This window comes from Lissotriton helveticus, chromosome 1_2 (genome assembly GCF_964261635.1).
Source record: "Lissotriton helveticus chromosome 1_2, aLisHel1.1, whole genome shotgun sequence".
Classification (NCBI taxonomy): domain Eukaryota; kingdom Metazoa; phylum Chordata; class Amphibia; order Caudata; family Salamandridae; genus Lissotriton; species Lissotriton helveticus.
The window spans coordinates 94,405,626-94,940,117 of NC_136058.1; the positions used below are offsets into that span (position 1 = coordinate 94,405,626).

Consider the following 534,492-nt stretch of genomic DNA (forward strand, 5'->3'; position numbering starts at 1 on the left):
CAAATACGATGCCACAGTGTGAGGGCAGCCACATTGATCAGATCGCTCATATATGGTGCATCTAGCTCCTTGTGGGCTATATAAATGGCTGTTGAGTTTGGGACCGATAAATACCTTCTAAGGAATTTATTCTCAAGGGTTTGTAATGGGGAGATATCTGCCATGCCCCATATTGATACACTTGCTTCCATATAACTTTAAGATCTCACTTATCAGCTTATTGCCTATTTCCTAAGAGAATCTAAAGATAGCCTCACTTGAGCTCACAAACTTTAATTTACAAGAATTTACATGAACAGACCATGGTCCTTTGCTATTATAAAGTAACCCCAAGCAGGGAAAAAGTAGATGTCCTTTCAAATGGGTGTTCCCTCAACATTATGGGTTCTACTCTTAGTTTTCATTTTCCCACGTCATGACAAGTGTTTTGCTCAAATTTATTTTTAAATCTTTTTTAGTCTGGAAGTCTGTAAAATTATCTATCAAGAGTTAGAGGCCATTTGCAGTCATAGGTATTAGGACAGCAGCATCTGTGTATAATAAAACTGAGGTGACATGTTTACAAACAACAGGGGCATCAGCTTTCAAACTCTGTAATAAAAAAATCAATACTGTTAATATAAAGAGAAAATAAAAGGGGGCAAGGACATAGCCTTGTCTAATTCCTCTAGATACTTTAAAGTGCGTTGTGCATTCCCCCTTCTGGCCATAGCATATTTTTGAGGTTAAATGGGCTTATATCTGAGATAGGAAAAGTATATTATCGCGCGGGGCACCCAACTCTGCTAATGTTTGCCATAACTTAGAGTTGTTATCAGGACGAACCCACTAAAGAGGTCAACAAAACAGAGATGGAGTAAACCTTCTTTGGCAAGGGTGTCTTTCCCTATAAACAGCTTGAGGTTGAAGCACTGCTCAACCGTTCCAATACCCTTTCTAACACCGTACTGGGCGTCGGTTAAGATGTTTTTGTCTTTTGCCCAACATTCCAGCCTAGCTAGTAAAACTGTGCCCATTAGTTTAGAGGTGGAATCAAGAAGAGCTATTGGTCGGTAGCATTTTGCACTACCTCTATCACATTTATTAAAAATAGGGACAACCACACTTTCAGCCCAAGTTACTGGTAACACCCCATTAATAATAGCATTAAACAAGTTAACTAAAATGGGGGACCAGAGATCTACATTATGCTTAAAAACATCAATGGGGACCCCATCCGGTCCTGCAGCCTTTTCACTTGCGCTATTTTTTAAAGCTGTTTTTAACTCTTCTATGGTAATTGTTTCTATATTTAGAGTATATGTTATGGTGATGGAGCGATTTTCGTCTACTTCTGCAGACTGTCGCGTGGGATTAAAGTTATTGCCAAAATGGATTAGCCAATCTTCTGGCCTAACTAATGTGGAACAGGTTATCCCAAGCATTCTCCCTAATTTCAGTTTTTCTCAGCTTTAAAGCTTGCTTATAGCTCTTTCGAAGACTACAGATTTTTTCTCTATTCCTAGGTTTGCTTTTCAGTTCTTCCTTCAAGTCCCTATTTAATCTAGAGCAGTGATGGTTAAACCAATGTGGACAATCATCACTGTTTTTTATGTTTTTAACCTTCAGATCCTTAAAAATATCATCAGAGATATTTTGGAAGGCTGAAACAATGTCAATGTTACTGGATGATTTGTCCATGCATGTTTTTATGTGATGGTTATTTTTTTGGATTACATTTTCCACAAAAACTGTGGGGTCGACACCTGTCCACTTTATCGATATCCCATTTTCACCATGCGTTTAATGTTAGTTGCAGCGGCACTTGTCTTCACTCTATGATATAATTTGGAGTTTAATATTAGCAAAAAGGGGTGGTGATCACTAAGAAAACTAGGTTCTATAAAACATTTATCAACCAGGGACCTACAGTTCCTAGATATTAAAAGGTGGTCAATACATGAAGGGATCTTGCCCCCTCATATGTATGTTTAACATGAGCTCCCTCATAGGAACCTGTCTCCATGATTTCTAAGTTAAGTTTATGCCTAACATGATTGATTGTTTCACCATAGAGATTGTGAGGGAAATAGAGAATATTATCTCCAAGTGTGTCTTCATAGCCACATTGGTCTCCTATAATATATTCACATAATTCACTATTAAAATCCCCTGCCCAGATTAATATATTTTCACCCCCCCATTTCATCCAGTTTTATAATTATCTCTTGTCTTGTGTTATCAAAAATATTGTTGTAGAAATCAATAAGTATAATATTCTACTTTCCTTTGACAGTAAAAACTAAGAACTGGAAGTGCTGTGAAGTTGTAAAGGTTTTCTTTAGGGTCAGGGGTACAGACACAAAGATTAATACTGCCAGGCCTCCAGCGGCTCTCCCAGCCTTAGACGGTATTGCTGTAGAAAAAATAGTTTTAAAGTCATTGATAAAAAAGACTTCTGTCGACCATGTTTCCTGTAAGATAATCAAAGTGCAGTGCTGAATACATTTAAGCCATACTGGATTATGCAATTAATTTTTGAACCCTGCACATTCCATGACATAATTTGTAGTGACCCAACCGATGGGCAGCTTGTTGAAAGTACCCCAAACTGACTGCTTTGAAAGATGGGATCACCACAAACATTTGGTTGAGGCGATTCCATGGTATCTGCTTCTATACCTTTTGAGGGGATACAATAATTACCTTCATGTATCTGCTCCATAGTCACACATACTGCAGCTATGCTGCTAGTGCTATATGCTCTCAGGTATTGTTTCAACTCTAATGTGTTAGGCGGAGGCTTAGGCACAAGTTCCTCTATCAAGAGGGAGCTACCTTTGAAGAGGGTTACATCACCACAAGATCTAGATAGACCCTCGTCCTGATTCGGGTTGCTACTTCGCAGTGTCAGTCAATCGATATCCTCTAGGGTGTTAAAGATATCGGAATGATTGTTGACTGGGATAGCATACCTAGTTTGCCTTAACCAGGTTGTTCCGTCTTCCTCTAGCATATACTGCGGGGATCGATATGGTTGGTAGAAAAATCCCAGCGGTAAGACATTTATCCCCGTTGTACTGACGTGCCAATCGCTCCCCTTACCTAGTATGGTTCGGGCCAGAGCTGGAGTCCTAAAAGTTAGGACTACACAATCTCCATCTAGGGTCTTTTTAGAATTACCAACCCAGCCAATTCACAAAGCCATCTTAAACTCTGCGAATAGCGAGTTTGTGATACCTCTTCTGGTACTTAGTAGGTGTAATGACTTATTCCTAAGTGCTGACCAATACTCCAACTCTCCTGATGGCAGGGGGGAACACTGGCCAGTATGACTGTGTATGGGGTTACTTCGGGAGGGAGGTGCAAATTACTGCGGTCAGCCAGGTTACCCCTAGTTCGGTTCCGATGTCTTGAGTCACTTAGAGTCTGGGCACCCTGTTAATAAAAATCCCTAGCGGGAAGAATTTCTCTTTGTGTGTTTAGCGACCACTCGCAGCTTCCATTCATACCCTGTACAGGCTGTGGTTGGTTATTGATGCAAGGTTGTTCTCTCGGGTGGAGTGGCACAAGCCCGGCCGGAGCGTTGGTTATATGGGAGGAATCTTGATGGTACTGCCGGGCACGGCCCCATCCCCCAATTTGCAAATCTCCTTGTGGTTTAGACCCACGGATCTACTTGTTAAAGCACCCATTATAATACATTGACAGGTCACTTGGGGGGTTTGGGGGAAACTACCCACCCGGTTTTCAAATTTTGCTACAGTCGCCTCCAGGGCAGATCATTTGAGCATACGTGGATTCAAGAGGGCTGATACTACTGTTTCTAACTTCTTCCAGAACTCCATATTTTCATCCTCCTGACTTAAGATAGGGGCTATTTGAACAGTGTCCTTAGGTGCCATGGGATATTCTGTACAAACCTCCTTCTCTACAGCCTTATATTTATATCCCATAGCCTTGGAAGGTGGGGAATATTTCTTAGTAACAGACTGAGCCTTTCTTTTCTTAGAAGGAGGTGCTGAGTTTGTCCCTTGACTGATTTTAACTTTCTGGCCCCTAGTGACTACATTTGGTCTCGTAATACTATGAGATACTTCAATGCAATCAACGATCTCTGAATCTTATGCCGATATGTGATGGTCTGCCGATATCGGGGGGGTTACGGATGGGATTGATGTTTTCAGAGGGAGCATTTACACTCACATGGCAGGGGGGACAGCTTGGATCTAATGAAAGTATACTCTCGGTTAGGGCAATTTCATGAATTAAGGCTGACTCTGCCCTTAATAGGAATGCCTCCACCTGGGGGTTGGATCCCTGGGGTTACAACCCCCAGCTGTAGGCAGCCAGAGGTTGACCCTGAGAGCACAGTGCAACTCAGTCATGGAAAGAAAGGCATGTATGGTGGATAGTGATTGGAGGAAGCTGAGCCCAACCTTAGTGGAGCCTCACTTCATTACACCATCCCAGCACCAGCCTTTTACTTTGCAAAAACACCCCACAGGTAGTAATTCCCTATGGTGGAGACCCTCTGACACCCTTAGGGTGAGGGATTGCTTAGTGGTCCATAAGACAGGGGGTAATCATGCTAGTGCAGGTACTTCCTTATATGGCCACTTAGTCAATATAGGCTTGCCTGGACAAGGTTAGCCTTATCTCCTTTCATTTTGGGGGGGAGGGTTGTGTAGGAAGGTAGATATCTGACTGGAGGGACAGGGCAGGTTTGGAACCACTGGGTCCCAGGTTTGCCTTGGTCCAACGGAGTCCATCTGGGGGAGGTCCCTACACAAGGGTAAGGGGGATCCCTCAGAGGGTTGAGGAATTTGCACCTGGCTAGGGCTACTAGACTGGGTGCCCCTAATCTGCTGATGAGGGGTTTCCTCTGGACAGGGGGCCCTTTGGGGTCCACTGACTCTGCAACCCTGGATTGACTGAGGCAGGGTAGAGAGGGGCAGGTTACCTGCTCCAGACTGGGTACCACCTTGGAAGAGTCCACTGTCATCAGGTGCTCTGTCAGGCCAGGCCTGACTACCTCTGGGGCATTTCCTTCACAAGGGGTAGGGTCAGTGTCTTCTGGGTGTCTCTGAATAGCAACCTATACTGCTCAGTGGTTAAGCCAAACCCATCTATCAGAGCACTCTTCAGGACTTTGTAATTGTCAGCATTCTCTTCTCTGACAGTGAGGAGCTTATCTCTACCTTTGTCTGCAAAGGGGAGCCACGAGATGGCTGCCCACTGCTCCTGGGGTACCTTCTGTACTTTGCAGGCCCTCTCCAGTGCAGTAATACATTTATGGATGTCATCCCCAATCTGATAGGGAGGGACAATCTTGCTTAGATTTCTATGGTCATAAGACCTATCCCTACCACTAGGGATTTTGCTGCCACCAGCGGACTCTAGTCCACACACTTTTCTCTCTCTTTCAAGAGCTAGGATCTCTTTTTCAAGGGCAACTTCTTGCCTCTTGATCCTAAGCTTGACTTCTCTCATCCTAGCTTCATGCTCTCTTATGTCAGGGGATGTTCTCCTCCTGTGAAATGAGGCAGAGGACCCTATGGATGAATCAGAATGTCCAGATTCTCCTGAGAGTGATCTGGGTCTTCAGGGTAAACCTGCAGGCCTACGTGGAGGGATAGAGGGAGGCCTTCCTAGGCCCTCTCCACCTTCAGGTATTCCTGTCTCTTCCAAGATAGGTTCATCAACCACCTCCTGGTCTGCACACTCATCATCTTCAGAATCCTGGTGGGGAACCCCACTAGGATCTTCTTCTGATAATGGGTGTCCCCCATCCTTATAAGCCTGATTACCTGGATCAGATGCTCTTGCTAAGTCATCTGCCACTAAGATATCTATCAGGTGTTGGGTGGTGGGACTCTGTCCTAAGCATGGGCGCAAAATCCGTTTCGCTCGCGGATTTTGTGGATTTTCGGCAAATTCGCAACCCGCGAATTTGCCAAAAATCCGCAAATCCGCGAGCGGAACGGATCCGGGGGGCAAAAGTTCAAGCTTCAAGCTTGTAACTATTTTAGAATGGCGCCGGCAAGCTGCCAGCGCCATTCTAAAATAGTTACTAAGTTAGCTTCAACAGGAAGCACTAATAGAAGCAGGTGCTCGAGTTTAACTGAATTTGAGCGCCTGCTTTATTTTATCTATTAGCGCTTCCTGATGAAGCTAACTTAGTAACTATTTTAGAATGGCGCTGGCAGCTTGCTGGTGCCATTCTAAAATAAAACAGGAGCGGGCAGAGGGCAGAAGGGCACAACAACGAGTGTGGCAGAGGGCAGAATGGCACAAAAACGAGTGGGGCAGAGGGCAGAAGGGCACAAAAACGAGTGGGGCAGAGGGCAGAATGGCACAAAAACGAGTGGGGCAGAGGGCAGAAGGGCACAACAATGAGCGGTCTCGCACAAAAAAAACCCGCGAACACGCAAAGCTCCCCGCGAACACGCAAAGCGCCCCACGAACACGCAAAGCGCCCCGCGAACACGCAAAAATTAAAAAATCCACAAATTCGCATGAATTCGCAAATTTTGCGGATTGCGAATTTGCAAAATGCGCCCATGCTTACTCTGTCCTGGCTTTAATTTTCTTGTGACACACAATCCTCTTAAGTCTTAGAAAGTGAATGTGTCATATTTAGATGTCTGCTCTTTGATGACATCTGAGAGGCACTAGCTCCTGCCTTTAAAGCCATGACTAGTGAGGTGTGGTGTGTGCACCTACCTACACTACTTGTTTCCTACTAGAACCTCTCTAGAAGTTGTAGTCAGGGTATGCTAAGCCCTTACCACCTACAACTGCTAAGTTCAGTAGAACTTATGTATCATAAGTCTTGATTCATATGTACCTACAGGTACCTTAATGTGATTTTTCAAATGATATTCTCAAGATTATTTGGTAAAACAAGTGCAAGCTCTTATCCCATCCGTTGCACACCAATGTGAGAAGTTAGCCTGGTATATGATGTCCACTATTCTAGTGGGCACCTTGCACCAGTCTAATCGACCCGTATTGATGGTAGGTTATAAAGTAAACCTTATAGAAAGCTATCCTGGGTTCATGCGGACGTGGCAAGATGGCGATCTGACACGGATCGCAGGGCTCACGCATCAGGGCTAATGACCAGAGAGAGCTCTGATCACGCTACCATGATGACTGGTGAAATCGAAGGATCGGAGGATCTGTGATGTTCAAATGACCAGTTTTAGTCAATACCAGAAGCGCGCTTTTGAAGAAGACGATTGGAGACTTGTGATCAAGTTTTGAACAAGGGATGAAAACTATCACTGGACAAGCCTAGCGCAGCCGAATGGATCGGGATCCCTCCACGCGCCACGCAATCTGTGCATGCTATTCTTATATCGGCTGGGTGATTATAAAACTTATTCTACGAAACGCATTGACATTTGTTAGCAAACCGGATTGCAGCTCTTGCCGTACTCACCGTACAGGGGCCACAGAGATCGGAAAAGGAGGAATGCAGATTTCAGCAGAGATGGCTCCTAAGATCGCTGCTCCACCTCCCCTTAGGGCTGCCGCTCGTGCGAGAGCCGCGAGGCAGGTTCAGCGTGAGGCAGTAGAGCGCCGGGGGGGAGAGAGACTGACGGCTACACAAGAGAAGGCGGAGAAGGCGGATAAATCTGCACGTCCCAAGAAGACCGAAGCGGCTCCCGCAACACTCGACTCTCCCAAGCCAGGGGCCATGACCCGGAAGAATGACACGCGGAAAGATGCCTCAGGACCGACTGGTTGAACTCATGCGGAGAGGCTCCAATAAGCTTCCGGGGCAGGAGATGAAGCGGCAGGCCCCACACGCTGACAGCCCAAACAGCTCAAAAAGCCTCACACCCAGCCTCTCCACCACCGCAGACATGCAAGCGACGATAACGGGAAACAAAACCGTCGAAGGAGATGGTAAGCGCCCTGGGGACACCTCTAATGCTGCAGGCTCCTCAATCACACCACATGGACCAGCACCCCCCGAGGTGAGCACAAACACAAATCTCAGTATAAATAGCAATATTGCTGCAATTTATGACATTGGGATGCCACTGGCAATAGGGGGAGATCCTGGCATAAATGTGACTACTAATGCAGGCGCAGGGGAAAGGTGTGGTTCAACCAAAGATCAAACATTCCAACAGGATGATCTTAATACAAGTGAGCGAGACATTTGCAAGCAGCCTGGCTCTATAATCACTAACCTTAGCCAGGACTTAAATAACGACACAAATTTGATCAATCCCAAGGGTGGTATATTAGCTAATACTCCGGTTAATCCCGACAAAGCCAGCAATATACATAATGACCCTGAAAAAGAAGCCAGTGACTTCTTTTCCGATGAGGCAGAATTGGAAGCTGAGTGGGGTGACACGTCGGCCTTATACCTAACTGATGAGTCTGATAGTTTGACTGACGGGGAAGTGGAACCCCTTACTGTTAAACCTAAACAGAAAATGGCTAGCAAGAGGGGCAAGAAGTCTCATGGGGCAGGTCTGGATTGGGACCATACTCACACCGAACAGCTAACCCCAGCAATTCCAGCAATTACAATAGCTCCCGCAACTCCAGCGCCTGTATCTATCGATGCAGTCCTACAGGCGATAGCTGCACACCGCGAGATGGGCGTAGGGCGCAAGCGGCTCTCCGCAAAGTACAAGGAGTTGTGCGGAAGCTGGTTAAAACGTGCAGCTCTTTCGGGGATCGACTGACCGAGGTTGAGGCCAGAACTCTTGCTAACGACGCCGAAGTTGTTGCTATCCAAGAGCGGGTTGAGTCAAATGAAGCACAGTTAGGGGATATCAGATGTAAATTGGAGGATTTAGAAAACCGCCAGCGCAGAAACAACTTACGCATTTTGGGGGTTCCTGAAAAGGCCGAGGGGGAGGACACCCGTACCTTCATGATAAACCTCTTCCGTGATTCCCTGCCAGAGCTCTCCACCTGGGACTGGGACATTGAAGTCCAACGAGCCCATCGTATGCCACTCACCTTAAAACACCCCGCCAAACCTGGAGCATACCAGAGTGCTATCCTTGTTTACTTTGGTAATTTTTTGCTTAGACAGGCGGTTTTCGACAAGGCCAGGCCCGAAGCAAAGCGCGCCTCCAAAGATATCACATACTTTTCACGTCCTGATTTCTGCCATACCACCGTAGAAAGAAGATGGAGGCTTCGCCAACTTATAAAACCTTTTCAGGACGAAAAAGCAACGGTGTATCTCAATAATCCTGCACGGCTCAAGGTTATTTATGGGGGGCAGACAACGTTTTTTGTCTCAGAGATTGCAGCAAAGGATTACCTTGATGGCCCAAAATAATCATACAACCCGAGAAGTGGTGAAATGGCTAAATGATCACTCTAAACTTCACTTTAAGGGACATACCCGGAGGGATCCATGAATGAATTGAAAAGAGGTGGACATGAAGGGAGCGGGAAAAAAAAATGTTTACACTAAGGGGGGTGGGGGGAAAAAAAGAAAAGAAAAAGAAGAAGATTTTTTTTAATTTTTCTACAAGTAAAAGACATATGAAGTGATTTAACTTCAGTTTAGCCACCTTGTAATTGCTGAACTCTATGGACACGGTCCGTTAGCATTGATGCTCTGTGGGGTTGGCGGGTCACTTAATGTATTGCATTACACGAGGTGTTGGTTACTTACACAGAAATAGTCAGGCAGGCACTTTGAATGGTAGCTTTCGGGATTACTTACAATTGCGTATGGTATTAACTCTATGAATGAGCTCTCTTCTATTTTTTTTCCCTTATCCTTTCTTTTCTTTTTTTTGCATATTGGTTAGGACCTGATAGCGTGTTGTACCCTCATCACATTTAGACTCCAACTGAGTCTTTTTGCCTTAATTTGGGAGATGGGGGGGTGGGAATGGGTGGGCAGAGTAAGGGGAGGGTGGGTGGGAAGGGGAGCAAAACACTAAAAACACAAACAACTCCATACAATAAAAATCGAACTGTGAGAACATCTAACTTAAAGAACCACAATAATACGCTTTGTAATACGCTTTGCAAGGCAAGTTCAAGCTCAAGTATTAGTACGAACTTAGTACGAACTTTATGGGCACAGGAATTCTATGGAATGGAAACAATATATACACTGACAGACTGAAGGGATCAAACTATTTAGCTTCATGGGGCGGATAACTATCTGTAGTTGGAATGTAGCAGGGCTACATGACAGAGAAAAGCGGGGACGATTGATCGAGATAATTAAGCGGAATTCTTCAGACATTATATGTCTTCAAGAAACCCACCTACCTTGGGAAAAGAGAAACGTACTCAAAATTCAGGGGTACAATGTTCTGGCAACAACAACACAAACAACAAATACTCAGGGGGTAGCCATACTAGGTAAGAACCATTTAGGGAAACCTATACGTCAAGCCGTAGATCAACATAGTAGATGGGTAGTTGTAGAGCTCACTCTCGGGGTAATCCTCTGTTCAATATATGGCTCAAACCTAGATGATCCCTCGGTTTTTGAGACCCTAGAACTAGAGCTGGTTGGTTGGTCAGGACCACTTGTATTTGCTGGGGATTTTAATGTTGCACTTGGCTCTACCTGTAATGATCCTACCAAACATAATTACACCGGTCGAAAGCCTAGAGTATTCAAGGCAATCAGCTCACTCACAACCAGTCACAACCTTGTTGATATTTGGTCTCTTAAACATCAGGGGGATCCAGGCTATACATTTTTTTCACATCCCCACAACAAATATACCAGAATCGATTATATATTTACTACTAGAGACATTTCGGGTTTAGAAACTATTATTAAACATCCTAAGCTAATCTCTGATCACAACGCCCTGGCTCTCACTCTCAATTTAACCTGCACCACCAGAAAGCCGTTTACCTGGACATTTGATAGGAAACTGTTGGTCAATAGTGACTATATTAACTTTATCAGGAAATGGGCTCAGGAGTATTTTGATATAAACCGCTACAGCGCACCCAGGAATGTTGTATGGGACTGCTTTAAAGCCGCTCTTAGGGGGAAACTCTTAGGTATGTAGCCAAAATTAAGAAACAACAGACTTCTGAGTATACCAAGAAAGTAGGGGAGTTTGCCAGATTAGAATCGGAACACACAACACTAATTGCACAAGGGACAGATGGGTCAAACCTACTTCGCCAGATTCTAATTCTTAAAACTGACTTAAATAAGGGACTAACTCAGAAGTCCGCTGAAACCTTTAGAGCACATCAAAGTAACCTATACGAAAATGGTGAAAGGGTCGGTAAGCAATTAGCTCTACGAACGAGACAGAAGGCCTCCGACAATGCAATCTCCTCTATAAAGGTAAATGATCAAGAATATACACAAACAGAGGATATAGTGGAGGTGTTTCAACGCTATTATCAAAACTTATATCAGAATGATATCACCCCCAACGGGGAAGATATAAAGAGATTTCTTAATGACTTTCTAACCTGCACAGATAACAGCCTAGATAATACTGCTAAAGACGAGCTTGAAAAAGAGATTTCACCAGCAGAGTTTGAACTTGCACTTGTAGAACTAGCCTCGGGTAAAGCAGCAGGTCCCGACAAGATCTCGCTGGAGCTATACAAAATCCTAGGGAATTTTATACTACCACTGTTACTAGATCTATTTCTGGGAATACAATGGAATGGCATTACACCCGCCTCTTGGAAAGACACTAGTATTATTATCTTTCCCAAAAAGGGTAAACCCACTGATTCCCCATCATCTTACCGTCCAATTTCACTGATAAATTCCGATTCTAAACTTTATGCAAAAATCTTGGCCAACCGGCTTAGGGGGGTCGTTGCACATCTGGTCAGCCCGTGGCAACACGGCTTTATTCCAGGGAAGGGTACCACGGATCATATCCTCAGAGCAATTTCACTATTTGATATTATGTCAGTAACGGGTGGCCAGATGTCAATGATTCTTCTTGACGCCGAGAAGGCATTCGACAGAGTATCATGGGAATTTATGTGGACTACTCTAGAACACTATAACTTTGGGCATCGTTTCATCAATCAGTACATTGACCCAAAGGCTAAACTTCAAATTATGGGGTGCGAATCGGGCACTATTAATATATCAAGAGGAACTAGGCAGAGCTGCCCGTGCTCCCCTATCCTGTTTGCCCTTTACATCAATCCTTTGATACTAAAATTCCTAGATAGCACCAGAATTAAACCAGTGGTGACAGGATTATTCAAAACTAAAGTCTTAGCTTATGCCGATGACGTCACAATCTTAACACCAGACCCCGACATAGCTATTACCGAGATCGAGTTGATCAAGCACCTGTTTGGGTCCCATTCAGGATACTCCCTCAACAAAAGTAAAACTGTTGTATTATGTACAGAAAACATACACTGTATTGATACCAGAAGATCTAAAAAAGCCATCTATTTAGGGGTGTGCATAACCGCTGAGATTCAAAACATTACTAAGATCAGTTATGAACCTCTTATTAACTCAATCAAACAAGACCTAACAAGGGTAAATAGTCTTCATCTATCTATTATAGGGAGGGGGAATTATGTTAAAATGACGGTCTTTCCTAAGGTTTTGTATTTATTTAGCGCAATCCCTTTAGTAGTCGAAGACAATTTTATTAAAATCCTTGACTCCCAGATTTCCAAATTTATTTGGCAATATGGCAAGATTAGCAGATCGCTCAACTTTTTATCCCTACCACAGGGCAGAGGGGGGCTTGCAATTCCGCAGCTACTCTTGTATTTTTGGGCAGCCTTTCTGCAACAACTCGCACCAATGATTAACCCAGTATGCAATATAGATGAGTCGGGCATACCGTCTGTATATGAACTAGCCCTTGGTCATAAAGCTAGAGGATTACTCTTAAGACAACTTGAACCCAGTTATTTTAAAAAATTTAAATTTAAAATTATTATTGGTGCATGGAAAGTCTGGTAAACAATTGCTAAACATATGCAAATCCCTAAATTATGTCGCTATACTCCACTCTGGCATTCATCACTGCTTCCACAAAATGTAAACGATATGATCTCCGCTAGCTGGGAAAGGCGGGGAATTATCTCCCTTCTTGATTTCTTAGGTACAGATATGAAGGCAAGTTTTACCGCCCTTCAAAGTCAGTATAATATACCTGTGACGGACTATCTAAACTTCTACCAAGTAAGAACTATTGTTAACTCCAAGTTGTCCTGTATAAATTGGGATAGAGTACCTCTTGTAGAAAGTATCATCAGGCCATCTATTAAAATTGGTACAATTTACACTGTCCTTCATGAAAAATCACCTGATGACATAGAACCCACCGAAATTTTGTGGACAAACAAACTTGATAATCCAGACGTCGACTTTGGTAAGATCTTAGTATTGACGTCAGAATTGCTACTCTCCACTAATCTAAAAGCACAACTCTATAAAACAATATACGATCTTTACTATACTCCAGCAAAATTGCATTCATGGGGGGAAAGGGTTAACAATCACTGCCCTAGGTGTAATTGTGGCCCTGCCACGCTACTGCATATGTTTTATGAATGCGACAAGCTGACATTATTTAAGAAAATGATAATGGAATTCTGGGTGGAGGGTTTTGGGCGTGAACTGCCTGAATCCCCCACTATTTACATGCTTGGGTATGATAGCACGCTAAATCTAAACCCTAATGAGGAAGCTAGTCTTTTTATTGGAACCGCGGTATACAGAATTATACTTGTCGCACGATGGAAAGATGGTGACCCTCCAAGCTTTCAAATGTGGTTAGCCCGCTTTTTGGGCATATATAATCATGAGACAGCAATATATGCCACTAGGGGCTTGAAGTCCAAAAAACAAGGCGAAAAAATCTGGTCCACTATCACAGCTTGGAGCGTCGCAGCAATCTCAAATTGAATATTTAAATTCTATTTGGTGTGCTTCTTGTCTGTTAGTATATGATCCCTTTACTTTCCATATGTCTTGTTTCTTATACCCTTAAAACATCTATCACTGTAGATTTGTCTGCATTTTTTTGTTTTTTATTCCTTTTTTTTTTCTCCCTCATACTTTTACTCTTAGTCTATAGGCAATATTTTACTACTTGGCTCCTGTAGTTATGTTTCTTGTTCTCCTTTCTTTGTAAATGTTTGTTTTCTGTTTCATTGGAGTTGTTTAATAAAAGAAAAAAGAAAAAAAAATAGAAAGCTATCCTAGGGGTAGCTGTGGAGAGCAGCCTTCAGGCTAAGACTTGGAGACGAGTTAAGCAAGTTGTTTTACCATTTATAATCTCTTGAGTACCAAATGAAAGCACACTACACAAGGTATATATCAAATATATATGTATTTATTCTAAACACAACCCCTCTGGACTCTTATGAGGTCAGAGGTAAAGGTACAATACAAGGAACTTAATTAGCATACGATAAGTTGCACTGTATACGTTTTGCCCTAGGGGCCTCACAAACCATATACTAAAATAGTGGTATAAGAACAACGTGAGGAATAGAAAGCAGGCCTAGGGCCTGTAAAATCGCTGGGGCTACTCAGAACAACCAAAGGTTAGGATGTAGGAGGCCCACAGGAGACGCGTGCAGTGTCTACACACAGCCGCGGGTTACTATTGACTTTCTATGGGAAACAAACAAGTTACAATTTTAAAGGTTAAGGGTACAAGGAGGTGAACTGCGATGGAACCCTTTTAGACTCAGACACTTGGAGAGTCAATACCCACGGGAGCAACGGAGTACACGTGTTACCTCACCCAGGGAAGCCGGGTGCATAGGTGTCTTTTCGTGTCGGGTTTCGTCGTCGATTCCAATGGAGAGCTGCGAAGAAGTGCTGCAGGCAACCAGAGGGAAAGTGTCCGGGTGGATCGGAGATGTGAAGAACCTGAAAGCAGAGGAGCCAGAGCCTGGGCCACTAGCCAGTGACCAGGGCGGCGATAGAAAGATGCCACCAGATGTCGGGTGATTTCAGGTGAAAAGGTGAAGTTTGTCTCTTCAGCCACGGGGACCAGGAAGCGTCGACGACAACCAGGAGCTGGGTTCGAGCTGTACCATGAAGGATCTAGTTGACTGCGGTGTAGGTATCCGGATTGGACCCAACAAGCCTTGGCAAATGCAATCCACGCACGATGTTGAGATTGGCTTCGGTGCAGACCAGCAAGGTCTGGGGCACTTCTCCTTTGCAGGGGAAAGCCTGAAGCAACCAGGAAAGCAAAGTAGTTTCAAGAGTGGTCTTCCTGGGGGCTCACTAACCAACAGACTAGGAACCGCAAAGACGCGTCGAGCTGAAATGAACAAGCGGGCCCACGTGACACTCGTGGAGTGTGGGCCTCTGAGCTTCAGTGCGAAAGGTGCTCGGGCTGGGGCTTTAAGCACCCCAATGCACAACTTCGTGATACCTCGGAAAGTTGATGCAGGTAGCAAAATGCAGGATGTCTAGGAGTTCTGGTCCCACGTCTCTCGTGTCCGCCACGGGTTTCAGCTTTGCTGGAAGCGAAGGTCGGGGTCAGAGGTGTCTGGAAGTCTATATCCTGTGTCACAGATTCTTCAGGGTCTTGCGGGAGCCTCGAAAATACAGACTGGCAAAGATGCTTTTGGTGCCTGTTTGAACAGGGTGGTCACTCCTTGACCACAAGGGAGATTTCTTCCATCTTCCAGTCGAAACGGAATGTCGAAGGTCCAGGATATATGTTGCAGAGTTTCCTCCTGGGTAATCTAAAGTCCTAGGGACTGGGGTTCTATACTTATAGTAAGTTTAGGAGTTGGACTAACTCTAAGGTCCCTCCTAGGGGTGGACCTGGGGTGGGGGTGGTTACACCCCTTCCCCTTTGTCCAGTTTCGCACCAGAGCTGGGGATGAGTGCCCCAGCAACCGGTTTGAACTGGGAAATGCATGGAACACCTTGTGTGCCCCAGGCAGTGTCTGGAAAGCATTCACTGAATGCAGCCCTCCCTGCCCCAATACACTAAGAACCTGTCTGGGGAGGTGCCAGCACCTCCCTGGACAGGAAACCTATTGTCCAGGCCTCCCCTGTCGGTGTTTCGTCCAGCAGCAGGAGGGCAGACTCGTGTCTGTGGCAGCAGCAATCCATTTTGTGATCCTGAGGCTCTGTTTAACTTTAACCGGGTAAACCAGTAACTACATGTCCTCTCCCTTTGGAAGGGTGGAATGCTACCCCTGCCGGGGGGTGGGGGTGGGGTAGTATTCCAAAGTGTTTGACATCTTACACGACATGTTTTTATAAAGCCAAACCAAAGTTAGCATTAACCGCAAGGATTATAATGCACTTAAGAGTATATGGTATGGCTATATCATAGAACAGCTATAAGGAGATGGTTTCGAAAGCTGCAGAGGGGCTCAGCTCATGCTAGGGCACCCTCCCACATAAAGCCAAACAAGGGAGATTTCTTCCATCTTCCAGTCGAAACGGAATGTCGAAGGTCCAGGATATATGTTGCAGAGTTTCCTCCTGGGTAATCTAAAGTCCTAGGGACTGGGGTTCTATACTTATAGTAAGTTTAGGAGTTGGACTAACTCTAAGGTCCCTCCTAGGGGTGGACCTGGGGTGGGGGTGGTTACACCCCTTCCCCTTTGTCCAGTTTCGCACCAGAGCTGGGGATGAGTGCCCCAGCAACCGGTTTGAACTGGGAAATGCATGGAACACCTTGTGTGCCCCAGGCAGTGTCTGGAAAGCATTCACTGAATGCAGCCCTCCCTGCCCCAATACACTAAGAACCTGTCTGGGGAGGTGCCAGCACCTCCCTGGACAGGAAACCTATTGTCCAGGCCTCCCCTGTCGGTGTTTCGTCCAGCAGCAGGAGGGCAGACTCGTGTCTGTGGCAGCAGCAATCCATTTTGTGATCCTGAGGCTCTGTTTAACTTTAACCGGGTAAACCAGTAACTACATGTCCTCTCCCTTTGGAAGGGTGGAATGCTACCCCTGCCGGGGGGTGGGGGTGGGGTAGTATTCCAAAGTGTTTGACATCTTACACGACATGTTTTTATAAAGCCAAACCAAAGTTAGCATTAACCGCAAGGATTATAATGCACTTAAGAGTATATGGTATGGCTATATCATAGAACAGCTATAAGGAGATGGTTTCGAAAGCTGCAGAGGGGCTCAGCTCATGCTAGGGCACCCTCCCACATAAAGCCAAACACTCTACCTCCAGATTCTCGAGGTCTGCCTTAGGAGTGGCTTATAGGTGTATATGTGTCTATATATGGATATAGATATAGGTATACTATATCTAAGTAAGGGGTGATTACACCACCTTGCCCATGCTGTAAGAACAGACCTGTGGTGTCAGTTTGGAAGGCAAACCAGGGGTGGCACAATACATATTGCAGCCCCTGTTAGGCCTAGGGTGCACCTATGCCCTGTGTACATATGGTACACTATACAGGGGCTCACAAGGGTGACCCAGTAACCAATCTGGGATGTACCTAAAGTACATGGAGTCCATTTTATAGAGAAAGCAGATAGACTGGGGACCTGAATAGCAGGGTCCCAGTCCAACTAAGTCGAAAACCAGCAAAACACCAGGCAGAAAGTGGGGGTAACCATATAGTCAGATATCCACCTTCCTACATGCGTCTAGTGTCCCCTCCACGCCCTGCCCTGTGAGCTTACTCATACTTTCCTCCCCACAAGTTGGGACAGTATAATCAGTACAGTATAATCTGATACAGTCTTCAGAATAATGAGGAAACAAGTTACAAATAAAAAGCGATATCAGTTGTTGTTTCGGACCCAGTACCTTAAGGCTCAATTTGCGTCCAACTCAACAATGCCCATTGGCCACAACCAATCCTGTCCTGTAGATGTTAATAACCTGGCCCAGCCCGGCCTTTGACGGGCACGGATGGGCCCGCCCTTGGCCCAGGCTTTGCCCGGTTGTGGCGTCTCGGGAGCCCTGTGTCCCTTATGAGTGCCTCCTGGCGCAGTTTGTGGCATGTGCGGCATGCGCGTCGCTAAGGCTGCTGGGGATTGTAGGCTGTAGGCTGGACCGGCCTCCTCTCTCGCGACCGGCAAACCAGCAATGACCCCCAAGTGACTCTGGCGGCAGTGGCGGCAAAAGCAGGGCAAATCCGCTAAGTTAGGCTGAGCTTATCCACATCTGTCCCTTGCTTTGCTAACATCATTTTGAATTTGACATCCTCATCGGGTGTCTGAAATGCTATACCATATGGCGCACAATAGATGGTGCAATTCATCTTGCACAATAAATCTCTTCCCAACTTTTTATGCCTCAATTCAATGTCATCACTACAATACTTCGCATACCTAAAAATTTCATCAATCGTTTTGCTTTGCCAACAGATCAAATGCTGCTGAATCATATTACTAATCTCCGGTTTCAATCCAAACACAAAACGATACACAATATGTCCCATATCTTTGTCTCCAATATTCTCGAACCCACTGTACTGTTTGAATACCTGCAACAACCTTTCATAGTAGGCATGTACTGATTATTTTGGTTCTTGGGTAGTTCCTTCAATCTTTACCCAATCCGTTTCCTTTCGAGAAGTTTTTCATTTAAAAAAGGTGATTACATGATTATACTTTTTCATCACCTCCTCAGATGGTGCACCTGTTTTAGGATCTCTAAGGTATTCTTTTTTTGGCCAATTAACAATAATCCACCATCTAGATCCTTTAACAAAACGTTTGAAACTTTCACAAACCTTTCTACCTGTTTGTACCATTCAACTGGTTTCTCCCTTATCCTGGGGAAATCATTCGTAAAGGATAATATATCCTGTCTTGTCCAATGTACGTTAACATATCCACAACCTGGAACTTCTCCTCATCAGACACGCCCTTTCAACTTGTTCTTTCTCTTTCATTGAATACATAGACACTCCTTTACTAGCTGCTTCTTCTTTCTTTCTCGTCCATCTACCTTTCCATCGTTCTACATCTCCCCATTTCTTTAAAATATTCATCAGCTCTTTTATCTGCAACCTTTTTCCAGACGCATTCAAACTCTCTAAATCCTTATCAGTAAATGCCAACCTGTATGATTTTTTAAAACACCTTCGACTTTTCTATGTCTATTCCATATACACTAGCAGCTTCTAATATTTTCTCATGAAGATTTCTCGCTCTCCGAGTAATACTTTTACACAAAAACAACAGTTCTTCATCTCGGTAAGACTAATCTGTCTGTACTTATTCTACCAATAATCATCTATTCCAAATCTACTTTCAACTGGCTTACATTTATACTTTGTGGCTGAGGTTTTGGCTTTACCTTTTCCTTTTTCCAAGTATTTAATTCCTCTGGTGAAGGACCTGCTTAACTCCCTGCCATTGGAGTGACACTCAGCCCTATTCTACTTGGGTTTATTTGTATACTTCTTTTAGGGGTTTCTGTTATCTCACAAACTGGAAGATCTAACAATGTAGTATTCGTGACAGCCTGTCCACTCTCATTAGCTACCGTCACCATTTCATTCCTGACACTGCTTCTCTGAACTGCCAACGCATTGTCTTTTGATAAATTCTACTTTTCGCCGTACAATGGGACTACGGGACCAATTGTTACTGGTACCGTCAATGCTTCCGCATTCAGACTCAACTGATTCATTTTCTGGACTTGCTCTATTCTTGCCCTATTTAACAAATTAATTTAATTTTCTCGTACTACTCTAGCTATTTCTGTGACTTTGGAGTTAATTTGGTTCCCATTTGTGGGGCACATGGAGTCACCTCCCCTGAATTTTCTTCATATGGCAGAGGTCTATTGGTCATTATGTCCTCTAACAACTCATCATCCTCAGAATCATTCAGATCATCCCTTAAATTTGAGGTCTCTGTATTTTTCTTTTTCTCTTTACATTTGCCTCCTGACTGTTCATCAGCAACTAACACTGGGTACAAGCCTTCCGTTATCACAGCTCTCCTCCATCTTTTCACTTATCTTCTCCACTCTCAAAAGGATAGCCAAACATCATATTTCTGTATCTCTGATTACCTCTAAATGTCTCTCTTTCGAATGCTTCAGCTTCCCATTCCTCTAAATCATACTGTGTAACTCTAGGATTCGGTTCTAGTGAATTAGTTCGATTTCTCAAATTCCACAATATCCCTACATTAAATGAACCATGGGTGGGAAAGCCTTAACATCATCTTCCTTTGTATATTCCACCCAATTCTCTAACCACATACACGTATGGTACCCTCGCTCCAACATCATATACGAAACAGGCATTCTTAGAGGTGGAATAGGAATTCCCTCTCTAGTCACTATTGGTTTGACCTTTTTAAAGAAATTCTTTATTTTCTTCAGCAACTTCATTTTCGGACTCTTTACGCTAATGTATCCCAGCAAAAACAAACAAGACCATTTTTCCATAATTCAACTTACTCTACTTGTCAGTCCTCGTCCTATACCAGTGCGAGTCACACCAATCATCCAATCAGAGCTCCACTACATAAGCAAGGTCTCAACCAATACTAGTGCGGCTTGCACTAACCAACCAGTCAAAGCTCAGTACACACCTGCTGCCTGACCAATTCCAGCGCTGCTTTTTCTGATGTCAGTATTACTTCCTCTACTGACCCTTCCTTCACAAAAGAATACAGCAATATTTTTCAAACTTTTCTTATCAACATTTCTGTTAGTAACAAGACAAAACAATGCTACCGTGTCTGCTCCACTAAATAAAGAGATAGTCTTCACCCTTTCAAAGAGAATTCCTTTACTTCAAGTAAAACCACAACCAGAGCTATTTTACCTATTACTCCTCTAGGGATAAGGCCAAAGTTTCATAAAAGGACTTGTTGGTTTAAAAGAGGTCTTGTTACTACCCTGGGGATAAGGCTAGAGTTTCTGAAGTGGACCCTTTGCTATTTCAGTCACTCTACTCACATACAAAATTGTCCCTAAATATAACACCTACAGCCCTCCATAGCTTCGATATTATTACAACAGACAGAGTACTTCTGCAGTGTGATTTCTTTATCCACACTCTTCTTCTACCTACTTTAGGCTAAATTCCATTCCCGGGATTCCTCAGGTAACTCCGTACCAGAACTTCTAGACAACATAAAACAGGACCCTAACTTTTCAGGTTAAGACATATAATCAATAATCATTACCAAACTAATCAATAATTAAACCGTCCTCTTCTAACAGAAAACTGATCCAGCGCTTGCCACAATTAATCAGGGATCAATACCCAATAACATCCCTGTACAATGGCCCATACACATTCACCCAAATCCCTGAGGTGCTGGGGGTCAAGTTTTAATGATGTTAAAATTGTGTTAACAGACCGATATTTCATTTCCCAACCTTTATCTTTTGTATCAATGGAATGAATGTCTTTTTCCAATTTAGTTGATTGTGAACCCGCACAATTTTATTCAGAAAAACAAATAATAAGTCTTTTTTTAAATACAATTCCTTGTGTTGCTTTTTCTTATTCTTTTTACTTTTCGTGAGCTAGTGTGGTAGCTTATTTGTCTTTTCTCCTAAATAACAAGGTGATACTAAATATATTCAGCAGCTGATATCTTCAGCTTAAGTTTCCAAGTAACACAGATCTTATTCGCTGTTAACTACTTGTTATAAGCAAAACCCTTGCTGGTATCTCTATCTTAACATATTGTTTGCCCGAGCCCGCAAGGGTATATTGGGTTACCCACCTCTTTTACCATCTTAAGGTCTGGCAATGAGTGAAAACCCCTGTGGCTCCCCACAACCGGGTCCTTTTTAGGTTTCGCCTGGCGAACAGCTGCGCAGCAGCGTTTCGCGCAGGTGAAATCTTTTGAGAATAGTATGTGGTGGCTGTCCCGCCTCTGTCTTCCATTGGCTAGCTCCATAAATGGAGGCTAGCCAACGTTTGCTTTGCAGGGGTGGGCTGCGCGATTTCACTTTCCAAGAGCTACCAGGTAAGCGGCATATTTTTATCCCTTTCACGCCCCCCCTCCGCTGTCTGTGAGCCCGTTCCCACCCCCCTCCCGCTGTCCTTGTGCCCGTCCCCGCCCCCCCTCCCGCTGTCTGCGTGCCCGTTAACCCGCCCCTCTCCCGCTGTCCGTGTGCTCGTCCCCTCTCCCGCTGTCCGTGTGCCCGTCCCCCCTCCCGCTGTCCGTGAGTAGTATTCCTTCAGCAGTTCACACCGCGCACGTGTGAGCTCTTCTGTCACGCTGATGGATTGTGTACATACTGCACACTGGTCTTTCTGAGCAGTAGAAGGAGGTGTGCAAACAGAGCCTGCGTTTAGCGCACACCAGTGTATGTTAGGCACATGCGTGTGTCCCTGTAGCAGCGGGCGCTCGCCCTACAGAGAGTGTCCATGTCTCCAGGGGCCCAGAGGGTTAGAGAGGCTTCACTCTTCCAGAGAGTCAGCTCGGTGGGAGGTTCCCAGAGCTGCTGCTGTGATGTACTGTGCTCACTTCATAGCTCTCCAGGGTTGAACCCGCTCGCCTGCCTTGCTGGGGTCACCTCGGAGCGCGCCGGGAGTCGTCACTGAGGCATGCGGCTTCTGCTTTACTACCTGTCCTCAGATTTATGGCGGCTTAGGCTGCTGCGAGCCAGCCCCCGTGTCCTCATGCAAAGGCGACCTCTGGCTCAGAGGGAGGGCCGTTCTCTTCATGAATGCGTTGTTGTTCCTCTCGGTCTCACTCGGGCACTGTGACCACTCTGTTATTCTTAGCCAGCAGGTCGTGATTCCCACACAGCGCTTCACCACCGACTGAGAAAGAAGGTCGACCACATGTGCAGAGAACGCCAGGCGCGGCTCAGAAGCCGAGGGGGGCAGGCACCAGACGCCAATGTGCTGAGCCCGTTCCCGCCCCCCCTCCCGCTGTCTGTGTGCCCGTTAACCCGCCCCCCTCCCGCTGTCTGTGTGCCCGTTAACCCGCCCCCCCTCCCGCTGTCTGTGTGCCTGTTAACCCGCCCCCCTCCCCCTGTCTGTGTGCCCGTTAACCCGCCCCCCTCCAGCTGTCCGTGTGCCCGTCCCCCCTCCTGCTGTCCGTGTGCCCGTCCCCCCTCCCGCTGTCCATGTGCCCGTCCCCCTTCCCGCTGTCCGTGTGCCCGTCCCCCCTCCCGCCAGCACCCTCAGTCTTCATCTCGCAGCAGACTGCTGACACCTCAGCCTCAGAGCGGGAGCGGTCTCCACACTTTCAGGTCAGATGAATGTCCTCATTGTTTTAACAGGGTGGAATATGTGTATTGGTTAGAGGACCAACGTGCGTATTGAAGCACTACAAATTACACCCGTTTTCCATAGTGGGCTCCGTTGTTAGGGCAGCCTGCACCTCTGAGAGGTCGGTAGGGTTGGGGTAGAAGAAGCAATGGGGGGCCAGGTCGAGCATGCCTGTACCTCGCCCAGACCCAAAGGGCTTTTTTCCGATGTCTTGACGGGTCGTTCCCCTTTCATATAAGACTCTTCAAGTCTGAGAGACACTGGCTATGGGGTGACCGAATCTCTCACACTTGGGTGAATTAGAGAAGGTTTTCGAGAGGAGTGTGGCCAAGGGTGCTGGAGTTATGCCATGCGTTTAAGTTCCTGGTGAACTCTTCGCCATCCTGCAAAAGATTGAGTACATATTAAAGTTTGCCAACAAAACACGGAAATCCCTTAGGAAGAGAGCCAAGAGTGAGTTGTGTGGGGACCGAGGTAAATTGGCCGACATGTTTTTTAAATGTTGCATGGAAGTCGGATCTGTTCTGAAAGTGGACCAGTTAGATACCACACAGTTGAGGAAAGGGTTCGTGTGACTATGTGCTCCTCATCAGGCATGCAACTGGACCCAAGCTTTGGGGGAGGAGAGGGAGTGAGGGGCGGGGGTGTGAGGGTTGTCTCCAAAGCCATGTCTAATAACATTGGGAAACAGGGCTTACAACCAGAAATATGCTGCTTTGAGGAAGGCGCAATATAGTCGAAATGTTTTTATTCCTCCAAACTTTTCAAACTTTGCATGTCTGCTGCACTGCACAGCACACATTTCAATGTGGGAAACGTTTTAAATCAGTCTAAGCATTGTTACAGACAATATTTTCTTTGTTGATTTTTCAAGCTTGGGGCCAGAAGGAATTAATAAAAACAATGATTTTAGCTGACATTATTGTAGCTCCTCCCTTCTGTCGGCAAAGCACCTTCTACATACCTCAGGGCTGGAATATTGAAGATGCTTTTATGTAGGAGATAAGAGAACCCCTTAACGCACATTTTAAGGATATTGCAAGAGTTTTGTTACGATATATTGGAATGAGGCCAAAAGGCAACTTCTTATTCAGAACGTCGAAAGACTTACAATACCCTGGCTGTGCTTGCTTCCCTGACCCCTGGCTGTGCTTGCTTCCCTGCCCCCTGGCTGTGCTTGCTTCCCTGCCCCCTGGCTGTGCCTGCTTCCCTGCCCCCTGGCTGTGCTTGCTTCCCTGCCCCCTGGCTGTGCTTACTTCCCTGCCCCCTGGCTGTGCTTACTTCCCCGCCCCCTGGCTGTGCTTGCTTCCCTGCCCCCTGGCTGTGCTTGCTTCCCCGCCCCCGGCTGTGCTTGCTTCCCTGCCCCCTGGCTGTGCTTGCTTCCCCACCCCCTCGCTGTGCTTGCTTCCCCGCCCCCTCGCTGTGCTTGCTTCCCCGCCCCCTCGCTGTGCTTGCTTCCCTGCCCCCTCGCTGTGCTTCCCTGCCCCCTCGCTGTGCTTCCTCTCTTGAGTGTGTGTGTGACTCTGGGTGGGTGTGTGTGGCTCTGGGTGTGTGTGGCTCTGGGTGTGTGTGTGTGTGGGGGGGTCTGGGTGTGTGTGTGTGTGGGGCTCTGGGTGGGTGTGTGTGTGTGGGGCTCTGAGTGGGTGTGTGTGCTAATGGCAATGTAAATGACAAAACCAACACATAAATACAAATTTTGTCATTTACAATGCCAATAGCTCTAACTTTTTCAAAGGCGAAACCATTGCATTGTAAATGCTTGTTAATGATTGCTAAGGCCCTTCCTGGGGCCCTGATATTAATGCTTTCCCCCCTCAGGGTGTCTCTGGGGTGCCCCCATGCCATACCTGAAAATGGGAGGTACGGCCGCCATTTTGGAGTCAAGCGGGGCGTCTCAGGGTCTCCCTCCCTCTCGGTCTACCTTCAGATCTTGGGCCCCTCATTGCACCAGTACCGTAGCTATCAGGCCCGCCAGCTTCCAGAGTCTTCCTCCAGTTTGGGGGCCGCCCCCAGACTGTGTCTCCACAATGCAGCGTGCTCAGGCCACTCAAAACCGCTCCTCGTGTGCTCCGGCTCCACTCCTCTCCCTGCATCCCACCACCAGGACATCCGATTGATTGGCAGTTGATTGGTGGATTTTAGAAGGTGGGGTGTCACACCATCAGGTTCCCATTCATGACTACTATAGACTATTGTTTCACTTCCCTTCCTATTACCTCATATTTGCATCGTTCACACAATTTATTACATGATACATTTTAACGTTTTCACACATAATTTTTAGCAATGTCCGCGGAAGGAGTCTTTAGTCCCATGGCCAGTCACATCCTTCGCAGGCGCAAAATGCATTCAGTGCTTAGTATCCTTGAACTCGTGTCCCTTCTTTGCAGCACTCAGTGCTTCTGTCTGTTCTGACAAGTCAATTTCACTCATAACTCTGGCCCCTCCTCTATGACAACAACTTTAGGGAACATAAGGATCCATTAATTAAACAGAAATTCACTTTTCACTGTTCACCACCCACCTTTGCACTATCCCCTGTTATGCGTTTTCCTAGCAGAAGCCGAAGGCAAAAGCAGCATTATTTATTATTTTTAAAGCAACATGCAAGCAATGTAAAATGCGGTCTATTCATGCATTATTTCTCGTTTTCTTTCAAAGCACAATGTAAATACTGGTTTAGTTCTTTCATGCATTTATCTCCGTTAGTGCATGCATGCGCAAAGCAGTTCCCCTTGTGCTCATGTGAGGTGTACGTTAGTTTCTTTTTACTAGAAACTGTTAGTACGTATTATGGCGGTGTTCATCCAAGCATATTTCTTTTTGCGAAATCATGCTCCATCAACGTGAGGAGGCGGATTATTGAAAACCCGCTGGTGCAGGGTCACCCTTCGTCCACGGGTTCTAAACGAGTAAGGAGGAATCGACACTGGAGTGAAATACAACCCAAAAATCATTTATTAGCATTCATGAATGGGGCCTCATCCGGTAAGCACCATAGAGATACTCAAGGAGGAAGTACACTGAATGATGGTTACACGAATTTTTACAGCAAAAGATTACAAACAAGTGACGCCCAGAGGTAAACAGAGCTTTGGGAAAAACACACAAATGAGGTAACGGTAAGAATCGACAGCCTTGGTGCCTTGTGCAATCGTCGCAAGCTAAGGCTGCACAAGAAGATATGCTATCTGGGTAAACTTTACTTGAGGCTTTACCATTGTCTGAAAAACCCAGAGCAGACGCCAGCTGTTCTTTTGAGCTGACTTTGCATGTATACATAGCCTACAATACCCCAATCTAGATTCTTTACCAATGTTTATATAGGTGCGGTGTCAAGGATAGAGCTGGGCTGAAAGTAGGGCTGGGGTGAAAATGGATGATGCATAGCTCAATCAAAAAACTAGAGAATCTGATTTTAAATTTCAACAAACGGAGAGCCCATCACTCACATATATGCCAAGGGGACCTGGTATACCTCAAGGTCCGCTATTCTGGCAGTAAATTCCGCCTGCCCTTTTAATACCGCCCTTGGGTGGTGATGAACAGAAAAGGAACAATGATGAAGGTGATGAAGAGGTCATGGGCAAGTTGCCTTTTTTAAAGAAAATTCAGGAGGAGGCGGGAGGCACAGCGAACAAGGTTTGGAACCTGGCCTCAGTGATGATGACATGGCACAGGACTCATCTTCTCCTCAGCGTGGTGACTCTCCAAGCTCCTCCTAGTATGAGGACAGAATGCCTGAAACGTCCAATCCAGTCACACAAGGACCACCTGAAGTTGAAGACTCTGACTCCCAAGTGTCAACCTGCTTAGGCCGCAGTGACTACTCCTGGTACTGTATGAGAGACAACCCTGCTCCATTATCTCACCTAGCGGATTTCCTGGTGTAATAGAGATGCTACTGAAGAGTTGGAGGAGGCAGAGCGGTAACATGTGTAATGTGTTCATATGCAAATGTTTCATGTAATGTTAATCAAATGTGTTCTAAGTTATTCCTTAATTTAGTTATGAATTTTGTTAAAGTCGAGGAGGAATGTAGTGTACCACTTTAAATACCATAAGCCACAATAAATTACAACACACTGATCCTCAAGTAATACGTCTCATCGAACAAAACAAGAGGAAGCACAGCAAAGAATGGAGTGTTGGCTTCGAGGAAATCAGGGCATTCTACAACATCAGGGATGAGCTGGCAGTCACTGATGAAGGACTGATCCTTAGATGGTCTTGGATAGTGATCCCTAAGACACTCCGCAAACTAGCCGTTGACCTTGCCCACGAAAGACAATGAGGGATAGTTGCCACCAAGAGGGCACTCCGAGACAGAGGGCACTCCGAGACAGACTGTGGTTCCCTGGACTAGACGTCACTTATGCATCTGCCTAGTGCCTTTGCCAGTGGTGAAGTCAGAGATACCAGAAGGTGTGTGTTAGAGGGTAGCAATCAACTTCTTTTGCCAACTAGAATCAGGTAAAACATCTTCATAATGATCAATGGCAACCTGGGGATCTCCCATGATTTTAAAGTCTGACAATGGGCCACCTTTCACCAGTAGAGACTTACAAAAAGTCCTGAAATGCTTAATATTAAACACCAAGGCAAAACCATGCTTTGGCCTCAGGACAATGAAATTACAGCATGGTTCAGGGGGCCACTCAAACGAACTGTGCGAAGAGGGACTTGTGCTGGAAAGATGCTCTTTGTCATGTTCTGAGGGCCTACTGAACCACACTGCTCTCAGCAGTGGGAGAAAATCCAGCCACACTCCTGTTTGGGCGATCCATGCACACCAAGTTACCCCAGTGGACATCAGTGCAACCCGTGAGCTTTGATGCAGCCATCATCATGGCTGATACAAGAAAAGATCTTCAATAAAGAGCTCTCTCATAGGGCCCGTGGGGCATTACAGCACCGGCCCCACGAGGAGCAAAACGCCTGATGATGAAGCATGACACCCACGAGGGTGCGTGAAGGCAACACTTCCAAATAAGGAAGATCCCCCTAGAACCATATATTCCAACCGCACCTTTTATATAACATTTTCTGTACCCTCTCTACATAGGAACAAATACCCACACTGATTATATGACACAAATAGGCAGCCATATCCCTTCTGCCCACAGCCATATCTCTTCTGACCGCTTCAGGAAACCTGCCTTAAATAAATAATGGTTGCCAGACAAAAGAACTAAATCCTAAATGCACTTCTCTTTCCAAAATTGTTATTTGCAGACAATGCAACTATAAGGAAGTCTTTTAACAACCTTCTTTGCTGCTGCCCGGCACTTTTAAAAGCACAAGGCACTTCTCTGTTTTACGTGTATGGAGTTTGCATCTGCAATTTGGCAAAGGACTTGGCCCTCTCTTTTACAGAGCCCAAACGTCTGGCCAGAATTTGGCAAATAAATCAGCCTCATACAACACATCTAAAAAAGGCAAAAAAGGTCTGACAAGCTGCTAGCGGAGAATAGATAACCTTGGAACTGGTATGACTATTCTGTGATTTGGTGGGATAGAGGCTGTACAAGTATAGTGGACGTACTGTATCTTCTTTGGGGCGGATGGACAGTAAGTAGACTCTCCCAAAGCAGAGACAATTCAAAATTCGCTGAACAATGACAATACTTGCCGTTATGCATGGGACAGGTCGTGATTAAATGTGGTATAAGTTTATATTATTTACCTTTGACCTCCGCAGTAATATTAATCCTGCTAGATACTTTACTTGCACTTTAGTCCAGGTACTAGCACTTTATTCGTTTTAAGCATTGTGCTACTATTATGGACCATATCTTAATAATACCCAAGCACTTTACAGTACTACAAGGTTGAAATCAATATTGCTACTATATGTTAGCTATTGTGAGTCTAGTCGTCTTTTAACCACTTGGATGCTAAGCACATTCCTCTGCTTCAATGTAATTTCCATTGAAGTCAATGGAAACTCCATGACGAGTTACCCTTGTCATTAGCACTGAAGGGGTTAATATACAGCTTTTCGAGATCGAAACTGCCCTACACACTACAGACCCATCTCCTTGTTGGATTCTTTGGTAAAAGTGGGGGGCCGTATTGTGCTAGACAGATTACAGGAGTGGGCAGACTGTAATAATATTTTGACCGACTTCCAATACGCTTCCGCCAGGGCGTTGGGACCATAGAGCAGGCTATTAACCTGCACTTGCTAATGAGCAAATATACACAAATTAAAGGGGGCAGTTATCTTTTGGCGTTTGTGGACTTATCCTCCGCATTCAATTGTGTTGTCCATGACAAACTTTGGTCTATTATGACCTCCATGGGTGTTGACTGTGCCATCGTCAATTTTCTTAGATATTTGTATTCAACGAGTTCTGCCAGGATTCGATATGGTATGAACGGTGAATGCAATAGCCCAGTTGACATCAAGAAGGGGGTCCGTCAGGGGTGTATGCTTGCGCCTTTTTTACTTCATTTGCATATTAATGACCTGGGTGGTACCCTTGCGGACTCCTGTATGGACCTGCCTCAAATTGGCAATAGGCCAGTACCAGTATTATTGTATGCTAATGATGAGGTGCTCATGGCCCGCACCCCTAATGCTCTGCAACATCTTTAAGATACATTTGTTAACTTCATGGAGAATCTGGGTCTTTTAATCAATATAGGCAAAACGTATGTAATGAAACCTGGCCGAAAGTCAGCTAAGGGATGTAACATTTTAATAGGAAACAAGACTTTACTTCAAACACATACTTTTTCGTATTTAGGAATAATGTTTTGTTTGATAGTAATGTCAACTGGAAAAGCGCAGTAAAATCAAGAAGAATGCAGTTTCTCAGATCAATTGCGGGTCTGAGTAACTTTTCCAGGTAACTGGGACGTAAACTTCTGAGAGACATGTTGAGCATTTATAACGCCAAATACCGGTCAATAGCGATGTACGGTTCTGAATTGTGGGGACATGTAGACGTTGATTCTTTACAGCTGGTAGAAAATGGGTTTCTTAAAAACCTGTTAGGGCTTCCTAACAGCTGTTCTAATGTTGTCTGTCATGCAGAAGAGGGTATAACCTATTTGGAGGACCTGCTAAGGGTGCAGCCAGTCCTCCTCTGGCGCAAGTTATGGACATCAGATTATACGAGTTTCAACAGAGCCATTTTATAGGATTGCTGCGGTGCTGATCATGCAATGAAAATAACATGGTTGAAATACGTAAAAAATGTCATGCATGATATCTGCTACTCTGAATACTATGCAAAGCCTGAATCTTTATTGCATATTCATGAATCATTAAAAAGAGTATGTTTGGACAACTTGGAGGAAAAAAGATTAACATTGGAACTTCTGAAGCCCACCGTACAACATAATCAAATGGTACTGACCTGCTGTACGATGCAACCATATTTAATCCGTGTTTTAAATGCCCAACAAAGATTTGTCTTGACACGTTTCAGAGTGGATATTTTCCACCGCTTGACTAGTTTCCCTAACACAAATAATTGGTCTTGTCGACTAACATGTTGTCCTTGTGACCAGATTTCCAAACAATCAACTATTCATGTATTGTTTTTTTTGTAAATTTTATACTGACTTAAGGACTATTTTTATCAAGCCTCTGATTAAATCTTTAAATTGTAGACAATGTAGACCGGCCTACTTATTTTTACAATTGCTCCCGGATTTGTTTACATGTGTAGTAGTGGCAAGGTTTCTGAGGTCCGTTATCAAAAGAAGGGAGTTTTTAACTGATGCACCCTAAACCTGTAAATGTTTATTATTGAATGTTTTTTTTTTTTTTTTTGTTTGTTTTTTCCAAAAACCTTTATTGCATCTTCAAAGTTACACAGCGAAACGCCTACAACCTCACGGGCTGGCCGCTATATCAACGTAGTAAGCACTTTGTAGTAATTCAACGTCTATGCAGAAATCACCGGCACAGTAGATAGGCTTGAAGCTGCTGCGGTAAAAAGGTACAGTACATGCATCATATTCCAATACAGTGTTGGTTTTTGGTTTTCCCTTTTTTCAAAAAAGAAAAAACAACAACAACTCAAACTAAACTTCAGGAATCACAATGCGGTCACGCGTTAATTGGTATCGGTTGAGTACAGCACTGTTGCTAAATGTTCCCCGCCGGTGTCCCCCCACTTTCCCACTAACCTGCCCAAGGTGAGCGGGTCGCATGTGCGAGTATGTTCTGTCTAATTGAGGTCCCCCGTATTCTCCCTCCCACGCCGCCATGGTAAGCCATCACTAATTAGCCAGTCACGTGGCCCGCGTCCATACTCACATCACTGTCTGTTAGTAACACTAGCCCTCCTCCACTTCCTCATCCGACACATCCTGGTCTTCTTCCGACAAGGGGTCACAGATCTCCCCTCTGTAGACATTCCACTTGGTCCAAATTTTGTTCCACTTCCCCGGGCAGGCCCGGTTGGAATAGACCGCCCTTTCTGTTACCATAACCCTATCCATATTTAAGCACCATTGAGTCTTGGTCGGCACCTCCGCCACTCCCCAACGTTGCGCAATATCCCGTTTGGCTATCATTAAGCCTACCGTAACCCTGAGTTGACCGTGTCTAGAGAGATCAGTAGGTTCCCATATATTTAGTAAGCACAGCTTTGGCTCTGGCAGCAATGATACCTCCAGTGTCTGTGAGATTGTTCGTAATATTTGTGTCCAAAATTCCCGAATCTGGGGGCACTCCCATATGGTGTGAAAAAATGTGCCCTCCTCCCCACAACCACGAAGACAATAAGGGTGTTGTGACCTGTGGATGCGGTGTAGCATAGTTCTGGTGTAGTACACCCTATGTAATATTTTCAGCTGCACAAGCCGCAGCCTTGCGGAGATGCCCACCTCTTTGGGCGACGCAGTCGCCTCGTTCCATTCATGTTAGTCCATTTCACCGGTGTCCCCCTCCCATTTCTCCTTTAACGATGTCAATGGGTCTGGCAAGTTATTGAGTATCTTACGGTACGTGAGGGACGTCGCGCGTTCAATCATAAATTCAGTGAGGAGACGGTCTTCTAGCGGGGACGATTCCGGTAGGTCTGTGTTCGGGGGTAGAGCAGCGAGTAATGCATGTTGTATCTGAATGTATCTGTAGAGCTCCCTTTCACTGAGGTTGTATAACTCTCTCAACCTATTGAAAGTCATCACTCCTCCCCTCTCCCAAAGGTCGCCCACCGTTGATATCCCTATTGTATCCCAACGGGAAAATCCTTGGCTGTTCCTCATGTTACCTAAGGCGCGAGAATCCCACAATGGGGTTAGCTTAGTTATTCTCCCCTTCCAACCCAGAGCCGCTGTCGCTGTATGCCATAGCGTCACCGTTAGTCTGGTGGGGCCCACCAGTTTGCGCATTTTGCGTTGGTCGTACAACGGAGCTAATAAACTATCAGTGCCCAGCTGTGCCCTATCCGCCTGAAAGGCCGGCTCAGTCTGTGGAGTGTGGAGCCACTGGTTGATAGGTTTAAGATGCGCGGCCCAATAATACAGTTTTAGATTAGGCAGCGCAATACCGCCGTCGTACCATCCTCTATGCAGTTTGGGTTGGGCGATGCGCGCTGGGAGGTTCCCCCATAGGAGGGTGGAGATCAATGCGGCAACTTTTTGAAAGAATCTTGGGGCCACCGGGTAAGGTGTGTTTTCAAGAACATACAGCAATCGGGGCAGGGCCATCATTTTATATAATGCGGCCCTTCCCAAAAGCGTTAGCGGCAGTCCCGACCAGAATTTAACGTCTCGTTTGAGTCTTTCCAAGTGGGGCCCCAGGTTTTTGTCCATAAATTCTGTGGGGTCACTAGTAATCTGAATGCCTAAATATTTAAACGACGAACCAGCTATCGTCAGAGGGCAGTCTGCATCGAGAGCCGGGACCTGCCCCTTCAGAACGTACAGTACCGATTTGCTCCAATTTATCGTATATCCGGATATCCTACCATGATTATTGCAGAGATGCAATAGGGCCGGTACCCCACTTTCTGGATCTGTGAGATATACCAGCATATCGTCTGCATAAAGCGACAACCGGTCCTCCCAGCCATCCCTCCAACGTATGCCCTTCAACAAAGGTGAGGATCTAATAAGAGTGGCTAGGGGTTCCAATGAGATCGCAAACAACAACAGCGAGAGGGGACATCCCTGTCTTGTGCCCCTCCCTAATGAGAACGTTCGCGATATATGCCCATTCGCCACCACCTGCGCGACCGGGTCAGTGTACAACAATCTAACCCATGCGATGAATCGGGGGCCAAATCCCAGACGCGATAGTGCTTCAAACAAGTAGTTCCACTCCACAAGGTCAAATGCCATCGTGGCATCAAGGGCCAAAATCACCGCCTGGGTTGCGATCGAGTCCGCTCTAGCCAACACACCGTGCAGTCTACGCAGGTTCAACGCCGTGTTTCTGTGGGGCATAAATCCGGATTGGTCCGGGTGTATAATGGATGGAAGATGGGGTAAGAGCCTGGTTGCAAGGAGTTTGGCAAGGATCTTAACTTCTGCGTTAAGCAGTGAGATGGGACGGCAGGAAGGGCATTCCTCAGGCGGTTTCCCTGGCTTGGGGATGGCCACTATAGTTGCCGTTCTTTGGTCTATCGGAAGTGAACCTTTCCCCAGACTTTCCTTAAACATCTCCAGTAGATGTGTACTGAGGGTCTCAGACGTTGCTTGGTACCATTCTATAGGTATACCGTTGGGTCCTAGTGCCTTGCCTGGGTTTAAGGCTTCAATAGCCGATTGGATTTCGTCAGCGGTGATGTCCGCCTCCAACTCATCGGACACGTCGATAGCTAACGTTTGAACCTGTATTGGTGCCAAGGCATCTCTGGCCAACTCGGGGGTTACCACGTGTTCAGGGGTGTAAACCCCTTCAAAGTGGGTCGCGAGCTGTTCCACTATGTGCTTCGGGTTCGTATGTACCCGTCCCCTGACTGTCTCTTAAGCGTTGGATACCCCTGGAACCTCCTTCCCGTTTGTCAAGCCAAGCCAGCATTCTCCCTGCCTTGTCGCCCACCTCATAAATCCGATTCTGAGTGTCGGTCATTTGCCCTCTCACTTGGAAGCGCAAGTGATCATTGTACAGCCTTTGCTGAATGTCAAGTGCGTGTAAGGTAGCCGGAGTTGGGAGTAGTTCATGCGTCGTCGTCAAATTTCTCAATGTTACTTCCATTTCAACTAGTTCCTGAGTTTGTTCCTTTTTGTATCTCGTGACTGAGTTTATGGCTTGCCCCCTCAAGACCGCTTTATATGCCTCCCAAAGCACCTCGGAGGAGCGGACCGAGTTAATATTTTCAGTGAAGTATTGTGTCGTTGCCCTTTTAAGAGCCTTGCGAACTTGGGGAATCTTTAGATAATTAGCATGTATGGGGTATATGCGTTTGCGGGATCCCTCTTGAGTGGAGAGTGTAAGGGGGAGTGGGGAGTGGTCTGAGATCCCCCGGGGGTGAATCTCCACTGTGTCTATAAGGTGGAGCCCATCACCCAGGGTCAGGAAGTGGTAAATTCTCGTCATACTGCCATGCACTGCGGAATGGAATGTGTATTGCTTCACATTGGGATGGAGGTATCTCCAAATATCAGTGAGACCCATGGCTGTCAGGAAGCGTTGGAGGCGGGGAATCCCCCCCGTAGGGGCCAGTATTGGAAACCTGTCAAGTTGTGTGTCTAAGATGGCGTTAAAGTCCCCCCCAAGGATAACCTCCCCCTCGGGAAGAGACAGTAGGAAGTCTCCCAGCTTCGGGAGTTGCACCGAGTGCAATGCCGGTGGGATATACACGGACACTATGTTAAGAAGTCTACCTTCCCCTTGACCCTGTAAAGCAGCAAAGCAGCCTTTGATCATCCGTCTTGGTTTGTAGAGGGATAAACAGTGAGGCCCGCTGGAGCAGTATACCAGTCCCCCTGGAGCCCGATGTGAAGCCCGAGTGGACTATCATCTTATAGCCTCTTCTATCCATGGCCTTGGTTGCCCCCCCTGTCAGGTGAGTTTCCTGCAAAAGTGCTATGGTGGGTTTCTGTCTTCTAAGGGCAGTCAGTACTAGACCACGTTTCACCTTATCCCCTAGCCCCCTCACGTTCCAGGTCAGTACCCGCAGGGACGCGCCCTGCGTCTCTGAGTCTATTCCCAGTGCCCCGGGGATCAGGTTCTCAGCCATTCGGGATTATGGGGTCCACAATGTGACAGTGAGAGGGTATACCAATGGTGTGTGTAGCCAACTCGTTCAGTGAAGAGCTGAGGGGTCTCCCCAAGGAGTTAAATTGTTGCCGTCCCCACCAATCTTGTAGCGACTCCTGTGATAACATAACTTTCGTCTTTGACCGCATATGTGTGTTCCCAACTGTGCTAGAACAATCCCACCCCTTCCCCCCCCTCCCTGCACCCCTGCCTAACGGACTCTCAACTGCCCGCCCCCCCAACTGAGCAGAGTGCTTAACCCATCCCACAACCAGAGTACTTGCGTGTAGGGGGGAGAGCGCCTCCCCGAGCAGGCGGCCTCCCTGCGTGCTTCCGAGGCTCCGCCATGCCAGTGTCCGTATGCAGCTATCAAACAGTGTTTCAATGTCCAATGGACGCAGTCATTTCAGTTCCTAGAGGTCGGGTCATTCTTCTCCGCCGGCCCCTGCAGATCCACGGAGAGGGGAGCCCTCTGCCCCCCCTCGACCTGACGTTTGTGATCCCGCCCTGCTATCATCTCTGTGACCGTGGTTGGGTCTATGTGTTCTTCGTTGGTGGCCCGCAGTGCGCCATCCCTCAAGCCAGTCTCGGGCCGCATCCGGGGAGTCAAAAAAACATACTTTTTTGTCTGCAACCACTCGCAGCCGGGCCGGAAAGAGCATCGAGTAGGGTAGTTCCTTTTCTCTCAGTGTTTTTTTCACCTCCAGAAACTTTCTCCTTTTCCTTGACACCTCCGCCGTGTAGTCCGGAAAAAAGGCAAGCCTTGAGTTCTGAATCTGAATGGCTGGAGCCACCCGTGCCGCTTGGAAGATGGCGTCACGGTCTCTAAAGTTGAATAACCTTGCTAGTATGGGTCTTGGCGGTCCTCCTGTCTTGGGTTTACCCCCCGGCACCCTATGTGCCCGTTCTACCGAGAAGAAATTCGAGAGTCACTTCGGTTGGAGCCTGGTTTTGATCAGTTCCTCCACGTAAAGGTCCATAGCTCCCGTGTCCTCCGATTCCGGCACGCCTAAGATTCGGACGTTGTTGTGTCGTGAGCGCCCTTCTTGGTCGTCCAGTTTTTCCCTGAGTAGCTTGTTATCTGTTTGCGGTTTTTCCATTGCCGTTTGCAGTTCGGACACATCCTCAACTAAGGATTTGGTGACCACTTCCACTTGCTTGACCCTCTCGTTGATTTTCTGGAGGTCCGCCCGTATCAAAGTTACTTCCGTGGCCGTGGCGCCGACCGTTGCCTGCACCTGGGCCAGCGCTGCCAGGACATCTTCCAATGTGGCCTTCCTTAATCCCTCAGCTTCTATCGTCTTCCCGGTGGGCTTGTGTTGTTCCTGGGGAGGGGTCTGCTTTCCATACGCAAATTTGTCCAATTTGGCCTGCGTTGTACCGTTTTTGGGGCCTCTGTTCGCCATGGTTCTCCGCTTACCAGCGTTCCTTTCTCCCGCAGTTGCTCTATGTCAAGGCCAGCAGAGGGCTGATCACGCATCCACTCGCAGCCTTCCACGTGGTGTGCGCGACTAGTGTCCCACAGCAGCTGGAGTCAGCGTCCCCCTGTGTTGTTTACTGTTTAAGCCCCAGCCAGGGGCTCGTGCTATTGGGTACACCAGCAAGAGGCAATCGGAACAGGGTCCCGCCTCCCGCTCTAGTGCAACGTGTTTCACACTTTCTGGTCGGGGTGCTGAATATTATCCCCGTTCAGCGGAAGTATTCAGTGTTGATGCCATCCAGGGCTTGCGCTTCTTTTTGCGCCGTTTCAAGTGTCCACAGCCCACAGACCCGGTGACACTCCTCCCCTCCACCACGCTTTACTCTCTCCTTGTATGCCGTCGTTCACGGCCCTTCTGAGGAGGGGCGGGGGGGGGGTATAATCCTCAACTCACCACCGGTGCGTAAGTCGGCTTATGTCAGCCTTCGAACCCGCTGCATCTGCCGCCGGCCGCCGTGTATTTCCCGGTGCGCCTCACCGACTGCAGCGTGGGAGGCGAAACCGCTCCGCAGGGCCAGTCACTGTATGGGCAGGGTCCCGGCGTTCAAGACGGGTCCGGCACACAAGATGGCGGGGCCGACCGCCTGGATCAGAGCCGCCCTGTCCGTCCCCTACTAGGCCGATCTCTTTGCCGCCCCGATCTCCGCCGCGCACCGCAGGTCGTCTCCCTGTCTTCCGGGCCTTAGGGGGGTTTTCCGACAGCGGGCAGCTGGTTCATCCGAGGGTCCGGCACTTCCTGTCCGCTAGACCTGCCAGGGCTTCACTTCCGGCCGGGTCCGATCCGCTGGTCACTCCGCTGCTTTCAGGAGTACAGTAGGCCCCTCCTCTCCCCCGTCTCGCGGGCCGGCTGCGAGCTGTGTTTTGGCCGCCTCCGTCTCCAGAAATGCTCCACTGGGCGCTGCTAGAACTCCGGGCACGGTCCGCCCCGTCTGACACCAAAAATGTTCGGATAAATATTGCGGATTACTGTGGGAAGCCGCCTTTGCACGGGAGCCTCCCTAAGCTGCGGCCGCCATCGATGGCTGCTAGCCACGCCCCCCTATTGAATCGGTTTTTAATGACTTGAATAACTTTCTCTTTTAAATTTGTACTGAACTGCAAACGTTTATCATTCTTTGTATGAATCGAATAAAGTTTAATTGACATGATCAAAAAAATTTAAAACATTTGAACTAATCATACAATAAACATGAATCATTATCACCCATCATCAGTATAATTGATGGCAAACCAACATTTACAGAATAGGTTTCGCTCCCTTATAGACTGACAAGGAATAACAGCCTAAGGAGGAAAGCTAGCTGGTCAGAAATTGGACCGAAAGTGATCCTAAATGGTTAGATACAACTTTATTCGCAAGGCCTACTGACACATTGGTAAGAGGAAGGTTAGGGGAATTGGACGCTATAGGGTGGAACAGATGGTATCCATGCCTGACAGGCAATCTGTTACCTTGCCACTGAATGCGCAGGACACATAACGCATATCTTGCCGGATGGGGACACGTGCAGTCAAAATAAAATTACTTTCCCTCAAGCTACTCCAACATGGGGCTTCAGCGGGGGTAACGGGAACTGTTGATTGTTCTTGGCAGCTGCAGGTGACATTTCAGGTTGCTGGGGACAATTAGGGCATTCATTCTTCCAGTGGCCTTCCTGGCCACATTAATAGAATGCTGTTCACCTTTATTACTGGGGTCCACCACTTCCCATTTCATCCTACCCTTCTAAGGTCAAGCATTCAAGACCTCTTGTCTATTCTTTAGTATAAATACTTTAGTATATACTTTAGTGTATTCTTATATGTGTATGTACTTTGTGGGCTCTGGAGATCAGCCCTAGGACTTGTCTGCTTCCGCTTATTCTCTTTTTTTTTCTGTTCAACTGTCTCTATTTAACTGTCCTGATAGAAAACAACCAGCAGAGGTCAGTAAGATACCAGAATCACTTTAGCATTCTTAGGATTCCAGTCCATAGAAATTGGCTTCCACAAGCACCCGTAGACAATATTTTTTTCAAATATTATATTTTCAGTGATAGGACCACAGAAGGCCCTGCTTTTATATTTAAAACAGAGCTTTGGACTATACCATTTCCCGCTGAAAGGCAATATTTCTCCCCATGTGTTCCCATACCTGGTGTGTCACGCAGTTTGGTGCTTACTTTCCCTCCATGTTAAAGAACAGTATGTTTCAGCACCCAGGCTAATGTGCTGCATAGCTAAATACATATAAGGCCTCAAAGGCAAGACCGATTGCATTGCAAATGCTTGTTCTTGTTGGGATGTCCCTTCCTGCCCACTAATACTCTATTGGTAATATTGAATCTTTAAAGCCATTCATTTAATTCCACATTTTGTTCTGATAATTTAAGCAATGGTTGTCAGCTGACACCAGTTCACCCCGATCCTTGCTTTGCAATGGTATGGTAAATTAGGTTTCAAAAGCACTCTTTTAACCATAGGTCTTGTGGTGATCAGTTGAAGAAATAATGGTGAAAAAACATCTTATCAAGCAAAAAGCACAGTCTTAAACCATTTCATGAAAATAATGTGCAAGGAGATACATTTGATTGGAATTGAGAACCAAGAAGGCACAACCCCCAAGTGATGAATTAGAAAAAGCAAATCCTGTCATAAGACAGTGATGTAATGATCAGAGATTGCAAGGGGAGGGAGAATATCTGCACATTTTTTAAGAGACAAATATAGGAGTTAATCCCATGAGAAAATGTTACACCATCCATATGGTCTTTTTATAAACTAAGATGTATTGTTTTAATATAATATAACATTAACAATCACAATGCAAACACTGTATCAAAATCATCCAAAAAAGCATTGCGCTTGGTCGCAGCACATTATCCATCCAATAGATTCAATAGTAGCCCGACCATCTACCACAAGTCTTGTGGTATGTTATGTTATGTTATGTTAAAGTCTATTTATAAAGCGCGAGGCTACTCCCTGGAGTGTCCCGGCACTAAAACATCCAAATGTCACATAACATATAACACAACCAATCCACTGCTAATGACTCACAGCTGAAAGACCCATGTCTTAAGACTTTTCCTTAAGGAAAATAGATCCAGACTCTGTCTTATGTATTTATGTGGGCTGCCTCTAGCCTTATAGATGCTCTTCTTCATTTTCGCAGAGAAATTCATTGCTTTTCGCCAGTGGGAGGGGGATCAGGAGATTTCCAATGTTGGGAAATGACCCATTTAGCAAACGTCAAACCAATACCAACCAAGGTACGGTCTCCTGTACAACCCTCCATCTCTTCCAGGATACATAGGAAGGCATTGCATGGACAGAGGACCATGCCTCTTCCAATTATTAAAGAGATTGGTAAGAACTCTGGACTAGCACTTTGCAATGACAGGGCAACTTCAAACATGGAAAAAAATCACAACTGGCAGCATTACATCAATAGCATGAGGGCGAGGGGAATTCTTCCCAGCCCGCCATAACGTCTTTGGGGTGAAATCAGTCGTATGTAAATAATCTAACTATATAGGGTGCAGCCGCAAGGTAATAAGCTCATGTGAAGCCACACTGACCTCCCTCCAGACGATATATAATTCCTTTCCTCAGGCCCCTGTCAGTCTTAGTCCTGTATCCAGGCCTCCCACCATTCACACTCTGATGGCGTTTCCTCTGGTTAATCAGGATGAGCTCCATCTGCTTTGCAGCAAAATCAAATCTGGCTCCCCTGTAGATCCTCTCAAGCCGGACCAGTTTTTAAAATCTCTGTCTGTGGTCGCAGCGCCTCTGTGCCAGTTGATTAATACTCCTTTCTCCACAGCAATGGTTCTAAGGCAATGGAAACAGGCTATGGTTGTTCCCCTTCTCAAAAAGCCATCACTGGACCCAGCAAAATTAGAAAACGTCCGCCCAATCTCTCTGTTACCTTGGGCAGGCAAAATCGCTGAGGCACACATTAACACCATCCTTTCAGCTTTTCTGAATTCCAACGGCATCCTGGATCCCACGCAGAATTGTTTCCGCCTAGGGCACAGTACGGAGACAGCGCTCCTTGCTGTAACCGAACATCTACTGACCATTCTAGATGCAGGTCACACCAGGGCACGGATCTTGTTAGATCTCAGTGCCGCGTTCAACACTGTATACCACCAGATTCTTTTAAATCATCTGGAGGTGGCAGGAATCGGTGGATCTTTCCTCTCTGAAAGGACTTTTCAGGTGTCTGCTCCATCCTTCCTTTCACGTGTCCAGTCTGTTGGACAAGGTGTGCCACAGGGCTCTGCCCGGAGTCCCGTAGTTTTTAATCTGTACGTACAACTTCTGGCAGTGATAGCCAGGAACAGGGGTCTCTGCATTGTTTCTTAAGCCGATGACACACAGTTGGTGGTGGTTCTCTCCGACGATTCCAGGCAGGATGCCCTTAAATTTAGGAGCGGTCTGGCGGAGGTCGCAGAGTGGATGACCGTCAACTGCCTCCAGTTCAATGCTAATAAATTGGAGGTGCTGTTGGTGGGTAAAAACATCAAGTTTTGGAGTAAGAACGGGTGGCCTATCACCCTAGGGAGCGCACCCACCCCTAGGTCGGTGGTGAAAAACCTAGGGGTATGGATGGATTCAACTGTCAGTTTTTAGGACCACACTAAGAAAATTGCAGGCACGTGTTTCGGCCTTCTATGGGGACTGAAACCTCTTCTGGGCTATTTTGACCCGTCCACCAGGCAACTGATTGTCCAGGCAGCCATACTGTTACAGCTTGACTATGCTAATTCACTTTTTTTGGGTGTGAATAAAGCTGAGGTCATGCGCCTACAAAGGGTCCAAAATGCAGCTGCCAGAGTCCTTAGGTCTCCCGAGAAGACGCCCCATTTTAGGGGTAATCCGACGATTGCACTGGTTGCCTGTTGCCAATGCATAGAATTTAAAGCTCTCTCCGTGGCCTTCAAAATCTTAAAGTTCTCTTCCCCTTGTATTCTGTCAAATGTGTTGGTACCTCACACACCCTTCTGCATTCTATGGGGTCATGCTTGGCTCTGGTCGTCTACGTCTACGTGCCAGGTGACGATCTTTCCGCTAGCTAGCGGCCAAGCTTTGGAATTCTCTCCTCCTTCACATTCGCAGTCTGGATAACTACTTGACGTTTAGGAAGGCAATAAAAACTCATCTCTTCCCTTCGGTTTAGGCTCTAGTTTCTAGGCTGTCTGCCTGTAGTAAGCGCCGGGAAGCCTCTTTGCTGAGGCAGCTATTGCGCTATACAAGTCGGACTAACATAACATAACAAAACTTTCATCCTTGGGATCCACCAAGACTTATCACCATTCTGTAAGTGCCGTAAACAAAACAAAAACATTTATTATTTAAATATCTGTATTTACATGATACTCATCCCCTTCTCCAGTTGGCTGAGGGTGACCTTGGCTTCAAACAGCTGTATTCAAAGGGATTGATCAAAGATGTCAGGTGGTAGGTCAGTGCATTGCGAAGCTATAAGTATTTATAGAACTGGGTTATGTGTAGGTCACATTCATGTTGGAGGATCCGGAATAACTTTATTTGTCTGTCTTGCCAAACATCTCCCAGCTTGGTAATCCCAATAATTTCCCATTGTTCAAGCCCCTCTAATAAAGCACTATGAAGAAGCTATTATTCAAATCAAAGTCATGCCATATGTTTTTTATTTTTATTTTAACCTCATCAACAGAGAGTGGAGAGCAAACAAAGAATGGCTACCTTAGTTAACTCTATCTAATTTGTATAGAATGTAGCTGTCCTAGCAATGAGGCTTTCCAGCACTTGTCCAGTGGAAGAACAAACTGCAATTATTGACCTATTGAAGCAAGGGAAAGGAAAGGAATGCTGTTTTTTTCTGAAATGCAGATGGTTCGCGATGTTCCAGATGGAGAGAGGAAGTGCGTTCCAGAGAGATGGGGCCTTGGCATGGAAAGAGCGTCCTCTCGCTCCTACTTTCTTAACTCTGGGAACAGTGGCCTGATTGAAGTCAGCCAAAAGGAAACAACGTGAGTGCCTGTACGGTGATATGAGGTTGAACAAGCTGGGGGTCCCCATGTCTTATGGCGATGCACAAGGTCTTAGGTGAATACGCTTGTCCACAAGGGGACAGTACAATTTGCAAAGACCAGAAACAGAGCATAATTCAGGAAGGGAGAATAGCAGCCTGACTGTGGCATTTTGGATCAGCAGGAGTCTTCCAGTAACTGGCTTGTTGGCTCCCGGGTACAGAATGTTACAGTAGTCTAACTGGGATACAATTACCACATGAATGATGGTTTGTCAAGTACTAGAGTTAAAAAGACAGAGAATGGGTTCGAGACCTCTCAAGAACCCGAAGCAAGTACCTGCTACCGATTTGGCCTGTGATTCAAAGGTCAAAGGGCTTTCTATCCAGATGCCTACATTTTTGATTGAAGTTATGAGGGGTGGGGTACCAAGGGAAGAAGGCCACCAATGGTCACCCCAAGAGTGGGAATCTTTTCCTAGTAGAAGTATTTCAGTTTTGCTCGCATTCAGATGTAGGCAATTGACATTCATCCACTCTGCAATATCTAGCATTCCCTATTGAAAAATGGCTGGATCCTGTGTAGGATTTCCAGAAAAAGAGAGCCCGAGTTGGGTATCATCAGCATACGACTCCAGCCAAGCCCCAAAGATTTGATGGCCTGAGCCAAAGGTTGAATATAAATATTGAACAGGGAAGGCCTCAATGAAGAGCCCTGGGAAACGCCGTGGCATAGAGTGTGATGTTGGGAGCTATAGGGGGAGAAATTACCTGGAATCATCGCAAGGATAAAAAAGAGGCAAACCAGGACAGTGCTGACCCACCTATGATGATACCCTGTAAGCGCTGGAACAAGATTTTATGGGACACCTTTTCAAATGCCTTGCTCACGTTGAGCAGAATCAAGGCTGATGATCGGCCTTGGTCGAGAGCACTACGGTGTTGCTCAGTAACCGCAAGAAATGTGGATTTTGTAATGTATGCCAACATGAAGCCATTTTGAGAGGTGTCCAAGATCTGATTGTATTCCAGAAACTTGGTCTCTCTGCTACGTTAGCAAGAAAATGTTAAGACAGAAATAGGGTGGAAACTTTCATGTTTGGAAGCATCCAAAGACGGGTTAAGTCAGGAGGGGGATGTCTTTGGCATGTTTGCGAGGACCGGGTACTGAAGCAGATGACAGAGAGAGATTGACCAATTATTTCAATTATCAGGGCATCAATCACCCATCAAGACAGGTCTCCCTGTACCCCTCCCCGGTTATTTTTCCTCCCTCTTGCTCAACCATTGATTTATTTTAATTAAATTCAGCTGTTCTGATTTTACTCATTATCTGTTATGAACATGCACTGATGGAAAGTGCTCTGATATCCTGGGGTCTTGCCAGCACTATATAAAACTCCTAAATAAATAACGGTATGAGAAAAGAAAGTCCTGAAGTTTGAGGAACAGATCAGGTTTAAGCAGGCCTGCAGGTGAGTTGGATTTAACTTGGCTACAGATAGTAAGCAACTCGGGCAGACTCAAAGCGGATAGTGAATTGAGCAAGGAAGAAGGAGTGGTGGTAGTCCCATGTGGTCTCGCAGTGGGAACATCAAAGTGAAAGTCAGAGTAGATGTCCTCTATTTTGCCAGTAAAATACTCTGATAATTTCTCGCAGTGTACATTGGAGGCTTCAAAGGAGTCTGCTGAAAGCACTGGTTTGATAAGGCTCTTTACTAAGTAAAATTTTTCTTTAGCAGAGATGTTGCTACCTAATTGTATGACAAAATGCTCTGCCCTAGATTTCAAAATTCCATCTTGGTAGGACTAGGTAGTTGTATCATATTTTAGTGACGGATCGTATGCTTCACTCCAGAAACATTCTAGGGCCTTACAGCGCTTTTTAGCAGAGATCAGGGTTTCATTGAACCAAAGACCTGTGTGACAGAAATGAGGACTTCTGAGGCTGAGATGAGCCAGAATTGTAATTAGCTGCCTCTGCTTTAGGGGCCAGCTGGGGCACCTAGTCTGATTGAAGTCCCCAAATATTTGGAGGTCAATCTCACAGGCGTTTTAGGGTTGGGTCAGACATAGCTGTTTGCATTTGGCGAGGCAGGTGGATGGACAGGGGGAGGGGATCATGACGTGGTCAGTCCAAGACATGAGAAAAGGAGTTGCGACCCTAACGGAGCAAATATTTGAGAAGACTGGGTCTAAGAAGTGACCAGCTAAGCTTGTTGCACCACTAACTAACTGTTAACTGTAGAGCAGCAAGATTGCCTATAAAACTAGCAATATCACAGTTGTGGTATTCAAGTGAAGGTTGAGCTCTCCAAAGATGTTAAAGTTGGCTGATTTAATGATCAGTGAGACGCTGAGGTTGATCAAGGCCTCCTTAAAGGCTTTAGAAGGGCCACAGTAAATTAGTAGGTCTGATAAAGGGAAATTGCTGTTCAGAGCAATTTTAAAGAGGGCGCTTTCTCAGTCTGGAATAGCGCAGAGGACCTGTTTCTTTAAATAACACATGGTATTGGTGATGTCCATGAGAACCTGCATCAACCTCCCTTTGATAGATGGCAGGACGGTCTTCAACACCAGATGAATCGCTGCATCTCCAACAGATTGATATGGAGCTGGGTTTTCGCAGGTGACCAGGGTCCTATGATCGCCCCCCCTCAGTCAGGTGGCCACCACAGCCCAGCAATGATACATCAGTCACCCCCACTATCTCTGGGTGAGGAAGGGAGAGAGGTCTGCCTCTGGTCGACTGCAGATCATGCACAGTCTCCTCCAAAATCTTAATGGTATTGGACAGGTTTCCTTAGTGCTGGGCTCACTAAATATTGAGATTCCATTGCTGAACCTGCAATGCCACGTGGCATAGTCGACAAGGATGATACAGGAAGCTAAAAGGCCAAGAAGCCTCAGGTGTTCTCACCAAGATCCAGGGCCATGGTTGAAACATTGGCATCATAGCCTGAAGGTACTGGACTCGTTGCACAGGGATGGTCTTGAGCTGCACCATATCCAAATAAATGAAGCCACTGTGAAGGATTCAGGTGGAACTTTGGCTCATCGATAATAAACCATAACAATGTCAGGATGCATGCAAAGGTTGGGGTTGTGGCAAGCCTGCCTTCAACAGCCAATCATCAAGGGAGGGGAAAACTAGTATCTTTTACCTTCAAAGATGGGCAGTGACCACAGTCTTTACTTTTGTGAACATTTAAGGCCATTGTTGCAGAGGAAAGCTAAAAAAAAAATTCTTACCACATAAAATAACCTAATATCATATGGGCCCATTTTATATTACTCCTTTTTTTATGACTTTCATCTGTTACCCACCAATATCATGCATCTTAGGTACTCCAATGGATCTTTTTTGTTGAGCTCACAGAGACTAGAATGTTCGGATGATGCAGGCAATTATCCTATGAGAACCTGGACTAGATAATTGCTAACTTGACCATGTCCTTCACAATTCAATGATTAAAACTTTCTTTAGCCACTCATGTAGATTCCTTGGGATAACAAATATGACTAAAAGAATGCGACAGAATCGATAAAGATAATTCAAGAGAAACATTTATCTGTTGGGACTGATTGCATAGAGAAATCAGAAACACATTTGAGATTGGATATAATGATAGGTTTGTTAATGCAAGTATCCACACAGCTTGGCACAGATTAAACATTTAACAACAACGAATCAGCCTACAAAGAGCATGGGAAAGATACAGATTCTGTTCATTAATCATACAAACCAAGTAAAGCAGTTCGCTTCAGGTCTGTCCTCAGATAACTCAGTCCAAGTTCAAATTGTAGCACCGCATGCCACAGTAGGAGTCAGATAACCCCTCCCACAGAAAGGTTATTTCCCACACACCCTTGATAGCACACAGAGTACAGGACTAGAGGTCACAGGTTGAATTTAAGTCCAGTTCATCTGAGTCTCTCATCCAAAGGAAAGAGAAAAAAGAAATAGTGAAATGATAATAGGGAATCAGGAGTCAGTTACAGTTTACAGTTTTACAGCTTTATTCGACATTTGTCATAAAAGCATTCACCTAACCCTAATACAATAAATACTACACATAAAAATACTTGCTAAAGTAAAATAGATATTAAACATGAATTGTCGAATAAATACATAATAAAATACACTGGATTATCACACTTCTTCAGAAGTGAATTGTTCTAAAAATTAAAATACAAAAATTCATATGGCAAAGTGCAGAATTAATAATATACATAATTTCATTGAGATGTAATTGCCATTAGTGATCGGGTACGAATAGTCCATGCCCAGGCCAGAAATTTTGCTACCCCAACCACGAGCATAGTGGAACAGTCTGTTTCAAGTATCCTAAGAGCTACAGATTGGCTACGGGTTCCCATAATTAAGCACACTGGTTTTAACCATTTACGTCTGGGGATCGAGTACAGAGGGCAACAGAACAAAAGATGGGAAATATGCTCAATTTGTTCATTACAATGGTGACAGTGTTCGTCCCAAGCTGAGGACCAATGCTTCTTGAAAGCATTCACCGGGAGTGTACCTATACGAAATTGGAAATAAAGTTTTCTATCATAAGGTTTTTCAATGATATCCCAAAAAGATTCATATGAAGGGTACATTTTTATATCCAAGAAGCGAGATGTTAGACTTGAACTTGTACCATCACTGAACATTGTAAAATACACCATCTCCCAATATAATTCTTTCAGCTTTGCTTTCGTGGGGAAGCAGGTCACATCTTTGGAGTCCCATAGGTAACCCAATTTCAGTTTTATAAGGAGTCCCCGGAGCTCCTTTAGCCAAGGGATACTATGGAAACGGTCAAACTTAATGACGTCCATCAAGGCCGCCGCATAGTGGCTCAATTCTGGGGTCACCATGATCCGTCTCCAGTACAAAAGAGGCCGTAGCCTCGTTGTGTCCTCTATACCTTTTCTTCCGAGATCCAATTTTAATGGAATTATAGGTGTGCTTTGGGGAACCATCACAAGACCTCGTAGGAATCTATTTTCTGCTCGGCCCAGTTCTCCCAAATTAGAAAACCCCCATAATTCAGAGCCATATAAACAAGCCCCCAGGACTTTCATAGAGTAAATTTCCAACGCACAGTTTACCGGCTTTGTTAGCGAGGTTCGATGTTTTAGGGTAATTGCACCTGCTAACTGCTTAAACTTTAGTAGGGTTGTGTTTATATGTGATTTCCAGCTCATGTTTTCCTGTAGGATGATGCCTAGGTAAGAGAAAGAGTCCACCCTTTCTAAGGGTGTACCTTTATATTTTATTACACCTTTAAAGGTGGACTGCTGGTTAAGGCACATGAATTTTGTTTTGGTGGTATTCAGTTCAAGGCCCCTACCGTCACAAAACTCACCAAAGGCATCAACCACTTTTTGGAGACCACTAGGGGTGCGGGAAAGTAAGAGCGTGTCGTCCGCGAACATAAGGACGGGGACACGAGAGCCTGCAATTACTGGGGCGTCACTAGCAATCTTCTCTAGGTGTTCAACAATACCATTTATATAGATTGAGAAGAGAGTCGGCGCTAGGACACACCCTTGTCTCACCCCACGTTCTACCGGAAAGGGATCAGTTACTTCTCCTTGCTTGCCCCATCTTATTCTTGCAAAGTTGTTTTCGTGGAGACGGAAAGGAGTGTAAGCAATTCCTGGCTTAAGCCTACGTCCGACAGGGTCTGCCAGAGTTTTTCTCTGGGGACCAAGTCGAAAGCGGCTTTTAGGTCCACAAAGACTGCATACAATGTCCCCTTCTTTAACGTAACGTTTCTCCAATAGATGGTTAGAAAGTGGAGAACTTGGTCAACGCTACTGGTTAAAGGGCGAAACCCAGCTTGGTAAGATGACAAAATATTCTTTTCCTCAATCCATTGCTGCAGTTTATTCTGGACTAAACGGCCCATTAGTTTTTGTGCTGTATCAATCAGACTAATGGGTCGGTAGTTTTTAGCCAGAGTTCTATCACCTTTCTTGAATATGGGAATAATTTCGGCTCCCTTCCATGAAGCAGGTACTTTCCCTCCCATTGCCACCGCATTAGCCAGCATAGTAAAATAACTGCACCAGGAGTTCCGATCCGATAAAAAGATATCAGCCGGAATTCCATCCATACCTGGAGCTTTGCCCCCTGCTACACAATCCAATACAATACTCACATCCTTTTCAACAAATATTGGAGATTTGTAATAGACAGGTGGAGGTGGACAATCGTGGATGAATGTTGGATTACGGGCATACTGTGGTTGAAAAAATTCTACCCAATCGCTTTTCGGGACATAGTTCATCGGCTGGAGGGCTGCGCCACCCTTTTCCCATTTTACTGTAGCCCAGAAGCGCTTGGAATCCTTGGAGGCACATGCCTCCTTAAGTTCGCGCCAGCAGTCCTCATCCCAACGCTTCTTTGCCAGTTTTTGGGTCTGTCTATACTGGTTTCTCGCCAGCCTAACTGTTGATGCATTTCCTATTCTCAATTCCAGGCTAAGTTTTTGCCGTGCTATCCTGCAACTTTTGTCATACCACCCTTTACTCTCTTGGACCTTTTTCTTTTTGTTTGGGGCTACCGTTTTAACAAAGAAACTTTGAATTTTGGAAAATAGTTTCTCATGGGCCTCCATCATGTAACCAATGAAGTCAGTCATCCCATAATGGGACTTGATCTTGGAAACTTCGTCCACCACTAATTCCTCGAGGATCTCTAATTTAGTAGCGTCTTCTAGGAGCATACTCCACTTCAAGTGGCGAAGGTTATTTGAACTCACAAGATCTTGCGTTACCATTTCATTTCCTCTTGGATTTCGGAACACTTCTTGGTAGGGATGGAGTGTCAGGCACAAAGGATTGTGGTCACTTTCGATTTTATTTTTCACTTCCATATCTACCAATTTGTTCCAAGCCCTTACATCCAATAGTATGTAATCTATTCTGCTGGCTGCTCGGCCATTGTCAAATGTATTTTTCCCCATTACATCAGAGGGTGTCCGTCCATTGACTGCTCTAAGACCTTTTGAGAGACAAAAGCTCTTTAGTTGAATTGCTACTGTGCTCCATTGTCTAATGACTGGAACGTCTAGTTGAGGAATTCTCCACTTGGCATCCTCATCTTCGGCCAGGATCCTATCCTCTTCACCCAGAGGTTCGAAGGTGGTGTTAAAGTCCCCGCCTATTATTACATGGGGTTGCACTGGTAGCATTTCAATGTGATGCTCAAGAGTCATTATAGTCTCTGATAATTTACCCCCACCAACTCCCCTGGAGTAAAGATTAAACAGGGCAAGTTGTTGGCCATTTTGCCAAGTAATATCAAGAGCTAGTATATCATTAGAGGGTATAGACCTTTGCTTAACTATGCAGTTCAATGTTTGGCGTACCCAAATTAACAGGCCCCCAGAGGGTCGACCTACTCGATTTCTTATAGCTGGGATACAAAAGTTCAAGTACCCTTGTCGGAAAATTGGGGTAAGCGACCAAGTTTCCTGCAGCATGATAATATCATACTGGTCGATAAAATCGACCCAATCTGGGATGTTTAGCTTGCTTGTAATGCCAGCTATATTCCAAGAGACAAGAGATAAGGGCAGGATGTCCAATTGATGATAAGGCTGGTCACTAACAGGAATGTTTACTGCTTCTTCACATTCTGTACTTGGTGTTAGACCTCCACTCAGTGTTGGTAGTTTCTCAGTCACCTCTAATACTCTATTTTGTCCCTCTAAAACTACGCTTTGATCCTTTGGGGCAGAAGTATAGGATTCCCTAGAGACCAGGGTCAGTATTTTTGGTAAGCGCTCATGTGGGGTAGGTGCCCTATCGCGCCCCTGGTGCAGCTGAATTTTAGAAGGGGCAATCAAGAGTCAAACTGGCAGCATGCCAGGCAGGAAGATACAAATGACAGCCATACCTCTTTTCCTCCTTGATGGGGCAATTATACTCCCAATGTTCTAGGTGTACACCCATTAACTTATCATTCCATCAGTCCATGAGGTTTTCATTGGTCACTCACGGTGGGCTGTTATGGGGTGATCAGTAAATCATACAATTCCGGATGAGTTAAGTAATCCTCTTTTGTAAATCTCATTAATTTTCATTTACTCCATTTAGTCAGCATTTCGTCACTTCCATGGAAGTAGGAGGTACTTGTATTTGCCCATAGTCAGTTTGTTCCCAGACGCCTTTCCCTTGGTGTGCAACATTATTTGCTACAGTTCTATCGAATATGCTTCTTGTGAGAAGTGAATTAATTGTTAGCCAGAACAGAAGTGAAACTTTGCAGAAAGTTCTCATAGGGCTTAGGTGACTGGCTTACCTGATTTTATATTAGCGTAGAGAGAAAGAACACTCAGAGGCCTATATGAAAAATAGCTGAATCACTGTTGCGTTAATATTCATAAAAATTAATACATTTGCAATTTCATTGAATCCTCTTCATTAATTCAGTTATGACTATTTTCACGAATTACAGGTCAAAATTAGGCAGGGCTAAAAAAAAAGAATTGTGCCTCGTAGTTATTTGGCACATTATCAGCTTAATTTTAACGTGACACTTTTCAGTGCATGTATATTTTTCATATGCATTTCAAAAGCTCATAATCATTCTATGTCACTTTTCTTACCAAAGAACATTTTCTACAGTTTCTTTATTACATCTATGCATATATTGCGTTCCTTTCAATACACATTTTATTTCTCACAAAACTTCTCTATATTAACATTATTATTCATTTTCTTCACAACACAAATGCATCTACCTAGAATTCAAATGTTTCTCTGTTTACATTTTTCGTTCGTCATTTCATAAACTCATGCTTTTACGATGCAGTATGCAAACTCGTTCTCGACAAGTAGGTTATATCTTATCCACTAAAAAGTGTCGTAAATGATTTTTCCAGGTAGGAATTGGTAAAGATAGATGCCAGAGAAATCCATGCTTCATCACACTGATGATGACGGAGGACAGCATGGCAAGCTGAAAATACTCCTAGCCTACCTTGAACTGCAGGTAACATTTGTGGGACTGCAGTACAGATACATGAAAATACATGTCATGCTGATGCGAGGCAATCATCCACCAGTGCAGATCCAGGGCAGACAGAACCTGGGGCAGCGTGATAATTTTTTTAGGTCTCGGACCGAAGGCTGCGCTTGCGCAGTCTCCGGTCGGAGATTTAATGATTTGGAGTATGGGGGCTTGAACCCACCTCTCTCCTCCATTGGCTGGCTTCCTAAACGGAGGCCAGCCATTGAAGGAGAAGGGAGTCACTCCAATGAAGCCCCGTCTCTTTCGGATTCGGGGGCGTGTTTTTGGCGTTCTTTCGCCCTGTGATGTCACCCGTCACTCAGAACGCCAAGAAAACGCCCCCGAATCCGAAAAAGTTCGGAGCTTTGCGTCCGCCATTTTTTTTCCCTGTTTGTGTTTTTTTAATCCATTTTTTATTGCAGCGCCCATTGATTCATGCCCGCACTCTCTGCCCCAGCACCGCCAGTGCCTCTCCCCACTATCCAGAAGCGAGAAGCATGGAGTCGGAGCAGAACCTCGGGCGGCCCCGGTGAGGAAGTGCTGCCCTGTGCTGCTGATGGGTCTGTGAGCAGCGGTGGAAGCAGTGCGCGAGAGCGTGGACTGGGAGCCGGAGGCACTGCCAGACCTCCACTCTGGCAGCAGCAGCAGGCATTGTGCTGGAGCACCGCAACAGCTGCCGCCGCCATGGACTTTCACCCCGAGCCCCCACGGAGAGAGGTGAGAGATGAGCATGAAGCGAAGCTGCGGGGAGAGGGGCATCCACACTGGCCTCGACGTGCACCCCCGGCTGGCCTCTCCCTGCCACGGCACCGCCCGCACCAGCACCTCACGCCCCGCAGTGCCAGCACCCCGCCGCCCGACCGCAGGGCCTCGGCCAGCCGCCCCGGGACCAGCAGCGCGCACAGCGGGTCTGAGGAGAAGGGCTCCACCTGTCTCAACAACACCGGCACCGCCGCCATCTTAGAGCGGGCAGAGTGCGGGATCAGTCAGAGGCAGTGACACTTTATTCTCACATTGTAGTTTTTTTTTTTAAAAATCAATCAGTATCGGTTAAGCGTGCTCATCACCTCGGGTAGTATTCTGGCAATGGGGTGGAAGTAAAATTCTACTATTTAGGGAAATACTCGTCGGTATACATATAGGTTTGCTGTGAATTTAATTTCTGCATCGGTCCATGTAGAGCAGATCGAAGCGGGTAAACCCATCTCGCATCAATAACAGCATAACACTAAACCACACGTTTGAGGTTAATAAGGGAAGTGCTCGCCATCGCTGGAATAGGTGCCGCTCATGGGTGCATCCTGTCCCTCCTACGCCTCAGGCTGTACTGAGTGCATCAATCCCTTTCCTGAAATGTATACCACCGGGTCACTCGGACCTCTCTGGAAAATTACCCTCTGGAAATTATTTTCAGTAGAGGAATCCCTCCCACCTTTCCGCTCCTTGTGTCCAGAAAAAGTCCTTTGCGCATAGCTGTTACTGGGTGCATCAATCCCTTTCCTGAAATGTCTACCACCGGGTCACTCGGACCTCTCTGGAAAATTACCATCTGGAAATTATTTTCAGTACAGGAATCCCTCCCACCTTTCCGCTCCTTGTGTCCAGAAAAAGTCCTTTGCGCATAGCTGTTACTGGGTGCATCAATCCCTTTCCTGAAATGTCTACCACCAGGTCACTCGGACCTCTCTGGAAAATTACCATCTGGAAATTATTTTCAGTAGAGGAATCCCTCCCACCTTTCCGCTCCTTGTGTGCAGAAAAAGTCCTTTGCGCGTAGCTGTATGTCGAAATCCATGTTTAGTTGCCAGGTTTCCTATTATTAATCGTGTCGCTCTGGCAGCTAGTATCTCTACATACCAATACTTATAGGACTTAACAAAAACACGTGTATATGGTAGAAGGCTTAGGAACCCACTTGAAACATTACGTTTGGTCGTGTGCCGTCAAAAATACATTATTACTAACTAAAGGAATATTATTTTTCATTCAGCCGGATGTAATTATTGCCTTGAGGCTGCTCGCAGAAAGGTGGTTTACTAGCTCCCCTTTCGGCAGGATTTTTAGTGCTTACCAACAACTTCGAAGTTTTCTGTATGTCTTGTTTTCTGTATATATTTTCTTTTACTGTAAAGGCTATTAGCTATACATTTGTTGTACGCTCCTGTAGGATCGTGGCGAATTGTCTAATGGAGATCATGTGCTACTCAATCACGCGGCCGGCCCTGGACGGGTTGTAGGCTTAACGCTGTGTACTTAAGAGTCCTGTGGTGTGTGTTCTTGTCAGAAAATAAAAAAGATTTGAAAAATAAAAGTCACAATGGACAAGACTTGTCTACAGTCACTGGCAAAAGAATATTTCCACATTTATTAATATCTTAAATAAGGAGCTTGAGGACCTTATTATCAAGTTTCAGAGTAGTTGTCCTACCAAAAAATCCATCAGATCTTCTCATGACTGCTACTTATTATGAAAATTATTTAAAATTGAACAAAGAAAATTCTGCTTAAAAAATGAAGGATTTAAAAACTAAAGTGTTATTGCAACAGGCTTTTCATGATAGGGGAACACAGAGAGGAATGGGAAATATGAGAGGAAGAGGACATGGAAGAGGGGCTGGTCGAGCCGCATCGGCTTGGGCGGAGCAATGTAGGGCAGGATTAGGCAAAATCAGTGTGCCTATTGATCGCAAGAGGGTCATTGGAAGGATGAATGTCCTAATTTACAGAGCCAAACAACAGATGCGCTTGCAAGGGGTAATTCATTGTCAAGGGGTACAAGCAAAAGTGGTACAAATAGACAAGATTTTGTCCAACGCTTTGATGACGACATATTCCATAACTATTTTGATAACATACAGACAGAAGCTGTTACAATGATGACTATACTGACATTGACTACAATACATTTGAATATTCTCAATAGGACAGTCAAGGAAAGGGCGGATGAAGGTTCATGATACCAGTCAATCAAGCTGGCCCCTATGTTACTACACAGCTGGGGGGGGGGGACATGAGTTCCTGGTAGATACTAGTGCTACTCGCACATCTATGGTTCATAATCGCTTTCCTAGGGCCCACCTCACCAGTAAATGTAATTAATCTGTGGGATTTTCAGGCATGCCCATTCAGAGCCCTATTTCAAAACCATTGGACGCTAAAATAGGACCTCTAACAACTACTGTTCTGTTGGTGCTTACAGAAAGCTGTACTGAAAATCTGTTAGGGTTAGATTTGTTGAAAGAATCATCAGGAACTGTTCTCCTGATGGTGTCCTTATCACAATGGGTGCTGGCGATTTTAGTAGATGTTTTGTTGCAATGAAACTTATGGAGGTGCCTCCTGAGTTACAGGAAGTGAATGCACAAGTTAGGGCTTCTGGAGACAATAATGTAGGGAGTATGGAGATAAATGTCCCCTTACCAGGAAATCCCAAGTATAAAATATCCAAGGTAGGGGAAAAAGGATTACAAGAGATCATCTCTGATGTAATATATATAGGCATTATTGAAGAAATAGATGGTAGCCCATATAATAGTCCTATACTTGCTGTTTTGAAGAAGGGTACTGATGGCATGTCAGATAAGTGTCGGCTAGTAATTGATCTTCACGCTATTAATAAAATTGCGGTTCCCCAGTAACCTGTTGTACCTCATATGAATTCAATATTTACTATGATACCACCTACAGCTAATAATTTCACTATTTTAATTTTTAAAAAAAATTGTTTTTCAGTGTTCTTATCGCCAAAGAAAGCCAGTAGCTGTGTATTTTTGTAATGGTTTTAACTAATCAAAAACAATTTAAAAAAATTACTCAGTAGCTTTTCTCTTTTACATTCTGCAGCCGTTTTATTTCTTTCACTCGAGCCGCTCAAGGCTATACAGAAAGCCAATCTCTTAAGAAACAATTGGATCTCTTTATCCCCCCAAGGACTCAGTATTATTACAATACATTGATGACCTCTCATTGCTTCTTACACAGAGGAGGGTTGCAAATAGACTACAGTGAAATTACTGCATCACTTAGCCTCCTTGGGACAAAGTCTCTCTTTCCAAATTACAGTATTGTCAACAGGAGGTTACCTATTTAGGTCAACTCCTGTCGAAGGGAGTAGGAAGCTGTACCTGTCATGTAGTCCCTAAAAATACATATGATCTGAGCGTTTAGACAACATAACCTAAGGGATTGGTTTCCAGACTGACTCCAGACACCCCCAAAGGATATGTTGGCCTTTAGACCAGCTAGCTCACAGTGCCACCATAAGCCCCCTAACCTTACCAAGGAGTGAATAGTTTCTGGCAACTATTGAACATGACAACCCTTTATCCTTCAGGGATCGTGGAAACAATACCGTACTTTTCACTCAGTCACTAGTGCTCAGAGAGGTATACAGAATAAACGATGGGGATGTTTTCAATAAGCATTAATTGAACTAGCATGATTCTATTATAACAAGTGTTTGTAGCGACAATCATTAGACAGAAACAGATATATAAGATTACAAGCACTGTTAGAAATAAAATAACAAGCATGAACATTGCCGGCGCCATCTTGCCTAACAAGAGCCTCTGCGTGCGCGTAAGCGGCAACCATTTTAGACATCACGGCCATTTCATACGCTACTGCTCACCTATGTTTCACTCTGACCTCGCTATCATCCCCCAGTGCTCTGACTAAGCCTGAACCAATGTACTGGGGTCATAAAACATTGTAATCATGACAAAGCCCCGGAGCCACTTCCCGCTCTAAACCCGTTTGTCCTTTCATCCTCCATGCACAGGCAAGCCCCTTTGATAACCTCCTTCCCTGCACCTGGCCACTCAGTCCGGTCCCAGGCACTAACCGACCCCTGTGGACATTGTTTATTGCCTACACACGGCAGGGCTTGTTTCACCAACAAAGGGGCCTGACTTAATCAATAACCCAAAAACTTTAGATTTGACCGATCCCACATGTTTTTAGATCCTGTCGGAATGTCCAGCTGCGAGATAGCGATCATCTGTTACATCTGGGTGGGGGACGATTGCTGCTGGGTCTGTGCGGGAACTAGCTTGAGGCGGGGATTCCAAGGATGTTTGACTATGCAATAAACTGATGCCAGGAATGTTTGACCATGTAATAAACTGACGAAAAAAGCATATAAAAGGCCAGGCCACAGAGATGCAGTTAGAGCACCTCCTGACGATAGCCCCGGTGTCTGATGTGATGTGTTCTCCTCCTGGAGTAATAAACCTGTTCTTCGCTTTCCAGTGCCAGCGCCTGCCTCGTTATTTTGATATCTAATATTAAGGCGAATTAGAGGTGGTTTGCACCAAGCGGCATCGAAAGTCTTGGGAGTCACGCTGCTTTTCATCAATTGGTGCACCAACGTCAGGCCCATCAGAGACACGTGGGTCCAGTGAGAGAGGTCCAAAAGGTTGTGTAGCTACCTAGGCCTAGATTGGGGTACATAAGACACCCACATAGGATACGATTGGTTCAGAACATTCCAAGACCATAGACTCAGTCTGATGTCCATGCATTTATTAGAATTACTTATTTTTGTCGCCAATGGATGCCCAATTTTTCACTAATTGCAAAACCTCTGCTTGCTTTAACATTGAAGGATGTATGCATGCTTGGACACATGAGAGTGAAGCTGCCTTTTTGCAATTGTAAAATGCTTTATGCACTGCTCCTGCTTTGGGTAACCCTGATTATAACATAGATTTCTGCTTATTTGTGCATGTAAAAGATGGCTGCAGTTTGGCTGTTTTAACCCACTCCCATGGGGGAAGGAATAGGCCATGTGTGTATTTCTCCTCCACATTGGACCCAGTAGCGAGAGCTTTGCCAAATTGTTTGCACTCTCTGGTTGCTCCGTCCACTGCAGTAACATAATCTGAAATGTATGTTTTGGGTCACAATTTGACAGTTATGGGACCACATGCAGTAGACAAATTATTAAACAAAACTCAGACCCAGGACCTGACCAGTGCGGGATAAACCAGGTATGAGTTGATACTTTTTGCTCCAAACATCACTGAAATGCTGTAACGTTTTGAATCTAGCCACCGTACTACTCCTCCCCAAGTCCCAACAAGATGGGAAGCATGATTGCATATTAATTACTGAGGAGGAGACTAAGGGATGGGTGGACCTGATGGATACCCCTATATCTGACCCCAAGGGGAACTGTTTGTGGCTGGTTCATGTTTCGAACTACCCGATGGCACTAGTACAGCGTCCTATGCAGTTACTACTTTGAAAACTGTGGTTGAGTCATATCAACTACAACAAGCCTTAGCCCAATTTGCAGAGCCGACAGCTCATACTTCGCCTGTGATTTAAGTAAAGATTTGGCTGTAAATATTCATACAGATAGCCAATATGCCTTTGGGGTCGCCCACTCATTCAAGCAACTCTGGAAATAAAGGGGCTTTTTGACTTTGCTTGGTGCTAAGAAACAGCATTTGGAACTAATAATAACGTTATTGGATGCCTTGATGTTGCAAAGCGAATTGCTATTGTTAAATGTAGTGCCCACAGAAAAATTGCAGATGAGATAGGACAGGGAAATCCTTTTGCCAATGAAACAGCTAAATGAACAGCCCAATCGGAGTATAGTCTATTGTATGTTGTAGGGACAGCTAGATGGATACCAGAAGTACCTATGTTTAATGAGACTCTGGATTGCATTAGGGAATTACAGGAAGAAGCTATGGTGGAAGAGAAGGAACAGTGGAAAAGATATGGGTGTCAGGATGCGACAGGATGTTGGATAGATCTGTCAGAAAAGCAAAGATGGATGCTTCCAAATTGTTATGTTAAGGCTATTCTTACCATGGCCCACAGCCCAGCCCACATCAGTGCTAAAGGAATAGTGGCCACATTAGATCCTGTGTGGGCCAATTATTTGATTACCATGGTGGCAGAGTCCTATGTCAAAAAATGCATGATATAAGCTCATTATAACAGAGAAAAAGGTACCCCCCATTCTGACAGGTCATTTTGCACCCCCAGCTTTACCCTTTGAAGTCCTGCAGATGGCCGTCATTAAAATGGAACAAGTAGGCAAGCTCAAGTATGTTCTTGTAGTGGTTTGTGCTTTTAGTAGATGGGTGGCGGCTTACCCTCTATGGGACAACACAGTACGAAGTACTGCAAAGGTACTCCTCAAGGAGTACTTCCCAAGATTTGGCTTGCCCAGAGTTCTTTGGAGTGACATGGGCCATACTTCATTGGCCAAATGATGGACCTGGTCTGCAAAGGCTTGCAGATAAGGCAAAAGTTCCATGCTGCCCAACATCCTTAAGAAGCGGGCCTTGTGGAGAGGTACAACAGGATACTTAAAGAGAAACTGGGAAAGATATGTGCTGAAACAAAATTGAAATGGCTGAAGCTTTACCAATAGCTTTGTTTTCAATGTGCAAAACTGAACATTCAGAAATGGGTTTATCTCCATTTCAGGTAGTCATGGGGAGGCATGCAAATGTGTGGGGTGTACCTAGACCAAAGAAATTTTCTGAAATTGAATATCCTATGCTTGTCGATTATTGTGACCAATTGACTAAAGAACTGATTTTGATTCATTCACAGGTGAAGGCCAGTCTCCCTCCTCATCTTGAAGGTTCAGGTCATAAACTGAGGCCTGGAGACTGGGTCTTCACCCGAGATTTTCTGAAGAAATCCAGCCTTGAGCCACACTGGAAGGGTCCTTTGCAAGTTCTCCTTGCCACTCAAGCTGCTGTTAAGTGCACACGGCACAGACACTGGATCCACACCAGCCATGTGAAGAAAGCCCCACTCCCTTTGCCATACGATTAATGGGTAAGAAGAGGTGTGCCTGATTTTGAATGAGAGCACATCCCTCAGCAGTGCATTTGGTGATGGTGATCTTTTTATACATGGTGAGGTGGTGCCATTGGAACAAGAACTTGCTGCCATTATACCTGACCCAGTTGAAAAGACTCTGAGCATCCTGACGTTGTTTAGCCCAGATACAATAGACTTTCATTCAAGAAACTACCTCTGGAGAGGTAGCAACCCATACCGGTGGGCAAAACCGCCAACTTCTGGACCTGTACATAAAGCTTGCCAGTGAGGCTTTGAAGCAAAAGACACCTGGTACTTAATACTGTAGGATTAGTGTAGTGAGGGAATTTTGATTACATCTCACTGTTTCTGGCTGATTGTTACGCTGCTCTTTGTTTCTTCTAAAACAGGACTTGCTGTTAATGCCCTTTAGGAAGGTGTCTTCTGAGCTATTAGGAGAAATAGAAGTACTTGCCCCTAATGCCCCTGCTCAAAGCCAGGAGTTCTGGACAAAAAAAGGAAAATAATGGTACTTGAATGTTCTCATTGCTGGTATTGGCACTGTTGGGCTTATTTTGGTGGCTTGAAACATACTGCCCTGTTCATAGCCTAATGCCTCCTAATCCTACCGCATCTGAACATTATCACTTCACCTTATCCCCTCTTAAGGATTTGTACCGCCAAACGTATAAGCATAATACATTTGTTCAAACGTTATAAAATTCCCACAACGGTACAAATAAAACCAATTGCTGGGTTTGTGGAATATTATCATCCATAACACATCTGGGAATGCCACTTATTCCTTTTCCATATTCATCGGGGGGTCAGAGAAGGCATGGGCAAATATTTTGGGAAACATGGCGATACATGGATTAGTGAGAAAACCTAATATGCACTTGCAGACCATATCTACCACACATTTGGATATGACACCTTTTATACGATTGATAGGAAGCTGAGGTTTAATGGTACTAAGATAGAAAATGAGGAATATGAAAGACTGAATACAACTAAATGGGTTTAGGTATTCCAACAACGAAAATAGAAAAGGAAGAATTATGCCCTATCCAAGTGTATCAAATACCGGCACCATTCTGTATAAGGGGCATATGAACAATAGACCTAGGAAATAGCACCTCCAGTAAAACAATTACGTTGAACATAACTACGTGTTATTTCTGTCCACCTATTGCCACCACCCCATCTCTGGTAACATCCAAAAAATACCTATTGTGTTTGGAAAAAATGCATATGTATGGCTCCCTGGTGGATGGTCTGGAACATGTTGTATTGTCTTCCTCACACCCCCTATGTATATTGCTCCAGGAAATTACCATCAAACACATCATAGGACCAGAAGGCAGGTGATAGATATTGTAGATCAGACAGATACTTTGTACAACAGTTTGTGGATGCTATAAAATGTCTAATCCTGCTTTGGCGTAAGGCAATGAATAGTAGAGAAACAAGGAACCTTACCAGAATATTGGAAGCCACCATAATTAACACCCAAAGTGCATTAGCTAATATTACTCTAGAGATGCATGCTCACCCCTTATGACTGCAAAATCGCATTTTGTTAGACAATTTGCTGGCAGAAAAAGGGGGAGTAATCTGTTTGATTGGCAGTTCTTGTTGTGTATACATACCAGACAATGCCCCTAATGTTAATTTAGCCATACAAAAGCTTCATTGCTTAGCTGCTGAAATAGACCAGGACAATGGAGATTGGACTTGGCCCAGTTTGTTTTGGGGCCTAGTAACCACTTGTGGTTGGAAACTGTTCACAACACTGTTAATAGTGTGAGCGGCTATCATGGGGTTGTTCTTATACATAAAGTGCATTATAGTGTGTTGTACAATGTGTCTGTCATTTTAAAAACATACAACTACTTTTATTCACAAGATGAATATCATGCTTAAGCAACAAAAGGAAAGGAAAAAGGAATATTGGTAATGCATGAGCCAACTTAAATGAACTTTTCTTTCAGGGGTCATCAAAGAAAATATACATTAGGAAATGAACTACAGAGTGAACAGAAACACATTCATTTTGTATATCTAGCCGATCAGTTGTTTAAATCAAAGCAACTTCAAATTTTCCTCTTCATAAGAAAAGCTTTTTGACATTAAGTTTGCTTTACTCAGCAAATAACTTTCTTTGTTTTTGCAACTCACTGACATGCTGGAAAAATGACAATTGTGCCTCAATGTAGTTACCTGTTTAAGACATGTGACTGTTAAACACATAACTAAAAGGTCTCACACTGGTACTAAAGTCTTATCTTGTAAGATGCAACCCTTGAACCAGCCTTGGGCTGGCACAGTGACTTTTCACTATTAAGCAAATGTGTATTTAGTCACTTTACCCTGCTCTGAGTTTTCTATAAAAACACAATGTCTGCTGGATTTTGTCCAGTCTACACATGCCATCTGAGTGCAGTGTTGTACATTGTACCCACTTGAGTGCCATAAATGGCGTAAAAAATAAGCCTGCCTCTGACTCTTCGCAGTCCAATTGAAGGTGGACAGAGTGGTATTAGCCAGAGCGAAGAAGAGCGCTTTCCACATTCCAATGTCTATTTTGAAGAGTAAAGCTTGCACCTCCTACATTAGAAAGAATACGTGCTCAGAGCCATTCTGGTGTGGGAGGGAGGTGCGGCGGGGCAAAAAGAAATGGTAAGGCTTAGCTATGCTAAACGATCAGAAGGATCATTCTGTCAGATGTGATGCATGACTGCCCCGGAAGAAAGTACTGGATTCTGGCTCAAACTGGCTGGTTGTGCGCTACTAATAGCAAGCTAAAGTGGCTTAGAAGAGAGGGGGACTGATTCCCAGGATTACATGTACATTGCCTGACAGAACCACGTTCCCGGTCATGAAAGGACTGGGGTGACTGAAGTAGGGGCTGGGGAACCTGGTGCCGCTTGTATGCCAACTGCCTAGAGTAGCCTTGGAATTTTCTAAGCTGGTGAGGAAACTGTTTGACAGGAGCTGAAATGTCCAGGGAACAAACTTTGCCTCTGCTCTCCTTGAAATATTCCAAGGCAGAATCAGCTTTCTCCCAGAAAGGCGTGCACCATGAAGAGACATATTCATAAAGGAGGACTGTACATCTCCTGAGTAACCTGTGGAACACAGCCATGCATGTCCACCGAGCACTGGGGTCAGTCACTCATACCAGACAATTCATAATATCAAAACCAGCACTAATCACATATTTGGCTGCCTCCTGGCCATCTTCAAAGATCTGAGCAAAAGAGATCCTTAGTTCTTTTAGGACCACTGTAGGAAAGTGTCACGATTCGCTCCCTATGTTCTCGTGTCCACCACCAGGGGGCTGAACTGTGGGACTCTCCAGTGTTCTAATATGCTTCCTGGCACTCCCCTGCATGCATATCTTGACTTCCAGCCATTTGGACACTATTTGGGAATTGACATCCATTCCCAATCCATGCCGGGTTTTGTGAAAGCCAGCCTGCTTAGACTTAAAGCCAGCCTACTCATTCCTGAAACTCCATTACCCAGAATTCCCTGCTCACTGCTTTGTCTCCACCCCTGCAGGCCAAGGATGGGTGGAGGAATTCAGCTCACCTGTGGCTGGCTGCTGCTAGCCTGCTCACACCAGCTGCATGTGATTACTGTGAGCTCTTTTAAGCCCCTGCTCCCTTCAGGCAAAGGTTGGTCATTGTAGCTGTTAACCGGTGAGACCAATCCTTGGTTCCAGAGTTCCCTGAGCTTTTGCTATTCTTGTTTCCAGTGTTTTCTGAGCTATAGCTATTCCCGGTACCTGAATTAGCACTGCCTGCAGTGCTACCTTGTTTCCTGAGTTCCTGAGCTATAGCTATCCCCTGTACCTGAATTAGCACTGCCTGCAGTGCTACCTTGTTTCCTGAGTTCCTGAGCTATAGCTATTCCCTGTACCTGAATTAGTACTGCCTGCACTGCTACCTTGTTTCCTGAGTTCCTGAGCTATAGTTATTCTTTGTTCCTGGGCTTAGCTATTTCTTATTCCTGATTTGCACTGCTTGCAGTGCTCTCTTGACTCCTTGTTTCCTGAGCTGTAGCTATGCCCTGTTCCTGAACCAGCACTGTCTGCAGTGCTGCCTTGACTCCTGAGCTCTAGTTATTTCCCTGTTCCTGAACTAGCACTGCCTGCAGTGCTACCTTGACTCGTGAAGCTTTGGTAGTTCCCTGTTCCTGAACCAGCACTGTCTGCAGTGCTGCCTTGACTCCGGAGCCTTAGCTTACTTCTTGTTCCTGCCCCAGCTCTGCCTTCTATGCTACTTTGTTTTCTTGATTCCTTAGCCTGCACTATTCTAGTATACCCTTGTAGCCTCCCCTTCTGTATATCCGTTTCCAGTCCCTGCCTTGCTTCCCATTTCCTTGGTTCCAGTTCCAGTTTGCTGCCTTTCTATTCTGCTGTCTTACTTCTGTTACCTTGTATGTTTGTTACCTGCTTTCTGCCAAGTGTGCCCTGTCATTTCCTTCCTTTCCTGTTAAGCACTCCTCCTTGCTAGCTCCTTGTCTATTGTGCTTGTGTTTAGTTCTACCCCTTTGCTGTTACTGCCTTGCGTGTTCCTGTTTGATCGCCAGGATCCGTGGGCTCAGCTGACTACCTAGGTGGTGTTTCTTGTTCACTTTGAGTTTTGTCTTTGAGTTACATTTATAACATCACTATAGGTATAAGCTCCACAGACCCTGCCTTTGCATGCATATCCTACATGTGGGTATTTGCGGTCAGTATCTGTGGTCAGTATCTGTAAAAGCAATTGCGGGTAAGAAACTTACTGAGCTTCAGTCTCACCATGTGGAGCTCCTGAGTGCTTTACCCCACACCCCCTTTACTGTTAATTTTGTATTATATATATGTCTTGCACGTCCGTCCTGGGTGTAGTTAGTCTGAATGCTAAATTGCCTTGTGAGTGCCCTTCCTTTCTGAGTCTTACCCATCTTGCTCACTTGTACATGCTTCCTCTTTGGATCCCCTTTTCTCCTCTGACTCCCTGTATGATCCTGGGCAGCACAGTACTCCTCCTTTCTGTGTACGTCTTCTACCCAGTTCCAAGTCCTTGTCCAAGTACCTGACTGTGTTCCCCACATAGTCCCGGACAGTCCCTGACAAAGTGCCTCTTTTGGACATGGTCACCCCCACATTTTGTCCACTGATACTGATGTTGATTGGTAGTGCACTGGGTCCCTATTAACAAGGTCTCTGGGCCAGTGCTCTTCCCCTAAAAACAAGACAAATCCTAAGACAAATGTTCAATACTACCCCAATTGGCAAGGACTTTAGCACCCCTGTCTCTAGTAAATGGTACTCAGGGCATGGGTACTGAAGAGGGTCCCAAAGGGCTGCAGCATGTATTATACCACCCTAAGGGACCCACACACAAACTGCATGCAGACTGCCATTGCAGGATGCATGAAATGATGCAAACCATTCTGAAAACACAACATGTCACATTTACTGTGTGCCATGCACCTATACACTACATGTACCATATGTAAGTCACTCCTACAGCAGGCCTTAGAGGCCTAAGGGTTGCGAGCATTATATTAGCATGAGGGTACATCAGCTTGAGCAGATGTCTTCCTGTAATGCCTAGTTCCACTGCTAGGCATTGCAAGTTTCAGGAAGCCATCTTAAAGGTCTGTACTGGGGACTGGTCATTATGAGCTACCCAGCAACATAATGGCTTCCCTGAAAATACAGATTTTTGGTATCAAACATCTTGTCTTAATAAATCCATACTGATGCCAGTACTGGATTTATTATGACATGCACTCAGAGGGCACTTTAGAGGCGCTCCCTGAAACCCCACTAGTCACATAGTGGGCTGGCTGAATGGTATCTTCCAGCCTGCCACCACAGACTAGTTTCTGACCCCTTGCAGGTTAGAGCCCACGCTCTGTGAGGCCAGGAACAATGCCTCTCAAGCAGAAGGTGATCACAACTCCACCAATGGGATGGCTAGCAGATTAGCATCTCAAGGCTAGAGGCTTCAAAGACACTACCTCCTTTGGAATGCAAGCACAGCTTCTCCCCAGACATTGGGAATGCCACTCCCTGCCCTGGGGCCCATTTTGCAGCAGAGCAAGTGGGAAATTAGATAGTCAGATGCCGTGCCACACTTACAGACTACAGAAAACACAGTGGATAGACCCACTAGCAATTGCGACTCAGAAGTATTTTATTTTGATGAATGCCAAAAATCCATTAGGTTTATTAAAAGACCCCTCACCCACCAACCTAGTTGGTGGCATGCTTCATCATTGGGGTCCCAACTTGGTAGCCGAATGCCACCCAGTTGTGCTACGACGCCTGATTACGGTGGAGCTGGATTTGTGTGGTTGTGAAGGAAATGGTGCAAGTTAAAATTATCTCTGGGAATCCTTACTGAATAAAACTTTATTCCAAGCGGCCCAGGATAAGGTTAAAAAAGGAAAAAGACACCTGTAGGGATAAATTGATCCAGGTTGTAACAGTAGTTGGTCTACAGGTTTCAGCCTCGTAAAAAAATGGGAGGCTTTCGTCAGGACCAGGTGAATAGAGTGAGGGTGTGGCAAAAATAGGCCATGTGTATCGTGCTATCAACACACACGCTAAGGTGTGTTGTGTGATGGGTGGTGTCTGTGTACTTATGGACCCACTGGAAAAAACACTAGCTATGTGTTACTTGTAGCCTTTGGCAGCACCAGGGAGGGGCACCCATCTGTAGTCACACATTTGTCAAGACGGAGCGTCCTAGGCTGCACCTATTGCTGTCTCCTCGCGGTCCTGACAGACTAGGCTCACCCCTATGTTGGACAACCTGAATTGGATAGTTGACGAAGGGTTTCAGTATCTTGGTTTCGTTGAAACTAGGAACTCTGAGTCAATATTATGCCCACTCCTCAAAGGAAGTGGTCATATAGGGGGTGTAGACTCCCCAGGGGTAGATAGCCAATTGGCTACTGCACAACACTCCCCTAAAATCAGAATTTGGGGATCCCCTGACACCAGAGCTTCAGATTCGACTATCTGGGAACAGAAGATGGACAAATAAGAGCCGTCACCGTGAGAACAGAGGATGAACACAGAACTAGACACCAAACCCTGCCTGGCTGCTGGCATCTCGACAGCTGCAAAGACCTGACTCATCCAAAAGCTGTGCATCCTCCCAAGCCCTTGGAGGACTGCTCAGTACTTCAACAACCACTTAGCATCTCACTTGGTGTTGAGGAGGCTCCGACTGCATCGGTCCAGTACATTGTTTTGCTGGCCATCGGGCCCACCGAGGGAGCATCGCACCAGGAAGAGGTTTTCATGGTTCCAAGTAGTCAGCCCCAGCTTTCCCTGAGTTTTGAGACACTAAAGCCTTCAGGAGCCCCTTTGCACAACTGTCCCAGGTAACTGGCACTTCCAGTAACAAACGCTAGTTGAGTATCTAGTCCAGACACCACCATAGGTAAAACGACCTGCCTGATGAGCGACTTCAGGACCGATGAGGCTCCCACTGAGAGTGGCCCTGCTGTCTGTTTTCGTCACCTCTACACATCGAGCTGAGAACTGCGAGAGCTTCCAATGCAAGTGGCCAGCTTGCCATACACCTCTGAACCCGAGCCCCACAGTCCGGGTTCATGACAACCGATTGTGCCCCTTTGCTTCAAAGACTTTCATGAGCTGAGTCCCCCTTTGGGTTCTGTCGGACTTGGTCTTAAGTCCCCCCTTGCAACCTTTGTTTATAGGTGCTCATTGACCTTAACAGTGTAGCACTTGAGACTACCACCTCGTCCAGTACCTCTTCATCTGGACAAGCCAGGGCAAACTAAAACTGCTGGTGGTTCATTGGACCTTGGCCCCCCTAGCACCTTAAGTTCCAGGGGCACCCCCGAATTTCAACTACCAGTGTATGTTTGAAGTATATGTTTTTCCTCCCATAGGATAGCATTACCATGTTTGAGGCTCATGCCTCAATAACTGTTATTTGTGTATTTTACTGTTGTAAAATTCATAACTCCGAAAGTACTTACCTGATTTCAATGATCTTGGGGTCTACAAATATAGCAAAATCTATGTTATTTTGATAAATTGGTCTCAGATTTCTTCTTTAGTGTGTGTACCATTTACTGTGTTTTCAACAAATGCTTAACACTCCCCACTGATAACCTTAAGCTGCTCAACCACACTACTACAAATAGAGCACTTGGGATTATTATAGTGAGTCCCTGTAAACCAATAAGGGTCGTCTGGACTGTCTGAATGGTGTGCCCCTACATTGGCACACTACATAAAAAGCCAGCTTCCTATAAACAATCAGCAAGAACTTACTGGCCATGCACCAGAGGAAGTGTCTCTATCGGCCCAATAAGCAAGCAACACTGACTGACCTCAATGTAGGATGACTAAATAGAAAAAAAAAATCCTGAACAACTCAGTCTTCTTGAGCTCGCAGTCCAGATGGTCGAAGGGTAGGAATTGAAGTTCACATTGCTGGTGGAAACCTGGACCACCAGACTCTCAGAAGTAGGATGTTTTGTAAGAAACTCAGGGTAACCAGATGCCAATCTGTGGCATCTAGCCACTTACAAATCAGTGGGCAAGAACAGGGCTTACATGACGGCCCTGATAAGGGGTCAGCAAGAGCTTCATTGAAGGACTCAGATAAGGTTGGCCCAGGTTGCAACATTTCTGTAAGGATATTTGTCTTGACATTAACAAAAGACAGTTGTAGGTTCAAGACCTCCGCTACTCATGAAATTCGGAAAGAAAGTAAAGGTGCACAGTCAGAACCTTTGGGGGGCCCGATGGTGACTTTAACCCTGTAAGAGAGAAGTACCAAGCCCCCTGGCCTCCTGCAAGTCCATGTAAAAACTGTCATCATAATGTGGGGCAGATCATCCCCACCACCATCATCATCATCCCTGAGTGGTGGCAAGATCTATTCAGAGTCTGAGCCACAAAGACAATCAAACCTATGAGGATGCGGTAATGGAAGTATACAATCAGACTCTGGTTGTATGGTGAACAGGTGTGTAGTAGTGGAGTCAGAACATGACTTTGGTCAATGTTGAATCAAAGCAAATTTGAGATCGGACATCAGAGTCTACACCTCATTCTCCTTCGGCAACAGCAGGGTCGATGATGGAGAGGCCAATGCAGGTCATGAAGCCTGGGTGGAAATCTGCACCGGGGTTGATGTGGAACCCGTGAAGGGTTCAAACTGCGCCATGTATAGATCCCACACTAGTAATCAGACTGAGGGCCACTGTCGATCTCTGGGGTCCAAAGGCACAACATAGGGAGCACGGGGAGAAATAATATATGCAGCATGGCCTCCTTATGGGCTTGATCTGCGGCATCACCAATTGCCAGGGGAATTTGGGGCACAAGGAGACCAACTGTCGGATTGGTTCTACGCCTGCTTTGAGAGGGTGACCAACCGACAATGTTGTACACAAAGTGGGAGACCCAATATACCCTTGAGGGCTTGGGCTATATAAATGATAAGGTAAAGGTTGCCTTCAAGGGATTTTGTTTGGGTAAAACTAATTCTCAAATTTTAATAGGAAATAAATCATAGGCCTGGATTATTCTGGCCCCAGCTAGACAATAGCATAACACTTCACAAATTTGCAATAAATATTGATTGATTTAAACAAAAAAGCACAGAAACCGGTGTATATAAAATATATATACACTTTATATATTTGAGAGGGTACTAGAGATGTATATATACAATGTAACAAGAAGGGAAACCATATATACTCAAAAACACCTTCACTGTAACATTTTGTAACACTTTTCCTCTTTTAAATTGAATACAAAAATCAATAGAGGAAAAAGCGTGGGTCGACGTTTCGGTCTCTATATTTTCAGTTCAGAGACCATCTTCAGGACAATACAAATATACGGAAGTTGACCCCTATAACAGTACAGACAAAACATAATTACTGTTCAATTCTGATTCATGTTATTTGATTAAAAAAAACAGATAGACTGTGCAAACTAAAATTAATATACCAAATTTAATATACCAAATAGTCCAACATTTCTTACTCTTATATACTCAAATGATTTAATCTTCATTGACTTTGTGGACATCAATAATTTCACAAAAGATATTCATCAATACCTTTGTAAGGAAAAGAAAACTACCTGAAATAAGGTGCTAGCAACCGTATTCAAATGTATCATACAGGTTTGCTTCAACGAATACAATCGGATTTGTCAATGAAGATTAAATCATTGGAGTATATAAGAGTAAGAAATGTTGGACTATTTGGTATATTACATTTGGTATATTACCTTGGCATCTTTCGTGTTTTAACAAGAGGCCTGGAATGGCACAGTTTGGACATGAGAAACCTGGAAAAAAGCTGAATGAATCCCGCATGTAGAGTGTTGTACACAGATATGAGAAAACATAAGTGAAATATTTTTGGGATTAACTTGATAAAATGGATGAACTGATGGATTAATAATGTAATGAATTGGCCAAGATGGCATCGCTAGCTGTGCAATTGGTTTGGGGCGTAAACTCGCCTCACCCTTTGACATTGTCACTATTAGTGCCACCAGGGCAGGGCACTTTACCAATGCTGCACGCATTTTCGCTAAAGGTTTGGATTAGTTTGTAGAAATTGAATAAGAAGGTGTGCACCCTGATCTACTTCACTGTTTGCCACAATATTTGCCCTACCAAGGGGTAGCACCCGTCAAGATAAGAACACTAAAAGAGGAAGCACTGAGGTTAAAGGTCTACATGATCGGAGCAAAGATTCTGGTTCGGAAAACGAGCGGCGTTTTAAGTGCAACTAACAACAGGATTGATAAAAACGATTTCGAGAATGACATTATATTGAGTATCCAAATGTGGATATTTATAATGCATTTTGGGGTATAGAGGCATTTCATATAGTGAGGAGTGTTCAGCAACTACGAGGCGGGTCGATTTAGATTGGAATACCAATCAGAGTGCAGGAGGTCACCTGAGAATGATTTAAATGCGGTGAAAAAAAGCGGTTAGATTCCACGGGTGTAACGGGTGAATGCAGCAAGTTTACCACGTCTGTAGCAGGTATGGCAGTTAGCAATGGATTCCAACAGGGTTGGGTTACCAAATGGAGCATGTAATTGAGGGTATTTTAGCGGGGTTATTTAGATGTAGCCAGTGGAGAACGGTATTCGAGCGAAAGGGCGAGATGCACATTGTATAAAATAACCTGAGGTCCACTAAAAGCTTTGGGATAATGTAAGGAGAGAGGAGGTTAAGAGGGGTTACATCGATAGAAGGTTACGGAAACTGAAGGGAGGAGGTATGTGAAGGTACAAGGAGGGTTTATTGTAGGTAAATCGTAACAGCAGGGCAATCTACTTGTTGTCTAGCAATAGCATCAGGATGGAAAAACACGAGGAGTTACATTAAGTAATATACATGGAATCTGTTCTGCAGCAAGCATTGCGTGTTTACATGTAGGCAGCAGTGTAATACTGATAGACTTGGGTCGTTGTTGATATATCCTTTAAGGTACAATACAGAAAATGAATTTGATATGTATAGGTTTTGAAATGCATCATTGCTTTAAATGTATTAGTGTATTTTTTTAGAATGAATTATGCACCGTAGTAATAGTTTCATTGTTACCTTACAGTGACCCCTGACGAAGGGCGTATCCCGCCCAAAATGCATTGGGCTATCAATAAACACTGCTTGGAAACGAACCTTGGCATCTTTCGTGTTTTAACAAGAGGCCTGGAATGGCACAGTTTGGACATGAGAAACCTGGAAAAAAGCTGAATGAATCCCGCATGTAGAGCGTTGTACATAGATATGAGAAAACATAAGTGAAATATTTTTGGATTAACTTGATAAAATGGATGAACTGATGGATGAATAATGAAATGAATTGGCCAAGACGGCATCGCTAGCTGTGCAATTGGTTTGGGGCGTAAACTCGCCTCACCCTTTGACATTGAGTCTAGGAGGTCCCAGAGTTCGATGGCGTGCTTGCGAGCGGAGCGGGTGTTGAGGAGGATGCAGCGGAGGTGGTTGGGTTCTCTGGTTGATGGTTTGGCGGGCCGGATCCTGGTGAAGCTGCAGTTCCGGCAGGTGAAGGGTCCTTGGGTGCGCTTCGGGGTGGCCCGGTAGCAGGAGTGATCTCGTCCGGGGTTGAGTGCGTGGAGGGTGCTGGAGTCGTAGTGCGGTCTGGTGTTGTGGCGGCTTCGGGGTCCAGGGGTTCTGGCACTGGGCGCGGTCCAGGCGCGGACGGGCGCAGACGGGCTTGCCTTTGGCGCGCCTTCGCTGCGCCAGCCGCGCGCGGCCGCCATAAGAAGGGGAGGTGGGAGGGAGGAGCAGCTGGGAGGGAGCCAATGGGGGCGGGGGTGGGGCCGCAGGGACGCAGCGGTGGGAACGGGCAGAAGGAGAAAAACAAGCCTAAGGCAAGGCAACAGGCGAACGGAAAAGCAGAAAAACAGAGGCAATACGGTCACAAATGCAAGCGGTCACTGGGGCACAATACAGGTGGTCACAGAAGGATACTGGGGGTACAAAACAAGTGGCAACAACAAACCACAACAAACCTAAGGCCCACTGGCCACCAGGGATGAGGCGCAGGTGGAAGCCTGCGGGTGGAGGCGGGCTTTGAACACCCACAGGACGAGTCAGCGGCGGGGGCACAGGAGCACAGGCGCAGTCAGGTGGAGCTGCCTGAAGACAGGGTCAATGGTCGCTCTCACTGACGCGCCGCGGCTGCCATAAGAAGGGGAGGTGGGAGGGAGGAGCAGCTGGGAGGAGGTAGGGAGCCAATGGGGGTGGGGCAGCAGGGACGCAGCGTCGGGTACGGGCAGGAAGAAAAACAAGCCTAAGGCAAGGCAACAGGCAAATGGAAAAGCAGAAAAACAGAGGCAATACGGTCACAAATGCAAGCAGTCACTAGGGCACAATACAGGTGGTCACAGAAGGATACTGGGGGCACAAAACAAGTGGAAACAACAAACAACAACAAACCTAATGCCCACTGGCCACCAGGGATGAGGCGCAGGTGGAAGCCTGCGGGTGGAGTTGGGGCTCGAACACCCACAGGACGAGTCAGCAGCGGGGGCACAGGAACGCAGGCGCAGTCAGGTGGAGCTGCGCGGCGTGGGGAGAGACCTGCCTGAAGACAGGGTCAAGGGTCGCTCTCACTGCCGCGCCACGGCAACCATAAGAAGGGGAGATGGGAGGGAGGAGCAGTTGGGAGGGGGGAGGGAGCCAATGGGGTGGGGGGCGGGGCCGCAGGGGCGCAGCGGCAGGAACGGGCGGGAGGAGATAAACAAGCCTAAATCAAGGCAACAGGCGAACGGAAAAGCAGTAAAACAGAGGCAATACGGTCACAAATGCAAGCGGTCACTGGGGCACAATACAGGTGGTCACAGAAGGATACTGGGGGCACAAAACAAGTGGCAACAACAAACAACAACAAACCTAAGGCCCCCTGGCCACCAGGGATGAGGCGCAGGTGGAAGCCTGCGGGTGGAGGTGGGCCTCGAACACCCACAGGACGAGTCAGCAGCAGGGGCACAGGAACACAGGCGCAGTCAGGTGGAGCTGCGCGGCGTGGGGAGCGACCTGCCTGAAGACAGGCATATCCCAAGCATCTAAGACACCTTCTGCGTATCCATGATCGACATACATTTCCTGCAAATGCAATCGCGACACAGCTTGAAGCCTGTAATTTTAGGAGGGGAAGCTATTCCCTTTCACACTGAATTTAAAATTTTTAGGGGCTCTAGGTCTGCGTTTGAAGGTGCAGAAAGAAACTATCAATGTTTGCAGGCTGGGGTGGTACTCATATGCATCTCTGCGCCATCACTTATGGGGTGGAGCTGAGTCAATGCGGTGACACCTAGCGGCGAGCAGGAGCACTGCTAAGAAAGTTTCTGGATCCAGTCTGGGGCTTGGAGAATATTATAAAGGTGAGAAATCTGCGGTTACAAGTATCTCACAGAAATGACAATATAAAAACATGCTGGGGGACATATCTTCTCAATGGTAAGGGTCAGCAGAATGGGACCCCTATCCTGGAATCATGTAGGCTCACCAGAGACAATCTGAACACACTTAAAAAAACAAGGGTAGTTTTATTTTTCAAAAAAAGCCCATGGGGGCCCAAGGTTAGATAGAGTTCTTCTTTGCTGCACTCTTGCATGCCCTGGTTACCCATAAGTACCTCCAGGGGTTGGTTCTTTTAACTCTGGCTCAACCTCGCACAGTGAATACGCACTCTGGTTTACAATGCATTGAGGGGTTGTGCCTGTGTTGCCTTTGGGTGACCCCTGAACAGTTTTAACCCTGGATGCTTAACTGTCCCTCTAGGAGGATGTACCTCTGTTCCTTCCTGGCGAGTTTCATATCACACTCTGGTGAACGCCACCTATCCAAAATGCTATGCACTCCATGACACTCAAATTTAGAGTACACACCACTACAAAAATTGTAAGAATGTGTGTGTGTTCCTATACTCTCTGCAGCAGCTTGTGCTTAGCAATGCTTGCTGCAGTGAATATGAAGAACGGATTTAAACATTATGTACTTAACCCAACATCTATCAAAGTGGCTATGCAACATTCACTCAAATACTGCATATAAGAGTGCTGGGGATTAATTAGGCTTAGGAAGCGCTATGTAAATCTTACAATGCAATACAATATTTAAGCAATGGAAACACAAATGCCAGAACGACACCGGTGGGTGTCCTCAACCAAGGTCCCTGGGCAATACACTGTAAATCAGTTAAGGAACTTTGCAATGCGTTCACCGTACACCCCTGATTTCACTGATACCTTTGAGGGGCTGTGGGGGGTCGGGGGGGGGGGGGGGGAGGTGGTTGGAGGGTTTGCAAATAGAAGAGATCTGGGATGACTCAAATGGTCTTAGCACCAAACCTGGATGGTTAACTATGGTTGTCACATGATTCATATGTTGGTGGCCGTACACCAGAAGTTACAGCTGCTACTGAATTTATTAACAATGTGGTAGGGTAATATTAGAACCTCAGATCCCATCCTAAAGAACTTAGGGGCATATTACCTATAAGTGCGTTAATAAACGCACATCGCACATCTTCATATCGCCGGATTTTTTCGCCGTGATAGCGCGCAATTATCAATGCGCATTACGTAGGCGAAATGAAATCCGGCGATATGGCACATTAGCGCATGAAAACAAACGTTGTTTTCATGCGCTAATGTGTGCATTGATAATATGGGGGGGTGGATTCAGCTTTATGGTCCACACCCCCATGTTATCAATACCTAACACCTGGTCAGAGCAGGCGTTGGGAGACCTGCGATAAACGAGTTTATCGCAGGTCTGCCTCTCCCAACGCCTGCCTTGGTAATAGGGTGTTCCCACCTCCAACCACATTTTACATGTGGTTGGACGTGGGAACGCCCACTTTGCATGTCATTAGCGATGTTTGTCGCCGACATGCAAAGTGGGCTTGAGCCAGGCGTTAATATGCCCTTGTTGATAGGGCTCTAGAAGTATCGCCGCTTTCTCGGCACAATTCGCCGGAAAAGCGGCGATACTTCCCCTTGCTAATATGCCCCTTAGCTCCCTGGTGTATGAGATATTGGAATCTAGTTTCTTAAAACCCCCACAAAAATGCATGAGCATTCTTATGGACACTTGAGGAGGCCTACATATAGGTTACGCCCTCAAAGTGGAAACAGGGTGCCCCATATCGAATAGTTTCTTACCTGTCGGTGTAGTTTTATAGCGTGAAGGATTTTCTGGATTCACATGACGTGCATTATTCCGCCATCTAGTGCTATTTAGCGCGTGCGCTATCCCACTTGTCTCGTACTCTCTTTCAAACTCATTTCCTGCAGCCCTCGGGCTGTCACTTGTATCTTAGCTCCCCCCCACAGAAGAATTCCCCCCCCACCCCACCCCCCACCACCACCTGTCTCCTGCAGTGGTAGTTGTCAGTCTGTGCCACTGCTCCACCACAAAGCTACACACCATTACCTCCTCGTCAGCCCTCCCCGTCCCAGTCCTTACCAATGAGCATAGCTCCTCCCACCAGAAACTCCCAAGCAACTAAAAACCCATCCCTTCCCTCCAGGCCACACCCATACCCTAAGGCATATAACCATGTGACCCGCCCATCCACATCCTGTTTGTTTTTTCTGCGGAATTCATTTCCTGGCAACTTCGTTGTGGGGAGGTGCTGGACCGGTGCCTCCTTTCGGGTGAGTGTGAAACGGCCTGCTGGGCGGCCGTTTGTTCCCCTGTTGTACCTGTTTTCTTTCCATGTACTTTCGAGTCCCTGCTTTAGCGGGACCGTGGGGTTGGGGGGCCTTGACTGCCTGGTGTGGGGTGGTGTCTCCCTGCTGCGGCCTCCCCTCTTCCGGGTATGTTCCCTGCCCAAGCGGGTTCACCCGGGGTGGGACGGGGGGGTGTGTTGGGCGCAGCTGGCCTCTCTGCTCGCCTGTGGCGTGGCGGTTTGGCTCCTCCTTGGTAGTGTGTTTGGAGGCTGGGTGCTCCTCATGGGCCCGTGTTTCCCACTGCTTGCTGCCATTGATTTGTCCGGGTGTTCGGGGGCAAGGATGTGGTGTCCCATGTACTGCTTCCGGCTTTGGTCTCGGTTGCCCGGTTTTGGGTGTTGGCGTTGCTTCAACCTCGTATGGTTCTGAGCGTATCGCATTTCCTCCCCCGCCTACAAAATATAACTTGTGTCCTTCTGTGATGCAACTGGTGCTCGTAAAGAGCGCGCCGTTACGTTTTCCAATGTTCCCGTGTCTGTTTGGATATTTGGGCTGCCTGTTCTTTCTCCTGTGCATCCCTTTGTCCTTCCGTCTGGGGGAGCCCTGGTGTTCTGATTGTGTTGGGCTGCGCCTCGGCTACATCTGTTTAACGTAGTGACTTGATCCTCTATGTACTGTGGAGCGTGATGGGTGTTTGAGCCTGCCCTTAACGGAGAAAATTTGCTTTATTATCTTTACAAAACGCATGCCTGGGGCCGGTTCTTTGGGGGGTCGGGCCTCTGTGTGCTGTAGGTCCTTGGTTTCTCCCCTGGCCGCTTTCTTCTGCCGTGGGTCGCTCTCTGCCCCTTTTGAGGGGCATTGCTTTTGTTTCTGGCGGAGACCCGTGGTGGTGGCACGAATTGTCTTCCTGCTGGGGCCTCCCCTCTTCCAGGTTGATTCCCTGCCCTGGCAGGTTCGCCCGGGGTGGGAGGGGGGGTGTGTTGTGCATGGCTGGCTTCTCTGCACGTCTGTCCTCCTTTCAGGTAGGTGTGTGACGGTCTGCTTGGCGGCTGTGTTTTGTTCCCCTTGGATACCTGGTGTTTCATGTGCGTTTGAGTCTCTGCTTTAGTGGGACCATGGTGTTTGGGGGTCCGGGACTCCCTCTTTGTGTCATGTTTGGGCTGGCCTACTGTCCTGTTGGGGTGTGGCGTTCCCTGATTGGCCCTTGTGGATCTTGCTTTGCTTGGTCTGGGCACTACTTTCTCTGTTCTGTTCCCCTACTGGAGATGTGTGGTTTGGGCTCCGCTATAACTGGGGGGTGGTGGTTGCTGGGTCTTCCGCTGCTCCTTCGCTGTTGTCATGTGCTGGATGCTTTGCTGTCGTTGCTCCGGACGTGGTTTCGGGTGAGTCCTGTGGGCAGGCTTCACGGTGTTCTGCTACGTGTTTGGGGCGGTTTGGGGTTCCCTTGGCCCTTGGGAGGTGGGAAGTCTGTAGACTTTTTCCCCTTTTTCCTGCTGATGGGGCTTGTAGGCCTCCATCTTTCTGTACTCTGTGAGCGGTGTGCTTGATGGGGGGTGGAAGGGTGTTGTCACACTTGTTTTTCCCCTGGCTCTGGCGGCGGGGTGTCCTTTACAGTGGTTCGCTGTGGTATTCTGGCTGTGGTGATGGTCGATCCCTGCTGGCTGGTGTGCCTTCTCGGTGCCTGTTGGTATCTGTGGGTGCCGCTCCTTCTTATTCTGTGGTCTTGCTTGTTGCGAGGCCTTGGATCCGTCTTTTTCTGCCTCTGGTCTTTGCCTTGCCCCTGCTTTTGGGTTCGGTTGCTTCTGTGTGGCTGTCTGGGCTTTCTGTACGGCCTACGGCCTTGCCTCCCTGGTTTCACCTGCTCTGGTCTGCTCTCGGGAGTTAGGCGTGGTCGGGCCTGGTTGGTGCCTGGTTGGGAGGCCACCTTGGACTACCGGGTGCTGTGGGCTATGATCCCTCTGATTCTTTTTCCGTGTTGGGACTGCTGTTGCGTTTCCTGGCGGATTTGTCCTTCGGTTCCCTTGGTACGGCAGCGGCTTGGTCCTCTGTGGCTGTTCGATGGCTATTGTGCTTTTGGCCTGGGGAGGCGGTGCTGCTTGTGGGGCTGCTGTGATGGGTCTTTCCTTCGGGGGCTCTATCCAGTTTGGGGTTCCGTTGGTGCCCTTGTTCGGTTTGGCGGCTGAGGTCGTTCTTGTTGGCTCCGGTCCGTTCTCTCATTGTGGGTTGTTTACGGGTTGTGAGCGGGCTTTTGGTCTGCCTTTCGTTACCTTTGATTGCCCGGCCCTTTTGTGGTGTGGTACGCGGCCGGTGGGTCCCTTCCTTCCACATGTCCTGGGGTTTTCTGAGTGCTTCCTCTTCTTCTGGTCCCTCCTTGTTGGGCTGGGCTACTGGATGTGTTCTGCGCTGCCCCTGTTCCGGGTTCTCTGGCGATGTGTCGGGCTTTCTTTCTCAGTTTTCGGGGCTTTGTTTCTGTTGGAGCCTGTGGGGTACCCTCTTCATTCCTTCATGATGGTGTCTCTTCGGTTGTTTCTTCCCTTCCTGTTGGTGGGGTTTTCCTGGCTTCTCTGGTTCTTTGGGACGCCTGCTTTCATATGCCAGTTCACGCGGCTTCGTGGTGTTTCCTACGTTCAGTGGGGGTGTTGTTCATTTCCGTTTTTTGGGGCTGCCTTTTGGATGGTCTGCGTCTCCTGGTGTGTTTGCTGACCTTTGGCTCCCTGGGTGGTTTTGTTGAGCTACTCTGTTTGACCTGCTCTGGGGTTCCGGGTGTTCCCATCCTTGGATGGTTGGTTGGTTCTTCCTCTTCTTTCCTTCCGGCTCCGGCCCTTTCACTGGGTGTTTGCTGGCTCCTGAGTCGGTTTGGGTGGATTCTGATCTTGGTGTCTTCCATTCTTTGCGCCACTCGGGTGCTGCTGTTCGTTGGGTGGTTTCGGCGCCTCGGTTGGTGGGGTCTTCCTGCCGGTGCCCTGCGGGCTGGTTCTGTTGCGAGGACTGCGGTGGTTGTTGGGGGCTCAGTCTTCCGCTTCTCCCCGGCGGCTCCATGTTCAGCGGCTCTTTGCTGCTGTGGGGTTTGTTCCTTGGGCCCGTTGGTACCTGTTCCCCCCTGGTGTGTCTTGCTCTGGGGCTTTGGGTTCCGGCTTCTTTGGGCTGTCTGCTGTTGTTTCCGGGGGGTGTGGCCATTGGCCGCGGGTCGTCCTGTTGGCTGGGGGTTTGCTCCTCTTGCGTGGCTGCCCTTTTATGTCCCGTGAGCGGTTGCCTCTGTGACTGTCTTGGGCTTGTTGGGCGTTGGTTGTCCTTGGACCTGTTACTCTATGGTATGTCTTGTGCCTCTGCTGTCGCGGGCTCGCACAGGTGATGGGTTCATGTCCTGCCTCTGCTTTCGTGGTGTCCCTTGGTGGTTTTGGTTCTTGTGGTGCTTTCATTTTGACCGGAGAGCTTTAGCTCGATGGTTTGTCTTGTGCCTCTGGTGGCGCAGGCTCGCACTGGTATGGGTTTGGGTCCTTCTTCTGCTTTCTTTATCTCCTGTGGTCGGTTCGGTTGGCCTGGCCTCTTTCTGCCTTGGCTCCTCTTGAGGTTCCTATTGGTCTGGTCGGACTGTGTGGTGGTACCATGGAGCTTTGGCTAGTAGGTGTTTCTTGTACCTTTGGTGGTGCCCGCCCTCGGAGGCCTGGGTTCGAATCCTGCCGATGCTGTGAATGTGTCCCCTGGTGGTACTTTTTGAACTTCCCTTTGGGCTTTCTGTCTGCCGGGGGTTTTGTTCTAGTGGCGTCTCACCTGCGTGGGGTGTTTCCCTCCCTGTCCGTGTTGAGCCTCTTGCTGACCTGGTTCGGGGTTCCGTTGTTGGTCCTGTTTTGCATCTCCGAGGATCGCCTTGAGTTGAGGTTGTTCTCTGGTTTGGTCCGGCACTGTCTGGGGGGTGTTTGCCCTGTCCTTCTGTTGGGCGGGGGCCTGTTGTGTGTGTGCCTTTCCTCAATTCGGAAGCCCTTCGCCTCTCCTGTCCTGTGCTGGTCGTGGGGTTTTCCTTCCTGGATTACTGTCCGACACGGGGTGTGTCTGCATTGGATCCGGTGCGTGTCTTGGGTTTCTGGGCGGTTGGCTTCGACTTGGGTCGGGCTATGTCCTCCCTGCGAGCTCTGTGGGCAGATGTGTTGGCCTTTCAGGGTTCGGGCGTTGGGCCGGTGGGCCCCTTGGTGTCCGGGTGGTTTTAGATGGTTCCTCCTGGCGCCGTTCTTTCGTTCCTTTGCTCCTTGTTGGAGTTTCTGGGTCTGCCTGTTTTCTGTCCTGTTCCTCTTTCTGGGGTTTGGGTGCATCTACTCTGTTTGACGGTTGTGTGGGCTCTGGAGGTGTTCCTCCTTCCTGCGGTGCCTTTTTTATGGGGTGGTTTTCCCTTTTTGTTGCCTTCGGGCTGGCTGGTCCTGTTTTGGGGCCTTTTGTGACTGCTCTCCATCGGTGGCTGTGCGGCCTGCTGTTGGGCTTGTGGTTGTTGGCGCCTGGGTCGGTTCGAGGTTCCAAGCCTCGGGGGTGGCTGCTTCTTGGGCTTGCTTCCGGGGGCCTCCCTGGCTGTGTTCTGCGTGTATGCTGCTGGGTGTTCTCCTCGAGCTTTTATGTCCTCTAGTCGTTGGTTGATGTGTGGGACTGGGTCTCCTGGGTTTGGGGACGCTGGGTTGCGTTCTGCTCGGGTTGTGTGCCTTCCTGCCTGTGCGGCTTGAGTCTGTTTTACTACTGTGTGAAGCCGATTCTTGCTTTGGTATCTGCTCATTGGTAAGGACTGGGACGGGGAGGGCTGACGAGGAGGTAATGACCGGTTACTCACCGGTAATATTCATTACTCCGAGTCGTAGCCCTCCTCGTCCCAGTCCTGGTTCCCATCCCTCCCTCCCTGTTCGGCTTCTTGTGCTTGGTAGTACAGGATGTGGATGGGCGGGTCACATGGTTATATGCCTTAGGGTGTGGGTGTGGCCTGGAGGGAAGGGATGGGTTTTTAGTTGCTTGGGAGTTTCTGGTGGGAGGAGCTATGCTCATTGGTAAAGACTGGGACGGGGAGTGCTACGACTCGGAGTAATAAATATTACCGGTGAGTAACCGGTCATCAACAAGTGAAAGAAAGTATTCATGGGGCACAACGTGCCTAGCCCCGCCCCTTTCATTCTTATTTGGATCTCTGTTTTCAGTTTGCTATCCGTCCTGAAGTGCTGCGAGCACCTGGACGCTTAGCTCATACAGGGGCTCGACACATAAATGGTTCTCAGCGCAAACGGTCGTTTAGTCACACGTCCCCTCTAGAATGTTGCTGAGAAAATGCTATAGCGAGCATTTCTCTTTAATCTTGGCTTAAAGTGTTTCAATCGGCCCACACAAGGGAAACTAAGCCACACTGTTTAATATTAAGTAACAGTAGAGGAGGGCCTTGTATAAATCTTCCTCTTACATTTTCTGCAACAGGGACTGACACCGAGGTCAATAAGCCATATCATTTAAATTAGCTTTAAGGAGTTGCCTTATAATTATTATCCAGAGTCTGGCTTCAAGTATTTTAACGTATTGGAGCGAGGTCTTGTGCAATTTTAGTTTTCTTATGGAGATGACTTAAATGAAAATCCAACGCCATTCAGCCCCTGCTGTTAGAACGCTGTATTTTATAGTTTATTCATTCTGTTTTAATAATGGCGTACAGTTTTGTACAGCGCACTTTATCTCCGAAAAAAGTCTCTAAGTTGCCATGGTTTTCTATATTTTGTTTCGGAAAAAACGAAATGTTTTAATTAACTGAAACAAACTGTTCGAATTTAAGCTACGCCACTGGAGACCAGTGTTCGTGGTTTATCGAGCTCTGTTGTAAACAGGTCTGTAAATCTTGCTCTTATCTTGCCCCATTCGCTGTGCATGTAAAGAACAGGTCTGTTTTCTTTTGATCGGCAACATTTGTTCACCCGATCCTGTAACTGTGCAGGTTCAACCATTGCTTAATTATGTTCGTTACAGTTTACATTTAGTCAATGCTATCAGCATATTTTTATGGAGCCTAGGGTGAGCCTCGAACCGTTGGCCTGAAGACCGAGGTCAGCAGCTGTGTTTATTATACCACATCCCCTCCCGCCCCTGAGCCAGAGACATGCATGCCGTGACGTTGAGCTGTTTATTGCTTAGCTGGTCGTCCTCTGCGGCCCCACCTCAGAGCCATGGCATTCCATGCCAGCCAGCCCCGGCTTTGGTGAGCAGTGGTGGCACGAGGGGCCACTTGCCATTGCACAAGGTCACATTCATTTCTTTTTAGTCACAGAGAGATTAAGTGATTTCCCAGCCTCACAGTATGCAAGTTCACGCCGCTACTCGAGCCTGCTTCCTCATTCTGTGGCATATCAATCCAGCCACCTCATTTCGTCCCCCTCCTCCACATTGTCGTACCGAAGACTAGCTTTTTTTCCCCCCTATCTTTATCAAATCTAATTTTAAACGTGATTGTCAATTTTATTTTGATTGTACTTTGTCATTGTGCACTTTATTATCAGTCATTAGGCAGTAGCAACAGCACCCCCTTCCTCCCCTCCCTTCAGCGCTTTGAAACTCTCGCGGGTATGTAGTGCGCTTTACACATTTTTTGATTGATTGATACACAGCCTCTAGCTGTCGCTATGTAATGCCCTGAAAGCCCTTGCACTGGTGCAGCAGACAAACTTCACACAGTTGACCAGCTGTGAAACATACAATTCGAGATTTTACATAGAATTAGCCCTTTGGATGCTACTGCTCAGGCTGTCTCAATATGCCTCATAATCCAACCAGGAGCGGTCACCCCACCTCAAAATTTTGTGCATAATCACAATAAATTACGAGGATTCTTCCTTTTGCAATAATTTTGACTTTCGTATTCTTCTTTGCTGTAAGAGGAGGGAGGAGCTGTCTTAAATGTAACTTTGAAATATGTTTCTATCTAAACCTGAGGTATCTGTGCGGGCTCGAATAACCAATTTTCCAGTTACAGCTGAAAGCACTAACCAGTTACTCCACAGAGAGTGTATTTAACCCCATTCTCCGATCACATTATGGAAGGAAGGACTGTGAGTCGGTGGCATAGTATCATATAGTGTGTATGCGAACTGAAGTAGCGTAGACAGTACTGGCTTGATTATATTATCTACACCCTAAATGCTATACGGTGCAATGTACATGATCTAGTCTTCTAGATCAGTACAGGGGGTTCTTCAGTAGAGAGGCTGCAAAGGTGTTTTTCAGTAAATGCTGGAGAGCATTTTTGGGCTAAAGTGAGTTATTGTTAAACTACTTTACTTGGCAGTAAAGCAGCAGGTTTGGCACAATTTGGTAGCGTTTCCATTGCAGGTTTTAATTCAAGACGACTTCAATGCATTTTATGAAGGTGCTCAACCTCTCGCAGGTGTGAGTTCTGAGGCCCAAGCCTGTCTTTTTTGTCTCAGAGAAAGCATGCAGTCGGTGCACAATCACTAGAAATGGCCACAGTGGATGAGCCTGGGGTGACGGATGCGGTTAGTAGTCTCTTGAATAGTCCTTGCGTGAAGAAGTCTAACTATTAAGGAAAGATTGGAATGAGATTCTTTGCTAATCATAAAACGAGCATGTTGTGAGGTCAATAGGGAGGTCTGATTTCCTTAAGCACCTTTCCAGAGCTCTTCAACATTTCAGGAGAAGTTTATCTGTGTATGATTTATTGTTCACCAATCTAAATTAGTGTACAGTGAGTTTGGCTTTCTGATAGGGGTAGGAGTGATGCACTGCCAGTACAATACCCGAAGGTGTACAGACCTGCACAGGAGTGCCAGAGCACAGATGGCCGCACTAATCTTGGACAGGTTTCTGGCCCACATAACTGACTAGTTTCTCAGCTAGTGGATTCAATTCTAGGAGTGTGTCAAATTTGTGTTATTTCATTTTACAGAAATAATGCAAAATGTAGGAAGAATTATGCAAAACTATGGGCAATAAAAAGCTGACATTTGTAGCAATATTTAAATAAAAAATGCATCCTCACGGCCTTTTGGACACAAGGGAGCATTTCCCGCAAAAAAGTCTCATAACCTATCTTCCATTTTTTTTTAATTAAAACTTTTTATTGAGTTTGGCAATCAAGAACATTACAATCAATTACCCCCCCCCCCCCACCAATCAGGTACATGTGACAAATCGTTTCAGGTCAACAAAGAAAGATCACAATCATTAGCCTGTACACAGCCATTCAGCCAACAACCCATTATAGGGCAGGCAGCGGATCTACATATATCAACCCAACCGTACTTCTCCTCCTTGACTTTGGCACCATCCCTCCTCCTAATGTGGTGCTCGATTTCCAACATTCGAACCGCTGCGCAGCCCCCCTGGTGTGTAAATCTTGGAGTCTCCCCCCCCTGTCTCTAGCCCTCCTCCGGGGCGTCTGCCTCGTTTCTGCCGCTGAGATAAGTGTAGTACAGTCCCCAAAAGTTCTTAGGGCGACTGGTGGGGGGCAGTAACTCACTGTAATTCTCAGACTGCGTGCAGCAGTAAAGCATGTCGTGCGCCCAGCGTTTAGGTGTAGGCGCAGGACCCCATATCCAGCAATATGCGACCACTCGCCTCGCCATAAGCATCCCCATGTCTACTAGTCGACGGACTGCACAAGGCAGCTGTGAGAAGTTGGCCTGGTATATGATGCTCACTAGTTCTAGTGATCACCTTGTACCATGCCAAGCAACCCTTATGGTGCAGGTTGTAAAGTCAACCTTATAGACAAGCTATCCTAGGGGTAGCATGGACTAAGCAGTCTTAGGCTAAACTCTGTAAAGGCATGTGAAGCAAGCTGTTTTACCATACACAATCCCTTGAATACCAAATGAAAGGACACCACACAGATATATATTGAAAATATATATAGATTTATTTCTACAAATAACCCTGATACTCTTTATGAGCACAGAAGCAAATGCGTTAAAACAAAACACAGTTTAAATACACAAAAGTTGCACAATTATGGATGAGCCCTAGGGGCCACCTAAACCATATACTAAAATAGTGGTATAAGAACCACTATGGGGAAAGTGAAGAGGCCTAGGGCCTGGGGAATCGCTGGAGCTGTTCGGGACTAGCAGTGAAGAAGTCGGGAAAGGCCCGCAGGACTCGGGTGCAGTGCGGAAAGTGCACGCTTTACCAATGCAATGTCAATGGTGCGTAAAAGTTACAAAGTTAGTTATTAAGGAACCTTCCGAGTGACCTAGCAGGATGAAACTTTAGACACAGACACTAGAGGTGTGTACCAGTGTGGGAACACCGGCGTTGCTGAGTTACCTCACCCACAGGAAGCGAGTGCACAGGGTCGAAGTAGTGTCGGGTTTCGTCACGCAGGTCGATGGTGCTTGGAGCTGAAGATGCTGCAGGCGGCTCGATGTGAAGAGTTCCGGTGGATCCAAGGGTGGATCTGAAGAGGTGAAGACCTGAAAGCAGAGGGGACAATGTTCAAAGTCACTAGCCAGTGACTACCGTGGAACCAGATTGGAACCAGGCGATGTCGGGTGGAAACAGGCATCGAGGTGTAGCTTCTCTCTGCAGCCACGTGGACACAAGGGGTCGAGGACGTCCAGGAGTCGATCACGAGCTGTCCCACGCAGGCTTCTCGCTGTTGGCGGTGTCGGCAACTTGATTGGAGTAAACAGGCCTTGGCTAATGCAAGCCACGCAGGAATCGAAAAAGGCGTGTTACTCGGACCAGCAAGGTCAGAGCAGGTGCTCCCTTTTACAGGAGTGAGGGCAAGTCTGGAGCAACCAGACCCGCAGTGTAAGTTGAAGGTTTCGTCGCCAAGATGGCCACTAGCCACGTGGCAAGTGGACGGGATGGCGCGTCAAGTGGCACAGTGCAAAAGGGCCCCACGCAGATCGTGGAGATGCTGGGGGCTGATCTTCGGTGCAAGGGCTGCTCGAGGATGGGGCTTCTCAAACCCCAAAGCACAGCGTCGAGGGTGCCTCTGATGCTGCACAGTCAGCGTTTCGGGGGTCTTCCAAGAGGTCCGGTCACACGTCTCTCAGTGCCTCCACGGGTCCCTTCTTTGCAGGGACTGTGGATCGGGCTGTGAGAAGTCTGGGAGTCTGGGTCTTGTCAGGCTCTGGGCTCGGGCTCCGGCGGGAGGCGGCGGCAAAGCAGACGTCGAGTTGCTGGTTGGTGCCTGTGTTCACAGGGTGGTCACTCCTTGGCCACAAGGGAGATTCTCTTCAGTCTTCTGTGCAGCAGAATGTCGAAGTCCAGTCTTCTTCTGTATTTCAAGTTGATTCAGGATGATCTGAAGTCTCAGGACACAGCTCCCACTCTTATTCGAATCTGGGGGGCCGGATCACCTACTAGGTCCCTCCTCTGGGTGGAACCAGGATGGGGAGTGGTTACACCCCCTTTCCTTTGTCCAGTTTCACGCCAGGACTGGGGCAGGAAAGCCCCAGCACCGGTTTGAACTGGCCTATGCACAGGGACACCTTGTGTGCCCCAGGCATGTCTGATTCTATTCAGCCCTGTCCTACCCAATACACAAAATCCTGTCTGGGGTGGTGCTAGCACCTCCCAAGGCAGGAAACCCTTTGTCCAAGCTGCCCTCGCTGGAAGGACTCCCAGCAGCAGGAGGTCAGACTTGTGTCTGTGGTGGCAGCATCCATTTTGTGATGCTAAGGCTCTGTTTAACTTTAACCGGGGTTCAGGCTAGGTACATGTCGTGTCCCTCTAGAAGGGTGGAATGCTACCCCCGTCGCCAGAACTGGCGAGGGGGTAGTATTCCAATTCGTATGACACCTTACTCGACATGTTTTGATAAAGCCAAACCAAAGATAGCATTTAACCGCGAGGTTCATAATGCACTTAAGAGTATATGGTATGGCAGTATCATGAAACAGCTAAAGTACATGGTTCCGAAAGCTGCAGTCAGGCTCAGCTCATGCCAGAGCACCATCTCACATATTTCCAAGCACTCTGCCTCCAGGATTGATGAGGCCTTCCATAGGAGTGACTGATAGGAACATATGTGTCCATTTTAGGTTAGGTATAGGCATACTACACCTAAGTAAGGGGTGGTTACACCGACTTACCCCAGCTGAGTGATCAGCCAGTTGTGTCAAAATATGGAGGCCAGGCCAGGGGTGGCATAATACATGCTGCAGCCCCTGGTAGGCCTTGGAAGCACCTATGCCCTGGGTACACTGTTACAGGGGCCAATAAGGTGAGCCAATTCCAATTGTGTATGTACCTAAGGTACATGGAGTCCATTTTAAGGAGAGAGCAATTAGCCTGGGGCCCTGAATAGCAGGATCCCAGGCCAACTATGTCAAAAACCAGCTAAACACCAGGCAAAAAGTTTGGGGGTAACCATAGTCAGATATCCACCTTCCTACAGCAGCCTCCTGGTGTGTCCTAGTAGGGCTAGTGCAGGGTCCTGTGTCCGCTCAGTCTCTACAAGGTTACTGATGTCAGCAAAGATCTTCTCCCAAAAAGCCTGCACACCTGGGCATTGCCATGCTAGATGTAGGAAGCCTGCGTATGGAGCGTGACATCTCTCGCAGTCTGCAGAGTTACGAAGGCCATACCTGTGGAGCCTTTCTGGGGTATAGTACACTCTATTAAGGAACTTGAAGTGCACTAATCTGTGCCTACCATTCAGAGATATCCTTCTAGTATTAAGGCAGCAGTACCGCCACATGTCATCATCAATTACCATCTGCAAATCTCTCTGCCAGGCCAAGCGAGCCTTCGTGTACTGGGGTTCCCTATGTGCCAGTGATAGCTTATATAGGGTAGACAATAACTTCCGAGGGGTGTCAGTCTTTATTACATGTGTGAGTTCCGGAACTTCCGGCGGTTCCGCCAAATCGTCTCCTAATTGCTCCACGAGGGCACTGCGCACTCTGTGGAATTGAAATCTAGGCAGCAGAGGGGCGTCCCCAACGCTTTTAAGTATCTGTTCCCAGGTTTTCGCCGTACCATCCTGGAATAGGTCACCTGCCAATTTGATGTTGAGCTTGTGTAGTGCATGTACCACTCCCCTATCTTTGATAGGGGATACCCACTGGGTCCAGTCTACCAGCATTATTGGCGAGTAGAGTAATGCTCATCCCTGCAGTTGTAAGACTGTTCCACGCATGGTTAGTCGCTGCGATGGAATCCAGGATTCCAGTCCTGCGATCCACCGGTGTGAAAATAGTTGCCGGGAGCAAAAGCGGACTAGCAAATAATTTTTCCAAGAGGACATGAGGGATGCGGGTATCACCGTGCAGCCAGGTGTGTAAATGAGACGCTTGGGCAACTCTATAATAAAGCTCTAAGTCTGGGGCTCCTAGTCCGCCCATACTATAAGGGAGCGTGAGGAGCGACCACTTAGCTCGGGGCTGCTTACCGGCCCATGCCAATTTGATCATGAGTTGTGTCAGTCTCTGGAAAAGAAAAAATTGGCAGCACTATCGGGATGGTTACGAATAGGAACAATAGTCTAGGCAGCACAACCATTTTCATAATAGACATTCTTTCGAGGAGCGTGAGTGGAAGCCTGCACCAGGACACCACGTCGTCCTCTAATTTGCTATAAGCAACACCACAATTTTCCCTGAACAAGATCTCCGAGTCGGTATGAAGTCGTACACCTAAATATCGAACTAAGTCCGTGGCCCACTGCAGTGGGTATTCCATGTCCATGTTCTGAGTTACCGAGGAGAGTGGGAAAGCCAAGGACTTCATCCAATTTACCTTTAGGCCCGAGAGAGCACCAAAATGCACTATCTCTCAACACCGAGGATAAATTGGTTTCCGGGTCCTGGACATATAGCAACGTATCGTCCGCATACATCGATACCAGTATTCTGTATGTGGGGAACCCAATGCCCTCGTTGCCATGGTACTCTCGTAGCGCGCACGCCAATGGCTCAGCCACTAGGGCATATAACAGCGGTGAAAGCGGGCAGCCCTGTCGTGTCCCTCTAATCGGGAAGGAGTCGGTGACCAGGTCACCAAGGCGGACTCTGGCTCGTGGGTTATCGTACAGAGCCCCCACCATTTGCAGGAACGGCATCCCCAGGCCCATCCTCAGCAGCACCAGATGCATAAAGGACCACTCCACAGAGTCAAAGGCCTTCTCCATGTCCAAGAACACTGCAAATGCCTTCCGATCTTGCTTGACATGTTGCATGGTGCCCAGGACTGTGCGGATGTTATATGTTAGATTCCTGCTGGGGATGAAACCCGCTTGTTCCGGTGCGACCAGCCGAGGCGCTAAAAGCGCTAGGCGGTTACCAAAACCTTAGCGAATATTTTAGTGTCAACATTGAGCAGTGAGAGTGGTCTGTACGAACTGCATTTGTCCTGCACCTTGCCTGGCTTCAGTATCATTACGAGGAGAGCCTCTCTCATTGTTTGCGGCATGCTGCCTTCAATGCAGATGTCACCCAGCAGCACAGAGAGGTGCGGGAGAAGTTTGTCCTGAAATGCCTTATAAAAACCTACCGTGAGATCATCGGAGCACTATCTTCCATTTTCTGGTTGTCCAGCGCGGCACAGTCATACGAATGGCAATAGCGCTATGCAAATATCATCACTCCACTGCATACTTAAAAGCAAAAGTAAAATATATTGTCATTTTCAACGCTAAGAGCTCAAACTTTCACAAATGCGAGACTGATTGCATTGCAAATGCTTGTTTGCTGTTGTTGGTGGGCGTCGACATACCACCATGTAGTGCCCTCCTGTGATGTCCGGAAGCTCTTACCTATGGTTACCATCTTCTGATTCTTTTTTTTTCTTTTTTCTCCTATTCTCATCCTTCCTGGCGGAAGAGAGTGGGTTTGCTAGTCAATCCAGAAAATTATTCAAGCTGCAAAACTACACCAACAGGTAAGAAACTATTTTTGTGCAGCGTGAATCTTTTCTGGGTTCACATGCTGTGCATAGACTTTGTAGCGGTTTGCTAGTCTTCTGGTGGCTGGGTGGAAGTTGAGCTTTGGTTTCTGAATAGATGTTGTAAGAACTTTTGTCCTACTTATGCTTCTTTATTCATTTGAATGTCCACACAGTAATGCTTTATGAATGTGTGCACTGAAGACCATGTTGCAGCCATGCAGATGTCTTGAATTGGAGCATTAGCTAGAAAGGCAATAGTTGCTCCTTTCTTTCTTGGTGAGTGTGCCCACGGGGCACCTTGAAAGGCCTGTCGTGCTGGCTTGTGGCATAACTGCATGGCTTGCGCTATCCATCTTGCAATGGTGTTTTTGGTTACAGGTTTTCCCAGAAAACTGTGTGCAAAGGATACAAAGAACTGTTTTGTTTTCGTGTATTCCTTGGTTCTTTCAATGTAGTACATGACCGCCCTTCTTGCGTCAAGTGTGTGCAAAGCTCTTTCTGCTTTTGTCCTTGGGTTTTAAAAGAAACTTGGTATTTGTATACTCTGATTTATGTGGAATCTTGATATCACCTTTGGTATGAATTGAGGATCTGTTCTCATGACAATCCTGTTACTATGTATTTGAAAGTAAGTTTCCTGTAGTGTTGGTGCCTGTAGTTCACTAACACTACGTAAGGATGTTACTGCCATTAAAAAGGCCGTCCTTAGAGTGAACATTTGTGGCGTTGCTTTGTGCAGAGGTTCGAATGGTGCGTTCATCATTTGTGCTACAACTATGTTCAGGTTTCCATGTGGGTGCTGGCACCATTTTTGGAGGTGAATTCTTTTTGCTCCTTCTAGGAACCTTTTGACCACATGTGAAGTTAAGAATAATTTTCCTGTTTCTCCTCTGGTATATGCTACAATTGCTGCTGAGTGCACTTTCAATGATGTATAGCATAATTTACTTTCCAGTAAGCAAATCAAGTACTTTAGCACTGTTCTTTCCTTTGTAATCTTCTTTGAAACACGTTTCTTTAACCCCTTCGCTGCTAGGCCTTTTCAGCCCCTGTGCTAAGCACTTTTTTGGCTCTTTGGGGTAGTTCGTGCTTAGGCCCCTATAACTTTTTGACCACATAAGGTACCCATGCCCAATTTGCGTCCTTTTCTTCCAACATAATGAGGATTCTAAAGGTACCCAGGGTTTGTGGATTTCCCTGGAGGGGACTCACAAAATTAGCCAAAATACAGTGAAATGTTAGTTTTTTTGGAAAAATGGGAAAAAAGGGCTACAGATGAAAGCGTCTGTTTTTTTTCCCTGCAAATGGTATCAAAAAGGGGTTGTGGTGCTGAAATCACCATCTTCCCGGCTTTCAGAGACAAGCAGACATTTGTCAGAAAACCAACATTTTTTACACAGTTTTGGCATTTTCTGGGACATAGCCTATTTTTGCTAATTTTTGTGCTTTCAACCTTCTTCCAGTTAATGGTAGAAATGGGTATGAAAGCAATGGATCCTGGAAAACGATACATTGTTGAAAAGTAGACAAACTTCTAAATTCAGAAAGAGGTCATTTGTGTAGATCCTTTAAGGTTTTTTTTATAGAAACTAACAGTTGAATATAGGAAAAATTTAAAATTATTTGGAAAAAAAAGCCATTTGTGCCAATGTTTTCACCTGTAACTTCTTCAAATTATGAGAGCTGTTTGAAAGCAATATACCGTTACATCCGCTGGACCTTTCTGGTTGTGGGGATATATAGGACTTGTAGGTTCACCAAGACCCTGACGAACCCTGAGCCAATAACTGAGCAACGTCTTGCAATGTTTTTTTATTATGTTCTGGGTATAGAGCAATTTGTTGGGGAAAATATATACATGGGTAAATCGGTATGAAAGACACCTATGTATTTCTGAAGTAGGAACAAAATATAGAGTTAAGAAACAGTAGATATTTGCACATTTCCGAATTTGTGAGTACCAATACTAGCATGAGAATTATAGGTCATTTTTCAAAATGACTTCTTTTTTACACATTGTCTTTCATTTGGAAGGCAGAAATGCATCACAAGTCAAAAGGTAATTACAGTTGCTCTACAATTCTGTGTTACCCTAAGTCTCTCGATAAAAATGGTACCTTACTTGTGTGGGTAGGCCTAGTGCCCACAACAGGAAATGGCTCAAAACGCAACGGGACACACTTTTATTTCTATAGTGAAAACTGACCCTTTTTTTGCAAGGTGCCTAGCTGTAGATTTTGAACCCTAGCTCTGCCGGCACCTAGCGAAACCCAGCAAACCTATACATTTGTGAAAACTAGATATCCTGGGGAATCCAGGATGGGATGACTTGACTATCTCTCACCAGGTTCTGTTACTCAGAATCCCTTGCAAACCTAAAAGTGAGCCCAAAAAACACATTTTCCTCACATTTCTGTGGTGGAAAGTTCTGTAATCTGCGTGGATCCACAAATTTCCACCCACCCCGCGTTCCCCAAAGTCTTCCAAGAAAAATGGTACCCCACTTGTGTAGGTAGGCCTACTGCCCGCTACAAGAAACAGCCCAAAGCGCAACATTGACACACTACATTTTTCAGAGTGAAAACTGACCCTTTTTTTTCCAAAGTGCCTAGCTGTAGATTTTTAACCCCAGCTCTGCCGGCACCTAGGGAAACCTAGTAAACCTATACATTTCTGAAAACTAGACACCCAGCGGATTTCAGGATTGGGTGACTTGACTGGCTCTCACCAGGTTCTGTTACCCAGAATCCCGTGCAAACCGAAAAATTTGTTTAAAAAAAAAAACACATTTTCCTCATATTTCTGCGGTGGAAAGTTCTGGAATCTGCGTGGATCCACAAAATGTAACCCACCCCGTGTGCCCCAAAGTCTACCAAGAAAAATGGTACCTCACTTGCGTGGGTAGGCCTAGTGCCCGCAACAGGAAACAGCCCAAAACACAACGTGGGCACAAAACATTTTCACTGTGGAAAAATGACCCTTTTTTGCAGAGTGCCTAGCTGTGGATTTTGAACCCTAGCTCTGCCGGCACCTAGGGAAACCTAGCAAACCTATACATTATTTGAAACTAGACCCCCAGGGGAAATCCTTGATGGGGTGACTTGACAGGCTCTTATCAGGTTCTGTTACCCAGAATCCCTTACAAACCGAAAAATTTGTTTAAAAAAAACACATTTTCCACAGATTTCTGTGGTGGAAAGTCCTGGAATCTGCGTGGATAAACAAAATTCCACCCACCCTGCATTTCCTGAAGTGTTCCGAGAAAAATGGTACCTCATTTGGGTGGGTAGGCCTAGTGCCCGCGACAGGAAATGGCCCAAAACGCAACGTGGACAGAGCACATTTTCATAGTGAAAACTGACCGTTTTTTGCAAAGCGCCTAGCTGTAGATTTTGAACCCTAGCTCTGCCGGCACCTAGGAAAACCTAGCAAACCTATACATTTTTGAAAACTAGACATCCAGGGGAATCCAGAATGGGGTGATTTGACTAGCTCTCATCAGGTTCTGTTACCCAGAATCCCCTGCAAACCTAACAAATTTGTAAAACAAATAAAAAATGTTCCTCACAGTTCTGTGAATTAACGTTCTGGAATCTGTGTGGATCCACAAATTTCCCCCCACCCACCAATCCCCCAGGTCTCCTGATAAAAATGATATCTCACTTGTGTGGGTAGGTCAAGTACCCGTGACAGGCAAGGGCCCAAAACCTATTGAAGCAACATCAAAAATTACCTATCACAAAACAACCTGGTTTTGCAAGGGGGGTCTGAAAACTAGATACCCGGAGGAGGCCGAGAAAGCCCCCATAGCACGTAGAAACTGAAATGACATCAGTGGGACGTGCGTGCCGATCGTCATTTCAAGGAAACCCGGAGGGGGGCCTCGGGAGCTTGGGAAGCTCTTCCCCAGCTAACGAGGCTTTAGGGGAGAAAAGGGAATCCCTGTGGTGTCCGCACCAAAGGGATTTCCGGTGCTGTGTGCCATGACGAGCTGGACTCGTCATGAGCACACGCCCACTGTGTGCCATGACTAGTCCAGCTCGTCCTGAGCACCGAAGGGGTTAAGGCACCATTGTGTATATCTCTTCCACTTCGCTGTATAACATTTCCTTGTTGTTGGTTTCCTAGCTTCTCTTAGAACAGCCATTGTGCTTTCTGGTAGATTGAGATGTGCAAATTCTAAGTCCTTATGAGCCATACCACTAGGCGTAAGCTCTCTGGTTGTGGGTGAGGTACATTTCTGTTTTGCATTGTTAGCAAATCTTTCTTTCTTGGCAGTTTGTACATTGTCCCTTGCAACATCTCCATTATTTCTGAGAACCAAGTTTGTCTGCCCCACTGTGGTGCGAAGGGAATCATTGTCATCTGGCTGATCTTGCATTTGTTGATCACCTTGTTCAGTAATGGTATTGGGGGGAAAAGCGTAAGCAAATATATCGGACCAATCTATCCATAGCACATTCCCTAGGGACTGACTGAAAGGTCGCCTGGATGCGAAATTAAGGCATTTTGCATTGTGGGATGTTGCAAATAGGTCTATCCTGAAAATCTTTTGGAGTTCTGCTTGATTTAGTTCCCACTCGTGGGATGAAGTGGTTTGCCTGCTCAGTCTGTCTGCTTCTATATTGTCCTTCCCTGGTAGGTGTAGTGCTATCATGTCTATTCCCCTTGGAATTGCCATCTCCAAATCTCTTGAGCTAGCTTTGAGAGTGCTACAGACGGAGTTCCTCCTTGTTTGTTTATGTAAAACATAGCAGTAGTGTTGTCTGTATCAACACCCTTTTCCTGTATAGCTCTTTCTGAAAGGCTTTAAGGCTAAGAATACTGTTAACTCCAAGATATTGATGTGTTTTACTGCATCCTGCTGTGTCCACAATCCCCTGACTTTGAGTTTGTTCATGTGTGCTCCCCATCCCATTAGGGACTCATCTGTTGTTATGGTCACTGTCGCTGTTTGTTTTGTTCCACCATGCCATCTCTTGATTAACTGGCTGCGTGACAACCACTAGATCCTCCCAACTCCCTGTTGCCTGTGACCATTGCTGCTGAAGCCACTCCTGGAACAGTTGCATGTGTAGGCAAATGTTGGCAACTAAATGAATGCATGAAGCCATTATTCCTAGCAGTTCCCCACTGTCCTCACTGTCAGAGCTTGCCCTTTGTGGTATAGATGTATCTCCTTCAGTAGTGCTAATATTCTCTTCTCGCTTGGGAACACTTTTCCTAATATTGTGCTGATTTGTGCTCCTAAGAACACCTTTTGTTGTTCTGGTTCTGTTGCGATTTGTCCCAGTGTATTGAGAAACCTAACTGAACTAGTGTTTCTATTACTTGCTGTATATGCTGTTTGCATAGATTGTAGGAGCTTGCTCTTACTAACCAGTCGTCTAGGTACGGGTAAACATGAATTCCTTGTCTCCTTAGGTGAGCGGCTACTGCAGCTAGGCATTTTGTGAAGACTCTTGGTGCAGATTTTAGTCCGAAAGCTAGTACCTTGAACTGGTATTGTGTCTTGTTGACCACAAATCTTAATGGGCTCTTGTATCTTTTGTTCATGGGAATGTGCAAGTACCTGTCCTTTAAGTCCATGGTTGCCATGTAGTCTGTTGTTTGCAGCTGAGGTATTACCTCTGGCAGTGTTGTAATCTTTGAGTCTTTAGGAGTTTCTTGAGGAACCTTAGGTCTAGTATTGGTCGCAAAGTTCCGTCCACCTTTGGGATAAGGAAGTACGTGGAGTAAATGCCATTGTTCCTTTCTTTGTGTGGTACCTGCTCTATTGCATGTTTGTTCAGAAGTTCTTGTACCTCTTGTAGTAATTGAGACAATTCCTTTTTGGAATGCATCTATTTGCTTGGTCTTTTGTTGGGAGGTTTCTTTGCCAGCTCTATGCAGTAACCGTACTGTATTATTTTAAGTATCCATTTTTCTGTAGTTATCTTTTTCGACTCTTTGAGGAAGTATGTTAACCTGCCCCTTACTTGTGTAATATATTACAGTAAGAGGGTATACCAATGACAGTCACTGGGTGCAATATGGTACAGAAAGAGAAGGGTTCCAGTAAACAATGTATTTAGATGTAGGACAAATTAAATTGAAAATTAAATACACATAGAAGAAAGTATGATGAACACACTGTTATTTAATCACACTGTGTTATGCACGATATTTGCAATTCTCATCAAATGACAATAGTGCCCCTAAAGGTGAGGAGGGATTGCGTGCAAGTGAAGGTAAGGTTTGTGCAAAGTTCTCGCAATTGTGACAAAGAAGCAAGATCAATAAAATCACAACACTAATTTCATCCTGGCATCAAGGGAGCCAAAAGTTAGGAGAACACCCAATGTTCAATAATCATTCCAACAAAACCATGCCTAATGTACTGCAAATAATGTCCACAGTTTCAGTAACGCTGGCTGGTTGTAGCACAGGAAAAAGTCGATGTTTCGACCCCAATTGATAGTAGTTATCGATGTAACCTTAAAGCGGGGTCTTCTTCAGGACCGGGTAAAGTGTAGGGGGTAGTGAAGGGGTCAGGTAACCTAGAACAATTTAAGAATGATAATGATCAATGTCGGGTTGGTAATACAAATAATCAGATTTGCAGGGAAGAAAAGCCAAGTGAAATTACCTTGGCAAGCGTAGTACTGTGTAGGGCCAAGTGGCTCCAACAAAGGTGGGGGAGCGGAATACTCTGTAAAACAATGTAAAAAGAAGGGAGGCTTGATAAACTCCTAATAAAGTCTAATCACAATTTTCATTACTCAGAATGGGAGTGGTCATGCCACAAATGGCCTCACTGGAAACTTACGAATAAAAAAGCAAAGTCAAGATCAGCATGGTCGAACTCATCTGACCGCTAGATCCGTGCAGTCCGTCAAAAGTCACTCTGCAGGGAAATTAAAAAACATACACAGGAGGTAGCAGCATTAGTATCCGGTTACGGACTGCCGCTGTATGTATCCATACTGAAACAAAAGCATCTGTACTCACATTAAAAGCTGTTCTTTGCAATCTTGGGCATCGTGATACAGCCGTGTCCGCAGGCCATGATGCCTGGAAACGCAATTAATTACCATAAGCTATAGTACGACTCAAATGTGTGGGTAAAAATAATCCTGCACTCGACTGATCTCATCCATCCCAGTGTAGTCAAATACCTGAGGGCAAAGACACCTCCGACGTATAGAAGGGTTCCGTTAATCTGCCGCGCGAGTCAGCAACAACGCAGTGGGGCGGGAATGTGCAGTTAATAAAGACACCCTGTCCAGGCGTGCACATATTACTACCGCGTGATGCGTGAGTATGTCCATAATAGAAAGACTATACTGGGCAACGGACAGAATTATGTGTTTATGTCATGCAATCATCATTAGAATATTCTCCGGCTATTATGCAAAATCCAGGTATAGGATTAACGTGCACAAGAATGTACTATGTCATACAATATGGCACAAAGTGGTTACATATGGTAAAACATTTGAGGTAATGATTTAATACACTGTAAGAAATGGCTTATTGACAAGAGAATGCGGATGTTATCTAAGGCTGTACGCCTCACCCTCATGTTCGAGAGGAGCGCGCCACCACCCTTTTCAGCAAGCGATTTACCTCAAATGTTTTACCATGACTGCACGGATCTAGCGGTCAGATGAGTTCGACCATGCTGATCTTGACTTTGCATTTTTTTTCGTAAGTTTCCAGTGAGGCCATTTGTGGCATGACCACTCCCATTCTGAGTAATGAAAATTGTGATTAGACTTTATTAGGAGTTTTATCAAGCCTCCCTTCTTTTTACATTGTTTTACAGAGTATTCCGCTCCCCGCCTTTGTTGGAGCCACTTTGCCCTACACAGTACTACTCTTGTCAAGGTAATTTCACTTGGCTTTTCTTCCCTGCAAATCTGATTATTTGTATTACCAACCCGACATTGATCATTATCATTCTTAAATTGTTCTAGGTTACCTGGCCCCTTTACTACCCCCCTACACTTCACCCTGTCCTGAAGAAGACCCCGCTTTAAGGTTACATCGATACCTACTATCAATTGGGGTTGAAACGTCAACTTTTTCCCGTGCAACAACCAGCCAGCGTTACTGAAACTGTGGACATTATTTGGAGGACATTAGGCATGGTTTTGTTGGAATGATTATTGAACATTGGGTGTTCTCCTAACTTTTGGCTCCCTTAACGCCAGGATGAAATTAGTGTTGTGATTTTATTGATCTTGCTTCTTTGTCACAATTGCGAGAACTTTGCACAAACCTTACCTTCACTTGCACGCTATCCCTCCTCACCTTTAGGGGCACTATTGTCATTTGATGAGAATTGCAAATATCATGCATAACACAGTGTGATTACATAACAGTGTGTTCATCATACTTTCTTCTATGTGTATTTAATTTTCAATTTAATTTGTCCTACATCTTACTGGTGTAATATGTCGCAGGAACTGTTTGCTTTTCTGTTTTTTAGTTTGCATTGTTTTCCGTTTGTGCAGCACACTGCGTGATGTCTTTGGAGTGTGCACAAGCTTTTGAGTGCAGTCACTTGGTGGTTGTTTGTGGTACCCCTCGTTGTGGTTGGCCTCTTCCTAGAGGGCGCCCTTGAAAGGACTGCCTACCCTGTTGGTATGGCCAATTCTGCTGCTGTCCCTGTTGTTGTACATGGCTTACTCATTGGTAAGCCTGTTGAAAGGCTTGGTGCGAGTTTTAGTTTGGTGGTTACCTCTGTCTAGTGGTCTCCGTGAGGGTGTGCCTCTACGCATGCCTCTGAACTGCAGTGCACCCATAGACCTTGCTGTTTCATTATCTTTCCTTAATTCGTTTAGTTTTTCATCCACCCTACTTCCAAACAGCTGTTTTCCATTGAAAGGTGAGTTGAGAATGTTGTTTTGCACCTCGACTTGAAACCAGAGATTAACAGCCATGCATGCCTCCTTTCGGTAATACAGATTGTCTGCTAGCTGTTTCAGCAGCGTCTAGGGCTGACTTTCAACATGTGTTTGCCTTGTTTTTCCCCTCTTCCACTAAGTGGCTTTCCCTATTTTGGAATTGCTCTGGCAGGTGTTTTATCAACTCTCCAACCTCCTCTCAATGTTGATATGCATGCCTGTTGATCAAGGCATTAGAAAAAGCTATGCACCACTAAATTGCCGCACTTCTCTCCACCTTTCTACCCATGAGATCCATCCTTTTGCTCTCTTTGTCAGGTGGAGGAATGGTTTGTATTTTTTCTCTCCTCTTGGCGTGACCGCCTTGCATGTGGCTGGTTTTTTAAAAGCTTTGTTACCCTGATCCAAATCACTTGGCAACATGGGAAGGAATTGGCTCTTTGTTTGGGTAGGCTGTACGGTTTCTAACAGAAAACATGATTGCGGTTTTTCTTCCTCTTATTGCACTCCATAAGTGTCTGCTGCTTTCTTCATGACTTGGTTATACATTCCAATGTCATTTGGTGGTGAAGGCCTCAATGCATATGTCTCCACTGCTGCTTCTGGTGATTCTGTGTCAAGATCTTGCCATTGCAGGTCTTGAGCCTTCGAGGTCGCCGAACCAGCGTAGGTTTGCTCCTCTCCCTCTCCTTCGAAGAATTCCTCTTCTTCATCTTGTGGTTTGGGAGTTGTTGGCGGCTGTAATTTCTCGACCTGTTTGACGTCGATCGAATATTTTGGCGGAATTTTGAATAATTTCATCATCTTGTCGAAATCTTTCTGGCGTTGCGATACTTGCCATTTCTGCTTCGAGTCATTCTTTTTCTCCATCTCGAACGTGTGAGTTTTGGTATCGAGACTTTTGCATTTCTTTTGGAGCTTGACGACGCCGATGAGGCTGTCGAAGCCTGTTTCGACCTCTCTTTCTTGGACGGAGAGTCCTTTTTGTGACTGTTTTTGGATGTCTTTGAACTTTCGAGAGTCTGGTCTAAGGAACCAACGGATTGTTTTCCCTTAGATGCGCTTGCGGACGTTGAGTGTTTCGATGCCGAGGCTCCTTTTGAGGACTTAGAGGCAGTTTTTCTGGACTCGTTTATCTTTTTCAAGCTAGACCGTTCCCTTACCTCCTTTGGAGTTGTCTTCTTGACCTCTACAACTGACGTCTGTCTCCCCTTTTAATTCTGAACCTTCAGCGACGTTGTCCTTGTCTTCGCTAAAGAGGGCCTTGAAGCGATGGTGGCGGGCCTTGACCCTGCATATTATAGTTAGTTCTTCTCTGCCTCTCTCTTAGACTCAAAATCTTTGGGGTGAAAGCGGAGCTTGCGTTTTAGTTGTCGCTTCGGTAATCCAGTGGCAGGAAATGGTTGCAGACTGGATGCTGATGTTTTTGTGCGTATTTGTGATGACAATTGTCACAGAATTTGAATGGGGTTTTGTCCATTACCGCGCAGAGGGAGCCCCCTGCATGTGCAATCTTCATGTGTCGTCAAAGTTTTAGTTGTTTCCCACTCGTCGTGCTCCAGCTCCTAGGATCGAAGTCCGGTACGTCAAAGAACCTTTTCTCCTGTTCTTTGAATAATTTTCGTAATCTTTTCATCGATTCTCCTCTCCTATCTTTTGGAGCTCCTTCCGTCTCGATCCAGACCCAGAGGTGGAAAAAAAAGAATCTGAAGATGGTGCCCAAAGGTGGGAGCTTCCGGAGGAAGCACGTAGACGTCACAGGAGGACACCAAATGGTGGTATGTCAACGCCCACCAACAGAGAAAACAAGCATTTGCAATGCAATAGGTCTCGCATTAGGAAAGTTTGAACTATTGGTATTGTAAATGACATTTTATATATGTGTTGGTTTTGAAAATAGTGAAATTAATAGCTTTGTCATTTACAATGTCAATAGTTTTAACTTTCGCAAATGTGACACCTATAGCATTTGTAATGCAATATGTGTTGTATTTTACATGACTTAGATGTATTGATATTACAAATAAAAATGGCTTTTAAAAAAAATAATTAATACTTAAATAAAAGTTATTGTAATTTATAATGGCAATAGCTTTTGTAAATAACTTTTGTGAAGATTATGTTTATTGTATTTTATTGTGACGAAAATCCAAGAACAGAAGTGAAATATTAACTTGTTTTTGTGACATTTGTAAACAAGCATTTACAATGCAATGGTTTCGCCTTTGTTAAAGTTAGAGCTATTGGCATTGCTCTTGACATTATTTTTATTTATGTTTTTTTAACATAAATAAATGGCATGGTCATTTACAATGCCACTAGCTTTATCTCTCGCAAATGACACACACAGAGCCCCCCCACACACACACCCACACAGAGCCCCCCACACACACAGCCACAACAAAGCTCTCCACACACACAGCCACACAGAGCCCTCCACACACACAGCCACACAGAGCCCTCCACACACACAGCCACACAGAGCCCTCCACACACACCCACATGGCACAAGCAGGCAACAGGGGCACACGGAGGCACAAGCAGGCAACGGGGGCACACGGAGGCACAAGCAGGCGACAGGGGCACGAAAACTGAGGCACAAGCAGGCGACAGGGGCACGAAAACTGAGGCACAAGCAGGCGACAGGGGCACGAAAACTGAGGCACAAGCAGGCAACAGGGGCACACGGAGGCACAAGCAGGCAACAGGGGCACACGGAGGCACAAGCAGGCAACAGGGTCACGAAAACAAGCACAAGCAGGCAAAAGGGTCACAAGCAGGAATTGTAATTTAGACGGGGCTGAAGTGGAGAACGGTCAGTAGGGAAGTAGTGCGGCTGGTGCAGTGGTACCAAGCCGAAAGGTGAGAGGGGCTGTCTGCACCCCAGTTTGGACAGTTTCCACTACCTAACAGGGATTGGTGGGAGGGGGGCGTACTTCTTGCTTGCTTTAGGGCTGTTACTTCGGGGACGCAGTGCACGCTCCTGCCTGCTGCCGCCGGGACACTACGACAGGCTGGGAGAGGGCAGGCTGGGAGAGGGCAGGCTGGAAGTGGACAGGCTAGGAAAGGGCATTGAGGGGACAGGCTGGGAGAGGGCAGGCTGGAAGTGGACAGGGAGGGGACAGGCTGGGAGAGGGCAGGCTGGGAGAGGGCAGGCCGCGAGTGGGCAGGCCGCGAGAGGGCAGGCCGCGAGAGGGCAGGCCGCGAGAGGGCAGGCCGAGAGAGGGCAGGCCGGGAAGCAGAGAGGGTCTTACCTGAGAAGTCTGCCAGCGCGGAGCTCTCCGGGGCGCAGAGCAGCAGCAGGGCCCAGCAGGGCGGGCGAGCCCCAAGCCTCTGGTGGTGGTGCTAGTGCTGCTGCTGGACACAACTTTTACGTAGCTGCTGCTTTGTGTTAAGAGTAATTGTAATAATCTTGTAACTTAATTACGTAATTTGTAAACCCATAAATAGTTTACCCTTGACAAACGAGCAGAGTGGGCGATGCAAGTAAAATGTTAAAAGAGTCGGTGGCCGAGCAAACACTGAGAAGGGAGATGGCGGAAGGGAAAAGAAGTTTGTTAGTCACTTCCCGCAATATTAGCTGACCATGGACGGCACAAGAGGCCTCTGGGGACAGGGGGCTGCTGGGGGTCCTCGTTTTGCTGGCGCAGGACGGTGGGGTCAGGCATGGGCTGGTGGGGGGTGCCTGCTGGGCGACCTAAGGGCGGGTGGGTGGGGAGGGAGGAATGCGATGAAATGCAAGGCCTTGTGGCCTGAGTTGCGGTGCTGTCTGAGGGCAAGAGGTCTCGTGCCACACTCGGGCAAGGGGGCATCGCGTAGTTGACAATGGAGTGGATCCACTCCCGGACTTGACCCGATGCGGGAGGGGGGCTCGTAATTAAGGTGTCTTGTGTGACAGTGGCGCGCGGCAGGATGGTGCGGGGGCGCCGCGGAGCTCAGCACAACATCAATAGGAGCAGAGGGGAGGGGGCGATGACAAGGAGATCAGGCGCGAAGCAGGGGATAGGCGGGCACATGGCCTGGAAGGACAGGGGAGGGGTGGTCTTTTATGGGGCGGGCAGGTTGGGTTGCGATGGGGATGGACATGCGAGAGATTCATGCGGATGCATTGGGTGCTGTTTATACAAGTTGGTAACAGCATTAGAAGAAGAGAGTGATGTCAACGCGTAACTATGACTCATTCACAATGAGTACGTCCTGAGCAGGCACTGTTACTGTACTTTCAGTGTACCCCCGCTCACCCTCCCGGCACACTGTGCCCCTGATGTATTCAGAAAGAAGCTGGAACTTAAGATTCAACAGCCCCCCTCCCACCCGGGCATGTACCCCTCCGTATGACTTGTTCTGTGGGTAGTGCAGCCCTCTTTCTCTCTCCTCACCAGTACTTGACGATGGCGGTGACCTGGAGCGGGTTGGGCTGCTCAGGGTACAGGCGGCGGCACTCCCCGTAGATGGCCTGCAGGCCGGGGGGTACCAGCGGGTTGAAAGGTAACGAAGGGGTCCCAGCAGCGGGGCTGGACCGCAACTCGGTCCTTGTCTATTCTGCGTTACAACTACGTCGCCGCTTATGAACTTCCAGGCGCCTCCTAAACACTTAGAAAAACTTCACTCGCTTCCCAGCCGGGCTGGAGGATCACTGTAGCCGCTTGTTGCTCCTGTGCCGAGCGACCAGTTCTAGCTCTCCGATTGGATAAGAAGTTGCCAATCAAAGGCGTCGTTAGGCGGAGCTTCACCACGGCTTCCCAAATCCGTGCCCGGAGGCAGGGGCAGACGTACTTTGCATTTTACTGTGCGACACCGACGTCTAACTACGTCATAGAAATAAAAACAGGACATAAGTAAACACAAAAAAGGGACCTGAAAGAAACCACTAAAATCATCCACAAGCGTTAATAGATAATCTTTTAACTACATGCATGATTGGTTAGCAGTCATTTTCCAGGATGTTAAAATGTGAATATGAATTTCGCTTTCTAGCTAATATTGTTCTAACGAGTACACGTGAATACATCAGTCATGTACATATTTCGAGTAATATTTTGTAATAAAAAACGCAGCATAGTACACGGTTCTTCTGAAAAACACGTTTATTTAAATTCTGACAACAGACTAACTCGGGGTGATGGTTTTAAGCAGAATAACTACCATTCCGGGGTGGCCTCTGTGTTTTACAGGACGAGCGGGCAGTGGCGTGCCTGATCAGATAAATGTTAAGTGCTAAAGTTCTGCAGATGGCAACGTGAGTCACCGCGTAGCATTCACATTGGCGGGAGGGGGGCGGGAGAGGACACGAACGGCGGGAGAGGGGCGGGAGAGGACACGGACGGCGGGAGGGGGGCGGGAGAGGACACGAACGGCGGGAGAGGACACGAACGGCGGGAGAGGACACGGACGGCGGGAGAGGACACGGACGGCGGGAGGGGGGTGGGAGAGGACACGAACGGCGGGAGGGGACACGGACGGCGGGAGGGGACACGGACGGCGGGAGGGAGGCGGGAAACGTGCACAGGACAGCGAGGGGGGGCGGGGGCGGGGAGGCACACGGAGGGGGGCGGGAATGGACAGCGCATCTGAAATCACTTTCAGTGAAAGGGGAGGGAACGGGAAAAAACGAAACTCCGCCCAGGGAAAAAATCTCGGGAACGCCCCCGAATCTGGTCCGGCCTTGACGGACAGATCCGGCACCCAATGGCTAGCCTCCATTTATGGAGCTAGCCATTGAGAGCCGGGGGACGTTCCCGAAGTCCTTATTGTAAACAAAGGATTTCACCTGCGCCGAAAAGCTGCGCAGAGCGCAGCCTTCGGCAGGCGAAACCCAAAAAGCTTGAAACATTGAGAGAACATATTTGAACCAGTTGAATGGTTGCACAGATTGATGCTGTGGTGGCGCTGAGTGATGTGGTGGCGAGGAGTGATGCTGTGGCGTTCAGTGATGCTGTGGTAGCACATAGTGATGTTGTGGTGCCCCTGAGTGATGCTGTGGTGGTGCTGAGTGATGGGATAGAGTGAGGGCGATAGAGTGAGGGCGATCGATAGATAGAGTGATGGCAATAGATAGAGTGCGATAGATAGACAGCTAGAGTGAGGGCGATAGATAAAGTGTATTTATGTTGCATTGAGTAGAGTGCAATTATGTGGCGTGTAATTATGTGGCACTGAGTGGTATTTTTAGTGTAAGTTGCATTAAGTACAGTGCAATTATGTGGCGTGTAATTATGTGGCACGGAGTGGTATTTGGAGTGTATGTTCCATTGAGTGAAGTGTAATTATGTGGCGTGTAATTATGTGGCACTGAGTGGTATTTGGAGTGTATGTTGCATTGATTGGCATGTAATTATGTGGCACTGAGTGGTATTTGGAGTGTATGTTGCATTGAGTGCAGTGTAATTATGTGGCGTGTAAATATGTGGCACTGAGTGGTATTTGGAGTTCCATTGCAGAGGGTGCAGGGTGCGAGGTTGCAGAGTGTGAGGGTGCAGGGTGTGAGGGTGCGCAGGGTGTGAGGGTGCGCAGGGTGTGAAAAGTCCACTCGTCACTCTTTTCTATTAGCAGCCATAATGTGCACACTATTTTTCGGGTTTCTTGGGTAACACTGGTATCTCTAATTTAACTTCCGAAACCTGGGTACATGTATCTGTGTCTTATTGTTGGAAAAGTAACTTTTTAAAAGCCAATGTAAATAATTTTCCTCGACCTTGGCTTTGGTAACCTGCTTCTCCTTTACGTGCATAAAAGTAGCATTTTGCTTAACGGTTTTTACAGGTTATTAACTTTACTTGCGAACATGAGCTTGCCTTACTACGTTTACACTGCGAGTGACAACTGTAATGAAGGTTCTAAATGAGGAAAAAGTTGCGGAAAAGGCAGGTCCATGTTTTTCAAAACCAGCAGGACGAGGGGCCCCTTTTATGGATCATATGCCGTAGTAAATGAAACTTTCAAGTACTTCAGTTATTAAGCCTTCAGAGGGCATAAAAGGCAGAAAGGTCCTCTGTACCATGTTACAGTCTACTATCTGACTGTGTGGCTGATCATTAAAGACAGATTACTAGGGAGCCCCCACCCCCCCTCTATTTTGGGGCAGAGGGGATTCTGGGAGTCTCAAATCGACATCTGTATGTTCCATTCTAGCGAGTAATGCCATCTTGCGACATGGAAGCAGTAAAGATTTCAAAGGCTCTTAGTGAACATAGTAAAAGGAGTCATGCGAGTGGCGTTGCGAAACGTGAGGACTGAGGTCTGCTACGTTCATTAGTGGGCCACTCAAACCCTGACAGACTAGTGCAAAATGGCTCATAACTCATAACTAGGAGACGGTAGGCCTTCTGCACAACAGGGGATCTGGGGCCCTGTGCTTTGCCCACGGGTAATGCTACCTACACCATTTGCAGTCAATGTGAATTACAAACATTTAAAATACATTTTCTTTTTTTAAAGTTAGACAACACTTTTCAGACTTGTTCCTCTATTCATTGACGTTCATAGCAATCTTAATGACCGAGAGAGTAAAAAGAAAACGCAGGGAGAATCCACTGTAATTTACTGAGAGGGCCAAAAAACTGGAACGCACACGTCCACAAGCCACTCAGCTCCATGGGCATTTTATCAAAAAGTTTCACATCAGAAGGTAGGCACATATGCCAATTTTCACTGGGAAACTCCACGTTTCCACAAAACATGCCCTGCCTAACTGCATAAGGATGCTCTAATTTACCGGCAGTCTCTTTTCAAACATTGCTAACATCAGGAATGTCACCTCTCAAAGACACTCAACAATCAGATGCGTTAATTTTTAATGAAATTGGACTAAAGTACTACCTCGCGTCTCTATTAAGTTTAAGACGACAGAAAGCAGACGTGATGGAATGCCATCTGCTGAAAGGGTCTTGCTTCTTCCTTATTAAGGTAAAGACAGGCCTGTTCAGTTTCTCAAAACACTAATGGCAGCGGTAAAGCTAATTAGGAAACGCGAGAAGTAACTATGGCGCGCGCACAGGCTCTCATAGAAACGCTCCAGGAACCAGGCACGACGCTTCACTGAGAAGCAGGACACGCGCAGTAAACAGATTATATAGGGAGGGGGTGGAGAGAAACGGTTAAAAATGAGGGAAAAGTGTTCAAAAATGACAGTCCATGCTGTACTTACCAGTGTCTGAGGTGTCCCATTCTCTTCTACAGTGCATCTCTTCTATGCACTCTGCACACTGTTTTTTTGCTTGATTTAAATTACTGGAAGTTTGCAAGCATTCATACAATGGCTGTATTGTTCAGTCAGAAGAAACGTGCTATGAATTTGAGCTGCAATTGTTAAGAACATTAACAAACAAGCCTATGTCGAGCTGGGGCTGGGGTGCCTCGAGCTGCTGCAGCGGGCCCGGACGTCTTTCGTCCATCTCGTGTCCTGGCGAGGGGACGCATTGCTGATGAGCTTACCAAAGCCATTGCAGACAATGGCTGTGACCGTGCACTTTAGGAGACACGCGCTGTGAAAGTGAAAGTGTGGGAGCGCGCAAGAAGAGACGGGCATGTTCACAGCGCGTGTCTCGTAAAGCGCGCGCGTTCACAGCGCATGTCTCGTAAAGCGCACCATCACAGCCATTGTCTGCAATGGCTTTGGTAAGCTCGTGCACATCTCATGTCCCACTTCGCATGTTACACAGCGACAATAGTCTCGCTAGCGTGCAGCGGATGGCGCTGCATCGCCAGGCGAGACCTAAAAGGTAAAGAAATACTACAATTCTGGACCCACCCACTAGATGGCGGAATAATACACAGTATGTGAATCCAGAAAAGATTCATGCTGAAAAAATTCACCTTCTGTTCAGGGTACACTGTGAGACTTGTTGCATTTATTCAACGGGGTTAAGCATCAAATTTAAGCACCTTATTCTGTCTGAACTGCATGTATGAGAGTCCTATACAAACCGCACTCTGCAGGATTTACTTTGTATATGCCTTTCTATTGTGTTATACAAAAATTCCCACCATCATTCCACACTTCTTTACCAGCACAGAATTTGAATATGAACTTAAGTAGATTTATCTTTCTTCCTTTGCAAACAAAACATGGTGGATGCCTGCTCAACATAATTTTTAACCCTACAGGTGGTTTTCAGAATAGCCAGAATTTCCCGGTGCAGGATAATTGAAAATCGGGCAGAGTGTAAAGCAACCTAATTGGGATAAGCCAGTAGTGCAGATTACCCAAGATGTATACCCAAAATTATTTAAAATTTTCATATAAAACCAAAGTACTTAGTTACAGTGGCAGCCGCCATAAACAAAGGGTGGTGAGGCAGGTGGAGGGAATGCAGGAGGGGTCATGGGGGAATATAAATATATATATATTTTTAAAAACATACCGTAAGCTGCCAGCTGCCTCCAGCGTCGTGTCTCCTCTTCCTGCCTGGTCCCAGCAGCATGTGGGACTGACTCCCACCAATCCCCGTGCTGCAGAGCAGTGCAGGATTGGTCTGCGTGGGCTAGAAAGATGCTCCGCTCAGGGGAGTCTGTGGGGTTTCTCCAGACCGGCTGCTCAATGCAGCTAGGCTGGAGAAAACCTAAGTGTGCATGTGCGTTTTGGTCGACCTGAGACGGCAGGCCAAACACACGAGCACTCAGGAAGTGGAGTGCATGGAGCACTCCTACTCTCCCCTCCCATGCCTCGGCCCCGCCCCTCCCTACAGCGCTGGTTTAGAACCCGCAAATGCAAAATTAAATGCTGCAAGAACATGGTTTTATTTCTCATTCGCTGGCTCTGAGTCAGGCAGTGGGGCGAAGCTCCTCTGCCATTGCGGAGGAGCCGCCACTGTTCAGTGACCTTATTTTTCCAAAGGCCAGTATTTGTAACAGAAAATGCTTTGCATGTTTTAGATGTTAGAAGAGCACTAATGTGTTATATCAAGAAGACAAACACAGGAAGTTTATCGTATGCACAAAATGTGTTTGGAAAACTGATTGCAAGTGAAAACTGGCTTGGCGGAGTGCTTAAACTATTCAGTTAAGTTATTTTTCAAGAATTAAAATGCTACATGAAAGCCCGGTTTACACCGGAAAAAAACTACTTCCTTTGATTTTGGAGTGGGTGGGTGGAGAATTTGTTCTTACTATAAACATTAAAGCATGAACGTGGTTTTCAGTTCATATGTTCATCAAGTAATATTGTGTGCAAATAAGTTACAGTAGGGCAGACAGTATTAAAGCGTTTTGTTTTTGGAATTTCACACCGACCTTACTAGGTTACATTTTTTACAGGTAATGCACAGCATACCTGAACAGGTTCATTGTACAAAATGAAGCATTCATAACATCATCCTGCCTCCAAGGTGAATAATGCATAATTTTTCTTTTAACATCTGTATTATTCAGCTACATGCATTTGAAATATAATTTCCCCACAGATCATAAGAGAAAACAGATTCTAAACATGACAATTTTGTTGCGGAGAACTGTGGGCTTACAGTCTGCTTCTCACGAGTCTACCTTTAGTCAGTCTTTCTACATCCAACCTCAATGGTGGCAGAATAATGCAAAGCATGTGAATGTATGACAGCCTCAAACTACAGTTCTGTCACACTGTAATTAGGGATGGAGACCATCCTTATTGTGTGTTGTGCATGATCTGCTTCTTTTTGACATCTAGGACGACATGGGAGGCAATTCCCCCACAATCTGACTCTTTGCTTCAACACAACACTATAGGCAATGTTTGTTTCAATTGACATTGGGGCACTATTACTTACACAGATTATTTACAGTGAAACAGTGACTCTGGTTGTGCCTTGCATTATTTGCAAGGTATCCACAAATGTAAATATGGGATGTGAGGGGAAAACATAACAAGCATTGGAAATGCAATAGGTCTCGCAATTGCTGGAGTTGGGGCTATTGGCATAATGCCAATGTTTTTTACCTGTGCAATAGATATGCTCGCCCCACCTTAATAAAATAAAGAACTTTGTTTTGGTGTATTGTTATGTAGTACACCTGCATTGGTGGAGAAGCTCTGGGAGTGAAAATGGCAATTCCGACTCCATATTAAAAAATACGCACATATGATTTGCTGCTGAAGAGAAATGATGCTCCTTGGTGCTGTACCAGACCCGGACATGTTGGAACATTTTGGAACTACCTGAACAACCAATGGTGTTTGCCCACTATGTTGTACACGTGGGCTGTAATGCCGATCACCTGTACCCAGTTTGACCTTCCTTGCGCCAAGCCCCAGTCTGCAGCTTGCTTCCTCTGATGCTGTGGGTGGAGAGCAGACCTCAACAGAGCAGCCAGACACAGCCTCCAGGAAACCTTTCAGCAAACTGCAAACACAAGCGCTGTTGTGCAAGCTCCCTTCACACAGACCGGATCCAGCTCAGGCCGCAATGGTGCAAGCCTGCCCCACACAAAATAGTTCTAGCGGTCACAACTACACGCATCTCTCAGGAAAAAAAAACGGTAGAACTCAAGCAACAACATTACAAGCGTCCCGACTACCGCACAAATTCGGTCATTCATGGCGTAAGCAGCAATGCAAGCTTCTCTCACACACGCAGGTGACGAACAGCATACGTTGCAGCACTGCAGAGTAACAGGTACAGCACAGATTAGTGAGATTACTGCCCATGCCTTCAGGATTAAAAATAAAAAGGAAAGAACATGGAAAATGGCTGTCATGTTGGAGTGGAGTGGAGCTGTATCTATGTATTTATGTGGTCAGTTGATAACCCCAGATAATGTATTGGCACATAGAAACGTGCTGTGTCTATCTATGCAGTAAGCTACTGATGCCGTATCTCTGTATTTATGTGATGTGAATGAAGCCCAGCTGTTTTATTGGCACATATAGACATGTGCTTTATTTCTGTATTTAAGTGGTAATTTAGTAATGCCAAGACACTTTATTGACACATATAAAGTTGTGCTGTTTCTCTATATTCATGTGATGTGACTGACGCCCAGACTCTTTATTGACGCATATAGACATGCGCTGAGTCTCTGTATTTATGAGGTAAGTTACTAACGCCCAGCCACATTATTGGCACATATAGACGTGCTCTGTCTCATTATTCATGTCATAATCTACTGATACCCAGCTGCTTTATTGGTACATATAGACATGTGCTTTATCTCTGTATTTAAGTGGTAATTTATTAATGCCAAGACACTTTATTGGCACATATAAAGTTGTGCTGTTTCTCTGTATTCATGTGATGTGACTGACACCCAGAAGCTTTATTAACGCAAATAGACATGCGCTGTGTCTCTGTATTTATGAGGTAAGTTACCAATGCCCAGCCACTTTATTGGCACATATACACATGCACTGTGTCTGTGTATTTATGTGACAACTTAGTCACATCACATAAATACAAATATAGTGCATCACTAACGCCCAGACACTTTATTGGCACATATAGACGTGCTCTGTCTCTTTATTCATGTGATAATCTACTGATGCACAGACGCTTTATTGGCACTTATAGATGTACGCTCTATCTCTCAATTTATGGGGTAAGCTACAAACGTCCAGCCACTTTATTGGCACATATAGATGTGTGCTTTGTAATTATGTGGCAAGCTATGGAAGCCCAGGCGCTTTATTGGCATATATGTATATACGCGGCGTCTCTGTATTTATGTGGTAAGCTACCAACACCTAGGTGCATTATTGGCATATATAGACATGCACCACGTCTCTGTATTTATGTGGTAAGCTACTGACTCCTAGGCGCTTTATTGGCACATATACACATGCGCTCCGTCTCTGCTTTTAAGCGAAAAGTTCTCGCCGCTCCACTGGGCTCCGGCTCCCGTGCTGTTCCTCATCAGCGAGTTTCCTCTTACAAAGACTCCTTTCACAGGGCTTTTCCTCCTACTGGAGAACGGCTGCTCTTAGTCTAGGATCCCAGCCGCGGTCCTGGAAGTGTATTTTTGGAACAGATGGCCAGGAGAGAGCTGGGGAATGTACCAGCTGAAAGCTGGGGAATGTGCCAGGTCCCGCAGTGACTAAGTGCTTCGGGTTCCAGCTCGTGTGCCTTTCCCCTGCCCTCAGTGGGGCCAGCAGGACTTCTCAATGAGTGCTCTGAACATCTGGAGTCTGGGCCTGCCGGGGAGGGGGCGGGAGGCGCGAGGCCGGCCCAGCGCTCTGTACTGCCTGGGACATGACAGGCTCTGATCAACCAGTGCAAGCTGAACATGAGGACCGCAAAAGTGAAAGCGGCCCGCACGCAAATTGTTCGGCTAATTAATTAAATAAATAAACACGCCGAGACAGGAGGGCACACACACGGCCCCGTGTCCCCAGGGAGTCCCCCTCGCATGGCGCTGCCTCATTGCTGCTGCAGCGGGGAGGAGGGACAGTAACGTTGGCGTGAAGGCAGCGAGATTGTAATAGATGCCCAATCAGAAAGCCGACCGGCGAGTGTAAACAGCGTCACTGACAAGAAATTTAGTCACGTGCAGAGACGCCGTAGACTCGGTGTCCCAAGGGCGTGCACAAAAAAACCACAGGGCGGTAACCAAAAAGCCTACAGAGCAATCGAAATGCAGTGTTTTAATTAAATATGGACATTGACCAATTGAAAGCATGGGCGGGATCAGAAGTCCTTCTCCAAAAATACTTTTACCCCAATAAACCGCGCTACGCGAGCAGCACATGCGCGCTGCAACGCTAGGCGAGACCTAAAATTAACAATTTTAACTTATCACTGCCCTGATATACTAGGTGCATTTACTCTTTATATTATGACTTTCTTTTGAGTCGAACTATTGAAAGCACCATCAACACCACAAAAAGATAAAGCAATTAAATAAAATGTGGCTATCAGAGTCATGAAGGGATATTATGAATGTCTACACATCGCAATCAAAAGTAAAATGATCACTCAACAAACATAGTAGGACCCCTCCCCCAACATAGAACATCACTGCATATGTAAGGTTTATACAGTATCTCTTTTAATATGCACTTTAGGCTTCCCCTCTCTCTCTTCTTTCTAAAGCATTTCAGACAACAAGTTCAAATTGCTTACAAAATATATTTACATTTCTGGTCTATACAAGTGGGAAATACATCTGAATTGATCATTGAGCTTTTTTATGCATTTATTCTTCAGAGGTATCTGTAATTACTTAAAACAGGGAAATGAAAACTGGGTGAAACCCTCACTGCACAGCCACAAGTAAACTGTGAAATCACACTTATTCATATACAGGTAATTAAATCAGGGGATTGACATTTTATACACAGTATAAAGGAGTGTCCTGCTGTCACAAGCATAATTAAGGTACAGTGTTGTGATAAAATAGGTTTGCACACACAGTATTAAACATATAATAAAAATAAAAATCACTGAATCTTATTTTTAGAATTGCTTTGAATGGCTGATGATCTTCAAACATCTAAAAAGTATTGCAACTATGAATTGAAAGACAAATATGGCATGTAACTTTTATAACTCCCTCTACTACTGAATTTAGTCAAGCTTATTAGTTCCGGGTAAAATGCATCTTGAAGCACGAGGTGCCAAGAACTAATTTGATTGAAATACATGATTTTCTTAATCAATCCTTAACACTCAAACAGGTTTATTGTTTTAGATCATCTTCCTTCGAGGTCGTCAAAACTGAAGTACTTAAAAAAACAAAACCTGCAAAGAAAGCATTAGCTAATAAATGCTGGTAAAACACTGTACACCACATTTGAATCTAAAAACAGTTGATGGGGAATAAAAGTTTATTGTAAACACGTTAGAGATTTCTTCATTTCCCTCTTGTGAAGTGGTAGGCAGTGGATATGTTGCTCAAAGGAGAAACAGAATGTTCTTGAGGACCACTTCAAAAACACAGAATGTATACAGCTGGCAGATAGTGGAAAGTTTCTTTCAATAGTTCATTGACAATTGTAGAATCAATAAATAGTAGAAAAATAATCCTTTGCTTAAAAATTTTGAGATGCATTTTTCCATATTATAAGCCGCACAGAACAAATGCAACATAATGTCTTTCGATTAAAAAAACATTCCCATGAAATTAAAACTTCTTTCTTCCCAATCTGCGTGTCACAGATTTGCATTTTTTCCAGTTGAAGAAAAGTCCATTACTTCCATGGCTCAGCTACTTAAGAGTTAGCAAATGTTTAGTTATAAAAAATAGCTCCTTCATTTGAAGGTGTGCATGCCCTCTGCTCCACCTTACTGGTCCAGTTCCAAGCCTTCCATCAAGGAACGCAAATTCCAAAAATAAATCCTCCTGTCTTTTCTATAGGACTGGTCCAATTCAATCTGGCGCATTGAGGAACATTTTCCGGCTATAAATCCTCCTTGAAAGTTAATAGTCCATGGAAATGAGCAAAACCACTTTCCAATGCGCAAATACAAATTGTCAAATGCTGCTTAAAGGATTCTTTACACATCCCAGTGTCAAACAACAACAGTCATTAGCATCCTGCATCTACAGTGTGTACTGTGACTGCAGCCTGCAGGTGGTGACTGTGATGAAGGGTGGGGTGATGCAATCTGTAGTGGTGAAATTTGTGACTGAGTAGAGCAGCAGTTTGAGGAGGCGTGTCGAGCTCCAGATCTTCGTCGTGGTTGCCCACATCAACTCCAGCAGACATGGGGTCATTACTGCCCGGAGGGTTTTCACTATCTTCTTGAGGACTCATGGTGCTGTAGCCTAAAAAGAAATACACACAATCAATTTATAATCATGTTTACAGAATAAATGTATTAGTAGCTGTAAAAAAACACATACAAGTCAAATGAAACCAATACATTTTATAAACAAATGAAGTTATTCCAATGATCAGGACCCTCTTGGTAGGAACAGGTTTACAAATATTTGTGAACTTTGTAGCACTAGTTAACATACCTGTGAGTAGAGTAATTATTGACATAAATTATTGTAAAATGTTCAGCTTGGGGGTAAAAGTGAGTCTACATGCGGATTAGAATCCGGCTCCCCTTAGTCACTACACCATTCTACAGATTATGTGGAATCAAATACAATATCGATTTTGAAAAATATTTGTTTCAAAAGGATTTGTTATTTTTATTTTAAATGCTAAGGTTTTTAAGATGACCAATGCCAATGAAGTGAAACACTCAAAATAAAGGTTGTTCATGGACATAAGCAACCTATTTTTTGGGTGTTTCAAATAGACAATAGCTGATCCAAACAGCAATACTAAGAACAATATCACCTTGAAAATAGATTAGTGTTGCACAAAGCACTAGTGTATTCAATAAAAGTCTTCATAAACAATTATGTAAAAACATTAGTTCAATTTGTGGACAGTGTCTTATAGTGAATCATCAAAGAACTGCTAAATACCTTTATCAAGTACTTAGTTCCACGTAGTATCTGTTTTGTAGCACAATATTCCCAAAAATGTGCACAACTGCTATAGTAGAAGAGGCTGAAAGTCTTACCGTGATCGCTCTCAGTTCCAGACCTGCCCCAGTAGCGGCGACGTCGCTCTGGACTGTGTGCATGTCTCTCTATTACAGCCGCTATAAATCGAGTGTTACTGACTGTTGGAAAAATGAGAAAGTATGTAGAAAGTATGTATAAGTTATTAGATGGCTTATCACATATCAGTATCAGTGAAACATTCACAGAGAACAATTTATTCTGATCAGAGCAAGATACCGTATTTTACGGCGTATAAGACGACTGGGCGTATAAGATCAACCCCTACTTTTCCTGTAAAATATAGGGTTTGAGCTATACTGGCCACATTATAAGACGACCCCCGGCGTATAAGACGACTCCCAACTTTTGAGAAGATTTTAATGGGTTAAAAAGTTGTCTTATACGCCGAAAAATACGATATTTACTTTTGGAATTAAAAGGGAGACTATTCTGTTACTCAAAGTAATTAAACAAATTTGGAGAGGGTGTGTAATACTAGCATTAAAAGCAGTTCTAATTAACCTAATCAAGAGCAATGCACCTTACATTGCATTAGTAGCAGTTAGATGACCATTACATTTGTACATTTTTATAGCGCAGCTTATCACCCGTGAGGGTATCCAGGCGCTGTTCATGGGCACGGGGAGATTACGTGATTAGCCCAGAATTACATGATGTTGAGCCGATGCAGAGTCTAGAACACGGATCCCCAGCTCCAAAGTCAGCAGATCGGACAGCTGTGCAACAACATTTCAAAATATTTACATCTGCATATCTCGATCGTGAAATGCGAGGGACACGCTGCATCTCTGTAATGATTTAACCATTTAATACAATAGTAAGGCACATTCGCTGTGATTAATAGCTTTATCGTTAATGAGCTCTTATCGGATGATGTTTGAATCAGTGGAGGGCTAAACCTCAACATAATCCATTGACTTTCTGTTTATCGCAAGGCAGTTCCGGAGTTCATCGCACAGAGGCATTATTAACTGGGACCGACTCTAAAACCAAACTGGTTAACACAATGCCTGCTTGTAGTTGGAGCCACAGCCAGGGTTTTAAGTGCCTGAAAGTTTGGCGGGGTTCTTATTAATAAAAAAAAAAAAAAAATTGGAGGTCATGACCATGCTGTTTTTTACAATACAGAATAAATCCCCTTCAATTTTCTTCTTATCCTGGAACAAACTCTGGGTTCCTCTCCTGCTAAGTGGTCACAGAGAGATAGGATAAGCAATTAATAGTGTGGTCTAAGAGAGGCCAAAAACAACATGACCGTATCCACTTGGCTATCTAACATTGTGTATTTGGTTGCAGGCCTGGAGGATTCTGTTTGCGAGTGCTCTCTTTTGGGTGGCCATATCCATCTCTTTCACGAAGTGCACCGGCAGATTAACGACCTCTTTAAGAAGCGTTGAACTTGGTCTTTAGAATAGAAACGGAGTAGTGACACCTGACGGGCCACCCTTGAGATAATGCCACGCTGCATCCTTAGATTCCATGCTCCAAACATGATCAAGGATGCTCTTCGCTTGCCCAACGGCAATCTGCATAAAATGGCTCCTGCCCCTAGTGGTTTATCATCCAAAATGGGATGGCCAGCAAACTGTTCTGTTTTAATAATCCAGGTTTGACAGTTCTGTGAAACCACTAGGACTATTTTAATAGTCCTCAAGTTGGTTATGGTTTCAAATTAGTTGACCCAGCTGCACAATTGAACAACAGCACAAGAACTGGAAATCATTACTCATGGTGTTAGAGAAAGCCCAGTTCTAGGACAATGTCATATATGCTGCCCATTGTATTACTGAAACATTAAAAAAGGTGGCAGGCACATCAGAAAAGTGTATGCTTAATTTTAAGACCTGTGTTAACCAGAGGATGACAAAATAGGGAACAAAAGTTCTAAGTGCCAATATCACATCAGTATTGGTGATCATTGCGGCAAAAATATTAAAAGATTTAGAAATAGATAAGCCAATGCTTGAACCCTGTAGGAAACAGAGCCCTTGGAAGCAGTGTCTTTGTAGAGAAAATGTTAATATTTGTATTCCTTTATATTGTTACATGGAGCTTTTTTTCAAAGTACAATGAGACAAGCAACTTTGAGAGAAATTTCAGATACAGAGCCTCAATTTCCCACTGCCTATATACGCTATGCACTTTGCTTACCATTCCTTAAATTCCTGCTAGATTCCCTGCTTCCACACCATAGTATTGGACACAAATCCTCTTTAAATTTAAACAGGTTAGGGGGATCAAGAAATGCCAGATTTTATTATCTTGAAAAGCCAGAAAGCCATGCGCATATAACCTAATATCGAGTACAAAACAGGCTGTTGGAGTGCCCACGATAACTGGTCCCTAAAACTAGACAACTGTAAAAAATGTAGACCATAAATATAAAAAATAAAAAAATGTATTAGGAGCAGGCATATACTTTACAGAACTATTAAGGCCTACATATGCCTCTGCGTTTTCCTCCTACAACAGAAAAAAATAAAATCTGAGGTGGTATATGGAATAAAAGAGTTAATCAGTAACTGGGTCAAGAACTAAAAAATGGCTGCTCATCAACATGGTGGAGACTACAAAATACCCCACATTGAAAATGGAATACATGGGGCAGAGCTTGGTGACTGGGTAAGATGGTGAATAATGTAGAGTTCCTGGTAGAGTGCAGTGACAGGGCTATCTCTGGCGCCTTGCTACCCGGTGTGCCGCCTGGGAATGTAGGGCTCGCCTCCCAGGGCTACCTCTGGTCACAGGGAGCCCTGACATGCTCTGTGGAGCCACCAGGATATGGGACCGCTTCCTCAGACACTTGGATCGGGTCCTGGCAGACAACCACCAGCGGCCCAGAACCATACAAATGTGACTCGCACAACATCTCTCCGGTCTTCTCACTGGCATAACGCCATGCAGACGACAGGGACTTGTGCTTACTGTGAAAACATCCAGTAGCCCACAGACACACGGGTGCCTTGGGCGGACTAGACGAAGGAAGGGGGCGAGCCCTCATGGTGCAGTCAAAATGTGGATCTCATCCCCACAGTTGTGCACAGAAAACTTGGCACATTCTAGGACACCCGTTTTCCAGGATTTTTGGCCTCTGACTAACTCAAAAAGTACTTACCCGATTCCAATGGACTTGGTATCTAAAGTTATATAAAAGTATGTGTTATTTGTATCAATTTGTGTTGGATTACTTTGAGTGTGGTCGCACTTTCTGCCTTTGTCTGTGTGATAAATGCTTAGCACTACCTTTTGATATGCCTAACTGCTCGCTCACACTACCACAAAAGAGAGCATTTGGGGTGTCATTTGTGCCTCTGTAATTCCTCTGGGGTCTGCATGGACTCTTTGCACGGTGTACCTCTTTTTGGGTCCACTATATAAAGAGCCAGCTTCCTACAGTGGGATTTTCTATTCCAAATCCTTCGCCAATACGGGGTGGGTCTGCTTGTTTAACCCAATTTGGAGGTTGTACTCTCACCGTAGCGCTGTAATCAGATGCAAAGGACATGACACTGCCTTTTTGAAATCCATAGAGGCACCAGACATGGGTGTCCCTTGTCCCCTCTCCTTGATTTGGCCCTGGAGGTGTTCATGATCATATTCCCTTCTCTTCTGGTTGGCACATAACGCGACCTCTACTGGTGCCCGTGTCCTTTATATCACCCCCCTCCACTTCACCTCTAATCCCAGTTATTTAAGGACGAGGCAACACTTTTACTATACCCTTAACTAGACCCACACAGACAGTATGGACGGCTATCGATCCCAGTTGGCTTCCTATCACACCCTGGATTTCCCCCTTTCCACCTCCCCACCCTTGAAGTTGTGTCATGACCACCTGTCGTTTTCTACTTAGGGTTATGCAGTGTTCTCATCCACTTGTGGTTATGCTACATTCTCCATTTGCACTCTGCATGTTCTTCTATATAGAGTTAAAAAGTGGGGGGAAAAAAGGAATACATAATACAAATGGATTATGCAAAAAAGAAAATGACAAAAAGATGATGCAAAAACGAACACTGTGCATGAAGGCTCAGCATCCTCACCTATAGAAGCAATATTTGTCGTTTTGACAACTCGGCATGAGGACTGTTTATTGAACATTTATTCTAATCAGCAGGGCTTGTGTATAGAAGGACTTCGCTGCTCTAAAATATTACTTACTAATCCCTCGATCTTCGTGGCTATCGTCATCTCTTTCATCCCGATCGTTTTCCAGATTCGACATTCGGACCGACATTTCTATACAAAATGAAAGGAATAAAGGAAAATATCAAAAAACATATACTAGATAGGTTCCCTGTGCAACCCTTTGGTAACAGGTGGACATTTTTCGAGCTCCGTAGAAAACGGATTAAGGCCTCTATTCGTATTCTATTTAACTAGCTGTTTTTGAGGTCCTGACTTCAAACAGGGACAGAGTCAGAAGAAAACGAAGGGTCAGAACTATAACGAAAGGCAAGTAAAACTTTAAATCACGAAGGCATTCCTTTTGACATTATCAAATAAGAACCTAGACCGATACTAGGAACTGTGTGCACAGTTCTTGTGTGCTCCAAGGTGCACCCACACTGGAGCAGACCGGACCCATGTTTGTACTCTGGAAAGAGCACTCTCTTTTAGCGAATGGGTAATCTTCCACACGGTTTTGGGCTGCATTGAGCTCACACAGTGTGCACCGGAGAGTGCACCACATTTCCCCTTTACAAAAAAGGTGCTCTACCCACGGTTGTATGGCACAACCACTTGTGCCTAAACCATGCATGCCACAACCATGAAATCTTTACAACAACTGCGTCCTTACCATGCAAGCCTTTACAACAAATTTTGTTGTAACGCATGTTTGGCAAAGGTATATGTGCGGTAAAAATCCCCCACCTCAGCCCCGCCAGCCCGACCTGAGCCCTAAATTTCAGCTCTCCTGCTTTATAATCTACCCGCCCCAGCCTATTACCTACCTGGGCCCCCTGCCCTGAGCCCTAAAACCCAGCCCCCAGCCCAAATGAACTACCTAACTGCAGCACCCCCACCCCAGAGCCTTAAGACTGGCCCAGGCCTTTAAACTGCCCCTTCCACCCTTCCCTGAGCCCTAAAACTCGGACCCTAGCCCCAAAAAACAACCCGACCGCGGCACTCCCACCCCAGAGCCTTAAAACTGGCCCCAGCCCTCAAAACTGCCCCTTCCACCCTGCCCTGAGCACCAAAGCTCAGCCCCCTGCACTGAAAACTACCCTAACCCCAGCTCCCTGCCATGAGCCCTAAAAACACCTCCCCCCATAAAACCTACCTCCACCCCCCACCCCACCCCACCTCACTAAAACACGTACTGATCCTTCCTGCATTGATCCTTCCAGTTCCTCTACCCACCCATCTGCTAAGATAGCTAGAACGCCCACTGCCTTAACAATGCATATGCGTGGTTAAGGCATATGCGCGATTAAGGAAAGCGTTGTTCAGCTTGCAAAGAAACGGCACGCGTGCTTAGGCCTGAGTTGTAAAGGCCATTTCCCTCTTTCCATTACACTCACAAGAGCTAAAATATGAGCCTGAGCTCTCGAGAGCATAGCAGGGAAAGACAAGCCGCAGCTGTTTAATCTTTTACTGCCAGGAAACCAGCCTGAATTTGGAATTGGGTCAAAGCCCCTCTGTAGTGGCTGGACTCTGCACTGCTGATGCCTTTTAGGTTCCCTGGGACACACTGCAAAAGGGTGTCTTCTTAGGTGGCACACAGTTAGTACACCTCCCAAGTGCCTGCTTGCCCCTTATCCAGCATTTGTTAATATGGAGCATCCACAAGGCCAAAGGAGTTTCATTTTCATGGGGTCACGCTACCGGCAAATGGGGAGCAGCTTCTTAAAAATGCACTTGGAACGAAATGTGCACTATGTACCACAGAAGAAGTACAAGTATTTGCATGCTGTAATATGTAAATACTCCAGTGATGCATATAGCAGACACAAACACACTTTACACCCCCTGGGGACTTCAGTTATACAGCCTATGCCTTTTATTTAGTGTTTATTATTGTAGGATTTTCCATTTTGCAGGGCCATAAAGAGAAATTATTAATTGCACAATATAACAATTGACATTATTAACAACAAAATCAAGTTAAAACTTAACGACTAATCACTTTAAATGTTTCCTCAAACTACTTTGAGTGTCTCCTATAGTTTCTCTCTCCTTCCCCATTCCCCGGTTCAACAAAAAATAAATTAATTTTCTGTTTATACTTAGTCTAGGTACACACATCTTTTAAAATGAAAAGAAATACTAACGTTGCCCCTTTCTCTTTTTCCCCTTTTAAGTGATTAAAAATCCAAACGTTTCTTATAGAGAAAGAGACAAAGAAACAGTGTCCCAGTGAGCAATATTTTCACATTAAATAGCAGCAAAATAACAGCTATGAGGATGAAAATGTATAATCTTGGGAGGTTATCACAACTGCAGCAGAGACATTTACAAACCCAAACTCGTAGGAGAGCATTTATACAACTTTAACTTTCAATATTTTATACACTATGGCAACTTTTTAAATACCTTTATAAAGAGTTGCTCCAGGAGTCTCAATACACAACAATAAATAATGTGGGAAGTGATAGAACATATTTGTGAAATGGAAACAAAATGTGCCTGGTTCATTAAAAATACTTTTCAAGGGAGGGTGGGGGTGGAATAAAATTACATGTAGAAACCAGCCATTTCAACACAGCAGGCAAAAGTCATGTTGTGAGCATTTCCTTCACAATTATATACTCAACAGGGGGTTTGGATACATTTTTAAAAAGTGGACTTTTAATAGATTGCATCAATTTGGAAGAAGGATTAGCTTTAAGGGCGAAAGGCCACTGTCTGCAGACCACATTAATATTAAAACTGTGGAACCATAGGAAGAAGAATGAAATCATCAATTAAACATCAATGAAAACGGACATTAGTAAGAGTTTGTGTATATTTAATGTGGCAATTACTGACATGTTCCTGATGAAGGATGCTGGTGAAGATAAAACACTGCAGACCGGACCAGTTATGCTTGATGCAAAAGGCCCATCATGTGGAACTGCACTTTAAACAGAACACAGAACAATAGGATCCAGAGGGGAGGTACTATAACAAGAGCTGGCGCAAGACCTAAAACCTTACTTAACCAGCGTTCCTTAGGAGCTGAGATAATCTCGATCCTTAAGGTGCAAAGAGCATACTTGGATCGCGGTGACATCACATTCACGTAGTGAATGCAGAATGACTGGGATGGGAACTTTTACATTATTTGTTTTTTTAGTTTTACCAAGTGACCTACTATGTAGTTTTTATCTGCCTTGAGGTTATCATGTATGACAGACCTTCATCAACACCTGTGGCTTAAATTTCTTTAAACCCTGTGGAGGCAACAACCTTTACGATGGAATTCTGACAGTTACTGCCGTGAACCCGGGGTTTCTTATTTTTTCAATAAGAACTTTAGCACTCATCTAAACTTTAGTTTCTTTGATTTTTCCAAATATTCACACTTTCTGAGAATTATCAACGCTGATACTAATAAGAAAAGTAAATTTGTTAAGTGTTACCTTGGGCAGCGAGCGGGGACATATGTTGGTGACTCCTCCTGTGTATTTGATGACGATAGGCATAAACAGCCAAAACCAGCACCATGATGCATCCCATTATACCACCAGCTACTGGTCCCACTGGTGCACTTTTGACCATATTCAAAGTTATTACCTCATCACCTGGTATTAAGAAAAAAAGATTTTTTTTTAAAACAAATTCCTATTTTCAAAAGAATATTAAATAAAAGGTAATGAAAGAAAGTTAATACATCAGTAACGTAATACCATTATTATACATGTTGTATACAAGTAGGTCCTCTGCAAGTCATACAATTACAAACAAAATTGCATGTGCCACCACAACAAGACCTCGAATTCTGGATTCTGTTAATAACACACCATCAAAATAACATTTGTCCACACAAACCGAGCACCAAATCACAAAAGGTTCTCCCTTACCAAGAAATATTGCGGCCATTCCATACACTAATTGTAAGTCTATGAAAGATACTAAAATACAAACAAACATTGAAATTCTAGGGTACGCACTGCAATGTCCAGGAGATGCATTTAACAATGGAGGGAGGTACATGAGAAAAAGGCAAACACACACCTTTTAACTGGGCTGTAACAAAGGCACCTTTGTGTGGCAATCACTGCACAACTCTTGCGCCTGTCTTTTCCATGCTTACTTCCCACTTTATGAGTGCTTTTTCCTTGCTTTTCTCAAGTTTTCACTGCTTTTTACTCACGTTTCCCCATTTGTTGTGTCTTCCCCTTGCTTGCCTTTCATTTTCATTGCTTTCTTCTGGTTTTTTACCTAATTGCCACTCCTGCCTGCTGCCTTTTTCCTGCCATCACCTAGCCCCGCCCACTGCCTCAAGAGCTCCTCCGAAGACCTTCTTAATGGAGGCCACAGTGTGGCCCCATTGAGTAGGCCCCAGGCCCATCTCTCCTCGTACTGCTGCATCGCTCTTGCTCCTGTCTTCTCCTTGCTTTTTCCCGTCTTTCGAGTCCCTACTCCTTGCTTTCCCCTCGATTTCACTGCTTTCTCCTTGCTTTTTCCCCCATTTTTAGAGTGCCTTTCTCCTTGCCTTCCCTTCGTTTTTATTGCTTTCACCTTGCTGTTTTCTGCTTTCTGAATGCCTTCATCTTGCTTTGCTCTTGTTTAAAAAACGAAACCCAGCAATCAGCAACTCTAGTGCCTTGAGATCTTAACGGGTGATTTGCCATGCTTTATAAATCCTTGATTGAGGTACACAAGCAACATTTCTGACAGAAACAGAAGAGCAGATATATATATATATATATATATATATATATATATATATATATATATATATATATATATATATATAAAAATGGGACCCTATCATAGGTGATAAGATTCCAGCTACACCATCCATCGCCTATAGAAAAGCATATTCGATGCAAGATGCATTGGTCAAATCTAGCCCAGAGGTTACAAACATTAAGAACTGGCTAGATAAGAGCAAGGGCTTCAGGAAGTGTTCTTCCTGCAAAGCATGCCAACATGGGCTTAACAAGACAGAATATGCAGTCCCATTTACCCCTGGTGCACGCAAAATAAAGAAACAACTGACTTGCAAAAGTGAATTTGTGGTTTATGTGCTGGAGTGTCCGTGTGCCCTGCGGTATGTGGGTAGCACCAAGCTGCAGGTGCACAAGAGGATACTCCAGCACATAAGGGCCATCAATACCAGTGACCCGGCATATCCGGTGGCCCGCCACTTCAAGGAGCACCATAACAATGATAGTACCCTTCTGAGATATTATGCCATTGATAGTATAGGCCCATTGAGAAGAGGAGGGGATAGGGAAGGTGCCCTCAGGAGGTTGGAGACCAGGTACATACTGGAAATGGATAGCAGATCACCGGGGGGGTTGAACTCCACGGAGGACTTTTACACCTGTCTCTGATCCATAATTCTGTTTCAATTTCCTGTTTTTTGGTTCTCCTACCCTCCCATTGTGCCAGTAATGATAATTTTGTAGGACGCTACTATCCATATCTGCCTATGAACATACTTAGCCTGGTTGTCCTTTTGTATGACTAGACAGGGACATACGGTTTGTTCTGTATACTTCATGTCCTGTGCATGTCTAGGGTTGCAAGTGACCCAGTTGTGAAATGTAGCCTAGGCTTAGGTTACATTACTGTCCAACAAACGCTAAACTGTACTCTAAATGAGAAAAAGTATAAAAGGCAAAAAATACAAAAAAACGAAAAAACAAAACAGAAAAAATAAAAATTGATTGATATTACTCACTCATAATGCCATTTTTTGAATGTTAAATGATGGGTGCATATCTCAATACAGGTGAATGAGAAGAGAGGCTGCGATATTGTTATCTCCTCTCTTCACTATTTCACCTTAGGACACAGACAAACTGCGGGCTTGTGCAATAGAAATATTTAAGTCAGGAGGCTGTGATTCCAGGGATGGGCAAATGCATTCATGCATCTATGTTTTTTGACCACCTGATATTCCATCCAGTGTAAATAGTGTATGATCATTGTAAATATATCAATTATCAATGTATTGATACATATATATATATTTTACATTTTTTAACATTGTGGTGTCTATGATGATGGACTTGTTATTTATTTTTTGACATTAAATTGAATACATTACTCTATCTGCACTTTAATGATGGTTGCACATTGCTGAGTTTGCACTTTTCAAACTTCACAAGGGATTATCCCGTGATGTAAGCCTGCTGAGTATCAGAATATTGCCTTGATCTAATGTTGAAGGGCCCGTATATGGAATGTCCCTGAACTCTCAAGCTACGCTGATGCACTATGTGAACTCCTCTCAACCCCGGGTTGGTACAAGATCGGATGGCTCCTGGAAGTGAAGTGCCTCCTTTGCGTATTGGGCCTGGGAGACGCTTGGGCCAATAGATCTTCACCACCTAAACAGTTACTAAAGAAAATATTCTGGTCGTGGGTGGATAACGAGAGAGGGAGCCACTCCAATCTATGTAGATCGGCTGCTGAGTTTTTGGTCATTAAAAATCTCCCTTTTAGAGAACCTTACTTGGATGTGATCTCTAACCCAACAGATAGGGCACTGTATTTTAAATTTAGGGTTGGAGTTTTGCCCCTTGGTACATGGACAGCAAAGTGGAAACCCCCTTGGCAAACTACAGCAACCTGCCCTTTCTGTGCTAGTAGGCATGAATCCATTGCCCACTTAATGTTTGAATGTTCGGCGTATGCAGCTCCTCGCCGCAGATGGCTGAAACCGCTCTGTTTGAGGCTGGGCACTCGGTCACACGTGGAGGCCCTACAGATGCTAAGATCAGATACGCACCCCTTCATTGCTTGTGGACTGGGAACATTTTTGGGATGGGTTTGGAGGATTAGATCTGCAAGAAAAATTATCCTCCAGTAAAGTCATCTACCCCGATCCCTTTGGTTTTAGCCATTTATTGCTGTGTTCTTTTTCCCCCTATGGATGATATATTGTCAATGTGTATAAATGTTTTTTAGTCGGCTGATTTGTAGAATTGCTGTATATATTATACTGTCTTCTATTGCTCTGCTTGTTTGTACTGTTGGCGGAATCGTACAAATTGTTTAAATTTTATAATTATTTTTATACTGTAATGCTTTTAAGAAATGACAAAATATTTCGAAATAAAGCTATACAATACAAATACTAATGTTGAAGGTATTTTGTATTTGCACTTTAAATATATCCTGCACTTTATAAACTCATTTGTCAAAAAGCCGGTAAGGGATTATCCCAGAATGTGAGCTTTTTTGGATTACCGACAATGTTGTCTATGTCCATTACTGAGGTAACCTCACATGTGACTGTATTCCACCAATAACGTTACATTTTCGATGGCATTTGCACTTTAAATGTTGCCTCCTCCCTTGCATGCGTCATGTGACCAAGGGCTCCGTGAAGCCCGAAACGTTATGCTGAGGTGTGCCGTTTTCTTTACTAAATAAAAACACTGCTCACCTGCACTCTGGGCCTCCTCTCTCCTTCTGCGCCGACGGTATCCAGGCGAAAGAAAGCTGAGATTGTATGTGTATATATATATATATATATATATATATATATATATATATATATATATATATATATATATATATATATATATATATACACATATATATATATATACACACATATATATATATATATATACACACAGTGTATATATATATATATATATACTGCCTATTTCAAACATTACTAACCAATACCATCCATTTAAAAACCCAAAGAAAATACTACAGTATTACCTATTGAACCCATGTCGTCAACATAAGGACTTTTGGCTCCAACAATGCCACCAAAACATTCCTTCTGGAGAGCGCAATATGACTTGTCCAAATGAGTCTTTCCATCGCTGTCCACCATACACCACTCACAGTCCAACACTCCAAAGCAGTCTCTGCAGAAAGAAAAACAAACATTTAAATTGTGATTAAATGTTGTCTAGGCCAACTTCAGATAGTTTGTACTCCCAACACGTCTTCCAGAATTAATCATAAAAGTGAAAAACGCAACAGGTTATGTTAAATGGCAAGTGCTGGAGATCAAAAAACAAACATAGGAGGCACCTTTGGAAAAATACACCAAAAGGCAATTGCTTTTGATTCTGATTTATGAAGATTTATTTCTCATATACAGATAGATTCACATTATCTTCTTTAACCAAAATTTCAGTTGAAGCTAAACGTATTAAGAGTAAATTACACACAAAAATATTTATGTATAGTTATTCCATGAAATTATTTAAACCAATTAGACCTTGCCATTCATCGTAAAATATTCTTTAGTAGTACATGTTTCGCGACTTCTGTTGCTTTCTCAAGGCTCATTAATAAAATAATAAATATTTACCTGCTTGTCTAGTCTGTGTGATAAACCACTTTATCCCTATCTTCACATGATATAGTGCCACAGGTGCGCACTTCCTTGGATCTGTTCTCTTCACAGAACATGGTTAAACTCTATTATTCTTAGGATTTCATTGCTATTGTGAATTATTCTAATGGTTCGTCCAACGGTTTCCCTTTCAACGTATCAAAACAAGATTTTACATTCGCCTGGTAGGAAACGCTAGGAGACGCCAGATGACGTTTGAAGTGACCTTATAAGGAGTGATTTGTTAAAGCTACTGATATTTTAAGTGCAGAGTGTGGAATAATGCTGGTTTTGGTAAGTTGATGGTGAAGGCAAACCTTTACATGATTAGTCAGTAAATGCTGGAGGTGAAAGGCCCTTAGAGTGCCAGCTGTGCCGATTCTCATCGGACTGGGGGTGAATGTTTGCAATGTTCAACATTCCGTCCCTCACCCCCTTAGGTTTTGGTCTGTTCGCCCTCAGTTGGCAGGGTATGCCCAGACGTAGGTCCCTTGCCCACTTTGCCACTGGATTCAAGATAGCCTGGCTGATGAGGGTTAAGAACCTGAAACCGTCCCAGGATGCTTGTTTCCGGTCCAGGGAAGACATGGCTTGGCAGTTCGGGCTGGACAGTTCCTATGAGGCACAGGGTCAGACTGATTTGCATATGGCCATGTCTGAACTCGGGCGGCGGAGTGAGCTAAAGAATGAAGATGAATTAAACCCAGATCAGTTGACTGGGGGTGAGTGTTTGCAATGTTCAACACTCCGTCCATCATCCCCTTTGGTTTTACACTATGGATTTTGACTCAGCTGAAAACTCTGAGTGGGACTTGGAGCAGGACCTCTGTTTCAAGAGCGTCCTCTTCTTATGTTTGGTGATAGCTAGCTTTTTTCCCCACTATCTGATGGCCTTCTGGTTCACCCGTGCACTCTCTTCACATGACAGAGTCATGACAGCAGCCCAGGCACCAAAGACATGTTGTGTCCGAAACAGACATCCACTTGCGCGGTTGTGACGTGAATGCAGTTTTCAGGGAAAAAAACTTTCCCTGGCACACTGAGATGTTTAAAAGTTGTTATCAACCAACAAGTTTGGAGAGGAGCCCTGGATTTACAGCTTTGTGCATGGAAAGAAAGGAACTGAAGTCCGTGAGCAGGGGTGGTGCTATATGCGACTCCGCATGGTCACTACCTGGACAGAGCCAAGTGACGTCACCTAGCGGCATGCAGGAGCTATTGCTTGTAAATCTCTGGATTCAAAGAACACTTGGGAATATTCTAAACGTGAGGCACATGCACTATAAGAATCCATCAGAACAGAAGGAATATAAGTGTAGATGCTCTTTTACCATCCATTGTCTTGTGTACTGGAAGCTTTGGGGCACTACTATGTACTAATCATCTGTATCAGATCAGAAACTATACTCTTAAAAACATGTAAGGGTTCCACGCCTTTAATATCAGCAAACAAGTTCAGTAGTGTGATATTTCATGCTCAGAAATCTTTCCATGCGAGTATTGCTTTAATTTTTACTCTAAATTCCCTGAAACTGGGCACTTGAGAGATCAAGGTCAGTCGGGAGGCAACGTGGACTAATCCATCTACTGATTATCGAAAGAACAGAGATTTGCGAAGCAGCTAGCAACCCCAGCGCCTTGAGACCCTCACGGTTGATTTCTGTGCTTTATAAATCCTGATTGATTGACATGGGCCTTTAAGTAATGTGATCCCACTTTTGAATCCTTGCCAGTCTACTTAGTCTTAAGATGTGTTAATTTGGTATAATACTTCTGGGTAGATTAATTCATTTTAAGAAAGAGAGGTTAGGTGTGAGCGCTCTCATAATAACCTTGAATATTCCAAATGTGATCGATAAACACCTTGCCATGCTGAATTATTCCTCTATTAAAGACCACGAATCAGTGTTTCCAACATCCATTTTCTTTAAGTTTCTAGACTTTTTGTCCTACCCAGAAGCATTTTAAAGCAAAGCATAAAAAACAAATCACAAAACATAAACGAATGTCACTCTAATTTTCTGGGTAAGTAACGAATAGTTTTCTTACCGGTCGGTGTAGTTTTGCAGCTTGAAGATCTTTCTGGATTCACTATGCTGTGCATTATTCCGCGGTCTTGTGGTTGGGTCCGGATTCGTAGTCTTTTCTTTGTTTTTTTTTTTTTTTTTTGTAGCCCAGGTGGGCGTCGGCGTCACACCCCCTTGGGTGTATTTCCGGTGACGTCGGCATGCTTCCTGCGGAAGCTCCCACTCTTGGGCGCCATCTTCAGGTTCTTTTTTTCCGTGTTTCTTTCGTTTCCGAAGTAATGGCAATGTTCTATTCAGGTGATATTTTACCGCTTTGTACCTTCAAAGTATTTTCCACTTGTTCTATTTCCACCTCTTCTCTCTCCAGCCTCATCTTTCTGGCGGAGGTGGGTGGGTTCGCTAGTGAATCCAGAAAGATCTTCAAGCTGCAAAACTACACCGACAGGTAAGAAAACTATTCGTTTTGCAGCGTGAATCTTTCTGGATTCACTATGCTGTGCATAGATTTTGTAGCGGTTTCTCATGTCTGTGGCGGTTGGGTGGAAGATGAGCGTTGGGTATTGAATATGTGCTGTAGCACCTTCTGTCCAACTTGAGCTTCCTTGTTCATCTGTATGTCCACACAGTAGTGCTTCGTGAACGTGTGCACCGAAGCCCATGTTGCCGCCAGGCATATGTCTTGTATGGGTGTGTTAGCCAGGAAGGCTATTGTAGCGCCCTTTTTCCTAGTGGAGTGGGCACGTGTCCCCTCTGCTAGCTCTTGTCCTGCACGCTTGTGGCAGAGTTGGATTGTCTGTGCGATCCATCGTGCAATGGTCTTTTTGGTTACTGCTTTTCCCATGTAACTGTTGGCGAATGACACAAAGAACTGGTTTATTTTCCTGTATCCCTTCGTCCTTTCGATGTAGTGCATGACTGCCCTTCTGGCGTCCAGGGTGTGCAGAGCTCGCTCTGCGGCAGTTGTTGGTTTTTGGAAAAAACTCGGTATCTGTATAGACTGGTTCATGTGAAATTTAGATACCACCTTCGGCATGAAGTTTGGGTCAGTCCTCATCACAACCCTATCATTGTGTATTTGTATGTAGGGTTCTTGTAGCGTCAGAGCCTGAAGCTCGCTTACTCTGCGTAAGGACGTTATTGCAACCAGGAAAGCAGTTTTCATAGTTAGCATCTTTAAGGACGCCTTGTGGAGCGGTTCAAAGGGCTCTTTCATGAGTTCCGTTAGGACTATGTTCAAGTTCCATGCAGGTGGCGGCACCCGCTTGGGTGGTGCGATCCTTTTCGCACCTTCTAGGAATCTCTTCACCACCTGTGATGTGAAGAAACTCCTGCAAGTTTCTCCCCTTGTGTAGGCGACTATCGCTGCCAAGTGAACTCTCAAGGAGGATGAGCTAAGGTTCTTCTCTAGCAAGTGCGTCAGGTACTTTAGCACTGTGGAGTCCTTCTTCATTTTATTGTGAAGTCTTTCTTGTCTGCACCATATTGTGAACCTTTTCCATTTCGCAACATAGCACTTCCGAGTGCTAGGCCTTCTTGCCTCCCGCAGGACCTTCAGGGTACTTTCTGGCAATCTTAAATGTGTGAACTCTATGTCCTCAGGAGCCACGCTACTAGGCTCATGCTCTCTGGCTCTGGGTGTAGCACCTCTCCGTTCTGCATGGAGAGTAAGTCTTTCCTCCTGCTGAATCTGTGGGGTGCACACTGTCATCTCCATGATCTGCGAGTACCATGTCTGCCTCGCAGACTGTGGTGCGACCAGTATCAGTGTCATGTTGCTCGCTCTGCACTTGCTCAGTACTCTGTGCATCAGTGGTACTGGGGGAAAGGCGTAGGCAAATGTCCTTGACCAATCTATCCATAGGGCATTCCCTAGTGACCCTTCCTCGGGCTGCCTGGATGCGAAGTTTTGGCATTTTGCATTCTGGCGTGTGGCAAACAGGTCCACCGATGGAGTTCCCCATCTGTCGAATAGGCGCCTTGTCTCCTGAGCATTGAGCTCCCACTCGTGGGATGCCGATGTCTGCCTGCTGAGCCAAACTGCTTGTATGTTGTCCTTCCCTGGCAGGTGTATGGCCAGCAGGTCTATCTTGAGAGGGATGGCCCATCTCCATATCTCCTGCGCTAGCGTTGAAAGCGGGGCTGACTGTGTGCCCCCCTGCTTGTTGATGTAGAACATCGCAGTGGTATTGTCTGTTTGTATCAACACCTTGTGTTTGTACAGTCTTGTTTGGAAGGCTTTCAGTGCAGGAAGATTGTCTTCAATTCTAAGTAATTGATGTGTTTTGTCGCATCTGTCAGTGTCCACAGTCCCCTCACCTTGAGCTCCTCCATGTGAGCGCCCCATCCGTTCAGGGATGCGTCTGTGGTGATGGTCACTGTTGGCGTTGGGGGCGTTAGAGGCTTTCCCCTTGCTATGTTCTCCATGGTCCACCATGTCATCTCCTTCTGCACTGCGTGCGTTACAACCACTAGATCCTCCCAACTGCCTGTAGCTTGTGACCATTGCTCCTGTAGCCATTCTTGAATGGGTCTCATGTGGAGTCGTACATTCGGTACCAGGTGGATGCATGATGCCATCATCCCCATGATCTTGCTCGCAGTCCTCACTGTCCGAGCTTGTCCCTTCCGGTAGAGGCGAGTTTCCTTCACCAGCGCCCTTGCCCTCTTCTCGCTGGGGAACACCTTGCCCTGTAAGGTGTTGATCTGTGCTCCCAGGAAGATCTTCACTTGTTCTGGCTCCATTGATGATTTCTTCCAATGGATGGAGAACCCCAGGTTTATGAGCGTGCTTGTCACTGTATGTGCGTGCAGCTTGCATTTCTGGTATGAGTTTGCTTTCACCAGCCAGTCGTCCAGGTAAGGGTATACGTGTATTCCTTGCCTTCTTAGGTGCGCTGCGACTGCTGCGAGGCACTTTGTGAAAACTCTTGGTGCTGATTTTAAACCGAAGGCCAGTGTCGTGAACTGGTAGTGGCTTTCTCCGACGGTGAACCTGAGCATGTGTTTGTGCTTTCTGTTCATTGGAATGTGCAGGTATGCGTCTTTGAGGTCTATTGTGACCATGAAGTCCCCGATCTGCAATTGTGGGAGCACCTCTTGCAGGGAGGTCATTTTGAATTTTTGCGTTCTTATGAATTTGTTCATGAACCGTAAGTCGAGAATGGGTCTCATTGTTTCGTCTACTTTTGGTACCAGGAAGTACGTTGAGTATACTCCTGTGTTTCTTTCCTTGAAGGGTACCCGTTCTATGGCCTGCTTCCGCAGGAGTTCCTTTGCCTCCTCCTGCAGACACTGCAGCTGCTTGCCTGCTAGTGGCTTTCTTTTTGGTTTTCTGCTTGTTGGCCTCCCCTCCAACTCTATGCAGTATCCGAACTGGATAATGTTGAGGATCCATTTGTCTGATGTGATTTCTCTCCACTCTCGGAGGTGGAATCTTAATCTTCCTCCCACTGGTGTCATGTGGACGTAAGTGTCTAGTTTGTCTTGACCCATCTGTACGTGCTGCCCCCTGGGATCTTTTTTGTGGGCGGGCACACGGAGTTTTTTGAAGTCACTTAGAGGTGGGCTGCTGCCCCCTCTTCTATTTTGTCCCCGTCCATTTCTCCCTCTAAAGGACTGGCCTCTTTGTTGGTACTGCCAGGACTGCTTCTGATGACCATGCTGAGTCTGCGAGTCTGCCCGGTGCGTTTGCTGGAAAGCCTGGTGTGATGTACCTGGCTGGTTTCCGCCTCTCCTGCCGGGCCTCCGTGACGGGATGCCCCTCTTGTTCCCTCTGAACTGCAATGCTCCCATGGACCTTGCTGTTTCGTTATCTTTCTTCAGTTGGCTGAGCGTTTCATCAACTGTTGTTCCGAAAAGCGTGCTGCCGTTGAACGGTGTGTTCAGGATGCTGTGTTGCACCTCCGGTTTGAAACCGGATATCCTGAGCCAGGCGTGCCTCCTTTCCGTGACGCCCATCATCATGAGCCTGCTGGCGGTGTCTGCCCCATCCAGGGCCGTCTTAAGGCAAGAATTTGCCGCGTTCTTTCCCTCTTCAACCAGCTTTTCGGCTTTCTGCCTGGCATCCTGGGGCAAGTCCTTCACCAACTGCCCTAGTCCCTCCATGATTTGGTACATGTGCCTGTTTATCAGGGCGTTGGAATTAGCCATGCGCCAGTGGGTCGCGGCATTCCGTTCGATCCTTCTGCCCACCAGATCCATCCTTTTGCTCTCCTTATCCGGTGGTGGGCCCGAGGTAGTGGGTACGTTAGCCCTCCTCCTTGCTGTGGCCGTGATAATGGAGTCTGCGGAGACCGTGCCCTGAATGTAGGCCGGGTCCTTTGTGGCATGCTTGTACTTCTTCTCAGTTCTGGGAGTTACTGCCTTGCATGTTGCGGGCTCCCTGAAAGCTTCCTTCCCCTGAGCCAAGACGCTCTCGAGCATTGGAAGGAACTGGCTCCTCGTTTGTGTTGGGAGCAATGTTTCTAGAAGGAAGTCTTTCTGCTTCTCTTCGTCGAGCTTGAGCTTGAAAGCTGCTGCGGCAGCTTGTATCACCGAGTTGTAGGCCCCGATGTCGTCCGGCGGCGAGGGCCTCGAGGGGTAAGTGTCGACCACCTCCTCCGGGCTGTCGGTGTCGACATCTATGTAATCTACCTCCTGTAGGTCAGAGGGTGTCGAGTCTGCGTCCGTCCTGCTTTCCTCTTCCTCCCCATAGTTGTAACTATCGTAGGGATTCTCGTACTCCTCCTGGTCGTCGATCACCTCGACGTCCTGGTCTTGTTCCTCGACGACTTCGGCGATCTCTTCCTCCTCCTCGACTGCCTCCATCACCGGTGGCTTGGTCTTGTGAGGGATCGTGAAGGCCTTCATCTTTGCATCGAAATCTTTCTTCCGCTGCATGATGTTCTCCATTTCGGCCTCGAGGCGCCTTCTCTTCTTCTCCATCTCTGCCGCGTGTTCCGCGTCGGATGGGTCGGTCGTTCTTTTTGGCGGATGGTTCGTCGCCGTACCTTTCGGCGTCGAAGTTTTCGACGTCGACGTCGGACCGGGTCTTGGGTCTCTGGTCGTCGTCGTCAGTTTTGGGTCTTTCTCCCTCGGCGTCGATCGATCCTTTTCAGGGACGATTTTCGACGTTTTCTGCTGATCAGCAGCCCTCGGCGCCGGGGACTCCTTCTCGGAGGATCCGCTGGGCCTGGGAGTAGTCGCGGACGCCGCCTTTTTTGGCGTCGGCGTTTTCGGGGTCTTGCCCTCGATTTTTCTAGACTCAGAGTCTCTCGGGTTCTTGGGGGCCGCAGAGTCTCCTACCTTGTCAGAAGTCTTCGTGTAATCGGTCTCTACGACCGTGTAGCTGTCGTCTTCGGCGGCAGCGTTGTCTTCTTCCTCGGAGGACATCCCCAGCTCGTAGAGGGACGGAGTCGGGGCCTTCCCCTGCAGGGTGGCGTGTGCTACCCTCTGCCTCTCTCTCTCACACGAAGGGTCTTCGGGGCGAAGGCGGAACAGGCGTTGCAGTCTCCGCTTTCGTGGTCCACCGGTAGGCAAAGGTTGCATACCGGGTGCTGGTCCTTCTGCGCGTACTTGTGGTGGCAGTTACGGCAGAACTTGAACGGCGTGTTGTCCATCATCGAGCGTCCAGGGCCTCTCTGGTCGCGTGTTCGTCGACGGTCGTCGATGATTTCGATGAAAAAACGCCTTCTCCTTGCCGGCTTTTCGTCGATGAAGTCCCCTGCAGTCTTCAGATGACTTCTCGTCTTTTCTGTATTTTCTTTCTTCTTTCTCCAAAAATGTCTGGAGCCCAAACGGGAACGATCCAGACCCGACCGCGGAAAAAAAGAATCTGAAGATGGCGCCCAAGAGTGGGAGCTTCCGCAGGAAGCATGCCGACGTCACCGGAAATACACCCAAGGGGGTGTGACGCCGACGCCCACCAGGGCTACAAAAAAAAAAAAAAACAAAGAAAAGACTACGAATCCGGACCCAACCACAAGACCGCGGAATAATGCACAGCATAGTGAATCCAGAAAGATTCACGCTGCAAAACTTCATAGGAGTGATCTTGGGTCACATAAGGAGGTGCAAGTCTGTCGGCAGGCAGGTAAAGTAAGTAGTCGCGGGGAAAGTAACCAAAGGCTACAGTCCTATGTATTGGTAGTAGGAAACAGTCTATGCGGGGACCTGATGGCTCCAGTAGTCTGGTGTTACAGTATGCAGGAGAGCACCTCGGCCCACAGCAAGTAACAAAATAGCTGTCTGATGCTGTGAAGCCGCTCGAATTTCTCTTAACATGCGGAGGGATACATTTTTAATTCTGAACCCACTGGTTGATTTAAAAAAACATTTGGTCCCAACCACAGTATTATCAACATTCCTCTTGAAGATACTTTACCAGCTGTTAAAAAGTTGAAAAGGTGCTCTCTCTACATTTCTTGACAATCCTGGCAAACGGAAAACATTCTTTCAAACTACATCGCCCTCTTGTAGATTAAAGTTTCTGGTGGTCTCAGGCATACTGCAAAATCTGATTATATTTATATGGCCTCAAACACATAGATTAATTTGTTTTCTCCCTTTTTATATTTTCCCCATTAAAGACAATTAATGGCCTTTCTAAAGTCCTAGACAGAGGTCATAAATATGACTAAACTGCACCAAGAATAGATGAGGAGAATAAACGAGGATTTCTTGAAGAACAGACACGCACACCTCCACTTTCCTGGGACCTGCGCAAAGGTCATCATCACAGTCACTTGAGCATTACTTTGCTAGAACATTACACTTTATGTGCATAAAAAAATAAAATATAAAAAATGGAGATGTAGAGAAGATGATACTAACCCACTCTCAGTTCTCTGGTTGCATCGGGTGTTGATACACTGGGGAAGGGAATCCTGGAGGTTAGGATCAAGTGCAGTGAAAACCATTGGTTCCTGGTGAACTTCACAACTGGGATTTCTATTAAAAAACATACATACAATGCATCAGCACCTAACAGGATTTAACCTATTATATAACAATATTTTAAAAGTACTCTTGACATTGGACACCTGTATAGATGACTTTGTTACATAAAATCTTAGTTAGCTTCACATTTTTCGTTTAGGTTTTGGAACATAATGCAAAAAAAGGTTATTTAAGAACTAGAATACTTAAAAAAAATAAGACGCTTCATATATACATTTTAACACGCACATATGCCACCTGCTCGGAGCAGGTGGCAAATATGTGAGTTAAATCACACAGAAAAGGGAATACAACCTGGTAAATTCGGGTCTGCACTTGTAATTGCATGGTAGTGGTGGGTTGTTAAAACACAGTAGTGGTAATTACTAGTGTGGAAGCTGAAACCTGCCAATACTGTGCAAGTTATACTCGAGGCCATGATGAGCTACTTAAAGTGATTGGAAATAGATCAACAGGGTTGAAAGACCCAGCTATGACATCCGATCACATCTTCGAATAAAGAGCAAGGATTATTTTCCATGTTAATTTAAACAGATTGCCCACATTCCTGATCCCATGGCAACTGCTGTCTTAAGCAAAGTGTATTTTGGGTGCTTTAGACCCCTGTAAAGTTCATATGGCTTTTTCCTTCCACAAACACTGTTTTGAGGTTGAATGGATGCTCTCTTGTGGTTCGAACTGTATATACACAGACTACTCGACTGATGGCAAGTATGGACATATATGGCCACACCTATCCTCACACTTCTCACATACCCCTAAGAATATGACGGCCACACACATGTTTATGGCAGTGTCAACTAATATCCATACACCGAACACTGTAAACATAGGGCAGACTGCACTCACACACTTCTGTCCATCAATTAATACGGAACAATTAAGCAACCTATCGCTCCCTTCTTTTCTCTTCAGATGTATGCAGAGACATAGCAACAAATGTATTAACAGCATAACTCAGGTCCTGATCTATGAAATAAATAATTTCCCTAAATAGGCCCACAACAAAAATGGACCAATCCATATTTGGCACCCCACCCAGTAGCGTGTTAGCACTCAATTGTTTTTTGCTGTCGCGTTCGGCGTATGAAGCACATAAATACAACTACAACATAATGCAACATAATTCAACCCTACAGCACTGTGAAGCAAACTAATGGCAAAAGAGAGCTAGCCAAAACTCCATTGACATTATCGATATTTGACTTTTCTGAGACCCTTATTGAAAGCGGTGTATAAAATTCCGATCAATGCACACGTTTGCACACAGATTAGAATTCTGAGTTGGGCATCAATAACCACATTTATACATTTTCTGCTGACAGACACAAAGCTTGAGTAAATGTATCAGGATAAAATGCTAAGAAAAAATACAAAACATGCAGTAATTGGCGTATTAAACATTGATTTCACATTAGGCTTAATTCTGCAGTGGGGGACTTGGGAGAAATTGTTACCCATTAATATAGTACACTAATATAGTAATTACCATGTGCACTAATTATCACCTGAAGTAACTTGAAATCATGGCCTCAGTCTCCAAATCTATCTTTGTGCTTCTATAATGATGATACACATACAGGTACAAAGATTAGAATACATTAGTCTGAGTACGGGGTCACTAAAACCCCCAAGTTTGCCCATTTGTCTACCTGTTGTAATCTCTGAACCTCTAATATATCTCTACCTCTGTGTTTGCCCTGGCTATACTACTTGATCCAGTGTTGCAAAGACTAACTGGTAACCAGGTTGTCTGCCTGGTGTCTCTCTTGTGCCCTAATAAAGACTACTCCTTTCTGTATTCAGGCCAGGCTAATAGCTAACATTACTTTTCTGCAGCACTTCCTGACCTATGGTTCGGAGGACCCCTGGTGGTCTGCCATATCTTCTTGGACGGGGGGACATTTCAGAACACCATTAATACCGATTGGTTTCAGGGCAGCTACCATTTTTGCCAGTTCTTTAGGCGTGGTGAATTGCTGAATATAGGTTGCTGACCACAACCATTTTATTTATATTTAGAATTGCATAGATTCCTGGCAGAGTAATTAACAGGCAGCAGAATTGCCATGTAACTGGGACTCACTCGGTCTTAGGAAGAATGAAATATGCACTAGGAATCAAACTAGACACTTGCAAATCACATATTCCGAAATTAGAAAGGTTAACCCACTATGCTCAATATTCTGAGACTTCTGCTTTTGTGCGACCTCAAATAAACATGTTGCAACAGCTCAATGAGCAAACAGAAAATTTACTTTTGGTCAATGCACATACAGGAGGGTCTTTCTAAAGACGGAATAAACAATATTTCATGAGCTCTGTCATTTCACATTTGGAATTTAGGGAGACTAAGCAATAAGGGGAATTGTCTTAACTTGGGTTAAAACTGTTTCTAAAGCGCTTTGTATTGAAAATCTGTACAAGCTACAATTTAGCAGTCAAACCACTCATTGCCTTTTGAGGAAAAAAAAAAGATGTCAGTAGCCTGTAAACATTGTCAAATCCACTAAAATATGTTTGCTGTAATGCTGTCAATTTTGAAGACTTTGTTTAAAATGCACAATTTAACACTCTATTTTCTTGTCTTGGCTCTAAGGATAGCCCTGCCCCATTGTTTGAACTGTTAGTCCCGCCTCCACTGGCTGAACCGTTATCTCCCCAGGTTAAGGTCTAGTTGTGCCCCTGACAACAAAACATCATGCAGGGAGCTGTGCTATCAAGCATACCTAAAAACTGGTTACTACCATTCCCCTTCTTCAGCATACAGTAGGAGCAACCAGGCAGCCACTCATACCACTACACTGTGCATGAGCCAAGATGAAAATATTGCACATAGAAGCAGCATCTTTACATATTAACACATCAACTCATGTCTCGAATTTCAATACTTTCATGCCAACTCTTCAAGACTGGTCAAATTTTTTGTTGACGTGCAAGCCAACCAGATATCTTTTTCTGATTCCAGATGTTTTCAATGTGCTCTATATTTCTGCAAGGGAGGTCTGATAAACGGACATAACTCATTCTATTAGGCCTTACTCAAATAATGATATCTCTCCAGTATGTGTTCTCCTATGATACATAAGCGGGGAGTATAGATGGAAGTTAACTGTATCTATTTCTTTCTATTTCTCATCAATGCACACACACACTTATCAGAATTGAAATCACTGCATTGAATACAGGGTTTAATTGGAGGATAAGACTCCAGTCCAGATATCAAAATGCATGTTTGATGTACAAAAGTGATGTTTCAAATATTTTCTAAAAAAACAGCTGTTATCATTTCAAAAAAGGCACTTTCTTGAATTAAGTTAAAGCCACCTTTCTCTAAGTAAAGGAAAAAGGCACTTAAAAGTAAGCACTCGCTGCTCGTGAAACCTGCAACTGGTTGCTTTTTCAGAATTCAGGAGCAGAACCTAACATGTAAAAACACACTTTCATTCCATGAAGCAGTACTGGCAAAATTTAGGATGTCTGAACAAAGATTGCCTCTTCATTTTGGATGACAATTGACACATTTCCAATTTTAGGCAAATCTAAATATTCAAATATCAACTTGCTTTTATGGTATTTGCATGTCGCCAATTAATGACCCTAAATGTGAAGAACCTAATTCTTCTGTTTGTGCTGTATTGGGGCATTTATATTTCTTATAATTTTGTTTCTTATTTTCGTAGAGCTTCATACCCCTGTGTCGAGCCCTGAAAAGCATTTTCTGATACTACTTAAAATGATGGTCTATTTTTCTTTTAAATCCGTGTCGTATGAGTACAGGTTGGTGTTGGACTGTATGTCAACAAAACCTGGGAGTAGCTGAAACAAGAAACAAGCATTTACAATGCAACGGTTTCGCCTATGCTAAAGTTTGAGCTATTGGCATTGTAAGGGGTAAGCTCTGCAACTCCGGAATATGTCTGTAAGGAAGGAGGTGAACGCTTCTATAAGGCTCTTACAGATTAAGGACAGGTATTTTGAGAGTGGAGGCCGGAGACTGAGGGCGTGCTGGATCGGCCGCGGCCCGCCATGCGGAGATAGATCGCTGCACCCGCGGCGGAGGTGACACAGGCGACGGCGCATTATAGCCGCGGGGGGAGACCACTGGTGCCCGAGGAGGCCCCGCACAACTGCAGCTTTCTGCCGGCGCGGCCGGGCGCCGGAGGTCGCACGATAGAGTTGCGCAAGTCACCCACTGCTCCCGGAGGCGGCAACTTCCAAAGCTGGCCCCCCACGTCAAGGAGGACATTGTGACCGGTCATCAGGGGTGAAGCGGCCTGACGCAACGCGGCAACCGGGACGTCGAGTGGAGGCTGCTCCCGGGCTCTGAAGGGCCGATGCAGGACTGAGGTAGGCGCGACTGACCGGGGAAAAGTTAAGCAGCCACCACCGTGCATCGACAAACCGTAGTCGGCCGGTGCACCCGAGGTCGGGGACATAAGAAGGACCACCAGTGTGCGTAGTGCTCCGGTGCGGCTGGGGCTCATTGAGTCAGAAGACAGGCAGCAGAATAAACAAACAAGCCAGGTCCCGGGCCGGCAGCCAATCACAGCGCGGCCCGGGAAATGACGTCACGGGGGTGTCCCGGGCCGGCAGCCAATCACAGCGCGGCCTGGGGAATGACGTCACGGGGGTGTCCCGGGCCGGCAGCCAATCACAGCGCGGCCTGGGGAATGACGTCACGGGGGTGGCCTGGACCGGCAGCCAATCACAGCGCGGCCCGGGACACACGGCAACAAGGGGCGGGACTTAAAAAAAGAGTCAGAAACGCCCACGATTCGCGTTCTGACCGGGAAAGAGTGATGGACAACCATGTCTTCCAATGGCTAGCCTCCATTTATGGAGCTAGCCAATGGAAGAAGGGGCGGTTTCAAGTCCCCACTACTGAGATAACATTAGATTTTGCCCTGGGCGGAGCACTGCTTTGCAGTGCTACGGCCAGGGCGAAACCTAAAAAGGAACTTTGGCAACTTTCTGCTTAATGTTTTCTTGCAGGAAAATGTCTAGGCACTCTATCTACCCTCAGACATTTGAACAAGATCCATCTATGCCATGCTTGATGTGGCTTCGAAGGCCACTGTGTGAAGGGCCTGCTGAAGTCGCTTGCATTTACTTCTGCTATTTTACAAAAGCCACTTCATGTTATTGGGGTGCTTCACGTAGAGTACAAAGCTTCTGTTTGAAGTCTGCAGGCAGCAAAATCACAGTTTGCCAGTCAAGTCAAAGTTTAAGATTTTTAACATCTCTTTGCTTCTCCTCACACTGCCTCCCTGTGGTGACTAGGGTGTACAGAATGCAGGGTCCCTTTACGCCATTCCAGTTCTCACAATTACAAGGTAAGAAACAAGCTACATCTGCTAGATAAATATAACTAAGTGTGAGAAACATAAACAATGTGAAACCAAAACTAATTGGGGTTTGGAAAATCAACCTCTTGTTCTGTGCTCACCTGCTCTCCGCATTAGTAAGATTGCCAGTACATTCGTTGACTTCAAGGGGGCACTCACAGGGACATTCACACTCATTCTGTTCCATCCTTGAAAGCAGCAAAAAAAGAAAACATCTTTAGAGGTGGTCAACAAAATGCAATTATTAGAACATATTATTAGAACATATGACGAGAAGAACTTAAATGGATAAGAAAATTAATTACAGTCACAGGATGTCTCAATGCTTGGCACGAGTAAACAAAGGAACATTCTAGAATGCTTATTTTCGGTGATTATTATTGACACAGCACTCGGTAAAGAGACCTATTCTTTTCTCTTCATTGGATGGCCAATTAAATGTGTACAAGTGAAAAAATAATATTGGTTCGGTGCTACGTTGGTGTATGCTCAGCATTCATAGGAGTATGAGCACAATAATCACCTTCTGGAGGCTTTATTCAACTATCACTTTTGTGAGCACAAAACAATTGTTACATGTCAAAACATGTTCTGATCTAATAATCATGCGGAAACTGAAGGATCATCTCAGCTCAAAATATGCTGCACTACACTGCACCTTTTCTATAACACAAAGTCTTTTCATATAAAAAGGTTTTGGGCTGTGTTGCTGTTGCACACAAAATAAAGGTCTGCTCTACAGCAATGGCGTCCAAAATGGCTCCAGGAGCCCTAATGGCATGGCTCCCTCCTTCCTGACGATAAGCTGGACTTCACTGCTCTATATGGCGCACGCTTTTCATTAAACACCGCACCCGCCCTCTTATTTCTACTATAAAAATTGACTTGGCAGTACATCATTTCCAAGGCAACAAGACTGGCTTGCAGTCTCCAAGCCTTTCAATGTTAAGTGCCTTCCTCCTACCTGTGACAGTTGAGGCACAGCCGGTCTACCATGCTGCAGGCGCAGAAAGCCAGCGAGTCGCAGGTTTCATTCACTATTCCGACAAAGGAGTTGGTTCCGGGGATGCGCGTCAGTCTGTATTTAGAACAGTGGCTGCCATGCACCAGGTTCGTCAGATCTCCCTGGAGGAAACAAGACATGTCATGAAGATGTGACGCGAGAACACATTTCCCAGGGAGTTCAATTATTTTCGTACTCAACAATTCGATGTTGAATGAAGCAACAATGGAGTCACAGTAACCTGGGCATTACTCTGTGGCGTACTGCACAAACACAACCAACAGGACATCACAAACAGTATGATATCATTATCACAAATCTGTTAGTTAATAAGAGGGAATAACAATTTAGGTATGACAAAAAGACTATACTCCAAATAACCAGAACACATCTGTGAGGTTCCCATTTTATTTTTGTATAAGATTTGATAAAATATTTATTATGAGGTGCAAATACAGTGCTTTAGGGCACAGATCACACCAAATAAGAAATTAAAAGTGTTCAAAACATTAAATACAAACAGCAATTGCAAGACCATCGGGTCTAGCCCTGTGGGTTTCCAAAACAAATTTTGAGTGATCAGATTGTTTGCATGGTCAGCTTGTTGAAATACATTTATATTTAGGTTTGTCAGCAAGAATGCAATTGTGTTTAATAAATTCGTCCAAATCAATCGCAGGGTCCAAGTGGGAGGTAGGGCAGAAAGAAAGTCCTTTTGCCAACAAAGTAGTTTTCTCTTCAGTTAGTGTTCTGTTTTACAAATTAATCGCTAACTACAGATTCAGGTTTAGTAGTTCACTCTTCACTGTACAGGAAGAGAATATTCTGTCAAAACCGTGACAAAGGAGCATGATTTCACAAAATCTTTAATTAAAAGACAAAAACACTGAATGAGAGGACTCTACCAAAACATCCGAGGTAATGAGCTCCACATACACAGAGGGCACCTATAATTTGAGAAGTGTCCTTGATTTTTAAATTTAACATACGTTTCCCTTGCTTCCAGCTCTGATGCCTGTTAAAATCTGGTACTTGAAGGGTTTAAACATATTAATCATGATTGTTCTGTGGAGTAGTAACTCCAGTAGACAGTACATAGTATGATTCCCAAAGACTCCAGAATGGGAACTTACCATTCTTTCATATGCAACACATACTTCAAAATCCTGCATTCATCCCGAACATTAAATAAATGTGTGTGCCAGTAGCAGCTGCACTTGTCTAGGACAAAGTTAGATACACAACGGACTTACCAAGAGGCTGGTGTTAAATTTGTAAAACCTTTGCACGGTTCGGTCGGTGAAACTGTTGCAAAGATTTTTCTTCACAAAATTTGGGTGATTGAGGATGTCATTTGCCACCAAAGGTTCCTAGGAGACAATGGAGCATGGTTATGCACAAATCAATTCCCATGCCGTCTTAAATGCCACGCTTGACAGCTAAAGTACCTTGTGTGTAATATGTTGCTGTTCCACAGGAGCGTGACCTTTTGGGTCGATCAGAGTTGGATGGGCCACAAGGTAACCTCTGTCCTCCATAATGAAACACCTAGAAAGGAGCATGAGAGGGTGTTTAAGTAGCATAATCATCTTTTCATACACAAGATCTGACTGTTATATATTAAAGTCTTGACAACATACTGAGCAGCATAGCATGTTTTGACATGAAAAGTCTAAGGGAAATATATTGGTGGGAAGTTGACAGGGTGGAAGTCAAAATCAGTTAGTTGAGATAAAATAGGAATCCGCTAACAGCTAAATGAAAGCATAAATGCCACAACGAGCCAATTCTCTGATACTTGTCCTCAATGATCACGCCTGACGTCACACAAGGGATTGACCTAGCACCAAATAGTGGTCGAAGATGCCCATGAAAAAATAAACAATTCCGAACCCAACCACTACATGGCAGAATAATGCACAGCATGTGAATCCAGAAAAAGATTCATGCTGCAAAACATATGTTCTAATTCTATTGCTTTTTTTAAACAATGTTTACTGAAAACTGTCTTTTCTGTGTATGAAATCACATGATCCAAATGAAGTCGCCAGGAATAAAGCAACAGCTTTTAATTGGGTAAAGCAGGGAACAGCCACCAGATAACCATGTAAATTCTTTACCTCCCCACCATTGATGTCGGGGAGATAAAAGAATCTAGGCACAATAGTCCCCCCCACAGGTGAACAAACATACACAGAAAACTACCTTGATGAAGACATATCTTTAAGAGCAAGACTCACACACACCCAGAATAACAAATACTTTAAATACTATCCTAAGGCGTGGCTCATGTCCTTTGCAAAGTCGGTAGCAAGGGCTGGATGAACATCATTTCCCATTATAAAATAGCCCTACAGGTTCACAAATGCCTCACCATTAACTGCTACTGAGAATGGCTGCTACACCCGGAAAAATGCAACATGTGATGGAAGTGCTGCTTGAATAAATCTCAGCTTCCAGAAATCGCTCGGAATGCATTCCAGTCCATAATTTTTTCATCACCATGCCACTCTAGGCAGTGATGAGCCATATGCAAATCAATCTTGGCCCTGCTGCAATAGGAACAATCCAGTACGAGCCACCAATCAGACCCCCTACAAATTGGGAACAAAAGCAATCCCAGACTGGTTTTGGCCTATTTAGGCCTTGTCAGTCAGGTAGAGCGCAAGTCAAGTGAGGACGGGACCCACATCTGGACATTACAGTAGCAATTTGGGAATCTACTGCGGCAAACAACAAAATTATGTGTTGGGAGGAATGCTTGTATTAATCTCAGACAATGGCAATCGCATGGGATCCATTTCAGTCCACCCCCCACCCCCCACCCCTCCACTATGCCACTCTAGACAGTGACAAGACATATTACTAATCAGCCTTGATCTTGCTCGAATATAAACAGTCTAGTCCGAACTGTTAGGAAGGGTTAACCTTTTCCATGCTCATGACGAGCTTAGCTCGTCATGAGGCACGGTGCTCCGGTGCTCATGACGAGCTCAGCTCGTCATGAGCCGTGGAACGCTCAGGTGCGGGGAGAATTCCCCCTGCTGTGCTGAGTGTTCCACGGGAGCCGGTGCAAGCACAGGAGCGCCGTGCCTCATGACGAGCTGAGCTCGTCATGAGCATGCGGACGCTGTGCGCGCCCCCCTACCCCCAGCACAGTGGGGGAATTACCCCCGCAGCGAAGGGGTTAAGACCGATGGAATATGGCAGGTCTCAGCCTACAGTGGCAAGTAAGGGAAAAAAGGTAGACTGCCATGTGATTTTGAGCGTTCGACTATTGCCAAGACTAATGCAAGCATTCTATCCACCACTTTCTTTTTTTGTGGAACTCAAAAATCAACCACCTACCCCACTTGATCAACTGTTAACACCCATTCAATGTTACCCATTGGATGCACATAAAACCAGTACTGTTTCATAGCAATGATCACAGGCCCATTCAAAGGAACAAATACTCAAAATGGTGTCCAAGAACATGGTGTGGTTGTTAGCAAGCTTTTTATACAGATTTCATTAATCTAGTAAGAATGGAGTCTGTCCATGGGTGGACACCCTGTGCTGGTTAAAGTAAACATGCATCTGTCCCCCAGTGAGTTGGCAAGTGGCCTATTAAACAAATAGTTAAAAAAGTAAAGCACAACCAACGTTTTTTGTTACTGACCCTTCAACTCAATTTATAGGCAAACCCCTACCACCAATACACAACCTTGATATACGGCCTGGTTTGCAGCATTTCCAGTAAGAAAATAAAATTGAAGATTACACTCAGACCCAATTCCAGATCTGAATCACCCGAAGCCAAATACGTAAAGGAGCCATTAACTAGGGTAGGGTAGAGAAATGGAACTCGTCCAGCAGTGTAACCTAGATCTCTTGAAAAATGTGACTGGTGTACTCGAAGGTTGTCCCCCACCCAAATAATGGGCTCTCGATCATCACAATGATGGTGGTAGAAAATAAAATGTGACTATATAGCTCACATGCACAATTCACCGTTCCCTGTGCAAAAAAGCACTGGGCTACTACACGAAGAAGAGTGCTTCAGTAGCAAAGTACACACCTTTCTTCCAATTGAAATGAGAGAAGTAATTGCAAGAAGGGCAAGAATGGGTACCTAGTGTCAGATTTCAGCTGCTGAAGTTGGGGAAAAAATAGTAGAAGTTACATAGATAAAAATAAAATCACTGGATCATTCTGGGATTTTGAATTTTTTTTTACTGTGGGGCTTTAAATGCCCACAAAAATGTGTGTTGGGTGTAACATTCCCTTTGACATCTGCTGTGGTCACAAGGGTATAGTTTGTGGTGTAGTGAGCGTCACAGACAGCTGCAGAGGAATCAAAGACTCTTTGGGCGATGAACCCCTCTGATCACCACTCTTACGACTCACAACAGTAGTGATGTAAATCACCTGCGCTCATGTCAATTTGTTTCTTTTTTGTCACTGGGGCACTACTGTTTTTCTACTGGAAACTGGCATCATGAAATAGGTCAACACCTCAAGCGATGCTTCAGCGTCTTCCTTTTTAACCGGAAATCCATATTGCTTACTACAGCGACCAGCAGTATACCGAGAAATTAAACAGAACTCCAGATCTGACTTCTCAAAACAACAGATACTATTCATTTTGCCGTCTTCCCCTTCATCACTTAAGTTTGCCAGGCTAAATGGTTCAAGAAAATATTTTGGAGGCAGTTCTGAGGAAGCAACAGCTTTCCAAATATTTGTAAAGAGGGAAATATTTATTTTTATTTCAGGAGGCACGAAGTGGTAGTAAACCTCCAAGGAAAGTAAGTACACTAAATATACACTTCATGATAGGAGTGAAAAAACAAACACTGTGTAGGGCTCACCTAATCTTTGTACCGCCATCTTGATTGCAGACTGGTAACAACTCCATCAGAACCTTGTAGAAGTATCGCAACGTAAAGTCAATGCCCATCACTGCCACTGTGTGCCCGGAAGAAACAGGAGTACTGGAAAAGAAACATTGTGGAGATAGGTAAACACCATTCGTATTTTAATTGTTACCTTAATTTAGGATGCCATTAAATATGAATATGATGGAATGGCAACAACATGCAAAAAGGGAACACTCATTGATATTCCCAAATTTGTTTTCCAACCAAGAGACAGTGGACCCTGGAACAATGGAAACGTTTTCAAAATTTAAAGAACAGTTCTTTTCCGAAGCTGCATGAAATTGGGTTCTAAACAATACAGGTATTGATTAAGTACAGAAAGTATTGATTTTCTTGATGAGACTACACTGTTAAAAAAAATAATAATAATAAGCTTGGACATACAGCACTTAATGGATGACTTGAGTGTGTAAGTGCTTATTGATTTGACATACTACCAATGTAATTATAGCCAAGTGGAATTTGATCATATGATTGGAGGGACATTGCGTACAAAGCAGTGCAGGTGGCAATTAACGTTATGATGGCTTTTAACAGTGAAATACAACCTCATGTCAATAACTAGTGTTGGTTTCGACAAGACAACACGTTGACCAGGTAACCATCAAATTACAGAGGAGTTCTAATGTGAGATCATCAGAAAGGCTCCCAGGATTTCTACTGTGCTATCAGAAGAGGTATTTAATCATGAAACACATGGAAACGTACCATAATGATTTTAATTTAATATTTCCAAGTGCAAATATTCAGAGAATAACTGAAATATTTTGTTTAATACAGTGCAGCAGAAGGTTTTCCTAATCATTTTCCTGGGCCAACAGAATCAATCCAGGTCTCCCTGGGGGAAGAATGCATATTAAATGCTCACTTTACTCCGAAAACGTCGGTGTAGTTATTTTAACAAGAGTTGGTATCATATTTGGTGGGAAATTGCATAATTAAACCAAGGGGTTCACATGGGCATCACTGACTGGATCCAAGTCGGTATCAATTATTTTGTGACGTTAAAGAAATAATTTGCATGAATCAGGCCCATGCAAAATCATACATTATTTTTGGATTATTTAAAATAGACAAGACAGATTACAATAAATCCAGGCTTCATGCAACGGTTACCAGGTCTCCAACTCGCATTGAAACTCAAGGGACCAAATCATTCCATCATTGAAAAGATTCTGATAAAACAGTAAGGCAATTATTATTGTGAGATGGTGGATACAGCTGGGAGTATTACACAGCGACTCAAACCAAGTCCTCCGATCGACATTTACAGCTTCCCTAGCCCAAACCCAAATACCAAGTACCCCTTGACTGCTTGAAATGGTCACTTTTGCAAGCGTCTAAATTACTACAAATGTTTTTGTGAACTGCTTTGAAGCAGTCACAAACGCCCATCCACTGACCTATTACTTCACAGGGTGCTCCCATAGGATGTAATCTATTTGTGGATAATAATGTGTCAAATTATGTTCCCTGACTTACTATCTAGAGGACCCAGATCCTTCTTTTAATAATGTTTTATTGCGCAGCATTGCCACTCAATGCCTCTTCTACTCTACAAAAAGCCAAAAGAAAGGTGCTGCAGAGTCAGGCTTCTGCATAATGTCCCATGACCATTAGCAAATCCAACAGCCTGTTCACACAGAGGGTCTCCCAAAGGCTGATTTTAAGACAGTTATGCTCACAGAAATGTGTAGAAATGATGGGGTTGCATTTCTGGAAGACTGCACGAATCCTAACGCACTTGCTGTAACATTGTTATGTAAAGGAAAATGCCATCATGCAAAAAAATACTTCCTACATCACACAATTCAAACCAACAGTTCACAAACTAACCGCTATCATGGGACCTCAATGACAACCACCAACCAACTCAGCCTGTCTTGTAATCTAAAAGTTAAGTGTAACATCGACGCCCTTACAGATCTAGCATATGAAAATCATTTGGCTTTAGAGTTGTCGGGCACCTTAATTATCTCCTTTCAGAAATGATAATCCAACTCATGGCGGGTTACAAACAAGGATGCAGACAGAAGAGCGTGTGGTTCTGTTAAATGAATGTGTAAGGCTCCTCGGTAGAGAGACGGCCCACTCCTGTTCCTATGAAAACAAAGCTTTAAGGAGACAATGGAGGTCTCGGGTGGCTTATGTGTGTTGGATTCACTGACTGGAAGGGTTTTAGGTCCACAAGAAAAGACCTAAAATGTGGTTCAGCTAGAAGATAGTGCAGTTGTATCCAGATTCAATGCTTCAGGGCAATTTTAAATACTTGCACTGTGAATATGGAGATTTGGTCATCCAGTCTCTTCATCATCAAACACTAGGTAGCCATAAATATAAAGGAGACCTAACTGTATTCTGAAAAACACTTGTTCCACACCATTAATTGCTTAGATCATAAATGATTTGCATGCTTAAGTATTACAGCTTTTTCCCTACCATTCGATTGAAATCATGGATCTGTAATTCATTATCTCTATCTGGTATGTAAGTTTAGGTTTTCACAGTGCAGCTGTCAATCAGACCTATTGCTGCCAATATACGTTCAGTGGGCTTTGGGTCCACCCCTCTCAACCATTGGCTTACTTTGACCAGCCTACTTGTTTTAACTGGCTGTGAATAGTTACAGGGATTGAAACATGCATGTCCGACAAAAAGTGCAAACCATACAAAGCTTTAGGTGCAGCGTTCGCTTCACTTTTGTCTTAATTTTTTAACGCTCTCTCGTAGTTCTTCTATTTTGTTTGGGGAACTGCTGTTATTTAACTTTTGTAGCATCATCCTTTCTCAGAGCTCCAAGCCCCCTTGCCAGGAAGACAGCATCCCCCTCTTGCAGTATATTTAAAACAATTGTTGCAGTGTCTTTTGCTCGGATCACCATCCTGCTAGTTCATGCTTTTACGATCAGAAATATCACATCCAGACCCAAGGAAGGGAGAAGAAACCAAATGTTTCAAAACATTTCTTATTATTTGGGTAGAAACGTGTTTTGTGACTGATTAAATAAAGAGAAGCTATTCAGAGACCGAGGCACTATATAGCCAAACATTCCAATAATCAACAACCGATTTTACCCATGTTTTCTACAACCCTATATGAACTTTAAAAACTCATTCTGTTGACCGTGAGGTCTCAGGTGGGTTTTTGGGGGGGAGTTTTATAAAGCACGAACAAGACCCGGAGGTACAAGAGCGCTCTACATGAGCAGCAGTTACTCGAACCTGGTTCCTCAGCGCCGAGGTCAACTGCCCTAGCCGTTAATCCACATTTTCTCCTCATGGTTGAACCAGGATGTGCAGCTGCTGAGAACGGCTTTACTACCAAGCTAAAACATTTGTAGTAACACAGAGGAGTATCCTGTTGTAGCAGAAAACATGCAAAAAGCACTTCATCTATTTCGTTATAGATTATCAGAATTAAACGGGTTTCAAAACTGTATGACACAATGGAGTGATATTAAGTCACTAAAACAATTATTTGCCTATTTCAATGATTTAACTGCTGCTTACACAGATGATGCTCAATATTTCCTGTTGTTCATGATGGTGGGAAGAAGCTTTAACCTGTTAATGCAAGATAATTTGAACTTCAGATAGGTAGAAATTTCAGCGAGGTCAGGCTTCTTTGCACGTTTGTCTATGTGGGCAACACTTTGTAAAACGGTCTTTTAGAAACTTCTTTTAGACAGTTTTTTTAATATGTGTAGCCGAATTAAAAAACAATATTTTATATCAATTTATATCACAATCCTAAATTATTTACGTTATCTAAACTGAATTATTTAAATAGAATTAAAATATTATTTTGCCTTCAGTTAAAGGTAACCTTTTTAAATTAAGAGTTACTTTCTACCTGTTTCTTCCAGCAATCATCAGTTGTTTCATGTATACTTTTTGCTGGCATGTAGCAGCTCTTTTTGGCACAATAAACGCATGCTAGAGTGCATTCCTGTTTTGTATTTTTAGGAGTGAATGATAACTTAATCAAAAATAGTTTTCTCTGGGGGATCACTAATGAATTATATGAGCTAAACTGAAATGCCCAACCAAACACAATAATTGAACAAGTGAGCTGCAGGGAAGAACTATAGTAAGTCAACACACAGCACAACTCCTGTAAAGTAAATACCCTTTGTAGTTACCAACAATAAACACAGAGAACCATAATGAATTGCTACCACTAGGCCCGGGGCTTTAAACTGTTTTAGCTCTAGCTGTTGCATCATAACACAATTTTACCTGGATGAATGGATGGTGTGACTGAGTGTTACCACATAACCAGCTCCTCCTACATCCAAATAGGGTCCTGTGAAGGTGATTAATCCAGGATTTGCCAGTGCGTGGAGGTACCTAATGACGAGAAATGTCCAATTAGCCATTTACTTCTTTCGTATCAATTCTTTTTCCGATGAGCAGCACACATGCACATACAAATATTTCTCTTTATCACATCCACTATGATATTTCTTCAATGGGGAAGCACATTTTGTAAAACAACTTTGTCGATTAACATAACAAAATATATAAAGGCCTCAATCTTTTTCTTAATTCTGTTTGAGCATAATGTGTGTTTGGAAATTCCTTGTTTGCTGATTTAGCCAAAGACTGCTCACGTATGTTTGTTTTTCCTGCCCAAAAGGAAAGTTCAGTATGTATGCCTATGGATAGGGAACATGCAAAAATTCACATTTTTCTTTTTGAGTATTTCTTTTTGAGAATATGTGTTTCCCTTTCTACACCTACCCTCTGTGTACACAGTGTAGCACATTTCTATCACTATAACATATTCAAGGAGTAAGTTAAGCTTCGGGTAGAAACAATAACCCATGACATACACATAAAGTAATGCCAAGTAATATCCTGACATGAAGTAAGGAAATACATCACTTGTGCTTTAAAGTGCCTGAAGGAACACAGTGACATGGAATCACACTGTTGACAAAACACATTCAGTCCACTGCTTGCTTAAGCAAGTCATAATCAGTCATTTATTATGCATGGGAAGTGCATGCAGCAGTGGGCCAATCACAGAAAAACCCAACACTCGCAAGGAGTGCAGATAAGAGAGTGGTACAAAATTTAATAGAGTTCATTGGCGTGTAAGGACTTAAAAGGTCTTAACTCTTTAAACCTTACACTTGGACAATTTGCGGCATGTTCAATATTTGGACCAGCAAAGCTGGCTGCATGTCATGCCAGCTTTTGCTCTAGGCCAGGAAAACTATTGTAAAATAGTACCCTCTTAAATGACCACTGATACAAAGCCACCTTTGCTAGGATGACATAAGCAAGCCTTTATTAATTTAAGATCACATTTGAAATTAAGTAATTTCTGTATTTTGCCACACCAATAAACCGTGTTTAAAAACATGTACAATTCCATTAACAGGTATTGAACTCATCACAGACAAAGGTGTATTGGCAAAAAGTAAGGTGAAATCAACAGAGGACGTTTGTTAAGGGCCAGCACGGCAAACATTGCAAACAGAACGAGGTAAATAAGTAGTTTGACAAGATGAGGAGTCCCCTTTACCTGAACCTCAAATGCAATTCTGTGGCACCACAATTTTTTCATTAACGTTTTAAAGACTTCATGACATCCGGATAATTTCACATACTCACCATGGCCTCCTGGTGGGATCAAATGCTTTGTCCATTAGCGAGCCAGGATAAATCCGGAGCACCCCATTGGGCGTTGCTATGTAACGCCGAACAATGTAGCTGTTCAGGCTACTCATATCCATCTGAGTCATCCATTCATCTGTGACGTGACTGGTAGCCATTACTTCATTCCTGACAGAGAACTGCAAAGCAAAATAGAAACTCAGCAGGGCTCCATTAAGAACAGACATTAAGCTGTTGGCAGGGATCCCCAAAGAGCTCACAGAGATAATCCAAACCCAATTACAGAGTATATTATCTCATGCTAAACAATTCTGCCAGTCTTTAAGAGAAGAAAAAAAAGCGCAAATGCCAATATTTTTATTTGAACCTGCAACTCGGGCGTTTGAAGAGATTTACCACTGCTTGCAATTCTGCAGACATTAGTTAGCAACCACTACTCTCCAACTGATAGACAAGTGAGTGACACTACTGTAAGCGGTTATTGAATTATATTGAACGCAACACACAAGCTTGAATTGGTCTGATGTCACATACCTTGAGACCCGGGTTTGCAATAAGCCGCGTGTTATCGCTCAGATAGGCTGTGTAATGCTCCACCATCCGTTTGGTCTCCGGCTGGCTCAGGTGCTCATAAGGAGAAGAGAAGCTACCTGCAGACAGCATGACTGTGGGGCTTTCTGAAAAGATCAACACAGCCGAACTTGAGTGTGAGTCAACAAACAACCTACACACTATGCAGCAAGCATCCGGAACTGTATTAGCCAACTCCTTCCGGCCTGCACCATATGCATCACAATAGTTACTGTATCCAACTTGAAGGTGGGAGCATCAACAAAGTTACATGACTGATAGAACTTTGTATCCTGGTACTTATGTGATGTAGGCCAACACTTTGGACAGTTGCCTTTATGGGGTCCCCACACAAACCTATGTTTCGATACCGCAAACGCAAAAACAAGCTTCTGACATGTTTTACCTAGCGTAGCCAGCTGTTTGAAATGCAGGCAGGCACTGGGCTGGCCCAGGAGATCCAGCCGGTGATAGAGAAGCTTGCTGCTGGGCCCGGTGTTCAGGTTCTTGAGCTGCTTCACTGGGACTTCTGGTTGCACCACCACTATACACAGGATGAAAGAGGTGTCTTGGACCTGAAGAAACCAATTCAAAATTAGAGTTGCCACTTTCCGAGAGGTTATCGAGTCAGAAAAATGGAACAAAACAGTTTATGACAATAAGGTTAAATTAACTGCAGAAAATGCTGTTTTATTTCATCTTTAAAACCCATGCGGCATTTAACAATAATAACATGGCAGCAAAACACAGAAAGTCACTTATGTACAGGATGGACTCGAGGTTTTCACCATTGCTAAAGAAAAACTGCCATATTTGGTTTACACCAGTACATCTCTGGTTACCAGTTAAGGTTCTGTTCCTTTCCATGGCTCAGAAAATTACATTGCACTAGTAAGGACATTAACACCCCAGGCATCAGTTATAATGAGCACTGATAAACAGTGAGGAATACATGGTTTCACAAGGACCAGTTTCAGACCCCACAAAAAATAGCCACATTTCATGGGTGTAGCCAGATGAGGCCTCAGCAGTATGTACACTCTTGAAGTCCTGGTAGAGAGCCAACGTAGGAAAAACATCTCTACTCTAATGCATTAATTACAGTGATTTTGTCCAGTCAGGTCTGACATGCAATCACATCTGACCAGCTTTCACAATACTGAACTCGTACATCATTCTACTGCAGACTGTTTTCTCAGCTTTCCATGATGTGTTAGGTCATTCTATTCGTGTTTACTGCCTTTTGGCAGTGAGCACTTACTTTTTGTTTCTTGGAAATATTAATATGTAAGAGTAACACATGCCAAATTCATATAACTGCAACAGTACATTTTTCTAGCTAAAGATTTGGAAAATGTAACATATTCTTTCAGTTTGACTGCTGTTTCCTTCCTTAGTGGAGTCCAAAAGTTTGCTAATCTCCCAGTAGTCCGGAGCCCATCCAAGAATTTGTGAACACGCCTCTAACTTCAAGTTATGGACCAAGAGTTTGAACTAAAGGCCTGAGAATTGTTTGTGCTTTGTAGAAAGCGTCAGAAGGCTGAGAAATCTATCTCCACGAATAGGAAACCATGTACTTTTAAAAGCTAAACTACTAAAGAAATAAGTTGCCATCTTTAAATTATTCCATGATCTCGTACAGTTCATCTCAAATAACTGACAATATAGCAGAAGGGAGCATGTAGTACACATGTAGAATATAACAGTAAAATAATGTCAATGTAAGCGGTCATTTCTTTGAGAAAATGTCTCCTATTATATGTGTAAAGTTTTACTCTGATACAATTTAATTAATTCATCGCAAAAATGGAAGCACAGATATCACATCAATATGCTACAGATTGTCAAGTAGGAAAAGAATATTAAGAGTTGATTGGGTCAGAAAAAGTGCCACATAAAAATCCAAATAAGAGCTTCGTTTGGATTACCTGGCGGCCAATGGCTGTTCTGTTGGCTGGCAAGCTGCTTTGTCGACGATATAGGGTTCCTCAAACCTCCCCCCCCCCTCCATCCAGCGGAGCCCTCGTTCACCTTACCCGTGCCAAGAGCCGCCTCCCCAGGAAAATATATCCACCATTCCGGGTTCGCCCTCACCTAACACGCGCTCTTCATCTAATGCGATGCGTACCCCTATATGCCTCGGCAATTTCACTGCTGGGCTTTCTGAGCCGGGGGAGGGGGCACCTCCCTGGCGGCCAGCTGCATGTGTGGGAAGAGACTGGACCTTTCCAATCTTGGTGACCACTTTGGGGATGGCCACTTATTGACGTGTGAAGCGGTTACCGAATATGCGCTCCCCGAGGGCCAGTTTCTCTTCTACACCTCAAGAGGAGAGATAACTGCTGCTTGGTCAACACATGGAGATGAACTTGCCACGCATCAACTTATTTAAACCCTGCACATGATAAGCTTAGGTCGTAGACTCATTATATGGCTAACCAGAGTTTGCCTGGCTCACACACAGCGGTTGCTTCAAGCACAATGGGAGAAGTGGGTAGTGGAATTCAGTAGATCACTTAACGACAAAGAATGAGAGAATGCCCTGGCTTACCCACGACTGGTATCCCATAACTCATGGCTTAATTTAATTTTATGTTTTGCACAGGGCCTGCTCATTCCTCCAGCGAATAGCTTGCATCTTCCAAGGGAGCGTGGGATGTGAGTGCTAGGCGTAGTGCCTCAGGGGCGGACTCTAAACATTATGGGTTTGCCCTCAGCTGAGATCATAGTGGAGTACTGTACTGTCCCAGCTGGAGCCCTTCATGTGAATCCCTAATATGTCCTTCTGGGAGGTGGGGCCACTGGGAATTTATACCAGGCCACATAAGCATAGCGCGGGCGTTCACTTCCTAGATCTGGCAGTTCTTTTGCAAACTGAAGTCGCCTATCCCCCTGAGCCTTGATTATTTGTTGGTTGATGTACACCCATTGGGCCACTGCAGAGGTGACGGCACTCGATCGTGAGGATGCCGGGCGGTGGGGGATGGTGGGGGTGCTGGTGCAGGCTATGTGGCTTGGCCCTGGTGTTGGAGGAGCTGCTTTCCAAGCTAATTGACCCACCATTAAGCTCACTCTCAGATGCTGCAACCATAACACCATTATTCATGCTACACACCAAGTTCAGCCACCCCTTCTGAAGCCCACTCCTACCTTCACTGGATGACATGTAATCCCGCATTTATCGACATAAAAAAAACCTAAGATCCACTCCTTCCCCTCGCTTCTGTGCACTTATCCTCTCTGCCTACAGCACCTCCTCACTATCCCATGATCTCCTGGAGTCATCTGCCTGCCTATTTATGTCATAGCTTATATAAATTGATAACCTATGCATGTCCAACTCCATCAATTGACATTTTGTTTTGTGCAAAACGTCATTAAAGAAACATTTTTTGTTTTTTTTAAAGTGCTTTGGTTGGAATTGTATTACTACAGCTAACCTCCGATCGTGAGGTTCCACAAATAAGGAATGGTCCAGCAATCTAGGGGAGAGGTTAAACAGACTATATGGTAAAGATAGGAGGAAAACTATCCCACAGGAAGAGGGTGTTCAAGTCATCCAAATGGACTTGTCACAGTGTGCTGCAGGTTCATGCTCACACCCCATACATTTCACAGAAAGGCAACTGACGTGCTCGAGAGTGCTTAGAGGAGAGGAATGACCCTTGAGAGGCAGGGGGCGTCACGCCGCCGCTGCCGAGGGTCATTCCTCTAACGCGGAAGGCGCGAGGCGGCGGAAAACACCGGGACAGTGTCGGGAGGCAGCGCGAGGAAAAAACGGGCAGCTAGGGCGGATTCGAAGGTAATCCATGTTAGGGTTGAGGCATGATTGAGGGCCGACTCCGTCACGGGTAGTAGACGGGGGCCGAGTTTCAGCGGTCGGCAAGGCGGGTGTGAGCGTGTGTACTGGGGGGTACAGGGAGGACACACAGCGCGGGGGAGACGACCGAAAATTGGAGGTCTCGAGGGTACACAATCAAAGAGGGGTAACAACAAGAGATGGGAACACACGAGTCCCTATGGGGTCAGCGCGAGCATGTAGGCAAAAGCGCAAGCAGTATACAGTATACAGTAAGCATACATATGTATGGGCAATAACAGAGATAAAGGTTAATAAACAGCATCAACAATTATCAATAAAGTACACAGTGCTATCATTAAGAAAGCAAGGAGTGGTAAAGGCAACTTATCTGTCTGAGAGCCGCATTTAAAAGAGGCTGATCTCCCTTGGCACCTGGCCTTTATGGACACAGTGACATCACAGTGTCCATAAAGGCCAGGTGCCAAGGGAGATCAGCCTCTTTTAAATGCGGCTCTCAGACAGATAAGTTGCCTTTACCACTCCTTGCTTTCTTAATGATAGCACTGTGTACTTTATTGATAATTGTTGATGCTGTTTATTAACCTTTATCTCTGTTATTGCCCATACATATGTATGCTTACTGTATACTGTATACTGCTTGCGCTTTTGCCTACATGCTCGCGCTGACCCCATAGGGACTCGTGTGTTCCCATCTCTTGTTGTTACCCCTCTTTGATTGTGTACCCTCGAGACCTCCAATTTTCGGTCGTCTCCCCCGCGCTGTGTGTCCTCCCTGTACCCCCCAGTACACACGCTCACACCCGCCTTGCCGACCGCTGAAACTCGGCCCCCGTCTACTACCCGTGACGGAGTCGGCCCTCAATCATGCCTCAACCCTAACATGGATTACCTTCGAATCCGCCCTAGCTGCCTGTTTTTTCCTCGCGCTGCCTCCCGACACTGTCCCGGTGTTTTCCGCCGCCTCGCGCCTTCCGCGTTAGAGGAATGACCCTCGGCAGCGGCGGCGTGACGCCCCCTGCCTCTCAAGGGTCATTCCTCTCTTCTAAGCACTCTCGAGCACGTCAGTTGCTCCCGCGTCTGACAAACTGCTGCTGCTGCTCCGGCAATACCCCACAACGGCCCCCAAATACACTCGCGCAGGCACATAAACGTGCCATTATCTCATAAAAAAAAATAAAATAAATAAAAACGTGGCATTTACCAGCATATAAAAAAAAAAAAAAAAAGGAGCAAGATAACAGGCAGGTTAAGCCCTCTGTTGCCCCCTACCATTCAAAATGTCTGATATGGAGAGCGAGGATGCCACTGCCTCCTCTCCCTCTCACAATAGCGACTCCTTCAAAAACTTTCTGAAGAAGGAAATGAGAGCATGCATGCTCGATACCTTCAGTGAGGTATTGTCACGTAAAAGGACCCTCAGCGACCTTGGACAACACCCCAATGACCCTCCAAGCCTCAAAGCACCTAGGAAAACAAAGCACACTATAGATAGCCGTGCGGGGAACTTTGGAGGTCCAAGCACCTCTCTGGATTTGGGAAGCCTTAGCGCTCCAAGAGGCATTGGTGCCCCTCGCGGCACACCTAGGTTGGGTACCCTTGGCGGTACAACTCTGGAAGGTGCCCTAAGCGGCACAACTGGTCACGGTGCTAGTGCTCCTTCCGATACCTATTCTGACCTGGAGGAGGCCTTTGAGGAACCCTACGACGAGTTCGTTTTCGACCCTAATGACCACCTCTCTGACTCGGACCCCAACTCCTTCCCAGATCTAGACCTAGGTCCTTCCTCCTCCAAGGATGCCATCCTCGACCCCCTAGGGGGAGAAATGTTTTCTCCAGTCAACATCTCACGCCCCAATAGCTCTAAGTGGTCCCCCCAGGAACATGTTGGCAAATTTATAACTAAATGGCTGAGAAACTTCTTGGAGTTTGATACTAGGAACATTATGCGTGCTGAATGCCCGAGACCATGGATTGGGGATAAGGTCTGCCAGACCCCCAACCTTGACCCCGACCTCATCAAATTTCTCTTTAAACTGGGTAAGGACCCTAGAAAAGGGCTCGAAAGAGCATTCAAATCCTGCCAGGACCGTCTACTAGACATCCTAGGCCCCCTCACCAAAATCCTTGATCTCGCTGAGGAGTCCTACATCTCAGATGCTCCCCTCGATACTGCACTCATCAGGGGATGGAGCCAGAGGGCCATCGTTCTCCTAGGGAACGCCAATTCAAGCCTCAACATGGAAAGGAGAAAAACTGTCTTAAACAGAATTAACCCCAAACTCGGGGACATGGCTGATAAAGAACCCTCTTCCGAACCCCATGGCCTACTCTTTGGGCAAGATATGATCAAGTCAATTGGTAGATACGTCGCGACCTTTACGGCGCTCGACAGGGCCCAGAGCAACCTGAAGAAAGTATTCCCATCTAATGTTTTTGACCAGGCCGGAAGAAGGGGCCGTTCTTCCGGCCGTGCCAACTTCCGGCCCTATAACCCCGGCAGAGGAAGAGGTGGTGCAGGAAGAGGATACTACCCCTCGAACAAGCAGTTCTACCCCCAACGAGGAGCTCGTGGTTCCCGAGGCAGAGGCTTCCCCTCCCGTGGAGCACCTAATACCAACACCTCAAGTAAGTGCCCTCCCTTCCCCCTCCCCTCCAAAGGTCGGGGGAAGGCTCAAATTGTTTTACCATGTCTGGGAAAGCTATACCCAGGACCCGTGGGTCCTACAAACTGTCCGCGGGTTCATGATAGATTTCGTGGACATCCCTTACCAATCCACGACTCCGAGACCCTTGGACCTCCCCCCGGATCACCTAGCTATCGCCAGGGAGGAGGTCTCCTCTATGCTCAGAAAGGGAGCCATTATCGAGGTTCCTTGGTCACAAAAGAACTTTGTGAGTACCCTCTTCTTGGTAGAGAAAAAAGACAAAGGCTGGAGGCCTGTCATAAATCTACGAGAAGTGAACAAATACCTCGTCTATCGCCACTTCAAGATGGAGGGCATCCATCTCCTCAGGGACCTTCTTCTCCAAGGAGATTGGCTAGTCAAGCTAGATCTGAAGGACGCCTACTTTACCATCCCTATGGCCAAGGAACACCAATCCTTCCTTCAATTTATTTGGGACGGACACCTCTACCAATTTCGAGCCCTCCCCTTCGGCCTCTCTTCCGCCCCTTGGTGCTTCACCAAGGTCATGAGAGCCATCGTCTCGATCCTCAGAGCAAGAGGGGTTCGCCTAATTATCTACCTGGACGACATCCTTATCATGTCTCAAACCCAGGAACAAATCCTAGAAGACCTCAGGGTCTCCATGGAGTTGATAGAGGACCTCGGCTTCATTATAAACAGAGAGAAGTCGATCCTGACTCCCTCAAAATGCCTGGAGTTCCTAGGCTTCACCGTGAACACCTCAAGCTGTCTCCTCTCACTCCCGAAGAAGAAGATCGCGAAAATCAGAAAGGAAATCAGGTTTGTCCTAAAACACCAATCCCTCTCCCTACGAGAGTTAGCCAGACTCTTGGGTCTTCTTTCCTCTTCGATCCAAGCCATCTTCCCGGGCCCTCTAAACTACCGTGCCCTCCAGAGGGTGAAAGCCCATGCCCATGACTCTCCGAGGAGAGTGAGAGCAGACGACGAAAGTCCAGACAGTTGGTGAGATTGCCTGACACTTTCCAGGCAAGAAGGTTCAAATGGACTTGTCACAGTGTGCTGCAGGTTCATGCTCACACCCCATACATTTCACAGAAAGGCCCAATACAATTGCGATTCTCCTATTACCATGACCAGAGAATCTGGATTTCATTAAAGACACGGAGGCTAACATTATGCATTAATCCTTTTAATGCAGCTCTCACACAGCCGCTTACGTCACAAAGAAAGAAAGAACTAGGTGACATCACAGTGTCCATAAAGGCCAGGTGCCAAGGGAGATCAGCCTCTTATAAATGCCTCGAGAGACAGGAGAAGTTGAAACGGAGGAACGAAGCTTGAACTTGAAAGAGGAACTGGAGACCATCTTGAATTCCAAGTAGATTCATCAGTTAGAATTGTCTGAAATGGAAAGACGAGGTAAATCAAGGAGAAGGAAGGAAAGTGACTTCATGAGAAGCATGAGCAAAACATCACAATAAGAAAGCATTGCGAGACTTAAATGACTGTAAACCAGATTAAATAACATTCCCAATTGCCCTCAGGGAGGGACGGGAGGGATAATGTTAGCCTCCGTGTCTTTAATGAAATCCAGATTCTCTGGTCATGGTAATAGGAGAATCGCAATTTCATTACAAGACAGGAGGCTACATTATGCATGTTGGTAGCCTTGAATAACTGCATCAGAAACGTGTTCAATTGGTTTGCAGTAGTGATGTGCGAAGGTATAGGCGTTAGACCAATCAGCGGATTTAAGGATAGCATCCAACTTACCACCAGACCAGAAAGATTTGCTGGCCATAGCGCTCCTAAGAGAGTGAGCCTGGAACTTAGACAGGTCAATACCAGCAAGGTTCATAGCAATTTTAACCCACCTAGCGATAGAGCAGGATGAGATGGGTTTAAAGGGGCTAACGTAAGAGACTAAAAGTTGATTTGCACCAGGAGGACGAAGGTCGGACATTCTGGAATCGTATTCCTTCATGCAATCAACGACACATAGTTTTGGGTGAGAATCAAAACGAGGGTAGAAGATAAAGTCAGACATGGTTTTAGTCCTTCTAGATATTTCGAATTTAACACCAAACATGTCGTAACATCTATTAGAGATGTCGAGAGCCTTTACATCGGAAACTCTGCGACAAGAGACTAGGCATAAGAGGGAGGCAAGCTTAATAGAGAGACATTTCCTGTTAAGGAGAGAATTATTAGGCCATGAACAAAAAAGATCAAGCAGTAATTTAACATCCCAAACTGATTGATATCTAGGGCGAGGGGGTCTCTTGAGACGAATGCTTTTAAGGACTCTGCAGATAATAACGTTTTTACCTACCGTTTTACCATTGACAAGGGCATGGGCGGCTGAAATTGCGGATCTAAAGCAATTAATTGATCTATAGGAGAGGCCATTATCATAGATTTCAACGAGGAAATTAACAACAGAGACTATAGGAGCCTCCACGGGATCCAGGTTCCTTTCCAGGCACCAACTAGACCATTTCTTCCAGATGTTATTGTATCTGTAATGGGTTCCTGGTGCCCATGACTCTCCGAGGAGAGTGAGAGCAGACGACGAAAGTCCAGACAGTTGGTGAGATTGCCTGACACTTTCCAGGCAAGAAGGTTCAAACTCCCCGAAGCGACCAGGTGATGATCTTCTCCGTCTGCGTTTAGGAGGAGGCCCCGAGTCGCGGGAATCAAGAGGGGAACGTCGCAAGAAAGTTCCAGAGCAGTGGGGAACCAGGCTTGAGACGGCCAAAAGGGGGTTATCAGGACAAGGGAGCATTGTTCTTGTCTCACCTTCTGAAGAACCCTCTGAATCATTGCAAAGGGGGGAAAGGCATAAGGGCAAAGGGGAGCCCAAGGCTGGAGGAAGGCGTTCACAGCTAGAGCACCCGGGTCTGGCATCCAGCTGAAGTACTGGGGAAGTTGGAAGGTCAACCTGCTCGCGAAGAGGTCCACGTCGAAGGGACCCCAGAGAGTGTTCAGGGAATTGAAGATTGCCACATCGAGTTTCCAGTCGCTGAAATCTAGGAGGAACCTCGAGTTCCAGTCCGCTGAGATATTGGATTTCCCCGGGAGGTATTCTGCTCTCAGAGAAATCTTGTGTTCTAGGCAGAACATCCATAGTTTCTTGGCCAGATCCGATAGGTCTGCGGACCTCGTGCCACCGAGACGGTTGATGTAAGAGACCGCAGACACGTTGTCCATTTTCAGAAGGACAGACCTGCCCTGGAGTGAGTGTCTGAAACTCATCAAGGCATAAAGTCCAGCGGTCAGTTCTAAAAAATTTATGTGGTGGGAGGACTCGGAAGGGGTCCAAACTCCGCCGGTGTCCTGGTCGAGGAGGCGAGCGCCCCAGCCATGGAGACTGGCATCTGATTCCAAGACGAAGTCTGGGGTGGAGCCAAAGATAGCCCTTCCATTCCACGCGTCCAAATTGTCCAGCCACCAGGCGAGTTCCAGTCTCGCTGGCTGATCCAGGGAGACCTTGTCCCCATACCAGAGACCGGACCGGAGGGCTTGGGCTTTCACCCTCTGGAGGGCACGGTAGTTTAGAGGGCCCGGGAAGATGGCTTGGATCGAAGAGGAAAGAAGACCCAAGAGTCTGGCTAACTCTCGTAGGGAGAGGGATTGGTGTTTTAGGACAAACCTGATTTCCTTTCTGATTTTCGCGATCTTCTTCTTCGGGAGTGAGAGAAGACAGCTTGAGGTGTTCACGGTGAAGCCTAGGAACTCAAGGCATTTTGAGGGAGTCAGGATCGACTTCTCTCTGTTTATAATGAAGCCGAGGTCCTCTATCAACTCCATGGAGACCCTGAGGTCTTCTAGGATTTGTTCCTGGGTTTGAGACATGATAAGGATGTCGTCCAGGTAGATAATTAGGCGAACCCCTCTTGCTCTGAGGATCGAGACGATGGCTCTCATGACCTTGGTGAAGCACCAAGGGGCGGAAGAGAGGCCGAAGGGGAGGGCTCGAAATTGGTAGAGGTGTCCGTCCCAAATAAATTGAAGGAAGGATTGGTGTTCCTTGGCCATAGGGATGGTAAAGTAGGCGTCCTTCAGATCTAGCTTGACTAGCCAATCTCCTTGGAGAAGAAGGTCCCTGAGGAGATGGATGCCCTCCATCTTGAAGTGGCGATAGACGAGGTATTTGTTCACTTCTCGTAGATTTATGACAGGCCTCCAGCCTTTGTCTTTTTTCTCTACCAAGAAGAGGGTACTCACAAAGTTCTTTTGTGACCAAGGAACCTCGATAATGGCTCCCTTTCTGAGCATAGAGGAGACCTCCTCCCTGGCGATAGCTAGGTGATCCGGGGGGAGGTCCAAGGGTCTCGGAGTCGTGGATTGGTAAGGGATGTCCACGAAATCTATCATGAACCCGCGGACAGTTTGTAGGACCCACGGGTCCTGGGTATAGCTTTCCCAGACATGGTAAAACAATTTGAGCCTTCCCCCGACCTTTGGAGGGGAGGGGGAAGGGAGGGCACTTACTTGAGGTGTTGGTATTAGGTGCTCCACGGGAGGGGAAGCCTCTGCCTCGGGAACCACGAGCTCCTCGTTGGGGGTAGAACTGCTTGTTCGAGGGGTAGTATCCTCTTCCTGCACCACCTCTTCCTCTGCCGGGGTTATAGGGCCGGAAGTTGGCACGGCCGGAAGAACGGCCCCTTCTTCCGGCCTGGTCAAAAACATTAGATGGGAATACTTTCTTCAGGTTGCTCTGGGCCCTGTCGAGCGCCGTAAAGGTCGCGACGTATCTACCAATTGACTTGATCATATCTTGCCCAAAGAGTAGGCCATGGGGTTCGGAAGAGGGTTCTTTATCAGCCATGTCCCCGAGTTTGGGGTTAATTCTGTTTAAGACAGTTTTTCTCCTTTCCATGTTGAGGCTTGAATTGGCGTTCCCTAGGAGAACGATGGCCCTCTGGCTCCATCCCCTGATGAGTGCAGTATCGAGGGGAGCATCTGAGATGTAGGACTCCTCAGCGAGATCAAGGATTTTGGTGAGGGGGCCTAGGATGTCTAGTAGACGGTCCTGGCAGGATTTGAATGCTCTTTCGAGCCCTTTTCTAGGGTCCTTACCCAGTTTAAAGAGAAATTTGATGAGGTCGGGGTCAAGGTTGGGGGTCTGGCAGACCTTATCCCCAATCCATGGTCTCGGGCATTCAGCACGCATAATGTTCCTAGTATCAAACTCCAAGGAGTTTCTCAGCCATTTAGTTATAAATTTGCCAACATGTTCCTGGGGGGACCACTTAGAGCTATTGGGGCGTGAGATGTTGACTGGAGAAAACATTTCTCCCCCTAGGGGGTCGAGGATGGCATCCTTGGAGGAGGAAGGACCTAGGTCTAGATCTGGGAAGGAGTTGGGGTCCGAGTCAGAGAGGTGGTCATTAGGGTCGAAAACGAACTCGTCGTAGGGTTCCTCAAAGGCCTCCTCCAGGTCAGAATAGGTATCGGAAGGAGCACTAGCGCCGTGACCAGTTGTGCCGCTTAGGGCACCTTCCAGAGTTGTACCGCCAAGGGTACCCAACCTAGGTGTGCCGCGAGGGGCACCAATGCCTCTTGGAGCGCTAAGGCTTCCCAAATCCAGAGAGGTGCTTGGACCTCCAAAGTTCCCCGCACGGCTATCTATAGTGTGCTTTGTTTTCCTAGGTGCTTTGAGGCTTGGAGGGTCATTGGGGTGTTGTCCAAGGTCGCTGAGGGTCCTTTTACGTGACAATACCTCACTGAAGGTATCGAGCATGCATGCTCTCATTTCCTTCTTCAGAAAGTTTTTGAAGGAGTCGCTATTGTGAGAGGGAGAGGAGGCAGTGGCATCCTCGCTCTCCATATCAGACATTTTGAATGGTAGGGGGCAACAGAGGGCTTAACCTGCCTGTTATCTTGCTCCTTTTTTTTTTTTTTTTTTTATATGCTGGTAAATGCCACGTTTTTTTTTTTTTTTTTAATGAGATAATGGCACGTTTATGTGCCTGCGCGAGTGTATTTGGGGGCCGTTGTGGGGTATTGCCGGAGCAGCAGCAGCAGTTTGTCAGACGCGGGAGCAACTGACGTGCTCGAGAGTGCTTAGAGGAGAGGAATGACCCTTGAGAGGCAGGGGGCGTCACGCCGCCGCTGCCGAGGGTCATTCCTCTAACGCGGAAGGCGCGAGGCGGCGGAAAACACCGGGACAGTGTCGGGAGGCAGCGCGAGGAAAAAACGGGCAGCTAGGGCGGATTCGAAGGTAATCCATGTTAGGGTTGAGGCATGATTGAGGGCCGACTCCGTCACGGGTAGTAGACGGGGGCCGAGTTTCAGCGGTCGGCAAGGCGGGTGTGAGCGTGTGTACTGGGGGGTACAGGGAGGACACACAGCGCGGGGAGACGACCGAAAATTGGAGGTCTCGAGGGTACACAATCAAAGAGGGGTAACAACAAGAGATGGGAACACACGAGTCCCTATGGGGTCAGCGCGAGCATGTAGGCAAAAGCGCAAGCAGTATACAGTATACAGTAAGCATACATATGTATGGGCAATAACAGAGATAAAGGTTAATAAACAGCATCAACAATTATCAATAAAGTACACAGTGCTAGCATTAAGAAAGCAAGGAGTGGTAAAGGCAACTTATCTATCTGAGAGCCGCATTTAAAAGAGGCTGATTTCCCTTGGCACCTGGCCTTTATGGACACTGTGATGTCACCTAGTTCTTTCTTTCTTTGTGACGTAAGCGGCTGTGTGAGAGCTGCATTAAAAGGATTAATGCATAATGTAGCCTCCTGTCTTGTAATGAAATTACGCTAAACTTGAATGCACTAATACTTGTTATCATCGGCTTAAATTAAGGTGTTATGGTCCTCTTCATAAATGTTGGCATCATTGTTGAATTGACACGCAAAAAGACCCTAAGGCATTCAACTTCTCAACCTAAAAAGACTATGGCAGTGAAAGATCTGCTTCCTAGCCTGATCAGATGCTGAAGATTCAGATTGACATTCAGGAGATTTAACACCAATAACATCAGAGGCACCTCTTTAAGAAAACAGACTCACCAGGACTGGCAAAGAGTTATATATTTTGTTTGTGTTTTTCATATTGAGAAGTTAAAGTTGCAGTCTATGAACTATAAACCAAATAAATGTTAATCGAGTTGAGACTGCCAAGGGGTATTAGTAAACGAAAATCCAATTTCCTCAGTAGACACGATGAAGAATAATCCACTAGTTACAACTTGATTTCTTAACCACTTAACTAGTGAATCTACAACTAAAGTGTGAGCCTTGAAAACTTTGCAGTGCATGCATATATTGTAATACATTGCTCTCAGAGTACACAGCCAAAATGCCCGTCAGTAACCACAGTTTTCAAGTTGCAAATAGTTCAGTGTTTGAACATAGCATGCACAATTCACAAAAGAAAAAATCCCAAAAAATGATAACATGAGAGAAGTATAGAGAACAGCATCAAAGAAAATAAAGATGTTCTTAAAAGTGTGAATATTTGAAAGTGAAAAAGAAATGGTTTCTCACCGGTAGGAGTAGCTTTGCAGTGTGAAGTATTTTCTGGATTCACATACCGTGCATTATTCCGCCATTTAGTGATTGTGTCTGAACTGGTTTCTATTTCCTCATTTTTTAGGGCTCGGGCCTACGTCACCACGAAGTGGGGCGGGGCTTCCGAGCTCTTATGTATTAGAAAAAAAAAAGAATTCTGAAAGGGGTCCGGGCTGCCACATTCCAGAAAGCGCGCGGTTTTTGCGTGTGGTATTTTGCCATGTGCATGGTAATTGGTCCAGGCAAGGCTGTGTTTAAGTAAGGCAGCATGCCATAGGACTTAGGAATTTGTCAATGTCCACTTCCTGCATAAAGTGTTCGGACACGCGCAGAAGAATACATAAATCCTCAATTACCAGCTGTCCGAGGTGCCGGTAATTGAAGGCAGATGGTGCTGGGAGCGTGTGCACTGCTGTGTTTTTTTTCCCTTCAGCTCTGTGTGCGCGCATGAACAGCCGGCCAGCAATGTAGAGAATCACATGCATCAGATCTGGTTTTTTTAAACAATTGCGTTCGCGAAAGTGATCTCTTTCTGTGCTGCTTGTTTAAACAATTGCGATCGCAAAAGTGATGCTTTCTGTGCTGCTTGTTTAAACAATTGCGATCGCGAAAGTGATGCTTTCTGTGCTGCTTGTTTTTCGTATGTAATCTTGTTCTTCTACGAACTCGATGGTAGCGGAGTATCCCATCCTCACCCTCTAGGTCACTTCATTAATTTTCCACGAGTCCGCCGTGTCTGGTGGCGAGTGCAGATTGGTAGTGCAGAGTGCAGATTGGTAGTGCAGAGTGCAGAGTGGTAGTGCAGAGCGGTAGTGCAGAGCGGTAGTGCAGAGTGGTAGTGCAGAGCGGTAGTGCAGAGTGGTAGTGCAGAGTGCAGAGTGGTAGTGCAGTTTGGTAGTGCAGAGTGCAGAGTGGTAGTGCAGAGTGCAGAGTGGTAGTGCAGAGTGGTAGTGCAGAGTGCAGAGTGGTAGTGCAGAGTGCAGAGAGGTAGTGCAGAGTGCAGAGTGGTAGTGCAGAGTGCAGAGTGGTAGTGCAGAGTGCAGAGTGGTAGTGCAGATTGAGAGTGCAGAGTGCAGATTGGTAGTGCAGAGTGGTAGTGCAGAGTGGTAGTGCAGAGTGCAGAGTGGTAGTGCAGAGTGGTAGTGCAGAGTGCAGAGTGGTAGTGCAGAGTGGTAGTGCAGAGTGAGAGTGCGAGTGGTAGTGCAGAGTGGTAGTGCAGAGTGCAGATTGGTAGTGCAGAGTGCAGATTGGTAGTGCAGAGTGCAGATTGGTAGTGCAGAGTGCAGATTGGTAGTGCAGAGTGCAGAGTGGTAGTGCAGAGTGGTAGTTCAGAGTGGTAGTGCAGAGTGGTAGTGCAGAGTGGTAGTGCAGAGTGCAGAGTGGTAGTGCAGAGTGGTAGTGCAGAGTGGTAGTGCAGAGTGGTAGTGCAGAGTGGCAGTGCAGAGTGGCAGTGCAGAGTGGCAGTGCAGAGTGGCAGTGCAGAGTGGCAGTGCAGAGTGGCAGTGCAGAGTGGCAGTGCAGAGTGGCAGTGCAGAGTGGCAGTGCAGAGTGGCAGTGCAGAGTGGTAGTGCAGAGTGGTAGTGCAGAGTGCAGAGTGGTAGTGCAGAGTGGTAGTGCAGAGTGGTAGTGCAGAGTGCAGAGTGGTAGTGCAGAGTGGTAGTGCAGAGTGGTAGTGCAGAGTGGTAGTTCAGAGTGGTAGTGCAGAGTGGTAGTGCAGAGTGGTAGTGCAGAGTGCAGAGTGGTAGTGCAGAGTGCAGAGTGGTAGTGCAGAGTGGTAGTGCAGAGTGCAGAGTGGTAGTGCAGAGTGGTAGTGCAGAGTGGTAGTGCAGAGTGGTAGTGCAGAGTGCAGAGTGGTAGTGCAGAGTGCAGAGTGGTAGTGCAGAGTGGTAGCGCAGAGTGGTAGTGCAGAGTGGTAGTGCAGAGTGGTAGTGCAGAGTGGTAGTGCAGAGTGCAGAGTGGTAGTGCAGAGTGCAGAGTGGTAGTGCAGAGTGGTAGTGCAGAGTGGTAGTGCAGAGTGGTAGTGCAGAGTGGCAGTGCAGAGTGGCAGTGCAGAGTGGCAGTGCAGAGTGGCAGTGCAGAGTGGCAGTGCAGAGTGGCAGTGCAGAGTGGCAGTGCAGAGTGGCAGTGCAGAGTGGCAGTGCAGAGTGGCAGTGCAGAGTGGCAGTGCAGAGTGGCAGTGCAGAGTGGCAGTGCAGAGTGGCAGTGCAGAGTGGTAGTGCAGAGTGGTAGTGCAGAGTGGTAGTGCAGAGTGCAGAGTGGTAGTGCAGAGTGGTAGTGCAGAGTGGTAGTGCAGAGTGGTAGTGCAGAGTGGTAGTGCAGAGTGCAGAGTGGTAGTGCAGAGTGGTAGTGCAGAGTGGTAGTGCAGAGTGGTAGTGCAGCGTGCAGAGTGGTAGTGCAGAGTGGTAGTGCAGAGTGGTAGTGCAGAGTGGTAGTGCAGAGTGCAGAGTGGTAGTGCAGAGTGGTAGTGCAGAGTGCAGAGTGGTAGTGCAGAGTGGTAGTGCAGAGTGCAGAGTGGTAGTGCAGAGTGGTAGTGCAGAGTGCAGAGTGGTAGTGCAGAGTGCAGAGTGGTAGTGCAGAGTGCAGAGTGGTAGTGCAGAGTGGTAGTGCAGAGTGGTAGTGCAGAGTGGTAGTGCAGAGTGGTAGTGCAGAGTGGTAGTGCAGAGTGGTAGTGCAGAGTGGTAGTGCAGAGTGGTAGTGCAGAGTGGTAGTGCAGAGTGGTAGTGCAGAGTGGTAGTGCAGAGTGGTAGTGCAGAGTGGTAGTGCAGAGTGCAGAGTGGTAGTGCAGAGTGGTAGTGCAGAGTGCAGAGTGGTAGTGCAGAGTGGTAGTGCAGAGTGCTAGTGCAGAGTGGTAGTGCAGAGTGGTAGTGCAGAGTGCAGAGTGGTAGTGCAGAGTGCAGAGTGGTAGTGCAGAGTGCAGAGTGGTAGTGCAGAGTGGTAGTGCAGAGTGCATAGTGGTAGTGCAGAGTGCAGAGTGGTAGTGCAGAGTGGTAGTGCAGAGTGGTAGTGCAGAGTGGTAGTGCAGAGTGGTAGTGCAGAGTGGTAGTGCAGAGTGGTAGTGCAGAGTGGTAGTGCAGAGTGGTAGTGCAGAGTGGTAGTGCAGAGTGGTAGTGCAGAGTACAGAGTGGTAGTGCAGAGTGCAGAGTGGTAGTGCAGAGTGCAGAGTGGTAGTGCAGAGTGGTAGTGCAGAGTGCAGAGTGGTAGTGCAGAGTGCAGAGTGGTAGTGCAGAGTGGTAGTGCAGAGTGCAGAGTGGTAGTGCAGAGTGAGAGTGCAGAGTGGTAGTGCAGAGTGAGAGTGCAGAGTGGTAGTGCAGAGTGGCAGTGCAGAGTGGCAGTGCAGAGTGGCAGTGCAGAGTGGCAGTGCAGAGTGGCAGTGCAGAGTGGCAGTGCAGAGTGGCAGTGCAGAGTGGCAGTGCAGAGTGGCAGTGCAGAGTGGCAGTGCAGAGTGGCAGTGCAGAGTGGCAGTGCAGAGTGGCAGTGCAGTGGCAGTGCAGAGTGGCAGTGCAGAGTGGCAGTGCAGAGTGGTAGTGCAGAGTGGCAGTGCAGAGTGGTAGTGCAGAGTGGTAGTGCAGAGTGCAGAGTGGTAGTGCAGAGTGCAGAGTGGTAGTGCAGAGTGGCAGTGCAGAGTGGTAGTGCAGAGTGGCAGTGCAGAGTGGTAGTGCAGAGTGGTAGTGCAGAGTGCAGAGTGGTAGTGCAGAGTGCAGAGTGGTAGTGCAGAGTGCAGAGTGGTAGTGCAGAGTGCAGAGTGGTAGTGCAGAGTGCAGAGTGGTAGTGCAGAGTGCAGAGTGGTAGTGCAGAGTGCAGAGTGGTAGTGCAGAGTGCAGAGTGGTAGTGCAGAGTGCAGAGTGGTAGTGCAGAGTGGTAGTGCAGAGTGCAGAGTGGTAGTGCAGAGTGGTAGTGCAGAGTGCAGAGTGGTAGTGCAGAGTGGTAGTGCAGAGTGCAGAGTGCAGAGTGGTAGTGCAGAGTGGTAGTGCAGAGTGGCAGTGCAGAGTGCAGAGTGGTAGTGCAGAGTGGTAGTGCAGAGTGCAGAGTGGTAGTGCAGAGTGGTAGTGCAGAGTGCAGAGTGAGAGTGCAGAGTGGTAGTGCAGAGTGGTAGTGCAGAGTGGTAGTGCAGAGTGGTAGTGCAGAGTGGCAGTGCAGAGTGGCAGTGCAGAGTGGCAGTGCAGAGTGGCAGTGCAGAGTGGCAGTGCAGAGTGGCAGTGCAGAGTGGCAGTGCAGAGTGGCAGTGCAGAGTGGCAGTGCAGAGTGGCAGTGCAGAGTGGCAGTGCAGAGTGGCAGTGCAGAGTGGCAGTGCAGAGTGGCAGTGCAGAGTGGCAGTGCAGAGTGGCAGTGCAGAGTGGCAGTGCAGAGTGGCAGTGCAGAGTGGCAGTGCAGAGTGGCAGTGCAGAGTGGCAGTGCAGAGTGGTAGTGCAGAGTGGTAGTGCAGAGTGGTAGTGCAGAGTGCAGAGTGGTAGTGCAGAGTGGTAGTGCAGAGTGGTAGTGCAGAGTGGTAGTGCAGAGTGCAGAGTGGTAGTGCAGAGTGGTAGTGCAGAGTGGTAGTGCAGAGTGCAGAGTGGTAGTGCAGAGTGGTAGTGCAGAGTGGTAGTGCAGAGTGCAGAGTGGTAGTGCAGAGTGGTAGTGCAGAGTGCAGAGTGGTAGTGCAGAGTGGTAGTGCAGAGTGGTAGTGCAGAGTGCAGAGTGGTAGTGCAGAGTGGTAGTGCAGAGTGCAGAGTGGTAGTGCAGAGTGGTAGTGCAGAGTGCAGAGTGGTAGTGCAGAGTGGTAGTGCAGAGTGCAGAGTGGTAGTGCAGAGTGCAGAGTGGTAGTGCAGAGTGCAGAGTGGTAGTGCAGAGTGGTAGTGCAGAGTGGTAGTGCAGAGTGGTAGTGCAGAGTGGTAGTGCAGAGTGCAGAGTGGTAGTGCAGAGTGGTAGTGCAGAGTGGTAGTGCAGAGTGCAGAGTGGTAGTGCAGAGTGGTAGTGCAGAGTGCTAGTGCAGAGTGCTAGTGCAGAGTGCTAGTGCAGAGTGGTAGTGCAGAGTGCAGAGTGGTAGTGCAGAGTGCAGAGTGGTAGTGCAGAGTGCAGAGTGGTAGTGCAGAGTGGTAGTGCAGAGTGCAGAGTGGTAGTGCAGAGTGCAGAGTGGTAGTGCAGAGTGGTAGTGCAGAGTGCAGAGTGGTAGTGCAGAGTGCAAGTGCAGAGTGGTAGTGCAGAGTGGTAGTGCAGAGTGGTAGTGCAGAGTGGTAGTGCAGAGTGGTAGTGCAGAGTGGTAGTGCAGAGTGGTAGTGCAGAGTGGTAGTGCAGAGTGGTAGTGCAGAGTGGTAGTGCAGAGTGCAGAGTGGTAGTGCAGAGTACAGAGTGGTAGTGCAGAGTGCAGAGTGGTAGTGCAGAGTGCAGAGTGGTAGTGCAGAGTGCAGAGTGGTAGTGCAGAGTGGTAGTGCAGAGTGCAGAGTGGTAGTGCAGAGTGGTAGTGCAGAGTGCAGAGTGGTAGTGCAGAGTGGTAGTGCAGAGTGCAGAGTGGTAGTGCAGAGTGAGAGTGCAGAGTGAGAGTGCAGAGTGAGAGTGCAGAGTGGTAGTGCAGAGTGGTAGTGCAGAGTGGTAGTGCAGAGTGGTAGTGCAGAGTGGTAGTGCAGAGTGGTAGTGCAGAGTGGTAGTGCAGAGTGGTAGTGCAGAGTGGTAGTGCAGAGTGGTAGTGCAGAGTGGCAGTGCAGAGTGGCAGTGCAGAGTGGCAGTGCAGAGTGGCAGTGCAGAGTGGCAGTGCAGAGTGGCAGTGCAGAGTGGCAGTGCAGAGTGGCAGTGCAGAGTGGCAGTGCAGAGTGGCAGTGCAGAGTGGCAGTGCAGAGTGGCAGTGCAGAGTGGCAGTGCAGAGTGGCAGTGCAGAGTGGCAGTGCAGAGTGGTAGTGCAGAGTGGTAGTGCAGAGTGGTAGTGCAGAGTGCAGAGTGCAGAGTGGTAGTGCAGAGTGCAGAGTGGTAGTGCAGAGTGCAGAGTGGTAGTGCAGAGTGCAGAGTGGTAGTGCAGAGTGCAGAGTGGTAGTGCAGAGTGCAGAGTGGTAGTGCAGAGTGCAGAGTGGTAGTGCAGAGTGCAGAGTGGTAGTGCAGAGTGGTAGTGCAGAGTGCAGAGTGGTAGTGCAGAGTGGTAGTGCAGAGTGCAGAGTGCAGAGTGGTAGTGCAGAGTGGTAGTGCAGAGTGCAGAGTGGTAGTGCAGAGTGGTAGTGCAGAGTGGTAGTGCAGAGTGCAGAGTGGTAGTGCAGAGTGCAGAGTGGTAGTGCAGAGTGCAGAGTGGTAGTGCAGAGTGGTAGTGCAGAGTGCAGAGTGGTAGTGCAGAGTGGTAGTGCAGAGTGGTAGTGCAGAGTGGTAGTGCAGAGTGGTAGTGCAGAGTGGTAGTGCAGAGTGGTAGTGCAGAGTGGTAGTGCAGAGTGGTAGTGCAGAGTGGCAGTGCAGAGTGGCAGTGCAGAGTGGCAGTGCAGAGTGGCAGTGCAGAGTGGCAGTGCAGAGTGGCAGTGCAGAGTGGCAGTGCAGAGTGGCAGTGCAGAGTGGCAGTGCAGAGTGGCAGTGCAGAGTGGTAGTGCAGAGTGGTAGTGCAGAGTGGTAGTGCAGAGTGGTAGTGCAGAGTGGTAGTGCAGAGTGGTAGTGCAGAGTGCAGAGTGGTAGTGCAGAGTGCAGAGTGGTAGTGCAGAGTGGTAGTGCAGAGTGGTAGTGCAGAGTGGTAGTGCAGAGTGGTAGTGCAGAGTGGTAGTGCAGAGTGGTAGTGCAGAGTGGTAGTGCAGAGTGGTAGTGCAGAGTGGTAGTGCAGAGTGGTAGTGCAGAGTGGTAGTGCAGGGTGGTAGTGCAGGGTGCAGAGTGGTAGTGCAGAGTGGTAGTGCAGGGTGGTAGTGCAGGGTGCAGAGTGGTAGTGCAGAGTGGTAGTGCAGAGTGCAGAGTGGTAGTGCAGAGTGCAGAGTGGTAGTGCAGAGTGCAGAGTGGTAGTGCAGAGTGGTAGTGCAGAGTGCAGAGTGGTAGTGCAGAGTGCAGAGTGGTAGTGCAGAGTGCAGAGTGGTAGTGCAGAGTGGTAGTGCAGAGTGCAGAGTGGTAGTGCAGAGTGCAGAGTGGTAGTGCAGAGTGGTAGTGCAGAGTGCAGAGTGGTAGTGCAGAGTGGTAGTGCAGAGTGGTGGTGCAGAGTGGTGGTGCAGAGTGGTGGTGCAGAGTGGTGGTGCAGAGTGGTGGTGCAGAGTGGTGGTGCAGAGTGGTGGTGCAGAGTGGTGGTGCAGAGTGGTGGTGCAGAGTGGTGGTGCAGAGTGGTGGTGCAGAGTGGTGGTGCAGAGTGGTGGTGCAGAGTGGTGGTGCAGAGTGGTGGTGCAGAGTGGTGGTGCAGAGTGGTGGTGCAGAGTGGTGGTGCAGAGTGGTGGTGCAGAGTGGTAGTGCAGAGTGGTAGTGCAGAGTGGTAGTGCAGAGTGGTAGTGCAGAGTGGTAGTGCAGAGTGCAGAGTGGTAGTGCAGAGTGCAGAGTGGTAGTGCAGAGTGGTAGTGCAGAGTGCAGAGTGGTAGTGCAGAGTGGTAGTGCAGAGTGGTAGTGCAGAGTGGTAGTGCAGAGTGGTAGTGCAGAGCGCAGAGTGGTAGTGCAGAGCACAGAGGGGTAGTGCAGAGCACAGAGTGGTAGTGCAGAGCACAGAGTGGTAGTGCAGAGTGGTAGTGCAGAGTGCAGAGTGGTAGTGCAGAGTGCAGAGTGGTAGTGCAGAGTGCAGAGTGGTAGTGCAGAGTGCAGAGTGGTAGTGCAGAGTGCAGAGTGGTAGTGCAGAGTGCAGAGTGGTAGTGCAGAGTGCAGAGTGGTAGTGCAGAGTGCTAGTGCAGAGTGCAGAGTGGTAGTGCAGAGTGGTAGTGCAGAGTGGTAGTGCAGAGTGGTAGTGCAGAGTGCAGAGTGGTAGTGCAGAGTGCAGAGTGGTAGTGCAGAGTGCAGAGTGGTAGTGCAGAGTGCAGAGTGGTAGTGCAGAGTGCAGAGTGGTAGTGCAGAGTGCAGAGTGGTAGTGCAGAGTGGTAGTGCAGAGTGGTAGTGCAGAGTGGTAGTGCAGAGTGGTAGTGCAGAGTGGTAGTGCAGAGTGCAGATTGAGAGTGCAGAGTGGTAGTGCAGAGTGGTAGTGCAGAGTGGTAGTGCAGAGTGGTAGTGCAGAGTGCAGAGTGGTAGCGCAGAGTGCAGATTGAGAGTGCGAGTGGTAGTGCAGAGTGCAGATTGGTAGTGCAGAGTGCAGATTGGTAGTGCAGAGTGCAGATTGGTAGTGCAGAGTGCAGATTGGTAGTGCAGAGTGCAGATTGGTAGTGCAGAGTGGTAGTGCAGAGTGCAGAGTGGTAGTGCAGAGTGGTAGTGCAGAGTGCAGAGTGGTAGTGCAGAGTGGTAGTGCAGAGTGGTAGTGCAGAGTGGTAGTGCAGAGTGGTAGTGCAGAGTGGTAGTGCAGAGTGCAGAGTGGTAGTGCAGAGTGCAGAGTGGTAGTGCAGAGTGCAGAGTGGTAGTGCAGAGTGCAGAGTGGTAGTGCAGAGTGCAGATTGGTAGTGCAGAGTGCAGAGTGGTAGTGCAGAGTGCAGAGTGGTAGTGCAGAGTGCCTAAAACACATTGCCATTTACAATGCCATTATCTCTAACTTAAAACAAACCCGAGCCCTAATGCATTCCTAATGCTTGTTCTTATATGGGTATTGCCTATTTGGTGTATGCTCAGTGGCATAGCTAGACCTTTTGCCGCCTGTGGTGGTTCCTGCGTTGACGGACGCAGGTAACAGACGAGCAGAGGACAGATCGTTGCGTTTGCTGTCCCGCCACGGCCGCAGATAAGAGCGGGGGGCCACCACCTCGAAAACTTGCCGGGCCCTTGTTCTCCACTGACTATGCTCCTCCTTGTATGATGTGAGACATGCTACTTGGCAGGTCCTCAACGTAGTCTTCATTTTCAAATAATTTTTCTCCATTTTATTGCTGACTTGTCTTGTTAGTTTCTATTGTCTCTGCTTAGTTTGCTCTTAGAATACACCTTTATTGGTAAAGTGTGTGGGTTACAAGCTGCATAACTGCTCCTACTGGTGAGTAACTAAATGGTCACTTACCAATAGGAGCAGTTTAGCAGCAATAATCTTTTTCTGAATTCACATGCTGTGCCTCTTTTCCGGCATCTAGTGATTGGGTCTGGAAACGTATTTGCCCTTCTCTCTTTTTTGTTGTTGTAGGAGCAGTTTAGCAGCATTAATCCTTTTCTGAATTCACATCCTGTGCCTTTTTTCCGGCATCTAGTGATTGGGTCTGGAAACGTATTTGCCCTTCTCTCTTTTTTGTTGTTGTTGTTGTGGGTGTTGTCAACCACCATTTAGTGATCATTCCATCCTATGTGTGTCATCAGATGGCACCCCAGACATTCCTGTGCATGGTTGCCATCTTGTGATTCATTTAGTTTTGCAGCATTAATCTTTGCAGGGTGAATTGATTATATTGGGGTAGGGTGGTTCCTTTTAGAGTAAGTCTCTACAAACAAACGTTTTAGTACTCTTTGTCGCATGTTTGCCTTCGTGTTGACTTTAATGTCCACACAGTAATAGTTTGTGAAAGTGTGTATTGAAGACAATGTGGCTGCTACAAAGATATTGTCTTGTGCCGCGCCTCCTAGGGAAGTGAGTGTTGCTTCCTTCTTCCTTGTTGAGTTTGCTTTTGACCTTTCCTTGAGTGTTCCCCTGCTGTCTTGTGGCACTATTGTATCATCTGTACTATCCATCTTGCAATAGTTCCCTTAGTGACAGGAGAGCCTTTGCTACTGTGTGCGAAGGATACGAAGAGTGGTTCCCCCTTCCTGAAGGACTTTGACCATTCAAGGTAATACGTTACTGCTCCTCGCACATCCAGTGTGTGAAGGGACTTCTCCGTCTCTTCTCCTGGAAAAGGCCAGAAAGAGGATGGCCTGATTAACATGACATTTAGTTTCCACCTATGGTATGAACCTTGGATTTGTGCTCATAACCACTTTGTCGTTGTGTATCAGAATATACAGTTTATCTGGTAAGCGACTGGCTCTCGCTAACTCTTATCACAGAAGTGATCATGATTAGACACACCATTTTTAGGGATAGGAACTTGCAACTTTTGTATTGTTCAAAAGGTGATGTCATTAGTTGAGCAAGCACCACATTGAGATTTCAAGTGGGCAAATGTTTTCTTTTCTCCTTCTAGAAAACATTTTATCACTAGGGTGGTGAAGAGACTTCTCTCTATTATCCCCTTTCCTCCCAAGTGTATGCCACAATAGCTGCTATGCATACCTTTAATGAGGTGTATGACCAGTACTTGTCCAGCAGGTGGGTATGGCATCTGATCACAGGTGGCGTCCTGTGATCAATCGCTGTGAGTCACGTTCTTGTCGCTCCAGTGTAAGAATCTCTTCCATTTGTTGATGCAACATCTGGTCGTCGGCTGTCTTGCTTCTTAATGTATTTCCATTGATCTTGGTAGGTTAAGGTGACCAATCTCTGTCTGTTCAGGTGCCATTCTGTAAGACTGAAGGTGTTGAGTTCCAGATGGCATACTTTACCTTACTGAATTGTCAACTGATCCTGATGCACTGGACGTTTTATGACTTAGCCCAATGCTATCTTCATTCTATTTGGTCCATTGTGGGACTATAATGATTAGAGTGATGTGTACTTGCTGTTATCTGTGTATAACGTGGAATTATTTGAATTGGGACAAAATCTTAGGTCTCTAGGCTATTCCTTATAGACCTTGGATTCCTCCATAAACCCCTGATGTTTAGATTGTGCATGTGAGCTCCCCAGTCTGTGTGGGATGCATCCGTTTTGATGGTTATACATGGAGTCGGTGGTTTGAAGGGTTTCCCTATAGTGAAGGTCTTTAGGTTCCACCATTGCATTACCTACTGAACCGTGTCTGTAATAAACTTTAGACCATCCCAAATCCTGGTTGACTGTGAACATAGTTATTGCAGCCACTACTGTAGAGGTCTCATGTGTAACTTTGCACGTAGTACTAGGGCCAGGTTCTCCAGTGTCGGTCCTGAAGGACCGGATCCATGACAGATTTTTAACTTAACTACAGTTATCTAAATGTGGATATTCTAAAAATCTGGCATGGATCCAACCCACCAGGACAGACTCTGGTAGGATAATCCACATAACAGGCAAGCCCATCATTTTCCCAACTGTCCTCACTGTCAGATATTGATCCTTCTGGTAGAGGCGACTCTGATCTATCATCGCCTTGACTCTAGTCCACTGGGAGGGCACTTGTGGTCAGTGAATTCAGAGTTGCTGCCCCCATGAAAGTTTTCTTTCTGGCGTTTGTCACAATTTTTCATAGTTGAAGGAGAACCCCAAGTTGTGCAATGTCCTTATGACCTCAAGGCATTTGGTTTTTGTATTGGTTGTAATTACTTACATTTCCCAGCCAGTAATTGAGGTTTGGGTACCCAAGTATTACCCTACATTGGGGCGTGCTGCTACCACAAGCTAGGCATTTTGTAAATACAGATGGTGCTGATATTTTCTTAAATGGTAAAACCTTGAAATGGTAGTGTATCTTGCCCACTACAAATCTCAAGAACCTTACGTGTGAGCTTGCTATTTGTATGTTACGGTAAGTGTCCTTGAAAGCTGTGGTTGCAATGTTGTCCTCCTTCCTTATAAGGGGAATGACCTCTTGAAGACATGTAATCTTGAATCTTTTTTGTGATTTGATTGATTTGCTGATTGTCTTGTCTGGTTTTGGCACCAGGAAGTAAGTGGACTACACCCCCTTTAGTCTCTTTCTTGTTGGTGCTAACTCTATAGCCTGTTTGCTTAACTACTCCTTTACTTCCTGTCATTCCCCCCTTTTTATTCTCCTCTTCAGTGGTATTGTGAGAGGTTACTTTAGTAACTCTATGGAACGCAGTGTCCTATGATATTTAGTATCCATTTGTCTGAGGCAATTGTTTTGCAATTCTTAGACACCCTACAATCCTTCCTTCTACTGGTGACTCGTGTAGGAGGGCACTCCGTCACATATTTGTGTTAGGTCCCCCTCTGGGAGGGCCTACTCTTCTCCTCTGCCTCACCCACAATACAACTGCCTTGAGTTTGATTGTTAATACCACTGATAGTGCTATGGAGGTGCCTTGTTTACTGACGGTTGTGTATGTGGTTGCATGGATCCTCTTGTGGGAGGTCTTTCACTGCATCATGCTCCCTCTGAATTGTCCCATGAACTGTAAGGCCCCAATGGCTTTTGCCATCGTATTATCCTTTTTTATGCATTGTAGGGCTTTATCGACATTCTCTCTGAAAAGGCTGTCTCCTGTGAAGGGCATGTTTATTAAAGTTGCGTTCAGTTCATGTTTAAACCCTGAGATATTAATCTAGGCATCTCTATGTTGAGTGGTAGCTGTACATAGTGGTCTACTGGTTGTGTATGGAACATTTAGTGCCAACTTAAACATGTTATTGAAATTGTCTTGCCCTCTTGTAGCACCTGAATTGCCCTTTTCTCTAACTTTACTGGCAGGTGTTGCATTAGTTCTTCCATTTTCTCCTACATTTGATGGGCATATCTGTTTAATAAGGCATTTCAGTTGGCTATACGCCACTGTGCAGCAGACGGCCTTTCAAACTTTCTAGGCACCATGCCCTTGCCTTGCTTTCCCTGTCTGGTGGTGGACTATCGATGTGAGGTTGTTAGGCTGCTTATGGGCAGTGCCATTATTTGAAAGTCTGCTTGCACGTTTTCCCTGATGTAAGCACGGTCCCTTGTAGAAAAGTAGTACTTGTTTCCTCCCTCGGAGTAAAGGCCTTAGATTCTGCTGGTTCCTTAAAGGCTACACTGGTAGCAGAGTCTAGAAGAGGGAACATGCTTCGGGCTGCTCTTCACATGTGTTTGCTGTCCTCTCTATGCTTGAGTTGTTTGCAGTGATGTCATCTGGTGGCTAGGGTCCACCCCTTCATCTGGCAAGTTGGTGTAAATGCTAGTCCTCGATAGATTCTCCTGTTTGCGACGATCTGTGGTCCTGGAACTGTTGGTCCTCTTCCATTTCATACAGGTCTTTTTCTACCTCCTCCTGTGACGCTGGAGTCAGTGGAAATTCCAGTTCTTCTACTTCCTCCTCCATTTGTTTGTCTGCATTGTATCCTGTAGCCCCTTAGAGAATTGTCTCTCTCTTCTTACGAATGAGGGCGCCTAGTTCTGTCTTGAGGCGCCTCTTTTTCCTCTCCACTTCTATTGATCTTTATTCAATGTTCAGTTTTGTTTCCTCAGTTTTCTTATAAGACGTCCACGCAATGTTGAACCATTTGTCAGAGTTGAGCTGTTTTTCAGTGTCATTGTGGAGCCAGTTTGGTTGATGGTATCTAGCCGGTCCTCTCGGTCAAGGTTTGGACAGTTTCAGCATAGAGCTAGTCTTCTGCAATTTGGTCTTACGGCTTTGATCCCCTTTCTTGGTCGAGGCTGGTGGTGAGGGTTTGCCTCTAGCAGTGTCCTTTGTCTTCGACCTGTGGGGCTTTCTAGGTCTTGCCTTCTGGAATCTGTCTTGTCTTGCCTTCTTTGCATGTTTCAAGTCCGAACTCTTCGTCTCGGCCGTTGGGCGCCCTTCTGGTATTACTTTGCTTGACATTTTCTTATTCCTCTTTTATGGCTGGATCTTGATTACCTCCTCAAGCTCTTGCTCTTCTCCCTGGGGCTCTTTAGTCTCTTTGACTAGATCTTCGTGCTCGACAGACCCAGGTCCCTTAAGAATCCCTCTTTCCCTGTGAGGTTGTCAAATCTAGTGCACCCACCGCTGCTTTTGTCATGCCATGATAGTTTATAGCAATAACTCTGTGCGTCCGGCATACATTTTCCTGCTGTGGTCTTCCAGGAGGCACACCTCACATACCTTGTGGTTGTTCTTTTGTTCATACTTATGTCACTTTTGGCAAAATCTAAATAAGGTGCTTTTCCTACCCCTTGCTCTTTCACTGATCCCCGTGGTCTCAATCTGTGTCGGGTTCTTCGCATCTTCGGTATTTCTCATTATATTATGGTGTTCTTTTCCACCGCCAATGAAGTTGTTGCAGTTCCTATTGCTTGCCAGAATATCTACATGCAGTTTCTTTTCACTCTAATCCCTAGTGCTCTTCCTTGCTTTCAGACCCAACGGCACAAAAAAAAGAATCAGAAGATGACGACTACATCAAGGAGCTTCAAGGGTGCACGTGGTAGATGATGCCCGTTCGAGGAAAGATGAAAAAAAGGAAAGACTATAAAAAGACAATTCCGGACTCAGAGACTAAATGGCAGAATAAAACAAAGCACGTGAATCCAGAAAAGGTTTACACTCCTAAACAATAGTCATGATAACGTCAGGAGACCTAGTGTCCAGAAATGCTTCCTAGAATGGTGGAAAGAAGTAAATCACTATTCATGGCAGGAAAATGTCATCACGTTAATTGAGCTTGTGCAATGAGGACAATTTGCAATCCAAAATGATAGCGTAATAAAAATTAATGTGTTCAGAGATCTTCACCCGATGGAAACATTACATTCAGAGCATCTGATCTTCTACAGAATCTCAAGCCAAAGTAAAGTGAACCAGGAAGGTAAGAGGAAAAGGGTGAATGTGAATACGAAAAGGAAAAGCTGAAGTGGGAGAAAAGGAAACATAGTGGAATCGAAGCTATGAGGATTGAAGGTGTAAAGGCAAGAGGAAAAGCAGGAGTGAAAAGGGGGAAGAACAAAGAAAGCTAGAACTAAGAATAACTGAGCAGTTTAAAGCAAAGGAGGCGCAACTAGCAAAAGGTCAGTGATGACAAGGGAAAGACTAAGGACATTTATATGAGTGCAGAAAAGATTTACAAGAAGTAAATATCAGTAAACCATTTTGAGCTAAGATAAACCCAGAACAGGGAGACTGAGAACTGTAAGTTGGGCACAGTGGACTGGATGTTATAAAGTACATCTGATTGGTGTGAGGAGGGTCAGGTTACAGCAAACGTTTCCATACGGAGCAGAAGGTCATATAAAATGTGGACATGAAAAAGAGAAAAGGAATAGCAAGTCACAGCTGTTTGAGGAATCACTTTCTAAGAATAAGAAAGAGACAACACAGAGCAAAACACTATCTAGTCAAAACCGACAAAGCCGAAACATAGTATGCTTTGGCGTGTTATTTCACCCAGGTTGTAGTTTGTATGTCAATGTAAATTTGGTACAAAATATAAAATTAGCAGATCAGTACGCAGAAGGGGTTTAGGTGTAGCTTAAGCTTGTGTGGCTTAATGGGTAAAATGCCATGTGCATTGAAATCTGAACAGAACAGATATTTAAACAAGCATTGAAAATGCAATAGGTCTCGCCTTTTATTAAGTTAAAGCCATTTGCTTTGCTAATGGTATTGTATACCAAAGCAAATGGCTTTAACTTAATGGCAAGACCTATTGCATGTGTAATACTTGTTTTATTCTTTTTTGACTTCACATTCCAAAATGCTTAGGCACAGAGACTGTCCAGGCCTGGGCTGCAGGTATCTCTTGGCTATAAAATGGCCACATCATTGAATATTAACCAAGTTTAATATGTTTCGTGCAAACAATTGGCAGTCTCGTTTTGCTCGTATTTTCCTTTTTGTAGCAATCGCTTGCAATATATAAACAAATAATTTACTAGTGTAAAGCTTGAGAGAACACTGCACATGGATTTTGCCAATGCTTGTTTTGAAAGGGTGTAACGGATCCAAACAAAAACCCTTTGAATCAAAGGTAAACCCCCAATTCATCACTCACCGCAAAATAGAACAGATTGAAACTCACGTAACAAGCACCCCAATGTGTCTGTCTCCCACAGAACTGAGGCAGTATGGCGCTACTTACACACAAAAGTACCATATGAAGACCAGCTTTTTTTCCAAATAATGGCATGGGGTAGATGGATGAGAGGGAGGAAAGGGTGTTGTAAACGACGTAACAGGATGCCAAATGTAGCTCGATGCAGAATACACAATGCAGATGGACATAAAATTGCAGGCAGAGGGTAAAGAAAAAAAAAAGGTGTATGGAGTTCTTCAGTTGGATAAGATGCATGGTCGTAAACAGGTGTAGATGGTGACGGGCAGCACAAGAGTAAGCAGAATCAGTGTAGCGAACGCCAAAGGAAGACTTGGGGGGTGGCGGAACAAGGCAGTAGATTGCAGTTCAGTAATGCAGAGAAAAGGGAGCTTGCAGCAAGATGGGACGCAGAGACAGTTACACGCAATATAGGTGGGGAGAGAAACATTGAAGCTCCTGTTTAGATGCCTCAAGTGTTCTGTGTGGAGGTTTTCTTAAAGTCATCTGAAAAAGGGCTTGGCATACTGGCACCGTTTCTCTTAGTATGTTAAGCTTATGACTGATTCGAGAGTAGGTGAAATAAATTGTCACGAGCGTGAAGCAACTTACTTCTTTGCATTATTACTGGCCTTCCGGTTTCAGTTCCTATGCTTCCTCTTCAATCCCGACTGCTAAACCACCAAATTAAGCGCACCTCGAACAAAATACTCTCTCAGCAACATTCCAAAGGCTGACAACACACAACATTATTCACTTCTACATAACAAGAAAGACAAGACGGAGGGAAGAGAGGGGAGGGGGGAGGAGAAATGCGACACGGCGGGAAGGGGCAGGCAGGATGACTCAGGGGAGGGGGCGGAGCGGGGCAGAGCGGCATGTGGGTGTGAAGAAGCCGGGCCTTTGAAGTGAAGCTAAGCTTCACTTCAAAGGTGTCGGAGGAATGCGGGCGGCTGTGCACGCGCTTTTAAGCTCAATGCACATGCGCATTGAGCTTAAAAGTCACGGGCACTGCAAGGAATCGCCACGATTCCTTGCAAGTTAGATAAAGAGTCGATGAGCCCCTATAGTCTCGCTTGCTCGATGCGCATGCGCATCGACAGGCGAGACCTAAAAACCTGCTAAATGTAGACATCAGTCAGCAAACTTGAAAGAGTTCACAAGATCACAGCATTAAGAATTCATTTTTTGCTTCTGCCAAATCAAGCACTTCATAAGCTACGACGATGCATGTGCACAGGCTGACTGATCAAATCTCTTAAATCAACTTTCTAAGGACTCTAAACATAATACTCTGGGTTATGTTTACGCCAATGCAGTGAAATGAGCCACCAGCACTTCCTACTTTTGTTTACATAGTATTTTGCCAATTATTCTTGGCAAAGTAAGAATCTGAGGGACCCTTTGTGGTAACCAACTCTATTTCATTCACTGCAGTAGGCCAAGATAACGTATCCTGCATTTATTTAAAAAATATCAATCTATTAAGTATGTGTGGGGGAGCAAAAACAAAAAAATGAAGACGGAGGAGAGAGATGAAATATTCTCTCCTAAAACAATAATGATCCAAAAATTATTAGATAGGAATTTAAAACATTAGCCCTGACCAGAACAAAGAACAGAAACTATAACAAAATTAGTTTTCTGCTCAAATTAAGAGGTACATAGCAAAAGGTTTAAGAAAATAAATAATCGTCACACAGGGAGATCTGGTCACTGTATCATTACTGTTAGCACTGATTGCACTGGCAAAGTATTACTTCCACTTCTCAGATGAATACTGCAATCTAAAAATGAATCCCGCATACTGAAGAGTTCCCTAAATACTTCATGCTGGAGTCTTAGTGACAATGAATGTCAAATCAATGGAGCCAAAGCTAACATGAGAAGAGATTTGAAAGATGCAACGTTGTGACCAGAATCACATCAAACTGACTCTGCCTTAACCTAAAGCTAATGATCAGGTCTGTTGAACAGTTCGTAAATAGTCATAGGTAATTCACTCTCAGATGAGAGTAAAATACACTTGTTTCTATAGCTGGTCTATCCACAAGACACCAGATCAATCATTTTAAAGGCATTTGACATTGAGGTGGACAGTTAATGGGTCTAAATCAGTCTGGAACACCGCGGGCTGTTTGTTATGTAGGCATCTATTTCTATTTTCTTGGATTTTTAAGTTTGCACACGTCTAAACTGTTGTGATTTCATTTCCATTTAACTTTATTATTGTTTCAATTAACATTTTAAATGGTATTCTTACATATCTTCTCTTCCCAGTTAAACTTGCATAGCTTCATAAACTGCCTATACATGTCTAGGACATCCAATTGAACTTTATTTAACTTGATCCCCCACATTGCCCTACAAACAAGGACAATTTATTCAAGGGTTTCGGCAATGTGTGGACCTGAACTGAAAAAGCTACATATTAGACATTTGATGTGGTATAACTATGTCAGAACAGAATCTATGTTGGTGTGGTGCACGTATACGTTTATATATTGATAATGAAACCGGTTTCAGGCTCTCAGGTTGGCCAGAGGGTCTTGGATTTTAAAGTGCTCCCTGTTATTCCCTAGGTTTGATCCTGTTAACAAGTAAGTGATTACATTTGCACAGTTGTAGGAGTCACTTTGTCAGCCTGTTCTTGCCTGTAGACTGGACTAGATCATGAAGAACGCATTACCAAGTGGACATAAACTCTACTACCAGAAAGAGGACTGTTCTGCCAAAAATTGCCTGTAATTTGAAAATGATCTAAAGACATTATTAGCCATTACGATACAAATTAAATGTTTTAACCTTGGAAAAAACTCACAGGCCAACTGGAGCCAAAAGTGAAATATGCAATCTGAGTAATGCAACCAATAGGAATAATTGACACTGCAATCTGTTTAAAGTGAAACGTATAGTTTACCTGTCGGTGTAGTTTTGCAGCTTGAAGACTTTCTGGATTCACTATACTGTACATTATTCCACCATCTAGTGGTTGGGTCTGGAATTGTTGGATTTCTTCTCTCTCTATTTTTTCGTGGCCCAGGTGGGCGTTGACATACCATTTGGTGCCTCTACGCGACGTCGATGCGCTTCCTCTGGAAGCTCCCACCTTTGGTCGTCAACTTCTGATTTTTTTTTCTTACTTCTTGTTCTTTACTAGTCTTCCTCCTGTCTCATCTTTCTGGTGGAGGAGGGTGGGATCGCTAGTGAATCCAGAAAGTATTCAAGCTGCAAAACTACAACGATAGGTAAGAAATTATACGTTCTGCAGCGTGAATCTTTCTCGACTCACTATGCTGTGCATAGAGTTAGTAGTGGTTTGCTAGGTTTGTGGTGGCTGGGTATAAGGTGAGCGTTGGTTACTGAATATGTGTTGTAAGACCTTCTGTCCCACTTGTGCTTCCTTGTTCCTCTCAATACCAACGCAGTAGTGCTTAGTGAACGTGTGCACTGAGGACCATGTTGCAGCTTGGCAAATGTCTTGAATAGGCGTATTTGCTGAGTGAGCATGTGTTGCTCCTTGTAACTCTTGCCCCGTCTGTTTGTGGCAGAAATGGGTGGTTTGTGCAATCTATTGTGCAATGGTATTTTTCATAACTGGTTGTCCCAAAAAACTGCTGGCAAAAGATACAAAGAATTGCTTTGTTTTCCTGCATTCTTTTGTTCTTTCTATATAGTGCATTACTGCCGTCCTGGCAGCCAGTGTGTGTAACGCCCTTTCTGTGCTTCTGGTTGGTTTTTGGAAAAAACATGGTATTTGTATTGTCTGGTTTATGTGGAACCTTAACACCACCTTTGGTATGAAATGTGGGTCAGTTCTCATTATGATCCTTTCGTTGTGTATTTGTAGGTAGGGCTCTTGCAGTGTTAGCGCTTGCAATTCGCTTGCTTTTCGTAGTGATGTGATAGCTACTAGGAAGGCTGTCTTTAGCTGTGCATATGCAGTGTTGCTTTATGAATATGCTCAAATGGTGTCTTCATCAATTGAGTTAGCACTACATTAAGGTTCCATGCTGGAGGTGGCATTCTGTTTGGGGGTGAGATGCTTTTTGCCCCTTCTAGAAACCTCTTTACTACTTGGGAAGTAAAGAAACGTTTCCCTGTTTCTCCTATTGTGTAAGCCACGATTGCCGCTAAGTGCACTCTTATTGATGTGTAGCTTAGTTTATTATTTCGTAGATGTGTCAAGTACCTCAGTACTGTTGATTTCTTGGTAATTCTTCTCTGTAGTTTCTCCTTAATGTACCATTCGGAGTATCTATTCCACTTTGCTACGTATCACTTCCTTGTGGTAGGCCTCCTTGCCTCTCTTGGCACAGCCATTGTGCTTGCTGGTAGTTTGAGGTGTGCAAACTCTAAGTCTTCAGGAGCCATGCTGCTAGGCTGAGGCTCTCTGGCTCTGGGTGTAGCACCCTTCCGTTTTGCATCGATAACCGGTCCTTTCTTGTGGGGAACCTGTGTGCAGGTGCTTGTGCCATCTCCAATATCTATGAGAACCAGGTTTGTCTGGCCCACTGAGGTGCTATCAGTATTAGCGTCATGTTGCTGATTCTGTATTTGTTTAGTACCCTGTGTAGCAGTGGTATCGGTGGAAAAGCGTAGGCAAATGTCCCTGACCGGCTTATCCATTGCGCATTCCCTAGGGACCGTTTGCACAGTTGTCTGAATGCGAAGTTTTGGCATTTTGCATTTTGGTGTGTTGCAAGCAGGTCTATTTGTGGAGTTCCCCATTTGTTGAATATCTTCTGGATTTCTTGTTGACTGATTTCCCATTCGTGGGATGCTGACGTCTGTCTGGTGAGCCTGTGTGCTTCCACATTGTCCTTTCCTGGTAGATGTATCGTTAGCAAGTCGATTTGCCTCGGAATTGCCCATCTCCATATTTCCTGTGCTAGCACTGATAGTGTCACTGATTGTGTTCCTCCTTGTTTGTTGATGTAGAACATGGTGGTTGTATTGTCTGTTTGGACTAGTACTTTGTGTCAGTACAGTTGTTTCTGAAAAGCTTTTAAGGCTAGGAACACTGTCTTCAGCTCTAGGTAGTTGATGTGTTTTATTGCATCCTGTTGTGACCACAATCGCCTTACCTTGAGGGTGTTTGTGTGTGCTCCCCACCCCAGTGGGAGGCATCTGCTGTGATGGTCACTGTAGGAGTTGGTTGTGTGAATGGTTTCCCTTGTGTTATGTTCTTCTTGTTCCACCAAGCTATTTCTTGATGTACTGCTTGCGTAACAACCACTAGATCATCCCAACTCCCTGTTGCCTGTGACCATTGTTGGATCCATTCTTGGAATGGTCTCATGTGGAGGAGGATATTTGAGACCAAATGTATGCATGACTCCATCATTCCCATCAGTTTGCCCACTCTCCTCACTGTCAGAGCTTGGCCCTTGTGGTAAAGACGTGTCTCCTTCAATATTGCCAATGTTATTTTTGTGCTCGGAAACACCTTGCCCTGTACGGCGTTGATCTCTGCACCTTAGAATATCATCACCTGTTCTGGTTCTACTGATGTTTTTCCCCAATGGATTGAAAACCCTAGTTGGACTAGTGTTTGTATGACCTCTTGCATGTGCCAGTTGCATGAGCTTGCTTTTACCAGCCAGTCACCGAGGTATGGGTATACATGTATTCCTTGCCTCCTTAAGTGTGCTGCTACTGCTGCAAGGCACTTTGTGAAAAACCTTGGTGCGGATTTGAGTCCGAATGCCAGCACTGCGAACTGGTAGTGAGTCTTGTTGATGATAAATCTTAGTAGATGTTTGTGTTTTTTGTTGATGGGGATGTGTAAGTAAGCGTCTTAAGTCGATAGTTGCCATGTAATCCCCTTGCTGTATCTGGGGTATTACTTCTTGAAGAGATGTCATTTTGAATCTTTTAGTATTCATTTTTTGTTTGAATATTTTTTATTGTTATTTCAACATATGGTAACAATACAGAGCCGTAGTTGGTAGAGGGCAAAGCAGAAGTCATTATTGCGATTTAGCAGCAAGGAACAAATACAGTGACTGCAAAATACATTACAATCTTCTCAATTCTCATCCGTCGCAGCTGAAAAAAAAAGGGGGAGGAGAACATCGCTGGAAACTTACAACAGTTCCTTTCTGTGTGCCCCACTGGGGTGTGGTGTCTGTAGCCATATAATCCCTTAACCATCAGCCAGGATAAAGATGGCTTTGAGAGATCAATTCAGTGGGACATGGCTTGTGATTGTGATTCATCTCATGTAACAAGTGTATGTCCAGTGGGATGGTATAAGGGCAAGGTGCCGTTGGAGGCCGCAATAGGCGCGGTACAGACCATTCTGTGTACAGACATCCCGTTTTAATTATGCCGGGGGAGAGGGAAAGTGAGAAGCATATCATACGTGTTTCTACATTACAAGGATGCAGGCAATGGTCGCGGGGCGTAGCGCGCAATGTAGCTGTCCGTCACTCAGTGAGTCATCTTTGTCATTCCAACCTCGTGTGCTCCGTAGGGGGAACATGGAAACAGGGAAGGGGGGTTGGGGTGGGGTGTGGTCATCAAGCTCGGTGGCGTGTGGAGTGTGTTGCGATGGGAATGCCGTGACATGAGCGGGTCTCAGGGAGTTCATCAGGTGTACATGTCGTTGCTCGTCTAGTGCGAGGAGGGTGCGGGGAGGTGCGCTGGAGGCGTGAGATGGGAGGAAGGCGTGGAGGGCGTCATCTCGCCCGTTAGGCTGTGGTGTCTACTGAGGGTGCGACAGTCTCCCCTCCCGGTGGTGCATGGGTGTCTCGGCCAGGGGCGTCAAGGCCGCTGTCCACAACGGCTGTCTCCTCTGTTGCGACCCCATCCCTTCTGGGGGAATTGTCAGGTGTGTGGTCTCCTATTGAGTGGCTTTCTCTATGGAAGGAGTTGAGCATGCCGTCCCATAAATTGGCTATTGGGAACTGTCGCAAACCCGCTGTCTCCTCATTGTGGAGGACGATGCTTTCTGCCTTTGCCCAGTTGTCTAGGGAGGCGCGCCAGTGTTGCACTAGGGGTGGAGTCGTGCGCTTCCAATGCTTGGTGAGCAGTCTTTTGGCTGTAAGGAGGCCAAGGTCCCAAAAACTTGAATCTTTTAGTATTCATGAACGTGTTTAAGAACCTTAGATCCAGAATTGGTCGTAATATTTCAAACACCTTTGGTATGAGGAAGTAGGTGGAGTAGACCCCCTTGTTCCGTTCCTTGTATGGTACTATCTATATGGCTTTTTTGTTTAGAAGTTCCTGTGCTTCTTGTAGCAAATGAGAACGCTCCTTTGCTGAGTGTACTCTGCTGTTCTGTCTCTTGGTTTGAGGCTGTTTTTCTAGCTTTATACAGTAACCGTATTGTATGAGGTTTAGTATCCATTTGTCTGATGTAATCTTCCTCCACTCCTGGAAGAGGTGTTTTATCCTGCCTCCTACTGGTGTTATATGTTGGAGAAACTGTTGTTCATTTGGAATCAGTTTTTGTTCTTGTCTTCTCCTTTGCTGCACCCCTAGAGATTGTTGACTGGGTGTGCGTTGGTCTTCTAGCGAAGTCACTTGAATGTGGGTTGTTGACCCACTCTCTGTCCATTTCCTCTTCCTCGTGTGCGCCCTCGAAAGGATTGTCCACGGGGCTGGTACTGCCAGTTTCTCTGCTTCTGTCCCTGCAGTTGGCCCTGCTTATCTCCTTGATAACCCTGTTGGAAGGTTTGGTGTGGTGTCACAGGTTGGTGGTTCCCCCTACCTGCTGGTCTTCTTGAAGGTGATCCTCTTCTCATTCCTCCGAACTGTAGTGCCCCCATGGACCTAGCTATCTCATTGTCCTTCTTGAGCTGGTTGAGTTTTTCGTCAATTGGAGCCCCGAAAAGCTGTTCCCGTTGAAGGGTGTGTTAAGGATGTTGTTTTGCACTTTCATCTTGAAGCCCGAAATATTTTGCCAGGCATGCCTTATCTCGGTTACCTAAAGCATCATCTGCCTGCTGGATGTCCCTGCTGCATCCAGGGCAGACTTCAGACATGTATTAGCCATGTTGGGACATGGTGGGACAAGAATAATCTCGATACAGAGAGAGTCCAACAGTGCTTGTCCTCAGTATTTGCCTGGCTGGCTAAGGCGGCTCTCAAATGCAATGAGGACAAGTCGGATACTCTCCTGTATGGCCAATTTCCAGCGGGATTCAAAGAATCCATTTGGCCCATAGGATTGCTGTGCCCCACTGGGAATTGCGGGGCTGCAAAGAACCTAGGTATCTGGTTCGGCGCTGACCTATGCTTCCGAGATCAGATTATGCGATTGGCGGGGACCTGCTATGGGACCCTTACCACCCTCCGGAAGTTCTTTCCCCTTCTCCCCCAGGAAGCTAAAGAAACAGTGGCCAGAGCACTTATCCTTTCGCGTCTGGACTACGCCAACGCGCTTTATGTTGGCGCTCCCGACTTCCTGCTTCACAAACTGCAAGTAGTCCAGAACGCGACAGTGAGGCTCCTATTTAACATTCCCAGATGTCTTAGCGTACGAAGGCAAATCTCTGAGCTTCACTGGCTTCCAGTGGCTCTCAGAGTGCGCTATAAGATCTTGACACTGGCTTTTAAAGCCTTACATGGCTTTTAAAGCCATACACGGCCCATGCCCGCCCTACCTAAGTCATAGGTTTGCGTTCTACCATCCCCCGCGACAACTGAGATCTGCCTCCCTCAGACATTTGGTTACCCCCAGATTCAAGAGAGCTCGTCTCGGGGGAAAATCCCTGGTGGTTAGTGCCGCCTAGTTATGGAACAACCTCCCCGACCATCTTAGACACACGACATGCCTCGCATATTTTAAAAAACATCTAAAAACTTTTCTATTCAGGCAAGTTATGTAGACCACATGCTTTCTGTTTTTCCGATACTTTAATCTCCTCTCGCGCCAGGACAGTCTTGACTATTAGTGCGCGTTACAAGAAATATATAACATATATAACATATAACATGTTCTTTCCTTTCTCTACCAGGTGGCTCGCCCTTCTTTGGTATTGCTCTGGCAGATGTTTTAGGAGTTCGCCCACTTCCTCCAAGCGCTGGTATGCATGCCTGTTGATGAGTGCATTAGATTTGCCGATGTGCCCTCCTTTCCAGTTTTCTCCCCATTAGGTCCATTCTCCTGTTCTCCTTGTCTGGAGGTAGTCCTGTATTTGTGGGTACATTGGCCCTTTTCCTAGCCGTGGATGTTATGATTGAATCCGCTGGTACTGATCCCCTAATATACATCGGGTCCTTAGATGAGTGCTTGTATGTCTTTTCAGTCCTTGGAGTTACGGCTTTACACATAGCAGGTTCCTTGAAGGCCTCCTTCCCCTGGTCCAGCACACTTGGGAGCATGGGTAGGAACTGGCTTCTTGTCTGGGACAGTACCAATGTCTCCAACAGGAAGAAAGATTGAGGTTTCTCCTCCTCTAGCTGCACTCCATACGTGTCTGCAGCCTTTTTTATGACTTGGTTGTAGATTCCTATGCCGTCCGGCGGTGAAGGCCTGTAAGGATAGAATTCTACTCCCTCTTCCGGGGATTCGGCGTCGAGATCCTGCCACTGCAAGTCTTGCATCTCGAAGGATGTCGAGCCTTGGTAAATTTCTCACTTTCGGCAGCGCCGTAATACAGGTCTTCCTCCTCCTGTTCCTCGACTGGTTCTGGTGTCGTCGGTGTTTGAAGGTCCTCGACGCACCTTTGGACTTCTGCTGTGGGATTCAGTGGAATAGTGAAATGCCTCATCTTCTCATCGAAGTCCCTCTTGCGTTGCAAGATGCTCGCCATTTTGGCCTCGAGCCTTTTATTCTTCATCTCGGACATATGGTCGGAGTCGAGAGTCTCGGCCTTTCTCTTCGAGGTTGTGTAAGTTGTAGCCGGTTTAAACTCTTCATTTTTCGACGTCAAAGAGTCCCTTTTGGGACCGCTCTTCGACGCCTTTGCCTTATCGTGGGTTTTCACCGTCTGTCAGTCCTTGTCAAAGGAACCGACAGGCTGTTTGTCCTTGGATGCAGTTGCGGTCGTCGAGTGTTTTGACGGCAATGCTCCTTTGGAGGACTTGGACTCACTCTTTCGAATATCAGAGGAGTGCCTGTGGTTCAATGACTTATCTCCTGCTGCGTTTTTTTTCGACCTAGACGACTGTGGTGTCCTCCGGCGATGTTGTCCTCTGCCCCACCCGGGTGACCCAAATCTCGGAGCGATGGAGGTGTCCCCTGCCCCTGCATGCTGTAGTTTGCCCTTCTTTGCCTCTCTCTTACTCTGAGGGTCTTCGGTGTGAATGCCGTGCAGGTGTTACAGTCCTCGCTTCGAAGGTCGAGCGGCAGGCAGAGATTGCAAACTGGGTGTTGGTCCTTCTGCGCGTACATGGTGTAGCAGTTGGCGCAGAATTTAAAGGGTGTTTTGTCCATCACCACGCCCAGGGAGCCCCCCCGTGTGCGCATTCTCCGTAGAATGTTGAAGTTCTCAACGTTTTCCTCCTCTTTCGTCATCCTAGTTACCCGACTCGTAGTCCGGTATGTTGTAAGGTGATTTTCGTCGTTTTCCTGTTGTTTTCCGTGGATTTTTCTCTCCAAAGTTCTGCAGCTCCTTCATCGGAAAAAAAGAATCTGAAGATGACGACCAAAGGAGGGAGCTTCCTGAGGAAGAGCGTCGACGTCACGAAGAAGCACCAAATGCCCGAAGTAAAAAAAAAAAAGAGAAGACAGACAACAATTTCGGACCCAACCACTAGATGGCGGAAATATTGCACAGCACATTAAATCCAGAAAGATTCACGCTGCAAAACTGAGGAACTGATGGCTAAACAAAATAAATAAAAAACATCTTGATCACTATTGATGCCCTTAGCAGTGCAACATTTTTAAAGACAACTGGATTACATGAAGCCAAAGTAGGCATTACTGATCTTTCAGTAATGAATATTATAATAATTATGTGGAACTTAATCTGTAAATACTCATACTACATAACCTTTTAAACATCAATAAAGGATTTTTTTTTACATTTTAAGTAAACTTGCATTTACTCTGTCATCAAAGGAACTAGAGTTATATAAGAAAGCAGAATAATTCTTGTTTGTAATTTACCAGTTTCCAAGCATAGCTAACGTTGTAGGCTTCCTTGCCGGTTTCCCTCAATTTGTTCACGTGCCAGGAGAGTGAAGAATTCACAGGCACCGCAATGACTTGGCTGCCGAGTGGAAGGCTATAATGGCAAGAAATCGAAAAAAGAAATTTTGAATAATAAATACATAGAAATACGTATCATAAAAGACAAATGACAATGCTTCATACGACAACTGGCAGCAACTGAATATGTTGCAGACAAAAAGTTGTTCTGCAATAGTCTGAAGAACATTTTACATTTCAGTAACCCTGTAAAGATATACTGAACATCTCTACTTGGGATGTTGTGGGTCTAGGTGGGGTATGGGTGGCCTCTAAATAAGCCAGAAAATATGTCTGAAGCCAGGTGGTATACAGTGCTGGAATGGGCACAGACCAGCACCAGTAGAACAAAGGTTAGTAAGGGATTTTGAGATAAAGGCAGAGCAAAAAAGCAACAAAAAGAGAAGCTGCCATGTTTGTGGTGGAGAACGGAATGCAAAAGAATTCCATCTACTTAACAGGAAGTACCACTCATGCACAGTCAGAAACCAACACACGATATCCTGAATGAAACTTGAAAAAAAAACCTTAAGGAATCACAGAACACAAATTGTTAGACAACACAACACAAAATTATGGTGTGAAACAATCCCAAACAAAATCAAGACATGAAATGATTCCTCAGGCTGCTATGATGGTTTCTATAGTGTTTTGTAGACCTGTCAGCAGCATGCCAGGTATTTTCCCCAGGGACAGAGTTTTAAACAGGATGTATTGAAACACTTTGGTACAAGGAGACTGAAGATGGCAGTCACAGGACAAGAAGAGTATTAATCTCCTGGAATAAAACGAGGTAATCTCCTGTGCTTACAGTTACCCCATAAAACAAATCATGCAGTTTTATTTCATGAGTGCCCCTTTGCGACTTATTTTTGTAATGTTTTGCACAGCACTGGAAAGCGAGTCACTTTGTTATGCTTTGAATAGAAACATACTAAAAAAAAATAATAAAAAAATTGTTTTCTAAATGCGGATGTTGGTGAGCATTACCAGCTTTTGGGCGCTAAGATGGAATGCACGTTCCCTATCTTCGCGCGGGGAGGTCAGAGTTTCAGGTGCAGAAGACAAAAGACACAAACCTCGGTGTTTGGACAGAAAGAAAATGGCAGAGAAGAGGATTTTTAGGGGAGTTTATTTTTTGTTTGTTCTGTTTATCATAAAATCTAATAAAATATTTTGACCTAAAAAAGAGCAAGACTGCACCACAGCAACAGTCTATGAGACCTGCGGTTGAGCATCTTTGGGAGACATGGAGCTAATCTGATTACAGAAATAATAGGCCTGCAATGGGAATATCGCAGGACTGCTTTATCCGTAAATGGACGGGTTGAAAAAAGCAGCATGGACCAGAAGTGGAAACCTGCTGACCCCGCGAGTCAGTTTTAGGCATGCCAAAACCCCTAAAACAAATACAGTTGACTGGTAGAAGATAACAACACCATAGTACAGTTTATTTTCTATTTGAACACTGGAATGTTGGGAGCTCAATTGAAGACAATGGAGTGCTCCGGGCTTCTAATGGTTAAAGCCCGTAGCACCGACATTCCAATGTTGTCATTCACAGCTGCTGCTGTGAACAAAAGCCTCATGGAGCCCCAGGGGATTTAAATCTCATTGGGCTCACTGAGGCCTTTGTTTTATTTGTTAGAACATTCTGCCCGCTAGTGGCGGAATATTCTAATAGATTTATAGCCCGCGTAGCTGGGCTAAACCGGCCATTAAAGGCCTGTTCCCTTGTTGCTGGAGAAGGACTTTAATGGGTGGTACTACCTGCTACAGCGGGCTATAAGGCTATAGTAAGCATCAGATGCGCTGATACACAAAGCTAATGGCATCCAAAACTTAACTTATGAATGACTAGCTCACCATATACTTCATTAAGGTATCTATTGTCAATCAAAACAGATTTGCATTAAGAAAATGAGTCATTACTCGTTATTTGCTTACCCAAGGATGTTTTGTCGAACAAGTTCAAATTTTGGAATGTTCTCATAATGTATGATATCCGTATGCAGCGGTGGCTCTGACAACAGGTAGGGTCGAGCAAGGGATGGATGCATTAGCGTGTACCCTGAAAATAATTAAAGAAATACAGCAGTACATTTTAGGATCACTTTTACCGTAGCGCCTCTTAAGAATAAAATGATTTGGAATATATTTATTACTTCTATATTGTTGTATGCAGAAAAAACATCTACCATCTGGGATTCAGTGCAATCTATAATGTACTTGAAAACAAAAGTCAATCATGCATTGGCAGCACATTTGCTATTAATTTATACAACAGTGGTCAAGGTATTAAATACTTGTCATCGTTACACAGGGTAGTTGAAAAACTAATGCTGCCATGATATGTACATAAGTAAGCTTTATTATTCACAACTGCGAGCAATATCGGCTGTTAAATACACTTTTACTGTAATGGGATCAAACTGCAGATAACAGGGGGCGGGGTTAATTAACAGCCGTTACTGCACTTAGGCTATTAGCACCCTTTCCACCCAAACCAAGGAGCCTGAAAAAACGTTACATTAACAAGCATTGGAAATGCAATAGGTCTCGCATTAGAAAAGTTGGAGTTATTGGTCTTGTAAATGACATTTTATTTATTTGTTGGTTTTTAAAATTGCTAAATTGATGGCTTTGTCATTTACAATGCCAATAGTTATAACTTTCGCGAATGTGACACCTATAGCATTTGGAATGCAACATGTTTTGTATTTACGTGACTTAGATGGCAGCTCTGGTCGTTAGGCCACATCTCTAGAGAGCAGGAGAGTGCAGCAGGGGAGAGAAGCACAGCAATGCAATAGGTCTCGCATTAGGAAAGTTTGAGCTATTGGTATTGTAAAGGACACATTTTTTATGTATGTGCTTGTTTTGAAAATAGCGAAATTAATAGCTTTGTTATTTACAATGCCAATAGTTTTATCTTTCGCACCTATTGTAACACAATGTGTGTTGTGAGGGTGAGTGAGGGTGAGGGGTTGAGGGTGAGGGGTTGAGGGTGAGTGAGGGTGAGGGGTTGAGGGTGAGTGAGGGTGAGTGAGGGTGAGTGAGGGTGAGTGAGGGGTTGAGGGTGAGTGAGGGTGAGGGGTTGAGGGTGAGTGAGGGGGTGAGTGAGGGTGAGGGGTTGAGGGTGAGTGAGGGTGAGGGGTTGAGGGTGAGTGAGGGTGAGGGGTTGAGGGTGAGTGAGGGTGAGTGAGGGTGAGTGTGAGGGTGAGTGAGGGTGAGTGAGGGTGAGTGAGGGTGAGTGAGGGTGAGTGAGGGTGAGTGAGGGTGAGTGAGGGTGAGTGAGGGTGAGTGAGGGTGAGTGAGGGTGAGTGAGGGTGAGTGAGGGTGAGTGAGGGTGAGTGAGGGTGAGTGAGGGTGAGGGGTTGAGGGTGAGTGAGGGTGGGTGAGGGGTTGAGGGTGGGTGAGGGGTTGAGGGTGGGTGAGGGGTTGAGGGTGAGTGAGGGTGAGTGAGGGTGAGGGTGAGTGAGGGTGAGTGAGGGTGAGTGAGAGTGAGGGTGAGTGAGGGTGAGGGTGAGTGAGGGTGAGGGTGAGGGTGGGTGAGGGTGAGTGAGGGTGAGTGAGGGTGAGTGAGGGTGAGAGTGAGTGAGGGGTTGAGGGTGAGGGGTTGAGGGTGAGTGAGGGTGAGGGTGAGGGGTTGAGGGTGAGTGAGGGTGAGGGTGAGTGAGGGTGAGTGCTGGTGAGGGGTTGAGGGTGAGTGAGGGTGAGGGGTTGAGGGTGAGTGAGGGTGAGAGGGTGAGGGGTTGAGGGTGAGTGAGGGTGAGTGAGGGTGAGTGAGGGTGAGGATGAGGGGTTGAGGGTGGGTGAGGGGTTGAGGGTGAGTGAGGGTGAGTGAGGGTGAGGGGGTGAGTGAGGGTGAGGGTGAGTGAGGGTGAGGGGTTGAGGGTGAGTGAGGGTGAGGGGTTGAGGGTGAGGGTGAGTGAGGGTGAGGGTGATGGGGTTGAGGGTGAGTCAGGGTGAGTGAGGGTGAGGGGTTGAGGGTGAGTGAGGGTGAGGGTGAGGGGTTGAGGGTGGGTGAGGGGTTGAGGGTGAGTGCGGGTGAGGGGTTGAGGGTGAGTGAGGGTGAGGGTGAGGGGTTGAGGGTGAGTGAGGGTGAGTGAGGGTGAGGGGTTGAGGGTGAGTGAGGGTGAGGGTGAGTGAGGGTGAGGGTGAGTGAGGGTGAGTGAGGGTGAGTGAGGGTGAGTGAGGGTGAGTGAGGGTGAGTGAGGGTGAGTGAGGGTGAGTGAGGGTGAGGGGTTGAGGGTGAGGTGAGTGAGGGTGAGGGGTTGAGGGTGAGTGAGGGTGAGTGAGGGTGAGTGAGGGTGAGTGAGGGGTTGAGGGTGAGGGGTTGAGGGTGAGTGAGGGTGAGGGGTTGAGGGTGGGTGAGGGGTTGAGGGTGAGGGGTTGAGGGTGAGTGAGGGTGAGGGTGGGTGAGGGTGGGTGAGGGTGAGTGAGGGTGAGGGGTTGAGGGTGAGTGAGGGTGAGTGAGGGTGAGGGGTTGAGGGTGAGTGAGGGGTTGAGGGTGAGTGAGGGTGAGGGTGAGTGAGGGTGAGTGAGGGTGAGTGAGGGTGAGTGAGGGTGAGTGAGGGTGAGTGAGTGAGGGTGAGGGTGAGTGAGGGTGAGGGTGAGTGAGGGTGAGGGTGAGTGAGGGTGAGGGTGAGTGAATGAGGGTGAGTGAGGGTGAGTGAGGGTGAGGGTGAGTGAGGGTGAGTGAGGGTGAGGGGTTGAGGGTGAGTGAGGGTGAGGGGTTGAGGGTGGGTGAGGGTGAGTGAGGGTGAGGGTGAATGAGGGTGAGGGTGAATGAGGGTGAGGGTGAATGAGGGTGGGTGAGGGGTTGAGGGTGAGTGAGGGTGAGTGAGGGTGAGTGAGGGTGAGGGTGAGTGAGGGTGAGTGAGGGGTTGAGGGTGAGTGAGGGTGAGTGAGGGTGAGGGGTTGAGGGTGAGGGTGAGTGAAGGTGAGGGTGAGCGAGGGTGAGGGTGAGTGAGGGTGAGTGGTATATGGGCATATAACGAGAAAGCGAAAGTGAAAGAACAGGTGATGTGGAGGACTCAGAGGTAATCAGAACGGAGCCGAACGCAGAGGAGATGGCTTCGAGCTCCAGTACAGGTAGAGAGAGGAATGACAAGGACACGAGGGCAGCTTGGGAAGGACTTCTGCTGATTACCTTCAAGTACCGTCTTCCACTGCCAAGTAAACTGCTCTCAGGACAGAAAGGGCAGAGGGGGAGCATGAAACAGAAGACAGGTATAGTGACTAAGCAAAGGGCAGGGCGACAAACAAGAATAATGATCATACGGATAGGGGTTCAAAGGCGGCAAGGATGAGGCTCATGAAATTACGCGTTGGCAATTTGGATAAATACATTAAATGATTACGTTAAACAGAGTAGGCTATAGCCAGAGAGAGGAGGCATGCAGGGAAAGAAGTTAAGGCAAGAGGGAATCCAGGCCAGACTCGCCTGCTCTGGATTCATAATAGAGTGTGAAGAGGGTTATTAGATGACGTGCAATATTAGGATGTAAAACTGTTAACAAAAAAAACCTTTAGAAATAAACATTTTTACGCAATAAAGTGCTATAGTAGTTTGATGCACTAAAATCACACTAACGCTGCTATGATTGGTTCCTGGCAGTGCTCTTTGCAACCAGACTGGAGATGCATATGAAGCGGTACTGATTCTCACAAGAATGAAAACTGGTCTAATGAACAGACTATATGTTTACAGACTCATCTATGAAACAGCAACTTTGTTACCCACAAAAACATAACTAAAACAGACAATAGGTCCAGGTCATTGTTGAGATTGCACACAACAACTTAAGACACCGAAGGGGAGACACACGGCGGGCAGGGGAGGGGGCGGAGCGGGGAGAGCGGCATGAGGGTGTGAAGCAGCCGGGGCCTTTGAAGTGAAGCTAAGCTTCACTTCAAAGGTGTGGGAGGAGTGTGGCTTTGGGAACAGATGGCGATTTGGTGATGTGCACGCGCATTTTAGGTCAATGCGCTTGCGCATTGACTTAAAAGCACACGGGCACAGCACCAAATCGCCGCAGTTAGTTAAACTTTGTTTAAAGCCCTATAGTCTCGCTTCTCTCAATGCGCATGCGCATTGATAGGTCACGAGACCTAAAAATAGGGTGAAACAAATGTTTTAATTTTGCTGCAAAGCTCCCTCAGACTTCTCAAGCAGCCGGGTTCACACACACAACTAACTGTGCTCCTTCCCTTGCATCACCAAAACCAAGGGGAGGAGCCCAGACAGCTGTGTGTGAACCCAGCTGCATTGAGAAGAGGTGATAAAGACCAGCAGAAGAAATCAGAACGGACAAGGCCGCTTACAAACACTCTGTGCCCTGAATGTAGTCACCAGCGGGATAGGATCCCTGGCAGTTGTAGTGATGGAAACATCTGGCCTCGAAATACAAAGGGATCACTGAATGACGCTTGCATTTGCAATGAACCAGACAAATGCAGGCATGTGAAATCTACAATTGACAACTGTTTCACTGTCAAATGGATGCTAAAATATGAGATGCAGACGAAGGTGTGCCCTCTTTGGGCTTTTAATGACTTTAAACTTACTTTTGCCCTCTGTTGGAAGAAACCTGCTCGGATTAGAAATTGGGGCTTTTGGTTTGAATAAGGGCCTAAAATTTCTTGTAAGCAGCATCCAGATAAGCACTTGAGTGGAATTTACTTACACAGAAATGGGGACACAGATTGCTGTTCATAAGCACCTACCCAATAAAATCAGGTTGCATCATACATCGCAGGAATACCAGAGGTTGCCAATTATTTTACTCCTGAGATTAGGGACCAAGAATGTTCCATGTTTTACAAAATGCATATGAAGCACTGGTCTGGAGAGAACCTAGATGGCACTGTAGACACAATTACATGCTTTAGGCATTTATAGAGAACAAAAGTTGGTTAATTGTTAAAATTATGAAGTCGGGACCTTCTCCATAGGGAAGTCAAACTATGTCTGGAACCTGTGTCTCACTCTCTACCCTTGAGGGCAACGATGAAGCTTTAGGCCCGAGTTAGCAACAGTTGACCAAGTTTTCATGCTCCAGGTCCTATACATGAACATCCCATTAAAAAGGTTACTGCCTTATTCGCCGACTTCTTGGATTTCTCACTGGCCTTTGTCAGGGCCAATCTGCCATTACTTTGGGATAAAACAATGAAGTCATTCATAGATCGACACTTGAACACTGTCCTTAAAAAGCTCTACTTAGAGACAGGAACAGTCACACGGTGCAAGTGATGAAACTGTTCCAACAAGAAGTGTGGTCAAGCAGCAAGGCCTTCTAGGCCATAAACTATACCTGGCTATGTATATTCTTCTGGTACAACCAGGGAAGTACCAAAATTTGAACTAACATCATTCTGCACACTCATGACAGTGATCCTGGCCAGAAAAGGGAACAGCTATTGCCAAGCTGTAAGCACTGTTACGGTCTTCCAAGAATAACTTGGGATAAGAAAAAGCAAGAACAAAAAGTTTCAGGTCATCTCGGAGGTGTCATCGTCAGGATACGCAGGAAAATAAATCATCTAGAGCTGGAATTTCTGGGAAAATACTGAAATGTACATATTTGACGATCTCGTCAATCAATCAATCAATCAATCAGGTCATTTGTAGAGCGCACTACTCACCCGTAGGGTCTCAAGGCGCTGGGGGGGGGGGGGGTGCCGCTACTGCTCGAACAGCCAGGTCTTGAGCTTCTTCCTGAAGGCGAGGTGGTCTTGGGTCAGGCGCAGGTCGGTCGGGAGGGAGTTCCAGGTCTTGGCGGCCAGGTGGGAGAAGGATCTTCCTCCTGTTGTCGCTCTTCGGATGCGGGGGACGGCGGCGAGGGCGTGGTTGGCTGATCTGAGGAGGCGCTTGGGAGTGTAGAAGTTGATCCGGTTGTTGAGGTAGCTCGGGCCTTGGTCGTGTAGGGCTTTGTGCGCGTGGGTGAGGAGACGGAAGGTGATTCTCTTGTTGACCGGGAGCCAGTGTAGATCTCTCAGGTGTCCGGAGATGTGGCTGCGTCGGGGGATGTCGAGGATGAGTCTCGCCGAGGCGTTCTGGATCCGCTGGAGTCTCTTCTGGAGTTTGGCAGTGGTTCCGGCGTAGAGGGCGTTGCCGTAGTCCAGTCGGCTGGTGACGAGGGCCTGGGTGACCGTCTTCCTCGTCTCGGTGGGGATCCACCGGAAGATCTTACGTAGCATGCGCAGGATGTTGAAGCATGACGAGGAGACGGCGTTGACTTGTCTGGTCATGGAGAGGGAGGAGTCCAGGATGAAGCCCAGGTTGCGTGCATGGTCTGTCGGTTTGGGTGCGCTGCCCAGGGCAGGGGGCCACCAGGAGTCGTCCCAGGCGGAGGGCGTGGAGCCCAGGATGAGGACCTCCGTCTTGTCCGAGTTCAGTTTCAGGCGGCTGGTCGTCATCCATTCGGCTACGTCTCTCATCCCTTCGTGCAGGTTGGCTCTGGCGGTGGCGGGGTCGTTGGTCAGGGAGAGGATCAGCTGGGTGTCGTCAGCGTAGGAGATTATGTTGAGGTTGTGTTGGCGTGCGATGGCCGCAAGGGGGCTCATGTAGACGTTGAAGAGGGTGGGGCTGAGCGAGGACCCTTGAGGGACGCCGCAGATGACTTTGGTGGCCTCTGACTTGTACGGTGGTAGGCGGACTCTCTGTGTTCTTCCGTCGAGGAAGGAGGTGATCCATTCCAGTGCCTTCTCCTGGATTCCGATGTTGCTGAGGCGCTGTACTAGGGTGCGGTGGCAGACAGTGTCGAAAGCCGCGGAGAGGTCCAGGAGGATGAGGGCCGCTGTTTCTCCGTTGTCCATCAGAGTTCGAAGGTCGTCGGTGGCGGCGATGAGGGCGGTCTCGGTGCTGTGGTTGGCTCGGAAGCCAGACTGTGAGGGGTCGAGGGATCCATTCGTCTCGAGGAAGGCGGCCAGCTGTTTGTTGACGGTCTTCTCGATGACTTTGGCCGGGAACGGGAGAAGCGAGATGGGACGGTAGTTCTTGAGGTCGGTGGGGTCTGCTGTGGGTTTCTTGAGGAGAGCGCTGAGTTCGGCGTGCTTCCAGCTCTCGGGGAAGGTGGCGGAGTCGAAGGAGGTGTTGATGATGTCCCGCAGGTGGGGTGCGAGGACAGCGTCGGCTTTGTTGAAGACGTGGTGAGGGCAGGGGTCGGTCGGAGATCCGGAATGGATGGAGTTCATGGTGCGGATGGTGTCTTCGGTGCTGATCGGGGTCCAGGTGCGGAGGGTGGTGGTGGGTGGCGTCGTTGCGGTTGTGGCTTGCGTTGGTTGGTTGTTGAAGCTGTTGTGTATGTCCGTGATCTTGTTGTGGAAGTAGGACGCGAGGGAGTTGCAGAGTTCTTGCGACGGGGTGATGTCATTGTTTCCGGCGTTGGGGTTGGATAGCTCTTTCACGATGCTGAAGAGTTCCTTGCAGTTGTGTGCGTTGTTGTCCAGCCGGTCCTTGTATGCATTTTTCTTGGTGGCGCGGATCAGTTGGTGGTGTTTCCGGGTGGCGAGCTTGAGGGTGGTCATGTTGTCCGTCGTTGGTTCCCTTCTCCAGACTTTCTCGAGGGCTCGACAGTTCTTCTTGGAGCTCTTGAGTTCGTCGGTGAACCATGGTGTTTTTCTGCTGCAGGATCTGCTGGGTGGGGTTCTCAGAGGGGCGAGTTCGTCCGCGCAGTCGTTGATCCATTTCGTGAGGTTGTCGGCGGCCTGGCTGGGGTTCGCTGAGTTGGCGGGAGGGTGCTGGCTCAGGGAAGCGGTGAGCTGGTCGGCTGTGATCTTGTTCCAGCTTCTTCGAGCGACCTGTTGCTGGTGGTGGTGGATCGTCGTTCTTCTGAAGGTGAAGTGGACGCAGCTGTGGTCCGTCCAGTGGAGTCCTGTTGCGTGGCTGAAGGTGACGTCTTTGCTGGATGAGAAGACGGCGTCGAGTGTGTGTCCGGCGAGGTCAGATCTCGTCAGAGAAAGATGTTGAGAAATCACAAATAAAAAGCAGTCAACGGGAGAGGCAGCATTCAGAGTAATGATAAAACTGACCAGCAATCAGCGATTGTAAATGGTGGACCATTTTAAGAAACTTTCTGAGCTAAAGGTACGCAGCAACATTGACTTATGGTGCAACATTTGCGACAGCATTCAAACATCACTTAACTGTGCATGGCATTGCAACATTTGTGGAAAGCCATATACATGTCCTAAACATCACCCAAAACTGTCGCTGGAAAACAACCGTGTCTACACCACAGCAGCTGTCAAAGTTAAGAATATCACATCGATGTACTCACGCTGGTCAGAATTAATCAAAGTGCCTCAGGACAAAGCAATCAAAAATGAGTCAAGTGAGCAAATTAAATTAGAATTCATGGCTTCAAGGAATCCTAGCAAAAAAATCCCACCGAAAGATCACACTAGAAAGATCCTATACTCTTCAATGCAAGCAAATTCTGAAATTTAAAAAAATTCTATGAATGACCTGTCACAGCAAAATAAATTTTGGAGATGTTATAGGCAATCACCAGACGTCATTATTAGTAAACAGAGGAGGATAAGGTGATTTGAAACGGCTCCCATGACTATGTTTGAGTAGCAAGCTGCAATATCAGTTCAAAGGAGAAGATCTGGAATACGAAAAATTTGAAACAGTTTACCTGTGACAAATTTATGGAAAGCACAAAAAATAGAAAACTCTTGAGGAAAAAAAATAGAAATCAACTCTGTGCCGAAAATAGGGGGGGTGCTAAAAAAATTCCCCTTAGTGAGGTGAATTCCTTTAATTTCTTACTCCAAAATACAGAGGACTACATCCTCCCTTAGGATAAAGATAGTTGCTTAACAAAGGTGTGAACCATACTACCCTATCGAGGTAGGTGTTGAAGAGAAACACGTTGTCTTCCACAGTATTGATTTGTAATGTAATGACTGTTCTTGGTGGATTAGATCAGGAACAGACCACAATATGAAAAATATTTTTTGAGAACTGACAACTACCTGCCAGCGATAACAGAATGCTAAATATCAAAGGCAAAGAATGCAGGCAGGAAAGAACAGGCAGGCAGAGGGTAAGAGGTGAACTTAATGAACAATACAGGAAAACTGCATCATTTCAACTAGAAGATGAGTCAAGTTTACATTACTCTATCCTGGTAATAAAGGATTCAGAAGTAAAGTCTGAACAAGAATTTAAGATAATGAGTATTTTGAAGTTAAAACAAACCAATATTTTCCAAAGTCTATATGTGACAGAATAGAGAACATGTTTTATTGTTTATAAAGCAAGTTTATTAAACTAATATTCAAAACCTCAGGCCAATGAATCGACCAGAATTACCAGTCTTTCCAGAAGGTTTTTCACCACAACGTGCTGAAATACTGCTTCCTGGTCTTTCATTGTAACTTACAAGAAGGCTACTGCAGTGCAGCCAAATAAAACACTTGGAATCCATGGCTTTCAAAGCAAAAGACAAAACAGAAAACAAGAGGCATTATTTTCAGAGGGTCTTTGATCACGGTACCTTTGTTGTCAATGAGAAAGGTGTACGACGCCAAGGAATCTTGGTAATAGGTAACATCTTCAAGGATATAAGCAAGATTCACATCCACTCCGACAATTCCCAGCAGAAGATTTCCAAAGTAGCACGGCTTACTGACGGTCATGATCAAACCTAGGAACAGAGGAATGTGATACTTTGTTATATTAATCAAAGGTTATGTTGTACATATGCATACATATCAAACAATGTGTTGGTGGATTAGAGACAATTCCGGGCCCAACCACTAGATGGAGGAATAATGCACAGCATGAAAATCCAGAAAAGATTCAGGCTGCAAAGCCACTGACAATGGCTTAGATAATGTGGGAATGTGTGCTGTTAGGGGGCTACAGAGTGAGAGAAGGTTGAGGTTAGGTTATGTTGCACTTGACAGGCGACAGACCTAGATGAATACTGAGTGATAAAGGCAATAGTTGCTCGACTCTAATCCATTCAAGCAAACCCACGCAAAGGCGTCATCCGTTGAATCATCACAATAGTCCTCAAATGCAGAAATCATCAAACAAAGGAATACTCTAGAATGGCCACTGTTGGTGACTCTTAGCGATGCAGGAATGGGTAGAGAACAGTTGTTCCTCTACACCGGATAGCCCCTTTGAACTCCAATTTCTGTTGGCCTCTGTGAAGCAAGGCCACAAATTTTCTCTAAGTCCCCAGACAGTGACTGGATTTGGAGTGGAATCTGATGGGTATCAAACATGCAGATGCGTAAATTATGAGACAAGTGCTATGTGGGTTTATGACCGAGCTAACAAATAGGGAATGACAGATGATTTTCTTTAATGGGAATTATTAATGCATTAGTGCAGTAGGTTCAATTAAATGAAACTTGGAACCCAACTCCCAGAATGCCCCGATTCCTTAAATAAAACAAAGATTTCCTGGTGAGATGCAGTTAACCAAAAATAGCAACCCAAAATTAGGTGAGGTCTACTTCCTAGGAGGCACATGTTCTTAAAATAATGGTCACCAAGACTATAAACAACAGGTGTGGTTATCATCTAACTTTGTTTTACTTTAACAATCAGTAACATATTGATACCTTTTGGAAATTTGATGCAGGGTTCAAAAAGTCACTTGTCCAGAAGGGGAAATCATAAGCGATTCATAGTTACACACATTGTGTTAACATTTTGGATTTTGCAAGTGATCCACTTATTCCTGTTCAGGAAAAAATTGAAAAACTACCTATATATCACTTCAATCAATACAAGATGTCTCTAGAAAGACGGCTCTCTCACAGACCGGATAAGCCTCATCTTTCTTATAAGTCATGGTAGAGCATAGATCCCCCTGGAGCTCTCAGTGGACTACTTTCTATGCTTCATAAATCACCATTAACTCAGCACCATGTTTCCCAAAGGATATGCCCTGTACCCATGTCCAGCAAACAATGCAAAATAATAATCCTGCAAACAATTTAAAATGTTCGTTTTTCTATGTTATTGAACAATGCATTTCAGATAGAATATTGATAGAAATAGAAAGTGGGTTTTAAATGAAGCTTTCTCTGCCTACCCAAACAAAGCTGTGCACTCTAAAAACAGGATGTGTACAATACCAATGATTTAATCCTAGAGGAGACATTTCCATTTTAAATGATCCTGTTTCAAAAAACACTTTGAATATGGCTTTATGAAAATGTGTGACAGCTTTTCTAATCCATTACTAGTTGATGTTCAATCTCTGAGACTTAAATGACTAGACTGCATCCACTACACTTCTACACAACATCACATCAAAGCACACAGCATATCACATAGCATACACCACTTTTTGGCATATCTAGTACACGTTCATTCAGGATGACAGCATTTCATGCTCAGAATCTCATGCTGAATAAACCCAAAGCAAGTGCAGTTTACTGAGATTAATTCAAGTGTTCCTTCTGTCACTTCGATGCAGCCAAACCCTCTAAGTGAGATAGATATGTCCAGAATTGGGTTCAATGCTCACCGTTACATAGTACCCAAGCTACACCTTACTGAGTAGGCCCTAGAAGCCAGAAGCTGGTCTGGGTTGCTTAAGTTCCAGTCTGGAGGGATCTGGCTTGAGAGTTCGGGTGGACAGGCCAAGACTGATTTATGGAGGGCTGGTCTCGGTCTAGAGTGACACAGCGAGTGAAAAAAGATGGACTGCAACGGGTCCCAAAGAAATTGCAAGTGACAGAGATAAATTCAAGCTTACATTATATCACTTGGTTGTTTATTCCTGCTCCAGGGAACACTGCCCACTCCCTTTTCAGACTATACATGCATTGCCACACTTCACTCCGCTGTTCGCCCAACAACAAAACCTACCTCCAGGATCACACCCCACCCAAACCAAGAGATTACACATTTCTTTATACCCTCCAGACAAAAACACACACTACTACTGGAAACCACACCCCACACCACAAATTAGCTAACAGACACCACAACATCATAGCAACCCTGCACTTTTGTCACCACCACTGAAACTAAACCAACATGAAATCTCAACTCTGTTTAGGACATTTACACTCAACATGCTATCCCTAACATCCAGTACCACAGCACAAGCACATGCCATACTATAATGCCCCTCAGTTCTGTGATACTCCTTTTGCCCCCGCTGCCAGCAATACTCACAACATCATGTATTTCAACTCATCAAATCCACCACCACACCACATCTCCTGTGCATGCCTCTCACCACAAGTCATCAAAATAGAGCTAACATCAAGTGCTCAGAACCATTTATATCTATACATGACAGACCCTACTACTAACCCAATCAAACAGTGCACTTGCTCAATTATACAACTTATCACATTACAATTAATCATATTACAAAACTATACTGCTACAAAATGTTTCAGCATTTTTCAATACACCGTATGCGCATCATCCTGTTGCCCCACACAGCTGACTACCATCACTAATCTGGCTTTACTCAATTGCGCCAAAGTGACAGGTACATTTGCAGACTTCCTCAGACCAAGAGTGAATGCTAGGTGCAATGAAGTGGAGGGAAAACGTAACATCAGCACAACCAATCCCTACTATGGACCACTAACTCTAGTCCTTCCTAGGACTGAGAGCACAGGTAGTCCTCAAAGGCCATTAATGTCCACTGTCAACTGGATGACTAAAGCCAAAGAACTAAATACCAGAGACTTTGGTCATAAACACTGAAATTGGGGACCAAGAACAAAAGGACTCCCACAGCAGCAGCACAGTGGTACATTCAGTAAATAAGGCAGCCACAGTCAGGGGCTTAAGTTGCAATACCAGAACATAACTGTCTTACTTGCCTCGGTTGGACAACCTAAAACCCAGCACACTATGCCTATAGAATAGTAACCTGTCCCATTACTCCCCTGAAAACAACAAACAAGACATCTTAGCTGAACAAGGTTAAACGGGACCACTAAAACAATCCCCCCTCCCCCCCGCTGTGTAATCCTCCTCTGAGACAAACTCACAAAGCATTCCACTGAAAAAGGCGAAACTGGAAGGCTGCAAAGAGCCATCAACAGAGCACCGCCGTGGGGCTACCTCAAGTCTCAAAATCATGCATCAGTCCTATCGGGAAGAAATTGAGAGATTCATTTTTCCTGTATCTCATACTTCCTATGAGAGAAACCCTCAATAGCACACTGAAGCTGGTCTCCTGAAGTGCTCAAAAGCAAGTACATGATTAAACACTGCGCTACATCAACAAAGAAACAATACATTTGAAGAGCACAACTGGGCCTTGTTCGATGCTTAGCCGCGATATTCCAATACAAATTTGTAGTAAGCATACCGTTCTTTTACTTAAGTCATGCCTAGTTATTGGTAATCATTTGAGACTCTAGAAATATCTTGCTACTTAACTTCACAAATTCAAGCCATAGCTTTCCAAATTAGTTCAACTGAGTTGCATTCTGGGGTTTCTCTACTAGTTAATATCAATCAGTTCACAAATATCCGATATAAGAACATTGGAATGTGGAGCACTCCATTGAAGACAATTGAGTGCTCTGAGCTTCTACGGGCCAGTAAAGGCCCGCAGTGCAACACTCCGATGTTGTTTAACCGCTTCCGTGCGGCGCGAATTCCCCGCCCATGCTGACTCCGCCTTGCGCGGGCGGAGTCATGACGGAACGGTTCCGTCATGAGCACAGCTCAACCGACGCTCATGATGGAACCGTTCCGTCATGAGCATGGAAGGGGTTAAACAAAGGCCTCTCGGAGGAAAACTTCCTCCGAAGGAGGGATGCAAGAATTTAACAAAACACAGATCTGGATCGATCCACAAGATTGCATGAAAAATGCACAACAGGTTAGGGAATGCTTCAAGCAACAGGATTTTGAATTTTGGAAATTTGGCAAATGCACTTTAAGAAACATGTGACATCTTGGAGCTGAAGCACGACAAGATCAATGTAAGATTCTATTGCTGACAAGTGGAGACAAAGGGAGCCAGTAGAGGGTCTAGCTGAACAAAAAAGTCTACAGAGCTTTTCTAAAACCCATGTTCTCTTCAATATGATAGCAATATAAAGAAAATTCACTTCATATTTATGTAGCAAGGAATCTAATAAACTGACTGCTGCAGTACTCCCTGCTTTGAACGTTAGAACTGAGGGAGGAGAAGATTCTCAGTTGGGAGAGGTATCATAGGACTGCGGTGTATTAAACACTTAGGCAAACTTTTTTTTACTAATGTAGGCTTCTACATGCATTAGCGACGTGATCAAACCTGCACAGTCGAGTAACCACACAAACAGTATTATGAATACACTTTTCAATTTGGATAAAATACAGCCCAGAATCTGGGTTTTAGGTTCTCCATGGATGAGTCGCGTTCATTGGGAGGTACGCGTATGGGAATATTCACCTGGCTGCCACTACCTTTGGACTGGGTCCAGGAAAAAGAGCCAGGGAATTCCCAAGTTAATCATTACAGACTTAATTTTGTCCCTTTAGTTACTGCCAATTTTAAATGATAAATAAAAAACAAGTTCACATGACCATTCTGGATGTCCTTATTTTTGTCGAGATTAGTGGTGTTAGAAAGGTCTCTTCTCAGACTTGGACTTGTGTTATTTGTTACAAGTGTCTCCGATGTATCTTTGTCCTACCCATAAATCACTCCAAACACCAAGCTTACAGGCCGGAAGGTGGCCAGCACAAGCTCTTCTACCTTAGTAGAATTTTTTATTTTGTAGCTGTGGGTGGAATGTGACCTGAATGAAACATTACAAAATAAGAAATTACCTGAACTTATTCCAATAAAAGTGGTCAATAAAACAATTTAATGTAGACATTGATTCATGTATTTACTTGCCTTCCTTAGCGATTCATCATAAATAAGTATTTCATTAAGCCCAAAACTATTAGCTAGTACTCTCCGAGTGTTCAGTGCACTGTTGAAAGGTTTTTAGGTCGAGCCTTCGAGACCTCTTGTATACAATTTAGTATATACTTATAGGTGTATGTACTTTGTGGGCTCTGGAGATCAGCCCTAGGACTTGTCTGCTTCCGCGTAGGGACTTTTTTTGTTCTGTTCAACAGCCTCTATTTAATTGTCTTGATAGAAAACGACCAGTAGAGGTCAGTAAAATACCAGAATTGCTTTCTGCTGAGGGACTTTCTTTTTTAGGTCTCGGCCTGTGAAAGACTGCGCAGACGAGCTGGCGAGATTGAATGATATTTAGTAAGTTTAACTAGAGAGGTTAAGCCCCGCCCCTCTTTTCTATTGGCTGGCGTCACCGTTCATGCTAAACGGTGGCCAGCCATTGGAGAAGAGGTCCTAGTGACGTTCTTGTTTTTTAAGCCCCGTCCTTTTCAGACTGGCTTACTTGACTTACTGCTGGCGTAAAAGGTTTCTTAACATCCATATCCTACAAATTTATCGAACTAAGTTGGTAGGAGGCCCCCCAAAACTGCCCATCACCTACAAACTCCAAAACGTCAACCCCTCCAACGTCCAGCCGAACCCATATCTCCCCCTTGATAGAACTTATGGCAGTAAGTTCACACAGCTTTGTTTTCAGTCTGGGATGTAACTGACAGGGGCAACAACAGGGTAACAAGGCCCGCCAGCACTTAAGTGTTTTTTTTCACTGTTCGTTGGAACAGTTTGGGCTAGCAAGTGCAAAGTAGGAAGAGATGTGGCAATAATCATGAGGGAGAATACGAATCACTCAAGTAACGGCGGCACATTAGCGCCCAGAATTCGGACTCTCAAAGGGGAGGTAAACAGTTATAGTCAACCTAAAAGGCTGCAACATAATTTTCTATAAATAGCATATGTTTCTCCACCATTACCAGCTCTAGGATCATGGAAAGCAAATCTTTGTCTCTAAGTATTGTCTCTTTACCCCATCTCTTGGCTGTGGTTGGAAAGGTCGCAAGAAGAATTAGATGTAATAGGAAGTTATCAACAAACCATCCCCACAACTCTGGAGAGAGCAGTATAACATATCTCATCAAGAATTATTTAGAACCTCCACAACATCCGTAGCTTTTAGCAGAATATACGACTAAGGTGCCTCCCCTTTCTCATCACCATGAAGCAGGTTTTTGTGTGTCCCACACACGCATCATCACAGGCGTATAACACAGTACAACAACAGATTCCAGAGTGTTTCCTCTAGCACTTCTGTGATTTTGTGTAGTCTGGCAGATCTCCTGACACTCCTCTTCCCACCACAAAATGGAAACTAAAGCATATTTTTTCAGAATTTAGTAAACCTAGAGAAATGCCCCGATAACAGCCTATGAAACATCTATATGTTAAAAGGAAGAAATTATGTCTTGGGAACAAAAAAATGGCCACATATTAAAAATGCCACAAGATGGGACTCACATGAGGCATGCACTTGATCGCATGCGCGCACTCACAGGCACACATATCTCCCCAAACAAATAAACTCTTCTCTAATCAAAAATAAACTCATCTTCAAAAGGCCATAGAAATGAAATTAAGTTTATGGACGTTTGATTAGAAAAGGCTGATGGAACAGTCTGCATACATCAAAGAAGTTTCCAGAAGAAGCACAGGCTTAATGGATTCCAACAATATGTACAAGCTGCTAAAGGGTGATCTGACATCAATCAAGAATAAACTATTGAATTGTATTTAGTCATTCAAAGTATAAAAAAAAACAACACACATACATAAACACACACACACATATATATATTCACTGAAAAAACCATAGGTTTCACACCAGTTATAGTTAGCTGGAAATTTTACTCGCATAAAACCATTGAAATTCCCACGTTATAGTTAGTTGGACTCACTATAACTTGCACGTCTGCAATGCACTGCTGATGACGTCACATATTACATCACTCATGACAGTGTTTTTTTTTTTAAAAATTGATTGGTTAACTGGCTTATTAAGTGTATCTTAGTGAATACATATATTAGCGAATAATGTTTAAATATTTAAATATATGCATGAGTGATGTAAAATGTTACGTCATCAGCAGTGCATTGCAGACGTGCAAGTTATAGTGAGTCCAACTAACTATAACGTGGGAATTTCAATGGTTTTATGCGAGTAAAATTTCCAGCTAACTATAACTGGTGTGAAACCTATGGTTTATTCAGTGAATTTCAAAGGTTTTTTAAATGCTAATTCATAACTATAACGTGTGTGCATGTTTTTATGCATGTTTTTAATAAGACAGATAGGAAGTTATCAATTCTCCTTTAATGTCTAAATTAGCATTTATGCATTATATACACAGATTAATATCATCATGCACTCACAGCACTTTTTTTCTCTTTCCTCTACGTGTATTTCTGTATTGAACACAAGTTACTCCATGAATTGCAGACTGCGATTCAATGACAGTTTGTTATTTGCACTTTCACCACCTTTCCCGCTCCCCCACTGTTTACATATTGCGAACTTTGCACATATGATAACATTTGCACAGGGATTTATCCCAAAATAACTGAATAAGAACTTTTAAGAAAATAGATGTCCCTTATTTTTAAAAAAAGAAATATTTTTTAAAGTTATTCCTATGAATGTAACTTGTGCAATATATGTAATATAGCTGGTCATTTAAAATGTAGTCTTTTTTCTACCTTTGTGATCATGTGACCCAAACGTAAAGTGGTGGGGAGGCGGGTTTGCACTGCATTATAAAACTAAAAAAATTCATTGAATCATTGCATGTGAACAAGGGCTTTGTAAGCCCGAAACGCGTCTTGCCCTCGCAATTTTCAACCTTTGCAATAAACATCTGTGAATCCTGACTGTGGTCCGTCTCCAACTTGCCTCGTGGGTTCTGAATCGTACTAGGACCTGCAGCGGCGTTTTTGGAAGTTTGCGCAGATTGAATCACGGAAGTCAGCTTGCTTCCGTTCACGGACCCCCTCCTCGGAAAGACGGCATCCACGCTCAAGCTACTTTGCACTAAGTTTCTGAATTGAATTATAAGTGGATGCCCCCTCCTGCGGCCTGAAGCACAGTAATACCGGCGTGTAGGACGATTCTCGGCGGTCGAGTCGGAAGACACGGCTAAAGCGTTCTGTCCACTGCAACGCGGTGAGTGAAACCAGACGGCAAAAGCGGCATAGCGGAGGTGAGGAGGTTACGTCCCTGGCTGGGGAAGGGAGCACATAGTACGCCAATCACACAAGCAAAGGTGTACATTAGCAAGCAATTGTTGGGTTGAATAAAGAGGACAATGTCTGCGGAGGAGTTCCGTGTGAGGAAGGAAGAAGCAGAACAATTATTTAATCAGGTCACTACGCCAAGCAGTAATGATAACACGACAGTTAGCAACATCGAGACACAAGCTGACACAGACATCAAAACGCTATATAAAGCTCTAGAAAAACAAAAACGGCTTGAAATCACCAAATGGTGGGAACATTATTCTTTGACTAAATATGCAGATGTTAAACGTGTACCAAGAGGCTTAAGAATTATGCTGGCTCCAAGTTTCGAAAATCCAAACCCTTTGATGTTAAAGGAATGGGGCCAAAGCAACTTAACAGCCTCAATGAATCTAGTCTATATTTTAATCAAATATGCTGCTATTGACAGAGATGCTATTTTGATTACAATCCAAAAACTTGAGGAACAAATAAATGCAATGGAAGAAACTGAAACCATTAAAAAATTGAAAGATGCCATGAATGAGAGACTGAAAAAACATGCAGACAAAATTAAAACAAGGAAAGTCAGTAAATTTGCACGGGATGCAGCAGACTATGCCAATGGTCAAATATTTACGTTTTCGCGCAAATACAATGTTGCAAAACGACAGCAATTCAGAGGAAAAGGGACTATGGTGACAAAACCAACATTAACAACTACATCTATGGAGGCACAAAACTTTGACGTGGGAAGTTCTAATTCCGATATCGCTTCCACATCGAGCGAATCAGTGAGCTCCAATGAGGATTTAACCACAACTGGTCTCCCAATGCCTATCTTTGAAATAGATGAAGACCTTGGTTTTTTAGTGGAAGAAAGGTTGCGCACTTTGAGACCACGCCAAAAGAACACAACAACACCCGTAGAAACAAAAAAAGACGGGAGAGAAGGAAACGCAAACAAAGGGGGATGGAACAAAAAGAAAACAAACCAAACATGGAAGAAGAAGAAACAGAATTAGGGAGATCTATCATAAATCTCTCAGACGTAACTTTATCAAAAGCGGAACAGCTTCTGTTGCTTGGTCTTAATTTCTGCCCCGAACAGAATTTCAGATATGCCCCCACTAGAGTGGACGTATATCGCTACATTCGAAAATTAAAATTGAAGAAATTCTTTGCGTTACAAAAATTGAAATCCACAACAGGAATTGAAGCTGATACCAGTACTAACAATATTGAAAATTTAGCTCAACTAGCAGCCTCTGATGTACCGTTTTTTCTTGAAATGCACGACTTGGAGAATGTAACCAGCTCTCAAACAATGATCAACAATGGCGAGACTAGCACACAAAAAAGACTAGAAAAAATCAACTTAGTTCAAAAGGGTGCCGGTATTACGCCATTTAAAGGAAAATCAGTTTTTGTACCCATCATGGTAAAAGATGCGGTGGATGTTTTTCAGGATTGTATAATTGCAGACATCAAAGATTTGTACAGAAAGACCAATAACTATAAGAAAAAGAAGTACAATGTGCAAAAGGCCAAATACTTTGAACTCATGAAAAAATTAAAAGACAACCCCAATATCGTAATAAAAACCGCAGACAAAGGCGGTAATATTGTTATTTGGCCCAAATCTGATTACTCTGCAGAGGCACAAAGGCAATTACAAGATCCTGCCTGTTACGTCAAGTCAACAAATAAGGAGTACTCTAAAGCTAATGATGTTTTGTACAAACTACTTCTAAAATACCGCAGAGAAGGCCTCATCTCAGCAGACGAATACAAATTCATGTACAATGAACATCCTGTACTGCCATGTCTCTATTTAATTCCAAAGGTCCACAAAGGAACATCACCGATTCCCGGTAGGCCCATCATCTCCGCCATTGATAGTTGTGGAGAACATGTGGGCCAATATATTGATTTCTTTTTACAGAGTTGGGTTAGTGAACTCCCCAGCTTTGTCCAAGACACTACTGACTTTTTGGCTAAAATAGAGGATTTGGAATGGCAAAATGACATGTTACTCATTACCCTTGATGTTGAACAATTATACACCAGCATTTCACATCTTGATGGCTTAAATGCAATAACATACTATCTTGGCCAACGACCTGTTGAATTGTACGAACATAATAAGGTGATTTTAAGTTTGATTGATTGGTGCCTAAGTAACAATTATTTTTCTTTTGGTAAGGATATCTGGAAACAATTAAGGGGTGTGGCTATGGGGGCCTGCTTCTCCCCCAGCTATGCGTGTTTACACGTTGGCTGGTGGGAGGAGCGGGTCCTTAATGTCACACACCGAACTTGGGTACAGGAGAAGATTGTAAAGTATCTTAGATATATTGACGACATTTTTATTGTTTGGCAAGGGGATGAATATGAAGCACAACTATTCGTTGCTGAAATTAATGACAACCCCCTCAACTTAAAATTTACTTCTAACATCAGTGCCAAACAAGCAGAGTTTTTAGATGTCAAAATATACATAGATGATGATAGTCATATCCAAACTACTTTACATAGAAAAGCCACGGCGGGCAATACCACGCTCCATGCTACAAGCCTTCATTCTAAGCATACTATCCACAGCATACCTTATGGAGAAATCCTAAGGTTAAAAAGAATATGCAGTACGGCTGAGGATTTAAAAAAATGCATTCTCGAGTTAAAAGCACGAATGAAGGCCCGTGGATACTCAGACCAGATATCAACCAAGCACTGGCTAAAGCTGAAAATTCTTCTAGAATCAGTCTACTCTCAAACACTGTAAACAAACATAATGCGGCCACTGCAGTGGCCGAAACAAATGATGTAGACTGTCCTAGATTTATTACGGATTACAGTAGTCAGGAAAACAAAATTAGGCAGATAATCAACAAACATTGGCCTATGGTTCAGACTGATGCTGTTTTGGGATGCATGTTACCTGATAAACCCTTGGTCACTTTTAGGCGGGCACAAAATATGGGCGCAATTTTAGATCAGAGCAGCCCTGAATTACAACAGAAACCCAATTGGTTAATATCAGCAGGTTTTCGCAAATGCACAACTTGCAGAGGATGCAAGTTTGGAGTAAATAAAACTCACTATAGAACTCCCTTTTCTACTGTTGATATTCCAATTAAAGGTAGCCATAACTGCAAAACCGAATATGCTGTGTATGTCCTGACGTGCACCTGTGGCCTTAATTATATAGGCAGCACAAAACAACAGGTGCACGTCAGGATCTTGCAGCATATTAGGGCTATCTTACATAGTGACCAGGCATATCCAGTTGCTCGCCACTTTGAAAGCACCCACAATAAGGATCTTAATTGTCTATCCTACTATGTAGTGGCTTCTGTCCCCAAACCTAGAAGAGGAGGCAATCGAGAGCTTAAATTGAGGCGATTGGAGTCGAGTTTGATCCTGGAATACGATAGTAAATGGCCGAATGGCCTCAATAATACCGAGGATCTACGCCATTTTCTTTAAATGCCGACTCCAATACTTATATGCCACACTAAGTAAATAAAATTTTCATCCTAAACAGCATCCTAGTGGCTCCCTAGATATGTCAGGTTCCCTGTGATCTGGGGAGGTGTCCCTGTCTGAAACATTGCACCTAAGTAACAATATGTTCGTACATATTGTTGTAAGTGGCTGGTCAAGTTCCTTGTCAGCCATTTCTTTGTATATTTCATCTTGTTCTGCTTCTTCACTATAGATAATATTCACTTTTATATTCATATATTTATGAATTTTAGATGTGAGGTTTTTTAAGCACTTATTTTACTCAGGGTGTTTTTTTCTAATCTTTTTATATGATGATGTATTTATACTGGTATCAAATGTTTTTATGCATGTTTTTAATAAGACAGATAGGAAGTTATCAATTCTCCTTTAATGTCTAAATTAGCATTTATGCATTATATACACAGATTAATATCATCATGCACTCACAGCACTTTTTTTCTCTTTCCTCTACGTGTATTTCTGTATTGAACACAAGTTACTCCATGAATTGCAGACTGCGATTCAATGACAGTTTGTTATTTGCACTTTCACCACCTTTCCCGCTCCCCCACTGTTTACATATTGCGAACTTTGCACATATGATAACATTTGCACAGGGATTTATCCCAAAATAAATTAATAAGAACTTTTAAGAAAATAGATGTCCCTTATTTTTAAAAAAAGAAATATTTTTTAAAGTTATTCCTATGAATGTAACTTGTGCAATATATGTAATATAGCTGGTCATTTAAAATGTAGTCTTTTTTCTACCTTTGTGATCATGTGACCCAAACGTAAAGTGGTGGGGAGGCGGGTTTGCACTGCATTATAAAACTAAAAAAATTCATTGAATCATTGCATGTGAACAAGGGCTTTGTAAGCCCGAAACGCGTCTTGCCCTCGCAATTTTCAACCTTTGCAATAAACATCTGTGAATCCTGACTGTGGTCCGTCTCCAACTTGCCTCGTGGGTTCTGAATCGTACTAGGACCTGCAGCGGCGTTTTTGGGAGTTTGCGCAGATATATATATATATATAAAATTTCTATGGCAAAATGAAACCCCTCATTTTGTTCCTTTTCAAATTAAATGTATTAAGTGTTACCACTTTATTCCAATCAAGATGACTTCAGGTGTGCCATACTTTTGTCATAAGTAAGACTGTTAGCGCTCTAGTTGTTCTTTAGAACACTCTGGGACATTCTGTCATTGGGCTATAGCTGGGCTACATCTGGCTGATATTTGGGCTCTTTTGTCTCTGGTGGCCATCTTGGGAAACTGCATATCAGAATTTTTTTTATGAAATATAAGAGGATTTGAGAAGTCACTCAAAATGTGCCCTAATTTTTCTTTCTTCAGCACTAATCATAATTTCTATGGCAAAATGAACCCCCTCATTTTGTTCCTTTGCAAATTAAATGTTTTAAGTGTTAACACTTTATTCCAATCAAGATGACTTCAGGTGTGCCATACTTTTGTCATAAGTAAGACTGTTAGCGCTCTAGTTGTTCTTTAGAACACTCTGGGACATTCTGTCATTGGGCTATAGTTGGGCTACATCTGGCTGATATTTGGGCTACATTTGGTTTTTTTTTGTCTCTGGTGGCCATCTTTGGGCTTTTTTGGGCTACATTGAGCTACATTTGGGCTCTAACATATATATAGCCCAATATATATTTTTTCAAAGTTAATTTTGGTAAAAACCACTGGAGCATATATCTTGAGACATAGCGAAGGCACATCGGGGTACCAGTCCCTACAATTTCGCCAAGTTTGGTGGAAATCCATTCAGCCGTTCGGGCTAAAAGTGAGTCCAACCGCCCTATGGAAATTACCATGGGGAAAACACGTTTTGTGACCCCCCTTTTATCTCGGCCCCCGCTTGACGGATCCCCCCGAAACTTTCAGGGAAGGAGCGGAGCGCAGCGAGGCAAAGTTAAGGAAAATTACAGGCAGCTCCCTCATTCGGCGCCAAAGTTATTCCCAATAGAATGTTGCGGATTTCCTATGGAAAACGATCCCAACTATAACTACCTACTGGCGACCGCCAGTAGGTAATATATATATACACACACAAATACGTTTTTTTGTAATTGTTTTTTTTTTTTACTTTGTATGACTAAATAGAGAGAGAAACAAACACTTTCAGTCACAAGAAATTTCCATTCTTATCCAAACTGAAACAAATCCATAAATTTAAGTTACAAGTATGTATGATAATTTAGGGAGCACTGGCGAAACTCCAGCTGGCAGGCAGCCTCACATATTAAAAAAACAAAGAAATAAGTGAAGCAAACAAACAACTTACCTTCGCGGTCCAGTGACACAGTTGGTAGGCTGCAAAGGTTACAATCAATTCTCATAGCCTAAAGGCACTCACCGTCTCCCATTTCGTCTGAGAAGGGCAGACTGAAGACGGCTTCATCAATCATTCGGTTGGGGAGGTTTGTATAAAATCGTCCAACAGTGGTTTCCAAGTTACTAAGTTGGTTCAGCACCATCATGCTTCCCTTCACCACCGGCAAAGCTGTTCGGTCGGACACACTGTACTTTGCAGAGTTCTGTTCTGCCAGATCACGAAGAAAAGCCAATTCCTTCAGACCGGTCACTCCCTCTGAAATAATACACAGGACAATTGTAAGTAAGTTGAGATTTCCCTTTTTTTTTTTTTATTATTTTTATACCGAGGTTATGAGGTCGCCTACAAATGGGCCATGAACTAAACGGATGAATGAAGCATAAACAAAGAATTTTCTAAATGTTACCAGTCAACAATGTGAAACTAAAACACTAATTGTGCATTAAATCAAGGTGATCGGTTTTACAACAAAGTTATGACATTAGGTCCAATCACAATGCAACTTTTTAAAGGCTTGAGTTAAATATTCAAGTACGAACTATAGCTATCTGATTTGCAATCTAATCCATGGTGTTAAAAAAATGTCGAGTTGGAGGCACTTATGTGGTATACTGTACGTAGCCAGGTCTCCGTGTGGAATTGGCTGTTACACTTTAGTAAAGCTCTGCCTTTCTTCAGCAATACCATGTGAAGGCCCACCTCAGCCACTAGTGCTACACAAACTGCTGGAGCCAATAAGTCTGGCCAGATCCTTGTACTTATGAACTCTGATCCCACACCTAGCCCCACTTGTGATACTGATTCAGACAATCTTGGCTTCTCCGTTCAACACACAATCCCTCAAAATAATGGCCGACATTTACACATTTCTTCTCTAATGTGCTAAACATCAGAACAACCAATTGTTCCTCACTTTTGTATTTTCTACCACTAGGCTAAGGCTAGTCAAACCCAGTGGTGCAGCCCTGGCACGAATGGAAGGGACACCTTGCCTTTGAGGCTGGCCACCTAGACAGCATCATCCTGAGCAAGCACCATGCAAAATCTCAGTTCTTAAAGGTGTTCTGAAACAGCCAGGAGAAGCCATGTCAGTGCCCTACAAAACACTAAACTAAAATAATAGTATGTTGTGCAGTCGTCTTCCGAGGCCTAATATGCTGTCTACTTATGCTGTGAAAGATCTAGCTGAACACATGGAAACTGATTACTGAAGTGCTGAGGAAGGACAGAGGATGTTTTTGTTCACTGTTTGTATCATCCAGCACTTACATATTACAAACAGGGGACTAGTTATCAATTGTCCACTTAGGGCTGTGGCTCAAGGGACTGAGGGTGACCACTGAACATTGATTATTTGCATATTTTACTACCCAACCAGTGGACAAAGGGATTATTTTCCTTGCTTGAGCTAGGGTCGGCGGTAACTTTGCCACGTCGTGAAACAAAAGGGTCCTAGATGTAAAACCCATTGTGCAGGTCCAATGCAACACCCTGTGACAGATGTTCCTTGATTTGACTGGTGGGGTGGTGTCATTAAAAAGAGGGAATGACTTTGCACACGCAATAGCCTATGCGCCGGAAGTAGGGGTGCTGGGGATGCTGCATGCTGGAATCTAGACCAAGGTCAAATGTCAGGCTATGTCTTCTGACAAATTGATGCTTATTCTTTTAACTCGGAGGATGGTGTTTAGTTTTCTTTCTCTGACCGCAAAAAGTGAAAGGATTTTACAACAATGCAAAGTGAGTTTTGTGAACTATGTGACAGTCTCTCTGGTGTACCGGCAGGGAGAAAAGAATAGTTTTCTTACCTGTCGGTGTAGTTTTGCAGCTTGAAGATCTTTCTGGATTCACTATGCTGTGCATTATTCCGCGGTCTTGTGGTTGGGTCCGGATTCGTAGTCTTTTCTTTGTTTTTGTTTTTTTTGTAGCGCAGGTGGGCGTCGGCGTCACACCCCTTTGGGTGTATTTCCGGTGACGTCGGCATGCTTCCTGCGGAAGCTCCCACTCTTGGGCGCCATCTTCGGGTTCTTTTTTTCCGTGTTTCTTTCATTTCCGTAGTAATGGCAATGTTCTATTCAGGTGATATTTTACCGCTTTGTACCTTCAAAGTATTTTCCACTTATTCTATTTCCACCTCTTCTCTCTCCAGCCTCATCTTTCTGGCGTAGGTGGGTGGGTTTGCTAGTGAATCCAGAAAGATCTTCAAGCTGCAAAACTACACCGACAGGTAAGAAAACTATTCGTTTTGCAGCGTGAATCTTTCTGGATTCACTATGCTGTGCATAGATTTTGTAGCGGTTTCTCATCTCTGTGGCGGTTGGGTGGAAGATGAGCGTTGGGTATTGAATATGTGCTGTAGCACCTTCTGTCCAACTTGAGCTTCCTTGTTCATCTGTATGTCCACACAGTAGTGCTTCGTGAACGTGTGCACCAAAGCCCATGTTGCCGCCAGGCATATGTCTTGTATGGGTGTGTTAGCCAGGAAGGCTATTGTAGCACCCTTTTTCCTAGTGGAGTGGGCACGTGTCCCCTCTGCTAGCTCTTGTCCTGCACGCTTGTGGCAGAGTTGAATTGTCTGTGCGATCCATCGTGCAATGGTCTTTTTGGTTACTGCTTTTCCCATGTAACTGTTGGCGAATGACACAAAGAACTGTTTTGTTTTCCTGTGTCCCTTCGTCCTCTCAATGTAGTGCATGACTGCCCTTCTGGCGTCCAGGGTGTGCAGAGCTCGCTCTGCGGCAGTTGTTGGTTTTTGGAAAAAACTCGGTATCTGTATAGACTGGTTCATGTGAAATTTACATACCACCTTCGGCATGAAGTGTGGGTCAGTCCTCATCACAACCCTATCATTGTGTATTTGTATGTAGGGTTTTTGTAGCGTCAGAGCCTGAAGCTCGCTTACTCTGCGTAAGGACGTTATTGCAACCAGGAAAGCTGTTTTCATAGTTAGCATCTTTAAGGACGCCTTGTGGAGCGGTTCAAAGGGCTCCTTCATGAGTTCCGTTAGGACTATGTTCAAGTTCCATGCAGGTGGCGGCACCCGCTTGGGTGGTGCGATCCTTTTCGCACCTTCTAGGAATCTCTTCACCACCTGTGATGTGAAGAAACTCCTGCAAGTTTCTCCCCTTGTGTAGGCGACTATCGCTGCCAAGTGAACTCTCAAAGAGGATGAGCTAAGGTTCTTCTCTAGCAAGTGCGTCAGGTATTTTAGCACTGTGGAGTCCTTCATTTTATTGTGAAGTCTTTCTTGTCTGCACCATATTGTGAACCTTTTCCATTTCGCAACATAGCACTTCCGAGTGCTAGGCCTTCTTGCCTCCCGCAGGACCTTCAGGGTACTTTCTGGCAATCTTAAATGTGCGAACTCTATGTCCTCAGGAGCCACGCTACTAGGCTCATGCTCTCTGGCTCTGGGTGTAGCACCTCTCCGTTCTGCATGGAGAGTAAGTCTTTCCTCCTGCTGAATCTGTGGGGTGCCCACTGTGTCATCTCCATGATCTGCGAGTACCATGTCTGCCTCGCCCACTGTGGTGCGACCAGTATCAGTGTCATGTTGCTCGCTCTGCACTTGCTCAGTACTCTGTGCATCAGTGGTATCGGGGGAAAGGCGTAGGCAAATGTCCTTGACCAATCTATCCATAGGGCATTCCCTAGTGACCCTTCCTCGGGCTGCCTGGATGCGAAGTGTTGGCATTTTGCATTCTGGCGTGTGGCAAACAGGTCCACCGATGGAGTTCCCCATCTGTCGAATAGGCGCCTTGTCTCCTGAGCATTGAGCTCCCACTCGTGGGATGCCGATGTCTGCCTGCTGAGCCAATCTGCTTGTAAGTTGTCCTTCCCTGGCAGGTGTATGGCTAGCAGGTCTATCTTGAGAGGGATGGCCCATCTCCATATCTCCTGCGCCAGCGTTGAAAGCGGGGCTGACTGTGTGCCCCCCTGCTAGTTGATGTAGAACATCGCAGTGGTATTGTCTGTTTGTATCAACACCTTGTGTTTGTACAGTCTTGTATGAAAGGCTTTCAGTGCAAGGAAGATTGTCTTCAATTCTAAGTAATTGATGTGCTTTGTCGCATCTGTTGGTGTCCACAGTCCCCTCACCTTGAGCTCCTCCATGTGAGCGCCCCATCCCTTCAGGGATGCGTCTGTGGTGATGGTCACTGTTGGCGTTGGGGGCGTTAGAGGCTTTCCCCTTGCTATGTTCTCCATGGTCCACCATGCCATCTCCTTCTGCACTGCGTGCGTTACAACCACTAGATCCTCCCAACTGCCTGTAGCTTGTGACCATTGCTCCTGTAGCCATTCTTGAATGGGTCTCATGTGGAGTCGTACATTCGGTACCAGGTGGATGCATGATGCCATCATCCCCATGATCTTGCTCGCAGTCCTCACTGTCCGAGCTTGTCCCTTCTGGTAGAGATGAGTTTCCTTCACCAGCACCCTCGCCCTCTTCTCGCTGGGGAACACCTTGCCCCGTAAGGTGTTGATCTGTGCTCCCAGGAAGATCTTCACTTGTTCTGGCTCCATTGATGATTTCTTCCAATGGATGGAGAACCCCAGGTTTATGAGCGTGCTTGTCACTGTATGTGCGTGCAGCTTGCATTTCTGGTATGAGTTTGCTTTCACCAGCCAGTCGTCCAGGTAAGGGTATACGTGTATTCCTTGCCTTCGTAGGTGCGCTGCGACTGCTGCGAGGCACTTTGTGAAGACCCTTGGTGCTGACTTTAGTCCGAAGGCCAGTGTCGTGAACTGGTAGTGGCTTTCTCCGATGGTGAACCTGAGCATGTGCTTGTGCTTTCTGTTCATTGGAATGTGCAGGTATGCGTCTTTGAGGTCTATTGTGACCATGAAGTCCCCGATCTGCAATTGTGGGAGCACCTCTTGTAGGGAGGTAATTTTGAATCTTTGCGTTCTTATGAATTTGTTCATGAACCGTAAGTCGAGAATGGGTCTCATTGTCTCGTCTACTTTTGGTACCAGGAAGTACGTTGAGTATACTCCTGTGTTTCTTTCCTTGAAGGGTACCCGTTCTATGGCCTCCTTCCGCAGGAGTTCCTTTGCCTCCTCCTGCAGACACTGCAGCTGCTTGCCTGCTAGTGACTTTCTTTTTGGTTTTCTGCTTGTTGGCCTCCCCTCCAACTCTATGCAGTATCCGAATATGATAATGTTGAGGATCCATTTGTCTGATGTGATTTCTCTCCACTCTCGGAGGTGAAATCTTAATCTTCCTCCCAATGGTGTCATGTGGTCGTAGGTGTCTAGTTTGTCTTGACCCATCTGTACGTGCTGCCCCCTGGGATCTTTTTTGTGGGCGGGCACACAGAGTTTTTTAAAGTCACTTAGAGGTGGGCTGCTGCCCCCCTCTTCTATTTTGTCCCCGTCCATTTCTTCCTCGAAAGGACTGGCCTCTTTGTTGGTACTGCCAGGACTGCTTCTGCTGACCATGCTGAGTCTGCCTGGTGCGTTTGCTGGAAAGCCTGGTGTGATGTACCTGGCTGGTTTCCGCCTCTCCCGCCGGGCCTCCGTGACGGGGTGCCCCTCTTGTTCCCTCTGAACTGCAATGCTCCCATGGATCTTGCTGTTTCGTTATCTTTTTTCAGTTGACTGAGCGTTTCATCAACTGTTGTTCCGAAAAGCGTGTTGCCGTTGAACGGTGTGTTCAGGATGCTGTGTTGCACCTCCGGTTTGAAACCGGATATCCTGAGCCAGGCGTGCCTCCTTTCCGTGACGCCCATCATCATGAGCCTGCTGGCGGTGTCTGCCCCATCCAGGGCCGTCTTAAGGCAAGAATTTGCCGCGTTTTTTCCCTCTTCAACCAGCTTTTCGGCCTTCTGCCTGCATCCTGGGGCAAGTCCTTCACCAACTGCCCCAGCCCCTCCATGATTTGGTACATGTGCCTGTTTATCAGGGCGTTGGAATTAGCCATGCGCCAGTGGGTCGCGGCATTCCGTTCGATCCTTCTGCCCACCAGATCCATCCTTTTGCTCTCCTTATCCGGTGGTGGGCCCGAGGTAGTGGGTACGTTAGCCCTCCTCCTTGCTGTGGCCGTGATAATGGAGTCTGCGGAGACCGTGCCCTGAATGTAGGCCGGGTCCTTTGTGGACTGCTTGTACTTCTTCTCAGTTCTGGGAGTTACTGCCTTGCATGTTGTGGGCTCCCTGAAAGCTTCCTTCCCCTGAGCCAAGACGCTCTCGAGCATTGGAAGGAACTGGCTCCTCGTTTGTGTTGGGAGCAATGTTTCTAGAAGGAAGTCTGCTTTCTGCTTCTCTTCGTCGAGCTAGAGCTTGAAAGCTGCTGCGGCAGCTTGTATCACCGAGTTGTAGGCCCCGATGTCGTCCGGCGGCGAGGGCCTCGAGGGGTAAGTGTCAACCACCTCCTCTGGGCTGTCGGTGTCGACATCTATGGAATCTACCTCCTGTAGGTCAGAGGGTGTCGAGTCTGCGTCCGTCCTGCTTTCCTCTTCCTCCCCATAGTTGTAACTATCGTAGGGATTCTCGTACTCCTCCTGGTCGTCGATCACCTCGACGTCCTGGTCTTGTTCCTCGACGACTTCGGCGATCTCTTCCTCCTCCTCGACTGCCTCCACCACCGGTGGCTTGGTCTTGTGAGGGATCGTGAAGGCCTTCATCTTTGCATCGAAATCTTTCTTCCGCTGCATGATGTTCTCCATTTCGGCCTCGAGGCGCCTTCTCTTCTTCTCCATCTCTGCCGCGTGTTCCGCGTCGGATGGGTCGGCCGTTCTTTTCGGCGGATGGTTCGTCGCCGTACCTTTCGGCATCGAAGTTTGACGTCGACGTCGGACCGGATCTTGGGTCTCTGGTCGTCGTCGTCAGTTTTGGGTCTTTCTCCCTCGGCGTCGATCGATCTTTTTCGGGGACGATTTTCGACGTTTTCTGCTGATCAGCAGCCCTCGGCGCCGGGGACTCCTTCTCGGAGGATCCGCTGGGCCTGGGAGTAATCGCGGACGCCGCCTTTTTTGGCGTCTTGCCCTCGATTTTTCTAGACTCAGAGTCTCTCGGGTTCTTGGGGGCCGAAGAGTCTCCTACCTTGTCAGAAGTCTTCGTGTAATCGGTCTCTACGACCGTGTAGCTGTTGTCTTCGGCGGCAGCGTGGTCTTCTTCCTCGGAGGACATCCCCAGCTCGTAGAGGGACGGAGTCGGGGCCTTCCCTTGCAGGGTGGCGGGTGCTACCCTATGCCTCTCTCTCACACGAAGTGTCTTCGGGGCGAAGGCGGAACAGGCGTTGCAGTCTCCGCTTTCGTGGTTCACCGGTAGGCAAAGGTTGCATACCGGGTGCTGGTCCTTCTGCGCGTACTTGTGGTGGCAGTTACGGCAGAACTTGAACGGCGTGTTGTCCATCATCGAGCATCCAGGGCCTCTCTGGTCGCGTGTTCGTCGACGGTCGTCGATGATCTCGATGAAAAAACGCCTTCTCCTTGCCGGCTTTTCGTCGATGAAGTCCCCTGCAGTCTTCAGATGACTTCTCCTCGTCTTTTCTGTATTTTCTTTCTTCTTTCTCCAAAAATGTCTGGAGCCCAAACGGGAACGATCCAGACCCGACCGCGGAAAAAAAAGAATCTGAAGATGGCGCCCAAGAGTGGGAGCTTCCGCATGAAGCATGCCGACGTCACCGGAAATACACCCAAAGGGGTGTGACGCCGATGCCCACCTGGGCTACAAAAAAAAACAAAAACAAAGATCAGACTACGAATCCGGACCCAACCACAAGACCGCGGAATAATGCACAGCATAGTGAATCCAGAAAGATTCACGCTGCAAAAGGAAAGGATATCTTTTTGTTTCCCTAATACACAGGAAAATTTAAATACCAGTTGATGAACTCTACAAATATTTAAAACTTTCTCAGACGTTAGGAAAACACAAATGAAGCTCAGATTTTTTTTTTATTCTGATGTGCTATGGAATCAAAGGTTTTAATACTATCAAAACAAATCAAGACACTTTACTTGGTGACATGCAAATCATAAATATTCGATGACACCCCACACATTATCCTTTGTGTGCTCTATTGTTTTAGCAGTAAAACGGTCTGTCAGTGCAAATTTAGTAGCGATTTCAATGGCAAATGTGCTGCTGGTAATTGACAACGCACTACCACACTACGCTTTCGTAATATATTAGCAGCAGTGCACTCCAAAAGGGACCACCAGCTACAGACCACATCCACACCACTGTCCCATCGAATGGGCATGACTCATTTGCTACACATGTGCTTTGTGAGATGCTTGGATTTTTCACAATCCCTTTGTCTTCAGTAATGTTACATTGATGGTAGCACCTCCCACTCTGAAAATTGTTCCAGCACCACAGTGCAATAGTGTCATGTTAATGGCTCACGCGCAGGGGTAATGAGCACCACAAAAGGCACACTAACGGTGCAGTAACTGGGTAATCGGGCTTAGGGATGCTGTCATGGGTAAAGGCATGAACTGTGATCCAGAACACAACAACGCATATGAGAACTTTGAATGTGGAGAAAAGGGTGAGCAACTGTAGAGAAAAAAGAATTGGCACAAGAATTTACATTTGTCTTTTTCTGGTTGTTTCACTGAGTTTCCTTGATTAGGAGGAAGGAGGAGCATGAGCTGCTCTGGACCTTGCCAAGCACACAGACTAACTGCATTACGGACACACCCAGCTCAGCATGTAATAAAGTCAAGAGGCCTGGGAGTCAAATGAGTGACAGAAAGGTAGCTATCTGCTTGCAAACTTGTATCTTGTGAAAAACCAAAGCTGACAGCTGCCTTCAACTGGATTGGTGTCACTACAACGCGGTTTATAACAACGCATTCCGTTACATCGGAATTTTTACAACGCAGGATCCATTACATCGGATGCCATTACAACGCATGGCATTACATAGCAGATGCTATTACAACGCATGGCATTACATCGTAAGTATAGGTAAGTATACCTTTTTAAAAAAAATGTAATTAAGTTAATTTAATTAATTTAATTAATTTAATTTTAATACATTTTAAAATAGTAATTAATTTTATTTAATAAATTTAAATCTATTTATTTAAATTAATTTTAATAAAAATTGTAATTAATTTTATTTAATTAATATAATGAAATTAATTTAATTTAAATATTTTTTTAATTGTAATTAAATTAAATTATTTAAAATAATGTATTTAATTTAATTATTTTAATTAAGAAATGTAATTAATATAATATAATTAATTTAATTTAACCTAAAAACACCCCTGTACCCCAAAACCCAAACCCTGCCCTGAAACCTAAAAACACCCCTGTACCCCAAAACCCAAACCCTACCCTGAAACCTAAAAACACCCTTGTACCTCAAAACCCAAACCCTACCCTGAAACCTAAAAACACCCCTGTACCCCAAAACCCAAACCCTACCCTGAAACCTAAAAACACCCTTGTACCCCAAAACCCAAACCCTACCTTGAAACCTAAAAACACCCCTGTACCCCAAAACCCAAACCCTACCCTGAAACCTAAAAACACCCCTGTACCCCAAAACCCAAACCCTACCCTGAAACCTAAAAACACCCCTGTATCCCAAAACCCAAACCCTATCCTGAAACCTAAAAACACCCCTGTACACCTGTACTTTATTTTAATTAATATAATAAATAATAAATTAATAATATTAAAAAACAAATAAATATATTTAATTATAATTAATATTAATAAAATTTTAAAAAATTAAATACTTACTTATACTTACGATGTAATGCCATGCGTTGTAATAGCATCTGCTATGTAATGCCATGCGTTGTAATGGCATCCGATGTAATAGATCCTGCGTTGTAAAAATTCCGTTGTAAAAGCCTCCCGTTGTAAAAGTTGCGATGTAACGGTGCATCACCCCTTCAACTACAACACTGAACCGTACCTTTCTTTAAAACTGTATCGTTTAGCTTGGAGCATGGCATTTACCTAAAGAAGAAATCTAGTAAATGGGGAACTGTGTTTCGGTATTGGGCCCAAAGCGTACTCCGTTCAATGGTAGAAGTGTTGAGTGAGCAAGAGGAATAGCTGTGGTCTCAACCCTGCTCCTTAGCTATACTTTGTCTCCCATGAGTAATCTGACGTCAACATAACAGTAATTCTACAGGTGACTGATGAGTTCTGCATGGAAGGCGACTGACCCAAAGGACCATCATCTCAGCAGGAAATCAGCAAAGTGGGAAGCCTGAAGGAGCAAACTGGGCAGCCCACATGTTGTTGCCCTGAGGGGCTCTGATGTCAACATACCGAGGTCGCACGATAACCCAAAACCTGTAATGCCAACAATAACTTATGACTCAACATTAAAAAGGGACTACCTCTTACCGAAATGGACTGACTAAATACATTATGTAATGCAAAGAGTAGCCCCAGTGGCCTATATTTGGTTAATTTCATGTTTTAGCAGATGGATTGGCCGGCCCACTGGCCTGCTCCAAGTATTTAAATAGATACCTGGAGACCCCTCCACAAAGTCAAGATCCCCCATTAGGGTTTACCTGTTTTTAATGAAATTATTCTAAACATCCACATCCTACAAATTTACCTAACCAAGTTGGTGGGAGGTCCCCAAAAACTGCCCATCACCCACACACTCTAAATCAACAACCCCTCCAACGTCCGTCCAAACCCCCCTTGGTAGAACTTATGGCTGTAAGTTCACACGGCTTTGCTTTCATTCTGGCATGTAAACCACAAGGGCACCAACAGGGTAGTATGGCCCGTCTGAAGTCAAAGTCAAGGGCTTTATGTCGCTCTTCGTTGGAAGAGATTGGGCCAGTAAGAGCAAAGTAGGAAGAGTTGTGGCGATAATCATGAGGGATAATACGAATTACCTTTAAGTAACGCAGGCACTTTAGCTCCCAGAATTTGGAATTTCAGAGGGGAGGCAGAAGGTTACAGTCAACCTAAGAGGTTGCAATGTTATTTTCTAGAATTAGCATCTGTCTTTCCACCATGACCAGCTCTAGGATCTTGGAAAACAAATCTTTGCCTCTAGGTATTGTCACTTTACCCTATCTCTTGGCTATGGTTAGATAGGACGCACGAAGGTTTAGATGTAATAGGAAGTTATCAACAAAACACCTCCAGAGAGCAATATAACAGAACTCACCAATAATTATTTAGCCCTCCCAAAGCATCCATAGCATTAGGCAGAATATAGGACTAAGGTACCTTCCCTTTTTCATAAACACACACACACACATCCTCACAGGCGTATAAAACAGATTACGGAGTGACTCCTCTAGCACTTCTATAGTTTTATGTGCTCTCTATGCAAATATTTGAAGGATTAACAATGGATACTCTCAGTAAAACCCTTAGGGTACCATAATGAGCAACATGAAAATAAATTATGGGCCCAATTCTAAAAGAAAAAGTGAACATGCAGGTAAATGTTCCATCATTGGTGCAGATTAATAAGTTTTAGGAGTTCACAAGACTTTACAGAAAGAAGCCTGGAACCATACTCCTAGCAAACTTGGAGATCTACTACTAAAAAGAACCCCGGCAACTATGAAAACGAAAACTCACAATAGACATATAAGGGCCAAGCAAAGGAATCCATGCAAAATATACAGGATGAGCAAAGAAGAGGCAGCAGGCATGTGGTCTGGTCTTGAGAACTTGTTCTAAGGGTGATGCTGTGGTCATCATAGTGGTTTACTGATACCAAGTTTGAAAGAAGGTTCACAGTGCAAGTAAAAATACATTTCTTACCATTCATAACTGCGTAGGTGAGAATCATAACGGAATTATTAAGGAAACCATTCTCTTCATTTATCACTCGAAGGGTAGCTCTCTTTTCCTCTTCTGATGAATCCTTTGATGTAATTCCAGCTGACAGGTAGACAATTACCATGTCTGTATCTAAATAAAATTGTGAACAAAATTAACTTATTTTTTTAATGCAAGATCCCTATGTATTTGCTATGAGAAAGCATTATGTATACGTGTACGACATGGGACTGAGGTATGCAGGAATGGAATGGGCCATTAGGGAACATAAAGCTAAATGTACCAATAGTGGCCGCAGGTGTAGTAGAAAGCACTTATTTACACAGGGATATAGAACAGCAAAGGAGGAAGGGAAGGTGGGCTAATTGAAGATGGGAGTGGGAGGACAAAGGTATGGAAATAGAAAGCATGTCTTCCAACTTAAGCTCAGGTTTTGAAAATGGAATCAGTGCAACTCTTTCTTGCCACCTGGCACCCTCATCAACATTTCCTTTCTTAAGAATTTCGAGATAAAGGCCCAGCTAATTCAACAACTTGTTACACTTAGTAATCGTTTTGTGTCACTCAACTGTAAAACAAAGCTTTTGTTGTGCAGGTAGACACACCAACAAATGGTTCACCCATGAACTCAAACAAGAACGCTTAGGAACCAGGCAGACTGAGAAAGCCTGGAGGCAGACGTACTCACCATAAGTAGGTGTCACAAAACATATTTTTATATTTTACCACCCGGCATCTCTTCCCACCTATCATCCCTTCCCATTTGACATTCCTTTCCTTCCCATTTGACTTCTCGCCCCATCTGGCATTCTTGTCAAAACCAACTTGTGACCTATTTACAGTGGCTCGCGCCTTCATGGTTTCGGACTGCCTAGCTACACCAGGTGGTGCCCTCTCATGCCATACATGACAACCTAGCTCTCTTTTATGATAAAATCATGAAAATCTTTGAACAGACTGAATGCGGTCATGCTCTCTCGGTCTTATTCCAGGAGACATTCCAAGGAACCCTCACACCTGTTCCGATGAGCCAGCTTCCCTGCATGTACACTATGGAGGTTCTAACCGTGCTCCAAAACCTGAAGTCAGGGTCATCCGACCACCCACGCCTTTTAATGATCTCTATCTCCGGGCTTAGCCCTGATCCTATGTGCAGCTATCAACTTCTCTCTCCAGCCCAGAAAGGAACATTCCCAAAGATCTGTAAGAAGGTCATTGTTTCTCCCAAGTAAATATAAAAAACTGTCCAGGTTCCGAATAAGATGAAGTATTTTAGACCCACCACCCTTCTTCCAGCCCTCTTGAAGCTCATGGAACACAGTGAAGCATGGTGCTTGTGGAAAGACTGGAAAAGTCTGAACCCCTTGGTCAGATCAAATTTGGCCAGTGAGCCAGCCAAAGAACTGAGACCAGCTTAGTGGGAGCTCTGCATTCCATTTGTTTTCTCTGAGACCGCAGTGACCTCGCTGGCCTTTTACTGGTTGACCTTTCTGCTGCCTTTGGTGTGGGAAACCAGTCTGCTCTAATCAGCCAACACAAAGGGATTGGCCTGACTACATCAGAAATGCAGTGATTTGTATACATTCTTTCAGTTCAGACTCGGTCTCTCGCCCTCCTTTTCAGTTCAAGGAGTGGCTGTTGAACGGAGGTGTGCCCGAAGGTCCTCTTTATTCCCAATTTATGTCCACCCACATAGGGAGCTGAACGGCAGCTTTGGCTTTCAACTAGTGTCATATGCTGGCAAGATCATAACTCTTCTTAAATATCATAATGCCACCCACTCTTTATCCTGAAAAGGCAGTCAGTTCACTCAAGTTGAAAAGGTACAAGACAGAAATTCTTCTGGTTGTGGACATCTCTTTAGTATGAAGCTAAGCTCTCTGGCCTATTTTGTTGGGTGGACTTCCAGCCCTGGACAAGGAAGTAAAAAAAAAGTATATCTTTTTTATCATGAGATATGGTTTACTGCCCAGATACAGAAAACTTGCACATCTTGATTCTTTCCTTTTGAAAATATTAAGGAAATCCTTCCATTTCTCTTCAGGGAAGCAGGACACCCTAATCCAGGCTACCATACTCTTGCATCTTGACTATAGAAATACCCTCTACCTTGGCCTCTCAGGCTACCAGATTGTCAAACTACAGAGAATACAAAACATGGCTGTCTGCTTAGGGTCTGACCCTCAGGAAAACTGACCATGTTTCAGAAGCATGCTGTGCTCTTCGCTGATGCCGGCTAATTCATTTCAAGGATCTTTATATTGTTCACCGAGTCATAGACAGTGCTGCACCTAAGATGCTATCCTCCCTTCTCCATTATTGCATCTCGACCAGATAGCTTATATCAGGTGGCATGGTACACATGTTAGTTCCCCATGTTTACTGCACCTTTCTAGGTGGATGACCATTCAGTTTTCCTGGGTCCAACACTGCATTAACCTTACTCTTGAGCTTCAGCAAACCACCTCTAATCTACTGTTCTGCAAGAGGCCAAAAAGCTATACTTTGTGCTAATTTGCCCTTCCTTCTTCTGCCCTCAGATCCCCCCCCCTTCACACAGGACGTCGCACCAAGATGTCCCAGTGTTAATCTGCGTTGTGCAAATAAATAAATGATATAGTATCAGAATCATGCATTAGAAATACATACAAATAAAACTTTTGAAGTCAAATGTTTTCATTAATTGTTGCTTATTGGGATTTGATGGTAGAGAGAATTGTTTTCTGCTCAAAACTGTTACTGAAATCTGAAATGTTAACATGTCTAATGAATGATTGACAAAGCAATTATATATATATATAAATATACATGCACACACACACACACTTTATATATTTTCCCCCTGAAACATGCTTTCTTCAGTCTGCATGTGGGATGGCAAAAGCACAATCCACTCAGGAGCAAGATTAGCTGCAATTCATTTCTTTTGTAAAGCGGAAAACACAAACTGTTTTAATCCTTACTTATATGTAAAATTATAGCTGGGTAATAAGTGAATTACAGAACTGTTTTTCACTGAGGGGTTCTGAGTGACATCAAATAGACATCAAATAGACGAGAGTGAAGCTCTGCTTCAACAGCTACACAAGGGGATTACAGTTGGCCTAACGGCTAGGGCGGTCGACCTCGAATCTGGGGAACTGGGTTCGAGTCTCTGCAATGACGCTGAACATCCTGTGATTCCGGGCAAATCGCTTAATCTCCCAGTGCCTAACAAAAATTAATGTGTGCTACGTAAAGCGCTCTGATCCCCGATTCGGGTCAAGTTGGAGCTATATAAAACTGTTTTTAAAAAAAAAGGGCAGAGGAATATTCGAACCGTACAGGGCTGGCTTTAGCGCTGGTGGCACCTGGTGTGACAATCATTTTTGGAGTTCCAAAAATAAATGACGCAGGAGACCAATGGAGATTCTTCTTTGACTAGCCTTGTTGAGCCAGAATGCCTCCTGGTCGCATTGAGTTTGAAGTGGCCGTCCCAGCCTCAGGCCCATCTGCTTTCGTAAGAGCACAGACTTCTAGCGACTGCACACTATTTACGTTTGTATTCTGGTGATTTTGTGTGGCTATTTTCTACCTGTTGCTGATGCTCTACTGAGGTAAGCAAAATATGGTTTCCAGCGTAAACCACTCCGACACCCATGGGTCAAGTTAACTCCATAAAAAATAGATAAATAAACAAACCAAACAGGTGCGGTAGTGATAGCAGTTTTTAGTTATGGTTACGATTTGAAGGGATAAAGAACAGGCCACTCGACAAAGCAGGAAAAATAGGCAATAAAGAAAATTAATCTAGCGGGTTGAAGCAGCAATATAGAGTACTAAATGCATTACACACACAGGACATTTTGACTTTTAAATGAAGCTCACTAGACAAAGCATCAGCCTCGGAACTTTCAGGCCACCCACACACACACTTTGCTGGTAGTTCAAGTTAAAATTTTCTGATGTACATTCTTAAAGGAGAAAAGACATTTTCAAAGCTCTGCGTGTTGCATTACTGCTGAACGCTGAGGCGCTGCTGTATCATTTACATGCCGGGTGCGAATACGGCCCTTTCATGTCGCTCTGCCCCACATTAGCAGGTCAGGGTGCATTGTTTTTTCTTTTTTTATGTTTGCTAGTGTTGTTTGCCGCCTCCTTTTTGAACGCTGTGCCAAGTTTGCCCCCCCAGCCCCACGTCCATGAATAAAAGGACGACGAGGAGATCTGAAGAACGGCTTTCAGATTCACCCAGATGACAGCATGAAAGCCACTGGGATTTACGTGGGCATGTCTGGGGTGGCATGTCATTGTTCATTATTGCACTGGCACGATGCCTAGGGATTTTTCACTCTTCAGCGCAGTGAGCTTTTGGGACGTTTCCAAAGCCGGAGTTAGGTTCCAAAAGGATATAGATTGTGTCTATATTGTGCAAGGATGCGGCCTATATTTGTCCTCAACAGGCCCCCCTACAGAAAATGTCAGTTGCTAAAGCTGCTAGGACAAATTCCTTCCCACTGGAACGAGAACTGCTCCAAGTATCGCAGCAGACAGACCTCTCTGTGCCTTTTTTTTAATATACCTGGAAGCAAAGCACATTGCAAAATAGTAGAAGGTTTTTAAAGATCCCTTCGGATAACATTTAATTTGCTATTTTTACAGGAGGCGCAGTAATACAAAAAAAATACTTCTGCATAGTTTAAAGTTTCATTTGAAGGGATGCAAGTGTAATTAAGGTATTAAAAGATTGGCTTCAAATTGTACTTCAAAAAGGAAGTACACTTCTAGATCTCTTGTAACCAAATCAACCATTTGACGTAGAGAAAGCAATTCAACAAAATCTGAGAAACGTTAGATATATTAAATGCTCCCCAAAACAAGTCATTCTATAGACGCCCAGAACTTGGTCTTCCCTATAACTTATAGATCTTTTGCTACCGGCTTATCCCGGACAGCGCGCCTCACCGCTGGCGCAGGACATCATTCCCTTAATTTCAAAGAACGTTTAAGGAAGGTAAATTCTGCTGTACTGACGAAGGTAAGTCGTCTAAAAATGAGCAAGTGAGGACAAAAAGAAAGAAGTCAATAGTCGTGTGTGTGCAGGAGGGTGCACAGAATTGATAGGGGTTGTATGACAGAACGCCGCATGACTCAACAACGCGTGCTTAAACCATACGGTCTCAACCACAACCGTGTCTTTACAACTAATTTGGTAAAGGCATACGAGGTAAAGATGACACCCGGCTCCCCCTGCCCTGAACCCTAAAAACTGTCCCCCGGCAGTGTAATCCTCCCCACCCCAGACCTAAACACTACCCAGACCCCTCCCAGCCCTGAGCCCTAAAAAACGTCCCCTAGCCGTGCAATGTACCCCAGCCCATCCGAAAAAAAACTCCGCTTAATCTTCTAGATGGCCCCCAGAGCCTTGAAACCCTTAAGGGTGATAAATATGTTCGTGCTTTACAAATTGGAATTATTATTATTATAAATCTCTAAATTTTGTTAAGAGGAAAACAATCTGTTCTCCAAAGTGGGAGAGGAGTTGGCCTAACCGCTAGGGTGGTCGACCTCGAATCTGGGGAACTGGGTTCGAGTCTCGGCAATGGCGCTGAACTTCCTGTTATTCTGGGCAAATCACTTAATCTCCCCGTGCCTAACAAAAATGAACGTGTCCTCATGTAACGCAACTGGTGCTATGTAAAGCGCTCTGATACCCGATTAGGGTCAAGTTCGCGCTCTATAAAACTCTGTAAAAAAAAAAGTTGTTATTAAAAATTTGTAGTGAAACGCATAGCAACACTTAGATGAGTGATGCTGTCTGGAAGGGAAAGTACCTCTGGTCCTCTATACAGTACGATTGGTGTCAGTCATGAAGGAGATTAGATCCACTGCTGTTTATAATGCATACATATGAAACGCTTATCACTCACCTCTGATATCACTAGAGGTGTCATGGAGGGAGTGAAACCTTAAAGAACCCTGATATTCAGAACAGAATAATAGGCAATATGGATATTGAATGCATGGACATCACTGGAATCGTATACTGCATCAAAAAGTATTGATTACTTAGTATTTTATGAGATAATTGATCACGGGGAGTCATGCAAGTGCATTCGCTGGTAGCAAGAAGGAAGATTGTGTTTGAGGCAGTGGTTTGGTTCCTTAGTCCTAATTTATAACTCAAAAGAGCTCAAAGTATTTGAAGCTGGATTTAAAAAGTTAGAAAAAGAGGAACAGAAGTAAATTTGCAACCCTCTTTAATAGGAAATATTGAAGAATATGTTGAGCTCACTATAGCAAGATCAGGCACTTTATTAGTGATGGGTTAGGAAAAAGAAGAACAAAGGGGAGGGGACATTTGCTTGGGTATGGGAAATATTACATTTGTATGGAATTAGGAACACACTTTAGGGATTTCAACATCATAAGAATATAACTCAAATTGGTACTGAAGAACCACGATGCTGGAGTGTATTCAATGGATGCAGATGTTTTGGCCCTAAAGACCAAATAGTTATTTTAGGTATGTCCATAGAGGAGGGTGTTTAACCCTATTCATCCCTATACGTGAAGCCCTCTGTGAGGCTCTCAAACTTACTGCTATGTATGGATCTGCTGCCCACAGTGGGGATGGTAGATGCAGACAGTAACACCCCCCAAGAGCAAGAGGAGTTGTTAACTTTACATAAACGAATATTAGGAGACATTAGGAGCTGAACTATCCAAAAGTTGTACGAGGAAACAATTACACAAAATAATAATGTCCAAGTCAATAGTAGGAGGAGAAAATATCAGTGTTTAAGGAAAAGGACATTTTAGACGACTTAGTTAATGCAGTAGATGTACGGAATGGTACTTTCATTTGTTATGCCTGCAGTTTTTGAAGTTTTGTGGCAATGGATTCTCTTCTTATTTATGTAAATTGAAACTGAATAATTATACTACATGACGTAGAGTGCATGTATTTGGACTTGCATAGTACAAACCTAACCACAAAGTGATGCAGGCCTGTTCAATAAAGAGTGGGCGAGCAGTGCCTCAAGGGAGTGTCAGCAAAGTCCAGGAAGTTACCACACAGGAGCAAGGGAGCTGTGTGGCGGTGGGGTGGGAGAGTGTTTGTGGTGCCAGATATCCGCTTATTAGTAAGTTCAGCCCTATCTAATTTTCAGCTGTGACCTTCGTAGTGTTATTATCGCCCACTTTCTTTTTCTATATCAACTCGCCACAAGTGTTCTTGGAGTACAGTAAAGTATATTCTATGGATGTTCGTAACTAATTTCAGGTGAATTAATCTCTGCTTGGCTCTGTTTTGCTCCACATTCACACTTCCATGCCCAGTCACAGCTTGACCTCAATCCATACACAGCATGGCCTCACATTTATGAGCCACACGTGAGTAACGGTAAGAAAGGCCTTACCAGCACAACAGTCTGGGACAAGTTAACCGTGGCCCTTCGTAGCTCCGCCTCGCATCTCCTGTCGCACCTGGTAGTAATCCAAAGAGGCTTTCCCCCACATGAACAGCTGCCGATGAGCAACCTATGGTCCTCAGTGTGAGCGAACTACAGCCTAAGAAGAGAAACCAGCACACATCCTGGGGTCTGGCTCTAGCTTACCAGAACACAAGGTACCCCCTTCCTTATGCTGCAAGGTTATCTGGTTTGCTGCACAATAGGTAGCAGCACTGGATGGGATTGGCCCTCCTCTTCCGGAAAGGTAGCCCAGGTCGCCTGGGGGTGGCGCGTGAATGTGTGAACCCCACCTGGTGAGCCCACCTCAGGCCTGGTGAATCCCATACAGCAGACAGAGGGCAGAATAGACTCAAACCTCAACTTCGAACCTGCATCACACACACCCCAGGAAAAAGAAAAGTACAACCCCTCTGCGTGCTTCAACTAACACCACGCCGCGGCTGCCTCTCCATGCGGTCAGTCTTTCCAGCTGTTGTCAGGAACTGGGCCTATACCTGGCAGCAAGATGTGGATTTTGGCACTGCCCTACAGTACCGGCGTGAGAGGCCAGAGCTCTCTACCTGCTAACTGCATACCTGGTGCGTCAACATATCATGGCAGCTCCCACACCATCAGTATTCTACTCTACACAGAAAGGCCCAACGCGCCAGCAATCACTGACTGCAGAATGCAATGTGCAGTGACTGCATAGATATGCACAATACTATTTTTGCATCTTACGCTCGGCTTCTATACAAAACTGTGTACACGCGCGGGTTAAACATTAGATTCACAATTGGTGCCAACTGGAGCACTCTTTCCTAAGATATTTTTTTAGTTTGCTGCCATGTAGCATAACGTAAGGGCCTGAAGAAAAGAATCTATACCCAACAAACATTATTAAAACACAGCATTCCTCTGTACAGTATAAGTTTTTCAAGTACAGATTTACACTTGGCAGATTGAAAAAGCCACACATTTCTGAACCCCAAAACTATCACTCACCACTATACTATTTTTCGTCCCTTCAGGTGCAAAGTCTCCAAATACAGTCCCTGAGGGGAAAGTGTTGGTGTAGTGTTCTTTCTGGTATTTTACTGCAGTAGCAGGAAGCGATACTGACTGTCAATCTTCCTCTGCGGCTGAGCCTCAAGACCACAGACACTTGTTGCACAGCCTTCCCTGACCTGTCAGCACTGTCCCACAGCCCTGACAGTTTAACTGAGGGTGAGGCAAAACCACCCTCGCCACCAGCAACCCCTGGCAGCAGTCCCTGGGAAGAGCTCAGTATACAACGGGAGGAGATCCTGGTCACATGGAAGTCAGCAGGCAGTTCTGAGCTTTACTCACTCGAGCCTGAAATCCAACAGGCAGGCACCAATCTTCATCATGTCACCAGCATCCATTCCACACACGAGTGCGCATCCTTCTGCCCACCAGGTCACTCAGGATGCCCTTTCAATTTTGTTTTTACTATATCGATATATATTTCAAAACATCCTTTTTGATTAAAAACTTACTTGGGTGTTGTTTTGTGCCATTGTTCGTGCTTCGGATCAACTGGAAGGCCTTTTGAAACCCCAGAGCATGCTGGGTAGGGCTGTCGGATGACTTAATGCTGCCTAAAAACGTAGACATCTTCCTTTTGGTCTCGCTGGTGGCAGGCGAGAGGAAGGCCTTGTAGCACTGATCCAGGGAGCAGGTTCTTGCCGCATCTGCCACACTTATCACCGAAATCTAGGAAAAGAGACAGCAAGCAAAAGATTACACAAAGCCGAACTAGACTAAAGTCTATTTAGGGGAGGCCTGGTCTGTATTTACAGACTGGGATTCATGGTCTCATATCACATTATAAAATTATTATTAGGTTTTATAAAGCGCAAACAAATACCCAAATCGGCCTTTCCAGAGCTGACAGACCTAATAACCAACAGGGGTTCCTAGGAAAGTTTCTGAGCATGCCAAAAATATCTAAAAATTCATAAATGAGCGCTGGACGTAAACCCTAGTTGCTTCTCTTTGCTGGACGATCCTCAGAATCACTCAGAGCTTTGAGGCACCTTCTGTTTTGGCGAGAGCACAATCCTACAAGCCAGGTGAGGTGCCAGTCTCATCCAAGGGGTAGACCCCAAATCTTTTCTGTGCCACAAATCTGAAAATAGCAATTTTCATCAAAGGCGGCTTGGAGCCCACAAACAAAGGGATGGGGCATGAGAGCCCAGATCCATATGGTGCGTCTCAGTGCACATGGGACAGGGGGATTGAGGTACTTATTCTGGGAGGGCTGACATAGTCAGAAGGACTCAACATATGGTGAGAGTGTGTGGGGGAGAGAAGCAGCCCAGGTGGCATGACTGTACAGTGCAAGGAAACTTGTTGAGGAACTGGAGCAATTATGGCTCACAAGCACGCCACGCAATTAGGAGAAATAAAACAGACCAAGAGATCATATTCACAAACATGAAAGATACATTTTTTAATTTAATTCATCCAGCAGCCGTACAAATATTAATCAACTTAGTTTTAGGGATCAAATTGCTTCACCTTCTGCCCACAGTGAAATATTGAGAGCACTGGTGGCTGTTGATACTGGATTGGCAACTTTTTATGTTTAGGTCTGGCCTAGACTCTCCAAGCTCTTGTTTTACGGGGGGAAAAAATCTGTAAAAGTGGATACATAAATACAGGGAATTTCAGTGAGCTCTCTTTGTGCATTGTTTTGTACTAATGTCACATTTTTCTTTCATACAGCATTGGGGCAGCCCAATTAATCCAGTTGCAGACTTGCACTCTGAGTGACTGCATTTCGCCTGACCGTGTATGCCCAGGAGCCAGAAAAGGAGTGCACTACGGTGCCTGGGCTGGTGTGTCTGGGTGCAGGGACACACATTTAGCTTTACCTTTTTTTAAACTAAATATATTTGACTTTTTCTCATTTGCTTGCAAAATAAATTAAAAAAACTACAAAATGTATGCTAGCCAAGTATCTGATTCTGGAGGACTGATTTCTAAGTTTATGCCAATTCTGATTCCTGGAACTTTTGTCAAATGAGCAATATGACACAGTCATAACTTGCCGGTATAATGTTGCAGTGTACACATCAAAAAATAAGCCACTACTCAGGATTGCAGTAGAGTTTGTCCTCATGTAACGTAACTGGTGTTATGTAAAGCGCTCTGATAACTGATTCGGTTCGGTTCTAGTTCGCGCTATATAAAACTCGGGGAAAAAAAACGAAAAAAAAAACCAAACCTCACATCACCCACCACAGCCTCTTAACTCCCAATCCTGTTCCTGCATTAAAGGCGACAGCGCGAGGCAAAGCCAAACACAAATATCAATGATTTTTTTAAATTTGAAAAATAGCTGAATATATACATTTATATAAAATTGCAGAAAAAACAGAGCATGAAGCACTTTAAACTACAACACCCAAGCTTACTGCAAGAAAATGTGTAAATGCAAAAAGTTAATTGTTGAAATGATATACACTATCTTGAAATAGGACGTGTGGCACTGGCCAGGATCTCACCTTATCATGTTCATCGATGGCGCTGAGAATGACCTGGGCGGCATCTTTGGCAATCTGAAGCTGGGTTTCGGTGACCGACGCGCCATGGTCCAGAAGGACCACAATATGCTTGGATTGTGGTCGGACAGTAGAAACATAGACCGGCCTAAATCAACCAGAAAATGAATTGATTAAATCCCCACATACTGGGACAGCTAAAAAGTAAAAAGTTATTTAACATTTTATTTTTATTCTACAAAAAATTTACAGAATTGTTTTTACAAGAATAAACAGGTTAAAAAGAAGACATGACAAACGTACAATATGTCCTTGAAGTTTATGGTAACTGCTTTGCAGGTGCTGTATTATTTACTTTTTTTTTAAAAATATATATCCGGGCACATTCAAAAGGATTCCAAGGACGGCTTCTTTCATCATCGATGCCAGTTTTACACACACACACACAATGTTTAATAACCTCAAAAGATTGCAGGTTCCAGGAAACTTAATTAAAATTAAAAGGAAGCGCATCCTCCTTTTGAGTACACAAAAGACAGTGTGCCAAACAGACCCGCGGCTTAAAGTGAACGTCAGCATCTTTCTTTAGGAAAATATCTAATTGAGCCACTACCGCCATCTTATGTGCAAGGCGTCCTGTCTTATGCAGGCCTCCAGGATGCAATGACAACACTTTGCACTGTGCCTTGTACAATCATAATTTCACAGCATGCTCCTCAAATTGCATTTTCTCATTTAAATTTTTTGGGGGGAAATTCTGGGAACTATTTTTCTGTAACCAAAAGAGGAAGTCGGTACAAAAACACAAATCTGTTGTATTGTATTGTTTCTAAAGAAGCATAATTAACCACAATGCAACATTCCTCAAATGGTGAACTAATTGTAGAAACATTTGTGCAATAGTCACATATGTCCCGACCCAGACCATTATAGCAAACACCGGTCCACAGCAGTCTTCAAAGTTAGAAAAGCAACATGCGCATGTAAGCCATCAAGATAACCACCCTTATGCCTCTAAATCCAGAAAAGATTCACACTTCAAAAACACCTTCATGTCACTGGAATGTCACTGATTGGTGGAACCTCTGACATGCATTACATGTCACCATTTGCCAGCCAAGAGGGCGTGGCGTAAAGGCCAGAGTTGTAGACTTTGGAGCTGGGGGTCCTGGTTCGAGTCTCTGCGTCGGCTCAACATCCTGTGATTCTGGGCAAATCACGTAATCTCCTTCGTGTCTAGGAACTGCAGCTAGAGGCCTTCAAGGGTGATTAGCCGCTCTACACAAATCTGAACAAATAAATAAATAAATAAATATATATATATATATATATATATATATATATATATATATATATATATATATATATGTTTATATATATATATATATATGTTTATATATATATATATATATATATATATATATATATATATATATATATATACACACACACACACACACACACACACACAAAATGGGACAATTAGGAGAGGGATGTTTCCATATTTATTTGTGGATCTTGTTGAGTTCTAGCATGTTGGTGTCCTACCATTGTGCCTGCCTGCAGATGGCAACATCTCAAAATAATGATGCATGCTAGTACACACGGCTTTATGGAGCTGAAGTCACAAAGTTGAAGCTGTCTTTGGAGAAGATGCAGGTTGCAAACAAGCGTGGCGGGTGGGGAATTTTTCAGGAGGGGCAGAAAGGAGCTGGATGGAAGATCAAATTAGCACTCGGAAGGTGGTTCAGTTCTGATCATAGAAAGAGAAAATTGGTGCCTACGCTGTTCATTGGATGCTGCATCGTAATCTATTTCACTGCAGCTTTGATCTCCTTGCATTTCATGAAGATCAATAGCCCCTTAGACAACCTTTCTAATTAAATCAGAGAAGGATAAAACTTGCTATAATGTGTTTGACATTTGCACCTTTGGGACGTTGAGGCAGAATGAGACTTTGGTTCTTTTCTGTCTCCCGTGAGATGCAGTGTCTCGACTCATTAAAATTGTTACCTGAAATGGGCAGTTGTACAGATAAAGCACATTTTGATTTTGAGGTGAGCGCCAAGAAGCAACCAGAGGAGAATACAAGGCATGTGAGTGATATGATCTATTTATCTCACTTGCATTAACAGTGGAGCTGTCAAACAAAGCATGGCTTTACAGAGGAGATTGGATTGAAGGAAGAGGACTAGTACATTCCCCTCCATCTGTGTTGAGATAGTTTGAACGAGTGTCCATTTATTCTGAAGACTTGGATCAAAAAAGATGACTTTCTTGAGAAGGTGCAATGGGAATGTCATTGTTTTGTCAACATTAGCGATACGGTTATTTACGGAGTGTGGAGTGAACCCTCTATTGTTGGTGCAAGTGATCATATTCCACTGAGATCGAAGGGCAGTTAACACAAAAAAATAGTTTTGTATGTTGATGGCAAGAGCAGTTGAGTCAAATATAAGTAACGCAGGCATTAGATTAAAAAAATAAATACTGGATTTTTGTACGAGTTGATTGTAGGATATCAACTTAATTGTGGGAGGATATCCACTGAAAAAGTGCAGTCTATTCACTTACTAATGAATATACCAGTAGCCCAAAATACTGCAATGAATTAGTAAAAGAACAGGGGTGAGATGACAAATGATTATGAAGCCACAAATATAAAAGTATTCAATTTGGACAGATTGATATATTTTAGAAAGAAAAGAATGGAACCACTACTGGGTTCTTCCTCTGTACACCATGCTCGTCAAAAACACGGATAAAAGAAACCCAAAGTCGATCATGTGTAAGGCTGAAGGGCTCTAGTATTAACGGCAAGCAGGAACCACCCAGAACAAGAGATGTGTTTTTACACAGGTCTCTGTTTTAGAACTCTTCACAAGTACATTAAAAATGCATACATTAGGGAATTTCGCAGTGTCCCTGCACCCAGACAAAATACATTGGGAACATTCTTAAGAACATGTCAAGATCCACAACTAGTAAATGTGTGAAATGTATCACACACTTCTACTCTAAGATTTACCTAGGGACTGTGAAAGTGAGATCGGAGAGAAACGAATGGAAAGACATGATGGAACGTATGCCTATTTAGGATTTTTTAGTACATTAAACCAAGACTCGGTTCCTATGTGTAGGTACAGTCTAGCAGCCCCTGTGTCGGTGTGTGGGGGATGTTCTGACCACTCTCTAATGCCAATTTGATTTGGAATTGGCAAGTGAGTTGGGCAGGTTTCTCTTTTCAAATGTTAAAATGCACACAAACCCACGTATATGTAGTATGCAAAAGTGGACACAGATACAAAAAAACTCAAATCTGAGGTTTATCATCTGTATTCTGAACTGCATTGTGAATTAAAAACAACAGTTCCTTTGAATTAATTTTAAGACACCAAGTCATTTTAAAGGTGTAGAAAATAAGTAAATAGTTTTATAGCAACCTATTATCAGTAGTGTGTTTTGGATGGTTGCAGCACAAACAAAGTTTACATGGAAGCGGGCTTTACTTGAACACGAAAAGCTGATACTGCAAAGTCTACTGCAGCAGCTGGCTGGGTAAGTGTATGGGAAAAAGGAATGAATTGCCACAGAAGATGTGGTTTCTCATGAGACGGGTTCTCTTGCCAAGGCAGATTTTAGCATTAATGTATTGGAATGTAATTCAAAGGAGGCACATGCTGAGGAAAGTTTGTGAGTAGAGGTTGAAACTCTATCTGTGCTCATTAAAATTCGAAGAGAAACCTGCTGTTTCTCAAATATTTACATTTGACATTAACACACGCCTATGAAAGACTCTCTAAATGATATGTTAATGGGTATGACAACACTTGGACAGCTTTGACTTCGGGATCAGGAGTCGGATTCTAGAACGAATTAAAGGAATGTCTGGTTGCATGGTTCAAAAGCATAAAAAACTTGTTTCCTTGTTCAGAAATGGAATAGCCTGACCCAGCACTGAGTTACTGCCATTTATCTGTGCTGGGTTTCCATCAATGAAGAGAATGGCTGCAATGGCTCCCATGAGCTGCCACCAATAGCCTTTATTGAACATAGCTAACCGATGTAAATGGCTGTCGAATTATTCTAACTACTTGCAATGGAGGCCACTGCCAGTAGATGACTAAATTTACAGCACTGGCAGACGGCCAAGGGAAAAAAAGTAATGAAGGCATCGGCCCAGTGGTTACGAGTTAGATTGAGATGACGTCTTGTTTTCTGTAGTGAGTTCTGTGGCGCGCTTCTGACCTTACCAGTTAATTATTCTCAAGCCAACTGCACCTCTCCTCACTTGCTAACCAGATCTCCCAGGTTACCACTTTGGTAACCCTGGAGATCTCGGTGCTTGGCTGTGCACCTTTACCTTATCGGGGCTGCAGAGGCCCCAGAAGGTGGCTGCTGGCCCGCTGTGCAGCGTTTCGTAGATGGATCTTACCCTGAATCTACAAAAACTGCACCGCACCTTATGACCAGATATGTCAGGCTCAAAATACTAGGTACGATGCATGAAGCCTTCTCTATGGGAAGAGGCTTCCGGCCGCTTTAAGGTTAAATTGCTGACCCCCTGTCCCCAAACATACAGTCTGCTATTTCTCACATGGTTTCCCAGTGTCCTGTGCCCGAGATAGGATCAGTAAACCTGTTGGTAAGATGGCCTTAAAGTTTTTTTTCAGCAAGAATTCCTTATTGTGCACAAGATGCACCAAACAGACCCAACCACTAGATGGCGGAATAATGTACAGCATGTGAATCTGGAAAAGATTCATGCTGCAAAATAGTGTTGTGATCAATTGCCAATTGTAGATGAAAGAATTAATTAAATTATATTATAAACACAGGTTGGCTGCAGTGAATATCCGTTAGCAAAATCTTCATATAATGTTTTAGTGGAGACTTCTGAAAATGAATGGGCCAGAATCGTTTTAGTTGGTCAATGAATCTAAATTTAAAATTACATTTGTGTAACCTCAAAACTCCAAGCCTTCATTGTGTCTTGCTTAATATGCTATCTGAATCCAGGTAGTAAGATCACCTAATGACTGCGGTCAATTAAAAGGCAAACTTCAAAGGCAAGGGTCATCCCTGACATGAGCACACATAGCTTGGACCCAGAATGGCCTAAAATCTACATTAAACTGAGTTTTGGATCAATTATCACACCTGTATGGACATATTAGGTAACAAATGTGTTAGTGATACACCATGCACTTTTACATTATTTCTATGCAATTCCAAGTAACAGAGGTTCACGAAACACTATGCTGCTTGCTCACTCAACATTTAAACTGCTGTGTGATCAATTTTCATGCACCTCATACCTGAAAAAAACCACATTTCTTTCAATTTCCCTTCTGAGTTACATATCAGACATTATGTAATACACGTTATAAGGCATACATAGATACAGGAGTGTACAAAAATGTAAGGTAACTAGAGAAGTTTCATCTATTTCTATACATGAACATTTTTTGACCCTCCACCGAAGTCGCCAATCTGATGTAAGCATCTTCAGGGAGCTCATACATAACATACAGACTGTTTAGTTGTACATGCGGCAAAAAAGGCCGCAACGAGAAACTAGTCTTCAGTAGAGCTTTTGAGTCGAATTTCAAATCAACGTGTCCAGCAAAAGCCATTGCTGTTCGCATCTTCATCAGAGGTTCTCAAGAGGAGAAAGCTAGCAAGTTAATGCACAGATATGTTTCACTGTGGGGCTAGAACAAACTCCTTTACTGTTCTTTAAAATTAGCACATTTGATTTAGACAAGTTGAACACCACGTGTCAATCAACCAAATTAGTCCTCGTGAAACTCAGCAGATTCAGCTTTAATAGACGGGCTGGAAGATCTCCAGAAATGTTATCAAAAAGTTTGGGATTTCCACATTCACGATCTCTGGACAAGTGAAGTCCACACAACCTCTGGTAGAAACCCCCCAAACCTGCCTCTTCTCTATAGCCCCGCCTTCCCACAAAACATGTCACCTACAGCCTACCCTTACAAGCCTATAGGAGATTAATTAACCCTGTACTAAACAAACGCAGACTAACTTTGCCAGGGTTAACTTTTAAGAGTCTAAGGAAAGTTTTGTTGCAGCCTGCCACATACAATTGAACTTAGCATTTCAGACGAGGAGAGCAACAATCTGCAGCCAGGTGGGCTATGAATCTTTGCCTGTATTTGAATTGTACCTGTGTTCTTGTTCATGGAGGCTGCCAGAGCAAGCAGTTTAGCTGCTCTTTGTAAATGTATATGAAGCACTGGAATTTGACATATCCTCTTCTATATCTTTTGGCAAACAGAAATCGATGTTTTAATGGATATTTAACCAAGGCAAAGTTGTGTGAAGAACTAGCAGCTGAACAACTGTGCACATACTCCATTGCTACTTTGTTTCAATTCAAGCATTAGAGTTTGTTGGCTTTGTAATTTAATTCACAAGAGTGGCAAGAGGAGAATGTACTTCATTACTTAATATCTCATTTTCTTTATACATGTATACCCTTACTATAGAGTTATATATCTATATATTTATTACTTTATTCTTACTGTAGAAAGAAAGACCGAAAAGTCTGTCAGAACAGGCAGGCAGAAAGAAAGAGAAAGAAAGAGCCTCCAACTCCCTCCAATGCACTACTGTCTCTTCCTATACCTCTCTCAGTATATCCTCTACCTCCACTCGGACTCATCTGAGCTCCTTTATCCTATTCAATCAAACTAACAGACTCCCATGTCCACCACTCAAATTAAAAACGTCTATTTTCCTATACTAACCCACCTCTAATCCTTTGGATTCCGGAGTTGCTGGCTACACGCCGGTAGCGCTTCAACACTTTGTCAGGGGTAGTAAGCGCTATATAAATACAATTACAAGTAAGCCTGTCCTTTTATACAGACACTACAAAAATACTAATGCATTACATTTTATTTTAAAAAAATACACTGCCATCGAAAGCTGTAAAAGAAAACAGAGTTTGGCACAGTCACAGGCAAAAGAAATCTGTTATTGACGCATTTTTCCAGTCATCAGACAGCACTAACATTGTTGCTGAGTGATATTTTACCTATAAGGCGTGAAGAAATAATGACTGACAGCTTTGAGCCACCCCGAACACTGCAAAGAAGCCTGCCCTCTTAGATGTACGCTGTGCAAACAAGCACAGAGGCGACAGAGTCGCACCACTCCAGATTGTCCCTGTAATTTCAGTGGGTTACCGCTGTGAGGAAAATAACAGAACAGCCTTACCTGCTGCGGTGCTCGTAAGCGCCCTTGCATCGAAACTTGTGTGCTGGGAAGACCGTGAAAATACCCTCCTCGGAGCTGAAGTACTGCCATTTAATTCCTGGGTTGGATTTTAGGTTGTCAGCAAGTACTAAAAGGTAGTAAAAAAATAAGAATGAATAGGTTTGAAGAGAAATAAAGAGAACAAGCATTTTTTTAAGCCATCTTCTTAGGTGTGTCTCATGTAGAAATAGGTTTCATCACCACTGAAAATAAATACATTATTATTTTGCATTGCTATATGAATAGACCTTTCCTATCGCCTGTGAGGCCCAACTCTACAAGCTCCAGTTGGTAGTTACTCCACTTGTATTATCTATACAATGCTTCATGCCCGTCGATAAGCTTAAGTATTCCAATTTACTCCGTGTCCCGGGTGCCCATCAAAGTGCAGTTTTGCCGGTGTTGATATGGTTAGTGAGATTTAAAGATGTGTTGCATGGCAAGGTGAATGATATGGTGAATGTGACTGAGCATACATTTAGACTGTTGCAGAGAAGGTGGGAATGAACGTTATTCGTGCATGGAGATAGTTACCATCTCTAGGAGGGGACTGTATTGGAAAAGTAGCCGCCATTGGTGTGCATCAGAGGAGTCCATCCGGGAGTATACAGCATGGATTTGACCGAGGAGTTACTGATGCTCAGCCCGCTAGGGGCTCTGTTAATCCACCCAGGGAGGACTATATTGAGTGCATGCATGGGGTCTCAGTGTCCAACCAAACTAAGACACTTCCAAGCCACATGGGACTACTATATGGAATCCAGCCAGGATGCCCGGCTCCGTGGACGCACTATTAATCCACTAAGGGACAACTACAATTAGCATATAGAAGGGACAGTAGAAATCGATCTCTCAGATCCGCTGCCGTGCCATCAGGGTGTACTAAATGAAGCCTACCCAGAAACCCCACTCAATGGATATATTTGGTAAACCACCAAGAGATTACTATATGGAGTCTGGCCAGGGGCTAACCGATTCCAACCGTGTGGCGATGTTACACCAGAACAATATGGAGTCCATACAGTAGAAATAGAGAGATCACCACCGAACAGGTGCTTGAGAGAATTCATTAGAGGACATGGTTTCCAAAATTGAGCTTCCATGGCTGCTAAAAATGAGAAATAACAGTGCAGGTGGTCTGGAGCATCAAATGTAAAGACTAGTTCAGGAAGTTTTCAATTAATTAACTTTATTTATTTATGCGTTTTTATATAGCACATACTTAATAAAGTCATGCAGCAACTTAAATGCAAAAATACACAATCACCATAACAGGGGAACTGGCAAAGAATAATCTATAATGAATTTGTAGGCACAAAAAATGCCTTTATGGCGGAAAAAACAGTAATTAGAACCTTAATTAGAAGGGGTGGTCTTGAGAGGGATGGATTTAAATAAGGGTGGCCACTAAGCACATTTAGTGAAACAAACTGGGTTAACGGAGTGGCGAGAACGCCTGAAACAGGTATGTGGATGGATTTGATTGAAGCAGTGAGATCATTGTTAGTTGAACGTTTGGTTTGAAATCGGTTGTGTGAGCATGCGGGAGAAAGTGGTATATTGTTGTAAGATAAACATGATCGTATCAGTGAATACAGGGCGACAGTTCTTTTGTTTTTTTCTTATAGTTTTTTTCTCTGAGTATGAAAGTGGTAATATCGTTAGGAAATGTAGGGGGGTGTGGGCCAATGTTGGAAATATGAGAGTATAGAGAATGGGATGAAATGATTGATGATGTACGCGGGTACACATTCAGTGGGAAATACGGGGTGTGAGCAGGGTGAGTAGAGAATGTAAGGGATAAGGCGGGGCGCCAATAGGTAGTGGGATTGCATAATGCATTGGGAGGCAATGATAAATGTTAACGTAAAGACCACATTTAGATGAGGGTTCCTGTTTCAGTTGTTATCAACTCGTTAAAAACAGAGATCAGTTTGAGATGATTATTCAGAGGGTGTTTCGTAAAAGGTTTTTTCGATCGTAATGAATGTGAGGCAGGCAATAAATGAGATATTAAGCATTAGGTATTGACATAGTATGAAGATGTTAGACACCAAGGATTGCGATGATGTTAATGAACATGTGTTTTTGTATTGATTCCAGCGTACCCTGATGAAGAGCACTTGATGCTCGAAATGCATTGGTTTTTATAATAAACGCTGTTTTGGATGAACCCCTGCATTTGTCGTGTTTAAGCAAGAGGTCCGGATGGGCACAGCATTCACACTAGAAATTTGAAAATGGCATAATATCCCGTGTGTGGACTGACGTAAAGGTTGAATATTTTGATAAACACACCAAGAATGGTTTATGGAGACAAATATCGGTTAAAATGTTAAGGCAAAGAAACTGCCTGCCAGAGTGGCGCTACGCAACTGTGCGGCCGGTTGGAGCATCATGTTGCCCCCTCTATCTACTTTGTCACAGGTGCCATTTGGGTTTGGCACCATACCGACGAGCACGCAAAATGAGGAGCATTGTAAGCATAGGATGACATTTTTGAGAAATGTATGCAAAGTCAAGGTGTGCACCCCACACCCCCTATGTGATTTTAAAGAATAATCTACCCCATTTCCCATATGTTGCCATAGCGCAAGTAGTTCTGGCCATGGCAAACTGATGGCCAATCAGGGATTAGAACTAATGTGCTCATTATGTTGTGAATATCCTGCACATGTGAACAGTATTCTTCCACTAAAGTAAGGCAAGTTTGTAAATAAGGAGCTTGAGGTGTATATACCCAAACATACTGCTTTCAGTTCATTGGTCCAAGAGCTACACCAGAAATGACACTTGAAACTGCTGACGTCTTTACTTTTTTAAATTTTATTAAAGAATCCTGGGCAATGCCACGCAGGGTAGACCAATAACACTCACACTTACAAAGAGGGCAATATACACGTGTACCGCCCCTACGGCCCTTCAACCTTTGAACACACTGCAATTCACAGCAGCTTTGTTTTAGAAATGAAAAGAGAATGATCACTTCCTGCATCTGTCACTTGTCTGTCCTCCTGCACCATGTCCATAGACATGGAAAAGGCGCCATGTAGTTCCCCAGAATGCAAACCGTATTGGGTTATGGAAAACGTGTTTGTTTATCAATAAAATTGCCCTAAAATGTACATCTGAGGTCGGACAGCAGAACAGAAACTTCTTATACATAAAAACAAGCTATCTTAGTATGAAAAATGACAAGACAAAATAGCGAATGGGGCTTTCTATCCGAGTGTAAACACAAGATGGCCTCCTCGGCTGAGGTCAGCTCTATTACGCAGTGTTTATTTACAATGTTTCAATTGGCTAGTGTAAATATTTAAAGAGGGCCAATCAAAGCTTAGCCTCAATCTGATTCCGCGGCCTCCTATCGAGGGCTATTTCAAGGAAACAAAAACAAAGACAGACATTTTTGACATCTTGAGACCACCTCAGGGAATGTTATTTTCTCCTTTAAGAGCTCGCGTTTAAACCTGGCAATAACTTATGAAGTGAGTCTGGAATCTTAAGTGGACATTTAATCCTGGAAGAATCCCAGCTGCTGGAACCTGCAGCAAAGCTGCTTCTCAGCGGTGCCACAGATCAGACCTCTATACTGCACAACTTAACTTAGTCTAAAAGCAATGGCACAACAGACCACGACTGATCAGCCATGTTTTTCATTATTTTATCTACAGATTTTGTTGCATTTAACCGAGAAAACATAGTCCCTATTCTTTAATGTGTATAAAAACTGCAAGTGTCTATTTCACACAAATCACACTTTTTTTTTCTTTTTTCGGGCTTTCAAGTATTTCTGGTTTACAGGACACCAGGACTTGTATTATGGACATGGAGCATGGTCACCGTTTGGGTCATGGTGTACTTTTAAACAGGTGCTTGGGTGCAAAACGGGCCAGTGGTCCCCTAATACAAACAATGCACTGCCCTCAGGGGAGCTGAAACTCATGCTGCCCTGGGGCAGGGGATTAGCAAAAGATAGAGTGACTAAATCAGTCTCTCCATCTGCCTCTGTGCAGGAGGCACTGTGCCTGAGGTTCAGAAAAGGGACAGAGATCCCCCTGCAGGCTTGTTCAGTGAGTGACTGCACCAGTCTGCACGGAGCGGCCTATGGTGTCCTTGGAGCCTCCTTTAATCCCTCCAGAGGGTTGCCCTCAAGACCACCTCTTTGTGGCCCACTGTGAGTGAGCCTCTTGACTGCCTCTTCGACTCTGCTCCCACATCCATAATATGCTGCTTATGAAAAGGCCGAGACTCCTTCATTTGCATAACGCCACAGCCTCCTCCAAGCGAGGGAACATCCTCTCAAGAGAACGCTGGTGCGGCAGCGCTATTAGTATAACAGAAAGGGGCGCACAGGCATCTGCAGCAGCTTCTAGAATACTGGTGCCCTGAACTTTGAGGATATGTTACAAAAGCAGTCTTTCTGCTGAACACCAGAATAAATAAAATGCTATTTAGTGAGTAAAGGCCAGGGTGGAACTTCTTACCTCATCTCTTCAAACGGCTAAACAATTTCTACGTATGATCCAAATCCTGAGAAACTACACCGCATAGCCTATCACTCTAAGCCTACATCATTTTCAAGTCCAGCTGCATCACTCACAAGCCCATCAGAAAGAGCTATTGCATCATACCTCACTAAACAAATGAACTATCCTAGGAGGGCAGTAGCAGATTATGAGCCTCAAAGTCACCGCAAATGGAAACAAACTTAAGAGGATCGCTAAGACTGTCCTTTTCCATTTATGCTCTCAGGATCTTGAGCAATACCACTAGCTTCATTAGAAGTTACCAATTCCTCTTGTAAGTCAAGAAGACGAATGAGCCCCTTTTTAGAGAACACTACATCTCCACACAACGGTAATCACAATCCAAAGGATTTTGCCTCGTAAGAACAATCCAGAATCTTGCTGCAGGTCTCAGACTATCAGGTAGGTTTCCCAGCATGGGTTTCAGACATGCCTCTTTTTTGGTGGCCCCTTAAGGGGCTTAGGAGGGAGGATGTGGAAATGGGCTCACTCATCCATTCTTCACTTCACTACTTCGTATTCACCACCTTAGGAGGTGGGAGAGATTCTTCCATTACACAAGGCTTGGAGGGGATTGCTCCAGTGCTGATGTGATGAAGAGAAAGATGCCCTAGTATGTGAGAGCTTTAAAAAACAGAAATAATGAAGAGCTGTTATTTTTAGACGAGTCGTGGTGTTAGGATCTGCTATCCTGTAGCCAGTGATCAGCTCATGAGCCAAAGCCTCTGTTTAAGGATACTCCTGCCGTTTTTGTAAGACTAAATACCAGAACATGGCTCCCAGCAGCCTCTGCAACGTTTTTTTGACAGGGGAGGATGCTTGATGTATATAGATATAATTCCAGCACAATCCTCCATTTGCTGGTCCTACCAGTACTTTAGAGAGTAACTTGGTCAATGGATCTGCTGTTTAGAAATTTGATGAAGACCAACCCTTCTGAACCAAAACACACCTTTTACCACAAACAGAAAATGGCACCAAGAAAAAGAATCCAGTCTTTTTCTGTTCCACCAGCTGCCATCAATTTCTTCAGGCAAAGTGTGCTCAAACCCACTATGTACAGCTCATTGCTAGGCGGGAACAAATACGCCCACATCTTCCCCGAAAAATCTTACGTTCTTGTTTGCAATATCCTCCTGAATTGGTCTTGGTCCTTTCTTTCAGCAGAAAAAACACATTTTCATTTTGACTTTTCTGTTAGCTCTGTGGTTTGCTGTGAAGTTTACAGCTCTAGTTCAAACCCTCCTGGGTAGTCCACAATACTGATTCCCCTGGTCAAGATGACCTAGCCCCTCTGAAACATCTTGCCTCGGTCTCATAGCAATTGCATGACGAGATCCAGGATCAATTCATTTTTGCTTGAATACACCAATCACATGTTTGGCAATGCATGCAGTGCCTGCAATTCACACAATATGAGAATGGTAGGCCTCCACCTTGTACCAAGTACCCATTCCAAAGCAGTGGGGTGTCTGCCATACTAAAACCCTGTAACTATCCAAAAGACCTTCTTGATTTATCTGCGTCAACTTGACCAAAGAATTGCCACATATTGAAATGTGCTGCCTTTTATTTTGGTGTTCTTTTCCCTTAAAAATATGCAAGAAAATAAAAGAAGGCGGTGCATGGGGAGTTGTGGGGAAGAACAGCAACTTCAACTGCAAAGCTCCTAATATCCCTAAAAGCCTTTTCTGTCCCCAAACCACACTGGTTACCCTGGTTACCTTCAGCCACTACCCGGCCCTGTACAAATTGTGGTGCCAATTTTTTTTGCAAGCAAACTACTGTAATACCAACCATTTCCTCTTAACATCCAACAATTACATGGCCATTGAAGGCTTCCATGTCAGCGCCTACACAATAAAACATTCTGCTATTATCCTAGTACAACATTTTAATCCATAGTAAAACATTGCTGCGCTCCCCTGAGCTTTCATGGAATATGTTTTGTTTGTAATTTTTGTTATTACCTTTTATGGGTTTAAATAAACTGTCTCTCAAAATATATGGGCAGGTGTGATTATCTAACACAAGTTTCACTCAGGCTCTATGTGATAACTGAAATATTTCAAGGCTGTTCAAAGTTAAGAATGTAGATATAAGATGATCTGCATTTCTAACAAGGGGTCCTGACAAAAAGAAACCCCTGACAGTCATAATCTCGTTGCCAAACCCACCGCGTCGTCAAGCCAAAAGAAATGGGTGCTAAATATTTCTTTGCTGGAAGAGCCAGGTTTTTACGCTTTTAGGAAACCTGAGAGGGTTAATTTCAGCTATTTAATAAAAGGAATAAAGGGAAGGTTGTTCCAAAATGTAGGTGCAAGAAAGGAAAAAAAACGTTTCCATTGTTACAGCAAAATGTGTTAGGGGGAACACACTAAGGAGATAGGTCTGCTGATCGCAGTGATCTGCAGGGCTGGCAGGCAGTAGCTTTCTCTGCTAGAATCTTGCGTTCTTGTTTGTGAAAGGCCCTGCAAGCCAAATCATGCAGTTTTTAACATGATTATCTCATTTACTTTTAACAAATGCAAGATTTTTAATGCTAGGGATGCTGCATCTAGATGTTTAGTTCCAGTCACAAGCCTACCAGCCCAATGCTGGGCTCTTTACAGACTAGCTGTTGCTTTAGCCGGTAGTCCTACATAGAATGCTTTGCAGTAGTTCAAGTGGGACAAAATCATGACCTGTACTACAGGTTTATAGGTTTAAGGCAGCTCAAGCAGCACTTTCCGGAGCATCTTCAGATCATGAAAACAAGATGCTTAAGCCTCTGTTTATTGGTTTACCCAGGTTTAAATCTTTGCTGCAGAGGTTGGCCTGGGGATCCCCTAAGTTTTGTGGCCACCAATTCAGTAAACGTGAAATTGACAGTGGGCTAAAAACACAAAAATTGCCTTGTTCCTGTTCAGCTTCAGTGCATTTCTGCACATCCACCGAGAAGCTGATCACATACAGTTGTGAAAATTAGTGACAGTTGTCTTCTCATTGCTAACTAACTAGACTATTCGAGTCAACCCAAAGTTTGGCCAAGAGACCAATATATATACATATCTCACGCACACACATATAAATATATATACACACACACACAGATAGAGTGGGGCTTACCCTAGATCCCTGCAGGACTCAACAAGTCAGATCTATTCTTTGAGGAAAAAGACAATATCCTAACTGGTTGCGGTTTGAAGAGGAGAACATTTAGTTTAAAGGCTTCCCACATACACCTATGGACTTCAACCTCGATCAATATTGAATGTGCAGTTGTGTCAATGGCATTGCTGCGATCCAACAGCCCCAGTGCCAGGCTCGACTTTGATCTCATCAAGAACTAATACAAACGCAGTCTCAGTGCAGTGTAGTGGCCTAATGCATACTTGTGTTTCGTCAAGCACGCTACTAATTTATACATGCAAATTGAGTTGCCCATCAAATTCTCTTCCAGATGAAAAGAAAGCATAAAATATTAAATTTAAGATCATGTTATGAATGTAATTAGATTTTTGATGGTCACTTGTGAGAAAAACAGCATGTGTAAATATGTAAGATTAACTCAATCTCTTTGTAGAAGATGCTCTTAGAAGCCATTTTCCAGTCTGTTTCATATATCACCCCGATGCAGCAGACGATGGAAAAATCATACTATCGGGAATTTTCACTTTAGTCCTAAAGTGTGAGTACTTTATAGAGTACATAATTTATTGTAAAGTTGACTCATGCTACAACACCTGCATTTAGGTATAGACAATCTAGTTATATTACATAATGGTTACCATATATCCAGACTAACAAAATTTAGGAGATGCAATTCTTTACAACCAGTTCCTCGTTTGATTATTAGTGGGGAATAGTATATAAGTAACATCAGTAGTAGCTCATAGATATTATTAGTCCAACAGTTGTGGTAAATTATGCTAAATAAATTAATGTACGGTTGGTGACATCCTGGTCATGCTAGGGGAATGCACAACACACACTATTTGTATAAATTCCTCTTTCAACACCCTTTAAAGAACACCTGCACCCACATGTTCTGAATTGCAATTTGTAACATTTTGCCAATGGACCAGAGGTTTGAAATGCGACCAAGTCAACAGAGCATTCAGGTGATGTGCTTTACTGCTTGCTGTTCGCACCATACTAATAAAAGCCAACTGGCTGTGAATGTTCTGCAGTTTAGCCAGGTAAGTTATCCTCGACCCATGCCACACTTTCAATTCTGTAGGACGTCATTAATGAGAGCAATCAAGGTACTGACCTGAGTTTAAATCCCGTCCAGGGTTAAATGCCCGGCTATTCACAGTTGTAGACAATCTGTCGCAGCTGATCGTTTTAGAGACATTATTGTTAAAATTCCCATCAAACCTGAAATCATAAAATGTATGTATCAGAAATAGAAATGGACTTCATGAATATGCCATTAAATTAAAATGTTGAATAAAACAAGACAGACGTTGGGGCCTTTGAGTTTAGTGCTGTTCAGCTATGCTCATGTCCTATGGTTCCCTTCAGTTAAAGATAATTTACAGAATCACATTCAACAGATACTCTGTTGCAATAGAGAAGAACAAATCAGACACTTAATAAATCAGGCAAAACAATAACTCACATTTATAAGTGTGCATAACTGAGTGCTCACTACAAACTGAGTGTTTGCACCAGTGCTTAATTTATGGCAAAAGTAAGAGCCAGGACACAAGATATTTCTCAGGAGGTCACTGCAACTTTGAGCACCCGCTCCCCACCCCAGCGTTGGCAAATGCCAGGACCAATGTTATTTACTTACATCACACTCCTGCAGATGTGACAATATGGACTATTCTTGGCCATCCACACCTGGAAGAATGATCTGGAGGAGGTGGTAATATTTTTTATACAATTTTTATTGTGAAATTATCTGCTAAAGTTTAAAAAATCAAAAACACCATGCTACTCTATGTTGGACTGCCAAAAATGAGCCGGCATCAAGAAATAAGTGCGAGAGTAGAGCACTGGGAAACAATGCACATTGAGAGCTGCTTCACACAAAATACATGAAGTTTCATTTGCTGCTTATACCAACTGAAAATGTTGGTGTTGTAGGCTCTATGGCTACAAAATTCACATCTGATCTGTACCTGCCCCCAACTACTAGAAGAATAAATATTTTGCTGAGACCAGTAATTCGTACGCTTAAGATTCCTACCACAAAAAAGGCCAATAGTCAGTGTGCAAAAAGAGAAGATGGGCAGTGGATTAGTCATTTAACAAAGTGTTCTAATGATGCTAAAATTGGAGAATGCTTCTTCTATGCCCAATAACACCTTTTGTGAATTAGAGCAGGGGAATTTTTGTCTAACAAAATGGACCAGAGTTATCTACATTTGAAGGGGAATTTGTGGGGTGTATATCAGACAAAGTAAGGACTGTTGTTTTTTTAATTTGAACTTTTGTAAAGGTTTCGAGATGGTGTTCAAAAATAAACAACAGACAATTGATGTTAAAGAGTGAATTTTGGATCATTTATGTACAAACATTACAAGACAACCCTACACATCACTTAAACTCTGCTTTAGGCTCATTCATACTGCCTGAATCCCCTTGGTGTTCAACAACTTTTCTGATATACATTAAAAGGGGAGGGGTGTTATCACCAAACGCACAGAAAAAGGTTGTGGATACTTTAGCTCATTTCATCAATTCCTCCACATTATCCGAATAATGAATCCCACGTTATAACTCTTAAGCTCTTCCACCTCGTTGTCTTCCCTGTTCTGCTGTATAGATTGGCTATTTTTGTATGACAGGTATTTACAAACGGCAATATCATTTTCTAGTAGATGCAGTGCTTAATTTGAGCTGGGGTCCAAATCCATTAATAATTAATATTACCTGCAAACCAGGCCATTGCTATAGCTTTGGGTGACCTCGATTAATTCAAATTGTCACACCTGTGATGGTAGTGGGTGTGTAGATATTGGCTGGGGCAATGAATGGTACAAACTGCAGTGGCCACCTGAGAAGCGCCCTGGCACTTATTATTTATTTTTATATCAAATGAAGCACTGGGTTGGCAAAACAAAAAATGCAAATAGCAGCTAAACAGACCTATGGATTTAAAGCCACTGTATATATATGCATGCACTCTCGATTATTATTCGTTTTCATTACATAATGCTGGAGAAAATTTAAAACTGTCTTTAGGGAAGTCGCGCAGGCGCAAGTCTCTAGACTACATGCATCACGTTCCAATCACTCACGAGCGGCTGTAATTAAAAGATGACATTTTGAACTAACAAAAACAATGAACGCAATTTATAAAAGTTATCCAAATTTAAGAGCAACTACCACAATCTAAAACATTGATGTGTCTTGCAGAGGGCTGGTGCAATGAGGAATAAGAACACACTTGTTACTTAAGGAATAGTAAAGGCAACCCAAACAATTACAATTTCTGCCACACTTCATTTGAGGCACAATTATGCAGCTGATATGTAGATGATTATTTTTAAATTCTTCGAAACTGTCTCCGGAAAAATACCAAATATCTCCCTGTAATTGGGTTCCTCGCTGAATTTCAGGAGATCAAACAGCTGCCTGAAACCCAGCTTCAAGAAGATGATTTTAAAAAAGTGCCCCTGCCTTCTAGATTCTTTTTAATGAAGAACTGATCGAAGCTGCTTCCCGAGGGAGAAAACAGAGCTGTCACTCCAACTTTCATCTGCTCCCCATGGAGAAATTCACTCCCTGCCTGGCTTGCAAGATGTTCACTTGATTGACGTTTGCTCTGATGTGCACAGTGCTTTGAACTTCAGACATTTAATTCCCATCAGGCTGCAGTCATTTTTATTCTCCTTCAACATGATTTACAAGCAGGAGAACAGGAATGTAAAAAGATAAAATACATTTGCAGAGTCTTTGAATCGTACATCAAAAATGGTGTTCAATTGAGCTCCAATCGGGTTACAGTTTGAATCAATTCTCAGTGCAAATCAAATGTCTTCACCAGGAAAAGTAAATGTGGCGGCACATGCAGAACTTGTGTGTGTCCGTGTGTGGGTGGGTGGGTGTATGTTTCCTGATGGGGGATGGTGAAATGGCACTGCTGAGAGGATGAACCATCCAGCAACGATTTTCCATGCAGATAATTTGAAAACTGTGCCATATCCGTGTTTTTATACGAAGTGTATCCGAGCAAAAGGAGTAGTCCTGATGTTACGGGTCATGCAGAGGCCTTTTCCAGTTTTTGACATTAATACTAAAGTTTAATGCCTACGTTTCTTTGCTTGTGGTCAATACAAGTACCATGTGTGGGACAGAAGCCCAGCTTGGGAGGGAAGGTGGAAAAGGTTATGGAGCTCCGTATCGCAAAAACCAATTTGGACTTTTTTTGCACTTCAGTTCAACCGTCCAACAATGGTTAAGAATAGTCTCTAAAATGTTGCCCTTTTCCCCAAACTAAATGTCCCTTAAAAATATTTTTTCCATGTGCCAACTGCACTTCTTCATTTAGTGACTCTACAATACCAGAACCCATAAAATGGATTCTGCATAATACTATAGCTAGAAAACAAGCATTGGCAAAGTCAACAGATCTCACCTTTGGTACCTATAGGCCTGGCTAATGCTTTTTGGCGATGTTGAACAACATTAATTAAAAACAAAGTAGTGTTATTGTGGAGGGGTGGCACCAATTTACTGCCTGGCCTTTAGGAAAAAAAATATTTTAAAATGAATGGCAGAAGAGGGGGTGGTCAATGGAGTAGTGGATTGAGAAAGCGGGTTGGGGAAAGCAACAGGGGATGGGTGGGGGCACGAGGTACAGAGCATCACAGGGCTTATGGGAGAAGCTCACAAGAGAGCAACATGTCGAGTTGGGCAAAGAGAAGCATGTGGATGAGGGAGCAATACTGAGCATGTGGATAGAGACCAAACAGATAGGAGAGCAACACAGAGCGCAGGGTATGAAAAGCCTATGAGAGAGACAGCTGGGGAACACATGCTCTCTCATGAACTGCTTAAGCAAAAAAGAAAAAAGTAGTTAAATAAAAGTGAGCAGTGGAAGGATACATGTAAACGGGCTGTGCTGTAGGGGAGGGACAAAAAAGATGGTTAAGGCAAGCACTTGAATACGGAGTGGGCATATAACAGTGAAAAAGACCATTAATGGTGGACAACTGGTGGGTTGTAAGCCAACTGTAAGTTCTTGATAAACTGACAATAAGTCTTTTGCAAGCGGGCAGCTCAACCTAAAAAAATAAGTCACTCTTTCTTTTACTCAGTTCTCATCCGGCAAGGTTATACAGTTTTAGATTTTGGCATGTAATGTCTATGTTTGTAATATATTTAAAAAAGCTAACTTCAGGACCTTCCAAGAAAAATTCATGAGGTTTTTAAGTTTTAGGAAGGGAAATGGACGTTCAAAAAAGGCAAAGAAACATAACTGTATAGAGATAAACATACAAAGATTTTACAAAACATCTCAGTACAGGGGTAGGTTTTTAAAATTGAACGATTTCATGAACGTCTTTCAAAATAAATCTGATTTGGATTGTTTTTATTTCAGGTCCTCTCACAGTCCTCCATTCCAAATGACACGTGATGTTGCAGTTTAGAACCTGTTGCATACTATACAACAAGCTGCAAATCTCACTTACTGGTTATTTATTTAGGAGAGGTTTACAGTCCACAAACAGATCTAGAGAGTGCTATAACAAGAAAAGTTCAGAAAGGGACGCTGTTGAGGCAACCTCCATGCAGTCTTTCTCCATCACTGTTCAAGTTCGTATCACTGCTAAGCGGAACATGAGCCTTAAGTGTCCATTATCAAGCAATTTGCTGAACAAGATGTGGTGTGTTTAGGCTAGTTAGACTGGGGGTAAAGGCTTTCCAGAGTCTGAGGTCCTAGTTGCCGGTGATCTGCTTTCATGCTTCTGACAATCTATTTGTTAGCTTTTTTGAGAGCTTTGTGTGGACTAAATTGCAAAGAATATATGACGATACTACGCGATCATGTCGATCGCGGTATCTTACAACGCAGGTTTTACAACGCAAGTTGTTTCAACGACTTGCGCTGGAGGGCGCTGGACTTAGGGATAGTACGATTTACTATTCCAACACCAGTCTATGTACAGTAGGGAAGGTGTTGGATAGTAAATAGTACTATTGCTTAGCTTACAGCGCACTCCAACGCAAGTCGTTGAAACGACTTGCATTGTAAAACCCGCGTTGTAAACCTACCGCGGTGAAACTCCCGCGCAGTAAAGGTCGTCTCCCCATTGCAAAGTGTAGTCAACTCATCTTTAGGGTCACTGATCTACACCTGGTGGTTGGTTTGCATAAAAATAAAACTTTCCCGAGCAAAGATAATTGTAGGATTGGGCCTCTATTCACCTCCTTTGCAAATAACTATGTAAGCTTTGCTCAGCACATGGAAAGTGTGGACTGCAGGACACAGGGCATACACTTAGTCCACAAGGCAACATAAGCAAGCAGCCACACAAAGCGGAACTTGATCTCATGGAGTGGTGTTCTGAAACGAAGAATCCCTTAATTTGTGGATCAATTATGTCATGTGCAACTGTTCACTGACATCAAATGCAGAAGCCATTAGTCATTTTATGCACTTACATAGTTCATGTTTGTCAGATGTTTTGCTGAAGACTTCTCACAACGTTATTGTGTGCATAACTGGTTACTATACTGAATTCTGAAAGAAAAGCATGGGCTTGCACTCTTAGGCATAAAAAATGCTCAATATTCACATGGCCACCCTCTGGTGGGAAAACCCTCCAGCCAATTTGTGAACCTAGGTGGAATTTTCCTCTAGTACAATAAAATATATTTCAAGCCCCACTAAATTCAGCCAACCACAACCCAAATGCTTGAAAATCAACTGTACTCATCCAAGGAATTTCCAATGCTCGGCACCACAGAACTACTAGTATCATCTTTGAAAACAATTGCAAATGATATGCCCACTACTGAACGAACCATCTACTAAAACTAAGAATAAAGTGTATGAATACATACTCCATCATAGAGGGAGGAATTGTACAGCAGTCCTGGATTGCAGTCAGCGGTGAGGTAAGATGTGCCGTGTAAGATGCCTCAACCACTTGCTTATTTCGAGTCACCACATCCAAGTAGCGGTTGAACTTCTCGCGGATCTTTTTTGCCAGCTGAAAAACAACAAGTTAGTTGGTGAGTTTATGGACTTCTGACATTTCCCCCCCCCCCCACGACAATCAAAGCTTGTAGCCGTAGGATGAGCATTCATTAAACAGAAATGCAGTCAATGTTTCTCCACAACATGGTCAAACCTAAACCCTACATTTCTAAAGAGTCAATAATGATAATATTGTTTAAGTATCTAAACTGCAAACCAATAATGTAGGGTTAAGAAGATGAGCTATCTAAATTAATGATTGTATTGTGTATTGCTTTCTAATTTGTATAGCTCCTCGTGAAGCTTGATCGGTAGCATATTACTTCGTTGGATGTGCTTGATTAAAAGAAAGTGGGCGTCTAGTGTGTTCTCCTGTCACATTATGTTTTGTTGGTTGCATGTGGAGAGCTTAAGTAACCTTAGGCTGCTTAAAAGTGCTGAGGGCTATAGACGGGAGCAGAAGTGAGGTAAGCAAGAACAGCAACGTGGAATAAGACAGGGAAATCTTGGTCCTCAGTAGGCTCTGCGAGGGACGGGATGGAGGAGACATCCATGGGTAGGCGTGTGATGGGAAAATGTAATTTATAGAGGGCAATAATATGGGAAAATGTAAGCAAATAAACTTTGAAAACAAAACAAAATGTTGAGTAAAGTACAGAAGACTCCCCCTAAGGAGCAAGCATGTTTTCCATTGTGCTCTGGCAAACAATTCAACTCCATTATAATTTCATTTGAAACTAACCCATGGGTAACTGGGTAACAAAGACTTCAAAGTGAAACAGAGGCAATTATAAACGAGGATCTGGACATTCATGACTCAAGAACTTATCATGGAACTGATGCAGCAAATTATGGACATGATCAAGAGAAACAAAAACATGTTCTCATTATAGCCATGCATTTGTAAATGAGGGTAGTTTTAATACCTTTCAAAAAAGTACCAACAGAAGAAATTAAGTTTGTGCCAAAAAGGGACAATAGATCCCCGCATCAGCAGATGCAGCAGGGAGAAAAGACAGCGCAGATCAGGACAGGTTGCAAAAGTAAATAATTGGCATAAGTTTAAAATGCACTGAGGAAGCAGAAAGAAGCTGGGAATAATCATAATATTTAAAAAAACTGTTTGGTGTTAACATCTTCTTGACCCTCTTTCTTCAATCTCTCTCAGTTCATTCACTTGTGGACCCTTGTTGTCTCCTGATTCCCATAAATGGGAAACCACTTGATTCTATACTAAACTCTTACGCACACACTGCCAAGGACACAGCCATCCACGTCAGACCATGCCATCCTACATATGACAGTCAACTGATTCACCCCCCAAAGACTCACCACGCAGCATCCAAGTACCTAAAGAAGGTACCATCTTGGTGTTCGACTCTCATTCATTGACTATCACCTGCACAACTGCATTTAGTCTGTTTCACTCAACGACTTTAGACCATAAGCACAATCATTAACAGGCATTAACCCCATGGACCCCACAACCACTCCATCTCCTCAACCTTGAAATTCTCCGCATACCCATTCCTTGAAAACAAAAAGGTTGTCCTCCTTTGCAAATGGCAAAAAAAGCCTATGAACATCTAGAAGACTAGACACTAGCCTTGCAGCACACCAATGCCACATTTAACACAACTATACCAACGTACTCGCACAATCTTCTTACCTCCCTACAGTACCACCAGAACAACTTGCTTGCACTAACCGCAGCCTTCTCTCACCACCTTGCATCCCCCTCACTTTGAACTCACGATCAGCTGCCAATGTCGCAGCTTATCTTGCTTCTAAAATCAAGAACATTAAAACCACCTTAGACTCATTCATAGCGGCCCCAGCCATACCCACCACCTTCTACCTTCATTACAATTACTATGTCCAAACTCACTCGCTCTCTCAGATACCTCCAACTAAACTCATTACTATCCTTAAAGGGCCAACCGCATTTGACACTTTTAGCCACTAAGTCAAACCTCGACTTCTCTCATCACACACCATATCCTGTGGGCCAGAACGAATTAGTCTGAGCTGCAGTCTTCACCCTCAAGAGTTGAAAACAGCTATTGTCCTGTCCTTAATCAAGAAACGCACTGTTGATGCATCTACTCTGGCGGACTATCATCTTGTTCACACTTTCATTCTTCTTGAAAACCTTCAGTTTTTTTCAACTTCATCACTTCTCTCACTCCCCATAACCTAACTAACCTTCTCCAAACTGATTTTAGACTGCCATCCTCAAATTAAACATCACTTTGCCACATGTCCAACAGCATCACATCAGCGCACCATTAAAACTGTCTTCTTAATAAAAAAACCCTACACCCTTTGCTGCATTTGTGACAGCCAACCATGCTGCTCTGCTCTCTACACTCTCCACATTGGACATAAGTAACCAACCACTGGAATAGCTTTCCTCCCATCTGCGATTACTCCTTTTTCTGTTTAATGGTGCTTATCACGCTGTAGCCCAACACCACTGTCAGTCAGTGTTCCTCAAGGCTCAATCCTGGGCCCCAACCATTGGTCACTGGTTGGCTATCCGTTCCCTTTAGTTAAACTTCTCCAACACAGAAAATTGTTTCTTCCGTGCTAAATAAGAACATTTGACTCTGCAGACTCTAATTTGGTCCTCCTCCCCCTGAAACTCATTCCTACACGTTTGGCCAGAAACATTTGTATGTTTCAACCCAAAGACCCGAGTAACTCGCATTTCCCAGACACTTTTGCCAAATACAAAATTTTACTATCTATAAAATCTGTGCTCACACCACCTATACAGCAGCCAAAACACGACTTTGCATAATAGGTATAAGGAAAGGAGATTCCTGAAGCAGCTTTCTAGTTGGCCTTGCATGATACTTGTTCCTTCTTTTGGACAAAATACTAAACTTAGCTGTAAGAACCTTTTATAACTTTAATTCCTACAACATCAGCCGCAAATGAAACATAAAAACAATACTATTTCTGTGTTTCAAAGCTATAGACAATGTATCCCCGGCTACGTATCTCAATGGCTTGCAGATATGTACATTCTGGCATCGTTCTTTCGACTGGCTTAAGTCTAGCTATTGATTTCAAACCTCCCTGTGCTACCTCAGGATTCTGCTCCTTTAAGCTACTCGAACCCTACTGATGGAATAGACCGCCAGTTCAAAGGCACCAAATCGCCTCTCTCCCACTTACAGAATTCCCTTCAAGACATGCATACTTATGCTTAAAGGAGGTAAAAATGAATTATAACTGATTCACCCTTGCACTCCAATGCCCTCCTACTAACCCTCAATTTAAAACTGTATATATAAGTATGTACTACGTTGTTTAGTATGTTAACTATCGGTCTGGTCTTCATTTTATCCCTTAACCATTATGCGTCTAACATACAAAGAATCTAACATTTGGCACCCAAACTAAATTCGACTTTTTCTACTCTGTTATAAAAGTGATTTCTTATCATAATGCTACTTTCCTGCTTAATAAATAAAATAAACATGCAGATTCATCTATACAGCTCTCCAATACAATACCAACAGTGGAAGGCACACTATAAAATACCTTTATTATACCATATTTAAACACACTTTCGAATCATTCATTTATAAAAAAAATCAGTTTTTATAAATGCATTCGTAATATATTATTTCCATATAAAATAAATAGTAGGCATGAAACTGCATGCAACCTGGACCAGCACATCACAGTTTTTCTTTATTAATTTACTTTAAGGATTTCTACATACACTTTTCACAGCCCTATTTACCGTATACATGTTGCTCTCCTAGATATGGGGACTGCCCTGGAATGGCCATTTATGAAAAATGGCAAGACTGTCTGGGGTGAACTGTCACCATACACCAATGACAGTAGATTTGGGTTGACATCCCATCTCTTTGTGGAAGCTTACAGAAGGGGGGGGTGCTGATGTATAAAATAATGATGGAGTGCAAGGTTACACCTATAAGCTTTAAAACAGATGTATGACAATTTAGATGGCCTATGCTGGAGGGGGATGCAGCAAGATAGCAAACACTTCATGTTTGGAGGGGGTGCCCACTTCTGCCTCTCTTTTGGAGGGAAATCCTCAGTCATATTAAAGGAGTGCTGGGATACCCACTGCGGTCGGATCCAGCTACCATCATACTCAATCCCCGGCCGTCAGATATCAAGCACATGCTGAAGGTGGACTGGAGGTTGATATATGACCTTGGCGGCTAAACAACTGATTGCTAGTACGTGGAAATCACCAACCCATCCCACAATGCATGAAAGGGCTAGTAAACTGGCAGATGTTGACTATGGGAAAAATAACTTGGGTACTCAACAATCTGGGTCATAAATACAATAGTCAGTGGCACGCTCTGATCGAGTGCTTGAGGGACAGAAACCATGTCTGTAGCTCCCCCAAAACTCTACAATCTTGATGATTGGGTCACACAAGATGGCAAAAATAACAGACTTGTGCTGTCTCTTCGCAAGACAAAAGTTGTTTAAAAAACGATTTTCACTTTGTGTTTACTGTCTATGCCTGTGGTTGTTACAGTTAACATTTTTAGTTTTAGCCAGCCTGTAATTGCATATTTTATCACCCGTGTTGTGTTTTAAATTTGTGGTTTTCCCTGCCCATGAATGCCTCCATTTAGTGTGTTGAATTGTGGGATTTGCAGTCCAACCTCTGTAGTTTGTCCCTCTCATTCCTTGGTGACAAATCTGTTTTCCCTCCAAATTTCTCCTTTGCTCTGTGCTTAGACCTGTGTGCTAAAACAGTGCACCCCCAGCCATCATTTTGTGTTCACAAGCCAGAGAGGCCAGCCCCCCTTCATCCCCCCCAGCAACAGGGATTTTCTACATCAGAGGGTGCTTCTGTGAGCTGTTTAAACTGTATTTACTGGGGCCTGTGCACTTCGTTTTTTGGCCAGCAGGGGGAGTAAAGCTTTATTCAAACAGTATTGTTAGATTTCGAGTTAGTGAAGCCTTTACCTGCAGAAGTCCAAAGTTGTGGATTGAGCCTGTCCGTCTCCTAGGAGATTCTGAACAGGAGAAGCAGCTTCCAACTCCCTGGTTAGCAAACCTTGTCTGAGGTTGCTGGGACCTTATATGGTCTGCTAGTGGTTGGCACATGTGTACACTGATTGGTGGTTGTATCTGGTGTTTCTATTGGGTTAGGGTTAATGTCCTCATTGGTTGGGTATTTGAGGGTTCCGATTGGTTTCTCGGTCTGTGATTCAATCATTGTAGGGTTGGGACTAGGGCTGGGGTAGGGGTAGGTTTTCTATTGGAAGTAGGGACTAGGGCTTCCTATGTTATTGGGAGTAGGGTGTGACTAGGGCTAGGGTTAGACCTTTAATTGGAAGTAGCTATTTAGGGCTTCTGGTGTGATTGGTTGTTGGACCAGTTGCGGGACTAAGAGTAGGGTTAGGCTTTATATTGGAAGTAGGGACTAGGGCTACCTGTACCACTGGCTGCTTGGACTTGGGTTGGGACTAGTGGTAGGGCTAAGGCCTTTATTGGACGTAGAGATCAGGGTTTTTGAACTGATTGGGTGCTTGGACTAGGGCTAAGATTGGCTGCAAGGTCCTGGCCTCCTATTGGTTCTAGATGTTAGGGCTAGTGTTGTGATTGGATAGTGTTAGGGCTAGGGTTCCCATTGGCTGAAGGGGTCACCCGATTACTAGGACTACAAAAAAGGCCAGGCTTAGGGCGTCTCAGCCCGGGCGTCGAGGCTAAGGGCGGATAGGACAAAGGTAGTTACCTGTTTGAGCCTGTTAAGGGCGGAGAGGACAAGGGTAGTTGCCTGTTTGAGTCTGTTCGAGACTGGTCGGGACAACAAAAAAAAATCCTTCATTTTTTTATCCCTCCACTATCCTTTTTCAATCAAAATTAACAGACTAACATGTTCATTTCTCAAATTACATATTCCATATTCAACTATACTAATATACTGCCCAAATAACTGAATAACATATGTACTACTCAAATTACTTCATATTTATACTATACTAATTTTCAACACTAATCCTTTATGAGTTCCGGAGTGGCGTGCTACTCGCCAGAAAAGCGCTTCAACACCCATCAGGGGTAACAAGTGCTATATGAATGCAAATCTTTCTTCCCCTTTTATCCATCCGCTATCCTTCTCACTCCAAGTAACAGACTAATATCCACCACTGAAATTACCTCATATTTCACCATATTAATTCACCACTAATCCTTTATAGGCTTCCTGAATAGCATGCGTCAACAAGCGAGCGATAAATAAATACAAACCTTTGTCCTCCTCTATCCTTCTGCTATCATTCCAAATCCAAATAACTGACTAACCTATCCACCACTTAAAATGTACTTGCATGTTTCACTATACTAATTCAACACTAATCCTCTATGGGTTCCGGAGTAGCATGCTACCCGCCGAAAAAGCGATTTGACGCCTCGTATGGGATAGTAAGCGCTATATAAATGCAATTACAATACAATACAAGATGGGAAAAGTAACTCCAGTAATCAACCAAGTGCAAGATATTAAGAAAAAGGAACCATTGAGAATGTATACTAAATCCAGAGGATTTCTTTTGTGCTTCACCTGGAGGGAGCGAGGTGCATATACAGTGCTGTTAAATATAGGAGGAATTTTGAACATTTGAAACCATTGCTGATGGGTTTATGGTCTGGAGTTTGATTTTGTTTTCCTGAAAACAAATAAAATCTTATTGAAAAAATATACATGACTTCTTAACCTGTTGGAACAGAGATTTTACAATGAACAACAAAAACATTACTCACAGAGGGAAACATCAATGGTGTCAAGAACATATGTGCAAGTGCGGAATTAGAATTTGAAGAAAGAGGTAGATGGGAATAGAGAGTTTTTTCAGAAGATGAAGAGGGCAGAGGCAGGTGAATGTGAATCTCGGTTGGGATATATATATATATATGCTTTGCAGGAACTGAAACCATCTTTTATAAGGTGATCTAAGGAGGACATATTATTCATCACAACTATATTACCTCTTTGCAGACCGGACCCTGCAACGTATCTCAAGTGCAATAAGTTTGATTGAATTTCTTCTAATGGCGGTGAGCAGACGTGGGTAGGTTCTACAACATCTTCCGCCTGTACTGAGCTCAGGAGTTATTCATTCTGAATATATTCTCCTCACACACAGGGTTTCTTTCAGATCCAAGGTAAACTTATGAAGATTTGCTTGTACTGTCACTCGATCTGCTAGCAAGAGATGGAGCCAATGCTGGCCACACTGAGGTTTCTAAGCAGCTATGGGTGGTTAGGGGCTATTTATGAAGAGGCCACATGTCAAAATGAATATGCAAACATTAAATGATTTCATTGAAAAAGAATTCACATGAACATTAAACTAAAATCAAACTAGATTAAGTAGGTAGGTGCTTATAAACTGTAACTCACAAAGTAATGCAAATCCATGCAGAGGCTGGGAGGCCTATATATATATACATATGACATTTTAAAATGTAATGAAAGGCAGGCATGGGACATGGAAACAAAAAGCACTCAAGAGTTGTGGTATGTTGGCGCCGGAACACTCCTGCTGGAGTAGCTGTGCGCTTTATAAGTACCGGTCATTCATTTATTCACTCATGGACCAAACTGTTGTTATGAAGTGAGTGGTATGTCAATAATCAAAGTTTATTGACAGAAAGAGAGAAATGAACAGAAGGGAAATGTCACAACAAAAACATTAGCAACATTGGTTGTCATCACATCACATAAAAAAACCTGTATAAGATAACATTTTAAAAGACAGTCAAGGTAGGGGATCAAAAAAGAGCAACTTGCAATAAACTGTGATCATGGGAGGGCATTTAGAGAACAGTATCTGTTTCTGAATGTGATTTTATCCAATAAGAAAGCTGGATACAAGCACGAAGATGCAGGGAGACATTTTCGAGAAAAGTGATGGTGGTGTTTAGGCCATGGCAACTGATCAGTTTTCCAACAGTTCTGTCTATGATGTAGTCGAGTGAAACTAATGGAGGACGAAGAACAACCGCAGAAGCAACGCAGATTAAACTGTGCTACAATAGGTTGTGAGTGTGTGTGTACTAGCAGAGAGGTTGTAGGTTTTCAGGTCCAGCCTGGGCAGCGCATGCCCTGGTCGGCGTGGCATGCTGGATTCAAGTATGCACCTGAAGCTCTGCCCATACTTTTCATTGGTATGTGTCATTATCCTTTGTAAATGCTGGCTTCTGATTCATTAATATGCTTATTTGCCCCTCTTCATTTGTAACCTCCAATGAGGACTGCACTTTCATTTCTGATGTTACACCGTATGTCTTATTTAGTCTATAAGCACTATTTTCTTTAAGGAGTGTTTCCTACTGCAGGCATGACATGTTTTACTGCAACGTTCAGCACGCCTTGTGTGCGTTCCCTTTCCAAGCAGCCTGGGACAATGGTGGCAGCTTCTTTTAAATGAAATAGGTCCCACATTTACAAGAGTTTAAGCTATTGGCAATGTAAAAGACAATGCCTTTTATTTATGTGTTAAATTATCAAAACAGATAAATAAAAGGCATTGTCATTTACAATGCCAATAGCTTACAAACTCGCAAATGCAAGACCTATTGCATTGCAAATTCTTGTTTAATAAAGGTATGTTTCATAAATGTGATGTTTATGAGGGTTTTAATGAGCGCTTAAATGGCGTGACTGGCCTATGTGGAAGAAGAATACCAGATACTTGTGTTACGTTTTTAAAAATGTTTTTGTAAACCGAATAAATATGAACGTAAGAATATAGCAATGAAACATCATATTTAAGAGATAAATCCAGATGGAAAAATTAAAGCAAAAATGGTTAACTTTGCAAATGGTGCCCTGAACTCTGAAGGAAGGGGGTTTAGGTACTCATCTAGATGTCATGAATACATTCATTCACGATAAAGGGAATCTGAGACAAATACTGTTTCATCCAGCGTATCCATATAACATTTTGAAGTCAGAATATTTGAGTCCCTACTTTTAGAGTTAAATGTGTTAAGTGAGGAAATAATTCCCTTTCCTGATGGTTGTATTAGTAGGCAATGAAGACGTTATTCCCAAATAAGTGTTTTTTTTTTTATTCAGTCCATACTTTTTGTATAGGGAGTAGGCTGAAAAATGATGTACCTGAGGTTCAAAGGCCTTCTTTAGATAGGACAGCAACAGTAGTTGCACCATGCTGCAGGCGGCATCGACCTGAACATTTCAGCTCTCTTAGAATCAGAGGACTATCTCCAACATATGCACTGCTCCCAGACGGTCATTACTTCACATTGAGGAGTAACTTTATTCTGTATTGTGCTAATTTAAGGAGTCAAATGGAAGCATTAAATGTAACTACCATAAACGAACATATTCCTTCATTTATCACCCAGCTGGTTATTCCTCAGAGGAATTATCTATCTTCTTCCAAAAGTAAATTGTCTGTGTGGGTGGTCTAACAAGTTTATTTCAGGAGCGTTATTAACCGAGCACTTCATCATAATGTATTCCCTGGTGGGAGATTAATGGGATTGACGCAGATAGGGGAGCTTTGCTAGAATTGCTCCCATCAAACGATGCAGCACAATTACAAGTCTCCAAGGATCATCACATTAACAGGGAACTTCGTTCCCATTACAAACCTGGTACAATTATTCTTAATTGGTTTTGTTAAATGATTTATTGCCATCACACAGATGTATAGATTTGCTTCATAAAGTAATGACTCGTGTGAAACCTCGAATGCCACTCCAACAGCAGAGAAGGGCATCTCTTACATCGATTAGGTCTAACCCATAATGCTTTCTTCTTTTTTATTTTTTAATGCAAAAAGAAAGAAATTTACTAGACAGATCTGCCACACTAACAATTCAACATCAACAAATTATATTTTTGTCAGAACAACGGAATCACGTAAAGCAGTTTTACAAACGTTTTGCGACTATTTTTTGACAAAGCTAAAGATTCAACTACTTCCGACACCTCGAAATCTTGTAGGTCTTAAAAGTGGACAAACAAGCAATATGTGGAAGATCAGGTCCATGGGCTTCATACTACAGATACACAGCAAATCACCGACAGCCAGGTCACAGCATCCCTTTTGTTTTTTCTTAAGGAGCCATCCAATGTGCATTAGTTACCCCAATTCTGAATTGGGCAGAAAAATCCACTAGTTGCCAATGGCTGTGAACTTTAGCATATGGGTCAATAAGACTATTATCTTCAAGATAACACGTATCTTAAGTGAGTGACTGAACGTTCATCGATTTATCCAATTTTATTTCATCTACATACACACAGGATTACCAGACCATAACTGGACTGGACTAAGTCCATAATTAATTTTTGAAAAATTACTTATAATATTATGAGTTTGAGACATCCAGAGTCACTCAGCTGTACGTAGGTCATGATAGCAGCTTCTGCAATTGATACTTCACGATCAAGGGTTAGTTCTCAGAAAAGATTTACGCGGGTAAGGTACCCCTCATACGTCATGGATGAGCCCAAAGCTCTAAGACACAGGGCCTCTGCTCTGAACCGGACAGGAGAAATTGAGCTCTTCTTCAACACTGTCCTTTCCAATCATGAGAAGTTAACTGCAGTGCTAACCAGCACCACAGGCGATCTAGCTGTATGGACAAGATCACCTTTGCATGCTTCTACTGAAGGAGTCACTGACAAGGACTCAGAAACACAGTTGAGTATTTTCCATGCTGGTATGGTGTGTTATGATTTCGATTTATCTATTTCCAAATTAGCATGCAGAAATTCTAGAAAATAGCAGGACAAGTACTATTCTTATAACACTGTTGATAATGTTCACACTCTTCTCGTGTTCCAAGTGCCAAGTAGGATTAGTCTTTTTTAAAGGGTCTGGTCTAAAATGTTCTGGTTTTTGGTGTAAATTAATACATTTATTTATGAAGACAACACTTTAGACAGGAAGGTTCTTGTGATAACCAAAACTTCAAGCCTGTCGGGCAGAAATACACAATGCATGTCTGTTTCAATCCACTGAACAGCTGTATTTCCATGGATTGCTGCCCGTCTTGTCTTGGTTGGAAATAGGTCTGTGTGTCCTCATGCATCTTCTGAATTAGAAATAAGAAGCCAGGTAAGTTCCTTAAGACTTTAGCTTCTGCCATAGGACAGTGAGGATCACCGTATTGAGTGCCGTATGATAGTTATCTGTGGGAAGCAACTGTAATTCCGGTTTGGTCACTTGCATATGCTCCGCAGTGTCCCTCTGAAAGAATGCCAAAATACCCTGCATCCCAAATGTGGAAAGCTACATTTTGATTTTGAGCCCTTGCTCGTAACACCTTAGCTTATACTGTTGCATTATTTTACTATAACATACATTGAACGATGGAGGCTATGAGATCAAAAGCTGCTGGATGTCCAGAGCGAGACGCTGAGCCAGGCATTGGTTTTAGTTCACATTGTGTTCTGGTTTACTTTTCCCTATTACAAATGTTGGATCCAATAACAAAGATGCAGAGCAGAGAGTTTCATAAAAGGTACGGCCAGTCAAGTGTCGGCCATGGTCTATTAGGCAACTCGAGTGCTCAGGCATCCCAGGGACTAGTGCAAGCGCATCTGGCCCTAGAGCAGCTGCTCTTGCAGACCATGCGTATTTTCTATGTCTTTTCTGGGTTTAGCTGAGGCTTTCCTTGCATGACTTCCACCATATGGAAGAGCGCTGCCAGACAGCTCCTGGGCAGATAGCATTAGAGGTAAACGAGTCCCACGCTTAGTCCAAAAGTGGCTATTAGTGGGTAATCATATTAAGAGAAATTGCAAACAACTGTTCCTGGAGAGATTACTCTCAAGTGGCCAATGCTACTCGCAGAGCAATTCTTTTATCAGATTCTGTGATCTGAGATCTGTACCCCAGCCAGAAACTGATCTCAAGTGCTTCAGAGCACCAGAGAGGGAGTCTGCTCGCATACACCACTAGGCTAATTCAACAAAGATAATGGCGGCGATGCGGGCACCCAACTGCCTACATTTCACCTGCAGAATGTAGACTACAAACTCGCAAGAGCACGAGTTTGTTCTCACGAATTTACTATCATTATTGATGTTTGTTCTTATTGTCTAATATTCTGTTTTACTATTATAAAAGTACTTTACACAATGCTATCCCAACTGGTGGGGCCATGCGTCGATGGAAACTGTGGAGTACTGAAATATCTAAACGTTTGTCTCAATGGCTCACTCCATTTCTCTTGGATGTTATCATGAGATCAATACCATATTTTGTAACCCTTTAGCAAAAATAAGAAATTGACTCGTACAAGTTAGAGCTGATGGAGTAGCTCCTCTTTGTGACATTAAACTACTACTAAACTAAACTACTTTACCTAAAGAACAGCAGCACAATTTTTTATCAGGAGTCTGCCACTGGCGCTGAAGGAATGCAGTGGTTGCCGAAAACCAGAGAGGCCTACATTTGATTCCCCGGCATGCCTTTTACATCCACCTTCCTACTCTTCCTGTCTCTTTAGCCCTCTTGCAAATTCATTTTGATCCCCGCTTTCTCCTTAGATCACTGTTTTCCAATCTTTCTATTTTTCATCCTTTCTTTCTTTCTCTTGTTCTGGATCAAAGGTTGGTAATGAAAATGAAGTCGCATTAACCCAAAAATGTCCAGCTCCTGCAAACACCAGCACAAATTAATCCCGGGGGAGGAGGGAGCGGGGGATGCCTCCTGTGCCAACGTGCTCATGTTTTAAGGTTTTCTGCAACAAGATGCAATGCAGTAGGCACCGTTCTTGCCTAAAATGGGTAGCTAGGATACAATGCCCGATTTCTCTTCTCTAGTAAACAAGACATTTCACCATTGCTGCACTGAAGCACAAACTATCAAAATGAAAAGGGGCGATTTGCATCTTATGAGTCATTCTGGGCCTTTAGGTTACCCTCAATGAATACAATACGAAAAACAGAAGCCCTTTGCAATCCAATCAGAATAGCTGACACAAAATGCCCCTAGTTTCATTAGAAACTGAATGCACGAGGACGTCTAAACTGAATACACAGCTCACTGCACGATTTATTGAAATAATCGATTAATGCCAACTTATATAGAAAGTGGAATAACGGAAATACGGAAGATTGTTTGAAACATCCGCTAACCGCGTTGCTTTTCAGATAAACTGAGCGATAGCCGTAAAATAAAATTAATTTTCCGAAAGCTTATTCAAAATCGGACCTTTGCCTCAATGCTGAAATATTAAATGCTTTCAGCATGCTGTCAAAGATCCCATTGGCAGGCGGTATCGGGTGTCCGAGCTGAGCCCAGGCCGGATGATCAGTCACCCGATGACAGGCCGGACTGCAAACACATCATCCCGCGCGCCCTCGGTCCCCCCCCAGCTGTTACTTTCCATAAGCTGCAAGGCTAGCGCCATCCCCGACACTTAGTTTGGTGGGGAATGCCATCAGGGCAGGCTATTGACACCAGGGTGACATTTTTTGACCCTTTTGGAAAAACAAACTCATTTAAGACCCCCGTCTAGTGTTACTGTTAATGTGTGTCAGAGACCATTCTCATGTCAGAAGGCTCCACGGGTCCTTCTGGGAAATGGCTATCGACAGCGATATTCCATGACATCATAAGGAGCTGCACTCATCACAGCCCGTTATTAAATCAGTCAAAGGTCAAAGATGAAAAGCGTACACATATGTATAGGCTACAGACATTATAGATATATATATATATTTTAAAAAATGTCAGGTCTGTAAGGCCTGTAAGCACGCCATCAATAAAACCCATTTTGTAAGTCCTTTTCATGATACACCGATTGCTATTAAACAAAAGCTGGGATGCAAAACTGAATTTGTGGTGTATATACTACTGTGCCCTTGTGGCTTACAGTATGTTGGGAGTACTCGTCTTCCTGCCCAGAGGCGCATCTTACAGCATTTGCGTGCAATCTCGGGGAAAGATCAGTCCTATCCAGTAGCGAGACATTTTGAGAAATACCATCAGAGTAATCCAGACCTGCTACAGTATTACCTGGTGGACTCTGTTTTACCATTGAGGAGGGGAGGAGATAGGGATGGTAAATTACGCCTCTTAGAAACACGATACATCCTCGAACTCAATAGCAAGCAGCCTGGGGGACTTAATTGCAGTGAAGATCTCTACACATGTTTATGAATCTATGTTGAGATATACAATATATCTTGTTGGCGTGAGTGTACTCGATGAGCTGAAGAACATCTTCTTATATACTTATTTGGTAGCCTGAACATTAATGAAGTTTTATGAGTAACATATTAAGTTTTATTGCACTGTCACTTTAAGTTATGGTTAAACTGACGACCCCCAAGGAAGTAAAAAGTAATAAATATATAGGAAACAGATCTGTTGATGGAGGGTGAATATTGCCATTACCCACTGTGGTATAATTTGCACTGAATTGTGACATGTATTCAATTTCAATTTACTGCCTTAAATAGCTATGAACAGCAAAATCTTAATGTTATTTAGAACTATAATATACATAAAGTTAAATTTTGGGATGAAATAGACCTGCTTTATGGGTTTTTACTAACAAAACTTACTGTAAATAATATTTTGTTGATTCAGTGTAAATATATTAATTATTGATGTTTTCTTAAAAGAAACTACATTTTTTTAGAATTATTCCTATATTCTTATATATATGTCTGTCTATAGCTGTAAAAACTACATAATGATAATGGCAGTGAATATATGTACATAATAATTTGATGTAATATGGTTTGAGCGCACAGCTCGAGATATGAACTTTGCAATAATATGGCACTGTGCCCTTTATTTCGCTTTGAATTGGTGAATACCACTTTAATTTGTAAAGGATGTACTATTGATCATGTGACCATCTATACTACTTATGTCACTTCCTTTCTTCTCTACATGACATGTGATCAAGCCTCGGCTGAGGCGAAACGCGTCATGGCGACTGGTGGGCTGTTATTCACGAATAAATAGCACTGAAAACGAGAGCACGGAGTCTGTGGCTTTTCTCAACTTTCGTTGTCAGCGTGTGCGCAAGCTAAGTTGATTTCGGACTTTTGAAATATATATATATATATATATATATATATATATATATATATATATATATATATATATATATATATATATATATATATATATATATATATATATATATATATATATATATATATATATAGCTCCGCTGTCCGTCATTGACTCCCATCACTCTCGATTGGGTGCTTTGAAGCGCGGTGACAGACTCCGCGCGGATCAGACAATCCAAAGCTCACTCGCACAAACTGCAATAAGCACGCTCAGGAACGTAGTAAACCCCTGATTTTATTTGGGTTAAAAGTACACCTCCAGACGCGTTTCGGCTTGCCGTCTTTCTCAATAGTGGCCGGCGCCGCCATGAGGCAAGTTTATATAATACAATACATGAAACATAAACAAAGGACACCCAGATTCCATTCGCAAAGGTGTCGGCCATTACTAAACATGCAAAGTAGTAAAGGAAAAAGTCAAACCACATCATATACAGCATACATCTACTGTTATAAATTTGACATGTGACTAAACATTAAACAAAGTGCTGGGGGTCGCGTAACTAGTTAGCATGGAGGAGTCTCGTTCGTTATCGGAATTAACCAGACAAATCGCTCCACCAACTAAGAACTGCCATGCCAAACTAAAGATTAAAGTTGGGTGAAAATGTTATTTAACACATATTGTTTTAAATTAACAAAAGCACTAACATTCATCAGTTACTGTTATCTCAAGTAACTATAACTTGAGCACTAAGCTAACTAAAACTCGGAACCCGTGTCCTGCGTGTGGGCTTCCCCCGGACACATCAATAGAGCTGGCCCCAGGGGATAGGGTCCCTGCAGCCTGTGGAGGCTCGGGAGGAGGAAGCATACTCAAAACCCTTTTAAAATAGCAGCCCATGGCCTTTTGAGGTTGGGAGGAGCATGCCTTCTCACCTGGAGAGTAATTTTGGCACTGGGGGGAAGGGGGAGATGGGCTCTCCAGGGGGACCGTGCACCCTGTCCCCTAAAATTGATTGCTCCACCCCCACAGGCCCATGCGCCCCCCCCCCCCCCGAGGGGGGGGGGGGTTGTTTATTTTTCTAAAACACAGATCCACCACAAATTAGCAGTAAATTAAAAAACCTAAATGTCTTTGGGCCTAGAGCCCCCCCACGCCACCTATCACCAAGTCTAGGGGGCAGGGTATCCATACACTGCCCCCCAAATGGTTTAAAAAAAAAATTGAGGCCACGGGAACCAGAGCCAGAATCCTAAAATGGCTGCTGACACATCTCTGTTGATGTTTTGGCAGCCAATTCGATTTTATCTTAAGATATGCCACTGCGCGGTTTCTTTGCAGCATGAAATATACATTTTTTAGCAGTAAGTTCTCAAAAACTACGGAATAGATGTACACCAAATCACAAAAAGCACGCTTTATGGACCAAGATCTTCCATTCTGACTAATTTGGTCTAATTCAGTTCAGCAGTTTTTGGCGGTCTTGGTCTTCAATTTTCCTATGGAAAAATGAATGGGGAAAACAGATCATCCCAAAACTGGCCAGGAGGGAATTAAGGCAAATCAGTCTTTTTTTGGGGAAGTTTTGTGAAGATTCGTCAAACTATGCCAAAGTTATATGCAAAGCAAAACATGCTTTGACTATGGAAACATAAACCTAACTACAACTACCCAGTGAAAACTGTCACTGGGTAAAATGTATGTATGTATGTATGTATGTATGTATGTATGTATGTATGTATGTATGTATGTATGTGTGTGTGTGTGTGTGTGTGTGTGTGTGTGTGTGTGTGTGTGTGTATATATATATATATATATATATATATATATATATATATATATATATACATGTGTCAGAAAATGCAATGAAGAATTGGGGGTAGGTAGTATGCAAATAGGTTCTTGCTAGGCTAAGTGAAATCTTGTTTTTTAGATGTGTGCGTAATGCTTATGAGCTCGATTGGGTTGTCAAGAATAATAAAGTCCATTCCAACAGAAGAGGTCGCCAAAGGGATGGGTTGAGTCAGCAGCTCTCTAATATATCATCCATGATACTCAGACTGGCATTTGTACAAGGGGTTTTACTTCCTTTCTGCCCAGTTATTTTCTATAAGAACTTGAGGCTGCTCAGAGCTGAACACTTTCAATAGGTCGAGACATTCACCTTCATCTCTTAAAAGGAAGGTCATAGGGTCACTAAGTTGTGCTCAGGCTCAGTACAGACAACCCCCTTAATTAAAGGTGTAAGGTGCTGAGCAACATGAGTTTGTAAATGAAAACACTACTGAAAGAGTGGCAGGTGATAAAACTTTAGTGCTGGTCAGCCCTCCCAGCCCTAACAGTCGCAGACTGCACCAGAGGTGCATTCTTGCTGCCTTCACACACCACTGCCCCCCCCACCACCACCTCCTTACCACCATGGACTGACTGTCCTCCACCTGCTGGCTCCCCCAGCTGGATACAATTCACTGGACCACAACAGTAGGCAGGGAAGGAGACTCCGGCTTCATGGGTACGGGTCTGGCAATGACCACCAAGACATGAGTGCAACTGGACATCTCTGCGGCTGAAGGAGGGAACACACAGCAGGTGGCTCACATCTGCTCGCCTGCCTGCCCTTGAGCTCAAGAGGTGGCATGGTGCTTGCGCAACGTTCGTGCCATATAGTGCAATGAAATCCAGAGGTGGTGGTGGTGCAACCAAGGCACAGGGGACCATGGCAAGCTGCGTCAAGCCCAACCAGGTAGAGAGACCTGGTTCTCCCCGCTGCTTCAGCGGTCGGTTCCTGGGCTGCAAAATTCATGCACTGTGCAGTTCTACCCCCTCCAACTTCCAGGCTCAGCGTACACCGTGCAATGTGTGCTCAGTGAGTCTTTTCCATCAATGCAGTGAGACTCCTGGGAGAAAAGTATTATTCCATGTAATTGCCGCTGAAGCGGCTAATGGCTACTAATCGCGTATTCAGGGACTCTTTCGAAGCATTTAACATTTTTTAATTTTTTTATTATTTATTCATTTTATTATTTACAAGCCATACTGCCTGTGGCAGCGGGTGCATTTTGAAGGCCATGGCCAACCTCTTTCCTAACTTTAAGAAATGATCCAGTGAAGTTGAGAACTTAACAAATTGTCACATGTCATGGAACACTACTCTGATTTCTGTTGTCAATAGCTATTTGTTAAAGGTCACATAGTCCTCCTATTTAATTGACCGTGTCACCCCACTTAAAAGCATCCAAATACAGTTAATGCTGCTGATAACTATTTAAATCTCAGATGCTGTACAGCATAGCTAAATAAGAAAAAACAAAGTCTTTGATGTGGTCAGCTGCATCATTTTGTAGGCGCACACAACATGCACAGATGCACCTGGTGAATTAACAACAAAAAACATAACTAGTGCAAAAGCAGGGTTTTTTCAAGGGTGGGTGGGAAACCAACACAGAGGGTGCGCGAGTCAACATAGAGTGTGTGGGTGGGGGCAGCAACAGGGAGGGAACAAGTAGGGGGGGGACACACGGATGGGGAGGAGAAGCAACAGGTGACCAAGGAGGGCATGGGGGAAGCAAAAAGGAGGCGGAAGGAGAAGGACTGGGTGAGGGTGAAGGGAGCAACCAGAGGGTGGGGGGACGTAAGCTTTTATGGTAAGGTAGGAGTGGAGAGGAGAAAAACTGGTCCGAGAACAGCATGGAGCAGTCAGGGGAGAAGAAGATGGGTGAGAAAGCCATGTGGGGCAACAAGAGCAAGCGAAACATTCAGGGAGGTGAAAAGCACTTAGGCAATAGAGAGCAACACGGGGTGAAGTACGCAAGGGAGGCAGCTGGAAAACATATGCAGTCTAATGGAGTGCTTAACCCAATAGAAACAAGTAGTGCTTGCAAGGCAAGCAGTGGAAGCATAGAGACCAGCCAATCAAAAGTGAAGAGGAAATGCTTTAGGGGAAGCACAAGCAAGATTGACAGGCTGAGACAGGAATATGAAGCAGGCAAAGCAGAGACAGGAAAGGTAAACAATGGTAAGCAATCTGTATGTTCTTGGTAAGCCCACAATGGGCATGTCACAATCAGACCGCACATCTTTGAACAAGTTGTGAGAAAGTGTCATCTTTCCTGCATGGTATGCCCCCACTTTTTGCTGAATTGCTGATGTCCTTTGACTGAGTGTGCCCTAGGCTCCTGCCAATCAGGTGCCCAGGGCCTGTGTTCCTTCCCTAAAACTGTGTTGAAACCTAACCCAATTGGCATCTCTGGCCAAAGGTAAGCCCCTGGTAAATGGTACCCTAGGTACCCAGGGCACTGTGACCAGAGAAGGCCCCTAAGGGCTGCAGCCCTTATTGTGCCACCCTTAGGAGCCCTGTGACTAAGCACCTACTGAGGTCTTTTAGAAATACCAGATGTTCAGGGCGCACAACTTGTAAGCCGCTGAGTGGTGACAGGCACTAGTGAGAAAGGTGTAGGCAATAGGGCGAGTGGTAATACCTCACAACCACTCGGGATGACCAGAAACTGGTCAGCAATAAATATGAACAACAGTGCCCCTGCACTAACACAAAATCATATGGTAACAATTCTTGTATACAATTGTAAAACACGAAAATGACATATAGTGCATCAATCTAAACAGTTCGTGTAGGTACGTGATTCAAAGAAAGTTCATCTATTGCGACGGGTAAGTCAGTCAATAGTCTGTGTTGGGGGTGTCCATTTCCAGTTTATTGTTCCATTTCAACAAAAGCCAACACGTGTTTCATCGCACGGAACGGTCCGTTCACGAAACACGGCGCCGGGAAACCCGTAGAGGGAGACACACGTCCGTAAGGGACTAGGCACATTGTGGTAAAAGAGCGCACCCGCCCTACAACCACTCTGACCCCGCTCCTCCCGGTTTCCGCCTTACCTGCAGTAGACTAAGTTCAAGCCCTGACTGATCGCTTCGCGCCCTTTCATGTGTCCACTTTTGACCAGCATATCCGGTCCATAAAGCCTTTTTTCAGCCCTGAAGATTCGCACTTGTTCCGTGCGATGAAACACGTGTTGGCTTTTGTTGAAATGGAACAATAAACTGGAAATGGACACCCCCAACACAGACTATTGACTGACTTACCCGTCGCAATAGATGAACTTTCTTTGAATCACGTACCTACACGAACTGTTTAGATTGATGCACTATATGTCATTTTCGTGTTTTACAATTGTATACAAGAATTGTTACCATATGATTTTGTGTTAGTGCAGGGGCACTGTTGTTCATACTTAGGAGCCCTGTGCCCTGACACACACACACACACACACACACTGCCTTTGCAGGCTGAGTGCCTTGGCACAGAACTAAACAGGGTCGACATGGCATACCTTCCTGTGTGCCATGCCCACAAACACACTGCCCTGGCATACCTCAGTCACCCCTCTAGCTGGGTGCACTATGCCAGTGGTGTGGGCACTGGTGCATGAGCCCTGTGCCCCTACAGTACCCAGGGCCATTCCTGGGCACAGTAAGTGCAGTGATGCCATTAAGAGTATATGGTGCTGGGAGGTTGTCATTATGAACTCCACAGCACCATAATGGCTACACTGAAGACTGAGAAGTTTGGTATCAAACTTCTCAGCACATTAAACCCACACTGATGCCAGTGTGGGATTTATTGTAAAATGCACTTCAGATGGCATCTTGAGATGACCCCTGAAACCTAACCAACTCCCAGTGCCCTGACTGCATGGCTACCGAGGTTGCCACCACCAGGCATGTTTCTGGACCCCTAGGTCGAGAGCTTGCCGCTCTCGGGGACCTGAAACAATGCACATCCTGGGACGAGGTGCCAAGCCTCCTCCCCCAGGATAGGCAGGGGAAGCTTCAAAGGCATGGCACCTTTTGTGAGCTTCCCCAGGCCAGTTGCTGTACTCAGCAACTGGCCCCCACCGGTTCTGACCCCCACTCTGGCGGGAAGACCGGCTGGAAACCCTAGGTGAGAAAAAGGAGTGTGCCAGCCTCTGCCAACCCCACCCCTCAGGTGGGAGAGGCGAGCTGAAGCATAACTCCAGGCGCCCGCCATCTTGAGGATGGGGAGCCCTACCCAATCAGAGATAGGCTCCTGCCCCCTCCCACAGGAGAGGAGCAGGATCGGGGATCTACTCATCCAGTGGTGTGGGCACAGGGGCATGAGCCATTCCTGGGCACTGTAAGTGCAGTGATGCCATTAAGAGTATATGGTGCTGGGAGGTTGTCATTATGAACTCCACAGCACCATAATGGCGACACTGAAGACTGAGAAGTTTGGTAACACCAAGGAAAAGTGCATCAGGTATCAGGCAAAAAGTGTGTGTGGGGGGGGGGGTTATTGCAATAGAAACTCACTTCCCTAAATTATTTTATCGAGAAATGAAACATGTGGGCCCAATTAAAATCAACCTCACACTAGAAACTTATTCACTGTAGAAACAATCATTTATAAACGTGTACACTAATGTTTTCATAAAAAGTATAACATTTAGTTCTCGTTTACTTTTATATTTGCATATTTTGAATTACATTAAAGTTGCTAAACGAATAACATGAAAGTTCTCCAATGAATAATTTGAATTTAATCCTGGTTTATTAATAAGGTTTGCATTCATTTGTAAATTGTAAGTGCACTTCTAGCTACAACGTGCATATTTTGCTGTTTCATATTAACGTTAGCATAACTAGGCCTCTATTTCTAAAACGGGAAGAGGTCTTTTTCACATTTTGCTTGCAATAAAGTTCTCCCTTGCAGGTGCCTTCTCAGGGATTCATTAGCAAGAGTTAGGAGACCTGCAAATTAGAGATAGCAAGGCTAGGAAAGGATTATTGGCAAGAACATGATGATCGAACATGTTACATCAATGCCTCCTGCTCATCCTGTGCCAGGAGCAGCAAAATGCTCAAAGTTGAAAACTGCGGTCCTAGCATGAGGTGCTGGGACAGAGGAGCAATGTTGTAGAACACCTGTCCTGAACACAGTTTTCTCATAGGATGATGATGATGTGATCAAGATAACACCATCTGAATCTCACGTTTCCCCTACATCCAGATGTTCACACAGTTCACTGTAGAGCAGATTCCCTTTGGACTTTGAGAGGTACGGAGCTCGCTGCTTCCCTTATTCCTTTCGGAGTGTGGCTTTATGCTAACACTTGTATTATTCTTGGAATACTTTTACAGAAGTATTCTGCCATGCTGACACCTTTCCTTCATGCTCTTGATTCTTTAGAGACCCATGTCTGAACTGTCCCTAACCTAATTTAGAACGTAGAGTAGATGCCCACAACTGCCCTAAATGTTGCCTCTTTGGTCTTTTAACTTGGTTGCATGAACGTTAATTTGTTTAATTGAATTTTGACTCGTTTTTGCCTCAATCAATCGCACGGTCCCAGTGGGAGGAGAAGCGGGAGCCATCCAAATCCTCTCTAGCAGTTCCTTCTGCTCTCCTTAAGTAAGACTGTGGAACCCAGGCTTGGCTCGGTTTTCCTTCATAACATAACATGGCCCCCCACCAACTCCAGTAACCAAGGTCAGGAATCTGGGCATTACATTTGACGATAAACTTAACAGTCTCTCATGCCAATTCAGTGGCATCTGCCTCATTCCACAAACTACATATGATAAAAAAACTTCGGCCATTTCTTCCCCTGAACGCTGGAAAAACTCTAGTCAGCACTTTGGTTGTGTCTTCCATAGACTACTGCAATGGACTCTTCGCAAATGCCCAAAAGCGGGTTATCCAAAAGCTGCAAACAGTTCAGAACGCAGCAGCCACAATTCTCTCAGGAACGCCCAAGTTCAAACCCATCACTCATGTTAAGAACTACCACTGGCTGTCAGTAAAGAATCGGATATAGTTCAAAAGACTTTGCATTGCCTTTAAAGCATCTCGCAACAACGGACCCGAATTTCTAATCAACCACCTAAAAATTCACACACCCAATAGGGCACTCCGTTCTTCCACTGCCCTTCAGCTAATGGTGCCACGCACTAAAACCGCCTCCTGGGGCGATAGAAGATTCGTGGTTACCACGGCTAAACTTTGAAATACGGTCTCGCTGGAGATCAGATCCTGGTTGTTCAATCAATAAGCTCTCCATCAGGATCCACCCACTGCAGTCCGAAGCGCTGAGACACCCCCGGGTATTTGTGCGCTCTACAAATCGCAAAAATAAATAAATTAATTAATTAAATAAATAAATAACATAAAAGGTGTATTTTTTAAGCGCACGATTACCCGTAGGTGTCTTGGCGCTGAACAACAGATGTTTATAGTGCACCCAGCTTGAGGCCGAGGTTATTAGCGCCTCTCTCTCATGCCAGAGAGCGTGGGATATATTACTAGACTCTAGTTGCAATTCTTACGGTCTACAGGGTACAGGGATAAGTCTAAGATTTGTGGTTGCTCTTCCTACATGGCTGTTTGAGGGTGGTATGAGCCGTCCAGCAGGAAGGAGGTTGTTCTGGGTCAGGATACCAAGGAATGATGGTTGTCCCCGACCACCATCTCTAACAAGTGTCCACACGGGTGTGTGTACAGAAGCATCATTTTAGAAGAAGTTGTTTCCTCAAATTTGCCAGGCAGTTCCGTCCAGCTACATTTTGAAACTTTGGCGATTTTATTACATGAATAAATAAATAATTTCTATACACTTGTTGAGTCGTCAGTGGAAGTCATAAATACTTTAGTTCTAACGACACTACACTTTAAATAAAAAATAAAATGTGGTCTGAAAACGAATGTGAGATACTCTCACTAGGCAGGACAAAATGTGTCACATTGGTGATTTCACTCCTTTTGAAAGCAATGGTTCACAATCCAGGAAAATGGATTTTGAACCAATGAAATCTCACAAAGTTCAAGTAAAGCAAAAAAGACTAATAGCTCAAAACCATAATACAACTTTTTTAAGGCCTAGTGGATATAGTCATATATACAATCTTGCTGGCTTTTTCTGCTGCACCCCTTGGCCACTAGATTGCCGCCTCCTATCACCACCACCTACAAACACCTCCCACCCGTTCCGAATGACAGCCTGATACCAAACTTTGTTGTTTGGTTAGAGATATAAAAATCTGACGCCGTATTTATTAAGTAAACAAATTCACATCATCACTGTATAGCACTCTTATATACAGGTTGCAACACAGTTTTTTGCCCGCAATACATAGTCGGCTTGATATTGAGTCACCTACAACTCCTATACTTTCCTGAGTCACCTACAACTCCTATACTCCCCTTAGTCACCTACAACTACTAAACATCCCTGTGTATCAAAAATCATTCTGCCCCCAATACCTCAGACCTTCCTAACCCCTCTGTGGGCTCTACTTAGGGCGTGAGTAGCACAACTGTTTTTATGGGAATCTTTGCTGTTTATAGTAGTGCAGGAGGCCTGCTCACCCCAGAGCAACCCTACCTGGGGAACCCCTTACACCCGCTGGAGAGCTAGTCTGGGCAACGTAATCATGGTCCCGTGGCTCAGATCCATCCCAAAAACATTCCCAAAAGTCACTGTTCCGAAGCGCCAACTGCGCACGACTGAAATGTGGAGTAAGGGACCAAGAAAGCAACTGGTCCAACCCCTGCAAAATTGCAGAATCCTTCATAATTGAGGAAAGCACCCCCTTTGAGGTCTACGAGACATTTGTGTCCTCGGTAACTAACTTCGTCTGAGATGCAAAGGGGACCTTAATTTTCCCTGCCAACCATGAACTAACTCACCTCGCCTTAATGTGACAAAAAGCATAGCAAAACAAATTTAAATAAAATAACAAACATAGGATCTACCTAAAGCAGAAACGGAGAGTTACAGACGAATGCAGCTTGCAACAACTTTATCCCTATGACAGAAGGAACCTGACATAAAATAACATAAAAAACTTACACCAAATTGAGTCTACTAACTTCGGGGGTGGATGGACGAGTAAAGAAGAGATTCCCCGTCATGCAGTAGCTTCTAAACTGCGGGTCTCAGGGTGTGCGGAGGTAAAGGTCTTTGTGGCTGGACGCAAAGAGTCCAATGTTTGCCTAGCTGCACCTTTTACCTGTGTGGCCCTCTGGCTAGGCCTATCGACAACTCTGGCCGAGGGACACCCACCTCCCCCTTGCAAGCTCCATGTAGGATAAGATGGCAAGCCAGGCCCCAAAGTAGGGGAATCACCTGCTAGTTCGCCCGCCATCATGTGCCTCCGGGTCATGCCGTGTCCTCCATAATGTTGGCGATCCCCATTTGGGGTGTGTCTTTGGGCATTCTCTCGCTTTATTGCTGTAAATCTCTTTTCATGTATATTTTCGGTCTCTTTCTGGATTGCATTTTGTATTTCTCTCCATTACTCTCCCACTCTTTTCTCCATTCGTCTTGTTTTTCTCTCTACAGCTATACACCCACAAACTTCCCCGTCTCTCTAGCCTCTCCCCACTCGTGCTCACACACTCTTCCCCCTCTATCATGTGTGCACTCAAAAGCACCTTCTCTCTGCCACCCCGTATGTAATATCACAGCCATTTGACGTTAAAGTGGGCGGGGGTCGTGGTCCATGTAGTATCGAAGTGGCGCAGTGCGGTGCTCTTATTGAAACTCGAGTGAGAATGGACATGGTGCCGACGGTGTGCTGGTAATGGTATAGTGTTAGAGGTAAAATATGCATGCAGAGGTCCAGTATATCACGACGATTTCTCACAATAGCAAAAAGCACTGTGCTGCATTAACGAACTTTAATGTCTCGCTCATCGCCCACCCTCGAACGAATTGGGTGCTCAGCGTGGCATGCACACTTCTGCTTCCCTCTGGTCGATATGCCAGGCGCACACCTAGGAAGTGTTTTGCTGTAGGATATAAAAGACGTGTTCTTGCCATGCGCAGTAAATATTTACAAACAACTTTGCACTCCACTTATGGAAAAGGGAAATCTGACACTTGCGAGGTACCAACTTTCTAACAGATAAACTAATAGAATTTTGAAATGCTTTACATCTCAGACTGACAACCCCCCCCCCCCCCACCGATTCTGTTGGCATGTCCTACATCTTGTAATTAGCATCTCCCAACTATACTTGTATATACTCTTCATTGTCAACAACTTGGAATCTTAAGTGACAGGGTAATCTACCACTGACAAGCAGAGTAGGAAGGGCTCATATTCTAACTGGTCTTACTTTTAGTATAGATGTGCCTGGGAGAGCAACCGGCCTTCACTGCTACCTTACTCCTCCGAGAAGCACTGGACCCAACTCGAGGGCCCACGTTCGAGAGAATCCATTCAGAAATGCACTTTGAGCAATTCTCAGATCGCCCTCGGCATAATGAAGCGCAATGAAACAGCGCGTCTGTCCTAAATTCAGACGCGCAAGTATGTGTTATGATTTTATTATGTCTTAAGGTTGACTTGTTCAAGACAGCAGACCAGCAGGTGCAGGCGCACAACCTCGACTCTCCAACACAGACACAGATCAACAAAAGACCCATTTACACTCACCAAATGGCGATTACACACACACTATCGTATTTTGACATACGCACTCGCACACACCCACACACATTTTGATTTCTCTCACTTTAAGCACACACACCCTGGTTAGAATAGGTGTTCTTGTATACAAAACTCAAAGGAGAGATGCAAACAGTTCACAGACAAACAAATACGTACATGCTCACATGCTTTGTCAGTCTTGTGTAAAGTCCACAGATCACTAAACCTTTCCCTGCCATTTGTGTATTTCTTGTAGCATATACTGTGTTTTTACTGAAGTTAAATATGCCATTTCGGAGTTAGACAATTTTACTAAGTTTTATGGGTTAGGGCACATACCTTGAGGCCTACAAAATTCAAAATCTACCACCATCAGTCCAAACAAATTAGGGAGACCACAAAAAAAGAGGCACATTTTCACAGTCTCCAATGATTCCTGAACAGATGGGACTTACTTTGAAGTCGATGTAGTATGCCAAGGAAGGCAAGGGCTGCTTTACAGGCCACGTAGAAGGAAGCAAATGTTTGGATTCACCTTAAATTCCTTGTAGCCTGCTGAAGTTACCACAATTACAAGTCCTGTAACACTGCCTGTTTCAACCATCCTACAAAACTACGCCCTGCACTACAGAGCAAATGCTCAGGTGAGTGCTATGGTTCATATACAGAAGTGAGTTGTATTATTGGCAGGGTGACCGACCACTGTTGGCTTCTTTCGGTGACAATCAAATTCTGACATAAGAAACTGTGGGTGTGGCCTGGCTTCAAGTGTACAGTATCAAATTGGCAGGGTGTCTCTGCGTGCTCCTAAAGACTGACTGAGGCAGAGTGCTATAAAGGTGGAAGAGTGCTCTATGCTGCAGCACTGGCAGTAAAGGCACCAGGAGCATGGTACTGTGCGGTGTGTCACTGTGGGAGATCCTGTGTGCTGTAGTGATTGGGACACAACCCAAAGGGTAGCCCAGGAATAGAATAGGTGAGTGGTGTGGTTATACTGAGCCACAGGTGGTGGTTTTTGTTCCCTGGGAAGTGACTTGTCTTCCCACTACTCCAGACAACACAGCAGCCCAGACCATTCACAACACATACCTTGGTCTCCAGAAAAAGGACAAGAGGGCAGGCGAGCTGAGACATCACAATTGGGGCTCCACATTGACATATCAAGTGATTGATGAGTGCAGACCCATAGTCCTGCCAGCAAGCCAAATTTGGATCTTGACAGATCCTGGTTTAGGAGGCGCTACAGCCTAATCCTTTGTCAAAGATAGAGTGAGATTTATAAGAAAGTTTTTTAATGTACACCAATAGGCCACGCACTGTTGAGCCGATGAGAATAATCTTCATATCCTATGTCGTGGCGTACCAATGGCTTAAGGAAGCCGCAGAGAGCACAACAGTTTATATGGCCCTGCATGAGGAAGATCCAGGGATATCAGGTGTCACCCCACTCTCACCATCCTAATCTCTGATTATTTACTGTAGTCATTGGGGCTAGACCTGAGGGTTGTGGGCTTGCTAAAGGATGAGGTCTCATATTACGCTCAGTTCCAAAGCAGAAGATCTAGGTGGACACAATTTTTCTTACATAGGGGTCCCCTATTCTTTTCCAGGGGGAGTAAAACAGGCATCCAATACACCACCCTCGATAAAGGTGTTTATGAACATTTTCAGGGGAAAGATGTAGTATCGGGACTCTAAAAACACCATGTGGACCAGCTGGATCTGTTTTGTTCCTTGTGAGCATCACACATGGGGTCCTGCAGTTGTCCTCAGGCAAGGAAAGGACATTCTTAAAAACATCACAAGCTTCAACACATTCAGTTCCACCTAAAGGGAAAGGAATCTCTGCCCACACTCTTTAGTCCCGAGTGCACTTAGGAGAAAGGTGGAAGGGTTGGGGTAGTAAGGGCTATACTAATGTCTGGCAAGAAAAAATGATTACTCTGCAGAAATTCTTCAAATGTCCAAAGGAACACTGCATGATTAAGCCATCCCTAGCTACTGCAGACCATGCTTCAACAGTTTCCTATGAAGGCCTCTTTACTCAGTTATCGGTTTGGTCCAATAGAGTATTTGAAAATGTCTGATTTAAGGTGCAGTATTTTAACTAAAGACCAAGGTTGCATGGCTCTGTTTTAAATCACTTACTGGTAGGCTACAGAAGCCTGGGGTTGAACTGAGTCCACATAGACTGCTCAACCATCCAATGTATGCTTTTAATGCGAATTCTGAAGGATTAAGATTGGAGGAACCCGGTACAAGAGTCCAGGGTTCATATGGATTATTAAATCCGTTGGTAAAGCAATAAGAGGACTAGAGGTGAGCGTAGGGATTAGAGTGAGTGAAGGAAGAGGTAGTCTGAAATCCTTACAAATGACCAACACATTCAGGATCTCAGTCAGAGCACTTCTGAGTGATGTAGAAGAGACTACTTCTAAATGGTAAAAAAAAAAAGGCTGCAGGTAATAAAGCCAAGGTATAACAAAATGCTGAAGGCAAAAACGTTGGCCTATAAATGTCCTGGGGAAAATGCTATGATTTGCATTTAATTGTTCAATAAAAAATAGTCAGAAGTGCCTGTGTCCTGACCTCAATTTACCCATTGACCTAAACTCTACCCTAACTCCAAACTAAAGCCTAACCCCATACTTTACTTCAACTATGCCCCTTACAACAGCCTGTCCTCTTATGCCCTGATTGTAGAATAACCCTTTACCCTAATTCGAATTTATAAAGAACTCATGCTTATGTTTTTTGTTTACTATTACAAACCAAGTTAAAAATAAACATACTGTCAATTCAAAATAGCATTTTGTTGAATAAATTGCTAATGTACCATGGATATATTAACACTAGAGTTTAGGAACAGTTAGTGAAGCCAGGGTCTCAAGCAGCCATGTCTCAGTTGGTGTGCTGCAGGTGGCAGTCACCTATGGTTTGCTTCGGACCTTGATAATGGAATACACCAAACAGTTATAGGTGCAGGGCCACTCTTACAGCAAGAAGAAAACCAATAATGCAATCTGTTTCACATTTCATTTATATTCATTTTATGTCATCTTCTAAGACCATCAGTTTCAATTACATTTATGTTTTGCTACATGACGCGCACAAAACCATTAAAACGGATACCATTTTTAAATAACTAAAAACATACATTTAGCATTTCAGCATTGATGCATTTTCCTACAGAGCAACAAAAACTATTTTTTGCAGAGGTCTTACACTCAAGAGAGTTCTTCAAATGTCTTATTTGTTGTTCTTTGAGAGTCATAAATATTACAATGTTAATAAACAGTTAAAGCTTCAGAAGACAGTAAAACAGGCATTAGGGCTACATATTGGGCACATCTCCTTCCTTGGGCCACGCACAAAGAACTTCTTTAGCTGGAACTTGGTCAAGTCTTAGTTTAAGAGTCCTTCTCCTAGCGTGAACAGAGTAGATCTTCAGTGTGGTTGCAAACGGTGTGATACAATAATCTTTTGCACAGTTCCGCATCACAGAGCATGGAGGTTTGCCCTTTAAGTTCACTAGGTCTTTCATCTTTTAAAAAGTAAATTTCTGTACGTCTTCCTCGCACAAACTTGCTGGAGATAAAGCAATTTTGAAAAACAGATCCAATAGCCAAATATGTTTTAATATGTGCATTTCTGTGCCTTCTTTTGCTGTGTATATACGATAAAAAATATCCACGCATATCTGCCCCGCTACTCAAATGTTCATTGGAAGCTCATCCCGAGTGACATTCCACTAGATTGTGATTTTTTACCACCTTTTTTGCTATTGGTACTCACAACAATACATCAGAAGTGATGAGATGCATTCTGGCTGCCATGTTGAGTAATGCTTCAGTAACCATCTTTGCTGTCTAAAATAGTTGGAGTTATCACACTGAACTGCTAGAGGCTGCATTTTAGACAACGGAGAGGCAGAGAGCCACTAATGGCAGGCCTAGACGCTCTGCTTTAACAATTCAGTGTTTGTTTTTCTCTTTTGCAAACTTTAATTTAGAACATTCTCCTCTAGCGGGTGGAATGTTCTGTTAGCGTTAGAGCCCTTATACTTAGGGCTATATCAATTATTAAAGTTTTTTATTTTTTTTTTGTATTCTGTTTTTATTATTTTCATTTACAACTTCGGCAAAAAAAATCAGGGTGTACATAGTCATATGTTACAGTTAGCTTACATAACCACCTTAATAAACCATTATTCGTGCTGTTAAAGTTCTTTTATCTCATTATAGGTACTCAACTCGGGAGATGGCCCTTAATGACTGGTTTAACCTGGAGTAATGGGCTACAATGCTATAATAAATGTTTAGGGTTTGACAGGGAATACTTGAAACCGACTAAAGCATAAGGAATTTGAATACCACCTTCAAGAAAAAGTCAGCACCATCAACCATTCACTCAGCCTCCATCCAGCATTTAGCACCAAGACACCCTCTTGGGGGAGATTTGTTCCCGCTTTATAAATGTAAACAACATAACATGGTCTAACAGGAGGCGCATTCCATATTCCTGGAGCAAATATCAGCCAAATGCTGGAAAGGGTCTACTACGTTGATAAACATATTTCGAATTCAACCACAACCAAACTGATCCACAATAGGGGTGAGTTCTCCAAATACTAGCGGTCTGTGCACAGTGTGCATCGATGAAAGGCAGGTGGGAGACATTTTATACGAAAAGCGCAGCAAAAAAGGAATTCAGACTCTTTATTCCATCCTGTTAAAGACAACGCTACAAAGATTTGGATAAACTGGGCAGCGACACCAAACCCACTGTCAGCAAAACGGGATAATCAATTCAGTGAGAGAAGAATTCAGATTCAAAGGCGCAGCCTTGCTCCAGAGGTTCAGCTCCTCCACGCTGTTGCTATGGTTTCAGGGACTGCATCTGAGAGGTATATACATAGAGCAGTGTCACCTGTAATCCTCGGGTAGTACCTCAAAGGGAAACATAGAACCAGCTGCAGACACCTCGAAACCACTAAGGAAGGTTGTTAGGGAAACTGTATGTCATCAAACACGCGGTGGACACCATTCCAAAGATCCTGTAGAAATATTACATAGGCTTCCACTTCCTTTGCAGTGTGTGTGCGTTTCCGAGAAGAGAAATGAAGTTTCCAACAAGGCTTTGAACAAGCTCTGTGGTGAAGCAGAAGTGGAACAAACGAGCTGGTCGGTGTTTCTTGGGACTTACATCAACATGAGGCACATCTGATTTTAGAGGGAGCCCGAAGGCAGGAGCACAAAACAGATCCCAGTAGGTTAAATTTAGACATGGAGAGAGGTGCGCGTGACAGTCGGATGGCAGGCGGCCACTGCAGACACCCTGTCTGCACAGCATGCAGTCTGATCGGCCCAGACATTTAAACGCAAACAAACAGGTTTTACTACTGGACAAAAGAACAAAAAATAAATAAATCGGAGCGAATAGTTCGTGGTAGACAAACTTCAGACTAGTCACTTCCGGACTGTCTGGTTCTAGGCTGCAATTTCGAGAGAGGAAATAACCCTATGCACTGCACAAGACAACAGGGCCCTTTTCACACCAGCTATTTACAGAGGCACTCCCAAATAACCACATACGTAGTAGATACCTACCCATAGATGTAACTTACAACTGTTTTGATACTTCACAAATCTGTGTGTGCACACAACACTCTGCCCGCCCACCCACAGCGATTCATAAAATCACACCTAAATACATGGTTTACGGCTATACATTGAAAGTACTTTACCAGTGTTTGGCTATTTCACAAACCTCTAACAAACAACACACTTTCCTTCCCCACTCCCTATGCATACATGCAGTCTGATCGGCCCAGACATTTAAACGCAAACAAACAGGTTTTACTACTGGACAAAAGAACAAAAAATAAATAAATCGGAGCGAATAGTTCGTGGTAGACAAACTTCAGACTAGTCACTTCCGGACTGTCTGGTTCTAGGCTGCAATTTCGAGAGAGGAAATAACCCTATGCACTGCACAAGACAACAGGGCCCTTTTCACACCAGCTATTTACAGAGGCACTCCCAAATAACCACATACGTAGTAGATACCTACCCATAGATGTAACTTACAACTGTTTTGATACTTCACAAATCTGTGTGTGCACACAACACTCTGCCCGCCCACCCACAGCGATTCATAAAATCACACCTAAATACATGGTTTACGGCTATACATTGAAAGTACTTTACCAGTGTTTGGCTATTTCACAAACCTCTAACAAACAACACACTTTCCTTCCCCACTCCCTATGCATACATGCACTAAGCTACCACATGCACAGTTTATGCTTCTTTACAGATGTACTTACGACTGTCTACTTCACAAACGTGTATTGTACAAGACAGAGACGCCCTCCGCCCCTTCTCTCAAAAGTAATCCTAAATCAATGCATGCGTAATTCACACCTATGCACATACACAATTTACCAGTGTTTAACTACTTGACAATCATGAGAGCAGCACACGACATACTGCCCTTTCCCACACCTTATGTACAAAAAGACTCCAACATGGTCACATGCAAAATGAATGCATCCCTACAGATGTACTTTTCGACTGGCTAATCGCAGTCTTTCCAACCCCAACTTACAAAAGAACTCCTACAGTATGGCATGCACAGTTTACATCTATTCATAGACGTAATGTACCAGTGTTTAGCTACTTGACAAACCTATGCACTGCACACCACACCAACCGTCCCACACAGGGCCAGCTTCAGGACAGTGCAACTGGTGCAGCCGCACTGGGTGCTGACCTGTGGGGGGGGGGGTGCGCGATATTTAGCAATAACTTATGATTGGAGAGATGAGGGGCACTTTTGCCTGGTGATAGTGAGAGAATCCGAGGAGGCAGTCATGGGGGTGAGGGAATCAAAAATGTTTTTTGCATTGGTCGTCACTAGAGCTAAAGCCGACCCTGGTCCCACACCAAATACACAAGCTCCTACACAGAGCTTACTATGCATGGATATACTTTTGGCTACTAACAATCAGTTAGGTTGTCATAATTTATCAATTTTGCAGCGAGAAAACACAAATTATGCGGCACATTTCAGTAATAGTATTACTTCGTTATTTTTACATTTTTGCACTTGATACGTACAACTCTGGTAGAGAGCCACCAGCATTTATTACCGTTTCTAAGTCTGATAACTCATTGCTATGACGTAGCAATAGTTGATAAAAACTCATATTTTACCTCGGGTCTGAGTGACATCATAGACAACTCCAGCGTTGCTCTTGTTGTCTATTTGATGTCGCTCGGAATCCCTTAGTAAAAAAAACACATCTTCGCAGTTCACTGTTACCAATTCTTTATGTTAAAACTGCCTGGACTAAGGTTTCAATTTACTAGTGTCAGTTTAACACCTAAGTGTAGCAAATAAGCAACAGAAATGTGACCAGTCAACCTTTGAGAAGGACCTTCCACTGTGTGGCAACATGTGTCGCCATGTTTTTAGTAACTTTCGCTCTGTATTGGCTAGAAACTATTTTTTTTTAATCTGCAGATTGTGCATCAGATGATCAAATTATACTGCAAATCCATAATTATGCGGAAAAAGCGACTGCTGCAAAATCGATTAATGCCAGTGGCCCTGCCTCTAGAGTACAGTACAATTGTTTAGAGTTAAGAAATATCCGGAGGTCATTTTTTTTCTTTTTACTGACATTTCCCTTTCAATTCAAATGCTTTTGCTTTAGACATCCAAACCTTGATTCATACACATTGGATTGCACTTTACTACACTTACTGCAGAACTTAAATCAACCCTTTATCAGTGTAAATTTAATGTGACGCTAAGTGCAAACAAGGCATTATAAAATGATTGTAAATACCTACAAGGTTATGTAGGCATAAACCTAGTTTACACTGCAATATGTACACCACTCCTTAGGGCACAGACTGCTCGAAAGTAAGTGCACTGAGATTAGATTGCACGAGTGGTCATATGTTTATGCAGATCGCAGACCTTTCTAACTGGTTCAACCTTAGTGCTGAAAATGTAAATTTGGACGTTTTCCAAATATTAAATCGGATTTGCACATGAAAACATTCAATTCAACTGGGGCCACCTCCCTAGTAACCAAATGGTGCAGCCTTTGAGGTGTTTGCATGAAGCACAGGCAAGGTTGTGAATTCTTCACTTGTACACACGTAATCAAATGACTTCATTTAACACTGATATGACTTACCTGTTGAACTTCAGTTTCACCGTTTGAAATTTTCTCTGTATATATGAACGAACTAAATATCCTCTGCAACAAAATAAAGAGAGAAAGTATAAATATCTTAGCAAAACTAAGAAAAAACAATAAAAATCATATTTTTACATGGTTGACTAATGAAAAACAGAAATATTGCAACTTACACTACAGCTACAAAAGCATACCCTTTTGCCCTGCTAAAGCGGTTCTTAACACTATTTTCTGTGGACCCCCGCTGAATCACCACTGGATTCTGGGGACCTCCACTGAATCACCACTGGATTCTGGGGACCTCCACTGAATCATTACTGAAAGTCTGGGACATTGGCCGAAGGAAACGCTATGATTTGAATCTCAAAACCATACACAAAAATAAAGAAACAAGTATACATTAAACATTACACAAATGATGAAATAGAGTTGACAAATATAGAAAAATCAAAAATTTCAATTGAACCATTCTAAATATTTTTTTTAATTCATAAGGGCGGAGTGATATGCTAGACTCTAGCATAACACCATTTTTTTTGCTCCTAATGCATGCTCTCTTTTGTCAGCACTTCAATTGACGCCACAGATCATCCATACTGTATTCCGTTTGTTGTACTTGTCCTGCTCCTACCAATGAAGTCACGGATAGGTCGGTAACCCCCACGGGTCCACAAAACCACAGGTTAATAACCGATGCATGACTGCATTGTTCAAACTGGCATTTGTGTATATTAAGATTTATAGCAGTGATATGTTGTTCTCTGGTTACTTCAGAGTGCTAGGTTACACTCGTAGATTTTCAGCAATGAAGTGCTGTTCATATAGAATTGAATGATGATAAAATCTGCTTGCAAAATAAAAACTTTGGTCTCAGACCAAATAGATGACAATTGGGAAATGTGTCTTTATTAGAAGAGGCAGGCGGACACTGCAGGTTATGGACAGTTACAACCCAGCCTGGAAGTGAGGTGGGTTGACTGTTTGCTTTCCTTCCACATGGGTGGAAACAGTACACTTTTCTGAATGCAAACATTAAATTTTGTTCCTTGCACGGAGTTGTACAAATCGAAAGCTCTGATATGAAAACCTTAAAAATGTATCAAACCAAGAGTTGCATTGCTTCACTTTTCAGTTGGGAGCCATTTTGCAAAGGGTGATGAATTCATCCTTCTAGAGCAGGGATCTCCAACCTTTTCTGTAATAAGAGCTACTTATGTTCATCAAAACTCATTAAGAGCTGCTCATATTATTAGAGTTGTAATAGTAACCACGTCAGACAAGATTACATTAGTAGCCACCATATGCAAGATTACTACCAGTGATCACCTCAGTCCATCAGGCATGGTTACAAGCAGTAAAGTACAAAAAGCTTTGTCAATGTGGAATGCCTCTACATGGGGAACACGTAATAGCCACAGCTGCAAGGACTCTGGCACCAAGGTGGTACCATTTGTTAAACGGTTTCCTAAAATGTCACATGCTTTATCACTCAAATATCAGCTTTAAATACAATTTGGAAATTCAGCCATTTTTCCAAATATCATGAGTTCTGAAAATAAACAAATTTTCATCTCAATTATACACTTTAAATGATGGTATCCATATCATAATTCAACCAAGTAAAAGTTTCTAATGTAGTAGTCTGGGCTGCACACAGGGGAGCTACTTATAGGTACCTGGAGAGCTACCAGTAGTTCACGAGCTACTAGTTGTAGAAGGCTGTTCTAGAGAATGAAAGTGGTATCTGCTGCCCATCCCAGAGCCCTTTCAGGTAGTGGAAGCATAGACATAAATATAATAGCAAAATCAAGACAGCTGCAAAAAGAAATGTATGTAATGCTGTAGTGTAAGTCAGCTGTCCCCCGAGTTGAGTGAGTGCATCACTAAGAACACAAACCCGCACACTTTTCTATCGTTTGCCCACTGTCGCAACAGGGTCCATATGTTTCTTTTAGTTGTGCCTGATCAAACTATGGCGGCATTTAGGAGTGGTAGGATTTTTAACACGTTAACTTTATTTCCAAAAATTGTACATGAGGGAGCACTTACTGAACAAGTCCTAGACTGTGTCTAGCAGCTCGCTTGGTAAAGCGCACATGCAAGGGTATTCGGAATGTATGATAACTAAATGGATAAGGCTAGAGTCTGGCTATATATCACAAAGAAAGAGGGACCAGAAGCGCTTATAGGTCCACCTGCAGGGCCAGCATACATTCGCTTATCAACCCCTTTCACGTATCAAGCTCCCTCAGGAGCAGAGATTGGGTAGGTGATCCTGTGCAACCGTCACCACGTCTCTCATACTAAATTATCATTTTCCCTGCTCCGAGCCGTAAGTGCTTCCCTAATTGCGGCAGCTTTTTAGGAAACACTGTACAAAGGTACACCACATTTAGGTTAATTTGTGATTGGATTACCCTTGATAATAACCAGGAGTTCAAACACTGTGTAGATTAGAAACTTTCAGTCCTCACGAATTGGCATCTGATCATTATTGACATCAACTACGGCAAGAAACATGTTGACTCTTTGACCTTTTTGATTGACCAGAGATCATTGACTTTATGGTTAGCCACCACTTTAAATTAGACAAGTAGACTCGCTGATTAAAAACTTTATTTAGAGAACTTAGACTAATTTAAAAACATATTTTTCTGCACACACTTCACTACACCAACAGCCCTACACCCACACTTCACATTTGGCATTGGAACAAAAGATCTCTGATAAAGAGCCCATTCGTGGGAGTCGATCGGGTATTGCAGCGCTGACCCGATGAGGAGCACGCCCTATGATGAAGCATGACCCCACTAGTTGTGTAAGGGCTCCTGTTCCTAAAGGCACAAATACCCCCTGTGCGCTTCCTTAGACACTGACTGATCGCATATTCTACTTTTCTTTGCCCCAAGGTACTGCATACCTTATGTTGATAGAGTCTGGTAATGCCGGAGGCAGACTCTTCTACCTGTACCTTCCTACAAGTCCCACTGCCTTCTGTTCACAAAGCCCTAAAGTCTGATAGTCTCCCCTTCAAGACGCGATGACTAGTCCACACCCCGCTATCCCAAACGACCAAGGCTCGTTCAACAACCCAACACCACCAGAAGCTGCAGGTCCTTTTGCCATACACTGAAGATCCTGGTGCCGACACACTGGCTCCAGGCTAAAACAATGTGCTTCTAAACACAGATCTTTTTCACTTGAAGGCAGGGCCTACGTATATTTAGCACACAGATCTACTGCAAAGCACGTGGTGCTTCAATGCTAAAATCAGCTTTAGACAACAATAGTCATGCTGGGGTCCAGTTACATTACTATTAAAAGAGCATAGGCTCATTTGTAGATTAATAACTGGGAAAATAGAAACCAGGCAATTGAAGAGTGAGGTTAGGCTCTTCCAGTCACAAATCAAGACAGACACTGGAAATAGACTGTTGGGGTTGAAGTTCATCCGAATGACTGGCCCTGATGTAGACAGAGGGGCAATGCATTAATAAATATCCAAAGAATGACAACCCTAAACTGCAACCTTTTAGGTCTTTGTTCACTTTTGTCTTCAATATACATTTGTTATGGATAATTATTAGAAACAACACAATCAGAGGACAATGTCAAAAGTAACATATATGTTCTTTTCAAAATTAAGTGGTTTGCTGCACGACCTGTACAATCATCAAAAAGTTAAAATTCAGTTTAAGGGTCTTGTGAATTTTCAGTGTTTGGGGTTGCTCCAAAACACCAGAATTGTGCTCCCAGTCTCATCTTTCAGTTTATTTATTTATATTTCTAGATCTGCATTGATACCATAGCTGCCTACGAATCCTTTTGTTACCTGTTCTCTACCTAGACAGCTAATTCACGTCATACTATTGGCCGTTTTGTGTATTATCCCATCTTCTAAGGAATGCTTTTATTGCAATGCATGGAAGACTAATTTACATTTTAAGATTACCCTGAATTATTACACACTAGATTGTTTACCATGTAGATGCATTTCATACAGAAAGCAATTGTTCTCTGTACCTCCAAGGCACTGGGGTTTTTTAGAAAATATTTCAGTTAGGATTCAAATGCAAGACACACCTCCTGGCTTTGCCATTGGTTGTTCTATATATCGTCAAATCTACCCCGCCACGTTTCACAGCATTGCACACTGAATTGCGATAGGAAAGTAAACCATTTATTGACTATATAATGTTGAAGGGCAACAATGATTTACTACTAGTGTATTCATTGAGTCATGTCCATAAAAATGTACAGAAAGGTTAAAATATAAAACATCAACTGATGAACTTATAGAAGTAATATTAAAAAAAATCAACTGATGAACTTATAGAAGTAATATAAAAGAAGTACAGAGAGTAAGTGATGTTGCAAAAATCGAGAAATGAGGAGTATGGAAATGCGTCAAATGAAATATAGGAGAGTGGCTAGCTAGGTGAAGATGAACATAACTAAGTATGCGATATTAATGTTTGGCAGACTAATTACCACTGCAAGTCAAGTCAGAGAAGGTGTGGCCTTACACGTGTAATGTAGACTCTACTGTGCGATAAACACAATAAAGGGCCAACCTTAGGGAGTGGATCTGAAGGTTGCAATCAAAAAGGTAACTACTACAGGACTCCATATGTAAGCAAATCCATAGCTATATATCGACGAAAAGCCCATGAAAATATCAGTGTCCTCATCAGGAGCATATGACTCAAAAAGTGATGACTCATGCGTGAACTACAGGGTCAAAGTGACAGGTCAAGTAAAACAAAAGGTGTAACTTCATTTAATGCTCACCACACAGACATTCTTCTGAAGTGAGAGTGGTTCATAAAAAAACAAAGAAAAAAACACCTCCAAATCCCCCAAAACAGCACAAACCTTTACTAAAGAGATGGGAGAATTGGAGACGTTGTTTAACATCCTGCACAGTTGCTATTGACCAACCTGCTCAACAGGTGTCGGAGTTGAAAGTTCCTATGTGACTGGTGCAGAGGCCACCTAACGCGGATGATAAGGCCTACTCGAATGTGTTCCATTCCATTAAAAAACACCAACACTGCTACTCCTGCTTTTATTTTTAATGCACCCAAAAAATATTGTCTGCAAAGAGCGGAAGACACATTTACCAAATATAATAAAGAAGTGTATATATCTTTTTAGAAAATATGTATGGAGGGGGGCGTGGTTTGGACGCCGAGGGAGATGGCGGCTCTCTAAGTCTCTCCGCCCGTGCCGAAGGACTTGACTGGATCTGGAGCGCAAATTTATTCCAGCGCTGACAACTACAGAAAAATCGGGCAGCGGAATGTAAGCGGAGCACACAGAGCGCTCAGCTGACGAGCTGCGTGAAGGAAAAGTCCGATTTTGTCGGACTCGAAGCTCCGCTCCGGGTGCTGCCGGGCTCTGGTGAAGGTAGGCGGGAGGAAGGCTACGTGACCAGCCCAGCAGCCCACCGAGGACGCCAGCAGACGGGAACCGAGGCTCCTGCTCGATATGGGAGCAGGTTATTGAAATTCCGGCGGCACACCGGACTATGAAGAGTGCAAAAGAGTAACCGGAGAAGAAGAACCGTGAGTAGATTGGACGCTTGGGGGCACAGTAAACAGCAAACAGCTCGAGCACAGCCACCGCTCACACCCTCATAAAATGGCGGCATAACGCATTTTTAAGGAACTGCAGGTCCACAAACAGACTCTGCCCATTTGCTTGCAGCGTTTATGATGGGAAAACATGCAAAATGAATGAGATTAAAAACAACTGAATATTTAAACCAGTAACTCAGAATAAGCGGAAAGGTACCTTTGGTGATGTTTTTGACCCCTGAGGATCTATAGTGTGTGATCCTGTGTGTAAAGACTGACCATGAACCCATGACCATGATCCCAAATCAAAGTAATTGCTTTTGATACTGCTTTTGATCTGCCTTGGATACTGCTAAGACATCTGGGCTGCCACATTTTTATATGCTGTAGTGGCTGAGTGCTGGCTCAACGTGAAGAAGTGATTAACTGATGTCTTGCAATGGGCAAAAGTTAGGAGCTACCACGGAGTGATAATAACTGGCAAAAGTCTGTAAAAAAGGTAGTGTCTGAATATATGCTTGGAGATTGCACCCACTGCAATGCGAATAAGTGCGAGTCCCATTCATCGCATATTACCTATTTAACGTGTGTGGTTGATCCCAAAATGGCGACGCAAGCTTTCACCCTGAGATGAGGAATTGCGCCCTCAGCACAGCGACTGAGCTAATCATATAATAGATCAGTTAAGTGATTGCCGGCTCCTGGGTGTCTCGACTTTTTGAGTGGTCATCTGGAAGTACAAATAAGATAAATAGGGACAATTACCGGAGACTGGAAAGGAAGTGCGCCACAGCGATCAGGCACGAATCAGGGGAACCACTATCCACTGTTCACGATCAGTCGGTCTATACCACGAATGAACATGTCTGACAAAGAGATTGCAAAAGGCCTGAAGAGGCTTAAGTCTGATCTGGCGTCACCTGGCAAGGGGAAGAAGGATAACCCGGATCCGATAGATTTAATACTTAGCAGACTTGATGAAGTCAGAGATCTGGCGAAAGCAACAAAGGAAGAGGTGGCAGCAATCAGACAAGATAACCGCGACACCAATGCGAAACTTTTAGAGGCGGAAACGAGGATTAGCAAACTTGAGGATATGGAAGTTAAGACCTGCAACGCAGTTAAACGCTTGTGCATAGCAGCAGATCAAACAACACGGAAACTGGCTGAATTGGAGGACCGGAATCGAAGGGGGAATCTACGCATTTTTGGCATTCCGGAAGGTTCAGAGGATCAACTGGGGAACTGCGTAGCTTTTCTTGAATCCTGGTTTACCCAAGCTACAAACATGACGTTTCTACACCCACTAGAATTTGACAGAGCCCATAGAGTCCCGGCCAGGATCTCCAAGGATCAAAAGGGTCCCAGAGCTATTGTTTGTAAACCGCTCCGATACCAGCATGTAGAACAGATTCTTGCCTTCATGCGGAAAAACAATCACATCCTGTGGAAATCTGCTAAGGTCTATATATCTCAAGACTATAGTAAGGAAACGGTGGACGTCAGGAAGGCATTCTTGGCGCTTAGACCGCAGTTGAAGAAAAGGGGTTTCCAATATGGATTCGTTGGTCCGGCAAGGTATCGAGTGATTATTCAAGGCACTCCACACATTTTTTCGGATCCATTGAAATTGAAACGTATGTTGGATGGCCCAGATGACTTGGACATGGAGACGAACAATTCTGGAAGCTCCGCTGATCAGGCTTCAGCTTCAGGCTATAAATGAAGGGCACCCTACTAAACGCACTTTCCAATGGTTTTCCATTCCTGGTTATTAAACGGAACAGAGAATTTGTTCAGTCTGTTATGTAACAAGAATATGGTACTTTTGATAGTCCGGATTAAGACCTATGAGTCAGAGTTCATGTTTCCATATATGTCTCCATATAGTTCACATTTCTCAGTATACTTTGAGGGCCTAGGTTAAGGCCCAGGTTTAAAGCGTTTAAAGCGTTTAAAGCGTTAACTATAGCACTTCAGTGTGAAACTATGGTATTCATGTCTGCACATTGACATTCTTCTACCTTGAGCTGTTTAATACGTTTAATGCATTTTTCGCATGCCTGTTTACATGACTTTATACCTTTATCAGCTGGTAATGTTGGGGGTTCTGTTACTCATTCAACGAAGGTAATACCTTGTTTTGCTTGTCTTTTATCCTGCAGTTTTTGAATTCTTTAATACAGGCAAGGTCGCTAGATACATGGCTTATTATAGCTGTGATAGTTAACAACGACTCACGAGTTTTTGCAGTAAATGTTAAGTCTTGTTTGCTCCAGATTAAAATTAATATGGATATGTTTTTTGGCGCGGGGAGGCTGCACCGTACTCTCTCTCCAATCGCCATGCCTACTGAATACAGGTGGGGTGGGGAGGGTGGAGGGTTGAGGGGATTGGGGGGTTGGGTATGTGTTACATGTCTTTTATGTTTGATTCTTCTTCTTCTTGCTTGCATTTTCACTCTATGCTCACTCATATGTCGTTTCTAAGTCTCGGAGAGATGAAAGATTAACATTTTGTAGTTGGTCAAGTGAGGTGACTGTCTCTCTCTGGATGAAACACTGTTTACCTGTTCACAAATAATACTGTGAATACTCCGATGGGGGTATGTAATATGGACAAAATGAAGATATTGTCACTCAATGTTAAAGGTTTGAACCATCCTATCAAAAGACAAAAAATCTTAGACTATGTGCGTAGGTTAAAAGGTGATATTGTATTGCTACAAGAGACAAAGCTGGAAGCTAAGCTGTTTTTTCACATGCGGAATAAGTTTTACAGCGAGGTTGTGGGTGCAGAATCTGTACACAAGAAGAATGGGGTGTTGATCCTTGTTGCGAAGAAATTAAAGGTGGAGGTTTTATCTTCTGAGGCTAGTTTAGATGGGAGGTGGGTTACGGCCAAACTAAGTAAGGATAATACGGAGTTTTATGTTACGAACATATATGCTCCTAACATCAGTGACCTCAAGTTCTGGGAGGAGTTAAATAAACATATGGAAAATATCCCAGATAGTGCTGTTCACATAGTAGGTGGTGACTTTAATCTTCCCAAGGACGCAACTCTAGATAGGGACTCCCACTGCCCTTTCAAACCAAACAAATCTCACAGAGCCTTCAATAATCTGTGTGAACGCTTTCATTTAGTGGATGCTTGGAGGCTCCAGAACCCTACAGGGAGAGATTATACTTTTTATTCTACACCACACGACTCATATTCCAGGATTGACTACATCCTTATAACACAGAACGGGGTACCCAGAATAGAATCTACCACCATAGAACCTCGTGTGATGTCGGATCATTCTTGTATATCCCTGTCCATTGCAAATGCCAAATCATCTCCTCGTCAGACGTCTTGGCGCCTGAATGACGAGATTTTAAGCGATGCTCAACACAGATCCACAATACAAGCTGCCATTGAATCTTATCTGCAAATCAATAGAGAAGGGGACACATCTGATCTTATTAGATGGGATGCCATGAAAAGTACAATACGGGGAGTTTGTATCAAGATTAGGGCTGCCATGAATAAAAATTATAACGCGAAATTAGAATCCCTTGAAAGTGAAATTGGAGATCTTGAAAGTAAGCATCTGAGGCTAAGAGACGATATGACCCTCTATGCCCTGGCAAACAAAAAATATGAACACAATAAATTAATTAGTGAAAGGGCGGGAGTTTGGCTAGACAAAGGTAGGAGATTTAAGATTTGTGAATCCAATAAAGCGGGGAAGAGTCTCGCTTCATATTTGAAATTCAAAGTACAAAAGAACTGTATTAACATCCTTAAGGACGCCTCAGGGAACTCACACTCTGAGCCAGACAAGATAGCTGAGGTATTTAGGGTATTCTATGAGGATCTATATGCAAAAAATACGACGGTGGAGGAAGATAGAATTAAGAGCTACTTGGATGAGTGTGATCTTCCAAGATTGTCTGCTGAGGATCAGGTTGGTCTAAATGGCCCGATAAGTGCTGAGGAAGTGGAAGGTGCGATTAAAAAATTAAAAACAGGGAAGGCTCCAGGACCGGATGGCTTTACAGCAAGATTCTATAAAACATTCCCCACAATATTATCTGGGCCCTTGCTTAACCTGTTCCATGAAATAAATAGTTCTGGGGAAGTAAAAGGCACTCTGGCGGAGGCAACAATTGCAGTACTCCCTAAGGAAGGGAAAGACCCTTCGCTCCCAAAAAACTACAGGCCGATTTCGCTAATTAACATTGACTGTAAGATTCTAGCTATGATACTTTCAGCACGTCTCCAAAAAGTGCTCCCACAACTAGTCCATCCATCTCAGGCGGGCTTTCTAAAGCATAGGTTGTCCAGTGATAACACACGGATTTTAGCCCATGTGTTGGAAAAAGCTAAACTTCTAGAAACCCCTACAGTGGCAATAACGTTAGATGCAGAAAAAGTCTTCGATAAGGTTGACTGGGCCTTTCTGGAAGCAGTCCTCAATAAATTTAGCCTGGGGGAAACATTTACACGGCTAGTTATGTCACTTTATTGCTGCCCCTCGGCACTAGTCAGGGCAGGTGGAGCATTTTCATCTTCCTTTTGCTTAAAACAAGGTACGAGGCAGGGGTGCCCTCTATCACCCTCGTTATTTTTATTGGCAATCGAACCGTTCTTACATCATATAAGGAAAGACCCTAAAATTGCAGGTATACCGTTTGGGGACTGCACGGTCAAATTGACAGCGTATGCGGATGATGTACTTATCCTATCTGAAAAAGCGGATGAAGCAGTATCTGCACTCATGTCGGACATTGAAGAATTTTCGAAGGTATCGGGCTACAAGCTCAATAAAGACAAAACAGAGGTCAAACTGCTGAACAATAAAGGTGACAAGGGGATCTTGGGGGACTCTGGTCTTACATGGCAGCCCAAATGCTTCAAGTACCTAGGGTTGGACTTCGATAAGGATTTAATTTCCACCCTAAAAATAAATGAGGAATCGACGTTGAAAAAAATATCTACCCTTCTAGAAAGTTGGTCCCCTAAATTCCTTTCTTGGTGGGGCAGGGCTGAAACACTCAAAATGATGTCGACCCCCTTAGTTAACTATCTGGCCAGTATGCTCCCTATGACGTTCTCTGATACTTTTGTCTCGAAAATAGACCAGATGTTTGGTAACTTCCTGTGGCGGGGCAAGAAGGCCAGGATATCTCTGAAGAAGCTACAACTGGCGAAAGATAAAGGCGGCCTGGGTCTGCCATCGTTCAGGAACTACCAGACAGCCTTTCTTTGTAAGCAAGGTGCTCAATGGTTTATAAAAACATCAACTTACACTCCGGTGTGGATTGACATTGAGAGATCAATAGTGGGCAATGTTCCTCTTGAGTCTTTAATCACTATGGACCTGTCACACTTACCCCACTCAAAATATATAATGTTAAATACCAGAAGGGCCCTCCTTAGGCTCGATCAAACACACAAAACCAAATTGACATTTTCTAAATCATCATGTATGTCTCTATGGAGAAACCCCTACCTTAAACATGTAGGTGTGGAGCTCTTCTGGGAGTCATGGTCCGGAAAAGGTATTAATCTGGCAGGAGATTTGTATGACAATAACGAACCAATCCCGTTCTCAAACTTGCAGGCAAAGTTCGACCTATCACCAATAGACTTCTATAATTTCTTAAAAGTTAAGGCGACGCTAACTAGCCGTAACTTCTCACCCTACACTCCATGGCTGATAACACATCTCCCACGTATTATGCATACAGGTCACTTCGTCTCCAAGGTGTATAAACTGTTACTACCGTTGCCCAATAAATCTCACAGGACTGTTGAAGCGAAATGGGAAGCGGAATCAAACTCTACAGGTATAGAGTTCGATTGGGAATTAATTCATAAGTCAGCACTGACCCACAAAGTTTCACCCATCCTATTCCAGACAAAGTATATGCTCATAAATAGGTCGTTCTGGACCCCGGAAAGGCTGTTTAAATGTAATTTGCGTGACTCTCCGGAATGCTGGAATTGCCAATCAGGGACTGGGGATCTCCCTCACATGCTATTCAACTGTCCCCTACTGAAAGAATATTGGGAGAAAATATTTGTATGCATCCATCATGTATTTAAGATAATGCCAAAGAAGGAATTTGTATATGTCATTCTAGGGGGGCTGGAACCGCGATTAGCTAATGAGCATGACCGCCAACTTTTGGACTTAATGTTGACATTGGCATGTAAGGTTGTTTTATGCAAGTGGAAATGTGCTAAGGAAGTAAATTTCAAGATTTGGCAGGAATGGCTGTCTTTCCTAAGGGGTGCCACGAATCAAGCATTACAGTCCTCTACGTGGTGTCCATCCCATAAGAAATTGTGGAAATCACTTGATAAATCATCCCTCCATTTTGACCCGCCTTGAAGCAAGACGCCCTTGCAATAATACCTTAGATATATGGGTGTGATCCTAGTCTGTATGTTAGAACTATTCCCATTGCATCCACACGTCAAGTGTTTAACACCTTAATCAACAACCTTGTGACAAGCAAGAGTGATTCTTCTCTTTATTTTTATCATTTGTAGTTTCTGTATTGGCCTGACAACATCTGTAACAATTCACTTTTTTGCTGGAAGATTTAATGTAATGTCTTTTGCTTTTGTTTTCTTACCTCAATAAAAATGACTTGAAATAAAAAAAAAAAAAAAGAAAATATGTATGGAGGACTGCTTATATCTACAGGAAACAAAGGTGTACGAGCGGGTGGTGTCTTGAAACTGATAGCAATATTAAAGGGGCCATCATCCCAAAACCCAAGCCAACAGCCCCAAAAATGCAAGATTCTAAAATACCCATTGTTGACAATTGTTAGTGATGCACGGCTGAGTTAAGGGAACTGTTTTTTTTCCTTTAATGTGGAGGGTCCTTCAATGTTTGCCTTACCTTATATACACACACACACAATACACTATATATATTTAGTTAACCACTTTGAGAAGGATCAGTTATACATGGGATAAAGTCATGAAGGAGTTCCAAGACTATACAAAGGAAAGTTCTGGAACCCAGAGGTGACTAGTAATATCCTTATGTGCAGCAGGACCTACTTTACTCCATATAATACAGGGTCACAACTTCACCTTGCCCAAAAACCACTTAAATCCTTTGTGAGTAGTCCTTTCATATGAAAGCAATAGAATGTTTGTGAACATGAAGGATAAAAATAGAATCTCTAGTGCAAAATAAAACATCAAAAAAGCAGTTGGATATTTGTTGTAAAAGGATATTAGAATCAAGTTAATACAAGTCCGTTTTTTTAAGTAAGGTGCAGTAGCTAAGAATGTGTAGAAACACAGAAAAATTCTAACTTTTCTATTATTCCCTATAAAATGCAAAAAATAAAAATGTTGCCATAAATATCTCCTTTCTGCTTGCCACTGTATAGCGATAAAACAGAGCAGGAGAAAGAAAAGAAATGCTTTGTTTTTGTTCTTCAAACAAATGTGTTCATTATTCTCCATGACATGAGTAGGCCTGGTCGGTGTTCGCAGAGTGAACTCTGCGAAGTGACCAAAAATCTCTGCCGTGCTACGTGGAGTACAACAAGCGGCAGAGTGCTTTTGGTCACGCCGTCGTTCGCATTGATTTTCAGCGGCGGGTTTTTGTACCGCAGTGTAACATCAGCGCGAACTGCACCATGTGCAGTGCAAGGGGGTGCTGCTGCTTTTCTGTCACTCGAGTAGATTTTCTACTTGAGCAGCAGCTTTCTCAACCCGAACAGAAGGCTGCTCAACAGCAGCAGTCGCGACCATCCACGACCGCCCACGTTGAGAAATCAGACTGCCCACGTTGAGAAATCTCACCGGGAGGTGGATTTTTCTCGCTTGCGCTCGCCAACTTGACGCTCGGGTGCGTGAGCAAGGAAAAAGCTCTGCTCCGCGGAGCACAGTTTTTCGGAATTCCGCGTGCTGCATGGAGAGCGGAAAACTTTGCAAACTCCATGAACAGATAGGAGCTCACCGCCCAGGCCTAGACATGACCTCTTTCCCCTTGGCTGATGGTTCTAGTATTGTGATTCTAAAAAAGAGAGAGTTTTCCCAACTGAACCCAGAAAGGACCGGGAAATAGCACAATAAAAAGAAATTCCTTTCTGTGTGTTTTAGACTCATACATGTAAATTAATTACACAAAATTTGTGAAAGTGGTCTGAACAAATGTTTTTGTGTAATTAATTTACATGTATGAGTCTAAAACACACAGAAAGGAATTTCTAGTATTGTGATGTCAGAGCTCAACTTGAGAGGCCAAGACATTTCTTTCGACTGGATTCGTCACAAGTAGCTTATTATATATAGAATTATAGATGGGTAATAGTGAATTACGGAAATGTTTTAATAAAAAAATAACACCAGATCTAGCACTTTGAAACGGAGGAAGTGTGGTATGAAGTGCTCAGTAAAAAAAAAAAGTTTACTCTGTGCCTACCTATCATATCACAGGTACAACAGTAATATAGCTAAAGATAAACTTCTCTTTAATATCCTCGTTTACCAATGAGGCAATCCACAGCTTTCACTGCCTATGTTCGATTACTTTTATATTTTTTAACAAGCATTGATAGCATTAGTAAATCTACCTTACAACTGCCCATGCCTTATCAGTTGCTGAGTCTGTGTTATTGAGGATGGACCAGTGGATGAATGCAAGAATGAGTTAATGGTTAGATTAACAGCCTAATGATATGTGACTATGGATGAGAAGTGGCAAGATCCTGGACTTACTGGCTCATTACTGAATTCACCCATTCGTCCATCCACTGCGTCACTCACAAAATATTAACCAACCAATCAACAATTAGGATGAGCTTTCAGGTGGGTGCGAGGCCTACAGGCTTTGCCAATGCCCGATTATGTTGACGTCCCTATCATTTCACATACTGCTGTTCAGCGCTCAGAGCCCCGGTTTTGTGTACTAAGACGCTACATAAAACCAACTATTACTGGGTTGGGAGTTCAAAGGGTCCACTTGTAACTAAAGGTTGTTCTCAGGTAGCCGCTGCGTGCACTGCAACTGCCCACCAAAAGAGCACTAAAACAATAGCATTTCTTAAGGTTACACTACTTAGCCATGTCACTCTCGGTCGGGCCCGTTCCCTTTCTCTCTGGGAATTGAGGAATTCCAGAAATGTGAACTCTGGGCTCTAAAACAACATTTGGGAGGAGAGCGGTAATTCTTCGCCGGCACGACTCTCAGGGAGCTTAGGCATGAAGAATGCAAAACAAGAGTGTCTAAAAGCTTCGGTGACGCAGCACTAGGCCGCATGCGTAAAACAGGATAGGATGGCAGGTGACGCACAACGCATAGAGAGTGTTTAGTTCCACGTACTATTTAATTTCTAAAGATGAAGGTGGACATGCGTGACCCAATAACTTAGGTTGTGTTTTCAAGACCAAGATCACTAAAACAAGTAACTTTTTTTAGCGCTAAATAACTCTGCTGTCCCTAAGCGCTATAAATAATGGAGGACACTATAACCAACTGTACCGTCCTGAAGTCACCAAGCTCAGAAAGATGAAAGGTCGAGTCTTCCCTCCCAGGAGTCTACCTCAAAACATGCACACCACCTGATTTTGTCAGTAGCGAGCATTCAACTCGCTGCGCCATCGCAGTGTGCAGAAAGCCTACCTACTCTGTTTAAATACAATAAAAAAAAGTTTACCACCAGGCTACTGATCCCCTGCAGGCTGCAGAGGGGCCCTTCACATGCCCATCCGAGTGCATTAGTTAACCAACATCGCCTCCTGAGCCTTTTAAAAGCAGTCCTTTGAACTATAGCTTTCGGGCACCACGGTGTTCTGGCTTTCATTAAAATTGTGCAGCCAAGGTAAAATCGTATTAGCAAACCTGCCATTTTCACAGGCGGATCCCTCCCAGTAATCCAGATAAAATTAGGATGGTACCAAACGGTGAAAGGGCCGAGTCACACTCTAATGCACGGATCAGGCCTGCTGATCCCCCGGGCTACAGGATAATTGCTCTTCCGTTACCTCAGGAATATTCCATTCCTCAGCCGAGGGGTCTCCAGACTCCAGCCCAGACCGGCGCGCGCTGCATTCTCGCCGGCACACGCACGCATCCCAAAATACAAAAGCTGTTAAATGTATACAACAAGCATTTACAATGCAATGGTTTTGCCTTTGTTAAAGTTAGAGCTATTGGCATTGCTCTTGACACTCTGAAGCTCCACTCTGAAGCTCCACTCTGCACTCTGAAGCTCCACTCTGAAGCTCCACTCTGAAGCTCCACTCTGAAGCTCCACTCTGAAGCTCCACTCTGAAGCTCCACTCTGAAGCTCCACTCTGAAGCTCCACTCTGAAGCTCCACTCTGAAGCTCCACTCTGAAGCTCCACTCTGCACTCTGAAGCTCCACTCTGCACTCTGAAGCTCCACTCTGCACTCTGAAGCTCCACTCTGCACTCTGAAGCTCCACTCTGCACTCTGAAGCTCCACTCTGCACTCTGAAGCTCCACTCTGCACTCTGAAGCTCCACTCTGCACTCTGAAGCTCCACTCTGCACTCTGCAGCTCCACTCTGCAGCGCCACTCTGCAGCGCCACTCTGCAGCGCCACTCTGCAGCGCCACTCTGCAGCGCCACTCTGCAGCGCCACTCTGCAGCGCCACTCTGCAGCGCCACTCTGCAGCGCCACTCTGAATCTGCAGCTCCACTCTGCAGCGCCACTCTGAATCTGCAGCTCCACTCTGCAGCTCCACTCTGCAGCTCCACTCTGCAGCTCCACTCTGCAGCTCCACTCTGCAGCTCCACTCTGCAGCTCCACTCTGCAGCTCCACTCTGCAGCTCCACTCTGCAGCTCCACTCTGCAGCTCCACTCTGCAGCTCCACTCTGCAGCTCCACTCTGCAGCTCCACTCTGCAGCTCCACTCTGCAGCTCCACTCTGCAGCTCCACTCTGCAGCTCCACTCTGCAGCTCCACTCTGCAGCTCCACTCTGCAGCTCCACTCTGCAGCTCCACTCTGCAGCTCCACTCTGAATCTGAAGCTCCACTCTGCAGCTCCACTCTGCACTCTGAAGCTCCACTCTGCACTCTGAAGCTCCACTCTGCACTCTGAAGCTCCACTCTGCACTCTGAAGCTCCACTCTGAAGCTCCACTCTCCACTCTGAAGCTCCACTCTGAAGCTCCACTCTCCACTCTGCAGCTCCACTCTGCAGCTCCACTCTGAAGCTCCACTCTGCACTCTGAAGCTCCACTCTGAAGCTCCACTCTGCACTCTGCAGCTCCACTCTGAAGCTCCACTCTGCACTCTGAAGCTCCACTCTGAAGCTCCACTCTGCACTCTGAAGCTCCACTCTGAAGCTCCACTCTGCACTCTGAAGCTCCACTCTGAAGCTCCACTCTGCACTCTGAAGCTCCACTCTGAAGCTCCACTCTGCACTCTGAAGCTCCACTCTGAAGCTCCACTCTGAAGCTCCACTCTGAAGCTCCACTCTGAAGCTCCACTCTGAAGCTCCACTCTGAAGCTCCACTCTGAAGCTCCACTCTGAAGCTCCACTCTGAAGCTCCACTCTGAAGCTCCACTCTGAAGCTCCACTCTGAAGCTCCACTCTGAAGCTCCACTCTGAAGCTCCACTCTGAAGCTCCACTCTGAAGCTCCACTCTGAAGCTCCACTCTGAAGCTCCACTCTGAAGCTCCACTCTGAAGCTCCACTCTGAAGCTCCACTCTGAAGCTCCACTCTGAAGCTCCACTCTGAAGCTCCACTCTGAAGCTCCACTCTGAAGCTCCACTCTACACTCTGAAGCTCCACTCTGAAGCTCCACTCTGAAGCTCCACTCTACACTCTGAAGCTCCACTCTGAAGCTCCACTCTGAAGCTCCACTCTGAAGCTCCACTCTGAAGCTCCACTCTGAAGCTCCACTCTACACTCTGAAGCTCCACTCTGAAGCTCCACTCTGAAGCTCCACTCTGAAGCTCCACTCTGAAGCTCCACTCTACACTCTGAAGCTCCACTCTGAAGCTCCACTCTGAAGCTCCACTCTACACTCTGAAGCTCCACTCTGAAGCTCCACTCTGAAGCTCCACTCTACACTCTGAAGCTCCACTCTGAAGCTCCACTCTACACTCTGAAGCTCCACTCTGAAGCTCCACTCTACACTCTGAAGCTCCACTCTACACTCTGAAGCTCCACTCTACACTCTGAAGCTCCACTCTACACTCTGAAGCTCCACTCTACACTCTGAAGCTCCACTCTGAAGCTCCACTCTGAAGCTCCACTCTGAAGCTCCACTCTGAAGCTCCACTCTGAAGCTCCACTCTGAAGCTCCACTCTGAAGCTCCACTCTGAAGCTCCACTCTGAAGCTCCACTCTGAAGCTCCACTCTGAAGCTCCACTCTACACTCTGAAGCTCCACTCTGAAGCTCCACTCTGAAGCTCCACTCTACACTCTGAAGCTCCACTCTGAAGCTCCACTCTGAAGCTCCACTCTGAAGCTCCACTCTACACTCTGAAGCTCCACTCTACACTCTGAAGCTCCACTCTGAAGCTCCACTCTACACTCTGAAGCTCCACTCTGAAGCTCCACTCTACACTCTGAAGCTCCACTCTGAAGCTCCACTCTACACTCTGAAGCTCCACTCTACACTCTGAAGCTCCACTCTGAAGCTCCACTCTACACTCTGAAGCTCCACTCTGAAGCTCCACTCTGAAGCTCCACTCTGAAGCTCCACTCTGAAGCTCCACTCTGAAGCTCCACTCTGCACTCTGAAGCTCCACTCTGAAGCTCCACTCTGCACTCTGAAGCTCCACTCTGAAGCTCCACTCTGCACTCTGAAGCTCCACTCTGAAGCTCCACTCTGCACTCTGAAGCTCCACTCTGAAGCTCCACTCTGCACTCTGAAGCTCCACTCTGAAGCTCCACTCTGCACTCTGAAGCTCCACTCTGAAGCTCCACTCTGAAGCTCCACTCTGAAGCTCCACTCTGAAGCTCCACTCTGAAGCTCCACTCTGAAGCTCCACTCTGAAGCTCCACTCTGAAGCTCCACTCTGAAGCTCCACTCTGAAGCTCCACTCTGAAGCTCCACTCTGAAGCTCCACTCTGAAGCTCCACTCTGAAGCTCCACTCTGAAGCTCCACTCTGAAGCTCCACTCTGAAGCTCCACTCTGAAGCTCCACTCTGAAGCTCCACTCTGAAGCTCCACTCTGAAGCTCCACTCTGAAGCTCCACTCTGAAGCTCCACTCTGCACTCTGAAGCTCCACTCTGCACTCTGAAGCTCCACTCTGCACTCTGAAGCTCCACTCTGAAGCTCCACTCTGCACTCTGAAGCTCCACTCTGAAGCTCCACTCTGGCTGAACATAACAGTCTGCAGTTTCACACGTTACATTTGTGTTAGCTGCATTACGTCATAATTTATTGTCAAAGGCTGGTTCAAATATGTTCTTTCAATGTTTCAAGCTGTTTTCAAGCGTTCACGCTTTAGTCAGCCCACTACCGAGCAGACTGACCCGGACCCAGCCCAGTCCATCCACGGCTTTCAGTGGCATTCATCACAGTGTCTCACTGGAAGGCGGGCATCAGAGAGAAGCGGGAGGGGGCGGGAAAGGGGGAGGAGAGAGCTGACGACGGCCGGCCGGAGCACGAAGGCGGGCACCAGGAAACAAGCGGGAGGGGGAGCAAGGGAGGTGCCGGCAATGCCGGAACAGAATCGGGGGCGTTCCCGGCGTCGCGTGACGTCGGCAAAAGCCAAAGAAACGCGGGAACGCCCCCGAATCTGGTCCGGCATTGACGGACAGGCCCCTCGTCCAATGGCTAGGCTCCATTTATGGAGCCAGCCAATGAATGACGAGGGCCGACCCAAAGCCACACTACAGAACTCATCAGGATTTCGCCTGCGCGAAAAAGATGCGCAGAGCGCATCTTTTCGCCAGGCAAAACCTAAAAACGCCTTACTCTTTAAGGGGATGTACGGCTGTTACAACACACACCGCGCCCAAAGAGGAATAGCACAATTCCAGAGGCAGGCCAATCCCACTTCCAGAGAGGCCTGCAAACAAGCATTGGTAAAAACAATATATCAGGTGTAAAAATCAATACCTCTTTTGGTTGGTCAAGTTTTTTGCAAACTTCATTGTTGGGGAAGCTGCCAGGGCATCACCAAATTAAAAACCTGAATAAAGGCAACCTTTTTTGGTTTAAAAACACCAATTTTAGCATTGTAATGCCGACATGTAAAGGAACTACTCTGTGTGTGGATGTGGTTCTCCTGAGACTAGTAAAGAATGCACTTACAGTGAGATTAGCCAGTGGCTGAAGTGGGCCCACCCACTGACCCATGTTATAGTGGGGAAAGAAAATGTGATTGACACAATAATTGACCAATAGATAAGGGTAGACTGAAAGCCCTTACTAGCAGGTATGCTATAAATAGGGCTCCCGGTTTCATGGTATTTATTCTTTTGCTCTTTCCGTCTGTATTTATCCATATTTATTTTTTGCTAATTTTTTTTGTATTTATCCGTATTTATTTTGGGTTTTGGGTAAAAGGCAAGCTGAAATTAGTATATTTCCACTTTTATTTAACCGATAAATATGCAGTCATGCTTGAATGTCTGCCAATTTCTTTTTTAGCTTCTTATCTGTCAATCCACACATCTATCGGCCTGACAGTCATGGCAGACAGTATTTAGAATTACTCAAAAATCAACCCAATTACCGTTTTTATCCACATTTAAAAATAAAGACACGCATTAAAGTGAATGTTTTCTGTCTGTATTTATCTGTAAAAATCCGTAAAAACGAAAAACAGGGAGTCTTAGCTATAAATTACATTTTAGTAAAATCAAAAGGTCTTGGCTATAAATATAACTAAAAAAATTGGCCTATTATGGGATGGAACCGAAAGCAATAACGTGTGCCCATGCAGAAAAGCGCCTCAGTCCCTACATAGGGATAAGTAAGCACTATTTAAATGCAACACTACAGAAGTGAAGAGATGCTGTTTACTTCAGATATGTACAGAGAGATTCAACATCTCTTACTCAGGTGCTAGCGGACCCTTGGCTGAAAAATTATTCAACCCGACCAGGCAGAATCCCGGGAAACCCCTTTAGCTACTGGTATCCCCCAAGCACTTGCAGGGCAGCAGGGTTATTCCATGCCAACAAGGGGCAAGAGCCTGTGTGCGTGTTTTAAATGCATCAAATATCTAGTACAATTCTCAGTTCCGACTGGAGAGTGTCCAAGCAGTGGATACATGAAACCAGCTAACTTGGGTCCTTCCAATGACATTTCAGGATCATAGGTTTAGGTCACAAAGAAAACTCCTGGAGTTCTCCTAATGGGAGAAGCCAACCGGTGCTCAAGGTTTTTATTAGAAACTCACTGCCAGTAGTACTACCCTGGCCTGTTCTGCCTTTCTTCTTCTTCCTCTGGGTCAAGGTCTGGTGATGAAATGTAAGTGTCTGTACTCAGAAATGAGTGCACATGCTCTCCACCTGCACAAATTAAGCACTGTGACTACTTGTTGGGACAGGATGGTTGTAAGCAAAAGTTTCATCCACCTTAACACATCCTAAAATTCAAATGAGAAAACTTAAATGTGCGCCTTTAGAACATACATGATTCTACCCCCTGAAAGTGTGCCTTATCCCCCTTGGGTCGGCTGGCACCAAGACACTTGCCACCTGCATCAGGACTGACAACACTTCCCCAACACTTTGTTTTGGATAATGCCAATTTTGCACCTAATTAGGGACGAGCAGGGTACGTTCTTTCGGGTAAATGCATTTCATTTTGCAAAAAATGTGTTACTGTTAGCTGGTATTCTGCATGAACATTGCACAAAAGCATGCCTCTCCTACTAAGGTGATGGAAGATTCAGGATGGAGACAAATTCTAGGAGAAAGTGCCTCCAGTCATACATTTTCTAAACAAAACAGTCTCCAACAGGCAAAAACCATTGAAAATTATACGCCAAATTTAAGCAGCATAAAATTCCTGAGAAACGCTAGTTTACGCTTGCATTAATACCAAACAAAAAAGATGTAACTGCATTTAAAACAACAAGGTAGAGGTCCCTGGCGTGTGCCATGATATCACGTTTGTACACGTACACGTAATGGCTTATTTCAATTCAGGCAGTAAAGAAACCGAAGCTATCCCGAGGTCTGGCTTCTGAACAGCATATTTAGGGGCACAGTGCTATTGTGAATATTCTGCTCATCATTTGGTCCTCTTCTTGTTGGTAAAAAAATAATGGAATTATTCTCAGAGACTTATTCCTAGTTTTTTGCCAGCAAGAGCCCTCATGGGAGCATTTTCCGAAATCCAAAATTACTACCTTTCGACTTTTTTTCTATTTCTTGGAGAATATTTTCAACTTTCCCCAAAATATCTCAGTGGACTCCCGTGGGCATAGACAACACATTCTAAAAAGGCCAGACAACGACTTATGCCACAGTGAGTCTCAAAACCTAGGCAGACCTCACCGAACAAGGAACATTCGAGAAACCTTTATTATTAGTGTCACACGACTGGATAAACAGAACAGGGTGTCCCTGTCCCCTTAACTCAGGTCAAAAAAAACTGGTGGCCTCTTTCACAGATTATGAAAATATTAGTTACATGTCCAGTGGGCAACCAAACTTTACCACAGGATACCCAGGCAGTGGTTAATATGTGAAAAAGAAAAAAAGTGCTAGGTCTTTCGTGAGGCGGCAGCTTGCACCAGCCCATTTCGCCTGTTGGCGCCGCCTAAAACAGAACCAACGACTAACCACGAAAGTGAGGGGATGTGGCATAATAGCCTGAGCTGCTGAACCAGGCATCAGTCTCGGTGTTGGCTAAACATCCTGTGATTCTTGACAAATCACTTAATCCCCCATAAATTAATGTGCCCTTAACCGGTGCTCATGAAAAGCTCCAGTGTTGATGATTAAGTGCCAATGCGGAGACCGGAAGCCACCAGCTCAAATTAAGCACGGTCACCGGAAAAGTACCATCAAGTGGGGGTAGTAGTGTTGTAGGTCCAGGGCTCACATGCTTTGGTTATAACTCACATGCCATTAGTATGTGGTTATAACTGTCCACGAGCACGTATTTAGCCCCTTTTGTTAGCAGGGTCACCTGACTGGTGACTTCTGAGTTGGACGGGTGGGTGTTAGTTCAGCCTTTGGGGAGGGACCGGCCGCTCCATATGTCATGTCCAGCGGGACCCCACAGCGATATGTGTATGACATCAGGAGTGCCATTCAGAGAATCACGCAGCAATCCGAATATGCCACACTAAGGGAGGGTGAGGAAGAGACAAGGCCTTTCCTTGGGATGCTTTTAATAAACACCTGTCTTTTAAACTACGCTTTTACTTGGCGCCAAGAAGTCTTTGGAGGAACATAGCGCCGTGTAAATGGAAACACATTTTGAAATGATGTTTAAGAGAGTGGTAAGATTTTGGATAAGTCAACAGTTTAACCCCACCACCATCACCCGAATGAATGCGTGTTGGTTTTTATAAAGCCCAAAAGCTCCGCGGTACCATGTGACCTTGCAACAAACAAACAAAAAACCTGCAGTTCTGATTCCATAAACTAAGAGAAATTAGTGAAAAAATGAACACGTTTTTTATTGCAAACCCAGCTTTCGGTTGTACAACCGAAAAGGCCAAACATATTTTACAAAACTACTAAATATGCATTGAAAGGAGGAGAGGAGAGTTTCGGGGGAGGCTTAGGGAGAAGACATAAAATTAGTTCCATATGTTAACTCGAAAAAAAATAACATTTCGCAAATGTAACCCGAGTAAAGAAATACCCATGAATACCCAGAATAACGCAAACAATCCTGCAAAAAAAAAAAAAAAAAAGAAAAAAAGAGAAAGCCGTTTTACTAGCAGAACATTGCAATGTAAAACAGATGGCTGCTGCGACCTTGGAAAGGCAGATATTTCGAAAACACCTTCCAAGTGTATATACACAATTTTTGTCTTCCATGGGGCCCTGTTTTATCGATTGCTTTTACAGCGGCTAATCAACACCTCTAAATATGCCAGTAAACCCGCGGGCTTTGCCCTGAGGTTGGCCGTATTTTGATTACCTAAAGCATTCCTGCTCCGGGACTTTGTTCAATTTCCTGTGGGGGGCCAGCAGGGACGCATTTAATTGTGAAAGTTTAGTTTCCATTACAGGCCCCTTCTCTTGGAAAGAGCTGCCCAGCTGGGTGAATTCCATTCTGACAAATGACTGAGGGAAGGGGTAGCCGGGCCCTCCAGCTCAGAGCCCTCAGTTCACAGTGCTGTCCCCACAGACTGACAAATGTTTCAGACATGCGTGAAACACTCTAGCGCCAGGAGGATCTCACAAAGCGCTTTATCAAGCACCGTGTCTATTCTGTTTCAGCTGGCAGGACAACTCAGCAAGTTGAACAGCCGCGCATCAAACATGCAATAATCTGCAGGTAACACGTCTGAATACCGGGCGGGGCAACTTTAGCTTTCCAGTCGCTCGTCACATTAGGTAATAGTGCTTAGAAACGGCTGGAATGGGGTATGAAACGCTATATTAAACACAAGTGATTGTGGGACGACCAGTGAGCCCGCGGCAAACTATTTAGATTGTAATACAATACTGTAAAACATTATTACACAAAGATAATCAATCGCCTGAAGGGCCATCATCCCGAAGTTCAACGAACTTAGACATATGGCCTGATAGACGCGTCAGAGGGTCCGGAGTCAAGTGGATTGTCCAACCATCAAATTAAGATCCCGGGCCGCAGTTTCACGAACCCGTCTGTTTGCTCAGAATCCCTTCCACCCTCTCTTGAAAGGGAGCTGTCTTCAGTTCCGGGTGGATGTTGTCCATGCAACAAAGAAGGCTGGGCAAAGTACATTTTATTCATCTAAGTTTGTAGGCCATTTAAGTTTCTGTTCTTGTTAGGACAGGGGGCACCGTCACAAGGCTTTGTAAGGTACGCATGCAGTGGCTACTAGCGAAAATGCGTCCACAGGCGGTTTTATCTTCCAGTAAGATCTGAATACCCGAGTGTTTGCCAAGGTTCATTATTTCTTGGCCATAAGCACGCCAATTACCAATTCTACATCTTTGCCATGCGACATGCTAACATACCAATATATATATATATATATATATATATATATATAGCGCATTGGACCATCTGTCTGGTCTCTAGACGCTATGTGGTTTGGTGAGAACTAATGTTTTCCAGTCGAAAAAACATTGCGATGACGTCACTGGGTGCTTACTTTGCATTTCCTGCTAATGAGAAGGCCCACCCTTCACTGCAGAGAAGCGTCATTTACGACCCCCTTTGAAGGCGCTATTTCACCGCATTAACCTTTTGTTGTCCCTTAATGGCCTAATGTTTTTGTACAAAGCAAGCGGGGGTGTTCTCGGCAGCAGTCGGAGAGGTGCAATTAAAACACTCTAAACAGCCCCCTGTTGTCAATGAAAGACAATTAGGGCCCCAGCTGGCCTTTTCATCAAGCCTTGGACAGGCGTCTCCGATTACAGATAGTTTACAACCCACTTGAGCTCAGGCCTGTGGTGTTCATCAGTGTGTGATTGCTGCCTTCCCTCGGAGCGGCTTCCGCCCCTGGCTGCAGGACCAACTCCTGCAACAGGAAAGAAACGCTGCAACCCGATATCCCTGCCCCAACCCCCACGCCTTCCACTCTGACCCGCTTACCGACAGACATGTGAGGCCAGACTTGTAAACCAAAGGCAGAAGTATTTTAGATTACGACTACTAAACTTATTTTAAAACTTTCGCAGACCCGCATTAAAAATCCCACAGAATCATTTATACTACTACTACCTGAACAACCATTGCTCCTAAAACGAATAAATAAAACAGGCCCACTGTTAACCTGTACTCTTGTATTAACAACCTCAGACCTATCTCTAACCTCCCATTCCTTGCAAAACATTGAAGAAATGTGTTCTCCTCCAACTCAATAATCATATTGATAAGTTCAACCTCCTTGATGCCTTTCAATCTGGTTTCAGAAAAGGCTGTAGCACGGAAACTCAACGTCGCCGACGACATTCACAAGGCCCTAGACGAAGGAGATGCCTGCCTACTCATCCTATTGACCTATCTGTGGCATTCAACACAGTAAACCATCCAGCCCTTTTGGAGACCCTGTCAAAACGGTCCGGCATGAATGGCACAGCACTAAAATGGTTCACCTCCTTCCGTCAACACCGCTCGCAACAAATTGAAATTAACTCCGGTCTCTCAAAGCCAACTAAAGTCACACTTGGGGTCCCGTAAGGCTCGATCCTCTCCCCGTCCCTCTTCAATCTCTTCAAGGCGCCCCTCACAATCATATTGAAACAAGCATTGGAAATGCAATAGGTCTCGCACCATTAGAGTTAGTGCTTTTAGAATTGTTTATGGGTTTTTTTTGTAAATGTTTAGCATTTTTGTTTCCTGTAGCCAATGCTAAAGAATTACAAATAAAAAAAGCCATAAACATTTCTTAAAGCTCTAACTGAAATGGTCTGAGACCTATTGCACTGTGTGAGGGTGAGGGGTTGAGGATGAGTGAGGGTGAGGGTGAGAGTGGGTGAGGGTGAGTGAGGGTGAGGGGTTGAGGGTGAGTGAGGGTGAGGGGTTGAGGGTGAGTGAGAGTGAGGGTGAGTGAGGGTGAGTGAGGGTGAGTGAGGGTGAGGGGTTGAGGGTGAGTGAGAGTGAGGGTGAGTGGTTGAGGTTGAGGGTGAGGTGTTGAGGGTGAGTGAGGGTGAGGGTGAGTGAGGGTGAGGGTGAGTGAGGTGTTGAGGGTGAGTGAGGGTGAGGGTGAGTTAGGGTGAGGGTGAGTTAGGGTGAGGGGTTGAGGGTGAGTGAGAGTAGTTGAGGCTGAGTGAGGGTGAGTGAGAGTGAGGGTGAGTGAGGGGTTGAGGGTGAAGGTTTGAGGGTGAGGGTGAGCACACAAGCTTAGGAGTATGTCTTAGCACAACTTGCCCTCACCAATCACCTTTCACTTCTCAGGGCCTATGGACTTTCAAGGCTACAGATAGCATCTGCCATGTGCCTTAGAGGAACATTTATGTTTTAAAAATGTATTTGACAAATAATTATCGATCCATAGTTCAGCGCCGGCGAGATTATGCATTTTTGATATTTTTTGTTGCTGCACAGGCACTCGTGAGCATCATCTTTACCAGACTATACTATGGGTGGGCCGAGAGTTAGGCAGTCCAGGATCTGGGTGTTGCCATTTTAGAATGGCCCCTTACTTGCCAACTGATGGAGAATTGTTGGGTGGTCTCACTACTACTCGCTGATCTTGTAATTCATGCTCTAATACAAATGAACACTAAATAGCTTTTTATTCACCATCTCAGCAAGAGGCCAACAATTGAATAAGCAGAGTGTGAACCCTTCAGTGAACAGCCCCAGTGTAAGTTGTGGATGACTTGAGGATTGTCGCTCATATTTTAACAGATTCGTAACTATTTCACATACATCTTTTTAGTACGAAAGATTCGCTGTTTTTTATTTTCTCATCTCTGATGCATTTTACTTGTTTCTTTTCATTCCTGCATAAACCATAGAGCCAACTCGGCACAAACGTGTTATAATGTGGTCAGAGGGAGGGGCACTAGATGACGAGATGTGGACTACCGCCACATTATGCAAGCTTGCCAGAGCCTCTGTGCCTTGTGGTAAACTACAGCTGTTCTTGAAGTGCTCAGAGCTGCTTCTTCATTCAACGTAAGCCATCGCTTCACTCCAATGAGAGCATCTGAGCATCCTGAAATTGACGTCCTTTGCATAATAAAAGTGTTTACATACCTCAAGCTTCTTTCTCTAGGATTCTTTCTGTAGGATTTCCTTCTGTTTCCTGCTCAATGGTTTCTTCAATGAAATGTTCTTAATTGCTTGTTTCTTTGCTGATTTTTTGGAGAGCAGAACTAGAGCACAGCTTGTAGCTACTCCTTTCAGTCTTTCGTCATATTTCAGTTACTGGTGCGTGTACTGCATCATTGAGGCACACGGCCCTGGTGCTGGGTGTGCAGGGTCGATTTTTACATTGACACAAACATGGGAAATAAGTGGTGCAAATTGAAATTATACTGTTTTCGTGCATGCTATTTAAAAAACAAAAATACGCTATTCCCTCAAAGTTATTACCAGCAAAATAACGAGAGTGTAGTTTGCACAAAGCTCTAAAATAGCACTGGAAACAAAGACAACAAGTGAAAGCAAGTTGCGGTAAAGCGGGTTTGGGCTTTCATTTAATGTTATTCCCGAAATGTGCTCCAGGCAACACGTTAATCTCTTTGTACGTCGTGTTTGTGCTGCATATTTGGAGGCTTGACAATAACATGCTAGTTGGGGCTGAGCAACACCAAAATGGTTAAAGGGACTGTAAGAAGGGACGGTGCAAGGAAAACAAACTGCGAGGGGCGGAAGGAAGGAGACAATGTAAAAAAAATTCAAATGAAAAGAAGCGAGACGGGTCAATTACATGTTCCCTCCAAGCGCAATGCCGCTGCCAGCAGCGGCAGAGCAAGAAAGTCAGCACAAACAAACGGTGCGAAGAGGTGGCTCAACATATAACGATGCCGACTTTGGAGAAGGAGAACAGGGTTCGAGCCTCAGCGTGGGCGGCATCATTAATTATAAATTAAATAAACTGAGATCTCCTGCATATTAAATATAAATAAATAAACAGCGTGCGTGGGGTGAGGGCAGGAAGCTGCCAGCTATTTAAAAAACAAAAATACGCTATTCCCTCAAAGTTATTACCAGCAAAATAACGAGAGTGTAGTTTGCACAAAGCTCTAAAATAGCACTGGAAACAAAGACAACAAGTGAAAGCAAGTTGCGGTAAAGCGGGTTTGGGCTTTCATTTAATGTTATTCCCGAAATGTGCTCCAGGCAACACGTTAATCTCTTTGTACGTCGTGTTTGTGCTGCATATTTGGAGGCTTGACAATAACATGCTAGTTGGGGCTGAGCAACACCAAAATGGTTAAAGGGACTGTAAGAAGGGACGGTGCAAGGAAAACAAACTGCGAGGGGCGGAAGGAAGGAGACAATGTAAAAAAATTTCAAATGAAAAGAAGCGAGACGGGTCAATTACATGTTCCCTCCAAGCGCAATGCCGCTGCCAGCAGCGGCAGAGCAAGAAAGTCAGCACAAACAAACGGTGCGAAGAGGTGGCTCAACATATAACGATGCCGACTTTGGAGGAGGAGAACAGGGTTCGAGCCTCAGCGTGGGCGGCATCATTAATTATAAATTAAATAAACTGAGATCTCCTGCATATTAAATATAAATAAATAAACAGCGTGCGTGGGGTGAGGGTAGGAAGCTGCCAGATATGGAAATACCAGCATCAAAGAAAACAAGACGGAGGGAAGAGAGGGGAGAGGGGAGGGGGGAGGAGAAATGCGACACGGCGGGAAGGGGCAGGCAGGATGACTCAGGGGAGGGGGCGGAGCGGGGCAGAGCGGCATGTGGGTGTGAAGAAGCCGGGCCTTTGAAGTGAAGCTAAGCTTCACTTCAAAGGTGTCGGAGGAATGCGGGCGGCTGTGCACGCGCTTTTAAGCTCAATGCACATGCGCATTGAGCTTAAAAGTCACGGGCACTGCAAGGAATCGCCACGATTCCTTGCAAGTTAGATAAAGAGTAGATGAGCCCCTATAGTCTCGCTTGCTCGATGCGCATGCGCATCGACAGGCGAGACCTAAAAAGCCGGAGTGAATTACCACCTTTATGCGGACGACACCCAAATCTATTTCAGGATCAAGTCTCCCAGCGACATCCAACTCCTCAATACCACCCTAACTGAGATTCAAACTTGGTTCTACGTTAAACACTTAAAGCTCAACCCAGACAAAACTAAACTAATCCTATTTTCACCAAAAAGTAACCATCGTCCAATCCAAGAGTGGCTCAAGAATCTGGTTGCTCTAAACTGCCCTCTTACCCTATCCGACTCAGTTAAGTCCCTAGGCATCATTCTTGACAAGAACTTATCAATGGAGGCTAACATCAAAAACTCTGCAGAAAGTGCTCTCTTCTCCCTGAAACACCTCAAGAAACTGAAACCTTTTCTATCACACGATGACCTCAAAACAGTAGTCCAATCCCTAGTTTTCTATAAAATCGACTTCGGGAACGCCATCCTTACAGGGACTCCAAAAGCTCACCTAGCCCCTCTAAGAGCAGTGCTGAACATGTCCGCTCGACTCATATCTGGAGTTAAAAGATTTGAACACATCACTCCAGCTCTCAACTGCCTCAATTGGCTTCCCATGGAAGGGAGATGTATTTATAAATTGGCCTGCATCACACACAAAACCATTCACTCTCCTGACCCCAACTACTTAAATAACAAACCGAGTAGAGCAGGTCAATCCAGAACACCAACAAGCTCCAACTCACTCCTTATTCCTCAGAAATTGAAAAAGAAAACCACCCAATACCGATCGTTTTCTGGCAACGCTCCCAGGATTTGGAACGTTCTCCCTGGAGTCCTCAGATGCAACCCCTCCTTCTCCTGTTTCAAAAGGGACCTGAAACTCCATCTGCTCAACAAATACTTTCATGACCAACGTCAACTAACCTAGTCTTCTTTATCCAAGTTATCTCCTCTCTCTCTGGACATTCAAGAAGTGTGGGTGACCGGACTACGTCACTCTCGCCTTTTCTCTTATTGCTCTCTCCCCCTCCGCTTCACTGCATATTTATTTCCCATGCTGTCTTTTTTTCTGTGGTTTGCTTCCTTACTGCCGGCCTACTATGTAATGTAATATCCTTCTGCTGTTTACTGTTTGTATGTAAAGCGCTCTGATACTTACGGGCCAAGCTAGCGCTATATAAAACTTTTCAAATAAAAAATAAATAAATAAACATGTAGCATGTGGCCAATAGCATCAAACCAGCCTGGAGTTGCATGTGTTCCAGTTCTGAGGGTATCTGGCTTGGGTTGTTCCTATTGGAGCAGGATCAAGGCTAATTTGCATATAGCTAGTCTCTGAAGTGGTAGTCAGTGCTTGAAAAGGAACAATAGAAGTGCTGGTACTCTCAAATTAAATGTATTACATTTCTCTTAAGACTGTCAGTACTCTCCCTTTCAAAATAAAAAAAAGTGCCGGTACTCAGTACCGGACAGTACCAGCCCATTTAAAGCACTGGATATAGTAGGCAAAGTGATGGACTAGAATGCAGCCCCAGCAAATCCCACCGGCGAAGACTTTTGCAAGCATGCCACCAAGCACCGTTGTTTTTTCCTCAGCATCAATACATAATCTCAAAATTTAAGAAGAATGCAATGGGGAAAAACAATTTCATAGCACTGACCTTTTATTCACTTTTTGTAGAATACCCAAACATAATGAGGGGAAAGAAAATAAACTTGGATCCACAAGAATAACTATCATCTGCACAAGTAGTCAACATGTCCTGCAGACGCCATGGCCCAAGCACTGTGCAGCTTTATAGACTGAAATAGCCAGCTTGGACCAATGATGAAGAACCTCAGCCAAAGGTCGTGCAGGAATAAGAGAATTTATTTTTGGGGTATTTCATAATGGTACAACACTGCCTTACAGCCGCTTTAGGGCACTAGGTTGAAAGGTATAGAAGGTTTACTGAAATGTTTAAAGGGTTGATAACACAACCCGAAATGGAGTACGCGCCCCTATGCAGTTTGACTCAAACTCTGCATAGAGACCCCCCCGCCCCTTCATATCCAACAATCAAGTCTATAGAGTTCAGTGGTCGAAAGTTTTCTGATCTGGAGGTAGCTAGGCCCTGCTTTTCAACTATGGTTCAAGTCGTTCCAAGGTCTGGTACCCAGATTCCCGGTGATCTGCCTCAGTATTTCTTGCTTTGTTGATCAGCAGTCATTTGGACGACCCTAAGTTCCTGGTCAATCCAAATCCTTTGATCTAGGGTCCTGGTGGACGATCTACAGATTTTGACTGTTATTTTCCAACTCACCATTCCCAGAAGAGGGCCATCAAAACTAGTTTAACATGGCAAAATTTAAGAAGATAAAAGAAACGCTCAATCAACAACTTGGCTGCCTCATTCAATAATAACTGAACTTTCTAAGAAAGGTTTTACTTTTTCTCCTGCCATGGAAAAGTAAACCAATGTAATTGATGCAACTGCTCTCTCCAGCGCTGTTACCTTCCACTACCTGGCTTCATGATCACTAAATTACAGAGAATGCAGAATAATAGGTGTGGGACTGGCCTGTAGTTTGCACCAATTTGATTACATTTCTACAGCCAGCTCTGATTCAACAGAAGAATGACCCGGAGACCAGAAGAGGTTTCAGAGTAAGTAGCAAGTGACCCTCAAGATTTTATTGACACTTTGCGATGAGGATGCCAATATTGAAATCACAAACCAAAGGAGGAAGAAGACAGCAACCCAACATCTAATGAGTTATTCGAGTCACACACTGAGAAGGGACTGCAAATGCTCACAGCCAGGGTAAGCCCGCCAAGGATGCTGTAATGGAAATAATCCACTTGCCCACACCTGGGATGCGAATAGAGCTTGGATCCACATTCAAACTTTCATCTAGCCATCCTTGTACAAGTCTACACTTAGCTTATTGTCTGGTTTAAAACACTTTGGGGGATCCGAGACTAAAACCGAGGGCACTTTATCACCAAAAGCTTCAAGAAAAATGTAGCACATAAAACTCTACGTGGGCAAGCAGAAGACACGTCTGCAGGAAACCTGCAGGAACGGACTTTGACAAACGTAGCCAAATAACTTGCATTTAACAGATCGAGGCTGAATCTAGGAAATACGCCAACTGGAGTAACCTCGATTAAACGGAATAAAGATGAACTTTTGAATCTAAAAAACGAGGGCAAGAGACAAGACAGCTGCAGAGATAAGAGGAAACACAAAACAAGTCTCTGCGAAGGGAGACTGACAGAAGAAGTGAAGCAAATGGCAGATTTATGCACCGCGTGACGCCAACGAGCGCGGGGAAACTTTGTAGTAAAACATCCTCCGAGTGACGAGGAGTTCTTGCGCCTCCAGGTGTTGACATTCCAGCGTTGAGTCACGGAGCTGGGCGCGGATCAAGGAGTCAACCTACCGTCTGGGCTCCATCCCCTTCCTTCACTCAAGGGCGCCCAGGACTGATTCATGAGTGGCCCCAGTGCAGCCACGCCTCGTGGCACGAGGCCATCTCTTGCAATATAGGAAGACAACAAAGGCAGCCCGTGTCAACACGGACAGTCAGCGACCAGCACATCTGTGTCCAGGACACCTCTCTCAGAAGCTAGCTTTTGTTGAATTGTGATCTGCTCTCAACTGCTTGCGAATTCCACTGAATTCTTCGGTTTAAAGGATTAGTAGCTAAATCTGTAAAGCAGACACTAAACTCGAAAAAAGTACAACGTAGAATGTATTTCCCAATGCATTTATTATACACAAAATTGACAGTGTTAAGTATCTTTGAAGAAGAAAAACAAAACCACCAGAAACGTTTTCTTTCCCCCTAATTTGCCGCGAGAACGTATCGTCCCTACAGTAATAAGTTGCGTACAGCACATCTTGTGATGCAGGGAACCATCTCATTTATTTTTAGCATCCTCTGTGGTCACACTGCTCAAAATATGAATTAAGCTTTATTTGCAAATGCTTTGATCGCCTCCATCAGAGCATTCTAGAGACGTGGTAACAATGTGCCCTGTGTTCGCGTCCTAACGCGCCCTTTGTTCTTCCGCGCCACTGCAGTCGATGGGAGCACACTGCCCTGTGCTGCACTTTGAGGGGGCATGTGCAGAGAAGTGGGGGCATGTGCAGAGAAGTGGGGGGCATGTGCAGAGAAGTGGGGGGCATGTGCAGAGAAGTGGGGGCATGTGCAGAGAAGTGGGGGCATGTGCAGAGAAGTGGGGGGCATGTGCAGAGAAGTGGGATGGAGATTTCTATCTCCATCCCTGTCTGTGCAATGTGGGGTCCCTCAGGGGTCGGCGCTTAGCCCCACCCTTTTTAACATCTATGTGACCCCCCTTGCCAGACTTATTAGATCTTTTGGGATGGAGGTAGTCTCCTACGCGGATGACACCCAGATCCTCGTGTCCTTCTCCCAGTCAACCGAGCTGACAGCCTCCAGTTTTAGATCTTGTATGGAGGCTGTCAGCCAGTGGATGATTTACAACTCACTGAAATTGAATGGGGAGAAGACCGAGGTGATGATGTTCGGCGGAAAGGAAGACATTTGGTCTATGGAGTGGTGGCCTGATTCATTGGGTGCCTGCCCTAAACCTACCTCCTCGGCTAAAAATCTCGGGGTTATGATTGACCCCACCCTTGGTATGTGCCTACAGGTCAACAGGACGATATCTACCTGTTGGGGTATAATCCACATCCTGAGGAAAATCAGGAACTACCTCTCCTTGCAGGCAAGAAGGCAACTGGCTGTCGCTCTTCTGGGTTCTCGCCTGGACTACTGCAATGCGCTGTATGCTGGACTGAATAAGAGTCAGCTGCAGCGCTTGCAGGTAGTCCAGAATGCGGCAGCCAGATTTGTCCTTGATCTCCCTCGTCGCTCTTCGGCCACGTTGGCCAGGAAGCAGCTTCACTGGCTTCCGATTAAGGAGCGGATAGTTTTTAAGTCCATGTGTATGGTCTATAAGGCTCTGGCGAAAAGTAGCCCTACAGGCATTGGATCCATCCTGTCCTACTACAACCCTGGCAGGAACCTCCGCTCCTCTAATCATCTTCTTCTCTGCGTCCCGCGCATTCGGAAAACCAGATGGGGCGGTAGGGCTTTCTCCCATCTGGCTCCCAAATGGTGGAACGATCTTCCATTGGAGCTAAGGTCCCTCCCCTCCCTTCAGACTTTTAGAGCTGCCCTTAAAACACGTCTTTTTGCACAAGCATATGAGTAGACGTGCTCTGTATTTCGATCTTTTTTGTTAGGCGCCTTGACACCTTCGGGTTTAGTTCGCGCAATACAAGATGCATAATAAATAAATAAATAAATGGGGGGCATGTGCAGAGAAGTGGGGGGCATGTGCAGAGAAGTGGGGGGCATGTGCAGAGAAGTGGGGGGCATGTGCAGAGAAGTAGGGGCATGTGCAGAGAAGTGGGGGGCATGTGCAGAGAAGTGGGGGGCATGTGTAGAGAAGTGGGGGGCATGCGCACAGAGCAGGACGCCGGGCACTTCATGGAGTACAGAGTATGCAAAGTTTCGCATTCTGGGGGCATGAAGTCCATCCTACCAAGTCAGTAGAGCCAAGTGAAGTGCCTGCAGCACACATTACAATCACCGCTTGTATCACACTACTCAATATTGTTGTGTTACGTGTGTCTGTAAAGCGCACTATTACACATGAGTGCATCATGGCGCTGAGTAGGTGTGTGCCTAGCCCTACCAATGGTAGGCTGGTTAATTGAAAAGACAGGTCTTCAGCTTCTTGCAGAATTCAAGAAGAGAGGAGGTGGTGCTGATGTGGAGTGGGAAGTTGTCTCAAGCTTTAGGAGTGATGTAAGAACGCACATCATTGGATGTGTGCGAGCAGGAGTCCTGAGGAGCAGAGGTCTGCATGGCTGGTGGAAGGAGTTGAGACTGTTCAGGTAGGTGCTGCCTGAGAGTGCCCCAAATGGGTTTTAGGTTATCTTATTGGAAGGGCCTGGTAAAGAAAAAAACTACCAATAGCTGCTAATGATAATTTCAAGCTCCTACAAGTGGTACAATTTCATAGCAGAATCAGTGAATCCGCAGACTCAGTGGTATACACCACAGGTAGCAGTTGCTTAACTAAATCATAACCACAGTTCAGATTTTCTAGTCCAAAAACGAATTAAACACACTGAACTGCCTTTGTGCCCAGAGCATACAGTTCAATGTAATGCACTCAAACTTTCAGAGATGCACCTGTGGGTTCTAGTATTTGAACAGGCATTGGCAAAGCCAATAGGTATTGGCAATGCCAGAGCTCCTAGCTATTGGCATGGTCAATGTGAATGTCTTTTTGCCATATTTGGTCCCTTTAGTGATGTTACAGTGACAGAGTTGTGTCTTCAATAAGGGTTACTGGAATTATGCGATTGTACGGCCATGGCGATTTTTGCATAGTTATAGATTTGCCACATTTGCCCCATAATCTATATCCTCTGCATAATCTGCAGATTTTAGTAACAAAATAATTGTTTCTAGCTCAAACGGTTCAAAAGTTACTAAAAATGCAGCAACACTTGTTGCTGCACAGTGGAAGGCCTTTTGCACAGCTGAACTAGTCACCTTTCAGTTGCTTATTGCTATAGTGGAGTGTTTAAACGTACTAATGATGTGTCACCTATGCCCAGACTGTGTTTCCTAGTTTAAAATTCATGACATAATAATTAGTTTTACAAAATGTTCTGCATTATGCCGCATAATTTGCCTTTACTTGCGGCATAATTTGCTCAATTATGCCACATCATTTGGCCCACTCCTGCTGCATAATTCCAGTGGCACTGACTAGCGTACACACCGAACTACAAGACCTTTAAAAACAAGAAAAGGTTTAAGCAATCATTGGTTTGCACCCAGTTTTAGAACTGTCTGTCCGTGCGGGGGGGGGGGGCGGAGGTTATTTTTCGTTTGACTGACGTAGACTCCATTGAGCAGCACTTCAATTATCCCAAAAAGTAAAAGTTTGTGACTTTTCTTGATCTTGCTGTCCTTTGGCCAGCATAAGATTATTGATCATGGCTGTGTGAAGCGCACATGTAGCCTTAGATGTTATCGGTGTCAATCAAGGTAAAGCAATAGCTAGCTGTTGTCTGGATGCATACAAAACAGGAAGCTCTGAGCGACATGGCACAGATTCACCCACTAGGGAAGCAAAGGCACAAATGTAAGCAAGTAAAATACCACAACCCCCTCTTTCATTGGTGGGGTAGTAAAAGAGGCACAACATTTGTCCCTGTTGCCGCTGCACCTGGCGCACTATTGATAACTTTGCTCCTGGACTGAACACAATGGGTGGCAGATAGCAGCTTTGTGAGACCCTGCAGAACAGAGAATATGAGGGAGTGGCGTCAGGTTGAGAAAAACAAGAGACAGAGTGATGCACTGGGAAAGCTCTTGCCCCCAGGGCACAGTGTTCTTTCTCCCTGTTTTACCTCAAATAAGTCAACAGGTCTCTATTTACTGCACAAGTGTAGAGTGTTGTGGGAAATGACTGTGTGAAAGCAGGCATAAGCGTCTTGTGATTCTGTTTGACACCCGGTTGTGAGATACTGCAGGCGGTGAGTGTTTTCAAATTGTGTATTCTGCATCTCGTCAATGTAGGACACTTCATCCATCAAATAATGTTTGTGAGGTTGTGGATGTCATGTCCGCCTGTGTTCAAATATGTGTTATTACTTTTGAGGAAGTGCCTGTGTTTTATGTGTTCATACTAGTATGTGTTTACACACACACAGACACAGGTGTGTGTGATATAGCAGTCCTAGTGCGCGATTGGGTGTAATCGGAGGGCCTGTGCATGTGTTTTGTGTGCGTTTACACATGCTTGTGTAATGTGCACATGTGTGTTTATTTCGGGAATGGTGAACTAAATGTGCACACCCAGAAAGGCAGTCACCAAGAGTCCTGCAAGGAGTCTATCAATAAAGCAGGCAGCACAACGTCCCTATTTGTCTACAGCACTGTGCAGCGCAAGTCATGTGCATTATTTTATAAATCAGAGACCACACAGAAGATGGCATTCCCAAGCTCTCTGGTTACGGCAGATATGATTATGTGGAGAAATTACATTGAAGTGAAAAAGTAAGTGAGCGGAGAGTGTGAGGCCGCAGGGTGTTAGTAATGTGCCTAGTTGGAGCACTACTGAGAAATACTGTGACACCAACAAATACACTGTGCAGAAACAAGAGCAGTGAAGCTACAGCATCTGCTTCTATAGTTCCATTTAAAGCACCCCTGGCATGTAATGTGGATGTCTTTACCGAGTGTCATTTCTGTTACTAAATAGCCTTCCTGTAAAACGCAAGCTGTATTTTTGTTTCCACGGTGACCGTATTACCGGAGAATGAAAATCACCCAGTTACAAGATGGTGACTACATTCAGTCATTTTTGATGCAAGACAATTCAGAGTGTGTTATCTCGGAAAACAGTCTTAGTATTACATTACAAGGGTAGAGAAGGAATACTAAGCCACTTTATTTTTTAGGATTCCTAACACAAAGAAAACAGAAGAGACATCTGGTACAAACTTGGGGTGGCTTCAGATCACCAATCGTAGCCGCATTTGTGACAAGATAAGCACAAGATTTACAGTCCTTTTTAAAGAAACAGAGCAACGGAGCTCCGAGTGAGTGAAGAGTGAGTGAAAAAAACGAGAGCTCGTGTAAAGTGCACCTAATCAAAGAAAAAGCAGGATTTTTTTTTTACAAAAAATGGGAGCCAAATCAGGTGGCTGGGTGGACTACTGCGTCTACTGTAGGGGCCTGTGTTCGACCTCATGGTCACAGATTCAAATCAATCCCGGTGGGTCCAGTCAGGCTTTCATCCTTCGGAGGTCGACAAAATGAGTACCATCGGGTAGGATAACTAAACATTTGTTTAGATACCCTTGGGTGAACATGCACTTTATAAATACACGTTATTTTATGTAATTGGTCCTTGTTTTCGGCGAGTACTAAACAGAGTGCCTTGGACAAATGGGAAGAAAGAAAGAGCAACGATGGAGCCAGCAAATGGGAAGCCTATGGGCGAGCTGAAGCCCAAAAAGTATATACAATATGTCTCTTTGAGACCGCGCATGTGCTGTCTACAGCCGAGACCTAAAAATGAACATGTCCTTGTGTAATGTAACTGGTGCTCATGTAAAGCCCTCCAATATCTTTGGGTCGAGTTTGCGGTATATAAAACAAATAAATGCAATCACACTGCAGGACACAATGCAGAGCACATTTACAAGCTTACTGCAGGACCCCCACACACGCACACTGCAGGTTCTCTGCAGAGCACCCTTACAATTGCACCTACAAGCACACTGCAGGCTCACTACAGAATGCGCTGCAGAGTACACTTTCGAGCACGCTGTAGAACATGTTTAAGCAGCAAGGCACGACATTTACAAGCAAATTACGGGTATTCTTAGGGGCTCACTGCAGGGCATCTAGAGCCGGCTTTTGAGCTCAATGCAGAGCATGTTGTACGAAGGAAAAGTTTGGGACCCAACGGTACAAGGGGGTCACATTTACTCCAGTTTGTGCCGGCGCATTAGTGCAGAGTACACAGCCTTAACTGTGGTAAATAGGCGCTACCTTTTACATCGCGTTGTTTGAGTGCTCATGAACACGTCTGCCAAGATGGATGGAGTGTGACGAATGGGACACAGTGCCCACAGATACCCTTCGCCCCCTGCCAAGTAAGCACGCACTGCCCCGGTAGAGATCCTGCCCTAACCACAGAGTGAAGAGCTGGGAGCCAAGGAATTAGTCGCTTTTGAGCACCATTACAAATGAATTGACTTCCTCTAAATGTGTGGACGGCAAAATGGAATAATTATAAAGATAAGGTGAAAATGTGCAATTCATGTAATGCGGGTATCAAAGTATGTAATTCAGTAGTATTTGTGTATCATGCATTTCACCTTCCCAGTCGACAAATTTTAAGATCAATATTCTTAAATTGTTATATTAAGACAGAGCAGCAGCTTGACAACTGCTTTTCTTGCCTAAGAATGAAGTCATTTGTCAAAAAGTTTTTACATTTTTTAAATGCTTTTTAAATGTATATTAATATGATTGTTTTATTGATATGTTCTACATATTCATTTTTATGTGGAGCCAGGGGCGGATCCTCCACTGAGGCGGAGGAGGATCATCCCACTGCTTTCTCGCAGTGCCAGAAGCTGAAACATAAAATGGTAATAACTTCCTGTTATTACCATTTTATGTTTAGTTGCGGGTGGGCGGGCTGCACTGCGAGCATGGCAGGAGTGGTGTGCCCACTCCTGAGGGCACAATGACCGTTTGGTCGTCCCTCAAGGGCCGCCCAAACCAGTCATGCGCACCCTGCCCTTTCTCCATGCAGGCATGGAAAACATGGCCTCCCCGTAGGCCCCTGGCTGGGCAGCGTCCCCACCAATCACAACGCTGCCATTTCAGCATTGTGACTGGCTTTGGGGAGGGAGGCTGCCTACTTCCTGATCCTGCGGGAGGCAGGAGAGCAGAAGCAGGAGCCGAGAAGACGAGGGACCAGGCTGGTAGAAAGGTACCTTTAAAAAATAATGTATATGATTTAATTAAAACTCCCTCCCTCCCCACCCCGTCCACCACCCATGAGCCATGCCGGACGCGACTGTGTGGAACTCATCTGAGTTCCAAACTTTGAATACAATTTGAATTGTGTGTATATAAAGCATGTAGATGCACATTGGAATATGCAACTACTCCCCATTTAGCTAGGTGTCATGGCTCACGGGATACAGAGCCTTAAGATGGCATAATGCCTATTCTCTTACCCCCCAATAACAGTAATAAAATGCCAATGGTACTCTGAGAATTTGCATACACGGTTTATGTAAAGGCATTTTTATACGAATTTGAGGGTCAGCATTTATTTGTGAGTCACTCACAAAATAGCTGCCTATTCCAGCATATAAAACGGCTGCTCACAATTTCATTTGACTCGATAGTCGCCCACCGTTTGATATAGGTTTCTGTGTTGAGACTTGAGTTTTCCATGTGTCTGGGCACTGTGCTAAGCATTCCCAGCCACTGGAAGCGGGGGTTGGAGAGGCTTTACGCCACATTGAGGACGATATTTTTTCCATAAGACGAAACTTGACAAATTCGGTGCGGGCTCCCGAGTTTCAAGGTGGGAAAGAAGTTTTAGAGCCTTAGGCATTCAATCATATTTCCTAAAAATTCAAAATGTGATTGCATTCTTCACGGGTCTTGGCACACAAGTTAAAATGAAAGAAATACAAAAGCATTAATACTTTGAAGCCTGCAACGCAACTTTTTTTAATGCTATGATCTGACAAACATTTCCAATAGGAGCTAAAACAGAAAGTCCCTTTTTTTCTTCCACCCCACTCTGTGCCTCTTTTTAACCTTCTTTTCCACTACATAGATGTGCACGAAAATTGGCATGCCTGACCTAAGCGGACTATACCTGTGATCTGCCAACGTTCGTGCAGATCAGTTCGGAGGATCAAAAGTTCTAGACAAATCAAAAAAATCCCCCTTCAAAGTAAAGTGCATCTCAAGCAAAACTACACAAAGGAGTTTATACATACAGATGTGCAGTGTGTAAAATATTATTTATTACTTATTACCACGGTTGATTGTTGGGGAGGAGTTGTCTCAAGAGATACAAAATCTCGATAGTTGGCCATGAAGAACCACCTCTCAATTAACAAAGGTAATAAGTCCACGCCTGCTCCTTTGTCACAGGTAATAATGAGAAACTGATATTTAACTAGAAGAAGGATACAAGGAGTTAAATCCACTCACTGAGATTGAATCACCCTGCTTGGGTCTTGAGACTATATATATATTTTTTTTAATATTTTTATTGGTATATTTCACATTTACAACATATGACGAATAACATGTATTGCTCAACGCTTTTGTTCATACTGGGGTCCCAACAGTTTTTTCCTCTGTGATGCCATTGGTAAAATACACTCAGTGAGACAAATGCAAAAGTTTCCTTGTCAAACTGTACTGTGGTACTAAAGTGGAATATGACCCTTGCACTATGGCATTACATCTGAGCAGATGGGTTTATTAGTACACTTGTTCCAAATAGGTTACTGCCTTACAATTATTTTCACTGGAATGCAAAACGATTAAGGAATGTATACCTCAAAGCAGTGCTTAATTTGGGCCGGTGGTTTCTGGTGAGGACCGATACTTAATCATCAACACTGGCGCTTTTCATGAGCACCAGTTAAGGAGACAATTTACGGGGAAATTAAGAGATTTGCCAAGTATCACAGGATGTTGAGCCAACGCAGAGACTCGAACCTGGTTCCCCAGCTCAGAAGTCAGCAGCTCTCGCCATTACTCCACATCATCTCCCCACTTTCATGTTTAGTAGTTGGTTCTGTTTAAGGTGGCGGTAACAGGAGAAATGGGCTGATGAAAGTTGCCTCCTGATGAGAGCCCCAGCACTTATTTTTTTCCAAATTAACCACAACCTCAAAGTGCTGTGCTCACTCTTCCCATGGCGAGCACAAGGATCCATATTCGCGACTCGAGATATTTTAAACGTTTTTGGAATAAAAAAAAAAAAAGGTTTCTCCATCACGCAATGCAGATCTGTTTCATTCTAAACCACCTAACCACTATGCCGATAGCCTGTACATGAGGCTGATTTATATTATTGCAGAATTCTCAGAAGCCTTGAATATCCATCAATTTCAGAACTGAGAGCACACAGATTTCAAAGCCATATCCAGGAATATTTAGCTCTTCCTCATTGATCAAATCCGTCACTCTCTTGTAAAATGCTACATTTATGATATTAACCAAAATGAGCCTAAAGTTTTTGACAAAAGATTATGGCTCCCCCTGACGAACACAGTGGCTGCTTTTGCTAAAAGATGTAGCCGAATAAGAGTATCTTGGGAAAAATGCACTGAACGCCTCCGATTCACAGGGATGTACACAAATCTTAAACTAATAATATATTTTTTATTGTTGTTGAGTTGAGGACATACCTCACTTATACCATGGCAGTGAAAATAAATGTGGACTAATAACACATTGTTTTAAACAAGTGTACTGATAAATACACATTCATAATTGCATTACAAGAGTGCAAAGGTGACATTCCATGTTATTACCACAGTGCAGCATAAAGGACAAGAGAAAACACCACTTTTTGACTTACACAGTGCACATTCCATTAACTTCACAGAGGAAAACCAGTCTACTAATATTCACAAGGATTAGTGAGAGTATCTAAATACATGGATTTTACTCCCTGCATCCCTGGTTCTGGTTCAGTGTTTGTTTATTATTACTACACATAACAAATAAGCATGGCATAAACCATAAATGCAGAGGTGCAGCTGGTAATGTGCTATGGATTCCGCAAGGAAAAAAAAGAAAGCACATATTACTAATGTACTTTTTAACTTTAAACTTGGGTTCCAAATTAGAATGCTGCTCAACACAAAGCGTTTTAACTCCTTGTCAGGAGTAGTAAGCGCTATATAATAAAATGTACGAATAAAATTACAATATACATACACACTCACACTTATCTTTAGTAAAAAACAAAGGTTACCGTGAAGTTATGGTTACAACATTTTAACCTATTTTTTAAATATCAGAAATGTACCTAAAAATGCAGTTATAGTTAAGAATTTAAACCAAAACACCAGTGAAATTCACAAGTTCTAGTTAGGACAGACCTCTCAACAGCGATGCAAACCATAATTCTCGCACGTGGTGCAGTGTTCTTGATCTCACCCTTGATTTGACAAATGCTTTCACATATCTTACAGTTCAGAATACATATCACATTACCATTAAAACTACCACTATGAAAGAGAGCAATAAGAAACTAGTGCTTACTGGTTTGAGTATGTGTAATTTAATGGAGGTATGCTTTTAGGCGTGGTTATTTAGTAGTATAAATAATGTGAGGTTAAAAAACTCATTTGGTGTGAATTATTTTGCAAACAAAAGCAAAGTTAGTAACAAAAAATACTGTTCAGCGGAATGTCACACATAGCCATAACTACATAGATTATATAATTCCTTGCAATATATATATTCATTCACATGTACAAAGCCTCTTTCTTAACACATAATGAGGTGCCCTCCTAATGACTGTCCAGACATTACAAGGCTTACACTGCTCCTCCAAAACATTTCCTCAGTGGTGACCTAGAGAGATTTTCCAGCCAATGGACACAACCCCTCCAATTTCTAGACATCTGAATTAAATTCCCTTATTTAAAACCATCTCTCTAGAGGCATGGCGTTGTCTTGGCAACGAGGGGTCACTACGGACATAGACATATAAGTAGTTGCAGCAGCTTCTCCTGAACCGCATGCCTGGAGGAAAACGCTGACATGCCTTCTGGCTGGCAGCAGAAAAATAACTGCACCCGGCCCACTGGACAGGGTGAGTGGCAGGATTTCCTTACCTTTTCTATATGCGCCCTGGAGGGCTTCTAGGCAAACTGCTTTAAAGTGGTCTCTGGCCCAGGGTCCCAGCCTTAGAGGCAGCTCTGCAGGGTCTTGCCATGGTTGCCTTGAATACTTCTTAAACAGATTACTTTAAAGACAGTTTTCCTTTAATATATTTTTAATGTGGATGTGTGAGAGTCTTAGACATTTTGCAGAGAAATGTTGTGCTTATGTGTAATTCAACATCCATAAACAAAGTTTCTTTTAGATCTAAACAAGACCTCGCATATGAGAAATGGGAGGGCGTCACATAGATTATTTGCAGTAATATTATTGAGCACCTGCTGTATTACAGTATTGAAAATACACATCACTATCCCTGAATATTAGATGGAAACAGTTTTAGAAATTGGACCAGTGTGTCTGTTCATTGTCAGAGACCTGGCCAAAGAGAGCATGAAGGAGTTGAAACTGGATCATACATTCAAAGCAGTTCCGAATAGGGGCCGCCAATTTGGCAAATGGGTCACTCATCTGATTTATCAGGATCGGGCGAGTCGCGGGACCAGAAGGAAGCGGTGTTGAAAACTCTTGACTTAAATAAGCTTATTATTTTAATGAGAAAAACTGGTCCCTAGGGAAGCAAGATCGTTTTTGGGAACTGAAGTTAACAAAATCAATGGTTTTTAAGTTGAGCGGTGATATTGACGCATATTGGAAGTTTTTTTAATTACACCAACGCCATTGGAAAGGGACTTAGCTACTCTATGGTGCAAGTGTTTAAAACTCGCGCATATTTGATGACTCATGCATTCATGCTTTATGGATCGCACAATAATGAAGCCCTGATGATGTCCAAGTAGGACGAAACACGTAGGCTGTGTCATTGGCTGTATCATTTTGAACTTTTGAAATATTGGATTTGTGATCATGAACTTTTTACATTGGATCTCACACATCTTGATTTGTTGGACAATATTGGATATCGAAAATAAAAGTATTCATGGACTACAGTATTGGACTGGAAAAACCTCCTTTCAATATTTGGGCATTCCTTCTCTTTTGATTTACTTGTGGACAATTTTGTGGCTTGGACGGCGAACCACAGCAAGTAGAGTGCCACGGCAGTTATACTTTGTTCAAGTGGATACTTTTTGAATATACCCTTGTGCATACCTGGTCTTGCCCTCACCATCATTGTTTGATAAAAGGGTCCCCAAAATGCTTAAGCTGTTCCTGAACTGCTAGCCTTTCAAAAATGCAGCTGCTCGCTCCAATGTGGATGGCATGAATTAGATTTCACCCATCAAACTAAAGAGTTGTTGCACTTGCTTCTTATAAGGACGAGAGCCCAGATTAAGAAGCGCTGTTCAACCTACTACAAGGCGTTCATAACTGAAAACTCCTGGCAGTCTCAACTAGGCTTTGCCAACTTTCCTTTACCTCAGGGGCTCGGCCAAATATCCGGCCAATACATGGCATATCTAAAACACCATGCTAAAATCAGATCAGCGATCGGAAATTTGGGAATGCCATCTCATCCCCAAGAAACGTAAAGGCAGAGATCATGGACCTTTTGTTAAAAAGGAAAAAATGCAAATGGCTTCTGTGGATGCAGCAGGTTGGCTGAAAAACTCTTGACGTGTCTCATTCATGTGTCATATCACTGGTCATTAAAGGGTAAAGGTGGATTTAATTGGTGGTTTACTGGGTGTGCATAAGAGTAAGTACCCTGTCAGGCAGCATGCCATCTTATGCAGAGGTATTTGAGGTTTTAGCCCCTCCCCCCCCCCGCCCCAACCAGTTCTGCACACCCCTACTTTCTCAGTAAAGCCCTGGATAGGAAGCATGACAAACAAGTCACTGGAGTGTGTGAAGGTTAGCTCATTGGTCAGCTCTCATCCAGACCAGACCAATCAAAACCCGGCTGACTCAGTGAGTTGATTTTTGTAGGGCCGTTCCTGGGTTAGGTCTCCAGTAACACAGTATGTCCAGAAGAAGGTACAAAGTCACTCTTTAAAAAAAATAACAAGCCCTCTCAAAGAAACTATTACTGAAGTACAATTTAGCATCCTTCTCTTTATTCTTCCCTGCTTCAATGAGGGAATACTTCAAGTGCGAGAATTAACCAATAACACATTTGAACTACACTCCAGGGCCCTAACCAGTTTCCCTATTAGCACAATCTGGCGAGACCTCGAGCCAGAGGTATTATTCAATTTGCAAGAAAGGTTGTAAATTGTGCACTGAATTTTGTGAATTAAATTGTATTTTGGGAACAGACCTATGCACCGATAAATCAGCTCGTAAAATACCAAATCACAGCAGGCATCAGAGAGAACTATCTAATTGATATTCATTAGACTGGTAGCACACAATTTGTGACCAAATGGGACTAGCCACAATCCAGGGATGGTGGCATGCAAGGATCAGCAGACAACTGTCTGTTATTGTGTTTAAATCAAAGATTTTTTATTTATTTTTTAATCAGCAAAGTTTTCCTAAAGGAAATATGACTACGTTAGAAATAAAAAGTTTCCTTTTTATAACAATGAATCACTTTGAGATGGCAGGCGACCCACGCACCACTGCCACACTCCCTAAAACGTTTTTGAAAATTCTCAAAGGGGAAGGAGTCAAACAAGGGGCCCTTCCTCTGGAGAATCAGTCACCAATCCCAACTTGGGAGTCCATAACTTTTCAATGTTTTTAAAATGGAATACAGTTGCAAACTATTAATACATCAGGGTCAGAATCACTCTTGGAAGGAACACTCAAAATAACCCTTTCTAAATAGCGTTTCCAAAACAATTTCTAAACCCATTTAACAGTTCAGAAAATATTTTCTGAGTCACTGAGGGTTTGCAAATGCTAAATCTCTTCCTACATGAGGCCCCAAATCACTATTCATAAGTGCTCCAAGTACCTGCCACACCGCGAGGTAGATTTTCCATCATGATCTGCCATTTTTCGAATTATGAGGGGCTTACTTGGCGACATATATGAAAATTGAGAAAGGGGCTACAAGTGGTGTGTGAAGTTCTAAGAGAGCAGTTGGGTGCAAGTGATGCATCTTTTGACGCTTAACTGCAAGAACCTGTAACACACAGCTTATAGAATCCCAGAAAACCACTGAAATATCAAAACATGTAAAACAGTGCTGCAAGAAAGGGAAGACCTCTACTCTGGATCCCTCTGCCCCAAAAACTCACAACTATTGTAAAAAAATGTTTTTAAAGAGCAACAAGCAGCAGGGTGAGTGCAAAGTTCGTTCTTTGTTGGGTTAAAAATGAAGCATACGACCTATGATAAATGCTGAAGCAGTTCATTTTATCAAAGTTTTCAGAAAAATGGCTCTACAACAGCCTTAAAAAACGTAAAACACCACAGTGCATCAAACACAGCATCCAACATACAAAGCAAAAACTTATGTGATTAAAAATATGGCACAACAAAGCTCTTGAACATAAGCAATGTCGCCTTTTCTTTTGATTATCAACACACAAAGGGTCAGGACTGGAACATTTAGGATAGGGTAGTTGTGTTACTCCCTGTCCTCTCATTTATTTCAAACCCTATCCAATGGGAGCACCAGAAAAAAAGGACAATTTCAGCCCCATGACAGTTTTACTGACACTTGACTCATTTGCACTCTGCCCCTTGATGAAGCGAGATCGAAAATAACATTTTGTTTAAACTCGTGAAGTCATACTTCCATAATATAAATTAATAATATTAATGATTTGTGATGTGTTATGCTAACTCAACTTAGATTAAACTTTACACATGGGGATATTAACATGTGTGCTCATAAACGTGCATTATTGTTGCATCTTTTGTTTGTGCAAAAATAATAAATTAATTTTGTCGTTTTCAATTTTGTCATTACTAACGGCAGCAGATTTAAAAGTGGTATGCGCTTGTTTTGCTTTCCTTGTCTATGTGATGTTATTTCTACTATTATAGGTGCATATAAGATTTCATGGATTTATGAAGACTGGTAGATATAAAATGCTGCTTTATTTGTTTGCTTCTTGCTAGGTAACACTAGACTAATAGGGTGGGTTAATTAATTAGTAAACTAAGGGTGGAAATAGAATAAAATAATATTTCTTTCATTAATACTTTTCTTGTGTTTGTTTTATACTAGAAAAGTAAGTTGCCTGCTTTTGGGCCTAGTTTGCTCGAGTTTGCTAAAAGATGAATTCAATTTCTGCCTGAAGCACGATGTCCAACCGAAAGATTTCCATGAAAGTTACATTCACTTAACAATGAAGAAGCGCTGTCATTATTTTTGTCGGACATGGCCAAGGTCAGAAACCGGCAGAAAGAACATTTTGATAACTTGGCATCCGAGGAAGTAAAATGAAGCCAGTGAGAACTCTTGTTCAAATTTGTTGCAAACTAAGGAAGCTTTGGAACACGTACAATAAAGACAATGGTCTCAAAGAATATGACAGAATGGAAGTTTTGAAATATGGGGTGACATGTCACTTGTCACTTTCGGACCAATGGGACATCGACTTTTGCAGAAAATTTTCCTTTACTTAGATTAGCTAGCGTAGAAAGGTATAAAATTCCGTGCCCTATGGTTAGGGCTGGCTGCTGCTTTTCAACTTTCAGATGAGGGTGCCGTGTTGACGGACTTTGCTTGGAGCACGTAAGAACCCATAAAGACTTTACTTTATTTCCATTTATTTTAACTTAGCTAGGGACTTAGGATTTTAGAAATGCTAAACTTTAAATTTCTTGCTTGAAACTGTAATTTCTTATAATGTTTTCAAATATGCTTACTATGATTCTAATAAAATTACATTTATAAAATTATATTCACAACAATATAAATTAGTTAATAAAATCTTACTTTTGGAAACAAGCTGGTCTTGATTATTCAGAAGTGTGGGTTACTATTAGCTAGATGCCATTGCGGTCATTTAAATAGTTAGGATTTGTTCCGACCAAAAGAACGAGGTCATGGATTGTGTTATCTCTGATGACAAGTGGCTTACCCACTTTAACAAGCATTTACAATGCAATGGTTTTGCCTTTGTTAAAGTTTGAGCTATTGGCATTGCTCTTGACATTATTTTTATTTATGGTTTTTTTTAACATAAATAAATGGCATTGTCATTTACAATGCCACTAGCTTTATCTCTCGCGAATGACACACAAACACCCACAGAGAGCCCCCCCACACACACACCCACACCGAGCCCCCCCATTGCCAGCAAAACCTAAAAATATAACACCAGTCACCCGCCAGACATCTATCAGAAATGAGCTTGCATGAAGTGAAGGATGTCTGATACATGTTTGCTTGAAGGCCACAATATGCAAATCCCAAATGGGAACCTCCAGGCAAAGTCAATCCACTACACTCGATATTCACACTGGTTACTTGGAAATGTCTAATACCCACGCCCCTTAGGGAACACCTCCATAAAGATATATGTCCCACGCACGCTCCAAACCAATCACCTACACCAACAGTAGAGCAGACCGCTTTGATAAATCACCAGTGCAGTTCGAAGTCAGCACATGCGCTCTGAGCACGAATTTATTGACCAGCACTGCGAGGCTCAGATAGCGGTGAGATAAGCAGTGGAGTCAGGGAACGCCTCAGCAGATGACAGTCAAACTAGACTTAGACTGGGGAACCGGGGGATCTGCGCACAGGAGCGTGAAGCGCGTGCCTCGAGAATACACGTGTCGCGCTTGTTCGAGGCGCGAGGCAACTTGTCCAACAATGCGCGCAGCGTCCTCCTCGCTGAGGAGTGAAGGAAATTGATATTGTTCTTACACGGGCGGCAGAGATAAGAATGTGCTTTATAGGAAATCGGGGCGCGATACCATCGCCGGCTGCAAAATTAAAATCTCTCTGCGGTAGCAGCCCGCCACCGTCCCAGGATGCACCGCGAGTGCCTCGCGCTGTTTAAAGGGCACATTCGGCAGCTCTGGCGGGGCGAGACCTGGAGGGATTTTAGCAGGCACAGCAAAATATTGCCCAGTCTTTGCAATGCTGGAAAAACAAAAACATCACTTGCCCTTGTGCGGGTGGGCCCCCACTTTCGGGGCTCTACCGACGACCAGTCAGTCACTCTCTGTGAATCTCGGTCGTGGCAAAATTAAAGTCCTACATCTATGTTGCTGAAATAGCTCTATTTTTTTATGTTCAAGATCTGATCACCAATGCATATAGATGTTTTTTACAATACATATATATATCACATTTCTCAACAAAGAGAAGTTGTGTATTCCTATAGCTGAAACGTTTTTGACAACAGTTTTTCTGTATCATCTCTAGTTTGTTCACTGTTGCCACAGTCTTCATCTGTAATATCTCTACAACTCTTACTTTGATTTTGTGTTTAGTTCACCAGATGGCCCCGTGCAAATCTGTAGCCTTCGGGGTTTGTTTACACTGTTATTAGGGCGGGAACCGGAGCCGAGGCAGCGGTAGGGGGGCGGGAACGGGGCCGGGAGACACAGAGAGCGAGGCAGTGGTAGGGGGGCGGGAACGGGAGCCGAGGCAGCGGTAAAAAGCAACAAAAACGGGTAGAGGAGTGACGAGTGCATACAGCGGGACCTGGCCACGGGCAGCGGAAGCATTTACGGCCGGAAACACGGGTGGGGGGGCGGGAACGGGGCACACACGGGCAGCGGGAGGGGGGCGGGATATCAAATAAAAATGCAGAGCACTGACCTGGACTTCGTGGAGCAAAGAGAAGTCGACAGGCCCCCGGCGCCATCTTCGGCGGAATGAGAGAACACGCCCTGACAAAAAAAAAAAAGAAGAACACGCCCACCGCAGAGATGAGCGCACAGAGGGGCGGAGAGGGAAAAGATCACGGGAACGCCCCCGAATCTGGTCCGGCCTTTGACGGACAGATCCGGCTCCCAATGGCTAGCCTCCATTTATGGAGCTAGCCAATGGGAGGAGGGGGCGAGGAGGGGGCGGGATACCCGATCCAACAGAGAAACATAAGGATTTTGCTAGCGCATGCGTACTTCGTACGCATTGCCAGCAAAACCTAAAAATGTGTACGGGGAAAATGATAGGGCAAGCAAAGACACGTTGCCGGCCTTTTTAGAAGCTACCCCACTACAGTTCACTAGCCTCGAAGTGGAGAAAGCTATCATAGCCACAACTAAGCATAAGGCCCCAGGGCCTGACGGAGTGCCAGCTGACTTCTTTATACATTCTCCTAAATTGTGGGCAAAGGTATTGGTCAATGTATTTACTGTTGTAAATAGCAATTATATACCATCTTCCTGGGACATTTCAACCATTGTGCCTATCTTTAAAAAGGGCCAGCGGGACGACCCAGGGTGTTATAGGCCCATATCCCTCTTGGACTCCTACGTAAAAATCTTAGGCAGAGTACTGTTGTCCAGGTTGAGGGATAGTGTAGAGAGCTGCGGAGGGCTGTCTGAAATCCAGTATGGGTTCAGAGAAAGGAAGGGCACCATTGAACAATGCTCCAACCTACATCTGCTTATTTCAAAATACACGGTGGCCAAGGGGGGGTCCCTGTACTTAGCTTTCATGGACCTCTCCTCGGCGTTCGACCTGGTTAACAGGTCCAAGCTATGGAAAATTTTGCTGGAGATGGGGATTGAGGAGTCTTGGTAAAGTTTGTGGCCTCCTTACATCAGGAACTCTTCGCGGCTGTAAGAGTTACAAATGAGGGCAGGTGTACATCTCGTTTTAAATCCTTGAAAGGAGTAAGACAGGGCTGCATATTGGCTCCATTGCTCTTTACCATTTATATCAACGGCTTGGGTACCTATTTGGAAGAGAAGGAAGTTGACATCCCGCGTGCAGGTGCAGTTAAAATCCCAGCGCTCCTGTACGCGGATGATGCCGTGCTAATCGCCCGCACGGGTACTGGTCTCCAGCGCCTTCTAAATGCTTTTGGCCAATTCATGGATCAGCTCGATCTGAAAGTTAACGCCAGCAAGTCACATACAATGGTAGTGGGCAAAGAAAGCCGCAAAAAGAGAACAAAAAGCTTTAGTTGTAGAGGGGACATAGTATCTAGGGTCTCTACTTTTCCTTACCTCGGGGTCCTATTCGACCAAAGAGGAACTTGGGGCCCTCAGGTGAGGGCAAAGAAGTTGGCGGTTTCGCGATCGTCGTCTGCCCTCATGGCCTTTGCGGGTAGGTTAGGTGATAGGCCTATGGAGGCACTACTAAAAATATACAGGAGCAAATCTGTATCTCTTGCGTCATATGGTTCACGTTTATGGGGTTATGTAAACTTGGAACCTATCCAGCGAGCTGAGAACAGATTTATAAGGTCACTTCTCTCCTTGCCACAGTCCACTCCTACCTACTCAATACATAGGGAGGTTGGCCTAGACTACCTCACCGACGGGCTGAATATGGCCCCCCTAATCTTTTGGCTAAAGACATGGCTTAATGAAGATCTGCCACTTAACCACAGTATCTTGCTGGATGTTTTATCATTGGATCACTCCAAAAAGATTCCGTGGCTGGCCTATCTGCAGAAGGCGTTTTTAGATTTGGGACGACCAGAGCTCTTCAGCTCCCCCCAAGACATTAAGGCACAGGACGTCGATTTGGTCAAGACCATTTTTATGGAAAGGGCAAGAGCGCTTCGTGAAGAGAAGGAACTAATGAAACCATCAGTGAGGTGCCATTACTTACTTATTAACTCTCCCTCCCTGGCACCTTACCTTGGTTGCGTTACAATCCCGTTTCACAGGTTCATTTTGACCAAACTGAGGTTTAACTTGTTACACTTTTATCTAGGCACTTTTAACAAATGGGAAAAACCGGAACTAGCAACTCCATGCAGCTGTGATGATCTTGCAGTGCAAGATACCATGCACTTTGTCATGTTTTGTCGGTTTTACGCAGAGCCAAGGAAAAAATACTTGGTACCACTCTTGAAGGCGAGTGGCTTTACACAAGTAAGGCCGGCTCTGCTTTTTTTACAATCCTTATCCAACATACATTCTACTTTCTGCATGGCCAATTTCTTGGTAGCGGCTGCAAGGATAAAAAAGAATTCAAACTAGTCCCACTTTTTATGTTTCTGTATGCCTAGACTCACTCTAGCGAAAAGGGCTTTTTAGTGTCAAATGTCAATACATATGAAATGTTTTAAATTTGTGCATGAAATGTTTTTGTTTAAATACTTTGTATGACTTGTAAATAAGTCGAATAAAGATATTTTGACTTGACTTGACAAATATGCTTACTATGATTCTAATAAAATTACATTTATAAAATTATATTCACAACAATATAAATTAGTTAATAAAATCTTACTTTTGGAAACAAGCTGGTCTTGATTATTCAGAAGTGTGGGTTACTATTAGCTAGATGCCATTGCCATGGTGGTCACTTAAATAGTTAGGATTTGTTCAAATGATGTTGTCTTTTACCGCGGATGTATATAAATTGTAAATAAGTTGTATATAAGTTTAATTTGGCCACCTGATTCAGTAGGTCAAAATATGTCATATTTGATTAATGGGTCCATGAGTTAGAGTAGTGTTTAATATAGCAGGTTATAGAGTTAGGTAGCGTTGCTTATGACATATTTCCTATAGGCCGCTGGATCAATTCTTCTGGTAGCAGAGATTGATGGTTACTAAAGGTAACCAGTTTGTTATGGTATAGATATAGGATCGATGTTTAATACATGTTGAGTTCGTTTTTTGTGCTATATATGAGTAGTACCGGTACAGATTGTGTGATGAGAAGGTAGTCACACAGGGCATTTGATCTGTTTCAGAGTAGTGATATCGCAGTGTATCACAAGTGTTGTGGCCGTGCAACACATTTTAGGGCTAGGTGTGAAAGTTGTATAGTGAGGATTATCTAAGAAATTTGAACAGCATGAGTATAGGGACTGAGAGCCTGTTATAAAACTCACTGTGATAAAAGTATTAGTATATATTCGAGCTCGAATGAAGGGTAGGGTAACATCGGTGCATGATTATCTATAAACAGGTGAGAGTCCTGTAGGGGTACATGTTTTATATCTATAAACAGGTGAAAGTCCAGTACGGATAACGTCGTTATTCTACTAACGGTGCATGATTTCTATAAACAGGTGAGAGTCCTGTACGGATTTCATGTGTGTTTGAATTTAGGGACATTTTCCGTGTGAAAGTGCGAGGTTGTTTTGTAAATTATGTTCAAGTGGAACTTTCGAACAGTCACTTAGTTGTGCGTTCTGAGGAAAATGAGTTCATAATTACTTGTTTGAAGGGTAGAGTAAAAAGATTATTGTACTGACAATTGTGTATTCTATGGGAATAGCGCATTCTATTCCGAGAAAGAGAATATTTGAGTGATTGAAATTCTATCACTTTTTAGAGAAACAGACAGATGAGTCTTTCTTGTCATTGTTAAAATTAATTTTTATCGAAAAAGTGCTTTAAAATGGCGCTGTGAAAAGATTTTGTGAAGGAGGGGTGAGCGCTGAGGGAGAGAGGTGAGAAACCGCAGTTTTGTACGTCACAGAGCCGCGCTGTGATTGGGTGATATACGTCACTAGCTGTGTTCTGATTGGTTCTTGAGTTTCTGACAAGCTGTAAGCTAATTGGCTTTTCGGAAAAACTCCACATCTATTGGTTGAGCAAAATAGTGACGTGGCTCAACTCTCATTGGTTTGTTAGTGTGTTTCGCGCACGGATTGGTTAGCTGTGCGGAATATCCCGGAAATATTTTACGAACAAAGATTTTTATTAAATTTAAATTTTAAAAATTAGTTATCATTTTAAACATGTTGAGAAAAAGCCAACGTTATTTCAGAAGTTAATTTTTTTTATCTCACCTGACAAGAAAATCGAAACGCGAGGTGGTAAATTACTTCATAAGTACAAAACACCTGCGGTATATATGGAAGGTGAATATGGTTATACTGTTTTGTGGTTTGATATTTGGAAACACTACACTAAGGATGATGGTGTTTTGGTTTGGCCTGATGATGGTTCGTTTAACGTAAAGGTTTTGAGAAATTTGAGAGAGAAAATGAATGCTCTTATTCCAAAACCGAGACCTACTCAATTTGAAGCTTTAGTCGAATGGGAGGATGAGATGTTTCAATTACAAAGAGAAGCAAGTGGAATTAAAAGACCTCCTAAAACTCCAAGTTATAGAAGGAAGACACATGAAGACAGAATGTGAATGTGGAGACAAGGAAGTATGAGTGAGGGACTCTATTTAATTAGAGAAATGGTTTTAGGTTCTCCTAGTGAAAAAAGAACTGAAAAGAAAAATAATGCTCCTGTAGAGAGTGAAACTGAAGATACAGTTTTAGAAGAAATGTATACTTCCAATAAAAGGAATGAGCCTTTGAGACCTCCTAGGTCATGGTCTACTCCGATGGTTTCTACAGAAATCACACCAAGTGCACCTCCAGTTATTGATTCTTCTAGGATTTATCCAAATAGTTCTGAATCTTTTGAAACCCCAAGAAAATTTGAAACTGAAACAAATGCGGATGTCTGTATTGAAGGTAGACATTTTTCATTAATTCCAAGAGAAAGGGAAGCTCCAAAAATTTTTGTGAGAGAAGTCAAAAATGTGGAAGCTGGGAATTCTTCTGAATATTTACGATCAAAAGAAGAATTAATTCGACAAATAACAAAAAGCATGGAAGCTGTGACAGTTCCAGTAACGATTGGTCCTGTTCAGCCTGTTTTTGACCAAAGAGAAATTAATAAGCCAGGTTTGACTATTCCTTTAAATGCAGAAATTCAAAGGGTTGCCGAAAATTGTTATTCAGACATTTCTAAAATTAATTCTTCAAAAACAAGATGCCTAATCTAACTTTTAATGAGGATTCAATTCTTAAATCACCGATGGGTGCAGAATCTGATGCTGAGTGTTCTGAAGTCAGAGTGACTAAACCTAAACTTGATGTTGCAAAATTAAAAGCTAATTTAGAAGAATTAATAATTGGTACAATAGGTCCTGACAGTTTAAAATTTTATCGAGATGATGAACTTCTGTTCATTTGTAAGAGTATCCAGTGGAAAACGAAAAACAAATATGATCAGTTAGATGAACTGGCAGCAGAACTTGAAATTGATTTAAGCAGGCAAAAGAATTTTGCAAAACATTACAGATTAGACTTTTCTGAAAATGACATTGAGAATTTGAACTCAATGGGAAGAATAATGCATATAAAAGATTTGATTGTTTATATAAAACAACTGGGAGAGTTGAGTAAGTGGAGAGTTAAATGGACAAGAAAGAAGGAAGATGAGAAATTAGAAAAATTGTCAAAACAATTTCCAATGAGAGAGATTGCAGGTGGAGGGTATGTTCATGTCCCATGGTCAAGACAGGACCTATTACTGTTTACAAATGATTTTTCAAGGCTGAGAGAAAAACCTGTTGAGTGGTATAGACAAGTAGACAGGTTCATCAAAGTCTCAAAAGTTCTGTGGATTGATCTGGATGGATTTTTTGACATAGTTGTCCCATCAGATCTTTGGACGGAATGCAAAATATCCATAAGTTGGCCAAAAGTAGAACCTGAACGAATAAAAGAAACAGGTGCTCCTAATCCGATTGTAATGGATTTTTATGAAAAAGTGATTTACTGGTTAAAAGAAAAAATTCCGCCTAAAGAGGTTGATTGGGTTAAAATAGAAAGAACAAACCAAGAACCAAAGGAATCAGTTCATTCATTTTACGAAAGGTTACTGTTGATTTTTAAACAATACAGTGGCTATGAAAAACTAGACGAAAAAGATATGAGTCATTTCGTCTACAGATTTGTTTATGGTCTGAAACCAGAAATTGCTGATATGATTAGGAACAGTATTGTCGGATGGCAAGCGCTTTCTGTTGATGACATTTTGAGAAAAGCAAAATACTGTAGTGATGAATTAGAAGTGAGACAGAAGAAGCTCAAGGAAAAGGCAATGTGGGCTCAAGTGAAAGTAGCTGAACAACAGATTGCTAATATTGGAAATAAAAACACAAATTTTGTTCAGACTGCAAATTCAAATCTTGGTCAAGGAAAATTTAAGGGTAATAATATTATCAGAAAATGTAATCCTAAGATCGAAGAAATGAAACAGAAATTGCCTTGTTTTAATTGTGGCGAGATTGGACACTGGAGGGACGAATGTAAGAAACCACCAAGAAATTTAAAAAATCCATTGTTAAATCCACAGATGCAGAATGATGTTGATCTGCAGCGACAGCTACAGTTACAACAGAGTATTAATGAGTTAAATCTTCAGCGACAGCTGCAGCATCAGGTGAATCAACAGCAGAATCAGTTGCCACAACCTCCCTTTCCTAATTGTGGGGGAATACAAAAATATAATTCTGGTGTGGGATTTCAAGGAGATGAACAGGTAATAAAATCCCAAAGGCAAACCGTGCAAAATGCTTCACAACAGTTTTTGTTAACTGAAGGACAGGGAAGTGACTCTGATGATTATTTCTGACGGTGCCCGAGAGAGGGGGAAGAGTGTGTTATTGGAGCCACTCTTGAGGTTGACCAGTCTGGTCCTTTTATAAACGGGAAAGTTAATGATGTAGACATCACTTTTCTAGTGGACACTGGTGCTACCCGTTCTACTGTTAGATCAGTAGAAATTGAAAACCTACCTCTCTCTGGGGAAACCATCCAAGTTGTCGGAGTAAGTAATCAACAGATCAGGACTGACCTAACTGACCCGGTACCGGTCGAAATTGGAAATTTTAAAGACAAACACAGGTTTGTGGTTTGTAATAGTAGTCCAGTAAATTTATTGGGCAGAGATATATTGTGCAAAATGAATTGCAGAATATATTGTTCTCCTGATGGGGTTGAATTACAAACAATAGAAGAAGATGGCTTGTACAGAATGACAATGATGTTGATGGAATCAGAGGAATCAAAATTGTTTCCCACTTTTGAAAAAGAAATTCTGCCAGAAGAACTCAAAAATACTGTAAAATCTGAAATTTGGGATTTGACTGGAAATGAGATGGGTCTGATGAAACATGTCGATCCAGTCAAAATTACATTGAAGCAGGGAATAGAATTTCCTAATATTCCTCAGTACAAGATGAAAGCAGAGACAATTGAGGGAGTTATACCTGTGATTGAAAAATTCATTAAACAAGGTGTTTTAAAGGAAATTGTGAGTAGTCCTTGTAATTCACTGATCATGGGAATTAAGAAATCGAATGGAACGTACAGAATCGTTCAAGATTTGAGAAAAATTAATCAAATTGTAGTTTCATGTTGTCCTGTAGTTCCAAACCCAGCAGTTATTTTGTATCAGATTCCACATGATGCTGAATGGTACACTGTCATTGATCTTTGCAATGCGTTCTTTACTGTTCCTTTACATCCAGAGAGTCAGGAAATTTTTGCTTTCAGATTCCAGAGTAGGACCCTCGCATGGTGTAGAATTCCTCAGGGGTATACAGAGAGTCCTTCAATCTTTAATGAGCTGTTAAAAAGATCTTTAGAAGATTTAGATTTACCTGGCAGGTCAACGTTGGTGCAGTATATTGACGATTTGTTAATTGCTGCTAAAACAAGAGAAAATTGTGTGACAGACACCATAATACTTCTGAACCATCTTGCAGATGAGGGACATAAAGTGTCTCCAGCAAAATTGCAGTTTTGTAAACAAGAAGTGAAATATCTTGGTCATAGAATTGCTAAAGGGGAGACAGGTGACTGTTGAGAGAATAAAAATGATTCAAGCAATGCAGCCACCGAGAACACAGAGACAAGTTAGGATGTTTTTGGGAATGGTTGGCTACTGTCGACAATGGATAAGTGGATTTTCAGTAATTGCAAAACCACTACAGAGACTTACTAAGTCTGATGTAAAAGATCCAATTATTCTTAATGAAACTGAGTTGGAGTGTTTTGAGAATTTGAAAAAGAGCTTATGTCAAGCTCCGGCTTTAGGCATGCCAAATTATGAGAAAGGTTTTGAACTGTATTGTAGTGAAAGAGAAGGATGTGCATTGTCTGTGTTAATTCAGAGACATGGGAATTTGAAGAAACCCATTGCATATTTCTCTGCAGTTCTTGATCCTGTAGCTAAAGCTTTACCAGGTTGTTTGAAAGCAGTTGCAGCTACTAGTGTTAGTCTTGAACAGAGCGAAGGAATCCTAATGGGATTTCCTGTGAAAGTTTTTGTGCCTCATTCAGTTGAAATATTACTGACAAGAGGTAAAACTCAACATTTAACTAGCAGCAGGTTGACAAAATATGAGAAAATCATTCTAGGAGCAGACAATGTTTCCGTTTCAAGATGCTTGAATTTAAATCCATCTACTTTATTACCTGATTCAGAAATTGTTGATGAGAATGAAGTGAAACATGAGTGTTTGGATGTCATGGAATTTTGCACCAAACCGAGGCAGGATATTAAAGATGTACCTTTGCTTGAATCAGATGTCGTCTACTTTGTGGATGGCTCCTGTCTGAGGACAGAAGGAGGCGTTTTGAAGGCAGCGTACTCAGTTTGTACAGTTGCAGATGTTGAAGAAGCATCATGTCTTGAGGGAATTCGTTCAGCACAAGTGGCTGAATTAATTGCTTTGATTCGTGCTTGTGAAATATCAAAAGATAAAAGAGTAACCATCATTACTGATAGTCAATATGGGTACGGAGTTGTGCATGATTATGGACAGCTCTGGTCCCAGAGGGGCTATTTAACTTCAGCAGGGTCACCAATTAAAAATGCAGTTTTTATTAAAAGATTAATTGATGGTATACAATTGCCTAAAGAGATTGCAATTGTAAAGTGCGCTGCACATACAAAAGGAGTGGATTATATTTCAAAGGGAAATGCCTATGCAGATGAAACTGCTAAATTTTGTGCGAAAAATTGTCGCGCATACAATCGGGAAAAAAGTAAAGAATGTGATTCAAATTCATTGATGCTAACAACAACAGTAGAGACGTGGCAGGAAATCAGAGACTTACAAAATGAAGTAGATGATGAGGAAAAAGATTTATGGTTGAGAGCAGAATGTAGACCACGTGATGAGGATGGAGTGTGGACTTACAAAGATGGTAGAATAGTTTTACCAAATTGTTTGATTGCTGACATGGCTAGATTATATCATGGTCCAGCTCACCTTGGAAGAGATGCTATGATCAGACTTTTTCGAGAGACTTGGTTTAACACAAAATTCAGAACTATTACAGAATCTTTTTGTCAAAGGTGTTTATCATGCCAACAAATGAACCCAAACAGAAAATCAGTTGTAGGAACAGGGGTAATTGGTCGAGAGGGTGGTCCTTTTACCAGGTTGCAGATGGATTTCATTGAGATGCCTCTACACAATTGTTTGAAATATGTTCTTGTGATTGTTTGTTTGTTTTCAAGATGGGTAGAAGCTTTTCCTACACGACATTGTGATTCAATTACTGTGGCAAAACTGCTGCTCAGAGAAATTATCCCAAGGTACGGTTTTCCAGTCACTATTGAGAGTGATGGAGGAAGCCATTTTGATAACAAACTTATGAAATTAATATGTGAGGCATTGAATATTGAGCAGAAGATACATTGTGCATACAGACCAGAGGCATCTGGGGTGGTAGAACAGATTAATGGAACAATAAAAAACAGGATTGGAAAAATGTGTTTAGAAACTGGTGTAAAATGGACTGATGCTCTTCCACTTGTCTTAATGTCATTAAGAAGTACACCTGATAAAAAGACAGGTTTGAGTCCTCATGAAATTCTCATGGGAAGAGTAATGAGACAAGCTTTTGTACCTGTAGGCAAATTGTTAAGTATAAATGACAGTGCTATTTTGGATTACTGTAAGAGGTTATCTGATATAGTAACTTCTGTGTCTAATCAGGTGGGAACTGAAGCACAATCAAATGAGAAAGTTCAGACTCATGATTTGAAACCTGGTGATTGGGTCAGAACAAAAGTACATCGAAGAAGAAATTGTCTGGTTCCTAGGTGGCAGAAGCCTAGACAAATTATTCTGGTCACTACAAATGCAGTAAAGTGCAGAGGATTGAAAAGGTAGATCCATCCTAGTCATACTATTCCAGTGCCTACTCCTGAAAATTCTGATGATGAGAGTGATACTACGGAAGATTCTGATTCCGAAGTAGAAAGTGAAACAAATCCAGATTTTGAAGATCGACAGGGAGGTCGACATCTGGAACATGTACCTGTGAATGAAAAGTTGAAAAGAAAAGAGTTGGAAATTATTGAAATAGATTCTGGAGAAGAAGAGAATCTATTAAAAGGGAAGATAACTGAAGATTCAGTTAAGAAGATAAATGGAGTAAAATCTATTGAAGACAGAGAAGCTGAACCTATTGAAATTTCTGACCAGGAGAGTATCGAAAAGCAGAAATCAAACTCTGAAGTAAGGAACGGAAGACCAGAAACTGGGAAGTTGGAGGTAATTGAAGAAGAAGAGGAGGACGAATTACCGAGTACCAGTGATGGAAGACAAAGCATAGTTCCTGACAGAGTGAAACTGCCGAATAGAAAAATTCCTGAGTCAATCATTGAAGTTTCAGACTACGATTCTGGAGAAAGTGACGTAGATGGTGAAAGAAGAAGTGCAAAGAAGAGATCCTGGAAGTCGGAAGTAAATGTTTCTGAACCAAAAAGAAAATTCTTGAGAAAAACAGATTTCTGGCCAGGTGGAAGATTGAGAGTCAGATTAATCAAAAAACCAAAGGAGCAGGTGGAAGAAATAAGTAGTCAAAAGGATTGTGAAAAGGAAGTTGGAGTTGGAAGAAAAATTGAAGTAGTGACAAGAAAGACAAGGAGGATTATAAAGCCAAATCAAAAATATAAATCTCCTGAGTGGTCTTATCTAGTGATTCCACCTGTTATTGATATTTACGATAGCAGCCAAGAAGAAGAAGAAATTGAAGAGATTAGTGACAATGATTGAAGTATAGAGAATTTAATTTGGATTTTTGAGTTCTTTATTTTTGGCAAAAGGCCGAAGTAATCTTGTTAGGTGACATAAGGTCGAAGAAATGTTGTTTAGCTGAGAAAAATTGTTTGTGACATAAGGTCGAAGAAACACTGTTAGGGTTTAAAAAAATAAATAAATAAATTCTTTTAAAAAAGGGGGGTGTATATAATAATTAATTATTTAGATCGTTTTTAAAAATAATTTTTTTGTTTTCTTTTAAGGCAAAGATAATAAAAGATGCCTTACGTCATGGAACAGAGTACTTCAAGGTGTTCCATTTTTAAGAGATGCTGTAGGATGACTCTGGTGTGTGTGCTCATTTTGATTCTGCTCTGGTTAATTTTAGCTGTTGTTATTCCTTTTGAAATTAACAAAGATTTTCACAAAGTAAACATGACAAGCAAAGCTTCGATTAGTCAAAACAAACATAGTGTAATAGGCAAAGTTATTGATCATCAACCTGACATTCATCAGGACAAATCTATTAGTGATTTTTCAAGCAATACATTTACAAGGCTTTTGAGCGAATATGTCAAAGTAATGAATGCTAAAGATTGCTATGTTTGTGTTAAATTACCTGCTTCTGTTTCTGAGGGAGTGACATACAATATGCTTCCTCTTACATATGGTGTAACATGTAGTGTGTTAGCTAGTCTGTTCTATCAAACTGGACGCTTAGAATATTATTATTCGAATTATGATGAAATTTTTGATAATTTAAAAATTGAGGCTACTTTAAATAAGCATAAAAAGGCTAAACAAATGAGGGAATTTTTCCTTGTTACTAATGAGCTCACATATGAGTATGCTTACAAAAACAATCTAACCTGCAAATTAAGTGTTGAAGGAAAGAAATTTTTGAACCTAGTTGAGGAGAGGAGAGCAATTTACAAGAGAAATGAAATAGTCAAGCAGACTAAGTCTAGGTTCTGGCAAAAAGAGGATGAGAAGTTAAATGGTAAAACGCTTGATAACGCTGCAATTCACATACACAAACCAATTAGTGGTAAGCTTTGCATTAGAAGAGACAATACACTTTTTGATAATTACTTTGTGGGTGCGAGCAATTGTGAAGATACATATCAGATTTTGGGAGGTTGGGGATTCAAAGGTGGAAAAGATCCAATTTTCCCTGGGATTTATTTTGTTTGTGGTGATAAAGCTTACTACAACCTTCCTGACCACTGGTATGGGACTTGTTATGTTGGGATTGTTTTCCCTAAAATCTTTCATGTTGATAGAAATACAGAAGGTTTGTTCAAAATTAATAATTATGTAAATAGGGCTAAAAGAGAAACTTTTACAGAAATTTTAGGAGATATTTTTGAAGCAGTGATACCTTTAGTAGGTATAACCCTGAATGCAGGGAGAATTAGAAAATTGTCCACAATTGTTGACAGATTGTCAACAGATACAGCTGATGGTTTCCAATTAGTGAATGTTGAGGTCATTGCAATTAGATCCATGGTGATTCAAGATCGCCTTGCTTTAGACATAGTCCTTGCAAAAGAGGGAGGAGTCTGCGGCATTTTACATGTGCAACATTGTTGCACTTACATTCCTGATGAGAGTAAGAACATTGAGATGTATATTAAGAATATTACTGAAATGCATTCAGAGATAATTCCATTGGAAGAAGAAGATTTTTCAGAAAGGCTTTCAAAGAGATTTCAAACTATAAAAAATTGGTTCCATGAAATTGGAAGTTCAATTCTTGGCAAGATTTTGGCACCTTTGATTGTGATAATATTCATATTTGTTCTGACGAAAATTGGTTGTTTGTTGCATAAGAGAAAGAAACAAATGAAAGAAAAGAGAAGAATTTATAAAATTAAAAAAGAAGAAGAAAGGGAAATTGAGTTACAAGAATTACACAGAGCACAGTATGACAATTGCAAGGATTTTGCAGAAACAAATTTCTAGAAATTCTAACTCAAATGAATTTGAATCATTTTCCTAGTAGTCTAAAATTTTCAAATTTTGGGTGGTGGTGTGGTGATTTGTTAATCACCAGATGAGGGAGTTGATGAAGCGAGATAGAAAATAAAATTTTGTTTAAACTCGTGAAGTCATACTTCCATAATATAAATTAATAATATTAATGATTTGTGATGTGTTATGCTAACTCAACTTAGATTAAACTTTACACATGGGGATATTAACATGTGTGCTCATAAACGTGCATTATTGTTGCATCTTTTGTTTGTGCAAAAATAATAAATTAATTTTGTCGTTTTCAATTTTGTCATTACTAACGGCAGCAGATTTAAAAGTGGTATGCGCTTGTTTTGCTTTCCTTGTCTATGTGATGTTATTTCTACTATTATAGGTGCATATAAGATTTCATGGATTTATGAAGACTGGTAGATATAAAATGCTGCTTTATTTGTTTGCTTCTTGCTAGGTAACACTAGACTAATAGGGTGGGTTAATTAATTAGTAAACTAAGGGTGGAAATAGAATAAAATAATATTTCTTTCATTAATACTTTTCTTGTGTTTGTTTTATACTAGAAAAGTAAGTTGCCTGCTTTTGGGCCTAGTTTGCTCGAGTTTGCTAAAAGATGAATTCAATTTCTGCCTGAAGCACGATGTCCACCCTAAAGTTTTCCATGAAAGTTACATTCACTTAACAATGAAGAAGCGCTGTCATTATTTTTGTCGGACATGGCCAAGGTCAGAAACCGGCAGAAAGAACATTTTGATAACTTGGCATCCGAGGAAGTAAAATGAAGCCAGTGAGAACTCTTGTTCAAATTTGTTGCAAACTAAGGAAGCTTTGGAACACGTACAATAAAGACAATGGTCTCAAAGAATATGACAGAATGGAAGTTTTTAAATATGGGGTGACATGTCACTTGTCACTTTCGGACCAATGGGACATCGACTTTTGCAGAAAATTTTCCTTTACTTAGATTAGCTAGCGTAGAAAGGTATAAAATTCCGTGCCCTATGGTTAGGGCTGGCTGCTGCTTTTCAACTTTCAGAGGAGGGTGCCGTGTTGACGGACTTTGCTTGGAGCACGTAAGAACCCATAAAGACTTTACTTTATTTCCATTTATTTTAACTTAGCTAGGGACTTAGGATTTTAGAAATGCTAAACTTTAAATTTCTTGCTTGAAACTGTAATTTCTTATAATGTTTTCAAATATGCTTACTATGATTCTAATAAAATTACATTTATAAAATTATATTCACAACAATATAAATTAGTTAATAAAATCTTACTTTTGGAAACAAGCTGGTCTTGATTATTCAGAAGTGTGGGTTACTATTAGCTAGATGCCATTGCCATGGTGGTCATTTAAATAGTTAGGATTTTTTCAAATGATGTTGTCTTTTACCGCGGATGTATATAAATTGTAAATAAGTTGTATATAAGTTTAATTTGGCCACCTGATTCAGTAGGTCAAAATATGTCATATTTGATTAATGGGTCCATGAGTTAGAGTAGTGTTTAATATAGCAGGTTATAGAGTTAGGTAGCGTTGCTTATGACATATTTCCTATAGGCCGCTGGATCACCCTCAATCCAAAACATCATTTTGCTCATCTTGAATAAAACACCTCCACTCCTCCCTCTTTGGGAGTTGTAGCCCACACTAGGTACCTTGCGGTCCTTGTTTGAGGAGGGAACCCTATGATGAAGCATGTCTCCTTCGGGTGAGTGAGGGTTCATTGTGCTCCCTTTGGTTTCTGATTACCATATTTGGCCCTTTTTTTTCCCTACACTCGTGTTACCAGACATACAACTATGTGCAGGCCTTTTCTATTGATACGAGAGGTTTGATGGACTCCATGGCTTGCTAGTGCAGGATATTATTACAACTAGGGCTGGACTGGGAACAGCAACCAGCCCTGGCAGATTGCTGCTCGGCCGGCCCTGGGGGGAGGGGGGGGGGGGGGGTGACCGGGCAGGGAGTTTGCTAGCAAAAAGCACCGCTCCCGCTTTTGTAACAGGAGGCCGATATTTAGTACTGCTGCAAAACAGGCCCCAGTGACAAAACCAGCCCTCGCGCCCCCAGCCCACCAGGGAAAAGACCGGTGCCCGATACGGCCAGTCCGACTGCATTCATGAAGCACACCGAAAACGAGAGCAAAAAGTCGTCCTTTTTATGCAACATTTCCACCACTTACACACATGCAGATGGTGTGGGCAACACAGGCAGTAAATCATTTCCCAGAATGCCTTTTGCACTGAGTAGTTACCTGAATTGGAAGAGCATTTTTTGCCTTCGTGTTCAGGCTTCTACTCTGGGGTTTCTTCACAGACTCATGTCATCCCAGAAAGATCGAAATCTCATCCATAAGTTTGTCAGGCCACACAAGGCCAGAGGAAGCACAACAGGAGACATGGCCAGCACATGCAGATGCCACTTTGTGATGCAAAGTAGGTGCACAAGCCATGCAATTAACTGCCAATGCATTGTTTGACCTTGACCTCTTCGGCGCGAGTGAGACACAAATTGGACACAAGTGGGTGGATTTATTATTTATGATAATTCATCAGTGTCAGTTAGACACAGTGCACAACCTGTGTTTTTTCAGCGAGCCATACATTCCGATGTGGAATGCCAAACGCGATGCCACAAGTTTTTAAACTCCCTTTCTGCCCTTTTCTATTCTAGCCAACTTAATAGGGGTTTCTATTTCACCAGCACTTTCTGAACCATTCCACATCCAAAATGAAGTGAAACTGTCACCAGGGATTGGATAAGTTACACGGAAGAGCATTGTGTGAATATTGCGAACTCCCTGACAAAACACCTTCATAAACTCAGCACCAGTGTTGAATCTAACAATGTCTCCCAGGACAGACACACCGACATTTAATATTTACTTAGTGCCACAGATCTCGAGAAGGGAGGAAAAAGAAGGCAGGGGAAGAAATGGACACTTTAAATGGACATGGGAGATACAATTTGACATATGTGTGTGTATGTATGTGTGTATGTATGTATTATGTGAACATGAAATAATTCAGTCTGCACACAGCAGATTACAAATGTAAATGCCTCTGGACCAGGAAGATGGGTCGGGCTCATGCTACACAAGTAAACACATTTAAAATCAGACTCTGCATACTTTTGATCTTTAAACCTGCCCTTAACGAGCATAATAAACATTTTCCCCACAAAGAAAGGGCAATATAAAAAGTTATTTGCGCCAACAACCTCAATGACCCAACCTTCAAGGGCTCACCGCTTTTATTTCACAGTAAATACTTTTATAAAAGTAAACAATAAAGGTTGACGGTGGAACACGACTGTTGCCGATCTTCTTCTATAACACTGCAAGGTGCTTCAACAGACATGCAAACCCTGGACTTTACCTTTCAGAAAGGATCAAAAGGGGGTTTAGTGCTTGGTCACTCTGCGGTCAATGGATAAGATGCTTCCAAAATTGGACTACCTTCACCCAAATGTACGGTTCTACCGCACTGGATGTTAGTTCTCGGGAATCACTCCTCTTTCTTCCATTCTGCTACACTTTGACTTCCATGCCCTCTGCATTGTTGGTCAGTAACATTAAAAAGGAATGGCCATGCTGTCCTATTGGCCAGCTAGTGGGATGTGATGGCCAGACCTTTCAAAGAAAGGAAATCACTGTTGTCTAGTGCCTATATTACAGGATTGGACGTTGGAAGACCTGGGTGTGAATACCTATATATATATATCACTGCTTGACCCGAATTAGATAGCCTAGCAAACAACATGCTCCTAGTCTGTCTGTCAAAAACTGGAAGCAAGTACAGGTGATACAATTTGCGGTGTGCGCCATCAAACTAGACAAATTCTTACCATAATTTGTGACTTGGTGGTGGAAAGAAAGGCATGCCGGCATTAAAAAATGCACGTAGAAGAATTTAACTCCCAAGAGAGGTTGTGGAAACAATCTCATAATGAGATTAACCACATACTGTTTCAGTAGATCAAATGGCGAATCCCTGCTTTCCTAAATATGAATTGGTCCAAAATAGTTGGGAAAATAGCATAATCATTAAGATGTTATAACTGGTCCATTTAGTTATCAAATATGCACAACACAACTTCACATTTGGCTCACACTGAAGCTATTAATGAAAGCAGGTTACTAATCAATAGTGCACAAGCAAGAGTCACCGGCTGCTGACTAAACAGAGTGAATTGTGTTCTGATCCTGCCTCTTCTACATTAAAGCATTCAAAGTACGCAGTGATACGCCACAAGAATTTCTAGGGCATTCACAGACATCTCTAGCAATACCTGTGACCATGGAGCTCTTATTTCCTCACTAGCCTATCGCTGCAGGCACGGTCCACCATCTACCATACCATTAACTGAAGTTTTCAAGTGATTAGCCTTGGCTTTCGATGGTCTGACTGCTGGCTCAGAACCAACTCTTCAGCAGAATCTGCTCAGCAACAAGAGGCAACCCCGAACCTTAACCAAACTGTATTGGAAATGTTCATCTAGGAGAGCACAAGCCATGGCTGAGTCAGGCCCCACCATAAGTCTTCCAAGGCTGAAGTTAAATAAACCCATCTGCCGTGACCTTAAAAACCTTGATCAATCAATCAATCAGAGTACTTGTAAAGCGCGCTACTTACCCGTGAGGGTCTCAAGGTGCTGAGGGGAGGGGGTGCCGCTACTGCTCGAAGAGCCAGGTCTTGAGGAGTCTTCGGAAGGCGAGTAGGTTTTGGGTCTGCCGTAGGTTGGTAGGGAGGGTGTTCCAGGTCTTGGCAGCGAGGTAGGAGAAGGATCTGCCGCCAGAGGTTGTTCGTTGGATGCGGGGGACAACGGCGAGGCTGGCGGAGCGGAGCTGGCGGTTGGGGGTGTAGAAGCTGAGTCTGCTGTTCAGGTAGGTTGGTCCGGCGTTGTGGAGTGCTTTGTGTGTGTGGGTGAGTAGCTTGAAGGTGATCCACTTGTTCTTGATGAACAACTCTTTCTAGATTTGTAAGTCGTATGGGCAAGCCTATGCCCTCACCTACAGCACCTACCGGTGGCCAGTTCCAAACTACTCTTCCAGCTGCATGAAGGAGGACGTGTAAATTGGCCTCTTCACCTAGTTACAAATCCATAACAACATCATATAGGATTCTATAGGAATAACATCGTCATACAGGCATGCAGTATTTCCCCCAATGCCTCTCAAAACATACTGAAGAGCAATGTCCCCTCTAACATTTTTCCTGTGTGCGGCAGTGTAAGGTCTCTGGGCGCTGCAGCCAAGGCTATGTACGCCATGAACCAGACCGCACGGGTGGGTGCAGCGTCTAAAAAGATTAAAGTGAAAGCACCTATGGGGTGCTTTTACACCACATGTAATAAAAATAAAGAAAGAAAGCAAGCTTTTGTAGCTTGGCCACTTAAGTGAAAGGGGTCGCGCTGTGAATGAAATAAATAAATAAGCACAGCCACTAAAGGGAATGCGGTAGCGCTGTGAATTAAATAAATAAATAAGAACGTCCGCTAAAGTGAAAGCGGACTTCGCCGTAAATTAAATAAATAAGTGCGGCCACTATAATTAAAGCGACTATAATTACAGCGGACCGTGCTGGAAATTAGAAAAATACACGAGTAAATGACATGATATAAAAGGCGGCGGCGTGCTGCAACGTTGTGGGTGAAATAGGGAATATCATTAAAGAAAACAGTGCTCACCAACTTGATAAAGCATACTGTGTAACAACACAAATAAAAAGTCCAGTCGTTATGGGAGGTTACAAATGCAAATAAGGCGGTACCGAGGAGGGACTACTAAGCTTGTTCACGAATGAAAAGCAGTGATTTAGAAAGTACAGTAACAGGAGCCAATTGAAAAGATGGGTGGGAAGCTTCTATGCCATACCTCAAAACAGCATTCTTTGCAGAGCTGCTACCTAAAAAGAACCAGGCGCTTGGTCTAAAATGATATGGTGCTGTGTGAAGAAAATGGGCACACGCGCTAGTTGGGCCCCCAAGGCACTGTATCTAATATGATCCCCAGGGGTGGTTCCTTTCAAAGGGCGGAGAAGCGTCGCCCCGCCTGTGGCCACTCTCCCCACCCTTTAGACCATACCATTGTTACTATTTTATAAATATCACAGGGAGTCAGGCACGCACGCGCTGTTCTAGCTGCGTGTACCAGAGTTTCATGGCGGGGGCGGGGCCAATGGCAGCAGCATGATCGGGCTGAGTTTTTAAGCTGGCTGGCCAGTGTGCATGTCAGATTGGCTAACTGTCTTGCGACGGCCAGCTAGACATGCGCACTTCACACTGCACAACACACAGCTGGTGTTAACCTGCCAGGGATTGCAGGCACAGGGACCTTAGGCTCAAAAGGAGTGCTAGGTTAGCCTGCTCAAACTAATCCTGGGGCTTCTCTCATGCTGAGAGCAGTTCCAGTATTGGTTAGGTTCACGTTAGCATGAAGTCAACGTGAACCACCTTCCGTTTCTTTCCTACCTTGAGCACGTGCACTACACACCACCTGCGCCTTTGAGGAAAGCAGGGGTGAGGAGGAGGAGAAGGGATGGAGTCAGGATCTAAAATGGCGACTGCCAGCAGTGAGCGAGGCTGGGAGCAGTTGAGGAGCTGGAAATTGCTGCACTCACAATGCTGCCAGTCTGACTCTGGCCTCTGTGTGGTTGGCGTCCTCAGTCTCCCAGACTAGGCTGTAACTTCAAGAAAGGTAAGTGCTAATAAAGAAACAGCTGTGCGCTTGCTTTTATTCTGCTTTGAACTTTTCCGAGGAAGGGGGTGTTGCACTGGTGGGCTGCTGATGTCAATGCTCGATGTGCATGATCACTGTGTCTTGTTGCATTAAGTAGTCAACATGCCTCTGGGGCATGTCCTCACTGAACAGCAGTTAACAAATATTTACATTGTCTTTTTAATGAACTTTAACGTTTGCAGTGCGTGTTTCTGCACTTCTACCTTTGGGAATCGTTATTAGCGATCACCCACCTGACAGAAAATCTGTTGTTCTTATATAGCAAAACCATGAAAAACCAAAGGTGATGATGGACGGAGCGTTGACAATACAAACACTCACCCCCAGTCAATTGATCTGGGTTTAATCCATCACCGTTCTTTAGCTCACTCCGCCACCCCAGTTCAGACATGGCCATATGCAAATCAGTCTGACCCTGTGCCTCATGGGAACAGTCCAGCCCGAACTGCCAAGCCATGTCTTCCCTGGACCGGAATCAAGCTTCCAAGGAACGGTTTCTGGCATTACAGCCGTCTTCAGCCGGGCTTGCTTGACTCCAGTGGCAAAGTGAGCAAGGGACTCACATCTGAGCATACCCTTCTTATATAGCTGCAGTCTTTATTCTGGGACATTTAATTTCTCATTTCCCAGTAAGGGACTCAAAGTCCCAGAATGCAATGCGCAGGCGGCTCAAAAGGTAGGAATAGATGATGGTGTTAGATCGGCTCACTTGGCAGGTATGCATGTGATATCTCTACACGTTATCAGTAAGAGGCGCTCTAAAACGGCTTCTTACCCCACTACCCCTGAGATTAATTGCAGCGCTCTTTGTATTAAACTGGTGTGACCTCCTTGCAGACTCTGCAGCACATGCTCGCCTGGTGCCCTCTTGTGTGTGCCATAAGCTCTTATTTAATTCTGCATGTTATTCCACATGAAATACCATAAGCACCTAATTCCGATAGCGTAAGGAAACTTGAGGGGCTCCCCTGCAAAGTACATGAGGGAGACCCCCCATGGTACAGAGCCAGTCAGGAGCACCCAGGCCAGAGGCCCGCCATGTGCGCACAGTGCCGGAGGGGGCTCCCTGGATCCCCCGCGGGAGCTGTGGTGGCTATTGCTAGGTCACTGCCTAATTCTGCGTGCTATTCTACATGAAATACCATAAACACCTAATTCTATATTGAGCAATAACTACAGTATTGCTGGTTTCTGGGAATATGTCAATGAAGAAAGATAACACTGAATATTGGAGGGGGGACTAGTAATTTCTGCTTAGTTTTGGGGCTGACAGGGGTGGCTCCTCCATGTGGGCGGAGGAGCATCGCCCCACTGCTTTTTCGCAGTGCGAGAAGCAGAAACATAAAATGGTATTGAATACTATTTTATGTTTCTGCTTCTCGCACTGTGATAAAGCAGAAGGGTTTGGTTGGGGTAGGCGGTCCTGCTGTAGGGCATGGGAGAAGTAGCTTGCCCACTGTTGTGGGCGCCGGCTGTTTGCGACCAAACCAGTCATGTGCACTCTCCCATTTTCTCTATGTAGGCTGCATGCAGCCTGCGTGGAGAAAACGGCCTCCCCACAGACGCCTGTCCCAGACAATCAATGCTGCCATTGCAGCGTTGTGATTGGCTTAGGGGAGGAGAGGGAGGCTGCCTGCTTCCTGGGACTCGGAGCAAAGAAAGAAGGAGATGCGAGGCGGGACCAGAGGTGAAGGTAAATATTAAATTTTTTTTTAATTAACCCCCCCCCATCCCCCCTCCCCTACCCGCGAGTAATGTCGGCCGCGACTGGAGGTTGATACTCCTCAGCAAAGAGTATCAGTCTGAAAACTGAGCAGATCATTAGTCCCGTCCAATATTAAGTGTTATCTTCATTGGCATATTCCCGTAAACTAGCAATACTGTAGTTATTGCTCAATTTTGTTAACACTTCTAGCTGCAGTTTCATGGTTGTTCAAATTGTTTATAGGGTTTTCTCTGCGTAATCATCGAACAATTACATTTATGTTGGAATTCGGTGACCTTTGTGTGTTAAGCAGTGACCATAGCGAGGATCTAGGAAAGTATAGAATGAATGACAATGACTGAGATACACTTTAATGATCTTGTATGAGATGCATTATGAAGAAACTAGGCAGCAAAACTGAATGCACCACTTGCTATCCATAGAAACTGATTTGATTGTTTGTCCAGCTAACTTTACTCGATTTTAAAGTGTTAAAACCTGAAGAAAGGAACATGAAAACAGTTCCAAGAGGAGCAAAATGAATAGGTTCACTTAAATTTTACACTGAACTTTAATTACCTGGCTCAAGTCCATATCCGCCATTGTGTTTCGACGCAGATTCCGTTATCACGTTCTGTATTAAACACCCCGAACACAGCAACTAAACATAGCAACATTGATCACGCAATTCACTGATGTCAAGAAATTCCATACCTCTTTCCTTCACAAGTGACTTGAACCATTCTCCTAGTATGGCGGGCGCACCTATCGTGCAGCCAGCCTCCTCCTTTGTGTGGCTGAATTCAAGCTAATTCGGGAGTATCCATTTGATTACATTGCTGTTCAATTTTTCTGAAGTTGATGTGGCCTGAAGTTTTGTCCTTTGGGAAAAATCTAATAATTGTATGCAAAACAAACCCATTCTGTGCATTGCAGCCTACGAGACCTGCATGCATAACGTTCCTTATTTAAAACAGAGTTTCAAGTCAATAAAATGAGTTCAGATTCCTAGGGCAGGTATTCACAAACAAAATCTTAATTCTTTGTTTGCAATTGCCGGGTTTCCTAACCCTCATTCATATTTCATTTTTATGCATGCCCTAGTGCAGAGACATTTTAATCAGACGCTGGGCTTCCTCCCTCGAATGCTAAATGCTAGTGTGGTTTTCATTTTTTTTGCCACCTAAAATATGACGGTGGGTGAATTTAAATTCATGAAAACAAGTATTTGAAACAATTCAGCAAACACATTGTGAATAATGTTTGTTTTCACCCTTTAATGGATAACACGACTTAGGTTTAATATTTGTGAGTGGTGGATGGTTCAAACAGTAATTCCCAAAGCAGAGTTGGAAAGAATGATGGAAATGGAATCAGGAAATCTTGCACAAAGGTGCAACAAGGAACTCAACTTAGTAGTGATATAGAAGGGGGGGGTTCAAATACTGAGAATCGGAATAAAATTAAAAATGTGCCTCCGCATGTACCCTCGTCATGAACATCACTTAGTGGACATTGCCGGTATTATAGAAGTAACAGATGTAAATACACTGCGGGCCTAATTAAAAGTGCCCAGAAGAGGTGCAAGGAATTTATCACACCCGAGAAAAATCTGATACCCCAGAGTCCAAAATATATACAGTGCAATAAAATCTATCTGCCCTAAGTTCAAGTGGAATAACATACAGAATTAGGTGCTTATGATATTTCACGTGGAAGAACACACAGAATTAGGCAGTAGTGTAATAGCAGCCACCACAGCAAGCGCGGAGGGGGGGGGGGGGGGGGAGGTTCCAGGGGACCCCTTTTGGCACTGTTCATGGGTGGCGGGCATCTGGGCCGAGAGCTCCTGACTGGGTCCAGACCATGGCAGCCCACCTCTATGCACTTTGCAGCAGGGCCCTCTCAAATTTCCTTACGCTATTGGAATGCTTATGGTATTTCATGTGGAATAACATGCAGAATTATTTAGGTGCTATGGCACTAGCAAATACCAAGCAATTTCCTTCCGATTAAATCTAGCAGATTTGACCACATTAAGTTTACCACCGGATGCAGACCTAATCACGTCTGTTAACCGAGTCTGTATACTAGGAATACCGACCCCTTGCTCTTTCAGGTAAATAAATAAGTGTGGTTCAGGCCAAAAATGTTCATTGTGTTTCTGTAATGTTTGAAACTGCTCCTGGCCCTGCCTTGCCTCAGAAATTCTAAATTTTACAAGAAGATATGACATATGGACAGGGGAGGGCAGATTATTTTCCAGTTTTAGGAGGAAAGACATGACGAAGGATGGGGCAGAGGTTTTCACTATGTACAAGTTCATAACATATCCCCCACAACTGGGCTCCAAAGATCTTTACACACTTCTGAAGTACATGCAAGTTTCTGACTGATCCTGCTGCATGCGGAGGGGACAAACGAGTACATATTGAAGGTAGAGCAAAGAGTCTGGCAGTAAGAGAGCACAGAACCCTAAAGAGGGCTGGTTGGTGCAAAAAACACACATTTTCATTTCAACTACAAAAGGTATATCTTCTGAGTAAGTAATTAAAATTTTATTTGCACAATTAATTAAAATCTTTGCAATAAACACAAATAGACTATTCCATATGTAATTGTATCACGCTAAAAATGATTGGCAGATTGAGTAAGTCAATCAATAGAAGCCAATACCATATCATATGTACGAATACACAAACCATTGTTCTTCCACAGCTCAATGTATGGTAAAGTCATATCCCAAGCTAGTTTAGAGCAACAATTCAGGCATTTAGTATGTCTAATTCCTTTACAGCAACAGAGGAGTTCGTTTATAGTAATAGAATATTTTCCCAAAATCGGTGCAAATGTGCAACACATGAACAAGGTAAAAACGAAATATGTGGGGAAATCAGACTGAGTGGGGATTCCCAGCAATCAAGCCACCCCTTGAATGGTCCTCTTGATGACTTGGATAGCTGAACATCTTTCATAAAACAGATTGCACTTCGTGCATACACATGTGAGGATTAATTTGAATATTGGGATTACCATGCTGTAAACTGTACACAAGCTCTGTACTTACAAGGACGGCTGAAAAACAGATTCTTGAGCAGAATGGCCCGATGGGAAAATAGATTTCAGAAACTGCTTTATTACGTTTGTATACATTTATGCTAAACACTGCCTGAAGGCGATGCAGTGGCTTTCAATAATTTATCAAAAACTACATTTTCAGTTCTCCCCCCCAAGGTAACATCATGTCAGTTTATAAATTATACACAGTTCTAGCCTCCCACACATAATGTCATTAAAAAAATCTCCGCTGGGTGATTGTAAACCGGTAAGAGGAAACAAAAAACACACAAACGATGAAATATAGGATAAAGGATGGAAGCATAAATGTGAACACACTGGGAATACATTTGTGGTCTTCTTTTACTCATGCAAGAAAAGCCTGACCGCGAGCGACCATCTCAGTGATTTCCCTCTCGAGTTTTTCTCCCCATTCTGCCTGTTAGTTATGTTGAGTACTGACGGTCTTTGCAGTTGGTTGTAGGTGGGTAACCAGTCTACTGAGAAACCACAATTCCCTAACATTGCAGCCAGAGCCTCCAAAAGAGGAGTAGGTTGAGGCAATCAGTTGAAAAAAGCTTGGGTGCAATTAGCACTACCTTTCAGTCACTGCACAGCCACAGGCCTACTGAAAAATTCATGATTGGCTACACCCTTGTATGCCACTGGTCAGAAGTGTTCATTCAGCCTGGACATGCATAACACTGCGTTAGCAGGTGTAGTCTTGGTTCGAAGGATGGACTGGCCTATAGGAAACCCCGCTTATTTCTTAACATGGCAGCGCTTACAAAAGTTCAGAGCTGGGGCAGTTAGACAGAACCAAGCATACAAGTGACCCCACCTTTTGGGACTTGGGAAGGCAGCGGGCCGGTTGACCGATTTCTCAGTTGGATGGTCAATGTTCACATGTTCTGTTTTTATTCACGTGGACAATATCTCATATGGTGTCTGAACATACAGTCTCATGTCAGTGGTAGGTAGGCGCCCTTACCATCGGTCTCCTCTAACCCTCATCTCTTTTTCCTCTTCTTTGGCTACCTATCTGCCCCTCATTGTAATTCATGGGTACTCAAGCATTTGCCAAGGAGCCACAATGAATGGTCTGTTGTGTGACCGAGGGCCGCTTTGTGGCTATAAGGGGTCCCACATAGCTCAGGGATTGTGTAAGGAAGTCTAAAAAAAAAAAAGTTAAACTGGCAGGTATTTTTATTTCCAGGTTAACTAAAGTGGTGCAGGACACCAATGTAGTTACTTCATTTGACCTGCAAATAAATGCTTGCCCGTTTTAACATTTTTTCCTGAATAATAGTGCTCAGCAAGTAAACAGCAGCTAACGCTACTATTCAGGGTGGGGTGGCATTTTAAGGTCAAGAGGGCCGAAAGAGGCCCCGGGGCCGTGCTTTGAGTATCACTGTTCCAGTGCTTGCCTGTCAGAACCTGCTCCCACAACCACAGCCTCCCTTGTCCCCGTATTTAATGGGAGAAGGTAGGCATTCCAACTCAAAGCACCTGAATGTGCTTTGGAAAGCACAGGTCAATTACAAAGTCAGTTCATGGATAGTTCAGTAGGGTTAAAAGGTCATAGCCCATCCAACTAGAATTTTACAACACACCAGCCACTCAGGGAATTCACCTATCTTCCTGTTGTCTAGTTAGCCTCTGGCATCAGAAAGGCTGAAAAAGTCAGACCTAAGTGGCTAATAAAGTTACAATTGACCATCAAATTATTTGGTTGCTTAGATTTTTTATTATGTGACAAAGTTACTTTAAAAACCGTAGACATTTAGAATTAAGAATGGTTTTTCATATTTTAGATGCATTGAACAAGAAAACATCTGTGTGAATAAGTGGAGGGCTTCATCTGACATTACTTGGTATATAGCAAGAGCCATGGTTTTTACCCATTGGTCACCCTATTCATCAAGACAAGAGCCTCAAAAAATGAAGTGCAAATTTGAGATATTTTGATATTGTCTGAGGGGCATAACAGGACAGTGAACACCTAGTATTGTGGCTTTGACTGGATCTATCTCAATACTTTAAGCCTTTAAAGAGCACAAGTCTACAGACCACTTCATAACTTCGCCGATAGGTATGATCACGCTAAGTTGCATTCTGTTAAACATATGTACTTATACTCTGAGTGAATACTGTCGTGTATTTCTATAGGTTCTGAATCGATCCCCCTATTCCTGACCCTATTCTGGTTAAACTACCTAGCTAGTTAACTAACAGTCAGCCCATGAGGCAAGAAATTCCCCATGATGCAGATACCGTTATCTGACGCAGTCACACTACGGCACAGGAACGTGTTATCTGATTAGGTCATAACGCTTGAGATCTAATTAGACAAGCGATATTCCTCCAGCCCCTGATAAGGCATACGACGTTCTCATAACAAATCAAACCTATGACAACCTGGATAATCCGTGCGGCCATTGTTTTGATTTCACAGAGAACTTTAGTAAAGAATGTGCTAACGAGCAAGTCGTATGACATCTTTATTGACGTACCTATGTCCATCCTTACGTCAATCCCGGCACCTTTAAGGTATAAATATTGCCGATCTTGCCCTATGCAAAACACACGCGTGGTGACAAGACGGAGCAGCCATACTTGCCGAAGCCGAGAGCAGAAGCAGACCCCGCAGGCAGCAGCCCCGCCTTCCTGACGCGCTGAGAGACGCGCTGCTATCTCAAGCCGAGAGACCCAGCACCGGCGCTTCCGGGTAGCCCTCGCAGGCAGCCTGGAATATCGAGAGCAGAGAAAGAGATACCATTCCTCATTCATCCTAAATTCCAGGTACAGAACTGAATAACCCCTCCTAGAGAATTCTTTAGTTATTCACTTGGCAAAAACAAACTTAACTTAAACTGTAACTTTCTATTCCCGCCCACGCATTAGACTTAGGTCAGGTACACGGGGTAGGCGTATTTAGAAACACCAGTTGAGCACGTTTAGTCAAATGTATATGTGTATGTAAATATATTTTAATCATTTTAAACATCATATGGCTCAGAAACCATATCAATGTTTTTACAGTATTATTTTATACTATTGCTTCTAATGTATGCACTTTACTTAACTATAAGTATCGCAATAATATCGATCCATTTCTCTTGTACGAGAAAAGAGACTGATCAATAAATAACATCTTTTTATTGAACACGCCCGTCTCTTCCTTTTCTCTACATTCTGATGAGACTAAGAATGCACGTACTGACTGAGTAAAATAATTGCCTTGTGCTCACACGACTCTTGAGATTGACTCTTGATTAGGGGAGAGCAAAGTTGTCATGTTCTATGGTTGTCAGAAACTAAATCCCTTCTTGTCTAATCAGGGGAGTTAATCCTTCCTTGAACATTCGAGAAAGTTTCTAGCGAACTCTGAGCTTAGCTGGCAAACCCAAAAATTAAGTCTAGTATCGACAGTAGTAGACCTAGTTAACGTCTGGCCTAGGCCTTTACTGCTGTAGGTACTATTCCAATGCGCAGAGCCTATTGGGAAAATAGGAACTACACTACATGGCGCCCAACGCGTTTGGAAAGGGCGATAAAACTAACGTAAGACATTTAGAGTAACTCAGTCGTGCTTTCTCACTCAGACCCCTTTTCCCAAATACTCCAAAGACGTCTGGAGTGGGTGAAAGGTTATAAAATCCTCCAAAACCTCGCAGGAGGGAACTCCTATGTATGGTTCTTGGTATAGTCAACGTTGAAGGATAAAACAGTTCCAAAATATTGTGCACCTAATCTCTGTTTCCATAAAGAAACCTGATCTGCAAATAAACATAATACCATCCTGTCTGTAAAATGGGAGACAGTGATGGAGAAAGAGAAGCAGTTAGATTAGCGGCTGAAATAGCAGCAGCTGATAATGCTGCACTAGATGCGGACGCGGATATAATACTCATTCCGGTCGCCAAAAGGAGATCTATAACCTTAAAACTTATAGAAAATGGACTGACACCTAGAGGTGGCACAGTCATATTCGTAATCGAGGCACACGAATATCGGCAGACAGAGGTATACTATACATGGATACATTTTCCAGCAGCAAATGCTGTAACAAAGTACTTCCACTATTACAAAATAGAGGTTCCTCCAGAAACGTACACTCCTTTCGAGGAGGTGGAAGTACCACTCAAATTCCAAGAGCATTTGCTCTTATTTGATGGCGCCCTAAAACATAATAATCACATTACAAGGCTCGGTCCTTTAGGAAGACCAGGAGCAACGTGGCCGGTCTTAGCCGGATACACACCACATCCAGACATCGACGAGATGCCTGCACCAGAGCTATTAATACAGCTAAAACAACTACTAAAAATTCACAGACAATTAGTTCAGTATGTAATGCGGACTTCTACAATTCAGCCAGCGATTAAACTACCACAGCTGACCTCTCACCAGGGGAACACAAATAAAATTACACCACAGAACATCCAATCCTGCCTAGGTAAGGTTCCAGCTAAACGGGAACAGATACCATTCTGGTTGGCACAGAAAATCACCCAAATAGAGGCGGTGTTTCCTGACACCACCCCGCTAGAAAAACACAGGATTCTGACTATATGTCTCCCAATGGGAATCGCACCACACATTGAGGACTGTGACACTTGGGGTACAGTCTTTGCTTCCATCTACACAAAAACGCACGGTGTCCCATCCATTTCGGTGATACCAGATGTGCTAAAACAAATTCAAGATGAATACGGTCCAGAACCTGCTTTAACTCTTGGTATGAAATTACTGAAAGACTTCAAGCAGGTCTCGGCTATATTACTAGCCAACATAAAAGGTGAAGCAGCAAACGTGGCGATCCGCCAGAGGTTAAAAGAGACAGATATAGCAGACCAACCAGCTGAAATTGCCAGAATCATAGAAAAATCCTATGAAGAACTAGGCAGAGATAGTCTAGGTGGAATACCAGTAAAACCGCAACTGACTACAAGTCCAGAAAAAATATTTTTTAATAATAATAATTCACCAAAAAAGAACTGGGATGGAAACAAACAATCCAATCCAAAAGAAAAGAAATTCCAGTCCAGAGGAAGGTCTCCTAGGCGAAGAGAGAAATCTCCAAACCCGAGACAAAGGTCACCTCAGAGTGAACCCTCTGGGAATAGATATAACCTTAGAAATAGGGATAATATTAAAAAACCTGATAGATATCAAGACATTGATACACGTCCCTCTCAATCTTTTCAGAATTCCTCGCAGAAATCGGAAAGAAGAGGACGATCAGAAGAGCACGCCAAGTCCAAAGACAAGGAACCTGCTCAACTGAAAAAGAAATCACAATTTCCAAAAAAGAAGGTAGCCAGTATCAAGGTAGTTAACAATGCCGAGAATACTGAGGACACAATTGAAAAACGGAGAGTGGGCTCAGACAATGCTAGACAGCGCAGCAGAGGTGAGCATAGCTCGCAAAGTCCTTATGAATCATCTGGAGACAGTGGACACGAATGAATACCTTCAAGTGGAAACTGCAGATACCAGAGTTAGCAAGCCCCACAAAATATACGAGATAACATTACGTATAGAGGGAGATAAGACTAGGAAAATAAGGGGACTATTTTGGGATAACCTATCCAAAGGCTATGACATCCTTCTAGCTGAAAAAGACTGGCCACCGGAGTTTGTCAGGGAGTGCCCTCATGGCAAAGAAGTAATTATGCCTGCCTTCTCGAATCAAATACCGATTCATAAAAAATACACACTTGCTAGAAAGTGGGCAGTGGCCTTAGCACCTGCTTTATATAAAAATCATGTAGGATGGGATGAGGATTCTCCTCCTCACAAAGTCCAGTTAAAATCACAACCAACTGCACAAAGGCAGTACCCAATTAAGCAAGAAGCTAAAAAACAAGTAAATGAAATACTAGATCAGCTAGAATACCAAGGGGTGATTGAAACTTGCACCTCACAAATGAACAATCCTTTGTTTCCGGTCTCCAAACCAGACAATTCGTACCGTCTAGTTTTGGATTACCGACACCTTAACACATGTTGCAAAACTTTTGCAGTACAAAACTCACACAGTGCTGCACTAATGAATAACATAGTGCGCAAAAAATACAAAACAACCTTGGACATCTCCAACGGATTCTTTTGTCAAAACATAGCACCAGAGAGCAGATATTTAACTGCATTCTCAGTAAATGGCACTCAAAAACAATTCTGTCGGTTAGCCCAGGGGTACAAGAATAGCCCGGGGGTATTCTCAGCGAGAGTAACAGAATTACTACAACAATATGATGATGAAGCATTATCTTATGTCGATGACATTTACTTAACAGATGATGACTTGGAAACTCACTTGAAAAGAGTGAACACCATAATACTTGGTTTCGCTGCAGAGGGTTACAAATTCAACTTCAAAAAGTCCAGAATTGCCCATCTGACGGTCCTATTCTTAGGATATGAGTTATCAAGTGAAGGCAAAAGCCTGGCAGACAATTTCCTAGAGAAATGTGCCGTAATCCAAGCTCCTAAAACACTAAAAAACCTACAGTCAATTCTAGGCTTCCTAAATTTCGGAAGAACTTACATTGCTAATTACGCAGAAAGGGTCAAGCCCCTTTACGATCTAATTAAACCAGACTTTAAAAGATCCAGTTGGACTCAAACACACACAGAAATTTTGAGATCCTTACAAACAGACATGCTAATTAAAACAAAATTAGAAACCCGTGATAATACACGCAACCTTGTGATCCGAGTCATCCCAGGGAAATGCGGATACACATACCTGACCTCTAATGAGGGAGAAAAGGTACCAATTGCATTCAAATCACATTTGTACACAAAAGCTGAACAGAGATTCAGCAACAAAGGAAAAATGGTTCAAGCAGTTCAAACCGCAATAGCTAGAGAGAAAGACATAGCTGATGGTAGACATATCACAGTCAGAACAGCTGAATCAGCCTTCGAGGCATTAACAACACCGTGTAATTTACCAACAACAACATTGGATCCAGATTGGTTGCAATGGGTAAATTCAATCACAACGGACAAAGTATACTACTACTTCTTTGATCCAGAACTAGAAGAATTAAAAAATCTAAAATATGAAAAAACGTATCCTCTGCCAATCGACATTCTGCCTCTAAGACATTACGCCTGTGTAATCTATACAGACGGACATGCTCAACCCTCCGTTTGGGGAGAACATGCATACAATCCCACATGTGAGATTACAAAAGAAGTGTGGCACGGAGGTAAACTAAGACCTCTATTAACAAAATCACACTCAGTAGAAACTAATTCAGAACTACAAACTGAAATATTAGCTTTGAAAATGGCGCTAGATAATGCGGATCGCGAATTCCCGACACTTATAGTGTCAGATTCATATTTCTGCGTCAAAGCATATAACAAGGATTTGCAGACATGGATTCAGAACGGTTACAAAGATGACACAGGTGCACCAATAAAGCAGAGACTTCTCTGGGAACAAGTAGCTCTTTTGAAGAAAGAACTACCAAAGACTCACGTGACTCACTCACTGAGTCATCAACGTGATGGCGTTCACGTTGTGGGGAATTCATTGGCTGAGACAGCCGCAGCGGCAGCCACTAAATCGGCTCCCGTAGATCGAAAAAAGCGTACATTAAAATACATTGACGGCGAAACATTGCTGGCGGTGAAAACGTCATCAAAAGGCGACTGCTCAGCGTTACCGATCAACTATCCACTCAATTATACATACATAATCGATGCAAACTCCGTCCCTTTTGCTCGAATCCCTGGAGTGGGGGATAGAGTGATTCCAAACATGGACAGGAGAAACTTGTTAATCGCAGACGCACACATGGGCGAGGGTCACAGACACCTTAAATTAAAAGATTCTCTGGAAGAATTACAATCACGGTACTGGTGGCCAGGCATGAGCCTGCACTACACCATGTTTGTAAAAAACTGCCCAAACTGTAACAGAGATCGCAGTGGGGAGAGAAGCAGTTTAATACCTCGTCGTATCAAGGCAGATAATATTACCAGCAAAAAGAATGGCTTGCGATTAACATACACAGGCTAGTTCCACTTATAATGTAGATCCACAGCACTCGGCTGACGTCCGGACTGTTATACAAGATTTGCGAGTCTAAATGGCATATACGCTAAGAGCATGCTACGTTCGACCAATTTTTCTTTTTCTCAGGCAATCCAGCCTGGGGGGGGAAGGAATGGCCAAATGAGCACAGCCCAGCGGGAATCTTCTCACTTCCTTCCTGAGGGTATGGGATGGTGTAAAGAAAAAACCAAGACAGAAAGCAATCTATAATAGAAAGGATATTAGGTTCGGGAGCTGGGTGGGTCAAACATCTAATAAGTGTCCAACGTAGTCTAAATAACTTGCCAAGAAATTCTCTGAAGGGATTCAGTCCGTACGAATTATTATTCGGAACTAGGATGTTGATCTCTGACCTTGATAGTCAGACTTCAGTGGTAATAGAAAAACCTTTGATGTCAAAGACCGTTTGGCTATTTTGCAGGACTTAAACAAAACAAGAAAAGACCTGAGCAACATACAGTTGAAACAACAGCCAACAACCACTGAAGAATCACCACCTGTCCCAGCAAGACCTGTCTGGATTCCAAAAGTCGGGGATCTAGTCAGGGAGAAGATCGCGGTAAAGAAGGAATTTGGGCCTTCTTACAGAAAAGCAGTTCCTGTCTTGTCTGTCAACGGGACAAGATCAGTTGTACTACCGCCACTTGCTGGAAAAAAGGAGAACCGAGTTGTATCCATCGACCTGGTAAAACCACAACATGTGGCCGATAACAAACAGTAGGCCAAGTGGACTCCCAATAAGTAGCAGAACACCAAGGTTTGCTACCAGTACAGAGGTCCTAACAAAGAGGCTCATCACATTCGAAACGCCTACAGAAGAACAACAAGGACTATGCAACAATGCAATAGAACTTAGACCTCTGAAAACCCAAATAAAGACATTTAGTAGAGACACACCAATCTATACAGAAGTACCAAGTGAAAATGCAAGAAACAAAAATCCTGAACCAATTGGAACAATTGACAGAACTGCATCCGGTTACTTCATCAACTTCGATGATTCCTCTGAAGGCTTCAGCGAACAAAAGACACAGCCATCATCAAAATCCTTTAAAGACAAAGCAAAGGAGCTTTTGAAACAACTAAAAGAAACATATCTGATTTCTCCATGGATTGAATTTTGGGTGGGTTTTGGTGCATTTATCCTCATACTTTGGCTCATCATGGTATTTACCTTGGGACGCTTCATTGAGGGAAAATATGCTAAAATGGACACAGCAAGTCAGAACATCAACTTGGTCCTCAAACCACACACATCTTCACACGTCGAGAAACGAGAACTTTCTTCAGAACTTTCTTCAGCCAACTTCACAGCAATTCCAATACCTGGTGGGGTAGCCTGGGACAACACTGACTATGAAATTTATGGTCCGGTCGAGATCCTGAAATATCCACACCAAATCAAGATCTCTTTGAGTGACTTTGCAAAACCAAACTCATTTGCTGATGATTGGGACTTTGAAAGTATTAACAATATGATGTCTGACTTAGTAATGTCTGCTAAATTTACAAAACATGATTATTTGCAGGGTTCTACAAATTATGATAGTATGTATTGCTATAACCACTATGGTAACCATTTCTTGCATAAATCTGCACAACCTAGAAATGTTTTAAGTTATAATCAATGGGAACATTGTGCTACACCTCCAAAAGGGAGCTCTAGAACCGTATATGACAAATATTCATATTTTTCAGGTTTTAACATAACTAATGCTGAAACATTTTATTACAAATTGTCAAACAAGACAGGGATGAAAACCATGATAACCAACACAAAATTGATATATTCAGATTCTTTCTTTGAAAAAATGAATACTTTTGGATTTGATTATTGGGACAAACATGTTGATTTGAAAAGTGTTTGGGGTACAAAAGAATGGCAAGTACAGGGTTTAGAAGCTTTGTTTAGAGCCTGCATGATCCCAGAACAAATGATATTTTTAAATGACACCGTCCAACAAACGACCTGTCTTGGCCTAGCAAAAATCAAAGATTTAAATAACCTGTCTATTCCAAAGCCAACAATGTTTAGCAATAACTCTGATACAGATGAAGAAATAGACATAAACCATATACTTAACCAAAACAGAACACATCCTGATTGGAAACAATGGTTGATCTGGCCCACAGATACAAATAACTGTCAAGATAGATTCCTGAATAAAACACAGGGTTTCAAAATGACCAGGCCAGACCCTAGATATCCTCAAAGACATCACCCAGGGATAATAACAACCTACAGTGTGGGCAAATTATGCCTCCAATGGCTACAGTATTCCACACTGCCTGAAATTAAGCAACACCTAACTTTACTTACTGATGGTGCTGACTTGCGTGATTTCATACTGGGACCACGCAAACAGCGTCATAAGCGTTTCATAGCAGCCTCTGTATATGCAGCATACAATGAGGCCTGGAAGGTTACTCAAATTGAGACAGCAGAAAGAATACGGGAAATTGACCGTATTAATTTGGAAAAATCACTTTCTGTAGTGGACAATGGGTTAATGACTCTGTCCTCCAGAATTTTTTCATTGGACAGCATTGTGTCTTCAGCAATCGATATATTATCGCAAGACTTACTATTATTACAACATGGTCAGTCACAATTGCGTTCTATTGTACAGCTTGGTTGGACGTTACAAAATCTGCGTTCAGGCTATGTGCCTTGGCGTTTAATCAACACAACGTCACTATTCCAAATCTTTAACCTTACTGATAGACAAATCGGTATGGCGCAGAAGGGTGCTGATTATACAATCTTGAGCATTGAAAAACTAGAAAGATTACCAATGACAATGTCAGAACGACCTGTCAGTGAATGGATAATACACGGAATCATAAATATTCCAATCTCAACCTTCAGGTTTCAATACTGCCAAAAATATATACAGGCTGGCATGTACGAGAAATTGGGAAAAGGGTACCTTAAAACAACTTGGAACCTGCCCTATTCACATGCATGTGTCAGTAACAAAGGACAGAAAGTGTTTCTTAGTGGCAACAATTGTGCTATGTCACTGAGCAGCACGCTTCTGTGTAACGGTATTAGTTTGCACGGAGCCTGTGAAGGGAATTCATACAACCTTTCATGTCACCAGCAAGGCGCACCTGCAACTGAAATAGAACCATTCTTTCAAAGACTCTATAATGGGAGTTACATTCTTATTGTAGACCGCAGATGCTGTAGTCTTATGCCCGGGACTCCTTATCTCGTCACTACGACGGCGAAGGTCAAGTGCTGTGGACGTTCTTTGTTCCCCAGCTCCTTTCCAGACAGGGAGGCAAGGGCATGGCCCGGTCTGAAAATTACTTCTATTCGAATAGACACTTTAAGCAGAATGAAAACAGTGCTTCTTCAGACGCCTACAAGGCTCACGTCATCTAAAGAAACGTATGATCTACAAGTCGCAAGGACGACTGCAGAGATACATACATTATTATCAACCAATTCCCCCGTACATTTCGCGGAAATCCTGAGCGAAATCTTAAATATTTCTGATACCACAGGGGTCTCAAAGGTATTTAAGACAGTATTTTCGATGGCATTAACACCATTCAAAGCCATACTGGGTATTTTTCCAGACTTCGTCCATTCGATTTTTGGCGGACTTCCCCTGATCCTAGGACTAATTGCAGGAATCCTATTCCTGGTCCTTATTTTTCGTTATGGCAACCCATGTCACAGAACAAAATCTCACGACAATGGAAGATACGATCCTAGCCATTGGATACCGGGACCGGATATCAAAAATCCTGGGACTCTCCCGGCTTAGAGACCTAAACATGACTTGGTTTCTATCATTTCGACCAATGTGGCAAAGGTGTGTTTTACCTGTACTAAGGTGTCTGCTATGCGGAGAAGAATGCGTGTTAGACACCTGTCTGACGCTACAATCGGATGCGCCAGTGGATGCAGATACACTGTTGGTTCCTACCAAGGTTCACGCACTGTGCTGCCCTCAAAGGCTGCCAATTCTGATGACGGCATTCCTGGAATCTTCACCACTGCGATTGAAGAGTAGTGAAGTTCAAGATGAAAGCAGCATCGAACAGGTACGACCTTCTGTCAGCAATGCAAATCAGAATGTCAATGGAGACAATCATGCGCACGAATGCATGGTTACCCCTATTTCCGACTTAGTGGAACTTTCCCATGAAGCTGTTGACAGTTTTTTCGAAAGCCTGAATGATATGATGTTCTCTCCGGAACAGAAATAGAGACTTTTGAGTAAACTCGCACGCGGCGTTCCCTGAATTCGGCCTTCAACTTTAATAATAAAGTCACATGAACAATTACAATCCAGTTCACGGACAGCAACTTTTTTCAGCAAGCCCCTAAAATATTCTTCTATATATTTTTTCCCGGGACACTGATCTTCTGCTTAAAGTAAGAAACTATTCCTAGAGAACTAAGATTTCTATTTTTTTAGATTCTTTATAGACTTTATATAGACTTTAGCTGCCCACTGGTATGTTCACAATATATTTTATGTGATGAAATGGTTTCGACTTTTTTTCTGTATAGCCATATTAAGAGCCATTTCATGTGTATTTCTCATATACCAACAAACAATAATGCATAACAATGCGTGTTTACTTTTGCATTTGATTCATAGCTTAAGTGCATACGATATATATGACTGCAATTTTTCAGTATATTTGAAAATTTCAAAATGCATTTATGTATTTTGGGGTGGTAAGGTATACACTATACTCTATAGTATGTTGTACTATGTTATACTATGCATAGATTAGTAGATATGACCATAGTTAGCGTGGAGTGGGTGTCGTGTATTTCTATAGGTTCTGAATCGATCCCCCTATTCCTGACCCTATTCTGGTTAAACTACCTAGCTAGTTAACTAACAGTCAGCCCATGAGGCAAGAAATTCCCCATGATGCAGATACCGTTATCTGACGCAGTCACACTACGGCACAGGAACGTGTTATCTGATTAGGTCATAACGCTTGAGATCTAATTAGACAAGCGATATTCCTCCAGCCCCTGATAAGGCATACGACATTCTCATAACAAATCAAACCTATGACAACCTGGATAATCCGTGCGGCCATTGTTTTGATTTCACAGAGAACTTTAGTAAAGAATGTGCTAACGAGCAAGTCGTATGACATCTTTATTGACGTACCTATGTCCATCCTTACGTCAATCCCGGCACCTTTAAGGTATAAATATTGCCGATCTTGCCCTATGCAAAACACACGCGTGGTGACAAGACGGAGCAGCCATACTTGCCGAAGCCGAGAGCAGAAGCAGACCCCGCAGGCAGCAGCCCCGCCTTCCTGACACGCTGAGAGACGCGCTGCTATCTCAAGCCGAGAGACCCAGCACCGGCGCTTCCGGGTAGCCCTCGCAGGCAGCCTGGAATATCGAGAGCAGAGAAAGAGATACCATTCCTCATTCATCCTAAATTCCAGGTACAGAACTGAATAACCCCTCCTAGAGAATTCTTTAGTTATTCACTTGGCAAAAACAAACTTAACTTAAACTGTAACTTTCTATTCCCGCCCACGCATTAGACTTAGGTCAGGTACACGGGGTAGGCGTATTTAGAAACACCAGTTGAGCACGTTTAGTCAAATGTATATGTGTATGTAAATATATTTTAATCATTTTAAACATCATATGGCTCAGAAACCATATCAATGTTTTTACAGTATTATTTTATACTATTGCTTCTAATGTATGCACTTTACTTAACTATAAGTATCGCAATAATATCGATCCATTTCTCTTGTACGAGAAAAGAGACTGATCAATAAATAACATCTTTTTATTGAACACGCCCGTCTCTTCCTTTTCTCTACATTCTGATGAGACTAAGAATGCACGTACTGACTGAGTAAAATAATTGCCTTGTGCTCACACGACTCTTGAGATTGACTCTTGATTAGGGGAGAGCAAAGTTGTCATGTTCTATGGTTGTCAGAAACTAAATCCCTTCTTGTCTAATCAGGGGAGTTAATCCTTCCTTGAACATTCGAGAAAGTTTCTAGCGAACTCTGAGCTTAGCTGGCAAACCCAAAAATTAAGTCTAGTATCGACAGTAGTAGACCTAGTTAACGTCTGGCCTAGGCCTTTACTGCTGTAGGTACTATTCCAATGCGCAGAGCCTATTGGGAAAATAGGAACTACACTACAATACATCGTTTGCTTTTAGGCATGGGGTTTGACAGCGGAGCTGCCAAACAGACCTACTGTTTACAATATTACAGTGCGCTTTGAGTCTGTCCCTTTCAACTACTAGTTTTTTCAACAAGATCCTTTTACCCATTGGCTTGAAACTTTGTCAATCACTTCTTGTCTCTGACATGTGGACCACTTATTTATCAGCTTATGCCTGTTGATTTCTGCTGAATAAATCACTACTGAAAGCTGGGGACCCCAGCCTCAGATATTTCTAGGATTTTAACCACAAAGCAATACACAAAAACTCAGAAACAAGTATGATGAAATATTTATTGAATTCACAGATTGAAAAATATATACAAACATCCAAAATGTGTAATTTTATGGGAAAGTTGGAACTTTTCAAAATTGGATTTTATTTGTAGGAAAGTAATATACTACACTCTAGCATACCACTTTAATTTTATTGCTCCTAATGCATGCTCTCTTTTTGCAGGAACATACCATAATTCACCTGAGGCTACCACTGTCTAAGCTAGATTCCGTCTGCTGTACTTGTGCTCCTCCCACAAATAAAGGCAAGGATACTAACGTAATTTTTAGCCTCCAATTTCGAATTCCTTGTGAGTGTTTTCAATTTTCAGATTTTACTTATTATGTATATATACTATATTTATTTGCTAATATTGTTTACTTTTGTAAACAGTTGCTGATCCCCTGACTAGGTGTTGCAGATAACAGGTTAAGAAAGTCTGCCTTATGCAATTGGCGGTTTGATTTTATTCTTCCATTTCAACTGAATTGCTTGAACAGACCTGCACGAGGGACTATTTTACAGCCTTATCTGTTTGCTCATGCTGCCTTAACTTTCATGTGCTCAAGCTGCATGGGTTAGCACTTTAAAATCCGGGCCTATTGCCTTTTCCTATACTTGGTTACCCTGGCAGCTATTTCTAGCACCAATGAGAGCCCAGTACGTAGCCCCGTTTCTTTGGCTCAGTAAAGTGAGTGCATGGCTGCGGATCTATAGCACTCTAATCATTCTACAATGGCCGTGAGTACATTGCACGACTGTACTATACAATGGCTGGGGTGCCTGGCATGGGTTCTATTAACATGATTGTGATAGCATGTTCAACTTGCCATCTGGCCCTGTCGCTGCATGCATGGCACAGAATGGGGAGTGCATGATTGCTATCGATATTCTCCAGACATGAATATATGGCATAGAAGCAGTGTTACTACTGCTTCCCAGAGGTGTACGGTACTACTCAGGATAGCGTGACAGGTTAGCATCATCGTGGACCAGCACTTTGGACAATCAGCTTATTAAAATTATTACCAAAGTCTATGGATGTATGGACATGTATTCTTTTTATTTTTATATTTAGCGCCAACTCGACCCGAAGATATCAGGTATCATAGCGCTTTACATGAGCACCAGTTGCGTTACAGATTGACACATTAATTTTTGTTGCACCTCCCTGCCGAGACTTTAACCCAGTTCCCCAGCTTCGAGGTCGATCACTCTAGCCATAAGGCTACATCCACTCCCCTAATGCTCCCATCGCATGTTTGGATTGCATTAGATACTAGCTGCACATCACACCAAAACCCACAGAATCAATGCTATTTGTGAATTTATGCGATCTTGTGGATGGTAATGTGTGTGTCAAGAGAAGTCTACATTAGGTTTCACTTTATCAACTTAACACAGTGGGATGCCAGCTTGAAGAGACAAACACAACCTTATCTTATACTTGCTGTGGCAAGAAACTCAGCCCATCCTGCATTTACAGCTCAAAAATTTGTTTTGTACCTGAAACAGGAACTCACAAATTTCTCTGAATAACTGCTGTTTTGGTTATACATTGGATTACTAGTGACATCTTCTAAAGCTAGATTAATCTAGGATTGCAGCCAAAAGTATGCAGACACACCAGGCAGACGTTTTCACATTTGCCTACTTCCACCTAGTTGTAGGTCTGTGGACATCATTAAAGCAAGAAATATAACCAGACGGCACCACACCTGCCCTAAAATGCAGAGTCGAACCTAACTGTGCGTGCCACTGCAGTCTTGAGGCTAGGCGTGGTCACAAATCTAAACTCCCAAATGCCACCTTCAATTCAAAAGGCACAACTCCAAACAAAAGCACAAGCAACTGTATCACTTCCAGTTCTATGTACCGTTCCATTACTTAAACATTGTCAGTCACAACCTATCGTATGTCTAAGCCCATACCATTCAACATGCCAACCTGGAGACTGTTGTGTCTGCCCCACTTTCACCAACTATAGAAGTAGATCAATGTTTCTTTCATGTTTTTATGTGGTTGCATTTTGCATAACATTCAACACTACCCCTGACTTTGTTAACTAGGTCCTGTATGAATTCTGGAAATACTGAGGCCCCCCCAGGAAAATGGCATCAAGGGATATTTGAGAATTGCTGATGATGCAAAAAATTCAGAGTAAAGTTAAGATTGTATTTGGAACCTATTGCATTTAAAGTGAGTACAAAGTAAGGTTGTTGCTCACAAGTAAATAAATCCCAACTAGATCCCAGGTTTTCGGCTACCCCCTGGGCTTTTATACTGAGCAGGTCTAGCAATTATGACCAGTACCCAATTTATCCTGGCTAGGGAAAGTCACTGAGAAATGTATGCCTTTACAATTTAAGGAATAGGTCACAGAGAAAACCCATTATTAAGATAAGTAATCTGGTTTGCAGAAGATTTCAATACAGACGCAGCACTGAAAGCACACAACGATATTCGCAGGATGCTGATGATGGAGAATCCTGATTGTTAGTCCTATAAAGACCTACGCTCAGCCTTAGATACCATAGATCATGGAATCAGGAATGTTTTACATAATTGAATGGTCATTCACAAGCAACTTCTTAACTGGTTCCTGTCCTTTCTGACCAAAATTAGTGAGCTAGTAAAAATTGGCAAATATACATCAAACATAACGAAACGCCCACAGGTGGCCTACAGGGTTTCATTTCATCTTTTTACTATTCACATACAAGAAACAACTAATCACATATATCAATATGCAGACAACACACAATTATACCTCTCCAATGTTGCTCCAATGCTGTTTAAAGAAATTACAAAAATTAATGAATGAAAACTTCCTAATTTAAATCCACAGAAGAAAAAAATTCAGAATAGTAGCATCTAAAAGCAAGAATTAGTTCAAGACCCATATCTGGGCAGTTTTACACCAACCCTACACCACAGCAGCTCCAACCTTTCTCTTAAACACCACCAGCAAAATACCTTGAGCAAAAAACGACAGTTTATACTTGCTCAAGAAAATAAACATTCTTCTGTCAAACTAGCTAACATAGGTAGCACATGCTCTAATTATTTCAATAATCAATTAGGGCAACAGAATCCTATAAGGGAATGGCAGCCATCTGTCTGAAAGCAGTAGTCCATGCAACATTAAGATTCATCATGATCAAAAAGAAAGTTGACCACATTACGCCAATTCTTCGCAACCTGTATTGGCTTCAACTGGATGCCAGAAAAAAATGTTAAATTAGTTGCATAAATCACAAAGCTATTCACCAGAGAAGATCCACCTACTTAGTCAATCTCTGAACATGCTTTGGTGGATCCGGAGATTAGAGAAGAAAACACAAAATCTTAATGAAGAAACTCAATCTCAAAAGAAATTCAGTACAGAAGACATCTTTCACCAGAGCAGCAACTAGTTTGTAGAAATCTTCACTACCCTCCATGAGACAACAAACGAAAGTACTTTTCTTCAGAAGGGACTTAAAAACGTTCCTTTAGAAACAAAAAATCACTTAGATTAAGTTCGAACTAACACCACACTTTTCCACTCCTCAACTACCCGTAAATCCCCCACTTCTTTCACCTTCAAGATAAACTCGCCATCTCTGAACCCAACAGCAGCACCACAATATTGTTACAGTTTTACCTCATATATTCCTTCCATCATTTGTCAAAATTGTAAAGTGTGCTAGTGTCGCATGGCACAGTTGCGCTATATATAAATGTCAAATAAATAAATTCTGTAGCACACAAATTTTCTTTCCATGCTTCACCACAATTCATGGTGTTTGGGAAGAGGTGCAAATTTTGTTTAAAATGTAGGTTGAAGCAGAGCAGAACATAAAAAAAAACATTTCAAACCCAAGTGGTTACACCATGGGATAGAGAAAATAACTTGATCGGCTAGTTGTATATTTCTGTTCCTAAATTATACTTTACAACTATGCGTGACTAAAACCGTACAGAACGAAGTTCTTTTTGCAGCGACTGCAGAAAGAAACATGGTGGGCTTTCATTAATGAAGGCAACACGACTATAAAGCCCTTATGAACCCTACGCTGGCTGGGCCCCATTTACATTAAACTAGATTAACAATTAAGGGGGGGTTCCTTTTTCCTTTTTTTTCTCCTTTTTTATAATGACTATTAAGAATGCTCAAAATGTTTTCCAGCTGCCTTTCTCTTTTGCATTAATTTTTTGGCTCAATGCTTCATTGTACTGGGACGCTTCTCCCCTTTTGACTGTTCAACAATTCTGTCTGGGCGCCAATCCCAACCACAAAGCATTTCCAGGTGAGTTCATCGGAAAACAGATTTCATAAACATAACCGAATCCACATTCTCTCCTCATCTGAAATCTTAGCTCACATAGATCATCTGTTGGCAGAAGAAGTACAGAGGCGGTATCGGCACACTTCCAATCTGAGAATGAAATAAAGCATTTGATTCCTATCACCTCATCTGCTCTTCTTTGTTGCAGCATATTGCCTCATATGTTGAAACCCAGTCTATATTCAACTTACTTTCTTTCTTGTGTGGTTTAAATCATGCTATTATTTAAACAACCTGACAATCCTATTGCAGCATGTCAAACTTGCTTTTCTGAACATCTTTTGCTGAGATACCTTTTCTAAAACATCTCTTAAGCTAACTCCGACCTCAATATCAACTTAGAACAATTTTAATACTGTGTTCCATGTCCACAAATATTTTTCTAACAGGAACACGTAGTTTCATAAGACCTATTTATTAACAAGCAAAGTAAACTTTTAAAGCCTTTAAAAAAAATTGTAATAGCATTTGTTTACAAATCAAAAAGTAAACAGCATTTTAAAAGCAATTCAAATCAATAGAGAGAAACAACAAAAGGATAACATGGAAATGCTCTATTATGCCAGGAAGTTTACAAGCCCATTGATTTGAGGGCCAAGAATACTTGGACTTTGAGGAACAGACTGTACAAAGTACAAAAAACAATCCGAAAAGCATTTGACACAATTAATATATCTGCCATAAAAGTACAGGTGCGCTACAAAGAGTGAAGACTATTTGTAGATATACAAAAATAAAAATGTTAGACATTTCTCTGTAGGGCACAGTGTAATGGACATTTGTCACTGTACCCAGTTTACATTTTTGGGGATTCGGCTCATATACGGAGGTAAAAATCTGCTTGAATTAATTACACACCACACCGCCCTACTGTATCTGATGCACATTGGCGTTCAGGCAGCCACCATCAAACTGTGTTCCTCATAAGCGATGTAAAAAATAAGTAAAGATTTATTGAGGATTAAAAATGGTAATGCATTTCAGCAGTACTGCCTTCTTCAAACAGGACATTTCACTTACTGTGAAGTCACCTCCTTAAATACAAAGAAAATGTGATTTAAATCACAAAAACGGAGTTCATTTCTACATTAAAATAGGACAGTTACTAATTACATCATTAGTTTCAATTAAACACTACAGTGATTTAGGGCAACCTCCAGTCCCTCACTGTCCATCTCCAAGGCAATGGTTATGGTCTCACTTGTCAGCACAACTGTCGGCAGATAATTATGCGAGATTCATCAGGAAAGAGGTTTTGGTTCCGACCACATTGTCGGAGCCAGGAGTACATCTTTTGATTGGGCAGAAGTTGGGTGCTTTCACAAAAAATGTGTTTGACCTACACACACCTGTGATTATTGAATTTATCCAACTGTCTGAGCTTGAACTTTCAGGAACACAAACACGGCATTGCAATGCTGTAAAAGTGTCTTGGGTAACTAGATAATCTGGTGATAATTGGCAGCAGCACAGATGGGAGGGAGGCAGTCATTAACCTACATGGATTTATCGGTCTGCAACAGTCACTAGACCTTTTAGCCTCCACCAATATTATGCTACACTTCTTTGCCCCTACAAAAGTACATATCCATCCCATGCTATCTACTTAAAATGCTTCACATTACCCTACAACATTCAGTTAAAATCAGACCTACTGGCATTGCCAATGTTGTTTTGTTATGCGCTAATCTTACTTCATTCGTGGATAACAGACAATCTATCCACATTGTCATTCATCGTGGCAAATGAATCTGCTGTTCATAACATTTAATTGTATATGGCATACATGAATAGAATTCAAAATGTGTTCAAGATCAATACCTGATCCAAAATATAGCCCAAGTGTAGACAAAAATGTAATAATTGAACATCCACATAGTATTCAATTTGATCAAGAAGAACACCGTACACAGCCTGTTCTTTAGATTGCCTTGATGTAGAGTGCTTCAGATCTAATTCGTTCAAATGAGAACAGGCTAATTGTTATTTTAACAATCTTGCATATTTATTAATACTGTTGGTTAAGCTTTGATGCATATGGAATGCAACATTAGTTTATGGTATCTAACCTAAGTGGACATTATTCATTTTGATTTGTAGGTTATTCAAATATGACCTCGGTTAAACTTGCTTGTCATTAGTGTGCTATTGAACGCACCATCAGTGTTTTCTGTGCCTTAATCTAACTGTGTTGTAAAGATCAAAAAGGTGCCGTGCTGAAACAACAAGGCACGGCGTCCGTGCACATAAAAATTATGTGCATGGATGCCCGTGAAGCGGGCGCCATGGTAATAAAAACAAAAAAAGAGCATATTAAATTTTTTTTTAAAAGCAACACGACCTCTGTCTTTCAATGCGCAACGCCCCCGCCATGTGTTCCTGCAGAACGCTCTTCGCTGCTGGAAGGTGGGCTGTGTGTGAGAGCTGCAGGCATGCTGTAGGAGAACGAACAAAAAAAACAAGAGGGGGCACCATACAGAACCTCATTTCTGTAAATGAGAGGTAAATGCCAAAAGTGTTTGCTAGCCTGACTCCCGCACTGCCCACATTTGTACATAAGCACTAACTATTTCCTTGAGCAGGTTAATTTACGCTGTTGTCAGATGAAACTCTACTGCGTGACATGAAAGGTTTACTTTATGCAAACAATCTTTCAACCTGTACCAAAAGCTGCAATTTTACCGTGAAACAAATAATTTGGCGAAAACAGACCTTCAACTCGGCAACTGCTATTCCAGGTCTTTGCATTTTGGAATGGCGAGATTTGCCTGCAGAAAAGGGCCCATATGTTCTCCTCCTTCTACATAACGACATGGATGGTCATATCGCTGCGGTGGTTCGAGTCAAATCCATTATTTTAATGTATTGAATCATGAGGCTAAGGGGTGCATTGGAGTAATTACTGCAATTACTGAATTGTTTTGACAGTTGTGCTCAAATTTCCCAGATGTGCTGCGCTGGTTAAAAAAAAAGTGTTGTGGGAGAGCGTGTCGTCATTTAAGAAAATAGAGCTCACAGACTGTAATTAAAACATCCAGAGTAACAACACATGAAAAAGGGGCAGTCCTCATGGGAGGTTACAACAGGAGAAAAGGCTGTACTAAGGAGGGACTACTAAGCCTATTGTGGAATAAAAAGCCACCATGTACAAAGGACAGCAACAGAAGCCAATTGAAAAAATGGGCGGAGCCTAAAGTCTGTACCTAAATACAGCATGTTTTGAAGAAACAGCTCAAACGCTACCTAGGGGTGACCTAAAAATTAACCACTCTACAATGGCGCTGGTGTGATTCGGCTTACAACCCAATTCTATTGCCTTTTTTCGATGCCACTTATTTGCACTGTTAAACAGACCATGATCTTTGTTGCTGGAAAACCTTTTGTCCCGTGAGCAGGGGGAAGTGTTCTCTGAAATGCATTGGGCGTCTTGGCTACAATTCCTTAAAAATACACCTGCCACAATCACACTGGCTTTTAGTTTTCATGTTTGAACCACAGTGCGTTCCTAATTTGACTTACGGGCTTTTTCCACACCCATCCCACAAGCCGGTACATCGTAGGCCGGAGAGAGCAGTGGAAACGTGCGGACAAAGAGAAAGATACATATTTCATTTGAATGCCCCACACAAGTGTAGGTAAAATACAAGACTACTTTCACTGCCCTGATTAATGTCACTTAGTGCTTTCCTTAAACATGCGAGGCAGTGTGTATTCGACAGTTCTTCTTAAAGAAAATGTATACTAAGGCTCCTCTCTAGTCAGACTTCACTCCAACACTATACTATCTAGTCACAAAGTAAATGCATTTATCTGCCTGCCACACAGCACACTGAACCGGTGAGGCACACTGGATGTGCACCGCATAATAACTGGTTGGATATCCTCTTCTTAGAGAGACCTATATACTTACCTACAGAACACCCAATAAGCATGTACGGTTAGTGGCATTATATAAGCTTCATGTGAGCAACAACACAGTATATAGAGGTTTTAAAGTTAATATTAACACACTCCTCAAAAGAAACAAGGACTACATCATACCAACTTAGCAAACTTTACATCAATTGCCAAAGGATGCTCTCAAGACAATCTACAGAGTAACCAACCTTGAAGAAAGTGTCACATTTCTCTGAAGAAGTTATCATTGAAACCCTGATAGGACTCCACCCTGGGTGCAGCACAGTGTCATCACAGAGCATCATCAAAGGTTTGGCAGCGCTCCTTCCACCGCACCCCTTGGCATCATTAACACAGTCAACCATCCCACTCTGCCACACACCCTGAGGGAGATTGACTTCTTAAGACAGATTGGATCTCTGCATTCCTCACAGAGGTTCCAACTAATCAGCTTTCCAGTGTTTACCTTTAAACAATAAAGCAGGAATCCCTGAAGGTTCCACAACTGCATATCTACTTTTCAACGCCTACCTCAACCTCCTCCTAGACATCAAGACTTTCTACAATGATGGCATCCAGAATAACATGAAGCTTTAAATACCAAACTGAAAGACCACAACCACGGACTCCTAGCAGTTTAGAATAGGATGACACGCAACCAACTGAAAACTCCAGAAAGGCTTATGTGTGGGGAATTAGTCTAAAGGGTGACCACCTTGCTCAAATTTAAAACGGACACTGTCTCTAGTTCAGAACATTTCACCTACAAAGTCACAGATTTCAGGTGTACTAGCCCGGTTAATTCAATGGAAGCTAAACCCAGCTTCAACACCCAAAATGAATTAGGCGATCATGAAAATGTCCAGGATTGGAAACTATGTCCGCATTAACCAGAAAGGAGGTGTTCATCCTAGGTCTACACACAATAAGAAACTTGGAATAACCCCACCTCCAATCCACCACCGCCAAGACGGTCAGAAACCATGGATAAAGAGAGTCCTCTAACACATCAGATTAGGTATCTGCATTCTCACAGGAGCCTTCTCTGCTCTGGAGCTCCTTAAGCAGCTCCATGTCACCTTCATACTAGGGCCCCTTTCCTTCTTTGTAGTCAGGCTATACAGAATCCAAAACACCACCACAAGAGACCTATTCCAGATCACAGGCACACACAGAGTAATCAACAGTGTTTGACAATTATTCCAGCACACAGCCTTAAACATGTCAGCCGATGAGAAACCTGAAATCAGACAAGACACCTCTTGCATGGCCTGTGTGGCATTTTCACATACAGACCTCCAATCTCTGAAATTCACTATCAACCTAAATAAGAAAGCTCAATGGCTACTTTGAATTGTAATGGACATGTACTATTAAAATAGGTAGGAAAGCTTTTGGCAAGACCTTTCTAGCCTTAGGAACCAACCAAGTAGAGATGAAGACATATATTAAAAAAAGAAAAAGGAGATACATCTACTAATCCCACTCATATCTACATCAAACACACCTACACACAGTGTCATCTTTGCTGAGACAAGACCACACACCCATTCAGATTTGCACAGCACTTACCACCTTGGTTCCACAAGAAACAAACTCCTTGAACCATATATGAAAGCCCATGTTTGTATCAAAAGTGACAAGAACAGCACAGTGATATGTCAAGATACTATTGGCAACAAAGTGCTAGAGCCCGGGTCACTAGAATTATGCAATCCTGGGCAGCCGTGTTTTCCATATAAGTATAGATTTGCTGCATTTGCCACATAATCTATCACCTGCAAAATCTGTAGCTCAAACAGATCAGAAGTCACTAAAATCACTGCAACATGTGCAACTGCAAAATCAAAGGACCTTTGGAAATGTTGACCTGTCACATCTCAGTTGCGTATTGCTGTATCTGGGCTTACAACTGGTACTAATGAACTGAAACCTTTGCGGAGACAGTATTAACTTGTGCCAAGATGACAAAATAATGAAGTAATACTATAAAAGAAAATTTGCAAATTATACCACATAATGTGACTTTTCATACTACATAATGTAATCAACGCTGCTGCATAATTTGGTCCAACCCTACTGCATACGTCTACTGGCCCAGATGACTCCAAATACAATAAACAAGTCGAGAAAACGCAACAAATGAAATTACAAAACGTATTTAAAAGATCCATTGCAATGCAACAGCACAGTCAAAGAAAGTGAATCGGACCAGGTTAAAAATATTTTAAATAGATTAAAAGTGATCATCACAAATGCATAAACGCTACAACATTATAATGAAGTGGTAGTGGCAGAAACAAAGACAAGAATTATACCGCTAACATTCTTTGAACTGCACAGTATGTATCTCGAGGGGACAACTTCTTGGGATTCAGATTGTGCATAATAAATACCCAAAATGAAATAAAAAATTTAATTCAGAGTAAAGAACCATCTATTTTATAATATTTATGGAAGAGCTAATTTAGAGCAACTTGCAAAGGCCATACATAATATGGCAAATAATTTCAGGGCGAGATAAGAGTGTTCAGCAAACACCGCCCTATGACAAACATAACCCTTGTGCTTAAGTTTCACTAAAGTGCACTTCAACTACCATCAGTCTTCATTGTCCATGTCAAGTTCTTCTGTAAATAAAGCCTCCCAGAAACAATCAGTTGAAGTCCGCTGTTTATTCTTGAGTATTTAATGGATTTCGAGTAGTGTGTTTAGGAGATCTTAAACAGTGAAGTGACTGGCGTATACCATGTTCTCCGCAGTCGAAATAACATTGCTTCCGGCACCTGACTTCCTATGGAGGCACATGGGTTGCCAATACTATACCATAGCCACATGTCCTGACCAAGGCAGGCCCATATGTTTTGACCAGAGATTACTACTGCATGTGCTAGGGCAGCTGTTCTTAACCTTTTGACTTATGTGAACCACTACGGAATCACTGCCAAATTTTACAGTGCAATTAGCAAATTGACATTCCTCTAAGCCATGACAATTGCCTGGACAATTCTTCATGAGACTTCAATAGAGCTTATATTTCTTCTGATAATGTTTTTTCCTGTAAACACATTTCTGCTCCTCTACTTCAAAGCATTATATTACCGCTAAATATCTTTGAATTCATCTAAATGCATATGCCAATCGCCCACCTCTTCTTCGAAGGGGAATACGTTTGATCTCCATTCCTTGCACTGCTCCTGTGGACACTTGTGCCCCAAACACAAATTTGTTCCGGATTGCACTCAATCTAAGATCCTACAACCAAGACCAGCTCTTGGCGTGCTCTACAAATTGATGCTGTGGCTTCTTCACCAATTCACCACCCACACCTCTAAGGCGTGTATGCAATAGTATCAGACTGTGGATCTTTACAACAGTGGATCTTTACAACACTCACTGGTCCCCCTTGTTTCCAGGGCAAAGCTTATTTACCAGGACTCTGCTGCTAGTCACCAAAACAGCCCCTAACCCTGCTTTCAACTGTAACATCGAGCGCTGTTCTGCTGAATCTCGACAAAAGTTGTGAGTATAGAAAAAAGAAAGCTGTACTGAAATTCAGGTGAATTATATCAATCAAAGCCAAACAAAGTTTTTGTCATTGATCCTCATTACTACATGCATAATGCTTTTTAACCTGTAAGCCACGAATTTCGAAATATGAAGTATTTCTCTCTAATGCAGCTAGTCCCTGCCTTGTCCTACTTTAAAAAAAAACTATTAACCTGACCATCCTCCTCACCGCTCTCTTATGTGGCATGAAACTGCACTATCAATGTTTTGGGGAAAACCCCGCTTGTCGAGGAGTGGTCTAAGCCAGAACTTGCAAGAACTGGATGAAACAGCACTGGTAACTCATTGTGCAACATGAAGCACTGGTAACTCCCTTTACAAACATGTAGATATTTGAATGCAATCATAGGAATTTGGGGCAAGGGGGCTAAGGCCTCCAGGTTTCTGTTTTTACTGATTTCTACAAAAAAAATACAGACAAAAAACAATCTATTTCCTGTCTGTATTTATTTTTAATAGCAGAAAAATGCAGGACATTGTGCTTCTTGTGAGTCTATTGACTTGTTGTCCTTCATGAATTCCAGACCAACTGATGAGCAGATAGACACCATAGGAATTTCCAAACAGGATGAGTTTTCCCTTAGATACATGTACATGTTAACATATATTTGTATGTAATGCGCATTTTTACCAGTCAGAGTGGTGTTTTGTTATATTTGCCTGCTTAATGTGCCAAAACGCAGCAGGGATCAAAGTAAGAGTGTACCCATATCGGTGAATTAAATGTGGAAATATACTACTTTAATACTACATTTATTTCCAAAACACATATGGATGAAAAGCAATAACATGACCACCAAATAAATATGGATAAATAAAGATGAAAATGTAAAAAAAAAAAATACCATAGAACTGGGAGCACTTATGATCCATGACCCACCCAAGACTTTTCATTCACAACTCATGACCCTTCAAAAGGTAATATAGGATATATATACAGGGGTACTGGATTTATGTAGAAATATACCGCAGGATCAACTAAATCATTTTGCAAGAAAAGGCAAATTATGCAGCATGATTTTTTGATAGCATTGCTTTGTTATTTTGTCATTTTTACACATGGTAACAGTATCTGAGAAAATATTTTGCCTCGTTCGTAACATATCAACAACCAAAAGCATAAATAAGCAACTGAAAGATTACCAGTTAATCTTTGCAAAAGGGCTTTCCACCGCGCCCGAACACGTTGCCTCATTTTTTGTAACTTTTGACCCCGTTGCGCTAGAAACAATTTTTTTGTAGTTAAAATCTGCAGATTATGCAGCAGATGAAGGATTATGTGACAAATCAATAATTTTGCTTAAATGGCCACCACTACAAACTCACATAAATCCAGTGTTCTGAAAATACACACACATACACAGACATGTGTAAATAATTGGTTTTAGGACATGGATTATAGCGCGAACTAAAAGTGCATTCATTTCATATTATAGGCCTATATATGTTGTTCAACTCAAATACAGCTCCCCTTCAGGAGAAAAGCTTCTTTGCTTCTAAGTTTGGTCTATTTAACAACAAACTTTGTTCATTTAGGCAACTCTTTCTTGAAAACCTGGAAGATGAAACCTTGTTCCCTAATTTACTTATCTGTTTATGACATGTAGCTGATAAACCACAGAATTAGAAGTTCTTTCCACGGATACTTAATTCTGATCTGATGAGATGCAACTTTTGAACTGACCTCCAGCTGATACGAGGAATTTCCACTGCTAAGCAATTTTGTATGAAGTCACGTAAGCTCTGCTATGAGTTGTGTATAAATATGCAGAACAAACGTTGATCCGTGTGCATTTTACAATTGCCTCATTGGAGTCCGAGTTGTATGTTGTTCCCCCTAGCGTATTAAATGACAAAGTCTGCCTCCAACTCCTCTCACTTTAATTTGTTACTAACAGCGTAAATATTTAGTTTTCTCAAATGGCGACTCCGCTGGGACATCTACGTGGGACATCCAAAATTTCTTGAGGCTGAGGTGACCAATCTGAGACTGAAAGATTGCGGGGGCCCCAATAAACGAGAGACCAGTTTCTCAGAGCTGCCATCTGACGTTCAAACCGGCATCCCTCAGCAACAGGATTTCCCCGGCAGAGGTCACGAACCTGGTTGATTGCAGACTGACACATTTGTCCAAAGTGCGGAGAGACAGACACCCCCACATTAACTTGGTGAGGTTGTTCTAAATGCATGCTTGCACAATTGATTGTATTGAAGAGACAATTGTCATTTGGGGAGATTGGGATTATTAGTTTTCTCATTTATTGAGGGTCTCCAATTTTAGGGGACAATGGTAAACTAAGGAAATGCATTTCTCATTGTTATTGTTGTTTTGGAAGTCCATATTTGGACAAATTGTTCCACTACCCACCCCAAATTGGAGGATGTAGGTGAAATTTGGGGTGAATCTTTGGAATAGATTTTCTTTTTTTTGGTATATAAATATACAAAGGAGAATTAAGATTTGAGAGGGCTGCTGGACGGCTCCTTAGATTTAAACAAAAATACAGTATTTACAACAATGGTTTTCTTTTTTTAGGAAAAAAGAAGGTAGATTAAGAAAAAAAAGTGAGAGACAATATAGGAAAGCTTTTAAAAACGGGTAAAACATGCACCACATTAGCAGGGCTTGAATAAAGCCCACTCACAATGTCGGGCAAGGTTTAATATGGACGAGTTATTTTAGGGATTACCATAGTGAGTTGACCGGTGTTATGTTTGAACAAGCTTTCTGGGGACCAGGGCACTCAGGGGTCACTATGCTGCTATTGCATCAACAGGATTGTTCCCCAATGGTGTCCTGGGACCTCAGTACTAGTGGACCAAAAATTGGATAACCAATTACTCCATTCCAGCATTGGACTCTTAGGATAGCAAGACAGAGCCGTCCCAGGCTTACTCAAAAAGGTGAGGCGCGGTTAGACATTCAGAATACAGTACACACTGAACTACCAGCTGGTAAAAATGTATAACCAGTCAGTGCTTTACTTTTTATAAAAGCAAGTACTATAAAATACCCAAGAAAAGTATACTACACATACAACTTGGAATAACAGTGAAAACCAGATGATTCTACAACCCTCTGGGCCAGAGTCCTGACACCAGACAGTATTATAGCGCCTTGAAGCGAAGCACTATAAAAACACAGTTAACATGAAAACCTACAATTAGCGTTGCAAATTTTACAGATCATGTCGCACAGGGTTGCTCTCATTAGACATATTCTTATTATGAAAGTTATTTAAAATTGAACAAAGAAAATTCTGATAAAGTGTTATAGCAACAGGTTTATTTTATGTAGGGAAGACAGAAATTAATGGAAAATATGAGGGAGAGGAGGAAGACAATAGAACAGGGCCTGGTCAACCTTCATTGGATCCAGCGCAGCAAAGTAGTGGATGATTAGGCCAAAATGAGTGTGCCTACTGCTTACAGGAAGGGTCATTGGAAGGATGAAGGCCCTAATTTACAGGGTCAAACAACAGTGGCGAGAAGAAGGGGTAATTCATTCACAAGGAGTACAAGCAGAAGTGGTGCAAGCACACTCCTCAGACTAAGACAGAGGCAGAAATGAAGGAAGGAAGGAAGAAGAGTAGAGAACAGATGCCGAAGAGGAGAGGGCAGATTTTGATGAAAGAGCAGAACAGATTAAGATGAAGCTGAACAGAGGGAGGTAGATTTAGCTGGGACGAGGACCGATTCGATGGAGGCTATGTGTTACATTTTGACTTTTTATTGAAAACGCCAAGCTTTATGTATTGACAAATTGCTTTAGCCAATGCTTATTTGTTTGGCTTTGGATTCTATGAGAGAATTTGCAAATATTAATCATTGATGTAGCTTTATGCTATTTTCATTGTTGCTTTATTTTTATACTCTTCATAAGTTCTGATTGACTTCATTTGTGTCTTATTTATTAGAATAGGTAATCTTTTCTCTATGGAACGTACTGTGTGCAAATTGGGCTGAGTTTTTGCACTAACTTTATTTTTCTATTAACCATTTCTGATACCAGATTGATATTGGACTAATGAATAACTCCTTAAAAAATACTCACCAACTCTCATTAGTAACTACAATATATATTTGAATTTGATTACTTGCCTGTGTTTATGAAAGAGCTTTTATGGTCAAAATATGATAGCAAAGATTTCTGCGCAATAAGCATACAAACAGACAGAAGCTTTTACAATGATGACTACTAACATTTGATTTTAATACCTTTGAATACCTTCCATAGGGCCATCTAGCTAGGGCAGAAGAAGGTTCATTAACAAGTTAATAAAACTGACCCCTATATTACTGTACAGCTGGGAGGTGGGGGCATGAGTTCCTGGGAGATACTGGTGCTACTCATACCTCTAGTTAATAATCCCTAGGACTTCCCCCTCAGGTAACTGTAATGCATCTGTGGGAATTTCTGGCATCCACATTAAGAGCCCTATTTCCCAACCACTACACATTACTACAGGGGTCTCCAACATTTTCTGTAACAAAAGTCACTAGTGATGTAAAAGTGACCACCCCATCCAGGAGTGACAGTAGTGATCACATTGGTGCATTAGTCAGGGTTTTCAGCAGTAATGAAGAAAAAAAGGCTGACAATTTGAACTGAAATATTGCCTGGGTACTAGATATAAACAATAGCTGCAATACTCCCTTGCACCAAGATATAATTAGGAGTAATAAATATTTCCAACTGAAATAATGGCTTTAACTACATTATAAAAATGTCATCTATTTTTCTGTAGACATCAGCTTATGAGTTGTGAAAATACAATAAAATGTTGTCTTGAATGCATGCGTTTTAATTTTGGAATACAGAGTGGACTGCACACAGGAGAGCTACTACTAGGTACCTGGTGATATACTGGTAGCTCAAAAGCTACTCATTGGAGACAGAGAAATGCAGCAGAAGGTTGCAAACAGGCTACAATGAAAGTATCTCTTTTCAAATTACAGTATTGTCAACAGAAGGATACAAATTTAGGTCTCTTCCTGTCGAAGAGGGGGTAAGACACTACACTAAGACACTACACCCACATAAGATATAATTGGTGCAGAACTTGCAGAAACCACAGACTCAATCTGATATATGTGTGTTTATTACCAAATTTTGCACTAAATAGCAAACCCCCAGCTTGCTTTAACATTAAAGGAAGTATGCATGCCGCTTCCTTTGACTAATCGTGTGAAGCTGTCTTTTTGTAATTGAAAAATGCTTTATGTAATGCTCCTGCTTTAGGTAAAACCGGATTATAACAAATGTGTGCATGAAAAATATGGTTGCAGCTTGGCGCGGTCCCATGGGGTAAGGAATAGGCCAAGCACATTTCTCCTCCACATTGGACCCCGCTTCAAAAAAGCAATCTGAAATGTATATTTAAGGTCACAATTTGAAAGTTATGGTACCACATTTAGTGGATATCTTTAAAAAAAAAAAAGTCCGACCCAGCACCTGATCAGTGCAATATTAACAAGGTGTGAGTTGACACTTTTTGCTCAAACATTACTCTGAAATGCTGTAACATTTTGAATCCAGCCACTGTACTACCCCTCTCTGAGTACTAACAAGATGAGAAGCATGATTGCATATTCATTACTGAGGAGGAGACTCAGGGATGGGTAGACCTGACAGATACCCCTATATCTGACCCCCAAGGGGAACTGTTTGTGGATGGTTCATGTTACAAACTACCTGATGGCACTACTACAGCAGCCTTTGCAGTTACTACCTTGAAATCTGTGGCTCAGTTATTTAAAATAAAACACACATTAGCCCAAGTTGCGAAGTCAACAACTTTGACTACAGCCTGTGAATTATGTAAATATTTGACTGTAAATATCTATATAGATAGCCAGTATAACTTGGGGGTTGCCCACTCATTCGGACGACTCTGGAAAAAAAGGGCCTTTTGACTTCGCTTGGTGATCAGATACAGTATGGGGAATGAATAGTAAAGTTACTGGTTACCTTGATGTTACCAAAAAGAGTTGCTATTGTTAAATGTTTTGCCCACATGAAAATTGTAGAAAGATAATACAGGGAAATGTTTTTGCCAATGAAACCGCTAAACGAACAGCCTAATCAGAGTATGGTCTAATGAATGTTGTAGGGACAGCTAGATGGACACCAGAAGTGCCTATGTTTAATCAGACTCTAGACTGCGTTAGGGAAACACAGGAAGAAGCTACAGAGGAAGAAAAGGAACAGTGGAAAAGATATGGGCGTCAGGATGTGTCAGGATGTTGGATAGACCAGTCAGGAAAGCAAAGCTGAATACTTCCAAATTGTTATGGGAATGCTATCGTTAACAAGGCCCACAGTTCTGCCCACATCAGTGCAAAAGGAATAGTGGCCATGTCAGATCATGTATGGTTCAATAATCTGATTCCCAGGGTGGCAGAGTTCTATGTCAAGAGATGCACGATATGCACTACTTACAACACAGAAAAAGGTACCCCATTTCAACAGGTCATTTTGCACACCCAGATCTGCCCTTCGAGGTCTTGCAACCATTTGGGGAGGCCAACAAATGTATAGGGTGTACCAAGATAAAAGGATTTCTTGACATTGAATATACTTTTCTTGTTGATTACTGTGATCAAAGGACTAAAGATTTGCATTTGATCCTTTTCACATGTGAAGGCCAGTCTCCCTCCTAATCTTGATGGTCTAGGTCAAAAGCTGAGGCCTAGAGACTGTGTCTTTACCCAACAGATTCAGAGGAAGTCCAGCCTTGAGCAAGGCAAGAAGGTTTCTGTGCAAGTTTTCTTCGCCACCCAGACTGCTGTTAAGTGCACAGGGAACAGACACCATGCCAGTGATGTGGAGAAAGCAAGCACCACTCCCTTTGCCATATGATCAGTGGATAACATGAGGAATACCTTATTTAAAATATGATCAGATCTCTCAGCAAGTACCTTTTGAGGATGGTGATCTTTTTGAAACATGATGAAGTGGTGTCATTGGAACAATACCTTACTGCCATCATGCTTGACCCAGATGAACAGATTCTGTTTGAACATCCTGACATTGTTCAACCTTGATCCAAAGTGCAGCCAAGGGCCGAAAAGAACTATAGACTTTGATTGAAGAAACTATCTCTGGAGAGGTAGCAATCTATGCCGGTGGTCAAGATCGCCAACGTCCGGACCGGTATATAAGCTTGCAAGTGAGGCTTTGAAGCAAAAGACACTTGGGACTTAATGCTCTTTGATAGTGTCGTGAGGGAATTTTTGGAGGATTGAGATTACATTGCTCTGTTCCTGGCTGATCGTTGCGCTACTCTGTTACCTTGGCAATCAAACAAATACTATAGAAAGAGGAAAGAAAGGAAAGAAACAGCACAGGTTGAATATAAAGACCAGAATAGGGAATAGTGTTAGGTGTTTTTCTGAAAGAGGTATTTGTATATAGATTAGGTTGAAATGGTTAGAGTTGGGGGTCTGCCATTAAGGCCCTTTGGGAAGGTGTGTTTTGACCTATTAGGAGAAATAGAAGTACTTGCCCAAAATGTCCCTGCTAAAAACTGACAGTTTGGGACAAAAAGGAGGAAAATAGAGATACTGGTAAGTTCTCTATTGCTAGCATTGAGATGTTTGGGTCTATTTTGGAGGCTTGAAACATATTACACTGTTCATAGCCTAGTGCATCCTACTCCTACTGCACCTGAAAATTATCACTTCCCCTTATCCTCTTTTAAGGATTCGCACTGCCAAAATATATAAGCATTATAAGTTTGTGCAATCTTGACATAAAACGCACTAATGTTAATTGAGCCACAAAAGCGCCGCCAATTAGTTGCTGAAATACACTAGGACAATGAAGTTGGACTTGGTCAGGATAGTTTTGGGGCCTAGTAACCACTTGGGGCTAGAAATTGTTCACTATAGTGCCACTGGTGAGAGGAGTTATAGTAGGGTTGTGTTTATGCATAAAATTGCCTCCTAAAAGTGTTTGACCATCTTCTATTCACATGATACAACAAATATCTGACTTAATGGCTATTGAGATTACATGAATGAACTTTTGAGTTCAAGGGCCGTTTGAAAAATATTGGTTTTAGGACATGGATTATAGAGTGAACTAAACGTGCATTCATTTCATATTATAGGCCTACATATGTCGTTCAACTCAAATACAGCGCCCCTTCTGGAGAAAAGCTTCTTTGCTTCTAAGTTTGGTCTAGTCAGCAACTAATTTTGTTAATTTAGGCAACTCTTTCTTGAACACTTGGAAGATGAAACCTTGTTCCCTAATCTACTTATCTGTTTATGACATGTAGCTGATAGACCACAGAACTGACCTCCAGCTGATACAAGGAATTTCCACTGCTAAGCAATTTTGTATGAAGTCACATAAGCTCTGCTATGAGTTGTGTATAAATATGAAGAACAAACGTTGATCTGTGTGCATTCTGCGATTCCCTCACTGGAGTGCGAGTTGTATGTTGTTCCCGCTAGCGTTATAAATGACTTAGGAAGTCTGCCTCCAACTCCTCGCACTTTAATTTGTTACTACCAGCGTAAATATTTAGTTTTCTCACACACAACGTGGCAATGAAAATAGATAAGGTCCATTAACAATTCATTTAGAGCAACTGCAATAATAAAGGCACATTTATTACTTCAGTGGAAAGGTCAAATTCAAGTTTAGTAGCACAGTACAGCAAAATGGGCCCAAAAAAACCTGTTTTTATTGCCTCACTGAATGCATGTTACAAATTAATTTACACAGCAAACAGCTCTCCTTATCGTCACATTTTTTTACAATCCAATTGATTTGTTTTTTCCCGTGTTTTATGAAGACTACAACCATATGATCATCTTGAACTGTACATGTCCTAAATGATCACATAGTAGTGTAAGAGAAACTATTGTTTAGTCTAAACATATATAAAAAGAAAAGCAATGATGAATTGACAGTGTTATATCACTGTAGTACTGTATTGTTAAAAATATGATTACTATTGGTACAAGCTCTTTATTTTTGAGACATTTGGCTAGTTCTGAAAATAACTTTTTTGTTTTATGTTTTTCCTTTGGAAGTTTTACTTTTTTTTTCTTCAAGGTCAACATGACCAAACAAAACAATTGGCTCAACAGGAAACAGGACAACAACAAAGTTAAAATATTTTTTTTAACACCTATAGTTATTGGGAAGGGCCATGCTGAGCCATGACAAGTTCCCGATGGATGGTTCTCTCTCTCTCTCTACAGCACAACAATGAAAGTTTGGCAAAGAAGACAGTATGTTGCAGTGCTGCCATACTATTCTATAATTTCTCTATTCTGTCTCAACAAATGTATTGGCATTGCGGTCCCAGGAGCAGATACTGATTCACATTTGTGGTGGTGGAGGTGCTGTTGGAGAAGTAGTTGTTGAGGGTGTTGCTGTAGCCTGAAGTAGGCACAGACTATATTCCTACTTCGGCATAGTCTATCTCGTTCGGAGACTTTTTTTTAATGGACTTGCACCAACCAGGCAGAATGAAATGCTTGCATGTGTTTTCTCATTCTTGTGGTACCAAATAAGTACCGTTTCATGTTCTCACGGGAACTAACTTTTTTGCATAGGTTACAGGTTACCAGTTTTGAGTTCAACTTTTTCCCGCCAGGTGGCAATGAGAAAAATTCCTACACAATCGATTCCTTTCATTTCTTCCTCCACTTGACCTCTTATTCCTTCTCTTGCAACAGCACAGGATCATCATTTTCAGCAAATGCAGGTCTTCAAAAGATGGACGGTGGTTTTCGAATAATAGATATTCACTCTTCCAAACAGTACAACCTTCTGCTGGAAGAAATTATATCAATGGAGATAAAGGGTATAGACTTCCTGTTTCCTACAATTGAAAGAATTCTAACCTAATGAAATGCTGTTTGCAAAACTGAAAGTACTGCAGTAATATTTCGATAATCTTGCGGTACTCATAACTAGCAATGAAACCCTGAATCCATATTTTAAATAAAAATATTTCTTTGACGTAAATATAATTTAGAAGATTTACGGAGTTGCCACAGTACTTTGCAAGTACCTTGGTACCCAAACATTTTTTCTTAAGAATACCATAATAAACAACATTTTAGGACTAGAAACAAATTTATATAAAAAAATACAAACTCAATGACAAAAACAAAGGTTTAAGATTAGTTATAGTTAAGAAAATAATATATTTTTATACAAAACCAGCTTAAACTACACAAACTTTAGAAATTGAAAATGTATAGTTATAAGTTAAAGCTATAATTTGCGCTCCGAGCAAATGGACTATAACTTGCACACCTCCATGCACAGTATTGTCAAATTGCTACAGACTAAATTAAGTATAACTCGCATGTTAAATCATAGCACTCATAACATCTCAAATTACATTTATGAGAACACTGTGTAGCAAGTAGACAACACTCTGCCCGGACACAAATTAGAACTTTAAATGAGAACTCTTCAATTTCTAGGGTTTGTGTAGTTCAAGTTGGTTTTGTAAAAAAGTAATAAATAAAGTTTTCCTTTTATAGCTAATCATAAAACTGTCTTTGTATTGAATATAGATACAAACACATACACACACCGCATGTATAGGAGTAAGCTTTCCTATTTAACTATTGTCACTGGTTTCATAGCTTGTATTTCACATCTGTAATTCTGTGTTGAATTAATTTGCAGAATGAAGAAAACATAGAATCTCATCTTTAAAAACAATGACAGTGCTGCTCTTTTAACGCCTTAACCGCGGCGGTTTTTCCGCCGCGGTGCGGGCATTCTAAAGGGTGGGCGGGGCTCTGCCGGCCACTGGGTAGGTAGTGCTCCCGAACGGGTTAATCAACACACCAGACAAGCTCACCCTTGCAGGCTCATCCCTGAAGTAAGCATCTACCAATGAATCCTCTCCAGTCTGTGAAAGTTAACATTGTAAATGAAGAACCCTCTCAGCAGAGAGTTACATTGTATTAAGCTGCACATTGTTTTCTTTCTTTGTATAGGTCTTGTTAAACCTACTCTAAAGTATCATTGTACTTCAAAAGAGAGGCACATTTTAGAATGTATTTGTTTAATTTCCATGTAATCCGCTATGGATTGAAAATATGTTTATGAGGCACTTTGGTACGTAGCACATTTTAAATATAAGCACATTATCCCAAACAAAAACATACTTCTCAAAACATTAACAAACATATCTATAGTCCCAGGCAAACAAATACTGAACGGAGGATGACCAAAGAGCCCTAAAATCAGTTAACAAGTCCTGTAAAATTACAGAAATACATAACGAGTAGCATGTGTAATATGGTCATATATTACGATCTTGGTATTCAGAAAACAATTATAAACCACTCAGGCCTTTGGCCTTGTGATTTGTAATGGTCACCAGAGCCCTTTGAGGGCAATATTGGTCCATATTGCCACTGTGAACTTATAAATTAGGTCACATTTTGCATAGGAAGAGCGTTTTTTGTTTTGCTAATAACTTTTGCACTGTTAACCAAATTCTCACAAAACTCCACCGCCCCCCCACCCCCCAAAAAAATTATCATAAACCTCGACGCCTCCCTCAGGTTATAAACGTAATGAAAAAAAGGGCTCCCAAAACATTATTTGCCCATGTAAATTTTGGGAAGCATACAAAAAAAACTGCTATAAGGAATTACACAAATTTCATAGAATGCTAGATGTATTCTCAGAAAGTGTGTCAGTTGTGATTTGGTTTAATAACTAAGGGTAGATTGCACAGTCATACTGTAGGGTGGCGCGGGAGTACTGCAGTACAGCATAAAAATAAAAATGTAGGGTGGGGGTCTGCTTGCGCAGGGCTGTCTGCCTAAGAGGAGTCGGTAGCAGTCCCTCAACAACTACACGCTGAGCAGATGACAGGCTGTGCGCGGTCCGATGGGGGGTTGGGCACAGGATCTTGTCACAGACCAGGCCCTGTGGCCGATTTGAAACACAAGTGGGGTTGCTCAGTGAGGGAGCAACCACACATGCTCCTGCACCAAACTCCCTCACTGAGCTATGTTCAGTGAGGGAGTTGGGTGAATGTGATCAAAGGAAACATGAAAATTCACTTAAAAAAAACAAAAGTTTACTGACGTTCTAGTTGGGTACATAATTAACATGTTAGCTTACGTTTAGAAAATCCTAGAAATGTACTTAATGAACCAAAGTTACAGTGACGCTGTGGTTAGGTCCTGTAATTCTTTAAAAACTAGTGTTTAAAAAACAATGACATTTATCAGTTCTAATTTACTGAACTAACTAGAACTTGTGCCCCCACTATGCATTGCCTACAATCTCAAATAGTAAATCACTCATGACATGTTAAATGACATAATTTATGACATCACTGATTACATCATCCAACAGATATGACAGTTTGCTATAAGCTTTTCATGCTGTAAGGTATTCAACAAGGTACACGTAGACCCAATTTTCCATAACATCTGTAGTACTAATGGCTGCATCCTTTTGCAGCAAGCAAATTCACCCACATTAGGTATACTAGAACTGAGAAGCATAACAAATGTAACAGCTATTTAGACAGTAACTACGCCAGCAGGTTATTAAACCTTGAATACCATTCAAAAACAGTGTTCGGTTATTATTGATCTTAAAGAGAGGTGTCTGTTAAATACCTCATCTGACATAGTATTTGCAGTCAGTGGCTTCACTTATATACACTAGCCAATTTTAGGGCATGACCAGACACTATGGACTTTCCAGTTTGTAAAAACATCTTAAAAATATTCCTGAAATGAGCAGAACTTTGTACACCATTTCAACAAAGCTTACAATCATAATGTGAGTCACCCATATCTAATAGCTTATAATTCCGAGACCTACATAGGAATGTAGGTCTCGGAATTTTCATTGAACTTTAGGAAATAGTTATCTTCTGCACTTTACAAATCTTCAGTTTTTATAGAATTTGTCTTATGCTCCACGTGAGGACTTTTTAAACATCAGCATGGACACGAACGTCAACAGGTGAAAATTATGTATTGTAAGGAGACGTTTTAGGTTATCCTCTCAATATTAGCAATGGGCCTTTGAATTAAGGCACAACCTATTTTAGGACTACAAGGCACACTAGTTGTGCTTAGCCTCTACCTTGCTTTAATGAAGAAGTGCTTGCACCTACATTTTCACTGGTAGCTAAAGTGTGTACCATATCACATACACAAATATACACACGTCGGTTGAGTCCTGACTACACTTTCTACAGACATAACCTTCAGTTGAGTCGCTCTCCATATTTGGGGAATGTAGGTTGTAAGAGGCAATTGGGGGAGGGGAAGTTTAGTGCTGGATGTATTGTTCAACTGCACATGGTGCACAGAAGAAAAATCAATGATTTCCCCAGTAACTTACATAAATGTTTTGCATAACCATGTACTCGATTCGTTAAAGAAAATGTTAATGTCTACAGGGCAGGGCTTTAGTAGGATGAAAAAAGTTGGGGGTCTCTAAAAAGAGTGTAGCCTATGTAATTAAGGGTGTGGTTTGAACATGTAAATTACATTTCTGTAATTCCCATAGTGTGCTATCCAATTTTGGTACATCTCCGAGCTTCCTGTTATTGCGTCCAGATATATAAAATAAAAATAAACTTGGAAATACACCTAAAACCCAACAGAAGTATTGGCTTGTCAATGGTCATTAGCTGTTTAAGATAAGCAATTAACAATGATTTTGTGATAATTAACATTGAAAATGTGTCAGTTCTGAAGTTGTGAGACTGTGAATTAAACATTACTGAGGCCTGTGGAAGGGGTAGAGGTCGTCAGATTGCCTCAATCACTCCAGCCTACCGTCGCAGGAAAACATGTGGTATCAATACTACAGAACATCAGAAGGCTCCTGGATCTAACGGCCTACTCTTTAAAGAAGACTGTGAATTTTGGGACACTATATTTACCCCGCTCTATCAGTTCTGCATGGTTAATTCAATGATCCCTGAAGCCTGGAAAAAGGTGATACTGGAGATCCAACTACCTATAGGGTGATAGCCCTTTTGGATATTGAGGCAAAGGGATATGCAAGTCTTCTTTGCAAGACCTGCAAAACTGGGCCAATAACAATGAAATCTTATCAGCTTACCAATCCTGTTTCACGGCAGGAGCATCAACACTGGACAACAACTTTGCCCTCGCACATCTGGTAGAACAGTCCACCCCAAAAAAAAAACGGCTACCACTTTTCGCATGCTTCATAGATTACCCTGCAGCATTCGAGTTAACAGGAACCTGCTTTGGCGGAAACTACAAAACTGGGGGATCCTGACCACGCTGCTGAAAGCCATCATTGCCTTTACACTGGAACTTGGGTACAGGTGAAATTATCTATGAATTCAGCTGTGTACTGGTGCCCTTGCTTTTTAATTTATATACTGCAGGCATGGGGAAAACAATATCTAAAGCCAATTTGTTAGCCCTTAAAATCGGATCGACCAGACAGTTTGTAATGCAGTACGCAGATTACATGTTTCTAATGGAGCATACTAAGACGGGTATTCAAAGTGCATTGGACGCATTAAGCATCTATAACAACGAAAACGATCTAACCGCGAACGCAGGAAAAACAAAGGCAGTAATTTTGGGGAAGTATGTTGATAAACTTAAACAACAATGGGGAATGGGCAAGTTGAAAGTAGCAAAAACAACTAAAACAACTAAATATAACTATCTGGGGGTCTGGATCATGAGCAACGGTAAATCCACAGCACACACTGCATCCATCAAATTAAAAGCTAAGGCAGTGACGTACGCTCTATGCAAACTGAACTCCAAACTAAGTAGCCAGACAACTGAGCCCATTCGAAAGGTCATAAGATCTAAATTACTGCCTTCAATTACATATGGCCAATTGGTATTTCCTGCAGCATTAATCAACACCATGGAATTTGCCAACTGCCGAGCATTCGAACAGATCTTTCAGATACCTGCCTACGACCGGAACACCTAGGTACGACTGGAATTCGGGCTAAACAAACAATGCTGTGAATATTGGGCATCGATTGTCTGGTATTATCGAGGGACTTGTGCAGCACCACGGAATACAATGAAAGCAATGTTAAAGGAAATTTTTGCGAAAGGCAATAATCCGTGGGCAGACGGCCTCCTCTCTGCTTGCACTGAACTGAACCTTGACCTGTCCAACTGGCAGGACTTTATCCATCAACCCGGAATTTTAAAATCTATTATAAAAAACAAGTCAGATTATAATCCAAGGAAAACGACATGAAGGCAATGGAGTCCTTCAGCAGCAACATCAGGTGAATAGCTACTTCCTTCAAAGACAAATTGAGACAGCCACATCTTGACTCAGCCTTGAACAAAACAATTTTAAAGCAAACTCTGTCAGTGAGACTCATGGTATTGCCAATAAAAGATATAAATACTCGCTGGAAAACATTAGAGGCAGTCACCACTTGTAGACTGGCCCACCAGTACGAGGAATCCATGGCTCACTTGGTATGCAATTGCCACTGACTGACTTATGCACGTCGCACTTTATTAAAACCTTTGTTTTTAAAATATGGCACACATACTTGCACAGATGCAATTAAACTTCTTTTTAATTTGGAGATTCCAATGGACCTGGCCAGATTAACAAAATTTGCACACCAGCTGAAAGACTCAGCGAAGGATTAGAGGCTGAACACTGCTTCAAATCAATGTTTACATATTTAAATTTATTGTCTCTTACTGTTGTGTATTGATTACTAGACTTGTTAAATTAATTGATCAAGTTTAATGAACGATTGAAGAGAGTTTGTGGATGGAGACATCCTGCCCAGTCTTTTTTTTTTTGTGTAACAATTGTAATTCATTGAACCAATAAATACATTAATGCATTCACTCCATGTTACGACATATAGGCTCTTTCTTACCACATCTTGCTCCATCTGCATATCTTACACCTCTTCCCTTTCCTCCTCTGCACCCTCTTTTTGCACTCTCCTGAATGCACTTGCTCTCATCTCCTCCACTCCAACAATCCTCCACACACACCTGTAAGTACTGCATTTTATTTTACTTTTGTCTTGTCAACATTTTCACAGCTGTGCAACTCGTTCACATAGATTTGAACAGTATCACAAATGCAACTGGAATATGTGATCATTGCTCGGTGCACTCTGCAAAGAGGCCAAGGATTGAATGAGCATGTATTCTTAAAACCTTTTTGACCCCACAGCGGCACTGTGAGAAACCTGCACTGCCTTCAACCTCAACTCCGTGGCTCTCAATTGTGGCCCGCTGCAGATACCTGAAGGTGACTCAGTTCAAAGTATGCACTATACAAGATTAATATGCTACACCCAAACAATATACAGAAATATCATCCTGGAAATAGCTACACTTGTGAAATATAAACAATAACTTAATCACGGTTATGGATTACCTTAATATTTTTACATTCATTGTTCAGAAATCCATCCATGCTTTCGCCATTAAAATTAAGGATATGAATATAGGGTCCTCAAGTCTGAGACCTATCCCACTTAAAAGCCCTGCCAGAGGGGCATAAGAGGGCAGGAACTCGGACCAAAAAAGTCAGAGTGCTGGAATTAGTTGTCCCTGAAAAAGCAATTCACACAACATTCAAGGCTTAAATAGCCGGATTCGCATAAACATCCCTTTGCTGTCTCAGCTTGAATGAGTGTCGCCGAGCTGCGTAATGGCGACATCTGTTATGCACAGTACTTACACAGCAGAAATTAGAATCTCAAATAATTTCATTTTTCCATAATAAAACTATAGCTTAAGGACGTGTACTAACCAGCTGTGCAACAACATTTTATGCATGATCTCAGAATGATGGAAAACCTTTTGCCATGTAAATTTAGATTAAAGTAATACTAAAAGATCACTAGTACTTTGAAAAGTTCGCTGAAAACTATAGCAATATCACATGTTCACATCTATGCCTGACAATCACAAATAAACGTGAAGATAAAGTTGGAATATGTGAGCACTATATATAGACTATATAAACACGCCATCCAGCAAATCACTCACCTAACACATGCAGTGGCAAATCACGGTCCACCTTGAGTCACTCAATATTGAAAGAGCTGTGCAAGACGAGGGTCACACCATGCTGTAAAAGAGGGAGTAGCAGCGTGCTGGGAGCCTTGATCCTCTCCATTCCTCACTGGCATTGGCAACCCCAGAAATAGTCCTGCTCCCACAATCTCTGCTTACAACTGCAAGGCTACTGATGACAGGATTCAGGTGGCCAGCTGTATATGTTATATCGCAGAAGAGAAAGCAGGAAGTTTCATCATGAACCCAGGAGTAATGGGACAGATGTGAAACGAAAACAGCTGCAATAATAAAGCAAAATAAAACCACTAACTTTATATTACAAGACTAATGGTAATCTCCAAGGAGTTCTGGGGACTATGCAGAGGCAAGCGAACAAGTCAGAGGGCCTGTATAAGGGCAGAGAACTCTAAATTTGTAATAGCCTTTTTAGGTCAAGCCTAGGCATCGCGCATGCACTGTCTGCAAGACCTGTTGTTATCTCCTCTATTGGCTTTTAGCATGCCATAAATTGCAATTTGTTAGTTGTTGTGCCATTTAGAAATATGGTGTCTTTATTGGTTCATTGGGTCTGATCCTCCCACCTTTGTGTGCCAATACGTCCGCGGTTCCGCCTGGTCATCCTGATCTGCCTTTTTAGTTTGTAGGCTATCAACATCGCTTTAGGCTTTCATGCCGTTTCACGGAGGAATGCTCTGTTTGGCACCTCCAAAGTGGCAATTTCTGTCCTGTAGCTGGTGAGCTATGCCAAAAGCTCTTACTAAAAAAAAAAAGCGAGACCTATTGCATTTCTCATTCTTAAGCTGTGGCTAACAGACAGCACAAGCTTTCTGGATGCACAAGGTCTATTGTGGGTTTTCCATGAACTTACAGGGGCTTACAGTCCCGCCTACAGCTTACTATTGGATGGTTTTATTGCCACTCATTTGGTTGAATATTATTCAATGGCTTTGCTTGTTCCAGCATGTTCATCTTGAGTTTATCCTCCCGAGGAGCATATCCTTTACCAATTTCTCCGATTGGATGTCTTCTATCCTTTCACTGATCATTTGGGTTACTACTTTAAGTCTTGCCTACCAGACAGCACAAGCTGCCAGTTTGAAAAAACCTACTGTCAGCTTATGGTGAGCTTAGAGCCAGGGCCGGGTACCCAAAGTAGCTCTGGCAACTTTGTCGGATTACCCCTCCCTGCTGCTTTTCTTACTGGCACCAACGACTGCTCAACAAAACCGGACCCCAGCACTGCTGCTTTTGTTACTGGGGCCGATTTTGCAGCATCGCTGCAAAACCACCCCCCACCGCTTCAAAACCAGCCCTCACTGCTCCAAAACTGGCCCCCACCCTTCTCGCCTCCCGTGCAAAAGCCTGATGCCCACTATGGCCAGTCCGGCCCTGCTTAGAGCCCACACACTGCTTACCGTGGTTGTCGGCATTGTCACTATCCACCCCAAATGTGTCACAGAAATGTTTATACATACTTTCTGATAATTAAAATTCCACACTAACTATTTGCATACTAATTAACCATGTTTGAAGGAAGGCAGTCAATCCGTTTTAGGTCCCTGGAGGGCTTCTCTAGGAGTGACTTACCTTAATAGGATTATAGTAAAGCAGAGCCAGAAAAGGAAAACTGCATATCCACAATTCATTGTATCCTTATATTTTAAGGTGTGCACAACTGTTTCCATATATCTTTAAACTAATAGGAGAAGCTTCATGAAACAAGTGATGGTTTTATTTGGATGTTAGTACCAAAGATGGTTGAAGACCAAAAGCTGTAGTTTCCACTGACAGCCAACAGATGTGCTCACACAAGGTCACGCTGAATTTAAGAGATTGGTCCACTTACATAAGTTATAGTAAGACTTCATGGTACTTATGCTAGTATCCTATGTATGCCGCACTTGGGGTATGTTTCATTTCACGGAAACTGATTGAAATGTGTTTTTGCACAGTTCAGTAATTCAAGCATAGCAATGAATCTGTCTTCATAACTTCACAAACTAATAATACAAACTCCTTCTATTACTCAACTAGTCCAAGAAGCAGTCAACAAGAATGAACTGTAACAACACCTCAAATGCTCCAACTTTCACAAATTCATCAGATCCCAAAAGCCCCAGAGAGCTTAAAAACAGTTCTAAGCCGTTTCTTAAAAATGTCAGGAGATAGAGTACAATTGAGGGTTGAGGTGGTGACAACGGGAAGTGGAATGAAGAGGTGTTTTGGCCACAGCATACTGGCAAGGAACCCATGGAAGCGTAGGGTCATGGGTCTGCCTACAAGATGGAGAGGATGAATGCTACGGCTACCAGAGAGGGCAGTGTAGCTGCGGAGGAACATCAAGAGAAGCCAATGATAGAAGTCACGAAAGACACTGGAGTTTTTTTCTTGAAGAAAGAAATAAGGACTAGCCACACTAAGACAGCGGGAACATATGCGGCAGATAAAATAAGAGGAATGGGGGAGCCACACTTCACCCACCTTTAGTAATGTTACATTTGTATTCAATTACAGCAAGTTCTTTTCCTATTACTGTGATCGCCGGAGAAGTTCAGAGACTTTGGTGGATGCGCGGGAGTTAAATTACTGAACACGGAATAACTTTATGAATACAATTTGCGTCCTATGTTTGGTCAAGCAGCGTACTTTAGCGAAACATGCACCGTTTAGTTTCTCCCTTATATCAATATTTGATCATTATTTCGAAGATGTTTTTCTTCTGCTGGATTGGCATGTTTTCTTTCTGGTCGTGCCTAGCTTGTGTTTCTATTCCACTTTCATTTGGAAGGATATTTTTGTAACCAAATATTTATACTTGGCAGCATAAAAAAATGGACTTCTCTACCACAAAATGCACTATTTCAAAAGATTTTCACAGCAAACGATAACTACTCCTGATGTGTATGCCAAGAATACATGTATTCAAAGCCACGAACACAAAACAACCAATTACATCGCATAAAAAAGCAAATCCAGACCCTGCAAATGTGCTACGTATGCCCTAAAATGAGGCTCTATACCTTCATAAAAAGGGAAAGACCCTCACTGTCCATCTGCAGAAGTGCCATCATTTTCGTTCCCATGGACTTCTGAATCAAAAAGCAGGAGCGCCAGGCACAGTTTCTATATCCTATAACAAGCATTGTCAAAGTCAATCGGTTTCGCCTATGCAAGAGGTATTGGCTTTGTCACTGTATTTTAGCCATGTTGTAGAGCAGCACAACACAGAAAAAGTGTGGAATAACGTGGGCAGGGCTGGAAGCATTATTATTCTTTTTTCATCATGTTATAACACGGCATAACACTGTTTCCCCGAACTTTCAGCCGTGCTGGTAGCAATATCTACAAAGGCACCCAATTATTACCAAACACCTACCCTACTAAAAAGCCAGATGTATTTGCTATGACATTGTATGCTTACGAAACGGGGGGCCTATTGGCTTTGCCGACTCTACTTCTGTTTGAATGTATCTTTTTGTTGTTTGTGCAACAGCATGTGGATGCCCGGCGAGTTGCACCGCTTTATAAATATCGGAATTGATGATGACTGAACAGGTTAAAGACGGGGTCTTTGGAAACCAGCCAGAGCGTGCTCTACTGGAGGCCTTCATGGTCTCAAAAGCCCTATCCCTTGCATCCTGGCAGTGTGCCCCCTGGATCCCACCCAAGATTCCACCGAGGACAACAGACTCCAAGCCTGCATCAAGACAAGTATAGAACTGGAATACAAACGATAGGATCACTGAAGCAATCCAAAGGAGATACATTTACCGGTCTATGAGATTTCTATCAATATTCCACTTACAAGATTTCTCAAAGCGAAGCAAAACAACCTGTTTTGACATTCATCGCTTGCACCGACTAATGTGAAAGAAGGAAATGGATATTCTGTTCCATACACAGAAGACACTCCGTTAAAAATACACATACAACAACAAAAAACAGTTCATTTCACATGCCCAGGCAGCAAGTGTGAGCGCAATACAAACACAAAACGCGAATCCACTACTATTTTAAACCCCGCAGCGCTGCCATTTTGTCACTGAAGACAGAGCGGGATTGGCATGCTAATGCCTGTACTTCAGACCACCGGCATTTCCACAGTGTCAGATTGCAGCTTTTCCACATACATTAATTTTACATTATCTTCTTTCACTGGCAGCCGGGGAGCTAACAGCCAGTCCCCTTAGGCACAATCTGAAAGGGGAAAAAACTGGCTCACTATAGTAGAAGCAAGAGCCATTGCTTTTATGCAGGGATGACGTATGAACCAAGACAGTGCCAGCGGAGATCGTTAGGGCCAGACTGCTTCTACAAACCCGAACACAAACGAATGACTTTTATAAAGGTCCACAGATTAAAGTTGAATTAACCATGGGGACACCAGCACTCCCAGAATTGTGAATGTTCATCCCAGGAGTTCCTCAGCACAAGAGCTGGTGCGACACCAGGAGGATCAGAAAATACTGATGAGAAGTGGCCTACGCAAAGGGGAGCGGGGCAATCACGCGGGCCTGCAGATTGACAACAATTCTTAAGAGGGAGCTAGAGAATGATCCGTGTACTTGGTGCCGATCACTCCCATATGTAAAGCGCTCGGATACCCGCATGGGTTATGTGAGCGCTATATAAAACGTTTAAAATAAATAAATATGTCTAGTGACATAGGGAGGGCACTATCAGAGAGCAAGAGATTGACAGGTGGCAAGGAGGGGGCTTAGGGAGAGACAGTCTCAAAGACAGGAGGTGGAGACTTTGGGAAAAGGGGACCTGTCAAAGGACAAATGTACAACCCCCCCCCCACCCATCCCCATACTCCACCCACCTACTACGTGAGCTTTCTGACCTTTTGAATTTGAACACAAGAAAGCTCTGGATAAGAAGGTAGGTGGGTTTCTCTGACCCTTATGAACAAAGGGATGTTGTAGGGAGCACTGGACTCACCTAAACTTATTTCATAGCATGATTTGTTCTTAGAATTGTTTTTAAATGCTGGATCTTCTCAAATGGTCATGTATAAAGGTATCTACAGGCATAACGTGGGTAAACAAGCCCACTGTGAAGAACACCTGTTCACGGTATACAATCACCTGTCCAAACAAAAAGCTCTGCAAGCCCACATAATGACCGCCTACTACTTATGCACGCTTACTTCTGTGTGCACACCATCTTCTCATTGTGCAAATAATAAACTGGCTGTGCAAACACACACTTCTTTGCATACATAAGAAACCACCTTTGTGTGCGCTCACATTTCGACATTCATGCAAACAGGGTCATCCGCCAATACCCCCTGAGCTGCTTTGATCATTAGTTGGGGAGGCCTACACTCGCCTTCCCGAGGACACTGTGCTTTAAAGTACTAAACCTGAAAGAAACAGACCGACCTAGCATTGCAAAACCCCAACTCAAATTCAGGACACAGATAAATGGATGCCACAGTGTTAAATTATCACGTGATCACAAGCCATCCCACACTGATCCAAGAAACTACACCATGCTTGTATCCAGATCTGGTTAGAAGTCATAGAGGGAATATAAAAGCACTAACAAACAGTAGTTTCAGTTAAGTAATGCATGTTTGGTGTGGTAGTTGATTGAGGATATCAAGAAGCAAGAGAGAAATGCAAACCATAACACCACGTGCCTTAGGAATGAGTTGTGTATTTTTTTACAATGCATTAGGTCTCGCATTTACGAGACTTTGAGCTACTGGCACTGTAAATGCCAATAGCTCAAATTCTCGCAAAAGCAAGACCTATTGAATTGCAAATATTATTTGTTTCCGAGCGCCCATGCGTGCTTGCACTTAATAGAGGTCACGCCCCTTTCTTTAGGCAAGCCGCATCCAAAGAAAGGGGTGTGGCCTCTATCAAGTGCAAGTGCGGCATGGGGCGCTTGGAAACAACCCACAAAAAACCTATTTGTAATACAATAGGTGTTGCATTCGTGAGAGTTTAAGCTATTGTCATTTACAATGCCAATAGCTCAAACACTCCTAAATGCGAGACTTATGGCATTCCAAAAGAAGCGCCCGCCACTCTCCAGGCTGCTTGAGAAGTGAAAGCATGCATGGAGCGCTGAATGTTGCTGCAAAGCACCTTGTGCCTGTAGTAGGGTAAACTCAATAAAGAAATAGTGCTTAAAGACTAAATAACACAGACTATGTAACAGCAGAAGTAAAAGGGCCAGTCCTCATGGGAGGTTACAACTGTGGACAAGGTGGTACTAAGGAGTGACTAACATGCAGATTTCCGAGTCAGAAACCAGCATTTACAAAGGACAAAAACACAAGCAAATAGAAAATATGGGTGGAGAGTGGGCAGACCTTCAAGTGCATACTCTAATATAGCATGCCTCGAAGAGCAGCGCATGCGCTGCCCAGGCTCGATCTAAAAAACACACATTAAGAAACACCACTGACTATTCAGGATCCAGCTACAACCCTGTAAATGAAAATAACCTTTGGAGGCTAGTCACTGGAGGAACATGTCAACTTTTATTTTAACACATACTCAACTTTTAAATATCAGGCACTGTAACTTGTGGGCGATGAAGTGTGCTTACAGGTGAATTATTGGTGTTCGAAAACAGAGTTTCCTGCCTGTCAAAAAAAAATTCTTTTCACAGGTTTGACAGCAGGTTTTTAGGCTGCTGCAGTCAGGCTACACATACTAAGCCTGAAGCTATGTTTTACAGGTCAACCCAATGAATGGCACCATAGGTGCTGCAGTCCATAGTTGGCTTTTATCGTAGAGGGCCTCTGTGTATTTTCTACACCATATAATAGGAATTCATAGGTATGTTAAATATGTCAACCGGGGGTAATCCAATTTGACTGTGTTTAAAGTGGGGGCACAGGCACTGTTACTCTGGTTAAGCAAGGGTAGAGTGAACAGAGTTCCAAGGCCAGCAGAACAGACAGACACTGGAGCAAACACGTGAGGTTCTCGGGCCACTCAAAGGAGTGGCTTGAAATGCCACACGGGTCTAAGTTGGTAAACTGTGTTACGTGCAGCATGTCAGGAAGCATTTACGGATTACTATGGCTCTCCTCGTAGGAAGAGGATAACACCATCTTATTTTTTTGTTATATAGTGCTTGATACCAAACTCATGCCATATCTGGGTGTTGTTTAAAGGGACTCGATTTACTGACCTTGTACAGAAAGGAAGATTAGTTGATCGTACAGGTTTTCGAAAAAGCAGGTGATGGTTGAGAGTAAATGTCCATAATGGACATTTAACAAACCAAGCCATCTAGGCAGTTTTATGGAAGGATCTCCTCAGAGCGGGGGAACATCATTCATAATTAGATGGGAATACGCGTGTTGAGTAAGCAGATTTTCCCTAGATATCCTCAAGCACTGCTTGGCGTTAGTCGCCTCGGATTCATTCCATAATTATCAAAATAAAGAGGCGGGCGCTGGAGACTGGAAAGCAGGAAACTGTTTTATTCCTCTAGAGAGAAAACACGTTGGATCGGACAGGACAAGTGTCTTCTCGTGGTGCTCCAACTGCATCTCTGTGGCCTGGCCTTTTATACACATTTGTAACGTTTTATTGCAGTGTAACACATTCCTGGCATTACTTTGATGCATTGTAAAACATCTTTGGAATCCCCGCTTCAGGCCCGTTCCCACACATATCAAAAGTAACTGTCCACCACCCCGGTCTTAGCAGGTGATTGCTATCGCGCAGCTGGGCATTCCGGCAGGATCTGAAATGCGCGCAGTCGGATCTCATGGGGTCGTGGCATTGATTAATTCCGGCCCCTTTGATGGGAGGCGAGATCTTACTGTACGGGGGCAATAAACTGTATCCGTAGGGGTTGGTTATGGCCTGGGATCGGATCGAACAGCCAGGTGCTGGGGAGGAAATTATCGACGGGCCTGTTCATGCGCAAGGGATGAAAGGGCATGTGGGTCCGGCACGGGGAGTGGCTCCGGGGCAGGGTCGCGCTGAGGATGCTTTATGACTCTAGCATGTGTGCTTGGGGGCTGCCAGCGCGCGGGGGATGATTGCGAGGTCAGGGAGACGTGTAGGTGATCGGCAATGTTACGAAATGGCCACAGTGTCTAAAATGGCAGCCGCTTACGCGCTCGCAGAGGCCTAAGTTGGACAAGAGGGCGCTGGTAATGTTCACATCATAATCTAATATTCAACACGCGGTCAAGTGCGGAGATGTTTTTTAATAGGAAATGCTGAAGGAGAGTCTTTATTTAATAGAACCAGGGTTCCACCAAGATAATGGTCTGAAACGTGGTCTCGTTTTGACGGATTGGTGTTTGCTGGCAACAGCTTCCATAATGAACATGAAAAAAACTTACTATTGAGTTTAAGCAATTAACAAGGGGAAATTGGACTCATCATGAAGGGGAGACAGTCATTTTGATGGCTTCAAAGGTACAATGTTGTGTGGCAGAAGGAGCAGGGTGAAGCCATAGTGGCCAATGGCTAATGTAAAACCTGTTCAATATACGGTTCCATACAGGGGTGAAAGCACGCCATTTTGTTTTTTATTTATATTCATGAAGAACTGTCGGTGCCTCAATCGATTCAAAAGGTAAACAGAAACATGGAACAAGGAACAACGCGAGCAAGTACAGACGAAAATTGACACAACCGCGGTACACTGTACCGAGGTTTTTTCAGCAGTGAAAAAACAGTTGATAGAACTGCTCATGAAACAGTAAAATGAAGAAATAAAAACATGTTTTATCAAAGGGCAAATCGAGGCAGGCAGAACAGTTGTGGTTTTTCTCCAACTAGTGGCTTGAACCTTTGAAGGGACACGTTCACTTCGGGCTCGCCTCACCGAGCTAATCCTTAATGGAAGGGATGCTTTCAACACGTCATCAAGTGCCTGCTCCAAAACTGGATTAAAAAAAAACCCAGGAAATTATGAATCGTTCAGTTGTGCGTCTTCACCACGGAATAACAGCTATTCATTAATTTTCATGTGATAAAGCGGTGCTTTCCTGCATCTTTTATACCGGGACAGGCTCTGACCTGCGGTACGGTTTCCATGACACCCGTCACTCATCCTTTCAGCAGGAAGATGAAAGGCGGAAGCCGCCTTTTGATAGTGAGCAACTAATTGGGCTGGCAGATCCGAGTTTCAACGTGAAAAGGTGGAGAAAAAAAAGAGAGGTAACAGCTGTGTTTTGGAACCATCACATCATGCAAGGATACAGCATATAAAGGACAAGAAACCCAACACCAGATTTTCAAAGAAAATCTATTTAAAAAAAAACGTAGGCAATATTGTAGTCAAAAGCATTAGATGACGTCCCGAGTTCTTTTAAAGGGTATTTTGTATTCAAGTTTGTGCGTCACGTTTAAAAAAAATTTTTTTTCAAATACACATGTAACCGAGGGAGAAAAATGAGAATAAAATTGATTCTTTGTTCACTTATACATAGGTTTAATGGCTGTCGCTTCTTGTCGCTGTATACGAAAACGGTATTGTTTTTTTGTTGCCCACCATTTAAGTGTGAAAAGTTAAGGTATTAAAAACCGAGTACGTTTTTGTAAGTAGATGTATGTCTGCTCATTTGCAACTTATCCAGATGCAAAAAGGCAGAAATCTAAACATGCGACCAGAAGTACCACAACCTATTCAATGCCTGAGAGCTTAAATTATCAGTAACGTCTATATACTCCTGGTCCTGTTACACACCCTGTATAATCCTGGACACGTGACCGACTCAGAAGTTGAGTGGAGATATTTAGTTCTGGTCTGGCTTTAACTGTCTCGCCAGGCTCATGTAATAAAAAAAATCATAAATAAAAACACACATATGTATAACATGCAAGAGAGGCAGTTTGGGTCAGCCCTCTTCATTGATCTGTTCAATGCCATTCACATTTTCCTTCTGCCCACCAAAGTAATAAGCATCCCGCAATGGGTCAGTACACTTCTGCCAGGGCTGATGGGCAAATTAACTTTATGAAAGTGTTTTTTATTTCAATTATTAGTCATCCTTTGTATGTTTACACTCGTTCTTCAGGTTACAGTAAATCGAAGCCAATAGAAATTGCCGATGATGTGCCATAAAGGATTTACATAACTGTACACATGCCTGCGCAGAAGTACCCATATTGATCTATTAAAATTATGTGTGATGCTTAATTAGTAAAATTGTAGAGCTTTTATGGCAAGTGTATCACCATGACTTTCAAACTGCAGCTGGTCTTCGCTTTTCTTTCTTTTTTTACTTTTGTCGCATAAGCTTGCAATAAAAAATAAGCGATATAACCGTTTCATAGCTTGCTAAGGTCAGACCTATTGACCTTGCCAATACCTGTTCAATATTTAACACCCTAGCTGTCTGAACCTAAGCAATGCCAATAGGTTTGATTTTGTAGAGTAAAGAGGTTTGTCCTAGATTCATAAACATACAGAATATGGCGGCCACCAATATAAACAAACACACACACACACACAAGCGCACACACGTACACATACAAAGGTAGTGTTTATCAGGTCCAGACATGGTTAACCCACGTTGTGAGGACCGAGTCGGTCCCCACAGCGTGGGTTATACATGCCTACACACACACAATTTCCCCCACTGCCCCCCCCCCGCCCCCTTGATATAAAGTACTTCCCAAAACAGTAGAAGCTGTGTGGTGAGGGTGTTTTTGGAAGATGGATACAAAAGTCTGAGAAGATACCAGGTCATCCCGTTGGAAATAGTAAAAACAATTGCAATGGGGCAATGAGATACCAAGGAATTCCTGTACTGAGGTGGTGGCACAAAGGCCAATGGAGTGGTCAGTCAGGGGAACTCCCAGAACATTGCACCCAACCAATCTGCAAACCAGATGATCATTGCGCCATGGTTGCAATGATGTGCAGTGTTACCCAAGGCATTCTTTGAATGAGGAGGCACCGTTGACCAACATTTCACATAATACTAAGGCAACAGATATGCCCTAGCGCCTAGCCTAAGTTGCTATAGTGCGGACACAGACACTCAACTAGGACAAAAAACTCTTGTGGAAGATTTGCTGCAATTAGCAGTGATCTAATGCATGCAAACTCGACTAAGCTTTAAAGCGCTTTCAACATACTGTTGGAAGGAGATGGCAGGTGCAGTTAAAACAAACCTTGCCAAATCAACTAAATATTCCCATAAATACCTTTAGCAAGTAGTACAAAAGTTGCAGGCTTAATCACTCAGCCTGAAGTATTGCACTATAACTATAATATATAAACAAGCACATTCACAAAAGGTGAATCGGTCACCTTAAACACTCAATTGGACATAAGACGCTGAATTGCCTTGGATCCATAAGTGAGGACTCAATATGACTCTTTAAGAGTGTTAAAAATACTTATTCACCACTTCACAAAACGTTTGAAGTAAACTTTACAACGAATCAATATAGGCGTGTGATCCTGCTTTTTTATTTCAAGAGGCATGAGGGTCAAATAAGAATGGTATTCGTCAGAATCTGATGTTAAAAAAAGTTAGTGTATCAGGCATTGAAGAAACAACACAAAATCTGACAGATGTAAAGAACCTCTGTTAGTTTGTGTGCAAAACACCTAATTGAGAAATCCCAGGAAGGAGGAGGGGCGGGTGGGGGGGACGACGACAATAAGGACCTCCCCTTCTAGCCAGCCAAATGGCGTATTGAAAATGTGAAATCAACATTAGTTTTTTTTTTAAATATACAACGTTTCTGCTCAAATACAACGAAAAAAGGCTTGCGAAACATCTGCATATAATGGCAACCATTTATTTATTTAACAGACAGTTTTGGATAAGAAGGGTAAGAGCCAAGAGTAACCGATCTCTTTACGTAGGTGGAAATTAAAAAAACATAACAGTCCGTGTTTTCACATTATTGTACAGAATATAGTGTCCAAAATTCAGTATCTGTCAAATTGTACAATCTACCAAGCAAGCTCTGAATATGTAGGGGAAACCTGCATCTGGGTTGCATGTTCCATCTAGAAGTTAAAGTGTCTTCGGTGAAGACGGATTTTCAGGTCCTCCTTGAATATTTCAAACATCAAATTATCTCTGAGGTTTATAGGAATGGAGTGCTGGATTCTAGGGGCACTTCCCTGAGATTTTTGTTCCAGTATTTAGACTTCAGGGCAAGTGTAAGAGGCAAATGGTTTGATCAAAGATCTGCAGTTTCTGAAAGGTAGCTAGGGTGCCTTCATTAAGAGCCTTTTCCATGATGCATACAAGCGCGATTGGAATGGGTGAAACGTTATCAATTTTTGGGGACCCAGCAGCAAGTCTAATACAGTTGCTTGCTTTGAAGACGTCAAGGTAGGCCATGTAACTTCATACAAGCAAAGAATTGCCACAGCATAGCCTTAACTTGTGCAACCGCTGAAAGCCATGGTCCAGTATAAACTGCTAGATGCCTCAGAACCACCTCACATACTATCCAGTATTGAAGTTTCTTTTATCCAGTTTCTTGCAGGAATGTGGGACGAGGTGAGAAAGAAATTCTGCCTGAAACTGGTTTATATGAAGCAGATTATAAGCCATCAAGACTATTTTCCACGAGGGCTTCTGGGAGCTGTTCTACACCTCATTAAGAGGATAATGTGCATACAAAGTTGTGTGCCATCAGTGTAGCAGAAGTGATCGATGTTCGATTGGTTTAGTGTGAATGCAAGTGGCTCCATAGCAAAAATATTAAATAGTGTAGGCGAGAGGACTGATCCATGGGGCACCTCGTTTGGACCACACTTTTTCAGGGAGGAAGGTTTTAAATTTGATGTGCTGAGCACAGTTTGCCAGGAATGGTGAGAACCAAGTCACTATTGTTCCATTAAGACCCATCATTTCACAGAGTAGTTTCATTACTGAGGTGTAATTCGCTACGGATAAGTTTAGGAGGATGAGGATGCATGAGTCGCTGTGGCTCAGGATACGAAAGGCAAAGTCAACTACTTTTAATGTAGCCACAGCAAGCACTAAATCCCAAATGTGGATCAAATAATAGGTTATTCTATTTTAAGTAGCTTTTGAGTTCGAATTTCACGCAACCCTTTAATACCCTGGCTAGGAATGGTTTATTGGTGACTCAGCTGATGTTATTGTGCTCCTCTAGGTCAGACCGTTGAGTTTTTTTTCCTCAGACACTGCCAGTCTATTCAGAACTAGAACAACGTCACGCTTTCCAATGTGAAATCATCTGCAAATATATCTTCAGTGGCTCGATAAGTTGAGAAACAAGCATTTACAATGCAATGGTCTCGTCTTTGTTAAAGTTAGAGCTATTGGCATTGCTCATGAATTTGTTTTTGTTTGTTTTGAAAACATATAAATGGCATGGTCATTTACAATGCCAATAGCTTAATCTCTCGCAAATGCGAGACCTATTGCATTTGCACACACACAGAGCCCCACAAACACAGAGCCCCACACACATACACACACAGAGCCCCACACCCACACATACACACAGACACACACACACACACACAGAGCCACACACAGCCACACACACAGAGCCACACACACACACACACACACACAGAGCCACACACACAGCCACACACATACACACACACAGCCACACACACAGAGCCAGCCACACACACAGAGCCACACACACACACACACACAGAGCCACACACACACAGAGCCACACACACACAGTATTGAATGTGGCGGGGCTGTGCCTTAGGGAAAGTTTCACTCTCCATCTAACTTCAAAGGGCCCCTCCAGCATCCCTCCCACCCACCACCAGATGAGTCTTTGATCTGCTTCTGAGGCACAGAGGCGCAGGCACAATTAAGGGGTGGGTGGGCGGTCGCCCCTCAGTGGTCCAGACATGACCAGCGTTCACCCACCCCAAACCAAAGCGGAGCCTGCGACACCCCCGCACCCCAGACTCCCTGGGCCCATAGCCAAAGCTGGCTGGCTACCGTGTATTACCGGGCTTCAGAGAAGAGGCGGCTCAGGCACAAACACCGCCGAAGTGTCCGAGGGCGGTGTGGGTGTGTGTCTGGAGTGGGGGTGGACTCTTTGGGATCGGAACGTAACTCAGTGCACTTACTTCCCTGAAGAGTTTGTGATATTTGTATTGTCTGGTTAGTTATGTGTATTAAAATGGCCATTGGAGTGCCCATCAGTAGAACCACATAATAGCGCTATTTGTGCTAATGTGTCACTCGAGGGGTTACACATAATGTACTGAAACTTCACCCATACTAAACACACTGAGAATATGGAAATGTCACACACCAGCAAAGCAAAAACGTAGAAGCTATGCCCACCCGTACCCGAATGTCTTCGATCATGTCCTGAGTGAACAGCCCTTTCTGCAACAGCAGGTCCAAAAGATCGGCCACCTGCAGCTGAGTGACCAGAGGGAGCCTTTCTACTGCAGGAAGCTCCGCTGGAGTTCTTCCATTTCCAAGAAATTAGAAACTATCCGCTCCCACGAGTCCCCGGAAGTTTGAATGCAGAAACAGAAAGTGTGCCATGGTGTAAACAGAACATGGAAGAAAGCTGCGTTCACCAGAAGTCAACGCCTTCAAAAAAATCCACGAACCGGAATGTTGTTACGACTTGCCCGGAAGTGAATTCGGATACCCCTCAACTTAAACAAAAGTGGAGAACAGGGACAGGCTCTTGCTGCTGCAACGCGTAATTTTGCCTTGGCGTTTCTATAATTTCGGCACCAAAATCATGGGTATTTATGATTCTGTATAAAATGACAGAAAGTGGAAATACAATTAAAAAAATTCTAGACTAAAGTGCCACAACAGCTTTAAACTGTTTAACGACTCTTTACCATGAAATCCTCGGTCCCAACATTACCGTATACATTTTCTCATACTAATACATGAAAGGACATGTAAAAACGGGATATGATTAAAAAGTTACAGGTAAATACCCCACAATTTAACTGCACAACAAAAGGTATACCCTAATATCATAAGCCCGTTAAATAAACAATATATCTGGATAGTCAGAAAGAACACATGTCCTCTTGTCACCTACGTCATTTTAAACTGTCCTGAATTATACACCTCTCTAAGTGTACGCCAATGCAAGTTTGGCATACAAACTGAAGAGATATAGTCTGGAATAGTGATTTGGGAATAACGTAGAAAGAATTGCGAAGACAAAAACATTGAAAGGTAAGTGCATACAGTAAAGTACAGATTTTCTATTCACTCCACATCTACGCAACTTAAATATATATATATATAGATATTTCTCACACCCCCTCCTCAACAAATAATCATCAAGATACATATATGTGGAGTTGGGTATAGAAAATCGATACATGCTTAAATGTTGATATTTTTATCCTTGATGTCATGGCTATGATTATTCCCCACTTGATAAGCAGGACCTACACCAAAATGAAGGCCATGAAAAAGCTATGAATAAAACAGTACTCATAATTTGTTTTCCTGGTCCAATATACTTTGTGAGAAACGCTGAAAGGGAAAACCCATCTGCACCATTTTTGCTGCTCGTGAACCAGCAAATATGTTGTTTACATTACAAGGTCAAAATACGAAATCAACTGATTTTACCATTTTTTGCTTTTTCTACATTAGGTGATGAAAAATATCCTCTCAGTTGTTTCGATTGTGACCAGCATGGCCATATCTGATGCAAATCACCCGGTCAATTTGCCTTACTCAAAGAGCAAAAAGACTACCAAATCATTTTCTCTTATTTTAGCTGAATAAAAAAAATCTATCGAAATTTTGATTACACGTTTAATGATTTAGAATATGTGTGATACTTAGGGTATTGCAGTTTTTTCGCTCCATTTTTGCTTTGTGATATATAGACTGGAAAATAATCAATTTGTTGTATTCTATAATAAATAAGCAGCAAAAAAGTACAAATAGGTCTGCCCTGTTTTTGCACAAGAGCACGTTCCAGTACTATGGCCCGAGGTAGACACTGATATAAACTATATAATTAATTAAAACGTGTCTAGGCTTGCTAGCTAAACATAGAGTAGGACACTTTGGGTCTATAAATTCAATGGTTTTCTCCCACGTGACACGAAGTTTTCATACAATTTCGATGATTATGCATGAATATATTAGATTTTCTAATGAGCATACCTAGCAGGACAACAACAGAGCACTGTACATAAGTTGGGAAATTACACAAATGCATTCAACAATGCCATGTTACACGTATTTGCAATTTCATTGAATTCCTTGCATAGCTACACTTTTTATATGTTAGTAATTCACGTACTGATGATCCGATTATTGGATTCTTGGAGAAGAGAAAGAAAAGAGGGACACTTTTTTTAATAAATGCAATTTAGATTTACAAAAAATAATTCAATTATTTCTCATATTCATAGACTTTAATATGGTTGCTCAAAAGATGTGTATAGAAAAGTGTAAATAGTAGTGCTCTAGTGAAAAATGGAGTAAAGAAAAAGGAAAATTATTAAAACAAAGATTGTTTTTTCTTCAAAAAACACACAATAGCTGAAGTAAGTCCAAAAAAGCCAATGAAAAACGACCTGCTTGAATCCTAACTTCTTTTCGATTTTAGTCCACAATAATGGTAGATGGTCATGGAATGTGGGCTCATCTACCAAAAAAGGATTTTGATATTCAATCCAGGCCAGATGGGATGGTGTCGACGTTTCGACCCAAATAACACCTGAAATATTTTGTTGACTTGGCATGCAGGTCTTCATCAGGACAACCATAGACCAAAAGGCAACCTGTAGTGTGAGCACAAGGACTCTTAGTCCGGGCACGCAGGGCAAGGTGGCTCTAGGTGAATGAAAACAATTCAAGCTGATAGACGTACCCTCAAAAACCATTTCCCACAGATGTCAGTGCGAAGCCCTGAACCATCAGGGTATAACCTACTCAACAATTCCCTCTTTAGGAATGTCTCCAGAGGATCGCGGGATATATCTATGCACAATATGCCAACATTAAAACAATCATTAGGAGTACCCGATTCACCTATAATTTGTGACGGCGTTTCAAATTTCACGAGGAGTTCCCGATTCACCAATAAATTGAGGCAGGTCTCTCTGCTCAGAAGAGCTACTGCAATCCCGCGTAGGCTTACTGTGAGACCCGTCGCGATTTATTGGTGAATCAGGAACTCCTCTTAAATATTGTAACGCCGCCACGATTTATTGGTGAATCGGGTACTGCTGTTGATTGTTACATGAATTACTAACGTATATTTGGCCACTAGGACCTTTTTGTTGTTTGTACCTTACTATAGGTCCTGTGGCACAGCTTGGGTTCCTCCATTAGTTTTTAATAGTTACACTTTTAGGCACAGGGCCATTGTCATTTGCCTCGAAATACGATCTGAAATCATGCGCTAGTGCAGGGGTGGGCACATGGATCTGCATGTTCAATGTAGGCATCTTAGCTACTGGACCACAAATCCTGGTGACAAACTACATGTGCTGCTGCCGTGTACAATGCCACATTACAAAGATATTACATGTCACCAAGGAGTTCCATTATCAAAGAACGAGGTTGAAGGAAGAGTTCCTTTATAAGTTCAATGAACTTGGAAGTCATTTGCATTATCCTCATTATGTACACAGGGGCTACTTTATTCCTTATAATACATGCTCTAAGACCAGCCTTTTACCTTGCCAGATGGGTCTGGGAGCAGGTTTGTGACATCAGAGCTCAACTGTAATAACTCATTACAGCGGAACAGCTATGACACTTCTTTAGTACTGAGACCGAAGGTAACTGGTTTTATTTATACGGTGACTGAAAGCGCCCATGTATTATAAAGGTTATATTTCACTGAAAGGATTTGGCTATCCGATACACGGCCTTTAAATGTAACGTGAAACTAGGCCCAAAGGAGTTTATACTGATTAGGAAATACTGACTCACGTAACTTACATCCTTCACTTTGCATGTAGTCTCAGTAAGTGGCGGAGGACACGAGCTTCAACAGAGAAGGCCGGTAAGGGCCTCTGGGGCAATTGTTGCCCTGTGCTGAATAGATGCGATCCAGCGGTTAAGTTTAACTTCTACTTTGGGGCGGGGTCTGTTTCGTAATGGTATGGACTGCCAACATCCAATGGAATACAGTGGAACCTCGAAGAACTCACAGTAGTTAAGAAACGTTAGCCCGGGCATTTCCACCACTTCATTATCTTTGTTACACGTAATATTCGCATAAAATCATAATTTTCTCTGCTTGCTACAGCATCCCACTAAATAAATTCAACGCAGATGCTGTAGAAAAAGTCTAAAAGAAGACAAACATCCATTCTGACTTCAAAGTGAGAAAACTCTTCTACTTTTCCAGTTACACAAAATAAAAATAGAAATCACGCGTTTTTAATGTTTCCGTAAGGACGGTGTTTGCGATACTGGGCGGAAACGTGGCAAAAAGAAAAGTATGAGGCATCACTCCTGCAAGACATTCCCATTGGAAGAAATTAAATAGATCATCTTCTCCAAGGGTGTGTGCTAGCTGGCGCAGGCCCGGTGTGTTGTTATGTGCCCGGCACCGGTGTGTTATGTGCCCGGCCCCAGTCATGTGCCCGGCTCGGCCATTGTAGTTGCCTCGAGCAGATCTGTTACTGCTCAGCCACAGCAAAGGCCTCATTGGAAATGCAAAGCCCCGTTTTTGGGGGGAGGATAAACCAAAAGTGTAAACAAATGTGTGCCAATAGCCATCATCTCAGCATTCCCCGAGTGTCGTTGCCCCTCCCCCACCCAGGACCCCATTATGTGCCATTCAGGCTGAAAGTGATCGGGCCCGTCCTCGGCGCAGAGGCTCGGGGCTCTCCACGGGGGCGTCCGAGGGCTTCGGGGTGGGGGCTCTCAAAGGCCGCCTCGCACAAAGCGGTCATTCAGGGGGGTGATGTGTCCATTAAACGCGGCCTGCGACGCCTTATCCGTTTTTAAAGAGAGATTATGAGGTGTAGACCCACTCGGCAACCAATGGCGCAATATGAATTGCAAATCCATCACAGGGGGAGAATGCGGGGGCTCCGCAGCTGCAGAACAATATTCACCCCTTATTCTGGAGGCAAAGCATAAAGCAAGTTGGAGAGCAGAGGCCTCTCCATCGCGGTGGACAGACCGACAGGCACTTCACAGGCCGGCTGGAGGACAACTTTTCGAGGGGGGAGAGAGGGGCTTATTTGGTGTTGTCAAAACAGCCATAAATAACCGGAATGCCTCAATTATTTAAACACACGACTCAGAGTGCGTTTTGCCCACCCAAGAGCTTGAAGGAGGGGGAGGGGAGAAGGGATACGGACGTCATACATGACAGGAACTGTCCATGATGTGTTTAATTTAAATATGCAGATTTATATTTAAAAACTGCACAGAATCGCACTGCATTAAATGTTTAACTAGTGACTTTTTGTTGTTTCCCTTGCCAGTGCAAATTATGTTTTAACACATATGCAAACTCTCTCTTACTGCAGAGATAAAGGGACAAGCAGTAAGCAGCTAAATGAACCGCAGACCATGCATGTTAGCAGTGGACACAATGCAGAGCATCATAGACGGGGAAGATCAGTGCTAGGGGTTTGGGAGGGGTCAGTTGTTGATATAGTTGCCTGGCCTCTGCCGCTGGGCAGGGTAAGGAGAGAGAGAGAGAGGCCCATTGGCTAAACACTATGCACAAGCAGCCAGATTGAGACTGGGACAAAAAATAGGCACAGCACCACCATAAAACTGTCCCCCTTTAGTGACCCAGGTAGCTAAAAAAGAGTGGTTTGCAAATCCAACCAGTTTTGAAATTGTAAAGACACACAGTATGGGTGTTGTGCATGCATTTAGGTTTGCTGTTTGTGGTAATATCCGGTAAAGCAACAATAAAACAGGCCCACTGGCCATACAACACACCCACAAACTGCTAAAAAATAAACGGCGCACACGCTGCACCCTTCAACAAAAAAAAACAGAAGCACTTTGTTTTCATCAATATCAATACTCCCTTGGCACATTTCCATCCCTTGCTACTCTCTTCAAACACATCCCCCATTTCCTCACCGAGGTGAGCAACGTAAAGCGCCTTATGCAAATCTCTCTGAGATCAGGGCCCAGCGGGTCCAATGCCCACTTTAGACAGCTGTTGAGATGCATTTTCACACCAAATGACAACAGTTTATTTGAATTCAAATCTGTGCCGATTAGCAGCGGCATTTTGCTTCAATAATCCCTCACATCCCCATACAAAATATGCATCTTTAACAACGCGGATAAGTTTTCCCCAACATTTTGCACCCTTAACTACATAATGAAGCGTTTTTCTCGTATTTCTTTGACAAACAATATAGTCCAATATTTCACTTTCTGTTTAAAAAAAATATTTCCTGTTTGGGAAAAAAAAAGCAATTTTCTGAACATTACTGCCCCAAAATAAAAGTGTAGTATAACAAGAAACATACCAAGTAATGTATAAATCTGTCTTCAGGTTTAGAATACAATCAGAAACCCTAGATGGCAATATAGGATCATATTACACACATATATATGCATTATACATATACACAAACACACACACAGGCAGACATACCACGTGTAACTGAGAAATACGGTCCAATATTGTTATCAAGGATTCTGATGACAAACAATGCAGCTGATGGCTAAGTGTGTTTTTTAATGTCACCAGAATCCCAGGATGGAAATATGGAACCATATGACACATTACCGGTTACATTTTTTTTATACTACTTGTGTATTTCATGATAGTTGGCTTGCAAAAGATGTTTTATTCAATGTGCCACTAACAACGGGCACTAACTGGAAATGAAATGCTTTTTTTTGTATACCCTTCATGAATACATTGTTGATAAAAACAATGGACAATGACTAAGGCAAGTGGATTTGAACAATACTTGGGCTGCAGCATTAGCCACATAACTGTAGATTTGCCACTTAATTTGCTGTGTTCAGAAAAACAATGTTTCTAGCTCAAACATATGACAATAATACTGAAAGAGAATGTACTGTTGCTACACAATACTAGTAGTCCTGACAACGGTAAAGCTATGTAGAGTGGTTTGGGTATCATTATGAAAATGAAGCACTTAAAATGAGAACGGTGAAAATTTCCCAAATTTCATGGTTCAATGTGAAAAATAGGTTTTTATACCACTGCACATTGGGCAACAATGCACGAAAACTAGAAATAAAAATAAATAATTATATACCTATATCTGCTTCAATAGATATATATGACAAAGGGCCTGTACAACGCGGGCTCAGCGGCGCTTGCAGTTTCTCCGCAATCCGAACCACGCTGGCCATAACCACACATATGCCTTAACATAGCATATGCGCCGTTTAGGCAATGCTCGGTCTAGATGCAGAGCGGATGGGCGGGCACAGGAAGACAAGAAGATAAAGGATCGGGAGAGGGCTCGGTGAGGTAAGTGGGGCTGGAGCCGGGTCTTGTGGGGATGGGGTAGTTTTTAGGGCTCAGGGGGTCGAGGTTGTTTATAGAGCAGGAGAAGTTTAAAGATTCAGGTCGAGGGGGCTGTGTCAGGGTAGTTTACAGGTGTAGGGAACAGTTTTTAGGGCTCAGCATGGGGGTGGGGTAGTTTTTAGAGCGTGGGAAAAGTTTTTTGGGCTCTGGGCAGGGGAAAAAGGACAGTTTTCAGGGCTGGTGGCAGTTTTAGGACGCGGGGGGCTGGGGAGCGGTGGTTTACAGGGGTATGGGGTCAGGCTCTAGGGGTTAAGGTGGGGGGGCTGGGGCCAATTTTAGGACATGGGGACAGTTTTAGGGCTCAGGGTTGGGGAAAGGGACAGTTTTGAGGGCATGGGGCATTTTTAAGCCTCGTGGGGAGAGGGGGCTCAGTCGGGATAGATTACGGATGTAGGGGACAGCTTTTAGGGCTCTGGGCAGGAGGGCAGGTTTTAGTACATGTGATCACTCTTTAGGGCTTGGGGCGGGAGAAAGTCAGTTTTCTGGGCAGGGGTATGATCTTTAGCACACATGTCCCATTATCAATCATGTCTTTACAAAGAAATTACATGGTAAAGGGATGCGTATCAAAAACACGGTCGTGGTAAAGACCGCGTGGTTCAGGCATGCGTTGTTCCATCATACAACCGATATATACGCACTCACACACACATACATAGCAGGTAATTGTGTAATATGATCCTACATTACACAATTCTGGTGTCCTTTTAAAATGTATTTACCTATGCTCTCGTGGTTTGTGATATCTTCAGAACGTCTCAATGGAAATATAGGGTCATATTACAAAGTTACTCATTAACTTTGTTGTGTGTGGGGAGAGACCATCATGACTCACAAGAGATATCTGGGTATTTTCAAAAGATCCTTCAACAAAACGACAATCTTGGAATATATTTCTTCTGTGGGTGGGCTTGCTATGGACAATTGGAAGGCCATGGTCATCTTTGGTCAACACCTACCTCAGAGAGAAACAACGTTTTCCACTATTTGTAATCTATGGAAACTATTAGAGGAAATGTCTCAAAAACGATACCGACACAGTAACACCAATAACAAATCTACTTAAGATAGGAACACTTTAAAAACACCACAAGATTTTACGACTTTGAAAAAAGTGCATAGAAGTACCCATCAAATGACATCATGAAACATCCAAACCATTTATTGCTGAAACTGTTGTCCTAGATCAGGCCTTGAGGGCGAGTTCTGAGCCAGTACAGCCTCGAGGAAGAGCATTCAATAGCTTTCTATTCATGGAAACTTAATCAAACCAGGAGTTATGTAAATGTAAATGTAAATGTAGTTGAGCTTATATAGCGCACAGCTACCCGCAGTGGGTTTCCCGGCGCTTGCTTAGGGAACCCTTCCTGGTATTCCCCTGTGAGATAGGTGGGTATCCACAAGGTGAAAGTCAGGCATCCCGCCGCGAGGGGCCGTTGTGGAGATTAAGCAAGCTATTGCCCAGAGTCGCAGAGCGTGAACCCGTGAGTCGAGGAGGCACCGGGGCGAGAATTATCGAGTCCGTGGAATTTTTAGCCCAAGACCCCGCCGAGGCCGGGAATTGAACCCTGGTCCAGGACCGAGCTCAGCTTCCGGGTCTGCTGCCTCTAACCCCTGAGCCACACTTCTCCACAATATGTATATAGTATTCTGTTTTAGAAAAATTAACTTTAGGCCTCCAAAGAATTCTTTAAAGAGTTGAGACAATTTTTCTTAGGAACAGAACATCAAGACACAGTATGTACAGATCACCCAAATCTACAGTATGGAGAAGATCATATGAGAGACACAATTGACCAAAATCAACCAGAATAATAGCCAGAGATGAGCACAGGTTTTTGGTTAAAGAAAACTTCTCAGGAGCATTTTTTTTAAGTGCCTAAGGACAAAAATCAAGAAAAATCAGAACACTGAAAAAGATTGTCACACTTAGAGAGTAATATAGGGAAATTGCTGAACTCCATTCCTAACCATACATATTTACATTCTGTAAGCTCATCTTGCAACTCCTCCTCAGATTTCCCTTGCAGCTTCCAACCCTCTTCATAGCTCACATCATCCATTACAGAAAGAAGGCCCATCATAATTTAGATTCATGTAGAATGCCCACCCTGCACCCAACATTGGGAGCAAGGGCCAGCTCAGAAGCAAGCCTGGTCAGCCATGCCAGAGGGAATGACCAAAGCGACCCCAGGGTGGCTGTTCTAGGAGGATGAAGAGCAGCATGAAAGCTACTTGAGAAGAGGGGCTGCCGCAACAGCAGACCAAAAATGGGCAAGTAATACTCAGACTGGATAGACTGAGGCTGCTGGGATCCTGGGAGGAAAGACCAGATGAGGATTCAGATGGCTGTAAACTGTGAGCTCAGGCTTAAAAAAGGTTGGGTGCTCCAGGGGTAGAAAATGGGCCCATGGCCTGATGGAGACAGCAGGCCTGGCAGCAAAAGAGGCAGCATAATTCTAAGCCCCTATCAGTAAAGTGATTGGGGCTACATCCTGCCACTGGCTCCAGGCCGCTGGAGAACGTTTGACGGAAGCAACCCCCACACACTTTGATGGGACCAGGTCAAAGGGTCTGCCTCTGCCTGGTGTGCCATTTTGGAGGCAATAACAGGTCACTCCTGTTGCTAAAGTGACCATGCCAAAATATCATACCTACAACAATGTTCTAGAAGAAAACACACAAGAGAAATGAGTATTGTTGCAGCAATTATACAATGGCCCTGCTGACGTCAACAAGGTGTTTAGAAGGTAATTAAATAGAATTTCTCAATATCATCATGAATAAACAGAAAATTCCAATGCGTGAAAAGGTGCTACAAGTGACGGCGCATTGAGTGGAAAATCAGTGGATAATGTGCAAATAACAAACATACCGCGTAGGATCACAAAAAGGTTTTTACCATCGGAACAGCAATTGCAACATAAAAGTCCACAAAAATAAATAATATAGGTGTGAGTGCAGCAGCCAGTGCAAATGTGGTTAAGACTGAAAAGTCAACGTTTTGACCTCTTATCAACACCTAACAGGGTCTTCCTCAAGAAAGTGTTTTCAACCTAGTAGAAAACACAGGAATTGTTAGAAAAGAAAAAGAAATGGGCCCAACAAATGGAACAAAACATATGGTTACTCCCCTCGACCCATAAGGGAATAAACATCAATCAATGTATTATCAAGAGAATAAGTGGGAGACTAATGCCCCACAAATAGACATGAATGTCCTATAAAGAGAATACCTAAATTACCAAAATCAATAGAAACTAGAGCACCCAACTAACTGAAAAGCAAACTCAATTAGGAAACCAGGGTAAAGTATCATGGAAATCCTCAGTGTGTGTCACTGACCTAAAATTATTGACAGCAGCAATGTGCACAAAAAGCAAGAAACCATCAAGATAAACATCCAACATGTGCACAGATGTGTAAAAAGTCTGTGCTACTATACATCAAAAAGAGAGGGAACTCGATTTTGCTAAGAAACATGAAAGATAAGAGACCCAAAGGGGTCTCACCCCACAGACAAAACATAACAATTAACCAGGTGTACTACCAAACTAAATCAAAATAGGAGCAGGGAGAAAAAGGGGAGGGGATAAAATAACCACATACTGGAGGTGTATAATTCAACCCAGCAGACTACCCTGAGGGTAAAAATACAGTGTCAAAAAGAACATCAGAGAAAAAGTAGTCAATTGCCATAAAACGAGGAAAAGCAACACTCACATGGCCGAGAAAAGAAGTTCAGCTGATGCAGTGCGCTCAAAGCGGGAGTAAAAAACAGGAGGGGGGAAGACTAACTTCACATGCAGGAAAGTGGAGGATAAACGGGAGTCATATTGGAATGGTCCCCACATTTATAAACAGCACCTTGTCAATAGTCAGAAAAACAATACACAAACAAAAAAAATGTCTCCCACAACATAAAAGACTAACAAAGATTACAACAGCTGGCAGTATAGAGGGCCAGAAAGATTACGAACTCAGTGCTTAAAAAAATGTGCTTAACTGAAGCAGAAAAGCAGTGACAGATTGAGTAAAAGCAAATGGCATTGTATGGAAACAGAATGGTTTAAATTCCTCATCATACAGTACTAGCATAAAAGAAGAAATAATGTCCATAAATCAGCACAACACCACCGCTGTTAGTTGGCTCCACTCAACATTAGCGTTCAGGCACCTGTCCATGGCTCTCAAGCACACAGTCCATTTGCATTCCTGCAGTAGAAGTTTGTTTTGGTGATTACCACCTCTCGGATCGTGTTTGGGTACCGCAATGACTTGCCATCGCATATCCTCTGCAGAGTGTTCATGTTGTTTGTAGTGTTCCACGAGTGGGGTTCCAATAGTTTCACAGTTAATCGTACTCCTACTGCTAGTTAGAAAAAGCACTCAATTCAGTTTTGACATTCTCATGTTCAAAAGTCTTGGATTCCAAAAAATATTAACATGCAACCCATCTCCCACATCTGAAGTGTCCCTTTATAGGTGGAAGGTTCCACTGGGATTGTAAGGATGGAACATGTGTAGGAGGGAACACAGCGCTGATCACCATACCTCTAATGCTGGGTCCTCACTTGAAGGAGCAGAGTGGTTAATCAGTGCAGTTTAACGTATCCTGAACAAGATAATGTTTGTGTACAACCTTTTTATTGGCATTGCTGTCGGGATTGAAGGTGCAGATCAGAGGATCTTGTCCCTTTTGGCAATTTTTAGGAACAAATACGTTATCCCTATTGGTATACCTTTCTCTCTTAGGTGCTTGTTTCAGTAATCTCATCGGACAGACTTTGTTCTGTAACCTGGATATTAAAGAATCAGATTCAGGAAAAAAAGTCACATTTCGGGGTGCAGTTCGGGAGCACCCTAAGGAATTGACCATATGGCAAATTATCACGTGGCCCTCTAGGATGAGGACTGGAATACAGCAACAAGTTTCTCTCTGTTGGTTTTCTATACAGTGTAGTATATAATTTTCCCTCATCTGCCTATATGGTCAAGTCCAGGAAGGTGAAGGTCTTTTGATCATATTGCATAGGAATTGAATGTCTGATGATCTATTGTTGATCCATTGCAGGAATAACTCAGATGTCTCATCGTCTTCCCAACTTATAAATACACCATCAATATAGCAACGCCAGAAAATTATGTGTTGTTTGAAATGGTTGTGTTCAAAGTACACAAGTATCACTGTCACCCATAAACAGAATTGCAGATCAGGAGCAAACCCGTCTCCAATCGCTACTGCTTTTTTTTGGTAATAGAGGGTACTCAAATTGAAAAAAGCTTTTTGAAAGTGAGACTTCAGAGCATTGGACAATAAATTCCATGGGAACCGGGTGAGTTTGTCCCATAGACTCTCCTGGAGAACACCCACAATGCCTCGTTGTGGAATATTAGTGTAGAGGGCTTGCATGTCAAAGGTTACCAAAAAACTTGTGGCTAAATAGAGTACCCTCCAGGAATTGAATGAGGTACATGCTATCCAGGACAAAAGAATATGTAAGCAGGACGAAAGGTTTAGGAAAGAAGTCAATATATTGACAGAGTGGTTCCATAAGTGATCCACAGTCGTAAACAATTGGTCGACTGGGAGCATTTGGCAAGTTCTTGTGGATGTTTAACATTCAAAAAAGCAGATTCCTTTTTTGTAAGAAAACTTCCAGTAGACCTTTACTGGTAATGGTTTGGATCAAAGACTGTACTTCAGATGAGGGATCACTGTTCAGTTTAGTTTAATGTGCTGACACAGATAGTTATCTCAGGAGTGCACGGCAATGCGATCCCTTATTCAGACCCACTATCCCACCACCCTTGTCTGCTGGTTTCACAATGATCACAGAATTAGAAACCAGAGCACATGGTGAATTGTTTTCTTCTTCTGAAAAATTATACTTGATGTCTCTGCATGGATTGATTATCTTAGCATCTCACAAAACAGTTAATGATCTCAGCACGGATAGTATTGGAAGGAGATTTGAAAGTAGAGATAGGTATCAGTCCAGTGGTACTGTGGTCACCTATGTACTTATTGGTACCCAAAAAATAATCTTAGTCTCATCTTGCGAAAACATGTTTGCAGTTCACGTTTAACTAAGAAGGTCGTAGGAACAAAACTCAAACCCTTTATCAGTAAGGAGATTTCATGAGAAGTGAAGGTATAACCATGTAGGTTAAATATAGGAGGTGTGGATGAGTCAGTCAAATCCAATGAAAGCATCACCGTTGATACCTCGGTCTGCGTGTATGTCTTTCTCCATGTGAGTATGTCTGAAAATAGCCTTGTCTACAACCATGTCCCCTTCTGCTGCCACTGCCTTTCGGGTTCTGATAGTTCTGTCCAAGGGGCCATTGCTCTCATCCACTTACTTCTAAAAAAAGATGGTTTAATTGAAGTACTAGGTGTTGAGTTTCTCAGTGGCAATTGTGCTGTCCTGGTGCTAGGTTCAGAGTCAGAGGTCTCGGAATTAGAAGGGTCAGAAAATGTCACAAAACATTTATTAAATGTATAAATCTACCTTTATCATCCTGTTTGTAGTATTCATCTAAGAGAGAAGGATCCGTTTTGTTTGTGTCATAATTTCTGATGTCACTGGCTAGTTAATCAAATTTCTTCTGTTGTGTTATTCTTCTGAATTAAAAAACGGTTTCTTCTAATACAGATAGCACCTTCTTTGCATTATTTAACGATCGAGCATCAACAATTTCTTCTACTAGGTGAGCTACTTCCTCTAGAGTCTTTCCATTTGCTCCACAGGAGTGTCGATACCTAGCATCATCCAGTGAGGCGAGCAATTATTGCCCAGGAAAATGAAGCTCGCTCTGTACTTTGGATCATCTGTGAAAACTGCAGGCTCGTTCCCAACCCTTAATCCTAGAGGAATAGTATTGGACTGTAAGTACTGGGTCATATGGTGACCATACAACAGGGTAAAAATTAATTTCTTTTCCAATGTTTCAAGCATCTCAATCTTCTGATTGGGTGTATTATCTATAGGTGTGAATCTTAAAAAGAGGATCCTTTAAATAGTTTTTAGGTCGAGCAATTTATTGCTCTGAACCTATTACATGTGACCAAACTCTCTTGAACAAGCGGATTTCTCACAATGCATGTTAAGTATTGAGGCGTGATGCTTCACCAGCGCGCGCTTAGCCTCAGTCATTCCCTCCCACTTGCTGGCTCCCCTGCTCCCCCACTCGACTTGAAAGGAAGCCTCGTACACCAACATTTGTCTCTCACACCACAGGCTGCTGCTCCCCCGCCCACCCAGCAACGCCGAGAGCTATTCCCTCCCACTTGCTGGCTCCCCTGCTCCCACACCAGACTTGAAAGGAAGCCTCGCACACCAAAGGCTGCTGCTCCACCGCCCATCCAGCAATGCCGAGAGCTTGTTTCCCAAACATCCCGAAGTTCGTGCCATGGCGCTCTCGCATTCTACCTCTCGGACGCCCTTGCCTTTCACAAGCTGTCTCTTCACTTTTTAATAGTTCAAGCCCTTTCCAGGCATACAGGCGCTACGCCCCACCACCCACCAGCACTATGGGCTTCAATTCATACATCCAATTGTGATATTAAATCCGTAACTGGTTCCTTCATTTCCTGATTTACTTCCATCACTCTTTCTTCCCATCTCTACTCCTTCACCCTGCTAACTCTTTACACACTCTTCTTTTCACATGCTCATTCCTTGCCCCCCATTTCCCTCATCCTTTTCCGTCTTTCCATAGTTGTACCTACCCCAATCTACCCTCATTTCCCCGACCTCCACTGAGCTCCTCTTTCCCATATTCCCTCCTTCTACCAAGGTCTCTTTTCTCTCACCTCCTGCCATTCCAAATATCTTTTCCTCTGGAAACTTCCTTCTACCACCCTCTGTTCAGCGAGCCCTACTTTCTCTCGTCACTCATCTCTTACCTCCCTCCCCTCTCTCGCGTAGGCCTTTCACCCCAGCCCTTCTTGCCCTTTCCCCCACTCTACTCAACCCCCTTCCTTCTCTCTGTCTTGGGTTGTTTCCTTATTTCTAGATTATACTCTCACTCGTTTTTTTGCCTTGTTCTCTTTTCTCACCTCCCTAGCTTGACTCCGCCTTTCGTCGTTTCCTTCCTTCCTCCCACCGTTTCCTTCACTCCCAGTGCATTTCCTCACCTCCTTCCTTCTCTGTCGTTCACCTTTTATCCAAAGTCTTCCCTTCTATATGTACTCTCTCGCTCTCCTCGCTTCCTTCCCTTTTGTTACTTTTTTCACCTCCCCGGTGCATTTTCCTTTCCCTTCCAACCTTCTACTTTTCCTCCTTTCCCACAAACCCGTTTTTCAAGTTCCGTGTTATTATAGGGCACAACAGTCGGGCTCTGTCCGTTATCTTGCCTCTCTCCTCTCAGGTTGTCCCTTTCCTCCTGCACACACTCCCGCCCCCCTCCCAATAACTTCCTTGCACATAACATATCACCACGGCTTGGCCTAAACTGGTTATTGAATATAAGCACCGCATCACTACACACTGTATGATACCTATTAATGTGATTATTGTGAGTGTCGGCGTTATTCCTGTTGTCACTGTCACCGTGATGCGAGTTACTTTCAAAGTTACAATTGAGTTCTATGTTGAGATGTTTACAGCGCCGTGCCGCCATTAGTGTGCCTCGCAGAGCTGTGCTGCGTTCGGTTTTATTATGGTCATTATTCGTATTACTAATTCCATTACTGTTCTCCTGTTCATGTGGTATACCATTATAATTAGTATACTGTAGTATAATATACTGAGTATTCTTTCAATATTTCTGTTAAGTTTTTGTTTCCAGCAAGAGTCGTAGTATCTTTCTGGGGAAGTGTGTGTCTCTAAGTCCGCTGAACTTGCCCTAATGATACATGTAGGCCGAAAGCAAGGCTACTGGAATTATACCATTGTGCGGTCGCATGATTTTCGCATAATTATAGATTTTCCACATTTACAACATCGTCTGCATATTTTAACAACAATATTTTTTGTTTCTAGCTCAAACGGTTTCAACAATACTAAAAATGCAGCAGCGTGGTGGAAGGCCCTTTTCAAAACTTGTTAACCGCACTAACTCTTACATATTCACTTGTTCAGAGCACTGTGTTTTCACCGATCACTTTCGTTCACCTGTATTTAACTCGGTAACCAGCAGTTTTAATGTGCGCCATCACTTGCACTGATTGCCGCACTGTTTCTTGTTAGGCTAGGTTACATTTTAATAATGCTTGTTTCCACGTCCATAGGTCACTTTTTTTTTTGTCCGTGTCACACATCTAAAGACACGTTTGCTCACTCACTGATTAGCGTCACAGATCCATTCAAGTTCTTAACCCTCACGTTCATGTGTCCTAAGCACATTTCTTTTTCTCCTGTTTTCCGCGCATAAATGCCTCGGAACACGTGAATTCACTCGGGTATTTTTAGATCTAGTATTTTCACCCACACGCTTTGCGCATAACGGGGCGCCCTACTCTGCACCTTCTCCTAGAGTCTTTTACTGCTGTAGTTTTGTTTCCTTCACCCCAGACTTAGCATTTTGCTACAGTTAAATATTTTTGTCTTGCTCGCAATCTGTCTTCTTGAATTCAGACACGTATTTCATTTGTTTTACTTCCCAGAAAATGCCCCCGATGAAGAGCTTTTGCTCTTTTCAAAGTGTAATTAGCATCAACACGTGATGAACTGTCCTATTATTTAATCGGACTGTATTTACAAGGATTGAACATTTACGTTTCATATGAAGTAATACGGAAAAATAAATCAACGAATAAACTACGGATATCTTTGAAAGATTATACCTGTCTCGTTGAATTTCTGTAAAAGCGATTCTCATTGCCTCTGGAGTGCTTCAGATTTTAACCCTCCCACACCAACCACCACCACGTCCACTACCAGATCCACCACCACCATGTCCACCACGTCCACCACCACCACATCCACCACTACGTCCACCAACACCACGTCCACCACCACATCCACCATCACCACATCCACCATCACCACGTCCACCACCACTACCACCACCACCATGTCTATCACCACCGCCATGTCCACTACGTCCACCACCACCACATCCACCACTACGTCCACCACCACCATATCCAACACCACCACATCCACCACCACCACATGCACCACCCCACATCCACCACCACCACCACGTCCACCACCACCACGTCCACCACCACCACGTCCACCACCACCACCACATCCACCACCACCACAACATCCACCACCACCACAACATCCACCACCACTACCACCACCACACCCACCACCACCACACCCACCACCACCACCACACCCACCACCACCACCAACACCACGTCCATCACCATGTCCACAACCACCACGTCCACAACCACCACCATGTCCACCACCACCAGACCCACCACCACCAGACCCACCACCACGTCCACCGCCACATCCGCCCTCACACTATCTTTCGCACTCACTCTATCACTCAGCACCACCACAGCATCATTCAGGGGCACCACAACATCACTATGCGCTACCACGGCATCACTGAACGCCTCAGCATCACTCGTCGCGACCACAACATCACTCAGCGCCACCACAGCATCAATCTGTGCAACTATTCAACAACAACTGGTTCAAATATGTTCTCTCAATGTTTCAAGCTTTATTACAAATGTCACAAAAAGATGTTAATATTTCACTTCTGTTCTTGGATTTTCGTCACAATAAAATACACTGAACATAATCTTCACAAAAGTTTAAGCTATTGCCATTATAAATTACAATACATTTTATTTAAGTATTAATTATTTAAAAAAATTCAAAGCCATTGTTATTTGTAATATCAATACATCTAAGTCACGTAAATACAAAACATGTTGCATTACAAATGCTATAGGTGTCACATTTGCAAAAGTTAACAGTATTGGCATTGTAAATGACAAAGCTATTCATTTCGCTATTTTCAAAACCAACAAATAAAAAATATGTAATTTACAATACCAATAGCTAAAATTTTCCTAATGCGAGACCTATTGCATTGCAAATGCTTGTTGTATATATTCGTCGATATAAGATAAAGTTTCCTTTTCGGACATATCAGAGAGGAAATAGACATACCCTAATTAAAAGATGACAAAAAAAAAACAAATACCATAATGTTGGCACCCGAGATTCTTGGGGTGTTTTGTGGCAGTTCATCGACAAGCTGCTTGAAAAAACGGTTGCAAAGCTAGATGAGCTTTGCTTTATTCTAAACAGTACAACTTCAACATCACATTTATTTCAGGTACTTAAAACTTCATTGCAGAATGTTGACCTCAATGGTAAACAGAAGAGGAACATTTCCTTCCTGGGGAGAAAATAATTCCCCCCTAAGGCTTTTTTGCAACCACAGTAGAATATTTTCACTCTTAGAGGCTCTGTTTATGCAACATTTGTAATAACCATCTTGTAGACATGATTCCGATCTAGTCACTATATATTGTGGGTAACTTATTCTAGACATTACCTCATAAACTTTACTTATCACAGAGGCAGTTCGTTACCTGGTTCATCACAATGTTGCTTGTTACTCATTCCAGCAGTACCGCCTGGTCATCACATTCTTCTAAATTTCTCCTAGATCCTCCATATATGGAACATATTTGGGGGGGGGGGGGGGGGTGTAATTCTTCCAACCACAAACAGAGTGGCTGTAAGAAGGGGTGAACACAGAACAAAAGCCTCGTTTACAAGTAAATGGTCTTTTAAAGACCTGTTAAGTACTCGGCTGCGGCTGCCATTAGATGCTCGCTAGCCCGCAAAGCTGTCCCTGCCGACACACACGACGGGGGGGGGGGGGGGCGTTTGAAGCCCCATGAGCTCAATTGGTGTTGCGCCACTGACCAGACGTTAGTTGGGTTTTCCAAAGGTCACAACCTCGATCTTCTCAGCTTTGAGTTTGAGACAATTTAGGTCCATCCACCTAGATGAGACGGCGGCAGAGGCCATACTGGCCGGATTCTAAGACAGCGTGATGATAAACTGTAGGTCTTCTGCGTAGAATTGAATGGTAAATCCATAACACTCTATCTGCACCATAGGTCCCATGTACACATTGAACAAAGTAGCGCTCAGTGAAGAGCCCCGCGGCACTCCTGGTTTCAATTGGAAAACTACTGACTGATGGGGTCTTTGTGATACTTGGAAAGTGTGACCCGGCAGAAATGAAGCAATCCAACTCAGCGCTTTGTGGCCCACCCCATAGTTCCAGAGCCTCTCAATTATTATGTTATTGGACACAGTATTGAACCCAGCGCTAAGATTTAAAAGCAATAGTGCTGCAGAATTGCCGAAGTCCAAAATCTGATGGACGACCTATGTTGCCAGCAGCAAGATTGACTCTGTACTATAAGAGGGCTGAAAAGTTAGTCCTCTGCAACAAGGTGCTGCTCTCTATGACGCTTAAGAGCTGTTTGTTAACAAATTTCTCCATTATCTTAGTGAAGGCTGGCTAGCGAGACCGGGTGGTAATTTTCAGGTTTGGAGGGGCCCAAAAGTGTTTTTTTAAGTAAAGGAACCACTACTACGTGTTTCCAGTGCCCGGGGACCTGACCTGACAGTAAGGAACAGTTCACCAGTTCAACGAAGACTAGGGTTGACTACTTTCTCGCCTCTTCTCACAATGGCCGGGGATGCTGGGTTCAGCAGAGATCCTGACAAGCTCAGTGATCTCCTCAGGGTTAATGGGCCTAAAATTCATCAGTCCCATACTTATGATGACGATAATGACATTTGTAAAGCACTTGGTTACACTTTACTAGTGTGTCCCCGCGCTGCGGCACAAAGCACAGACAGACATAATTCTTAGGTCACCCCCGAACGGAGAGCAACATCAGAAGCTACTCATTTGGAAAAAGGAAAGTTTTCAGCTTTTTACGGAAGGTCACCTCCGATGTCTCCATCCTAAGCTCCCACGGGAGTTTATTTTTTTTCCACTGCTGAGCTGCCACAAACCTAAGGGAGCACCCGCCCATCTTTCCCGTCCTGACTCTAGGGATAGTAACCTGTCCCATCCCACTAGATCTTAGTTGGCGCGAGGGGACATACAGATTCAGATTATTATATAGATATGCGGGCCCCTTCCTTTGCAAGATTCGGTGGCCCACACAGAGAGCTTTGAACTGGAATCGCTCCTTAATCGGGAGCGAATGGAGAGCAACTAACGCATTCCTTGAAGATGCTCTCCTGGGCAGCATCAGAACCAGGCGGGCTGCAGCATTCTGTATATGCTGAAGCCTCTGTACACATTTGACATTGGCCCCCAGGTAGAGCTCATTCCTGTAGTCCAGCCTTGAAGTTACTAAGGCATGGACCATGGTCTTCCTAGCTCCAGTGGGCAGGATGTCCATGGTCTTGCGCAAACTCCGCAAGATACCAAAGCAAGTTCCTGCCACTCGCCTCGTCTGAAGCTCAAACGAAAGCTTGGGGTCCAACCAGACCCCTAAGTTCTTAACTTACTCACTATGAGCAGAAGCGGGACCCAGGGACTGAGGCCACTTGCCGGTGTCCACACAGAGGGTGCCTTACCAGCAACCAGAACCTCTGTGTTACTCCCGTTCAATTTAAGGCAGTTCTCACCCATCCATACCGCCAGTTCTTGCATGCAGGATTTAAAATTGGAGGCAGCCTTCTCATCTGATTGTGTCAAGGCCACCGCCAACTGTGTGTCATCAGCGTAAGACACGGTTTGGACCCCGTACCTTCCAGTAATGTCTGTCACCGGTGCAACATAGAGATTAAACAGGGTCGGGCTGAGGGTGGACCCCTGAGGCACCCCCGATTAAGCATGATACACAGACCGGTGCGGTCCCTGTGCCACCGGAAAACTGCGATTCTGCAGAAAGGATTCCATCCATGCCAATGCCTTACCACCCACCCCTCCCTTCCGGAGACATTGGAGCAACATACAGTGAGCAACAGTGTCAAAGGCGGCACTCAGATCCAGTAGAATTAAGGCCGCCGTCTGACCCTCAACAACGTACTTCCGAATGATCTCAGTGGAGAGGAGCAGAGCAGATTCCGTCGAATACAGTGCGCGAAAACCAGAGTGGGTGGGATGGAGAAGATCATGTTTACCAATATGAGATGTTAGCTGGATGTTCACCACCTTCTCTGCAACTATCGCAAAATATGGGAGAAGCGAGATGGGGCTTAAATTGTCTAACTGGTCCATGTTGACATTCAGCTTCTTCCTCAATGGGAGGACCACCGCTTCCTTCCATCTTTTAGGTACCATGCCTGAGCTAAAGGAAAGCACTAACAGATGCCTAATACTGGGTTCAAGAGGTTCCATACTGCCTTTCAGCACCCTAGGCCTAGCAGGGTCACTAAGTGAACCCAACTTGATGTTACTGGCTATCCTCAGTAGGATAGCCAGGGATGTTACTGGCTATCCTCATTAGGATTACTGGTCTCTGAATAGTCAAATCAAGGTCCTCAAACTCTCCAGGTCTGTGTCTGGCTTCAGCCAAAAAAGTATCTTTTATTTACTTTTCAAAAGATAAATTGGGCTAGAGCACTGCAACACGCCCCTGAAGGCGCGATCGATGCGGAGACTGGCTCCAGTGATAGAAGTGTCTTCATCAATGCAAATATTTCATGGGTGTAGTTTTGAGCGTTGAATTTTGTCTGTATAGAAGATGCGCTGAACCTTCTTTATGCTAGCATTATAGATTTTTGGGGCTGTCAAGTACATATCTTTACATACTGCATCACATGTCTGGGAAACAACTATTACAATGGTCATTACAACACACAACCTTTATAATGCAACTGATACAACGCAACTGCCTTTACATTGCATGCCATTGCACCGCATGCCACTACAACGCATTATAAGGTAAGTAGTGGAGATTTTTTAGTTTTAGGGTGGGTATGGGTTTTGGGGTACAGGGGAATATTAATTTTTACCCCTACACTATCCAACACTTTCCCTACTGTTGCACTCACTGGAGTGGGAATAGTAATTTTACCCCTACACTATCAAACACTTACCCTACTGTTGCACTCACTGGAGTGGGAATAATAATTTTTACCCCTACACTATCCAACACTAACCCTACTGTTGCCCTAAAAGTATTATGTGTTGTAATGGAATACGTTGTAATGGTAGTTTTAAAAAATGCGTTGTAATAGCATGCGTTGTAAAATCATGCGATGTCATGGTAGTTGCGTTGTAAAAACTGGGCTGTAAAAGCATGCATTGCAACGTCATATATTCCATATGCGCTTACACTGTTTTTTCAACCCCAACAACTCCACACTGACCCATTCTGCCGAAAGGTATTGTTTACAATGAGTTTGATTTTCTAATGGGGCTACATGATCTACTGCTCCAGAGATCTACTTATTAACTTGTGCATTCGCCAATTCAATACAGCTGTTCAAAGTGGGTCGATTGATCGTTAAGGCCTCAGAAAATTTGGAAGGTGTGATTTTGGCCCACCGCCGTGCTTGCACCAAATAGGCAGGTGTTTGACTAGTAGACCGCTTCTCACATAAAATTGTTTAGGGAATTGCGAGATGGTCGGACCATACAAGAGGGAAATGTATCTCAACCACTAAACTAGCTAAGTTTGAATAAATATGCTCCAACAGATTTCTCAATCTGTGTGTGGGGGATGTAACATATTGGAGTAGCTACAGACCTTCTAAGTCAGCAGCAACAGACGTGGCTGCGCACCCAGGACACATCTTCAAAGAGGAAATTCAAATCGCCCTACCACCGTGAAATTAGAGTATCGTAGTACCAGAGGGGACAAGACGTCAGCTAACGTGGAAGCAAATTTGGTAGCTGATCCCAGAGGACGATCGATCAATCTGCTCAATATTGAACACCTACTGGTCAGAACTCGAGAGAATCAAGATGCTTCGCTTTCCTCTATGTTAAGTTCAGAGAAGGCACAAGGCATGAATTATTTAAAAGATTATAGCTATCCCTCCTCCTCTCCGCCCTCGCCTATCCAGTCGCACAATGGCATAGCCCTTTGGAATGGAATGTAGCAAGTCAGAAGAGGACCCCTCTGTTAGCCAAGCCTCCGTCAGAAAAAAGAGCATCTTGTAGGTACTCCTCCAAAAACGCATGCACCTTATGTACATGTTTAACTAGTGACCTACTGTTGATCACAAACAGTTTGGCCCCAACCTAAGAGAAAATGGGAGAGGTGACTTCTGTGGTGGTACTGTGCCAATCCCCAAGTAAAAATGCACAATTCTGACAAAAAGTATCAATCAGGATATGTAGAGCGCAGCTGCTTCACCCATAAGGGTCTTGAGGTGCTGGTATCAGCGCTGGCCAGGTTTAACCCATTTTGGCAAAAGCTGGGCATTGACTTTTTCAAATCCACAAGGTCCCCTCATGAGTAGTACCTGGGAGTTTAGTCCAAACCCACAAGGGTCCTGGCGTCGTCCAGGCACGGAACGGCTTGCTTTTGGTGCGCCGGCAGCGTGCATCCACTGGGGACCAGTGTTGGCAAGCTCTTTATGTATCCAGCTGAGGAGGAAGCGCTAGAGCACTGACCTACAAGATGCAGCTTCAACCAGGAAGTGGGGCAGACGGAGCTAATGCCTTTCCCTTTTCACACAATTGGCTCCACTGAGAGCGGCAGTGGATCTCCAAATCTATGTGTGGGGGACGTAAAATATTGGAGAAGCACAATGTAAATTCTGAGGGCGACTCAAACTAAATACAACACATGACTAGAATAGTTATCTAATATAAGGAGAGATGGGAGCAAAAATGTGTATATAGAAAAATGCAAAATGTGTTTTTATTAGAGATTTGACTATATATATATATATATATATATATATATATATATATATATATATATATATATATATATATATATATATATATATATACACATACACACACAACACAAATCTAAAACACTCCCAAACACACCCCATCCATGTCCTCATTCATACTAAACAGTCATAATATGTACATCAAAGGCAAGTTAAACAAATGAAACAAATATCTATAGGTTTTTCATATTCATATTCAAGAATATATTGCCATTATGATGGTTAATGATCTACACATTCATAACAAAAAAGCCATGTATTCAGGCTATTAAATCAATCGTAAATTGGTGTGTGTGTCGCTGAGTGGCTGCAACCCCGGATTGTATCCTAGGTGCGTTTCGGCACAGCAGTGCCTTCTTCAGGAAAAGCCACAGCAGATAAAATGCAAAATAGCGGAACAATTTACAGCACTGATGGGAACTTGACACCTATTTTTATTGGAATGAGCATTAGGGATGATCGATATATGAATTTAAAATCCAGATGAGAGTTGTCTGGAAGGTTCCATATCTCTTGATGCCTGACACAAGTGTGTGGGTCCGGTCCCCTTCAAATCAACATTCCTTGGACCGCATAGGCGCAGTGTTGAATCGATGCAAAAAGCGCAGTAGGACTGTCTTATTGAAAGATATATTGATGAAGCTACAGACCTTCTAAGTCAGCAGTTACAGATGTGGCTGCCACAGCAGACATCTTCAAAGTGCAAATCCAAGTCCCCTACCACCTACATAGAACTGCAAGTCTACAGTTTCACATCTGTGCAATAACCAATGATAAGGTATACACAACCAGATTCCTTGGACAACCCTCCATTCTTTGCAAAAAGACCGTAAACACATTGCTGAAATGAGCAGAAAGGAGTACACCATTAAAACAATGTTTACAATTGTACTGCAAATTAAACAGTTTGTAAGAAGTTCACTGAAGCATTATACATTTAACAATACATAATGTTACAAAATGTCACTAAATATATATATACAAAAACACACACACATGTAGGTGCATATATATGCAAATATGCACACACACGGATACATGAGAGAAGACAATCAGGCAAGAGTGGTTTGCAACTATCACCCGAAATAAGATAAAAACAATTTTTTTTTAAAACACAAAAACAAAAGCTAGTTTGTGTATTAAAAGAAGACTTGCTAAAAGAAGACTTGGACAAGGGCCATCAACTACTCACAAACCAGCAGCAGGTTTTAATGCTAGAACCAAGGTGCACCAGACGGAAGAGGTCCAAATAGGTTGAAATATGTCTGGGATTGCTTGTGCTCAGGTTCATAGAGGACCTGGCTTGGCAGTTTGGGCTTGACTGTTCCTACTGGAGCAGGTGCAAGGTGGATTTGCATATAGCAGGATTTAATCTGAGGTGGCATGGTGGGCAAAAAAAATAAAAAGGAAGGTGACCCCAAGCAATAGCCAGTGGTTAGGCCACTTGCAAGTACCCCCCATCGCTTTGTCTGTTTGATATAATGCTAGAACACCTGTACGCATTAACTATTTGAGTCACTAGTTTGTCATTACAGTCCACTGTTGAGGGCCATACCGATCAGGCTATACTGATAAATAAAGGCTGTATTCAGAGGGAAAGTGAGTTCATGACCAAATATCCAGAGTCAAAGGGGTTATAATGCCATTAGAATATGGCGCTCTCAGAAATAAAAGGTTCTAAATTAAACCAGGAGAAACTGAAAGGAGGTCATGTTGGCTCAGAAGGCGTATACCAGCCATTGATGGTCCACTACCGCTCCATTGACTTCAATAGAGATCTCAACAGTCCAGCATCCTAGTAATTGCTACTTACAAGATTTTCCATTTCGATTAAAATAGAGCAATCATTCATTGAAGTTTTCGTTCCCTCTCTAAAGGGAATGTTCTTTTCACAAGGATTTGTGGGGCGGGCCTGGTTGTATGAAAACTGACTGTAGGCAGATCCAGGGGAAACTTGTACAAAATATAAGTATGTTTCAAAAGGTCAGTCTATCAGAAAAAAAGCATCATGGCCCTTTGATGTCACCCTGAGGTTAATGTGATGTGCCCCATGTAGAACATATGTGTGACACAGAAGGGTATGGTAAGCAACATCTCTCCTTACAGACGTGTAAACAAAAGAGCAAGCTGGGTGAAAGGATATTGGATCATATGTAGCATGACAGGAAGAGCAAAACCCCATCAGCTACCAACATTTTTTGAAGCTTCATTAAGGCACGGGTCAATATTACCTACTTATTCAGTGTAAAAACAATGCACAAGTAGACAGAGAGTGTAAAGCCAACTCAAAAAAATTGAAACAAATTCCATATAATTTGAAAGGTTCCACAACACATGTGCACATATCCATTAACTGAAGCAACAAGCAGACTTCCAACTGAAAAGTGAGGCTGGACGACCAGGGGGATTACCTCGGAATAGACCCAGGTTCCTAATCTTGCATGCCATTTCACCACAAAGGCAGACAGCTACAATTGTTCTTGCTATGGTAATTGCAGAACAGAGACTCTCCATGACCAATAGAACAAGACGAAGCACGTGCTACTATTGTGCAGACAACAGGGGTGTGGAATTTATTAAAATATCTACTTGTCCATGGGGCATGTTGCTTCATAAATCTACTTGTCCTTTAACAAAATCCACTTGTCCCTTTGGTGCCATGTGGTTCGGCGACAAATTATGGCAGCAATCTCATTATATAAGAGCTTATATAGCCTCTCTGATTATGCCAGTGCTCTTACCATAGTGGTTCTTGAATGCTGGCAATCCCTTTATGTTGCCACGTTTCTACAGATCTACTGGGACTGAAGGTAGTGGTACGCAATGGTTCCAGGGTTGGAATGCCCTTTAAGTCTGTGCAAATCTACTAACTTGCATGTTTTAAGGGTTTTCAACAACTCTTCTCTAATATTTTCCAATACTGAGAAATGTTGGAAATTTACGCCTGACAATGGCAGACGTAAACCTTCTTCCAGAATTGGGAAAAAAGTGGTTGATGGGAAAATGACCTTGCAAACACTCGGGTTTTTGCATGAGCAAATCTACACATGCATATTTGCTCATGATAAACTGCAGTTCACAAATATTTTCCAGGAGTACATTTCTTGCCCTACTTCTATAAATTCTTGTAAATTCACGAAAGACATATAGCTGCACTTAATGCAAGGACATATACCAAGGGTGCACTTTGAGACTTTCTTTAATAATAGGGCCCCTAATTGGTCTGGTGTTAACCACAAACTTTTGTGTTTATTAAAATTCTCTCTCCGTATCGGCTGGATTCACAGTGAGTGACGGCATTAAGCTCTTTCTCACGGAGTATATCGGCACACAAAGTAGTTTTGTTCAGTGGCTGTAACTAATGTGGCAGTGTGTGCTTTTTTAGACAATTTTTTTTTCCTTTTGCCAATGTTTGTTATAATGGTGAGGGCCTGGCAGCTCTCACATCAAGAAGGCTTTACAAAAACCATGCCAAAACAAGTCACATATTGGCAAAATTAAAAAGCTGACACTAATTTCAGACCTACTGGCTTTGCCAATGCTGGTTTGTTTTAATGTTTCTCATAATCTTATTGAAACCGGTTATAATGATTTTCCAATATGAATATTTTTGAGAAATACTAGCATGCATCAACACATTTTACTAAATGATGCTGCAAAGAAACGGTACCTGAAATTTCACAGTAGTTTAGCAAAATGTATTTGTTTCCTACTTTCAGTTTTTTTAGGAACATTTTATATTGAAAGCAGAGTCATTAATCTTGCTCTCAAGCTTCTGCAAATATTTGCATCTAATCAGAGAGCATTTTGGGAGCATTATGCATAGCCTCATATTGCTAAACTTTGAAACCGTGAGTACACATTTTTATACTGTAACCCGTCAGTAGCACAGTCAGAACTTACATTTCCTTAGAGCGCTCACCCTAATAATAAAGGCTTTCAATTAATGAACCATAAATACAAGTTTGAACAGCATTAACATAGGCATACAAATAATAACTTGACTTCAGGCTGTGCCCTTCCCTAGCCCTTAATGTGCTACTGAAAACTGGCAGCCAAAGGGTTTGTGCTGCAGGGGGTTGGGCCTACTAGTCCCAAGGACAAAATGCACATTAAAAGGTGTTGCCCTTGACCCCAAACAATATGTCCTGGGAGTCGGGCTAGTATATGTGCAAGCGAGGGAGTGCATATTTGACCCAAAGCTTCAATGTATATATTTTTAAATCACAATCCACCTATTCCCAATTACAAAGAAAACACCAGTTGACCAAAAGGATAGCAAAAACAGCTAGACACAATCTTAAACTAAGGGAAGACAGCACAAATTAAAATAAAAGTATTTAAAATAACCAATCTTCTGATCCAGAACCCCTTTCATACATTTATTTAGACCTTCCAAGAGCCAGTAAGAGAAATAGGTGTTGTTCCACCTTTTATCCTGACTGTTGCTTAGTCAAGGTGCAAATGCCTCCTGATGGTGTAAGCAGTGAGGCTAATCACGGAACAGCACTCCTATTTTCTGAGCGTGTTCTACCTGAGATTTTCTTTTTTTTTTTTAACAACAAATGTTATTGGTTTATCATAAAAAAAACAACAACACATGTGTCCCATTGTCACCACTGTATACATTTGCAACAACCAAAAATGTAATACAGAAAGACATCTTACATGTCACCACATTCATGGACTGGTCTGAAATACGCCACCACTGTTTCCATATTTTCATATGCTTACAAGGGCAACCTGTGGCTCGGTAGAAAGATTCCTTCATTTTTGTACACCAGACCAGAGCAGCATTCCAGTCCAAAATGTTGGGTGGCTGCGTTGCCTTCCAACGACTGGCAATAGCCATCCTGCCCAGAAGAGTAGCCCGTCTAATGGGCACTCGCAGTGTGAGCCTCCCATGTCTTCCATAAGTGCCAGCAGCACGGTTCTAGAGGTCAGGTCGAGGGGTTTCCCCAGCATCCCGGTCAGCACCGCCTGTTAGACCACAACTGCTGGGCAAGTCTAAACCATATGGTAGAAATCTGCATTTGGCGCCGAGCACTGGAAACAGGCAGGAGTCTCAAGAGTACCGGGCATGCCACAGCTGGCCCCACCCCAGCTGGCGGGGTGTAAGAGACCTGGAATGTAAATAGTGTAATTGAATAAGTCTCGGTCAAAAAGAAATAGCAAGGGTCCAGAGGGCCATTCCAGCACCCCTCCCGTCAGCTTCGTCCAGTGGGCCTACCCAGCCCTCCTATTTGTGTTTGAGGGCAGGGAATATTTCCGGAGCATTAAGCATGAGTCGTTTATAAATAAATCTGTGTGATCCCTTTTCAAAGAGGACCAATAAGAAGTCTAGCCTCAAAAGGGCTATGTTAAGTGGGATGGTGTACGTCTGTGGGGTGGGATGAGAGGACATGTCGGAGTTTTAAGTATTTACGGAACTGAGTGGTGGAGACAAAAAACTGGGCTTGCAGCTCTTGGAATGATTTCTAAGCTGGTCCCTGCCAGACGTCCTCCAAGTAAGTGATCCCAATCCTATCCTACTTGGTAAACCCTCCCACTTGCGAGACGAGGCAGAGCCATCTCGCTTTCCAGAGAGTAGTAGATTGTGTGGACCTTTTGTTTCAAAAACAAGAGGGTGGGATCAGAACAATGCGTAAAGAAGCGGGGAAGATTCATCATTTTGAATCGGTCTACCCTGTCGACAGTCTGGAGCGGATGGTGGGGCCATCGATACAAGTCTCTCTTCATATGGGAGATAAGAGCAAATTTATGGCTCCACATCAAGCCGCGTTCCAGCACATACACCCCCAGGTATTGAAAGCTGAGCCGGCATATTACAATAGGCATAGTAGGCCATGTAATCACCTTCAAGGCTCTGCCAAGGGAGATCAATAAAGATGTAGATCAATTACCCCTTAGTCCTGATGCCTTCTCATGGAGCTCTAGGAACCAAAGAACGCGTGGTCAGGATTCTTGGAGGTAAGCCAGAAATATGAGGATGTTGTCGGCATATAATGCTATTCTATCCGCTCCACCACCATCCCAGGTAGAGCCTCTTATTTGGGATTCACATCTGATCAGTTGAGCCAGGGGCTCTATAGACAGGGCAAAGAGAAGAGGGGAGAGGGGGCAGCCCGGCCTATTGACTCTTCAGATGAGAAAGGGGTCTGAGAACACCCCACTAACACGCAATTGGGCAGTCTGGGCAAGACAAGAGTATGCCCACATTACGACAGAAGCGTCCCAAAGCCCACCCTTTCCAGAACTTTGTTGAGGTAGGTCTTGTCCACAGTATTGAATGCTTTCTCAAAGTCGAACAGGGCTAGTGCACAGGGCTCACGTATTTTTTGGCAGAGAGCTAGAGCCAAATTGAGGCGTCTAGTACAGTGCCTTGATCCACCTCAGATTTACCAGTGTGCCCCCAACATCATTGGGAGAAAGGGCTACTTAAGGGGCAAATATGCCTGCTGAAGGGATAGAACTAACCATACTGTGAGGTTAGCGTCACTTTGTGAGAACTGTGAGAGTGTTAACAACAACATAGGGCCCTCTACGTGGATTATGAACGTTTATTTGTATAGAGGAGCCTTTTTCATGCCACATGTGGATCTAAAACTGCCCCACTCATCTTTCACTTTTTCACAAACCTGATGCAATCTGCACTCTCCCTGAGAGTACAGATCCTCTGAGAGTACAGATCACGTTTGATGACAAAGCCAATACAAAGGTGCTACTTGTGCACACTGCAGCCAAGTAGGAACTCTCCAGAACTTTAATACAATTACCTAGTTTGACAATCCGATTTATCTTTTAGCTTAAATCTTTAGAGTAATGAGTGGATCGTTTTTCCAAGAATTCCACGCACTGCAAAAAAATTACCTGGTAAAGATTTGATTACTATTGTAACATAACATAACATGTGTATTTCTAAAGCGCACGTTCACCCAGAGGTCTCTTGGCGCTGAATAACAGATGTTCTTTGTTACCCAACTCAATGGTACTCATTTTATCAACCTCAGATGGATGAAGGGCTGAGTGGACCCGCTGGGATTTGAACCTATGACCATGAGGTCGAACACAGGCCCCTGCAATGGACGCATTAGTCCACTGAGCCACCAGACCCGGCTCAGTGCAACACCATGCCAGGGATTTCACTCGGGGAAACACGGCGGACTATTCACCAATCTAAGGGCATTTTTCTGCTAATGTTCTCATTAAGAGAGTAGAAAAATACAATGCTGGATATGGCCCAGAAACAAAGGTCTCAGGTTCTCTCCCTGTAATTGTTAACAAATGTAATTACGTATATTTTTAGGATCTTAATAGCAGTGGAGGAAGGTAAGAGTTTGCATGTCAAAGTATTACTGCAAATGTGTTCGGAGGTCTGCCTTTCCGGTACTTGCACTCCAGAACTTAAACCCCAAACCTCAGAATATGTGATTCCAGAATGCTTGGGTGTAGCAAAAAAAAAAACAATGGACACCATAGACGTAAATAAGTGTGCGCCACCAGCACATAAAGATGCATGCTTTGGAGCCATTTTACCAACTGATGGGACCACCACAGTCCAAATTGCAGACAGACGAAAAAGTAGTTCGCAATTTTGAGAGGAAGGGAATCAAGCAACTTAACCATCCAAATCCGATACAAGACAGCAGATGTAAAGCGCTCAAAATGTCGGCCGCTGGATCAACCGTGGAGGTGGAGCACTTGCTAAGTGCTTTAAGATGGAGCGCTGTGAAGACTACACAGTTATTTACAAGACCTCCGCTTGTACTAACAGAAAACTTAAATGGCGGGCTGGCAATGTAGTTCAGAACGTTATTCCCTAGGGTAATGACCGCCCAGCGACTGGCTCCAAGTCAAATAAAAATCCACTGAAAATTGATAATGAAAACAGATGAACTGAATGTTCCGCAAGCTCATAAAAACAATTATTCTCCCAAGGGCCAGTTTGCTAAAACAAACACCAGCTGCCTCTACCATAATAAAGATAGCAATGTTTAATTCTTGGTTTATAGAGGTGAGCTAGGAGCTTTTAGGTGGGAGAGGAGCCTTCATTTTGCACCTTCCCCTCCTCCACCACCCATACTGCGCGCACCCCACACCACCATCTGACCCGGCCTAGTCCATTCCAAGTCCAGACATATTAAGCATAGTTGGTTCCCTCAAGAAATGTTGCAAAAGAAATTTCCTGTGGTTGGAGGGTCTGAAAAGTACACCAACTTTAACAGGACATGGCACATAATAAGAATAGCGATTTTCCACAGAAAGGAGAAGGATATGCAGCGGTAAGCAAGAAATATCTACTGGATACAACGCATGGCAATAGGTTTTAGAGCTGGAATTTAAGCCGCAGGCACGCTGTAGAAGAGGTGATGATGGATTGACAAAGTATCCTAATGTTACGTTTCAAACAAGTCCATTGAAGTAATAGGTTTCCACATGAGCGACGCGTGACCAGGTTTCTATTTTGGGCACCATACGCACTTTCAACAAGCCCCTATGGGCAACTTTGCAAACGTCAGTAAAAATGCTCTGGTTGATGAGTTAAGTGCATTTTGCTTGCTGAACTTCTAGACAACTTTTTTCAATTTCACTCATTTAGAAATTGCAGTGGCATAACAAGCTCAAGGCAGGCAACTCAATAGGTGTCCATTATAAGCCAGGAATAAAAAACTATTCACAAGTTTCAAAATATTCACTTAGAAATATAATGTTAGTGACTAAATCATTTGGAGAGAAAAACAGAATCCTCTAGAATTATTACCATAATTAAATGAGATATTTAGGGCGCCCTCTATCCCCAGAAGACATCAAGTCAAAACTACCTGCCAATCTCCATGCTCCCATTCTCAGCAAAGGTACTGGAAAAGATCATCAACAACCAACTCATGATGCACCTGGAGCAGAATTAGCTAGTAGACACCTCTCAAACCGGCTATTGCAGCAATCACAGCAATTAAACTGCCCTGAAAGCAGCTACCAGTGACATCCGAAACATCCTCAACAGAGGAGAAACAGCAGCTTTAATCCTGCTCGACCTCACGGCAGCCTCACACACTGAGGGAAAGACTCCACCGCATTGGTATCCATGGGGAAGCGCTCAGATGGATCACCTCCATCAGAACCAACTTCCACAGATGCATGACAAACGTCACCGACTGGATGAAGAACAACTGTCTGCAGCTGAAGACAGACAAGACGGAAGTACTGATCTTTGGCAACAGCAGCAACACATGCAACAACTCTTCTTGGCCATCAGACCTAGGACCTGCACCCACTTCCTCCAACTAAGCCAGAAACCTTGGAATCATCAACAACAAGCTCACCATGAAATCAAAGATTAACACAGTCGCCTCCACCTGCTTCCTCACCCTGCACATGCGATGTAAGATCTTCAAGTCGCAACCCCTACACACGAGACACACAGAGACAAGCCCTCATCACCAGCCGAATGGATTACGGCAATGCCCTCTACTAAGGAATTGCTGCACATCTTCAAAAAAGACTTCAGACAATACAGAACGCCATAAACAAACTCATCCTCAGCCTTCCCTGACAAACCCACATCCCACCCACACCTCAGAAAAACTCCACTGGCTTCCTGTTCAGAGAGAAGTCAATGCAAGCTGCTGACCCACGCACACAAGGCTCTACACAATCAAGGACCTGCCTACATTAACCACAACCTGAATTTCCACCAACCATCAAAAAGACTACGCTCCACCTCCCTTTCACTTGAAAATACTCCCTGCATCTACCAAAGCAGAAGCAGGGGACGATCAATCTCCCACATAGCAGCAAAGTCCTGGGACAGCCTCCCCACGCACCTCCAGGTAATCAACTTACTTTCAGAATTGGCTGTTCAAATAAGAATCTGGGGCCTGTAAGCGCCTGGATACCATATTGTGTGATTAGCCGTGTTTTATAAATTCTGATTGATTGAAGTCAAAAATCCCACTAACAAACACTGGACAGTTGCCTACAACATCCAAACGAGGACAAAAAGAGAACAATGACTGTCAAGTACTGGCCATAGAGAGGGGGAGTGGTGTTGTGACTTCAGCATTACACACTTGAGGAATAGTTTGAAACGGGACAGTCACCCTAAAAACTCAACACACGGTCTACTAAATCTTTTAATGTTTGTATTCCATCGTTTTATCAGAACCTTTGTATACGAGAAGCAAGTACGCCACACATAGGCTGGTGTTGGCAAGTGAGGCGGTGCAGGGTAATAGCAGTTTAGTGTCTCAGCAAATAGCTCAATTCATCCCATGGTTGTCAGGAGTGTGTTGTGACTTCATTGTGGCCCCCGTAGTCCCAGATGCAGGGAGAGCATCCTTTAAAGTTGATGTGGTGTTTGAGGTTCCTGCGAGAACACAGAGGACAACCAACTCTTAGGTGTCACATAAGGAGGAGTTCTAGTATTTTACTGTACAGCCATCATTTTGGGGTGTTAGGGAGTTCAAAATGGTGAGCCGTTACGAATGAGTCAAGGAAGAACCTATGATAAAAAAGGAAGCAGTTGGGATTATATCAGCAGACCCTCATGACAAGACAGCAAAGCATTAAGATCATTAATGGATTTAGTAACTAGACTCAGGTCATTTTATAATAATCAATGGCAGTCTGAGATCCAACTAGCTGCAGGGATGGGGTGTGTGGGGGGGATCTGTCTGAGGGTGGGGTTGAAAGAGGTTGAGTAGCATATCTGATGACTTTTTGAATAGCCTGCAAGAAGAAAAGAGAACTAGTGGAAAAGGTCAACACTTTAGTCTAGTCTGATAAGGTTTAGAACATTCATTAGGGTTTTACCAGACTAGAAGGCGAGATGGGCAAGTGTTTTATGTACTGAGTAAAATGGATTGGAGATGATGATCGTGAATGCGTCATGTCCTGACTGAAGTAGACTTAAAGACCTCAAGTACAGTTAGAGGCATACCCAGGAGTTGAGATAGTGTACAGCTGTAAAATCAGGAGAAACTTATTATATTGATTTTGAGATGTGTTCAGCACAAGGCAGTCATAGAATACTGGAAGTCTGAAAAGCTCCCAATGATGCAAGATTAGAGCAAGTATCCGAGGAAAGTAATGGATACAAGTATTCTGGTGTCAATAGATTAAAAGCATTATATATCTTTGAAGCAGGTACAATCGAGTCCAAAACATAGTTCCAAATAATGTGGATGGAATACATTGAAAGGGAAAATAGTTTTTATCATTAGGGCCCTCTACCGGGAGTCAATTTCCATTTCTTCTGTCCTTTACGCAGTGAAACAGCGTTATAACCCAATTACTTCCCTCCACTGACATTAACATTACAGTGAAGGTCTGACCCGTGTCATATTTTCAGAATAACCATGCACTATATAAATTTGTTAAATTTAGATTCACTGTATGAAGATACATATTATATCAACATCCATGAAATGTAGGATGAGTTCAGTCTCCTGATCCTATGTTGGACAACTCTAATCAAGGCCATATGGCGAAAGAGTTGAAATAAGGACGGAGTGGTACTGATTAGTGAATAATTTCATCAAGGAAAAAATGCACACAATCTTGCCAGAATTCTAAAAAGTAGACAATACAGAAGAATAGCTTGATCAAACCACCCTATGAAGACTGAAGATTAGCAACACTGCAAGCAAACCTGGGTTTCAACCTGGAAGCCACAATTAGACTGCCTCTCTGTTAATCACGCCCAACTTTCTGGCGCCCCGCTCAAGGAGCACTGACGCTCACATACTAAACCAATAGCTCCCGTGCTACAGATTTATAATGCCAAAATTGGCGCCTCGATCCTATATGGGGTGGAGTTGTGGGGACATGCCAATTTGGATACCTTAGTGATGGGCCAGAATAAATTCTTAAAGTCCCTAATTGGCCTCCCCCAATCCACTCCATTAGTACCTCGTTTTTTTGATTTAGGATGCCACTCAATAAGGGATGTGGCACACTACAGGCTTTTAGCATACTGGTGGCGGCTTTGGGCGACTCCTGAGCTTGCACATTATGCCCAGGCCCTCCCAGAAGTGAGGGATTTAGATGTGAACTGAAAAATTGTGTGGTTTAGTTCTGTTAAAAATGTATTATGTGAGTTAGGGAAGAGCAGCTGGTGGATCACCCCAGCCGGAAGTGTATTTCCTAGTAAACCTGAGCTAAAGGCAGCCTATTGGAACTTGATTAACATGAAACGATTTGCATCTTGTTTCAGCCGCACTCTGTCTAAAGCTTTTCTCGAAATAAAACACATGCCCAAGTTTGAGGGGTATTGGGATCTAATCACTTCACCGCAAGACAGGAAATTATTCCACCAGTTTAGGGTGGGATCTTCGCCCACACATACTTTTACCTCCAAATGGAGCAATACAAATACCAGCGTTTGTCCCTTCTGTCCAGATATGATTGAAACGTTGGCTCATATTCTTTTTGTTTGTCAAGCCTACACCAAACCCAGACCCACTTGGCTGAAACCCGTATGCTCTAGTCTGGGCACTAGATCCAGTAGTGAGGCCTTCAGAATTTTAAAAACCTCTGTGGAAGGCCCGATTGTGGTTGCTACAGCAAAGTTCCTGGGCTGGGTGTGGGTGATTAGATGGAATAATACGAGATGTTTGTAACTGTCTATGTTGTTTCATAACCCTGTATTTTTTCTATAGCACTGTGCACTTTCTTGTATCGTGGTTCCACTCCCCCATACAGATAAATTCGAATGTTAACTTCAATTTTTTTTAATTTGTTTACCAAATTATGGGTTTGTTTTAAACTCTTTTTAATCTATTTATTGTTTTACGTAGGACATCCAGTGTGCTAGCTTCACACTTATTCAATTAATAAGTCTACTGTTTTAGAATTGTGTGGTATTGTTTATCCGGCCTCCATGTTTATGTTTTTTTAACTTTTGTGATTTTTTTAACAAATCGAAATAAAGTTTATGAACTGAAACTGAAAAGCAACATTACTTTCAAAAAACGTCTTGGGATGACCAGGCTGCACTTTTAAACTTCTCTGCAATCGTTATTTGCCATATTTGTCTGAAGAACGGAGCTTGAGGGACTTCAACATTGAATGAGCTCCATTATTTTGAGAGGCTGCCCCCTTTGCAAATTCTCAACATAGCTTAATATAGCTTAACTACCACATGGCTACATTGGTGGTTGAGAGTTCAAAGCCCATGATCACCACAAGTAATAAGCAAGAGCCAGACATTTTAAGATTCAGTCAAAGATAAACTGAATTTCAACACCCCGCTGACTTGAGACTTATAAAATTGCCTTTCCACTTGGAAATTTCGCCTACAGCTGAAATGACACTGTTACACAATGTTAGACATGGAATAAAGTCACACTGTTAAAGAGACCAAAAGGACTGAGTCCCCAAATGATTGTTCTCATGGAAGTAATGCCAGAGAGTGTGGCCAACTTAAATTATGGTTCGTTTTAATCAAAAGTTCTCTAACGAATATGGAGTGAAAAAGGTTTACATCTCGTAGATGAGTTTTACAGCTTGCACTATCTTGTGCATATGGAGATATGAGCTGGGGAGAGAGGTATGCACAGGGAGTTTGTGGGAGGTTTTTTGTGTGTGTGGAGAGAGTGGGTGTTTTTAACAAGCTGTGTCTGCGGGGATGTATATACTTAGCTGAAATGGTGCAACAATCCTTAAATTTGCTTCCTGGCAGCCCGGTTTGAAAGTGATCATCCTCTTCCCAAGGAAGATTTTTACAAAGTAAGCAAAGAGACAGTGCACCACCCAAGAGATGCATTCAAGGTTGCACGCTGTGGCATGGTCTCATTTGGATCCAACATTTAGATCCAGTTGGAGCCTGTTCCAGTCTCTCCATTAGAATACATTTAAATCCAATAATACTGGCGGATGGACTAGAACCCTGGCCAGTCAATGAAAGTGACACACGGATGGATAATGGAGGCATAAAACTAGAGAGTGGGTCTTTATCAGCATGGCTGTCGAATTATTGATTGGGTTCGAAATTCTATATCAGTGCACAAATGGTAAATGCAGGGGTGGTCAGTAGTAGAAGTTTAGGATGATAGAGGCCCTCAGACTGACTTTCTTGTCAAAAGTAACCTATTATTTCTCACACACTAAACTTACACCAGCAAGAAACAGCACATGTAATGAATAGGACTAGGCAAAACTCAAATTCCACCAGCGTAATTCACATAATTCAAAATTTTGCAGTACGCTTGTTGCACAAAATTCCATGGTTACACCAGTCGCGCAAGTACACAAGTATTTGTGATAAAAGTATAGAGTGGAAGAAACAAACAACCAGAAAGTGAGCTGCTGATGCATTCAGCAAATGTTTTTCATGCTTTTTTAGTGCAAAAGTTGTCCTTGCATCAAAAACCAATGCTACGATGCACCTCTCACTAAAATATAGTGCTAAATTACAGATTTGCATTTGGCGTCATTATGCAAAAGCAAACTATGCAAATTTAGCACTAACCTAGTAAAAGCCACATCATCTACGGTGAGCACAGTAAACACTAATTTAAGCCATGGTATTTGCCACCGTTTTTGGCCTGTTCGTTCCCAATTAGGTGAAGGACTGGAGAAGCGCTATTTTATCACTGTAAAAAGTGGGGAACAGTTGCTGGTCACTAGAACTTTAAACTTAGGCAGCAAATGTAGCACAATGTAGCACAATCTGTTAACATATGTCAAATAATTACAGAACAAAACACAATAACATTTTGACACAAAGCAAAATAAGACAACAAAAACATAACAGGGCACAGCACAAACACAGGCAAAGCTGAACACAACAAGTACAACACAGTGAAATAAAGCAAAACAAAAACAGCAGAAAAACAACTTAAGACATTACAATCACAACACAAAGACGCACAATATTGCCACACATTATTAAGTCCACCAATCTGCTTTCGTGAAATGATGGTAAAATGTTTGTTTCACCAAACACGTCCTTGCTTGCCACCTGAGATAGAGCCAGCCAAAAACATTTTTGTGGCCACCCTATGTTCCTGTATGTACCTGTCAGTCATCCCTGTGCTGGAAAACACATTACACCGCACATACATTTTAGAGCTTGGCTTTTAAGCCAGTTCATTTGTTTGTGTTCAAAAGCCGTTTTTGCATCTGCCTGTTCGCATCTGTCATCATCCGCAGTCATTTAGCAGACAACAGCCCTCACTTTGCTTGCTTGATTTACGATTTGTGGCAGCTTACCTTGAGGAATGTAAAGAATGCCCTAGCCTGATTAATGGTTTCTGGCTCTTTCACTCTGGAAATGGTGTATATTATACTAATTATAGCGGGGGAAACCAGGGGAGCGAAATCTCGTCTGCTAGACGCGATTATGCGCAGGTTCGGTGCCAAAAACAAGGGCGCGCTGGCAGGCGGGCACCTCACGCCGCTCGCGCCCCGTTTTGTGTCGCGGCCGCCATTTCACAAAGAGGAAGCGGAGGGCTGCCCGAACCGACAGGCGCACGAGGCGGAATCTGAATTGTTAATTAGGCTTTGAGCCCGGTCTTCAAAGCATAAGGCATCATTAGTGTTGTATGGCTGCCTGCATTAGCCCGGACTGACATTTCACTTCAAAAGCCGCGAGTGCAGCTGTCCTGTGCAGATAAAAGTTGCCAAGCGCACTGCAAGCAAGGTGGACTGCTAGATAATTAGCGGGGCCGCTTAGCTGCAGCGCCCAAGAGCCCTGAAAAATCACGGCTCGGGGAGAGGAGGAGGCACTAAACAAGGAGAAAATCCGAAATAGGTCATAAAGCAATCTTAGGTCTCTTCAGCTGCTTCCGAGCTGATAAGGCCCTTGTGGGGCAGAAACGTTAAGCGAGCACAGTGAGTGTTAGAGGAGCCCTTTCCATGGCTTTCTTGAGTTAAGGCTGCGAATTAGCAGTATATATATATTTTTGTATTACAAGAACACGAGGAAGCTGCCGCTAACCTTGTCTCTACAGAATGATCCTGCCTGTAAAGCTGGCAGAGGGTCCAGTGAAATGTAAGATTGCATGGTCTTAAATGGCATATTTCTGAACATATACCATGTCTTCTGACTGTTTCAGCGTCATATTCAGGATTTGAGGGGCCCTGTGCAACACATCTTTTGGGGGCCTCATTACGGAACACATTTTAATTTTAAGCCCGCAGTATGCCAAACAATTCTAAATCAAATGTTAAACTAGAACAGTATGAAACAGAAACAATTTAAATGTGTCTAAGGACCCTAAAAATCCTGAGGATGGCACTAGGGCCTTTTGCAACCTCAAAAAGCGTATTTAAATGTACAAAAGGCAAAATGTGATTCAGTAACATGTTACTGAATTGCAATTTGCATTAGCGATTTGGTATGTGGAAGAGGCATGTTTAGGGCGTCCCTACCCAATGCCCGGTGGAGCTACTTTGATAGCTATAGAGGAGATGGGCTGTGGACTACTCCTTCAGCCGTCACCTACCCACCCAGATATTGGGCAGACCTTACTTCGTCTCTCCATCGTACTCTCCCTCCTACTCCTTTACTCCACCCACTTTCTCCTTTACGCTCCATTTATCCTTCCCCTTTGCTTTCTAATTGTTTTCTCATTGAGATCTAGCCGCTTGACTGATGCCCGATGGAGCTACCTGATAGCTATAAAGGAGATGGGCTGTGGACTTCCCCCTCAGCTGTTACCTACCCAGCCGGACTTTTGACAGACTCTCCTTCGTCTCCCTATTCATCCTATCTCCATCCTTTTTCCTTTCTATACCTTTACCCACCCTTACTCTTCTATGCTCCATGTATTCCGTCTTCCGACGCTCTTGAAATGTTTTCCTGTAACTGATGTAACTTGTAACTGATGTAATTTTGTGGATCCTTATGTAAAGCTCTCTGACACCTCTGGGTCTAGCCAGCGCTATATAAAACTCAAATAAATAAATAAAAATAAATAAATGAGAGACGGAGTCAGAGTCAGGTAGACAGGGAGAGACAAAGATTTAGATAATTGAGAATGGACAGGGGTCGAATAGAGCAAAAGTTAATTTTCCCAGGAATCGTCATGGAGGTGTAGGCCCCGGCAATTGCAGGCTTTGCCATGGTCTTAAAACATCTCTGGGCTGTTGCAGTGCTTTCATTGGAGTTAGACTTCTTTTACTCAGTTAGAGCGAGACTTTTTGTTGCTCCTTGGAAGACTTCAGGACAAATTCCTCAAGATCTGCTAGTTGAACATACTTATGGCTGGCTCTTTGGTGTCTGCTGGTATCGACATGGCCGATCTATGGACTGTTAACAGGTGTTATACACACTACTTGAAGAAGAAAAAAAAAGGTCTGCAATCTGCATTCGAGACCAAGTCTATTCTCATATTTTTCTCCAACACCCCAAGGTAATACACAGCTACCACTTTGTTGCACCATGTTTAGAGAACGTTTCCAGCTATCACGCACATATTCACCAAACCACAATCCACGTCCTTTCAATATGAGCACTGGCAGCTGATGCAGATCAAAGTGCTATGTGGGCTCGTTAGGGGTATGAAGCTGTATAAAGATGCAATAAAATGAAATATAGAAAAAAGAAAAAAAAATGGAAACCCAACTCAAGACTTGTTTTAAATTAACAAAATCCCTGCCTATAGTTTGAGAGTACCTTGGTGCGTAAAAAGGCCCAGCTCTGAAAACCCATATTAATATTTATGGCCTTCTAATTCTGCACTGGCTATTTTCACTTTTAATTAGGTCGGATTGACAGCACCGCTGTCCCAAATTATTTTAAGTATTTATATACTGGGTTTTTGCAGCATCCATAGAGTACTTCTTTCTCCCTTAATGCTACTGGCTGTTTGGTTTATCATTCCGCTTCCAGGAAGTGTTTCCATTGGAATGCAGGGTGGACTATTCTTTATCTGAGAAGTAAATTATATCAGTTCAGGCGTTCCCTAAGACTCACTTAACAAAACACTTAACACTCAAGAGAGCCACATATATGCAACAGCGCTGAAGCACAGAAAACATTGTAATTTGCATACAATGTATTCAATGCATTGCATTGGTACACAGAAAAAAACACACAATCAAGTAGTTGCTCAGTCATGGCTCAGTACAAGTGTCTAGTGACTAGAAAACAACTGCACTGCAAAGAACAGTAAAACAAACAGGGCTGACTACAACAGTGGATATACAAAGAATACTTCTCAAGGCAGTACTATAATGTATAGTTCCAACCTGGCACATGAACAATTGCTGAATGACCAATATACTAAACGAGTTCACGTTTCGACCCATAGGATAGATATATTACTGGGTCTTCATCAGATCAAACATGCAACAACCCTCTATGGTATCATGAATGAAATAGCTTATAGGGAAGCATCTTAAAAGAAGCAACCCTGTGACTAAATCCATGTTGCTCAATAAACTCTTTAGACATAGCCGTCTCAAATTCAGACAACTTCTAAACAGCTCAAAACCTCACCTTTCTACATCTAAATAGTGGTAGGCCAATAACACCCAGAAAACAATATATGAAAATTATTTGTTTTTCATGATTCATTGCTGTATGGGGTTTGTTGCACATGTATGGCTTCCTTGAATTTGAAGTTTTCTTTTAGGAGAATCCAAAGCAACGCCTGTATTTTGTGTGTACTATTAAACCCTGATTCCCAGAAATAATGAGTCATCCCATTTTTGTGAAGTATTCAATAAAGTATTCCTTTATTGCTACTTCTTTCCCTAGCACTGGCAGAGCCAATAGGGCCGACTTTATTGTAATAAATAGAATTTCTAAATGAAGTGCACATAAACGGTATTTGTGAATGCTTGGGTTAAGATGTGGAGTCACAATAAAGCCAGAGCTATTGGCTATGCCAATGCTTAGTTTGCAAATGGAACCCTCGCCCCCCAAGCAAGGTTCCATCCACACACATGCTCTCTTTAAATAACAATATCAGAAATGCGGACAACACATTTTAGAAAATGTTAATCACAATCACAACTGTATACATAAACACACACTCACTAGCTATTATAAATAAATTAAAAAAGGGTCAGAATAGCTTCCCACGTTGTGAGCTGATTGAATCCTGTTGCAAAGGATTGGCCAATTTCCATGAAATTTCACACACTAGCAGCACTTTTGCTTTTTCTCAATTACTTGTTACATTTACAGAATATTTAGAGATGTTCACAGCATTCCATAACGTGTCTCATGACTTCAGTTGGTTCACGTTTCCCGGGTGTAATTTAGAAACAAACCCTGAAAAAAGGACTACAGAAGAGTTGCATCTAATTCTAACAATAATCACTTTGTAGTATCAGGACTCCAGAGAGAGTGGAAGAAACGAAACACTACAACGGTACGGGACAGACCTCCGTCCCCCCTCACCCTTCCCCTGACCCCCAGTCTCTCTTTGCTGTTTACTTCTTCCAATCCTGGCCTGCGTACGTGATAGTATCCATAATATGAGCACCGCCCCTATTGGTGGGAGCAGCCTCTCTTCGCGCCCCCCAGCTCAGCTGAGGATTGCACTTGCTCTCAATCTAGCTGTCTTAAGACAGCTTGGTCGAGAGGTTTAAAGTGTGAATGTCTGGCTGACCGTAGCATGTTGGCCAGCCAAAAAGGCATGCACATTTCAAACAGTGCATATGCAGCCCACCACCCCTCCCTGCTGTCACTCAGCAGGCCCCACCCTGTCATGAGACTCTGTTCAGGACAGGCTGATGAAAAATAAAATGGTAATGAACTACCATTCATTGTTCATCTCCGGGCTTTGGGGGGCACTTAAGAGGGGACACTCCTCCGCTCCAATGGAGGAACTGCCTGTAAGGATATGGTGCACGAGAGAACACTGAGGGCAGAAGAGTCTCCTTTATACTATACCTTCCCGATCAATTTCTTTGCAAATGAGGAACCAAGCCATGAAATCTGGTTTTGGGGCCTCGTGGATAATAAAAAGAAAAAAACATAACGCCACAAAAATATAGCAGCTCAGCTCGCATAGGATCATGAGATCTGTTGGAAATTTACAAAAATTGGCTTTTAGTCGAAAATCTTCCCAGTTCAATTACTTGTTTTTGTCGTTCTCCCCAGGATTATAGATCTGCCTTGAAGAGCATTAACACTTCAGGGCATTGGAAGATTAGTGAACAGAGGAGCCAGGGCATAGTAACGACTGACAAGAGTAGAAAATAATTACTCTGGTAATGTAATGACTAATAGATTATATTTACTCATGCTTTTCTGGTGGTCTATATGGCATGTTGGGGTCAGATTGTTTCATGGATACCGATATTCCACCAGCCATCAAAGCAATTGCAGGATGCTAAAGTCTTTCCGGCATATGTTGCCTCTGCGGTCATTAAATCATAAATGCCCTCGCTTCACACCACTGCATTGCATGTCTGTATGTTTTTGCTATTCCTAAAGCGGGTGGGGGATGAAGGAGCAAACAGGAGGAGCTAGTGGAAGGGATCATGAGTCAACCCGAGGTGCGGTTCCTTTAAGAGGTGATTTTTCAGTTTGTTCCTGAACTGTAGGAGGGTTGGTGCAGTTCTGATGTTAAAGGAGATGATGTTCTAGATCTTGTGGACACTGGCGGACAAGGCTTGTTTTCTCCTTCCTGACTTTTTTAGTTTCTAATCTGGGGATGTCGGAGCTCCTCATCTGTCACTGATCTCCACATATTGCATCTTTGTTAGCTAGGTAAAGACGGTTCTTGGTGTTGAGGGTTTTAGGTGATGCAGCTGATCTTAAAAGATGTACCGGTTTGCAGGAGGAGCCAGCATAGATACTTTAATACGCGGGATAATGTGGTTGGATTTCTTCAAACCCTGATAAGCTGTGCTGCTTCGTGGAGGATACATTTGAGGGGAGTGAAGGTTGTCTGTGGGATGCGGATGAGCAGGGCAATGCCTATATAAAGGTGGGAGAGGAGTAGGGCTTGACCAGTCTCATGCCAAAGTCTCCTGGGAGAAAGGGTTACACTTTTTTTAGGCGAGAGAGTTGGAACCAGGCTGTTCCGGTCTTCCAGACAAAGTGTTCTTTAAGTGAGACGTTTGAGTTGAGGAGCAGGTCAAGGCATTTGGTTTGCTCTGTCAATGGAGCGTAAAGTCGATACATTCAAGTTGGAGATCCATGACTGACCAAGGAATAGTTAACATTATTGGAAAACACGAGGAAGTAGATCTCCGTGTGTTTAACTTGAGACAGTTTGTTGACATCCAGGTTTGGATTTTTATGACTTCTTGCAAGAAGTGCACTGGTCGATATCATTGAATGCCAGTCATTCCCCCATGGTGCATGTCTATGGGAATCATGGACTGACTGCACTTCTTGAGAGAGCAGCCATACTTACAGGGGTTAAATTGCATAGTGACAGATTAATCTGGGCAATATGGAGCCTTTGTGAATGGTTAATAAACTCTTCGGTCCGCTTCTAATCTACAAAGCGACATATGTTTACAATGTACATCATGATTTATCATTGCATTAAGAAGTGTGGTTGCCATTAAAAACCACACACAAAAATGTTCAAGAAAAATTAAGTCGCTGTGACATTGTTTTATAGTGCTCCGCATTCAAGTTTACAATTAACAAGTCATGAGGAGCACTTAAGAATATCATTCTGACCAAGACTGAAGTACAAACACCTACCACTGTGACAATAGAGGTGCATTCCAATTGAGATGCGAGGTGGGAAAAGCAGTTCCCAGAATCTTTTGTCAGACTAGCTTTTAGACTTATAAACACAGAGTTTTTTTGCACAGATAATTTGTTTACTTTATATAAATGGCTGCCTGTAAACGACTGCAAACTTCTTCCACTATTTTCACACCAACAGCTTATTGTTTACTTAATGTTTTTACATCCATAACGTACAGGGTGCTTGATTAGAAAGTTCACAGTGAGTGAATGACTGAGTGTCACCCTGCAATAAGTTCTAATCATTTAGAAGTACAACATACATCTAAATGTCCACTCATCAATTTTAACTCGTCAGAGGAGTGAGGCATGGAATGATATAACTGTGAGAACAGCTGGATCTTAAAGCAGCCATCCGTTGAATGAGGTCACAATAGATTTCAAAACCCCAAGTGACATCAAACAAACGATCTAGAATGCCTAGGTTGGTGATTACTAGAGATGCAGGATGTAATGATGATCCACACCAGGTTTAAGTAAAAAGTATTTATAGGAAGAATTAGCCGGACACAGGAGATGGAGCTGGAGCATGCCGGAACCAGGCAGGTACGCAGCCTTAAACCAACTGCCGGTCATCAACTGCCACCACCAACATTCCAGATGGAATCCCATTACATCACAAAGGTTTATGACTAAGTGGTACGGTGCCCGCACAGTTAAGATTAAGAAGGCATTGCAACACAGGACTAGGCAAAAAGAACCATTTTTGGTCTACACTGGATGGCCCCAATAAACGCTTTGATCGATTGAAGAGGGTCACTGCAGACGTGAAGAGGTTCAAGGAAGGGGATCCTTCCAAAAGATTGGTTACACAGAAACGAACCTGCCTCCAACCTGTGTAGGCATATAAAAAGGAATTCAGAAGTAAAAACTATTGGCAGAGTAGAGAGAACAAGTAGGAGAGTACCAAAGAAATGTGTCAAACTCTGGCCTCGTACAACTAAGGAAATCTTTCAATGGTGGCCAAAGGTAACCAATTGATGCCACTCCTTTCTACAAAGTGTGCAACAGAAGGTCCACTGTAATTATCAACACTACTGGGAAAGAGTTATTGTGATTTCTAAGTCTCAACACAAATGTCAGAAATGTTCTAGTCTCTTTGCAGCCAAGCGAGGAATTTACGAAGTAGGCCCATGTACACATAAGTACCACAATCCATGTGTTGCGATCCAAGCACATACATTCGGCTATCAATTCACACAAAGTTGTGGGAGAGATAGTACAAACTTCCAATCTGGACTTCAGACTTACTAAAACATTGCTAATGATTTCTAAACGAAAGATTGGAATCTATGTCCAATTTTGTCATATAACCAGTCTCCAGGAAGAGGTGTTGATCAAAAACTACCCCAATCTCACAGGGGCTGAGCCTTTGGAAATGTTGGCAAATCCAGGGTCGACGACTGCAAGGCATGTATCTGGCTGCAGTATCACCCAGATACCCCTTGTACCTACAGGAGGAGAGCCAGATCATGATCAACTGATATTTAATAAGAAACAGAAATGAAATAAGTGAATTATAAAAAGCTAGCGGCTGAAAATAGGCATTTTTTGGTTCAATTGTTTTATCAGATGGTGTGACCCTTGATAACAATAAAATGACAAATGAAGAGCGACATCCACTGAAATGATCTAAAAGATAATTAGCTGTTTAACTTCGCAATGCAAATGCAATGCATGAGATTGGCAGCATTCTCCTCAAGCAGCAAATAAATAAAGTATATATATTATATAATGTAATAAATTGTATAGTCTCTGTAGTAGTTACAGCGCAGGTGCAAAAAAAATGTGCATCAAAGATTCCCTAACAAAAAAAAACTGCTCACAGCCACATAAGTTTCATCTCGAAAAAAATGTGTGCATATTAGTCATAGAGGGGAAAACTATAGAGAGAGAAAACTGAATTTCCCATTCAAAGTTCCATATGGATGTATTTAACTGTCAAACAAAGGTATAGCAGAAAACGCTAGACAGATCACCTCCCTTGGCAGAGATACCAGCATAACCTGCTTTTTTTCAGAATGGATAAAATCGGCCAGGAATTTTGTAAGCCTTCCCCAAAGAAAGTAAATACAATAACTTAGTATTTTGGCAGTTGGGTTTGGAAAGCAGATGCTAGGATGCACGGTCCACAAAATCAGAATAGTCTGTGGCGACCTGACTATGTGGAGAAATTCCAATTTACTCTGGCAGCAAATTTTAGGTCCATGAACAATAAAAACAATTTGCAGACTGTGTTTAGCATTGAGCAAAAGAGTGGCTTATGTAGGCTCCTCTGTAAATGTACACTTAAAACATATAGAGACAACATTTCAGGAGCAGGTCACTGACAACTGGCTCTCAAAGGGTCCCGGTCTGCAGATTTACTGTAATTTCCTTGCCACTGGGATCAAATAATGAGGACAACAATTTGACTGCCAATTAATTGCAGTCACTACGTAGATTTACTTTTTCCTTGGTTCTCAAGAGATCTCTGGTTTGAGCGTTCCCTCATTTAATCTGGTTGCTGTGGTGGTGGAGTCGGTCTGTTCTCCGTGCAAGTTACCTATTGCTGGTGCTTGCTATAGTTGAAATCCATCTTCATAAGAGGACTTTGACTGAACATTATCGCTCTAATGATCCGGATGCAGTAGGGTTCTCATAGTGTTTCTATCACGGATGCTGATACATTCAGCCAGTGGATGATCGAGGTGGGAGGTGTGAACGCTCAAGGTTGATGACACATGGTTTCTGATAGTTGCTTCTTGTGTCATGGTGATGTAAAGTGTATTCTGCCATGGAGCGTGTACAAACGGTTTGCCACACTTCTGGTATGGTGTCATCACAGATGTGTGCTGTCCTTTCACATTTGCAAGAGTGGGAGGGAGCCATAGTCATCCTGCACTGTGCGATAGATACACTTGCTGTAGGCCTGTCTGTTGTGCATGTCTTGTTGGTTGTATGTGGTCGTGATTTCTCATCAGCCTACGTTCCAGTGAGCTGGAAACAACGATAAAGACTCTGGTCTTATTCTGTATCTATTTGAGGGGGGAAAAGACACACCCTCAGTAAGACTTCCTTCTGGGGCATGATAACACCTCTGAATAATCAAAAGAATGTTATCCATCAAGGACATGAAACCTAGACAACTGTTACTATCAGGAGATCCACTCTAGATGAACACCGCATATAGTAGTTAAAAAACAAAACTCTGCAGACAAAATAGATTTTTAAAACAGCAAAAACAGAGCTACAGTCATGCCCGCTGACACAAAGATATGAAGGTGAGCCCTCTATTCTTTTAATTACAAATCGAAAATACTGCAGTAGTCTGAAAATTCGTTTTCAATAATCATTTTGGCCTAAAAAAACGTATTTAAATGCCAACTCAAGAAAAAGAATGCTCCAAAAATTATACTGCGGTGTTCTGACGAAACTTTAGAACCCCCCTAGCCTTATGGTTTATTGCTGTGACCCAAAATACCAATATAGGACCGTAACGCAGTTCTCCATTATCCAAATAGATGAATAGAACATATATATGTACACGAATACACACACACACACACATACATACGTATGCACGTACCCAGGCATGTATCTCGCACACATTCACTGACCCCATAGCCTCAAGGATGTACATGCATAGCAAGTACAGTATCCCAAAATGTCAGGAATTAGGACAGTTATTTGCAGATATGCTGGTCTATGGATTGCAGAACAATTACAATGCACTCACAGCACTGTTCCTGTTAAGAACATGAAAGTCAATTATGGATACTACTGGCTTGCCATTTAGTGCCCTTATTTACCATGGCAAGAGATTTCACACAACCAAAAGCAAGAACACAAGTAAAGGGAGGGGGAGGGGGGGGCTGTTTACCTTTTGCAGTTTCCATCCCCACTTTCCCAGCACTTCATCATCAAACAGGAAGCTAAAGATGTGACAAGGAGTCAACCCAGTGACTGCACTGCCAGGTATCAAAAGGGTGCCTGACGTCAAGTCCGGTACCCATGCATTGTGGTGCATCGACGTGCAAGCCTACAAACGTTGTTAGCTAGTGGTAAACTCTCACTTATTCGGCATCAATTCTTCAAAACAAAACGGACAGAAGGAGCGCTATCGAAGCTGTATTAAACGAGGTACGCTTGCCTTAAAACAGAAATGACAGCACCAAATGGTCATGAGAGAAAAGAACCACAGGATGCGTGCGGGAAAGGGGGCGGCCTGGTGGGGAGCCCAGAGCTTGAACAGAAAAGCACAGATTCAACCATAATGGATGCAAGCAAAGTCTGTCTACCGCAGCTGCTCCAGACAACCACACAGCACACCTGGAGGTGCAAGCAACCACCATCACAGCCCTGGGACAAGCCACCCGCAGAAGCATAAGACACACAGGGTGAGAAAAATGGAAATGTTGACAAGCTGGATGTGCCTTCCCTAGGAGCGGCTGACACCAGCGGTGCCTAAAGTCTGTGGCCTAAGGGCGGCCAGGCAGTAATGCAACCCAACCACCGGCCCTAGAGGTGCCTGCCGCCACCAGGACTCAAACAACAAAGTCAGAAAACACAACAGAAACATCTTAAAGTAACAAGCTGACATGCCGTGCGAGGGTGCCATTTGTCGTCACTACCTCCCTTGTTGTCACAGGTTGGACCGATGCGACCACGACTGACGTGCGTGCCCTGGGCTGGCACGCACATGAAAGGAGCGTGAAACACAATCAGAAACTGGAAATGTTGGCAAGGACACAAATGCAACAAACCCTGGCAAGGAACTGTGGGAAAAAGTCTGCAGATTGTCGACTCCAATCCCACAATATTAATAAAATGCCCTGAGGGGAAAATTGCACAAGTCGTGCCTCCATTTGCACAATGGTCGGCATGCGTAATTGTGCCTGTCGGTTAAGCATTGCAGTTCTAAGCACACTCATGACAGACGGTATGAAAACACCCGGCGCGAGGAGGAAACGGCCAAGAGTTGGCAGGGGGACGCCAAAAACGCATGGCGGGCGGATAAACATGCATTGTGAGCACAGCAAACACGAGCCGGGGAGCTGGGGTGGGGACAAGTGGGGTCGAAGATAACATATGGTCGCCTGCCATCCCCACTCCAGTCCCAATCAGCTGCTGGGCCTGCCTGGCGGCAGAGAGGTGCCAGGCCCATCCCAGGGGGCCTCGGCAGCCAGTGTGGGCCAGCTCCTGGCCAGCCACATTCACACCTAAATGCCAGTTAACCTCTGGGTCGGTGGGGGAGGGCGGGGCGCTCTTCATCACAGATCTCGGCTCTTCACACACCATTATGTTTTAAAATTCCCCTAAACGTTGCCAAAACAAATAAAATGAATAAATAATACTGCAGGCAAAAAAGGGACTCGAGTCACGCACAGAGGAATCAAATCAACCATTTAAGTGACTGGCTGGTATCTATAGTCATTCACGAACTGTTCATTTCTTAAAGGAACATACCACGATTATTATATAGCTTGCAATCCGAGCACTGCATGAAAACCTAATCTCTGAACAGTCATCAGCTCAAAGGCCAATGCTTGTGAAGCATGAACACCAAAGGAAAATTACCCTGTGAAATAAGGGCTGTTTATATCCAGAATGCCACAGTAATTAAATGAAAAAACAAAACAGAGGTGGGGGGTATGGCGCTGCCAGGGTAATAAATAGTGCTTCATTCACACTGCCAACTTAACTGCACGGGGCCCGGCACTCCGCTGTAAATCGTTATTTCTAAACAATAAAATGGGACATTTGGGTATACACAAGTGTGGTAAATAGAGGCCAGTGACAGATGCGAGAGGGTGGAGTTAGTCCGAGTTTTCACTCTCGGACCACACCGCGTGTCTGTTACGGGCATTAACGGCGGCTTCCAACACAATTACAGTTTACAGCAATCCGGCTGCACGTTCTGCCAACGTGAAAAGCGAAGCACTCTGTACGCAAATTAGACGGATAATTGAAACAAAACTGTAAGACCACACGGATGCCGTGACAGAGACACATAACGCCCGGGCACCACCAGTGTCCCAGAACTGCAACAAATGGAGGTGAAAGAAAGCCCCCCTCTTCAAAAAATAAACGGCTATAGCTTGCTGTTCTCAAGTGCCTGAAAATGCGGTTAAAACAAGGCATTTAGGCAAGAAAAAAAACAAGAATTAAATGCACTGTGTGGAGTCCATCTATGCACAACTTGCAGGCCAAGCATAAACACATCACGTAGAACGTGATGGGGTAGATATAGGTGGGCACAGAGGCACCAGTGAGAGAGAGAGGTGGGCACGGAGACTGGTCACACCTGCATCCGTGAGACCCTCTCAGAGATCCTCTGTGAAGGACGGGAAAAAGAACCCGCGCCGCTAGTGCGGGTCATGTACACCAAGAGAATTCACAACAGGATGAAGCAAGAGCACCCGGGCATCTGAACACCCGCACACAGTGGTGCCCCTGGAAATAACTGTCCAGGGGAGTCACAGGCACCTGCTACCGGCCCACTGCACACCACGGGTGACTACACACCACATCCATGACCCTCATCACCTGAGGGGGGGGGGGGGGGGCGAAATCCGCCTAATTCCTAGAAAGCCTTTGCGATAAACACAAAATCCAGTTTGAACAAGGTTAACGACACCATCCATCCTACCCCTAAGGACGACCACTAATGCAAATCCCTGCATAAAATCCACGCAAGTTTCTAAATACATACCCAAGGGTGTCCAGACTACCCGCCCGTCCTGACCACAGCAAGACGGAAACATTGGGTAATGAAACAAAAAAGCACCATTAATGGACCATCTACGCCCCGAAAGCACGCAGGGATGTCACGTACACTTCTTGGCACTAGAGAACTTTGAAGATGCAGGTCGCTAGCGCAAGAGGACCGGGGCCACGGTGGAATGAAGTGCTGGAATGCGGCAGGTTGCGTGCAGGACAGGGTAAAGCGCAGAACTGTGGAAGGATGCAATTACACCAACGAGAAAACAGAACTTTTAAAGTGGATGAAATGGCTGCTGCACCCCGCTTTATGTACCAAGTCCAGACATTCAAGAGTAAAGCGGGGGCATGCACCGTGCCCTGCATTAGGCATGTGGAGCGTGCAGGGCGCGGGGCAGGTATACCCAGTGCCACAGCGTGCATGCCCACCCACGCCTCGCTCCATTGTTCCCTCCCCCGTCCCCAGCCAGACATACCTGCATGGTGACCACCCCCAGCTCCTCGGCGGCCAGCCTCCTCATCTGCACGGCCAGGACCTGCGCCTCGTTGAGGATCGAGAACTCGGCGTCTCCCGCCGCTCCGCCACCGCCGCAGCAGCACCGCAGCACCCCGCACAGGCAGAGCAGCAGCGGGAGCGCCCAGCCCGGCCACGGCCCCCGGCCCGTCATGGCTCCCGCCGCTCCAAACTTTCCAGACACCGCCGCAGCCCAAAAGTTCCAGCTAGTGCCCGCGGCCCCGGAGCCCAGCCAGGCGCGCCCGCCGCCAGGGGAGCGAGCTCTGCCCGCCAGGAGTCACCGGCGCCCGGGAGAACATGGTCCGCCGCCCGCGGGAGCACTGCGAGTCCGGGGAAATGCCAGCTCCGGAGGCACAAGGGGGAAAGGCGTCCAAAGCGCGGCGCGGATCCCTGCGCGCTGGACCGGAGCACAGCCACCAGCACAACAACACGGCGCCGGCCTGGAGCGCAGCGGAATGGAGTCCGCAGCACACGAGACAAGGGCCGGGGAGGAGCCTGGCGCGGGGGAGCCACCTAGAGCTCAGGCAGGAGACTGGGAACCTGCCCTCGGCCCGCCCACCTACCCTCCCAGCCGGGCGACCTCGGCCCCGCTGCAGCAGCACACCGCCGGGGCGGGCACATTCCTCTCGCTGCATGCACAGCAGATACCCCCACGTTTGTCTTTGTGGCTCCTGGTAATGCTACTGTGATCTTCAGAACGGCAGTCTAGCAAGTTACACTGTTTCTCGCCATTTTTCTAAGTGGAAAACAAAGAGAATTGAACCACCCCACATCTCTGCATATTCAAGGAATTTTTTGAAATAACTCAAAACATCTGCCACAGGGTTAAAGGCGAACGAAACGTTAGGTGTAACCATGTACCAGCAACGAGACATAACCAGGCGTGTTTTAATGACAGAGTTGACACCTTCAGTTAAAGTTCGCGCTATATAAAATGCATACATTGTATTGTAATTGTATTTATATAGCGCTTACTACCCCTGACGAGGCGTCGAAGCGCTTTTTCGGCGAGTAGCACGCTACTCGGGGACCCATACAGGATTAGTGTTGAATTAGTATAGTGAAACATGCAAGCACATTTTAAGTGGTGTAAGGTGGATGCGTACTTTACTTTATTCTCTGTGTTTTAGCTTACAGGAGTGAGGTAGCGCCACACCCCATGTCATAAAGGACGCTGTCTACTGTCCAACTCCGAACTTTTCAAATACAAATGACTGATTTTAAATGAGATAGTGTAATAAGTTGTATTGAAGCAACACAAAACTACAACACCCAGAGTGCGTTAAGCTACCACTCAGAAGTCCAGGACTTAAGGCACAGCCCGTTATGGCCTGGTGGTAGGTGACCACCCTAGTTGGTAGTAGGCAGGTTGTTGGCAATTTCCACAACAATAGAGAGAAGCACTCAAATACAAGTGCACAAAAACGAAGACTTTTATAAAAGACCTAATACCGCAAAGAGAGTAAAAGAACAGAGCTACAAAGAATTTCAAACATTGACATCAAAACATCTGTTTGGTGTATTCAGTCAGTCAAGAGGTCTTTATTCGATTTACATCATAAAAGACATTCACATATACATAAAAATAGCATTTTGCATATAAGATAATAAATACTTTACAATTTAAAATCATGATAAGAAAGTATTAAATTTAAAGTCAATAATAGACGAAAAGACCCCTTGCTACATAGAACATCTTGCTTTAAAAAACACAGTACAACATAAAATTCATTTGCCAAGGTTGCGGGTTCGGATTGACCATGCCCAACTCACAAATTTTGCTACGCCGATAACAATGGAAGGGGAGGTATCATTTTTGAGAATTCTAAACGCTTCCACAGCAGATCTGGTCCCTAATAACCAACAAACTGGTATAAGCCAAACTTTCCTGGGTAACGAATACATAGGGCAACAGAAAAGGAGATGTTCAATATTCTCTACTGCTGTTACACAGAAGGGACATTTATCGCTGCCACCAGCTGACCAAGAGTGCGTTAGCCCCCGCACGGGAAGCGAGCCCACACGTAGTTGGTGATACAGTTTACGATCATGTGGCTTGGTGATTAAGTCCCAATAGGCTTCGTATTTGAGAACATCTTTTGCAACCAAAAATTCCAGTGTCATGGTCGGACCAATGGACATAGCAGATCTCCTCTCAGTGATCCAGTGCCAGTAAATATCCTTAAGTGCCTTTTTTGAAGGAAAAGTCGCACTTGCTGGATCTACCCATAGTGCCTCCAGGTTTAAGTTTTTCAGGAGTAACCTGAGGTGGCAAAACCAAGGCACCCTAAGGGACCCATCAAGACCCCTCTTCGATGGCTTCAGCAAACAAGGATAATTCCGGTGTAGTCCACAGGCGCCGTCAAAACGCCAGTGGTCTAAACCGTACCACGTCTTCAATAGGCTTGACACCTAGGTCTAACTGCAGGGGTAAACAAGGTGTCGATTGAGGGAGACCACTTGCCATTCTCAGAAACCTATTCTGGGCCACCTTCAAGGAGGAAAGATCACTATACCCCCACAACTCGGCCCCATAGGTGGTTGCAGGAATTACCTTTGAACCATAAATTTTAATAAGCGGTGCCATGGGTTTAGTGAGGGATTTAGCATACTCCTTCAGTAAGGCTCCCCCAAGTTGCCCATGTTTCAGGGTCATAAGATCCATCTGTGGTTTCCAGCTCAGATTCTCACTTAGTGTGACACCCAGGTATGTGAAGACCTCAGTTTGGTCCAGGGTGGCACCACACATTGACACCTTGGCCTTCACAGGCTTGGGGCCACGCAGAACCATAAACTTGGTCTTATTAACGTTCACCTCTAACTCATGGTCGCTGCAAAAACACTCAAACCGAGCCAGGGCGGACTGCAGTCCCTGCCTCGTTTTCGAAATAATCAGAGTATCGTCCGCGAACATGAGTAGAGGGATTTTCCTTCCTGCAAGTGTGGGCGCGTCCGTTGGAAAATTTGTGAAATACTTAGTCACCCCATTAATAAACAAGGAGAACAGGGTCGGGGCCAACACACACCCTTTTCTGACCCCCTTAGCAACTTTAAAGCTGTCGGTAACTTCACCTGGGCCACCCCATCTTACTTTGGCATAGGTATTTGTGTGCAAATTAATCAACAACACCACCAGCTCATTGGGCATTCCAAGATCCAGCAGAACTTCCCATAGCTTAGACCTAGGTACAAGGTCGAAAGCTGACCTGAGGTCCACAAATGCCGCAAACAACAGGCCTCCCCAAGAAGGACCACCTTCCAATATACTAACATAAACCTAAAAACTTGCTCCAGGGTCCCCATGTGTTGCCGAAAACCCGCCTGCAAAGGGCTTAAAACATCATAATCGGAAATCCAAGTCTGGATCCTGCCCAGGAGAAGGCGGGCCACAATTTTTGGTACTGCATCAATGAGGCTTATGGGACGGTAATTGGCCGTTACTGAGCGGTCCCCCTTCTTATGAATGGGGAGAATCTCCGCCCGAGCCATGATTCTGGGACTTTCACACCCCTTGCCAGTGCATTCGCCAAGAAGACAATATATGGGACCCAGAGGTCCTGTTCCTGCTTAAACATGTCGGCTGGTATGCAGTCAGGACCTGGTGCTTTACCTCCCGGGATAACCCTTAGCACCGCCCTCACTTCGGTAGGCGTGAAGACCAGGGCATCTTTGGTATTGATGTGAATCGGATATGCGGGGTTGGAGCCATTCGCTTTGAATTGGTTCCCATAGTACTCAACCCATTTCCTTGGCTCAACACTATTAGCAGGGGATCTATCTTGTGGGCAATTTCCCCATTTAAGCTGCCGCCAGAATTTGATCATATTATTGCTCTGACATGCCTCCAGCAATTCCTTCCAGCGGGTCTCATCCCAAATCTTCTTAGCAGCGGCCTGCACAACTTTATAGGTTGCCCTGCAACAACGAATTAGGGTCTGGTCTCTTGACCTTAAAGCCGCATGTAGCGCCTTTTGTGAATCCCTACAGGCGCTATCAAACCAGGTTAGGGGCTTTTGCTTATTCTTACTAGGGCCCATGGGTTTAATAAAAAAAGTTTTAAGATTTAAAAAGAGATCCCTGTGAAGTAGTGTAATATTATCCAGAAGGGCCGACTCCTGGATGAGCCCGCTGATTTGGGTCAATGCATCCCTCAGCATGCTTCTAATCCTTAGCAAGACCTCCTCATCCAGGGCTATTTTGGGCCAACTAACCCTTCTTCTATTGTTGGATATTGAAACCTGTGGCAAGGACGCCTCTGCCACCATAGGGGCTGCAAAGGCACCTTCTTCAATTGATAGAACCAGTTGGTTGTGATCACTTTCAGCTCTTTTAGCAACCACCATATCCAGCAAATTGGGCCACATTTCCACGTTCACCAGGATGTAATCAATGCGCGAGCCGGATCTGCCATTATCAAAAGTCATTGCCCCCGACCTGTCTGACTTCAGACGCCCATTGACTGCACGCATTCCCTGGTTCAAACATAGACCCTTTAAAAAAATGGCTGATTGAGTCCATTTCTTGATTGGTTGCAATTCCAGACCAGGAATACCCCACTGGGAGTCCTCATCCTCAGTAAGCAAACCATCGTCCAACCCCATGGGTTCAAAACAGGTATTGAAATCACCCAGTACCACCCTATTTGTGTTCACCGGTAGTGAACCTAGGAATCCATCCAACACCAATGCAACAGGGGAACATTTTCCCCCTTGGACACCCCGCATATAAATATTCACAATTACCATATTTAGTCCTGAAGACGAGGTTATCCGTATTGCCAACATATCGGGGTTATCCAATGGGAGCTCCACCACCATTACACCCGCGTGTTGGCGCACCCAGGTTGTTAGGCCACCCACAGGCCTACCCCTTGCACCCTTCGTAGCAGGTCTAGAGGAATTTAAGTACCCAGCACGAAAGATTGGCCCAAGAGCCCATGTTTCCTGGAAGGACCAAATGTCAGAGAGATCAATAAAAGTCCCCCAATCCGGAAAGTCTAGCTTTGATTCGAGACCTGCAATATTCCAAGAACTTATCCGTAGTTTAGACAGACACATGTTGGATACCTCCAGTCCCACTCCTGCCAAGCCAAGAGTGGGAGAGTGTGGTGTGCAAGGAGTAAGGCTAGCGTCAGGGCGTGGGAGTAAAGAACTTGCAGGTGGGACTGGGGGAAGAAAATCACCTGGGATGGCTTTATCAACATTTAAATCAACAATTAGCCCCTGATCGGCTCCCTCAGCAGATAAACAACAATCAACAGAAGGGGGAACTGAAATAGGGTCTGTAGGAAAGCAAGATAAAGGCCAATCATATACTAATTCTGAATGTGGGAATGATCTGGGGGTGAACATACCCTGTGGACTATCAGCACATTCCCCCGACTGTCAATCGCACCCATCAAAACAGGATAAGATATTAAATCTGTTGGATGTTTCTAGCGGGGTGAAAGGGATCAGATGGTCCATTCTCCCATCCCCATGCACCTGTTCCAACCTCCCAGGTGGCATACCATAGTTTCTTACAGGCACTGTATTCCACCCTAGGTCTAACCTAGTGGGCAAGGATCTGATGGCCTGACCCGTGTATCTGTTATTGGGTGGCATATACATATTGTGTTGTGTATCAACTAAGCCTCCTGAAAAGAAAGGAGGGCACACAAGAGATCTTGGATAGAAGAAGGTCAAGTCATGGGGAACTATGGCACTACTCGAATTCCCCAGGTTCCCATTCAATATGAGTCTAACTGCCTCAGGGTCTCTAAAGTTTATGACTATGAGGTCGCCCTTTAGGTTTTTTTCCCTACTGCCCAACCAAGAGATACGCCTAACGTGTACGATCTCTCCATTAACGTAATATGGGAGTGGTCTATTTAGTCCCAGCCAATGCAGTGTTTTATTTTTTAGTTGGGAATATCCCTCCCTTTTTCCATCCTCTAGGGTCGGGACGCCAGTAAGCACGACCACAAAGGGGACAGAATCAGGGGGCAACTCAACATTGGGGCCCTGCATTTTATCTTTAGTAGGTCGATTCGGCCTGCCCTGCCCCGCATGTCGGATAGGGGGTAACAAACTATCCCCACCCCTCACAGAATCTCTGGCCACCAATACAGCTGATTTATCTGCGGTCACCAACGGGACCTGCTGGACAACTTGCTGGGGAGCTGGTACCCCCAAATGAGTGGAATCTGGAAGATTGTTAACTCCAGTTGCGCCCTTGACAGTGCCCTTGGTGACAACCGGGGGCTGGGCTCGGGCATTTTGGGCCTGAACTGGGACCTTCGATGGAAGTGCTGGCTTAGCATTGATCTGCGAAGGCCCTGGCTCAGCTTTGTCAGCAAACAAAGACTCAAGGTTCCCCAGCCTTTGTTCCACCCTCTTCAGGATGTCCAGAATTGGTTGCATGAATGATCTAAGGAGAAGCTCAAGTGGTTCACAGGAGATGTTGGGCATTAAATCTTTCTCTTGAGAGGGGAGGGATGACCTTAATTCACATAATGGATCAATGGCAGGCCTTGATACTGATGTGGCCAGGACCTCTATGGTTGGTGATGCCGACACCACGGAGGTAGGAGAAGCTACCACAGGGCTATCTATAGCCTTATACTTGGATCCAGCTGTAACATTCGATTTTAATGATTTGCCAAACTCTGAATGGCTAAGCTTGCTTCTCTGTGGACCCCCCCCCTCTTCTCCGTTTAGCCGGAGGGGGCCCATGAGCTTTAGATACATTAGGCAACTTGGCCTTTTTTTTAGATGACTCCCTGGCTGAAAGAGAGGACATGTTAGATACATTTGAGCCTGGTTTGGGGATACAACGGAGCCCCACAATAGGTATAGGTGTTGCGTTAACAACGTCTGGGTTGAGAGAAATATCTCTTAAGAGTAGGGGAAATGTGTCCAGGGACAGTGGGTCCTCACTAGCGGGGACTGAAGCAGAATCCTGCAAAATAGAATCAGGCATCAGTTCCAACAGGGGTCTAGTTTTCATATTTTCGATGGAGCGACGTCGCTCAGATCTACGATCAGCCAACTCTATATCCTTGTCCATATCCGTGGATGATCTCAAGAAAAAGCCCTCTAGAGTTCCTTTACAGCTACTCCCCGCTGAGCACGATTTATCGCCTGCAGAAGTCATGGTTTAAAGTCCTACCTTCCCGTCGGCCTGGATGGCTATCGAAGGTGAACGAGGGATGTCCCGTCCCGTCCTCCTCCGTCCCCGGACGGCCACAGATGGCTCGCCCTTAGCCCGGTCTTCGTCCGGCGCGTCCCGCGCGCGTCCTCGCGGGACGAAGGCTCTGACTGTGCTTTAAACGCCTCCTGGCGCGCTCGTTGCTGCCGTCGTCGTCGTCACTGGCCCCAAAGGCTGCTGGGGGTTGTGGTCCGGCCGGCGGAGCCAAGCCCGGCCGGTCGGTTCCCAGAAAGAATGGCGGAGCCAAGCCCGGCCGTGATGCAGAGGAGGCGAGAGATTCAGGTGAGGCTGCAGGCAGGACAAAAATAAGGGAGACAGGGGACTCAGCCCCTGACTGTGCTTTAAACGCTTCCTGGCGCGCTCGTTGCTGCCGTCGTCGTCGTCACTGGCCCCAAAGGCTGCTGGGGGTTGTGGTCCGGCCGGCGGAGCCAAGCCCGGCCGGTCGGTTCCCAGAAAGAATGGCGGAGCCAAGCCCAGCCGTGATGCAGAGGAGGCGAGAGATTCAGGTGAGGCTGCAGGCAGGACAAAAATAAGGGAGACAGGGGACTCAGCCCCTGACTGTGCTTTAAACGCCTCCTGGCGTGCTCGTTGCTGCCGTCGTTGTATTCAATCTTTTATTCCTTTGCTTGTGCTTAAGACAGAAGACAAGGACACAGACAATGTGTTTCGCCCCAAAAACATATAGACTTCTTCAGGGCATAAAATTTAGAGGCAAGTATTTGTGGTGCATCTCATGGAGACAGCAGAGTCTATTTGCAGGAAATATATGCGGAGGGTTGAAATCAAATGGTTGACTTACGTTTCCAAAACATTTGGAATTTTTTTCCCTGTAATTTGAGGCTCTTGATCAGATCAGATGGAATACATGTTGAAGTCATTCGGAAATAACTTAGCATTAAATATCTTATTATGGGCTATCTACTTGCCTCTAAATGTTATGCCCTGAAAAAGTCCCCATGTATTTGGACCAAAACTCGTTGGCTGTATCCTTGTCCACTGTCTTAAGCGCAAGGAAAGGAATAAAACCAAGAATACACCAAAGAGATGTTTTGATGTAAATTTTTGAAATTCCTTGTAGCTCTGTTCTTTGACTCTCTTTTGGAATATTACGCTTAATATAAAAGTCTTCGTTTTTGTACACTTGTGTTTGAGTACTTCTCCCTTTTGTTATAACATATGTAATTACTAGGGTTTCTAGACAATTGACCCTGGGAGTGAGCACCTTCATATACGGGAACTGATGAAATGAAATGAAAAATTGCACTTATATAGCGCGTAACTACCCGGAGGCCTCGCAGCGCTGATTGGAGTGCGGTAATATTTTGACACAACCGTTCTAGTGGTTTTCTTGTAAAGGTTTTAGGCAATGTACAGCAACATTCCCCCATCATTTTCCAGAAGCTTTACAGATGTGGTCTTGTGCATACTGGCAATCTGAGTTTAGAAGAGAGACTCCCCTTTTCTACCCAACATTTCGGCCATTTAAAATGTCCTTCACTTCAAGGCAAGTTAAATGGGAAATTAAATTCACCCAATATTTTTTTGAAACATCCCTCTTACCAGTTCGTAAATGTTGGCATACTGTGCTCTCTATGCTTTCAATGTAACACATGTTAAGTATACCCCACTTCACCAAACAAACTGTATATTCAAAAGGTTTAGTAAATGTAGACACGTAAACATATTTGAAGTTCTGTGTTGAAAGCACGCTACAGCGGTACATTTGCTAAATATTTCTCACATGTATTTGTTCATGGGCTTGTGATCGTTTGAAGTAATTAATACCATCTCTTCTAGTGTGACGCTGTAGCTCGTCTCCTGGCTCTGAATCTCTCACAAGGCAGTCCAGTCAGTGCTCTGTTGTGCAGTGTCAGAGCTTTAGAAGTGCAGCCCACGAGCACCTTAAGGTGGGTGTAGGAATGAGGCTGGCGGCTGTACGGCCCACATAGCGGGTGTCACCAACCTGGGGCTGTTTATTGACGTACTTAGCCCCTTCATGTTTGCTAATTGCTTTCCTGGAGACACTGCTAGAGGATTACCAGAGCCACTGCAACAAGCATTGGCAAGGCCAATAGGTCTCGCCTACGTGAGAGCTATTGGCTTTTTTTTTCAGGTTTGTATAGTGAGAGCTCGACCTGAAGTTATTGTAGCTCTTTACATGAGCACCAGTTACATTACACAAGGACACATGCTTTTGGTTGTTTTTTTTGCACCAGGAGATTAAGTGATTTGCCCAGATTCACAGGATGTTGAGCCCACGCTGAGACTGGAACCGGTTTGCAAGTTCTAAAGTCTGCAGCTCTGCTTGTGAGCCACATGCTCTCCAATGCCGTTGTCCAGTTTTCCAATGTCTTTTAGCTAAGTTGTACAGCAGCGTGGTTGCTGTTCAGCATGTCTACAAATTAGTGGTGTGGCAAGGAGGAGAGTAGCGCAGAGTGGTGTGGAGTGGAGTAACGTAGAGTATAGTGGAGTGGCATAGTGTGGAGTGGCGTAGAGTGGAGTGGCATAGAATGAAGTGGCGTAGAGTGCCATAGAGTGGCATTGTATGGAGTCGAGTGACATGGCATAGAGTGGATTTACATAGAGTGGAGTGGCATAGAATGCCGTACAGTGGCATTGAATTGTGTGGAGTGGAGTGGTAAAGATTAGAATGGAGTGCCATACGGTAGAATGGAGTGGTGTAGAGGGGAGTTGAGTAGATTAGAATGGTATGGCGTAGAGTGGTTTAGAGTGGCATGAAGTAGAGTGGTATAGAGTAGAATAAAGTGGCATAGAGTGGAGTAGCATGGCATAGTGTGGCAAAGCGTGGCATGTAGTGGAGTGGCGTAGAGTAGAATGGAGTGGGTTAGAGTAGAATGGAGTGGGGTATAGTGGCAAAGAGTAGAATGGCTTAGAGCAGAGTGATGTAGAGCTTTGTGGAGTAGAGTTAAGTGGTGTAGAATAAAGTGGCATAGAGTGGGGGGGCATGGCATGGAGTGGTGTAGAGTAGAGTGGCATAGAGTGGTGTGGCATAGAGTGGCACTGTGCAGTAGAATGGAGTGGCATAGAGTAAGACTAAGTGGGGTAGAGTGGAGTAGAGTGATGTGAAGTAGAGTGGCTTAGCATAGAGAACAGTGGAATTACATAGAGTACAGTGGAGTGTCATAGAGTACAGTTGAGTGCCATAGAGTAGAGTGGCATAGAGCAGAGTGTGGTGGCATAGAGTGGATATGCATAGAGTATTGATTCTGTGTTTTTGTATCACAGTGCTTTAGGGTGGGACGACCGGTGCCCCCACACCTGGCAGCGAGCTCGTAGGTGCTGTATTTCAACATTTTTTACTGGTTTAAAAGCACCTCCTAGGGCTACTGTACCGCTTTTGGCCGCCATAAGTGTGGCAGGGTATGCTCAGACGTGAGTCCCTTGCTCAGGGTCAGACTAATTTGCATATGGCCATGTCTGAACTGGGGTGGCTGAGCGGGCTAAAGAACGGTGATGGATTAAACCCAGATCTTTTGACTGGGTGTGAGTGTTTGATTGGTTCAGATGCTCCGTCCATCACCCCCCCTTTTGTACCGCTTTTGGCCGCCATAAGTGTGGCAGGGTATGCTCAGACGTGAGTCCCTTGCTCGATTTGCCACTGGATTCAAGCAAGCCGGGCTGAAGACGGCTGTAATGCCCGAAACCGGTCCTCGGAAGCTTGTTTCCGATCCAGGGAAGGCATGGCTTGGCAGTTCGGGCTGGACTGTTCCCATGAGGCACAGGGTCAGACTGATTTGCATATAGCCATGTCTGAACTGGGGTGGCAGAGTGGGCTAAAGAACGGTGATGGATTAAACCCAGATATTTTGACTGGGTGTGAGTGTTTGATTGGTTCAGATGCTCCGTCCATCACCACCCCCTTTTGTACCGCTTCAACCTCATGGTCACCATTTCTTTTTGCTTTAGCGCTGCCCCCCCTGACCCCGCCCCCACCAGTGCGGCCCTCAGCCACAAACCACACTGTAAATTAAACATTTTGTGAGTACCCATGGTGTAGTGCATATCACAGAACCTTGGGGCGTGGTATTTACGAACATTTAAGTGTATCAAATGCAGAGGCAGGTTTAGTTCCATTGGCCTGTGACAAAGGGAAGAGTCCCGAAACGCGTCGGCTTTCTAATGAACTGCTTTAATCCCACCGACCTGTGCGGACAGCCCTGAATAAAAGAATGCTTTCATCTACCTGTTGTTTGGGCTCCTTCGTTCGTGGCAAGAACTTGTGTGTTTGATTTGGAACGGCCGATTGCCTGGCCGTGAAGGAGTCCCGCTGCATGTGAGCAGACCTGGATGCCGTCACACGCCGACATCGTAACAGGACAGGAGCGATATTCAGGACATCAATGTGCCTGCACTGGTTTAGGAGGAGTACAGCAAACCCACTGTGGTAATACCTATGGATTAAAAACTACCTGCAAGGCAGCTCACTTGAGGACTACAAGTATACACTGCAAGTACCAGGAGGCTGTGAGGCGGCATGTGCCGCTATGTGGCCCCGCCCACTGGGGCGTGGTATTTACGAACATTTAAGTGTATCAAATGCCGAGGCAGGTTTAGTTCCATTGGCCTGTGACAAAGGGAAGAGTCCCGAAACGCGTCGGCTTTCTAATGAACAGCTTTTTAATTAAAAATTCAAACTGAAGCAGTATTTTGTTTTCAATATGTCCTTGCTGCCAGATTGTCCTTGTGTGACTGCACCTGTTGCACAAATAGAGTGACATAGAAGTGCGTACCCAAAAGGTAGGGATGGAAGAAAGATACACCTGCTAAAGTGTTATGAATTATTACTGGTAGGGAGTTGTTGTTTCTAAAGAATGCATTGGCGTAGGTTAGAGGTGATAACACAACGGGGTCAAATCTATATTAATTAAAAAGCGCTCCATGGCTGAGATAGTGTGCCTTGAGTTGTAGTGGTATTAATTAAAAATGCAGCTTAATTTTATTGCTGAACAACAAGTTAATATATATGGTTCTTATGTTTGACATAAGGTGTTAGTGCACATAGTACATGTAATGTCCCAGAAAACGTGCCTTTGCCCTGCACGCTAGCTCCTGTATAACGGAAACAGCCCAGGAGGGCTGCCACACTGAGTAACACGCCCGGGACTCCACTTCCCAGAGTCCCCGGGGACGCACACTTGCCGCATCATTCCTCTGCGCTAGGAGGCACTTCAAATTCCCTGCAAGTCTCCCGCAGCGCGGGTCCCAAAAAACTTGCCTTTGCCCTGCACGCCAGCTCCTGTGTAACGGAAACAGCCCACGGGGGCTGCCACGCTGAGTAACACGCCCGGGACTCCTCTTCCCAGAGGCCCGGGGGCGCACACTTGCCGCGTCATTCCTCTGCGCCAGGAGGCACTTCAAATTCCCTGCAAGGCTCCCGCAGCGCGGGTCCTATAAAACTTGCCTTTGCCCTGCACGCCAGCTCCTGTGTAACGGAAACAGCCCACGGGGGGCTGCCACGCCGAGTAACATGCCCAGGACTCCACTTCCCAGAGTCCTCGGGGGCGCACACTTGCCGCGTCATTCCTCTGCGCCAGGAAGCGCTTCAAATTCCCTGCAAGGCTCCAGCAGCGCGGGTCCCAGTAAACTTTCCTTTGCCCTCCCTGCACGCTAGCTCCTGTGTAACTGAAACAGCCCACGGGGGGCTGCCACGCCGAGTAACACGCCCGGGACTCCACTTCCCAGAGTCCCCGGGGGCGCACAGTTGCCGCGTCATTCCTCTGCGCCAGAAGGTGCTTCAAATTCCCTGCAAGACTCCCGCAGCACGGGACGCACGCGGGCGTGCCCGGGCACAGCCCGGGCCAAGGGCGGGCCCGTCCCCACCCGTTAGAGCCAGGAGGAGGCGGGGTGGGGCCACACCATTTGGCTTTGGGCTCTGGGCACATACCTGCTGCACGAGACGTTAACAAATGGCGGTGAATCGGGGACCAGGAGGCACAAGCCCATAGCGCCAAAGACACCGGGGACATCGACACTAGATGGATATCTATTACGAGCAACAAAGGCGATAGAAGACTAAAGAAGGTGTCCGAGCAACCGATATCACCCCAGCGGAAAGAGGTACTTTTAACATAATTGAGGCCATCACTGGTAATGAACTACTGAATAAATCTCCACCACTCTCTATATTGGACCAGGAGTCGATACATAGCCAGGGGTCTCCAGAACAGGTCCCTGCTCATTTAGAGAATATTATGGCCCTGAAAAAAAGGAGAAAGGCCAAACATCTTGAACCGTCCTCCTCTACCCATACCAAGTCAAAGAAAAACAGTAAAGGCCCAAGTGTGGTTAATGGGGAGGGTCCTCAAACCTGGAACAAGTGTATTGATAAACCCAAGGATGCAGAGTCTCCCCTTCCCAATTCGCCTGAGATGTTAATATGCCTCTTAGAAGAATCCCTGGCATGAACCCTCTCTCCATTAATCTCGAGACTGGAAAAATTAGAGGCTGACATTGAACTGTTGTTAAATGCAGTATCAGGGATCAGGGTGGGAATGGATGGGGAGCCGTGGGCTGGGCCCAATAGGAAGATGGGTGCAGAAGATACTTTATTAATACATTATGACCCTCGCAAACAGGAAACGGAAATTAGGGATCAAACTAACAGTCACCCGGAGCTGCACACTGGTGCTGGGGCTGGAACAGAAATAGTACCTGCACTAAAGAAAACCCTAGAAATGGGTAATAGGTTAGATTGCCCAATAGGGGAAAGAGGAAAAAATGTATAATCCGCTGCCCTAGGAGAGAGGGAGGAAACCAATGCATCAGCAGGGAAACCCCGGCTAGCCGTTCTGGAACCTAGTCTGGCTAGAGGCGATGATAAAATCACACTCCATCTTCCACCCGAATGCTCCCCGTATGTACTAGTGTTAGCTTATACCCCACCACATAGAGAAAATCTAAAGGAATCCAATGCAGGGCTTAAGAATAAGGTGTGCCACTGGCTGGCCCAAAGGTGGATCTATCAAATGCTTATTTTGGAGACATCTTATTTGTAAGAAGGGTTGGGTGGGTTGGCCCGATGCCTAAAAAACACAAGGGAGATTGTATTGTAATTAATTGTAGATCCCGATTGCTAGCACAATGGCTGGCTGACCGGGGCTTGACACTAGCAAATCGAAGCCCAGGACAAGGTCCCAAATTACTGCCACTGGTTCACTTTTACAGGAATTTAGTACCTAATGAGGGGGCACCGATGATGAGTAGGAACGCCCCCTTGTAAGAAGCTACCAACAGAGGGCCCAGGGCCTTAGAACTTAGAAATAGGTATCAGCCACTCTCAGACCTAGAGGACCTAGATTGACTCAATGGAGTCCCCAGACAAATGTTAAGTGAAGGTAAGGGAATCATTGCAACAAATGGGGCTCAACCGAATGATCGGGTAAAGGATAATTTAAACTGTCCTAGTAAAATTACCCAGTCCAATATGTTCCCCGAAGGTGGGGGAAAATATTTGAACAACAGAGACCCCCAGATAAATCATGTGAATTTTAGTGACCTAACAATTCTGTCTTGGAACGTGGCAGGTATCAATTCTAAGCTTAATGATCCTAAATGGGGTGCTTTCGTTGATAAATATGACATATGTATATTTCAGGAGACCTGGGACTGTAAAGAAAGTGTATAAGCTAGACTTTACCACATTTAGTATTGAGGCAAAGAAGGGACTAATGGGCCGCCCTCCAGGGGGCATATTGATATGGGTGAAAAACTCTCTGATAGGGAAGATTAAAAGCTTTAACCTTGGCTGTGAAGACATACTTGGGTTGGAGATATCTTTCCCCAAGGGGGGCGTCCCCCTGAAGATTATAAATGTATACAATCAGTTGAGTACTCCACATAGGCCCTCTGAAACATTGACACTCCTAGGGAACCATCTTGATCTAGCAAGAGGGAGGCACCGGCTAATAATTGCCTGTGATTTAAACATTACCTTTGAGCCTGTTGACTATATCCAGGAACTTATTGAAGAGGGGGACGAAGCAAGAGGAATTCAGAAATTGGAAATTCCACCAATAAAAAAGTGTACCAGGGCAGCCCAACAAGTAAACTCTCTGATCATTGATCATGGGTTACGAGCATCTAATGGTAGGACTGACTCTGACGGGAGAGCCGCGTTTACTTTTAAGAGAGGGGCATGTAAATCCAGAATCGACTATTTTTTAGTGGATACTGAACTTTGGGGAAATATAAAAGATATGATGGTTATTGATAGGGACGACAGAGACCAAAAAACACTTTTTTTAATAATGCATAATATGCTAGAATGCCATGGCCCTATATCACAAAACAGTGCCCCAGTGATCAAAAGCAACAACGAGAGAAGTGTTAAATGGCCAATGATTCTTCTAGATCAAACAGCCCTCCCAAAAATTTATAAAAGGGTAGAGCTAGCCCTAGTGGAGCTAGCCCCAACACATGAGAATATAGATTTATTGGAAGCCCCGCTCTCTCTGCCCTTAATGGAGGACACATCCATGACTGTTGATGAGACTATCTTGGCCATAAACTCTATCCAGAAAAGGAAGGCCCCTGGCTTGGACAAACTGCCCCGAGATATGTATAGAGCAGAGCCTGAAATATGGGGGGGTATTATTAACTAGAGTTTTCAACGCCATCCTGGAGGGGAGAGAGGTCCCACCTTCCTGGAAGGGCGCTGAAATCATCCCCATCTTTAAGAAAGGAGAAAAGGGCTCCCCTGAAAACTACAGACCCATCAGTCTCATTGATGTCTCCCCAAAAATCTTTGGGAAGGTTATACTAGTTAGAATCCAACAATAGATAGAGAATAACCATGTACTTTCCGACCTTCAGGCGGGCTTCAGGGAGTCCACGAGCACAACGGATCAGATTCCTCATGATAATTTGGAAGGAAGTGGTCATCAATAAAGGCCACCTGTACGTTGTGTTCGTGGACTTAAAAACAGCTTTTGACTCCATTAATAGAACCCAACTGTGGTCCATTCTGAGAGATATGGGTCTACCACCATACCTGCTCAACATCTTGATTCACTTGCATGCAAACAACTTTGCAAAAGTTAGATGAAACACAAATGGTGGACTCACAGGCAGTATAAATATCCAAAAAGGTGTCCGCCAGGGATGCATCCTGGCCCCTACTCTATTCACACTCTTTGTGAATGGAGTCATAGATGAGCTTTTTAATTGTGATGGTGATACTCTTAAAATGGCAGGTAGAACTGTTCCCTGTTTCCTATTTGCGGATGACACCCTATTGATTGCAAAAACACTAAGGGGAATCCAGAACCTCCTCAATAGATTTGAGGAGGTCTGTAATTCGAGAGGGCTTGTAATCAATTGCAGTAAGACCAAATACATGGTGCTCAACCCCTATAAGCATCAAAAGGGAAAGTTGCTTCTCAATTCCCAAAGCCTGGAGCGGATAAAATCCTTTGACTATCTTGGGGTTCGAATAAATGAAAATCTTGCTTGGTCGGACCAAATAGAAAAGAGCACTTTAACACTCCAACACATAGATAGTGCAATAAACAAGAGGCTCAAAGCTTCTCCTTACAGACCAACATCCCCATTGATAGAACTCCACAGAGCAAAAGAGCTAGGTGCAGCGCTCTATGGAGCGGAACTCTGGGGCTTATAAAACCTAAATGATCTAGTCTTAGCAGAAAATAGGTTCATCAGGATAATTTTAAATCTACCCATGAACACCCCTCTTTTACCCCTGAGACTTGACCTTCGCCTTAGATCCATTGCCCATTTTGCCAACTTGAGGGTATTCATTTTTTGGATCAGGATCTGGGTCAATAACTCTCAAGTCCCTCTTAGAAGCTGCTTAACGGAGCTAATTACCTTCCACAAAATCAATGGGCGTGTCAAATGGCTTGGAGGGATTAAAGACTGGTTTTACAAACTTAGGGGCCGATTAGCATGGCAGTGAATCCGCATCCCCCGGGCCGGCGGAAGCCACCGCCGGCCTGGAGGATGCGGATTCACCGCCGTGGCCACAGACATCACCCACCGCCAGATTAGGATGGCGGTGGCACCAGCGGCGGACGGCAGGTCAGTCCGCCGCCGATCCGTGGGATGTGAAGTGCTATTTGGTGGCGGTGTCTGCAAGACACCGTCAGCCAAATTAGGATGTGCATGGAAACATGCTTTTCCACAGCGTCTTTTCCGCCGTGGAAAAGCATGTGGTCTTTGGTGTTTGGGGGCCCGTTGCGGGCCCCCAGGGTGTCGGGGTGTGGGGGGTGCACATGGGGGGTACCTGTGGTACCCCCAGCATTTACATTCACAAAGCGGCAGGCACCGCGCGGTGCCTGCCGCTTTGTGCATGTAAATGTCAAACATGCATTTTTAACCTTGGGGCGGGTGCTGCTTCAAGCAGCACCCGCAGCAAGGTTAAAAATACGGGATGTGACCGCCAGGGTGGCGGTCACATCCTAATTGCACCGGAGGGACCGCCGCTGCCCCTGCGGACGGTCCCTCCACCTCGGGGATGGCGGACGGATGCAGGTTCGTCCGCCATCCTAATAGGCCCCTTAGTATGGGTTTTATCTGGGATTCCCCAGAAGGCATTAAGAAAGAGATGGTCTCCACATTGAAAAAGAGGCTCTGGGACTTTCAAGACCAGTGTTTTTTAAATTTGAATGCCCACGGTACACTGACCTCTGCCTTTCTCCAAAAAAAAACCAGCTATAGTTTTGAATTGTTCTTTGACAAGGTCGAACCACCCCAGGTGAGAATGTTGCTTTAACAATTCAGATACGGCACCCTGCCTTTAAATTCAATAAAGTGTAAATGGGGTCATGACTCACTCCTCTCGACATGTCCTATTTGTCACTCTGCTATAGAGACTAGTAGTCACTTTATTCTTTTTTGCACAGCCTATGCAGATTTTCGTAGGAATTGGAATGCACCAATTTGTCGCCTGCTATCATGTTGAAACCCAGTAGAAGCAATGAGAATTTTTAAATCAGAGTCGACTAGATGGCTGATCTTTGCACTCTCGAGATTCTTGTTATATGCGTGGTGGAGGAGAGCAAAGATTATGAAAAAGTGTCTAGCTGCTAAATTGTGATAATGAACTGTGTTAATCAAGGCATTTGTAAAAAGACAAACTAAATGCGATTATTACTATAGTAATTAATGCACTTTTGCTTGTGAATATATTATAGGGACTGTGTTTTAACAGGTTTTAAATCTATAAGCTGCTACTTCCCCTTCTTAATTCTTTTTATGATGTAATTGATCTTAACTATGAACTGTGATTTTTTTTACCTTGTTATGGTCATACAAATGATCAAATAAAATGTTACTTACTTACATGTAATTTAATTAAGGAGCACTAAATAATGTTGTATAAGCTAGGACTGGAAAAGTAACAAAAAGCAAGAGGCCTGTTTGTTGCTAATGTGATTAAGTAAGTGAAAGACTGGGCCTGAAAGAGCGTATATTTTTAATTGTTGTCCGTGGAGGAAAGGCATGAAGGATGCAGTGTAATTGTTGTTCAGGCACTTGGTGAGGTGTAAGTGGGCACAGTGTTGGGCAAAGGTTTAAATGAGTAGCAGCACCTCTGTGATGTCTAGTTCAATTACTAGATGGTGCAAGTGAACGGGGAAGCAATCTTAAATAAATGTAGTGGGCACTGGCCATTACGGGTTCCCAAGCTACATGATGGCTTTACTGAAACCTATGGTGTTTGGTATCAAATTCCGTATCTTAATAAACCTGTACTGTTGCCAGTACTATATTTATTATGACATATACCCAGTGGGCACCTTAGAGGTGCCCCCTGAAAAACCTACCAGTGTCTACTGTGCTGGATGACTAGTATCGTCCAGCCTGCCTCTACAGACAAGTTTCTGAACCCTTGCAGGTGGGAGCCCGCACTCTCTGAGGCCAGAAACAATGCCTGCTCTGGAGGAAGGTGTTCACACTTCCTCCAGCAGGGTCGCTAGTGATTTAGCATATCAATGCTAGGGAATTCAAAGCCTCTGTTGCCTTTGATTTGTGACCCTTGCTTTCCCCAGCCCTGTTCAAGTGATCCCAGGGGTAAGTACCCCATTGGCTACTACTCTTCACACCTCTTAACACCCCTAAATTTAGTATTTAGGTGTTACTCTGACACCAGAAACTCCGATTTAACTGCCCGAAGAAGCAGGACAAAGAACAGCCGAAGATGTGAGAACTATGGACCAGCATCAACTTTGGCTCAAAACCCAGCCGGACTCCTGCTCTCCTGACAATTATCGACACCGACTCATCCAGAAGCCGAACCGCCTCTGCCCAGCACTTCCTTAACCCAGGAACATCACCCTTGGAGTGGAGGAGCTACTCCCCTACACCGGCAGGCACTGACTGCAGCTGCCCGGTACACCGTTCTGTAGATCCTGGGCCCACCGAGGGAGCAGCACCCCAGCAAGAGGTCTTAGTGCTCCAGGAGGTCCGATCCATCTCCTTACCAAGTTTGGTGATGCATAGACACCCAGGAGCCGCCCTGCACCAATTCCTGAGGTACCAGAGCCAGTTGCAAGCACCAAGGCTTATTATTGTTGAGTCGGAACACCACTACAGCCAAAACTTGACTGTTCGCTGGGGGTTCCAAGAGAGGCCAGCTCCATATCGAGAGTGTCCCTGCTGTGTTTCTCTTCCCTCTTCTGCAGGCGCACGAAGAACCGTCAAAGCCTCTAACTCACCTACCCATCGGACAAAATACCTCTGCACCTGATCTCCCCAGCGTGAGCTCATGTAAACCGACGGTGTCTCTGTGGTCCTGAGACCCTCAGAGACTGAGTCCGCTCTTTGGGTTCTGCCGGACTGGCCCCACACTCTCCTCTTGCAGCCTTTTTCTTCCAAGAACTTTTCCCTATTGACTTTAATATGTAGCGTTCGAAGGTACTGCTGCGTAAAGCGCCTCGGCCCCCAGACACCCCAGAGCAGGCAAACTTGAACTCTTGGTGTTTTCTTGATCCTTGGCCCCTACTTATCCTAGGTCCAGAAGAGCAGTCCTGTAAGTCGTCTGTCAGTGTACCTATGCAGTGTTTGTTTCTCCCATAGGATAACATTGTCTCATTCAAGGCTAATTCTTCACATCTGAAAGCTGTCATTTTCTACTGTTCTTACTGTAAAATGTAATAATGTCTAAAGTAATTACCTGCGATAATCTCGGTGTTTAAGATTATATAAAAAGATATGTTACTTTTCTAAATTGGTCTTAAGGTTCTTCTTGAGTGTGTGTCTCATTTATTGACTCTGTGTGTAGAACAAATGCTTAACACTACCCCCTGAGAAGACTAAACTGCTCATCCATGGTATTACAAAAGAGAGCATCTGGGATTATTAATTTAAGCCCTGTAAACAAATAAGGGTTCTGTAGACTTTCTACATAGCCTACCTCATTTTGGTGCACTATATAAAAAGCCAGCTCTCTACATTGTCAAGGGTTAAAACTCGCTCCGGAGGGACCCCTGGGATACCACCGTTAGATTGAAATGCAAGGGAGGACTCATTCTCCTGCATGAGACTATTTACACCTGCCCTAAACACCTTAGTCTTTCTGCCGCTTGGGCTTTACGGCTTTGCCTCCCAGAATTAACAAAACTGACAAAATCTAGAACACAGGTGTTGTCCTTGTAAGAGGATAAAGCCAGTTTGCGTAAATGCAGCCATGGTTGGATGACTCTTCACTGTTACATTAAGCTCAAACCGCAGAGCTATCTAGGAGAACTTTATAGCAACCAGGTCAAGCGCGAGTTTTTGAAATTCAGCTGGGGAAACTGATGTCACGTGGCCCATAGGGACATTGTCGTTTTTCACTAACTTAGCATGAGCACTCTGCAGCTTGCCTGCTGCTTTACACACGTTACTACACGTCTTTATTTTTTGCAATAATTTCCATGACTACTTTCACATGAGAACTCATCGCTGTGTTTGCTCTCTGCATGTTCCTGGGATTTTGACTGAACATTATGTGCAAGGTCGAACAACAGTGCTGCCCCTTGTTATTTTGTTCTGGCCAGTCCTTACCCCTTAGACAAAACATACTGATGCCGCTGTTGTTTGGACAGCGCACTTGGGTTTTTAGTGGGGTACACAAATAGGTGACAAACACTTGGAGAGGGACCTTTCTAGGGAGAAGAGCGAGACAGCGCCTATGATGTAGATCTACCATCTATAGGCTAAGGTATGGGGTCTGCTGACAAAGCTCTGAGATCTTCTATTATATAATAATACTTCTTCTTAGTAAGGGGAGGGAGGTTATGCACTATAGTCCTTTCTCCATTGTCGTTTTATGTTGATATCGCCCTTCATGATTTATGGACTAGCTGCCTTGCTGACTTTATTTGTACTATGCATTTTTCTGCTTGCTGTGGCATGTAAACTGCATGTTAGGGCATGTTATTTAAAATAAATATTTTAAACTGTTTCATGTCTCTGTCAGATCTTATTGTGGACAAGTACAAGAGAGTGAGCGAAAGTCTTTGTCTTGTTATCCTGATTCCTGAGAGATCTGGGAGTGTTGTGCTCTGGGATGTCTAATCATTTGCTTCTCTGAGTGAGTAGGAGAGCAAGTAAGATACTATAGTTAGTCAGTCCTGAGTTTGTGGGTACTAAGGTGGCAGGAAGACCCAGTCCCTATACACCAAGCTCCCATTTTCCTGCTCGTAGTTCTGTATTTGTGCAGAATCCCTGCAACGCTGCCTTTTCTAAAAGACTACCCACTATAGCCACGAACTGAAGACCAAGAAAGCTGTCGGCTTTGTGGTCAGGGTCCTGAGGATATTCTCTATGTGCTATGCTCTGCAAATCTGTTCTGGGAGAATGCTGTACACTTCTGCGGAGGAAGCTGAAGGAAAGGAGGAATAAGGACTTGCATGGAGGTGGTGGTAGACTGCTTTGAACCAACTGACCCAAGACTGAACTGCGCAATGGCGCAGAGGTTCGAAAAAAATATTTTCATCAAGGAACATTTGGAAGCAGTGAAAGTCAGAACCGTCCCAAACAATCATTCTTCGCCTACCCAAGGGAGCCCACATTTAGTAGCTCTGTAGAGCAACAGGAATAGTTAGAAGTGGGCGAAGGGCTAAGATGTAAGAGCCCCAGTATAACCAGAATATAACCCTTTAATGTCAACGAGGCAAGGGCAGCTTTAGTAAGCATACCTGCTCTCTAGAGTTAGGTGGCAAACTAGAAGGTGCTGGTAGGGCATACGCACTTCAAGAAACTGAGCATATGCACTTTAATAGCAGTAACCCTTAAGAATTTTGATGGTAAGAACTTGGGTGTTAGACGAGGCCACTAAGGCACCAGCACCTTATTAATAAAGGATGAATAACATGCCATCACATGTCCTGCGGCAAGGTCTCCATACAACTAGTTGCAGAGAGCATTATCAGAATATGCCTTGAGGGCAGACCGAAAGGTAGCAAAAGCACTTGCACTTTGACCTTTTCTTCATCGCATGCACTTTATCGGTTGCCAAAATGGGCAGTGTGGAGTCACTTAAATCTGTAACACTTTATTAGAAGGTACAAGTACTTCATTGCTAGTCATGAGGATCTAGGGTACACTTAAGCCTCACTGGTTGGAGCACTTTTGCTCTAAGTAAGCATGTCTGCCCTCTATAGCTGCACAGTAAACCAGAAGGTGCTGCTAGGGCATAAGCACTTTAAGGAATTTAGCATGTGCACTTTAATCGCAGTAACCCCTCAGAATTTTGGTTGTAAGCACTTTGGTATTAGACCAGATCGGGTGAGCATCAGCAATTTATTTGCAAGGGATGAATACATCGCCTTAGACGTCTAGCAGCAAGGTGTCCATAGAATCATTTGCTGGGAGCAGCACCAAGTTATGCCTTGAGAGTAGACCGAAAGGGGGTAAAAGCATTTGCACTTTAACCTTCTTATACCTCATGCACATCAACTGTTAGTCTATAAGGGCAATATGGAGGGACTTAAAGCTTTAATTTTTTATTAGCAAGACATGAGAACCCCTTGGCATAAGGACTTGGGGTATCCCACGCTCCACTGATTGGAATCGTGAGAGCACTTGCACTTTAGCTTCTTTTAAACCACATGCACTTGAACTGCTATTCGACTGTCACCTATACACCTTGCAGCCCGTCACCCTAACTTGAACAGGGCAGTCGAAAGAACATAAGGTCCTGGGGACAGCTGTCCATGCACAGAATGTTTTTGTTCTCTTTTGAGGCACTTTTAACCGTTATACAGGCTTTAATACACATATGCATTTTATTGATTAAACATATAGGCCAGTAAAAAGAACATAGGGTCCCGGGTCATCTGGTCAAGTACGGAAGGTCTTTTTCTCCGTTGACTTATTTCAACCATACAATGGGTTTTAATGCACGTATGTTTTATTTTTATTTGATTAAATATAGAATGAGCTATTTATTCTAAATAGAATTTAGGGATGGAACAATGTGTATGTATTACATAAAAGGAATAATTGGGAAGTTGTATGCCCTGCATTATGCATATGTATTGCAATGGTTTTAATTATTCACGCCATAGCACACAATTTGATTTGATTTTTACTTCACAGTTCAAGAGACCGCAGGATCATGTAAAGCACTGATGCCGACACAGGCAAACTCAAGTCGTAAAGCCTCTACACTCTTCACAAATGACATCAAAACACACTGGGGGCAGACAACCAAGCATCACTACATACCAGCACACAATTAGTCACACGCCCAAGACTGGATATTCAACAAAAATCCCAATAAACAGCTGCCATCTACCCCTATTCTCAGGTTATTGAAATCAGATGGCACAATACCTCTTTGTGCTCATTCCCTCTAAGAAGCCAGCCGGTTAGAATTCTAAAATGGTATTATTTTTGGCACAGAGGTGAAGCTGAGCCATACCGTCATTCCAGTTGCTTCCCTGAAGCTGCTTTGTATAAGACCTTTCAGCTGCCTCCAAGAACGTTGACATTTCCTCATGCAAATGCACTTTGACGAGGTAGGGATAAAGAGATTAGCCTTGTACTCAATATCATCTTTCCTGTTAGGTGGACCCTAATCAGTGGCCTATTCTTATTCGAGCCCAATCCTGGTGCAATGGAGCTGCCTTCTGCAGCTGCTAGTAAATGTCAATCTAAGACCCCTCACTATCCTACTGCCCACATTTGAGGTTCACATTTTCATATATATGGGCGACACTCAACTTGTCCTCAGTCTGAGGTATGAGACCACTACACAACTTGGGCCCCACCTACTTGTCAGTCGCATCTCCTTCCACAAACCACCCAGACACCTCCTCTCTGCAGGAGTCCTAATCACTCAGACCCCACACATACACAGAGACAAATCAGGAGGATTGCTATTCTCTTATATTGCTCCTAAAGCGGGGATCGACCACCACTCCTCACCAGCACCTCCTCCTCTCTTCTTGAATTCCGCAAGAAGACCTGGCTTTTCAATCAGCCAACCTAACATAGGTAGGGCTAGTCACACACACCTGATCACCGTCAGGTTTCCCTTTCGGGTGATAGTGTGCTTTACAAATACTCAGAACATAAGAGGTGGGTTGTCTGGTTAGTGCTTTCGACAGCTATGTGGTAAATGGCTTAGAAATTGCTGAAGATAATTCTGCTACCTTTGCCTCCAGTAGATTCCCCACAGCTGGCACCCACCGCTTAAACTCAATCCATTGGCAAATATGCTGATGCAAGTACACTGGTAAGGTGTTGGGGCATAGTGGGTGCACATATCAATTCTGATCTTTCTCTTGCTTGTTCCCAGTCCAAGGAGGACCTGGCAGGGCAGTTCGGTCTGGACTGTTCCCATTGGGCGCAGGGACAAGACTGATTTGCATATGGCTGGGTCCAAACTGGAATGGCATGGTGAGCAAAAAAACAATGGATTTATGCCCAGATCTCTGTACTGGGTAAATGAATGACATTGTTCTGCATTCTGTCCATCAATTGTTCTTTTTGCGTATTATAGTTCAGGCATAAAATAGATGTCAGAACATGACTATGTCAGAGTCCCATTAAAGCTAGCACAGTTAATATTAAATAATTCAGAAGTACTGAACATAGTACCAGTGAATGTACTCTCCTGTCTTGCATGTTATATGTGGACATTTTATATCATGTTCTGGTGCTGAATTAAGAAAAACTTTCAAAGAAATAAGTGATTTGCAATATATTCCAGAGAGACCCGCTGTTTTGTGTGTTGAAGTGCACATTCACTCATGCATCACTGTACTACACAGAAACACATATTCTAAACATATCGGTCCTTAGAAAAAATGTTGTGTGGCGGTATATGTGGGAACCTGTTAAGATGGGAATAGGGCAGACAGTGTCTACTGGACCACAATTGTGGTGGTTGGGGGGCCATGTGCCTCAATAGGCCTAGGGTCTATTCTACTGTGATTCTGCATGCAGACAGCGGCAAGTAACCTCTTCCACACTTGACTCTCACGGTAGCAGAACTAAGCAGTCAGAGGCTTCTCAGGGAAGTAATGTGGAGAGCAAGAACTCTGAACACAATTATCAACTAAGAGGCTGTCCAGCTCAGTGTTTTTCTTCTAGCAAAATAACTGTTCTAATAACACAACAAAATAAAATACCACACAAAGGACTCTGGTTGAGTTAGAGTGTTCTCCCAAAGCTACAGGTACAAACCAATTGTAATGCTTACTTGGAACCTAGACCAAGGACACTCATTCCCACTCTTGTACAGTGGCCCATTACTGTGTCTTTAGCTGCCACCTGTCTATGGGGACACCCAGGCAAGAATCTTCTCAGGTATGAGTATATTATTTGGTTATGTGGGTGATTGCCCAAGATAGGGGACCTGTATCTCAGTTCATATTGTATTTAGTTTTTTAAAACAAATTTTTATTGTGTCAAAAGTCATATACATTGCAGAGCTCCTTAACCCAGGAGTTGTCTGCCATAGTAGAGATTGTGAATCTTTATCATTGACATTTGATGCACACATTTTCTTTGTAATCACTATTGTAAAACAAAGGAACATAAACACATTGAACCCCCTCCATTGCATTAACTCGCCACTGCGTCTTGTTTGCCACTGCATTCCCCAATCCCACAAATACAGACCCTCACTGCCCCCCAAATTTCCTCCCCCCGGGCACACGCAACACGATAGATGCTGATGAGTCCAACGGGGGTCATATTGTATTTTTATAAAGAGTTTGCAGCTGCTCTCATACTGGGTTTCAGTGTGGATTTTGAGGATAAGAGACAGGCTATGCACCTTTCAGACACAGCGTTGTCATCATGTCAGAGTTGCAGTAGGGCAGTTAGGAGTCAACCGTTGTCTTTTCCTTTGCAGTTGCGGCCTCTGGGCGGGTGGGAAGTGACGTCTGCTGATGCACTGCCTCTCAGCAGCGGCAGGCATGCCCCTCATGTCAGAGATGCAGAATGGCACGTTGGTACTTAAAGTTGATGTCACTTCCATAAGTCACCAAATGAACCATGAAGCGAAGGGACCGCTCCTGAACACAACTCAACGTCTTCTGGGTGTTTCATGCACCAGGAACGCAGCTGGACTTCTCTTTCTAGACTATCTCTTCTCGTGCAGAGGTGGGCACTCTCCTACCCTCTCTGAGCTGGCAGGCAGTCCTCTAGGGTCTACACAGACTCTCAGCTTCTCCTGCAAGTTGTGCAGTCTTTAGGTGATGTCACCTCTGAGGACAGACCACCCCGCAGAGACACCAGCCCTGGTATCACACTCTGCAGAGCACTTCTTTCCTTGTTCAAGAATGTGGAACTGGAACAAAGTGGGGTAGTTTGGATCCCACTTTTTGAGTCATTTTTCAGACATCTGTGTAGATCCATTGTGTAAAGTCTCCAAAAGAACATAGGCAATACACTTCCACTTCCTGTGCAAGATGTAGTCTCATTTCTGTACATGTTCCACACGCCCACCATGCAGTCACACACTCAACATGCTCATGGAATGTCAACGCAAGGGTCTTGATGTTATAGTTCAGAGGAACTTTACATGAGTAGTCGGTACTCTCGCTGAAGCTAAAAGAAGGTCTGCTCAGGACTGTGAATCTCCACAAATCGGTATGCTGGCGCCATTGCTGTATGTAAACAATCCAAGACAAGTTATAGTCCCATGTCATTTCAGACAAACTGCTTGGAGTACCCCTCCAGGTTTACCGTGGACCTGCCTAAGCCTAGGCCTCAGCACACACTGGGTTAGTTTGTTAGCTTGACCTAAAGTAAGTCAGGATACAAATTTCACATACAGTCACTCGAGGCAGGGTTACACGTCCATATATCATGAAGGGGACATTCCTGTCCCAACAGTATATTTTCAGAGTTAGTACAAACATATGACTCTGTATTCTCCTTCTTAGCAACATTTATTTATTAGTCATTATTCTTCAAACACTGTATTGTGAGAGAAGAAAGATACAGAAAAGGACAGACATCACAGTGACAAGGCTCAGTTAAAAAAGTACTATTACAAACAATTGTATCATAGAGTACTACCACCGGTCCCTAGAACGGGAAACAAGAAAAAAATAACAACTAAGTCGTCCGATACAACTGTGGTGGGACATAGCTTCTCGGCCATCATACATATGGGTATTAACCAGGGGACACTGCATTGTTAACAGCTGTATTCTTTTGTTAATATCTTCTTAAAGGGAATATCTACAACATAAAACAAGCATTTGCAAAGCAATTAGTCTTGCAATTATTAGATTTTGAGCTATTGGCATTGTAAATTGCAATGCCTTTTATTTGTGTTTAAAAAAACTTTCATTGGTGAAAAAACACTAGCAAACGACCTCCATAGAAAGAATTTACCCTTCCTTTTTTTCTCCAACTCCCCATATGCCCGCCCTCCCCCTGCCCCACCCTGAGGTAGAAGCATACATTTACCACCTGATGGCAGGTGGTAAATGTATGCATTCAGTCCCCACAACATAGAGAATTCTGTGTGGTTTTCTGACTGGTAAATCTGGTCCCACATGGTAATTCCCCATTCCATGGGGCTTCACTTGTAATTCAATAGTACTAGTGTGGATTTACCACAAAGTAGTGGTAAATTCACATAAAAATGTACTACCACACCTGTACCGTGCGACTAAGAATCAGGATCTAACCAAGGGCATGTCACATGCAGAATGGGAAAGCATACCAGTTCATTGAAAGGAGGGAGTAATTAAAATGTCCCAGGATACTTGTATAACTGTGAGTCTTAGAAGACAAAAATGCAATCTGTTACCTTATTAGATAATATTTATTAAAAACTGTAAAACGTTAATGGCATGTATGTCTGAGAGCAAGAGAACAGAGAACAGGCCTGATTCACACAGCTAGCTCCTGTAATTTTGGCTTCCAAATACTTAACATTTATATGTGTGCAAATTCCCAAAACTTGTTTTTGCACTCACAAAAAGATTTACTCAGACAATGATTAGTGTGGGCGAATCTACTTGTAGAGGTGGAGAAAGCGTAGGAAGCTGGTGGTGGGGAGTTGGGTGACTCTGAGTGTTTGTGCACAGTTATACACGCACATGAGTATTGAAAGGGCACAAGTAAATCCCTGTACAAGGTGAGAAAGAGAAGGGAACATCCACATAGTAGATGAGGTGTAGCTAGAGGTGATTCTTCTCGGGAAAAAATATTTTCTCCTGTGGAGAAAAAAAAGTTGGGAAGTCCATATGCACTTGGTCAGTGATTTTCACATAGCCAATATAACAATGCATATTTGCTGATGCAAACATGTAATCCACAATTGGATTGGTTACTTGCGAGCTTGCCTTGTTCTTTGGGATCATGGATGCAGACAACTACCCTATGTGAGATGCCCATAATACCACCTCTGTAAGTGTGAAAGTAGAAGAGAAGAATTGGTATGACCGAGTCAGTGAGACTGAGAGATTTCTTCATTTAACTCTCTCTATCTCTCTCTCCACGGGTCATTGACTCTCCATATCTCTCTTTCTTTCCCTCCCCTACTCTCCCTCCCTCTCTGTTATTGTATTTATATAGCGCTTACTACCCCTGCTGAGGCACCAAAGCACTGTACAGGGAGTAGCATGCTACTCTGGAACCCAAGGCTAGTGGTAAATCCAGTAGTTATTGTTGGGTATTGTGATTAGTACGGTGCTCCCCAGAGAAATTGCATCCATTTTCTCCAGTTACTTTGTTATACATGAAGGCAAGGTAAATGTGATCATTAGTGGGGGCTGTGTGGCTTCACGTTAACGGTTGGTGGGATAGATAGGCTGTCAGAGGTTAGTTCATGTTAGATTACAGCAATGGGGATTTAAAGAGCAGAGCTTGTGATCTATGAAATGAAGTATCTGGCTATTGCAGAATTGCAATAAGGAGGATTGAGGCTGAGAGGAATAGTTTAATTAAACTACTATTCTCAGTGTGTCAATGTCACCCTTCTTGCTCAAATTGTTCTCTCTCTATCTCTCTTTCTTTTCTCTATCTCCCCCCAGGCCCACCCTCAGCCTACGCCTCTCTCTCTCATTCCTTATCCTTCTCCCTCCCTCACTCACTCCCTTTTTTGTGTGTGTGTATATCGCTTTCTTTCTTCTCTTTGCCTCCCTTTCTCTCTTTGTCTCTCTTGCTTTCTTTCTCTCTCCCACCCCTTTTTAATTCCTCTCTCAGCCTGTCTGTCTGGGGTTTTTACTGGCAAGGAACAAACATTGTAGCTCCTATATTGGATACAGTGAAAGACAAAACAGCTACTGTTGGGAACCAGGGATGCTGACTGTCACCCGCCTCGTAATTGATGAGGGCCGCTAACCTCTCCCCCCCTAAATTATGCGAAAGACTTTGGTGGCAGGCCAGCTTCATTTGTCTTAAGCCTGGACATGAGAACACACACGCTGCATTGAAAAATGTTTTTTGTGTTCAAATCGTTTTTATTAAGAACATGCAAAGGCAGACAATACAAAAATCAAAAGAATACAAGATGAAAACCAATATAGGCAAAGTTATAACCTGAATAACATTACATGATAATAATAATGCAAATCCATTCAAATTCGGTGAAGATTAAGATTAAATCAAGAGGCATTGTATACATAATGATAGTGACATCTACAGCGAAGAAATGATAACAAATTAAAGAGGAACACGGGAGAAAGAATAAGAACAATAAATAAAAGATGACAATAATTAGCATAGCCTTATTAAAGTAATCGCATCAGTGACAGAAAACCTATCTGCGTCAAGTGTGAGTTTGACAGTGACAAGTGTGAAACATAATATGAGTACTACTAAACGAAGGTTCATGGTGGGCCGTAGCATAGTTCTGAGGAATCAAGTGAGCTCCATAGTTTGAAAAATTGAAAAATAGCATTGAAAAATGTTTTATTGCCCAAACTAAGTTTAAACATCTCTAAAAATATTCTTCACCGACAAGCCGGAATTTATTTTTCTTATAAATTAAATATAATATATATCTTAAGACACCTGTAACACGAAAGGATAATATTTGTAACTTGATAATTCACTACAACCCAGACGTCTATTTCTTGATCTGGTGTGTATTATATGAGAACCACAAACCTAAAAAAAAAATAATATATACATGACTAAATAAACGGAACTCGAATAACATGAAGGGAGCCCATCTTATTGTGTCTTACAGGTTTAAACAACAAGCAATGGCAAGAGGTTTGGTCTTGGGCATTTTGATGTTTTTTTTTGTTGCAAACATGTAATATGCAAAAAAATGGCAAAAACATAACTCTGCTAAGATGTAGCGCTGTTCTGCTCTCTTCTTTCACTAGCACATTTTAAGCTGCCATGCCCCAATGTAGGCACCCTTGCACCATAGTTCAAGGGTGTATGCATTGTGGTAAGCATGGTTTTGTGCAGGAAGGGATCCCTCCAGTACACAAACTATGCTTTAAAGCAGTTTCCTCTTTGTTGGTGTGCTGTGGAATGCAGCACACATGCAAAGAGTGAAAAACGAAGATAAATGAAAAAACAACTCCTTGTTATGCTTGCCTCAGAGAGGCGCAGGATTTTGGTTAAAATGTGTGTCTTCTTAAATTCTTTGTTGATAGGGGTTTGTATAAGTACCCATGGGTGGTTGCAAGGGAACGGCCATGCTTCACCCATGGAACAGCCCATTGACTCAAAGCGACACTAGGAAGCACATTGTGCAGCTGTGTGCTACTTTTCTTTGCAATTTAACACAAATTACAATTTGTGCTGAATTGCAATTACCAAAATAACACTTTCCTTCAGGTTTATATTAAAAAAAGTAATGCAAAGTATTTTTAAATCTGGGCCTATGTGTATTGACATAGTAAAGCGGGAGCAGTGGGAAAGGAGTAGTGAAATAATGTTCTTTTATGCTAACCTGTCACGTGATTCTTTGGTTTCAGTGTTTGTTATTCATAGTTAACCACAAAGATTTGAGGCTGAAGATCTTTGTCTGTGGTGAGTGCATTATTTGGCTCCTGTCCTTTATGTTTATTATCATTTTATTTACAAAGACAGCGTCAAATATGCTGGAGATTGTGTATATATACATGTGATCAAGACTGCGTGTGAGCGGTCGAAACGCGTAATGGACGAGGTAATGGCCTCTGCATAATCTATGGGCAGCACGTAAAGAAACAACAATAAAAAATATTCATACTTACTAGAGTCCATGCCTGCTTCGCAAGGAGTTTTTGATTGGGCATTCAAAGTTCGGATGCACACACACACACACACACACACACACACACACAGGCACGCACACACACACACCTGCAACATATGGCAAGACCTCTCTCACTTTCAGTCTCAAGAATAGGGAGGGTAGCCATCAAATCAAAGTGAGATCGGCAGCAAAGTCATCCAGTCATGAGCAAGGGGTTGACACACAGCCCACTCACTCTATGCATATATAATGTATTAGGATCAATAAGTCTGGCCAACATATAGCTGCCACTGTCTGGAGCTGAGACTCACAACCAGTTACAATATGGAATATACATGCCCTGCAGTCTGGCAACGCTAGGCACATTGAAGACAAAGGTCAGTGTTAACAAATTATTCAATTTGTGTCTATCTGTAGGTGCCCACTTTCATGAGTGCAACCCTTTAGAAAAGGGTCTATAGCAGGGCACAAGTCCTAAAAAAAGAAATGGGTGGACGCTGACGTCACGACAGGAAGTGATGTCACGAAAGGTGGCTTGCACTCAGTTGCAGTTTATAGTTATCTAGCTCCCGGTAAAATAAGTGGGGGGACGCCGTCCACCCGCGTGGTACCCCGACTAGAGCCCTGGTCTATAGGGATAGGTTTCTAATAACTGCCAGCACACCAGGGACATTTATTTGGGCTCCATTTCTATGACTTGCATGCCTGGCAACAATTCTGCCATGCCGCTTTGGCATGGCGGGCTTGCCATTATTGTCTTTTTTCCCTCTCTAAGTGAGTCCCACTGTGCAGACAGGATGCCTGTGCCAAAACTGCAGTTCGCCAGACAAACTTCCAAAGTTCCCTATAAGTTCCATATGAACATATTCACTTTGGTGTTTAAATACTGTTTTTACTTCTTCCTCATGTGCAAAAGCTTGAACTTTTAATTCAACAATAGTACACCTGATGAGTGTTTTGCTGCTCTATAAAGTTATCCATCTTAGGTTACACAAGGCTTAATCGTTTAAACAAATTTTTATATTTAATATACGGTGGTTCAAATTTCAACAGTTCCGCCACCAAATTGTGTCTATTTGCACCATGTTTTCATTTTCTGACAAAATTAGAGTTGATTTGCTTTGCAGACTTCCCCAGTGGTGATGAGTGCACTAGGGGCCAGATGTGCGACCCTACCAATTTGCAAGTCGCAAATTGGGTCGTTTTGCGACTCGCAATTTGAGACTCGCAAATAGGAATGTACAACAGTGTCTCAGACACTGTTTGCGATGCCTAATGGGGTCGCAAATTGCCTGCCTCATAAATATTCATGAGGTAGGTGCTATTTGCGACCCCATTAGGCTAGCACTCCCAGGGATGGTGGCCTGCTGGGGTCAGCAGATAACCATGTCTGTGACTGCATTTTAAATAAAGCAGTTTTATTTTTACATTCAGACCATTTTCCTTAAAGGAAAACGGGATGCATTTAAAAAAAACAAAAATGAAACATTACAGTTTCCTTTCTTAAGAGTAGGCAGTGGTCCTTGGGACCACTGCTTGCCCTTAAAAAAATATTTTATGTGCCAGTCACAAATGGGAAGGGGTCCCCTTGAGACCCGTTCCCATTTGTGACTGGCTTACCAACTATTTGAAAAGGGTGGTAAACTGCAAGCATATGGGGTCACCGCTAAGGTTCTGGCTTTTTTTATTGGGAGTGTTTTCCACGGTGTCCCTCCTGTCATACTGGGTTCCTGATTTGATGCTGAACAGGCTTTACTCTCCCTGAACAGCACTCTGATCATGGCTATCTTCACGGTGACCATCTCCTGGCATACAGAGGTTGCCAACTTGAAACTGCACATGAACAATGGCCCGATCAGTGCAGCAGCTGTCTCCGCATTCTTCGCACCGGGATTCCACTTGACAGGGCTCCCTACTGGACCTCGCTCCCTCCAACATTCTCGTCTTCCTCACAGGGCATATTGGTCTTGGCAAGTAGCAGGTGCTGGTGCTCGAGGCTCCAGAGCAGGTGGTGTTGGTTTCCCTGAGTGATGTCCCCTCACCTAGCTGGGAGACTAGCAGATCTTGGTCCCCAGTCCTGGTCACAATCAGAAGTCTTGCAGAGCTTCTCCTCCTCACACAGCCTGTCTGGCTGATTGGAAAATGACAGTCCTTGGTCCCTTCTCATAGTCCATTTCCAGACACCAAATGTGATTAAGGGTCTGAACCTTTGACGTTTTATGTTTGGGATCTATTTCTTTTGAAGAACACTTCTCCTCTCCCTCTTCCTCTTGAAAGGCTGTCTGTCACCACAGGAAAAGCTCCAAAGCTGACAGTCCCACCACACAGGCCATGGGAGTGATTAAAGCTCACACCAGGATGTCAGCCACAGTGATATGTACATCAAAAGGTTAATCTTGGGCTCCCAGCCCCACTCTTTATGATTTCCCTAACAGCATTATCTCCTTCCTGAGATGTGTCCAGGTCCCTTCCTTGTGATCTCTCATTGAATCAAAGAGCACCCATTGAAGTGTACAGGAGGAGTCTCTCTTTCTTCCTTCTCCAGAGTTACAGCTAGCTCACAGGAATGCAACTATATAAAATCTGTCTGGGGGATTCCTTTACCTCCTCATGTCTTCAGTAAGCAAGCTTGGGCTTCCCAAAATCAATAAATCAATCAGTAGATTTCTAGAGTGCTACTCGTCCACTGTGAGGGTATCAATCAACTGGACACTTGCAGGATCCAGTTGATTAGCCGAATAGCCAAGTTTACAAGGACTTTCAGAACTCTGGAAAAGATGGAGAGGTTAGTAGATGAAAGATTAGCTTGTTCCATGTCTGCGCTGCTAGATATGAGAAGGAGTGTCCTCTTCATCTGCTACATCAGATGCGGGGACTGAGGGTTAGAGAAATGGACGTTGAGTGGAGGTGTCTGTTGGGCTGATGGAAGTTCAAGCAGTGGTTAAAGTAGGCGGGCCACAGTTGTGTAGGGCCTTGTGTGCATGAGTCAGGAGCTTGAACTGGCACATTTTCTGTACAGGGAGCCAGTGGAGTTCTCTGAGGTAGGGGTGATGTGGCGTCATCTAGTGAGATCCAGGGTGAGCCTGGCTTCATTGTGCTGTATAGTCTGTAGTCGTAGGAAGAGGAAAGCTGCAATCCCTGTGTAGAGAACATTACCATATTACAGTCAGGTGGAGATGAGGGCTTGGCTGATGGTGTGTCTTAAGCTTTGGGACAGCCATTTGAATACCTTACGAAGTATGAGGAGCATGAAGAAGCAGGAGGAGGAGACAGAGTTGACCTGAGTTGTCATGGTTAGCTTGTTGTCCAGAATGATGCTTAGGTTACAAGTGTTTTCAGTGGGGGAAGGAGTAGGTCAGAGTTCTGACGGGCACCGGGATGCATCCCATGGGGAGCTTTTGTTTCTGAAAATCAGTACCTTTATCTTGTCCGTGTTGAGCTTCAGGCTGTTGTCCTTCATCCAGTTGGCAGCGTCTGTCATGCAGTTGTGGAAAATGCACCCAGTACATGCATTCACCATCCATGCAATGCACAGGACTACATCCCTCATCTAATATACTCCTTGCAGGTACACATACACCTAGTGCATGCATTCACCATGCACGCAATGCACAGCACTGCTCAATCCCTATATTGTACCCTTCCCAGGCACACATACAGCCAATGCAGAGTTACCACTCCTGCTTTGCCCAGCACTTTACATCTAATGTAAGGTCAAGGGGCGATTTAAGCACTCAGCAGCGGAACATTAGAAAGGTGAATGAGACTCTAGGCCTCAATCCAGTGACACAGGTTAAAAGGGACCTATTCAGTTCTAGTGATCACTACACTACACAGTATGCTGCCATCACTGCTCTTGTGCTGCTTAACGTCTGATGAAGGCAGTAGCCTTCCAGCACTTCGATGGTAGCGCTTTGCCTGCCCCCTCCTGGTCCAAAAAGACCGCAATCCATGAAACAGGCCTATGTCATTGCCCACATGCATGATCCTTGTTTGCCTATGACAAGAAAAATCGGCATTAGGTATCGAGACATTAAATTTGGGCACTCAGGGCATTGGTACACATCCATTATCATGCAGAGACACCCTTTCCAGATCAGAACATCGTGAACCAACTCCTAACCTGGAGAGGTTAGGTGGTTGGCTCAGTAAAATTGGTGGGAAATATCATCAGCATTCCTGTGGCTCAAATCTGCTCTGTGATCCACTACAAAGTACAGCTTTTGCAAAGAAAGAGACCATCTCAATAACTTGAGATTCTCTCCCTTTATTGCCAACAACCATTTCAGCGGCTTATGATCCGTTTGCCCCAAAAACATAGTGGCAAACGAATATGGGTGGATCCTATGCACGGCCAACACTCTGGCAAAGCACTTCTCAATAGCCACCCACTTCTGCTCTCTGGGTAGTAATTTCCTACTAATAAAGACTACTCTCTACCTTTTCATTCATTTGACTAACACTGTTCCAATTTCTTTCTCAGAGGCATCCTTCTGTTCAATGAAAGGCTGACTGTAGTCAGGTGCTTTCAGTACCGGTGCAGTGCAAAGTCCCTTCTTCATTTCCTCAAATGCTTTCTAACACTCTTCAGTCTATGTACTTTACTGGCCATAATTGGCCACACAATTCCTGTAATACCCAGGGAGTTCTAAAAAAAAAAAAGCCCTCACTTCAGTCTGGGTAGTAGGCACTTTTCACTCTTTCACAGACTAAATTTTGTCATCCAACATCTGAATCTTCCCATTCCCCACCTCATGCCCAAGGCAGACTACAGAGGACTGCCCACCTGATACTTAGTTGCCTTGATGTTCAGTTTTGCCTCCTGAATACTAGCCCACACCTACTCGAGGTTCCTTAGGTGGTCCTTCCTTGAATTGTTGAACACTGCAATATAATCCAGATAGGCCACACAGAACTCTTCCAGACTTGCAAGGACATGGCTCACTATGCACTGAAAAGGGGGCAGGAGTATTCTTCGACTGAAAGGGCATCTCCCTAAACTGATACAGCCCCTCTGGCATTGGAACTGCAATCTTCTCTGTAGCATTTGGTGCCTTTCAAGTCCTGATAAGCCGCCTGCAGGTCTCCTGTGAGCAACAGACAATAGTGTCCCTATCAGTTCAGAGGCTGAGGTGCAGCTTGAGCAATCCTTTCAAGTCATTAAAACATTAGGATCTTCTCTAGCAGGAAATTCTTGTAGGACTAGTGAAGGGAGGGCCGTATGTCCTCTCTGCCGACCCAAAACATCAGCTACCCTGGCTATGGCCGCATTTTGGTTCTGAGAAACGTTGTCTATCTAATAGCTCTGAATGCAACTGAAGGGCTTTCTAGAAAGTGTCACTCTTGCTGAAAAGTGGACATACATTTCTCCATGACCATCAGACAATGTAAGGATGAAAGCTTCCTCACATCTCACTTTTGACCGACTTTATGGAGGGATGGGTGGAAATAAAACCTAGAAGGCATACTTTTTATTCTTTTAGCAGTTGTCGTTTACTTCTCTTTTCTTTAGTTCAAGCAAACTTTTTTGGCAATCAAGGTTCACTTGGAATTAATTTTCATCTTTAGGAGTCTGAATTGTCTTTTCTTCTTTTCCAGGCGGTATCAGAGAAAGACAGACTGGCGTTTCTCTCAGGTAACCCAGGTAGGTTCAATGGTTAAAATTCTCAAATTAAAATGACACAAATACCACAACATAAAGTTCCTTATGTCGGTCTCTGTATCAACTTAGGGCCATTTACTCTTTCTTCTTTTTGTGAGTGTAGGATTGCTTTTATGAGAGTTGGCACCGCTACTCAGTCACCCATACAACCACTCACACGCCTGTGCAGCCACTCACACAGCCAGTAACTCACACATACAGCTCCTCGCATACCCACTAACACAGCCATACAGCGTCACACACCCATACAGCCACTCAGACATCCACTCACACATTGATACAGTCAGACAGCCACTCAGATGAGATATGTTGGAAATAGTATGACTAATTACTAGTACAAAAACAATAGTAATTTAACTTATGCTGTAGCTTAGTATATATCTTTAAGTCTCAGAAACATTTACAAAACATTTACAGTCACATGATAATGTAATCAGTGATGTCATTTTAGATGTCATCAGTGATGTCACTGACCATGTCATGAGTGATGTAATATGTGAGGTTGTAAGCAGTGTATTGTGAGGGCGTACGTTATATTTAGCTCAGGTAACTATAACTTCTGCATCTCATGGCTATTGTATGAATTAAATCTGAGCCTAACTATAACAGCCCTGTAACCGTTGTTTTTTTTCTGTGAATTTCTACAGTTTTCAAAATTCTTTTTCCTAAGTATAACGTCCCAGTAACCTTTGGTTTTCTAAGTGAATTTCTATGTTTTTTAAAAATTCTACTACCTAACTATACCATCCCTGTAACCTTTGGTTTTTAAGTGAATTTCTAAGGTTTTTTAATTTGATTTCCTAACTGAAACCTGTAACATTTGAAAGTGAGTGTATAAGTGAGTGCATGAGTGTCTCAATGGGTGTGTGAGTGCATGTATCTCTGAGTGGGTCTGTGAGGGGGGAATGGGTGTCTTAGCGGGTCTGTGAATGGGTCCATGCGTCTCTGAATGGGTCTGAAGTGACTGCATGAGCTACCCTTCCCCGAGACCCAGCCAAAATGCAATGGGGGAAGGGTGCTGTGCCTCTCTGGGCTGATTATGGCCCCAGAGGCCCTATCCTTAAGGGCCTAGCCTTATGGCCCCAGGGACCCCATCCTCCAGGGTCTGACCACATTTGATTGGGGGCTGCAGAGCCACCCTTCCCAGGCTGATTTTGGCATTGCTATAGCACACAAGGAGCAGCTGGAAATGCAGCTCCCTTTGTGCAAGAGCAATCATTTAATCTCTTTTCCTGCCCACATGTCTTCAGACAGGAAATTAGATGAAATGCCTGCTTCCAGTGGGTGCCAGCACTTTGACAGCTCCCTCCCACTGGAACTGGAGTGTTTGCTTTTGTTTGGTGGAAGCTGCCAAAGCTCCTGCCAAGCAAAAGCAAACAGCTATGTCCCAGGGGTGAGTACCCAGGGACATAGCCGGAGTTAGACCAGGGAGGGGTGATGGTCACTGGGGCCATGTATCGCTACAGAAGGAGGGCTGCTCAGCCCCCCTCCTTTGTAATCCAAGGGCCGACCCGGGACGTGGTTGTCCCCGGGGCCTTATGTAGTCCAGAAGGGGGGATAGTGGCCCAAATATTTGGCCCGGGGGGGGGGGTCTGCGGGGCGCTCCCATTACATGTTATTTAGCTCCAGGCAGGTGTTGGTCCCTGGGACTCCCCCATCAATGTTTCTTTAGCCCAGGGAAGGTGATGGTCCCCGGGGCTTATAAAGTCTCAGGAGGGGAGCCTTTGCACCTCCTTCCTTTTGTATAAATGATGCCCCCTCCCTCGGCCAATTTAGGCTCTGGGGACCCAACTGCTGGGGCCTGCCATAATTCAATGGGGAGGGTGGCCGTAAGGCCAGTCCGCGGGCCAATTTCAGCCAGAGGGACCCCATCCCCGGGGCCAGGACACATTTGAATGGGGGCCACACAGCCTCCCTCCCCAGGCTGGTTGCAATAGCTTATTATATATCTTTAGGGGAGTAGATGTGGCATTATGGCTAGAGTGGTAGACCTAGAAGCTGGAGAATTGGGTTCGAGTCTCTGCAACAATGCTCAACATCCTGTGATTCTGGGCAAATCACTTAATCTCCCCGTCCCTTACATAAACAAAAATGAATGTGTCCATTTGTAACAAAACGGGTGCTCATGAAAAGTGCTCTGACACCCGATATCTTTGGGTCAAGTTTGCGCTATATAAAACTCTAAGAAAAAAAGAAAGTCTCAGAAACATTTATGAAAAACTTTTACTCACTGGATGATGTCATCAGTTATGTAATTTGAGATTTCATCAGTGATGTCACTGACCATGTCATCTGTGATGCAGTTTGTGAGGCCATAAGCAGTGCATTGCAGGGGCATACGTTACAGTTAGCTCAGGTAGCTATAATTGATGAATTTCACTGGTTTTGCACAAGTGAAATCTGAGCATAAACTATAACAATCCAATAACCTTTGTTTTTTTCAGTGAATTTCTATAGTTTTATATACTCTGTTTCCTAACTATAACGTCCCTGTAACCTTTGGTTTCTTCAGTATATTTCTATGGTTTAAAAAAAGTTTTAATCCTAACTGTAAACTGTCACATTTGAGAGTGCGTGTGTGAGTGGCTGTGTGTTTGAGTGAGTGTCTGTGTGGGTCTGTGAGCGGGTGTGTGAGCACGTGTGAGTGTGTGTAGGACAGTGCCCCTTTTGACATGGTTACCCCTTGCTTTTTGCCTGGTATCTGGTGCAACTTTGACTGAAAGTGTACTGAGTTCCTGCTAATCAGGTCCACTGTACCGGCCTTCTATCCCTAAACTGTACCATTCTTTCACAATTGGAACACATTTCGAATTTTGTAGATTACATGAAGGAACTCAGCTTTATAGTTAACCAAGGAAAAACCTTCATTGTGAAATGTGGAAGGACTAGTAAGAAGTGCAGAGACTAAAAAATAGATGGTAGAACCATTAGTGTTATGAACAATTTTAGTTACCTGGGAGTTTTATTCGATAGAGATGGATTATGGATCAAGGCCGTAGCTAATAGGAACCAACAATTCAATAAATCTTGTATGGCCCTTAGGAGTTTTGCGAAACGACTGGGTGAAAATCCCCCTGAGGTGATGATGAAAATGTATAAAGCCAAATGTCTTAGTATAAACACATATGGGGTAGGACTGTGGGATATAGAAATTGCACAGAAATCCAAACTGTAGAGAATGAATTTCTCAGAGGCCTACTTGTTACACCGAAAAGCACATCAGTGTACGTTTGCCATTCAGAACTGGGGGCACAATATATTACAGATTCAATACAATTGCAACAAATTCTTCTTTGGTATAATATCTGGACCTCGGAATATACAGTGCTTAACCAAGCAATCATTGAGGATTGTCTTAAATTAAGTTTGCATTTAAGAATTTCATGGTTAGCATATGTTCAATGTTTCGTATGTGACATAGGCCATCCTGAGTACTTTGAAAGGCCAGAAACATTGAACAATATTAGTAGAAAGACACTGAAAGAGGAAGGGATGACTCATTTGGGTAATCTCCGATTGTTAATCGAAGTCCCCAAACCAAGTGTATTAAAAAATCAATTGATCCTAACCATTTTCAATATGCAACCCTACCTCAAAGCAGTATTGATTGGTAGGCATAGATTTGTCTTGACCCGCTTTAGATTAGATATATTTCATAGACTAGTCACCTTTCCAAAAAGGAATCACTGGTCAATAAACCTAATCAGTTGCCCCATGACAACACGATGCCCCAGGATACAATGCATGAAGTTCTTTTTTGTAAATTCTATAGTTGTTCGTGGAAATAATATATTTTACCGATTATCAAACCATATTGTTTTACACAATGTCACCTGGCCTATTTATATTTTCAATCATTGCCTACTCTAGAGATTTGCTGCAGACTGTCATAGTTTTTATGAGCAACTTTGTACATTAGAAAGAATATTTTATTGATTTTTTTTTTAAACGGTTTTATTGCAGAACCAAATGCACAGCACTCCATTCAACAAGGGATCTGTTCAAGCAGATTCTTCGCTCACTGATCTCTGCCCACCTACATTATACACAGCCTTTCAGCCTACATCCCGGAGGCCGGGCAGCGTCAACTGTTTCCGTGGTGCATCGTTACATTATCCATCAGTTATAGTCAGTACATGAGGCAATCCGCTGTCTGCTTTTCAAGTGTTTCCCCTCCCCGTCCCCGTTCACAGCTGAGCAATATACTTCCGGTATGCCTGGAACTATCAGGTAAAGAAACCCTTCCTCCCCCCCCAGTGTCAACGTCTGCGCCTATCGCTGAGATATAAAGCCGTGTGGTGATGGACAGAAGCATCTTGCTACTTATTGGATGTGTGTGTCTGGTGGGGGTGTCAGCACCGTAGCAGCCCCAGTGAGGCCCTCCGGTTCTCCTGTCTCCTCCTCGTCCTCCTCCTCCACTGAGCTATCCCGTAGTGCCTGCACAAGCATCTCCCAAGCCATCGCTGCCTCCTGGGCCCGCTCGTCCGACCTGCGACGAGCTAGTTGGTACCTGACCGCACTCTCGCCCGCCGCCCATTTTAGAAATTCGTTCAGCCATCTCCGGTGCGTCGGGCTCGTATTAGATTTCCATCCCTTAGTTAGTTCCCTCTTAGCTAAGAGTAGGCCCATGTCAATGAATTTGCTTGATAATTTATTTTTGGGCGTGTGCGGAAACCAGTGCAATATACTGACCGCCGTGTCGTACTGCAAGTCCCTATCCGTCACTTCATTTAATGTGTCGCCTATTTCTCTCCAATATATTTGTAGGCGTGGGCAGTCCCTCAACATATGCACAAGATCCGCTCCTATCTTATTGCACCTGGGGCACGCTGCGTCCTCTACACCGAAATATTTTACTATCTTGCTCGGGGTGAGGTAGGCCCTGTGGAGAATGTAGAAGTGAATCAATTGGAAACGCGCATTTCTAGTGCTCTTTCTAGCCCTCCGTACCAGTTGGGACCACGTTGTGTCCGGGATTTCCATCTGCAGGTCCGATTCCCATTTGGCTTTCAGTGTCACCAAAGGCTGCAGGGTCTCGCTCAGCATCCGTGAGTAGAGGCACGACACTGCCTTAAAGGTGCCCGCCGCCATCATAGTATACTGACAAGCCAGTGTAGTCGCCGGTTCTGTCAGTCCGTCCCCCCAGTACGCCTGAATGGCTCTCACCACCGCCGCGTGCAGCAGGTAGTCCCCCCTCGGAAGGTCGTAGCGCTCTTGCAGAGTCTGATATGAGGTCATAACCCCGTCATCGTATAAGTCTCCCACCATCTGCAGCCCTGAGTTCTCCCATAACTGTAGCCTCGACCAATCCCCGCCGTGTGGGAGTGCTGTCACCATGCCCAGTGGGATTTCGGGCGCGTACGGGTGCTTGACTCCCGCTTTCTTTTGCGTGCGGTTCCAGCATAATCGGAACGTCCGTTCCTCCCAAGATAAATCCCTAAGCACTAATCTTTGCTGCAGGGCGATGTAAGCCAGCACATGACGAGGGGTACCGTTGCCCCCTCTCTTGATCCGGCCCGCGGTAAACTCTCGCAATTTCTTGCGTAAAGGTCTGCAGTTGGGCAGCCAGATAATAGAGCTCGAAGTCTGGGACCGCTAGGCCACCCTCGTCTTTTGGGCGGGTCAGCGTTGCCAACGTAATTCTACGTCTTCCCATTCCCCATAAGAAGGATGTAATCATCGATCTCAACTGCCGGAAGATCGTCCCAGGCACCCAAATGGGGAGTGTCCTGAAATAGTATAACAATCGCGGCAGGGCTACCATTTTCAGAAGAGAGATCCGACCCGCCACCGACAGAGGCAGGGTTGCCCAAAAGGTCATACTGCACTGCAGCGCGCGGATACAGCGACCTATGTTTCCATCCAGCATATCCGCGGTCTCATGGTGTACATGTACACCCAGGTAAGTCAGGCAGCTAGGTTCCCATCTAAGCAGTGGGCGGGTCGGGGGCTGCGCCTCCCCCTTTCATAGGGGGAAGAGACTGGTCTTTGTCCAATTAACTCTCAGGCCTGATAAGCCGCCGAATCGCGCCAACAACCTCTCTGCGCCATCCACGGCCCCCTCGACATCCTCTAAAAAAAGGAGTATGTCGTCCGCATATAACGAGATGAAGTGTTGGGCCCCTCTGAATTCCAAGCCCTTGTAATAGCCGCCTCGCCTAGCCATTGCTGCCAGAGGTTCCACCGCCAGCGCAAATAGCAGGGGAGAGAGCGCACATCCCTGTCTGGTGCCCCGCCGCACCTCGTATTGGTGCGACACCAGAGTTCCGACTCTCACTCTTGCCCTCGCCGATGTGTATAGTACTTTCGTCCAGTTAATGTAGCCCTCACCCAGCCCAAAGCACCGCATCGCCCTATAAAGGTACTCCCATTCTAAGCTATCGAAGGCTTTCTCTATGTCAACAGCCAGTACTAGGGGAGTCCTTGCCCCTGGCGGCGGGTCGCCTACCAGTCTGAGCAGCCGTCGGATGTTGTGCGTCGTGTTCCGGGTGGGAATAAATCCGGACTGGTCCTTGTGGACCAGGTCCTGCATGTGAGTCAGTAACCTGGAAGCTAGCACCGTGCTCAGAATCTTGTAATCTGTTGTTAGCATGGACAGTGGTCGATAGGATACCGGGTCTGTGCTTTCCCTTCTTGGTTTGAGTAGAGGGATCATTATAGCCTCGCACATGAAGTGGGGGAGTCGGCCCCTATCCTTGGCTTCATTGTACATTACTTGGAGCCTTGGGGCTAATTGGTCTAGGTAACGCCCGTAAAACTCAATGGGCAGTCCGTCCATACCTGGGGTTTTGTTACGCGCCATTCGCTTAATCGCGCCCCTTATTTCCGCCATCTCTATTTGGCCACCTAGGGCGTCTGCCTGTTCTTGTTCCAGGCGTGGTAACTGCAATTCGCTCATAAAAGCATCTATTGCCTCCCCTTGGTCCCCCAGCGCACTCTTATACAATTCCTCATAATACGACCTGAAGCCGTCTAAGATCTCCGGTTGTGTGTTGTGGATGTGGCCCCCTTCCCCCGCTAAAGCCAGAATCGGGTGGCTGTTCCTAGTGGGATTCGCTAGCCAAGCTAGAAGTGTTCCAGTTTTGTCCCCCTCAGCATGTGATTTTGTCAGGTACGTTCTATAATCAAAACTACGAAGGCGTTCTGTCTCCACTGCCACAGCCTCCCGAGCGACAAAGACCGTCTCCTGCAGTTCGGGCCGGTTAGGGCGCGCTAGTTCAGCCTCCCTCAGTTTACGCTCAGCCTTTTCCAGGTCATCTAGCAGAGTTCTGCGCGCCCCTGCATATTTCCCTATGCAGTGCCCTCTCACCACAGTTTTGAAAGCGTCCCACTCCACTGCTCTGGTAGAAGCGGAGCCCTCATTCTCCGTGAAGTATTGCGAGACCCTGTCTCCCAGCGCCTCTTGGAAAGGTGGGTCATCTAGCGTGTCCGGTCGTAGCCTCCACGTCGGGATACGCGACACTTCAGTCATCCAGGCTAACGCCAGGAGTAGAGGGTTATGATCGGACATTGTGCGCGTCAGGTATTCAGTCCGGGCCACCGCAGTAAGCACTGTCTGGGAGCTCAGGAAGGTGTCAAGGCGGACATGGAGGTCGTGCAGGCTGGAATAAAATGAGTAATCCCGCTCCCCCGGGTGTTGTGTGCGCCAAGCGTCTACCAGTTCCCACTGTCTCTGCCACTCTGATCTGCATCTCGCTAGCCTGTGTATTGGGGATGTAGGCAGTGGTGGATGTGACCTATCCAGTGCAGTATCTGCTATAGAGTTAAAGTCCCCTCCCATCAGGACCGGACCTGCAAGGTAACCAGCCAATTCCCCGGAGAGCTTTGCAAAGAAGGCTGCTTGGTCTATATTAGGTGCGTAGACACTACTGAGTACGATGTGCCGGCCTCTGAGTAGGCCCTCAACTGCCACAAACCTCCCTTCAGGGTCCACTATGTGCCTAGTCGCTTGGAAAGGGGTACCCGCTCTTATCCATATTAGCACCCCTCTAGCAAAAGCGGAATTAGTAGTGTTGAATAGGTGTCCCCACCACCTACGCTGTAGCGCTAGTCCCTCTTTCTTTGTCAGGTGAGTTTCCTGCAGGAACGCTATATGTACCCCTCGTCGGACCAGATAAGCATGAATCTTGTGTCTCCTCGCCATAGTATGCAATCCCCTCACATTTCAAGACACACATTTTATCGCTCCTGCGTTAGCCATTGTCCCACAGTGTTCGGTTCAGTTCACTTTTGTGGTGTTCCCAGGCTGCAGGCATGACACTGTTCCCGCCCCACCTCCAAACGTTCCCTCCTCCCCTCCCAACACTTCGCCTTGAGCTTCCCCAACTTCTCCAGGCCCCCACCCCCCCAGAACAGGACCTAACTTCAAGAGAGTTGCTCCCATCCAAACTGTATAAGGGCAAACGTGCTCCCAAGCTACCTATTCCGCAGTCTGACCTGCGGAGGCCCTAATTCACGGTCGTAACCGTGAGTGCCCTAAGGGCAATCAGGGTGTGGACTAGGTCCAAAGGTAGAGACAGCCACCCTCCCCGCTCCCATTTGTTAGCAGCGGATGGACCCCCCACCGCAATACCTTACATTCTGTGAGTCCTCGACCCCGCAGGACTGTCCCCTTAGCTCTCCGTGCTTATCAAATGTTCAGGATCCCCTCCGACGTTTGTGGCGTCACCAGCGGACCCTTGATGCTGCGTCTCTCGGAGTTTTCCGACTCCGACCCCGAGTTTTTGGCCTCTGAGTTCGAGTCCTGCTGTGATGGGGAGGCGCCCGATCCCGACAACGACACCACCGCTTGTAGCGCCGCTTGCCGCTCCGCCTCTGTCTGGGACACCGACGGTTTCCTCAATCCCTGTCGTCGCCAGCGCAGCCTCTGTGATTTCCGCAGCTGCGTTCTTGATTTTTCCCTCTCTTCTTGGACTCTGGCTCCGTCCGTGCCCACTTTATATATTTCCCACCAGTCCCAGGCATCCGCTGACGTGGGGAAGAAGTGTGTCTTGTCGTCCAGGACAACTCTTAATTTAGCTGGGAAGAGCAGGGAGTATCGAATGCCCTCTGTTCGCAGTTCGCATTTAATGGATAAGAAGGAGGCTCGCAGTTTCTGCGTCTCGAACGTGTAGTCTGGGAATAGGGTCACTTTGCTGTTTGCAACTTGGAAAGGCCCCGTATCGCGGGCCTTCTGAAGCAAAAGGTCCCTGTCCTTGTAGTGCAGCAGTTTGGCTACGATTGGCCTCGGGGGCAGACCAGGCTTGGGGGGCCGAGCCGGAACACGATGAGCTCGCTCCAGAGTGAAGAACGGTGACAGTCCTTCCGGCGCCACCGTGGTCTTTAGCCAATTGTCCAGGTACCCAAGCATATCTTCCTCCTCTGTGTTTTCGGGCAAACCTACTATGCGAATGTTGCTTCTCCGACTTCTATTTTCGGCATCCTCGGCTCTCCGTTCCAGCGTCTGTATTCTACCCAGGGCGTCCGTGAGCCTTTCTTCCATATTTTTATGGGCTGGGGCCAGCAATTCCATAGTATCTCCACCTCTTTGACTCTATCTTTAAGTTTGTCGTGGTCCGCCCTCAGGAGGTCCCAATCCTGATACCACCTGCGCAATATCGTGTTGCAAAGCGTCTCTCGTAGCCGCGATAGCCTCCAGGATACGGTCCTGAAGCTGCTGCAGATCCGAGGGTCCCACAGGGCCGCCTTCCGACGACTCCAGGGACGCAGCCCCCTCGGGTTTACCTTTAGTTTTCCCCATGGCGGGAGGACGGGTCTCGCACCAGCAACCGTAATCTGTAACGTCGTTCTTCCGGGCACACTATCGTGTGACACGGCCACTGTTGTGCACCCGCACCGCAGCCAGTCCCCCACGCAGGGGGGTCATGTTCAGGTTTAACCCCAGACAGGGCTCCGCAGGCCTCCCTCCTATCCTCGGTCCGCGATTCCCCGGTCCTGTGGCCACATTGGCTGCAGTTCCTTCAGGAGTGGGTGGTTCGCTCACGCGCTCGCACGGGTCTATGGACCTGGCCGTCTGTGCTGGGGGAGGAATCCCGGGCTCAGGCCTTGCTCTATCCGTACTGGTGGGGCCTTCTCAGCGGCCCGGTCCGCTCTGCCCCAGGGCCATCCAGCGGGGTCAAGGCCACGCCGCCATCAACCCCCAGCCCAGGCCAGCTCTCACATCCAATCCCCAGCGCGGTGTCTTCTGAGTACTCTCAGGGTACTATCGCCCAGGGCCCCAGGCTCTCGCATTGCCCGCAAGTACCGAATAGGGTCCGCTAGTCGCCGCGAGGTGCCCAGGCAACAAACCCCACCAGTTAGGTCGCGGTGCAGCGCCCCCTCGAGAGCATCCACCGCTCCGTGCCCGCTGTTTCTTACTGTTCAGCTTGGGCTCAGGGCCATCCGCGGTCAGTCCGTCCCGCGGGGCGGTCGCAGGTCTCCGGCTGCCACTCAGTGTTCCTTGCCGGCCCGTGTCAGCATCGCTCAGTGGTGGGGAGCAGCACCACTTACTTGCTCGTTCCTCCCCGCTCCCGCGGCTCCGGGCAAGTTCTCCGCCCTCACGCGTAGCAGCGGGGCCGACGGGCGCTCCCAGCGGCCGGGTGCGGCCGGTATTCTTCTCCTCGGTCCCAGAGCGGGTCGGGCACCGCGGTGCTCACTGGTCGCCTCCCCTCACAGTCCCCACCTCACAGCCTCACGGGGATAGGCGGTGCTCCAGCCACGTCACAAGCGGGCCAGGCTCCAGTCAGGCAGCCGCTGCGTTCGCCCCTCAAGCGCTCTCCGATCCACCTGCCGCCATCTTGGCTCTCGGATCACAGCCTGGTTCGGGCTGATCGCCGGCGGGTCCCCCAGGGCTCCAGAGCCCGCTGCAGTGCCACCGGACCCCTCACTCTGCAGGGGGGTCACCACTCCCCGTCCGATTTCTCTCTGGGGAATTGCCTCTCAGCTGGATGCACCCCTCAGTTTCTCCCGGCATCCGGGACGTCCGCCATTTTGCTCATCACCGAATGCCGACTTCCAATCGCCACTTTCTCTGCGGCGGGCCGACACCTCACTCCGCCGGTCTCACCGAGGGTACAGTTCGGGTTCCCACAGCCTCCGGTTCGCAAGCGGAGGGTCCCGCGGGCGTCACCGCATCAGTTTACAAGAGAATTGCGGGGTCCAGGCTCAGAGCTCTAAGCTCACGCCGCCATTCCCCTCGGCTCCGTAGCCACGCCCCCCAGAAAGAATATTTTATTGATCCTACCAAACTAGGGACATATTTGTACCAAGTCTTCGACTAATG

General features: G+C 44.1%; 1 protein-coding gene across 1 annotated transcript; it reads right to left on the reverse strand.

Annotated features, from left to right (window-relative positions):
• Positions 1–112,500: 112,500 nt before the first annotated feature.
• CACHD1 (cache domain containing 1) lies at positions 112,501–486,245 on the reverse strand. The gene is made up of 27 exons (XM_078669174.1): positions 485,708–486,245; positions 300,180–300,242; positions 265,325–265,473; positions 259,572–259,678; positions 250,749–250,875; positions 243,507–243,651; positions 241,494–241,710; positions 232,523–232,672; positions 220,824–221,057; positions 206,322–206,471; positions 196,753–196,876; positions 194,725–194,842; positions 154,303–154,471; positions 153,861–154,003; positions 153,324–153,505; positions 151,941–152,051; positions 147,634–147,756; positions 144,229–144,328; positions 144,034–144,150; positions 142,742–142,902; positions 141,879–141,965; positions 136,304–136,420; positions 126,839–126,990; positions 122,566–122,727; positions 119,162–119,239; positions 114,997–115,098; positions 112,501–114,241 (listed from the first exon to the last, which is right to left on the reverse strand). The coding sequence occupies exons 1-27, from the start codon at positions 485,897–485,899 to the stop codon at positions 114,003–114,005; spliced, it is 3,819 nt and encodes a 1,272-aa protein (XP_078525300.1). The 5' UTR covers positions 485,900–486,245; the 3' UTR covers positions 112,501–114,002.
• Positions 486,246–534,492: the final 48,247 nt, after the last annotated feature.

Bases quoted from the DNA above. Each gene is read 5' to 3' on its own strand.
- CACHD1 (XM_078669174.1), bottom strand. From the start codon at position 485,899: ATGACGGGCCGGGGGCCGTGGCCGGGCTGGGCGCTCCCGCTGCTGCTC. The intron at 136,421-141,878 runs GTGAGCACAGAA...GTTTTTTAATAG, and splicing joins CTTACTAATGCGGAGAGCAG to AAATCCCAGTTGTGAAGTTC. The intron at 114,242-114,996 runs GTAAGACTTTCA...ATTTCTTTTTAG, and splicing joins TGGAACTGAGAGCGATCACG to GCTACAGCACCATGAGTCCT.